Below are 464,514 nucleotides of genomic sequence, written 5' to 3'. Positions count from 1 at the left end.
ACGCAGAACATTCCTAGTCGAACACAAAAAACCAACAAGGGAATCTCAATGACCTTTTAATTATTGTTAAACACACTAGCATAATTTTTAGTTGCCTACTCATGTGTGAATTATATATTAACACAAGAAAACAGTTATAAATTATTTATATTATTGAATGTGTTATATCTAGCAAGCTATAGGCTCCCTAACTATCATGGGGATGACGTCACATGGATTTAATAAAACAGATTGGCTGCTTCCGCCCCATGCCAATGTCGCGATAGACTCACATCAGTCCGCACATTATGTCCTTTAGTTGTAAGTTAGGTTAAAACACCATCGTAGTTTTTAAATTAAAATAATAATTTTGGATAATTTTTGTTTTGTTTTAAACAAAACAAAAATTGTGTGAATCCGCTGCGGCTTATTTAACTAATCGAAACATTTTTCTTATCATTTATTAGAAGCAAATTATAGCTCAAACAATTACTACTTATTTATTTTCACCGATAATAATTGTTTATTTAAGTACATTGCAAATTATTATTTTAAATGGTCTATTATAATAATTGCCCTTATTGTTTTCTTTAAAACTTATATTTTATAACTTATACATATTCTACGTAATAAAGCGTTTTATACAACTAGGCACACTCTACATACTTTTAAAATTTATATTAGATTTTTAGTCGCATCACGTCTAACGCCATATCCGCTAATTTCCATTATTTCACACTAAGATTTGAGATTTCGAGTCATCGCCTCGAGCTTTTTCGCCTACGTAGGCACAGCCAACGTCGCACGTGCTATTTATTTTTTATTCTTCTTCAAGTTAGCCCTTGACTTCAATCTCACCAGGTGTTAAGTGATGATGCAGTCTAAGATGATAGCGGGCTAACCTGTTAGGGAGGATGGTACCTTTCATACCCCTAATAGGTTTCTACGCGACATCGCTCCGGAACACTAAATCGCTTAGCGGCACGTCTTTGTCGATAGGGTGGTAACTAGCCACGGCCAAAGCCTCCCACCAGACCAGACCAGAGAAAATTCAAAAATTAAAATTTTTCCAAATTACCTCTGCCAGGAATCGAAACCGGGATCTCCTAATTGATGAGGTCGTTAAAAGCTATAAGGACATTAACAAAGTCACCCGACAGTCGAGGTTTGCTCACACTTCCAACCAAACAACATTCCTTTCAGGAAGTGTCTTTGTCATTTATGACCCGGATGATAAAATACCTCATCATCCCAAGTGAGACAACTCCAGATTAGAATCTCTGCACAACTACTTCGCAAAGTCGAGGTCCCTGGTTTTTTGCATCATCCGGAAGTGGTGTCCATCTCGGATGCGCATGGGCTTGTCTAAGTACAATAAGCACCCTATTATTATCATGAGAAATTCCTAAGAGGCGCTCCTAAGTCGAGATTACATCCGATTTTTTCAAGTCTCAGCTTTAGAACACATCACTGATTCGACCATTCTGGTTAGCACACGATCTGAATAAAAAAACTTTTTGTAATCTACTTGCTTGAAATTCGCTCGCATATCCCCAGTGTAATAACGCCCTAAGATATGTTATATAACAAACTCGATTATCATGAGTTTACAATATCAAAAGTAATCAGATCAGTTTTATATAATGACGTTTAACTACCAATTATCATATTGAAGTCTAGCTGGCATTAACTTTAATTAATCTAAATGTTGATCATGTATTATAATCACGAATATTACTGCCATCTATTAAAGAAGTAGTATTTTAATATTGTTTTTTTTTTTCAGATATATAATCTTTATTTTTAGGACGTCAAGGTATGTTATCCATAAGCGATTGTAGTTAACCACTCAAGTCATTTTATACAGCGAGTTGTTTTATTACAGATGTCATTATCACCTTCGGCCTACTCTCTATAAGAGCATAAACCCAGTACGCTGCTTCAATTCCGGTTGGTGGGCAGTACAAGTTAATATCGATGATATTAACCGGGACCAAAAGTTATCGAGCTCAAAGGGACACTACCAATTCTTGAACTCCGAGCTGGTAATGGCTAAATTTTTTATATTATATTTGAGTAAAATATAGTGTAATTTATTATTTAGTATGTTTGTAAATATATTATATTGGCATGATAATGAACAAAAAATTAAAATATTAAGGAAATTTATAACAAAGTACAAACTATATATTGTTGACAACATTTATTTAAACGTTATTGATTGCACATAAAAGTAGATTTCTACTTGTAAACTAGACTAGATTCCATGATAACTATGCAAAACGAAGAATAAGGTAACAGAAATAGAAAAATTCAACTCAAAAGTCTAACAAACACCGTCAATTCTAGATTAACGATTTTGTACAGAGGAGGTACTTTTATATTGATTTAAATATTACATAATTGATTTTATTGTTTAGTGATGAGCTAAGACGTAGTGAGGTTGATGTTGGGGAGCTGGTTGAACATGCTGAGCGTGTCCAGATCGTTCCACTTGGGCGTTGAAGCTGAAAAAAAAAATCGTGTTAAAAATTTACCACTTTACCTACTGTGTCTTCAGCTAGGACCGCAACTTCTATCGTGATTTTTGTAGGTCTTTGGAAAATACCGCGGTAACCGTTAGTTTTTCCGAATAAACAAATATTCTGTATCCGTCTCTAGCTTTAAAGCTATCGTATGCATGGAAGATCTCGATGGTATATTGTTAGATATAGCTGTGTTTTCTTACCCAGTGTGGTCATCAGCACTGTAATGAACGGTGCGGACGGTACCGTCGGCTTCATGTAAACTGTAGGATCCTGTCACTCTGTCGCCGTCGCGTGCCTCGTGTTGTGACTTGATGTCACCGGTGTGGGTGTCTGCTACGCTGTACTCAAATTCGTATTTAGGGTGAGCCTGTGAAGGAAAGGATTAGATGATTAAAATCGGAGAAGAAACGACGCAGATCATGAATACAGATTGTTGAATATTTGGACCTGTGAATTTTAGCGTAAAACAAAAAAAAAATTATTGCTCCGGGTAGATTCAAAATAATTCAGTTGCGAGATCAACAGAACAAATTGGTGGAGGTGTAACATATTTTATTTTTTATATTTCAAATTTTCCGTCTATGGTCCTTATCTAGTCCGCTATCAATTGAGTTTCTGGGCGTTAAATAAAGCCTGTTACAAATTCTCTTTGGAAAATAATTGTTTCCACGCGTAAGCTTTTGCAAGGTTTTGGTCTCAAATCATATAGATAAAGTGTGTGGTTATTGATTAAACAAGGCTGTTAAGTTTGGTTTGGTTGAGTTGTTTTCTTAATAGGAAAGTAAGATACATACATATTCCTCATGTCCTTGAGAGTATCCTTGTTGACTTTGATAAACTGGGGCAGAGTGAACGATTGGAGCGCGATTATAAGCGATAGGAGCAGATTGGACAATTGGAGCGGAGTGGATAATTGGTGCCTGGTGGTAGGCAATAGGGGCAGCGTGCACTGGTTGGATGTGGTTGTATCCTTGTTGGTTGTGAGAAATGTCGTGGCGAACAATCGACTGAGATGATGTGGCATGACCATGAGGTGCCTGGGCATAATGCTGCCCGCTGACTGCCATCAGCAGGGTTGTGAAGGTAAGGATCTGTAACAAAGAGGTTTAGTTAGTTAAATTTCTGATTTCTATTGATTGGTTTCTTTGTGCTGTTTATTAATGGATAAATCTTCAGGGCTTATCAAAAGTTAAATTTTTAAAAAGCAATTCAATACCAATTCCAATTTTATATTATGGTTGATTATTGATTATAATAAATTATTACGATTTAATTAACTTACTTTTGAAATCATGTTGTTATGTGTGGGTTGTAGTGAACTTCGTAAACGAAAGATAAGTACCTCAGGCGAGCTTGGGCTTTTATACCAAAAAATACTTGTTTAAAGGTAGTAACTTCAAAACGAGTTTCAAAAATTGCAATTGTTTCTATTACGTAAAAGTAACTTTTGATCAAGTTAAAAATGAAAGCAAAACCCTTGAATGAAACTGAATGTACTTAGCATAGTTTCACTTACCTTTCGCGTTGAAACCAATTGGGTGTATAGGTTTTATAATTTTTCCATACCTTAACAGGTTAGCTAATAGCTAGCTACCATTTTAGACAGCATCATCACTTAGCCCACCACCAGGGAGATTGCAGTCAAGGGGAAACTGTTAGTGAAATAAAAATATATACACTGTTACGGGTTTGTTTATTAAATTCAACATCAAGTTACCATAATATTTCTTTATTGTACTAATTACAAATTAATTACAAACTAAACCTATGTCTATCTTATAAGTAATGTAAAACTAATTAATTGGACGCAAGGAGAGTATTCGCTCCAGGCTGGGAACTCTGCCAAAACCGGTGGACCTCGGCTAGCGGATCTCAGGGTCTCACGTATTTATTGAATCATGGTTAAAAGGGGCATATCTTCAAGCTACTACAACAAGAAAGAACATTATAACTATGCCGAGCTGAATCAAAGATTCTAATCTAAATTACAATATTGTACAACTTACCCCCTTTTGGAGAACACGAACTTAAAACAGTGTTAGGTATGTGCTCATTGCAAAATTATAACAATCCTTATTACTTGATACTACAAAATGGCCACAAACAATGCACGACCTGTACGAATGTACCTTATATGCACGACCTGTCTCATTAGACAGCTGATCGCTAAATGACCGTGACCCCTCTCCACCTCCACTAAACGGGAGAATTAAAAAGGAAAAATAAAAATATAAAAAGTTCATACAAAGCGTCAGGATTCGAACTCAGATGCCGCGATATACGGTTGCGCCGCCCGAGCACTGCGCTGTCGGCTGCTCTGACGAGACGCGTGAAAATGTTGAATCAACACTGCTAAACATAATGAATAGGTACAAGAGGTAATTCATTATAACACTTAGCTGTGTCCCACGGTTTCACCCGCATCTAGTAGCAAGGCAGGATGATGCTATATAGAGAGGGCGTAGGTTACTTAGTTAAAAAAAATATATTATGTTGCTTTAGGGTAAGCTTCCGTGTCAACTAATGTAACTTTTACGTTAGCGTAAACCTTTTACGCCAAAGCCGACAAGATTAAAACGACAAGATTTGATCATTCCATACAAATTAGTCAGAATTTCGTTACTTCAAAGTTAAGTTTATTAACTTTAAAAGTTTATTTACACTAGTGTAAATAAACCCACTGCTAATTTCAGATATAAGCGCGTTTAAACATACCTAGTAAGTTACCTGTAGATTGAAACAAAAAAATTTGGCGGTTGATTTGAAATAATCAAAAAATAATTAAATAATTTAATATCTTCTTTAAACTCAAAACCATAAAAAACATTATCCTGACTGATTGACACAGCCTACACTGCAAAAACTCTCACTCTGTTGCAAGGTAAATAAAAGAAGAAAATCCAAATGAAAGATTTTCATTTTAAAGGTTTTTTCTATGAAATTGGTATTTGGACTTTTGTTTAAAATATATGTAACACGTGTTTTTGCTAAATATGTGAATGACAAGTATTTTATTTTTGATGTTATCTCCATCACCAAGACTAGGTGCAGTTCAGTCCAGAACTGGGCTGTTACAGACTTTCGCTGATTTTCCATAAGTTTGAAATTTAGTCTTAGTTTTATCTGTAGCTAGATTTCTATCTGGAGGATTGGGTATCAGAAATTCTAAACAGTAAAAGTAACTGGCAGGCTTTATAGTATGGGTTCAGTGAGGTGTATGGCAAAACATAATTACTTCAATTGAAAGCTGATGAGTTAGTAGACATTTAATTGGAGTTGCTTCATTTAGAGAGATAACCCTTAAGAGTTAAGGACAATTTATCATCTTCAATTCAACTTGTCTTGCTAGGAATTTTGTAGGGAGTTAAAGGGAGTGAATCCAAGATCTTGATCCACTTTTTTCCAGCGGCTCCCAACGACTCGATTTCGTCTGTCTACTTTGTTAGGGGGAGACCTACGCTGTGTTAACCGGTACAGGGTCGCCATACCAGCACCTTAGAACCGCAACGTTACGAGGAAAATTACGCTAACTAAATAGACGCTCAAGCTTATTTCAATCCTTATAACCAATAAAGGAAAAACGTGTGGTCTAGCGGCTTCAGATATCGTCAAGTTCACCAAATTCAGTTATGACTTAGGTGACTTACTGTTTTTGGTTACGAGGAGATAATGGCCTCCAATAGTAATTCAACAAACTAAGTTAAAAAAAAAAAGGATCTTTTTTATACCAATACAACCTCTGCGCGTATAATTATGGCTAATGGATTTTTTAGATCTTTTAAATTGAGTTAGTAAATCTTCTGTTCAGGACTTATCAATCATTTGAAATACTTTCATAATATTTTAAGTAGCTATAACTAAATCTTTAAACTTTCTCATAATTCTTTTAACTTTGTACTATTCTTCCCGTGTGAGCATTTTCCTTTCTTACTTTGTAAATTCTATCTGTGAAAACTTGTAATTGGCTTTACTTGATTACTTTATTTTCATTTTTTATTTTTTATTATTAGCTGTTAGTTTTCCTGTACAATAAAATAAAATAAAATAAAATAGTAGAAATTATAGTTTATATTTTTTTTTGAAACGTATATCGAAAAAATATTTACAAACATTGTTGACCCGACACAGATAATAAACGATAATGAGAATAAAGAATTCAGTGAAACTTAAACTAAATCTACCACTATTTGAATAATAGCTACTTCCCACGATTCTCGTATTAAATGAGGTACTTATTTTCTTTATTTATAGCCTTACCAACAATCTTATCAAGAGTATTTACTTATCAAGGTTTCGCTTTATTGTCTTGCTTAAGCATAGGCCTCCTCCAGGTTCTGCCATGGTTCGCGATCATGAGTTTTCCTTATCCACCGAGGTCTTGCTCTAGCTCTCCCACCTTCGGGATGGTCTTCCCCTTCTTCTCTTACCGTCTCTAGGATACCAGTCTGTTATATCTTTGGCCCAATTTTCTTCTTTTTTTTCTCATTAAATGACCAACCCAATTCCATTTATGTTTTTTAATGTAGTACGTTACGTTTGTTATATTTTTTTCCCCTCTTGTATATTTTTATTTTATCCTGTCATTTTAATAATATGCAAGTCTTATTAGTATGAAGTCTTAACGAAATTTGGAATCCATTCTTCAATATTCATGGATGAATAGATAATATGAACGTGGATTTCAGTTAAACACCATGTCCAGTATTTCCATTCGCCATTGTGACGCAGTTAGACCATTTATATAACATACTTTTGTTACAAGAAACAAATCTATTTTCTATATTCTATACTTATAAGAAGTGGTGATAGCCCAGTGATTTACTCTTTGGCTGCCCTTTCGGAAGACTTAGTTTGATCCCTGTCATGCAACTCCAAGTTTTATGAGTTATGTGCGTTTTTAATTTAAGGCAGATAAAATATCACTTGCTTGAATGGTGGAGAAAAACATCGCTAGTAATCCTGCACGTCTGAGAGGTGTTTTTAGAGGCGTGTGAATTCTACCAATCTGCACTTAGCCAGCGTGGTGGACTTCGCCCTATACCCTTATCATTCTGGGAAGAAACCCGTGCCCTGTTGTGGGCCCGTAATGGGTTGATAATAATGATGACGATGATGATGACGATACTTATAATAAAAATATAATAGAGCCATTTCTGAACATAACAGTTATTTTGAATTGGTTTTTTTCCTACTGAAGCCAAAACTGTCGTATTTTCCTTAGTCTTTGCCCTGTTGTGCACATCACGCCGAAATGACTGAACTCCACTTAAACTTGGAGTAAATAATATGAAGCAGGACACAGGATACTTCATATCCCTTGGGAGAGTAACCTCCGTTAAATGTGAATCGATGTATAAATTATTTTTCCACAGAAACATTAGATAGAGCACATTCCTCAGCAGACAGCAGCAAACCCCTTACTATCTTAAGTAAGGGAAAATAACGATGTTGAATACCTAAAGCTTTACCACATAACTGAAGTGATTTCCACGACACAGCGAATCCTAGTGTGGAAATCACAGACTTTATCTGTATTCTTTGGATTACTTTTTATGTGTTTGTTTAAAATAAATAAATAAATAAATATGAAGGCTTCGCCGCTAGAATGAAATGAAAAAGAATATATATTTTTCTTAAACTGTTGGATGCCAAAATCTTTCAAACTTCTAAAACCGGGCATTAATTAATTTTGTAATATTCACTATCTGTGCATAATATCATAAATATTAAAAGTCCTTCTTTATGTTTGTGTATTTGGAAGCTGATTTATTGAGAGAGGTGGTTGATTATGTCGCAGTTTTCTGCCTCTTTTTATATTATATTTGAGTAAAATATAGTGTACTTTATTATTTAGTATGTTTGTAAAATATTATATTGGCATGATAATGATCAAAAAATTAAAATATTAAGGAAGTTTATAACAAAGTACAAACTATATATTGTTGACAACATTTATTTAAACATTATTGATTGCACATAAAAGTAGATTTCTACTTGTAAACTAGACTAGATTCCATGATAACTATGCAAAAGGAAGAATAATATAACAGAAATAGAAAAATTCAACTCAAAAGTCTAACAAACACCGTTAATTCTAGATTAACGATTTTGTACAGAGGAGGTACTTTTATATTGATTTAAATATTACATAATTGATTTTATTGTTTAGTGATGAGCTAAGACGTAGTGAGGTTGATGTTGGGGAGCTGGTTGAACATGCTGTGCGTGTCCAGATCGTTCCACTTGGGCGTTGAAGCTGAAAAAAAAATCGTGTTAAAAATTTACCACTTTACCTACTGTGTCTTCAGCTAGGACCGCAACTTCTATCGTGATTTTTGTAGGTCTTCGGAAAATACCGCGGTCACCGTTAGTTTTTCCGAATAAACAAATATTCTGTATCCGTCTCTAGCTTTAAAGCTATCGTATGCATGGTAGATCTCGATGGTATATTGTTAGATATTGCTGTGTTTTCTTACCCAGTGTGGTCATCAGCGCTGTAATGAACGGTGCGGACGGTACCGTCGGCTTCATGTAAACTGTAGGATCCTGTCACGCGGTCGCCGTCGCGGGCTTCGTGCTGCGACTTGATGTCACCGGTGTGGGTGTCTGCTACGCTGTACTCAAACTCATATTTGGGGTGAGCCTGTGAATAAAATGAAAAAGATAAGATTCAGATCGAAATCTCAAACACAAGTCTGAATGCTGAATTTTTGAAGGGTACACACTACACAATCAATAATACAAATGTCACATTATGTTAACATAAACATAATTAACTGCTATGTAAATTCAAAATTCATTTATTTCAAGAAGGCCTAATATAAGCACTTTTGAAACGTCAAGTCTGTCTGTGTGTAGTGACTCTACCACCGGTTCGGAAGTCAGATTCTACCGAGAAGAAGCCGGCAAGCAACTCAGCAGTTGCTCTTTTCCAATATGTAATTGAAGCGGATCCTTGTAAGACCTTGAAAAGGTTTTGGTTGCAGCTCACTTCGTAACACACAGAAATGGGAAACTGTTTTGATCATACAATGTTCATTGTTTCCATGATAAAATAAAACAAACAATTTACACTTACGTATTCCTCGTGTCCTTGAGAGTATCCTTGTTGACTGTGATAAACTGGGGCAGCGTGGACAATAGGAGCGGAGTGAACGATTGGTGCAGAATGGACGATTGGAGCAGAGTGGACGATTGGAGCGCGATTATAAGCGATAGGAGCAGAGTGGACAATTGGAGCGGAGTGGATGATTGGTGCCTGGTGGTAGGCAATAGGGGCAGCGTGCACTGGTTGGATGTGGTTGTATCCTTGTTGGTTGTGAGAAATGTCGTGGCGAACAATCGACTGAGATGATGTGGCGTGACCATGAGGTGCCTGGGCGTAATGCTGCCCGCTGACTGCCATCAGCAGGGTTGTGAAGGTGAGGATCTGTAATCAATCAATTCATAAATATATAGCACATTTTATTCTCTCTTTATCTAATGACAAGTTATCTGATGCTATTTATCTAATGACTCCATTTATTAAATTTACTATTAAAAATATACTTATTATTTTTATCGATATGCGATAAAATACCAATGTAATTTTATATTAAATTCTCTTACTTTGGAAATCATCTTGTTATGTGTGGGTTGTAGTGAACTTCGTAAACGAAAGATAAGTTCATCTGGAAAGCTTGGCCTTTTATACCAAAAAATACTGGTTTAAATATACCAAGGGAGTAACTTAAAACGAGTTTTTGAAACTGCAATTGTTTTTATTGCGTAAAAGTATCTCTTAATCGAGTGAAAAATTAAGGCAAAACCCTTGCAAAGAGTTGAATGTACTCAGCTTACTTTTACTTGCCGTTCGCAAAATGTTTTCAGTTTCATACTTCTATAGAGTTACTGTTGACGCATATGACTACTAGTTTAGATGTGATGTATGTTAAAGTATAGATGAAGTACTTGAATCCAGTGGAGCATGCTTCCAGGCATTGGGACTCGGAAGTTATTCTTTATGCTTAATACTTTTTACAAATATTATTTATTTACATTTTTTTTGTATAATTCTGAGAGTGAGATGTAATTAAAAACTTGGAACTTTTTTCTTATTTGATTCTCACTGGTGGCAGTGCCTTTATAGATGAAATACCCGGATTCGATTCCTAGTCTTGGTCTGTATGAGCATTTATAGTTTTTAGTATGGCTAAAGTCTACTCTGGTAAAAGAGGATGCCAAACTCGCATGTTTTGAGTTTATAAATAACCCTATATAACGCATTTTCGGTCCGTAAATATATTTTTTATCGTTGTGAGATGATGGTGAAAACTACATTTTTTAACATTTAATTAAAGCTACGAACTTTTGAAACGAGGACATTTGGAGACAAAATTCATACACAAGCTATGGAAGAAAGTTTATTTTTATTCTTGTACAAGTTAGCCCTTTACCGAAATCACACCTAGTGGTAAATGATGATGAAGTTGAAGATGGTAGAGGGCTAACCGGTTAGGGAGTATGGTGACCTAATAGGTTTCTACACATAAATATAAAAAAAAACCTGTTTTATTAAAAAAAATAGCCTTTTTCTTGGACCGCACGTATACAATAAAATAAATGAATTAGTATTTGTAGTTATCCTCTTAACAAAATTAAATGCAAAGAAGAAGTAAATAAGTACTTGTTTAGATTGTTATATAACGACACTGAAGAGTTATTACAATTCTTGAAATAACTTTGCTTTAAGGTATATTTTTTGAGACAACCTTATCACACATTCTTCATTTATCATTAATTGTATAACATTTGTTCCTTTAAATTTCTCACAACACAGACGCACATACAAAACACACACACAAAATACATTCAACATACCAACATATGCACACTAAACACACAACAATATAATTACAGGATGATAGATTTAGAAGACTTAAACCAGTTTTACCAAAATCTTTTTTATTGGAAAAGTTGTATCATAATATGTTTAGCTGTGCCCAATTTGGACGTAGGTAGATCTGGTAAATATCATTAGAGATAGAAATCAGAACTCTGCAGCAGACAGCGGCAACTCACTGACTGCAAACTTAACGTTGTTTTATATTATGTACACATATTCCACATACTATATGAGAGAGAGACCGCTGACACTTCTTAGATAACCTTCTGCATACTAAAAGTATGATTTAGCCTCTTAATTTCACAATAAACATTCTTCATTGGAGATTAATTCTCCTTAAAATTTGGTCACCAATCTTTTTAGTGACTTACAACAATGTTGCTTAACCAGAGCAATCGACTATTTTTTTACTTCTGCTTCTAAGCCACACATTTATCAATTCATGGTCATCATCGTATCAACACATTACCGGTCTATTTACAGGGTACAGAACTCCTCTTATAATGAGAAAGCTTTAAGCCGTAGTCCACGACGCTGGCCCAGTGCCAATTAGCATTAAAAACCGATCTTTAGATAATATTGTTTAGTTTTATAGACATTGCAATTTTAAGACCGGGTAAATAAACTGTTCCTACGCGATTTTTAAAAAGCTAGACAAACGCAGATGAAGCGTGGCTATAAGATAGTCCGGTATTAAATGGGATAAAAAAACGTACATTACGTTTAAATAAGCTTACTAAATTAAAGAGGGTTAACTTTTCCTCATATTGTTTTTTTACTCTTCTTTACTCCTCCTCTTTCTTTATATTTTTCTTCTTTGCTGCTATTCCTCTAGGACAAAACAAACACACTTTACATCTTTCGTTGTTAAACAAATAATATTGAAATGTGAGCAGAATAGCTTTATAATTACAAATGATTGAAGCCCCAGCATGCACCTTAACTTTTTCAGATTATATTTGTGCATTTATTCAATAAAATGTCACGTAAACTAAGTATGTTAAACTAAGTAATATTTTATTGCATAAATGCATAAAATAAACCATCATAAGACTTCATATCAGATAAAGCCTTCTCATTATGACAGGAGCGACGTGTTGTGGGCCGGTATTGGGTTTGTTACGAATTTCATGAAATCCATCAATGATGATCTGGTTGCACTACAATAAGTTTACCTTTGGTTGAGATGTTGAGATTACTAAATTCCAATTATTTTTGAATTTTGTTATATTTGAATGGACATTCCTCAAAAATAAGTAATTTGTCTGCATTTCAATGATTCATTTTGACCCATTTTATGTATACGTATACGAATATGGTAAATATCCTTAGATATAATGCTGTAAAATAACTATAATACAGTTTATTTTTCAATCACTAGCTGTTTCCCGCAGAATACTATGAATAACGTTACGTTACGTTACGTAATGAGCCACGTACTCATAGATGTCGATTCCCCTCCCACAATAACGCAAATCGGATACTTTCAATTAACATTATCTCTTAAACTCTGTCACCGAATAACTTATTGCAAGGCAAAGTTTATCTGCATAAGATTATCTGGATAATAAAATGCCCGTTTTCTTACTGATTCATATTCTATGCCCAATTTTTATTTTTATGTAGAGGAAAATTACTAAATTTTTTCATTAAAAATAAGGTACCCACTATAATTCAGAAATATACTTGAATTTTGTTTGAAATATAGTTTTCTATCGAAGTAAGTATTCTATAGTTTTTGTGTATATCCATTATTATGAAAACAAAATAAATATATTCTGACTCTAAGTAGTAAGAGGATCTTTATACTTTTAGTCTTAATTTATATTGTTTGCCTGGAAACAAAAACAAACATTTATTTAAATTCAAAACCACAATGAACATAAATGATATAGTATATATTATGTTAGTTATAAACACAAGGAGAGAAATAAAAGTAAAAATACATTTCGACTAGATTTATTTGTAAATTTTTTTTTTTTTAAAAGACCGTCTATAATCTACTTATGAATATTTAATATGATATAAGGCTTTAATGGTGTGGAAGGAAGTTGTGAGTAGGTGCTGCATAATGAACAGGGGCTGGTTGGGCGTGTGTGGAAGGGGCTGAATTTTCGACTTGCGCGTTAAATCTGAAAGAACAAAACGGGTTAAAGTATATATTTTTTTTACCTGCTGTTCGTTTGTAATAGTTGTTGCAATGTTAAATAAGTTATAAAGGAAGGGTCCCCCTGTGCAAATCTCTTTAAACTTGTCACCTTCAATAAATCGTTATTAATATACAAAAACATAAAAATGCATTGAGCAAATTTTTGAGACCTTTACAGCATTACAAAAAAATATTGCATAACGACGCAATGCTATGCTGTGTTTTGTCACACTTCGACAAAACTGACAATCTTTCAAATGCGTGAAAAAATCTTGCATGGCTATTCCGACGCTATGTCACGTTTGTTAGTCTTGAATATACTAAAACTATCTTAACGTGGGTGGAATACTGTTTGCTAAACTAAGTTTAATTGTACCATAAGTTAATCTAATAATCAGGACTAATCGTTGATCTATTGGTATGAGTTTGTCTCCTATGATCTCATCGAGTAAACCACAGTAGTAATCGGAAGTTAGAAAATGGTCTTTGTGCACCCTTTAACCTTGCAATATACGCTAAGCCATCTTTGGACCTGGTTACTACCACTAACGTGTGATATAAAAGGTAAAGCATACACACAGCTTGGAGCGTGTAAGCACTAAATTCTTGAGGGCGGACGCCTCTACCAATCAGTGAGATATTGAATAGTAACCAATTGGCATTAACTTGAGTTTGGAGTGTCTTAGCTCTAAATCCTTTAAGAGCGGAGGTCCCTACCCCGTAGTGGGATATCTATGGCTGAAGATGATGATTTTTACCCATTGTGTGCATCGGCGTTGTAGTGTACGGTGCGCACGGAACCGTCAGGTTGGTGCAGACTGTAGGAGCCAGATACTTGGTCACCATCACGAGCTTCGTGCTGCGACTTGATGTCACCAGTGTGTGTATCTTGGACGTTGTATTCGAACTCGTACTTGGGGTGGGACTGTAAAAAAAATCGTTGTTTTAAATAAGAATACTGATTCTAGCGTTCTTCTTGTACTCGCAAATAAAAAGTCCATTGTGAAGTTTTTTTATGTAAATAATCGAAGGAAGATGAGCCTCTGCTCATCTGCTCAGATCTACGAATGGAATAATATCGCCTAAATAAGACTGGTGGTAGTACTTTCCCGGACGAGCTGTGTCACGAACAGTTCTACTACTACTAAATACTAAAAAAAGCTAAATGACTTTGTTTATTTGCTTCAAAATCGGTTTTTAAACCGCATGTTTTTTTCTCTACCTACTCTCTGTGTGTGCGTTTTTTATTTCTTGGATTAAATATTTTAAGAAAATGAAATACGGGCCCAGACTAAATTTTTTTTCATCAGACTTAATAGTCGCTGATTGTAAGGGCGATAGAGAAGTATCAAGTGATATTCATTATAATACTTACGTAATAGTCAGCATGTCCTTGGCCGTGACCATGTTGGTTGTACTGAATCGGGGCAGCATGGGCTATGGGGGCAATGTGTTGGATAGCTGGCGCATGCTGAACCAAAGGTGCGGAGTGGACTAGAGGTGCGGAATGTACGGCTAATGGCGCTTGGCCGTATCCATGTTGGTTGTTGGAAATGTCATGACGAATAATGGATTGGGAGGATGTTGCGTGGCCATGTTGGGCGTAATGTTGCGCGCTGACTACCATCAGAACAGCGGCATAAACGGTAACCTGCGAAGTAAAAATGACTGATTTATATAAATGTGTGTGTGTGCTAACAAAAAATAAGCACCTTCTAATTAAAATAATAAAAGGCACTTCAACCGCGTTACGCGTATATAATATTATGTAGCCTTACCGTTGATATATATTTTTTTTAAAACTTCGCGGATTTAAAAGTACCTACTCTATGTCCATCTCGAGGGTGCAATCTATATTTGTACCGAATTTCCATAAGATTGATTCAGCGGGTGAGCCAAACAAAGATAACATGTTCTACAAAACAAATATTAAAGATACAATAATATATAATATATAATATAAATACCACAGGAACCCTTTATTTTCCTGGAATAAAAACTATTCTATGTCCGTCTCAACAGTACTACTTTCACAATTATAATATTAGTATGGAGCTACAATGTATGTATGTTTCATATGCTGTATCATTTTACAGTATTAAAATCAAAGCATTGTCCCTCATAGATTTTCATGATATAAAATAAAGTTCCTTTCCTTATACAAAGCAAACTTTATTTTAAAATTATTAGAAAAAGTAGTATTAAAAGAGGCCGAGCTAACTCTCTTTAAACATGTCCAAAGGGTGTTTGTAGTTTGGTGATTTTATAATTAGATACTGAAACTACCGAGGCAATAACTGTGTTTGGAAGTTTGACTAATTGATTGAGTCTTTGATTCGTTTTAATAGCAATTTAAATTTCTGTCTAATATCGATTTCTATGAATATTTGACTTACCTTAGATATCATATTTGTATATTTAGGTTTGAACTTCGACTGCGAATGATACATATTCAGTGTCATTGGGGCCTTTTATATTTAAAATCACTATCCCCTCGTATGACTCAATAGTGGATATGTTACGTATAAACTGGATCTTATACTCCAAATTGTTATCTGTAAACTCGTTTAAGAATTTTGGATTGTTACACTTGCAATTATATAAGCGTAGCCATTGCCAATAAAACAGGGTATTGACCCTGCGTACCTGAAATTTCTGTACATAATATTCTATTTTCAATCCAGATTTCAAATAAGGTTGAGTTGAATGCTATTAGAATACACTAGAGATGTGTGTCTAGTTTAGCTCATGATCATCTTAACAACCCATTACTTTCCCACTACAGTGCAAGGGGCTAATTTCACAAGGGAATGGTTTAAGCCCTAGTTCACAACCCTTTTGCGAAAATTATGGAGAGCTCTGAGGAGGGCGTGCAGGTTTCCTCACGATGTTTTCCTTAAGCGTGAAACAAGAGATATTTTATTTGTTTAAAATGCACATAACATAGAAAAGTTACAAATGAGTGGTGGGATTCAAACTCGGCCGCCCGAAAGAGAAGCCAAAGCCCTAGGCTATCAACGGACAAAGGTTAGCTAAAATTTAAACTCTTATCAAAGTATGGCAATCGAGATTAAATTTCCCAACTCCCCAGTTCAGCTGCTGTTTGGTCACATTAATTTGTTCTTGATAGCCATGGTAACAGATAACAGGTCTCCATGGGTCTCTACGGAAGTCTTTATACGTTTTTGGTAATTTGATCTGCTTATTCCTCGGGTTAAATTTTATCCAAACGAATGCACTTTTATGATACAATCCGATTTTAGTCTTCGAACAAGTGCCAGTGATGACTTACGGCTCTGAAATTTGGTCGCTTTTTATGTGCCTTCATATATGACTGAGGCCACCGTTTCACTCATAGGGTGAAAGTCAAACTCTAGAATATCTTTATTCAAGTAGTTAAATATATTTATGATGTAGTACATGACAAATATGTACATGGTAGTAAGATGATGGTGATAAACATATTCGGAAACTTAAGATACAAGAGATAATAACAAGCTTAAAACGAATTTAGCCAGGTTACAACTAACTTAGCCGGGTGATGAAGAGAGTAATGCTTGAAGTATCTCTACATAATCAAACCAGAAATCCGTATACAAGCCAGAGATGAAGGCATAGCTCAATGAGTTACGAAACTGAAGTGCACATTGCTCAGAGAACTCAAGTTTCCAAGGTTGCTGCTACTGCAATGGTGCCACCAGCGAGAGCCAAGCGAGTCTCAGGTAGCCGTTGGCAACAAGCGGCCCCGGACCGTGTACTTTGGAACTCCCTACAAAAGACCTGTGTCTTGAATATGTCAGCCGGCGACGTACTGATGAATTTAACCCGCAAAATGATTGATTATTTGTGTTCAAAAAAAATTTCATATTTTATTATTATTCTCAGCACAATGGTTTCAATATCATCGATCGGCCCATTAACGTTTCACTTATGGGCACAGGCCTGTTCGTCATGCCAAAACCTCTCTTCTATGAGAGAAAGCGTTTTAAACCCCGAACCCGCCACGCTACTCCAATGCGAGTAGATGAGTTATAAAGAATATACCAAACGTAAGTAATAGATTAGCCTCCCAAGCAACAGTGAGAGAGACTTTAGACCCTCTATTTATGATTTTGATTCAGAGAAAGTAGTTTGGATTGATTTGTGTGGTCACTTGTAACATTGATTATGTGCTCGATTATAAATATGTAGGCATTTTAAAATATACGTTTGATAGTTCCTCAAATAAGTGAGAAAACAACATAAGCAAACAAATGTACTCTTTTTTTACTTCTCCAGTTTCTAAGGTTTTGGTAGACTTCTTTAAATTTATTAGTAGTCGTATATTTCATGACAAAGCTCGTCCGAGTAATACTACTGCCATGCTTATTTCTGCCGTAAAGTAGCATGGCCTCGCCGTTTGACGCCATTTGACTCCATTGCTGCTGTTTTCGGTCTGAAGTGTGTGGTTGACAGTGTATTTCCGGGTACGGCTTAACACCTACGCCTCAGTTTGATGGATAATTTGCCGGACGTGTTTCGAAGTTTTGCTCTGTTTATAGACGATGGGTATCCAGTTACCGGGGGGGTCGCGATCTACATGGTGCGTTTATTACTATTAAAAAAATGCAATCCCACGTGGAAAATTATTAATTTGCATGTGGTGACAGAAACAGCAATCGAATTATTTATTTTCTTTATTTCATGGTAATAAAAAAAATAAGCAAGTTCATATCTAATTTTAGAGATCACCAACTTTTTTTTATTTCTTCATGTTTATAAACTCATTGACGCGTACATCCAACGAAATTTGAAAATGTCTAAGAATCATTTCCTTATATTAGAAAAAAAAATTTAAAAAAAAATTAGTGTTCAAAAACTCTCCTATCCATACTTACGTGTTTCATTATTTCTTACTACACTTCTTACTTTTATTGTAATGTGTTATTGTTAAATTATATGTTTTATTCATTTTAATACTTGTCCTTTTAATTAATTCTGAAAACATAATTTCCACTAAAAAGTAATGAAAAGATTTTGATATTGAATCTTATTTAATCCATTATATAAGATTCTGTAAACATTATGTTTTTTAATATCTGTATGTATAGACAGCAGTTATATGTTTAGGTAAGTTAATTATACTTTACAGTGTCAGCTACCAGCCACATTACTACCCGTTTCTTACGCTCAGGTGCTTTTAAAAGATTGCTTGAGATGATAAGGCCGACTTTCTTCAACTATTTTTTATTTTTGTTTGATTACGTGTTTTGTTTCATTTCAGTTGGGTTAAATGTTATTATATCTTTCTGATCTAGTATGAATTCAATTATAGATTTTGAATGTTGTTTTAATGGCTGGAATCTATAATTATAAATTACGAATTCTACCACTAAGCAGATTGCTGTGTTCTGGTCTAAAAATTAAGAATATCTCATAGTATCTCAGAAAATCTTTTTTATCTATTTTTAAGACCTTTTTATTCCTTTCAGTTTAAAATATATTTTCGCAAAGCGATAAAAATATTGTTGTGTATAAATGGAGTTTCAGTTACAGTACACACTACACTGTCTATTCATTTTAATAGAATGTTCATGAGTACTATAACAAAATTTGAGGGGTGAAAATGACGCAATTAAAAGCAAAAATTAATTAGACTAGATTTATTTTCTTTGTTACACGATATTATCACATTCATAATATATTAGATGATTATTCTTGATGAATTAAAAAATAAAATGCTTCATTCCGTGGAATAGAGCTGATTTATCTATCTATGATTCTACCGATGATGCGCAAGAGCATACTGTGGCGTGTAATGTGCAGCTGGCTGGGCGTGGGTTGAGTGACCGGTACGTTCAACTTGAGCATTGAATCTAAAAGAGAAACAAAAATATTATAATACAGACCAGAGAATAACAAGCCCACTACAGGGCACGCCTGCCACAATTAGAAGTATAAAAGCCGAAGTTCACCACGCTGGCCAAGTGCGGATTGGTGGAATCCACACGACTTCAGGCATTCAGGTTTCCTTACGATATTTTCCTTCACTTTTAAAGCAAGTGGTACGTAATTGCTTAAATAAACGTATACAAGAAGGACTCGCTACCAACGTCACCATCATCACGTAGACCAATAGAGGTCTTCTGCGAGACATGGGCCTTTTGTAGCGAGTAGATTTAATGCCTCCTTGCGTCCAGCGGCTTCCTAAGAATCGTTTTATGTCGTATGTCCAAGTAAACGTAGCGATACTCCAGCATTATTCTGTCCATCGCCCGCTTAGTGACTGGCCCTAATTATGAGACCCAAGTCATCATTCGCAATACGCATTCTTTGAACACTTCAACCTTCAGGCACTGTTTCAGGAGTTATCTGGACGAGATAATATTTGGACTGAGTATTTCGGATTGATTGAATTCCGCGGTTTTGCTCTTTGCACATAGATACAATTGCAGTGACTGTTTGTAATAACAACATCGTACTTTTAACGATAGCAAAATTTGTGGCTCCGACGTTTCAGCTTATCTCCGAACGCTAGTCGAATTTTGCTTTCACAGACAGGTACTAGAAGACTTCACAATGAAGTAAGATGGGCTACTGGATACTTTTTATTTTGGAAATACAGCGAGCCCCCTAGATCGGAATCCTATGATTCTATGGTATTAGTCTCATATTCTTTTTGAAGTTAAGGGATTCAAATATGCATGGTTTTCAATAAAATGACTTCCAAAACATTGTCTTCAAACTCAAAACTCAAAATAATAAAAAAAATTTAATGGAACATTTAAAGTAGGTTTTAAATTATTTAATGTGAACGAATACAAGAATTATTTGTATTATTAAATAAATAAAGACAATCCTTACCCACTGTGTCCTGCCACATTGTAGTGTACAGTGCGAACTGAACCATCGGGTTCATGCAGACTGTAAAAGCCAGTCACATGGTCACCATCGCGTGCTTCGTGCTGCGATTTGATGTCACCAGTATGCGTGTCTTGTACGCTGTATTCAAACTCGTATTTGGGATGAGCCTGAAATAACATAAGTTCTATTGAATAGCAAAAGAGAACCTTCATACACTTTTATAATTAATAAAGAAGCAGCAAAATATCGATAAATATATTTCAAGTCTTTGATCTCCCTAGAAAAATAAAACCATATTTAAAGATAAAATAAACGTTAAAATCTCAGATTAAATACAATTGGGGTACGATTACGCTAAGTGTAGTTATTGTGAAAAACGTCAGAAATAAGTAAAAAGTAACAAAGATTTAGTACAGAAATAAAAAACAAAAAATGAGACTCATTATATTAAACTTGTAAACAAAAAAAATATTATTAATTAATAATTATATATATTAAAACACAAAAATAACACTTACGTTGTAATCCTGATGAACGTTGGCATATTGATGTTGATTATAGTTATTGGAATGTTGCAAAGTAATGGCTGGTGTGGCGTAATTTGACACAACACCAATACGTTGGATGGCTGGGGCTTGATGGACGATAGGACCAGCGTGGTAGTTTATGGGTGCAACGTGATGAGTTGGTGCAACATGATGAGTGACAGGCGCAACATGGTGAGTGACAGGTGCAACATAATGAGATATGGGTGCAATATTGTGTGTTACGGGTGCAACATGAGCAATGGGTGCATAGTGATGAGTAGGAGCAGCGTTATACGTGATTGGCGATACGTGATGTGTTAAAGGGACATGATGTGATACAGGAGCAACGTATTGAGTTACTGGGGCAGCATGAATTGCAAGAGGTTGATGGTATGCAGGCTGAACATTGTATCCATGTTGATTATGTGCCACGTCGTGCCGGATTATGGATTGTGAAGATGTTGCGTGACCATAGTTCTCGTGTTGTTGTTCGTAATGTTGTGCACCCACTACAAGGAGTGCTGTTGTAAAGAAGATAATCTAAAAAAATCAAATTGTATTAAATCTCTTCATAATCAAGATCTTATGAGCACAATCTCACCCAGTTTGTGAATAATTGCGTACAATAACCAAACTAGATAGAAATTGAGACAAACCCCACTCCTACTTTCGTGTCTTTTTTACTATGAGATTGTAAAGTTAAAAGCCAATGAAAAATACGAAAGCAAAAACAAACATAGAATAATGAAAATAATAATTAATCCCGTAAAATAATAAAGAGCTTATATAACGACGTTAATTTAAAAAAACAATATATATGCTCGGAATTTACTTTTATTTTTTGGAGCAGACAATAAATACCCAATTAATATTTTATTAACCTACACTATTTTAAACTAGAGATACTCATCAGTTTATTTTACACAATTTTATTAGTGAACATCGTGGTTTAGTTTCCCTAGTGCATTAAGTAAATGTTCCCAAAATAATTGTATTTGGTGAAAATAAATAGGTAAAAGTAAATGAAAATTAGGTGGTTTATTTGAATGGCAGACAAAAACTATTTCCTAGTTACACAAAATATACATGAATGATAATCTACATGAAGTTTTTAGACATGATTTTAATATACTATTTTAGGTATTTTAGAAGTCTGCATTTCAAATTAATTTTCCTTATTATGTTTAAATTGGATACTTACTTTAGATATCATTTTTTAAGCTAACTAAAGTGAACTTCGTAAACGAATGATACTGTATGAAATGGCACGGACCTTTTATATGGTTAAATTCTCGTTTACAGATGACGAATTTTAATATTAAGTAGGGTAAGAAACTGGCTTGTTGAATGTTCTTACGTAATGAAGTACTACAGAGTTTTATGGAATCCCATAAATGTAAACATTAATTAAATACTCTTTGACCCTTCATTTTCGTAACATTAAGATTTATTTGTAATAAGATAAAAAAGTATCTGCCTATAAGAATGATGAGATATCATTCCTATGTTTAAATTTAGTCACACTTCGCTTTGACTCGGTCTGGTATTTATTCGCATTTTCGTGAGAGCTCAGAAATAATATGAACATTAAAACATTTTGTATAGAAATATAATGTTTTGAAAAGTTGATCCATCAAAAACTTTTGTGTTTTTGGACGAAAATATAAAAAAGTTAAGTTTTACTAAATATCCCGTTCAGAGATATATAGATAGATTTTCGGGGGTGAGAAACAGAAAATAAAAGAAGTGAAATATTTGAGAAAAGATATATTACATATAAGCATAACTGGAGCCACCGCTCAGCACCCTGCAGGCATTTCCTTAACGTTTCATAAAACATATCGTCTTAACTAAATAAGAAAACGGTAAAAGACTTAAAAACTAAAAGAAATTATAATACAAAAGCTAGCACCCAAAATAGAGGTACTGATTTCGAAGTCTTGGGCCGTCGTCCCAGTCGTTTCATAATCAGATACGAATTATGAAACGCTATGCCTTAAACCGTCCGTTACCAGGAAAAATTCAAGTTCATTGTCGCATTGTGTCTTATCCTAAGTTAAGGTAAGTAATAAATAGTGGTTGTTAGGGTTTTTAGCCGTGGAGGAGGCCGCCGTGGCCGTAGGGCGCTGCGATTGCCACGGGGGCGTGCGCAACTGCAGCCGCGGGATGAGCGGCATGGCCTTGTCTGCTTACAACCGCGTTGAAACTGTACGAAGAAAATATTTATCAGACAATAAAGGGCAGAAAAACAGGTAAACTCAGCGTTGGTCGTCACCCAATGAGTTGGATAAACGACATCAAGCAAGTCGCTGGAAGCCGTTGGAAACAAACCGCCCAAGACTGTGGATTTGGGACTGTGGGCAATTGGTTGAAGTGATAATGATGATAGGGAAAAATGGGCCAAACCTCCACCCGCGGATGTCGTACAAGATGACTTAGGAAATATATCGGAGAACGGACAGCAGCGTCCTCTGTGGTACTACTATCATCTACTGCGATCATCGATCCGTCAACCCAGCGTGGTGGTTATAGGTTAATCCTCTCGTTCAGAGATATCTAGTTTAGCAGTAGACTGTAACAGACTATTTACTGATATATAGATATACATAAAATAGATATAATTATTAAAGCGTGATTACTATACAATCGTTGAACTTCTAAATTACTAGATTTGATAGAAGCATTTGGCGATCTCTCCGAGGATAGAACAATTAAAATTATTTTGTTGATATAGGAAAAGAACAACTGCTCAGTTTCATGTCGGCTTCTTTTCAGTAGAATCTGTCCTTTAAACAAGTGGTAAAGTCTTCAAAATTGCTTATAGGATAAGCCTACTTGAAATAAATAAATACTAAATACGCAACTATTCGGACGTTACTCCACGTTTGTTAATAAGAGGCCTAGGGTCTGATGATTAAGTTGGTAGAATTTTATATACATTAAATACATGGATACGTAATCCTTATTTGATATGTGATCATGTAGTCTAAGGCATAAGCAAGCTTATCTGTTGGAGTACGGTAGTTTTATCGCCTCTTACTCAGTTTCTACGCAGCATCGTAGCGGACCGAAAAATTGTTGGCAGCAAGTGTTTAACAGCAGAGTGGTATCTAGCCACGACCGAAACTAGACTATAACTAATTGATATTTGATTGGAGTCGAGTTTCTTGGTTATATACGTACCCATTATGGTCATCGGCAGAGTAGTTGACAGTACGAATGGTACCATCGGGCTCAACGAGGGAGTACTGTCCCTTTACGACGTCACCATCGCGGGATTCCCATTGGCTCTTCTGGTCGCCGGTGTGGCCGTCGGCAACGCCGTAGTTGAACTGGTAGCGGGGGTGTGACTGCAGCGAAGACACAATATTTAAGTTGAGATACAGTAGTAGTTTTTTATATATTGCTTGCGTGTGACAAAAGGCTTTTATATTGTTTTAACTTATTTTATCGTAGTGGTTACATGTTCAACTACGGATTACGAGGCCCTGCATTTGCATTCAGTATCGGACCAAATATTGGTAGGTATTGTGTTTTCTGGTAAAGAATATTCAGTACCGGCCTGAAGTTAAAATTAGTGGTGTCAAACCCTGCGCCTCGGAGAGCACGTTAAACCGTCAGTCCCGTTTATTAATATCAACTTGTTATAATTGTCGTTAAATTCCAGCAGCCCTCATTGGGGCAGCATAGTGGGTTGCGGTAAACAAAGTTTTCGTCATAAATGTACTGTACAGTAGAGAAATCGGGCTGTTGAAAATTTTAAAAGAAATTTTAGGCTGTTGATGATGATGATGCTGATCTGTCTATAAGAGCTTTTATTGATATGTAGGTAGGATATATTTTCGATACATTTCACCACTATCTTTCCTTAATCTGTCTTCCAAACCGGTGGTAGAGTCACTACAAACAGACTGACTTGACTTTTCAAAAGTGCATATAAACTAGGCCTACTAGGAAAAATTACTAGGAATCAATTTAATTTTTTTTGAATTTGATGGACTTACATATACTTCAACAGGGGCAACGGCGTGCGCCAACGGAGCTCGCAGCACGGGTGCGTGGGAGACGATAGCACCATGACCTGGAATTTACGTTCAAACTATTGTAAGGTAACAGTTAGAGTAAAGAACTGAAGGTGATAAAACATAATAATAAATTAGCTATCAAAAAAGGCAAAGAGCAAACGTAATATAATGCAATAAACCTCAAAATTGGTTTCATCTATAAAACAGATCAATAAAGATATTAAAAACTCTTTTAGTGTAAGTACAAGTGGTAAATTCTCTGGCTGGTCCCGTCAGATTCCCGCCAGGAATTGGGGGTTTTTAGGTAAGTACTTAGTATGTAAATAATTTTCACACCCCTTTAAACAAGAATGATTCCTTTCAAGACGAATATCTGAACGTTACCTTATTAATAAACGATACTAACTGGATTCAGATTAGAATTTCATTCTAACAAACACTTTTGTGTCGTAAAAATTGACAGCTTTCGAATGGAATAGTAGTTATTGAATAGTTTAGTCAAAATTCATTTCATGTGCAGAAAATCAGGTGAGATCATAGTTATAGCCAACTTTCAAGCAGGAAAACAATAGGTAAATCCCGAAAAATAAGACTCGGTGTATAAATAATGTAAAGTTTACTTTACCTAGTCCCAATCCAAAAGCAGGGGCAGCATATGCGGGCGCGGCATACGCTGGAGCAATGCCGTGAGCGGCAATGGGTGCTGGGTGACCCAAAACTATGCTCTGAGATGAGATGGCTCCATGGGGACTAGCGATGAGGCCTCCCTGAGCTACCACTAGGAGGGTGCAAGCTACGATCGCCTGCAAAAATTAAAAACACTTTGTATTCTTTTATTCCACTACAACCTTGTGTAATCTCACCCGCTGGTAAGGGAGGATGTACCATCTTGGTAACGAGTTAACCTGTTAGGAGTATGGCAGTTATACCCCTTTATTAGAAGTTCTGGTACGCGACATCGTACCAGGACTTTTAATCACTTAGCGGAATATCTTTGTCGGTCTATGTTTGATTTAGTAGCTTTAAGCGTTTTTAAAGTTAAAGTTTTTGTTTCCCAAGAGTTGTCGCCGGTTAGTAGTTCAATCGTAAAAAATATGCCGAAACCAAAACAACAACTAGGTTTTCAATGTTTAAGAAAACCCGTTGTGTCACCACATAACGTAAGATGAGGACAAGAAGAATATTTATTAAAATTTACGTTAAATCTTTAATTACCAGCCTAAAAATGGACAATTTGGCTCTCAATTAGTCTGTATATATGTTTTGATCTACATATTTTTAAATGCCTTTAAATACAACGAGGGATTAATGATTATGCGACTCAGTTGATTGGTCGGTTTATTTTCTGCACGAACATCATTATTCTGATTTTGATTTGTGCCATCACATAGATTTTATAGAAAGGACAAAATTTTAATAGACATTTCGATGGATAAATATCGAAGCCCAAGATATATTTCTTAAAGTAAAATTTTACTTTTTTTCATGCTCGTTCTACTAAAAACAAACTTTAGAAATTGCATTTTAAATGAAATTTGAGATTTCAATGAAAATTTTGGTTTAAAATTCATTTATGCTTTAACATATTTTCCTTCCATTTTGACTTTGCATTTCACAAAGCTGCTCTGATGAGAAATGTAGGGTTATTAAACATTCAGATGCTAGCTTTGGGGTCCACCATTTCTTTCTAAAACTATCTAGACCTATGCCCTTGATTATTTTGTTACTATTGCAAAAATTGTTAAAAGATGTATTTTGCTGCTTCACTAGTCTCCAAATTGCTTTTGATCAAACAATAAGACAAATAATATCACTGTATATACGAGTACCTTTGCGAACATTTTTCAAAATATTCTTGTGATTTGTACGTGAGTTCACTGAGCACTAGGGCTTGAAATGTGCCTAATTCTAAGTTACCTGGCGCTTATATAGAGGCTGTAGTATGCCCTATAGGTAGACCTAAGGTCTCGCCTGCGGTGTCGCGAACAAAACTATGTGACTGTGTATTAGTGGGCGCTGCCGCACTAATCCAGATAGATTAACTTAAGGTGGATATACCATGCGGCTTTACTGTAGTGCGACGTCTTTTCATCAAAATTGTTTCCAGACTTAGGCCAGATTAGTACACTTACTAATCTGTCCTAAGTCTCCATGAGAACAACATGAGTTATGTATAGACCTCTCAACTATTTCCAGCCGTTTTACTCAATAATAAGCGATCTGCTCTAGCAGGGCGACCTATTCTATATTTGAGGCAGGGTGACCAATCAAAACATTTTTAGACGTATGCATTTTTATAATAATTGTCTGAACGGAACTGTTACAAAGTCAACATCTCATGAGGATGACTATATCGGAGTGAAAAGTACGTAGAGCATAATATATTTTGGAGGATATGTGTGATGATGCTACGTGCAAAAAAAAGATTTGTCTATTTGGCGTGAATTACAACAAATAAAACGTTATGTTTAATATATATCACGGACTTCCACAAACTGATTATTTCAAATATTTCGATAGTCTATCTATTTTGTAAATTCATTTAATTATTTGACCAGTGTTAATAACGAAAGTAGTTAGATACACCTATTTGTAAGATACGAGCAGATAAATACAACTTAATGTAATATTATTTTCTCTTTAGATATTATATCAGCAACATTTTTATTTATGCATTTTAATTTCTTATCCATAACATTCTTAAGGCACTGACCAAGCTAAGAATTGGTTTAGAACCATAAATTTATACACTTGCGAGTATAGGACTACAGAATAAATTAAACTTTGTAGTACAGTCTATTAAATAATTGCTTTATAATATTATGACCGAAGTATATCACGCGTGCCCTAGAATATAATGTTACTACTTATATGACTTTAATACTTTTTCCTACTAATATTATAAATGTGAATGTAAGTTTGTTTGTTACGTTTTCACGCAAAAACTATTGAACCGATCTTCATGAAACTTTTTATACATATTATTGGAGTTATTAGAAATAACATAGTATTCTTTTCATCGAAAAAAAAATTACGTCAGATACAAAAAATGTTTGTGAAAAAATCTTAAAATCTCATATATGACTATAGGTGTAGACTATGCAGCAGTACGCTGCCTCCCAAAATTACACGGGCGAGGCCGCAAAGCACATCTAGTATATTATGAAACAACTATCTATTCCCTGCGATTTCATCCATACTGACGATGAGCCTTAACGTAATGTTATAATATGATGGTGCTATTTTTAATTTATTTTCGACAGTTAATACTAATTTTAGAATATCTGATTCTCAGCGAGGTTATAATGTAGTAATAAGTGAAAGAACTTTTAAAATCGTTTAAGAGTTAAAACATTATACATACAAACATATAAAATAATTAAATCTTTTTTTTATGATATTCCTACTAGCAGTTGCCCGCGTCTTACGGTCGTTTAAAAATCCCGTGTAAACCGTTAGTTTATTGGGATAAACAGTGTTACTCTTAGTCCTTTGAACTAACTCCATGCCAAAAATCAAGTTGATTTTTTGCTTAGGTAGGGCGTGAACGAATGACAAACAAACACACTTTCGCATTTTTAATATTAATAATACCTTCTGTACCTAGTGAATACTAACTCAATCCAGTCAACTAACTACCTTATACCGGCATCTGTTAGAATCTTATCGAACAATTACTATACGAGAGACAATTAGATTAGTCGTAGCTTTAGATTTAAGTTGGCGAACGAAGTTATCACCATCCCGTTACAATTATGTAAACAATTATGTATGAACGCTTCATAAGTGCCTGTGATAGGCCTACATGAATAAAGAAATTTTGAATTTGAATTTTGAATATTATTATGAACTTTTGTCAGATAATAAACAAATAATTCGCAATACAATAATATTTAGATAAATAGAGATACAAATCAGCTTATCTCTTAAGTTCGGAGCTCATCAAAAACTATAAAATAAAAAAATTATATAACATAATAGATTAGTATAGAAAACACATTATATATTTTAATTAAAATATTATATATAATTTATTTAATTAACTAGGTCGGTTATTTTGAACTTATATCCTGCAATAACCGTGCTTTATGATAATCACAGAATCTGAGAAGTAACTTTAAAATATAAAATCTTTTTCAATAACACTTTTCTAAACGCTTACACTAGATGCCATTAACATTACAAAAACTCTACATTTCGTTTGAATGATTATTGGTTGGTTGTTAATGATATTTTTTGAGTAAAAACGTTTCACTAGGACTAAAAGTTGTTTCTTTTTAAATTAAGGTTAACTTTGTAAAGTAGGTCACATTAGAAATATTTTGTCAGATATATATTTGTGGTCAAATTTGCGATTTGCTTTGATCTATCTGAACTGGCGACTCATAAAGGCCTGTTAAGGATTTTTGAGCTCCTATATTTTTATAAAATAATCTCGTAGTTAAAAAGGTATTATAATCATATTTGATAAATATATGATAAAAAATCATAACATAACAAGATGACAAAAAAACTACCGTCCTAATACCGTCCTTTAAGAAGAACACGTTATATACCTTACTGGCTTTTGCCCGCGACTTCGACCGCGTTTATTTAGGTTTTTAAGGAATCCATTTGCATTAAATCACATGCCGCGTTCTCCGAGAGCTTCGCTTTATATTGCACACAGCTTTAATAAAAGTAAGCTTTCTTGAACCCGGATTTTAATATAATTTTCCATTCTAGGTCATCGTCGTGTTGACTTGGAAGGTTCTTATGGCATTCAATATAACCAAGATCTACTAAGGTAATCTTTGTGGGCTTCAAGGTTCAGAACTAACATCTGTTACAGATTTGGTAATATGTTATTTTTCGGTTACTATAAATAAACCCTTCACTCGTAGATCACATGATAGCGGATTAACCTTTATTAAAACCGGGCCAGTCGGTTTCTACGCGGATTCGTACCAGGGCGTTTTGTCAGAAAGAACTAAAGCTCCGGCCGAAGCCTTTAGACCAAGATAATTAAAACGAAAGAAAGATCTTCTCATTACATGACTATACCAACGCACCCGTCTCTCTAAAGGGTTTAACTTTAATATAATTTAAAAGTGCCTAATAATATCCCATTCCTGACCTGGATATTTCTAGGCACTGTTATAGTACGGTACGAGTACCAGTACCTTAGTCGAATGTAAGCCAGGTTTTTGTAATTTTTTTTTAAATATATATCTATTATATATTAAACGTCGAACCACAAATGCACGGAATAAATGCCGATGAAATACAAACAAAAAGTAAGTGTTCGACACGTGCATAATTCCTATATTAACCTATGGTAGCCCGACTGCCCCAGAGTTTAAGGCAAAAGTTAGAACAAAAATTAGCAATTGGTTAGCGCTCTATGGAACGTAGTGTTACATGTTAAACGGTTAGAGAAAATAAGAAATGAAGCAGTAATGAAGGGCTTTTTTATTTATAATTCGAGATTAACTTTCACGCCCGTGTACAAAATAAATACTTATAGTAAGGCAAAACAACATTAATATTAAGTGTATTAATGTTGTTTTGGCTAACTACATAAAGATTTAAATATACATTACATTATTATTATTAAAATTTCTATCATTTATTATTATTATTTTTTTTTTAATTATTAACAATGCTTAAGAATAAATTAAAAAACACTATTAAAAATTTACAAAAAAAAAATTACTTCCACCCTCCGCTTGCGGGTCTTTTGAATGCCCAAGCAACTGGTGGTCAGGGCTCAAGAGTGAGAAACCTCCTCACAATACGCGCCGTTTCAAGGACTACTGCCTTCTGTATCCGACCCTTGATCCAACAACCAAGCGAAAGCTTCTTGAGATGTTGGTCGAAGCTTTTCGCGAGAAGACCATTGACTGAAACGACGATCGGAACAACAACGGTCGACTCAACACTCGACTATTATTATTATTATGATTATTATATACCTCTTCTTAAGCAGTCTTTTAAGTCGTTGGTTGCTTGAAACACATCGCTATTTAGCGAATTCTGCTAAATTACATGCAGTGTTCCGCTTGTCGTTCTGTATTCATTCATTCATGCATACTTTCCTAGGAAAATAAGGAAAGAGATAGTAAGATATTCGCGTTCTCTCTTACGATTGCTTGTAGCTGATTCTTGCTTTATTCATTGTTTACAACATAATAATATATATAAGGAAACACGTCTTCAATTATGTAGATCTGTCCAGCATTGCGATTGCATAGCTAGATAAATTGTAACACGTGATATGAGAATAGAATGAGCCACTTTCATTCAATTACTAGTAACGATAACATGTAGGATAATTTAAATTTCTGTCATGCACGACTTATATACCCTATAATAATGTATTTCCGTGGAATTTAAACAGACGGCTACTTGCAAAATTGTATAATATGTTACCCTTATCTTTCTTTTATCTATATACATTTAATTAGGTTGATCTCGTGACAGGTTTTTAAAGGCACAGATCAAATCACTAGACCTAAAGAGCTAAACTTCGGAAAGTTGTTACCTTCTAAAATACAGCAAAAAAAGATATTTCTAAAAAAATTCATTATCATTCATAATAAAAATTAAAGTTTTTAAAGTAAGACACATACAATTGGCATGGTTAAATGCTAATCTTAACATTATTCAAAACAGCCTTAAAAGTTCCTGAGGTCCCGCTTGACTGTTTATGGCTTTTTGAGTATACTTTATCAAGAAAAAATTTTAAAAACTCACGGTAACAGAAATAGTATGAGGAAATTTACTAGCAATGGTTAATAATGATTCTCGTTCATCGGAATAATATTCATAGAAAATGTCATCCGCTATTCCACACCGCACTTTGCTCGCTTAGCGTTCCTTAAGACTTATATTACTTTTACTGGGCTCTTAAGAGCATGATTAGCCTAACTCGAAAATTAGGTCATCAAAGGCTAAAAAGATTTTTCAAGTTCATTAAAACTTGTTCAATTAGTGCGTTCCAACACATGGAACGAAATCATCTAATTTTACACTAGTATGAATAACGGTTTAGTTTGGTTAATTTTTAATTGCTGGATTTATAAACATTACGTCTGGAATTGAATTGATTTTAACACCGTTTACAGATGTGACGAGCCTTCAGCATGCTTTGATGCACTGCCTGCCAAAAGTATTAAGTTGTATTGGATCTTTTTTTAAATAACTTCACCAGATATTCTATTATAAGATCGTTTTGTGATACAGCTGATCCGGTGAAGTACTTACTACCTCTACGCCTAATTCTGCCTTCCGCTTAACATCTACAAATATGGTTATCGCCATGATCTCACTACCGTGTAATACTTATGTAATGTTCGCACCAAAAGTGCCGCCTATTGGCCTACTTGAATAAAGATATTTTTGACTTTGACTTTGACTTTGACTTTCTAAGTCTTAGGTTGATGTACATAGGGCGGCACTTTGCAGGACTGGTTCCTTGCATTATGCATGCCCTGCGAAGTTTTGATAAGCTTGCAGGCGATGGTTTTTCGCTTGCCATCAGGTGTGCCATCTCTATGGTTCGTCTGTTATTAACATAAAAAAGCTTGGTTCTTACCTACCTTGGTTCAAAATCCTGCAAACGCCACTTACAATAAGCGTGTATTTTTGATTTCAATGTATAATATTCACATATGTAAATAAGCCGTAAAACAAATCAGTATTATATATCTTTTCATTCAGCCGCATAAATCACGACCCGAGTTACATTACCTTCGTAGTAATAAATACTCTAAGGTAAGTTCCATACATTACTTCATAGGTTTATAAGTATAAATTACCAATGTTATGGCTACGTGCAGTACCATATTATTGGTAATTTAACGGTTATTTTTTTTAGTTTTACTATTAACAAAGTAACCAAAATCAAGGACCAAAGTTTGTGTGAATAAGTATTTGAATAAACATTATTTCTTAGGCGAGAAGAGTGCCCAAGAGTGGACACACCTAAAGTTATAGCTTACCGTTGTGACATATTTCGTAAACAAAATATCTTCTTTTTAAATAAAACTGACTGCGTTTCCTACACAGCATTTCTGTTTTATTTTTGATTCCAGAGCTTCTGGATATTTTCTGTTCAAATAAGCTATCTTTTATTAAAATTTTAATTGTATAGTATGTATAAATGGGTAGGTTGAAATTTTAAGTACTTTTAAACATAAGTCGTAGCTTAATATCCATGTTAAAGTTTGCAATAGTTACCAAAGATACCGTATGTGTATCTCAGCAGTCTGTCGTGCGTATGCGCAAGTCCTATAACGTATTTAAGTGACTCATCGTGTCATTAACCGGCGCTATGCAAATAGAGTCAAACTAGTTTCATAATTACGCCGAAGGTCAAATTAAACGATGCCAGTATGATTTCTATTTCCGATCGTTTTGATACATGCAAGATTTATTTTATTTTATCATTTCAATATTATTGAATATTATTGGTATTAGAATTTAACCTGCTATAGTTTTTTTCCAAACTGTTGGTATCATGTCTATCCGCAAAACTGTAGAAGAAAGTGCAAAAAAATACTGTAAAAGCTACGTAAGAGTAGCCTGGTATATGGGTACTAAGATGACTGAAGAATATTTTTATGAATAAATACTTACATACTTATAATATTCAGTTAACGCCCAGCCACAGAAAAACATAAATGTTCATCAAACAAACATTTTCCAGTAGTGGGGATCGAACCCATGGCCTTGGACTCAGAAAGCAGGGTCGCTGCCCACTGTGCCAGTCGACCGTCATAAGACTATAAAAATGTTTAAAAACGCTTTCCATTGATATAGATCCAATACAATCATCAATGGTATGATTGCAAAAATAGCCGAATAACTAAATACATAATATGTGTATATTAAATATATAATAGGTTTATACTGTATAGTATATTCAGCTCCGAGAGAAGACCAAAATGTTATTTGAAGGGTAGGGTAATCTGAGATATTAATTATATCTATGATTTTGTTTTTATTTGAGTTGTTTATTATTATTGTTATTTTTTACATATTAATTTTATACAGCTATATATATCTAAGAAGTTAGGCTAACCTGTTAGGGAGTTTGGCAGTTATATTAAACACAGTCCTAATAGGTGTCTACGCTATATCGCACCAGAACGCTAAACCACTTAGCGCCACGTCTTTACGGTAGGGTGGTAACTAGCCTCGGCAGATGCCTCCTAGCAGGCCACACCAGAGAAAGTCCAGAAATATTGAATTTCAATAATGCCCCTGCCGGGAATCAACCCCGGGACCTCCAACTTAAAACCAAAGCGCTCACCCTCTGCGCCAGGAAGGTCGTCAAAAAATTATATTAATTAACGTAGAAAAAATAACCTATATCAGAGCAAGAGTCTACAAACGCTATGTATATGATAGTTATAATATGATATTGAACCTGTCATACTTCTAAGCGATTTTATACAAAGTTCATAAATGAGTGAATACTTCACACGGTCTTGATCTACTGATTAGCGCCTCGCATATTAGCGCGAATTATATAAGGAAAGGTAAAAAGTTGACTGGCTATATTGGGATATGCCTTTCATAACGCCCGCATAACTATAAAATATTAACCCGGTTTCAATCTATCACTGTCACTTTAAACTTGTTATCAGTTTTACTGTATTAATCTACATTATATATAATGTATAATATTGTAAAGAGATGTTTGTATGCTTCAAGCGCGTGCGTTTTAAACGGAGCGGAGACCTGGTCACTTAGACTACAAGACCGCCAAAAATGGATGCCCTAGAGATGTTAAAATCCCTTGGACTGCATTCCGCACTAACAATTCCATTTTAAGAGAACTGAATATCAAGGAACGACTTTCGTCGACGGTGCAGTTACGAATATTTTTAATATTTACAATATATTATATCTATATATATATAATAGATATAATATATTGTAAATATTAAAAATATCGTATCGACATGAAACTACCACCATTCGATGCGAAATTTTTCCTAGATGGTTTATGGCTATTTATTTTTCGAATTCTAACGTTCCTTCATTTTTTTATTGCTGTTTTACTTTTATGAACATTTATCCCGCTAATAAAAACGTTTTCTCTTGATTCTTTTGTTTTCATGGATTTCAACGGAGTTTACTGAACGGATAATGTTCTTTTACATTCAGCTAAGAATCTACTTACAAACTTCCACGCACCCCTGTACACCCACTTTCATTTTTTGATAAAAATAAAATGCCGTATTTATGATCGAGTATCACTTGAGAACGGCTGGACCGATTGGGTTAATTTTTTTTTTTTGTTGTCTTCAGAATTGTCATGAGAATGTTTATATGTAAGAAAATTTTAAAAAAGTCTGCTAAAACGTTAAAAATTTCGATGATAATCGAAGTATTCCAATTTCTATAGTTACTCATCACGAAATCTTGGGAACTATAGGACTTAGAAATGTGAAACTTGGTAGGAATATTACTTTCGTTATGTAGAGGTCAACTAAAAACGGATTTTAAGAAATTCATTCCCCAAAGGGGATTGCGGGGGCGTTAACAAAGAACAATTCCCGTTTTTAAACTATAGCTCCTATAAATTCCAAATTTGGTAGGAATCTTCTGTAAGAGATGTAGAAATAGTCTATGAACGAATTTTACGGTAGCTCACCCCACAGGGGGTTGCGGGGGTGATTTAACAATGAAAATTTTTATTTTTTAAGCCGTAGCTCCTACAGGCTCTAAATTTAGCTAGAGTCGTCTATATGTGATGCAGAAATGATTTAAGAGCGGATTTTACAACAACCCACCGCCAAAAAAGATTGCGGTGGTGGGTGTTAAAATGTGAAATTTCTATTTCCAAACTGTTACCTCTATAGACTTTAAATTTGGTAGTAATCTTTTATTTGTCATGCAGAAATCATCTCAAATAGGATTTTACGAAATTCTATTTCCAATAGGGATTGGGGGGGTGGGTGTGAGAATATTAAATTTATGTTTCCAAACTGTAACTTCTACAGACTCCAAATGATTATTTTTTAATTGTTTAAATAGAAAAGGTTAAAGTCAATTGTTTTTTTTTTTTTATTTAATTAATTTCATTTGTTTTTATATAACCTTATTAATCTATCTATATATATATAATGAAAATGGTGTTCCTTTGAGGCTCAATCACGCTTAAACCACTGATTGTATCGACATGAAACTACCACCATTCGATGCGAAATTTTTCCTAGATGGTTTATGGCTATTTATTTTTCGAATTCTAACGTTCCTTCATTTTTTTATTGCTGTTTTACTTTTATGAACATTTATCCCGCTAATAAAAACAAAAGATAAGCATTTTCTCTTGATTCTTTTGTTTTCATGGATTTCAACAGAGTGTATTAAACGGATTATGGTTTTTTACATTCAGCTAAGAATCTACTCACGGTAGTGGAGAACGGCTGGACCAATTGGGCTTTTTTTTATCTTCAGAATTGTCAGGAGAAAGTTTTGTATGTAAGAAAATTTTAAAAAAGCCCGATAAAAAGTTAAAAATTTCGATGATAATCGAAGAATTCCCATCTATATAGTCACTCACCACGAAATCTCGGGAACCATAAGACTTAGAAACGTGAAACTTGGTAGGAATATTACTTTTGCTATGTAGAGGTCAGCTATGAATAGATTTTAAGAAATTCATTCCCCAAAGGGGATTGCGGGGGCGTTAACAATGAACAATTCCCGTTTTTAAACTATAGCTCCTATAGACTTCAAATTTGGTAGGAATCTTCTGTAAGAGGTGTAGAAATAGGCTATGAACGAATTTTACGATAGCTCACCCCACAGGGGGTTGCGGGGGTGGGTATTAACAATTAATATTTTTAATTTTCCAGCTAAAGCTCCTACAAGCTCCAAATTTTGTAGGAATTTTTTATAAGTGATGTAAAAATGATTTATGAACAAATTTTACGATATCCCAAAGAAGATTGCGGGGGCGTTAACAATGAAAATTTTCAATTTCCAAGCGATAGCTCCTATAGACTCCAAATTTAGTGAGAGTGTTCTATATGTAATATAAAAATGATCTTCGAGCGGATTTTACAATGAATCACCTCCAATAAGGTTCGCGGGGGTGGGTGTTAACAATAAAAAATTTCAATTTCGAAATATAGCTTCTAAAAATTCTAAATATGGTAGGAATCTTTTATTATTCACATAAAGAACATCTCAAAATGGATTTCAATAAAGTTTACTTCCGACAGGAATTGCGGGGGTGGGTGTTAAAATCTAAAATTTTTATTTCTAACCTGTAACTTCTACAGACTCCAAATTTGGTGGGGATCTTCGTGTATGTAGGGATATTCGTGTATTTCCTTACAACAATCGTCTTTTTGGCAGCGGAGAAAAAGTCATTGAGAGGTTTCAAAAACTCAACTTTACATGTAGCTATCCAATCAACGGACTAAGAATTTTACATTCATTCAGACTACATAACCGACGAATTCTTTTATTGCGGGATCGCGGAAATGTAACAGATTAAAATGAATGCATTTTCCAAGCACATGAGATGTGGAAAAGAAATTTAGTTACTTATTCCAATAGAATTCATAAAAAACATGCACAATTAATTTTCTATAAAAAATTGATGTCACGGAGAAAATTTTAGTTAACAGAAAATTCGTCGCACTTGAACCTAGACAGATTTCAACTTCACATATGAGACTTGCAATGAGTTTTGGAATGGAATTTGGAATTTGAGTAAGTCTAAACAATATCGATGCTTACAGTTCTATCCGCGGGGCCTATTTATGTTCATACAAAAATAAAAAAAAAGGAGAATAATAAAAATATGAAAAAAATAAATAAAAATGAAAAATAAAATGTAATTTATTTCCTTTTTCAATTCGCCCAGCGAAGCGGGCTGGAAACGGCTAGTTAATTTTTAATTATATACATGTATATAATATTAATATAATATAATATGTATGTGAATATTTTTAATATATTTGTAATTTATTTAAGTTATTTGGCAACTATCTGTCCAACGAGTAGGCGACCGCCCTCTTGCCCTTTTTCCTCAACCTGTCCTTGCACTACTAATTGTTGAATCGACATCTCAAGGAATGAGGGGTCGATTCAACAATTAGCCCAGTTGTGGACTACGGTCTTAAACCCTTCTCATTGTTGCAGGAGACCCGTGCTCTGCAGTTAGCTGGTAATGGGTTGATATGATGATGATGATGAAAGAAAAGTCGTATATATCGAATGACGTATGTTTACGTAGCCGACATGCTAATCACTACACCCACGGAACAGACACGGTTATGCTTATTATAAATACACGTATGATACATACCTACCTAACTTTCAAGATTTCGTAATGTAATTTCTAGCTAGCCGTACCATATGCAATTACCTGTTTAGCACGGCATGGTAATGCAATTGGTGTGGGCAAAACAGTACCTATACTCGAGTTATAAATACTAAGCAATAAATATACCTGTTCCCTATGCTGTTGCGTACACATATATCAGTATAGATCAGTTTAGCAGGTACCTAGAACATATTATAATGTAACAATATACTTATTAAATTCTGCAGAATTATTGTTTCTTTATTGGTACTTGATACCTATAGACAATTTATTCATGACAACCACATATTGCTTATAAAAGTGATGATAAAGTGCTCCGCATGTTTTGCGATCTGTGCACGCTGCGCATGCGCATAGATCTTACTTGGTCAATCTGGAGTTGGCACTCCTTGTCATTCGAGTATTTAGTTTGTACAATATAACCATTGAATTCCTAAAATAATTGCATCTGTGCAGCCGATTATAAGTTGACCTTTTTTTTGTGAAAACATAATTAATTGATCAACGGCATCACAAATAAATGGTGAACGAATACAATATAGTTAATGAGGCCATCGGCTAAGGCACAAGCTTGGTCTGCTAGGATAGGTACAGTCACAACAAACAGACCGACATGGTATTTAAACAGTGCTTATAAACTAGGTTTACTTGATATAAATGAAATTTGAATTATTTTTTAGAATTTATGGATATGTATTTTACTTAGTAGTTATTTGGTAATTCCACCTGCAACTACGTTGTTCAGACCACAACAAAGCATTGCAACAATGATTAGCGGCAGAAATAAGCATGGCGATCGTACTGTACTAGAAGTTGTTGCAGAACCAACTTTTTATCGGCGTACGGCGTTTGGCTAGCCGATGCTTTGCTTCGGAAGCAGAGCGGCCACATTGCTCTACACTGGGTAAAAATGTTATCGCACCTTTATTATATCCTAGCCTTAAAAAAATACGTTACCTGCATAAGCCTACCTGGCGTTAGTTATCATTCATTTGGAAGTTCTATCAAAGTTACTCTAGCTGTGCTCCGAGGATCCACTTTGAACTACACGGTGATAATGAACACGTCAATATCCAGGTAAATTTTTGGTAGACCTTGGTTTGTTGTGCTCTCGCAATTATGCCCAGCATTCAGCAAGACCTCACAAAAACTAAGAATCCATACATAATTATGCTTCATAAATGTTTGTGGCGGGCCCTTGGAATATAAATATTTAATATAATTTGTGTCTATAGATAAGTTTGTCTAGAATTAGAATTCACCCACGCAAAAAGAAATTGAAAAATATAGAGTCCATGAAGCAGGACAACTGTGACACAGTAAATATATTATAACATTTGAATCTAGAAACTCACGTTCGAAATAGTAACCTCACACAGATGCAAGCATCGATAGGCCCCAAAGCTATTATCTCCTACTAAAATCCTGCGAAAATAGTTTTAGGGCCTCGTCAGTGCAAGCATCTGTGTGAGTGTTCCGTTTCGAACAATTGTTCGTAGTTGACATATTGCTGTAATATATTTACTATGACTACGAGACCTGCTTATGCAAACAAAATTCAATTTAATTTATGCATGAATTTGCTACTAGTATGTTATACAATGCACCTGTGCATTCTAGACCCTTAATACGAGTTTGCACATTTGGACAACTTCATTAGTTTTTGTAAGTGTCTAACGATACAGCCACCATCATCATAGTGTTATATGTTTGTATGGAGTTCCAAATATCACGGTCTGGTGCTGCTTGGGTCCAGCAGCTCGCTACGAGTCGTTTGATATCATCCGTCGAACTAGTCAGGGGGTTTATCAACGATGCGTTTACCCGTGCGAATCCGCCGATTCAGCGCCTTTGGACAACGTCTATCGGTTCTCGAAGCTATGTGCCCCGCTCATGTGTCAGTAACTCTGGTCCTAGATTTATTTAGCTTTCTGCTTGTAGATTTATTTAATTCTGATTTGATGACGTAGAGATACTCCAAGCTCTCTTCATCATCTGAGTTACCCTGAGCCTTCTTTTGACACCCATAATTAACAATCACGTTTCAGAGCCATAAATAATCATTGACAACGTTACAGTACCTATAAACATAAAATTTCTCTGTTTAGAGACTTCTATATAGTATGTTTCGGCCATTATTAATTTTCGGAATTCTCTGAAATTTTATTTTGTTGCCTTACAAATTGAAGTATCATTTTTTTAACTTCGGTATTTATTTTAAAAAATTCTAGTTCGAAAACCATTCCATTTGACTGTTCGAATGTTTATGTATTGTTGCTTGTGCCCCTTAACATCTACATTATATATTCGTAGGTACAATAAATAGGTATAATAGATTTGTCTTAACTGATAGGTTTCAACGTAATGTATTCAAAAGCATTTAATAAATTCAACGACCTACTTTTGTTAATAACGAATAGGCATTGTACAGAATGTAATACCTAAGATAATTATTGTTATATGTGGGTCAGTTATATTATTTTCAGGAAAAACACATTTATATAAAGTGAATATTTTCATGGATGATTGATTGTGATATTTATTTAATATTTTTGTAGCAATTGATCGAGATGTATTTACCCACTCGTAGTTGTGTGTGATTCAGTATTATGAAATAAATCAGATAAATAAAAAACATATCTATTTTTTAAAGCAATAAAAAATCTATATGCTTTCTACTGCATAATTTTGAACTGTCATAATAAAATTTTAATATAACGAAAAATCCTTTAAAAAGGAAGGTCGAATTTACGCCCACTGTGCGTATTTAAATACTAGCGACCCGCACTTTACACGGGTGCAATCTAAATACAAATACGGAGCAGTTCGGAGCGATAAATTATATTATGATTATGATTAGATTATCTTTATAAACTCTGGCCTCGCTTTTTAAATCTCTGATATCCTCTAAGATTCTCATATTGATGAGATTTTGAGTATTAGAGAGTTTAAGACCAAGTATACATACTCAATTGCAGTTGACCACTAGACCTGGTAGCAAATCCGCCACTGGGTCGGCAAGTGATCAGAGTGAAGTGAATCATGATGAGTGATTATTGATCTTCTGAACAGTACATCCTCTACGTTATTTAATACACCTTATTCGTTAGAGTCTAGCTGTATTAATCAAAGCAAAGATTGTAATTATAATATCATATTATTTAAATCAGAACAAGTTATTACTACACGATCAGGGTGTATATTTTACTTGTTACTATTAATGTATGTCTGTTCCATTTCATTTATTATATTCCATTGATAATAAAAACATCGCAGCAGCACTGCAGTCGTCTCGCTTTTCATTGACGACCGCCTTAAAGCCAGTAAGAGTGTGGTTAAATCGTGCAGTGTTGCGACAATGGCAGTCGTGTCATGGCCGCGCCCAGTGAATGCGGTGAATGTCCACGAACACATGTGTACATTGAATAAAACATTCGGTCGTGAGACACCGAATTTGGACCACATACGCCTTATCTGTTAAACTTTTCAATTATAAACTATTATTGTAGTACATTTATAAAAGATTTGTGTCTATTTTTGCTTTATAAGCAAGTAGTTAATTATTTGTTTTTTTTTGCAGAAAAACGACACACACACATCGTAAAATACTTAAGTATTTCTTGAGCAACGATTGATTTTAGTAAAAAATTAAAATTTTTCGGCCAAATCTAGCTAAGATAAGCAAATAACTATAGCTTAAGAAAGGAAAATCTTTTAACAATAATTGTGAGTAGCACCTGCACTATATTTGATATTATAGTGCTTTTAAAATAATCCCATTCTATTAACGTATATTTTGTTTAGTAAACGTCCTTGTGTAGTAATCCGTGGCCTACACTCCCGTTCGCTCCAGTTTCTTTACTTTCACTATCATTGTGTGATTGCTTACGCAAGCGTTTTTAACTGATACGTACTGTAAGTCTTGTCAAATATAATTACATTGCAGTGAAACAATTGCATCATTAAAACACAATCTGTTACTTTTCTTAATAACAGGTAGTCTGCTGCTTAACACACTTTCTTCGTTATAATGCCCTCAAGGAATTTAATGATGATTAATAATTTTAAGTTACATACCTCTTATATTCTGATATCGATTGATTGCATTTGAGAAAAGTATCGAAACAGTTATGAATTTAGAACGGAAACAAGCAGGTTTGCAATGGTTTCTACAAGCGTGTTAATCTAAATGATATATCGCCCAAAATTGTATATGACATAACTGGTAAATGGTTACTTAAAAGGATCTAATAATAAGTATAAATTAACAATCTTAGAAACATTTTTATTGAGCTATAAGTAGTAACTTTAATAAATAAGAAAAGCAGTATTTTAAGAAATTCAAAAAAAATATATAGTTATAGCTTGACTCAGTAAATCACAGTCTTCAATTTAAATTTTTTAAATAATTTCTTTTACAAAAATGTTATATATCCGACTCAAGCTAAAATTACATCTCGAAATGTTTTTATTTACATGCTAAGATGCCAAGATTTAAATAATGCCAGTCTCTACAATACCTACTCTAGTTTGTATTTACATCTTAAATATCAAATATATCTAAAATATTTATTATAGGCTTCTTTTTCTTTACGACTTTTCGTATTATTTCTGTTTGGGCACCTCGCGGGGGTTTGTGAAAGCGTTCCTCTTCATAAGCTTCATCAAACTCTTCATCAGAGTCTGGGTGGTATTGTTCTATAGCTCGCGGTGGTTTTTTGAGCTTCTTTTTAGGGACTAAGACATAATCATCCAAATCGTCGGACTCATAAAGTTCTTGAGTTTTGTGGGGCTTATGTTTTTTCTTTGGTCTTGGAGGTAAATAATCCGAATAAGAATCTTCTGAATGACGGATGTCTGACATTTCTGGATAACTGTTTTTAATGGATGACCAATTATTAGATTCATCTGGCTTATAGGGCTTATATCGGTCTTTTTGCTTATACATGTGAATTAATTTTTCTATTTCAATATTGGATGAATCTCCTACGTACTTGTCATAATCATTATTATACGAATCTGATGCTAAAGGAGGGTACTTTTGCTTATGAAAGTCTAAGTCAGCTCCGTTGGAATAATATTTGTTTTTCTGCTTTTTGTTTTTTGTTTTACAATTAGGATCGAAACTAACTCCAACATGACTATGTCCACTGGCGTCAGCATTAAGGTCGTGTGGTTGATGTTTTATACTAAAACTATGAGTATATTCACTGGGTTCCATATCAATTGGATATTTTGGTCGTTTCGATAATGGTGGATAATCTTTAAATAGTGATTCGTATGGATGTCTTTTTCGTTTTCTGTCGTTTGTTTTATAAGAACTTTCATTATCAGCGTCTTCTGAAAAATCATAGTTTCTATCATAATCTCTGAGTGCTTTTTCTTCCATAACATCTTCCTCGTACAACGGTAGAGCTTCTAAACCATCTTTATTGACTGGTGCGGTAAATCCAGTATTCGGGCCAGCAGAGTATTCTACAGATCTCATAGAACCATCTGGTTCTATCACACTGTAATGACCTATAGTGAAAAAACAGATTATTGTGTATTCATTCATTCATTAAACAAGTAGGCATAAATATTTAATATCTATTACTTCTTACCTTTTACGGTGTCACCTTTTTTAGCTTCCCAAACGGTTTTAATGTCACCGGTGTGGCTATCAGATACTCCATAGCCATATGAATAATTTGGATTTTCCTGAAATGTTATTACCAGATGATTAATGCTTAGTGTCAATATCACTAAATTCTATGTGCCCCTCAATTAGTTTGATGTTCTGTATTGAAAAAATAAAACGTGGAATGTGTGAAATGATAGCTTGCGTGCATTGACTCTGTATTTTACTTATAGTGGCAATTCGTTGCATGTCTGCTGATTATACTTTAGTATTCAGAATAATCAATGAGGTTTTTAATCGTTTCCATAAAGTTGGAATGCAACTTGTGTAATCAAATCGAAAAGACGTGAGAGTACAGATGTCAGCTCGTCTATCTAATAGCATACTTTCATCGCTTCACTTTCGTTTACGATACGCTTCTTGAATACATACTTGCACTTTTTTACTAGATACTAAATTTTATGTGCCTATTTTATTGCTTGCATGACATTGATGAATTAACAAGTTAAAACTTTCATAATAATGAGAACCAACAGTATGCGACAATTAAGTATTAATAAGAGTTGAAATTGAGTAATAGTTTGTGCCAATTTTACGCGTCAAATCGGTATCATCACTATTTTTAATGAAGTCTGATAAAAGTGTATAAAACGATATTACGTTTGTAAACAGAAGCTGTAAATGTCACTCGCCAGCGGCAATCATCTCAAGTTCAAGATGAGCGAGTTACCGTACGCTTGCTTTAACGTCAATGTCAATGACAAATCGTTCACTTTCAATTGCTTCCGCGTTGCATTGTTAGTTTATTAATAAATCGGCAGGAATTTAAATGTTATAATGTAGTCTGATTCCTGTTTAAAAACCTGAATAATTATTATCAACAGTTTCGTTTCGATTCGTAATCAAATCTTCATGACCATTTTAATAATTTTTATTCATTTATATAATGATATGATACCATATTTATTATTATTATGTTTTCTTGTTGAATTACTTATATTAGTGCAGGAAGTAAATATTTTGGTACGTGGACCCTTCTAAGTAGCAATTACAGTTTGCAATACAATAGCCCCTCATAGCGGGTAATCCTGCTATTCTTATCATGATAGCGGACGTAACCAAAAACATGCTACTGGCTGGAAGACTGAATTTCTTTTACCCAGAACTTTAACTCTATTTATTTCCGATTTTTAAATTCCCTTAAGGACCTTTTTTTTCCTTAGATAAAAAGTGTCATATATACGTATCTAGGATACAAAATTTTTTTGCAAAATTTTGCCTAAATGCTTGCAGGCGTGCTAAAATAAAATTGGCTACTCTTTATCCTAGGAAAATAAGAGCCTCCTACGGGATTTGTAAAAAAACCGTAGAAACGCGGACGAAGAGGGCACGAGGGCAACATCAAGCAACAAACTAAAAAAAACTATTAAACCAACTTTCGTATTTCAAATATAATTATGGATAAAATTATTAATCAAAAAATAGTTATCTTTACAAATATAACCTAGGTATTACATTAGTAATTGAATTAGATAAACAAAAATCTGACTTCCATACCTGGTGTACCATACTAGGTTCAAGATAAAATAATCAGAGCGAGTATTTTCGATTATCCTTGAAAAATAATGACTTCTCTGTATGTCTAAATCATGTTGGCATAGCGTTTCGTTGAAAAAAACAATAGAGAGTATATACTCCCTTTGAAAGTTAGTTAATAAAAATGATACGGGGTATCTTTTAAAACTGTTTTATATTTGAACAATTTTTTTTATTTGATTCCAATAAAAGAAAATGATTAGTGTGACACTGATACCTATTATTAAATCTCCTGCAATTATTGTTTTTATACAATTGGTAATATAAATAAAAAGTAAGTCAAGGATTTATTATGTCAATAATGACAAGTACAGACATTAAGCGCTTTAAACGGTCAGTTTGCATGTTCAAGAAAATTTCCACACATTTTTTCAGAATAAATGATTTGAGAAGTTTTTAATAACGTTTTGTTTTACTATTTAAGTACAACATTATATAGCATTTCATTATATTGAAATCCAGGATGGATGATTTTGACACTATGTGCTTCTATAAGTTACAGTTGAAATATATGAGTTTTTGTAGTTTAATTGTTTGCTCTTAAATAAAATAAACTATACTATAGATCTAAACAATATTTTGTTGGCAATTACGGAATAAATTGATTAAAAAACAGAAACCGAATACAGTTATAAGATATAGGATATTTCAAAATTGTTAGACAATTTGCCACATAAGGTTTAGTTAATCAAGCGCAAAGATTTTTAACGCAATTAAATATGTATGAATATGAGCTTTAATAATTTAGTTGACGAAACAGCTGTGTAGTACCTATGTGTCCAAGTACGCAAATATTGAAAGTGAAACAGTGTCGACATGTAATGGTCCTGTATCGACTACGCTCTACATTTCCCCATAATCTCAAACACGTTTTAAGTAGGTAAAAGTACACCAAATGAACCAGATTTCATTATAATCGTATGTGACATAATAAGCCAATTGACCGGTTCGAATCATACTATTTGTTATTTCAAACTCATGAATGCTACTCACGCTAAATTATAATTATAGAATCAGAACACATTAATTGTAGAAAACTATAATAATGTTATGTTTTATTTATAAAATGTATAAATAATTCGTATCTTACAAGATTTATAAAAGCTCTGCTAGACGTGGTTCGCCCGCTAGAACCTAGTATTCGCATGTACTGCATCCCTATACCACTTTTTATAAATACGAAAGCACTTAAGCTTGAAGAGGTTATAACGCTTCAGATATGTCCCACTGAATTCCCTCATTTTTACCATAACATTTCTGAGAAAATTTTAATTTAGATGTTATTGTAAGAGTCATTGGTAATCAAATAATTTAATTATAATAGTGGATACATACGTATAGTATTTTCAAAGGACGTAGACACACTTACTTCAATAGGGTGCTGATACCCTGTAGGCTCGTCAATATAGTGGTCTTGCCCGTTTGAAAGTAAAACTTTCACTATAATTACCTGAAAGGAAAAGAAAGTACCTATAGTTTATTGTCTTTTAACTCATTATCAAAAGTACTTTGATTTCAGTTCGAATGCAATAAAATAAAAAAAGAACTCAATCTTTATGTATACAGCATAGCAAGCTTTTTTCCGAAATTAAAATATACATAGTATCTAGATGAATTCGAGCGGTATTGGTTAATTTATATTACTGAATGTAGAAAACAAGAAGGAACAATTAATATCAATTTGTAATGTTTTATTTTACATTTCCATATTAATAAATTATAATTAATGTAACAAATAATATTGAAATAAATTAAAAACTCACCAACACTGTTAGTAATTTTGCCATAATCACTAATCCACTACGCGATTTAAAGCACTGCAGAGTTTGACGTCATTTACTAATTTCTATATTTTTTTATTTCTCTTCAAAAACTAGTATCAATCTGTCCATATCCAAGGTTGAAGCTACGCAAAGACGGCATGCAATGTTCATCACTTACCTATTTATAAACGCACACTATCATACAAGTCATATGCGTATGCACAGACGCACACTTAATAAATGCTGTCATTTACCTCGGACTAGGGATGCCAAATGATTTAATCTAGAAATTGGGACGAACTTTAAAATTTCAATCACCTCGAAAAAGAAATATATTTGGTTCGTACAAGTATCTGTCTATTTTGTTTAACTGGTAGTTATCATGTTGGACTACCTATTGTACACCTACCTTAGTTTTCAATTAAGTTAAAACTAAAATTTCAGTACCTCTGATTAGGAAGTAGACGTTGTTCGAATGTATGTATCCGGGAGAGCCTTAGCTTATTATTAATATAATAATCGTTCGAAATAAGCTAATACGCATTGAAGCCGCAGGGAGAATTAGAAGTCATTCAGTTTAAATCCTCCGATGCCCTTTTCCTTTAATGTCATTCTCAGTGTATCATGATTATCATCTTCAACCCATTACGTGGTCCCACACACCCTTGAGAATGTTATGGAGAACTTTCAGGCATGCGAGTTTCCTGTTCCTTTCATCGTTTAAAGAAAGTGATATTTAAATTGCTTAAATTAAAAAACGAAACTAAACGATAACTTCGAAACGTCCAAATAAAATAAAAAAAGATAATTAAAAAAAACAAAATTGACATATTACATGAAAACAAATCTTTTGGAAAATTGGTTTAAAACTTGCCTGGTGAAAGCATTTTTGTATATTATGTCTCGTACATGCCACTCCGTCTCTACATGCTATAGTCACTTTTAGTACCAGTGGTGCTAAAATAACTAGTTCGTACTTTAATATTTGTAAGCACAGTCTGGCATTTACACCTCGTAATAATTTATTTTTTAAATTGAAAAATAAAAATATAAAAAAAGTATTAGACTAGAATATCGTTAAATTTTCCAAGACATTGCGACCCTACCTCGGATGCGCATGCTTTAATTACGTTGACTATTATTTAGGCCTGTGCTACAATAGATAGTGTTGTACCCCGGATGAAGATTAGACTGAATTTCCTTAAATCTTGAATACGATAGACATAATATCTGGTTAGATATAAATCTTAATGGTAGCCTTTTAGTAGCATGAAAGCAAAATATTACTTACTATAGCAGTTAGTTTATTTAAGACCAAGCTAGCAGTTCAGCTCATTTAAATTCTTAGAACATGAAACACTATACAGGATGGGTTGAAGAGACGTCTGTGGCTATATAAGAGTGAAATGGAACAGTCCTGGTGGCGGTTGATATTGACCACTGACAATGTCAACAGCAACCATGACTGTTTACTTATAATGCCCTTGCCTTGAGAAAACTGAAAACTATGTTTCACTGGGATCATTTAAAATACTACAGGAGGTATCCTTACCGTTATTAAAGTCTATTTTGCCTGAGTTGGATGAAAGTACAGACTAGTGGCAGGTTTAAATATTGGAAAGAAGGATGCGTTACTTTGCGTAATTTCATGATATATAATGGAAATGAAGCTGAAGTTGCTGCTCTCCGCGAAACGTAGGATAATCTGTATGGAAACCGGAGCATCATCAGGAGATGTTGACTTAACAATATTTGTTTAGCTTAATAATTATTCATTGTAAAACAACATCTCCTGAGGATGATCAGGTTTCGGAGCGAAACGTGCGTAAAGGGTACATTACCGAAGATCAGTTTGGTGTATAAGGATTGAAGAAATTATAAATTCTACCATACTGAGTCTCCTGCTTTTCGCGGAGTTGTAATGTGCTTGGTGTTCCGTAAAGTAAAATTGAGTAAGGATCGCATCGATCCCTTTCTCAAAACCTCATGTAATTAATGAATTTCTTGAAAATTCACACTCCCGACTTTAAAAAAAAAACAAAATTGGAATCGGTTAATCGGTTTGGGAAGTGCATATATAGACACACCCACACACACACACACGTACTCACAAACAGACATGTCAGATTTATAACATCCGGTCGTCTTCGTATAAAATCCGTATTAAATATGAATATGAAAGAATAGCAATCGATGTATTAAAATACTAAGCCCCTGAAACTCTATACTCCTTTAAATTTAATGATAATAGATTTGCTTTGTTTTTATCCGTTCTCAGTAAAAATCTTGTTTTTTGTTATATAGATATTCTGTTTTTGATTAGAGCAGTAGCATAATGGTAGTAGCAAGACCTTATTGATTGCATTAGAGCCACTAAACATTAAGTATTGAGTTTATCTAAGACCAAGTTTATGATTCAATTCAATTTGTTCCTAAACTTGATTAGATAAAAAAAAATAGCAAAACTGCAAAGAGTGAGTGTTTTAATTTCTCCACCATACTAGTTTCACTCGCTTTAACTGATTCTAAATATCGAAACATAATGTATAGATCTTTAGCATTAGTTAAAGGTAACTATTGGACAGTGGCGTGCATAGAGGGTATGCACAGGGTATGCAGATGATTTAAAATCTCCAGTACGAGTTATAAAAAGCCTACCCTGAAGTATTTCTAATTTATTTGCATACCCTGTGCTTACCCTCTATGTACGCCACTGCTATTGGATACCTTACTCATAGACCCTTCCCGTATTTTCCTTACTATTTTGAAAATTGAAAAGTTATCGATCTTTTTTTGTAACGATTAATATATTATAGGTGGATGAAAATCATATTTTAATTTGTAATTTATTTCGACATTTATTTGTTTTTTTTTCTGGTTTGGTTTAAAAATATAATAACTTTACCCGAAAATCTTATTATTACTGAAATTAAATATAGCTTGGACATAAACAGCTTTCTAATGGAGATCTCTCTCATCATTATTAAAATCGGTCCAGTAGTTTCAAAGTTCGATTACCAATAAAATGATAAACAACCAAATAAGCAAATAAATCTTTAAGTGCGACATAACACCGCATAACTATTCCGACGTAATGCCATGTTTATCGGTCAGACCCTTAGTATCTAATTTTTAATCAAATATTTTTTGAGTGACAGGTATTATATATCCTCGAATATAATTTAAGTTACTATAGCCGTAAGTGCATGTGTTTATATTTCTGAACGCGAACCATATAAATCGAAAGTGAATGTTATTTTATGCATGCGCAGATACACTAAGCATACCATTAAATATTACTACCGACCATTGAAATAGGTAGGAATTATAAATATTTACACTAGGATTTCGTCACAATAAACATGATGATATAAGAAGTATATAGACTTCTTAAATTTTGTCTGGATTACAGGGTTAGACTTATTGTCATAAATGTGTCATCCTGCGGTTATTTTTTGGAAAACAGAAACTATTATGTACACCGAAAAAGAAATAACATTAATAATATTTTACAAGTAAACTATGTTATCATTTAATACTATGTTTGACATCGAGCCACAGCTAACACTTCAAAGAGTATAGATATTGACTAGCTCTTGCTTGTGATTTCATCCGTATTGTTTAGTTTTTTTTGAGCCCACGATAAATAACAGTTTTCAACAGGGTAAAAGTTAAAAATACAATGTCTATGCTATGTTTTGCTGTGAAGCCAATTTTCTAAGTAGTTAGGTTTATAGGTATCTGTCCCCCTAAGAAAATAGCGGGGGAAAGGGGGAAACACCAGAAAAAAATAATTTTATTTATCCCGGAGCAGGGGACAGAACGCACTTTCTATTCCTATTTGTCCTCCGTATCCATATTTATATCTGGAGGTGGAATTTTTAAAAACTCTGTAAGTAGGTAACGTGTAAGTATCCCTTTATATTTGACGAATTCCGAAATAATAATTTTTGTAATTCTAACCTCAATTATATCTCGAAATATTTTCTTTCGTAAAAATTTAGACGTATTTGTTTAAACGAAAGCCTTTCGTTCCATGTATTGACAAATGAAAGACTAGACTTTAAAAATTTGAGACTTGCACACAAACTCCTATCCCAACTTTAACCAGATCTAATTAAGATGTCAAATAATCTCCCAAAATTTGAAATTCCTACGTTCAGCCTTTTTCAGTTATCACTACGATTTCTTAATGGAATACGTTCATTGCTTACTTATATTTTTTTTTCAGTCATATTCATGCCAGTTATATGATCCGAAGCGTAAATATGAAAACCAGTACAACTAAGCTGTCGTCCGTCAATTCTGAACTACTATTATTTACATGAGTAATTATAATGATAGAGAATATATTAAAATTTATTAAGTGGGTGCTTATACTTCTATTATCAACCAATCCATTATATTTCATGCACGAGCTCTTCGTATAACGATGATGAATTAGGTGAGGAAGAAATTTCCTTCTTCGTTTCCTTTTTAGGCATAGAATGAAAAACGTTATAAAGTAACTGTAGTTTAAGCGATGTCAAAACTTTTAAAAGAGACTAATGCGCTATGCAGCAGACTGTTTCGTAATATATTTTCTTTCGGCCTTCAGTCCCTGGTAGTCAGTGGAGAGCATACAGGGTATGCACTAAACGGGCGGATGATATAACATAAAAAAAAATCTCCAGTACGAGTTATAAAAAACTTAAGGATAGGCATTATAAGAATTAAGGAATTATGAAAAAAAACAGCATCATCATCATATGAACCCATTACCGGCCTACTACAGGGCATGAGTCTCCTCCCACAATAAGGGGGTTAAGGCCGTAGTACACCACGCTAGCCCAGTGCGGAATGGTGGACTCCACATACTTTTGAGGACATTATGTAGAACTTTTAGGCATGCAGCGATGTTTTCCTTCTTCTTTCCTTCACCGTTGAAGAGGTGAAGTGTTATTTTAATTGGTGCATGCTGAGTTTCAATCTTTGCCCCCCCCCCCCCCCCCCCTCCCTCAATTAAAGTCGAGCTCCTATCTACTGGCCTGTGACCGACTCAAGATAAAAAAATTTAGATAAATTAAAATGATAGTAAATTATCGTAATTTATTCATGATAATTATCTCTAAGAGCGGAAAAGTCTTATGAATCTCTCACTTCATAAACTGTACTTTATGTACAGCAGCAAAGTTTAGATTTAAACCTTTCCGCCGACCAAGAACGGACACAGGCCCAGGAAGACGAAGGAGATTGCTCGTAAATTTAAACATCTGGCCATCTCATCTCTCTATTCATAATATTTAATGTATGGCTACCTCTATTTCATCTAATTTCTCCTAATAATTTATTTTATAGTTTGAATGGTTTTAAGTTAAAACAATTTTTTTTTTTCAAACGTAAGATAATAAAATAGTTAGATGAGAGAAATATTTCCATTAAGTACATATAAAATTGATAGAAGGAAAAGAAGATGTCTTCTTAGAGGCATACTATTTAATGTAGCTGTAAGTAAAATAAAATTTATGAACGCTCCAAATGTGCCTCGCTCCGTAGGACTATAAATGAATTTTATATTTTGATTTCATAGAAGATATTACCTAGGTATTGTAAATATTAAGAAAACAGCATGTACGTTATTTAAAAAGAACATTTATGTTTTATTCAATTAAGAATATAATAAATTATTTACAAGAAATATCGTAACGTTGTAAAAAACTATTACTGAATACTTAAAAAGTGGGATTTAATAATAGTTTTTTACATTCTCGCGCAATATCACAGCATAATTGCATTTTACTGCCATCTGTATGTTGGCGATGGAACTTTTATGTGCCGCGCCATCTAATGGTATCTGTAGAAACCTTGATGGTAATTATTTTTATACACTTGCGGATGGTATGAGTGGCCTACACGCTTCACAACCGCATTGAAACCATTGTGTTTGTCAGCAGTGTACTCTACTATGCGCGTAGTGCCGTCAGGGTCCGCCACGGAGTAAGCACCTGGAAATAAATTAACGATATTAATGAATCTAGAGCTTTTGCAGCTTTAGGTGGGCTTCATTTCCTGCAGCTTTGAGGGTCGTTGTTTAATAATTGGTTAAGAAAATGTTTTTTTTTTGTTATAAATTAGTCACGTTAAAAACGAAACGTGCATTGTGATTCAAAGGCCAATCTAATTATTATCATAAATCATTATTCTTAGCCTATCTCTTTTAGATAGGAGAAAGTACTTTGATATCTATGTTGCACCCACCTCGCTCTTCCCATGCAGGTCAGGGATCTTTTACAGTAAATATATCATATAAGTAGTAATAGCCAGGACCATGATACAATGGCCTGAAATTCTCGGAGTTACTGAAATGCACAAAGTCAATATTCTTCCACCAAGCTGGTACCTAAATTCCTTGTACCAATAAAAAAAATTTTTTTTGAACCAGTTTTGGGGACCGGGGAATTGAAATTGGGATATGGTGATTCGTTGTCCAAAATAATAACCACCACATTGATGGGATAGATATTTCAGGGTCTGAAAATGTTGTGCGTAGGTAATAATTAGGAACAGTACCGAAACATTAACATAATAATTCAGAATGATGAGATACTAATACATAATATTAAAAGTCTTGTTGCAGTCGCCACGTTAACAAACCAGATGGCGCATGAATAGATAGACATCGCGCTATCGAAGTTTTCAGTATTGAGGGCCATATATAATTTTCAAAGATAAATAGTTGTAACTCGGTCCTCGGGCATAAAACCAGTTAGGACGAAGGTCGAGCGCATCAAAATAGGTCCCGTACACTCTTTTAGTTACTTGGTACTTATCTATTAGTTTACCTACCTTTAACAACATCCCCATCGCGTGTCTCCCATTTTGTTTTGAAATCACCAGTATGGGGATCATTCACCGAGTAGTCGTAAGAATACTTGGGGTACGCCTGAAATAACAAAAACAGCAAAGTTTATAACTAAAACCGTGCATTACATATCTCATTAGGCGAAAAACAGTTAAAATTCGTATTTTACACACACACACACACACACACACACACACACACACACACACACACACACACACACACACACACACAAATCGGGTTTTCTCTCACCGTTGAAGCAAATAACATTAAACTGTTTTAATTTAAAACGCACACACACTCCGAAAAGTTAGAGGCACGTCATCGAAATCTGTCCTCCCGAAAGGGAGTTCGAAGTGTAAACCACTAGACTATCACAGCTATGATGAATGTCATAATGCAATAAAAATAAATATCATTAAATAAAATGGTTTGTTTCTGTCAATGAAAATTGTCTCACGTACAAGAAAATTTTAGACAATGTTTGGTATTATACAAAAGACATCAACGGGAAGCAAACTCAACTTTAATACAAAAATAATTATATTATAGAAACAATTTTGTTTATATAATTAGGATAAAACTTTACATTCGTAAATTACTGGTAATTATTTCTTTAAATCATTAGTAAAATTATATTGTGTACATAGAAAAGACTTCAACGGTATACTTGATTACCCTGCACGTTAGTAACGTCACGTAGAAGTAGGTACAAGGAAATATATTACATTGTTAAGTCTTATTTTTGAAGTCTTTACTGTCATTAATATACCATTTTTTAAATTATCACTATGTATGACTTTATTTTATTTTATTTACGAAACACGCTTTTTCTTTAATAACCTCGCGCTAGAATCTATATAGATATTTAAATAAAGTAAATTAAAGATTAAAAGTTACTTTACTGCAACTTTTTTTTGACGACCTCCCTGGCGCAATGGTGAGTGCCGTGAATTTAAGTAGGAGGCCCCGGGTTCGATTCCTGGCACGGGCAGTTTGGGAATTTATTATTTCTGAATTTTCTCTGGTCTGGTCTTGTGGCTTTGGCTGTGGTTAGTAACCACCCTATCGACAAAGACCCAGCGCTAAGCGATTAAGTGTTACTGTGCAATGTCGTGAAGAAATCAATAAGGGGGTATGACTACCATACTCCCTTACAGGTAAGCCCGCTACCATCTTAGACCGCATCAGCAATTACCACCAAGTTAGATTGCAGTCAAGGGCTTATCTGTAGTGGAATAAAAAAAAACAATACTGTAAGAGCATAGTAGAATTATAACCATTAAAAGTCCTCATCTCTTTGAAAGAGTATGTGTTAGCTGGCACAGTTGTGAGCCCTGTGTAATTTTAACTGGGAGGTCCCTGATTCGATACTAAGCAGGGGAATTTTGGGAATTCATAATTTCTGAATACTTGCTTGTCTGGTCTGGGCTACGGCTGTAGCTACAACCCTAATTTCAAACAGACCGCCAAGCGATTTAACGACCAAGTCGCATATAAACTGATCAGGGGGTTTAAATCTTAGGGTAAATTGTATAACTAAGTATAAAAGGTGAGGCCGTGGAACAAGCTAGAATAAAAAAAGGATACAACCTACATTATTGTAATATCCGATGGCATAGTTGTTGTAACAATTCTAATGAAATGACAGGTTAGTAAAGAGGACGTCATGGTTATTTCACACGAGGCCATGGTTTGTTAGATTTGCATACACACATCAAGCTTCTAAATAACTCCCTTAAACTACTCTTATGAACTATTATGAACTCATAAGATATTCCGGTCTCAAATAAAACAAATAAATGCACCTTTTCGTCTAAAGAGAAATCAGTGGATCTTTTTAACGTTAACTTATAGTTTAGATCCGCGCATTGGTTTATTATTTTTATTCATCATCACGGTTAGACCCATAATCACCAAGCTAATGGGCTGTATTGGTAGCTGGTATTAGAATTAACACAGAGGAAGCTGCTGCTCGTTTCCCCCTTCGTTAAATCCCCTTAATCGCAACTTATGAAATCCGCGAAAAGAGGAAAGGTTTTTTATTTACTCACAAAAGACAACTAAAACTTACTGGCTGCAAAGAAAACACATTTTAAACACCTTCTAAATGATATTAGTACTCAACTCTGTACATTTTGATATATATCATATCAACCGATTACCAGCCCACTACAGGGCGACTGATTCCTTCCACAATGGGAAAGGGTTAAGGCCATAGTCCACCACTCTGGCCAAGTGCGGATTGGTAGACTACACACACCTTTGAGAGCATTATGCTGAACAGGCAGGCTCAGGCATGCAGGTTTCCTCACGATGTTTTTCTTCACCGTTGAAGCAAGTGATATTTTATTACTCAAAACGCGCATCTCTTAACTTAGAAGTTAGAGGTTTGAGGTGCTTGGATTCGAACTCGACCCCCCGAAAGTGAAGTCGAGCTATCACCGCTTCTTTTAATATGTATTTCTTGTTTATTATAATTTTCTAAGCCAATTATCATTTTCTTAAGTCATATTTAAAGCCAAGAATGTGTCACAGCTATTTAAGAATTTTTTTCTTATTTCCTTAGGCTATCGTATAAAACATCTACAAAAACATAAGCTTATGCCTACTAAGCTTTAAATATTACGTTTCACTTCATTGTTATCACCAGCATATTAATCTCCCATTACTGGGCAATAGGAAAAAAGAGGGATTAAATGCAGATTTGAATTTTCCTTGCATACCCTTTATCTCGGTTCAATTTCAATAACCATTACCGGTTTTAGAGCCTCAACCCACCACGCTACGGGTTAGTGGGTTTAAAAAAAATACTCACATAATGTTCACTAGGACCACCGTAACTTTTGTACTCGTAACCCGAGTGTGAGTAACCGGAGTGTCCTCCATAAATCGGGTAACTGATGTAACCCGCTTTCACCGCAACGAACATGATCACCATACAGCAAATCTGGAAAACATCATCAATTATTTAAATTTAATGTCATCCAAATCTGGCGGGTCAAAAATACAACAACGTTAACTTTACGGATATAAATAAGAATTAGAGAGTGAAGCTATGATTAGAGAATTTCTTTTTAAACAATATTTTCAGCCGAATTTTCATTAAACATGAAAGGCCGAGCGATTTAAGGGTCGGGATTTATTTTCTCGATTGCATTAACCTAGGAATTCAGTCGGGGGAACGTTTTTTCGTAGTTTCCATACTGCCTTAATACATTTACTATGACTTGGGTTACTGACAACAGATAGACCATAAATTCTACATAGTAAAAACCAAATCGCTTTCAGACTCCACTAACTATACGTTTTGATGTAATCTAATGTCAAGTTACGTGCTCGCTACAGGACAATAGCCCTGCGCGAGTATTTTAAAATATTATAGTAGAGTAAAGAAAAGCGTCATAGGTGTTTCTCCTCATTTCATTTCCCATAAATTATTCCTACTACAATTGATACAATGACTAATTGAAATACGGTAATGCAGAAAAAATATTATACGTATCAATTATTTTTTACCAAGGTTATATGACTCATGATACATGGCACAACAATGCATGTTACAAGTGTGTGACGTCCTATCTTACATATTACTTTATCAAGAACAATAGAGCTGAAAACAAACACAGGAAGCGTATAATAAATGATAAGTCAGTCTATATTTTCCGGTAATTTACGCTTCAATAGCACTTGATATCAGGCATTACGTCTTGAATCGTCGCTGAATATTCAACGGTGTGCCAAAAAAATAAAAGGCTAATAGTAGGTAATCTATTTAAGTAATACTTATTTATCCTGTACTTCAGCCCCACCAATGTAAAGCAAAAACTTTTAGATTTTAGGAGTAACGCCATCTCTCGATTCATAATGTAAACGTTTGCAAGCTTTCAATTTTGGAATTAGATGACATTTTTTTCACACTTCGCTGTTACAAAGTTACTGAACAACCGACAGACGTTAAGAAGGCAACGCAGAAGGGTGGCTGGTTTCCGCAAATCTCCTGGGGTAAAATCTTCACTTTAGGTTCCCAAAATACAGAAGTGATGACAACGTAGCGGTAAACGCTCTGTTGGTCAACCCCTAGATGAATAGACGATATTAAATGAACTGAAAGAAGTCGTTTGGGAACTTAGAATTTTATAAAAAAAAAACATCTATTTATTTTACATCTTGATAGTAGGCTCGGCATTACTTACACTAACTAGATAGAACTACATAATTTATGGATAACTATAAGACAAATGAATGAAAGATGACATTAAACATTATAAAAGACATGATATTAATATGTAGTACTATAGTGATACTCTCTCAAATATTGAAGCAAAGGTCATTCAATATTCTCAGAGTATCTCAACAATTCGAGGAACAATGCTGTCCACCCATCATGGAATAGGGATCTATTGAGCATTGCTGTCCAAGAGCGCATTGAATGAAGACAATAAACGCGGTATAGGTGCCATGCTTCGTGCAACAGTGTTGCAGGATTGGACCACGAATATTTTGTTTTTTCGTGGACGAAGGTTATTGTTTCTTGATGCCCGTATACAACACAGCTGGTTATGAAGACTTTGGAGACTACTACTACTAGAAGCATCAAACAGCGCCTTTCTACTGCAGTTCAAGTGCGAATTCTTAGTTTCTTCGGTCACGTGTCCAGGCGTTATGACGTGTCCATTGAGCGACTTTTGGTTCAAGTTAAAATAGAAGGTACCAGAGCACGCGGAAGATCACCGATGAGATGAACGGACCAAGTGAAGGCTACGATCGAGGCTCCTCTACATGAATGCGCAAGAAAGGCAACCGTTAGAGAAGAGTGGCGAAGTATTGTCAAGCGAGCTACAACACCCAGATGACGACCACGACCAGTCTGTCAAGACTGACACGACTAAGAAGAACTACTAGAAGAGCTTTAATGCTATACATCATTATCGACCCATTACTGGCCCACTACACTGCACGTGTCTTATATTGGAATGAGAAGGGTTTATACCGCGTTCCACCACGACAAGTGAAGATTGTTAGATTTCACATACCTTCGAGAACATTATATAATTTGTAGAGAACTCTTAGGCACGTAGGTTTTCTCACGATGTTTTCCTTCAACGTTGAAACAAGTGATATTGCATTGCTTAAAACGTACACAACTTAAAAAACTCAGCGATGCGTGCCAGAGATCAAACTCGGTCCCCCCAAAAAAATCGCTGCCATTAGGTAAGCTACTGCGCACGCCAATCTTGGCAGGATATGGGACACTTATAAAAATTAATTACTAACCCAAAATTAATTATTAATACAAATTCAAAATTAAAATTGATTGTTAATTGATTGGCTGTCACCACTTTTTAGTTAAAATATTAATATCTAAGGCCGCCATTTTATTCAGGCGTGAGTATTATACTACTCTTGAACAATACGCAACGTACAACGAAATTGCGTGTAAATTTGCTTGTTCAAATAATGAAAACGATATCTCTAAAACACGGTTAACCCTGTTAGGTAATATTGAATTATCATTATGTTATGGCACTGAATATACGATGTAACAATGACTGACATAATTCCATTTCCCTAATGAATTACGTAATTCCTAAAGTAGAGCGTATAGTATTGGCGACGTAATACAAGAGGACAAGGGTGGACCATCTTTTAAATTAAAAGGTCTACCTACAGTTCGTAACATCATCAGTTTCGTCAGGCTAAATCATATTGTCAGTTCTGTTGTATACATTCATATCTTTATATTTTCCACAGGGAGCTTTGTATTTTAGACCTATCAATTTAATACAGAATTAATGTCCCACTGTGAACATAGATTATAAATAACTGAGTGCTCAGCATAAAGACCTGTGGGGTCCGTAAAGATGCCACTTCTAAGCCATATACATAAAAAATAATTCACAATAATCCAGCTTCCGTATGGTACAGTTCCCAAAAATCCAAGACCTACTCAATGCATTGATTTGAAAATTTTACACAACCTTTTTCTATAAGAGTGATTTTATATAATTTTTAGGAATGAATACTGATCCATAAAGAATCGATGCTGGATACAGCTAAAAATATTAATTACTGGCTACTGCCCGCGACTTCATCCGCGTATGTTTTTGTTTTTTAAGCATCCCGTAGTAACAGTTTATTTAAGAGTCATGTGGCATTCAATTTGGGAGGAGTTCTACTGATAATTTTAAGTTGTGTGTTCTTTTTAAAAATACAATTTTCAATTTGAATTAATAATTAAAAAGGACTTTTTTTTAAGGTGTAGTCCTTAAATTTTAGAACATAAAAGCTGCTAATGCACATAAATTTGCGGACTTTTTTTTAAGTAATAATGAGTACTCTAATAATGTAATACATAATTTTAACGAATAATCAAGAGTTTCTCTGCGCACGCAAAGCACGCAAAAGTAATGAATTTCATAGCACCATTTTGCTATTTTGGGTTACATTATTGCAAGTATTGCCAACTTTTTGTTACTTCGTGATAGATTAGCTTTCCTTGGCTTGAGATGAGATTGATAAAATCGGTCCAGCACTTTCTGAGGTACAAACAATCAAAACAATCTTTCCTCTTTATAATATTTGTACTTATAGAGTACAGATTGTTATTGTTGTGATTTGCACATGATGACATATTTCGAGCGATCTGTGCGGGACATTTCGATCGTATTTTATATCGTTCTGTGTATATAAGCCGTAAAGATTTTATAAATTTGATTTTATCTCGTATTGAAGCGGTTTTTCTACGTTTCGGTTTTTTTTAATACCGCGGTAATGGTTTGTTAACGGAAAGTAAGGTCTTTGGTCTGTTCCCAGGTTGCAAGTTATTCTGTGTGCTAAAGGATCGATTTTGCTTCCTAGGTAAAGGCGTACATGGGTAACTAGGTCACTAAGAAACCCCATGTTTTGTTCTTAAAGGTAAGAAGAATTGCGGGTTACTCAGATAGTGTTTATATTTAGTCATCGGTATTACGTACATGCCATTATTAAAAAGTTATAATAAATAGTAGATACATAATTATATAAGTGTTGTTGGTCCTTTATAGTTAGTGCACCTGGTGATGGGGCGAATTGTAGGCATTGCATTGCAGAAATCCGCCTGTCATCAAGTTTGTACATTTTGTACGGACCAACGCATTCTACAAGCAGGACGCACCGGACCGAAGCGCAAAAAAACTATACTATACGATACATATTTCGCAATGAAAACTGTTTTTCGTTGCTGTCAGTAAATACTTAAATAACGGTTTTATTTTCCGTAATACATTTCCGATCGTTTGATCCTGGCCTGGGTCAAAAGAAGCCTTATAGGTAGGCATAGCTCTTACTAACCAAAAAGGAATCATGAACTTAAATTTCTGAAACCCTCGGTACACGAATCTTATTAAATGGTAACCTCATAAACTAATGGCTAAACTTGTTCTCAGGACATGCCCTTTTTTTGATTTGGAATATCAACTGCTTAGGAAATGTAAAACAGGGAATGAAGCTGTTTTTTACTCCGCAGTTTGAAGGTAAGTAAATTGGATCATAACGTAAAAACATAGCATGTTCACTATCAATAATTCATACAAGTAAAATTTACTTCAAGAAAATACAGTTGAAGTGAAAATATATATAGGTTTTGCCTCATTTCTCCGAAGTCGGAACTCATTTCCTCTTTTCAACTGCGAGTGATTGAAGTAGTACTTATAGGTGATTTAATATGTAAGACTTTTTTATCGTTTGGTTAACATTTAGGGGTCCGAAGCTATTAATCTAAACGTCTCAGTGAGATTAACATAAACAGTTATTGTTTATTTCAAATAAATATGAATTGTTTATTTATATTTTGATCCAAATAAACCATTTAAATTTGCAATTAATAATTATTAATTTGATACATTCCTTTCCTATTCAAAATATGAATTGCGTGAGATTTTATTAATTTTCTATATTTTTAATTAATTCATCGTTTTTTCTTCTTACAAAGTCACATATATATTTTGTTAACTTTTATTACTTTGATCTATAATTGCAAAGTTTTTTTTCCTGTTCACTGTTAAAATTCAACCCTTATACCTCAAAAACAAAATATTTATTATTTATTTTTTATTAAGTGATCAAGTAATATAATATCAGTATTTTTAATTTCTCAACCCTCTCTAGACGCACATACAAAACTTAACTTATAAGGAAGACTTACTTGAAGTCCACGCATTGTTATCACTTATTCACTTCAACTTTACCAAGGGTACTAACGTGCTTCTTCAGCCGTACCACAGTATTTATAACAGCACCGGTTGCACCACCTTTGCGATCATGACTATGTATGCTCTATACTGTACCTTCGGGGAATCAGATATACAAATGTGAGAATAGAAATAGAATGAGATTTTAATCCTTTTCATCCATAACACACTGATTCGATAACATAATGAACTGTCGGCCTGATCGCTAAAGATTTCAAAGCAAAATATCTGAAATAAATGTAGTTTCTATCAAGGAAAATTCAAATTCAAAATTATTTATTATATCGTAGGCACTCATGAAGCGTTCATGCATATAAGTAAACATTATTGTGAGGTTACGGTCATAGCTTCATTCGTAAACATAACATAACTTATAACTAATGCCAGGAGGGTCCCGTTCCCGCCCTGGTCGTAGAAGAGCCCACAACAAACTTAGCCAGGTTGTTTTTTTGCTACCACCATCTCAAAGTCAATTAATAATTACCTACGAATTTAGAGCAACCCAAACCCAAGCTGTTTTGTCCATAATCTAATCTTTAATATTATAGTAGGATATTTCTATAAGCTTGCGATCTATATACTATTGACCACTGAGCCATACGGCTGTCAATATTATATAATAATATTGACAACCGATTGGCGTATTGTGCAGCGACCCTGCTTTCTGAGCCCAAGGCCATGGATTCAAAATTCAAAAAATTCAAAATTCATTTATTTCAAGTAGGCCTAACATACTTTTGAAACGTCAAGTTTTCGATTCCCATAACTGGAAAATGTTTCTGTGATGAACATGAAAGTTTTTCAGTGTCTGGGTGTTTATCTTTATATTTGATGAAAACCTTAATGACAAGGTAGATTGGAATAAATGATTATAAATGTTGATGTTGGAAAAGAGCGAATACTGAGTTTCTTGCCGGCTCTTCTCGGTAGAATCCGGTTACCGAACCGGTGGTAGAATCACTACAAACATACATACTTGAAATACATACTTAAAGTAGGCCTACTTGAAATAAATGAATAATGAATTATTTGAATATCTGTATTTTATAAGTATTTAAGTATCCATATTATTTATAAAATCATTCATCAGTCATCTTAGTACCCATAACACAAACCACGCTTACTTTGAGGCTGGATAGCGATGTGTGTATTGTAGAAGTGTATTTATTTATTTATTAAATAAAATTTTGTAAAGTCATAATTCAGAATCCATTCTTCAATTATGAAAAATGACAAAATATACCACTCTAACTAGAAAGTTTGATACGCTTATATACTGAATTATTCGTTTATACGGTTTATTAGAGTTCATGGCAATGTAACAGGCAAAATAATACAAAGTCTTTAGAGATTAGTTTATTTAAATTAACATAAAATCTAATTCTGATGAGCTTATTTATATCAGAAGTAATATTTTAATGTTATTGACGTATTATTTTAAAATAACTTTAATCCTTAGGTATATTTCGAAGATCAAGGTATTTCGTATTAATACTAGCTTTTAAAAATAATACTAATATAAGCGATAGTACAAAGCTTCGAGCCTGAAATAAGCAGAATCTAACAATCAAGCCATTCTGTTTATGTAACAGAATTATTGAACTCTAGTCAAATTCAACTGTTGTTACTCCGTCAAAGAGCTGATTGTTAGAACAAATGCTATTGTTATTGATACTACAGCTCTAGATTAGAGTTATGCATGGTACAAACATTTGCTATAATTTGAAAGCATGTTAAACAAAAACTTATAATGAGATACTGCTATCTTAGGTTTAAGTTAAGAGTGCAATAAGGAATCAGAACGCAGTAGGTACTGAAAGAGACTAATACGAAAATATATTTTAGTTTTTTTTTTTTATCAAAACAAAACCGTCCCCGGGACTAAAACTGCAAATTTAAACAGTTTACTTGGCACCGACTTCAAACCACCGACCGACCACCGACTTGTTTTAAATTGGTATTTTTATTTCCGAACTCGGTTTCGTTCATGATTAATTTTTTCTTCACGTTTTTTAGAACGTAGATTTGTAACTGTTTCAGTTATAGTAGCCAATACTTGTAACCTTTTACAAAATATTGCTTTTCCCGATGAGGAGACGACAAAAATAAGGCGTTCTTCTGGTAGGTACTTAAACAGCTCTTTTGTTTATGATGAGCTTAAATTCTTTAGCAACATATTAAAATAATAGAACCTAAACTTGTAAAAGAATAAGTAGTATTATTAAGTAGTGTGTAATTTCGGTGGCCATACGCCTTCATCACCAGTTTTACCGGTTTTTGTTAAAACCTACTGTTTTTAAACTATCGCATTGATCGCAAGCGATTAACTCTCATTAATTAAGGAGTTTCATGCTTCATATCTTAGAATATTAGTCAGATCGTCACCAAATTTAAATGGGGCTATCTCTGAGGTACACAAAAAGAGGTAAAAGGATTGTAATTTGCGGAGTAATCGCGTAACAAATAAAACACATCACATCATACAGTCGAATTGAGAAACTCTTCCTTGTTTTGAAGTCGGTTGTAAAAGGCTTTATCTTTTTCTATTTCCGTTTAAACCAGATCTTCTTCTCTTTAGACTTTGTTAATAAAAAAAATTGTTTTAATACTGATTCTTGCTTTAAAATCCTGGAAACTTGACAAATATATGAATGTTTTAATTGTAAATAAAATGAAAAAAACTGGCAGATCGGTTTCCAATAAATTCTAAGACCTAATGACTAAGATTGTAAGCCTTAAGACTATTGCCTTATTTATTAGCACCTAACGATTGAAACTGGGGCATGAACCTTACTTGATGAATTCACACGGTTATTAAAAGAACAACATGATATAGACCTTGACCACAAATAATATTTTTTGGTAATACACAAACAACGTACAATAAGGATTACATAAACGATAAAAAGCTTGGGTATGAATATCTCTCACTTCATAGCTAAATACTATTGACTATGAGATGATGATAACAAAAAATAAGTTTGTTGTGGGATCTTCTTGGACCAGGGTGCGTTTAGAACCTTCCTAGCTTTAGGTTGTAATATACGAATGTAGTTATCAACATCACCTCACAATAAAGGAAGCATATAAGTATGAACGCTTTATAATTGTCAACGTTTGTGATAGGCCTACGTGAATAAAAGATTTACGAGAATAAAAGATTGAATTTGATATTTGAATTTGAAACTTGATGCATGATATTACATTAGGAAGGTACAGGAAACCTCTGATCAAATACATTCTTTATAAATTTTATATTTAGTTCTAAATGATGTACGGTTTTATTCAGCTTTGAGGTCAAAACATAATAAAGGGATAACGTAGTAGATGTTTTAAATACAAATAAAGAGCCAACTTACTGTATCCGTTTAACATTAACCCATGGTGAAAACACAGTCATAAAAGTGTGCCCTTTTATTGTTCAAATCTTTAATTTTAAAAATAAATATTGCTTCGTTTTAAATAGCTCATTAATTTTAGTTTCTTTTATTTTACAACGCCATCTATGCCAATGTGTATAAACTAGCAAGTAGAAAGTGTTTCGAGCTCAGTTCGCAACGATTGCGGCATTGAATTTATATGAAAAAGTTATACACCCACATCAACAGATGCCACTTGGTGTTCGTGTGTATAGTTTATCTTATTGCCAACTTCATATGTACGAATAAAGGTTGCTTGCAGGAATCATGAATGAATGATTAATATTTAAACATTGTAAATATTAAACCAAAAAGCATTTATCTTCTTCTTCTGAATGAATGTTCGAACTAAGTATTCATCTCTTTAATTTCATTCATAAGATATAAACAAAAGAACATCTCATTTAACTTTTTAATAGACACGAGCAAATAAACTGAAGGCCTAGTTGATTACGTTTTTAGTTAAAAAAAATTGGAAAAGCATATTTTAATTATATTATACGAGTATCTATATATATATAAAAAGAAGTTGTGTTAGTTACACCATTTATAACTCAAGAACGGCTAGACCAATTTTAATTATATCTGATTTTTTGGATTTCTTTTAGTCCGGAATAGGATAATATAGTAAAATATTCATCAAAAAAAAGCTAGTTTTCATATAAATACTAGTTCTAATTGTGTACCTACTATACGAACGGATGAACTTTGTGTGTACATTTTAAAGGGCTACTGGGTGTTTTAAAAACAAAATTGTACTCGGTCCATGCCGATATAGAGTTTTTCTCTTATAATCTGATTGCGCTGTTGATTGAGCTGTTCTCCATCTTCATTTTTATGTTAAGCACTCCATGTATTAACCGCATTCAGTCATTTTTTGTTATGTATTTAACCTATTAAAAGTTTCTTAAATTATACTTTCTGAGTCCTAAGGCTCGGTTTCCCACCAATGGAAAATGTTTGTGTGATGAACATCAATGTTTTCAGTTTCTGGGTGTTTATCTGTACATTATAAATATTTATGTAGGTAAATAATATTCATTAAAATATTCATATGCATTCTTAGCACCCATATCATATCATATACCTATACGTACTTTGGGGCTAGATGGCGATATGTGTATTGTCGTAGTATGTTTATTTATTTGTTAATTAATCACCTCTGCTGGGCACAGGATATTTCTATTATAGGAGACGATTTCAGAGTATGGACCACCCATGCTGCTTTGCTTATAAATACGGAGAGCGTCATTTTACCGTACTCTCGATGCATGGTTTGCCAATTTCCTAGCTCCGGACTGGTGCTTTCTCATCAAAAACTGTTAGCAGAAAAACTTGATACCAAAAATGTATAACGTAGGCAACATCACCGTAATTAAATAGATAACGATGAAGAACACTCCATTTTTGTGCTTAAATTTTCAGGGGAGCGAGCTCGAAACCCAACACGACGACGCTGTAACTTTTCAAAATTATGTGCATTTTAAGCAATTAAAAATATCTCTTGATGGAAAGATCTCGAGGAAACCCGCATGTTGGAGAGTTCTCAATAATGTTCTCAAAATTGTGTGGAGTCTAACAATCCGCACTGGACCAGCGTAGTGGACGGCCTTAACCCTTTCTCATTGTGGGAGGAGACCAGTGCCTTGTGGGCCAGGTTGATATGATGATGATGATGATCATCTGCGTGTAAGTACGTATTGTTAATTGCTATTAATTATTGTTGTTAGAAGGCAACAATTACTGTTTAATACAACAATAAGTTTTCGTCATCATCAATTCAACCGATTGACGTCCACTGCTGGATATATGTCCTTTGTAGGGAGTTCCAATATCCACAGTCCCGGGCAGCTTATTTCCAGAGGCTCTCGGCGACCTGTCTGATGTCGTTACTCCACCTAGTTGGGGGCCGATCTACGCTGTGCTTACCGGTGCGGGGTCGCCATTCCAGCACCTAAGACCCCAACCTCCATAAACTCAAGCCTTTTGTAAATCTTGGTCCTCCAAGCTGGATTTTTATTATATTTGTAATTCTGATAAAGGTTCATCATCGCAGGTTTTAAAAAAGTGCATCTGTGTTGAATAACAAAAATAATCGACGTTTGTTAAGTTTATGGGCTTGATCTTAATCAAGGAATTCAAAACAAGTGATGCAATAATTAAAACATGTTGCCTCATACATATGATAATATATGACTAGTAATATAATTCAGCTTCTCTTGCATTAAAAGGGCTTCCAAGCTTTTACTTAAAAGGTGATGAATAAATCGAAGCTGTCTTATCTATTTCCAGATAGGAACGTAAACTTATTTTTAGATTACAAAATAATACATTATTCAAAAATGTCGCATAAAGTTTTCTTTCCTAATCGTAGTACTTAAAAAAAAACAGATGTTTTTGATATGATAACTATAATTAGTAATTACCATACGCAGACAAACAATTTACAATTTAATTGTGTGACAAATAAAAAACACGCTCCCAATGCAAGTGGGCAGTTAATTAAATCCGAATAAGTAAACTTACTACTTTTTGTTGTTAATACCGACTCTTTAACTTACGCAGGTTCAATAAACGCTAACAAAAATATCGAGTTTTAACGTACCTACTACAACAAAAACAAGAATCTGCAGCCAGTGAAATGATACTGATGTGATATGTTCCTGTTATTACTTTTGAGGGCGTCCAAGATGTTAATTATAAAAATGTATTAAAAAAATTCTTACGTATATTTTAATTCCTATCACCATGCGTTTTCCAGTTCCGTTTAGTGGTTTGTATACTCCATAAAACAACCATCTTTTTTTTTTAAATCCCGTAATATCTTTTTATTTAGGTTAACGGTGTTCTTTATCTGTATCGGATCCAAAATGCCATATAAAGTATAATCCGTTCCGTTAACATGCTAGAAATCCACTGGCTAGATTCAGTGGTTAAGCCGAACATAAGTAATAAATTAACAAAGGTTGTATTGTTTTACTTTCCAGGCTTAAAGTACACTCCGGGATGCAAACTATTTCTGTAGCGATTGAGCCGAACAAAAAAGCAAACAAACAGGTTTCAACTTATTTAATATTAACATGAACTAGCGTCATAGGCAACTGGTAAAGAAGCAGTTAAAAATGTATGTTTAATTGTTAATGCTGGCCCAGAGCAACTGCAGGGTTTCATGCCAGCTTCTTCTCGGTAGAGTCTGTCTTCTGAACTAGTGGTAGAGTCCCAACAAACAGACAAACTTGATGTTTCAAAAGTTCTCAGAATATGTGCAGTATAAGTCAGGTAAGTCTAAATATAAATATATACTACACACAATACACAAATCGCCATTTAGCCCCAAAGTAAGTGTAGCTTGCGTTATGGGTACTAAGATGACGGAAAAATATTTTTATGACTATACAATGTACTTAATTACTTATTATAAACACCCAGATACTGAAAAACAATTATGTTGTAAAAACAAGTATGTATGAAATTTTCGATTTTTGTTCTCTATTTTAATAAATAAATATCGGAATATTGTATATAACCTGTATCAGTGTTGGTAATTTAACATTTCAAGCGAAGGGATCATTTTGACACAAAAATAACTTAATAAGGTGTCATTTAAATGGATTGACAGCCCCTTCAATTACATGCACTTATCTTGAAGAGGATAATTTTGGTATTTCTCATATTCAGAGAAATGTTTAAAGGAAAAAAACATTACTAGCTCATTCATCTCAGCTTCATGTCTTGAGTTGGCTCATGCAGAGAATACAGTACTTGTAATTCGGTCGTAAAAAAACTTTGAACTTAATTAATAAGACCGGTGTAAAAAGAAATAAACGAAAATATTATCATACATTCTCACTCGAATACCCAAACTGAAATGGAAATGCACCGACCATATTAATTATTATGAACAAAAAACACAAATTGTGTACAACCGTCTCCGATTGGTATCCTAGTGAAGGTAAACGCAGTAGAGATCGTCGAACAAGAGAGATGGGCAGGTATTGTGCAAGTCACGGCTGGACTTCACTGGAGTTTCGTGAGACAGAACAGAAGAAAATTGGAGGCACACGCCAACTGCCACTGAATTACAACACTTTGTTTAATAACTCAACGCCTCTCAAAATTGTTGTTTTATTTCTTTAATTTTGTGAGAATAAAGGGCATACACAACTGCTTGATAATTTCTTCCGCGGGAACATTGTAGAAAAGTGAGGTGTGCCCAGCTGTGGATGCGACCTATATCCCAGAAAGTGAATTTGATCATTGGTCACTCAATTATCAGTACAATATTTTTGAGAACCGTACGATTAACATTCAGCGTCCGTGGTCATAAGACACGAAATATTGTACTTCACAGAAATAGGCCCATAACTCTGGTAATCCAAAGGTTGGTGGTAATTTAATTCAGCGCAATAATCTAGCTATTAAAATAGTAATGGGTTACTCGAAAATATTGTGCTTGAGTTCAGCACACTTTTTAGATCTCAAGCAAGCTAGAAAATCAATCAATCTACCAACGAAAATTTACCCATATTTGCATACATCGAGATCGTAACAGCAATCGTACATCTAGTTCTTAGGAAACGATGCCTAAACTAGAGCATTGAGTAACTTTGTCTAATTGGTAAGATGACATAAGTAGGGGTCCCGTTTGTCGATATATGGTAAAATGAGGATCTGGTTGCATCGTGCGTGCGATCAATTCAATTGCCACATGTAGCCCCAGAGATCACCGTAAGTTTACTTTTGTGTGCAAAACATTAATTTTTAGATGGTTAATAAAAAAAATGTTTGGGATCATATGCGATTTGGATATGATTTCGCACAATTTTTTTATTATCTTCTTATTTATTGCTATTTGAGATGCACCATGTTTCTCTGAGTAACTGAGTACCGAGTGCTACTCGGTTTCATAGTCACTAGGTTGGAGTATAACATCTGAAAAAAACAGCGTCTGGTATACAGGCCGCTAATGTATTTAATGCGTCTCGTATCGTATCGATGTTTAGTGCGTCTCGTATTCACGGCGCAAGTGTCATTTATGTAAGTTTAAAATGTCTCGTATACAGGAAGCAAGTGTCTCGCATATAACTGGACACTGTCATTTTTGCAAGTTTCGTACGTCTTGTCATCGGGTTGCAATGGTCGATTATGCAAGTTTAATACATGTCACATACAGATCGAAAGTGTCGTTTATACGTCTTTTAATAAGGTCGCAAGTCCCTTATATACAACTTTAATGCCAGTTTAATACGTCTCGTATACAGGTAGCAAGAGTCGTATATGCAAGTTAAGATCGTCTCGTATACAGGTCGCAAGTGTTTTTATACAAGTTAAGTACGTCTTGTATACTAGCCGAAAGTGTCTTCAATGCCAGTTTAGTATATCTCGTGTACAGGAAGGAGGTATTGTCGTGTATGCAAGTTTAGTACCTACGTCTTATTCAGGAAGCTAGTGTCGATTATTCAAGTTCAGTATGTCTCACATACAGATGAACAGTGTCGTTTATGCAAGTGTCGATTATTCAAGTTTAGTACACCTCCTCTACAGGTCGCGAGTGTCTTTTATGCAAGTTTAGTGTGACTCGATACAGGTCACAAATGTCTTTTATGCAAGTTTAGTGTGACTTGTATACAGGTCACAAGTATCGTTTATGCAAGTTTAGTACGTCTAGTGTTCAGGTCGCAAGTGTCGTTTAAGCAAGTTTAGTACTTCTCCTATAAAGGTCGCAAGTGTATTTTATGCAAGTTTAATACGTATTGTCTACGGAAAGCAAGTGTCGTTTACGCAAGTTTAATACGCCTTGTATATAGGTCGTAAGAGTGTTTTCTGCAAGTTTAATACGTCTCTTTTACAGGAAGCAAAGATCGTTTATGCGAGTTTACTACTTCTCGCATACAAATGGACAGTGTCGTCACTGCAAGTTACTAAACTTGTTTTGTAATTAGGTCGCAAGTGTCTTATAAACAAGTTTAATAAGTCTGGTTTACAGGCAGCAGGCGTCTTAAATGACAATTTCGTACGTCTCGTATTCAGGAAGAAAGTGTCGTATATGCATGTTTAGTACTTCTCCTACACAGGTCACAATGGTCTTTTATGCATGTTTAGTTCGCCTCGTACACAGATCGCGTAAATTTTTATACAAGTAGTATGTCTTGTCAGTTCGAAAGAGTCGTTTATACGTCTTTTAATTAGATTACAAGACCCTTATATACAACTTTAATACGTCTTGTATACAGGAATTAAGTGTCGTTTATGATAGTTTAGTACGTCTCGTAGTCAGGGAGCAAGTTTCGTTTATGCAAGTTTAGTACGTCTCGTATTAAGGAAGCAAGTGTCGATTATTCAAGTTTAGTACACCTCCTCTACAGGTCGCGAGTGTCTTTTATGCAAGTTTAGTGTGACTCGATACAGGTCACAAATGTCTTTTATGCAAGTTTAGTGTGACTTGTATACAGGTCACAAGTGTCGTTTATGCAAGTTTAGTACGTCTAGTGTTCAGGTCGCCAGTGTCTTTTATTCATGTTTAGTTCGTAAAGCATTCGAATATTAGTTCATTTTAATTCAACTATTGGGGAATCAAGTACTCTACCTAAGTTATGTGGCACCCTGGTGGACAATAGAAGCAGCTGCACCTTAATTTTCTATAAGATTCTAATCACACTGTAAAATTCATGAAGTTCAAAGTCAATCTATAAAAAGGCTTTCCAAAGCTACGAAATTAATTTAGTGTGCAGTAAAGATTATAGTGCCGTAGACAACTAGGGCATTGGTATATCAAATTACATAACAAAAGCAATAAATCATAAATAGTACATAAATTACGTATAGTATGTAAATTGTTTTAAAAAAAACCGGAACTGGGTAGTATTCCATACAGTGTTTCATCTTCGATTATACAGAATATACTCCGCATTGCATTGCCCACCCGCTTATAACTTCGTTTGCTTTGTTACATTCTAGGAGTCAAAATTAATGTTAAACTTCTCCTTATTTATCAACTCCCTCAAAGATTAGAATAATTAAATGCAAATAAAGATTTTTGAAATATAACTTTAAGTTTTATACTACTTTAATAAGTCAAACACGCATTTATGACACAAATAAAGATGAGTGTAGCTCATTATAATAATCATAATTTCAACCAATTGACGTCCACTGCTGGACATTGGTCTTCTCTAGGGAGTTTCATAATACACAGTCCTGGGCCGCTTGCCTCCAGCGGCTCCCAGCTACTCGCCTGATGTGACTCGAGAGTGTAGCTGATTCTCTACAATTGGCCCACGCGACACAAATCATTGTATGGACCGCTTACTGAGATAACTGAAATAACAGTCATATTTTAATCTCTCATTATCACAATATTAAATGTATTCAGTTTACCGTGTAGTGACGGTCGCAGTCACGATTTACAGTCGTCACGATTCCTGCTCTTCCCAGGAGTCTCGTACGAGGCGACTTAGGGATATATAGCAGAGAACTGTACTGCTTCTATTAACACTGCGATCACCAACCTGTCTGCCCAGCGGTGATCATGGCTGAGGACTTTAGTCCAGCAGTGGACTATTATAGGCTTTTGGTGATGTATTCGGTTTATATTATAACTGTTAACCATCTCTTACTTTTATGCTAACGCAATGCCTTATTCGCTGTTAAGAAATAAATGTACCCTTTGATGTTAGACAAATTGAATTGAAAGCAATTTATTGTGAATGCTGTTTGTACGTGTGTATCTTAATGGGGATCAATTTGGGTAAAGCGAACGTATAATTACAAAACATAATAGATATTTTATTTTAACCTACTTTTAATAAGGGGAAGCATATCAATGCTACGCTTGTATAACGTCTTTTGTATACAGGCGGGGTCGTAAATCGTACTGCTTTAATAAATGCTAAAGATGGATGGCAAGCGCTGGTAGATCAGTGGTTAGGACTTCAGCTTCACTCTCAAAGGGCTTCCAATCTCAGCATGCTAACTAACTATCATTCCTCTAACTTTTCTAAGTTACGTGCGTTTTAAGTAGAAAATATGACTTGCATCAACGGTGAAGGAAAACATCCTGAGGAAACCTGCATGCCGGAGAGTTCTCCATGATGTCCTCAAAGGTGTGTGGAGTCTATACGCACTTGGCCAGCATTGCGGAAAACGCAAACAAGTTCGCGGGCTAGTAAGACGATGGATAGGAGAATGTAAGCCTTACATCCAAGTTATGCAAAATGTTTGCCTGTTATCAAAAGATATTGACTGAGTGTGTAATATTTGTATACACTCAGTCAGTTAAAGCTAGTGCATTTTAATTGCTTAAATCAAAAACGCGTGCCAGGGGTCACCCGAAAGAGAGGCCGAGCCTTAACCACTGAGCTATCGCTACTTATAGCACACACCGCTTTATTTGAATTAAGAAAAATGTACTTCACATACATTTTAATTAGAATGTGACGTGAATACAAAAACTAAAAAACAAGTTGTATAACCTTCTCCTTTTTGGATTAGGTTCATAAAATACCAGAACGTGTGAATATGCTGTCTTAAGTTCACCGCCCACTACATAATATTACTTAATAAGTACTTAGTGTACCACAACTGAAAATGTAAGTAACTTAATAACTGTGTTATTGTGATACTGTTTGGTAAATTAAACATTAATATTTTATTTGCATTCAATTGATAACTAATAAAGAGCACATTTCACTCATTTGCGGGTAGATATTATAAAATTGTACGTCTTATTTAAGAACTAGTAGACACTTTCCTTCTTATATTCAAGTTAGTAGCGATTATAAATAGAATGACTACATAGCTTTAAAGAGGGTATTTTAATAATATCATACGTATAAAAATAATACTGCTTCAAGAGATGTTATTATCATAACCCGGGAAAACAAGTTCCAAGGCCAAGTTCATTGGAACTTTGGCATGTAGAATCGAAGATCTCAAATGCATGTATCAATAAATTTGAGGGTAGATAAATAATTAACAGACATTTGACATCTGACGTGTCTGTCTCTAACTTTGTTTTCTTTCTAATTACCATTTGCTCCTCTTCACTCCTATATGTTCAATCATACCTAGTACCTCATTACCTCATTCTCTTCCACGCGACACATTTTTCTAACCTCCATACCAAATACCACGCAAGGTGAACCCTGTGTTTTTTCCTTCTGAGTAAAAGACGTTTTGCATCTTGAACACGTGCATTTGACATTATATCGAAGTGTAATGCTAACTAATCATTCGTAAATAAACTCTAAAATAGCATAAGGACATTAAATAGATCTCGAAAGAGTTCAAAGTGAAGTTTAAAGGTGTTATTTTGTGTTTCCTCCTTGGTGTAAAGTAACTGCGTCATAGAAGAACTTTTGTGAGCTGTGACAGGTAGGTCCTTCATTTTCCTTTGCATCTTATCCTGAACATTTGGGACATTATAAAACAACCACTAAGAAAATACAGTCAACTTATAATAATATCAGATTATTTACAAAACGCATTAGGCGTATTTCTGAAGTCCTAACAATTTTATCTATCATAAAATAAAAGAATGATAAAAAAAAATTATTAAAATTTAAAATTATTAAGTTTTTACTCGGGCGGGAGATTACCGCCACCCTTCGCACACATATACATCTGTGTATCAGATGAACTGCCAGCTTTTAGGTATCCCAATTATTTAAATGGTAGGTGTGGCTAATTGCCGTGGTGATGGCATATAGAAACCCCCAGTTGACAACAACACCTCTTATTCCCGCAGGTGTCATACGAGTCTTGCGACTCATTGTATATAAAAGAAAACTACAAACATCTACTGCGTTGACCAACCCGTCCGTCCCGTGTTTATGGACAAACTCTACAATTGGGAGACGCCTCCAGTCCATCAGTGGTATTTATGGGCTATTTTTGGTGTAGCGATAGTGGCTATAAACTTTAAATCGTTGGCAGACCAAAAGCAAACAAGCATACGTCATGATATTACGCCCCAAAAGTAGGTTGCGATTTGTATGCACTCAATCACAGTGTTCAAGTGATAGTAAAAGTGATGTTGTAAAAGCCAATGAACTTGATTGTTATTTATATGGAGCGCCTTTACTGCAGCTTAACATTGTTCTACAACATTGTTGCAATATGTACATCTAGCTGATTTAAAATATAACCCAAACTTATTCCTATACAATGAACGTAATGATGCCAAGAATGTAGGCTTATTTGAAAAACGGTAAACTATGCTTTGCCATTATGTGTTGTAGCGTCATAAAATTAATTTCTACTGATTTATAAAACGCGCAGATAAGAGAGCGCACTTGGGTTGGTGATTTACTTACCTACATGGTTGGATAACAAAAGTTAGACAACGCTTACATATTATTTTTGTTATAGATGCGCGGAAATATTCAAATTAACGTCGAAACTGTTATCACGTGTATCCATTTGGATAAGGTAAGCTATAATTATTTAACAACCACTTTATTTGGTTTAGTTTTATGTGGTTTCATATCAAAATAGCCAAAGTACGGAACCCTGATAAGTCGCCAAGAACATTTAAAACAATTTTTAAAAAATGGCTCGTTGTTGAGTATAAGGTTCTGAGATTTTTGTTAAACAATTATCAGTACCAATTAGGAAACCCTTAATTAGAAAATTTGCGATGATCCACCATACATTCAAAAGCACCTGAAAAAAAAAAAAAGCGTAGAGATAATACATTTTCATATGATAAATTGTATCCCTGACAAGTACCAGGGTAACGTTATCGGGGGATATGAACATGCAAAGCTAATCCAATTTTTGTAAATTTTGCAGCTTGTTACCGCAGGATTTAAAAAAACAAAAAAAATGCGGTTGATGTCGAAGGCAATAGCTAATTTCATATAGAATGTTCAGGGCTTCAAGCATTTCCAATCAATTCGCTTCTAATCGCTGTGCAAATTGTTAACAATGTAAGACGACCCTCAGTCATCTACTTAGCTTACAACTTCCTAATATTAACCAGACAAGTCTGTTTGTGAAGGTCGACACAAGGTTTGGCAAGGTATATTGATATGTAATCAAACTAATACAATTTTTATAGCCATATATATTATAGTATATACTACTAGATATGCGAGAATTTGTTATTATGTTTTTCTCCGTTTTTGAATATGCTGAACCATTTGTTTTCCGAGATTAAAAGTATCTTACGTCCATCTTCAGGATGCAATCCATCTGTAGGAATGGAAAATTTTGCAAATCCATGCATAGGTGAAAATATTGTTTTGAAATCCCGTAACGCTACCCCGCTGTACTTATTATATCTCTATTCCAATGGTACAGACGATATATAGGTATGTGCAAAATATTAAGATCAGTGCAGTGGTTCAGCCGAATATAAAAACAAATAAATAAATAAACAGACTCACTCTCGCATCTAGATTATTCCTATGGATTTAATTGAATCGTTTCTCAATACGCTATGACAACCTTCATGGAAATTATAACATAACATTGACCGCCCTCAGGGCTTATCTTGAACCATATACATAGCCAGTATACGTAATTTTATTACAATTTCATTGAATATTTTAACCAAAAAAACTATCACTCACTGGTATGAGTCAGTATTCAAAACTCTATAGTTACTTATATATCTACACCCTGGATCTATAGAGTTTCAAATATTGACTTACCTACACAAACGCTTATGCCAGTTCCGTGAATGTAAATGAATTTCTAAACTTAATAAATTCACGTGTCAATAAATAGTGCTATCCTTTTGTAAGGGTGTAAAAAGGCCACTAGGTTTTACTTTTTAGATTTGTCAACTAATCATTCTTCTGTTCCTAACAAGTTGTAGCAACAAATGAAGATTCCTAAAAGAAAAGGTCAAGATGTTTAAAGCACACTTATATTCAGATACAGATACACCATATTCAGATATCAATTAAAAATACAATTACAATTAGGATAAAAAGTATACCATATGGTGAAAATTCGAACAAATAGTGTAAGAGATAGCTGCAGAATATCCCATAGACAAAGATCCTCAATACGCATTAAAGGTCGTGGGTGGTCTTAGTATCCTTATCTCTGAAGAAGGCTACATATAGATGTTAGTAAATCATGTAGATGTGTATAGATACCCGTACACATTTTAGTACTTTTAACAACGCCATGTGTAATTTTTTTTCTAAACAGTTTCCAAATCCGGTAATATAAATATACATTATTAAAATATTCCAAAAAAAAAAACCGTACTGATTGGTCTGCTTGTCTTAAATTCTAGCAAATTAAGCTTAACGGAGAAGAGTTGCAGCACGGACTTGAAAATTTCCCCTGGCCTTTGGCTGTGGCTATTTGCCCTACCGACAAAGACGTACTGCCAAGCAACTTAGCGATCTGGATATAACGCCTCTTGTTAACCAATGAGGGGTAGATATTGGGGTACAGGTTGGCCCACTAGCATATTAAACTGCATCATAACTTACCGCCAGGTGAGATTGGTAGAATAAAAAAGAATTATGCTTAGGGTTCTGACGGTCATCTCCTCGCCTAAAGACGTTTTTGTCTCGGATGATCTACAGTCCTTATGTAGGTATCTCTTCTAATTATGCAATTTATGCAACTACGCGATCGGGCCTTGTGCTCTTTTCTATTGTGCGTGCTGGAAATGCTTTATGGTGATCGTGATTTTATCGTCGCTAATACTAGTAGCTGCGACGAGTTTAGGAATTAAGATATATTTATACACTCAAAAGTGAGCACGTAATCCTAAATGCCTCTTATTTTAGGTTACGTTTTTGGTCCGGGCCTCAAACCTTATAGGATAATTCTGTTGCCCGTTCGTCGGCGTGTCCGTCCATTCTGTTATAGATGGAGGAACATGAAAATATATATCGAATATTAACGAAAATTATAATTATATATATATAAATCGAAAATTAAAAGCGATAGTAGCCCAGCGGGTAGGGCTTCGAATTCCTTTTCGTGGCGTCGAGTTTGAATCCCACAGTTCTAGTTTATGTTTTTAAGCAAATAAAATATCCCTTGCTTTAACAGTGGGGGAAAACTTCGTGAGGAAACCTGCATGCCTGAGAGTTCTCTATAATGATCCTCAAATATGTGTGAGGTACATCACTAGGCCAGAGTAGTGGAATACGGCTTTAAGCCCTTCTCATTGTGGGAGGAGACCCATGTCCTGACCCTTAAAGACTATTTTGGTTCTGCACAAGATTATTTTAGTTCTGTAATATTTAAGGAAAATAAATAAATATTTACGATACAAACTTATCGAGCGCTATTTGCTCGTATCATAAATTCATAACCAACATCAAACATAATTTTAAGGCTTCCAGCCAAAAATTTACATAATATTTCTTAATGTTAAGGACCATTGTCTGAAGTTACTTTGTTTCTTAATTAAGAACTTAAAGGGATTGGTAAACGTATAGATACAATTTCTCTTGAGTTATCCAATTATAAGACCCTCGTTACTTAACGTTTGTACATGCTACCGGCAAATTGATTCAAAATTTTGCGTGCTGTACGTTAATAAAATGATTATGATCATATTATACGGACAAGTCAATGCTTAGATAGAAATAAGGCTGATGACACTAAACAAAAATTTACTCAAATTGTAGCAAGTTTTCTAAAATAGGGCAGGATCTCGACTTCACTATCAGGGGGCCGAGTTCGAATCCCAGCACACACCTTTAACTTTTCTCAGTTATTTTTGTTTAAGTAACTAAAATATCACTTCCTTCAACTAGGAAGGAAAACATCGTGTTGAAACCTGCATCGCTCCAAGGTGAGTGGAGTCCAACAATCCGCACTGGGCCACCGTGGTGGACTGCGTGGTAATAGCGTGGTAACCCTTTCTCAATGTGGAGGAGACGAGGAGACCCGTGCCTTGTAGCGGGCCGGTAATGGGTTGATATGATGAAGACGATGATGAGTACAAAGTTCTTCACATCGAAAAAGATTTTTGTATCACTCATGCGGGGAAAGTAGTATCTTGACGATCGCTGTTGCGGTTGAAAAAGAACCGTTTGCCCATTTTAAAATTTGAGTGCGACAAGTTTACTTGTCGCACTCAAATTATTCTTGGCACACGCAAATTGAGGTTGACGCGTCTGACAGTTTATTTTAATAAATAAAATTGTAATTAAATTAAAATTAGTTTAAAAACTTTCCCCGCATGAGTAATACAAAATAGTATGTGCAACAAGTGCAACATCGATTAACGATTAACTTGTCGATTATCGATTAACTTGTCGTGCGACAAGTTGTCGCACTTGTTGCACAATATACTATTGTTATTTAACTAAATTCGATCGATTCAAAAATAAGCTCAAGTTATTTTTGAATCGATCGAATTTAGTTCGGCAGTGGCAATTCGGAAATTAATAATTTTAGATATTTATCTGGTCAAGTCTAGAGGGAGGTTTCGGCCGTGGCTAGTTATCAACCAGACAATGTCAAAAAATCAGACATGCCAGGCTATTTTGCAGTCCGGTACTAAATAACATAGAAACCGATGAAGGGTCAAGTTTTAATATAACTGCCATAAGCCAGTACCATAAGTAATAATAAACAGGTTAGCCCTTTTCCATCTTCGTCTGTTTCTTCAATTATACCACCAGGTGAGATTGCAGTCAAAGGCTTACTTGTAGTGAACCAAAAATAAAAAATCGGAATCCTCAAAAAGCTAAGAAAATAAAATCTGAATGACGTTCAATAAATTATTCGGACTTCAGAAGCGGAAGTTATCCAATTAATGTGACAGTTAGTAAACGATATCCATAAATAAATATAATAGGTATGCACTTAGTGTTGTCGTTGTTGCCTGTTGAAAATGATAGTGCGATTTGATTGCTGATTACATTATTTCCTTTATCACTTAACATCATGTCGGTAATAAAGAAATCCTTGTCTATCTACAGTTTTTCGATTGTTGTCCACTTAACAAACTATAAAACGCCAGTCAATAAAAATATTGTTTGCGCAATACCCGGCGTAGTGCTGTGCCCATTTTTTATCGCCAAACGAAAGGTGTGACGTCATCACTATCGTGTTGGGGAAGGTCAAGATCACTTACACTCTCATCGGAAGTGAACGTCTCCGGGAGAATCTCCATTCTCCGTAATTACTGAGGTATTCTTTTAGCTCTAGACTACCTAACTCTTTCTTTTACGTTCTGTGAATTGTATGTACCTATTACTCTATCACTTTTTTGATATTTCTGATTCATATTCATTAATCATGCATTTCATAAACATATTTAGCTTTGCAATACATTATATAAGACATAGTTGAGAACCGTTAGTGTTTATTAAAAGTATAACAATAATTGAAAAAATGTTATAGAGTTATATTATTTTTAATTAAAATCAATCTACAGTGAAATTGCAACCAATTATTGTATTCTACTTTTTTTTAGTTTCTTCCTTTCCCGTACATTAACTATTAAATAAAGGGTAGATAAATAAACATTCCCGCCAACACTAAAATTCGAAACTATATTTACTGCGAATATGGTTCAACTAATACTCGCTGGATATTAGTTCTAGTATCATCAACATTCCAAACGATGGACGTCCATTATTGGCCTTAAGGGTATTTTGTACACACACCAGGGTATTGCGCCGCGCATGTACTGTTTCTCCCTGTGACTCGCTTGAAGTCATCTGTCCGCCTAGTCTAGTACCCGTACTCGAACACCTTGGATCCCAAAGTACATCGGTCCTTCATGCTTCGTGCCCCGTCAATTGCCAATTTTGCTTAACGGCTTGTTAAGCTATGTGAGTAGCGTGGGTCTTTAACGGATGCCCTCTTTCTGGTAAACAAGAGGTAATTAGTAAATTATGATTTTACAACAGCTAGATAAATATCCATTTAATACAATGGTAATGAGCCGAATGTGTCAGTAAAAACATTAGATACACTAGGTCACCTATATAGATAAACAATTAAAAGATGAGTGTACGTGGGAATTGGTAGATGAGCATTATACTCTTGCAAAACCATTGTGATGTCGATTATTAGAATGCAGGTATACTTAGCGCTTATTATAACTGCAAAAAATAAAACGACTAATTGTGTATAAATACATGAAAATGATTCATCAATAATAACGTTAGATATTATAAAGGTTGTGTCAGCGTCTAAGTTTCATACTTTTTATTCAATCCTAGGTAGAGATATGAAGCTAAAAACCATACAAAATACGTAGGAGGGCATTCAAAGATACGATGATCGAAATCCTACTAACATTTTTCAATTCTTGCAATAAGTTAAATTCAAAATCCAAATTCATTTTATTCAAGCGACATTCATTTAATTTAAGTATATTTATGGTAATTTTACCACCGACCGGCTTGCAAGGCAGATCCTGCCCGGATAAAGCCGACCAGAATTTCAGCCGTTAAAAATTATATTAAAAAAGTTTTTTAACATAATTTTACAATATAACAATTTAAAAAAAGCAAGATTGACTTCAAGTAATTCATCAATTGTTTGAACCTCGTTATGAAAAATAACACATTTTTGTGTGCAAACTTATGCAAAGGTTGTATTTTTTGTCAGACGACGTCATTCATTTATGTCGGTTTCTAGCAAGTTTATTTTAAAGTTACCAAGTGGCGGGCCAAGTAGATTGCCAAAGTGTTGGATGGTAATAAGAAAACCTTCGCCTATAAACAGAGCAAAACTTCGCAGGGCATGCAAGGAACACGCATGTTAAACCACATGTTTATGTAATGACATCGGCAACCACGCCTTTCAGACCGGAACACAGCATAGCAACAATACTGCTTAATGGCAGAAATAAGCATGGCGGTAGTAGGTACTTCCCCGGACAAGCTGTGTTACAAAAAGCTCTACTAGTACTAAACAAAAATGTATATCCGTTTTAAGTTAGTAAAAGGAATTATTAAACTATATTTTCTAATCTAGCTTGAGTAGATCAAGGTATTAACTTTATAAATATCTTCATCAATATCATAGTTTAAAGTAGGTTATATTCGTATTGTAAAGCATTGCAGCTGTTTAAATTTAAGGTTATCATTCGAATAGCAAATGATATGGATATACAAGTAAAATTTTCCACGTTAAATTTCAATAAAATTAAGTCAAAGATCTCTTTTGAATGTCAAAAAAATTACAAACAAAGTTTAATGACGTGTTAAATATTTTCATAGGTCGGTATATAATTACCTATAATATTAACAGTTTTTGTTATAATTATTACAATACATTTGAATAATTATTACACCCAGTTTCTACACTAGTGTTCTCTCCTTACTTGTGCTATCCTCAGCCCACCTATTCCCTAATAAGGTATGTACACTTTTGCCGACCTATCTGGTCTGACGGGAGGTTTCAGCCCAGGCTAGTACAAACCTAACAACGAAGTATAAAATATTACTCTTTATAAACAAAAAGATAATATTAACAATAGACTTACCAGAAACGGACATAAATTAGTGATATCTGCATATCGTCTGTGAAAGGTGCAGAACTCCTTTGTGGGGTTGAGTATACGCTTCTACAACATAATTCCTACGGTAATTCTTGACCTACCAGTACATATATTTAAAAAATGTTTAAAAACACATCTAATACAGCGAGGTTATTCTACATTTGATGAATTCCTTAAAGACAAGGTAGATTGGAAGCAGCCAGCCTCGCTCTCATCTCCCGCATGATAGAAAAATGATTGTAAATGTTGATGTTGGAAAAGAGCAACTACCGAGTTTCTTGCTCTTCTCGGTAGAATCTGCTTTCCAAACCGGTGGTAGAGTCACTACAAACATACATACTTGACATTTCAAAAGTGCCTACTTGAAGTAAATGAATTTGAATTTGAATTTGAACACGTGCCAACAAGCGATTTAGTGTTCCGGTACGATCTCACGTGAAAGCTGATTAGTGGCGTATGGCTTTAAAATAACTGCCATACCCCTAACAGGTTAGCCCGCTAGCATCTTAGAATTCATCATCACATACGTTCAGGTTAGATGGCAGTCGAGGACTAAGCCATAGAAGAATAAAACCGAACCGCCTGATTTGTTTTTATGTATGGTTTAGTCCACTCCTGGCAAACAGTATTTATTTCACTGGGGGTTTAACTTATTTTCTACGAAACCACTAAGTTTTGTACCTACCTAAGCTCCCACACTAACTCTGAAGTACCCTTTCTTCTGGTTTGAGAGCACGAACTGTTTTTTATCAGCTGGCAATAATGTTAAAGTTACGTTTATCATTAAATTAAATCTGTTCTTGATCATATTTTAACAACTTTTAACGATCAATCTATCGATGAGAGAAAGTTGTATTCTGTGGATTCATAAAGATAAAGTTTAATGGAGAATTTTTGTTGCCTATATAGCTTTTCATATTTCGTTCCAAGTTTTCATTAATGATTCGCCAAAGAACTTTCTAGGACCCACCTAATATAGTAACTCATATTAAATCAATGCCACCTAAATTTATGCGACTATTGTTAAAGCGCGATTTAATGCCTACCTTATTGATCTGGTGATAAGCATGTTCGTATATGAATCGCGAATCGATTTACCAGTAGCAAGGGTAGCATGCAAGAATATCATAATATAATTAAACATAATTAGCAGCAGCCAAGGATAAGCCAAGCCTAGTGACTTCTTTGCCTTCTATTTCTGGATAAAGGAGTCGAATATCCGGCACCTCAAACTTTTCGAAGTTACGTGCGTTTTTAATTTTAGTTTAACTGTGAAGGAAAACATCGTGAGGAAACCTACAAGCCTGCAACTACGTGGTGCAACTCTTATTTATATTGCGTTTTATTTTGGTAAACTTTTTTTTTAAACGAATAAACTATGTTTATCTAAACCATGAATTATCATAACGATTAGATTGTATCAGCAAAATTGCAGCCGTTATGCAATTATTTTATCCAACTTAACAAAATCAATCAAAAGAGAAAGCAAAGCCAATGTTTTACGTTTACTATAAACCTAAAAAAATATTTAAAACTAACCAGTATGTTACACACATTGCATACGAAATGAAGCGGTTGAGATTAGTAGGGTAATCGTTAGTATTCCCACAAAATATTTACGTAAAAAATAACGCCCTTACGACTTTTTATTTACTATAATGAATTACATATTGCAACTATGCTATAAAAACTAACATAAAATCCATAGCGGATCATGCCAATTAAACAGGTTCTAATGTAAGCAAATGTCAGCATCATTAAATTCAAGCTTTTTTATCTGTGATCTGAAAATGTCCGTGGTAAAATGTAGGTGTTACAGTGATGGTATGAGTTTATTATTAAAAAAATGGGGAGTATTAATTCTGCAGATAATGTCTACATTAAAGATGTATACTTTATATAAAATGATAAGTATTTAATAAAAATTGTTATTTACCTTTGCGTTACAATTTTACCCTATTATTGGAGAGTAAAGGGTTTAACAGTAGGTATTTGTATGAATACATGCTCCACTTATGTGAAGCCCCCTAGTTATGTCCAAGTAGGTACCTATTATATTTTACTTTTTCTCGGGCTTAAAAGTATACGCCACTCTAAGCCTTGTAACGGTGTATGCAAAAAAACAATTTTATCTGCTGCTGCTTGAAACGAGTACTAATAAACAAACTTTTGCATATTGGATAGAAGCAGGCGTTACTTTGCGGAAATCCATGATATATTATCAAAATTAAGCTTCATTTGCTATACTCCGCGAAAAGCAGGAGAATCTGTGTGGTGTAATTTATAATTTCTTCAATCCTTATACCCCACACCAAACAGATCTTCGGCAATATACCCTCTACGCACGTTTCGCTCCGAAACCGGAGAATCATCAGGAGATGTTGACTTTACAATGAATAATTGTTAAGATGCCATCACTTAAAGGCATCTTAAATTACACCACACAGATTCTCCTGCTTTTCGCGGAGTATAGCAAATTAAGCTTAATTTTGATAATAAACTTTTGCATGTATATAATTCTTAGCAAGGAAAAGATAGCAAGTTAAATTTATAGATAATTAATTAAATCGTTACATAGATGTATAATTACAATTCTTTATTTTATAGAACATTTGATCAAATAACATTCGTATACATTTAAGACTACTGTCCGAACTTAAATATTTTCTCGAAATATAAAGAGCGCTATGTGATTATAGAACAGGACATGATCTGGTCTATGTGCCACATTTTATTCAAACGTGCAAGCATGCTTGAGTAACAACTATTTTAACAACCTTCACAATGCAAAGTGTATTCACTAACATGCTTAAAGAAGTTTCATACATGGAAAAACCCAAGAGTCAGAAAGAGTTCTACTTAATTTGATGTACTACTTGAATGCTAGTTATATTCTATGTATCTACCCGTCTAGTGATATATATATTATATGATTTAACTGTACGTAGATATATTAAATATTTATTCTTTATTTAAACATTTGCACAAGTTCTTATCCTCTCGTACTGCCAAGGGTGTAAAGGAAAAGTGTTGGTTAATAGTTAATGAGGTACTAGGTGGTTCGACTACTGTACTAAACTAGTAAGTAATCGTTAGATATTTCTATCTCCGGTCAAAAATATATTAATAAGTCAAGCAATTTTCAGCCCTTAGCTTTTCCGTGAAGTTATTCCCTTCCTATATTCAAGAGTCGTCTTAAGGACTACTACCTCTCTTTAAGTGATGGCATTTGAAGTTGTTCTTTATTATTTTTTGTAAATTATGTATTAAAACTACTAGTACTGATACATATTATGTATGTTATATATTCATATATATTATGAACATTTTGTATATTTTATATTTTTATATTACGTATATTTATTGAAATTATCTATGTATTTGTATTCATTTTTGAATTTATGTATAAATATCAACACTATTGGCACTATCCCGTTCTCTTGCTGTAAGTCCTGTCTACAAAGGTTGCCTGTCAGAGATTGCTTGCAGCAATAAGGCCGCCTTTGCATGCCTACATTGTGTACTGTATCTCCTTACTGTTTCTCTTCTTATATGTTATAATGTAAAATAAGCACAACAACTGCGAAAACGAACGTCCAGCCCAAGCTATACAGACAATAATTCGAAATTAAATTGAAATTTAAAAAATATACAATTAGGTTATTGCAGCCTTTCCAAGAGATGAGAGCGAAATTGACTAACATGATTTATGGACTGTGCTCATTGGGCCCTTTATTACCAGTTTTACATTTATCACAGCCTTACTTCATTTTCGCAAGTAAGGCTGTGATAGCCTGATACAACTAGGTTAAAACGAGTTTTAACACCTCTTAATTTTTCGGAGTTGTGTGCCTGAACACTACCATAATATATTAAAAGAGATTATTATTAGATTTAAGAATCGTCATCATAAACTTATTATTCTGATTATCACTTAGATGTTGTAGCTGGCTGGACAATCTGCTTCCACTCCTTCCTTAATTCACGACCTTTATTGGTCCAAATACATCGGTGATCTTTCTAATCCTCAAATCTATTCAATTGGATATTGGATCTCTTAACAGCATTGTAAAGTCAACATCTCCTGAAGATGCTGTGGCTTTGGAGCGAAACGTGCGTAGAGGGTACATTGCCAAAGAGCTGTTTGGTGTGGAGTATAAGGATTGAAGAAATTATAAATTACACCATAAAGATTCTCTTGCTTTTCGCGGAGTATAGCAAATTAAGCTTAATTTTCATAATAAGTCTATTCAATGTCCCTGCTTAGTCAACTTTTTCTTTATTGGAGTGATGGATTTAGAGCTCAGACATTTATACTAATGTTATAAATGCCACGGTGCATCCATTTATTTGTTCCCTATATGTAGCACAGCCATTACACTAGCATCCTTCAAATAACCATAAGTTACTAAGTTATATCGCTGAAAAGCACCATAAAAACATTACGTAAAATTTAAACAAATTCCTTAGCATGACTTTAAGCCGATCTTGGCGAAATTTTACAAATATAGTTTTTAACTGGAGACGACATAGGATAGTTAATATTCCGGGAAAACAACAGAAACCGCGGAATCCTTTGAGACCGTTGGCCAACGTGCTGTTTACGAGAAGGGTAAAAATATATCCAAATCATTATATCGAATTCCAACGTTACAGAAAATCAGGGCACTGGGGACTGTGTGAACAAAAAACGTACCATTATTAAATTTCTTTATTTTACATATTTACAAGCATAAGATTTATTTGTCAGTTTATCTATATACTTAAATACAATTATGTCATTAGTCTTAGAAATTAGAAAATATAACTGTAGCTTTAAAATAAAGTAAAAAATTCGATCAAAATAATATAACATTAAATATTTAAAAATAACAACAGTAATAACTTCACCAAACATGTTTATTTACTTTGATAGAGTCTTACAAAGTAAGATGTACAATTATTTACGCTATCGGGCTACAAAATAATGTGTACTGACATCATATTAAACGACAAGGCATCTTTACACTGAATATTATGCGTTCAGACAATATTGTCTGATAAAAACACAAAACTTAAAATGAGCATTTAAAAGTTTAGAATAAATGTAAATGAATATAGAAAACGAGAAAGATCTTCTTATTTGTTCAATGAAGCAGTTAAAATAGCAACGTTATTGTTTAATGTATAGATATGAGGAAAAGTAAAATTTGATATAAAAGTTAAGAAGAACTTTTTTTCGATTTGAGGAAGTTATATTTACCTTTATCTTAAATTATTTCGGTACATGTGTACGCCACTTTATGCCTACATGTTACGAAAGTTATTTTCTTGATGATGTTTTCTCTATCTCGCTACTTTTCGGTAAACGACAAAATGATTTGCCGTGTAATGAACAAACATAAAGGAACAATAAAGTTTATATAACCGTAATAATAATACATTGTTTGTACTTATCTAATCCCTGAAGAAATATTGTGGAAGATACAGTTTAAACATTACTAAAACTCGCTTTTGTAGGTTTTCATATTATATTTTCCATGGATCTATCGTAAGCCTTGTTTAAAAAATTTTGCTACATATTGGTTTATGTAGTGAAATTTTTATGATCATTAACATTTACTTCTACAAAAAGTACTCGTATTTCAATGGTACAAATTGAATGATAAGTAAAATTGTATTACGCTGTTAGTTTACGCTGACGGAATCGCAGGCATTTCAAGGTCTTTTCTATTTCGACAACATTTTCCGCGATTTTTTCGAAATCAAGAAAGATCTTTTGTCGTGTTCATACTTAAACTAATAAGGAGTTCGTTTAAAAAAATAATTCCTTGCGTTATGTACTGAATGAATTTTTTTTAAAGAATACCTACTTACCGCTTACTAAACTGATTCACAGAAGTTTGATAAAATTTCGCAGATCTTTCACAAGATTAAAAGTACAAGTGAAGGAAAGAATTATAGAAATTAATTTGGTTGGCTGAGTTATGGGGCAACATCGCAAATGTTTTTTTTTTTAGTTTTATTATAAATAATTTAAATTGTAAAATACCTAGATAAAAAAGGCTACGATAGTACATATGGAATTTATGAAAATGAAGTGGTAAGTGCTACATACAAGCTGGTACGTTGTTAAAATATAAATGTAATAAGTATACAGGAATAATAAAAGGTTCTCAAAAATGTATAACTACGGTCCGTTAAACGTTAACAGATATTTCCAGTTGGTACTTAATATAAACCGGCAAAGAAAAACAAAAGAATAAATATTTTTATAAATTCGATCAGGTAAATTATAATAACGATATATAAATTCTATATAAATATAACATCTGGCACTTTTAACTTACTCTACAACTATCTAAAACACCACAGTTGTTAAATTTTAACCGTTATTATCAAGGATTTACTGACCATCGCATTAATTGACCTTTGATATAATTGAAGAATAGATTCAAAAAAACTGTACTTGATATAATAGGCAACATCGTTTTTTTATTAATTGTTACATATATATATAATATAATCACGTTTTAAAAGATATCTTAAAAAAAATAGGAAAAAATAACATTGTTAGAATAAGATACAAAGATACAACATGTTCAATGAATGAATAAAGATTTAACAAAAAAAATATTTAGAAGGTTCTTCTAAATATTTTTTTCGTTATAATTAATAATTAATTAAAACGAATTAATTTTTTGTGAATAGATAAAACACATCACCTTTTTTAATACATAACTCTTGTTTTATTGTATTTTTTGTTACTTTCAAGTCAAGATCCTAATGAATGAAGAAACAGCGATCACTAACAAATAATTTATGCATTCATTTTTGAATTATAACAACACCGACAGGTTTTCGTCGTCCTGCGGATACATACGTAAGCGACAATGTTAAGAAATAGTGTGTATTTCAAGCAACAAAAGGATTGTATGTTATTGTTGTGCATTATATGCAGAAGCCCTTGATATCCATTTTTGGTATAAGTTATTATACGTACTTCAAGAATGTAAACTGCATTAAAAATTGAGCAACTTTTACAAGAAAATTACAACTTACATGTTGTTTATGCATAAAAAGGGGGTAAAAAGTAACTGATATTCGTAAATAAAATAATTTATAAAAATACAAACTTATATGATAAGATGGAAATTCGTTACAGTTTGATAAAACCAGAATATTTTGAGTCTTTTATTTATTCTTAATTTTATAATATACCTACTAGTTAATATAGACCATGGTGTTTCTATGTTAAATTCTAAAATTACTAATACTAATGCCTAGGTTGCACGTACTCCGGCCACGAATATATTTGTCTGGCTGAACCCTAAAACAAGAGAAAATAAATTATAAATTTACCTATAAATATATGAAAATATTTAATTTTTCAGTGAAAGACATTGTTTGTCTCAGAAAGTGTAACTACTGGACTTCCCTACTAATTTTATAAATGTGAACGTAAGTTTGTTTGTTACGCTTTCACGCGAAAACTACTGAACCGATCTTCATGAAACTTTTTATAAATATTCTTGGAGGTATTAGAAATAACATAGTATACTTTTCATTGAAAAAAAAATACGTAAGATAAAAAAATGTTTGTGAAAAAATCTCAAAATCTCATATATGACTATAGGGGTAGACTATGTAGCAATACGCTGCCTCCCAAAATTACGCGGGCGAAGCCGCATGGCACATCTACTATGATTACAAGCAAGGAAAACAACACGTATTATTAAGTAAATATCTGCATATCTATAAATACTATGCTATTCAATTAGGTAAATACATCATAAAATAATCCTAAAAACGACCAATTATATAAATATCTAAATTAAGTAAAATTTAGGATAGAATAAAGTGACTTAATTATCTACTTACTTCTAAAGTGTTTCTAAGAGCTCTCTTCGTAGATTCTTTCTCATACTGCCAAAGAAGGTCAATGCTCGAATCCTTATTGGGTCCACTGACATCATTAGTTTCAATGTCATTATGTTTTGAATCTTCTTGCCTTTTCTCTCCTTTCCTTGCCTGCAATTCGTTGATGTACGCAGGTACAAAGTAGTGTATACCAATGCCTGGTATTCTTTGAGAGCCGAGGATTTGGGAAGGATTGAAGTACTGTTGAACTGGTTCCCGGTTGATTGGTTGATAGGTAGGTTTGTAGGAGTTGACAAATCGTTGAGCGCTGTTGAGCGGTTGTTGGGTGGTTGTGGGTATATTGAAGATTACTTGGGTGTATTTCGGTTGAGGTACGAAGAGTGGAGGTCTCCTGTTGGAATAAGAGGATGTTACAGTAACGTAATTAAACGTTTAACAATATTATGTAATTAATAGTTTTATTTGATTCCAGTAATTTTTTTTGCCTTGACATGGTGTTTAATTAGAATTTATACATAATCCTCTTGTATTAATCCTTGGTGCTATAATATCAGAATCTTGCCAATGTTATAGAATGTTTTGATATAAATTGTTAAATGAATTCCATAAATTCGTTATATTTGTTGCAGAGACATTAAAAGATTTTATAAATAGTTTGACCAACTACTAAGTACTTCAAATAGACATGTTTTTTTTTACTTTATGACTGTTTTTAAGGGTATATTTTTGAGTAACCACTATTTTTTTTTTTTTATTTACTTAATAAAATGTATTATGTCTCCATAAGTCAGCTTTGCCCCTTTGGCATGGCTCAACTAATTCTTTGGCAAACTCTAGGATCCCCGATAGATTCATTAACCCTTCTTGACACTTCTTTAGACAGAAGTTAAGCTGTCACATCCATAGAGTCACATCACACGCCAAGAAGTAGATAATTGAAGATGCTATAAAAGTACTTATGTTTTTTTTATATATATACTTTTATCCAATACACGTTGGTGCACTATATACAGGGGCATACTTTATTATGCAATGCCTAGTAAATATTAATAGGTATACCAGTGGGCGTTAGGGTCTGGTGAGTCGTCTGTTCTCTCCTCCCACACAGGCGCTGGCACACGGTGCGGCTGCGGCGGTGGCAGCGGGTCCGGTATCAGCGGTCTGATGGGCCCATCTCTCGTGCCAAACTTAACCTTGATAGCGTGTACGTTCGACACGTATACGATCAGGCATGTCAGCAACTGCAAAACAAAAAGATTATTATCTTCACTTGAGAGGGTACTCTTCTTATTGTGAGAGGAGACCCAAGCCCTATAGTGGGCTGGCAATGGGTTGATATGACGATGGTAATGAAAAGCTTCACTGAAACGTGTTCGATTTCGGTATATATGTTTCGGTTCTTATTTGCAAAATAGAACTATTCTAGGAATCGTGGAGATTATCATAAAGTAATGAGCTGTCGCCCTCGTTTATTACGGTTTTTTACAAATCCCGCGGCAAAAATATTTTTCCAGTAACAAAAAGTAGCCTATGTTATTATGTGTTCTTGGAACTAACTATATGTCAAAAATCAATTGGTTGCTTAGTTAGGGTGCAAAGGAAGAACAAACAAACGAAAAATCTAGCAAACAAACACTTTCGCATTAACAATATTAGAAAGGATTAAAAAAACCATCTCCCACAAGATAGAGAAATAACAGTTTAGTTGTGATATGCTGATGCTTATAAAAAGCATGTTTGATTTTTATAAAAGAGATACTGTTAAATTTTTTTTTTGCTTGTCAATAGAGTCTGCCTTCCGAACTGGCAGTAGAATAACTTCAAACAAAAGCCTCTAGTTTCCTAAGTGCTTATAAAAATAGAGCCCTAATTGAAACAAATCAGTTTATATTGTGTTCACTTAAAACTTGCATATAGAAGTTTATATTTTTCTATCTACATTTTTTTGGAAATGAGGTGTCCTAATAAATCAACATTCTACAGCTTCATAACCCGTACATGCTTCCACTGTCATAGAAAAGCTGGTTGTAGAATTAGGTTAGTACGCTATTTATTGGTTGATGGGCGAAAACAGTTAGATATGCATATTTTTTTTTACACGGTAGAATCATAATAATAAGGTTATGTATATACCACTCTAATTATGACCACAAAAATTAAAGTAGTGTGATGTAACTTTTTGAATTGCGTTATAATAGAAATACCATCATATCTGATCGCACTTAAAATAAAGTTTATATTTTATTGAGTAATTACTTACTCGTTTTAATTTCGAAAGGCTAAAATTTTCTATTTTGAGTAATGTTTTGCATGCAGGATTTTTACTTTTATGTTCCGGGAAGTTCAAAAAAATTAAAGATTAAATCTTTACAATAATTGTAGTAAATAATATAATAAGCGTTAAATAATATTTGCAAAGGTGCCAATGAAGAAATAAAACTAAAAGTTTTCTTTTCAAATAATCAACTTCCAAAAGATTACAGAAAAAAAGGCATTCTCCTCAATTTAAAATTACGCGTTCGTTAATACCATCTTACACGTCCGCTCAAATTTAAAATACTATTTCAATTTTGGCATGAGAGTGACTTGAAAGATACTTATTGATAATCTTATTTAAGAAATAAAAAACAATTTACTTCTTTGGTTATCTTTCGCAATCTACCGCTAGTACGGAATTTTGATCAGCAATCTTTATAGCTTTAAAACAAAATTACTACGCTAATCCGAGTTATCAAACTATCATTTGGAGGATCGTAAATTAATTAATTAATATTCAACGCAAAAATCTGAATCTCACAGCCTTGGAACCATTACAAATGCTAGTTTATTTTTTCTCACGCACGTCTTCCTATCTCTTAAAACAATTTAATTGCAAATAGAGTCATTCAGTCATGAAACAGTGAATAATTTGCAATGGTGATGAAATGCAGGTCTTAAAACTTTATTAAGACTGACGAGCGCTAATTAAAACTTAGCAAGAATAAATATTACTGCAGTAATTCCTTTTATTTCTAAACTGTCACTTAATCTTTTATTATTAAACTTTTCCAGATACCAGGAACCTTTGTAGCCTTTCTAGGCAACAAATATTTGAAATACAAAGGCTTCGTGGCACCAGTTTTGTATGGGAGTATATATGAATTCAGGGTGCGTATGTTACTGTTGGCATAATACCAAAAGTAGTTGATGATAATAAACTTGTGTTTACTTAAATGTTTTATCCCTTTTTCCGCAAAGGGATGCAAATTAATATCGAACGAAGCATGGCTGGATACAGCTAGTCAACTTACTGTTCAATTATTATTGGACCACGAAATGTTTACGGATTATAATTTTAATGTTTTTATATTTAACCTCACATCAAAATTGCAAAAGCAACAAAAAACATTTGAAGCCATGAAGCCATTACAGAATAAAATTTTATATTTTAAAATACACAAAGCAAAATTCTATTAACTAAAAGGACATTAAAAATTGCAGATTTCGTCACAGGGTCACGTACTTAGTTAACCGCAGTAGAACAGATGATATAGATTGCAGATTAATAACAATCACCATTGTTTTTGCTACATTAACACACCTATCCGCAACCTTCTGGCAATTGTAACGCTTTTAATAAATCCTACGCGTTATCGGAGCATCGTGAGGATTTTGTTTAGTTATTTTAGTAACTACGTCGGAGTTGCGTATGCTTAATTAATTAGCGTGCGATGTAAGAGTACATTGAGTATGTACTATTCATACGATGAAATATTAGACAAGACATACTCTAAATAATTACACGTTCCAAGAGCTAAGTGGATGACATGACCCCCAATTTAGCTCTTGCTTACTGGCTTTACTTTACAACTTAGTTATATTAACGTTACCTCATTTTTTATTCAAGTGAGCAGGTGAATGCATAATTGGGGGCGTGTTATATGTTAACAATTTGAATTGTGTAATATTTCTACGCCTTGTATTCTGTTTCTTTATTAAAATTTAGTAAAATAATTATAAAGTGTTACCATGTTATTAAATCATTTGTTAATACGTTTCCATATGAATAGATTTTGTCAAGGCTTCCATTTAATGATCGGATTTCTCAGCACCAGAAAATAGACATGTTTAATTCAAGTGTTGATAAGTTCTTAAATTATACGGAGGTATAGGTAATTAATAGTATATTTGTCACTAAGAAATTAAAGCTTGCTACTAAGCTTTAATTTCTGCGTGTTGGCATTGCAGTAAGTATACTTAAGATATATAGATAGTATATACTACTCGTAATATACTATGTACAGGAGAAAAATTTTACTGTAGGGAGGGCAAAGTTGAAAACATTGTGAAATATTTTGTATGTAAATAAACGTACTTAGTAGCAACGTCATAACGGGTATTAAAAAGATCACCTTTTGTTAAATTATGTTTTTAAAAATATAATTTTGATTATTTTAATTTATATTTATTTATATTATTTACATTATATGACAATTTTCTCTTACAATCGATTGAGCTTGCAATATTGTTAGCCGTAACTATTTGCCACTTGATTTATACGTATTTAGCATGTGCAATATTCTATACCATAATGAAACTTGAAAGTGGTGACACGGGCTTTGGTAATGCGATGCGTTGCGGTAAAGCCCACCGTGGCATGTTTAGCTTCGAAATATATAACCAAATTCCGGCAAGTATATGGTAATTTAGTTTACAAGAAAGAAGAAGTTTAAGTTGTAAATTTATATTTGTGCACAAAAAAATGTCTTTCTTGGTCATTTTTCAGACTAAATGGTTGAACGCTCTACTGTAAAATTCAATCAGTCGAAAAAAAATACAACTTTAGCTGTAACGAAAATTCGGCGTTCTTAGATATTTATAAAACTTTTTGATAGAATTAAAAATACTATAAACCTTTAGTTGGTAGCTGTAAGTAGACGGTACTGAGTGCGTGACTTTCATATATTTTTTTACTTATTTATACTGATATTTCCTACAAGTGTAGATAAGATCAATGATTCCTGGAAAGCATCAAAATAAAAATTTGACAAAAACATTGCAACTGAATCCGAATTCGGTCATGTGACCGAATGTGATGTGGTCCTATTCTAATATAAAAGATTACGTAGTCGATAAAAATATTGCTCTTCTTATAATTTTAGATGACAATGTGTGATGAACGATAGCAAAAAAGAACACCCGGTTAAATTTGTTGTGGGCTTTTTCTTAAACCAAGACGCATTTGGAAGTTAACGAATATGGTTATAGTCATCATCTCACTACCGTGTAAACATTTCTCATGCAATGTACGCATCAAAAGTGCCATCTATGGGCCAACTTGAATAAAAATATTTTTGAATTTGACTTTGACAATCTTAACACACAGAAAATCATCTTAGGTACATATTTTGCATAATCCAAAATTATTTCCCGTTTCGTGCACAAAGTTTTAGTTCATAGAGAAAAATACTAGAAAACTCACCTGTAACCTCAACGAAGAACTCATAATGTGTTCCTTTTGTTTGACGCTACGTTATCACCCAAATTGGTATTCTGCAACAAAAAAACCTAAGTATAAATCACAGAGTTGTACAGCTTGTGATAAAGGTAAACAATTGGGAAGAAATTGCGTTGAAGACGTTGCGTTATTTTATGGTAGAAGTGTGTATTGCTTTTATATGCATAATTACTTAGTTATTACTGTATGAAATCCTATACAGATAGGTTGTTATTTCAAAACATTTTTTATTTTTTATTTAAACTCTTCATTTTTACACCACTACACAGTTAGGAAAATAAAGGACGAATAGAGAGAAACACGAGGACTGGAGTAGATTACAAAAGGCAGCCTTATCGCTTAAAAGCGATCTCTGCCGGGCTACCTCAGGATTAGGACAACAAAAGCGAGAACCAATACGTGGTGTAAAATTATTATAAACCTACAATCGAATAACTACACACGAATACATAGACAAAAATTACAAAAAAAAAATATATATATATATATATATATATATATATATTAAATAAATCTAAAAATAATAAAGTAATATATATTATGATAAGCTATATTAATGCATGGATGGAAAAAAAACCAGTCGTCTTATTGCGTAAGATAATAAGATTTAACATTTTTAAACATATCAAGCGATTTTGCCTGTCGTGTGTTCGTAGGGAGAGCATTCCACAATTCGATAGCTTGCACTGTGAAGGAAAGCTTATAAAAGTTCGTCTTGTGGTATGGCATGCTCAGTGTCAGAATACGACATGATCTTAAGTCAGATGCCGTTTCTAAAAATTTCAAAACGAATGGTTTTTACAATGAGAATTTATCTATGATTTATCTTTATTCAGATTTATTCACTATCTCACTCACAAACAGTTTAAAAAGCTATTTAGTTAAAAGGGCAACCAATGACTCAAATATATATTTTGTATATAAAATTAAACGCGTGACATTAAAAAAATCCTTAACATATCCAAATAGCGCACTTTCAACACCTCTCAAGTACGTTTTAGTATCTTAATAAAGAACAAAACGATCTGATCACTAGTAAATATTACACGTTATACGACGACATTGTGAAATGAGTGGGAAAGGTGAACCAGTAGGTAATCTCCGTCCATCACGATGTTTCACGTAAATAGAGCCTGATATTTCATTACAATAAATGCTATGCGTACAGATACTATCTCGTTCTGTTGTAATAGCTACACTTTCGCAACTTTTCCGCATCGCTTGTTGATAATTTAACTAATAACTAAGCAAGGGGCAGTCTTCGATATGCTTACATGATTGTCTCGTAATTTCATTCGCTCTTTAGTTACCTGTTTCTAACACCAATATCTTGAAACGATATCACGTCATTTTTGAATAACTTGATTTGTATGTATGGACATTCGAACACTACAATGTTTTGTTTTTTTTTTTAACTCCACTACAAGTCAGCCCTGGCGATAAGTGATGATGCAGTGACGGTGCTTGTTATTAAAAAAAAAAAATCAATATTCATTTATTTCAAGTAGGCCTAATATAAGCACTTTTGAAACGTCAAGTCTGTCTGTGTGTAGTGACTCTACCACCGGTTCGGAAGGCAGATTCTACTGAGAAGAAGCCGGCAAGAAACTCAGCAGTTGCTCTTTTCCAACATTAACAATTTACATTTTACATTTCAAAATTCATTTTTCTATCTTGTGAGAGATGAAAGCGGAGCCGGATGCTTCCAAGCAACCTTGTCATTAAGAAATTCATCAATTGTATAATATATAATAATATAATATACAACGACATTACACACATCGCCACATAGCCCCAAAGTAAGCGTAGCTTGTGTTATGGGTACTAAGATGACTGATGAATATTTCTATAAATATAATACACATAATTACTTATAATATACAGATAAACACCCAGACACTGAAAAACATTCATGTTCATCACACAAACATTTTCCAGTTGTGGGAATCGAACCCACAGCCTTGGACTAAGAAATCAGGATCGCTACCCGCTGCGTCGCTAATTGGCCGTCTAAATATAGCATTCATAGATATACCTGAACGTTAAGATGAGATAAAAAAAAAAACGGAGTAGTAAAAAAACCCCGTCTTAACTAAAACTGATTGGGTAAAGAAAATCGCATTAGTTACATCGACGTCGGTCCTTCGCATTTCTTCAGAGCTTTCGGTGTTTTATTAAACTGCTTTTTCAAATTTAGGATAATAATTTTGTCAGATCAAGCCCGTAAAGTGTTTAACCGATTTTTAAAATAACGAAAAAAACGCGTATGAGCCACATATAGTTCTTTATAAACTACCTGCAATGCCTTCGTTTGCGTTTCAAGAAATAATTAAAATCATAAATACTATATCCTGCTTTGAAACACCTGGTTAATTGATATAATTACTTTCGCGCCATTTATGTTCTGACTAAAATGCATGCTCCACATTCCCGTTATTAACGCGGCATCAAGGCGCAAATCTATGACGTGTACATGTTTTCCGCGTTTCTTTGTCATAGGCCAACATAAGCAGAACATAAGTCGAAATTAAACTCTGGAGTGAGCTTTTTTTCTCATAGTAATTATTAAATGACGGACCAAGCAGACCCACCTGATGGTTATCTTGATGGAAGCCTATAAACACGGCAACACGTCTCAGGGCATGCAAGGAACACTCCCTAAAAAGTGTTAATTTACCTTAGTCGTAGCTGTTAAGCCACATATGCCTGTAATTAAGAATTGTAAGAAAACATCCCAAATGTTTTTTAAAAACTCCAAGACATGCCCCGGCAGGATACATTGCGGCGCATGCGCAAACACAACCTGGTCCTACCGCCATCTAAGTTAAAAATCCACAGCACCGGCCCAAACCCCATGTGCACAAAAATTTACAACAAAATCCCGGAACATATAAAAGAAAAAGAGAGTTTAAACTGATTTACAAAATCCTTAAAACATTACTTGCTGGAGAAAGCTTATTATAAAATAAACGACTTCCTAAATGAGAATATTTAATATTGACAATAATAATTCCGCCTCCCAATCTGCTTATAGCGCCGTCACAGGGTTCCATTTCAAATGTTAACATTAGATTGACATTATTTTTTGAAAATATAATAATTATTTAATCTATATGACATTGTAATGGGCTTGTAATTGAATAAAAAAATGTTGGTAAATTACACCGGCAACCACACATATATACAAAAAGCTAATATTTTTAAAATAAAAATAATTTCAAAGCTAATTTCAAATTAAATTACAACATTCCAGACCCTTCAGACGTGAATATTACAGCTATTACAGTATTCACGTCTGAAGGGTCTGGAATGTTGTAATTTAATTTGAAATTAGCTTTGAAATTATTTTTATTTTAAAAATATTAGCTATTTTAGTAATAGTAGAGCTTTATGACAAAGCTCAGCGGAGAAGTAGGTACTTACCTTCCCTGTTTCTGATGCCAAGCATGTGCTTGGCAGCAGAAACAAGGAAGGTTAATATTTAGGGACTGGTTATATTAGTAAGGCACTTTTACTGAAAATAGCTAATATTTTTCAAATTAAAATAATTTTCAAAGCTAATTTCAAATTAAATTACAACATTCCAGTAATTAAAAGAATAAGCATTCTTTTACTTTGATTCGCTGACTTTCTTGATATTGCTGTTAAATTTTTGTACTAGTATGTTTTCCTTTAATAAGTTTTTTAATGATTAACAACTTAATGCTTGAGTAAATATATTACGAGTATTTCATCATTTCAAATTCTAAATTCAAATTCATTTATCTCAAGTAGGCGTAGTTTATAAGCACTGTTGAAACGTCAAGTCAGTCTGTTTGTAGTGACTCTTCCACCGGTTTTGAAGGCAGATTCTACCAAGATCATTTAAAGTAATCTAAATCTCTTATGTAGGGTCTAAGTTTAAAATAGCGAAATATGCAGTTGCAATAGAAGCAAAATCGTGATGTTGCACAAACAAGGTTTTGTCTGGCGACTCGACAAGCTAAAAGACAAGTCAAAATTGGTAACTGCTTCTCTAGCAAAATGGTAAAATGCTATACTTAAGTGCGAAAGGTAGGTCATTTGTGGGATTGAGTAAAAGCTTTTAAATTATAATTCTAAGGGTTATTTTGGAATACTATTGCATGAATTTAAAACATCTGTTAAACATATTTATTAAATCGTGGTTACATTTAATATTGATAATTTGTTTAACGACAAGGCATCTTGGAAGTATGCAACTATGCTCTCATCTCCCACAAGATAGTAAAATTCTGAAGCTTGTAAACTTCAGGTTTCCAAATTTCAGGTTTAATAACTCTAAAACACATCCTAAGAGTATCTATTTATAAGAATAAGTTGTTCGTAAAACTTCTATAGTGTCCGATACTAATAATGAAGTAAATGGTATTTTGTAAATTGAATGTGAAATCGATTTTTGCTGGTGTCTAACCGCGTATGATTGCGCATTTATTTTATAACCATGAGCTTCAATATAAATCAATTGTCCCATAAAAAAAAATTACAAATGGCTATTACAAAAGCCAAATAATCCACGTTAGCAGACGAACGTTAATGCTGACGGCCGATTGGCGCAGTGGGCAGCGACCCTGCTTTCACGGCCGTGGGTTTGATTCCAACAACTGGAAAATGTTAATTTAATTAATATTCATCAGTCATCTTAGTACCCATAGTAACCTTAACTAGGTTACTATGGGTACTAAGCTACCCATAGTAAGAATGGCAATATGTGTACCTACTGTCGTAAAATATTTATTTATATATATTATATATGTATATATATATATTTGTAAATTATAGTACAGTATTGCGAAAATTATACCTCCAAATCCATATTAAGTGGGAGCTACAAAGGTTAATTTTTTTGAGAAATTGTTCTATTTTTAATCATTTTTGGCCTATGTTTAAGCTAGAGGCTTCGGGCGCAGCGTTCCAGGGCTACTAGCAGATTACGTAAATCTTTTCAGTAGCGACATTAGTAGCAATGTAACTGCAAAAACCACTTGATATTATACAAAAGTGATGTTTGACACGAAGATTCCGGTATCGCCGCTTTGCGTTTATTTTACGGAGCAACGGAGGAATATTTCTAGATCATATTTTGCGTAGTGATATTTAAAGAGCCGGACAGTGTCACAAACAACATAGTCAAAAGATAGTTTAAAGAATATACTAACGAGCTTAATTAGGAAAGAACACATTCTCTTTGTAACGCTACACACTAGACACTACAATAAATCACAATGACTCGTCTTGTAGGTAATGGCTTAAGCAATCCTTTTTGCTGCCAATTCCTTTTATTTACAGCGCGTGTTGCCTGTTTGTCACACCGATTCACGACGTCGTGTTCCGAATACAAATATGGTACCTACATTTAGTGTCTTCTTTACCAAGAACCAAAGCATTAGTTACATTTCGTCAATGAGATTATGAGATCCGCTTCAAAAGTAAAGTTACATCATCTGTCAAATGAGGTTTTACTTTTGCTTTTAGTAAAAACTTTGGTATCTTCATATTTTTCATTCCACGACTTGGGTAGATTAATAATTTGAAGCGTTACTTTTAATAAATATAATATTACTAGCGTACCCAGCCCGCTTCGCCGGGCTAGATTTTGCTTTATTTTATTTAAACAATAAACTTACATCATTATATTTTTAATTCAAGTGTCATAATATATTAAATCATTTATTTCTCTGCGTATTCATTCTCTTTTATTCTCTTCTCGAGCGGGTGAAGATCTTTATCTACACCCATGTACACCCAACAATAGAATATCATCATAGTAAATAAAAGCTGTATTTGACAGTTTGACAGTTCAAAAATAGGAGTGCTCCAATCGTCACCAAACTTTACAGGATTAGTCGCCAGGTCAATCCGGAGATTCCCTGAAAGTTTCATTGAAATCGGTCCAGCCGTTTCGGAGCCTATACGGAACATACCCACACACTTTCTCTTCTATATATATAGAGATATATATAAATAACTCGTTTATGTTATATTTTAAATTTAAACTCTTGCCTTATGCTTAATATCATTAGAATTGTTGACCGTGATAAATATCAGATAACTTTAAAAGAAATACGAGATAAACCGAGCAAAGGGCACTGGTACTGTACATAAATGAATAAAACAGAATATTATGTGCCAACTATGCACCTTCATCAGCTTGGAATTTGTAATAATAAATCATAAGAACATTTACATCTCTACGATGCCTGTCAGAATATTCAACATGAGCGTTAATATGAAAACACAATCCACAATCCGATTCCATTTACAGCTGACATTAAACGATCTCAGAAATTTAAAGCATGATTCAACAATCAACATTGAACTATTAAACTGACCAAACTATAATTTAAATGCATTTTATTGCATGTAAAGATGTCAGGCTCAAACAATGTACATACTAATATCGTGTGCTACTTTACTCAAGTTCAGTGGAACGATGCGACGGGATGCACTATCCGATTTAACGTCCCACAACGTCTAATAATCAAAATAAGCAAGATAACGATTCGTTAAATGCACTATGTTCAAAAGCCTTTATGTAGTAGGCGATAACTGATAATCAATCAAGAATGAACTGAATACATCATAGTGACACTAACAAATTGGTTCAACCGAATTTAGAACCTCGTAATCAATTAATCATCTCATTTTAACATCAAATCTAAAAACAAATAGCTTATGTAGAGCAAGGCGGATATCTATACTTACTTAATAATTAAGCTCTTTTAAGATGCAAACATCCGGCACTGATGTCCTTTTAAGAGTAGAAAGAAAGACACGGTGATTGGTCATTATAGAATAAATTATTTCATTATTGGGTATCTAATGCACTGCACAAATGTTGGTACTAGCGGGAGTAAAAATTATGAGGAACGACGTTAGGTGTAAATCAAAATCTTTTCTTCTTTAGTAAGGCCTTAGTTTAACTACCAACTTTGCCGTATCTATTTTCATCGTTTCACAGATACGTATTTTTCCTGCAAGTCTGTTATTATGCATTAAAATAGAAACGACTTTATGTTAGAACATTAACGTACGTTTCAGGTTGTTAACAAATATGCCAATATTTTAAGAGAATACGAACTAAATCATTGGTATAGATATCTATACTAATATATAAATCTATAGAGATTTTTACGGTTGTTCCGTTAAAACTATTAAACTGCATCCATGTAGAGGATTGTACATTGACTTAATGGATAGGCTAACATTTTTATAAGTGTTAAATCTCCGAAGTGTATAGCGGGGGCGTTAATGATTAGAAAAAATCATAAAAAACTAAATTTTGAATTTTAACTCTTTTAGACATGAAATTTTGACCGAATTGAATTTTTGGGCTTTGTTACGAGCAAACAAGAATGTATTGAATGAAGTTTAAATCACAAAATCGGTTACGGTATCGGTAAATTCTCAAATGAGTTAACTTAAAGGTGGCTTAATAAACAATGACCGGTTAAATGAATGGGTGCTATGCATGACCGCAAGTATAAAAAATAAAGAGACCCCCTGATTGTAATCAATCAGTTGGTCTCTCTTCATAAAATATTATGAATTACGAATTTCTGTTGTAATTTTTTGCAGATATTTTACAAAAACATTGTTTTTGGGAAACATCTATAGGCGAGGGTAAACCTGACGCTATATGACGGAATTTATATGTACGATACGAAGTTGAGTTGTCCCAATTTCATTTTAATTTGTATTTAATAAAAATGTAATTAAAAGTCATTGTTTTATGGCACAAATTGTTATGCTTTATCTTTTCAGTACGCTATATCCTAATCTGTTTTTTTTTTCATATAACTTATATAAAAGATGGCAGATGGCCAGGCGCCCCGTGACGACTCAGACATTTTTTTAATTGCAGATAATATGTCATTTCACACGAGTCACGAGGTATCTTAGCCCAAGCGAGGGGTAAAAAATATATATAATATTAAACAAAATAAAAAACACGGAATTATAACCATTTAACGTATCCACAAATCGGAGCAAACTCAGGTTGAGTTTGCTGTATTGGTGACAACACAAACCGCTCCGTAGGTTAGTCACCCACCTTATATCAAATCAATAATCAATAATCAAAAATATTTCATTCAGTTCACACAGTTGATAATACATAGAAATTGGTTAAAATCCTAGTAAGTTACGATTATAACTACTAGCATTTGTGGCAGGCGGCCCCGCAAAATTTGTTATGTTACGTATTGCCGATTGAATATGTGTAGTGTTTAACCTCAACGTTCTTAAGCGCCTCTCAATTTTTGACTTTGTTTAAACGAATTGGAATGTGAGTAAGCTGAATCCGATTGATATTAACAGTCACACCCACCCAATTAATGCATATTATTACTCAATTACCTACTGGACTATTATGCATGCCCTTTCTTGTATCTAGTACACGTAAACATTATAGTTACCAATACAAAGTTGCAATATCTCAGAGAAGTATTCGAATCGTTATGTGAGATTACCTATGAATAAATAAATATGATGGAAATTTAAATTATTACATTAGAATGTGCCCCCGTTCAGTTGAACTGTCCTTCTATTATAATTATAGCAACTAGCAGGCTACACATACTGCCATCGTGTGGTCACAGCAGAGCATGTACAGTACCTACAGTAATGTTGTCACATTGTTTGGCGGCCGAATGGCGCAGTGGGCAGCGACCCTGCTTTCTGAGTCCATGGCCGTGGGTTCGATTCCCACAACTGGAAGATGTTTGTGTGCTGAACATGAATGTTTTTCAGTGTCTCTGGGTTTTCATCTGTATATTAAAAAGTATTTATGTATATTATTCATAAAAATATTCAACTGTCATATTAGTACCTTTAACACAAGCTACGCTTACTTGATGGCAATGTGTGTATTGTCGTAGAATATTTTAAAAAAAAAATGTTGTCACCACCTCCTCTTCCCTCGGGTGTCACGGTACGGGTACGAGGCGATTAAAAGAATATAACGGAGAACTGACATCAGCGTCCTTTGTGATACATGTACTGCGATCACCAACCCGTTTGCCCAGCGTGGTGATATAAGGAGTAGTCCTGCAGTGGACTTTCATAGGCTATTGATGATGATGATAAAGAATTATCACATTAAATCAATTATTTTATGATGAATTTAAAAGATCTTTAATTTACCGATACCTAAGTAAGCGTTAATAGTGTCTGAAGACCAAAGTCTTCGAACAGTGCGTGTTGGATAGAAACAGGCGTTACTTTGCGGAAATTCGTTATATATTAGGAAAATTAAGCTTAATTTGTTATAGTGCGCGAAAAGCAGGAGAATCTGTATACGGACTATACCGAATTATAAATCACACCGTACAGATTCTCCTGCTTTTCGCGGACTATAGCAAATTAAGCTTAATTTTCCTAATATAACACTGCGTGTGCGTGCCAGTGATGACTTACGGATCCGAAACGTGATCGCTTACTATGAGCCTAATAAGAATTCTCAGAATCACTCAGCGGGCGATGGAGAGAGCAATGTATAAAGTATCCCTACGTTATCAAATCAGGAATGAGGAGATCTGTAGAAGAGCCAGAGTTACCGAAATAGATCAGAGAGTCGCAAAGCTGAAGTGGAAACGGGCGGCGCATATAGATCGGAGAATCGATGGACGTTGGGGTTCCAAGGTGCTGGAATGGTTGTCCCGCATAGGTAAATCAAGCGTTGGTCGGCCCCCAACAAGGTGGACAGATGACATAAAACGAGTCGCTGGGAGTCGCTGGGAGCCGCGGAAACAAGCGGCCCAGGATCGTGGATTTTGGAACTCCCTACAAGACCTATGACAATCGGTTGATGATGATGAGGTTAAGAGTAATTTTTGGACAAACATTTTCCTAGATATACAAGGAAGTATCGTACACCGCCCAAGATGTGCCCTTTCTCTGATTATAACTGGTTCCACTCGTATTATGTCATAACAATGTCAATTAAAGTGTTACGAAACGTAGACTCTTCGAACTGTCGATAACTTAAAGATTATTGTTACTTTTATAACTTCCTTTTCTTAATTTTCAGGTGTACATCTTATTTGCACTTGATGATGAGAATATTTAACCCGTAATCCTAACGGATTCTACGGGACATCTTATTGGAACGCTTAATACTTGGCACTTCTTTGTTTAATGGATTGTAACACATGATTAAGAATATACAGAAACTGTGTGCACGACTAATATTGTAGCATTAAGAACTACACTTTTCTCGAATAGGCGGTTTGTCACTTCATTTCATTTAGCAGTAATTATATTACCTCTAATGTTCTAAACGTTTATTGGAAATGGGGAAGATGGTAAAAGTTTGTGAGCTAGCAACATTCCGCGGGTGTGAAGTGAGACGAGTGCGGGGCGTTTTCACTTTGTGGACTCAATTCACTGCATGTTATAATGTCTGAATGAGGGCTATGTATGTTCTTAATTCTGTAGATGGTAACTAGTTTCGGCCGTAATCACCCACAGGAACAGACCTTTCAGGAGTAATTTAATTACTTTCATATTATAAATTTTTAAATAGCCCCGCCGTAGTACGTACCCGGGATATCCCAATTATAAGACCGAGGCCGTTAAAGTTTATAAAATACGTTAATTATTTTTTATTATAAAGTAATTTAGACACGACCTTAGACGCAGGAGGTATACAAAAAATTATCTTCATAATTCTTTTTTCGAAATGAAATAATATTTTTTTAATATCTGCATGCGAAATCTGTCTTATAAATTCATTATAATTCGAAAACATCTATTTATTTATTTCATTTAAGCAATTTAATAACTTTACTATGATTTATTAAAAACTTTAATGAAACTTATATTTTTATTGAATCTTTTAGCTTTTACATAAACTTTCATTTCAATCATGACCCAATATATATAAACCCAATCATCTGTGTAATAATAACTATTCAAAATAACATTACGATTTTTATGTTCACAGACATTTAGGCACATACGAAAGCGTATTGTCGGTATGATCTATTGAACAATTCTATGGATGCCTGAGTCGATACCTGTATACGTTTATAGGTACGAAGACTTCTGTTTCATTGACAAGTTGTCGCTTACCGGGCTCTTGAAGGCTACCTACGCAATTATGCTAAATCGTGGTCATGCCATCATTAGGAAAATTATTTATGATGCCCTCACTGGCATCCGTTATTAACATATATTACAGCTAAACAAAACATTAACAAAACATACTATTTACGTTATTTGTATACAAAATATAGGCTCTTAGGGTCTGTTGAGATTGGGTACCTTTTTGCCTGTTAATAACTAAAGCTGGGTTTCTTTTTAACCAACAGCTTAACAAGGTAGACAACACCAATTTTCTAAGACTGAATTGGCCATACTTTTAATTTGAGGTCCTGGTGTCTTTAAACATGCTCACCGGTAGACCAACATTTTGCATCCACAGTGATGTATCATTACCGGCCACAATTAAATTATAATGATAAATAAATAAATAATAAATAAACATACTACAACAATACACACATCGCCATCTAGCCCTAAAGTAAACGTAGCTTGTGTTATGGGTACTGAGATGACTGATGAATATTTTTATGAATAATATAAATAAATATAAACATAGAAATACCCAGACACTGAAAAACATTCAAGTTCATCACACAAAGATTTCCCAGTTGTGGGAATCGAACACAGGGTCGCTCCCTGCTGCGCCATTCGGCCGTCGATAAGGGGTTAGACCATAGTCCACCTATTTAGCGAAGTGCAGGTTGGTACACTTCACACGCATTTCGAGAACATTATGGAAAACTCTCAAACAAATTTATTAAGGGTGTTTCTTTCCCCATTAAAGCGAATGATATTTAATTGCTCAAAACGCAAACTCGATCCCCCGAAAGGAAAGCATAAGTACTAGCCACTAGGCTATCCCCGCTTCCAGCTGCACTTCTATAGGTATTTCATAATAAACTCGGTGTCGTTCATGATCAGCTAATGACATCATTCATGGAACAAGGTTAGCGATTCGATGCGATGTCTTGGCTGTGCAGCATGGTAATGACATAACTCAAACTTGATTTATGAAACCTGCGGAGAAGGATCGTACAGCTACAATGTAAATCAATAAGGTATCCATACTTTACTTCTAACATTTTATATATGAAAGTTTGTCTGTTTATTTATTCGTTTTTTACCTGTATTCATCGATCACCTGAATACGGACATAACATACTATTTGTGAGAAATGGCAAACATTCCAGCCGGCTTTCAAAAATAGACTTTGTTAACTATTGAAGGCTTCTGCTAAATAGATCTTTGAAACTATTCATGCATCCTGAAAACGAAAATGTGGTACTACTCAGCCCAAGAAAACAAGAAGATGTAGCAGGCTAACCTTTCAGGGGTGCAGGTGACATCAGCGTCCTTTGTGATACATGTACTGCGATCACCAACCCGTTTGCCCAGCGTGGTGATATAAGGAGTAGTCCTGCAGTGGACTTTCATAGGCTATTGATGATGATGATAAAGAATTATCACATTAAATCAATTATTTTATGATGAATTTAAAAGATCTTTAATTTACCGATACCTAAGTAAGCGTTAATAGTGTCTGAAGACCAAAGTCTTCGAACAGTGCGTGTTGGATAGAAACAGGCGTTACTTTGCGGAAATTCGTTATATATTAGGAAAATTAAGCTTAATTTGTTATAGTGCGCGAAAAGCAGGAGAATCTGTATACGGACTATACCGAATTATAAATCACACCGTACAGATTCTCCTGCTTTTCGCGGACTATAGCAAATTAAGCTTAATTTTCCTAATATAACACTGCGTGTGCGTGCCAGTGATGACTTACGGATCCGAAACGTGATCGCTTACTATGAGCCTAATAAGAATTCTCAGAATCACTCAGCGGGCGATGGAGAGAGCAATGTATAAAGTATCCCTACGTTATCAAATCAGGAATGAGGAGATCTGTAGAAGAGCCAGAGTTACCGAAATAGATCAGAGAGTCGCAAAGCTGAAGTGGAAACGGGCGGCGCATATAGATCGGAGAATCGATGGACGTTGGGGTTCCAAGGTGCTGGAATGGTTGTCCCGCATAGGTAAATCAAGCGTTGGTCGGCCCCCAACAAGGTGGACAGATGACATAAAACGAGTCGCTGGGAGTCGCTGGGAGCCGCGGAAACAAGCGGCCCAGGATCGTGGATTTTGGAACTCCCTACAAGACCTATGACAATCGGTTGATGATGATGAGGTTAAGAGTAATTTTTGGACAAACATTTTCCTAGATATACAAGGAAGTATCGTACACCGCCCAAGATGTGCCCTTTCTCTGATTATAACTGGTTCCACTCGTATTATGTCATAACAATGTCAATTAAAGTGTTACGAAACGTAGACTCTTCGAACTGTCGATAACTTAAAGATTATTGTTACTTTTATAACTTCCTTTTCTTAATTTTCAGGTGTACATCTTATTTGCACTTGATGATGAGAATATTTAACCCGTAATCCTAACGGATTCTACGGGACATCTTATTGGAACGCTTAATACTTGGCACTTCTTTGTTTAATGGATTGTAACACATGATTAAGAATATACAGAAACTGTGTGCACGACTAATATTGTAGCATTAAGAACTACACTTTTCTCGAATAGGCGGTTTGTCACTTCATTTCATTTAGCAGTAATTATATTACCTCTAATGTTCTAAACGTTTATTGGAAATGGGGAAGATGGTAAAAGTTTGTGAGCTAGCAACATTCCGCGGGTGTGAAGTGAGACGAGTGCGGGGCGTTTTCACTTTGTGGACTCAATTCACTGCATGTTATAATGTCTGAATGAGGGCTATGTATGTTCTTAATTCTGTAGATGGTAACTAGTTTCGGCCGTAATCACCCACAGGAACAGACCTTTCAGGAGTAATTTAATTACTTTCATATTATAAATTTTTAAATAGCCCCGCCGTAGTACGTACCCGGGATATCCCAATTATAAGACCGAGGCCGTTAAAGTTTATAAAATACGTTAATTATTTTTTATTATAAAGTAATTTAGACACGACCTTAGACGCAGGAGGTATACAAAAAATTATCTTCATAATTCTTTTTTCGAAATGAAATAATATTTTTTTAATATCTGCATGCGAAATCTGTCTTATAAATTCATTATAATTCGAAAACATCTATTTATTTATTTCATTTAAGCAATTTAATAACTTTACTATGATTTATTAAAAACTTTAATGAAACTTATATTTTTATTGAATCTTTTAGCTTTTACATAAACTTTCATTTCAATCATGACCCAATATATATAAACCCAATCATCTGTGTAATAATAACTATTCAAAATAACATTACGATTTTTATGTTCACAGACATTTAGGCACATACGAAAGCGTATTGTCGGTATGATCTATTGAACAATTCTATGGATGCCTGAGTCGATACCTGTATACGTTTATAGGTACGAAGACTTCTGTTTCATTGACAAGTTGTCGCTTACCGGGCTCTTGAAGGCTACCTACGCAATTATGCTAAATCGTGGTCATGCCATCATTAGGAAAATTATTTATGATGCCCTCACTGGCATCCGTTATTAACATATATTACAGCTAAACAAAACATTAACAAAACATACTATTTACGTTATTTGTATACAAAATATAGGCTCTTAGGGTCTGTTGAGATTGGGTACCTTTTTGCCTGTTAATAACTAAAGCTGGGTTTCTTTTTAACCAACAGCTTAACAAGGTAGACAACACCAATTTTCTAAGACTGAATTGGCCATACTTTTAATTTGAGGTCCTGGTGTCTTTAAACATGCTCACCGGTAGACCAACATTTTGCATCCACAGTGATGTATCATTACCGGCCACAATTAAATTATAATGATAAATAAATAAATAATAAATAAACATACTACAACAATACACACATCGCCATCTAGCCCTAAAGTAAACGTAGCTTGTGTTATGGGTACTGAGATGACTGATGAATATTTTTATGAATAATATAAATAAATATAAACATAGAAATACCCAGACACTGAAAAACATTCAAGTTCATCACACAAAGATTTCCCAGTTGTGGGAATCGAACACAGGGTCGCTCCCTGCTGCGCCATTCGGCCGTCGATAAGGGGTTAGACCATAGTCCACCTATTTAGCGAAGTGCAGGTTGGTACACTTCACACGCATTTCGAGAACATTATGGAAAACTCTCAAACAAATTTATTAAGGGTGTTTCTTTCCCCATTAAAGCGAATGATATTTAATTGCTCAAAACGCAAACTCGATCCCCCGAAAGGAAAGCATAAGTACTAGCCACTAGGCTATCCCCGCTTCCAGCTGCACTTCTATAGGTATTTCATAATAAACTCGGTGTCGTTCATGATCAGCTAATGACATCATTCATGGAACAAGGTTAGCGATTCGATGCGATGTCTTGGCTGTGCAGCATGGTAATGACATAACTCAAACTTGATTTATGAAACCTGCGGAGAAGGATCGTACAGCTACAATGTAAATCAATAAGGTATCCATACTTTACTTCTAACATTTTATATATGAAAGTTTGTCTGTTTATTTATTCGTTTTTTACCTGTATTCATCGATCACCTGAATACGGACATAACATACTATTTGTGAGAAATGGCAAACATTCCAGCCGGCTTTCAAAAATAGACTTTGTTAACTATTGAAGGCTTCTGCTAAATAGATCTTTGAAACTATTCATGCATCCTGAAAACGAAAATGTGGTACTACTCAGCCCAAGAAAACAAGAAGATGTAGCAGGCTAACCTTTCAGGGGTGCAGTTAGTTATATTAAACCCTGGGTAGGTTTAATATAACTGCACACAACTGTTTTCTACCCAACATAGTACTGGATGCTTAGTCGCTAGGCGGCACGTCTTTATCGGCAGGTTGGTAACCAACCAGTGTTAAAGCCTAAATTCTTAAATTGCCCCAGCACCCGGGTCGTCCGTTCAAAACCACAGCGTTCACCGCTACGCCAAGGAGCTCGTCAAAAAGTAATGCTAAAATACAACATCATAATATCACATTTTAGATTATGTACGGCAAACTATTATAGCAAAGTGGCTTACCTCTTAAATCACTACGTTTAATAAAATTAACCTGTCGTATATTAATGAATTTATGATAGGTGTATAAACGGAGTATAATATTAGTGGCATTGCAAAGAAACGGCTTAAAAAGTAAATGCCCGATATTAATATTTAATAAAGCCTTTAATCGATGATAATGTAAAGATCTTATCTGTTGTACAGCAGGTTGATTTACCGGATAAATGCTGTCATTTTTTGTCTCACTTTAAACAAAAGAGGAATTTTATGCATACAAACAAAATACCTCTACGATAAGTAAGCAAGTCCAAGATTTCTGCATCGTCTTGCGTGATCCTTTCATTTTATATAAAGGAAGCTCTGGTAACATATACATTTTTATAAAAAGTTTTAAATATACGTAACAACGATTCAATCACTGTCAGGAAAAATTTTGATATTCATGAACAAAATTGTATTATTGCAGTAAACTTCCCTCGTGGCAGCAAATGTGAACCCTAAATCTTTATATTAAATTATTTAAAGGTCTAACGCCATTTCAAAACTAAATAAATCTTATTTGTAGGTACAGTTTAAATACATAAAACTATACTTATCTTTTTTACCGCAGTGGCATGATAAATTGAAAGTCGTTTACCGTACAAAGAATTTACATTTTTTTATCTCTATGAATTGTTTAATTAATCGTTTGAAATAGGACTCAAGTAACGCTACTACCCTAATGTACCTACTTGGAAAATTATACCATAGGTACAAAATGAATGTCGTAAATATTTTTAATCCTTGTACACTAACTTGTAACTCAGTAAAATGTAAAAAGGTAATGTTTTATATGGTAAAAATAAATAATCCTATAAGGTCGTGTTAGCACTGCTGTCTGCTTATGATTCTAACACCCATATTTGATCAGTAGTTTATACACCATTGCCATATTTCGACCACCATATTGTACGATGCCTTTTCAGATAAACGAAACGTAAGGAGAGTTTGAGGACTCCCTCGTTCTTCGCGTCGTTTCTAATACTAAAATTCTGCTAAACATAAAAAAGTCAGTGCTGCTGTTAGCTCCTTCAATCCCAATTATTGTTTCCAGTCAATAATCTTTAAAGTCTTAAAGATGATTACCACTAATTGAAAAAACCAACTGTCAACCGAAAATTTATAAAACGTGGTGGGACTTTAAAATAATCTCCTGTGAAGAGGCCTGTGGCCAGCTGTGGTTACCAGGTAAAAATGATGAAGATGATGAATTTGAGCTCTTTAAATAATAATATTATCCATACTATTGGCATAATACTATACAAATCAATTCAATGCCAGGAGAGTTCGAGGACGCTCCTATTTTTCATGGTACTTAACGTACCATCTTCATTTAAAAAAAAAAAGTTGTATGTAACTTTAACATAGTTGTAAGCTGCAGTAGTACGTCATTAATATCCAGTCATCGGAGCTCTGTATATTATTACTAGAAACTATTATGAGGTGTGGAACTGAATTCCATTTAAGAGAAGGGATTTGTTTACATATTATGCAGTTGTAAATTGTTTTCTATCAGATGTATGTACGTTCTGTGTTTTAACCGTTTGCGCTTATGTCACGGACTGTACCTAGTATACATAATCACGCATCATTATGTTAGATTAAAACGTATAATTAGAACTTGTTTTTACATCTAACGAGCCATTGTTTTACGCAAATCTATTATAAGGTAATTGATATCGGCATAAAAACACGGAAGCCTATACAAATCGGCATCCTTTTAAAACAAAGTATTAAAAAAAATATGGCATTTCATTATAAAAATACATAATTTTTTTACCATACAAAAATAGTATGGTATGTGCATTAAGCACAAGTTTTTGTGAGTAGCATTTTATTTCGTTGAATTTCTTTGCCTTCCTGAAGTCAGATTATAACGTTTACGAATTTTAGTGTCTTGCTAAAGAAAGAATAGTAATTTCGTCATTGCAATCACAATCCTCGGTAGTATAGTGGTAAGTATCCCCGCCTGTCACGCGGGAGACCGGGGTTCGATTCCCCGCCGTGGAGATTTCTTTTGCTCTTTTCATTTCATCTTCTTACTTTTTAGTTTATAAATGCCCAGCATATTTTAAATTTTTAAACTACTGTAATTGACAATTTAAAAAAAAAAGAAAAGCTGATCGTTGTGATCAATACAATATCTGTATTATATCTAAAAATCGTCTTCCGCATTATTTTCAGATACTTACTGACCAAATGGTAGGTACTTTTGGAAAGCAAGTGCTAGTTACTTTAAATACCGGTGGTGTGTGTGAGCACTGAGCCCCTACGGTTTCTCCAGGGGCCCTTAAACAGATTTCGATTTCTTTCGATGGGCTTTTTTTTTAAATATTCAATTAACATAGTTAAAAAATTTAAAAATGCTGGTAAATATGAATAAAAAAATATAAAGCAAAAAGAAATCTCCACGGCGGGGAATCGAACCCCGGTCTCCCGCGTGACAGGCGGGGATACTTACCACTATACTACCGAGGATTATGGGTGCATCGACGAAATTACAAATGTATCTTTAGGAAGACACTAAAATTCGTAAACGTTATAATCTGACTTTAGGAAGGCAAAGGAATTCAAAGAAATAAAATGCTACTCACAAAAACTTGTGCTTAAACAAATGTATATACAATTTTTTTCTCATTCTATTATTGTTTATGTGACAAGTAGTGACTTGATTTCAGATTGAGTTATAGCAAAGTGTGTATTTAGCCGAAATTTAGTAATTAAACTTACGAAAATATATTTCTTCTCCAGCGGAAGTTGCATTGCAATTTAAGCTATTTTTAGCTTAATATGTAATGCTGCTAAATAAATTTATACTCCACCGTGTAGTGATAATAATAGATTGGGTGCTGATAACATTTTGTCGTGTAACGTTTATTTTATTATCTGTTACGCAACATCGGCATCGGTCGACCATGACCTCGGCTCTCGCTGAGGCGTACAACCGGCTGTATTCATTTACATCTTCACTACACGCATTTAAATGGTGTGCTTAAATTGTTTTTATTACGTCTATGGACGTTTAATTATGGGTTCTTTTTTTTAGATTGATCCATTTGTGGACCACCGAGGTCCCAGTGATCCAACAAGGCTGTCTGTCCATCTGTTTATCTCCCTGTGTTTCTTTATAGTAATCGATTTTCATTGGATCACTGAACTAAAAGTTTGGTTTATGTAATACTACATATTGCACGCGGCTCGGTCCGCGTTTGGTTCGGTTTTCCAACGGTAACCGATTATTTTCGGAGGAAGCTAGGTATCTACATATTAGCTAATTTCATCAAGGCAGTTCAGTGTTTGATCTAAACGTAAATAACAAACATAAAAGTAAACAAAGGTATGGCTATATAATACGGATTATTTATAGAGATAGGATCCAATGACGTACATGTTATAATAGTTTGGCGAAATCGCAAAATCCTATGATTTTTTAAAGTAGTAGTAGTTTTTGTTGTATGAAGATCTTATACTACACAGACCAAATAACGAGCACCCACTGAACAGCGCTGCAGCTTGCTGCAGCTCGTGCTGAGTTATTTGGTCTGTGTTGTTATAGTTTATTATTTAAGTTTATGCATATGTATTGGTAGTGCAAGCATAGCTAGCCTAGTGGGTAGCACATCGGCAGTTACGTGCGTTTTTTATTTAATTTGTTTATTTAATTAAGTCAAATAAATAAAAGGTGAAGGAAACCTGCATACCTAAGTGTTCTCCATAATTTTGTCAAGGGTTTGTGAAGTCTACCGATACGAACTTGCCCAGCCAGAAATGGCCAGAACCTTTGTTATTGAGAGGAGGCCCGTGCCCTGTAGTTGGCCGTTAATGGGTTGACGATGATTTTATAAGTTGCGTAATTATTGCAAGTTGATGGCAGATTAAGTGTTAAATTAATCACAAGACAAAGCAACGGCCCATTAAATCTTTCCGTGCAACTTCCGTGAACTTTTATTAAAATTCGGATGTCTTGGAATCAGGTCCACTCGATTACTTAACTTACACAACGATTCGGCAATGGAGGTCATAAGTTACGTGAGTACGTACCACGATTGTTTATTACCGAAAGTCGAAACACGACCGAGGGGCGCGTGCAATACCTAATTACAGCTTTCTGGCTCATCGCTCTTTACATGCCTTAAGGTGAATCCACCGTAGATTGCAAAATGTTAAACAAATTAAATGCTCGTTTAAGTGTTCCTTCTATCAAGAGTTCACTATCAATTTTTTAAGAATTTACTTATGCGTGAGAAATGTTTTTCGATCGCAGGAATTAATAAAAGTATTCATCCCATTATTGTATAAATGTGAAAGTGTGGAAGTTTGTTACTCAGTCACGCAAAAACATCTGAACGAATCTGGATGTAATTTGGCATGCAGGTAGCCTTTGACATGGAAAATAACATAGGTTAGCTTTTATCATGGAAAATAAGAGAGTTCCCGCAGATAAAACCTAATCCACGCGAACGAAGTCCCGGGTATCGGCTAGTATAAAATAAACGATAAAAAGCTTGCTTAAAATAGATTGAGCTTACTTAGTTTTAAGTTACACCGTTAGATAGATGTAAGAACTTGAATACCACGCTAGGTTTTCTTTTTTATAGAGACCAACTGCTGAGTTTCTTGCCGTCTTCTTCTCGGTAGAATCTGCCTTCCGAACCGGTGGTAGAATCACTACAAAAAGACAGACTTGACGTTTCAAAAGTGCTTATATTAGGCCTACTTGAAATAAATGAATTTTGAATTTGAATTTTGAATTTGAATTTATAGAGTAATAATTGATGGACAATACAGATGCCCCACCTGATTGATGGTAAATTAAAACATTGCTTTTAAACAGAGAAAAACTTCGCAGAGTAGGTATGCAAGGGGCACGACCTGCAAAGTGCCACCATCAATCTGAGACGTAAGTGTTTAACCTCATGTGCCTGTAATTACACCGGCAATCATGCTCTGCAGAGCACACAGTAATACTGCTTGGAGACAGAAATGATCTCTTTCACCCAAAGTTTTTGGTAATACTTCTAACGTATTGTGTTCTTTTAATCTTTGTCTTAGAAAAGAGCGCGGGAATCTTCGAACCTTCATATTAACGAATAACATGAGCTTTAGACATCCTAACTTGAATTGAGAAGTTTGATCGATTATATATAATACTAGATGTACCCTGCCACGCTTCGCTGTGGCACATTGTGATTGAATGGTTGAAATGAGACACAAAATGAAGAATACATTTCATATCAGCAATTAATTTTTCCACTGTCTACTATGTGACTGATGCAAAAAATAGATAAAAACAATCCTTGATGCGTATTATATATCATGCTAAAATTTGAGCTCGATCGGTGCAGAACTTTTTGAGTTTTTGAAGCGTACACAAACCAACATAACATTTATATATATATAGATACTATACGGGCATGGACGCTGCAACCATCTTTTTCATAAGTGGGGTTGGAAACCATCTGCTACATGTTCCTGTGGCGAAGAATATCAGACGATGGAGCACATAATCCAGCGCTGCCCCATCTTTTCATACCAGAGATTTCACAGCGACACGACACATGGTTGGAGAATCTGGACATTGACTTGTAGCTTATTAATTTGTAGATAATATCAATAATTTAAACCGCTTGTTTGTAGAAAATGCTTTACGACTAAATATATAATTATATGAAAACTATTTCATAACTATATATATGTCTTGTCATCAATCTCTAAAAGTAAATCATAATACCTGGCTACGAGAGAAGACTAGATATTTCTCGTCGAAGGAGTCACAAACCGAGTTTCTTACTTATAGAGGTGTAGGGGTGTTTTGCCTTGATCATCATCGGTACTTTATTGCATCGTAGTTATCTTATCTTACATTTAATTATTTGCACAAAAATTTACCCATTTCAACAGACGTATTAAAATGCCCTTGTTATTTAGCTAAAACCTTCAATGCAGTTCGTGATAGACACCTTAAAACGTCTGTAACAAATCAGTTCCAATCACAAAAAAAAACAATACATTCCAATAGTTGATTGGCAGCTGTATAAGTTTATTAATATATGAGACCAAACTAATAAATCCTGTTGCGTATACATAAATAAAAGCGGTAATAGCCTAGTGGTTAAGGTTTTTCTTCCCTTTTGTTGGCACCGAGTTCGATCCCCGCCAAGCAACCATAACTTTTCGGAGTACGATGCAATTACCTTTAGATGCAATTTAACATCAGGCCTTTGAAAGCCAATCAAAAATAACAGAGGACACATTTTGTGTAGCATATCGGATAAAAACTGGTGGTCTACTTGTATTTTATCTAGAATATCGGATAAAAACTGTTACTGAAAAAACTACCTGTGATGAATAATAAGTTAGTTAAATGATGCATAAAAATAAAGATACCTTTGATACGAAAATTTAAACCTACGAAAAGTTTATTTTACTCCAAAGTTACGCAAGTCCATGTAAATTTTAATTTGTATGACAGCAAAAGCTTTTTGTATCTAAACATCGTTAAACATAATTTTCAAGAAGCACTGAGTATTTAAACTAGTTCTTCCTTACAACCACACGCTCAATTAAGGTTAAAATTATCACGACATCTACTCCACTGCAACAAGATTTAGATTTTAGATTTAATAACAGCGTTCAATGATTCAGTGTCCATACATTATAACGTTTTACGGTTACTTAATAACTTGTTAATGGATTTAACGCTTTTCTAGAGGTCAAAAGCTATGGAAAAGTGATTAGGGAATTTATCGTACGCTCAAAACACTGGTTTTATACTATATCACAGTTGTTTGTAAATTATTATCAGTAAATTGCGTGCGACCACAACTCATCCCAAACCTATCACGACACTCTTGAAAGTGAACAAGTGCTTACGAAATCTTTGAAATATACCTACTCGTATTATATAAAATGTTGCACGGATTTTACACTTTTATGGTATACTGGATAGTCATAAATCTTCCATAGAAAGTGCAGCATGGTTATCTGGTGGGAACAATGGAACATGATTGTGACACTTTGATATTTTATCACCAACGTGCATTTAAACTTTTATATAAATAAAAACCTGTAACATACATGACACACGGTACATGAAATTTTTGTTTGTTTATTATGTTTGGTTCAATTGCTGAACCGATCTTGAAGCTCTCCTATTCCGGAGACGGAGAAACGATGTATATCCCGGAAAAAACCGAACTCTGCGGGATCCAAAAAAATTAAACAATTGCCGGCGAAGTCGTGAAATAGTAGCTAGTTGAAAATTAAATATTCAAAATAGATAGTTATTACGGTTTTGGCAATAGTTCTTTTAAAACAAGCTCAGTTACTCTCTCTTTATTAAAGTAAATTAATATTTTCGAAGTTATTTCAATCCCATAACATCAATGTTACAATGTGTAATGATAGTATAAAAGAAAGAAATATTATATTATTAGTGCGAAATTTAACATATTATACTGAGCTTGTATCGTATTGTATATATATTGCTATAAAACTAAATAAATCAAGTTTATCTTCTGAATACAATATCGATATATTACATTAAACGTTGTATTGCAGTAATAAAACTCAAAAAGAAATATTTTAAACTCACCAATTTTAAAAAGTAGAGTCATTTAGATTTTTTAAATTTTCTACATAAAGAACTATCATTATTTATATTTTATTTTTATAATGGAAATCTATGTACGTATACATAAAATATGGTTTATCAATAAAGTAATTACATGAATATTTGTTTGAATTTAATAAAAAATGGGTAAAAGTAACCACTCACGTAAAGTTACTTTAGTAAAAGTGCCGTTGTTTCAATTTTTTATTACCACTAATCATACAGGCCGCTCTAAAGATTATTTTCCTATCACTATTAAATTAAGTAATCACATTTTTTTTTATTTCATTACCAAATTAGTCTGAGTTCAATTACCACAAAACAAAATTGTTGTTGATCTTCAAACATTTTCGCTTTGAGCAATTTTGCGTGTCGTCTTCCAATTAGCATATAATGGGTACTCGGGGTTTACACAATGTAAGAATCAGAACACATCGTTACATGGTTTAGTAATCTTTTATTATCCACTTGTTAGTGTTGATGCAGTCGAAAAAACGTGGCAGTCAGTTTTTGAGAATAAAAATTTAATTCAAGGGTAAATTATCAACTTTGAATCCATAGACAAGTTAAGTCATTAGTAGGTTATTAAAGTTTTTTTTAAATCCGGTATTTTATCTGCAGGATGCAAGCTAGGGCTTTTGTTTATTTCCTATTAAATCAGATATTACTATAGATATAGATACAATTATATATTAAATATAAAAAGGTGGAGCGTACCACTAACTTTTCTAAGTTACGTGCATTTTATATAATTAAAATATCACTTGATTAAACGGTGAAGGAAAACATCGTGAGAAAACCAGCATGCCTCAGAGTTCTCCGTAATTTCCAAAGGCGTGTGGAATTTACCAATCCGCACTGGGGCAGCGTGGTGAACTAACAATGGGTACAAACAAAGTAATGGGTTGATATGATCATAAGGACGATGATCCAAGTGGTTTGAACGTATAAATATTTAGTGACACTCATAAAACTAAAGCAAATATATTTCTAGAAGAATCAGCCTCTTCATTACCTACAGTTTGATTCTTATAGCTAGCTCATCAGTAGGTATATCTCGAAAATATCTTAAAATGAAATCATTAGAAAAGCAAACGCCAAGTAACGCCATTAAATGGATAGCCGAATAATTAATCTAGCTCAAGAACGGTAAGTAGATGATTAATAACAAAGTAGTGTCTTCTTTACTTTGGCTCCTAACATTGTATAATCTACTAGCTGTCATTGGCGGTCTTCGTCTGCGTTTATTACGGTTTTTTACAAATCCCGTGGCAACCGTTTGTTTTCCTGGGATAAAAAGTAGCCTATGCTACTCTCCATTCTACTAACTCTGTGCCAAAAACAACCAATCAATTGGTTGGTTTGTAAAGGCATAAAGTATGGACAAACAAACAAACGTACGCATTTATAATGTTATATAAACCACAATATCCAGATCTAGTCCAGTTAAATCGTAATTTTACCTGAATCTGTGCTAATCTCGCCAGATTTTTTTATTCTCATGGCTATTGTGTGATAGAATGAATCGGATAATATTATTATGGCTAATGCAGTACTTAACGTCATTATTCACGCATAAACCATAAACCACAACGTTTAGGTCAATTCATAGAGTAATTTCTAAAGTGACAATTGAATTCTTCCCGAAATACATTAGGTGGTTAGAAAGCACAGGTCACAATAGCTTATCTAAGATTTAAATGCGTTTTCGTTTCTTATTTGTTTGTATGCTAATATTTATGAATTTTAAGAATAGTTTAATAAATTTACAAAAAGTAGGTATTTTCATTACATATTCGAGCATGCCTTAATTCCTTTTATATAAGTTGGGTTCGAATAAAATTATATGGTAATTAAAGGAAATTATAAGAGCATTCAAATTAACAACATCAAAGTTCTGCCTTATAAATAGCCCACTGTAATTTGTAAAGTACAACTTACATACCTCTACGGTTAATTTAATAGCGGCCAGCAATTTTCTTATTTGGACTTAATACATTAAGGCTTATTAACTTGCAAGTTGTTTAATTATTATGTTTTAGCAGATTAATGATTATACGCTGCAAAAATCTTCACATGAATACTACGTGTATTCAGGCAATATGTTCTTTGTTTAATCGCCTTCATTAGGCATTTATTTAACGAAGGATAAAATAGATGATCATTATGTAATTGCATGTATTATTACGTCCTGGATGCATTTGCAACACGATTCTGTGATCACAATCTAGAACGGTTTTCCATGAGGCATCATAAGTCACGAAATTGTTCTAAACTCTACCTACATAAGGTTCTGTTACAAACACTTTCGCGTTTGTGACTAAGATTAAGCACTTTCACTCATGATTTTTATGATGGATTGTTTCGTCTCATGTATTGCTAAGAGCTCATTCAAAGAAAGGTTTCAATTTTTATTAATTCAATAATTGGAATAAGCTAATAAGTGTTTATGCAATTAATAGATAAATAACTACTAATGGTTAATCAATACTTTAGAACGGATTTCAAAAATTAAGAGATTCGTTAACGATCCAATGACGATCGTTTGAGCTCCTCAACTAACAACAAAAAAACATAGGATATTTTTTAAACGTTATCCATAATTAAAACATTGATATCTACTGTGCCCTGAGTGTTTCTGCTTGATCAAAGCAAAGATGGGGAGATTCGTAAAACAGACCATTTGCATAAACAGTTAAATCATCTTACTCACATCCTGGGGTAGCTGGAAGAGATCTCTTATAGAGATCTCTTATAATCTTTCCTTTGTACACTTCATGTATCATATGTTCACAATCACAATTTATGGTACAATATAAGGTATATATGTACAAGGTAAATCTATATATATAAAAGGCAAAGGTGACTGACTGGCCGACTGATCTATCAACGCACAACTCTAATCACTTGACGGATCGGGCTGAAATTTTGCACAAAGTGAGATATTACAGCGTAGGCATCCGCTAAGCAAGAATTTTTGAAAATTCCAACCGAAAGAGGGTTAAATGACGGATGAAAGTTTGTATAAAAATTTTTATTTATCAATTTATTTTTCAAGTTACATCCATGAAACTTTGATTTTAGGTTTTCGATTGAAAATAAAGAAAATGCCTTTCACCAATTTTAAAAATTCCAACTCCAATGGCATCAAATAGGGGATGAAAATTTATATGAAGGTCTCTGATTTTTTAAGTAATTTACGTTCATATTTAGCAGCAAGACATTTTTTTAAACCTTTGTAGTTAAAATTTACCAAATCAAACTTAATAAAAGCTAGTAATAAAAAGAATAAAATAAAATAAACAGCAAAAACATGTTCTGAAACCATATACAGGCCGATGAAGTCGAATGAAACTAGAAGGGATCTGAGTTTATACCTAATTGCAGATCCCAAAACCTTATATTTAAAGTAAATTAAATCCATCAGATTTATTCATTTGAACTAGAATATAACACAGTTTCAAAGTTACAAAATAATAAGGTGCAATAACTTACAGTGATTCATATAATATAATATTATCATAATATGAATTTATTGGCCCGACTTACTCAACTGGCTGCTAAATTGAAGCGATGAAGTTTTGCTCACTTATTATAAGTTTATGGTAACGCTTTGCATCATAAGTTTTATTTTATCGATAGGAGCTATTGAGACTTATTTATATCTTTAGTAAATAATTATTAAACATGCGAAATTGAAGTTGCTTTTTTAATAATATATTTGATGACCGTGACTGGATATGATAAATAAATAATATAATGAGAATAATTTCCACGTAGCTCCTTTTTTATAAAAAAGTATTTTCTTTATGATTTTATATTCTTATTTGCGTAATATAACGTCTTCTAATTTAATTATGTTTGAATTATTCATTGATGGATTGTTAGATAGACACTATGGTGAATGTTGCTTGCTTCACTTTACTTAGTCTTTAGAGTTCCGTACCCGAAGGGCAAAACGGAGCCTTATTAATTTCACTCTCCTGTCTATCTGTCACTTTGTCTGTCTGTCTCTCTGTATATCAAGGATCTCAAGCTCGTAGACAGAATGAATTACAGACATGAAATTTAAATATTTTGTATAAAATTTAAGCCAAACCTAAATATTATTTTATATATATTTATTAGTTGATTATTTTATATAGGTATTCAAAAGAATATACGGGCCGAAAAAAATGTTTTTTTTACCATGGCATGTGGAGTGTCATTGTAACTGGTCGAGATCTCCTTAACTTAGAGATAATTTCTTGTTTATAATTATGTCACTGCTCTTGGAACTAATTAAATATATGAACTTGGTAGTGTTTAGTTTTATGACGAGGTATATTACGAATCCTGACTTAGGAATTTGTAGTTATGTTTATTATTGACTCCTCTACTATTTACTGCATATAATCAAAATGTGTACTGAAAACACCGATTTATTAAATCTATAACCAAAAGAAACAAATATATTTTATGGGCTGTTTACTTCCAAGTGTTGTATGTATTTGGTCGAACGACTTATAAAATGAATTTTATTACAAGTTAAGAAACTCTTAGCGCGCGAGTCGGATTCGCACTTTGCTGAGTTGTAACTATTCAAAAGAAATCGACATTGCATCCTATTTAAAGCACATACGTATACAATGCGCTTTGATTTTAGTGGGTAAATAAAACTACTTACAACGTGTATTTAGTATTCTGAGTTGTTGAAAACAAACCTAATCTTAAAAATAAAAACTCAAAACAAGATACTCCAAAATCAGCTGTGATATAGGTATATCGACACTTTAATAAAAGTTGCGATAGATTAAAGTGTTCGGAGCTTCAATCGCCTGCATGCACTTCTAACTTTTCGAAGTTATGTGCGTTTTATCAATTTATGAAATTAAATATCACTTGTTTTAAGTTGAAGTCTTAGTTTATATGTGCTAAAAAGGGGGTTTTCAAAGCACTGTATCTGTGAAATTGTATTTGTATTTGGAATAAAATATATATTAATTATGGTTTAAACACGATTTAAGCAGGTAATTTTGTGGCATAAAAAAAAATCCGAACATACTACTACTTCATATTTCGGCAGTTTTATACAAATATATTTGTAATAATTATTACTAAGTTTTTAGGCACGTACGGTGTTCTAGTCTAGTGCTTCCTACCGCGACAGGTACGGGAGGATACCTACTAAGCAAGGCGAATTAGTTGTAATAAGCAAGGAGGTGAAGAGCCCTCAAATTTAAGGGTTGACGGCGCCTTAGCGGTGCAGGAAAGGCGAGGAAACCTATATTTCTGAAAACCTATATTTTCTTCTTAATTTTCTCAAAGGCTTGTAACCTCTTATAAATACATACCAATCCGCACTAAACCAGCGTGGTGGACTTCTCATTCTGAGACGAAACCTGCGCCCTGTAGTGGGCTGATTATGATGATGTACATCAGGCGTTTGAGATGGCACTAGCGACGGACAACCTCGTGTATAGAACCCTTTGCCATTAAGATTGATATAGTAACAGTAATTATCTTTATTTATCGCAATCAAGCCAACAGTCTGGTAAGCGAAATGCATAAATATTTCAAAGATTAAAGTATAAGCGGACGAACTAATAGGCAGTTTTAAGGCGTTATCTATCACAACCAAGCCTCAGAGAATTCTAAACTCACGTATTTAAATCAATTTGCGAAATAGTGCAAATTAGCGTTCGCAATTGATGCATACATTATCACTAACCTTAAAGGCCTTACATTATAAACGGATTTAATAAACGACGACGCTGAAGATGTGAATGTGAACTTAAAAATAAGATTTACACCGTGACCTCAATAGACGTTAACTTTTAAAAGGTGTCAATAACAGGTGGATATCAAATGTTGTTGGGTATCGAATTGTTATTTTAAGCGTAGAAGGTTAATTCATCCATTGAAAAGTTCGAAACCGTGTAAGTTTGTCTCCAATTTCTAAAAAATATATATTTCCTGCGCTTTGTCTGAAATTTTTAACAATCAAATCTTTTAATCCGCCTTGTAACATACGTCACGTGACACTTAAAACTTGCCGTCGACGAGCGGTGTAACGTATACCTCACATCCTGTTATAATATAATGTATCATCATCTCTTAGAGGTTTTAGGAGTGTGAAACTACCGAGTGAGTGTATCTAACTATATCAGTATTACCTACTTGATTGTTATTTTACATGTAATTTTCAGAAATTATTGTACATTCGAACTTAGAGTAAATTTTTTATCACTTTCACTTATAATTTTCAATATTTACGTACAAACCAGTTTAAGTAGGATAATACCCGATAACTGAGGGCATCTGCCGAACCGTACGTTATGCTAATAGATACATTATTCGCGATTTCAAAATACTACGAGACATTTTGTTTGGTATCGCGAGCATGGGAAGATTCTGTGTCGAAACGGAATTAGATAGAAGGCAGTTCGTGTTAGAATTAGATGAGGCAATTGTCCAGCTTCGAAATATATGGTTAGAGGCATTTAGGTGTTAGCCGCTTGATCAAAGCTGTTTATTAGAATGGATTGGAGATAAAGAATTGAATTTGCCATCTCAATTTATTTATATCACATTTAAGAATTGCTTTAAGTAAGTTTTGAAGTACAAAATATTTTCTAAAATGCAAATTTTTATAAAGTTAAATAACATAAGTACCTAACTACTGTATATTAATAATTAATTATTTTTCTTCTGCCTTTGTTATTTTATTTATTTATATTTTATTTATGTACCAGAAATTGTGATTACAAACATAAATATATGAAGTAGAAAAAGGAAAGTCCTATAAGAGTAACTTTATGTTAAAAATTGTTATCTAAGTATTTGTCACAAATTGTCAAAACATTTCGTTGAAACCTTCAACAGTCTAAATAATGGCCCAGTGAGCACTGATCTTTTCTTTCGTAAGAGATAGAGAGAGAGATAAAGATCTAACTCTCTAAGAGCTTCGACCCATAATGCTAGTACCGATGAGTTGGTGAACCAAGGTAACACTGGCTTTAAATGACGGTATTATCAGGTGTTGCTGATAGTGACTGAAACCGATAGTTTAAATTGCTGAGGCATAAATCCAAAACAAAGGCCTAATTCTGACGGCTAAGTAGGACACCAATCCAGTGATCAGCTTTGATCAACGTTAGGCAATTAACCAGGTAAAACGACAGTTTACACCTCTTTATATCACTTCTAATGACAATTATAGTGTGTCTACCATGATTGAAAGAAGTCAAGGACTAAGCCGTACATAATATCATCGTAATAATTTTAAAATTCCCCGCGAATCCTACCAATAGCAATAAACATGTTAAGTTAACAACGCAATTATCTTATTTGTTGTTAAAGAATAAATTATTAAGTTTAGTGCAGGTATAAAGAACTTGGAATTGATTACGATGCAATACAAATCTGAAGTAACCATAACATGAAAATGCAAAACTTAGGTGAAGACAAGCAAACATCCCAGCAATTTATTGAATTTCGAAGTCAAACTTTCGCAACAAAAGTCTACTAAAACGTAACAGTCTTTGAACGTTGCTTCCTTATTCCTGAACATCAAAACAGTATTACATGTAATCCGTTTCTATTTAACTAGGACAGTGAAAGCTTTCCAATCAACACCAAATAAGGCGAATGGAGCTAGGGACAGATGTAAAATGTAAGATATTCTCAAACAAAGAGCCTATTTAGGATCGCCATATCTAATCAGTTGCATTAAAGGATTATTCAATGCCGATTCCTTTCCGCTTCATTTTATCGACCTAACTGTTTAAATTCTCATTACCACGTTACGTCATTATACAAGCATGGCGTCCAGTTTTGGTATAACTACAAAATCGATATAAAAAACCAATCGTTGATCATTACTGTCATAGTAGCACTATTATTAACTATTACAATTTCTTTTACAATTTATTTGACGATGTTAAGTATTCAATTGTTCGTTAACGGGCGTGTACTGCTAAAATACAATTAGAAATTGTTGCAATAAATATGGAGACTTAAGGATCTAAAACTAAAGGATTAAAGGATTATTCAATGCCGATTCTACGGTGCTGGAATGGCGACCAAACTTATTACCAGTGAATAGTATCGAATGAATAGTTGTTTTAATAAAACCTTGTTGGAAACATTTCTCACCCTTCAATTGTCAAATAGGTTAAAGAATTATAAGATAATGTTACTTTGTGAATGTTGTTTGTAATCCAATATTCCTTTCAGGTTTTATTTTACAGTAGCTATGATAATATACCTGTGACTTATATTGACGCGAGATGATCGAAAAGGTTGTTAGAAAAGTTTAAAATTATAAGTACGCATACCGTTTAAGAGTCAATCTAATTATAGGTAACTTTGTTATTTATAATATAGTTTATTTATAATTGTTACGCATGAAATAGTTTGCCTCACTTCTTAAAGTACAATACGACATAAATTTACTAATCTATATCAGAAGTGGGATCCAGTATGGGGGATACTGGGATACTGGTCCCACTTTAATGTGAAAAAGTACAATGAAGCTACATAAGTACAGTTAATTTATTGAATGAATGATTGATTGTTAAAAACTTACAATTATATAATAGTATTTATAAATATGAATGAGAAGATTATGGTCAAGACTAAAGTTTAATACAGACATAGAATATAAAGGTCACGTGATTTAAGAAAATCATAGTGTTCTAAAACTTGTATATAAGATACGGCTATTAGTTTCATTAGAAATGCGACAGGTAAAAAACCGAGGACGAAGGCGTGAACCAGAGTTAATTAATTTATGAAATTAGTTCGAGAATTAACAAACTTCTTACGACACGATATTTTTTTAACAAAATACTTAACTTCCTTGCGTATCTGAGGTATTGAAACTAGTTTTTAAGGTCGGGTGCAATAGAAAACCATTAAACAGACAATTTCCATACAAATAGCCCGTTAAATTAATACTCATGTTACAAATCAATGATGCGTCTTTTCCTGATCTTATACAATTACTTTTTTTCAATCACTTGCATGTCGGATATTGTAGTTATTCATTTAAAACCTTAAGGAAATCCGATTTTAGACACTAAAAGTAGTTACTCTTTAAATAGGTTATGTAAAGTTCCTACTGACCATGATATTATTTGACCAATTATTCTAATGCTAATTACATTAAGTGGTATACCTCTTCGTAGTTGGTATATTTGATGAAGATTGATTTCGAATCCAAGCACCCACTTCTAACTTTTCTTAGTTATGTGCGTATTAAGCAATTTAAATATTACTTGCTTCAACGGTGAAGGAAAACATTACGAGGAAACCTGTATGACGAAGCATGCATGAGATTTCTCCGTAAAGTTCAGTGGCCTCAACCCCATCTGATTGTGGAAGGAGACGAACCCATTGCCGGCCCAGTACGGGTGTTATTAATGGGTAGGTATGATGATGGTGATAAATTGGTATACAATAAAGAGATTTATACAGTAGAGTTCCCTAATTCTATCCAAAGTGTAAATACAAAATATAGGCTATGTTTTATCTTCGAAAAAGCACGGTGTTCTAGGCCGTGTGGCGATGGCATCCGAAAATAGTCGTTACCACCGCTCCACTTTTCACGGGTGTTTTTTAAGCTTAAGGAAATATAACAGAGAACGGACAGAAGCGTCCACTGCGCGATTACTACCATCTACTGCGTTCCCCTACTCGCCTTCCCGTCGTGGGGATTATGAGCTAACCCTCCCGTAGGGGGATGCCTCTAGTCTAGCAGTGGACCGTTAAAGACTATATATGAAGTGTGTGACAGAACGTTATTCTGTCATTTTCTTATCAAACTAAAACGGCAAAACAGGTTTTGATAAAATATGACACCTATCAAAGAAGTGAAAATGTTAGCTTATTTTAATAAAACGCTTAAAATTGGTCTAATATTCTAATAAGATGGCAAATCACAGTTGAATGGAACGTAACGCATCTATCTATATTTCAGTAAACATAGAAATTGTGAGAAATTATTATGTTGGTGATCGACTTTGTAAAGCAAATGATATTATAAAAAGAAAACACACGTTATTGTACAGTGTACATCAAGAAATATATTGCAATAATATGAATAAACAAACAACACGTAGTCTGTAAATTAAATTATCATTTAAACTAAGTGATTCTGGTGTAGATCTGGTTTCCTCTTTTCCTATGAGCTTTTATATGCACTCGTAAAGACCTTAGCATGACGAGTTTCCTTATCGTATCTGTGTTTTTACTTTATTTTAAAATGAAGTAGGCAACTATGCAGTCAATGCAAAAAACAAACATGTGAAAACAAGTTACCTCAATTTTTTTTCTGTACTTACTTTATGAAGGAAGATTGGTAATTTTATCAAAATGATTACCAATGCTAAAACGCTATAAAAGGTAATCTTTTTCCTTCATGTAAACTACAGGAATAGTAAAGTATAGAAACAAGATTTAGAATTAGCAAAATACGTTTGACGTAAAGCAACAGGAGTATTCACTTAAATTTTCCAGAATAACAATATTATTATTAGAGATTTGATAACTTTGACACCTTTTTAAACATGATAATTGCCTAGCAGATAAGTTTCTAACCGTAGTTTGACATAAAACCTCATTTTAATTTCACTTTCATTACTCAGATCCTACATTGCCAAATTTCACCAAATTATCAGCTATGAATTTTAAATAAAAGTGCGTTCATGTTATTTGTAACCACTCACAATAATATCTGGATACCTTTATCATAACCGTCTTTAGCACCTCTTATCAGGTATCGTCAAAATAACGCACACAAAAAAACACTTCTCTAGAGATACATTATAACATGCATTAATAAATAGATGAACCGGTTAGATTTACTTCCTACGTTTTTGTAACAACATCTTACAAAAACTACTCGTTTTATATTCTAAAGGTGAGTTGAAGCACAAATAAGCAGTGCAAGAAAAAAAACTAGGTACATCGTCGACAACCGTCACCTTTTTATCATTAGACGTCATTTGTTTTTTGGTCATTTGGTTTTCAGAAATCTAAGATTATGTTAAGTTTTTAGTCTAATATCTAAAGATTAACGTAGAGTATATATAAAGTTCTTTCGTGAAACATCAAAACTCATCGTTAAGAGTTTCAATCAAATTCATTCTTGAATTTTTGTCACAACACACCTTTTAGTACACTTTTAATTTATCACAATTAAAGAACGAAGATTAAATTTGGTATTTCAAAAACAGCCTTGACCATTTATATGAGGGGTGTCTATATATATCTAATTTCTAAATTTTTAGAAACTCCTTAAGATTTGAGCTATCGTTGAATTTAAGGATTATGAACCTGATGAAATGAAGGAAGTTCACTTTGGATGAAAAATCGATTAATTGCAAATCTGCAAGCACTTTACTAATAACTTCCTACTCAATAGTAATTAATCAGTTGTAAAATAACAGATGTTATTAAAAGCTACAATATAGAGCACGAAATAATAACGTTTTAAAGTTACTGATGGGTTAATCAAATTAAAAGTCACGCTTTAATAGAAGGTAGGTAGGTATATTTTTAAAGAACGCAAGGTCAAAATTCGTCTTTTTCTTCTCTGTACTAGAACTACCTTGAATATGTGATACTATTAAAATTAATTGGTTAAAATCAGGGTGAAACGAGGTAATGGTTTCGTAGCCGTTTTCATTATAAAACATTTTTAGTATGTACTACCTAATATACGAGTATATGATTATATTGATAATGAAATTAAACAAACCAAATTTGTCTAATTTGAATATCGATATCATCCATAATCGCGCGATATTCTTTTTGATTTAAACGATTGAGACGAGAGCAATGTTACTCATACATTAAAAAAAATTATGAAATGTAACTGCCACATTGAAATAAAGTAAGAAAAAATAAATTAAACTATTAAATTACTATCATTAACTAATAATGTAAATAAGAGTCGATATAGATCGATTTGGTATTATTTCATGATCATTAAATTACATACCAATTTAATGATTTATTACTGTTAGAATTGAAATTGCCGGTTAAATATTCAGTTTTTTATTTTTTTTTATAATTAGGCTTAGTGTGTGTAGTTGATAGTATGCAATTACAATTTTTGTATTCCACGGTTATGATAATAAGACAGATATCACTACGTGGAATTCTTATTAACATCATACGAATGGTAATAGGTATTCTACGTTTCCACGTAATGATAACCTAGATATCATAATAATATAGTATTCCACAGTCGTATAATGTACTTAGTTGAATAAAAAATGAATTAATTTACTACGTAGGTACCGAGTACCTTGTAAATTGTTTTAATGAAGACGAGAACGTATAATATTATTTTTTTGTGTTTCCGAAGAATAATTATAAACATATTAAACAGTAGGTATGTATTAGTTATTAAAATAAACATTTAAACAATGGGACACATATTATTTATATTTTCATTTTGTTCGACCTCCTTAGTCGCTCGCAGTGGTGAGCCCTAGTTTTTATAACGGAGGTCTTGGGTGTGAACCCCTGCATGGGGATTTTCTTTGGTCTGGTCTAGTGGCCTTCACTCCTAAGCATTTTCTAGGCCTTGCGTAGAATATGCTTAGGAGTGAGGGCTTACAGCTATAGTTAGGAGTCCTAACAGGCGCGGACAGGACAGCGTACCATCTTCGACTGCATCATAGTATAAGTATAATTGTAAAAAAATGAAAATGTGAATAATTGTAAAAAGACGTATTTCTCCTAAACATAACTAGTTTGAAGTCAGTCACTCACCTACATTATAGCCAAATTAGAACTTATTGATACTAATGTATACGATTGTTTGTGGGTCATACTAAACCTTGTTTATACATAAATTAATAAATAAATATATAAAAAACCAAATCCTAACTGGTTTTGTAATCATCTTATGCCTAATCTGAATATTATTATCTTTATTTATTTTAATAAATATCATTAATCTATTTCACTATCTAGGTATATTTAACATTTTGATGATGTATATTTTTAGACGACGACTTCAAATAGAAAGAGGTTGTCAATTAGGATGTTTTTTATGTATGCTTGCGTGCTTAACTCCGTCATAATATAAAGACGGATTTGAAGCTTCTTTTTCTTGAAATGAGAAAAAAACACTTATTTCTCATTTATATTTCTGATGTAAATTTTTTGAAATTACCGAATAACATTGGAACAGGTCAATGCATCACCCTCCCTCCCATGAGATCATATACCCACCAAAAAGTTAAAAAAAAAAAACAAAATTCATTTATTTCAAGTAGGCCTAATTTATAAGCACTTTTGAAACGTCAAGTCTGTTTGTAGTGACTCTAACACCGGTTCGGAAGGTAGATTCCACTGAGAAGAGCTGGCAAGATCCTCAGCAGATTGCTCTTTGCCAACATGATTTTATAGTTTAACATTCTTTAGAATTTTTCTGCTTTGTGAGAGATGAAAGCGGACAGTAGGACATTAATATGCTGTTAATGTTGATGAATAATTTCAAAATCACAAACAGATACTTTAATTCAGTTGCTTCTATGGCTAGAGATAGGAAAGAAGGAAAAATGTTTTAATTGCAACCGCAATATGCATTATTGCAAGACGTAGCGACAAAACTATTCTGGTCTGAATTCCGCGAGAGTTAAGAATGTCTGAGTCTAACAAACGCGTGTCATAAATTTATACGTGTAATTACACACGTAACTCGTCAAACATAATTGTTTTAGGGTTCGGATCCAAAATATATAATATAATAAAAAAAATTATAATAACCTTTATTTGATTACCTAAAATACCTACGCATTTAAATGACAACAATCACAATAATTTTTGAGTTAAACTAAGTTAACTCAATAATGTTTACAACAGTGGAATAATAGTATTGAGTGATTTCCGCAGTAGAGTTCCCTGTAACGTGGAAACCACTTTCTTCCAATATTATTAACGAGAGCTTGCTCTACTTTCTGAAGTAACTTTGCCAAAATAAAAAATATAAAAATATACTGCTACTTTTCCATCCGTCCGTCATGGTCCATTATGATACTTTAGAAGTGACAGAGACAGCTATCGAACTGTAGTTTAAAATAGATGTATATAAAAGAGGCTAAACATTATTCGAGTTTTAAATATGTTTTAAAAGGCCAATAATCTGTTTGAAAGTTTCAAGATAGTCTGAGAATTAATAAAGATTTATAAAAACTTTGCCCGAAAAATAAAACCAAGTTTTAATCTATCAAAGCTTTTTAAATATCAGTATTATTATTGCCTACAAAATGCGATTCATCATAAAAGTATACTTTTATTTTCTTATGGCATTTTCGCTAAGTTATTGTTTTACCGAACTTTTCTTCGGGCATACGGAAACTTCGATGCACGAGAACGACTCGCACTTGCCGGTTTAATAATATATATATTGTGTATGAGAAAAAGCCTAAATGCAAACGTAACTTCATGATCACCGAAGTCACGGTAAAATTCTAGTATACATGCACTATAATCGCAGTTAATTGAAGTCGATCGCTTGTTGCAGCAAGAGCCGTACAACGCATTCTTCAGTTACTACTCAAAGCACGAGTATAACATCGGATGCATCAAGGTCATCCGCCTTCGGTTATTTTTTGGCACGTTCGATGCGGTCAACTCTAGCTACAGATATTTGGATTTTGGGTAACCTAAAAGTGCGTATTGTACTTACGGCTACGCCGGCGGCGCTAGATTTTTGATTGTGGAAGTGTGAGACTCATCTTCTGCATCCCACTGTTGGGCACAGGCCTCTCTCATTGTTGAGACGGTTTTAGAGCATAGACTAACCACGCTGCTCCAATGCGGGTTGGTGGGTTTCAACGACTTTGGTCACAAGTTGGTTATAACCAAGTCCGACGCCTTCTTTACTTGCCGTCTCTTACGCGGGGGTTGACACTGACAATTACTCAACTCATAAAATGTGTGTGTGGTGAAAATGATTGTTTTTCAGTGTCTGGGTTCTTATCTGTTATATTATAAGTATTTATGTGTATTATTCATAAAAATATTCATCAGTCATATTAGTACCCATAACATAAGCTACGCTTACTTAGGGGCTAGATAGCGATGTGTGTATGGTCGTAGTATAGTTATTATATAATTATAATTTGGTCCGACCCGTGATTCGCGCCCAAGACATAGTGATCCGTAGTTCAACATGCTTTCCGCTAGACCAACGAGACAGTGTGAGATTAACTTAACTAAAATCACTGACATTTTAATTAACTAAAATCACTGACATTTTAATTGCGTGGTTACATCGAATCATATTAATAAACTTTTAAGACGCTGTAAGTAATATAAAAATAACTGCCTCTATAATTGTGGTAATAGTAATTAAAGCCCACCAACCCGCATTGGAGCAGCGAGGTGGGTCTACACTCTAAAACCGTCTTTCCTATGGGAAACGACGCCTGTGCCCTGCAGTGGACTGTTAATTAATTGCCAGCGGATGAAGCTTTTTATTCCCATTTAATAATCTATATTAACATTATAAATAAAGTGTGTGTATGTTTTTTTGTATATAACACATACTTGGCTGAGCGAGAGCACCAATCTGACAGAGTTTCACACTGAGATAGCATAATGTAGGCTGACAAAGACCAAGAACATAAACAAAGAAATGGGAAAAGAAAACTAAATACCTAAATAAGCACGAAAACGAAATTACAATAAAGTCATGACATACATTATCTATTAACGGAAATTGAATGGATGCTTTCTTCGCTAATTTGCAACAATAATAAGTAATAACGAAAAGTAAAATGGATATTTTTCTATGCAAAAAATCTATTACTTTTTTATCAAATTACATTTAAGCAGTTTTTGTTATATATATAACATTAAACACGGTAATAACTAGTAAATAATTCGTAACATATCGTTATTTCTGACATAAACGGTCGTCATGGCCCACGATTTTGCATTCATTCGTATATACATATAGTTATACAGAGAAAGCTCCATTACATTATACCTACTCATAATTCGGGCTTGCGTAATTTTCAAACTATTTAAAACAGCATGCTTACTATGTACATCTCTATTCTAAATCTAAATTATTACGTTAACTACCACGTTCGTTGCAAGTCACATTCTCTTGGAAACATTTTTTTATCGCATACTCGCTAAGTATTCAAATAACACAAAAATGTATGAATGATATAGGTATATAACGCATCTGCAACTTAATAATCAAAATGAAGGTTAAGATTATTTTAATTTAACGCACCCTTTAGTTCAAATCGACGCCGGTGTGTCACGAAAAGTTTATATCCTCAAAGCACTCGATAAAATGTCGATCACAAAAGTCACCAACGCTACAGCAAACGGCTGCGTCTTCCTCGACGCGCGAACATCAACTGTTCCTCCGTACCGCACGCGTACTTCCAAGCGCCGTGATAACCGATAACTCCATGAGTAAGGCTGCCTGTCCACTAGAAATGTGCAAGTTGTATAGCTTATCTGAGGATGTTAAGTTACGCCGTGAAACTATGTTACCTTTCTCACTAAAACTAAATTGTACAAAGAATTCATGTTTTGACAAAATTTAAGCTGTGCAGGAAGATGCCCAAGTTAAGCTGCGACTTCATTAGTGGAACAGTTAACGCTACTGAGTACATGATAAACAAGTATCTGTCAGCTCTCTTATGAGCTTAGATAAAAACTTAGTTTATGTGACACTACGAACCAGTGCTATTTGTAGCTAAATTGTGAAATTTAAGCAATACTATTGGTTGTCTTCAATCCAATCAAACAACTGCCGTGTTATTCTAGTCATTACCGGATCAATACGCATCTCGAGGTCGAGGGGTATTATTCTAAAAATTTATAGTTATCTGACAATCAATTTTCAGTACCATCTGCCCGATGTTAGGAAATTGGCGGTGTCTGCCCACAGAGTTCGTTAAGCATGATTCCCGGTTATTGACCGGTGATTGACACCAACATGTGATAATAATCGTTCAAACCCACGAGCCAGCATTATAGAAGCGTGGTGAAACCGGGAGAGGAGGCCTATGTTATTGAAGTCATAATTGACGGAACAAGCATATTGTAAGTGGAAAATCAAATTCAAATTCAAGTTGGTGATGGTGATAACTTAAAACTAAAGCTACGAAGGTTCCGAATGCGCCCTGGTGTAAGAAAAGCCTCAACAATCTTAGCCGGGGTTTTTTTTGTTAGCACCAAATCGAAGTGAAATTAATATTTAACTATGAAGTTATAGAAATTCATACCATCGACTACACACACACACACAGTTAAACTTGACATGTCATTCAAAGAATACGTCCTACTAAGGTTTTTTAGTGATAGTTCTTCCCCGGACGAGATCTGCCACAAAGCTCAACAACTATTAATATGATGTTATTTTTATTTTATTTACAACCGTTTACTTTAAACAAAAAATAATAATTCAAAATTCATTTATTTCGAGCACGATAAGTACTTTTGAAACGACAAGTAAGTCTGTTTGTAGTGATTCTACCACCGGTTCGGAAAGCAGATTGGCTACAAGAGCAGAGTAGAACTAAAACATTTCGAGCTACGATTCCTCGGACGGCTCTAATGGAAAGGCACCCTAGGCTTGCGATATAAAAATAATTTGCGAAACATTGTAATATGACGCTCTGGACTGTTACCTTAAGAATCTTTCAACATTTACTTATTATGAATGGGACCGTCAGGCGTCGGTGGATCTACTTTGAACTCCGTGAGAATTTCATTTGTGACTAAGTAGAGCAAGCCTTTCTATGCTTTCTTGAACATTTCTTATGTTATTCTTGTGCATCGCTATTACTATTTCCTATGACCTTGACCTTGGAAACTTTTACATTGTCACTTGATATAAAGTAAGAAAAGTAAAGTAAGTTTTTCTCTCAATAAGTTCAAAGTTTTATAAAACGTAAGCTTACAGAAAAAACCTGTTATAATGTTAAGGATTACTTAAACGATAAAAAAGCTTGGGTGTGAATCCTGACTTCCTAACTTCATAGCTGAATATTAATTTATTGTGAGATGGTGATAACAAAAAATAAATTCACCCGGCTAAGTTTGTTGTTGGCTCTTCTTAGACCAGGGCGCATTTGGAACCCTCGTAGTTTTAGGTTGAAGTTCGCGAACGAAGTTATCACCATCCCCTTACAATTATGTATGAACGCTTCATAAGTACTTGTGATAGGCCTACATGAATACAGAAATTTTGAATTTGAATTTTAATACCCGAATTCTGGTAGATTTCGGCTGTGCTTGTACAACACTACGAACAAAGGCTACCACTAAGCGATTTAGCGTTCCGGTACGATGTTGCGTAAAAACCGATTAGTGGTATGGATTAAGCATTACTGCACCCCTTACAGATAGTCGCGTTTCCATCTTAGACTGCATCATGACTTACCAGCTGGTGAGATTCTAGTCAAGGGCTAACTTGTAGGGGAATAAAAAAATAAAAAATAAAATGTGCCAAAACTTACATTTAGGCTGTCCGACATTTTTCAAAAGATGTTGTAACCGGCCCTTGAAAACATTCTAAATAATAGATTTTATAAAAACTTGGCTCAGAGAAATTAATATCTTATGTTGAACCAGCTGGATTCGATGCCGAACCTGTCCTTGGGATTCAGTGTTCCGGTACGACTCTGAGAATAAACCGGGTATGGTTTTAATAAAACTGGAGTAGCCCTTTAGATAAGACTCTCACTGCATTGTTATTTTCCATCTGTGATTATCATCATAATTTCTGCTTGTTTAATCCAAGTTTGTGGGTGCATAACCATAAACTGACAGCCCATTTCTGAATTGATCACTTAGGTTCTCGTATACCATACACCTCTTCATCACCTGCTAATTTCAAGAACTTTTTGTGACGCATAAAATTAGCGACCAGGTTTTTTAAAAAAGAGGTAAAACTATTTATTTTTTTCTCTTTCTATCAGCTTGTACATTAACTGTCATTCCGGTAGGACCCAAACGAGAACCATAGAATAAAACCAATGACTTTATAGTAACAATAAACATGATGGAAAGGTGTGGGGACTACTTAAGACGTGATATTATACGAATACAACACCATGGAATGCTGTTGATCTAAAAGATAGCATGCGCACGCTTAGGTTAACAATTACAGTAAAATACGATATACATTTGCAAATCGGTTATTATAAATGCTTTATTGCTCAGCTGGTAGCCAATCATTAACTATTTATATTATTGTATTTATATACCTATCTAAATTGTTATAAGGGCCAGATATATCAGGGTCTGAGCCTCCTTGACCCCACAGGTATGATATCCAACAAAATATAAAAATAACATTACGGCGTTATACTGTTATTTAAAAAAATAACTGTTGCATAGCTATTTAGACGCTGAAACTGTGACAGACAAAATATTTATTATCTGATCTTAACCCGTGTTTTTGATGCGAATAAATGTAGTTTCAAGCAATTAAAATATCACTTGCTTCAACGGAAAGGAAAATGTCGTGAAGTAACCTGCATGCCTGAGAATTCTGTATAATATTATTCTCAAAGGCGTGTGGAGTTCAATCCGCACGGGGCTATGGTGGTGGACTAAGGCCTTAACCCCTACTCATTGTGGGAAGAGACCCATGCCTTGTAGTGGGCCGGTAATGAATTGATGGTGATGATGAATTTTTATAAAAAAAAGTGTTCAAGTGTATAGAAGCAATCGCGGTTTGCTGTCTGAAGAGTTAGTCTGTCTCCAAAACTCTTCATCAGATGTATATGATGATATTTGAATGGGACTATTTCGGCATAAACAACTATCCTTTCGAACAAAAAAAAAGAATCTTGCAAATCCATCAATAAATGCCCACATTAAAAAAACACCCGAAGGTTATAAACCTTCCACTTTTTGATGAAAGTCAGTTAAAAAAACAAACATTCCGTCAACTTTGAAGGAAACATCTTTAGTATTTTCATTTCGATACCATTACTGCCCCGTATAAGGGTGCCTTGAGCAGTACTTCTGACTTCAATCTATTCATATACTTAGCAGCGTGAGTAGAATGCAGTTGATCGATGGGATAGCACGTGCAGGCTAAGGTTAACAATTACCTTATAGGTATTATAGAAAATTGTTATTACAGAAGCTTTATTACGCACTTAAAACAAAACTCGAGTCAAGAACTATTAAACGTAAGCTCTTTCGCTATTAAGTTTTAATCATAGTACCATAAATAACTATAATAGGACATAGAAATTGAAGCGATTTGCGATGGAGATTATAGGAGAGGACATTTATATACTTAACTATTCTTAATGCCCATAATTTATACTAAATACAAAGCAAAAAATCCTTATATGACGCTATAATACATCAAACATGATAGTATGTTTGTACCTACTATCATGTTTGATATAACAATGAAAAATGTTTAGGTTAAAGCCAAATACATATTTTTTGGGAGCGAGGCGGCATATGATGGTCATGTCAATTGCTGTGTCGTCATACGGTTTCATTTTACTAACAAAATTATATTTGCGCATATGTTTACATCAAATGAGATGTTTCAATTCAGAAGACTTCCTATAAAAATATTTGAAAAGTAGTTGAACGACTCGAGACCTGAATATGACAAGTTCTATGAACCGTAAGGATTTCTAGCTTTATTATTTCGTACTGTATTTTGTTATGTTAACGAAGACGTGATAGCCTAATGGGTAACGCTTCGGCTACCCTCACCCCGGCGTTTTTTAATAATCACTTGCTTAAACGGTGAAGGAAAAAATCGTGAGAAAACCTGCATACCTGAGGGTTCTCCATAATCTAAGGACGGCCGACTGGCGCAGTGGGCAGCGACCCTGCTTTCTGAGTCCTAGGCCGTGGGTTCGATTCTCACAACTGGAAAATGTTTGTGTGATGAACATGATTGTTTTTCAGTGTCATCTGTATATTAATAATAATAATAATAATAGCTTTATTATTCCTTACAACGGTTTACATATTATTTTAAATGGATTCTAAATTTACATAATTAAATTCTAAATACAACAAATGTTTTGGTTAGTAAGTTTTCTTAAAAATATGTTAGATTTAATATTTGTTGTAATGACCGCCTTTGGCGGTGAAAGCCTCCTCTATGAGTAGCCAGGACGTTCTGTCCATAGCTGCTCTTGCCCATGTTTTTCCTGCTATCTGTGTTATATCATCAGACCACCTTCTTAATAGTCGGCCTCTTCTGCGCTTAGAGTCTCGTGGTTACCAATTTGTAACTATGTATGACCACCGCTCGTCTTTGACTCTTTGTATATGTCCTGCCCATTTCCATTTCGAAACGAGTACATGTTTTATGGCATCTGTAGCCTTTGTTTTCTTCCTAATAAAGACATTTCTCACTCTATCCTTTCTTTTTATATTCAAGAAGCTCCGCTCCATTCCTCTCTGGCATTTACCCACTTTATCTAATGTTTTCTTTGTTATTGGCCAGGTCTGACAAGCGTAGGTCAAACATGGTGTAAGACATTTATCCATGGCTTTTGTTTTTATTTCTGTAGGTAGATTACTCTTAAATACCTCTTTCATTGCCCAATACTTGTTCCAAGTACTTTTTCTTCTTCTATCTATTTCCTTATCAGTACAAAACTCAAAGGAAATGAGATGACCAAGGTAGATGTAGTCCTTGACATATTCTATATTTGTGGATTTAACGGTTATTGGTAATCTGTATATTATAAGTATTTATATGTATTATATTCATAAAAATATTCAACAGCTATCTTAGTACCCATAACACAAGCTTACTTTGGGGCTAGATGGCGATGTGTGTATTGTTGTAGTATATTTATTTATTTAATTTATTTATTTATCTTCTTCGAGAATGTGAACATTAGTGAGTGATCCGCACTTGGTGGACAGCCTACAGCCCGTCTCGTATTGAGAAGACACCCTGGCGCTGTAGTGGGCTAGGAATTAGTTTATAATGATGATGGTGATATTGTTATGTTTAGTGACATAATACATTAAACTGAATAAAGAATTAATATGATGTAATAGTCTTGACTTAACAGTACTCTCAGAATAGCTTTCGAGTACCAGTATGCAAGCCAATGATAATATTCAACTACGTTAAATCAACCATTATACCAACTTATAAATATAGACATCAAAAATGCATCCCTTATACGAACATCTGACGTAATAAAAGCAAGCTCTTACTTCGCCATCAGCAAAAATATAAATAATATAAAAAATAATAATACTAAATGATTTAACACCCGCATAATGTTGCACAAGCCGATCTTAAGCCCGTGGACACACATACAGCTGTCTTCATCGAATGGTTCATAAATACGAACACAATGCATTCATTTTTTAATAATCTTATAAGCATTTTATTTAGCAGGCTTACATCTGTTACGTGTATACCCCTTATCGGTGTCTACGTGGCAGCGTACTGAAACGCGGATGAAAATTTTGAAATTTTCAGTTCCTAAATTCTCGATCGAACCAGCGACCACCCACTTACGACACAACTGCGGTAGTTTGACAAAATTAAAAACTTTTTTCATGCTGCGTAGCTATTTATACTTTTAAAAATTATTATAGAAAAATTATGTTTCTTTCTAATTATGAAGTTTGAGTTGTTTTAGTTGCCTAATTAAATGTTTAAATAAATTCAGAGTTATCTGACTAAAAGTAAGGACTACATTTTCAGGTTACAGTGGTCCTAACTGACAGAATACTTAAATAATATGGGATGGAATTTTATCGAACTTCCTGGCGCAGTAGTTGGCAGTAGTGGACACTTGGCAGGCAGTGGATTTCAGAGGCAGGAGAGGATTCTTTCAAAATTAAAAGAGTAAAAGAAAACTTTAAGGTAATTTGGAATTGGTTTTGGACTTCTGTTCAATAATCTAATAAACCAAACGACCTAAGTGTGCAGTCCACTTTCAATCTTCCATATTTAAGCCGATTGCAATCATTATAGTGTATGTAAAGCCTTATTTTAGAAGAATTATAGTCGGTAAAGCTTACGCGCTATGAAAATAATGCAAAATTGTTATTTTAAGGTATAGTTGTTGTTTTAAACACTTGCCGCATTCGCTAATTAAAAAAATATCATAATAAATATCGCTTTATCTCTTTGTTTACATCGATCGTGACGAAAAATAATGCCATTGGCATTGATATGGATTTTTAACCAATTTTAACGAAAACGGTAAGAGTTATCCAAATGATGAATTTTAGCGAGGTTACTACACCTTAAGTGTATAAAGATCGATGATTATTTTTCATTTAATTTGTATCCAATGCAATATACTCTTTAATGCAGCGCCATCTCTTTCTACACTGTCTTTTGCATTCTATAGATGTCTGCCACTTTGCGGAACTCGTCCGTCCACTAAGTCGGGGGCGCTTTGCACTCCGCTTGCCAATTCTTGTTCTCGACTCAAGGATCTTTTGGTTACAACGCCCATCGGTCCTCCGACAAAATGTTTCATTTTTGACTTTGTCCGTCACAAAAATTCGCAGCATCTCTCCATAGCAAGATTAACGATAGCCTCGCTGTCAGTGTCTACATCTTAGCACCGCAGGTAGAACTGGTAATATACATATAATGTGAATAATTAGTAAACATAAACAATATAGTCAGTTAGACGCGAAATTACTTCTGTAATTAAAGAAAGTTTTGATAGAACGATCCTTGTTGGGCGAAGCAAAGAAGGGTCCAATTTGTCTGGTCGCACCGGTGGTATTTACAGGATATCTCCGATCTTCGATCCAGATAGAGCCAAGCGGGGTTTCTATGAAAACATAAAGAATCGTTGTTTACACGGGAAATTTATGTTTTTATGGTTTTGCGTCTGCACTGATTGAGCGATGAATATCTAAGGTTGCATCCTCTTTGAGGATCTGTCATCATAATCTTGGAAACAATGTTTTGAAAATTTTAGTCGGTTAATTTAACCTTAAAAAATTATAAAAACGTCGTTTGTTTGTAATAAGTATGCGAAAAAGTAAAATATGCAAAATTCGCCTGTCTGTAATCGAATTTGAAACAAATGCATTGACTCATACATACTGCAATAAGTCATGATTACATTCAATCGTTTCCGCTATGGAAATTTACGAGTTTACGATATATTTTTGCAGTTCCGTTAAGTAACATCCAACAATTAAAATATGGTGGTATAAGTGGTGGTACTTAAAATGTCCGTTAGTAAGAGATTCGTTCCTTCTAACGCAACAACGTAAATGAACGTAACATGAAGTCTAGCAATCATGTTAGTAAATGTTGAAGGCTGTAAAGTGTTACAATCTCAAGGACTAAATCTAGTTAGTTTGAAGGAAGAAATCGTCACGTAAGAAAAAAGCGTTATGACCTCTATATGCGAGTAGATTAGTTCCATACGGATAATATCCGGGTATTATTGTCAATCGTCTCACTTATCTGTTCTTTAAATGTTGCTTTTTTCCGAAGGTCATAGTAGAGTATACCTTATCTATGATCATCGGAAAACTTTGTTCACTACAGGAGTCCTCAGAACTGTACTGTTTTATTAAGTAATTAATAAGTTAATTTTATTAACTTTTTTTAACTAACGTGTTGTTTTTTAAAAGACGCTTTAGAGCATAAGCTCCAATGCGGGTTGGTGGGCTTTAGCGATTTTTAACGCACTTAAGTGATACTAACCGAGATTGACGGCTTAACGTGTTCACCGAGGCTTGAGGGTTAACACCGCCGATTCTTTAACCGTAGCAGAACATGCTAACCATTGTAGCGGTCTCCACATTACAGAACTAGCTGGTGCCACAAAAATCCTGCATCGCGCATAGCGAAGTGTTCACAAAAATTTACTATATATACAACTTCCAAAGATGATTGTTCGGACCTCGGTCCCCTAGCACGATCTTCCGAAGGAGGCAGATCTTCCTATTGTTACGGTCGAGCGTATCACCATAGCTCCCGTACACCACTAAATCAACAACTTCATCTATCACTAGATCAATTACTATTACGAGGCACGCCTGGAAATAGCCAGTAATAGTAATATCGTCTAAATTCGTCTATCGTATAAATAAGATTTGTAAGAGAGAGAGAGGAAATACTCGTATCCTATCCTATACTAATATTATAAATGCGAAAATGTATGGGTGGATATTTGTTACTCTTTCACGCAAGAACTACTTAACTTAATTTTGGAATGGAGTTAGATTATACCCTGGATTCACACATAGGCTGCTTTTTATCTCAGGAAAGTGACGCTTCCCACAGGATTCATGAAAAACCAAACCGCGGTCAACAGCTGGTCTTTCTATTATCATTACAATACTGTCTGAGTAATTTTGGCAAAGGATCCGCGTGGTTGCTTAGTGCGGATATGCCGTCAGCATTTTTGGCACCATTAAACACACGTACATGCCTTGTATAGTAATTGGTTCCGTGTGCATTATTTCCATTGCTTCAATTTTGTTTTTATTTTGTTGTCAAAGTATGTTTGTTGGTTGGCGCTTATAATTTTGATGAAGTTATAGGCATCAACCATAGCAGCAACCCAATAAGTGGAATAGACAAGATTTTTGCATAGACTTACTTCTTGCATTTTATATTAAAGATTCGTATGAATGGGCTATTTTTTATCAACAATTGCTGTTTAAAGCTTAATATTAAAGCAGAAACCCACAACGTTGCTAACAATTCGGTAGGTTGGCAATAGGGTAGGTGAGTTAACAACTTTTATTTTTATAAATAACCGGGACTGGCAGCTAAACTGGCTTTCCTAGGCAACAGACAAACCCCTATCTGGTATGGGTTTTCCATAGTTTGGGCAAAATAATACATCACCATCTTCATCTTTGAAGCGGTAAGGCTGGCAAATTGTGTACGTTGTTTTATTATACTTTTCATTTATTTATCGAGGAAGGCTATAGGATATATTTCATCACTCTAAAACCAATAGGAGCATGGCACCAATGAAGAATGTTTAAAAGTAGAGGTTTTTGTTCCTTTTGAGAGATTACACTGCGTGAACGGTTAAAGTTTCGATAAAATAATATATGACAAAGTTGTTCCAGTTTTAAGGTTGACCTATGAGCGGCAGAAATCGCGAGGGATCGATATTAAATAATAAAATCACCCGATGAGTTGAAGCATCCATTTATTGACCATAATATTGTATCCAAGGTCATTCATGGACCACTGAGTATGGCATTCAAGCAATATGTAAACAGCTAGCAACCTTGCTAAGCGCTGTAGTATTTATCGCATTCGGATTCTTTTGTTTCGTTTTAATTACCCCCCTGCATCAGTTCTAGCATACAATTATACTTCAACATTTACTTCAGTTAATCATATCGGACAGATGCATGAATTCTTTATTCCATTTTAAGCAAGCCCTTGACTGCAATCTCATGGTGCTTCGTTATGATGAAGACTAGTTATTATGAAGTATATATAGGTATGGCAGTTATATTTAAACTCTAATCAGTTTTTATGCGTCATTTACAAACCAATGTGGTCGCGCCCTGAGGCTCTTCTCATGGCGAGCTCACCCCACTCCCCCGTAACCAGCAGCAACCCCTCAGGTGGTAATCGGCAAGTGTCCTTCCGAAAAAGTAAAAAGTAAGTATGCGTCATTTTGCCGGAACGCCTAATCACGGCAGCAGGTCTTTTTTGGTAAACAGCCAACACAGTAGCCTCCTCAAGGGATAAAATAAGGGTTGGATCTTTGTGTGGCACTCTTATTTATGTTTTTGAAGTTAGAGACATCAAATTTCGCATTTAGGTTAATAATTATAAATAAAAAAAAAAACATTTTAAAATACGCACGCACACAAGCATACACTTGCACATTCATGTACGCACTCACGCACATAGGGTCACACACACACACACACACACACCCAGAATACCCCACACAGACCTACAAAATTTATTCTTTAGTTATAGTTTAATTTTTATTTTGTTTTCTTATTTTTAGCTCTTAAATTTTTATAATATGTATATTGTTGGAGAAATTGTCACAACACGTCATCGTGGAGGGGGACAACGCGTAGTGGTGGTGTTAGAGACTATAAAAGGCGGTGCGCGCTTCATTCGAGAGAATCTTCGGGTACCGTCAACTAGTTTAAGGGGGACCCCTGTCCGTTTGGAAAGTCAACCTGCTCATTTTGTTTTTGTTGTAAATTAGATTTATAAATTGAATTTCTTTAAATAAGTTATCTGTTTTATTAGTTCCGTGTAAACTCTTGCTTCTACTAAACATATATGTGTGTGTAGTCATGATTTGTTTTTTTTTATTAAAATTTTACCTCTGGTTCCTAAAATCAGGTGTGGGATTCGAAAATATCACGTGACCTAATTTGCTTTGCATTCCTGAAATACCTGCGGCAGTTTGACTATTCAAATTACTTTTTTTCGTTGCGTTTGAAAATTGAATTTTAAATGTCCCTTATTACGTAAGTAGTGTGCTGTCTAAGTTATTAGATGGTTGTTGTATTGTTATACGTAGCTGAAACCCTGGTGAGTACTTCCTTTTTTATTTATTTGCTAACTACCTACAGCTATTTTCAATATAATTGTGCGTGATTTTCAAATAGATTTGTGAATTCAAATTTAGCGTTACTTTTGGCCTATCTCGCTATTTTGCTATAATAGCCTACCTACCCGCATAAAAGTTTATTTGTATTGGGCCTAGTTCTTGCTTATATTTCGTAATTTACTGTTACCTACAGTAAAGAAAATGTCAAATCAAGGTCATGAAAGGAGAAGTCTCTCTAGATACCGCGCCTCGCTTTCCGGGCATGGTACCGCACCATGATTCTGGCCGTAGGCGTCGAAGGTAGCATTCTAGACTTACTTCAAAACTGCATAATTCCCCTAATAAAGAGTTAATCGAACAAATGCAACAACTTCAAAATCGTTTAATTGCATTAGAAGGGCAACGCCGCTCCTCACCGCCGCGACTCCATGGACCGAACGCTGACTGTTTGCCTGCGCTGTCGCCACCACGGCTGCGACCTGTGACCGCGACTGTAGCTGAGCAACGGAGGTCTGTGGTGGAGGGTCGAGAGTCTGCTATGCCGTCTTCGCCAGGGCGTCCTGTGAGCGCAATGACGGACCGCGATGCCAGCGGAACCGATCGTATCATCGAGGCGATAGGTTCAATCAATACGACGGTGAGATCCAACCAATCTTATTACATATCCAATTTCGATCCAAGCATCCACGATATAGACATCTGGTGCGAGGAAGTTGAACGTGCTAAGAGTACAAACTATTGGGACGATAACGAGTGTCTTTCTCGCATCGGCAACTGTCTTAAAGGGGATGCTAGGACTTGGCTCAATGAGTGGGTCACCAATGACCGTAGTTGGAGCAATTTTAAGAAAAAGTTTAAACCATTGTGCCCTAGGATACCGGGTATTGCAAGTATTTTATACAGATGTCATGAGTACTAACTCTGATACACTGACAGATTCTGGTTTTTCTATTAACCTAAAGAAATGCTCTTTTTTTGTGTACTAAAATAGAATATTTGGGACTGACTATCAGTCATGGTCAGGTGCAGCCGAGCGAACAAAAAGTCCAAGCCTTAGTTTAGGCTCCCATCCCAAAGACCATCTTGCAGGTTCGCCAATATTTAGGGTTAGCTAGTTACTTCAGTCGATATATAGCGGAATTTGCTACTAAGACTGCACCTATTACTGGACTTACAAACAAAGGCGTTCCTTTCGTAAGGGGTAGTGAATAAGAAGAAGCACGGCAAGATATTATCTCGCAACTAACAAGCGAGCCTGTCTTAGCCATTTACGATCTTGTTTTGCCTAGCGGAAGTCCATAAGGATGCTAGTTTCATTGGTTATGGTGCAGTACTTCTTCAGGTTCATAAAAAGGTGTATAAGCGAGGAGTCACATACTTCAGTAAACGGACTCAAGGTGCTGAGCCAAGGTACCATTCCTATGAGCTCGAGACCTTGGCTGTCGTTAAGGCCTTGCAAATTTTCCGACACTATCTGGTTGGCGTTCACTTTACTGTCGTTACAGACTGTAATGCACTAAAAGCCACGCAACGAAAGAAAGACCTACTGCCGCGTGTAGCCAGATGGTGGATATATTTGCAGGATTTTAATTTCACCTTAGAATACCGCAAGGGCACCTCCATGTCGAATGCTGACTATTTGAGCCGCAATCCGATTGTTGTATGTGAAGCACGCAAACAACAGAACTGGTCACAAATAGCACAGCCTGCTGATGAAGAGTCCCAGAAATTACTTCAAACTAGCAGATATGAGACTAGACTCCAGTCATTACGTTCGAAAGAGGGACCCTCTCTGTTATAAGTACACTGCAGTAGGAGAAGACTTTTTGTGCCTTCATTTGTTTTTTTTTTGATCAAGCAGGCACAAGCGACTGGCAAGCCCGACTCTGGCATGCGCGGGCACATACCATACGACTTACTGTGTGGTCAAGGCGCTTCCGGTCGCGTCGAGCTGCAAATGCTGGCAGGCTCGTGTGGAAAGGCGACCCGGGCTACGGCAGAATTTATGGTGCCATGGCGAGGGGAATGGACTCCTGACACGTGTGCTGCCTTCTTCGAGGGGGAGCTTGTGTTATTTGTGTGTACAAGCTAACGTCGTGCCTCTGTTACACTATGATGAAGACCGCATAGTACGCTAACGTCGTGCATATGCTATGTGGTTTATTCGGAAGTGGTATGCTAACGTCGCGCCTCTACCATTCGTGAGAGCCTCATGTTAAGCTAACGTCGTGCCTATGACATGTAGGTGAGCTGATGTAGGAAATAAGCTAACGTCGAGCCTATGTTCCTTGCTATACGAGATAGCTAACGTCGTGCTTCCTCTCTGGTATTTGTTTGTGATCAACCATGGATCGATCAAGGGTCGATGTGTCCTTGGTAATCACGGAGGTCCCAATCAGAGATGCTTTATGTTCTCAGGTGCAGACGATGATGACAATATGGAGTCCACGCCTGAGCAAGCTGCCAGGAGCAACAATGTGCCTCGTGAACGTACTGCGGAGCCCGTGCCCTACTGCTCTGCGGGCATCCAGCAGCATGAGACAACGGAGCACGAGGACGTCCTCCAGTCAGGAGAGGCCGTGTTGGAGAAATCGTCACAACACGTCATCGTGGAGGGGGACAACGCGTAGTGGTGGTGTTAGAGACTATAAAAGGCGGTGCGCGCTTCATTCGAGAGAATCTTTCCCGCGACCCAGCCCCCGACGAGGACCCCATAGTCCTCTCTCCAAGCAGCGTCAGCAATGCCATACAGAAACTTAAATCCAGGAAAGCCCCAGGCGCGGACGGCATCCCAAATGCTGCGCTCCGCCACCTTCCCAGACCCGCAGTCGCGGCGTTGACTCGCCTTTACAACGGCATACTGCGCACGGGGCACTTTCCCAGCCCCTGGAAGACCAGCATTGTTGTCATGCTGCCCAAACCGGGAAAAAATATTCTCTTAGCGAACAGCTACAGACCTATAAGTCTGCTCCCGACTATGTCGAAGGTGTTTGAAAAACTCCTTCTGCAGAGGATGACCCCCTTCTGGACCCCGCGCCCAGAACAATTTGGGTTCCGTGCGGAGCACAGCACGACCCAACAACTCGCCCGTGTCCTACATCAAGTCACAGCGGCCAAAAATAAAAAATAAAAGCCCGTGGCGGTCTTCCTGGACATGGAGAAGGCCTTCGATAAAGTGTGGCACGAAGGCCTCCTCCACAAGACCGCAGAGTCCGCCACACCTCTAAGAATAGTGAGAGTAATCAAGTCGTTCCTCCAGGACCGACGTTTTCGCGTCAGGATCGAAGAGACGCTCTCGGAGGAACGACCCATCCAGGCTGGAGTGCCGCAGGGCAGCTGCCTCTCTCCCGCACTCTACTCGTTGTACACGGACGACATCCCAGCACTCCCAGGCGCTGTGCTTGCTCTGTACGCCGATGACGCGGCGTACATTAGTACATCACTGAACTACATCCACGCTGCGGACAAGCTACAGCGCACCCTAGACGCCCTTCCGAGCTGGCTCCGAAACTGGAGGCTCAAGGTAAATGTGGCAAAGACACAGGCCATTTACTTTGGCCTCACAAAGACGCCCCCACCGGAATTAAAATTCGAAAACCAGGACATTAAATGGCTGCCACGGGTGACCTACTTAGGACTCACCAACGACCAGTCCCTCACGATGAAGTCGCACATCAAAAATGTCTCCGCCAGGGCCAAAGCCGCGACCTATGCATTATATCCCATTTTTAAGTCCCGCCTACCGATGCGTACCAAGCTTGGGGTGTATAAAACATATATACGCCCCATCCTAACATATGCCGCACCTGCTTGGTATGCATTGGTAAGCGAATCGAACAGAAAGACCATGCGAGCCCAGCAATCGGCGGCCCTGAGAAAGGTCGCGAGCGCGCCTCGATACGTAAGGAACTCTGTTATCCAAAGAGACTTACGTATCGAGCCCATTGAATGCTTTATCACCCAACTCGCCCGCCGCATGTTCGCCCGGACGAAGACAACCTCCTTCACACACCTTAAAGACATCGCCCCATGGCATGCCCGCCCACCGGACAGGAGAGCCTACCCAAGGGACCTCACCTAGGACCCAGCACCAACACGATGTAGACATGAGACGGTGATGGTGAGTTAGCGGCTGGACGGCCCATCTCACCCATCACCCTCTCCCCAACACCCGACTTTTTCCACCCACCAAATAGGACCCCTACCGACATTACAGAAGCTCCAAACGGAGCTAACCCAAGGACCGTGCCGTATTTACGGCACGCGATTGAATCACCATCCGCAGAGGGCACATCGCCCTGAACGGATTTCCCCACGCCCATTAGGGACGTGAGCGAAGACCCCGATGTTCGAGAGAATCTTCGGGTACCGTCAACTAGTTTAAGGGGGACCCCTGTCCGTTTGGAAAGTCAACCTGCTCATTTTGTTTTTGTTGTAAATTAGATTTATAAATTGAATTTCTTTAAATAAGTTATCTGTTTTATTAGTTCCGTGTAAACTCTTGCTTCTACTAAACATATATGTGTGTGTAGTCATGATTTGTTTTTTTTTTATTAACATTTTACCTCTGGTTCCTAAAATATAAAATTATATTATATAATATAAAACATAAGTTTCAAATAAACAAGCACCCATTGTAACATCAGGAAGGACCTAGCCTCTGTAACACAGGTTCCCCTTCCGCAGAGGTTAGGGCATTCATGTAATTATTGTATCCATCATTTTTAGCCTAAATAAATGATTATTATTATTATTATTAAAATTACTTTTTAAGGGTGGTCTAACAGAATGGTGTGTAAGGTTTATACTGTTTTTTTTTTACTGTGAATGCTGTTACACTGCAATTTAGAACATAGGGTTCTTTTAAAGCGAATACTTTCGTTAAGAAGCGCTTTAAATTGTTATATGAATGAATTGTTTATTTTAAATTTGAACATTGGCTACTCCAGTTCGATTCCCACCCCTTTGTCCGGAATTGGAGTGAATACAGCCCAAATCCTTCTCATTTTGCGAAAAAAAACATGAAAAAAATAATTTCTAGAGATATAATATGTCTAATAAGTGAAGGAAAAGAAGCATTACTTGTAAACTGTATTGTAATCAAATTTTTTGCAACACATACATTTCTAATCGCCATAAAGCTTTATTATACAATAGAAATGGGATAAGCACTTAGCCATAGTTTAAAGCAAAGCAATATGCAATAAGTTACTTTCTTTATCGTGCAATATTTCACAATATGAAATATGGAAAAACATTATACGGCGCGTGAAGCACACAAATCTCGGATTATAGAGAAGGCATTTTCCTAAGCAGTACGGTTATTTTAGTCTGAGAGACAAACGGAAAAATTAAGATACGTGTGTTAAAGACATATGTGTTTAAGTGTATATATGCACCACCGACCTCTTTTCTACACTTGTGTTTTTCACGCATTGGTTGCCTGGAAGGGATCTCAATGTAGCGATGAGGACACCTGTTTTGTTTTATCTTTTTTTTTTGTACTTTTGTTTGGTTTGCAAATGTTATTCAAGTATGGCAAAAGAAATCTACAGTGCCGTGCCGTCCAAAGAAATTTATTTCATATAACTTGAAGACCTAATAATAAGAATTCGAATTCCGTAACGAAAATGTCTACAGCAACAGCAAATATTTCTGCTCTGACCGATTAAATAAGCCCGCTAATTCCTGGAACGCATTTCGAAGAAACAAGACACTTAAACATTGCCAAAATCGTAAAATAATGTGTTGCATAAAATAAAACACAGGAAACGAAAAATAAGATATTCAATGGCATGTGCCGATTTTGCTAATTTCTCAACAAGTATGGCACAAATCTAAATATCTACCGGAACTTGAGTCATTAATATCAAAATATTTAAGTTAATGAAAATCAAATATAAATAGTTTTATAATATATGTTTTACATTTTATTGCCTTAATCGAACTTGACGTAAAAAGTAGGTGCAATTTGTGCAAATAGAGTAAACCATTATAAATTTATGGTACGTTTATATACTACAGTTAACCTTTAATATCACGCGTTATTTTTTGTATATCAAACAAAAACGAGTGGGGTCCAGCTGTCCCAAAACCATTTCGTATACCGGTTTTATATTTCCACACATTAAATTAGCACAAAAAATAGGTGTATAATAACACTATAAACTTGAAATTTCAAAGGTGCTGATAAAGCTCAATACAACCTTATAATGGTCCTCATCATCATCAATAGGCTATAAAAGTACACTGCTGAACTAAAATAATAATAGAAAATAAGGAATATATTGCCATGGCACCTAGAAATGTTAATATAACTTTCTCATTTAGTATGAAATTTTAAGTTAACCTAAAATATTTTTTATTTGTTATTTTTTTCATGAAGTACTAGGTGTCTTTGCCATTAATAAATAATTTTATTATATTTTTATTTTTAGCATTATACGGGAGGGTTTGCTTAGAAAGCCGTTTCGACGGCCTATTGGTGTAGTGGGCAGCGACCCTGCTTTCTGAGTCAAGGTTGTGGGTTCGACTCTCACAACTGAAAAATGTTTGTGTGATGAAAATGAATGTTTTCCAGTGTCTGGGTGTATTTGTATATTATAAATTTTTATGTATATTATTCATAAAAATATTTATCGGTCATTCATCTTTGTACCGATAACAGAAGCTACGCTTATTTTAGGGCTGGTATTACTTCAAGGTATAGAAAAATAATGTAGGTAAAATAGAAGTTTGTGGTCCAAATAGACCCACGTTAAAGTTTAAACCAGCGAATGGCCAGTAAAACACATTATTGCGACTAATATGGATTAAAATTTATAACTTCCATACTTGAAAATTACTTAATTACAAAAAATTCTACACGCTGTGAACTTATAAGTATTCATTTAACTCAAAGAGCTATTATTACATGCCAAATTACACTTTATTGCTATCATAAATTTTGCAAGCTAGACAAGCAACACATTGCATGTGCGATTCATTCTTCAGCAAGTTACTCATGAAATTATTTAAGTTAACTAGATACTCAAATGTATATGTTAGTTTCACAATTATTTTATTTTTTAATAGTAATAATTCATGGACATAACAAACATAGCCCACCGCACCGCATAAACAGAGCAACAATTTGCAGGGTATGCAAGGAACATATCCTGTCAAGTGTTGCCTTTGTCCATCAACCTGAGACCTGAGGCTAATGGGCCTTAGGGTTCAGCCTGTGGACCATAGCGTTGCAACATTTATTTATTTATTTATACTCTTTATTTGTACACCACTCAGAAAAACGAGACAAAAAAAAAGAACAAAGACATGAAGAATGTAGTAGGATACAAAAGGCGGCCTTATCGCTAAGTAGCGATCTCTGCCAGGCAATTTTAGGATTAGAAAAGCTATAAATAAAAACTAATATGTTGGAACATTGCTGCTTAGAGGAAATAAGCATGGTGTCGTACTTTCCTGGACGGGCTTTGTCAGACAAAGCTCTAACACTCTTTTTCACTCCAAACATGCAAATATTTTTTCGACTCAACTTTTCTTAGAGCATGCTCTCCGTGCGGTCCGCTTTTATTCGCACAGCAGTATGTGAACGAGATCATGCATTCATGATGATGAAGCCTTTACTGATTTGCATCTAATTTGCACTAAAGAGTCAGATCATTTAAAAAAAGGTTATAATGTTTAGGAGTTGGACCATCAAGGAATAATTTTAGCTATGAACAATCCTTAAAAAAAAAGCTTTACTATATTTTATTTAAGTATATTAGCTTAAGTTTATTTGCTTAGGTATATGCTCCAATTATATCCCCTGACAAGGGATAAAATTAACGTGTCCACCCCCCAAGTCACGGCAACAGGGAAATTAGAAGTTTATTGTTACACGTTTATTATTTTTCATTTGTGCACCAATTAGCATTGGTGCACAAATTGTGGGAGAGTTGACAAAGCTGCGGGAGAAGATATAATTATATCCTTTCCCTGGAGAGAAAAATGTCTCGTGCCTATGCTAGACGTGCAGGTACGGAATTGATTTTGTTTTACACTATGGAAAGATGTGGTTTAACGTCGGAACTAACAGCACCTTTTAAATGTCAGAGCGTATAACAATGGATAAGTATTCCACCGTAATACTACGTTTATTAATAATAATATTCGTAGAGTAAAGCTTGCTAAGAGATAATAATTAAATTATTGCATTTATTATAGTTACTACTAGTTAGTGAACCCTAAAACATCATCTCTTACAAGCAATTGTTTATACATGAAAACCAGTTTCATGTAACTTCCTAGTATTGGTTGTAATTGATATTCATATAAATGAAGGTATTTCAATGATAATGCCATCGGGATTATGTTTGCAAATTGCTAACGATCTGTCGCAATGATTTGTGCTAAAACTTCGCTTCGCGAATTAAATAATTCGCGTTAGTATTTTATTGGGCTTTACTTTCTTATTATTACCTAAGCATCGACTTATCTTGACGACCCAGCAGCTTTAGAGTATAGAGGACATTGGGTTATCTATTAAATAATAAATAAATAATAAATCTTTATTTGGAACAGTTACAATGGCACTTAAAATACTAGCAAGGGTGGCACTGCAATAGTAAAAACTGTGCTGCATGTACCACCGCCCACCTCCGAGTTATAGTACAGCAATTATACAAATGTTCCGTTAAATTTAGTGTGTGTGTGTGTGGGCGGGCGTGTGTGTGTGTGTGTGTGTGTGTGTGTGTGTGCGTGTGCGTGTATATTATAGATACTCGTACGTACTACGGATGGCTAGGGATGTCATATATTTGATAGAATGAACTCTTCCCTTTGATCATAGCTCATTTGCAGTAGCCATGTAGTAATTTTCGTTTTAGCTAGGTATTTAGTCATAGGATAGATATTTAATTTTTTATTGATCTTGTTATATATATAGGGAGCTAAGAATGAATGTTGGTGTTTAAAGAAGGATGTTCGAGGCTTGTAAATGATACGACAAACAATGTCGCTTCTGCGTTTGTTAGCGGGGAATGTGGGGTCAAATGTAAGGGATGAATGTATCTTGAGGGTAATGGACAACAAGAATAGTTGACGTACTGTAAGGACTTTATAGGATTCATACAATAGGTGAGTTGGAAAACGGATTTATTAATAGGAACACAATTTTTATACAAAGTGTATAAATTAATTTTTATTTCATGACCTTTGACTAGAACATGAAAATAGTCCTTGAATAGAACGTTTGTATTTTGTGAATTAGCAGAGATAAACCTACCCAATTCAATAATCGTCAATAATTCTGACTAATATTGTAAATTTATTTTTTATTATGCTGTATTAGCAACCAATAGCGTTGATTTTTGGCATTGAGTTACTTGAACGGGCGGAGTGTAATAAAGGATACTTTTGGTCCTGAAAAATTATCAAAAATGGTCTACAGAACAATTCGTATTCTTACACGAAAAATGTATACGTCATCCGTCTTTCGCGTTGTAACAAACCAATCGACTTTATTTTTGGCATAGATATATTTGAAAGGAAGGAGAGAAACATAGGCTACTTTTAATCGAGGAAAACATGATATTCCAAACAAACTGTTTCTGCATTATACGTATTTTTATTTATTACCTACGTGTATATACTTATTGACCTCGGGTAACGCCGCGAGGGTCAGCAGTAATAAATAATTAAATTATTCAATAATTAGCTTGTACTTTAATTATAGTACTATTTGGTCAATAATATAATTAAAAGATGTTTAGAATTAATATAAAAAATAATAAGTAAAAGGACAAATAATTTTGAATGTTAACATAGTATATTATTTTATTAAAAATATAAAGGCTTTATTATTGCAGCACCTATTGTCTGAAATCTCAGATAGTTCGATCGATGGATCGTTACTGACAACATAGTCTAAGAACCCGTATTAATATACCGACAGGTTCTCAAGTATCGTTTATATGTACTATTATGTATTACACTGAAATTGAGACCTGTTCATAGCTCGATCGGTCTTCATTCATATGTTATGAACACAGACCTCAGACAGTATCTGGATGCGATATGTAACATGCACGCTGTTTTTCAAATTGACGAGCTTTTATTTTGTCATTTTCTGTTTGACTTTTTACTGTTATAACTACTCCTTTTTTAATCCTCATTACCTCATTACGGTAGTAAAGAAAAGTAAACAATCGATTTTTTTGTTTAAGCGGCAATAGGAATACATATTCTGTGATAATTTCAACTCTCTACTACCTACAGTTTATGAGATGCCCAGTTCACTCACAAACAGACGGACAGATGGTCGGACGTTCAGATAGAACACGAAAGCTTTGTAATAGGGTCCCATTTTCATCCTTCGGGTACGAAACCCTAGAAATATAAACCTTTAATAAATCGCAATAACTTTATAAACTCCATCTTTCTAGTCTGTTATAAAGTATACGATGAAACGTATCCGTCTTTTATTTTGATGATAATATCTTAATATACATTTGACAGCCAAATAGAACAAACCACCATAACAAGCTGCAACAACGCCTACGCATTGGATAACTATGCGCAATTGAAGCTGATCCAAATATAGAACACCAAGGCTGGGGTCAGATGCATCAGACCTTTTTTGTTTTTAATTTAACCTAACCCATTTAGTGTCCACATATAAACGCAAATGCTAGTTGAATAGTTGGTGATGTATCAACGGAACCTAAAAAGGACAATTAATTGAATTAATCAATGTACAACGATCTAAACTCACTGGTAAAAAATCTGATGCGTCCTTATAAAAACTATCCAGCAATCTAAAAGTGGTTGCCCTCAGTGCGCTACATGGAAATTTTTCTAGTAACAGCTAAGCTTTACATTTTTATTGATTGGATCTACCAATATGGCTAAAAGCAATGAAAGTTCAAGCCTTATTAGACCTCAAATTACCGTAATCAAAACTATATACGTAAGATATACGCTGTACAGAGTATCTCCCATATAATAGAACGTGTTGGCATGAAAACTGTCCTAGCACATTTATGTTTAGCAGAAATGGTCCAAGTTTATGTAGAGTAATGTTTAGCGGTTCCTTATTAAAGATAAGTGTAAATAGATGAAATTTTATTGATGAAAGAAACATTTTGATTATTCCAAAAGAGTTTGGTACCTATATGCCACAAGCATTTGAGGAGATCAGTAACAATGCGAATTTCTCATGAATGTTCAGTTCAAATGAATATCTCTAATGATACTCCCTTAGCATTAATTTTACCCGCATTTCTCACCATTAATTAGAAATTCTTACTTTTGATTGGATTTAATTAGTTAGTAGTTGGTCTTTCCATTACAGGTTAAATATCTCTAAATCACTGACATTTTAATTTCCCCACGATAAAAAAACAAACTCCTGAAGACATTTATTCATCATCATCATATCAACCCATTACCGGCCCACTACAGGGCACGAATCTCCTCTCAGAATGAGAAGAGTGTAGGCCGGAGTCCACCGTGCTGGCCAAGTGCGGATTGGTAGATTGCACACGCCTTTGAGCTATTTGCAAATTATATTTTAACTGCTTTTAATTAAAAACGCACATAGCTCAGAAAAGTAAGAGATGCCTGCCGGTGCTCGAACTCGGTCCCTCCGAAAGGGAGATCGAAGGTCTAACCACTAGGCTAATACCGCCCCGAATTTTAAAGTAAATAAATTTATGATTGGAACTCTCTTACGAACAGTCCAACGCTTCAAGTTAAGCATAAGATAATTTTATAGGCTTAGTTTTATATTCAACGTCAATTGGGCAAGCGCTTAGACAGAATATTCATTTAATTACAAACGAACTGAGATGATAAAGAGGACACTAGGTCTGTTTTAATTGGTTGAATGTTAAGAATCGTAACATAGCTCTTTATATTCCGACCTAGCGACACCATCGTTGCAGTCGAAATTACGAAACAGCTGTTTCATAGGCCGTGATAATTCAATTAAAATATTTACGTAACAGCAAACGAAGAAGGCAGATGTAGGCTGGTCCAAATATTTATTTATTTTAGCATAAAATTATAATAACAAAATTATAGCTAGCTATGATTTTTTATGACATGTAATTACGACACGGAAGAGATATCTATGGAAGATATTGAGCGATAATATTAATGAACTGCCTCGTTTGTCTAGTGGGTAGCATGTTCCAATAAGGTTCACGAGGTCCGTGGATTTATTACCGGGTGGATAAAAGCAATTTTTATAGTAAAATTTGACTGACGCACCAAGCAGATCACACCACGCCCTACAGACCGGAACACAGCATTGTGCTGCTTAGCGGCAGAAATAAACATGGTAGGTATATAATGTATTTGGTGTCTGTGCAAAAATCTGAGCCCCAGGCCGGACCTAAAAAATGGCGGACGTTAATCCGTCGGCCCCTGTTATTATCTCTTACAACCTATAATATAACAGTATGAAGTAGCGTGGTGGGTATATGCTCTACAATTCGCTCTCCTCCGAGACAAAAGAGTACAATGTCCAACTGTGGAGCATTAAGCAAAAACATGTGCTTCGTAAAAAAGGTCGCATGATACCCACTTGAAGACTTCGATACGGCCTTGCATTCCTATCCTATTATTATTTATTTATTAGTAATTTTCGGTAGGAAATGTGTGCTCGCGGCGTTTGACCTGCAGTTATGTTTTTGGGATACCGTTAACAAAATGTTGAGAAATGATAAATAATATATAATGATAGAAACCTTATTATGCGACCTTATTCGTCTGTTGCTACTATATATGTAACTAATGATATCTACTTAAAATGAAGAACGATTATATGTTAAAATAAATATAAATAAATAAATAAATAATATGTTATATTTATTTAGCACGATTGCAGATAAAAAGGAAAATTTATGTTACTACGAGTTGTTAATACAGATGTTTTAGAATGATCTTTAAACCTCATAAAAATGTTAAATAGATAATCCCCAAAAAAGCATACAAGTGGAGGTCAGTTGATAACATAATTTCAGACACTTTGAAAGCTATGAAGTTTATAATAAATAAATAGATAATACCTACCATTATATTATATTCATTCTAATATTATATTTGATTATTTTATTTACGTGGTTAAATAAATAATGAATTATAGAATCGAATGTGGTTCATTTAGCACGATAATATGTTATTTATGAATTACATCCAGCATTTTAGATACCTATAAGTACAAGTAGATAAATTGAAGATATAAATTACAGCCATAACACCAGCTTAGATTCCCGCTCGTGACAAATATTTGCATAAGCTATTAGACATATCCTTTTTGCAAAATAACAGTGCACTTTGAATGTGTCCGGCGAAACTTCTTAGCATTTATCTTTATTTGTCAACGCAGATTTGTTGACATTTCAAAACATAATCAATAACGGATAACGTATATGATAAGTTATCTTTTATAGATTTTATTTTAATGTGTATTCTTGAAATAAATATGCTTTACGTTAGTCTCCAAAGGATTAAAGTCAATATATAATATATCAGGTGTGATATGTGATAAATTAGTGTTATGATGAGTTGTTTGCATTGATACTAGCTACCATTTGTACTTTTTCAGTAGGAACTATCTTAAGCCCTAGATGTCGAACCCAGGACCTTGTGATCTGTAGTCGAATTAAGAAGACGCTAACCCTCGAAACAAAATAAATGAATGATCTTTAAATATTTTCAAACTTCAATTGAAAAGATGTGTCGCAATTCAAAGTCAAAGAAGCCTCGAATAAATACCATCAAGATAGCTTTCAATAAATGATTTATCAGTGTTTCAATAAGTCTCTACTAATACAAGTAGGTATATATTAAAAGTGTGTTTGTTGGTTTGTTCTTGTTTCACGTTACAATATTAGTAAAACGGATTGCAAAGACATGCTTAGTACATTTCCGTAAATAAGTTTTAATGATAATATTACAAAACGAATGATTTTTTTTAAATTACGGTATGTACCTACTGGTCTTCGAACATACATGGTATATTTCCTAAACCGACTAACATTATAAATGCGATATTAAATTTTTTGGTTTGTCCTTCTTTCAGAGAGTAAATGTAGCATTTTATATTTTGGACGCGTTTGCCTAACCCATTTACTCTTGTTTTAAAGGTACTCACGTTGTAAGAATCATAAAACAAAAAGGGCCATCCAAACATATGGGTACTGATCGCCTAATTCGAGTTTTAGGGATTAATCGTGTGGTGATGTCAGTTTGGAATACAGCTATCTCTACCCTTACTCTTCCAGAGATAATGGAAAGCAGCGTTATCTGTGCTACTGCGATCATCAACTCGTCTGCCCAGCGTAGTAATTATAAGCAAACCGTATTGGGGAACAAATTTGGTCCAGCAGTGGACTGTAATAGATATATTTCTTGTACTAGTAAAGTTTTTTGTGATAGAGCTCCTGCGGTACTAGCCCCATGACTTTTTCTGCCGCTAAGCAGCATTTTTGCAATACTGTATTCCGGTCGGAAGGGCGTGGATGCCTGTGTAATTCAAGCACATAAGTCTTTACGCCTCAAATCGATGGACACAGGGCGGCACGTTGCAAGACGTGCCACTTGCATGCCCTGTGAAGTATTGCTCTGTTTATAGACCACGGTATTCCACTTACAATCAGGTGGACAATTTGCTTGTTTCGTCAATAATTACCATAAAAAAGGTATTAAATTCCCGCCCGCTATTTTGCACCCCAAAGGTAATTTTAAACTACCGGCACACGGTCAAAATTATTGACAATACTTTTTATTGATAAATCAATTCTTCGATACGCCCTAGGCAATATTATTGCCGAATATTATGACAATATTGCCGTGAGCGGGAAGCCTTAAATTTCAGTATAGCATTAGTAGGTAAGAAAGCATAAAGTAATTATATACATAATACAGTCAAAGCTACGCGCAGTACTAGAGAGCGTAGACCACGTGTATGAGACCTTCGAATTAGTAAGCGTGCATTTCGGGGGCTCATTGTATGGTAATGCGTACTCTTAGGTGAGGGCGGGCCGATAATAATTACTCAATGTACCGTATAATCGGCTTAAACGTAATAATTGATTGTTTGATTGAGTATTAGTCGAACGAATATAGCTTATATTATTAAATGAGATTAGTTTATTTATAGATGTCTAATATGATAAAGAACAAATAAAAGAAGGAAAGTATAGTATATTGCACACCAAGAAACACATATTTCGTCAACTCTTAGGATTTGTTATACGCCAAGGTAAGCGATTTACGAATCCTAATGTACTACTAATTTAGGCCTTATTCGTTAGGAAATTCGTTAGCGGTGCGAGTACCTGGTAAAACGGTACGAACTTGCAGCGGAAGTTTACCACTATTATCACTCGATTCGTTATGTACGCAAATGCTCCAACATTTCGAGCACTCTCGATTCTTAATAATATGATTGCTCAGCACCAACAAATTAACATAAGTATTTAATATGAGTTTAGCTAAGTTCCTAATTTATATTGACGTAAATTAACTAATATTAATAGTAATGTACATCTGTAACTGACTTAGTATACGTTTTGGCTAGCTTTAAGTATACTAAGGATATCAATAAATAAATAAATAAATATACCTAACAACGATAAAAAATCACTTTTAATTTGGAAGTATTTTCGGCCTATTATTATTCTACCGAAGCGGTGATAGCGACCCATGCCCTGTAGTGGGCCGGGAATGGGACGATATCATAATTCTACTGCTTAAAAGGTACCACTGCCGCTGTAATATTTTTTGGCCGAATAATATGTATTGTGGTATAGTTGTTAATTTGTATCCAACTCTTCGATGTTTATTCACAGAAAAGGATAAAACCAAAAGTTTTGTAAAGTTACTCTCGCCTACTAATTATTGCTAATTCCCTAGCCCTCTGTACTAACGCGTTACGGCGAAGTCATAAAACATTCATTAAAAATTCCTAAAGGATCAACTGTTGAAAGCTTTGTCATACATTACTTGCAAAACAGTTTGATATAAACAATTCTGCAAGTGGCCTTACAGAAGCTGCTTGGTTGCTCCTCCCATATAATGTTCATTCATTTAATGTGAGGACATTGTATATTGTATAACTCACATCAGTGTCTGTATAACGCCCACGTTTTACATTCTGACTTATACCAGGGTCATTGATTAGTACCATAATTTGTGCCATGATTAAATTAATTATATTTGTTTGGTAAAATTTATCAAAAACAAAGTGTAGGTTTAATGCATACTAACAAAAAAAAGTTATAACGTACGTGCCTTTACCAAGTTACGTAGCAAATTTAAACGTCTAATTTTTACATTTTTTTTTTAATACAATAAACAATTATTTTCCTATTATAACATTTAAAGTAACCTAGTAAAATGAACATTTAATGTTTAGCGTACAATCCTCCGTAACCGGACAAACCTATGTGGTACAATTCATCTTTAACCGTTTGGCTTTGATTTGGCTTTTAATTTGGCTTTTTTATTTTACATTATAAAGTTTAAGTTAACCTTGAATCTTCGAAAAGACACATTAAATGCGTTTCGAAGCATCAACATTATGCTGATTTTTTATCGTATCGTTAATTGCAAGTAAAAAAATATACATTTAATAACACAGATAGTTTCTGCTGTCAAAGATTCTTGGAAGCTAGCATTCAATGTTCATTCAATATCTTCAACAAAGTCCCTAACGCCTGCTCTATTCAGTGTATAAGTACTAAGTTGAATTAAAAGAAGCCAATATTAAGCTAATCATACTTAGAACTAAACAAATAATGCCTTCAGGCGCTACAATCTAATGCACAGTCATTGGTTATGGAGACAATGTGTGCGCGCTGTGGTTGAATTCCGCGTACTAAAGACCTACATAGATGTTATGTCCATTAATTAATACATGTACCATTAGTATTCAAGCTTTAAGTAATAAGCTTCATCATGTTTTGTGAAAGATGAGATCCCAATTAGAAAGAGAATTTTAAAAAGAAAAAAGACTTAAATTCGACCCGAATAAATATACCTATTATTTTTCATTAAATTAAGTAAATTATTGCTGAATTATTTGTTTAAAATCCGTCATAAAGTGCTACTTTTAAGTAGCCCTTGCTTTTTTTAATTTGACGAGTGTGAGAGCAAAAAATTTGCCAATAAAGCAATTAAAATATTTATTTATTTAAACAACTTTATTGCATAAAACAGGAAACGCACAAAATAACACTTACTTTAATATAAGTATGTGCAAAAGGTGGCCTTATCACTAAAAGTTATCCCTTCCAGGCTACCTTAACTAATGGTTAGGCAATGAGTGACGGGAAATCGCAATTCTATACATATAATAACAAAGATTTTGCACACTAAAAATATAAAATAATAAATGTAAATATATAAATATGTATATTTATAATAGTTATTGACCTACCCGAATGTTATTAGCTGATATGAATAGCTGACTGGTCTTAATAGCAGATATTGCAGCCCCACCTCTTCTACATTGACAAACAAAAAACGCACTTTAATTATTTTTTTTCAACAAGAATAAATGATTTACTCATTATCTTCTAAATCATATAATTGACGTTACTTATCTTCAACGTTATGAATGCCTAGCACCATTGACAACCAACGTTGGTACCAAAAATGGATGATAAAGCTGACGTATTTAAATCAGGTTATTTTTGCTTTTATTCCAATCCAAATTCCTTAAAATGTTCCTATCGCTTATTTATTTCTCTCAAAACCCAGTAATACTCCGTATTCTGTAGTGTATCATCTTGGTAGGTAATGCCACTATTCGTGTTTATCATTCGCAGATACCATTCAAACCCATTAATTCTAACCCAGATTATTATAGGTACGTATAACTTGGCGCCATTGGATATAATCATCTTCGCAACCTGTTCGTTCTAATCCAATTAAACGCTTCTTAAACCAAATAAGGTAAGCGTAACTCAAGAACCATCACTCTCATTATAAAATATAATACTTCTGTATAATATATCTTATAATCAGCTGAGGTACCGATAATAGAGGTTACAGAGGCAACATTGTTGCAAAATCTTGTGAAGGATACATTTAAAACAAGTTTTTTATTATTAATATTAATGCACGGCACAAGAGTACATACTAGATTTATTGTTTCCTTTAACAAAGGAATTTTCACCAACTCTCAATTATCTTAGGTGGACTACATTTGAACTGCAATATGATGTTTTAGTTGCAGTTTAGATGCAATTAGTACCCAAAACACAAGTACGCTTACTTTGGGGCTAGATGTCGATGTGTGTATTGGCGTAGTATATAAATAAATAAAAAATAAATAAATAAATATACTACGACAATACACACATCGCCATCTAGTCCCAAAGTAAGCGTAGTTTGTGTACTAAGATAACTGATGAATATTTTTTATGAATAGCATACATAAATACTTATAATATATATATAAACACCCAGACACTGAAAAACATTCATGTTCATCACACAAATATTGTCCAGTTGTGGGAATCCAACCACCACGGCCTTGGACTCAGAAAGCGGGGTCGCTGCCCACTGCGCCAATCGGCCGTCATTTATTATTTATTATTTAGTTGTCGTAATACATCTACACTTCAGATCAGCGATGCAAGACCTAGATGTATCCATAGATTTAAAGATTATAATTTTATCCAAACAAACGCATTTAAAAACATTTTGCGGATGCGCTAGGCTAACGCACAAGTCCAAGTGAACTTGAATGAAATATTTCTTAAAGTTTTTATTTATAATTATCATGCTGAATATAAATTTATATCTACCTAAATGTACGAGTACTTGTAATAATTATGGAATTGATAAGAGATATGATATTATCAAGGTAGGCGTGTTCTACATCTAAATGCGAAACGTCTAATTACAACTGTTGTATTTACATATTACCCACAATCCAATGAAATTTAAATGACGACCTACGAGTATGTAGTAACTGACATATATTTGGTTTTTAATTATTTTCGTAGTAGAGCAACATTCAAAAAACAAGCAAAGTCATTGTAAAGTGATTATATATATGTTCAACTATTAATAGGGTGGTTCTGATTTAAATTCCCGGGATGAGCAAAAAATATTTGGTATTTGGTTTCGCGGAAAAAGCGGTGATAGCGTAGTGGTTAGGACTCTTACTTCAATTTCAGGGAACCGAGTTCGAATACTAGCAGTTTCGGTGAAGGAAACATCTTGAGTAAACCTGCATGCCTAAGATTTCTCCATAATGTTCTCAAAGCCGTGTGACGTCCACCAATTCGGACTAGGCTAGCAAGGTGGACTACAGCCTAACCCCTTCTCTTGACTTTTTTTTGCGATAAACATGAATGTTTTTCAGTGTCTGGGTGTTTATCTATATATTATAAGTACTTATGTATATTATTCATAAAAATATTCATCAGTTAATAGTTCATTCAATAGTTAGTTAATACCCATAACTCAAGCTACGCTCACTTTGGGGCTAGGCTAGATGGCGATGTGTGTATTGTTGTAGTAGGTATATTTTTTTTTAACATGATGATAGTTGAGTCTTCTATCAAGAAGTTCTCAGTGATTATTATCATAATACTAACTGATGGAACGCTATTGCTCGACATAGGTTTTAACTTTTATGTATTTCGAAATCCTATAGTCTTCTGCTTCTTGGGTTCAAATGCTCCGAGTGACTAGATTTATCAGACGACCTAATTGAGGGTTTACTCACGCTGCGCTTACCGGTCTAGAGACACCCTTTCAACACCTTGGAACCCAAGTACCCATCTGTTCTCCGAGTTATGTGACAAGCTTTTTCTAGCTTCTACTTTCGGGAAGCATTTAGCTGTAGGTAACTCGGGTCTACTTTTAGGATTAACAGATTTTTGCCGTACATAACAGAATGGAACTATCGCTATAGAACTATAAGTAATAATTCTTATGAGTTCCGTATGTAATAATATCCTTGGATTTATAATAAAACAACCGTCTAATAAACTAACGGCTACTTATTACGTTTAGGTAATAAACCCGTACGAAACCTTGCAGTAAATATTGGGCGCCAACGATTTTGTCTATCATTATTGTATTTGATAATTCCCAGCGTTCCAAATTTTTGAAGCGGTTGATTGTTGGGTACAAATAGCTACATAACTTGGCTAGCCTATTTTTTGCGTGTACTGTTTTATAGATATTATTGGGTTCTTTTCTATGATGGTAATTCACGTTAACAATGTCTGGCATGCCATAAGTTTAAATGGTTGCATTGTCAGAACACGCCAAAGTAAGGTTCCAGCTGTATTTTCAGATGAAAAACTTCTTTGTTTCTCTTAGGCATTACGGCTTACTCTCATTTTGTTTTGGTTTAAACCAAATAACTTGTTATTTTTCCTAATAATGGGTGGACCAACATGCAGTGAGGGATTACACGTAGCAAGGGTAGCAAGTGCTCCGGGCCCAGCGATTAAGGCGGCTCCGCATATTTAAACCCATTCATCTCTGCCTGAGCGTAATTTTTTGGGTTAAACTTATTAAGATGCGGTATGTTGAATTTTTTTTGATGCCACTAAAACGTGAAACTACTAAGACAATCAAACAAGAGCTCAAAGAGATATAGCTGCTCTATGCTTCCGAGTTCTTCGAGCTGAAAAATCTGATAGAGATTAAATTAAATTCTTTTTGTTGAATTTTAAAATCGCAATAACTGACTTTGAATGAATCAACCACTTCACGGGATTGGCGGCGTTCGACGCGGTTTTTTTAAGCCTCATAAAGAATATTGAAGTTTATATTGATCGAACTAGGAATTTCGAAGTAAATCCGAAAAAACACTTTTCTTGGTTTTTTTCTCACGGAGGAATCAACCGAACCACGTTTAGTTCATTCCAATCGGTCGAGCTGTTCAAAATTTATAAGAGGGTCGTACGCACACACACACGCACACACACATACATACAAACCCAGAGCAGATCAAGGGTTCTTTGAACGAATTTGCTACGCGCCCCGCGCTTGCTTAATCTGGCACTGCCAAGATGGCCCACCCGATGATTAGTGGAAAACCATAGCCTATAAACAGAAAAACACTTCACAGGTCATGTAAGAAATAGGTACATCCAACTAAGAGCCACTCTGTGTCCATTAACTAGGAATAGCTGTGATGCCTGTAATTAAACATTCAACCGCGTCATTCAGACCGGAATTGGCAGCAGAAAATAGCATGATGGTAGAATTTCCCCGGACGAGCTCTGACACAAAAACTCAACTAATGATTGATTACCGCCAAGCGATAGTCTTTATATTAACCAAATAACATTTTAAATTCTACTTATCATATAAAGTTATGGTAAGTAGGTACTTAAATTAGTTTCAACACTGATGTTGTTGATCTGTTTCGCCATGAGCATCAGTAAATGCAAGCATATCTACGGTGTTGTAAAGATCGTGAGTTATTATGAGCTATTGGTTGGTATAATAGCGGGGGAAAATACGCGCTTTGTGTACCCTTTATTGGCAATGATCATAGAACGTGCTAATTGGAAGGGTCGTTTATAGTTTTTATATGTTTGCAATGATAGTATGTTTTCTTCATATTTTAGCTTCAAAAATCTACCTGGATGATATTGAGGGTGTACCCAAATTGTTGCGTTATTGGCTACTTACATCATACAAATGGAACACTTCGACCATAAACTTCAAGCGCCACTATAAATAAATAAATCTACTACGACAACACACACATCACCATCTGGCCATTAATTAAGTGTAGCTTGTATTATGAGTACTAAGATGACTGATGAATATATACATACATACTTATAAAACACAGATTAACATTCAGACACTGAAAAACATTCATGTTCATCATAGAAACATTTTTCAGTTGTGGAATCGAACCCAGGGCCTTGGACTCAGATAGGCGGATCGAATCAAAATACTATAAAAAACAAATCAGATTTCCGTATTTCATCAAAATATAATTTCCGCTTGGGACTTCGTACATATAAAGCTTTATTTCTTCCACAAGATAAAACTATTTTTCTGGGATAAATGTTTATCTTATGTTGATCCAGGGCATGGCTTATTGGTTGCTGAATTCTATTCGAAATCGGACAGCCTTTAGAATAAATGTACCAAAGGTATATAAGGATTCCAACACCTTAACAAACCTTCAAATTCTTTATACAGTGGAACTTAATTAAGCGAAGGCGAATGTAGATTACTTGACACATATTTCGAGAATTTGATTTGATAAACATGAAAATGGTACTCTTAAGACTTGCACTCTTACTTATTGATCTCAAAAATCGATATTAGATTGAATAATCAGTTTTTATGTAGCAATTATACCACCACACCTTCGATATTTTCCAAATTTACTAGAATATTATGATAACTACGCGGATAAGTACTTAAAATTTGTACCAAGCATGTTGCGTATAAAGCATTTGCAACATTGTAAGTTTCGAAAATATTCTGCTACTAAAGATAGAATACTAGGTGTTGATATAGTAACATATATATATTATATATATATATTCTAGTAACCGATGTATTATATCGAATGCTCTTAAAGGAAACACTATTTTTTTGGTCTCATGTTAAAACTGTGTTTAAATATTGGATAGAAGCAGGCGTTACTTTGCCGAAATCCATGATATATTATGAAAATTAAGCTTAATTTGTTATACTCCGCAAAAAGCAGGAGAATCTGTATGGTGTAATTTTTAATTTTTAATTTTTTCAATCCACACCAAACAGGTCTTCGGCATTGTACCCTCCACACAAATTACACAGAAAAGGGATGAGGATACCCTCAACCCTCTTCTGTGTAATGTGTGTTGAGTATAGCATATTAAGCTTAACTTTCATAATAAAACTGTTTTTTTTATATTGCACCTTGATACGGGACCCTTCGTGTTTAAATCCAACTTGCACGTAGCCGTGTTTATTATTCAATCACACTTAACGTCCAAATGGCAAATTAATAGAGCAGGATATTAAATGTTAATTAGTTTAATGTCAGGGTCCGCAAGCAAACATCAGCCTTAAAAAACTGCAATCGTTCATCAATATACAATCCATTACTAATAGTTTTATCTTATGGAATTCTCTTAGGCCGGGGCTAGTAACCACCATACCGACAACGAAGCGATTTAGCGTTCCAGTAGAATGTCGCGTAGAAACAGATTTGGGTCATGGCATTTATGGTTTCTTTTTGATGTGAAATATCTATAGGCGGAGGGTAAACCTGATTATTGGCGTGGCGGCACAAGCCGTGGCGACGCATCCTATATTATTGAATTTTTGTACTTCGTATGTAACAATAAAAATGAATATTAATTTTGTAATAAAAAAGTCATTATTAACCGACATACAAAAAGGAGTGGTTATCCATTAATTAAATTATAATTATAATTATAATTAAATATACTACGACAATACACACATCACCATGTAGTCCCCAAAGTAAGCGTCGCTTGTGTTATGGGTACTAAGGTAACTGATGAATAATTTTATGAATAATATACATAAATACTTATAATATAGATATAAACACCCAGACACTGAAAAACATTCATGTTCATCACAAAAACATTTTCCAGTTGTTGGAATCGAACCCACGGCCTTAGACTCAGAAAGCAGGGTCGCTGCCCACTGCGCCAAGCGGCTGACCATATGCTTTGTCCGATAACAGATAATATCCAGATGGATAGGGCACGGACCTAAGCCAAGTGCCATTAAACACGAAAATGAAATTAATTATTTAATTACTTAATAATTAAGTTGATTATTAAGCTGTGTAGGGTTGTGTTTGTGTGGAATGTCGTGTCTGTGTCGTTGTGTTTGGGCATTATTGTGATTAAACAGTTTTTCGATTTTTAGGCTTTTCACTAACTATTATTAACATCGTTCAAACGGTGTTGTCGATAAAAGAGCGAACGCCTTTGTACTGCTAAAAAGAGGCTCTCAAAAAAGAGGTACTCCTTTTTAATCTCGCTACACAATGAATTAAAATTACGGTAGATAGATTACATATTCGGTTTTTTCGCTTTATGTAGTGTTATTGAACTCTTCACTTGAATAACTCCAGTTGTAGTGATTGTTCCGCATGGTCGACTAATATCATTTATTTATAATGAAGATAATTGATAAAACGATCAAACAATAAATTAACGAAACAGAGTGCTAGACGTATCGTTACTGCAGTGAAAAGAAAAGTGAGAAAATGTATGGAATTAACATATCGTTGTCGTTATGGTCAAAGAATTTTAAGTACATTAAATAATTTATTTATTTAAGAAAATTAAATTACCTTCCCAAAATTTGTGTAGGTGCATCTAATAGCTTGTTTTACTGAAGGAGTCGTCGAGTCACCTGATGCATAGAAAAATTTCATCAATATCATTGAGAGTTACACAGCTATTCGCTCTAAAAAAGTGATAGTATTTTAGCCCTTTAACTCGGTGCCAGAAGGGCATTACTATAAAGCCAAACAATAAATGAAACGTCATCTGTTATGAAAATTAAGCTTAATTTGCTATACTCCGCGAAAAGCAAGAGAATCTGTATGGTGTAATTTTTTTTTCTACAATCCCTATACTTCACACCTAATGGACCTTCGGAAATGTACCCTTTACGCACGTTTCGCTCCGAAACCGGAGTACCCTCAGCAGGGCTAGCACGGGCAGGAGATAAAAATTATAACCCCTACAAGGGATATAATACACGTGTCCAACTGCTACCAAGTTTACCCGCGTTACACATATTATATCATTTGGATATTATTTCCACTTGTGCGCCAGTGCTCTGAAAGTTGATAAAGCTGTGGGAGAGTACATTTTTATCCTTCCCCCGGAGATATAATTGTCTCCTGCCCATTCTAGCCGAGCAAGCGATCTTGACTTTACAATGAAAAATTGTTAAGACAACTGGTGCTCTGGTGATGCTCTGGTTTCGGAGCGAAACGTACGTACATGAAACATTGCCGAAGGTCTGTTAATTGTGGAGTATAAGAATTGAAGAAATTATAAATTACACCATACAGATTCGTGGAAAATAGCAAATTAAACTTAATTTTCATAATATGTAATGGAATTCCGCAAAGTAACGCTTGCTTCTATCAAATATTTGAAACGTCGCGTCGTCTGCACTTATGACTCAAACTTGCCGGTTTATGAATTATTATTGGGTATAGACCTACGGAACAATTTTGAAAGCAGTATTTATTGTAAAGGTACGCTCATTTTATTAACCTACTATCAAAGTTATTCTCGGTTTATTTTCCAAAACGTAATTAAACATGTTTACATAACTGAGCGTAATATGTAAATTAAAGCATTATGAATCTTCCTAAATTAGTTTCCTTCTATAATTAAAATAGATACTGTAATAATAAGAATCAAGACAGTATAAAACAATAGTTTTTGTTATGAATGCTATTTAATTAGGTACGACCCGCGTTACTGTGGTATTTAAAAATCAAGGTTGTAATGCAAAAAATACAATGTTGAAGCAACAAAGAATAAAAAACCATCAACCTATCCGAGGCGATATGTATTTTAATGTCATACGGGTACGTATTATGAATTTTGAATTTTGAATTTTGTTTATGAAAGATTCAAAAGTGCAACTGAAAGCCCAATAGGAAAAAGATGATTTTAATTTAAAGAGCATTGAATACTACATTGTTAATATATTTGTAATTCAGACATTTTCGCTACTGCGTATATTTGTACATATGTTATCATTAGCTTATGCAAAAAGTTAATAGAGTCAATAACAAATTTAACATGATAAAATTCATAGATCAGCAAATTGAATATTTAACTATTGATTTATCAATTCCTATCAGTGCCAAGGCAGGTCACCTACCATTTCTAGTAACCTAGAATCAATAGATTTCATTAAACTTAGGTATATTTTTTTAAAGTTTGTTCATATGTACCCTATTTTATTTTTATATGAAGATATAGAGGGTAGAAGATGTTAATTTACATAGCAATGCTGTCATATAAGAAATTATACGCGTATCGCGACAATCGTTAGTGGTCAAATATAATTAAAAGCTTCTGGCCCTTAGCTAATTACGTCACATCAAGGTCAATACCATCAGCACGTTACCTAATAAGGTAATATTATAACACTGACGATAAACTTTTTTGTAACATGTCTGTATTTGCTTATCGTAATTATGCGCAACATTTTAAGAGCTCTTTCAGAACAAGTAGTGTGATGTCCGTGGTACAAAAAGTCTCATTGAAGGCCGAGCGCCGACCGCCGTAACTGAGGAGATATGTAAATATTCTACTTCATCGCCAACTTATAATATATGCTACAGCGCATTTTTTCTTCTGTCTTACAATAAAAAGTTATCTCATCGTTACTTTTTAGTACGGTTGGCGGCATTCAAGAAAGTGTGGAAGATATTTAGCTTGGAATCCTTGATTTTATGGCGTCCATTTTGGAAACAAAATGCTCCCACGGGATTTTGAAAACCAAAACAAATGGATACGAAAGAGCTAGTAGGTTAGTCTCGTTTATAAAAAAGTTGTCTAATTGTATTCACAGACCCTAGGTCTATGTACCTAACTATAGTTCAGGCTTTGAAATAATGTGTCCGTATCAGGCATCGATCACTAATAAAACTAGAGTGAATAAGCGATAGGTAATACGCGACATATACTGGTCACATATACTCATTCCATCTGAGTGATTAAAGTCAAGCGCGGGCCTAAATAAAATATAAAAAGAACTGAGAAGACAGAACATTATTGTCACAGTATCATCATCAGAGCTCTTATTTACTCTATATCACTAATTAAGAATTGTAATGTAAAATTATTTCATCAAAAATAGTCTCACTGCTATTTATGCCTCGAAAAAAATGAGTACCTATTTCACTGCCTAAACTAAAGTAGACACTTGCAGAAATAATTTATACCAGTGCTTAAAGTATTTACCTTTAAACAACCTTTTGTTTTGCGTATGCAATCGCAGGGCGTACTTCATCGCAACATTATTTTGATAAAAGCTTCGTGATATCAATTTAATGTGTTAGACCTTAAAATATATCGCGTTCAAAATATTAATGATACCATTATGTCACTGAAATATGTTTGCGCGTTTTAGCTCCACGCCCAAGCTTTGCATAGTTGTGCAAAAAATAAACAACAAACACGTGCGAGAGGGACTTCGCACACCAGAGGCTTCGCAACTTAACACAATGTTGATTTACGAGTAAAAAATCTGTCAAGTGCGACTCGGGCCCACTTACCTAGGGTTCCATATTCAAATCAAACGTTACATAATTATTTATTCGGTAAACTAGACCACTTAATAAACATAATAATAAAAAATATAAAACAACAGTTAAATAGATCTTCCAAAATAATAATTTTCAGGTGATGGTGACTTTACTTTAACTACCTATTTGTATGATTAACGGAAAACTATGCAGCTTAAAGGGCAACAAAAGCCTCTTTAGTAAGGTACTCACAAAAATAGATCCCACTTCTGGCAATAATTATACGCGGGTAAGTTGCCAGACCATGGTGCATAATTCCAAAAAAAATTGACAGTTTAGTCTTGAGAAATGCTGTACATCCATACTTCCACACTAATATTATAAATGCATAAATCCGAAACTATGCATGTTTATTTATATGGCTACATCCAAGAGATGGGCGAGGGATAATGTTTTCTGAAACAAACGCAGAAAAAGTCGCAGGCAACAGTCTCCTATAGCATACTCCTAAAGCTTCTATAGGATTTACAATAAAAAAAAGTTTATTTTTATCATCTAAACCTAAAAATAGGGTACCTATTTTGCAGTTACCTACAATCTTTATTCAAGTCTCAAGTCAATCTTAATATAAGTCTGTATTGTCAATTATCTATTGTCAGTAGTTTTCGCGCAAGTCACTTCTAATCATAAGCCTCACCAATTTCCCTACCTCTCTATTTCCACTCATTAGGGAAACACACATAATATTAGAATAATTACCGAAGTTAATAAATATCTACATGCCAAGATTCCAGTGCATATTAATCAATTAAATACTTTTTAAAGTCAATTTACTTCGCTCAGTCTTCGACAGTACGGAATTTAAAAAAATTAATATTCCTAAAAGTACTAAAAATAAGCAAAAACCTTATGTTCATTTGGTCAATGTACAAAAATTTTAAGCCCCAAGCTCCATACAAAAAAGCCTCATGTCCTTCGCCATTGAACATTGTTGAAATAGTCGCTTAAAAACAGGCATGTATAGTATCTTCAATCATTTTAAGCTCAGATCTCATAGATGTGACAGTGGAGTCATTCTGAAGGTAACTCAATAAAGTTCAGTCACCCACTCAACGTTTACTTCGAAATGTCATCGAATCCACTTTTTGTCTCTACTAACAAGTTATGAGATCAAGAGGATAATTTATTTTAGAGGTTAAATTTTTTTACTCGCACAAAATAATAATTGAAGTGGTAATGTTTTCTTACAATTAATCCGTCCTGTTTATTTACGATCTTCCATAGGTATTTATACAAGGGAAATGTTAAAGCCAGCTACAGATACCCTCAGCCTAAAAATTTAGAAATAATATTAAGTTTTTGAAGGAGGTAAAGTTTTTCCTATTTTTTTTATCCACCGTGACAGCTAGAATCAAATAATTGGATATTTCAATGCTGAGTGATTGTCTCCAATTGCTGTAGTTTGAGATTTAATTACATTGTATCAATAGATAAAAAAAAAAAAAACTTACTTATTTTTTGTTGAACTTTAGCTACGGCATAGCGCATAAACCCTGTGATTATAAATGAATAACTAAATAATAAACTTCCTATACAAAAGTGAAACAAAAATGGGTTATTAAATATAACATTTATGGAAACAATAGATTGTAAAGCCTTTACATTTATTTTAGTGCTAGTCTATAATTACTTATCAGATAACTGTGAAGCTCCACATTCTTAGATAATAATTATGATGATATTGCTCTAATAAATTCGACTGACGATCGAGCTCATGGTCGGAAGCAACACGAATAAAGTCTTTACGTCGAAGAGTTGTTGTGCTTTTAGTGTTTGAAGTAAAACTTCTTTAGGTGCGTTAAGCACTTTACACTTTAGGTAAACAAATATCATGGAACTCGCGTCATCTTCACCGATCGTTTTCCATGTTTACTGTGTTTATATGTGTACTTTTTGAGTGAACAAAAAGTTTGAAAATTACGTCATCGGCACCGTACGCTTCCCATGTATATGTAGGTATACTGTGTAATTTGTAAATGATATGTTACAAATTTAGTTTTCACTTCTATAGGCAGTCCAAACAGACTGCCCGCATGTTTTTTTAGATTCCTAAGTTTTGAAACGATGTTCCTTAACGCAACATGCAGTAGAAGTTGAACTAGAATTCATCACGTAAGGTTAAATCGTTATGCCCTCCCCATTTGAGTCGTTCGGTTTAGTCCGGCGTAGTTCGGATATTATCGTCAAGCCACCATACTTGTTAACATGATATTGTGTTCGTTATATGGATCTTCGTTTAAGGTTAAGAAGTAATTTAGGCTAATTTAATTATTATTTAAAAAAATATTTGTTTTAGTTTGATATAGATTTGTATAATTTCTTACTCTTCTAAAACACTAAGTCTGTTTGTAGTGACTTTACCACCGGTTTGGAAGGCATAAGAAGCCAGGAAGAAACTCAGCCGTTGCTCTATACCTTATAATTATCTAATATCTTCTGCTTTTATAACAAATCTATATATTCATTTCAATTAATAAATTAAGAATTAAATCAATCAAGATATAACTTCTTGATCAAACGAATGGTACATAAAAAGAAAATGTTCAAATGTATATAAGTATTGATTTATAAGGAACATCAGTTTATGCAGGCTGCCACTCTTATAAAGTCGATCACTGATTATCACAACAACCGCATTAGCAGAGCGGTTACAATATATTAACTACTAGAAAATTATTGACCTCTTTGACTCGCAACGTCAATGTTATTTAAACAGGTAGGTTTAACGATACGAAATGCATTTCAAGCATAGTTGTAACTTCGACGTCAAAAAGAAGGCCCAAGATTATCAAATAAATTGTAAAATACTCCATTCGCTCAGATACAAAACATAATACTTGAGCTCATTTATATAAGAGAGCCAACGTTTACTTAGTCATCCAGATAAACCTATGTTTTATCTGTCACCAATTTATTTATTTCATAGATAAAATAAAATCCGTCCAGCGGAAATCAAATTAGGATCTGCTTTTATCGCCATTTATATTTCGTTTCAACGTTAGGCAGTATCAATATAAATTATAACTAAAGATAAATTATTTATTTGTCCTCGTAAAAATGATTTGTAACCATACGAATATATAGCTAACTTGGTTTCATAATGATATCAAAATAAATTTTATAAACTCGCTGACAAATTCCACCGAGATAGTAACCTATAGAAGACGCCAGTAATTCAGGTGATTAAAAATGCGACTCTTAATATTCCTTATGCTTTGAGTATCTTTCTGCAATCTGCAATTAGCTTTACAATGAATCGTCTGCCTGTCAAGCCTCAGGGCCGGACGACACACGATCACGAGTATGCTTTATTTCATGACCTCTAAGCAGAGGTTCTGCATTTGTTGTTAGATACCTACGACAGTGAGGAAAATGAGATTGTTATGCGTTATTTACTACTATGTAAAGCGAAAAGCAAGACAATCTGTACGATGTCATTTATTAGATCTTCAGCAATGTACTCTACGCATGTTTAGCTCCGACACCGGAGTCTCATTACTTATCGAAGATGAATGTAAAAAGCATGAAGTTAAAAAAGTAATAGTTAAATTACAATGACGTTTTATAAACGAAATAAACATAAGTAAAACAGAGCAAAATAAACACATCAAAAACAATCAAATCTAAAACGTCTTCCTTCATCATTATCACACGTTCTATGGCTGGCTCTTAGTACGCAACGAGCCATAGAACGTAAGACTCTTGCTCCTTTGATTGGCCAAACTTATTCTTTGGCAAAGGTATATAATAAATTTACACATGTACCTTTATGTTTTTGATCTTAAAGCATTTTTAAGAGTTTTTATTAGGTTTTTTATAATTTAGTTGAGGGGCATAAAAATGATAAGAATATTTTAATATTTGCTATACATTTCATCGACATGTAATTGTAGATATATATAAAATGTTGATTTATTTGTTTTTATCCAATTTTGCATCCATTTCTTGTTTCATAAGATATATATATATAAACGAAATTCAAGAAAGTTGTTGTTAAAACACACATTTATTTTATTTTGAACTGAATTATTACCCGAAATGCATTAGTATAAGTAGTAATACATTTAATAAACTAAATGACTTCTAAGCGGAGTTAATTCGACTGTTGGTTTTCTGGAAAATTTTAGGGTTTGGAATACTGATAGCTTTAGTTTTATACTTATAAATGTATAAGCGGTTTTAAGCGACTTCTCCCGCGAACCTATCCTTATAGAAGTATGAAAATTTCACCAGCTTTCTAGACTAAAAATGTAATTATAATATGTTTTTAGATTCAGTGTGTTTTTGTTACATTTAAAAATATATAAAGTAATTACTTATAGCAAATTTGATCCATAAATAGCGACCTACAGTTTATATGCCCTGATATCAACAACCACTATAACGATTGGTAAATATAATTGTTTATTATGTTCAGAATTGCAATGTTGTCATCTTATACTGTGATTCTTTATCATTAGAAACAGTGTTTAAACAGTGATTACACTCGGTACTTTACGTATGTTGCTACCTCTTTAATCTATTGGTACGCCTGTTAAACTATAATTCACGAGGTCCGATTCCCGGATGGCCCAAGAATTTGTAATGTGATTATCCAAAAAAAAATATTGGACATTGACGGTTGAATAGCTTTGCCCAGGAGTGAGACAGTAATGAGCTTTAGATGAATACGAAGGTAAAGCAATATTAATTTTGCACCTTATTCAAAACAATCACGGAATAATAGACTGTTTTTTTTTTTTTTTAAAGCTTAACATAATTTGAATTCACTTTTAAATGTATTGTAACATACAAATGTATCCATAAGCTTTAGATCGAAGATTGAATATATTCGAGCTTTGCTTTTCCTAATGTTTTCGGTTGATATGGATGGTCTACTAATTGCACTCTTCAATCTGAACTTTTTGAATTATATTGGTTACAAGCCTTTGCCTTGACTTCGTCCGTGTTTGTTTGGGTATTTTAAAGAATCGCTTAGGAACCGTTGCATTACCCAGGCTTCAAATTATGCAATGTCTATCTCCAGGATGCAAGCTATGTCCATCTATGTGAATTAGTTTCAAACTATTGCGCTGTTTGAACAATTTCTGAAAACCTTTAGTACATATTATTGCTTAACTCGAGTAAGAAAATTGGCGTTTTGTGACAGAGAGCGTGTCATATGATTCGTTAAAAGCCTACCAAACCGAAACAGCATCATGGATGTAAGCTGAAAATCACACTTTTGTATGCGAAAGGAAGCCTTTGTGGAAAAGGAAATATTATTCATACAAAATCCTTTTAGACTATTAATAATTTATTTTTATTTTTCGAACCTACCATAAACAAATGACGAAATATAAAGTACTCGTAATTTCACATAATTTTCAGCACACCTCTGAGGCCAGCTGATACTAACAAAAGGGCGAGGCTGATTTTAAGCAGCCATTTAAAAAAATGTAATACAATAAGTATTAATATAAGTCTCAATTTAAATTCCTTTGTATATTTTTTTTACCATAAAAAACGACACCATAATAAAATTTAACGTATTTATTTTACTACTTCATAATAAACTTATTGCAATAAAAAAGGTACGAAAGTAAAATAAGCAAGGATGTTTTGACAAACTGATGCATGAACCCTAAATAAATATTAATCCATGACCCGGACTTACTATCACTATTAATGAATAAATTAAAATCAGATCTACTTAATTTTAATGGCAAAGAGCAGTTTGATTCACCTGGACATCCTATTCAGCATCCTTTACGAGAGCATCCTTGTGTAAAATGCGTATAAAACAATACGAATTATGAGATCCGTATAATAATACCAAACCATCATTTGCTTATTGCATGTTAGGTTGTTTATTTTGCTAATTTTGAAGTACTCGAAGCCCAACCGTTTTCTTATCTTAGTTATGTACCTTCCTACTCAGTCCATTACTACCGGTTGATATATTTTTTTCAATGTTTTTCAATTTAAATGTTTCAATCCTGCAAAACGCGTTTCCTACTCAAAACTCGATTATGTTTAGACTTCCGTATTCCCTACATCTGACGATAAAATTAAAACCTAATAAAATCCCTTTCACGTATAGTGTTTGTATACTCTTTGGTTGGGCGTAGGATATATTTCAAAAATCTAATCCAACGAGTATTAATACTATAGTTTTATTTCGAAAAACTCGTTTGGGGGAAGTACTACCGCCTTGCTTTTTTCTGTCGCTAAGCAGCATTGCTGCGTTCCGGCCTGAAGGGCTTGATTACAGGTGCATGAGACTTAACATCTACGCCTCAGGTTTTTGGACATAGGGCGAAAGTTTGTAGGACGTGTTAATTGCACGCCCTGAATTCTGGTTAGCAAATCGACTTGGCATCGAGCGGCGAAAACTTACGATACGCCTCTGGATGCATAGTAAACTGACCTATAAAGCTTTTAACAACTTCTCTATATGGACTAAGGCACAGTTAAACTCAAAATGGTACAGGCTAACGTATAGATTATTATGGAAAACATACAAACCACTCCCTTTATGCATTTACATTATTTACTTAATTAGTAAGCAACTTTGTAATGACAAATGCGTGTGGTGATAACTGGTGTCGTTATGCGCTAATCGAGTTCCATTCCATACATGTTTCACTAAACGACATAATATGCGTAATATATCCAATTAAAGTAAGGCTGTATGGAGGGCTCTCGCTTTGAGTTATGGAGACGACTTCGAGGTTTTATTTACTATCGGACCGGCCTACGTCACGGTAGCTCTTGCGCAAACAAAAGACACACACTTAATATTCAGCAAAATAATTTTAATGGATTTTATTCAATTTTATAACTTGCCATAATTTTTTGTTTAACATTGAAGTAAGTAAATAAAAAGAAACCTTATTCCAAACAAAACGTCGTATACCGCTTAGCGCATGTTGCACGTGGTGGGTGTATTTCTTGTACTATTAGTAATATCTTAACAGACCACGGCATACGAAATCAATGTAAATGTTTTTCAATTTTCAAAATCACAAGTGTTTGAGCGTTCCAGAGCATGTAATCAAGTAGCTTAGAACAGTACTAGAGCTGCATCTGGACAGAAAACAGTTGTTGTTAGTGATGTATTATCTGTGTTTCAGGGAGTTCACCCAACCAATCTCTTAATATAGGTATTTAAATATTATATTACTTGTCTTACTGTAAGTAGTCCTGATGTGATGATTCAAGTAAGACACTCTTTGGACTAACCAACTCTTTCACAGATAACAACAAATGTGCAGTGTAAATTAAATTATCGGCAAAAAATACGTGTAAATTTTATGGGTATTCTTACTGCTATTACAAATACAAAGGTGTGTTTGTTTATTTATCCTTCTTTTACGCCCTAACTAAGCAGCCAACCAACTTGGTTTTTAGCATAGAGTTAGTTGAAACAAAAAAAACAATTGTTGCTTATATTGATTTTATAAAATAAGTACACCATTATGGAGAGACTTAGCCGAGTAGGCAATAAATGATATAATTTATACACAATTTATAAATGCAATTAAAAATTTTATTTTATAAAATTAGATAGGTAATACTATACATGATTATTTTAAGGTCTGAATACTGTTCTTATGAAAACAATAAATTACTTAAACCGCAAGATCCCACAAACTGTCGTACCACAAATCCGTCTTTGTCTTGCCGCATGTCTGCGCTCACCGTTATTGTCGCGTCGGAAGCGTTACTTTTAAAAGTCAAGGGTATCTTTCTTATTCTGGACCAATGTTAACTTGTGTTATTTAAATATCATGACAGACATAGCGACGATGCTGAGACGCCTTTCGAAAAGCGCATTTTTTTCTCAGAAGGACATTGATACATCGTTAAAAACATTAATGTTCATAATGCACTCCGAAATAAACAGAGTTATAGCCAATTAATCTTCCAATACAATCAGCGAGCTTACAAATTAGTAAAATCTTAAATCATTCAATACAGTTTAAAAATCTTTTTAAAAAAGATTGATCTGACTAAGTGCAATAACTTTTTAAGAAACTTTATTGGTAAAAAACTACTGTTTGTTTTCCTGGAAAAGCTAACAAATAAATAACAACTTATAACTAAGTTATGAGTTACCATTATTAAAATCAAACAAAGCATTATCAATAAATAACGTTAGCATAATATTAGCAGTATGCCGTTACATTCTTATAATAAATGGTAAAATTTATATTTTTTTCAACCTACTTAAAAAAGGAGGAGATTCGAAATTCGACGGTTGTTTTTTTTTTTTTATATATTTGTTACGCTAGTACACCGATACACAGATTTTCGTAAACCTTTTTTGTTTGGTATGTCATATTACCATTTTAACTTGATGAGGATCTATAGGAAGGATCCTGAAAAAGTCGAGGGAACACTTCATTTATACTGATTTAGGTATTATTAATGTAACTTAAACATTTTTTAGTTGGGTCATACTGATGTTTATATGTACTAAATGGTACCTTTGTGAAGACCATGGATCGCCACTGAAAACTATACAAAAATAAGTACTACACTAGCAGCGCTTCGATTATGGTATATAGTAGGTAAGCAATTTATGCTCGTCACAATAAAGGAGCTGATGGTGAAGTGACGGGAGAACTCCTCAACCAATAACACCCCGGCTTCGGGATAAGTATTTTGTAAAAGGTTATGAGCAGTTGACATTTGGCTTTTATAACTTTGATATAATTGCAAAACTACGCACTAAAATGCGTAAAAAAAAATTGAAAATTATAATATTAATATATACATGCTTTCCTTACAACATTTTATTTGGCACCGACTTAAAATGTTGCAAATATTTATTATAAGTTGATTTACATAGTCAGGTTTTTGTCAAAAAAAAAATTATAATTTGATCGTAATCGTAACAAATGCATCTTTGTAAGCCGTTTTAGTATTATTCCTTGAATTGCACTATATGATTACTTAACATTACCTACCGTTTAGTCGTGAAGACAGTTTTAACAAGACTACTATCAATGCCCTGATATCATGTTGGGGTTTAATTTATCTTTTTGTTCTAAATCGAAGTCGTGGCTGTATTAAGAAACGACGTACCAACACTTTTTGCACTAAAATGTCTACTGCTACTGTAATGTTAAACAAAATAAACATAACTTTCCCGCCTTGTTACCTAGTGCTTAGAATGTTGAATTATTAAAAAATTATATAATATCCCATACCTAGAGACTTTAAGAAATAGTAAACTGTTACAGCTATTTATTTATATATGGGTACTCATATTGTATTAATTGTAATAATTAACCTTTGTAACTTTTTGTTGCCCTCCATTTATATACTTTACTCTCTATAGAAGCCTTCATGATATAGGTACCTATATGTACGTATGCTCCGTAGAGTATATCATAATATAAGGACCTGTAGATTGTGATAAAAAGCAATATTACTGCAAACGTTTAAAGTAATGGTCCTTAAACATCCAACGTAATAACTATATCCGTACTCGATTGATGGTATCGCCATAATTGCATCTGAACTTGGATCATTCCGCGCTATTACTGGATACTATCGGAAAACTGAAAGTATTACAGTTAACAAGGAAATACGCTGGTATGTTGACCACTAGTTATATTAAGACGTATTGTATATAATTAGCAAATTTTGTAAAATATTCTGAAGGATTTACTACACCCTGTTAGCCCTCGTCTACGCAGCAACGGATGGAAAGCTACATTGCTTGGCAACCCGACTTTGTCGGTGTTAGACACGGCAACGCCTACCAACAAACAAAAAACTATTTTCATTTTATCTTTAGCACATTTAGTTGTAAATGTCCACTTTTGGCCATAGGAATGCCCAAGTTTACGCCACTCTAGCCGGTAGCTCTCACTGGTGGAAAGACTTATCTTGTGCTGTTTATATCCCTTCTATTTACTTTTCTTTTTTTTTTTTATACTCTTTATTGGTACACCACTCAGAAAAACGAGACAAAAAAAAGAACAAAAAAAATTTGGAAAATCCAAAAGTGCACGCCTCATAATCTCATTTTTTTTATTCAGTTTTTGTAAACAAGACACGGGAATGTCATAATGATTGCACATTGAAAGTTACAATTAATATTAGCTAGAATAATTACATGGAAATTTAACGACAGTGAATTGAACGCTCATATTAACAAAGAAATTATGTCGTGTGTTACTTTAGATAATTAAAAAAAAAATATTCCGATACGATCATTTTTTCGACCAATTTTGATGCCACATACACCCGTCCATACACGGACGTCCAGAAAAGATTATGTTTAATGTTATTATTTACTATGTTAAACAAAAAAATTGTTATTGAAATGTATTTTATGTGCCTGACAAATTATTTGACTTGATATTAGTGTACTCAAATTAACCTGTAAGTGCAATATAAATAACAAAAAATCAATTTCAGTTTCGAGAAAACTGCTTTTTTTGAAATGTCGAGAGTAGAGCACAACCTCAACGCTTCGCTTATGAGGCGTGCAAAACACATGAAATTTTCTTCCATTCAACTTTCAATTACAATTGAGTCTACAATCTTAGTTCAAATCTCTGATTTTTTCTTTTTTTCTCACAATTCCGTCTTAACATAATCACCTGCATTATAAGCAACACATTTTGTTATTGTAATATTTCAATGCAATTTAACCATACAATTACAATTCGTAAAGGTCTATCCTACGGAACATAATATCATAATTCTTACCGTTAAATTGATTACAGTATTGCTTTTACAAATAGACGTACCTACCTATGTTATTTAAACTCTTACAAAACGCCAAAGTGGATAAACAAAATATAACGCAAACTTATCTAACTTGTTAAGAAAATAAATTGCAAGTAGTTTACCAACTACATTTATTCTTTATTCAATTAAATACAGTAGCTGTTTGTATATTATTTTATTTTAGGTATCAGTAGGCATGTATTTGGTTATGTGTGTTAGAACTTTTTTTGACTTACTTATTTTACCTACACTTCACTTCACTTATTAGGACTTTTTTATCACTTATTCAATGATAAGTCAGGTCGACTTGTCGTTGAATAAAATGTTATCTACACCACAAATAAAATTAACTCAGCAAGGAATGTAACATATATTTTTGATATAAAATATATATTTCAAAAATAAATAAATATGCTACGACAATACACACATCGCCATCTAGCGCCAAAGTAAGCCTAGCTTCTGTTATGGGTACTACGATGGTGATGAATATTTTTATGCATAATATACATAAAATACTTATAATATACAGATAAACACCCAGACACTGAAAAACATTCATTTTCATCACACACACATTTTCCAGTCGTGGGAATCGAACCCACGGTCTTTGACTCAGACAGCAGGGTCACTGCAAACTGCGCCAATGGGCCGTCAAAATGTATGTTATATTCCTTTTGTGACTTCTGTTTTACAGGTGTGAATTGACTTATAAATACGTTTCAATACAAGTATGGACTACTATTTCGTAACACAAACACACAAATAAATTTTAAGATGATGAAATATTCTACAAGATTATTTTCATGATGACGAGGTCGCGGGCAAAAACTAGTTGGTAGTGATCTCAATATATTAAAAACTATCTGTTGCCCGCCTTCTTCGTCCATGTTTACTAGGTACTGTTTTTTACAAATGCCGTGGAATCCGTTTGTTTTCCTGGGATAAAAGGTAGCCTAAGATACTTTCCCTTCCTTTCAACGAACTTAGTGCCAAAAATCAAGTTTATTGGTTGGTTAGTGATGGGGGGACAGACAAACAAACAAACGCACTTTCTCATGTATATTAAGTTAGGATATCTTATTGTAGTGTGAGATAGTGATATAAGAACATTATGTTTGCATTCTGACATAATAATTGAAAGTCAATGTAAACAAAACCGTCAGTGTACCGCTCTGTCCGAAGAGTTCAGAAATAGTATTTCACCAGAATTGAGTGACGAATTGCAACTGATGTCACAGTGAGTAACATGTCGAAAAGGTCTAACGGTTCTCATACTTTTTAATGTCACTCGACCAGTATGCCAGACGGGATCAATGTCGATCCTTCACAACAAATATTGATCTAAGTAAGATAGATAAGTAAGTATTATTAGCGAAATAGATCTGCACTACGGATTGTACTAGTAGAATAATTATTAATCTGTCATTCTTTTACGCGCTAACTTAGCATTCCAATAACTTGATTTTTGGAATAGAGTTGTTTGAAATATTATATTTATTCTATTTTTTACCCCAATAAAATAAACCGTCCCCAACAAATTGGTATTGAGTTGTACGTTTCTAGATTTTATTTATATGATTCTGCGTTAAATTACGAATAAAAGGTGGAGACCTAACTAATAGTGAAATAATAAAAGTATGATTCAAAATACAAAATCAAGGTGCTAGTAATCCATTATTTATTTTTATTTATTAACTCTTTATTTGTACACCACATCAAGTTCAGAAAAACAAAAAAAATTAACAGACACTTCAAGAATGTTTCTACATACTTCCATAAGCCTTTTGTATCCTTCTGGATACAAAAGGCGGACTTATGGCAAAGAAGCGATCTCTGCCTTTGGATTAGGAAATTTAAAAAGAAAACGAAATGGTGGGGTACATTGTTAAAAACATACATATATAAGATAAAATATAATAACAAATACCGCGTTGTTTAACAGTTTAAATATCACTTCTCTTTATTAAACGAGCATGAACTTTTTGTGCAACATGACACACCTCTTACCAATATTCTTTAGATAATAAAATATTGGATGTGAAGTGCTCACAATAACCGTCAATATAAATACACTCGTAGTTACAAAACAGATTAACAATTTAATTACTAGCTTTTAAAAAGTTTTATGATCTTTAAATGATACGGGCTATAAAGTGTTAATGGGAAGGACATATTAAGTAGAAGATCGAGGTGCGAAGAAAAATGACTATTTTTTCTGGTATATTTGCTTCTGTTGTATCCATAGAAAGAGCAAAATAGTAAAGGTTTTATTTGAATTGAACCAAATTATAAGTTGTATCCAGACAACTTTAGTTCGCTTGGTATCAAATGCGTTAGTGAATATAACTGGGACGGCTTAACATGCTGTCTCCGGCAAAGGAGTTGACAACACGGATTCCTTACTGCAGTTAAGGAATCCGTGTTGTCAACTCCTAACAATTGAGTATTTCCTTGCAGAGTAATCTAACCTAACAATTTTTGAAACCAGCCCTATCCGGGAATCCCAGGGCCTTGTGTCCCGTTCCCGGGCGTATAACAAAGCCAAAACAAGGGATATACCGTGGTGGTTTTTAGTTTGGGTATACCACTTTTAGAGGGGGGAGTCCAACATAACCTACATCCTGCCCAAGGGTCGGAGGTAGCAATCAAGTTTTTTCCACCACGCCAAAAAAGAAGCCCTGGTGACCTGTAAGTGGAGTATGCTAAATCCTTACTAATATTATAAATGCGAAAGTGAGCTTGTTTGTTTGTTTTTCCTTGCTCCACGCCATAACTAAGCAATCAATCTACTTAATTTTTGGCATATAGTTAGTTTTTAGGACCGAGAGGCGTGCATAGAGGGTATGCATAGCGTATGCAGATGTTATAAAATGAAGAAAATCTCCAGTACGAGTTATACACTTTTAAGGGTAGGCTTTTTATAACTCTTACAATGCCTATTCTTAACGTTTTTTATAACTCGTACTGGAGATTTTCTTTTTTTTTATCATTTGCATACTCTCTATGCACGCCATTGCTGCCTATCGTGGTGATTATGAGCAAATCCTCTTGGGAGCGACCTTTACCAGACTTTCTCTTTCATAGGGGAGCTAGATATTCCTATCCACACTGTGATGCCACAAGATTTAAGTTAGGCATAGTTTCAATCAATGGATCACAGCTTGAAAAGTCGTCCTTTTTGATGGGGGGATAAAACAAGTGTAGTGGGATGGAAGTTTCATAGTGGGGAAAAAGAGACCAGAGCCACCTCGATGATCCCAGAGTTTGCATTTTCCCGTAGAATAATGTAATGTGGGTTACAAGTATTTCAGGATGTTACTATAATAGCTATACATCAAATAACGCTTAAGAATTTGCATGGTTTAAAACTGGTTTCCATGTTTAGCAATCTAATTTCTCCAATTTTTTTTCATTATCCATTTAGTTTTATCAAATGTAACCTAATAGAAAGAATTTTAAACTTTTAGAGAGTATTTAGTTTGAAGCGGGCTCACCAAAGAATGCGCGTGCCTTAAATAATAAAGCCTATTAATAAATTAAATGTCAGTTATCTGTCAACACTCAAGCTATAGATGAAAGATACTGTTTAATGTAACAAGATAGTTTGGGCAATAATAATAGGGTTGCCTAAGATGCATTAGAGTGCAATCGAGTAGTTTTGACGCCTTCTCTGGCGCAATTGTGTAGGCTTCGGATTTTTGATGGTGCGTTCTTGGGTTTGATTCCATGATATTGCTCTCATCTCATAATATAAATATTAAGATTTTTAACTTATTGTAAACCACAAAACCACCTTGACATTTCTTTTTAATATAAGCGTTCAAAAATCCAAATAGGTAGGTACTTATAAACTTACTAATAATCCAAATATCAATGTAAGTATTGCTTAAACGTATTCCGGTCATTTTTAGATTCGCAGTGTTTTTCAAATTTGAGGGGCGCTGTCAGTAGAAGTGTATCACACTGCATTGATATGCGAAAAAAACTACAAAACTCAACGACGCCACGTTTATTAATAGTACATTTGTAGATTTCATAAATGCAGATTAAAAGACATGTCAGGATTGTTTATGTTTTCTTAATAACCTAGACGGAGCTAGTATACTCGTAGGTCACTGGGAGAATTTATCGAAGTAACCCTATGGCACCTCTCTTACCGCAATCCTTCTACAATCGCTGAAATTTTAATATTGTTGACGTTCTTGTTTCCGAAATATAATCCTTATTTTAGGGGGATGGGTAAAGGCATGTCAAATAATACTTCTCGAAGCAACGGTAGAAAGACCCCAGATGAACGTCCTATGCCGCAACCACCTTTACTTTGATAGACAGCAATCCGATAGTAACAATAACTTGAATATTACAAATATGTATCTAATAGTAAAACAAAATAACGCATTCTGGCTAAAGGACCTCTAAATATAGGAAAAATAAAAAGACATTGCTTGCAGCAATAAAGCTGACTTAACATGCTTATAATTTTCTGTTCTTATGTGTTCTCCATATTCGTTTATATTTGAGTGGAATAAAGGTGTTATTCTTCTCTCTTTCAGGTTAACATTACATCTATCTTATAATTGTATCGTCCTTTTACATAAGTAAGAATAAGCAGATGAGACATTTCTACAGCCATGTCATAAATCAAACTAGGTATTTCAGTTTTGCAAACATGCTATGAATAACAGATTACACGTTAAGGAAAATTATGATCAGTGGTTGTTTTTTTTAAAGATAATAATTATATCCACCTACGAATTTCCTAGAACATATTATAAATAAATAAAAAATAAATAAATATACTACGACAATACACACATCGCCACCTAGCCCCAAAGTAAGCGTAGCTTGTGTTATGGGTACCAAGATGACTGATGAATATTTTTATGAATTATATACTTATACATAAATACTTAGAAAATACATATAAACACCCAGACACTGAAAAACACTTATGCTCATCACACAAACATTTTCCAGTTGTAGGAATCGAACCCACGGCCTTGGACTCAGAAAGCAGGGTCGCTGTCCACTGCGCCAGCCGGCCGTCCAAATTATGTTGACATCATAATGATAATACTAATACCAAGTAGCATAGGTATTTATTAATTATACCCAAAGCTCTATGATTATTTAGTTATTAAGATTGTTCCGTACAGGAACAAAGTTCTTAATATTTTTATAGGTAGATATATATGTTTTTTTTCTCTTTTTTTCTGCTAACACAATTTGGAGGATTGTTCTTGTTTTATATTTTTTGTGCCTTCTATTGGCTGCAATAGAAAGAACCGATGCAGTTCGTTGGTAACTTACTACACCGACGCGCCTCAAGCGGTAGAAATAACTCACTAATCAGATCAATCACCGGATATGGTCGATATTCACTCGCTCCCGTGATAACATATCTTTTTTTGGTGATGAGTGATAGTGACACGTCTGGACTTATGATTAATAACCAGCTTCCTGTGCCATCGAGGTTCAAATAGGAGAAAAGTCTAGAAACAACCGGGCCCGGTACCCCTGCATGCACGTGGCCTTAAAGGTGGGTTCTCACGCAACATCCCCTATTGCACAAAAGTCACAGAATTAAGAACATATCCTAATTCTGTGGTTTAAATGCATTCATTTGTATGCTACGATTTGAAACATGAAATACTAACATTGAAAAATTGAAGATGGGTTCCGGATTCGCTGAGGTTCAGGTGCGTTAGTCACGATTAAAGTTAAATGTCGAATTCCATTATGGATACGAATCATCGAAAATCATTATAGATGAACTTAAAGAACTCGAAGGCTTATACGAATTCTTTGGAGTGGATCTTTATAATAGTAACATTCATACTTCGACTTCGAACAGCCGTGAAGATCATGTTCTCCATACACATTAACGTTCCAACTCTGAAGCACGAGCCGAGATATAATCTCATAGGAGACATTTAGAGCTTCAACATAATAAAATACAGAATCTGGGTAGTGTGAATATTTTTTTGTTTGTAAGCTATCTACGGCTTAACCACTCAACGAATCTTGACGTAGCTAGGCACAGATATAAGTTAAATCCTGAGGTCGGGCATAGGATACTTTTTATTCTGGAACATCAGCCGGGACCCTTCCCCGCAGGATTTAAAGTAATAGGTAAGAAAATTCAGAGACAGACAGTAATTGATTACTTGCATTTAATTATTTCCAACCCTTTAATACTATTAAAGTTGCGGACCACGGTACTTAATTGAAATCAAACTGTAACATTAAATAATACTCGTGATTTTCACGATATAACAGCAAGTTTCTTAAACATAGTGTAACAGGTGCATACCACGAAAAGTTGGGTATCACGGAAATTATCTGACTACCGGCTTTGGTGTTATTTTTGTTGTTATTTTACGAATTGTTCAACTGTTGTTCAAGAAATGTTGATTAACTACGAAAATCTTTGTTTTTTATAACATTAGAAAATACATTTATCTTATTTTTACTCTTTTAGATAGCTCGTAGATAATATCCTAAATTTGTACATAAAGCGCACCAGATTTTTTTTACTTTTTATTATAAAAATGAATACAGGTAAATCACAGCTTAAATCATGAGACGAACCGAAAACTATATATAATATATGACCAATTTTAACTCTGTTCACGCCCATCTAAGATCATAATGAACCTGGACTTTAAACGTCATCAAAACCACTCAGACATATCTACAATCCGAAAAAAAATTGAAAATACTTCATTGGGATCTGGGATCCAAAGTTAAGATGGGATACGGCTAGTTTTAAAAAAAAGTATTTGCTTAAACTTTTCTTAAATGGACACAACCGGTAATCAAATGCAGGTGGGTAATTTTTACCCAGCAGGACATTGCTACGCCAGACAAGTCGTAAAATAGTTACAATTTTGATTGGAATTGGTTTCATTTATTGCCTTTCACTTCCTACAGGTGATTGCTAAGTTCATCCTTAATAAAATATATAATTCCATCTAAATGTTGGCAGTGCTCTCAAAGTTTTAACTCTCACTAAGTTTTACTATGTCATGACGATCGATCGAAACTAAATCTTATCCCTACATATATATATATAGTAGCTTTTGAAAGACCATGCAGATTGGCCACCTGAATGTAGGTGAACTTTATCGCCATAAACAGGGCAACACTTCGCAGGGCATGCAAGAATCACATCCTGCAATTTGTAAAGTCCCAACCTGTGTCTATTCTAACTTAGAGTAACATGACATACAAATTAAAAATTCAAAACTCCCGACTTACAATACAGTGTACGTTATTCTACTATAGTATATACTTATTATTATTCTATTATACAAATATTGAAGGAGTTGTGAAAAAAATATAGAAATCGCCATTTTATAGTGGCGTCCATATTTGATTTCAAATTTATCAAGGTAGGTATATAGTATTCTACTAGTCAAAACCTTTCATTTGATACCCATATTGTTGGAGTTATGAATGAAGTTATGAAATCCGCCATTTTGTGGTAGGTAAGTTTACACCCCAAACACACAAAGACACGCCAAACTTATAAAACCCGTCGTTTTTGCATCGGTAATTAAAATGAAGAAGCACAACAGGGTTCGTATTTGTCTTTTTTGTTAGGTTAAGCAATCCCAGTAGTGCGAGACGATATGTTCCGACTATTGGCACCAATTTGACACCTATAAGATATAGGTACATAAATGCGAGTTATTTATCATGAGGCGCGAGCGATTTTCATCCCACGTCCCGCACATTTTTAGCCTCAGTTTGACCAGAACTTATAAAAAGAAGACTTGTAAAAATTTATACCGTATTATGCATTTATTAATATTGAAAATAAAAAATTTACAATACATATTTACAATACATGATTCCTTATTAATAAATAAGGAACGCTAAAATCGCGACGCCTCGTAACATAACTTCGCTACAGTTGAATAGCCTACTCGTAAATACATTGCTAAGTGTAAGCGAAGAGATTTTGCTATAAGATTTTCACTAAATATATCATCTCATCGTATTTTAAACAATAGAATATATTCATTATTGACAATGTTTTGTATTATTATAATAATTAAGGCACAATTTCTGAGAGAGAATTCAAAAATCAAAAATTTAAGACTTAACATGACTTAAAGTTATAATGCAAGTAAATAATGCATTGTGAATACATCAACTAAAAAAATAATTATTAAAATACTTACTTGCTTTGATCACAATCACTATAAATTAATCTCAGCATATGCCTAAAAAAACTATGTTATATTACAAAATCATATCATTAAGCTGACAGTTTTATTGTTTGTTATTCGAACGCGCTAATATCAGGAACAACGAGTCAGATTTGTACAAGTAAAACTATTCGTTTCGTCTATTAGATAGTGAAAGTGGGTGACACCGAAGGAACGACATAACTAGTATATGTCCTTAAATCATTTTGCAAATATACTTTAAACAAACTGGCATACGGAATATCATTGACTGACTTTTAGTCAAAATGGCGGCCTAAAGACGCCATAATGCCTTATGATTTTAAGTAATTGTAAGTTGATATAGAAGCTACATCTACGTAATGATTTTTTTTTTAAATAATCATTAAGACAACCCAGTACAATCATCACAAGAGCGCTAGAAACAAACAAACTTGAGATAATATGATCTATTCACCAATGGGTACATGCCAATCTATGGACTATACTTTCTACTATATAAGAGCAATGTATAAACCTACGTGTAAATTCTTAGATGTAACGCTAGTAGAAATTGTTCGAAGGCCCGTCGAATTCAAAGTCGTACTCGGGAAACTGCACTGCAACCTTGGGGTACACTGGAAAACAAAATACAATATAAGAGACAATGGCTTTAAGAATCGTCAACAATGGGGTTACGGTATGTTATCAGACGCTAATTGGACATTTTATTATTATGTTTGGCTGCAACTAAAATTGTTTTATCTACCTGCAGCTATTGTGTCTTAGGTAACGTTATTTGAAGTGTCGTCTGATTGTGTCACGGTGACAAATTCAAGTTATTGGATGTTATCATTATGGATCATTTCATCAGCGTAAACTGGTATAGAGGTATAAACCCACTTGCTCTTTAATCCTGATTGCCACGCTATCAGGAAATCAAGTTCTACTTACATATTAAGTATTTAAACAAAAGACACTTAACTGCCATTGGGCAAGATGGCGGGCGAGATATAGGAACTTCGTATAATTGACAAACTAAATTATCATAACAGTGATAATTTATATATCTCATTAATTTAGGCCTATTAGGTAAAAAATTATAAAAAATAAGTTATTGAAAGTAATAATAGTAGAGCGTCGCTGCATATGATTTCAAACAGTATTTAACTTCTGCGGAGTCGCAATAAAAATAATATGTTGACATAATTGATGAGTTTTGTTCAATTAATACATATAATTCCTTATTTGTATTAATGATTTTTGCTTAAGCGGCATAGGAAAAGAGTAAGGTGAGATCAAAAGTAAAAGAAACTTACAAAATGGTGACGGTGAAGCATAGATTTGCTGTGGCAGAACTTCAGGCCTAAAAACTTGCTTAGGTATCTGTACAGGCACCGGCACAGGATTCTGTACATATTGTATGACGGCAGGTTGTATGGGTGGCAGCGGCTTAGGTGTCGGGTGTACACTGGGTCCGACTTTAGAGACCACAGCGTTGAAACCGTGAACTGGATCGGCTGTGTAGTCCACTGTACGGATTGAACCGTCCGGCTCTACTAGAGAATATTGACCTGTAATTTTTTTTTATAATTATGAATACTGATAATATATTTGTCCAATTTTTCACTCTTACAAGAATAAACAAACGCGTACGCATTTTGAATTGTTTATAAATATCTAATACACGTTTTGCGGATAGAACAAAGATAATCTACTCATTAAATTATGCACATTGTCATAAATTATAATATTTTAACAAATTCTATGGTCTCAAAATTCAAAAGCATGAAACATCGTCAGCCAGGTAATATTTCGGTTATCACAAGAGAATAAATACTGAAATATATTTAGATTTATTAATTTATTTGAAGCGGTGACAGCGCAGTGGGAGATTCACTTCAGTTTCGGAGCCCGAGTTCGAATCCCAGTACGCACCTGTAACTTAAGTTTTGTGCGTTTTAAGTAATTAAAAATATCACTTGCTTTAACGGTGAAGGAAAACATAATGTTCTCAAAAGTATGTGGAGTCAACCGATCCGCACTGGGTCAACGTGGTGGACTGCGGCCTCTACCCTTCTCATTGTGGGAGGATATCCGAGCCCTAAAGTGAGCCGGTAATGGGTCGATGTGATGGTTTAAATTTATTTACATCGCATATTTTTGGTGGAAATAAATATAGATTTAGGTTTATGTACCTACCTTTATATATTCAAAATTCAGTTAAAAACGATACGAACGATATCCTTTCGATTTTTAAATTATAATGGTTATACAACAATAAACAATATCCACTTATAGTTGATTAAGAATACAAAATGGCGGTGTCGCAATAGGTACAACAATTTTCTCAAAGCCATGTTCCCAGTCATTAGTCGGTTATGTTTGTTGCTAATAAAACGCTAATCACGGCATAGTTTTTCAAACAATGCGCGTTTGTTAATGAAGGCTCTTGAGGTTGGGGTAGTGCGAGAAAATCTCTTTTCGTATGAAATCCTAAAGAATTTTTGTAACAAATACAAACGGTAGCTCTATACTTATGAAACATTTTTTAGGGCTCTGCATTAAAAAAAAAAGCCTATATTTTTAACCAAATTGTCTTGTGGGATTCAAACGTACCATATTGAACTATAATATACCAAGGATTCAAGCTATATGCCCAATTGCATCAAGATAGTTGAGCTATGTACTAAAGTAGCATAACTTATATGTTTATAGGTAAGATACTGATATTGCACATAAAAAACGGTTATACTTAATGTGGCAAAAATACTGAAATAGGTGTGGTCTGAATACCAAATGAACATCTTTAGACCCAGTCCAATACAGAACGAACTAGAAAACTCAAAATTCAAAATTAATTTATTTCAAGTAGGCCTACTTTATAAGCACTTTTGAAACGTCAAGTATGTATGTTTGTAGTGTCTCTACCACCGGTTCGGAAAGCAGATTCTACTGAGAAGAGCCGGCAAGAAACTCAGTTGTTGCTCTAGGTGGTCATATGGTTGACACATTAATTCGTCGTTGTCTCATCCAATGAAAATGTACCGTGCTTTTCATATTACCTTTGACGACCCCGCCGTCTCTAGTTTCGTGCTGGGATTTGATGTCACCAGTAGAATGGTCGGCCACTCCATAGTTGAATGAGTATCTGGGACGGTCCTAATAATAGTAATCAGTCTCATTATTTATCATTATTTTTAATATTAAACAACTGTATACATAGGACGAACTAGTTTTGACCGTTGGTTCTATAATAATATTGCTAGAGTTTTAACGACTTTTATCTGAGCCAAAAAAGGAATTGGATTTGTAAATGGATTGGCAAAACTTTACGTACAGACTTTCTAGGAAAGTACCTAAGATTCAGGGCAAGAGATTTACGCCTGTCGTGAGATATGTAATCACCCTGCGGGTTCGTACGTCGTCTGGCAGCACGTCTTTGTTAGTAGGGTGGTAACTAGCCTTGACGGAAGCCTAACAGACAAAATTAAACTGAAATCCAATTAGTTTGATCGTATGTTTGAACGTGCTGATTTCAGGAATTTATAATCGATTAATTTGTTCACTATGTTTATTGGGAAACGCTATGGGCTTTATAAAAAGCAATGAGAGTGTTGAAACGCAAAAGAAGTATTAAATAGAACAAGAAAGCTTTTCCCTCACATCATAATACTCTAGTCCTGGTTCATACACTTGATTAAACACGGGGCTGATCTTAGGTCTCGCCTGAACACAGCTGCACACAATTGCAAACAACACACAATAATACTGAGACATAATGGAAAAAAAACTATGGAAAATTTACTAGGATAAATGCGACTGCTGCGCTGTAAGTTAGTTCCCTGAATAGTACAATAGAGGGTTCACATGCCTTTATAAATAGTCATAGTGAGCCAGCCTTGGTGCGGGGCCGAGTCCGAAAAGATGTTTCCTAGGGCGCGAGCCGGCGTCGGTAGGTGTAAGTGTTACCTACCAATTGAGAAAAGATTCGCACGGTACAATGACGTCGTATGCAAATTAGATTGCAACACAACATTAAGTTTATGGTAACCGTATAGGTGTTATACTGATTATAACGATAATGATAAGAGTTTTTCTTGGACCACTTATCTTATCCCAAATACATAAGAGGCACGCTGAATAATTACTCTACTTAAGGTAAACATGCAGTAAGTTGAAGCTTTGTTTTTTTATATCATAAAAACAGTTTATTATGAAAGAGCTGTTTAAAAACAATCCTTGCTGCTTTGTGTTATGGAGGTGCTATTAATGTTGGTAACAAGAAAACATGTACATTCATAGACTGTTCAACACATAATCCTCCTGTAGTCGGATAAAAAGAACCAGCACCGATACAAATTTGATCGAGATGAATTGGGAAAAGTTTCGCACGGTTATGTGACATGCAAATTAGTTCAAAACGCTAAATCAGTATTTAGTTGCGGTAGTGTAATAATGATTATATGCTGAAAAACCGATACCATGTTTGTATTGAATCGGAATATATTCAATAGCGTTACAGGTGTTTTCGTAAAACAGGTAAACACTCACACAAGCGGTGATAGCCTTGTGGCTAGGACTTCAGCTTCACTTTCGGGGGGCAGAGTTCGAATCCCAGCATACTCCTCTAACTTTTCTAAGTTATGTGCGTTTTAACCAATTAAAATATCAATTGCTTCAATGGTGAAAGAAAACATCGCGGGGAAACCGGCATGCCTCAGAGTTCCCCATAAAGTTCTAAAATTAGTTTGGAGTCCCACAATACGCACTGTGCCAGCGTGTTGGACAACAGTTTCAGCCCTTCTTATTGTGGGAGGAGACCAAAACCCTGTAGTGGGCCGGCAATGGGTTGATATGATGATGATAAACTTTTCGTAACTATAGCTTGATGTCTAGTGCCTATATATCTCATTTGATTTATTGAATAGTAGGTATACAAGTCCACCAATCCGCACTTGGCCAGCGTGGTGGACTACGGCCTTAAACCCTTCTCATTGTAGGAGGAGACCCATGTTCTGTAATGGGCCGGTAATGATGATGATGATGAGGCATACAAGGAATCTCTACGTGATCAAATTAGAAACGAGGAAGATCGATTCTGGTTACATGGAGATTAGACATTGTTTGATTATTGTTTAACTATATGTAGATATCTGAATAGTAATGATAAAACTGAAGCTATCAACAGGAGTTGTAACAATTAGTACACGTAGTACCTCACAATTAGATCACAGTAGGCTATTCTATTTCAACTGCAGTAATTGTTGAGTTTCATCACAGTAAATGTGCAGTAAATGTCTGGTGCTTTAATTTACGTGCGAACCAAAACTATCTAGTGATTACTCAGTACCTTTACTTGCCCAATGATATGATAATAGCTTAGGTTAAGCTCAGACTGATGAGAGTGTTCAATTAAACTTTATTAACGCAACGATTGCACGGAAGGACCAAGATGGCGTATCTGATGGAGAAGAAGAAGTTCGCAGGGCATACAAGGAACAAGTCGTACTAAGTGCAGCCCTTTGTAAATAAACCTGAGGCATAGGTGTTAAGCCACATGTCTATACACTGGCAACCATGCCGTTCAGATTGGAACATAGAAATGCTGCTTGGCGGCAGATACAATTTGAATAATTTGCGGTTATCCGTTCTAAATTTTCATTAGACCTCTAGAAATGTATTCGGGACGATAGGCCCAAATTATGGTTAACCAAATTTAAGCTGCTGGCATAAAAAGACGCTCTATGTCCCTCTCTGATATGATTCCCGGCAAAGGTGAACTTGACCTCAGACAGTTGCGTGAAAGCAACATGGCATAGAATAGAATTCCCCTCCAGTACATGTTTGTGCTTGTATGAAGTGTCCGGGAGGCAGATTCCACTGAGAAGAGCCGACAAGAAACTCAGCAAATTGCTCTTTTCCAACATCGTTTTTTAACAATCTTTAGAATTTTTCTGTTTTGTGAGAAATGAGAGCGGAGTGGCCTGCTTCCAAGCAGCCTTGTCGTTAAGGAATTCATCAATCGTGCAGTAACCACGATTTGTTAAATGTGTTTTAATATATGGTTTAAACTTAGATAAAGGTAGATCTAATATTACCTTCGGTATCATGTTATAAAAGCATATCTGGATTCTGGATATACAAAGGATTTCTGTACTTTTCTCAGACGATATGCACTATCACTAATTTATGTCCGTTTCTAGTAAGTCGGCTGTTTATATCGACTTTTTGTTTATAATTACTTATGTTTTGTTTAACCTATTTCTTAAAATTTTGCACGAAGGGATTCGCGTGATCTATGTTTATATATCGATCGCACAGCTCTTTTCTGTGGTATAAATATAGTTTCTGTATCAGCAGCTCTGCCCCATAATAAGATCCCATACGACATTACACAAGTTGAGTTCATTATTCTGTTAACTAGACAGCAAAACTAGCAATCAAATAAAAAATCAGGCTTCTTCTTTTTATAGATTCTTCTTCTTTATATTTTCTATGCTATATCTTTTGTGAACGTTACAGTCTACTAGCAAACTTACTACGTATTTTACTATCGTTTTATAAGGTACACATATTTTGTGATTAGTTATACTGTACCGTGTGAAAAAAGTTACCTTGCAAGCCACAATACACATTTTGTATTGTTAATATCGCTCATTTAAGTTGTTACTGATCATAGAAGCGGTGATAGCCAAATGGGTACAACTTGGGCATTCCTTTCGGGGAGACCAAGTTTGGTCCATTCAACTTTAACTTTCAACTTTAACTTTTCAAAGCTTTAAGGAATTAAATATAATGATGAAAAAAACATCGAGAGATTACGATTGTGTGCTCAAAGTCGAGTGAAGGCAAGAAATCCGCAATTCAAACTTGACGACAGGTTACAGGATACAGGTTACTTGTCTTATCTTGAGATTCTTTTTAAATCGCAAAGTCAGTTAGTCTCCCTGAGCATCCGCAGGATATTATTCCCCGTTCGAAGAAATTACTTTCGGCATTAAACTCATTGCAATCAAAAAAGTTTAATCCATTTTCAACAATACACTTCTGTGTGGTTCTGTTTCGACTCATACTGAGTGTAACGCGTGCACAGAACTGAGCCTGCACGAAATAATATTAACTTCATTTTAAATATCTATTTATTACAATAATATAGTAAATAACAAATAATCACGCTTAGTCCTACACCTATATAACATTTACAACATCAGGTACATTGCGTACTTACATAAAGGCATATGTTGAGCTAACCTGGTGGGCTAATGCATTGGACCAACGTGTAATATGCACACTGTATATAACTTGCAACGTGTACGTGTGGTTCGCCGTGTTTTGACGGTAGATCAGAATAAAGTAGTCACCAACCCTCCTTTTCCCGCGGTTTTCGTACGAGGTGACTAAGCTAATTTAATGGAAAATGTTAAGCAGCGACCTCTGTGTATGCATATTTATGAGCAAACCTTCCCGTTGATAGAACTCTATTGTCCAGAATCGGACTAGTAATATGTATTAAGTCCCATCACGTTAGCTCTAATAATACTCTTAGCGTAAAAAAGTAATAAATAACTAAAATTTTGAGTCAAACAACATGGAGATCGTAGGAGGGTTTTGTTAGGATCTCTAACTTATTTAACACTAAGTTGACAGATAGCTTAGTATAATGTTAAAGGTGGGCTTCATGCGATGAAAGGGGCGCTGTTTTGTGCACCACGGCATTGAACCCGTTGTGTTTGTCGGCAGTGTAGTCCACTGTGCGGATTGAGCCGTCGGGCTCTACCACTGTGTACTGGCCTGTGAAAAAAATAACGAATGTATTTTCTAATAACTTCTTCTAAAAATTTATTTCCCTCACCTTTGCAAAGTTTGTTTGTTTGTCTTTCCTTAACGCCCTAATTAAGCAACTAATGAACTAGATTATTGACACAAATTTAGTTCAAAAGACGGAGAGTAACATTGACTACTTTTTATACCATAGACTATGCAGACGAAGAAAGAGCTAAAACCATTACAGCTAGTCCATACTTCCACACAAATATTATTATTCCTAGAGAAAATAACCTAGTAATATAAAATGCGGGTAAACAGAAAAATAACTTAATTTATTTGTCCTCAAAGAAAATTATAATTGAATGATAATGGTAATTAATTATTTATATATAAATTATAAAATTGCCTGTTTAATTACCTAACCTAGGCCACAATTTAAAAACAAGCCAATGCAGTTATGTAAAATAATTTCACAATAAAAATAAAAATATAGACCATCGTTAAAAATAGTTACACGTTATGATATAATACTCGTGCGTAAGCGGGACTAATAATTGTTTAACGGTTGGTTGATAAATTAAGACCTAATTATCTATTGACTATTAGGTTTACGCAAGTGTTACAGAACTACCAATTGGCAAAGTGGTTAGCATGTTCAACTACTAATCATGAGCTCCTGGATTCACGGGTTAAGCCAATAATCGTTTTTTTTTCCTAAATTCGCGATGTTGGACTCCGTTCCTCGAAAAACAAGCTTAGCAGTCTTCGGTCCCGGTTATGATCACTAACATGTGATAGTTATCGTTAAAACCCGCCCGCATTGGATGGAGCAGCGTTGTAGGTCAATGGGGTCAATGTTGGGACATTAAAAAGCTTTAGAAAAGACTTGGTGAAACTAAAATTAATATGGATAATATACGGATAGTAAAAATATACAAGCAATATTTTCTAAGATGCAGTTTAAAAGTAATAGCAAGATGATCCGATTTAGCTCGATCTTCGATTCAGTTACTTTTTCTACAAGTTTTTTGACTTGTAGCCTTTATACAAATCACATAGTTTGACAGGAACAGTTTTAATAATCGTAAATTTTGTATGGATATCACAACTCGCCACTGCCTACCGGTTAGCATCTATTAAAAAAGTTACTAGACTAGATAACTGGTAATTGATATTATACATTAATTATACCTCAATGAGAATGCGAAAATTTATGTTGGTTTGAACTTTCTTCATGCAGGATTATTGTAATAACTTGAAAAAAATTATAGTTTACGAAGAGAGTGACGAAAGATTTTTATACCGATACAAATTTCCAGAGGATGGATCACACGATGCTGCTTTAACATCTCTTCATGCTTAAATTGCTCATCGGACCATTGGTTCGGAAGGTATATATAAATATAGGATATAAATCTATAAAAGTATAGAGTAGTTAGTTTCTGACGTCTGGGTCACAGGTTTAAGTTAACCTGACCTTTATCCCCTTTTTAAAAAAAAACTTAGAAAACGTCCTAACCGGATGCCTAATCATTTAGATTTCACAAACACTTAGATGGGCACTAACGTCGTTAGGCGATATATAAAGTTATACCTCCAATTCGCTGGTGCGTAATATTTAGAGAACTTGTAAACGTATAAACTCTAAAATCTTCTAAAAATGTTGACCTGTTAAAGTCTTAACAATATTAAACAAATGTATTAAAAGTTGTTGTAGGAATTTACTGAATTAAGTGCTGGTGAAAATAAATATTAATTACCTTTAACCACGTCACCGTCCCTACTTTCATGATGCGTCTTGATGTCACCGGTGTGAAAGTCATTCACTCCGTATTTGAACACATATTTCGGGTAGGCCTGTAACATTCAAAATATAACATTAGCATAGTTTTTGTTCTCGCGTTTCCTTAAATTCAAGTCTTAAAAGCCAGATTTTAATCCGCGACAAAGACGAGACAGACAGAGGTGTTATAAGTTTGACTTGTCTGTGCGTGTCCGTAGCATAATCCGAACGGATGAACCAATTTTGATTATGTTTTGTTTTTTTGAAAGGTGAATTAGTCGGGAGTGTTTTGAGCTTTGTTTGATGAGAATCGGCCCAAGACCAATCCTCTACAAAATAGCGGATTAAATATTTTTTACAACTTCTTCAATATGGGTAAGAAATTAAAGAACTTGACTTATAGAATACTGTACACTATGATAAATTGCAAATCCAAGATGGCCGCCACAAAATTAAGATATTAGTAATAAACTAGATACTATTTTTAAAAAGTAGTGTCGGAGGTTTTTTTTTATTTTCTATATTTAAATTTCATGAATATGACAAAAACACTTTGCTCTTGTTTTGCCACACAGATTTATTGAAAAGTTCATCATCGTTAGGAAGTAACGTCTTTGCCGTAACTTCCTTTTTATCTACGGATGCTGATTCCTTTAAGCTACTCACAACGTAAATTACTATGACCTTACTTGGACACAATTACCCATTGTTCGTGAAGTGGCAAGTGTCAAAATTTATAGTCAACAATGGAAATGGTATTTTAAGAAATTATATTGATAACTGCTGAAAAAATACTCCACTCGATGTACTTACACTTAAGTATATCGTAAAGAGGCTTTATTATCGCCTAACGCAAAAACCTACCCCTTTGGGTATTATAAGATTGATGTGTCTTTGTGTATGAGTCCGTGCGTGTTTATTCCATCATGTTTCGGATGAACCGATTTTGATTTTGTTTCTTTTGTTTGAAAGGTGAATTAATCGGAAGTGTTCTTAGCTATATTCGATGAACAACGATCTGAGATAGCCGCCGTCACAAAACGGCAGATTACATATTCCCACAACGTGAATATCAATTGAAAGGGCTTGACTAGTAGAATAATGCATAATTTTGATTTTTTTAGCGAAGGATAGCCGATTATGCTAAATTTTCGTTGTACATACCTATATCATCGAATTCCACAAAGTTTGCTTCTATATATAACAGATTTTGACAATAGTTTTCGACAAAAAAAATATTTCGTTCTTAGTAATAGTTTTTTAAGAAATATTTATATATTTTTTCCTTATTCAGTCTAGGTAATTTAAAAAAAATATATCACATATTAAAATATGTATATTATATAGAACTGAGACTTTCAAAACACAATTATTGGTGTTAGAAACTTTAACATAGATTCCCTCACCAGTTATTCGAACAGCGAAAAACCTCTTTGTAGAGATTTTATTAATGAGTATTAATTCTATTTAAATTGTGCTTTGAATATTAATATTTAAATAAAACGTAGGCACAGGTAGTTATTGCTTAGTCATCAGTGCAATTCTTGTCGCAACATTGTGTTCACATAATAACAAAGTTACATGACAAATTTGCACTTTCTTTTTATGTAAAATACTTAAGAATTTACATATTTTCAATTACCATAATCTTAAACTCATAACATAGTTCTATCGGAAAATGTACGAAAAAATATATCTCCGTGGATAACTACAGACTATTCCAGACTAGTCTTATGTCCATTTTTTAAATTCAATACTAGCGGACCCCAGCGCCATCTGTCGGGCTGATTTTTGAATCCAAACCATCCAGGGTGCCACCCAAACGCATATCAAAAAATTCATTCAAATCGGTCCCGCCGCTTAGGAGGAGTTTAGTGACATACACACGCACATAAGAAATATATATAAATAAAGATATCTGCAATTTATAGATCTATTACTTAGCAACGTTGGTCAATAAATAGCCATACTATTTAGGTATTTTATCACAACTTTGCTAAGCAACTTATCAACAGAAAAAAAATGGATTGGATGTATAAAAAAGGATGTTAATTTATGTATTATTACTTGTGTTTAATCTGGAGTAGCTATTGAGGAAATCCCGTAAACTATGAGAGATATGCAGTAACATACTATAATAACTGTGATAGCTAGTTGTGTTACAGGAAGCTGCTCTCAACATTGCAATTTACAGAGTAGCGCAGATTCATAAAAAGTTTACCTATGTGTACTACCAACCTAAACACAACTACATTATCTCCAATCTCAAATTACCACAGCAAGCACCAAAAAGCTGCGTTATGAATAGTCCATTTTTACAGCCCGAAATTAATAAAGTATTTTTTTCCTACTAATATTATAAATGTCAATGTAAGTTTGTTTGTTACGCTTTCACGCAAAAACTACTTAACCGATCCTCATGAAACTTTGTACACATATTCTTGGAAGTGTTAGAAGTAATATAGAATACTTTTTTTCCCAACATTAAGCTCGGTTCCTTGGGAGAGGGGATGAGTGTTGGTCGATTTTACACCATAACTCCGACAAATTATAACCGGTTTAAATAATTATTTTTGTACTATAGAGGTTATAATATGTGATTAATTTTGCCCAAACTGTGGTTGGAAATAGAGGACAGAACTCCTCAGCGGACAGCAGCAAACTCCTAATTATAAAGGCTTAATTACTTAATACTTTAATTTTTTTTAGATCTACAACTAAATTTAATGCCATATCAAAAAACTAAATCGAACGCAGACGAAGTCGCGAGCAAAAGCTAGTAGTTATATAAAAACACTCACGTAGTAATCAACGTGCTCGTCTTCAGGTATATGGTGGTGCAAGTCGTAAGTAATCTTTGGTTGGAAGAAGGTCGCCGACGGCTGCATGTCCACTGGTCGAAGGTATGTAAACACTCTTCCATATACGCAAACTATTAATGCTGAAGCTAGGAGTACGCTCTGAAAATAAGATATTATATTAGAATAGTCTATAAATTTGTATCGAAAGTGTATTTACATAGTCAAATGAGGAGATTATTGGAAGAATATTATTTAACAGGTGGTTAAAAAAACTATTCGTTGGCAACATAGGCTCAGGCTACCTGTATTGTGGAATTTCGTATAGACCAATATGAAATTTTATGATTTGAATGTCAAGCAGTGAACTTCCAAAGTCTGCGACGACAAAGAAATCTTGGTGATCGATTCAATACATAAGTGAAAACACTGAAAAAACACATACATGTAACCAAGTATTACGTGGGCTATTGAAAGTGCGTGGGAAATTGCACAAAAAGGTGACAGTGTCTTTGTGTCTTTGAAAACCTAATAACACTACTATTGTCAATTATTTATAATGGATGTGTTATACAGTGAGTGCGACCAATGACATAATAATGTGGGATTTATTATAATCGGAAAATTTACAATGTTAGCGTGATCTAATTAAACACAATCGGATAATGATTTAGGACTTTTTTGTACGACTGAAAATTTGGCAGTATGCACATAACTGTTAAAGATTGATTAACCGATATGGAGCTAAGAACAAGTTTTAAGTGCGGCCATAAAAGTAAACATACATTGACCCATGTAGAAAATAGAAGTGTTTCAACAAATTTTGTTTCCGAAATAGTCTCCTTTCTTTTCTTATAAGTAGAGGTTTTTAGGACAGAGCTCATTCGGGGAACTACTTTAGCCGTTCTTATTCTTGCTGCTTAGCAGCATTGCCGGTCTAACAGTCTTGGTTGCTATTTTAATTACAGGCACAATTTATAGGCGATGGCTTTCCAATAGCTTGGTCCGTCACAAAATAGCGATATTGCACGCCTCATAAGCGAAGCGTTGAGGTGGGTATTACTGTCAGTTTACGCACACCGAGTGATTCTCCAACTTAAAATGTCACTTTTTTTATTCTTTATTGCTTGTATGAGTGAATATAAATAGACAAATGTTGAGAAATCATGAGTGTTAAAAATAGTGTATTTTTAACACTCATGATATTTTTAAATATCTTTTTATTATTTAATCTAATTAAAAAAATTGTTTAAAAAAGTTCTGTCTTGGTTGTTCTAACGTCCGGTCCGTGTATCTGTATGTGGCGATCCCGTATCTTTTGGTTACGATAACGAGCGAAATATTTCACTTAACGTGGTGTTATTTTTTATAGCCTCCAGTATTTTGAGGAATAGAAGCCTATTAATTTTCACGGTATAATTAAATGTAGTTTAATTATTATTTAAAAATGATCTCAATTTTTTTGTAATGAATGAGATTATGAGGCGTGCACTTTTGGATTTTCCAACTATTTTAGAATACGTCTAATGACGAAGATGCTGGTAAGAAACGAATTTCAATAACCTAGATTAATATAGACTTTCCATTGCCGGCTGAATGACTATAAGCATTCATTTATGAGTTTCTAATAAGCAACCACAGTTTCCTACCTTGTATAGAGAATAATCCCCTAGTTTTCTAATTATTTGAACAAAACTCCGACTATAGAAACAGAGAAACGTGAAAACGTGACCGGAAAAATAAAAATGTGATGTTAATAATTTTTATCATATCTATAAATTGTAATTTGAGAAACCAAGGTTCCACCATATGTGTAAAATAGAAAATTTTCCTACATTCCACTTTTGGACTTAAGGTCTCTCCCATAGGTTTGCCCATAATCAATCATCTTGAAAAAAATAATCATTATCTTAAAATATCTTGCTAGATATAATTGGATCAAATCAATTTCATTAATTCTGTTACATTGTGACACCGATTTGGCTAACATCATAATTATTATGTTCAAATATAATATTAGAAACAAATTTTTGTTACTATAGAATAGTTATTAATATATAGTAATTCTATAATTTGTTTTTCCTATATTAAATATTGTCATTTTGCGTTTCCATGATAGAAAACTTAACGATAACGAACGATAACGAAAATCTATATTGTATATAAATATAAAGTTTTTGTCAAACCGTAGAATATAAATTATTATGAAACAGGTACTTATGAAACGTTATATATTTTTGTTAATTATTGCGATATAATTGCGATGATATTTTGTTATTATTTACTGTAATAAAGCTCACCTTAATGGCCATTTTGTTCGTTTATTTCCCACAATTACAAAAATTTAATTCACTAAACTATGTTATAGTTGTTAAATAATCATGTAATTTGAAGGAAGGTCTGTAGCCGTGTGTGTTAAGTGAAACTCCACTCGAGAATATATATGTCTGTAGAACGGGTGGGTGGGCAAGCGTTAGAAAAAATACTAGATCGTCGATCTATTGTTTATCAACAAAAGTGTCAACCCGAATCCGTTTCATATATCTTTACTTTGTCTACTCTTATGCAGCGGTACGCACTGTAGCCTTTTTATAGGTTAGCTTTTTATATGTTTTGTGCGAGATTTCATATTAGGATAATCGAGAGCTAAACCTGTGCCTTAAATTTAGGAACTTACATTTTTTTGCCGGGACTTCGTCCGTATTTTTAGAATTCAACACAATCGCTGCTTCAGATTTCTTAAATATTGAGAAACTGTTAAATTTTCAGGATTAAAAAGGAATTCTGCCTAAATCCTTTTCTGTATCCAGGATGCATTACAAAATCTATGCAAAATATTGTCACGATCAATTTTGCTAATAATCTGTAGTAGTGCATCTGCATCCATTATCCCTTATAACATGGAGACGGACTGACTGTCTGACTATACCAAATTTCACCGGTCAGTTAAAGATTAGTGCAGTGGCTGGGATAGTTGCGTACACTAAGTAGCAGAACCATTTTTCTCAGGTAATGAGCCACCACCGCGTATTACAAATACCAAAAAAAATGAATAATCAATTTAATCCAAAATCTTTAATCAACTTGGCGCAAAATTACGTTTTCTTCATTAGTTATGAGAATTTCTCAAGGTTTGTATTGTAAATTAAATACAAAGGGTATTAAGGCTTCTATTACTGTTTGCACTGCAAAAAAAATAACGAGTATTATTTTACAAAAAAAAAATCTTGTAAAAAATAATCTTGCAAATCTTTCATGTTTGAAAAAAAATTATAAATTAATTTAGAAACAAAATTGATACGCGGGTCTCTTTGTTTTTTAGTTATAGGCCCTATCGAATAAGCAAATAAAAGGATGTCCGCTTTTTAGGTAAAAAACACTGCTCAAAATAACATCAACTGCTCAAAATAGGCTTTCATAAAATACGCTACCATACACTATCTTTCGGGTTTACCTTAAGGCGGTCCAACGAGCTAGAAATCGTCCTACACTAACAAGCCATTTGGTGTGGTAGCTGACCATCACGCAAATTTTATTAGCACACCCTGCTTTATGACTGCAACTTCTACCGTACTCGGGAACAGCAGAGCGAGGGGAGACGGCCGCTTTGTATATTGACGCTCCTCATTAAAATAATACCAGTAATGATGGTGCCACCAATCCATTAAGCGTTACGGTACGATGTCGCGTAGGAACCCATAAGGGGTACGGGTTTAACTGCCGGTGAAACAGTGATAGCCCAGTGGTTAGGACTTTGGCTTCGCTTTCAGGGGCCCGAGTTCGAATCCCAGCACGCACCTATAACTGACCTTCTAAGTTATTTGTGTTTTAAGCAGTTAAATATCACTTGCTTCGAAGGTGAAGCAAAAAAACGTGAGAAAACCTGCATTCCTGAGAGTCCTCCATAATATTGTCATAGCCGTGTATGCACTGGGCCAGCGAGGTAGACTACGGGCTTAACCCTCCACATTGTGGGAGGATACCAATGTCTTATAGTGGGTCGATAATGGGTTGGTCATCCCGTTACCATCTTAGACTGTATCTTCACCTACAGGTGAGATTGCTGGCAATGGCTGACTACTGGTGGGATAAAAAAAGCCACGCGGCCAAAGGCAGACAGATTAGTTATACAGATAGGTATGTTTGGTGCATTAAAATATGAAAAACATAAACTAATTTAATGCAGCATGTCTTGGCTGTAAAATACAAGCAGCGTAACAAAGCAAGCAAGTCGCCTTATTGTGATCAAACTACGTTTCGATTATGTCACGATTCGCTTATAAAATTCTTAACATCACAAACAATGTCGGTAGAATACCATTCAACAGAATCCTAATGCAAGAAACAATATAATCTGTAACACTGCCTATTAACGTATTACATACAAAGTATTGTTATATTGCCATCCCTCTTTATCACTGTGATTGAGAAAGAGAAACATAAAAATAGAGTGTACAATTCATCGCCGATATACCTACTCTATTGGATAATCGAATTATAGATGCAACATTGGGCAAAAACGTATAGGCATTTACTTCCTTCCGAACAAGTACAGTGTGCGTCGTGGGAACTGAACATCACTTTAATTGTATTGTTTTTATGCGCTGACAAGTTAGCGCTTGACTGCGCTATTTTGGAATGCATTCAGCTGATAAACACCGTAAGGGTTTGAAGCGCCACTACATATGCCCGGATTCACTAATAACGGAAAAGGTAATAAGTGAGGCCTAAGTGAGCTACGCCTAAACAATAAAGATTCCTTTTTTTTTCTTTTTACAACACACACATCGTCATCTAGCCCCAAAGTAAGCATAGCTTGTGATATGGGTACTAACATGACTGAAGAATATTTTTATGAATAATATACATAAATACTTATAATACATGTATCGACAAACGCCCCACACACTGAAAAACATTCATGTTCATCACACAAACATTTTCCAGTCGTGGGAATCGAACCCACGGCCTTGGACTCAGAGTACAGAGACGCTGCCCACTGCGCCGGTCGGCCGTCAAAACCTGCACGAGAGTCCTGCATAATGTTCTCAAGGGTGTGTTGAGTCCACCAATACGCACTGGGACAACGTCGGTGGACTACGGCTTTAACCCGGGCCGATAATGGCCCATGGGTATATATTATTATGAACGGTTCAGCTGTAGGTAGGCCGGTTAAGTGATGTAAACTTATGAGTCAAATTTTGATATGATCGATCGGTTGTCGTTAAACATTTTATATAAAATAAATAATAAAAACTGTGGGTTCGATTCCCACAACTGGGTGTTTATCTCTGTATATTATAAGTAGGTATTTATTTGTATTATATTCATAAACAAATTCATCACCTATTAAAATTCAAAAAAATTCAAAATTCAAAATTCATTTATTTCAAGCACTTTTGAAACGTCATGTCTGTATGTTTGTAGTGATTCTACCACCGGTTCGGAAGGCAGATTCTACCGAGAAGAAGCCGGCAAGAAACTCAGCAGTTGCTCTTTTCCAACATCAACAATTTACATTTTGAAATTTATTATTCACAATCTACGCTTACTTTGAGTATTGATGGTGATGTGTGTATTGCCGTAGTATATTTATTTAAGATCCTTGTTTTTCAGTTACACCATCGTATCGTCAAAACTAAAATATATTACTACGGTTCATAAGAACTGGTACATATAAATATTTATAAAATATAGGTATTTAAAGCATTTCGCGATTCATTGTGGAAAGTGGGCTGCGATATTGCGCAACCATCCTCGCGTATTACTGACATATTGTTAGAGGATCAACCATAACCATGAGTGGAGAAATTCATGTTATTTGTAATGGCAAGGTACTGACAATTTTTAAAATAACAATAACCTAACCTAACTTTGCATATGACGACCTCCCTTGTGCAGCTGTTAACACTGAGAATTATAGGCAGTCGGAGGTCCCGGGTTCCGGCAAAGGCAATTTGGGAATTTATTGTTTCTGAATTTTCTCTGGTCTGGTCTGCTGGGCGGCTTCGGCCGTGGCTAGTTACCCTACCGGCAAAGCCGTGTCGCTAAATAATTAAGATTTCAAGTACGATGTTGCTTTAAAACCGATTAGCGGCATGGGTTTAAAAAACTGTCAACAGCTTAGCCCGTTAATATCTTAGACTGCATTATCACTTATCATCAAGTGAGATTGCAGTCAAAGGCTAACTTATGCTGGAACAAAAAAATCAATATTATGTAGTACTTCTTCCTTAGACGTATCATTTGCTAGTTTGGAGGTTTTTTTTCGGTCATCATTTTTATTGAAAAGCGATCATGACAAATAAGTCCGAACTTGTCATAAGGTTCATGCCATAAGAATCTTTAATTATTCAAACACATTACTTACAACTCTGTAATAAAATCAGTAAAATACTAATCATCTGCTTATTTGTTCATTATTTGAGTTGGGCTCCGTTTAAAAATAGATAACGAATTTTGTACTGGAGTAGGCGATGTTATAACGACCGAGTGCGAGTAAGAATCGCACACTGAGCGTTCCGTACCTTGCAAGAAAACGTTTAATTCTTTTCATTCATTCGTTCATGGTCTCTCAAGACGGTTCAAACACTGTCTAAGCGCTTTTTTGTATGACTAAATAAGCCGATGCACGACCGACATTTACGGCCGGAATTATGGCAGTTGAACCCTTCGGCGCAAACTTAAGATCCCGTAGTATGCCTTCGTATCCTTTTTCGAGCAAGAACACCAAGCCAAGCTTAGTCATAGATACGGCATACCTCATTAATGCTTTTGCGCCATTCATGTCTTCCTTCCGCAACCCTCTTGGCGCAGTCTTTAAACGGTCACCTTTCCAAGTAGAACCTGTCGAGGAAACGAGAAGGTTCGATCCGGTGTACATGACCAGCCATGCGAGCGTCTCTGCTTTAGTAAAGCATAATGACTGGCATCCCGGATTTCTTAATTATTTTATGTAACTATAAATCTATGTTGTCGGATTTTACCCTTTGCTCGTGCTTCAAGACATAATATTATGATTCGAATTTCCTGAACAACAGAAGAAAAAAGAAGTTATCCCATAAAAGATCCATTGCTCATTTTAAACCCTTAAAATGGAAGTAATCATTTGCACAGTTATCGTTATAATGATTTCAGGTTTTCATACTATAAAATTTTTTACTCAACCTAAATTCCTTACTGAAAATTATTGTAATACAATCGTAATAATAAACGTACTCACGTAACACTCGCTCACGAGGTTAATTTTAAGTTATTAGGTACAACCAATTTTATAAATGCATGTTTAAGCGATGCATTAAAGCTGAAACAATAAAAGAAGAGTTTTCATATTTTATCAAAAACGACAACAAACAAGTAAATCTAAAACCATGTTAAGATATACATTTTTCTACAGTGTGCCAGCAATATATAGTTTTGAACTCTATATAATTAATATAGAGTTCAAAGCAATTGTAAATAGTTAAATTCTTAATATATTTACGTGTATAAAGAAAATCTAAATTAAAACTAGTTTAAGTTTTAAGTTAATGTTGATACGAACGTAAAACGTATTAAGGGCATGATAATCGTTGATATATTGTCCGATTGAATACGATTACGTATTCAGTTTTAAATTCACCTACTGTCCTAGCAGTCCAACAACAAGTCAGTCACAAGTAAGAATAAACTTTCGCTATGCTTTTAAATACATGCGAAACATGAAACAGATCAGTCTAAGGCAATATTACCATAAGTAAACAATTCTAATAGCAAAATGCGGCACAAAAATCCGGTACTTGTTAAGCAAGACACGCATCGAAACTATTGCGTTGCATTATGTCATTCAAGTGTATGTATCCAGCGTTTAAATGAAAACCGAAATAATTCTTCGCAGGCTTTAGTACATTATGTACCGTCCCTGAGACTGAAACCGACAAACCTAGTAATAAAATATTTTTTAATAAACCACTGCCATAGTTTTTACTGAAAGTAATAGGATATCCAACCCAACATCACATGCAAAATTTAAATCATGTGACTCTTGTCACTATTATGTAAGCGCCGCGTAGCGTAGGTACTATGCGTGTGTCGGTCTTTTTACTTCAATATGGTATAAGTAAACACTTAGAATGGTTTGAATTCGTTTGTATACAAAAATAAATAAATTTTTTGATTTAATATTTATTCGAAAACATTATTTCGTAATGCGGTTACACGTTGTATAACTTTATAGTTCAGATTGTTGAACAAAATTCATTGGTTTACATTTTATATTTCGTTATTTATTATCTTTTAATATGATGACTTCACGGGTCATATCCATCATTATAAACTGATGACAGACATGGTACGGGTCTCTGGTCGTAGTCCACCAAGCTTGCCAAATGTGGATTGGTAGAATACACACGCCCTTGCGAACTTATGGACAACTCTCAGGCAAGAAGGTTTCCTCACGATGTTTTCCTACTCCGTTAAAGAAGTGATATATATATAATATACATGACTTCTTTAAATTTTTATAATAATAGCTTAAATTAAAACGCACATAACTCGATTCCAGAGTCGAGCCAATATTTTTTATGTATTTGAGTCAAGTCCCTCGGTGAATACGTTACTCGTCCCGATTATCACTAACATGTGAAAATGATAATTAAAACCCACCAATCCGCTGAAGAAAGGTGGTGGGATTATGCTAAAAACTCCTCTCTTCTACGAGAGTGGCCAGTAAAACAACATTAGACCCTGGATAAATTTAAAATTTTATGTTAGATTCTTGAATTTTAAACTCTTTTCTAAAATTAAAATTATTTTCTTTTACTGTAGGTAACTAAATAGATAACAGTACAGTAATTGAACTCTCTTCTCGCATTAAAAGTATTTTATTTTACTGTACTGTTATCTATTTAAAAAAAACAAGATGTTTTATATAATTTTAAAATTTTATCTAAAGTACCGTAATAAATTAGTACAAAATCAATAACTTGGAACCTGTTTAAATGTAACTATCAAAATCGTTCACAATAGTCAGATGGTCGATAACGATTAGGCGCATTCCGAGTTTTCCTTTTATTTTTATCTAAGTACACTTTTACTTTTTCTTTGTTACACTTTGCGGTGGGCTTAAGATCGTTCTCCAAGAATATCTCATAATCATCATTTGCTTTATTAGATTCTTTATAACGATTTAGTTTATTTGTATAGTAATTGGGAACTTCATAAGCATTGTAAGTCTTATTTTTATTAAACTCTTTATTGAGTATTGTATTAACTGTATTCATCTCTTGGAGTGGTTGGAAAATGTCAACAGTTGATATCATATTATTCGGTTTGGGTAACTTATATTGGAGTAAATTATCAGAATTCAAATCGAAAACTTTAGCACTCTTAAGTTCTACGCTGAAAAGAAAACAAATCATCAAAAATAACTATAATATTAAATCTACTTTTTTATATATGTTAAGTAGACAAAACGGAGTTTTGTTATTCCTTTACAACAAAATGGAGCTTCAAAATGTATTATCTAAGGACACTCTTTAGTACTTATCTGTAAATTTCAAAAATCGACTGGTTGGTTATTCTGTAAGATTTATTTCTTATAAAATACCGCAATTTTTAAATACCAAAAATATAGTAACTGAATCTTAATAACAATAGAGAGATAATATGTGATAGCAGATAGCATAACCAGGAATTTTTACCCATAACTGGAATCGTCAGCAAAATATTTTACATGTACAGGAGTGCCTTCTTTATCTTTATATGTATATTTCCCTATGACCGTTCCATTCGGATATTGCTTTTCATTTTTATACTCAACCTTGTTATTCGAATCATTTTCTTTAACCGGATAACCTTAACAAGAAAAAACACTTAAAAATAATCAGTGACGATGGTTACTTTACATTTTTTCTATTAAAATATGCGTACTTGTAACCATTGAAAACATTAGCACTAAGCAAATACTTGCGCTTTCATAATTCATTATCGTAGATTTCTTATAAATTCTTAAAAGAAATAATCTAAATCTCAATATCAAGAAAGAGCTAACCGCATTATTTATTAATGTCAATGGTGACAGTAATCTTACATAGTATTATTTTTTTAAATACCTTTTTTTATGGTTAGAGATTAAATCTCTTTAGTACAATAAAAAAGCAACTATTTCTATCTTTTCTGTGTTCTACGTAACGTAACGTAATATTTACCTTCTTTATCGTCTTTACGTGCATTTTCCCATGACCGTACATTAGGCTTTAACATTTTTAAATTCAACCTAGTAGTGGATAACGTAACCTAGTTCTTGTTTGTCATTTGTGGATACAAATGGAGTGCGAATTTTTAAATAGGGCTGTATTTGTTTGTTCAAACCAATTAATGGGTTTCTTATTTAACTGCTTTAATACAGAACTGTATTCCTAAGGTCCTATAGAGTGGTGATAGCGCCGTGGGTAGGAGCTCCACTTCACTTTCGGAGGGGCGAGTTCGAATCCCATCACAAACCCCTATCTTTTCTGAGTTATGTGTTTTAAATAATAAAAAAGTATCACATGCTTCGACGGTGAAGGAAAACGTCGTGAGGTGCATGCTTGGGAGTTCTACAGAATGTTCTCAAAGGTATGTGAAGTCCACCAATCCTCAATGGGCGAGCGTGGTGGACTACGGCCTTAATCCCTTCTTATTGTGGGAGGACCCGTGCCCTGTAGTGGGCCGGTAATGGGTCGAATGATGAATTTCATTATGGTAAGATCAAGGTTATCCCAAACATTACTAGATTTATCTGTCCAAAAGGCCAACTTTTAATAAAATACTCGTATTAATTAAATTATTATTATTGTAATTAATTTTAAATCGTTGATTTTATGTTCACTTCTACAATGGTCTAGGTACTTAATCAGTTTAAGCAACAGATCGCAAGACCCTGGGCTTGATTTCCGGATCAGGCCGAAAATTATGAGTCGTTGGATTTTCCCGTCTATACATTGCAGTTCCAGGCCGTCATTTTAAAATATTAGAAATACTTGAATAAAATAAAAAAGGTATGCCGTATTATTTCAATGTATTGCTCTTTCCAAATGAAACAATGTTTTCCGGTAAATATAATATAATATACTTGTCTCAAAATATGTATTTTATCTAATAAGGCGGTTGTAATACTTCCGAAGGTCTTTTAATGATCTTTTCCACTTTCTTCTTGTTTGGCTTTCTTGGTCGAGTCCACGATACTAATGTTTCAGTGGAAGAAATATCTTTGGTAGATTCCTCTATATAATTTTGTCTCCTAGGTGCTTCGTTCATTATTCTGAAAACCAATTAAGTAGTAGTAATTTTGAAACGTGCATTAAAATTCATAATTCATTTATTTCAAGAAGGTTTAGTTTTTAAGCTCTTTCGAATCTTCAAGTCAGTTTGTTTATATTGACTCTATAACCGGTTCGAAAGACAGATTTTACCGAGAAGAGCCGGCAAAGATTTCAGCAGACTACTTTTTTTCAACATAATTTTACAATCTTATCTTTAGAAGTTTTATATCTTGTGAGAGATGAGAGCGTAGCGACCTGCTACCAAGCAGCCTTGTAGTTAAGAAATTTATCAATTTTGTAGTAGCCACGATTAATTAAATGTGCATAATACATTTAATAAGCTTTTATGTAATCAACCATCTTGTGTGGTCTCAAAGTATTGATTGGTCCTTAATAGCAATTTCCGTTCCGCAAATAATTAAAGTAGTAAAGCTATAGGCGCTATATTACAATAAGAGCTTGGACTTGTGGTAACAACTCTAATCTGTATTACCTAAGCCTTAAATACACTGACCTCTATTTGTAGTTATATAGAAGACAATTCTGGAATTGTCTCTACCCTTAATCACCTCAGCGCGCAACACCTCGCCAGGGAGGCCGTCAAAACAATAGTGATTGAGTGCTGCGTGTGTGTGTGTGTGTGTGTGTGTGTGTGTGTGTGTGTGTGTGTGTGTGTGTGTGTGTGACTGTCTGTATGTTTTTGGCGTTATATTACCCGAACGGATGAACCGATTTTGATTTTATTTTTTGTTCGAATGGTGAATTATTCAAGAGTGTTCTTTCTTTTAGCTACATTTGATGAATTTCATTTTTTATTTACAACTCCCTCAATATGGGTATCAAATGAAAGGGCTTGACTAGTAGAATAATGTACACTATATTGAGCCTGTAATTAAACCGGCAACGGCAATACTGCTTGGCGGAAGAAATAACGATGGCGGTACTACTCAATTTCATAAATATTAATATTATTATTTGTTTTCCGGTTATCCTTACCTATATCCTTTTCCATCAGCTATATAGTCGATGCGTCGCGACTTTCCCCGTGGATCAATATACCCGTAGCTTCCAACGACTGTCCCATTTGGGTACTTTTCTTCAGAACGATACTGATTGTTCCCTGTCTCGGGGTCTAGCACATTGTAGCCAAAAGAATATGTACCTGGATGGCCTGTTAAATATATTAATATTTTAACAATTCAATCTAAAACTACCTATGCAAAATATGTGAATGGAATGTACGGAATTCCCTGTAAGTACTGTAATGAAGCAGAGATCGCTACTTAGCAATAAAGCCACCTTTTGTAGCCTACTACCTCCTTGAAGAGGTGGTGTACAAATAAAGAATATACAAAATGAGGGGTTTTTTGGGACAGTCACTATCATGTTTCAAATTTGCTCAAAGTTGTCACTTTGACATTTGGTATACTATATTTTTTTTGGTATACCATAGCCATGAAATATAATTACTCAATCTAATAACGTGTAATCCATACTTTATACTAAACGTTCCTACAATTGGATCTACTGCACCATTATTGAAATTTGGCACGTATATATCACCATCGTGATACACATTGAATACTTGCTTCTTTGAAAAAGAATCTGTAAAACATTCCTACTAGATAAACACCTTCGTTAAAAATACATAGATAGCTTACATCTTGGAGGTGGGCATGGGATTTTTTTTATTCTGAAAAACAAATGGTTTCTTAGGCATTTAAAAAAAGGGACTAAAACGCGGGCGTACTAAATGAGGCAGTTAACCTACCGTCTATATTCGTAAAGTAATAGCTAGGCATTTGTGAAGCTAGGCTCAGCCTCTTTTGTCTTGGTGCTGGAGTTACTTCGTTATTCCATAATACTGCAATTATAATTAGAACCTGAAACAAAATGGGAGACAATAATAATTTTGACGGCCGATTGGCGCCGTGGGCAGCGACCCTGCCTTCTGAGTCCAAGCCCGTGGGTTCGATTCCCACAACTGGTAAATATTCCTGTGATGAACTCGAACGTGTGTTTTGGTGTTTATCTGTATTATATATGTATAAAGTATTTATGTATATTATTCATCAGTCATCTTAGTAGCCCATAACACAAGCTACGCTTAATTTGGGGCTAGATAGCGATATGTGTATTGTCGTGGTATATAAAAAAATCGAAAGTAATAAAGAATATGGCTGGTATGACCGCATGGCTGGTAAATTCGCTCCAATAATAAGTGCAAATACTTATGGTATACTAGGAAGGTTATTCAAATTCACTAGCGATCTCTACTCTTAATTTATTCGTGTACATGCCAGATCAAATTAAACGTAATGACCGTTTTTCAATATTAACGTCATTATGATTAATGTAAGACATTTGTCTAGCGGCCGTTTGATGTCGTGAGATTTGAATGTACGAGCATTATAAATTGCCATACATTCATAATTTTATAGTGGTCTTTTAGATTTTATATAAGGACACTGAGTAAATTTTTTTCACTCATAGATTTTGTGTTTTTTTATATAAATACCAAAATATTCCTTTTTTCGATATTAATAGTATTTTATTTTACGTCAATGTGAAAATATACAGTGATAAAATATAGTGATTAAATTTTTTTTTATGTCGTCAGATATTAAGTGAATCTTAATTTTACTCATTTATATCAAACAAGAAGCTTTCCTTGGCACGCTTCTGAGAAAGGAAGCTTCCTATAATATTTACAACACCTGAAACCAGAAGATCTAAAGTATTTTATTAATATCTGTTTTGTTTTGAGACATTCTTCTTACGTTTTGTTAGCGTATATTTTTTTTCTTTTAACAATCTCCTTATAAAAATCATCATCGCGAATAATTGAAAAATTAAATTGTCAATGAATATTGAACTTCCACACAAAGTGAACATATTTTTTAAAAATTAAGCGCTCAAACAAATCCTATATAAAAGAGACTATTTTAGTAACTACCTATTGATATAAATGTATATATAAAATGGATCGAACATTATTTACCTGCAATGACAATGAAACATCCATTTTGGCTTCACACTATCAAAAGACACTCAAAGGTTTCCTCATAGAGGAAGTGTATGTGTAAACTCACAAAAAGACGTTGTGGACATGCGTGAACTTTCAACGGACGTCTCCTTTTAGTGGTTTTTAGCCGGCAAAAACGAGCCAGTTGTGATTTTGTGGGTGAAGGCGATTCCGACCATATCCGTTGTCAATAGGGTTACCATACAGGATGTTTTTGTGCTAAAATAATATAAGCTTTATAAAAAGACATTCGTAACTTAAGAGATGGTGCTTGGCCTATTTTTATATGTTCCTTAAAACTTGGTTAATATTCTCAAAAGTCTGATAACTATACCTTTACACTCTCAGTTTGACTAAAATGTTAGAACCGGCTAGACAATTTCGTACGATCTCTGACGTATAAAGAAGAATCACACATAAGCACAGGTACAATTTAGCGATAAGCTTTATTTTAAAGTTAAATCTGCATCATAGTATAATAGCAGTGGCGTGCATAGAGGGTATGCACAGGGTATGCAGATGATATAAAATGAAGAAAAACTCCAGTACGAGTTATGAAAAACATAAGGATAGGCTTTGTAAGAGTTATAAAAAGCCTACCCTTAAGTTTTTATAATCAGTAGCGCAGATAGCTTTAACTCTATTGGTGCCATTTAATCGTATTGGTTACGTTTTGCATTTCACAGAACAGCAGAAAAAGAGAAGGTACAAAAGATTACAGTAATACCTTACGTGTAAAATCTGTCTTTACACGCTAGAACACGATTGTGTGCCTCATTTATCTTACTATTTTCTGGTAATAAGAGATTTCCACATATTATGAACTAAAATTGGGTTTATTTTTAACGCGCTTGTGTTATAAGCACAATAAAAACCGTATAATTGTCTACAATGTGTTGTTTACTGATGGATGTCACTTATTAATTTTATTTTGGTAAATTTTCTTTTTTCAATAAATTTTTATGTTTTTAAATTTTTCTATTATTAGTCTTTTTGTTATGTTTTTTTTAACCCTGTCCACTTTGCCAACGATTAGACTGGTAAAATGCCTCCAGTACCACCTTTGTTAATTTTTTTTTCAGGCTATATAAAAAGTATTAAAAGAAAGGAACAAAATATGTAAAAATAAACGAGAGGAATTAGAAATTTTTCTACTTTGTGATAATATATTGTTGTATTACTTTGTATTTATGGTAACCCTTGTGTTTTCTGATGTCATACCATTAGGCAAAGGATAAGGAACATTTTACGATGTGACAAACTCTTTTGGTCTGTTAACGGTAGCTTTGTTGTAAACAAGACTACTCAATTAGGATTTGCAAATTCTAAGATTTATGGGAATTACTAACAAAGATCCAACAAATCTTTCTTTTTTTTTAATTGAAACAAAAACTATTCATTTGCTTAATTAGAAAAGTACCGTTATATAGGACAATAAATAAAACTCCTCTTAGTCATCATTTTGCTTTCAAGCGTCTACGTCGGTGTTTTTTTTTAATAGCAATGATACTAAAAACCCCTCGGTAGTCAGCCTCAGTAAGAATTGGGAGGCTCCGGGATCTAGCAGTGATAGCCTAGTTGCTAAAGCTTTAGTTTCCTATCGGGGGAACTGATCCGGTGACTTTTCGGAGTAATGTGCGTTTTTAATTTAAGCAATTATAATATCATTTGCTTTAAAGTTGAACGAAGTCATCGTGAGGAAACCTGCATGCCTAAACGTCAATAACTTCGAACTTGGCCAGTGCAGCGTGGTGGTCTGGTCTATGGCCTAAACCTTCCTCATTCTGAGGAAGGTTTAGGCCATAGACGATGACGGTATGATGATAGTGATGATGGTGAAACCCCTATAGAACAGGACAAAAACCGTGTAGAAAACCATCTCTCCTCTTCCCACGTGTGTAGTACGAAGCGACTGAGGGAATATAACGCAAAACGGGCAGCACCCTGTTTGCTACTACTACTATGTATCTATTGCGATCAAGTAGTATACTGATAACGCCTTAGAAATTATACTGGTGTCTCCTTAATATTTTTTAAATTGGATTTTCCCTTTTAAATACTTTCATAACTTTCTCAAAATGTTCACTCCTGTCGTGTATTCCATCATGCTAAAACAGAGAAAAGAGTTATGGTCACTTTTATCAATCATCGCTCTAAAAGGATCGATAATAAATATGACGGTGTAACGCAAAAGGCGCCTTTGAGATAGCCGACAGTAACTTCGCAACGCCTACCACCTTGCTATGCACATTTTAGGTTAACGTTGACAGATAAAATTTTCTATAACAAAAGCTTATGAAAATATGACTAGAATTTAAAGGCTATGGCGATTTGAAAAAAGCTTAATAGAATATTTGTTTTATTTATGTTCTAATCTAAAAGTTGGCAGTGACAAATAATGCGAAAAATAAATCTGTGTCCTTAAGGTAGCAAGCTTTTGTCGCACCGACCTCTTTTTTGTAGGAATTGTAATTTACATAATCATCAATTCAACTGAGTGACGTGCACTGCGAAAGTTCTATTGTATAATGTACAATAGATATTTCGTAGGGAGTTCCAGAATCCACAGTATTGGACCGCTTGTTTCCAGCGGCTCACAGCGACTTGCGTGATGTCGTCTGTCCACCTCGTTGCGGGCCGACCTAAGCTGCGTTTACCAGTGCGGGTCTCCTTTCCAAAATCTTAGGGCTCCAACGTCTATTGGTTCTCCGAACGATGTACCCGGCCCATGGCCACTTCAGCTTCGCGACTCGATTACCTATGTCGGTAACTCTAGTTCTTCTTCGGATCTCCTCATGTCTGATTTGATGACTTAGAGATACTCCTAACATAGCTCTCTCCATCGCCCACTAGATGACTCTGAGCTTTGTTATGATTAGCCCATATTTAGCGACCACGTTTCAAATCCGTAAGTCATCACTTCCAACACGCACGTGTATCCCATACTAATAATATTTGAAAATATCACGGTTGGACCACTGTTCTGATCTTGACTTAATAAGGGACGGTACCCTTGAGGGGAAAATTAACTGTAAGATGTAGAGAAAGACAGCAAAACCAATTTTTATATAAAGGCAGTTTGTACCTTGGTATTATACATAGTAATTTTATGTCTGGTAAACTAAAAGGTGCTCGCGAGATTTAAAAAAACTTATAAGCTAGAAGTAGTACAAAATAAGTTAGTAAGTTTGTTTCGTAAGAGCAAATTCAACGTTAAAGATTGCGGAGTACGAAGATTTATCATATTATATGTGCAACAGTACAGAAATGACGTCGGTAAATCTGGGAAAGCGAAGACTCAAGTGGGAAGCACGCAAAGTCGAGAGCCATTGCGAAATGTCTCTGTAAATATTTAAAATGTGACTCCATCCAGCTACGGCCTTATGTCGGCCGTAAAGATAAGTAACAGTTCTAATAATACCTTATCTTTTTACTTTAATAGATTGTTAATAAGCTATCACTCTCTTGATTTAAACCATCGTGAACCATATTCCGTAACCTAGATATATTTTGAGTTTTTAAATCTGCATAATTGTCTGAAACAAATTAATTAATTAATTACAACCTCAGACTATTTTACTATTCCGTTAAGTTTTCTGAACCATGTCCTATAATAATCTATTCTTATAACAAAACTGTAACTGGAAGATTTCTGTACATTTTATATATTTGGAAAACTTTAACCGGGGGATGGTTTATAATCGATACTGAATCCAAAACAGATTGTTATTAATTTTTGTCTGTCTGTCTGTCTGTCTGTCCGGGCATCATGTAAAAAGTACTGAAAGGATTTAAACAAAATTTGGCAAAGTTGTTGCTGGTATTCCGGGTTAACATATAGGATACTTTTATCCTGATAAACAATAAGTTTCCTCCAGGAAACGGGATGAAATTTTTTATCAATTTTACTTTATAGCTCCGTTAAATTTGTGTATACTATCAAGCATTTATTGTCTAATTTTAATGGAGATCTGATAAATATTGTCGGAGATAAAGGACATAACTCTTCGCAGATAAAAGCAAGGCGCAAGGCATATAAGACAACGATCAAATTAGTTAATTATATACCTGCAAATTCATTTTTAAATTTTTCAAATTGAACCTATCGCTTAGAAGTTGCGACGGGTATATGGTGCAGACGAAGTTGCGCGGGTCAGCTAGTTTTGTATATACCAAAGAGATTATTTTGAATGAACTATGAGAATAAGCTCAACTCTAAATGAAATCATGAACAAACTGAAAAAAAACTCAACTCTCTAGATGTCAGTGTATTTTCTATGACTATGGCAATATTATCTATGACTTGGCTTGTTTTCAAACTTCCCTTAAGTTATGTACGTAATAAGTTAACCATTGCATGCATTTTTCTGCATTCAAATAAAGCAAACATCAAGTAGGTACTACAGATAAGAACGTCAAAATAACTAGCATAAATAAAATAATTAATTCTCTTTGCAGACTTTAACCTGCCACACGAGCGCAACTTTTGTTACATCCGAAAAAAAAACATTGTCAACTGTTTTTCAGTTAACACGCCAAAAGATTGCCACGTTTATTGTACTATTTTAGAAGACGGGTTGTAAAGCTGAAATTAGAAATTTTAAATAACTTATAAACATTTATTTAATATGATATTATCAGTTTCCTTCAGTAAAGTAAGTATATAGAAAAATAATAAAAAAAATTGTGATTAAAGTTATTTCCCGTTTTTATTTCGATCGTGAATAAACATGGAGATGTAATCAAACGATCTGCCACCTAAGGTCATGAGCCATAAAACGATGCTATTTTATGATGCGAAGCCTACTATCGCAAAAATACCATAAAATTTGTCCGGTATTTATGTCCTCACAAACTAATATTTTTTAACTTTAATACCAATAAATTTGTAATCCCCAATATGGGTTTAGAACAATATTATGGAGCTATAATCTCTCTTGAAATATGTGGGATACATTTTTAGTGTACGTCTAAATATGAATTTACATTAAGCTCCACAACGGGAATTTTGTAGACTTTCCCATAATTATAAAGTCTAAAACAGCTTTCCTTTATAGGTTACCAGTCAAATATTATGATTCCCATTTTATTATTTACGGATTCCTTTTAATTCATATTTACATTGAAGGAATCTTACATAGTTCCAACCGCACTTAGCCCTTTGTAGGTATTATTTGCATTAACTGTACATACTCCGATTTCACTATGCCAATGTAATAAATCCGAAAGTTTTGCGTGAAAGAAAGATAACTAATTAAGCTACTTTACTATTTATAACACATTTAGTTTTTTTCCACAAATGCTAAAAACATAAAAAAAGAATTGCGCTTCAGGTCATCCTGTTCTTAATTACCCTGCATTTTTCCAGGATAAAAAGTAGTCGATGTTGCCCTCGGAACTCGATCTTATAAATATATATCTTTGCAAAAACCACATCTGTTGCTTTGTAGCTGCCTGATCGAAGAAGAAGCCAACAAATACACTTTTATACCGACACTCGTGCTCAAGAAACCCAGTTAGCAATGCCAATTTCCTAGCTCGTATATGTATAGTTTATTTACAGAAATATCTAACACCTCATAATTATTAGCACGACTCTAGGAATCGAACCCAGCATCTCGTAATTCGTAATCGTATCTCGTATACGTATTTAAACCAACGCCCAATATTATTTCCTTATAATATTTTCTCTTTCACTGACCAAAAATATGATCTTCGTATTAATCTAATCCCCAAAAGTGCTGGAAAAGATGGCTATCACTGACAAAAGATTTATAGTTGTAAATGACTGCAATTTTTCACAATCAGATATCGGGTTCACATTTTTTCTTTAAAAAATATTTCGTATTATACCGAAGTTGATGACAATATCAGGATTGAAATGGTAACAAAAAATACAAAATAAAAACAATCATTATATAAAAAAAGTATTATTTATCATTTAAAACTATTACTTACGAGCTGTTTTAAAAAAACTATCTTTTGTACTCATAAATGAATTCATACAGTCATTAAATAATAATTTCTTGAAACGCAATACATATTATTATTATACAGTAATTCATGAACTTTCAACTTAAAAATAATTATTAAACTTGTACTTCAGATGCTTTTATAATAAGTCATTTTTATCGAGGAAGTAACTTTATAGGCAAAACTTAATTAATACAAATATAATTAAAATACAAAATACTTTTGGGGTCCGCTTCGGAAAGTCAACAAATAAAGCTTAAACTGAAAGAAGACCCTTAAAAGAAGGCTCCAGCCATTAGTGTTTAAAGTAATTTTATTTACCCAAATAAACTATTTTTTAACTGCACCAATTAAATTACACTCAATGCATAATCTTAAAAGTTTTACGGTATTAATTTTTCTTTAAGAATATAATTGCTTTAGGTACTTGCGAAAAATAGCAAAACATTTTAGGCTTGTGTTAATAGAATGGAGAAGTGACCATCTAACCTCTCGTCCTGGAGTGTTGCCTGGTGGTTTTGGTGAAAGTAATCAAAACCATTCTTGGTTTAGAAAGCCAAGCTGTAAATTAATGCTGTTCTTAGTTCAAAAATTCAGGACGGCAATGGATGCACATTAAGCTTTACTCTATTTACTTATACTAATGTTTACAGCTAAAGTGGTTGCGAGTATTGTGAAACTAGTGCAGTGCCGTGGTTTGATTTTGCATCTGTGTTAGTGGTGACCGTAAGATGATACGAGTAGGGTGGGTGCTGGAGCGTAATGAGCTACTGGTCTGACCGCCACCTGGAAAACACATAATTTAATTAATAAAAAACTTAAATAAATATATTTATAGTGCGAGGGGCTTAGAGTCCTAAGACGACCTAGGAGTCGGTTGAGTGATAGACATGAGGGTTTTGGGAGTTTGGAGCTGAAAGAAAGCTGTTTCTGACCGCCTACGATGGAGAAATTTATTTGATCAAGCCAAGGCACGCCCAGGTGACCCAGAGCTTTGGTGATGTAGTGTAGACCGGAAGAGTAATGTTACAAAAAGCTAATAAAAGATTTATTTTATTTTCTTGGAATGAAATATTTTTGCAAAAGCTTTTAAGAACTTTTGTAGATATATAAGTAGGACTGATAAATCACTGAAATAACAGTTGGAATATAAATATGCAATAATTGTCAGCAAAATGCAGTTTTATAGCCGTTTTCAATGCATCTGTATAAACATAAGTGTATTGAAACAGACATAAAATCGCTGGGCGTAAGAAGGCAATAAAATTGCACGCAAAAAGACTGTTCTAAATTTCTCCTGCCTTATAGAGAACATTTTTAATAGTTCGCCAAGTTTACCGGGTTATTAACAGGCTAAATATCTCGTTTCCTTATGCGTCTAGGACCGTTAGCTTTGCGCAAGGGCCGGCAAGAGAGTCGAAGTCTGTGTAATATTGATTTTAACCAGTTTCCTAGCAAAAATCTTATCATGGTGCGAACGCAGTTTTACACAAAGCTCTAAACCACTGACTGACTGGTCTAAAAGAAATGCAGTTGTTTTTATATTAATCTATCTTATTGAAAAAGTTATCACTATTTTTAGATAATTTTAGTTAGGCTTAGACATTCAAGTACATTACAATTGGCTCCATTATCATCCTAATTATTTTTGAACACTTAAACCAATGTATTTCCAAATATTTTTATACACCCATTTAGGTATTTAAAGGAAATGGAAAAAGCTAAAAATAATAAAATATAGCTTATGGAAAAAGATGTTCCATTAGGGATATTTCAGATGAAACCTTTCGAAAAGCATCTCTGCTAATAGTATTACTATAATCGGAAAAACTGTCTCATTGAGTTGGGTCAATTGCATCACAAGTTGGTTACTAAATTTTTTTTTTTTTTTTTAATGTAAATAAATATACTACGACAATACACACATCGCCATCTAGCCCCAAAGTAAGCGTTGCTTGAGTTATGGGTACTAAGATGACTGATGAATATTTTTATGAATAATATACATAAATACTTATAATATAAAGATAAACACCCAGACACTGGAAAAAACTTATGTTCATCACACAAACATTTTCCAGTTGTGGGAATCGAACCCACGGCCTTGGACTCAGAAAGCAGGGTCGCTGCACTGCGCCAGTCGGCCGTCAAATTATTTGTGGTCTTTATCACATCAATCGATGGAACCCACACTGGACATAGGTCTTTTGTAGTTCCAAATCCCAAATTTCACGTTCTTGTGGCTTTGCACTTGATGTCGTCTGACAACCTAGTTGAAGGTCTACCAACGCTGCGTTTACTAGCGCGGCGTCACCAATCTGCTGTCTTACCGGATGTACAGCGTGTCCTGTCCTCTGAACTATGGCATTGAACCCGGTGTGGTCATCTGCTGAATAGTGCACTGTTCTTGTTGTGCCATCAGGCTCTACTAGTGAGTAACTACCTGCAAATTATAAATTCTCGTTAGCCTCTCGTACAAGGGTCTAGCCTAGCTAAAGGTAAGCTGACTGCATCTACGTAAAACGCAGGTATAAATTAAGTACACCCCTTAACCGCACATTTATATACCTAATAGTAAGGATTAAGCGAATGCTACATACTTAAAATTAATTAAAACAAGCAACAGGTTCAAATAGACAGATCTGAGACATATTTATAGAATTTTTCTTAATCCAACGACAAATTTTCTCATAATTTTGACAATTGTTCATTTGGAAACACATATTGCATCAAAATTTAATAATGAAAATTGGTTTGTGTATACAATCTAATAAATTACGGTTAACATAGCGTTAGGAGATCTTCTAATTACAAAAGGGTCCGGAATTATCTTGCGGATGACGGCCGATTTTGTAAATAAGAGGAGATTACACCCTAACTTTTGAACCGAAACGTATAGTTATTTCACCAACAAACAACCCGACGTTTATACGTCTGGTGGACGTCAGGCAGGCTGTAAAAAAATTGCCAAAACTGAAAAAACAGGTGTCTTCAAGTTCGAAGAAGGCATACTGTAGCGACACCACGTAACTTGGGATTAGCGCAAGACGAGGAAATAAATACATAATACTCATCTGGCTATACAGCAGGGAAATGCCACCAACGGGCTCGGCACTACTCTAATTGTATACTTATTAGTTTAAGTATACAATTAAGATTTATTATCTTTCAAATGCTACATTGATTTAATAACAGTAATATAAAAATTGTAGACCTTTATTGGACTGGATTGGTCTCTGCATTGGATTAAACCCCAATTGGCAACAGTTTTAGTTGATACTGAATGAGAGTTCTTAAAAGTCTAAAAAGCTACACTCTTATATACTATGAAGAACGCATTTTAGCAATGTAGCCGTCATAGGTTTAACTGTTATTGGTATCGTGCTAATTAGGATTCAAGCTAGACGAGAATAAATATTAGAACATAGCAAACCCAGTTTATTAGGACTCACCTTTAACAACGTCCCCGTCTCTCTGCTCTTCTTGTGACTTGACATCGCCAGTGTGCGGGTCCTTGACTCCGTAGTTAAAAGCGTACTTTGGATATGACTGTACAAATTAAAAACTATATTTTATTTATCCCATTCGTGAAATATTATTAAAAAATACTATATGAACGGCATTCTAATTTATTTTTTAATCGTGGACGCGTGGGCAAGGTTATTCACAGAACAGCGCAAAATTAGAGCGAGGGAAATGAGATTTTCATACGATGTCCTGTGTCCTAGAAAAATGAAGCGACGTAGTTAGTCGTTGTTCTCGTAGCTTTAGTCTTTATAGCTTTGTAACGTTACGTTATGACCTTCATTTATTGAAGCTTAAGCTCCAGCTTCATAAAAACGATTGCTGACACGTCGAGCACGTCTTGCCCGTAGAGTGTGACATAGACAGATGCAGCTCAGACCGATTTTGCCAGTAAAAATTTGACTAGATCGACGTTTCGTATTCCCCTGTTTTCTCAACCAAAACCGAGCCGATTCAATTATTTTAGTATGAAAAGCTTAATAAAGATTGCGTCTAGGTTTCTCTTTCTTTATTTCATGTTATTTGGCGGAAAAAGGGTGTTTTATTGGTCATTGCAGAGGGTCGGAATTTCTAAAGTATTTAGTTTCTCAAGAAAAAGAAATGATAGCGACACGTCTACACTAGACCGTAATTATACGAAAAAAATCATTGCTCTTGTGGCATTATCCAGAACAATACTTTGGTGTGGAGAATCCCGCCCATTCTTTTTTTTTAAATTACATTCGTGTTATTCTCTTCTTAATCGCTCTAACTTAGGCACAGTTTAACTGTATTCAGCGGCGTTTTTGAATTAGATTGAATATTAATTCCGCATCCGATGCACTACCGATCCATCGCTGACGAACCGTTAATGTTAAGTATTTGTCAATACTAAAAATTGATTAAAATAAATTAATAGTGACAACATCGTCCAAGATCAATCCTCAATCCTCAATCCTCAATCCAAGATGACATCGGAGATCGCAACAAAACTTTCAATCTTTAAACCGTCTCGTGTATGTGTTCCTTTAGTGTATATGTTACTAACCACTGGTTCGGCGTGGATGACAGGAGCGTGTAGGACGGGTGTATGGACAATAGGCGCGGACGCATACAGTGCTCCATACCCGACTGCCACTGGTGCAGCCACCGCGGCGCTTATACAAGATAGTAGAGCTAAAATCTGCAATTTATAAATACCTTGTCATATTACCTTACCTTGTCTGGTTAAGGCTTGAAGCATTATTACAGTCATGTTGGCTAGATTAAAAACCTGTATGTTTCTGATTATAATTAATTAAGTACAAATTGTACGAGGTTATCAAAGAAAGTAACAGTGTACAGAGTGTTCAAAAACTTTTTTGAAACGTTATATCTGTCTGTTTGTAGTGATTCTACCACAAGCTCGGAAGGATATTCTCCCGAGAAGAAGCCGGCAAGAAACTCAGCAGGAGCTATTTTCCAACATCAGCATTATTAGAATTATATAATTATCAACCATATCATAAAACAAGCTAGAAATTAACTATATAAGTTTATGATAACTAAAATGTATCCAAAGTAACAAACCCACAAACAAATGTGTTTATATAACCTAATTTGTAAATTTTTCATTATAATTATATATCATGGCAAAATAATTAATGAAACTGATGTAAATAAAATTCTTATATGTGTATATGGGGTAAATGGGGTAATGGGTAACGCGGGTCGCAGAAAAGGGCAGTCACATAGAAATTTAACATTTCAATAGTCTTTTATGTCCAGAAACATAATTTTATAACTCTAATATGTATAGAATTAATTTATAAACATATTTTTAATATGGGAATTACTACACTAAAATTAATAGTTTTAATATGTATTGTTTTTTAAATAAAAATAACTTTTTCTTTTGTAAACAAAAATATTTTACACATAAAATGTTTTATTAGATTTTTTAATAAAAAAAAATGTATGTATTTTTATAAAAATTATTTTATATATTTCCAAAACTCACCAACATATTGGCTCGCCTAACAAACACTACACACAACCAGTACGCAATAGCCTGAATCCTGATCACCTGTACTAAGGTCCTACGTTTATAAGTGGAGGGCCCCTCCATACATCGATACCAGTTGCACCTGTCTATTCATTCCAACGCAAGAACTAAGAACTGTTACAGAATGTCTGACATTGTTTATATCAAAACATTTATATTGCGCTCGAAGATATCGCTGTTTATTGAACTTTTTTTTAAATATCTTTCCGAGTAATTCCGGCAGTCTCTGGGACGAATTGTGTTTTATTTTATCATCAGTCTTCTAGTATCATCTCAATCGATAGACGTCGGACATATCGTTTAAAGAGTTGTTCACACTACATGGTCTACCAACAATGTTGCGTTTACCACTCAAGCATCATGGGACTCCAACGTACTCCATATCCTCAGTGTTATTGTAATTTTTAAAATGCCATGGAAACGGTTCATTGTTGCTACTTCCGTATATAATTTATTATGCCTGGCTACAGTATGCAAGCTATCTCTGTACTAAATTTCACGAAGATCGGTTCAGCAGATACACGGAACGTAACATCCCTAGATAGGGGATATAATCTGGGGATATAATTTTTACCTCATGACCGTGCTAGCCCTGCTGGTGGGAAATCATGCGGTCCCGAAACCAGAAGACCCCGATTCGAGTACAGAATATGATTCTTCCACCATGTTTCCGTGTTTCCGTGTTTCATGTTTTTCGAACCTCGGTCATCCATCTACTAAAAACTTGAATAAGCAAGCTTTTACCATCTAGTACACGGAAATTTGATATTTTTCCAGTATTAGGCACATTGAGTTAGAAATATTTCCTAACATACGAGTTGGTATTATATAACCGACATATAAACGTTCTATGAGCAATAAAACAAAATTCCAGCGTGTTGAAATTGGTTCAACTGTCGAATGCACCGTGTGGTGCAACCTAAATTTGGAGCCATTTAAACCGATTGAGCTTTACAAACTCCACATAATACAACATTTTTTTTAAATGTATATAATAAGTAAATACTTTGTATTTTTTGCCTAGCTTGATTTTAATTTTTTATGAATAATATAGATAAATACTTATAAAATACATATAGACACCCAGACACTGAAAAACATTCCTGTTCATCACACAAACATTTTCCAGTTGTGGGAATCGAACCCACGGCCTTTGACCCAGAAAGCAGGGCCGCTGCCCACTGCGCCAATCGGACGTCGAACTGGGTACTACCAAGGTATTAAACTATAACAATAATTTGAATCCCTGAAATTGCATATGTACACCTGGTAACCTTAGTTATAATCCTCATATTTTGCACAATGCATTTCCATTCAAAATAAACCTTCAATAAATAGTGATGCATATTTACCAGGTGATTTATTGGTAATAAATCAGCTTAAACAAATGTCTACACTCAAATCCTATTCTGGTTTTATTAATAAACTACAACGGTTAAATGTTAGATACATATCTATCTATATGCCAATGTTTTAGTGACGTAATAGCTGTTGTGCACACGATTTCTTACCTTAAAAATTGGCTTATCTTTTCAAACGGGCAACGTGACGAGGTATATCGGGGGTATATTGATTAAAGTTTTTATGAGAACTTATCCGAAATTTTACGCGGACAAGTTTATAGGCTTTTTTACATCACGCTACACCCTAAGGAGTTGAGAAACGGGCGATCTATACAACCCGGTGGGTCGTTGATTTAAAGAGTCCGTGTCAAATGTAGGTCTCGAAAGAACCTCAGGTTTCGCGGAGGTTGAGAAAAAACTAGGAAGAAACTCAGCAGTTACTAATACACTTTACCAATACACCATCAACCGTTTTGGACAGAAATCAATAATTGATGATATCAATTATTGATTCCTGTACGAAGAGTAGATCCCTATATGATATAAATTAATTTTGATTATTTTTTGAACCCGAGATTTGAGCCCAGGAACTCCTGATCCATAGTCATCGAACATGTTAAACACTAGGTAATTGAGATTTCATATAACTTCAAATTTACTCCATAAAAGCACTTGGATTCCAGAAAATCAATAAAATGCCGTTCATACAGATATAATGCATTTGATTGGAAAATAGCTGTCGTTTTTCATTGGTATACTAACACAGTTTATGTTTTGCAATACTTCTATGTGGATTATATAGGCATAGTGAAAATATGCACGTTTTAGAGTTCTGCAGTCATAACAGAAAAAATTCATCGACTTATCCAGTAGCGGAGTTGATATTATTTATTTTAACCTCCGACGCATTAACGAAGGGGTGTTATATGTTTGACGTATCAGTGTGTGTTTGTGTTTGTCTGTCTATAGCATGGTATTTCTCGAACGGATGAATTGATTTTATTTGTTTGATTGAAAGGCGTATGAGTTGGGAGTGTTCTTTTTCGTCATACATATTTATGTTCCTTGAAAATCGGACGAAAACGGCCACCGCCAAAAATGTCAAATTAAGTTTATTTTCATAACTCCCTCAATACGGGTATGAAATGAAAGGCCTTGACTAGTTGAATAATGTACACTGTATTGAAAATCAGGGTTTTTTTTAAATTTTGAATTGATGTTTTGTTAGGATTCTTCTTCATAACTATGGCAGCGGCCATGCGTGTTAGTTGTCACGTAGATCATTGCCGATCTACCATTGCCACCCGTTGTCAATATGTTTGGTGTCAGAGACAGTAGCACTTTGCAGGTTCCATTCAGTCGCACGAAATACTATAGTAACTCTTTTACGGTTAATTGTGTCAGACTCTGGAATTCCCTCCCTGCTGACATACGTAAGGCTCAATCCCTAAATGTATTCAAGAAGCGTTTGGAAAACCATTTCTTATCTATGTAATATTATAGTATGTAGTATATTGCTTAAATATGTATATACTTATATATATTATGTATAATATGTATGTAGTATTATCATGAATAAGTAGTTTATTAAAATTATTTTGTATATATATAAGACCGCTTTAGTGATAAGACCGCCTTTGCACGCTCTATTTTATTTTTATTATTTTAAGTTTCTTCTGTATTTGTGTTTAAATTATATAAAATGTGTGTGTGTGTGCAATAAAGACTTAAAACTAACAAACTTAAACACTTTCTTTGATGGGAATTCTTTAGCTTCCTCAGTGTATTCAATGTATTGCGTTGATGCATTATGTGCAGGGCAGTTACAGATATTCATCATCATCATCTTCAACCCATTATCGACCCACCACAGAGCAAAGGTCTCCTCTCGGAATGAAAAGTGTTTAGGCCGTTGTCCACCCCGCTGGCCTAGTGCGTATTGGTAGACTTCACACGCCTTTAAGAACGTTATTAAAACTCTTAGGCATGCAGGTTTCCTCACGATGTTTTCTTCCATCGATATTTTATTTGCTTTAATTAAATTGACCGATAATATACAGTGTTATTTTCACAGTCTCTTCACAGATTCTGCTTAGATCTGGACCCTGGGGCTATTTTAAGCTTTACGTACGGCATTTGAAATTAATATAATATTTAGGTGGACAGACGACATCAATCGAGTTGCAGGAAGCCGCTGCAGATTCGTGGAGTTTGGAACGGAAAGGCCTATGTCCAGCAGTGGACATCATATTGGTTGAAGTGATGATGATGATTATGGTGATGATCACCTCTTAGGTTAATAATAATGAAGAAAATACGTGATTTTGCTAATATACCATCCGTCCTGGAGAAAAAAAATTTCATAATTTTGAGCCCGGGCATATAAAATAAACAAACGCGCACAAATTCGCGGGCAAGAGCTCGTTAATTTTATCTTGTAAGGAGAAGGTTATTGCAATAGCCAATTATGTATGTATCCCAGACCCAGTAGCACATGTTGTTTAAATAGTTGTCAAGTGGAGCAACTCATTCATATAGGTATAAAGACTAATAAGTAAAATTGAGAAAGTTGTATTTTCAGCTGATAACTACAAACTGGTATTAGGTTTTTCTCGCGATTTCCAGGTATTTAGTCATCGTAAAAATTCTGACTCTACCGACAAAGAGATGCCAAGTGATTTAGCGTTCCGGTACGATGTTGCGTAGGAACTAACGAGGGGTATGGTATCAATATAGCTGCCATACTGGCTAAAAGGTGACTAGGAAATTATCTTTGACTGCAGAATCAAATAACACAAAGTGTGATTGCAGACAAGGGTTAACTTGTAGTATAACAAAAAAAAATGCCAAGTACAAAGTGTGTATGACGATTGAAAAGAATTTAGATGGTAGACTTATCTGAGAGTTATTGAAGTCGGTAGGTGTCATGTCTTATATCTTTAAACGAGCAATTCTTGTATATATATAATTGGAATCTCGGAATCGGCTCCAACGATTTTCATGAAATTTAGTATACGGGGGGTTTCGGGGGTGATAAATTGATCTAGCTAGGATTAATTTTTAGAAAATGTCATTTTATTTGTGTTTTCCGGTAATAACCGATTTATTGTGAGTTATGTATAATTTAAAGTACCTATACCTATATAAAATAAATACCTATAAAATACCTGAGTAGTAGCGTGTAGTCTACCAATCCGCACTTAACAGCTTGGTGGACTACGGGTGTTAGTGGAGTTAGGAGAGTTATCTACTAACACTAAGAGTAGACCCATCATGCCTTGTAGTAGGCCGGTAATGTGATGACAATGATTATAGGAATTAAATAAAATTAAATGGGATGGGATCTTGAAATTCTAATGAATAAATAGTACCTGCTTAATTAATAGAAAAAAGACAATGTGTGCACGTATTTCAGCTAACTCTTACTTCGGTAAGCAATCAGTGTTCCAGTAATCAAAACCAGTACATAATCGTTATGTCCAACTTTACGTTACTTTACGTTTCTAAAAATCAAATGATTTTGATATATATGTTTCCATTTATTAAGTTACTTTGAAAAGGGCCTTACTGCTGAATAGTTATATAATGGTTTCCCTCTACTTCGTACTACTTTTTTATATATACTTATTAGTATCAGGCAACAAGGCCCATAAAAACCATATAAAATACTAAAGAAAATCAAAACATAATTTAATAATGAAATCATTATATAATCTACATGACAATCTTTAAATATACGCGCTTGCCCATAGGCCAAAAGTTCTAATTGTGGAACACGTCCTTATGTATAAACATAGCAAGCAGTTCAGGAAGCACACCCCTATATGTGAATTTAACGTCGCTTACTTGCGTTCGCGTGTCGTGTCGTGCATGCAGGTCAGGGAGCACAGGCTACTGTGGAAATTATATTCGAAAAAATACGAGTTGTTAGAGTACTTCCCTCAGACCTGTCTTCTAGAAGTTTCTTGTACGTTTTCAGGATGTATTGTTTTATGTCATAGTTCGATCTACCCAAATTCATGCATGATGCATGAATCTCTACATAGCTTATTCCGCTTTCAGTGTATTTGCCACAGGCGCTGTACTACGTTTATTTTTAAGTAAACGGTTCCTTTTCTCCACCAGTGAAAAACTGACCGCGTCACACTTCTTGTCTGCTGATGCTATCGGATGTGAAGACCTCCGCGAAACCTGCCAATAGAATCTGCCTGCCGAAAACTTTAAAAACGAAAAGTCGTTTATAGTGACTCTACCACTGTTACAAAATACATAGTCTCCCGAGAAGAAGCCAGCAAGAAACTCAGTGGTGACAGCATTAACAATTTACATTTTCACATTCACTTTATTCATTCATCAAATTAGATCACTTTTAAAGCACTGAGAGACGCTGCAATTCTGCCATTTCGCTGAAGTTGAAAACAGCTTGCTTGGGGGAACCACTGGGTAGATAGGTACTTACAATTTTGAAGAGTCCAAAGTCACTAAAAAAAAACATTTGCTATGCATGCTTTTTATTATGTTTATGTATAAAAGTATATAATTTGATCAGTAAATACCTACTTCTATTCGCCCTTTTCCTTCTATTACATCTTTCGTTAATTAAATAGGAATGCATAACCGGTTCATTAAACGAGTGGTCACTAGGTGAAGAACAGAAGTGCAAAGTTCAGAACAACTTTTGACGATTAGCATACAAGATAGTACAGAACCATGTTAATAGTAAGTTATCCGCTACTTTTTCCCAGAAAGTAGTACACGCAAAACTAAGAAAAATCTATCGAGACTTTGGAATCTCATGTGCTACCTTAACAATGTTTTTTTTTTGCCAATATACTTTTCAGTATGTTCGCTATATTACTTTTTAGTGACGTCACAAGTCTTGTGAGACTTCTACATTTCTAATGATTCTATAAATTCTAATGACATATTAATTTTATGTACTGAACAGATTGGGTAAAAGAGTATAAATCTATGAATAATTATATCCCCAAAAATATTTCCCGTTTGATGCAATCGAATGAAAGTCATCAAAATCGGCACTAGACTATTAATTAGTAGATATTGTGTATTAATGTTAAACAATAATCCTTACTGCCAGCCGGATTAAAGTGCCTCAGAGACCACATTAAGCCGTCATTGGTTTGGGTTAAAAACACTGACTTGTGATAACAGACGTTAAAGCAAACCAACCCGCATTAGAGCAGCGTGGTGGGTCTATGCTTTAGAACCGTTTATGATTCCCAGCAGTGGGACATTAGTGAGTTATGGAAGATGGTTATGAATAGATTATCCGTAAGATGAGCGTATGAACCATAAAAATATAACGAACAGAGAAAAACACGCTTCCGCATACATAAGTTTGTGGTGGTACGGATAATAAAAGATAATTTCACGATTAAATCAAGAAAAGTGGTTGGAATTGTTTATGTGGACACAATAATTATATCGTCGATTTCTTGCCTTTCCTACTAGTTACCTTAGTTATCTTACGTAATGACAACTAAGCCAAATTTGCTATAGACGCTATCTGTGTAGTGTATTATTGTTTTAAGTTTTCTCGTTAAAATCCCGGGAAGTGCAGGCCAAATGCAATTTTGCAATAATGGACAAAATGCACGGAGCAAACGGACGCATTGATAGACGTCTTTCAGTCGGTCTATCAGCAAATATATATATAATATGAAACAAGGAGTAATTACTCTAAACGAAGAAGGAAATTAAAGCCAAATTTTAGATGATTATGATGGCCGATTGGCACAGTGGGCAGCGACCCTGCTTGCTGAGTCCAAGGTCGTAGGTTCGAATCCCACAACTGGAAAATGTTTGTGTGATGAACATGAATGTTTGGCAGTGTCTGGGTGTTTATCTGTATTTTATAAGTATTTTTAATCGATATTGTTTGATATAAGTATACGGTAACACGTTTATATCCCGAACTTTTTTTTAAGTAAAATATCATCATCTTGGCGAATGTAGTGTCACGCTGTAAATGTAATCAAGCTGATACCTCACAGGTCCCACACAAGGCCTTAAGGTCATTTCCCAGGGCGAACCATTAGTTTGTGGTCTGTCGGTTCGATCCGGTTAATTTTTCGCCTCAGCAATAATGAGCTTACTCTTAAGCAGACGCTCTAATATTAGTAATATTATTATCTAAACATCCCAGCATAAAGTAGGTACCTATAGCGCGAGTTTCACTAACACTTTTCTTGGAGCATCCCGGTCCAGAGAGCGCCCGTTCTCTCGACATGGAAAGTGCGTTATTTATCTATTTATTTTTACCGTCAACCTGACCATCCTTTGCTCACCGTAGTACCAATATAGACACCGGTTAGATCACACTGCGGACACTTAAATTGATTGATGCGGGAATTCGTTTGAGCATCGAACTCCGTACCCGCGTCATGGATTTCGGTTGCCTCGACAAGGACTCGGGTGAAGTGGAGTGCTACTTCGAAATACGTAAATAAATTTTCAGTAAACGAAACTAAATTCGCTATATTTTAGAACATTGGCATTGTAATTGATATTTTTAGTTGGAATCGCGTTGATTTTGGGTCGCGTAAACATGCGGCCTCTTCTGACAGTAAGTTAGTCGGGATGTCAGCGCGAGCAGTGTATGTTAGCTGAATTAAACGCGTTATGGACGTTTAATGTTATCTCCGTAACGATTTGCATAAGTTTAGTTCACGATGCAAACGGAATTGAGAACGGTTAGCACTAGGCGTGATAACGTACCCAGCCGTAAGTAATTATCGATGGAGTGTGCAAAAAATCGTTTTGTGTATTAAAAATTAATTTGAGTAATTAAATATTTTAGATTGTGATACGGGTACGACTTGTGCTATCACGATACAAATGTGTAAGTATATCGTTTGTAAAAGTGCGTTGTTGAGTTAGATAACGGTAAAAGTAAGTATAGTGCGCTTTCTAAAGCTCGGTTTCGTCACTAAATATAAGTTAAAAAGTTAAAAAAACTACAGATTGTTACGATATAATACGTATTCCATTTTATGTGTATACATTTGCTAATGCGGCTGCTTACAATAAATATAGTCAAGTGTTCTTGGAATATGCGCTCTGAGAGGGTTCTGTATTATTAGGGGTGCAACCAAGAAATTACTTTTTGTGAAAAACTCTAGCAGTCTCTCTTTAATGCAAACAGCATTAATTTAATTTCCTATGATATTGATAAATGATATTTAATTATATTATTCCATAAACCCTTATGATGCTACAGCGTAAAATAGTCACAGTCACAGTTCAGCGCACACGATAAGTTTGACTTTAAGAGCCTCATTGAAAATTGAGGCGTAACGACGGTTTTTTTAATGACTGCGTAAGAAAGGCTTTCAAACGATTTTTTTTTTACTACAAACAAAAGTTATTTTATTTAAAAAAAAACATTTGATATTGATTATAATAATTCCGTGCATACAAATACCTATTGTTTGACAACAATGTGTTTCTGTGCTATGGACACTTAGACCGACGGATCAACGGACAACTATTGATATAATAAAAAGATCTGCCTTATGATAAGAGATACAGATCTTTCAGATAAATTATATTTCACGTTTTAAACAATTTTTACTCTATTTCAGCAAGTCCGGAAGCTGCTGGATGTGTCGAGAAATGCGCAACATTTTTTTCATATCTTCTCATTATTGTCACGTTCCCGTTTTCACTGTTCGAATGTTTTAAGGTAACTCAATTTATAATCCGGCCGCTATAAATTTGCGTTCCTAATTTCGTCTCAGTTGATAATATAAAACCTAAAACAGACATACAAGGGTATTAGGTATTATTTTCCGCTTTTTTAATCTAATTAATATATAAAGGGAAAGATGAATCAGTTTTGAAATATGGTTGTTTGAATAAAAATTAAATAGGATTATTAAAATAATTAAGGTTTTAAACATTAATTTATAGTCATGCTTGATTATTAGTTCTAGATACAATAACAATAAATCAATAATATTATAAGCTTAGCTAACATTAAGGCACACACTCGGAGGCTCGCTATTTATTAGCGACAAAGCTAGCGCTGTTTTTTAGATACTTGTAGCGCCAGCATCAACTGAACTGACAACCACGCTATTTAGTGCTTGTTATAGTAATAATTTAAACATAATAAAAAAATGAAAACCAAAAGTTTAATAATAATAATTCAAGTTTAAATTAGTCTAAAATTCAAAATATGAAACGAAACAAAAATTCACGTTCAAGTTCTTAATACTTTACGGTTAATATAGCGCCGTTATAATAAATATATAGGCTAATATAAGTATAGGTAAATATAGGTTATATGAGTTTTAGACAAGCTCCCTGTTGAAACGGTGAGCGCTGTGAATTTAAGCAGGAGCTCCCTGGTTTGATTCCCGGCAGGGGTTATTTGGGAATTAACAATTTCTAAATTTTCATTATCAGTAGGCCGACTTGGAGTTACTGAGTCTTCAATTGCTTCACCTTAGAAAAAAAAATTGGTTAAATTCACCGAAACGTCCTTACTAATGTTATTTGCGAAAGTGTGCTTCTTTGTTTTCTTTCCTTCGCGCCCTAGCTAAGCAACCAATTAACTTGATATAAGGCATAGAGTTAGCTGAAATGACAAAGACTGACAAGTAGCCTAACTTTTTATTGCAGGAAAAGAAACGGTGGGATCCGGGCTTCGTAAAAAGCCGTGATAAACGCGAACAAATAACGTGGCAGCAGATATTATCTAGCCTATTAACGTCCCATTGCTGGCCATAAACCTCTTCACCCGTAGAAAGAGATTATTGGTGCATCCATATCAGATCCACCACGCTGCTAAATTAATGGCTGGTGGGCTTTAACTATTATTAGCTAATGTTAGTTATAATAATCGACAGCAATTTAACGTGCTGTTCGAAGTATGCCAGTGAACAACACCAAATTCCTCGGGACTGCTACTGCAATTGTTTAATTAAAAAAACCCGATACCATACCATTCCCGGAATCAACCACATGACGTAGTTCAGCATGCCAATCACTAGACCAACGAAGTGGTTTAATAAAAACGAGTTTTTTCCACTAAGAATGCTCGTTACGTTGTAGCTGCGTCCTTGAAATGTATTTCAGGAGGCTATTTTCAAATCGAATGAATAAAACACCTAATTAGCAACCATATTACAGCAGAAGGTGTTAATAGATTTATAATATGCAACGCTCGCAAGAAATAAACCTTTTCAAACGAAGCCAAAATAACATTATGAAACACCGGTTCGGGTAGTAAATTGTGAACCATATTTACCTATTGACAGATTGACAGGTATTAAATTGCACTGACTTTAGGTAAAAGATCTTTTTATTTGCGCTTCACACTTTGTCGGGCTTCTAGCTATCGCTGGCAGTCTTCTAAAAGTGGATCAAGATACAAACTACTTACTTTTTGTAGGATGAGCATTAAAGTGGGAAACTTCATTGTTCTTAGAAAACCATGAATAAAATTTACGGATCAAATTAATTTAATTTTATTATCCATGGAGTCTTACCGAAAAAAACACCTGTGCCTAATGTGTTTAATCGCTTGATATTTTTTGGCGCTAAATACAAACTTGGATGTTTTCAGCATTCATGAAACGTTATATTTATTTACATACGTGCGGTTACAGTTATAGTTTTCATAGGTACCAAGGTCGACAAAAATGAATGGAAGTCATTTTTGTAGACCTTGGTCCTTAAACCATGGAGTCTTACCTTTAAATAACTACCAGTTGTATTCAGACCTAATGTTGACCTGATAGCATTATAAGCTTACGAAGACGACTAAATTTTTTCTACCCTTCTAAAGTTTACGCAGTAACGTAAAATAATAATAGCATAATAAGAGAAGAATTTAATAAGAAGGGTTATGTATAGCAAGCAGTACCTAGACGTGACGTGACTAAGAAACGAAACTCAATATAATATTTCGTTTTTCCTCTCAAAAGGATTGCAAAATATTTTTTTCTCCCTTTTTCAGGTGGTTCAAGAGTTCGAACGTGCAGTGATATTTCGCCTTGGCCGTTTAAGGAAAGGTGGTGTCAGGGGTCCAGGACTTTTTTTCGTATTGCCATGTATTGATACATACAGGAAAGTGGATTTACGAACAGTATCATTTGATGTGCCACCTCAAGAGGTAGGTATTACTATCACTTATTTAGTAAAACTATTAGTGGTCGCCTCGAGGTCGAAATTATAGCGATTAAAAAATATACTAACTGTTAATAGCCAAACAAATTTTGAAAATAGATTATCGTTTTATAAGACGAGCAGAATTGGCGCTAAAAATCTTCGCAGTGCTTACGACTAGCATAAGCTAGTCATCCATGCGGTCCTACTAGTAGGACAGATTAGTCCACCAGAAAACAGATAGAAAAAGAAAAGGATTCTAAATTATTTTCCTTTTCCTGAATAAAGACCTATATAGATTATGTATAAATAATCATTACTTTACCGTATATTTCGCCTGTCTTGTATTCTTAAGTCTAGCATTCTTTAAATACACATCAACTTACATAAGTTATCCTATTTCGACGGCCGATTGGCACAGTGGACAGCGACCCGGCTTTCTGAGTCCAAGGTTGTGGGTTCGATTCCCACAATTGGAAAATGATTGTGTAATGAACATGAATGTTTTTCAGTGGCTGGGTGTTTATATGTATATTATAAGTATTTATGTATATTATTAATAAAAATATCCATCAATCATCATATCATCAATTATCTTAGTAGCCATAACACAAGCTACGCTTACTTTGGGACTAAATGGCGGTGTGTGTATTGTCGTAGTATATTTATTTATTTATTTATATATTATTAGTTACGCAAAATCTGGCTCATATCCAATACATGTTTTTTTTTATTTTTTATTCATAATAGTGCATAGTCCGTAATCACGTCGTTATCTTAACCGTAGCGGGCTTCGTAAGCTGGGTATAGCTATATTATTGGAATTCCTCCGGCTTGTTTGAAATCTATCTACCTTGAGCATTAATATTGAGATATCCGGTAAGGTCAGACGCCGAGTAAGTAGTAATAGTAGTTGCTGGCTTCTAATTTTGTTGACAAAACCCTATAAACTTGGGGCCTCCGGATCCTCAGGAGGGTTGACTTAACAATTATTCATTGTAAAGTCAACATTTATTTATTCATCCCGAGGATGCTCCGGTTTCCGAGCGAAGCGTGCGTAGATGGTACAATGCCGAAGATCTGTTCGGTGTGGAGTATACGGATTAAAGAAATTATAAATACAGATTCTACTGCTTTTCGCGGAGTATAGTAAATTCAGCTTATTTTTCACAATATATCATGGATTTTCGCAAAGTAACGCCTGCTTCTATCCAATACCCATAAAGGCATCAATTGATGAGAGAAACAGTCCCCCAAATCATTGATCTTTATGTGAGGCACGGTAGCCTTAGCCACATGTGACTCATGTGAGAGACCAGAACTCCCTACATGCGGTCCCGGATAGACGATGGATGAAGATGGAGACCCTTCTCCGCATCCGCAAATTACAAACTTGAAGCGAACACATGGCCGCTAACAAAGGCGATTCTGAATTGGCATTGGTATTGAAAACAGTTAACCCAAATGCCGGTAATTCAGCCACCGCCGCGCCCGTTCATTGATTGATGTGCGTATAAACTATCAATCAAAGTTTTACGACGTAATAACAATCGCTTCTTGTTAACCAGTTGTTACTGTTCTGGATTATATTCCGTCTATTAATACCGTGATTATTGTATCATTAAACAATGATTATTACTCTCTTTTATATTGCGTTGATATCTAGTTCAAATTATTATTGGTTTTCAAAAATTATTTACGTGCCAAAAATGCGAAAAAACACATATTGCACATAATAAAAATATACTTTATAATGTCTGTAGACAAATGCATCAGAATCTAAGGAAGTAAATTTGGAAAATTCCTGTAATCTAGTCGTCAGTGGAAAAAAAAATTAAAAAAAAATAGAAGACTAGAATTTATAAGTATTACCTACTCAGAAAGAATTGAAAAAAAGTCCGTCAAGTGTGAGTTACACACATGTACTGAGAATACTGTACCTTATAAATAACCGTATAACTATATTGTATATTTTGATACAATGTACAATGCCTTCTGCTTTTATGTCTCACTGCTAAGCACGATCGCCTCTCTCATCGCAGTATTATTAATATCATGCAAATAATGTCCAATACTTTAATTAAAATTGTTTAAAGACCAAAAGTTTAATTCGAGACCGATATCATTAAATTAACTTATCAAGGCCGTTACATTTAATTAATCGAGTAATTCCACATTTTACACGCGTTCAATATCATAATTTGTGTATGATCAATGTTTATTTGAACATGTCGAGATCTGATAAAAGACATGACGCAGGCGACCTCATTTGTTCGCCAGATTTATACGTAGACAGTAAATCGACTTGGGAATCTCAATGTTAATAGTTAAAGACCAGTAAAGATTGCTGAAACACCAGCAATGATAATTTTTTTTATATCCTACAAAATCAGCAAGTAAAAAATTTAATAATAGGTGATTATATATAGATATATTTAATAATAAGTGTTTAATAATAGGTGATATATACAGTACCTAGGTACTGTTTATATCACCTATTATTAAACACTTATTACGGTATTATTTAACAGTACCTAGGTACTGTTTATATATGCGACTTTGTCAATCAATTTTGTCTCGTGGGAGGCTTCGGCCATGGCTAGTTTCCACCGTACCGACACAGACGTGCCACGTATAAACGAATTAGGGGTTTGGGTTAAATAAAACTGCCATGCTCTCCCACAGGTTAGCCCTCTACCAAGTTTCAACTGCATCATCACTGACCACCAGGTAAGATTGCAGTCAAAAGCTATCTCGTAGCGTAATTAAACAAAATTAAAAAAATGCGTGTTGTATATTTCTAAAAAGTATTTTTCCGTCTCTCAAGAACAGTAGGTACTTGATTTCTAGATAAAACGTATCATTTGGCATGTGTTTATACATTTCTGTACCATTGACAACGTGTATGTGAATCGGTTCGAAAGCGTTAAAAAAAACACACTCACATTCGCATTATTAATAAGGATTTGAGGACGCTTATTGCATTTTGAGTTTAAGCTATATTAAAGTGTCATTTTGTGATAGAACTTATCGGGGGCAGTACTAAGCTATTCTCATACTGATTTACCACCAGGTGATATTGCAGTCAAGGGCTAATGCAGAATTTAAAAAAAATGATAGTGTTATGTACGAGTAAGTCCACTGGTCACTATCTAACTTAATATTTTTTAAACCATGACTCTTTGCAGGTGCTTACAAGAGATTCAGTTACAGTAGCAGTAGATGCTGTCGTCTACTATAGAATAAAAGAGCCTTTGAACGCTGTTATCAGGGTAGCCGATTACAGGTAAAAAAATTTAGTTGCTTTATGTAACACCTCGACAGTCGACAACCTTACTGCGCAGTGGTAATCTCTTTGGTTTAAGTGGGAGGTCCCGGGAACGACTCCCAGCTGGGGCAATTTGGGCATATATAATTTCTGAATTTTCTCTGTTTACGTCTAGTGGGTGGCTTCACCCGTGGCTAGTTACCAGTGGCGTGCACTAGGTTTCCTACCAGGGTATGCATACAGTAGGAAGATAGCAAAAAAATGCCAATAGTAATCCCCCATATACGAGTATATATAATTATTTTAACTTTACGAGTTATATATCAATTTTAGGGTAGGCACTGCTTTTGTGCATGTACGAAGTGCACGTCACTGCTAGTTACCACCCTACCGACAAAGATTACCAGTAAGCGACTCACAGTTCTATGCCGCGTAGAAAACGACTAGACTACGGGGGTCCCCCTGAAAAATTAGCCGACTACCATCATCACTGCAACAGGACGAAATAATGAAAAAAGTTATGTCCTTTTGTTATCCGTTTCAAAATGTAAACAATATGTTTTTAATTATGACGATGATGTTGATTGTTGTTGATTTTTTTTAATCTGCAGTGCGTCTACCCGCCTTTTGGCAGCCACAACACTTCGTAACGTGCTTGGAATGAGGGATCTAGCTCAGTTGCTCTCCGACCGCGAAGCTATCAGTCACATGATGCAAACCAACTTGGATGTTGCCACTGATCCTTGGGGAGTCGAAGTGGAGAGGGTGGAGATGTAAGAGATTTTTTCGTACTCGGTTTATTGGTTTTTCATGAATCTTGCGGGAACCGTACATTTTCCTGGGATAAAAAGGCTTTATTTCAGGGTATAATGTATATCCATTTCTAAATTAAATCCGTTATTTGAATAGTTAATTTTAGACTGCAAAGATTAAACTGATGGGTATCAGTGGCGTCCACAGGATCCTCGGCCATGAAGCAGATACATGGCATAAAATGGAAAATTTACCCTCCAATACGAGCTATATAAAATAATATGGGTAGGCAGTGCTTTTGTGCGTGTATGAAGTGCATGCCACTGATAGGTATCTACTATTAGACTGATTAATAATTTCGGGCGTAAGACAGTTTTTGCAATCTGCAATCATCCGAGCTAGGTATAAATTGACATTTGACGGTTGCTGTAACATTGTTCCCCAGCAAAGATGTCAGATTACCGGTCCAACTGCAAAGAGCAATGGCAGCTGAGGCCGAGGCGGACCGAGAAGCCCGCGCCAAGATTATCGCCGCTGAAGGAGAGATAAAGGCATCAAAGGCTTTAAGAGAAGCATCTCTTGTTATGATTGACAACCCTACTGCCCTGCAAGTAAGGATCTATATTATTTCTTCTTCTTCTTCTCCCTGACTCGCTTTTTCATTACTAACGATCGTGGCTCCTAACTGATATTGCCCGCTTTACTATGTTTCTCCATCTCCTCCGATTCTCCGACGCAAGATAAACACTGTAGATAGGAGTGTATCGAGTGCTTCCCTCACATGGACAGTCCCCCATCTCGGGTTACGTCCGCGTGCCTGTCAGTATCAGCTTATCTATACTGCTCGAGCCTTCCTGGGTATGTGACCGAAGTACTCAAGTGTTCATTACGATATTATTTATATGACCCTAGTAATGCAAATTTTTTCCTTCATTTAGCTGAAAAAAACTATATTATGTACACAGTTTATATAATAAACTGTGTACATAATATAGTTTAGTATAGTCTGTTTTTCTATATGTCTGTGTTTCTGTGTTATCGTCGCGGGTCTAACCGATTTCAAAACAGTTTTTTATTGAAAGTAGTCAGTTTAATCATGGTAGTTAACCATGATATTCTTAATTGATGTATGTATTTTAGTCCACTTGTAATGGATACTTCATAGCAAGAAATAACAGTCGTAAGATTTTAAAGATAATATCCATCTTCATCTCCAAAAATATAGCTAGAATCTCATTGCTATAAATGTGAAATGGTGATGATAACCCGGCTGTGTTTGTAGTAGACTTCTTCTTGGTCCAGACCAATGTTGGAACTTTTAAAATGAACTTCGTCAACATAGTTGCCTACATAATGGAAAAAAAAATATTTTGACGTTCATTTTGATTTTTCGTTTGTTTACAGCTACGCTACCTGCAATCACTAAACACGATATCAGCGGAAAAGAACTCCACGATTATCTTCCCTTTCCCAATGGACTTCCTAAAAACTTTCATGAGCGGAGCCGGGCCAGGTCCTAGCAGACCAGCTCCTGCACTTCCAATTTGAATAATATATTTTAAGTCAAATAGGTTGTTTTCTTCCAAGAGTCCTTAATACTGTATACTTTATAAAACAAATTCTACGTTTTTAAGTTTCATTTTAAATATTTTAAAGGTGTTTTGCTGTGATATTATTTCAAAATATTCAATTGAAATTTATTATAATATGTTAAATTCCATTTTAACAGCAGATTTATCCGTAAAAATATTTAGATAAACCTTTTCCTGTGAATCAAATATTTCATTATTAAAGATTACCAATAAAAGATTTATAAACCAAAATAACCTATGTACAAAAATAAAACTAAAAAGCTAAAATCTTAAACGTCTTCGAAAGCAGCATTGGCCTGTTGAATAGCCAAACGAATTCTAAAACTCAAAGTATTAGGTATTTGTGTTTTGTCGGTCACGCTTAGTCGGCGGTAATAAAATGAGAAAGAAAGAATGAACTATAAACTATACTATTGTTTCCTTCATATTTTTTGATGTAAACAATAGTTCCGTTCCGTTTTTTATAAATGTAAACTAAATCAATATCATCAGGCTATTTATTTTCCTCTGCCGGCAGCCCCTCTCCGTGACATGAAAGCGTACACCGCCATTCGCCAATTTCCTAACTCTGGAAGTTTACAGAAAAACCCAGTACGTACCCACCTTATAGTTCTTGGCCAAAAATGGAGATCTAATCCTGGACCATTGTCATTTATGTAAAAACTATGTAAAAATAACCTGGTTATCCATATATTTCAAAGTAGACCTAATATTTTTATCAAATAGGAAGATAATATATATCTTGATGTTCAACAAACGTTCATGAATCTGTGTTTTTTGAACTTAGGCACGATGTAAATATATAGATAGCATAGACATTAGACGGCCGGCTGGCGCAGTGGGCGGCGATCCTGCTTTTTGAGTCCATGGCCGTGAGTTCGAGTCACTCGACATAAACGAACATGATTGTGTGATGAACACGAATGTTTTTCAGTGTCTGGGCGTTTATCTGTACATTATAAGTATTTATGTACATTATTCATAAAAATATTCATCGCTCATCTTACTTCTCATAACACAAGCTAGGCTTACTTTGGGGTTAGATATCGTAGTATATTTATTTCTCAACACTAAAACTTTGATAAACGGAACATCTTACTGACCAAAAATATTCACTGCTTCACCTTTCGTTGGTGCATTTCTGCAACACTCAAAACCCGGTGAATTTTTTGTGCTGTCTATTGCCTTAATTTAGAGATGCATTGGTTGGTAGGTTGTGAAACAGTACAAAAGAGCAGTAATTTTCCGTTTTAGACGAGTGAGAAGTGATTCCCCCGCCGGACCTGGTATCATTTGGGTGGTGCCTTATACTGATTATTAGGACTAAGGACCCAAACATTTAATTTGTTACTGCTACAGGAGGTATTGAAATTAGATATATAATAAGTGGTGTGAAATTATGTTTAACTGATTGTTAGTTATTCTCTAATTTATAGAGATCAAAGAGATTTACTACCATCAATAGTGTACCTATTCAATTTTCTACATATTGTGAGACCGTAATATCATATATGAATTTTCATCTGAAAATCAAACATTGTAATGTGATCGTTTTTATAATTCTCATCAGAGATTTTATAAAGTTAAGTTAATTTTATATAATGTAAGTCCAACTGAAAATTGATATTTTTTCTCAGATACTCAAGAAAGAATTATGGCTGATTCTGTAGAATGTTGTGATTTAGTGACATGTTCTAAATCCTTTGAACTGGAGATTGAATGTCTAGTCTGCTATGTATAAAGGTTAATATTAATTTGTTTATGCATCAATTTCTTCTGTTTTCATTAGTGGTTGTTGTATATTTTCCAATACATTTTCGTCACTTTTACAGCCACGCAATAGTTGTTGGCTATAGCTATTTTAAGAAATATTTTGGGTCAATACACATTGACTGATCTGTTGACAAACCGTGAACTAATCAGTCATGCAATTCGTAATGAAATTGAAAAAGGAACCGCCGAATGGATCGTTGAAGTGGAACGCGTGGAAATGTAATGAAATTTTACTCGACCTTGATTATGATATTGTTATTTTCATTACTAGTAGTATTTATTTAGAAAAACTCTACTGTAATCGAATTTCTGATTGAAAAGCTAAGGGAAATACCTATCTAGTACCGACGTCAATGTACTCTTAATACATTTAAAATTTACCTTAATTTCATTAGGGTAAATAATATATCTTTATTATGCAACGTGCTGGGTTCAAGCTCCATCCTTTTCTTTTCTTAAATTTGTTTTTACTTATTAAGAAAAGTATAAATTTATTTCATGTAAGATTGAATATTTAGCTTGTTTATTAGATAAGTTTAAATAATAAATAACTTCCCATTTAATAACTTTTGTATTCACAGAAGAATATACTTATTGAAAAAGCAGTGGTGCTTTTTTAATAAGTATATTCTTCTGTGTATACAAAAGATATTAAATGCAGTGTTATTGAAAAAGCAGTGGTGCTTTTTTTAATTGTTATTGCTAGTTTAACATTGATTTTATTTTAACATTAATGGCGAGTGGTAAATTTTTACTTGCGAATGTACCTTAATTTTTAATTTATCACTAAAATATTTTATAGGTTGTTCAGCAATTTCGTGCTAAGGGAACATAAAAATTATACTTAAGGTATTTTACTAATCCTGCGTAGATTCAATTGAATTTGTTGATTTTAGGACTTATTCCTATCCGGTTTTGCCACAAGTAGTATATTTTCGTCAAAATATATTATAGGATACCTACTAGCTGACCATATTTAGTGGGATGAAAAATAGTTGTTGTCCGAATCTCAGACATACCGAATATGCACCCAAAATTTCATGAGAATCGGTCAAGCTGTTTCGGGCGAGTTTAACTACACCGCGACACGAGTATTTTAGATTATTATTATTATTATTATTATTATTATTATTATATAATAGACTAAGCAGCTTTCGCTGATGCGTCTATATCATTTCTTGCGCTCTTTGTCTTTTTGATGTTTATTCAGTCTATTCTTAAACTGATTCAGTGATTCTGCTGTTACTACATCTTCAGTAAGATATAATAAGAGAATTTTATATATTAGATTGTATGAGTGTATATTAATATTTTTTACCTGCAGGCGCTTACAGAGGACTTTTCGGTGCGGTGTTTTATGATCCAATGCTTGCTTTAATAAGAAACACGTATCATAGGTAAGCTTGTTATTACTTTGAACTTGTGTTTTCACTCTAAATTTTCACATGTTCACCCACATCCTTTCCCTCATATTATCGACACACTGCCGGGCTGCAACAACACTCAGTAATGCGATAGGATCAAGTCAACAGAATTCCTAGCAAACCGTCAGAAACTCGAGACGGTCAAAATGAAAATGTAATTTATCATTTTACTGCCTAAAATTCGCATCTACTTGCAAATGCAGTCTAAAATAAGACACGCTTATCCGCAAGACCTTTTCCATGTAAGTACTTTTATTTCATAACCTAGCGCCTATATAAAGCAAAATCTCGGTTCAGTTAAAACATATTGTTATGGCAGGCGTTTGTTAATCTCATACCGTAATCCAAATACACACTTACCACCTAATAGTTTAATTAAACAGGTAAATGTCCTTGCAAAAATTCTGCATACACAAAAGATATTGTCAGTGCAATTTATTATTACACTGAAGAAACCATGTCTGTGCATCCACCATATTTAGGTAAATTATCTTACGAAGCGTCTACATGTTGGAACCTTGAAAGCACCCGAAAGAGCAACCACCCAAATTTATTCAACGGGTCACAACCCCATGAAGTCACAATTAGATATAATTAGACGCACTCGCTGGGCAGGGCTCGCTGCGTCCACGGCACGTCCGCGGTACATTGTAAGCGATGGACAGCGCTGTCTAATTCTGGCATCGGAATTACCATTTCATCGCTGCAAGCTGTTGGATGGGCACAAAATGCACATTGGCTCGGTGCCAATGTTGGACTGAGAGCTGGTGGGAATTTTCTCCTAAACACTTGGTAATTCCATGTAGTAGTATTAGAGCTATTTGTGACAGAGTTCCTCCGGGGAAGTACTGCCGCCATGCTTATTTTTGCTGAACCCAACCTGACTTAACTCGTAGATACATTATAATGGAAAATTACAGCAAAGTCCTTATATACCTACCATTGCAATAACAAAAGGCGGCTGACGCCGAGTCAACAAGATTGGCAAACGCGAAAATAATCGTTGCAAAAGCAGAAATCGAGTTTACGAAAAGCCTTCAATTGACCGTCGAAATTTTAACAGATAAACAAATATGCATTCGTTTGACTAAATTGAAGAATTTACCTTGCTTTCTATTCTCTCAATAGGAAAATTAAATGAGCCATTAAATTAGTTCTCATCAGTAATAATCATCTTATTCCTTCCGCTCATAGTGCAACTGAATCAACCTTTCAATAATTAATTTAGCTACTTTATACCTCATCTAAGAGAAACTCATCACGAATAGCCAATTACACTATAGCTACTATTCTGCGTAAATTATGAATTTCAATAAACCTCGAAACCTTGATCTCTCAACAACAATGTTGCACTTCCGTTTATAACTACGGCATAAAGTGCTCCAACACACTATTTTACTGGCTTCTATGATTAGAGAGGTTTCCGTTAAATTCGATCCCAATCATTGAAAGTAATATCAAACGAAATAATTGCTATTTGAGCTCCGTAGTAGATCAAAGCTGTATACTTATCCTACTCCTGCAAACAAAGAGTCCAGACGTGTTCAGTAGTTGGACTTCATGTTAAAAATAAAACTTGCTTAGCTATCTTTTGGGTGCAGGCAGCATTATAAGAAACAGTCAATGATGACAAATCTGTTATAAATAAATAGGTTATAATATCGATCGTGTTACCCAACGAACTCTAAATGAATTTAACTCGATTGTGTCAAGTTTTACAACTCGTTTTTGTAGCAGCTGAGATATTTACAATCTTTGCAAACGATCGCTGGTGAAAAGACACATACTATTGTATTTCCTCTCTCTCCGGATTTTATCAAGATCATATTTAAGTATTTTATTTTTGACTAAAACCTATTTTTTTTTTTTGGGGAAAGGAATGTGAGCGAGGATTCATTATGTGTTTTTAAATATTAAAATATTCACAAAGTTACTTTTAACATCATTTCATTTATTAACAACAAACATAATAAATAGGTATTTAACAACACTTATCAACAACATAATATGTAATAGTCTTTTCTTCACAGTTAACTAGGACTAGTATTCTCCAGAATCTTCTTGCTGAGGCTGGGTCACTTGAGTATAACGTACCGGTGCATTTGGTTTACCACCTGGTTTTTTGTGCACTGTAGCCTGCAAAAACCATTATATTATTGTCAACAGAGTTAATGTAATCAGCTTTGACTGTAATAGCACTGTATTATAATAGCTACTTGTTGTGCATTCAACATTGTATAAACATTTCGTAACTCATCGTTTTATTTTTTTATTACGCAAGTCAACACACGATTTTTTAAAGTCTGGGTTAGCTGGCAAGTTGTCCGTCTGCGACATACCAGAGTAGATTGTGTGTAGGTGTAGGTGACGATGCAGAGTATTTTGAATTTGTAATAACCTGGACTGGGCACGGCAGTGTACTAAACCTTACCCCTTATCGATTTCTTATGAGCATCGTAACCTAAGCCCCGCCAGCTATACAACTTTGCTTGTAGGATTAGATAGGTAGAATAACTTAATTGCAACAAAACACAAAGTGTTAGGGTGCATAGGCGGCCTTATCACTAAAAGTGATCTTTTACAGGCAACCTTAGAGTAACAAGTTATCAGTAAAACGGATCGGATTTGGTATCTAGCTGAGAATGAAGCCTAGACAGATGATGTTAACCCATTAACGGCCCACTGCAAGGCACGTTTCCTCTTATAATGAGAATGGCTTAGGACGTTGCGGTCACCACGCTGCAGTGGCCACTTGCGGATTGTTAGACTTCACACGTCCTTAACAACATTACGGTAAAAATTCAGGCATGCAGGTTTCCTTACAATGTTTTCCTTCGCCGTTTAAATGATATTTTAAATCCTTTAATTAAATAAAAACAAACAAAGCTCTGTAAAAATTAGCATGCGTGTCGGCGATCGAACTCGGTCCTCCCGGACAGTCGCAGCCTTACCCACTAAGCTATCACCGTTTTATGGATTCTAGATATTTGCACGAAACATTGATGCCAAGAGGCCGTTCACATATTAACAGTCCGTCTCAGAAACGAGTTTTAAAAAGTTGGACTCTATCTTCAAGATCGCCAATCTTAATATCTCCAAAGATTTTTATACCTGGAAGCCGTTCTTATCATCGGCTGTGTATTGCACAAGACGGATGGAACCATCGGGCTCTACCAGTGAATATTCGCCCCGGACTACGTCTCCTTCACGGGACTCCTTGTGGTCCTGTTGGTTTCCACTGTGGGGATCTTGAACTCCATAAGCGTAGTGATAATCCGGTTTAGCCTGAAAAAGAGACCACATTTGTTATATCATCGTCGTCATCACCCTCAGGACATCAATGGGCATAGTTTCATTCTGTACTATTTCGCTTTTCAATACAGTTAGAGGTCTGCGATATGATTATGAATCCTTCTCGACATTGATGGGTAACTATTCACCTGCTAAATTACTCTTAAGCCTTGTATAGAAAATGGAATTTGAGTGCTTAACTACACCATGCTGCTCCCATGCGAGTTAGCGGACTTTATTGCCACATATTACTCATAATCACAGGGACCATAGATTTAGCGTGCTCTGCAAGAAAACACCGACTTCTAAACAGGAAATGGAATACCTGACAATTGACCCGATACGGGTATCAAACAAAGTAAAAGCTCATGGTACCAAACATGCTAACTACTGTCTACTGTTGAAATAAGCCAGTTGAAAACAATAAAATAAAGAATAGTCTTTAGGAGACTTATTTAGAAAAAATAGCGTTTGAAAATAGTTTTACTTTGTAATCAACGGTCTTCAAGCGGTCATATTTGGCTGTTTCCGGATCAATTTGCCTCTGTCGGTGATTGTATCCGTAGTCTGCGTGCTGCTGTGCACCTTCAGCCGCTGGCACCTGGACTTCTATTATCTTCCCACTAACTGGACCGCTGAAACGGTTGTAAGAATAGCCGCCGGGCGCGTGCACTGTGAAAGCGGGCGATGTCAGGGCCAACACCACGAAAGTCTGAAAAGAATATTTTGAATAAATTAACAAAAGACCGTGATCTAGATTACAAATCTTTGGTAAAGTAAGTAAGGCAGTACATCTAATACAGTTAGTAAGTTAACTTACAGAAGTATTTACCTACGCTGAAACAAAATAAATATAGACCAACTTTGTATTGTTTCGATTTTAGATAGTGTAACTTTAGGTAACAGCGACAAGCAGGTGCCAAGCAAAAAGAGCGTTGACAATAACTAACTGTACACATATAAAGATATAATATACAAATGTGTGTTATTATATTAGTACGAATATATTTATTTGTCTTGTTTTGGCTGATCTTCCTGAGCAATAAATTCGTCAGATTTCCACTACTAACTAACTAACTTATTCCATGTCATGATTGAATCCCTTGGTTAAATAATATTAAAAAGTACGTTAGTGTAAAAGCCAATAAAATATTTAAAGTAGCCATTCGTATGTAACTGGAAAAATCATCCAAAAGCTTTTTTTCTTACGATTGGACAGTTCAGACCCATGTTTTTTTCAAATCGCATGTATGATTCAACACTATCAAACATTCTCACTCTGAAATTTCAGGGCACTATGTACTTGGAAAATATTTATGATTTATTTTCACTATTAAGGTACTTGGCGAAACTGTAATCTTAAAGTACAGAAATTAAAACATAAATAAAACTGAAGTATAATGAATGTAATGATAATCACGAATATAATATTATTTCGATTATTACATAACACCTTTGTGCGATACCAAGGTGTAGGTCACATATAAAAATTGCCGAATAAATATATTCCAAACATAAAAATTTAAAAAAAAATTGTAAGTAGGTAACTAAATTATTTCGGAGGTATTACCTTAAGTACGAAAGCCATTTTGCAAGGAGGTAGAAACAGTTATGAGCTGCACTGTACCCTGCGGGACTGATGGTTGCTCCGTAAAAATTGTGGTTTTATACCGCAGCGTTATTTAAGAAAGTAGGTACAGTAATCACGAGCTGATTTACGCGGGTTGCAGCAAACTCAGCAATATGAATCAACAATTTTTAATATTGAACCGTGAGTAGGTAGATCTAATAGTTATGATTAATAGAAGCAACGATAGGATAGGAAATACTGTTTATAGCATAGGTACCTACTATAATACCTGCCAGTCACTCGCATGCGTATGGAAATTCTTTTACAGTGAAGGTGGTTATACTCTGGATTGGATTGCCAAGAGACATTAGACAGTCTAAATCATTAAGCATCTTCAAAAGTCGTTTAAAAGATTATTATTTATCTACAAAGTCATAAACTTATATATTTGCTCGGTATGTATTTGTATATATATATTTATAAATGTATGTATTTATTTCTATATGATTTGTATTTGTATTAGCTATTTATGTATTATTGTTATATACAGTTGATGTAGTTTATGTTATGACATATTTTTAGAAATTACACTATCCCGTTTCCTTAATCATTTTCATTATTCGGTATTGGGTTATTCTGTTAAGAAATTCTTAGTACTGGAGGCCATTGGGGGGGGGGAGGTACCTAATCATTTAAAAATAAAATAAAAAAACGTGTGAGCCCGGGGCGCCTGGCAGATGTGAAACATCGAAATTTGTTCCACAAATTAAAAAAAAAAAATACAACCGAATGGATGACCACTCCTTTTTTGAAAGTCGGTTAATAATGATTGCGTCGCCACGCCAAAAATCTGGTTTACCCTTCGCCTATACATGTTTCCCATCAAAAAGCATCGTTTGAATTTTTTTTATAAACGTGCCACCTTTTATTTTACGAGTATTTGACTACTAAAAGCTGTTACAAGTTTAGGCTGCTAATTTTGTATCATACTAACTAGATTACCACTTCTTTATGTTAATTTTTATTTCTCATTAAGTGAAACTGTTTCTTTTGAAAATCATCATCATCATCATCGGGTGCCATCTTCTTTTAATTGAAGTTTGGCGGTCATCTATCGAAAAGCCTCCCTTTTAAGTGCCGTTTTCTTTTGATCTCGATAACAAAGTCCGGTCCCCTTATATCGTCCAACCATTTACGTCCTTAACGACCTGGAGATCTCTTCCTAACAATTTTACCTTCTAGTACAAGTCTTGGTAAGGAAAACTGTTCTCCTCTTTGTAGGTGGCCAAAGAAAGCTACTTATATGCGCTTAATGTTGGACATCAGATCTCGGTCTTTCCCTATTGGTATAGTCTGCCGCGAGTGCATTGTTTCCTATTGGATGTAAACCTGTGCCACCTGATTTTGAGCATTTTTCGGTATACCTACATTTCGAATGCTTGAAGTCGGTTGCTCGCTTCCTTTTTTTATATCCAAGTTTAACATTCATATAAGAGGGTGGGCCAAACATAGCGTTTATTATTATTATTATTATTATTAAATTCTTTATTGCACATACAAAAACGAAATACAAAGAGAAACACAAAAAATTTAAATTAAAAAATAATATAAAGGAAGTTTAGGTGTGCAAAGGCGATCTTATCGCTAAAGCGATCTCTCCCAGACAACCTTTGGCGAAAGTAGTTGTTAGAAGGAACGGGTTGGTGCGGCAATAAAAATTCAAACTATACCTACTATTTAATTAATCGACATCTTAAATAAATTTTAAATTTTGGGTTGCAGAGTGTATTGGACATTTTTTTACTTCGGCTTAACTGATTCGACTCTTTATTTCAGTCAGGTCAGGTCAGATCCAAGTCAGGTCTTTTGGGTTCAGGTATTTTTGCTTTAAACCTAATTATGTCATCTTATGCAGTGGTTCACAGAATCGAACATGTGGGTCCTGACACATGTATCTAACAACGTGCTACAAGTGGCCACTATCCTATACTTAGATATGGTGGTCTTCACACGCCTTTGGGAATACTATGAAGAACTCGCAAGTGCAGGTTTCCTTACGATGTTTTCCTTTAGCGAGTTGTATTTGAACGCTTAATACGCACATAACTTAGATAGGAAAGAGGTTCGAAATCAGCCTCCCGTAAGTGAAGACGAAATCCACCACCACTTCGCTTGTAGCGTTCTTTTTTTTTGACGATATTACGCTCTGTAAATATAAATTGTTAGAAGTTATGTTTAGCTATGGAAAAGCTATGCGTATAGCATACCTAATCTTATTTGATAGATACTTGCATCATGTCGTGAAGCGAGTATTTAAAGAAGATAAAATAATTACGGTAAATAAAAAAAAAATTATACAATACTAAGTTAAAAGTGAAAATAAAATTTTAGTGCTGTTTACTAGGCTACATAAGATTAGTAATTCATTTAAGGGTAATTGTAGGTATATTCTAGAAAAAAATACTAGATGAAATCCTTGAGATGTTTCTCAATAAGTTCAAATTTTATATAAAACATCAGCTTACTATATAGCTAAACGAAAATTCTGTTATATTCTATTAACGATTACATGAATGATAAAAATAGCTTGGATATGAATTGCTCTGACTTAATAGCTATAGGTATATTAATTCGACTATGAGATGGTGATAACTAAAAACCCCTGGCTAAGTTAGTTGCGAGCCAATCAGCACGGCTAGCATGGGCAGGAGGCAATTATCTCCCCGAGGAAAAGATAAAATAAACTACCAACCGATCCCGAAAACATTAATTTAACAAACATGAAACTTTTATTAAATTTTAAGTGACATTTTTTTTCATTAGCACCCCCGTAACCGATTTTGTGATTAAAACTTCATTCAGTACATTCTTGTTTGCTCGTAAAAAATCTGTCTAGTCCAAATTTCATGTCTAAAAGAGATAAAATTCAAAATTTAGTTTTCTTTGATTTTTTCTAATCTTTAACGCCCCCGCTATAAACTTCGGAGATTCAGAGACACTTATAAAAAAGTTAGCCTATCCATTAAGTCAATGTATCCTCTACATGGATGCAAAATTTCAATTCAATCGGATGTATAGTTAAATAGTTTTAACGGAACAATCGTAAAAAACTCTATAGATTTATATATTAGTATAGATTAAAAATGACAGTAAATAAATAAATGAATAACCGAATCGAATAAAATGTTCAATAATTTATATTTAAAATTATTCAGTTTATAATAAATATTCTTAATAACATTTTTCGAGAAGCATTTTACTTAATTTATTTTTAAACATATATTTAGATTAAGGTCACTTACTATCAGATTTCGAAAAATTTTTGCCGGAAATTTAAGTGCGAAAGAGTCTATGTAAGATTTGCAGTCAATGATTGCAACTATCTATAATTTTCAAATAATACTGGTTGCCTCTGGAAGTAGGAGGGACATCTTTAGTGCTAAAACACATATCAATATAGGTATATAAAAATATTACGTTGGTTTGTGTACGCTTCAAAAACTATTTTTCTCAACCATTCAATCACAATGTGCCACAGCGAAGCGTGGCAGGGTACAACTAGTTTAATCATGTGTTTGTAACGTTTATTTTAATTTAATTTGACATTTAATAAAGGATGATCTTTTTTTGAATTAAGAGAGTTTGGCTGGGAGGTGTTAATACATTCTCCGTATAGTCTTGACCTTACACCTTCAGATTTCCCCCTGCTTCGGTCTCTTCAGAATTCTTTAGGGAGTGTCAGGTTAACATCACGAGAAGACTGCTAAAACTACTTGTCGCGGTTTTTTGATCAGAAGCCCCAAAATTTCTTTAGCAATGGGATAATGTCCCTACCTACAAGCTGGCAAAAAGTTATCGAAAAAATGGTACCTACATACTCTAGTTAATAAACTATATTAAGAAATATTTTGAATTTACCTAAAAATTGCGAAGAAACTTTTTCCCCCACCCTAATATATCAAGCTATTTTGCCTCTCGTATTTCCGTTGGAAGAGTTCGATAGCTTCGTTAAAAAAATAAAAATAAAGTACAGAAGCGAAAGTACATGCAAATTCCGGCGACGACGCCGATGCGACGGTAGCATGGGATCTTGTTTTATAGATGCTCCCTAGTTATCTTTATACCTTTACCCTTAGTATACAAGATTTGCACGCTCAGATTCGAGAACTCGTTTTCAAGTATGGAAATACTCGATATTAGGTCCATTTAACTTTGACGATTCAGAGTTTGATATGCGAAAAGACTCCTCGATTGCGAGCGAGCAAAGTTTGTACGAAAACTATAATAGGTAGTTATCTAAGTATCTTATATGAAAATTAAAGCGCTCTACCCGCACCCATCTCCCTTATTAATTGCAAACCCTAAATTAAAATATTTCTTTGTACCATTTGCTATACTTACTTAGGCAAGACTAGCTGCTCTTCACGGCTTAACCCGCGTGATGCAGGTCTATCATTATTTCAGGATACCTATCTGAAATCTTATTATAACTGAAATTAAACATAGCCTATGTTCTCTATTTAAAATAGCGTATTCTTAGTATTATATTAATTAGATTTGTATTGGTCTCTCTTGGTTGTAACGCACGATTATGATCTTTAAGTCTCAAGTAATAAAGCAACAACAATTTGTTAACAGTCTTATGACGACACAAGACTATAAACATCTCTTTCCACCAATCTATAGCGTTTCTGATCACGTGACCTCGACTCTGAAAGAAGTACCTACTTTATTTTATGTAGCGTACCTACTATTGTTGTGGAAAATTACCTATGTAGATTTTAGGTGGGCGTTATAACACAAAACATATTATATAACACAATATTTTTTTAAACATTATTAAAAATGCTACCATGCTGCTATAATATAAATTATTTTCGGTGCTTATGTTATAATTATTTCGTTCGAAATTATTTTGGTTAGTGCAACACTTTTTCATGACGTTATTAATTATTAGTTATTACAGATGATAACAGTTTTGAGATTTATGGATGGCAGGATGCACGCAGTGTTTGTTGGCGCTGTCTATAGCATTACGAAACTGTTTATTAGCATATATTAACAACGATATAGAAAAATATATCAATCTTACTTGTCTTATCTTTCGCAGGAATTTTAACAAAGAAAAATTTAACTATAAGCGTTTAGCATTAAACAAAGGTGGAACGGGGAATATTAGGAGGAAGGACGTCGTAAAGCTTATGAAGGAGTTTCGGGCAGGAAAACAAAATGTGAGCGACCGATCCTTCGTCAAGGCCACATTCACACATGTTCATTCACAGTGGTCCCTTAATCTCAATTTACTGAGATGTACTGGAGAGCAGGCGTGACCGATACGCAGCCGACTTATTGTGGACGACACCCAACGATTCATATTACGGAACATAAAGTACCATGGTTTGCGAGGTACCTATATCTGGTTGAACTGATAAACAGAATTGTCCTTTAATAGTTTTCGATTCAGTCCATACCACATTCCAGGAGTCTCGAAGGTGAACCCGTATTTATTTACTGGTCTGTTGTGAAGGTCATCACAGACCAGTAAATAAATAGTTAGATATGTCATCGTAGAGCCATCGCACTTCAGAACAATTCCTCAGACATGAGACTATAATAAATATTTTAGCAGTTGACAATAACAGTAAAAAAAATTAGCACAACAGTATATTTATATATTCATAAAAAAATAATAGCAGTTATGCCCACCTATAACGTAGATTATATTCTCTATTCTCTTTGATGGTGTTATTGTAAATTGTTATTTGTTCATGGCGGATGGTGTATAGATTTAAAAAGTTGACATTTTGTTATTATTCATGTTAAGTAAAAACGGATAACTATTGGAAACCTACCCCTAGTAAAAAGTGATTTAATCTGTGTTTGTTGTAACTCTGAACCAAATATACAAACCTGTCACCCTGTGCCAATTATGTACCGGAAAAGTAAACTTCTGGAGAAAAACTAAGTCGAAACAAACCAAATACCATTATCATTTTTAAAAAAAACTTATTTTTATTCAATGTTATACTTGAGTCTTCAATCCTGTGCATCAATACGTTATGTTTATGTTCGGTGTTATGATTACACATTGATTTAAAATGTACTGTTTAAACGAAGAAAAATAAGTAAATAAATAATTTATAGAAGATAAGGCTGAAACAGTAAGTAAACCTGTTGATAAATAGTAAAACCATATCCAGTTTTTATAATATAGTTGTACTTCATGGAAAAATAACAATAAGTTTACATATCTCACTATCTTCAGGTTGAATAATGAGTTCTGCACTTAAAAGTGAAGGCGTATCTTCGCAAAACTCCAAATCAACTGCTCATGACCATGCAGAAGATAATGGAGTTGCCAGTCTGAAAAGGAAAAACTTTGTTAAAGCTTGTGAACTGGTGTCACAGAAAGCTTATTTGAATTATGCTGAACGCTTTCAATTGTTATATATGCCAGTGTGCATGGATAGAGATTCTTGCATACATGCTTCTACTAAGCCAGTAAGTATAATATATAACATATCCTCCCAGAAGATAAGCACTACCCAATCAATAGTGTTGCATAGTGTGATAGTAATTTTGTTTTTTTATCATATAATTTCTAAACCTGGCCATGCTTTGCTATGGCTCAGTGTCAATACAAATCCTAATGGAGATGTGGGATAAACAGAGGAGAAAACAAGGATCAAGCAGGTTTTATTTTAGTGGTAAAAATATTGTTCAATGTTTAAACCGCATAACTATTGATAAATTAACCTAAATTATATATGTTATGTCCACCGTTAGTTAGTAGTACCATATAGTACTGCTACTATTAGCACACTTTAGCAGTACTAAATATACTAACCTAAACATACCATAAATGAACCTAAATAAATTGATAAACACATTTTAATTATGAGATACATTATGCAATAACCAAATGTTTAATTAATATATGGACAATGTTAAAGCTTTCTCCTGCTTAATATAATGGTTTGATAATTGATGATAAATTAACATTTACCTGCAAATAGCAGTGTACACTGAGAATTACAGAGAGCTGTATGTTTATTATGATAAAATATTGGTTTCTGTTAATTGATCATAATCAAACTAGAAACATGTTCTCAATTTAGCTGGCTAACAAAACTAAACAAAATAAAATTTATTACACAATTCCAGGGTAAAATAACAGAGATTCCACTAAAAGTAACAAGGTTATTCAATATTGAAATGGAAGCAAGTAATTGGTGTGGAGCATTGGAAGTCTGTATAATGTCCATTACACCTATACAGTATCTATCTGATGTTGTGCTTAAAGAAATTGTGGAGATTATGCTGGTAAATGTATTTATTAAATCATAAGTTAATGCAGTAAAAATTGTTTGTAACAACATTGAAAGCATCATTATTCCGGCCAATACCCATATCATGCTAGCACAACATATCTTCTTCCAACTAAAGAGATGTTGTGGATTTGGAATAATTTTGTAAATATGGCCACCTGTGTGACGTCAACCCTTTTTGGGAATGTTTCTTTTGAAATGTAACTGCCTTTCAAAGTACATACGTACGTACTTACGAGTACTAGTCACCTTCTAGTCTCTAAATGCAACATATATTTCAAGATAATATTATTTTCCTTAAAGTGGGACCTAAATACATAAAAAGGGTCTAGGGATCAAGTACATTATTAACTTTAAAAAATATCCAATTAATATTTACCAAATCTTAATTGGATATTGCTAGACTGGCTTTTTCTTCGATTCCTATGTTTAAGTTAAATTAGGAATGTATCCTATTCGCAGAAAAGATTTTTCAAAAATCACCCAATTACAGGCTTGATTAAAACCAGTTTATAAAATTCAGTCATTCTAATCTATAAAATTCTCTGAAATACATAAGGAAGTGAGTTGCATGTAGCAAATCCAATATTGGGCTGCTTTTCCCTGCTGATTTGCCCACATATGAAACCCTTTTTTTGTATCTTATAGAAACATATTTTTTAAATAAGTACATAACTGATACATTGTACTAATTGATGTTGTTGCAAAAAATCCCACTGTACCAACTATTTTTACGTTATTATTATGTTTATCACAATAGTTTAATGGTATTGAACTCAGACAATCGTTCACATTTCAGTCCACTAATGAGTGACCAAGATTTTAGCCATAAGATTTCTAATCTTAGTCAAAGGAACTGCACAATCACATAAACCATAATCATGTAACTATGTTTTTTATTTATTTCATTGAATTGTAGGCAATCTAGGCGAGTTGTATTTAACCTGCAGTATTCCTGCTTATACAAAGTCATTAAAAAGAGGGGAAAAAAGACTATTTCCTAAATAAAAAAAGTTATAATCAAAAAATAAATATTTTGTATAACATTTTTAATTGGTGCCAAGTAAAACCCAAAAATTGCTAGATATTTCCTTCCTACTATTAATGTTGTAGCAAAAAGTATACAAAGTTTATCATAGCAGCAACTTAAAAATGTTCTAAAGAATATTTATGTATTTAATATATTACCAGTATTTACCTGTTACACAAGCTACGCTTACTTTGGGGCTAGATGGTGATGTGTTTGCCATAGTATATTTATTTATTTATTTATTTATTATTATCTTATCTTGCAATTTGAATTCTATTGTACATTAGTTTACATATGGATCATTTCTTAGCACTTTAGTACTTAATTTGATCATTTTTCTACATTAATGGCGAGGATTTTGTATGGTGAGCCAACCTAGAAAATTTTGTTATAAAAATAGTTATAGACGACAAGTTACTAACCACAAGGCTGCTTGGAAGCAGGCCACTCCGCTCTCATCTCACATAAAACTAAAAATTCTTAAGATTGTTAAATTATGTTGGAAAAGAGCAATGCTGAGTTCCTTGCTCTTCTCAGTGGAATCTGCCTTCCGAACCGGTGGTAGTCACTACAAACAGACTGACTTGACGTTTAAAAAGTGCTTATAAATAAGGCCTACTTAAAATAAATGAATTATGAATATTATATAGAACAATTTAGCTTCAATTAAAAGAGCACAAAGTACATTTAATTTTTTCAGAATGCACACGAAGATCTTTCTTCCGGATACACAATTTCACAAGTGTTAGACAAATGTGAACTAGTACTAGCATTGAATTTTAGTACACACTGCCCCTGTTTGAATACAAATATACGAAAAGTCTATACAAACTTTCTAACATCACCAATGGACAGTAAAGATAAAACATCTTCTAACAGGACACAGTTTGGAAGTGAAGAGGGCATTGTTAATTTTTGTCTAAATAGATTAGAGTATGAAATAAGTGCTGATAGTTCAGACGGTGGATTACTAGACAAAACTGCAGAAACGCCGGAAGAGTTAAGACAAACAATAAAAGGACTGTTTTATCAGAAGAAACAGTTCGAAATTTTTGAGATGCTAGATCGCACTGAGAGAATAAATAGACTAATGGCAGTACTGCATAGTATTGTTGAGCTTATACAATTCGATCTTGCTATTTGGCAATCAATTCTGTAAGTCTTAGATATACTTTAAACCTAGACTGGCAAAAACTGCAAAAGTTTAATTTTAGAATGAGTTAGTAATTCTTCCTATCAAAGAAAGAATGAAAAACTGTTCATATCATAAATATACTTTCTTATATTTCAGGAATTCAGACCACAAAAAACAATTGAGAGGAAATAAAATGCTTATGGCATATATTTTGGGACAAAATAACTGTTTAGTTACAGAAAACTGTTCTCGGATATTGAAAATATTCTCATACTTTATACACTTAGATTATCCCGAAGAACATATAAAAACTATGACCGTAAGTCTTAAATTATCAACATTAAATATTAAATCCTCAATACAATACCTAATTTAACTCCCTTGTCATCAAAAATTCCATACCAGTGTTTCAAACTTTTGTCTCGTTCAAACTCGTTGACGACCGAGTGGCGCAGTGAGCAGCGACCCTGCTTTCTGAGTCCAAGGTCGTGGGTTCGATTCCCACAACTGGAAAATGTTTTGTGTGATGAACATGAATGCTTCTTAGTGCCTGGGTATTTATCTGTATCTTATAAGTATTTATGTGTATTATATTCATAAAAAAAAATATTCATCAGCTATCTTAGCACCCATAACACAAGTTACGCTTACTTTGGGGCTAGATGGCGATATGTGTATTGTCGTAGTATATTTATTTATTTATTTATTTAAACGTAGGACAGATAGCTACTAAACTTAAACGACCATGCAAGCTAGAACTGACGCCACCAGGTTGACAGAAAACATCAGTAGTAGTAGAGTTTGTCCGGAGAAGTACTATGCCATGTTTTTTTTTATTCCACTATAGGTTAGCCTTTGACTGCAAACTCACCTGATAGCGGGCTAACCTGTTAGGAAGTATGGTAGTCATACCCCTAATTGATTTTTACGCAACACCGCACCGGAACACTAAATCGCTTAACGGCACGTGTTTGTTGGTACGGTGATAACTAACCACGGCCAAAACCTCCCACCAGACCAGTTCCTTTCATCAACTAACAAAAAAGTTCTAAATTCCTTAATTAAATTTATTAATTCAAAAAAAATTAAACTCTAATCGGTCGTTCTTGCTCGCTTCTGTTTTTTTCCTTTGTTATTTATAGTCTGTAACAGTACAAAACATACAGGTTTTGTACTGTTTTAGAATGTTTATATATTGTCTTGTGTAAGTGTTCGCTTTTCCCATCATGCACATCAAAACCACTCTGTCCGTGTTAATTTTTATAACCGGTCAATCAAACCATAATATACTGTGCTATTTTCAAGTCATTGGCAGTAATGGTCGCTATCCTAAAAGTGACCCGGTTGCCATAAACAACCTTGAAGTTGAAGTATATAATAGGTAGATACTTCCGAATATCATGGTTCAGTTTTTCAAAATTATTCATCATGCCTATTATATAGTTATTGCGAAGAAAATTCCACTTCAAATTTAATATTTATTTTCCATTTATGTGGGAAATTTTAACAATAAGGATAAATTTATAATTTCTGGTAACCATCATAATTCAGTAATTGTGGAATGCACTCCCATTGAACATAAGACAGTTGAAGTCATTGGGCATATTTAAAAATGCTATCAAGGCTCATTATCTCGCTCAGTAAAGACGACTATTATTATTTATTTATCTACTCAAACTCATATTTAAGTATTTATGGTATATTAAGATACGATAAGTACATTTATTTTTTATATTTATCAATAGTATTTTTTTATTTGTATAGTCTGGTTTACGTATTAGTATGTAGATATTCGTATGTATGTACTAAATAGTGACCCCACCTATTTGTTTTCTTTTTAGTTTTCCTAATCCTAAGGTTGCCTGGCAGAGATCGCTACTTAGCGATAAGGCCGCCTTTTGTATCCTGCTTCATGTGTTTGTTCTTTTTTTGTCTCGTTTTTCTGAGTGGTGTACAAATAAAGAGTATAAATAAATAAATTAATAAGTAAGTATTCTTATTGAACCCAGTTTATGACCAATTTTTTTTTATTCCAGCTTTGGCTTAATGCAGTTATGGAAGTATTTTTTATGGATCAACCAAACGCAAATATTAACTATCCAAGCATTGGCAGGTCTAGTATCGCAGTTATAAATGAATTCTATGACATTATCTCAGGTAATCTAAATAACTTAAATCTTTTAATAACTTAATACAAACTCTATTCCAGCACAGCTAGCTGACAAATCAGGAGGAGGCAATTATCACCCTGGGGAAAGGATAAAAATTTCTCTTGTCCCACAGCTTTATCAATTCTCAGAGCACTGGCCCACAAGTTTAAGTAATATCCAAAAAATATATGTGATGTGAATGATTTGCCTATAGTGTAAAATTGAAATCTTTAGGTCTTCAACTATGTGTCTTTTTATTGAAATATGAATTCAAAAAACTATGTGTGCTTACGTACACGCGTTAGAAGTTATACGTCTTTGGCGTAACAAGATGAAATCTTTTCAAAAATTTTATCTTTCGCCTTATTCTCCGTTTGTCGAAAAGACGACACAAACAACAGGAAAAAGGTTTTTAATAAATTAAAAGTTTTACTATAACGCATCATTATTTAGTTAAATAAAGATTATTTAAATATCACAAAGAAAATATTTGTGCATTGACTCATTATCGGACAACTAAGTTTCACTCAACATTAAAATTTAAGATTTTTGTTCAATTGAATCAATGAAATCATCGGAATGAGCCTGCAGACTTTGACAATTGAAAGTGAACAAACCTTATTGGGTAACTTCTGAGTGTCGGTTTTCTGTGACGGTGTGCGCGCGCATCCTAAAAATGTACTCTCATCATTTTTCCCTATCACGCCAAAAGAAGTATAACTTCAAAATAACAATTTTAATGTACACATATTCCTTTTTTTTAATATTATTTTAATTCGCTTTGTGAGCGGTTGGTTGTGAAAGATTGCGTGCCCCAAATTGCCTGGAACGAACTCATCAAGCAAGCGCAGCGAACAAGCCAACAGGGCACAGTTCTCCCTCTTGGAATGAGAAGTGTTTTGCCCACCACTTGACTTGACAACATTATGGAGAACTCCCAGGCATGCAGGCTTCCTCACGATGTTTTCATTCGCCGTTTATGTATGTGATATATAAATGCTTAAAGAGGTGTTGCTGGGGTTCGTACTCGGTCCTCCCGAAAGGGAAGCCAAAGCCTTGCCCACTAGGATATCAATTCAATTCATTTCTAAAATTCTTTATCTATTTCTAATCTTCGTTCATAAATATAATATATTTACATAATTGTACATCAAGTGAGTCGCTGGGGACATCAAGCCCGTCACTGGGAGCCGCTGGAGGCAAGCGGCCCAGCACCTATTGCACAGCACATATTGTGGAACTCTACAAAAGACCTATGTCTAGCAGTGGACTTCGATTGGTTGACATGGTGATCATGATGACATAATTGTAAGGGGATGGTGATAACTACGTTAGCCTAATTAAGCCTAAGCCCACAACGAACTTAGCCGTGTATTTTTTTTTGCTATCACCATCTCACAATCAATTAGTATTAAGCCATAGAGTTAGAGCAATTCATACCCAAGCTTTTTCATTGTTTAAGTAATCCTTAATATTATAATAGGATTTTTCTGTAAGCCTACGTTTTATACGTTGAACTTAATAAACATGTCAAAGATTTCATTCGGTAATTTGTTATAAAAGAAGATATCACCACTTCTGTCCTATAACATGGCAATGAAAATAACATTAAAGCCATAAGTACCCCTATAATTGAATGTTACTTGACATCATACCGTAACGACCGCTGAGGCCTACAACCAAGCAAAAATTTTATGTTTTTTTTTTTCAGATCTACCACCAAAATCAATTATCAAAATACTGGAAAGAATAAAACCAGCGCATATAAGACACCAAATAAGTCATCACCATTCAAATAATTTGTTATCATCTGACGAAAAAGAGACCTTAAGGATTTTAATTGACTTTGTAAAAAATACCAAATGGAAAGACCTCCCTACAAATGAAAGTAATTTGGTAATGCTTAAGAAATTAAACGTAAAAAGGGTAAAGCCAAATAAACTTTTACAACATCTTTCGCAGATTTGCAACAATCCACCAAAAAATTTAAGTCATACTAACAATGTAACCTATCCAAAATTCCATCCCTGTCCTACCGCTGAAGATTGTGAGATAGACCAAAACTTGATAATTAGTACATTGTATATCACATTACAATCTTACTTAGAGGCATATGGAATTCAAATATTTCAAGAAACATTGCAAAAACTAAACGAAGATTTAACTTTAGGAAATACATCGGAAGACGTGTTAGTTACGAGCTCACTTGATTCAAGGTCATGTTACGCTGTATCGGATACATTTGTGAAGATGTACAGACAAATTTATGAAATGTTAAAAGAATTAATATGGACGATAAATGAAATGGAGTCGAGATACAAATCTCAAGAAATACTAAGAGTTTTAAAAAGTTTATTTGATTGGAATGTCACAAATTAGAAATACGGATAACAAAATACAAATTAGGATACGTTTGCAACGTCCCATTTATGAGGCTCGAGCCAATGGCGCAGCTGAAACGCTTTCGTAAGGACGTAGATGCGGCGCTTGCGTTTGAGACTGGGACCTTGCTCATCAGATACGTCGTATTTTCCATGTATCTGGTGACACAAGAGTATGCACTTATTAAATTTTAAATTCATAGCATTAGTCATGCAATCAAGAAGGAAATTAGTGGGGGAACAGCGTCTTTTACTAGTTTTTTTCCCTTATTTTTGTCAATGGGCTAACCTAATAATAATTAGTTTTTTTATTCTTAATCTTATTCTAATATATAAAGCTGAAGAGTTTGGTTGTTTGTTTACTTGAACGCGATGATGGTCCTATTTGAAAAAATATTTCTGTGTTGGATAGCCCATTTGTCGAGAAAGTATATATAATCACTCTAGACCAAAAGTAGCATAGTACCAATGAAGAATGTTTCAAAATCAGTATTTTTACTTTTGGGACTTCTGCTACGTGCGCTGCGTAAACTGTTACGGTTTCGATAAAACCATGTATGACAAAGTTTTTCACCTTTAAAAGTTCCAAAAAAAAGTCAGCGACAGCTTATTTCGAAAGGTTGACTTTTACGCGGACAAAGTCTGCGATATTTGCAATTGTGAAAAAAAATTGGTTGGTTGTTGATAATTTTATGTAATAACGTGCTTCCGGGTAGAAGAGAGAAACATGCGTCACAAGCCGATGGCGCCTCTCTATCGCTTGTTCCGCGATCTGCTCATAAGACGTTATCACGTAAATAAGTTGATTTTGTATTCAAATGTAGCCACAATATATTTCGCTATTATAACATGTTATCAGATTTATAGTTTATTTTATACGCCCAATGTAAATAAATAAAGTTTTTATTATTATAAAATCAGGTTTTCTTATAGAATTGGGTCTGTTTATCCATGAAACTAACAGATCCAATTCTGATCAATGCATTTTTTTTTGGAGGTCGTTGTGATTGATTGTGAACACAAAAGTCAAATTTTGTTATTTTAATATAGTGTACATTATTCTACTAGTCAAGCCCTTTTATTTGATACCCATTTTGAGCGGCGGCGGCGACGGTCTTCTTGGATAGTTTTCTCATCAAACGCAGTGGGGAACAGTTCCGACTAATTCATATTTCAAACAACAAAAAAAAGTCAAGATTATTTCATCCATTCGGGAAATAGAAGACACGTCCCGTTATTGAAATCATTGTAAAAATTCGTTGATATTTGGTTGTATTGTCATTTCAATTTCATCCTAATTTTTTGTAGATGTGGATGAATATTATTGGAGGTAGAGGAGCAGAACCCCTCAGCTATTGACTAGTAGCAAACCCCATACTTGCTGAACGTATAAAAGGGCTTCAAGAAACATCACTAGGACACAATAATTCTTATTAGTGGTATGAGCTAAGACTGAAAGATGCTACATTATCAGAAATACACTACATAAATACTATGTTCTACAAAAATGTTGATCATTAGTCAATCCAAAAAAAAAGTCTGTAGAGCCTATCTAATATGATTTTAATTTAGATAATAATAAAAAAGTTAAAGTGATGTTTTCTAGCAGTCAGTCACTATTTCATTTGACACCAAATTTAGCTAGTCAGTGGAAATTTGCCACTAAATAACCTGTTAAATGCCTATTTGCATTTTCTGAGTTCATTTCATCATTGTCTTTGGTTTGCAGGTAAAATTACACAAGGTAATGGTTAGGGCATCACCATAATGTGGTTACCTTATTTGATGGTGGATAGTTACCTTTAAATATGGTAACTTTTCAGTAGCCAGCTCTAAATGTTGTGTCTATTGGGAAATAAAATCAGCCTGCAGGTCTACTGGTAGGTTTATGAGTATGGTCTATGGTTCTAGAAATTCAATATTATAATAATTTAGATCTTTATATGATGTGTGTGAAGACTGAAACTGTGTTGAAAAAGATGCTCTATCAATGATCACCGATGGCATCAGGATCATAGATCAAACCACTACATCAGGGTTGACACACATTTCAATTTACTACTTAGGTACAACAAAGACAGTTGCAGCTGTAAGGCGTAGTTTAAAAAATTTTATGACTTGTGTCATACCTACTTTTGAGTGATCAGAAGGTAGAAAACTTAGTGTAAGAAATGTTAATTCATATATCAAAAGACATTTTAATTTGTATTTTATTTTTTTCAAATGCATCACAACAGCAAGAATGTTAGAGGTTACAAACTCAAATTTAGATAAGGTAAAATATAATTTCTACTTTTAAACGTTGGTCTTTGAAGTACTCCAACTAGATACTGCCTCTACCATCCTTGAACACCTTGACCTATTGCAACTATGCTAATAAGTCTTTCCCGTTGAATTAGCTTATTCAATAAAGGAAAAATTTAAGAAAAGGTTAATTTGTGAATTTAATTAAAGCTTTGGCAAATATATTTTTTAGTTGGTTACGCTAATTTGGTGGTAAAGGCTTGATGTTATGAACATAGCTTTAGAAGTAGTAGTATATTATATCTATGAACTGTCTTATCTATATTATATATTAAATACTGACTTCAGTTTAACTAATAAGGTGGTATATAGTTGGAGCAAAGACCAATAATGAATCTAAGTTCATACTGTAAATTATAACCACTTTTAATTTAATATTTGGGTAAGAAATGACCTCTTGCTTTTTTCGACCTTTTAGCTTTCTCTAAATCAACATCAGGATACTCAGCTTGTAGCTTTTCCAAGTCCATATCCGGAAAGCGCTTCAAAAGATGTTGGACTTGATTAAAATTCCTATTCCGCTCTTTCCTTTTAATGTTATATAACTTTTCTTGATATAATCTGTAGAACTTTTTTACTGATAAACTGTTAATATATCCATGTTCCATGTATGATTTTACCCAACGCGAATTCATAAATTTTGGTAGGAAGTGTTCTTGCTTATGGTACTTCTCTGGTAAGCCAAAGAGGTTAACTACATCTACAACAGGACGTTCCCCTGTTTCACCAGTTTCCAACCTGTAATATGCAGTGTTACGTTCTCTGATAACAGTCTCTATATTATTCATTGATTCTTCAACCTTGTCAATCCTTTCTGGGTTAGGGAAAAGGCGCACTTTCTCATTACATTCATGTTCCATAGTAAAAAGCATATTTCTTTCTTTTAGTAAAACATACCATAATTTGTGTAAATCTGTATTTGATTTTATTCTCAGCTCATCTAAACGCCATGCTCTGCCAACACGTATATTTGTTTCGTTCCAGTTCTTTTTACTATCGAAGAAATCCATTAAATCATATTGTTTAATTGTTGTATGAATACATTTAATATTATCTTGTATTGATGTTTGGCAGAGCTTTATGGAATTGGTTGAGCGGTAACATAATGCCACTGCATTACGTGTAATATTTTTAATAACAAAATTCATTTTTGTTCAAAAATGCTTTGCTATTGTTTTCACGTCTTCCAAATACCACAGCGGCCACATTGACATTGAGTGATGTAGTGCACCGTAGACAGAGAAGTAAACTTTACTTCTCTGTCTACGTAGTGCACACTGCACAGATCAGTAATTATTTATATACATCTCTCAGACCAAAAGTTAGTTATTTGACATTTGTGACCATAAACCAACTAAATCGATGTACATAATTATAAAGCCCGCGAGGGTCCGCGAGGTATTTATCTATCATAGTCGCAATAGCAGCATTTGTGTTCTAAAATATTAATAGATCGCCGGTAGAAACTGAAGAGCGCTAAATAAGTATCACAGTATAAATAGTTTTATCATCAAGGGTATTATATAGATGTAAAAAATATATACCTATTCATTCCAATTGGACAGTATTAAATGTAGAAGTTTTCGTGAGTTTAGAAATGTAAGGAATATACTAAAAATTCTTTTTAAAGATACACTTAATTGAAATAGTTCATTTTACATTTTTGATTACAAGAACACACAATTTAAAATACCATATAAAAACAAAACTAAACTCGGACGAAGTCGCGGGCAACAGCTAGTTATATACATAGTATACATATTATAAATGCTCATAGCAAGCGTTCACTGACGATGATATGAGTCCCAAAAATGCAAAACGTGCACAGCGTTACTGAGTTACACGGGTGGTAAATATACGTCTATAAGTAGCGAAAATACGGTTCATTAGATTCATACAGCCCACTGGCACACAAGTTGAATAAATGGTCAATAGAATGGAATAATAGATGCACAGCAGAAGCAGTAAAACAATCCTAATGGCACCCTTCGGATACGGAATTGAAAAAAAATATATCATCGTGGCATGCTCTTTTACATGTGTATTATGCACCATTGTCAATAGCTTGTCTTTCAATGTCGATCATATAGTCTGTGCTGTGCTCATGCTGTGTATCTCATGTTTACTTGTCTATGCGCTGAAGTTGTACGACAGTTGAGTTGAGTGTTGACTGAAAAGCGAAAAGTAAACTAAAAATTTGTACATTGTGAATAAATAGTGTTGTGATTGTGTTTATTTTTGATCGGCATTTGACTGGGTTAAATTACAATGACTGAACATTATTATTGAATTATTGTATAAAGAGCATTTTGTAAACTATGTCGTGAAATACAGACTTGTCAGTACAGTGCGATATTTTCAAAACAGAAACACTTAAACAATTTTCTTGGGAGCTTCTTTGAGCAGTTTTAAGGTAACCCAAACGTAATATATATAATATAGAATACTGTTTAGGTTATAATGATTGTTGAGAGTATCTTGATCCATGTAATACCATTCGCCATAACAACTAAGTAGGAAAGTTTAAAGTTATAAACCACATGAATTCTAGCATTTAAACGTAGAGCAAATTTATGTTTATCAACAAACATATGCAAGCGCAAAGCACTTAAATAATTAAAGCTAACTGTTTTTTTTAGTGCTTGTTAAACTAAAACCACAACGTTTGTTAAAATCCTGGATAAGGCATGAAACTTGAGAATTAGGGTTATACCAGCCTTTGTTAGGCAAACAGAGTTGTCCATTGACATGCCTTGGACACCTCGCTGTTCTTCGTGATCCATGAACCTGCATCGAAGCAGACCAAAGAGTTATATATGGGAGTTCTGTGACAAGCAATGATATATTGATATTATGAGTGTTTTGCAGCATTGTGATTTATTTTGAGCATAATTTTATATTGTTAGTTTGATTGTGGATGTAAGGATGAGGAAATAATATTGTATGTCTGTTTCCTAATGTTATACATAGGTTGTTATAAAATTTACTCATATGCACATGAGTAAATTTTATTGAATTATTAACTGTGCTAGTGGCTGCACTCATATTATCTTAGCATGTTGCTGTGCCATTAATATTATTTTTATTTATGTATTTAAATTTATTTTGTTTCCATCCTACAGGATGCAATCTATCTCTTCTTAATTACATTAAGATTGGCTCAACGGTTGAACCAAAACTTATACTACAAAGTAAATTTGATCATGAATCTCATGGAAACTCTATGATTACACTGGATAAAAAGTATCCAATCGTCTTTCCCTAGGAAGCAAGCTATCTCAGGGCTAAATTTAACTAAGACTTAGTGAAATAACTGCACCAAGCAGCCATTTAACAAAGTTGAGTTCAACATTGGTAACAAATAATTAATCAAACAAACAAATTAACAGACAACCTATCACATATAAAAAGATGCTGTATAGGTATATGGACAAACAACACAGATTCTTGAGAAATTGATTTGAAGATGGTTTGAACTTACAACGGGCTTGTAGCTCTATTGCAAATGATGATTTGAAAAATGCCACTATAATTTTTTCAGTAGGATTCAGTATTAACTTACATTAGTGGCCTTTTTTTAAACCATATATTTGTCTAAGGTTCTATAGGACTATTAGTAGTTATGAAAGTTTTTGACTGAAACACTAATATTTGAATTTTGAATAAACAAAGCATTAACCTTAATATCCATCCATTAATATTCCATTATCATATCACTAATCTTATTTGTGTGCACTATACAAAAAATATCTTATAAAGTATAATCAAAATGTGTCCAGCTATCGGAGGGAGGCTGATGATGATGCCACATCCATTGTCCATACCTATTGCAGTGAATTTTCCAACATTAACAGTGTATACATGTGCACTAATACCGCAATGTTGCGGACTGAAGTAAGAATCCTTTCTAATATAACAATAGAAAACAGAAGTGCATCTATCTTTAATGTAGTCTATACAAGGTCCAATCGTTTGCTTGACAATCCGTTGCATGGGTCTACAGTGCAGCACAGCCACACAGGCGATTTTGGAGATCACATGCAATCTGGAGCGTTTCCACCTGCTAGTATACTCGCCTGAGTCTTGCATTAGTTTCGTGCTAAACCGTTTACATAACATTCAATATTCCGTTAACATATCGAACGTGTTACATAGTTCAAGCTATTTGCACCAGTTACTGATTTGAAGTACTGGCCCAAGTTACTTACACGAGCCACACGCTACCTGCACGTGCCTCTTGTACAAGTTACTGGTACATGTGACATACGTAGTGCACTAGTTACTGGGACATTCTATGTTTGCAAGTTCTATCCCAATGCAAACGTGTCTAACGTGGCAGTTTTAGATCGATAAACCGCTGCGAATTGCTTGCAATCGATCGCTGAAACGGATTGCCCGTGTATAGGGCCACTTATACCTCCTATTTCGCTTTTATGGCGCATTCCTTCGGCTATTTCAAAATATTTGAGTAAGTAGGTTGTGTATTTATATAATGGTAAGAAGTAAATGTTTTATTTTATACATGCAAGTACCTAACTATGAACTACACAGTTCTCACAATCCATTTAAGTACGAATGCTGAAGTCATAATAGCAGCCGCCTATGGTGCTTTTTGATTTATATATGGGCATCTACAGTGCCTTATATGAACGTGGCTCACCTTAAAGTAGGTATATGCTTATTACTTGCTATGTTTTTGACAAAACCCGATTCCGCTGTTTGCTAAATCCTCGATGATAAGTGGTGCCACTGCCGCGTGCTCGCCGTCATTGTTGTTTTAATTGTTCATGGAACGCTCGCTTTATTCTGGGGAGGTCACACGTTATCTAAAACAGCTGTCGGGCGCACACGGCCTACAATGGACTCGTTTGTATCCGCGCCGTGTAATATTGTTTGTAATTTAAATCAGCCATGTTGGCAAGAGTGCCGCTGGCTTTATATACCAGCTATTCGAGGTGTATTGTTGCGTTGATTAGATCAGGGAAGCTTTGTTTTTAGAGATTGGGTGAGTATATTCACAGCCACACTGTCGTTGGCATGCGATCTCGTACAGCAGATTGTAAGCGCGCACTATCTTTCGCTGTTGTATTTGTATATAAAAAACCCCAACTAAATTCATTCATGCGGAAATAAGGTGGCTAGACTATTTATTTATTTAATAGGAAGCCAACGTTCTAAACAATGCCTTATATCTAGTATCAATATAATAATCCCTACTTCCTATATTATAAATGTGAATGTAAGTTTGTTTGTTACGCTTTCACACAAAAACTACTTAACCGATCCTCATGAATCTTTGTAGACATATTCTTGGAAGTGTTAGAAGTAATATAGGATATTTTTTATCCCGACATTAAGCTCGATTCCTTAGGGAAAGGGGATGAAAGTGTTTGACGATTTTAAACCATAACTCCGACAAATTATAACCCATTTAAATAACTATTTTTGTACTATAGAGAGTGTGTGTACGATAAAATGTGTTTAATTTTGCCCAAACTTTGTGTAGATCTGATGAATGTGGTTGGAGATAGAGGAAAGAACTCCTCAGCGGACAGCAGCAAACCCCTCATTTAAGGCATAGCGATGCTGAATACTTTAAATTTTTTTAGAACTACAACTAAATTGAATGCCACTTCAAAAACAAAATCAAACGTAGACGAAGTCGCGGGCAATAGCTAGTAATATTATAACTTATACACTGTATACCCCACTTACAGGCTAACTCAGCATACATTATTAAATTAAGAGGGACTTTAACAATAAAAGACAAAAAATAAAAACTACAATAAAAATAAAATAAAAGAGAATTACGCAAAAAACCATTTTTATTATTTTGCACTTCAAACACAGTGCGGAATTAAGGAAAATACCTAAATCCGCTTTTTTAAATGCACAATAATTGTAGGCTAAGACAATTCTATATATCGGAGCGGATTTGCCTAGATTAGTTTTTGTGAATCTAGGCCTAAAAGTTTGCTTATTCTTAATATAAGATCTCGAGTTATACTTAGGTAAACAGTTCGCTAAACTTGAACAATAATTTAATAATTTTATCTTGTCCTTGCGATTCAAGAGTGAAAGAGCTTTATAAATATTTATAATAATTCCCTCTTTCGTCATCGACCTCACTTCAAATAAATAGGGCTACGTTCCCATGGTATTTTTTCCTTCCAACTTTTTTTTAGTCCACTAATAGTTAGCCCTCGACTGCAATCTCAGCATTGGTAAGCGACGATGTAGTCTTAAGATAGTAGCGGGTTAACCTGTTAGGGAATATGGTAGTCACATCTTTAATCGGTTTCTACGCGACATCGCACCGGAACACTAAATCGCTTAGCGGAACGTCTTTGTTGGTAGGCTATTAACTAGCCACGGCAAAAGGATACCACCAGACCAGACCAGAAAAAAATCAGAAATTATAAATTCCCAAATTGCTCCTGCCTGGAATCGAACCCTGGACCTCCTACATTCACAGCGCTCACCGTTGCGCCAAAGAGGTCGTCAAAACTGCCTGTTACCAAGAGTTTCTCCTGGTTGTCTGGGTTTCTGCGGGCATCGTAGCCATGTGATCGATAGCCTTATGAAATTGGAAATTTTCAGTTGCTCTATGGACTGCGTTGACTCTAAAAGCTGTCAAAAGGTGGTCTAAGCATTTTTCTCCAGCACTTTTATAATCCTTATGTTCATCTTAACTCTTAACACATATTAATATTTATAAATTCGAAAGTGTTGGTTCATAATATGTTCCCGTTTTATACCGAAAAATAAGGAAAGAGAAAAAAAAGGGGTGTAGAGATGACACCCTGTACTTAAAGTTTTTAGTATAGGTTATGTTCATGGCTTCATGGTGATATATTTGGTAAAGTATCTATTCGGTGAAGTTCTGAAGAAGACCATCGGAGAAAGAGTACTGATAACCTTTGCCGACGACTTCAATTATTAACCGTAATCCGTGCGATAATTACTTTATGTTTTAATAAACAATACACTTACTTTCAAGTTATTCCAGAACACAATAAAATCATGCATAATGGGTTTTAAAGAAAAAGACCTTCTATATTATTTTACACTTAGGTATTTTGTTTCTTGAGCAAAACTCAAGCAAATACTTTTTAGTGATTGTATTTTATGTACCTACTATGTAACTATGTAGAAGGACCCAGCACAAGCCTTGTACTTAGCAAAGGGACTACACAAATAGGTACCAAATACATCGGGGATTTCGAAAGAACGCTGACAATACCATAACCGCGCGGGCGTACGTTTGCGATGACTATCCCCACCCAGCCAATGGGGTCTATTATCATGGCCGAGCTCCTGTGCGCTGAATTGGCTAAATGTTTTGTGCCTCTGAAAAGATTTGAGATGACGGGGAAATTGTTAAGAAAATTAATCACTTCCACTTGAATAACTCGGGTCTGTTATTCCGAAAGGCGTTTTTTGTTATAATGCTTGGGGATGGGCCCATTGTTAGGGATGATTTCGTTCGTGGTTTATGTCTACTTAAGAAAAACCTACATCCCATTCTTATTTGACGGCCGAGTGGCGCAGTGGGCACCGACCCTGCTTTCTGAGTCCAAGGCCGTGGGTTCGATTCCCACAACTGGAAAATGTTTGTGTGATAAACATGAATGTTTTTCAGTGTCTGGTTGTTTATCTGTATATTATAAGTATTTATGTGTATTATATTCATAACAAAATTATTCATCAGCTATCTTGGTACCCATAACACAAGCTACGCTTACTTTGGGGCTAGATGGCGATGTGTTTATTGTCGTAGTAGTATATATATTATTATTATTAACCGACCCAAAATGCGGTTGATCATTATTTTTTGAACTTTTATTTATATAGGTTACGAGGCAGATAGAAACCCTTGGGTTTCATTGTGGGATCGAAGAGTTCTGTTTTCGGTCCCCGGGTAGCTTTCCAAACTTTTCACCAGCTATTTTGTAGCTTAAAATTGCCTTATTTGATGAGCTTATGTGAATAAACTATTCGTAATTATAACATTCTATATTTAAAATTCAATTTTAATAGTGTAGTGACTTTGGAAGTCAGTTATTGATAGATCAATTTTTTTTTTTAAATAATGTTAAACAGATATATCGCTTTGTATTTTTATAAGGAACTGGAATAATATAATTCTGGATACAGGTTAATTAATAAGGGTGTGTTGACTTGTGTGGGTTTTAATTTTTTTTTGAGGTTTTTGTGGTGTCTGTTTTTATGTATCTTTTGCTTTTGTTTTGGTTTTAGGGAGTCAGTATAATATCAGTCATTTTTTGCTTTTGATTAATAAAGTTAAACCAATATCGTCTAGTGTTATATATAACACTATTAGGAACTGTAATGGGAACACATTCTGTAGGTACGACATTTCAATACGAGTGTGTTTTATTTTGTTGTGGTTTTGAAAGCCAGTTTTTTTTATATCTCTTGCTCTTGAGTAATAAAGTAAAAATGATATCGCCTAGTGTTTTATCAGGAACTTAAGCGTATGATTTATTGCGAACGGAAGGTATAGGCGATTTAGGCTATGTCCACATGTCGCGAAGAGTGTCGATCAATCACCGACGGGGGTGGACGCACTGTAACCCATTAGGCGATGGCTCGTTCGCTCTGTAGCAAGATGCGCCATAACGTTGGATTAGATACAACTCAAATAGCTTTATATTTATTATATTTTCATTTGCAGCTCATATAAAGGAAGAGTCTTTCGAAGAACATGGCACATTGGTCAGCGCTGTGTCTTTTATGTGGTCGTTCAAGAGCAATTTGGGAATTTATAATTTACTCTGGTCATGTCTGGCAGGAGGCTTCGGCAGTGGCTAGCTACCATCCCATATAATGCTGCCATTAATTAAAACAATTAGAATATCACTTGCTTTAACGATGTAGGAAAATCATCACGAGGTAACCTGCATGACCAAATAACCAACACGCACTTGGCCAGCGAGGTTGACTACTGCCTAAAACCTACTTACTCATTCTGAGAGGAAACCCGCGCCCTGCATTGGGAAGTGACGATATTACGTAGAACCTGATATGGGGTAGTAGAATCGAATGTCAATAACATACACCCTTTTAATGAAAGTATCGACTTACGGATCCATGCATTATCAACGTTATCATCCGCAGCTCGGCCTCGTCTCTCATACGAGAGACGGTGTAAGAGCATAAACTCACCTCGCTGCTCAAATGCGGGTTTGCGGGTTTTGAAGACCGACGGCTTAACATGCTCTCCAAGGCACGGAGACATCGCCAGTTTCCTAACTCCGGGCTGGTACTGAAATTTCTTTTACATCTTAGACCCGGGATTCAAACTCAGGACCTCGTGATTCGTAGTTGAACATGCTTTATTAGACCAATGCATACCATGCATTATACTTGTAGGTAACTGTTTTTGATGTAGCTATCAGTGTAGAATATAGATCAATCACCGGCGCAGATAGACCGGTGACAGTCCATTAGGCGTTGCCTCGTTGGACTCAGGTGTCCAATCGGCTAAGGGTTCTATCCTTGCAATTCAATTGCAAGGTCGATCAAATTCCATCCCTGAGAGGACCCATACGTCTCTGTCAGTAAATGCGTTAGTTTTTCATAAATCTAGATAGACTTAAGACGATATTATCACAAATTTGGGTTTAATAGTCGTTAAAGCCCACCAACCCGCATTGGAGCAGCGTGGTGGCTCATGTTCTAAAGCCGTCTCTCCTGTAAATAAATAATTAATTATTGTAACAAAAAAGATTATGTTGCAAAAGAGCTGCTTTGTTTCCAGCCGACTTGTTTCGGTAGAATCTGCATTCTGAACCGGTGGTAGAGTAATTACCACTACAAACGAACGAACGAAAATTGAAAAGTCCAAAAATAGTGCCATCCTCTTTCACAAAGAACACTGAAATTGATGGCACTATGACCCTTGACAATTAATTTGTGTAAAAAAGAATTGACAACATTTTCTCGCCTGCTCCATCCAGTTCAGAGTTCTAAAATTACGATAATGCTTTTAGCGAAAAATTTAAGTTGTTTTAAATTACTTTTATGAATATTTTTCCGACTGTTTGTTCGTCTGTCCATCTGTGTCAAGGCTATTGTTTTAGTAACGGCTTGAGGTATTCAGCTGACACAGTACTTAATTGGATCTAAATTCCTGAATCTAGGTAAACTAATTCTGTATCTTTTATACAGATATTATGAGTTATTTATCTAAAAGTTCTATAATTGCTTCCCATTGTGCTTCCATTGAAATCAAAGGGGTACCTATATCATTGCCAATTGTGATTTTCGAAAAGAAGCATTATGCATACCTTTTGACGACCTCCATGGCGCAGCGGTGATAAGTGGCTGTGGTTATAAGTATGAGGTCCTGGGTTCGATTCCCGGCCGGGCCAATTTGAGAACTTATAATTTCCGAAATTCTCTGGCTTCGGTTGTGGCTGGTTGACTTCGCTCGGTGCTAGTTACCACCCTACCGGCAAATAGGTGCAACTAAGCGATTTGGCGCCCTGGTACGATTTCAAAAAGATGGCCGACTTATAAAACGCTATTGGCTTAAGAGAACTCCGAGTTTGGTAAACAAAAAAAGTTTTGCGATATAAAAAAAAAAAAAAAAACAAAAATACCAGTAGGTACTTCTGTCGTGAAATAATTTGACTCAAGCAATTAAACCACTCACGTAAACGGGCAAAGGCAAAACTTCCAAACTCAAAAGTTTGTCTGCGGTGTATCCATAGCAATTCAATATTAAACTTTTATTACGTAAAGCGTATAGGTATATTGTTATTGAGAATTCCAGAAGAGGGCGTTATTGTTAAGGGTAGGAAGACCATTGTTCTAACGTCGCCATTTTATTTTATACCCATACAAAGTTAGAAAAGGGGGAATACCAATGGATAATAGTAACGTTGTTTCGTAACTCTTTCTGAGTATAATCATAACTTTTGCTGTTTACATTTGAATAAAATGGGTTCCTAGGTTCCTAGTTCCTATGGCAGCATAAAAAAGATAAAGGTACTGGATTATAATAGAACAATCTGTCCCACATACATTTTTCCAAATAAAGAAGCTTCTGGAAGACCTTAGAAAAAAATGAAACAGAAACAGGCGTTTCAGTTCAAAGTTTTCGCTATAGTTTCAAAAAACCAAATTAAATTAAAAGAAACATCATCCACTGTGTCATTTTGAGAGCTATAAAATTAAATCTTTTCACGAACTGATACAAAGAGAGAAAAGACAAACATTGAAAAACAAACATTTTATATAAAAATGTGCAGAGAGAAGAAAAATAAACATTTTATAAAAAAATCCAAAAAGTAAAAAAAGTAAAGGTACTAAAAGTTTTCGTGAAATTCAGAACGATCAAAAAGAACTAAGGCGTACTATTTACGTTTGTAAGTCTCAACATCGAGAACAAGGAATACGTTAACATACAAATACGAATAAGTTAGCGCAATCGAACTTTTGTACATATAAGATGAACTTTTGCAAAACTACCGCATTCGAACGGGTTCTTTTGATTTATGGTACGCGAACTTTGCTTCGTAAATATTTCTATCACAAAATCGATCCCTATAGACAAAAATGTTAAAATATATGTTTGTTGCATTTCAAAAGATTGATGTTCCGTTACAAGTTAACCCTTGAATGCGATCTCACCTGCTGAAGATGTTAGCGGGCTAATAATAATGCCCCTACTGGGGGCAGTAAATTTAAACCCATGCTCCTACCCTGTTTCTACGCGACATCGTACCGAAATGCTAAATCGCTTAGGGGCCACGTCTTTATCGGTAGGTTGGTAGCTAGCTATGACCAAGACCTACCAGACCAGACAAAAAAAAATGTAAAAATTAAAAATTCCCATATTTCCCAAGCTGGGGATTGAACCTGGACCCTTCCACTTATAAACCTCCGCGCTCCGCATTGCGTATTCCGCATATTCTGTTGATGTGATTTCACTATTTCCATCCCTTAGAGTACCTACACAATCAGAAAAATCTCAATCTTCGAGATTTAGCGCAGTGCTTTCTACATTCGCCCATATATTTCGTTGACTGACTTCGACGAAATATATGGATCGGGATCTTTTAGTTCAATTGTTAAATGAACTAAAACTCACATTCTAAATATTACTTATTATCTAACTTTCACTGGATAATAAGTATGAATCACTTATAGCTAATTATTAGGTTTATAATAATATTAGCAATGATAAGTTACGCTCAATTTCGAATTTGTAAACTCATGTCTGTCATGGGACACAAACTTGGATTACAAAATGCAATGTCTGCAACATTAAATAACTCTCGATGACATAACTTCAATGCGTGTTCTGTTTCCATTACTGGAAAATTCACAAGAGACAACGATATCGATAACACATCTAGTTTTCCTCAGTGCGATAATTATTCGGTCATACATCTGTAGATGGATGACCGGATAATATATTTAGATTCTATCTAATATGTAACGAGTAAGTGTGAATCTCCACTTACACGTTACATTTTCAATAATATATCTGGTATTTATACTCAGCATTCTAAATATTCAGCCTTCCATCTTAACTTTTATACCTATTGCTAAAATCCTAGAAGATTCACACTCACTAGTTACATGTTTTTATCAAACAAAAGGCTAGATGCCTCACTGCAATCTCGCTTTAAAAAGCGACAGACGGATGCAGTCTAAGATGAACACCAAGCTTGCATTATTAAAACCGGTTCACTCTTTTGAAGATACCCGAGTTGAAAGTTTTAAAACTGGGAGAATACTGCGCTGTACTGTAAGTGAATTAATATCAAATAATTTTTCAGCTTTCCTCCAAAAGCGTCTTGGTCTATTATACATAGAAATCCGGCTGTCCAGCAATTATTACTTCAGCAATACGAGCTCACTCCGACGAGTCTGATAAACCACTTTATTTGCTGAGGGCTTCAAGCAGTGAGCATGTCAATCTCCTTTAGGTTTGTCGTTGCTCTACTCTGCATCTGTACTCTAGCAGCACACTTATATTCTGACTGAGTCCCGTTATAAATCCCAGCCGTTTTAGCTCTTTCTGAGAATAGTATTTTGTTAGTAAGGTGTATAGGTGAACTATAGTTGGAAATGCTCGTGAAGTTGCACGCTAAACCATGGTCGATACTAGGACCCAACGAACTAATATCGACATTTCAAATTAAAAGAGTAATGACAAATGAAAAGTTTCATGCTTGGGGATTCAGACAGCAGAAATAAAGACAAAGAAATAAGCCCAGTGGATTGAACTTCGTGTGTGTCTGCTAAAAGCATTGATTTAATATGTTACTATCGTGCTCAAACCATTGAGACTTTGTTTTCATTAACTTGATTGGATATGTTATCAAAAAGATAACATCTCTGAATAGTATTGTTCGGTTAGCTTTCAAAATGTGGTCTCTGTGTTTAATGTCATTATATTTATGTAATACGTAGGTACTCACTCTTGCATAGGCACACACTTTAACCTACCAACGCCAGTCACATTTGAATATTCATCGATTTATTTTTTACGATGTCCATTGAACGATTGCGCGTATGCGATAGGCAAGGCTTGTGTTTTATTCCTATCATAACTTCGTGGTGCTCCGAAATATAAGGTTTATCCGTTTATACTGTTCTAGTTATTGCATATTTTTTCTGTTCCTATGTAAATATTTATGACGTATCCTTCAAACGAATTTACGTTTATAAAACCATTCCCGTCTGACATTATGAATTATATATTTTTTTTAATAATATTTACCCATATACATTATTTCGTTAGTTTAGTTGCTAGCATATTTGACTACGGTAGGTACACTAGGCTCCAATTTTGAATCCCAGGTTAACGATAATATGTTGGCTATTGGAGTTTTTTAATCATTTGAATCTGTATCTTGTTGGGTGGATATAAATTTCTCTGCCCTCCTGCAGTTCCCGGCGTTCGCTGGCTATAACATAACGGAATAATTGAAAAACTTTAGAGCATCGGATCAGCGTGGTGGGTCAAAGCTTTCAATCTGTATAAAATAGAATAAGGCCATAAATTGAATGATTATGATGACAATGAAGTGTGCTGATATTAAATTGTATTGAGTATGAACTATACCTAATAGAGTGTTGCGGTATTTTAAATGAGCCGTGCCGTGACGGTAGTTCAGATATAGTTGTTACGACTGAGGGTGTATAACTGAGACGGTTCAGACTCTCAGTGCTATACCTACTGCCATACCAACTACTGCGACCACAAACCTGTCTAACCAGCATGTTGATTATGGGCAAACCTTCCCAATTTCAGGGACCTTTATACCAGCTGTAAACTGTTATAATAAAAAGCATCATCATCACCGCAGCCTATACGTCCCACAGCCCTCGTCTTTCATCGGTGAGACGGTTTAAAAGCATAGACCCACCACGCTGCTCCAATGCGGGTTGATGAGCTTTGACGACTATTACCACAATCAAGTAATAGTTAGTGGGGCCGATGGCTTTACGTGCACGGGGTCTCCGAGGCACGGGGGTTGACATTACCAATTTTCTGACTCCGGGTTGGTACCTAATTTTTTAGGTACGCAATGATTTAAAATAATTTAAATAAAGTATTAATATTTTTTGCTCGACCCGGGATTTATTTATTTATTTATTTTACTGACCAACTAGTCAGTTAAATCAGTTTTAAAAAAACATGCTACATAATATCATGAGATGTTTATTAAATTAATTAACTAATATAATAAAAATAGTTTATACAAAATGTACAACATTTTATTAGAGTTTAAAGGTTCATACATGTTTATAAAATGCACAGACTTCTTCTAACGAGTAGGTATAATCTTGAATCTGCGGTTTGTACAAAAAATCCTACTTAGAGAAAAAACGGATTTGGGTCTACGCCAAACCTTCAGTGTACAGTTAATTCGTTCTGCTTTCGTACGGAAAGTTGCATTTGATATAAAGTATGGTTATTGCCGTTCACGGTCCTAGCTCGGATGCAGATTTTTTAGGGTTCTGCTTTCAAACTAGCCTATAGGTTGTACTAGTTACATCGTTTCTCCCTCACACGTATGCCACAGGCTAGAACTTTTTAAGTTAAAAGCCCGGTCGCCCAAAACTATATAATCATTGATCAGGCTAATATTGTAAGAGACCTGTTCGATGATGTTCAGAACTCAATTGCATGAACTTACCTGCCTTTGCGTAGCGTATTCCTAATTTCAGTATATTTGTCCAAAAACGGCAATTGGCAAGCGGTTTACATTCGATAGGTTTGGTTTATTTGCACGAAAGATTCGAATAATTCAAACAGCAAAAATCCTTATTCGTCCTAATGTCGGGTTTTAAAGCTATTTGAAATGAGGAAGGCGTTTTATGGATATTCGTGAATACATAATATTTTCGACCAAATATAACGAAACCTATCGCTAAAGAAATACTTTACGCAAAGTGAGAACCACCTTAACAATTATAACATTTCTAATAGCATAAGTCTACTTTCTAATCCCAAGTATGATCTCACGTAAAGCCTGATCAAGAAATTATAACAAAATCTTAATCGCCGACGATGGAACTTTGCTATTTTCTTCAGTATATTAGTGCTGTAATCTCAGGAAAAATCACGAGATAGTTCGTCATCATAATGCCTTCGTTGTAGGTACTGTTTGTAGATACAGGTGTCAGGTTAGACTTTACCAACTCGTTAGCAATTCTAGTTCAATTAATTTATTTAATAAATTCGCAGTCGCAAAAGCACCGCCTGTCGCCGCTTGGGCTCCTCGTTATAAATTTATATCTTTGGACGTGTTCAGAATTTATACGTGCTTATATTTTCCCGACGTAGTCTTAATTTTAAGGAATATTAAGACGTTGACTTTGTTGATACCGCTTTGCTGAAAAATTCGTAATTTAGTTAATTGTCGGTTTTTTCGAGTTTATAATTAGTGTTAAATAAGTGTTAAATAAGTGTAAAAAAGGGAGCAATCGTCGCGTAGGAATTTCCATCGAAGTAAGAGTACTTATCTATAGAAAACCCAATCCACGCAACGTATAAACTTTCGCGATAAAAATTCCGTCTGAAATCGCTCATAATATATTCCAACATCACGTCATCAGTCATGTACTTTGCAAACTGTTACTACACCCGCGAGCAAAGAATCCGGGAAGAAGGCGTATACCTTCGTTGTATCTTTCGAAAATTCGTAAAATCGTACGGATACCTTTATTTGCCCTCAAAACATTAACGATGAAACTCTTGTATTAACAAGGTTAACTTCTAGTGATTTCAAATACATTCTAAGTTTCATCATCATCGATTCAATCGGTTGTCGTCCACTGCTGAACTTCGCGACTTGCTGCTTCAAAGTTTAAAAGGAAAACATCGTAAGGAAACCTGCATGCTGTTCATAGTGTTCTAATAGTCGCGTAGAGTCCACCAATCCGCACTGGGCCAGCGTGGTGGACTACGGCCTTACCCCTTTTCCTTGTGGGAGGGAGATGGGTTGATATGATGATGATGATAAGACAATTACAGCGGTGAGACTAAAAAAGCAAAAGTTAAAGCCTTGCTTTCCTGAACATAGTTTTCTTGACTCGTCTTTTAAAAATTATTTTGCGTAAAAACAACATTTCACTACCTTATCGGTGTTAACACAAACACATCAACTTATATTTCGGGTAAAAATGGCGTCATATTAAACATAATATATCAGGGAGCTGATAGGAAATATTTTGCCATCGATCCTCGTCTGGGAAAGATTTCCTCGTTTCAGGCGTACCACGAAGCCATTCACCTTTCAGATGTAGGCCATTAGTAGACCGATAGGCCGATATTGTAGAACGTCTTTACGTTTAATGTCGAAGATAAGCTTGTTACGTTAAATATGCCTTTCCCCGTAGTATTCGCGATCTTTGTTTTTATAATTCTGTATTTTATTATGCACGATTTCTAAAAAAATATTGCGTATGCTCGTTTCTTTGGTCCGCCATAACTTTTTAAATGGCTGAAAAGATTTAAGATCTATATATAAATTTAAGATGATCTATATTAATTAGAATCCTTTAATCTTCTCAAGTATCAGTCGCTATAATGTTTTAAGCTCAATTTTCAAAACAGAAAACTCTCACAGTATTCGACGGTTAGGTTTAATATTCCTTTATATTACGGACCTGTTTAAATTTACATGTACATCAATGATATAATAAAGCTGAAAGCTGTTTTTATTTTTTTTTATTTTAGTGGTTTTTTTTTTGTTTCAACTAATTCAATTCAAATTTCTTTATTTAGTATAAGTCAGTGGTGTGCATACATGTTATGCACGCCACTGACTTATACTAAATAAAGGAATTATAGATATTATAAAGTGGTAAAAATCTCCAGTACGAGTAATAAAAAACTAGGATAGGCTTTGTAAGAGTTATAAAAAGCCTACCCTTCATTTTTTATAGCTCGTACTAAATATTTTCTTTGTTTTCTATCATCTGCATACCCTGTGCATACCCTCTATGTACGCCACTGGTGTAAGTGCATGTAGGCCCAATATTAAAAGCACTTTTGAAACGTCAAGTATGTCTATTAGTGACTCTACCACCGGTTATGATCTACTCACAAACTGACTGGTTACACAATCTTAGACTACATCATCGCTTACCACGAGGTGAAGTAATAAAGTAGAGTCAAGAGCTAATTTTTCAAGAATTAAAAAAAAGTGTACTGTATCCTGAATTCCTTAATAAGTTTTGAATGCAAAAGTAGTCGTGAGAAAGAAGGACTGCGGAACGAACTCAATTTTCATAAAAAATTCTCATGAGCTATTAGAAGCAGCATTAGAAGTTTCGGAGAGCCTTTCAAGTTTAATATTTCTTTTTGATTTTAAAGTTATTAACGGAATTAACCAATAACCATATCGAGCTATTTTTATTTCTTCAGACCCTAAGTTACTTATCAAGTTAACAAACCTAAAATAACGGCACTGAATGTAGCGTAAGTTTACATAAAAAATTACACTAAGGATACCGTAAGTCTGATGGGCCCTGATAGAAATCCTAACTGCACACAAAATGCATTCGGTGTAGAATTACCTACTTACATAACCTACGATAAAATTTGTATTATAAGTCGGTATTGCTGTGCTTATGCGTGTGTTGCCATTCGCGGTCAACTTGTTATTTACTTACTTAAGTAAATGTCTACTTACTTAAATATCGTGCTCAAGCCTGCCTCTCACTTGGCCGGTGGTTGTATCTGTAGTGCGTTCGCTGAAATATTTGGCGGAAATATGGCCGTCGGCAACTTCAAAGATTCGGCATGTAACGTACCTACAAGTTAATTGTAGGTACACTGGTGCGTCGCCATTCGGAAAATTCTGATGAATTTGACGTTCCGTTTTTCCATTATTGTAATTGGTGTAAAAAAAATAAAATACCGGGTGGATGTACTACCAACTATATGTTGTTATTTAATGAAAGGATCTGTGAATTTTTTTATTCAATATTAAAAAAGTAATTGTTTCATTATTATGTCTTTATAATTAATCATTTATAGTAGATACGAGTATATGATTATGATACTGTCTCAAGTTCGTATCTCTGTAACTACGGAAAGCTTAGTCTTGATTGATGGGCATACGTAGTGTCTTACATTTAGGTTCAGGCTTTACAGTAAATTAATCATGTTGCTTTAATGCAGGGATGGGGTTAATAAGATATCCAGTAATGCATTGTTTCAGGGAATTACCACTCCATGGGCTTAAGTAATTATCAAAATGTAAATTACAAACCTATACTTACTCATAAATAACATATAAATGAAAAATTAAAAATCACTGACTTTTAGAGTCCTTTCATTTGAATTTGACAAATTTGAAAAAAAATTACTAGCAGTTGCCCGCGTCTTCGTCCGCGATGGAATTTTGTTTTGCCCGAAATTGAAAGAAATCCGCGGGAGGCGTACCCTTTTCTTTTCTTTCAATTTTTCCAGCGCCTGCCTCAAAATCATTTCCATGATTTATACGTTATCGGTCTCAGTCAAAATTTAATTTAACAAATATAACCTAAAATAAACTATTTAAAACTAAATAAAATCTAAAACTTCCTCGAAACCACCGCAGCGAGGCACAGTTACTAAGATGCTGGCAGCATTGCCCCTTTGGATGGCCAAACTTATTCGTTGGCCAAGGTAACTGCCCGCTCTAGGACCACCGGAAGACTCGATAACCCTTTTCGATAATTCTTTAAAAAGGGCAAGAGTAAAAAATAAATACATAATATCTAAAACTCTGTATACTATTATATTAGATATTTATAAAAGCGAAGTTTTAATAGTGTTTAAAAATTCATAACAGTCGGAAGTCGCTGTACGGACCTAAGTGCGAATTGTTAACGTTAAGGTTATTTTATATCCCGAAAAACAATAGGCTGGGATAGGGGTTGAAAGATTTTGTCTTGTTTTTGTCTTCATTATTTTCATATTTAGATTTAATGACGGTTTTCATATTTAGAGTTAAAATACCTATTTTCATTGGAACCATTGTATCATCAGTTTAGCTCTTCCCAAATCGCTTCTTGAGGGAGAAGCCAAGCAAACGTAGTTATAGCGCAGGCGCAGGACGTGGCCGGTCGGGGTGTATCGATAGTGGAAGAACTATAGACCGCTGTCAAGGAATATAATTCTATAAAAAAGTCGTTAACAGTATTATAATAATATTACTTTAAGCAGCTGAACTGCGAGTAATTTTCGTTTGATTATATGCTGCGCACTTCGGTGTTACCCGCTTTGAATGTCTTTCGGTAAAATATGCGATATTAATAATATTAGTATGGATTACATCTCAAGATTGATTACATTTTGTAAATTATGTAATTGTCAGAATGCAAGAAGGATATTGAACATGAGTACAAGCATCCCCAATTTGCTGATTTTATTTACTTATTGTAAGTACTTGTGGCTAGCTCCCGGCTACGTTAAGTAGCCGTGTACCTGATTTACTCGAGGGAGTTTCTCTATGCAATCATATTTTGTCCTCATTTAATTTCTCTATGATTTAATATTCAATAACCACTATATTTTCATACCATACAATTCATTGCAAATTATATAAAATATGCCTTTTTAATTGGTTGGTAGGTACCGTTTTAAAATAAGGATGTGACTATTAATTATATTTCTAACTGCTTTGTTGTTTCCTGCGGATTCGTCCTTATTTTTTTTTCTGTTGTTAAAAACAAAAAAGTGTGTGCGTGTAACCTTTACGCGCGATTGAAGTAAAACTTGTATTATTAATTATTAATGAAAGAGTAAAATGTTCCTTTGACTTCGCCATTTTATTTAATATTTACTATTTCATTATATATTCAAATTAAAATTCATTAATATCACTTTAAAATTTTATAAATATTTTCTTTTGTTAAATAGAATAATTGAGAGCAGAAAATTCAAGGTTAGATCATGCCAATATAACCTTGTCATTGAATATTATGGAATGTTGCAATCTTCAGAACATTAATTAATAATTTATTTATTACAAAAGTAATATTTATTACGTACACCCAGCTGGTTCTTTGGAAACAAGTATATTTAGAGTTTTGGAAAATCTTTGCAATTTGAAATATTTTTTAAAACTGTTGAATTTCAATTCTATTCTCACTTGATCCGTTTGAAAATAAATAATCCTAATTGATTATGATATTTGCAACTAGCTGGCGTATAAGTCAAGAAGCGTAAAGTATAGGACATATCGTAAGTATATCCAAATTATTATTTTTAATTAGCGGAAACTACACAGACGTCTGATTAAAATATAGCTATGTGCGTCTTATGTAAGCTATGTGTATGCTTTTTGCTTAGATCGATTAGGATGTGAAGGCTTGCATAGATAGGTAGTAAAGACCATATTTTTAAATCCTCCGAAAAATATTAACCTGGTGCATTTCCGGGATAAAGTATCCTATGTCTATCTCCAAGATGCGAGCTATATACCTACCAAATTTCACCATGATCCGTGCAGTAGTTATGCCGAAAATAGGTAAAAAGCAAACAAACTTATACTGCACTTTGGCATTTATAATATTAGTACCTATGTAAACATCACGCAGAACCTACTAATATTATAAATGCGAAATTCCTTTGTTTTAATTTCCCTTTTGTCCTTTAACGCAGCAACGTGAAAGGACAAACTGGAAAACAAACTTTTCCATTTTTGACATAAGAAAGGTTAAAATCCAATCCTCGATTCACTGTTCTGTTTAATACAAACGTAACAGCTTTTAATGTGCGCCAACTTGGAGAATTTCTTGGATAAAGTTGGAATTACCATTTATATTTGTTTAATGAGCAAACACAAATAAAAACTTGCTCAAAAGGGTTGGAATGTCTCAACTTAACCGCCGCGACGCGGATTAGTACCAAATATTTATTTTAATTAAATCTGGGCCTCTTTGGTTTTCGTTGACAAGTGCTTTAGCCTCCGGAGGATTATTATGTTTTCTATTACAACACCGTGCATCAAACTTTCATGCAGCGGCGCGCACTTCATACGTGCACAAAAGCACTGCCTACCCTAAAATTTTTATATAACTCAAAAATGCGTAGGACCAAGGAGCAGCAGCGTCCCTTTGTGATACTACTACTAACTACTGGCATCCATGACCAGTTTTCACCATGGTTGTTATGTATAAACCCTCTCGTTGTCAGAGGCCTTTAGTCCATTAGTGGACTGTTATAGGCTATTTATAATCCACTATTGAATATATTCTAAATGTCGGGACCAACAACAAGCAACAATCAACGAAGCCATTGTAGCATTGAAACCCTATAAATGATTGCGCTTCAGATCCATCCCATATGATATGTTCATTTTTCCAAATAATAAGTAGCCTGTGTCAATCTACGTCCCTGTCACTATATGCATAAAAACACGTCATACCATTAAATAATAATAAATAAATTAATATGCTTGGGCAATATACACATCGCCATCTAGCCCCAAAGCGTAAGCGCAAGCGTAGCTTGTGTTATTGGTACTAAGATGACTGATGAATATTTTTATGAATAATAAACATAAATACAACAAAATATATATATATAACAATAAAATATATATATATATTTTATTTATATTTATATATTTGTATAATTTTTAAATCTTATTTATTGCACCACCTACCTCTTTTCTACGTTTTTTCCTTTTACGCCATTGGTTGCCTGGAAGAAATCGCTATGTAGCGATAAGGCCACCAAATTGTACTCTCTTGATTGTATTTAAATCTTTGTAACTACTTTTTGTTTCTTTGGTGTACAATAAAAGTGTATTCATTCATTCATTCATAAATACTTATAATATACCTATAGACACCCAGACACTGAAACACATAAATGTTCATCACACAGACATTTTTCAGTTGTGGGAATCGAACCCACGGCCTTGGACTCAGAAAGCAGGGTCGCTGCTGTGCCGTGTAAGAAAGCCATCCCACCACACTCACATTTATAATATTAGTTGTGATTGAAGGTAGTTATAAAAAACTGCAGAAATACTTTAAGGAAATTCTTCCATTTCTATCCGGCCGGATATATCTAACTGGAAATCAATCTCTCTTCGTGGTAGGCAGTGCTTTTGTGCATATATGTCGTGCACGCCACTGCATTCAGCATCATGACTTTCACTTACCGTACCGTAACATAATTTACCAGACACGGTAATTACAAGTTCGATTAGTATTGACATGTTGTTCGCATAATTAACTGGCAGACAATGTCGCTGCTTGATTACATTAGCAGCCTCACTGATTTCCAAGTCACGAATTCAAGTAGGAACATTAACCATCGTCATTATCAATTTCTCACTGCTCTTTGCAGTCATGTTGCATTTACATGCCTCTATTAGGATATCTAGATAGGTTAGGGTACCTGGTATCTCAGTCGCCCGCCCTAACGGTCTGAGGCCTGAGAGGCCTTGAGTCCTCAAACACCTAATAGTCGTCATGTTGCACTTACATGTCATGACCCATTTCTGATATCGACAGCGCAAATCAAGAACTGTTAATCAGTGGTAGGGTACCTGGTACCTATGTCTGTCTTAAGACTGAGAGGCCTTGATTATTTATACTTTTATCAGTCGTCACGTTTTACTTACATGCCATGCCTTTTTTCTGATATCGACAGAACTGTAAATCAGGGTTAGGGTCCCTGCTAGGTATCTCAGTCGCCCGCCATATCGGTCTTAAGTCTGGGAGGCCTCCTTTTGCAAGCTGAATGGCCTACCTGAATTTTAATTCAGAGTGCCTAGTGTGAGATGTATCTATTCGTTTGATCGCGTGATTGTTAGCTTACTTTGTATGGAATCGAAAGAATGCCATCTAGTGACAATACCCAGTATTGTAACAATACTCTGACAATACTGTTTACTAGTATTGTTACTAGATGGCGCTCTCTCGATTCCATACAAATCGTAGTTAACTTTCACGCGATCGAGAAGGTAGAAGGTTAAGCAAAGTGGATTCATATCAGTTAGCGGATTTGTATTCGACTTTGGGATACTTATTTCGTCGTTGAGTAAAAGTTGCAATATTGTAACTAAGCCCGTTAACCCGCATATGAGCATTGCGGACAAATATTATATCTCTCTCTTGTCATTCTAAGTTGCGTTATCCCATCTAAGCTCGTCATTGGTAGTAGACCTATGACGAGCTTAGATGGGATAAAATTTGAAGTCTTCAAAGTTGGAGTTATAAAAAGTTTTATTATTTACCCACTTTATAAAATTGCTGTACCACAAAGCGATTGTGCTGCAAGTGAGGCAGAGACCCTGTACTGACCTCAGTAGTAAGGACCCTACATAGCTTTTATAGACTGTCGAGACGACACCGGCTTTCACAAAGTCATCATAAGCGACGAACTACTGTATCTCTTCATACTATCATATTATAAGTAAGAATATTTAGAAGGATGATTTAAAGTTTAAATAAAATTGTATTAATAGTGGTATTTTTTTGTTTTCAGGTATTTGTGGCATGTCATACATAACAGTGTGTACTACGTATCGCGGCGCTATCAGATAAATAAAGTTATTAGGCAAGGTAAGTAGATGTGAAACATTGATTGATTTGACAGCCGGTTGGCGCAGTGGGCAGCGACCCTGCTTTCTGTGTCCAAGGCGGTGGGTTCGATTCCCACAACTGGAAAAATGTTTGTGTCATGAACATTAAAGTTTTTCAGGTCTGGGTGTTTATCTGTATATTATAGGTATTTATGTGTTTTATATTCATCAGCTATCATAGTACCCATAACACAAGCTACGCTTACTTTGAGGCTAGGTGGCGCTGTGTGTATTGTCGTAGTATATTTATTTATTTATTAATTGTTAAAGGTATTACGTATATAAATGTTGTTACCAAGAGTTATGCTAAGCTATGTAGTTAAGGATGTGTAGAATACTAAGCTATGAGAACATTGTATTTTTAAAGGGGAACCTGGCTAAGCATTGGAGTAAATACATTTGTCAATTGTTGAACAAAGCTATTTGTAAATAGAGATATTAAGAGAGATACTTTTAAAATTTGGAGCCTTTTTATACCACTACAGGTTAGCCAATGACGCCAATCTCAACTGCTAGCTTGATCTATACTTAAGTGATACAGATGAGGAAGGTAGAAGGCGACCTGTTAAGGGTATAGCAGTTGCATTGAACCCATACCACTATGGGTTTCCTCGTGGCATCTTACCGACTGACTGTCTAACTAAGTTTATTTTTAATCCTATTTTCGAAAAAACCAGGAATGCTAACTGAAACTGTGTGTAAGGAGAATTTCAGGGTCAATGGAACTCCGTTGTTTGCATCCACCATTCAATCTTTTAATTCCTTTTCTTTTTCGTCACCACGACACACACCCGTTCTTGATGCCCGCGCTGACTCGAACCAACTTTTTCACTTATGTTTTTCAACTACGCACTTTTCATTTCCTTTAAATTATAAAATAAACAAAGCTGAATTGCTTTTAGTATTATGCAAAACAAAAACTAACATGTGGATGTCTGTCCAAATACTTCGATATCTATTAGGACAATAATAATTATATAAGCCTTTTATTAAAACCACAATATTAGGTAGATACACAGGCGAACACGTCAAGCATTACGACTGAACCAATAAAACCACAAACACAGCGGGCAATGGAAAAACTTATTAACTTCCGAACGTGAAGTTAGTCCATACGATCCCGTGGCATTTCGATATTAAACTTTTGTAATGTATAGCGTGAAGTGTGGGTAAAATGAAGTGCGATAGAGGGCGCGTTGTGTATAGGTATCTATTGTTCAGGACGTCGTAGCGTCGGTAACTCGGAAGGAAAAGCTTTGTTCTTGCAGGGCAGAGCGCGACATCACTTTATCTTATTAAACAAGCTGCCTGCCAAGAGTCAAGGCACATTGTGTCAGTTCGCACGGAGGTTTATCTGCATACGTGGCAGCCAGTGGCGTGCATACAGGGTGCTGGAGATTTTCTTCATTTTATATCATCTGCATACCCTGTGCATACCCTTTATGCACGCCACTGCTACTAGCTGATGTCCGCATTCTTCATACCCGTTCATTACGGTTTTTTACAAAACCCGTGAGAACGGTTTATTTTCCTGGAATAAAAGCCGGTGTTACTCTTCGTCCTTACAACTACTTAACTCTATGCAAAAAATCATGTTCAATGGTTAATAAGTGAAAGGACAAACACACAAACAAACAAACCCACTTGCTACCTCGTCTGTGCATATGTTGCATTCCTAACTGCCTCGTTGGCCTAGTGTTCGATTCCTAAGCCTGGCCAGAAATTATTTCAAATAAAATCATCAACTTTAAGAATCGTGGTCACGACGGGACTGCGTACTACTAATGCGTGATATAATATCGACAAATCCAAAATATTATCGTTGTATGTACCCGTTGAACTATGTTTAAGAGATGCTTAAATGCATATTTTTTATAGTGATAGACTAATGGGTAGGCATAATTTTCTCGGGGTGCGCATGCTAGCCCAAGAGTCTTCGTCTAGCCCTATATCCTTTCTTATACGCTCGTAACGCTCCTGTAGAGGAGCATCCTTGGAAGATTTAACTTCTCCTGAGGATGCTAAGTGCAACGTACGTTACAGTTGCAAAGAAACGAAACTCAACATTTTCACAGGTACAGATATTTTAGCGCTTGATAATGGCGAAAAGTCTCAAAACGTTTAAACAGCAGAGCATTTTTAACGATGATTAGAAATATTTTAAAAATCGAAAAGAACAGCGCTAGAGCGCCACATCTTCGAGAAATTTCTTTTTTGTAGCTACAACAAGATTTTTAATGTATAGATTATAATTATCTAAAAAATACTTAGACACTTCACTACAGTGAAAATATCAAAACATATTTTGGAAAGTAATTTTTAACTAACTTAACTATTTTAAAAAGCAGCATGTCGGTATATTTTATATAGATGGCAAATCCCTGCCATTGCCTGTTCGGTTCCAGCCGTGCCGTTCTTGTGTGTGTAGACTTCGCATGCCGCAGGGGATCTCGGTAGCTACCGGCATGCCGCGATATCTTATTGGCCACTAGCATGCCAGTGACAAAATCCCATCCTCTGCGCTGCCGTCTCTGGTGTGCGCGTACCCTTATCCACTAGCTGTTGGTGATATAATAAGATAAACCTGTTAGTCCGTACTAAACAGCATATTAAAATTGCAATAGCGCCGAGCTAAATTTATAACATGTAGCTTATTTAATGAAGCTACTAATTTTCAATGCAGACTTCATGATATTTATGCAGGCGCGCCTGTTTGTTGCATCCAAAATTTATGGTACGTTATAGTTGGTTATATTTTCGCTAAAATTGTTTACCTTTTCAGTGGAAGATTAATATGTCGAAAGGTGTTACCGACGTTGCAGCGTTTTGAGGAAAAACTTTAGTGGCTTTGGAAAGGCACATTTCAATTCTTGGTGTACTTCACGCTGGTTTACTTTTGGATTAGTACCTATAGAAGATAGTATGGCGTATTTTTTTTTCTTCTTTATTCCACTACGAGTTAGCCCTTGACGGCAAACTCACCACCAAGTGAGATTGAGATAGATGATGATGCAGCCTAAGATGGTAACGGGCTAACCTGTTAAGGGCAACGGCAGTTATATTTAACCCATACCACTAGTCCGTTTCTAAGCGACATCGTACCAGAACGATAAATTCCTTTGAACGGTACGTCTTTGCTGGTAGGGTGGACGCCGCGATCAAAGCCTCCCACCAGGTCAGACCAGAGAAAATTCTGAAATTTTTAATTTCCAAACTGTCCTTGCCGGCGACAGAACCTGAGGCCTCGGCTTATAAAACCACAGCGCGTAACCAGCGCGCCAGGGAACTCGTGTACCTTTGGGATAGAAAACTTCTAACTGATGGTACGGTACTGATGGAGATCGCCTATGCGTTCTGAGCAAAAACTTCGTGTATTTAATGTTTTGTACCTTTTGGGTGATAGATCTCCTAGAAATACGATGTTACTACTATAGACTGCTGCAACTTTCTGTGGTAAAATTTGAATTGCTTTACAATGTATGTGTGTATTTGTGTTACTTTTTTTTACCTTTTCTGTAAGATAAGATAAGATATGAGAGATGGTAATAACATCGATTGCTGAAGCCTTCCTTTAGAATAACTTCAGTGGTTTTCCGAAAGGTAACTTTAATGTTTTACGGATTTAGTTTCGCAATGTTACCGTAAGAGCTTATCCGTCGGGAAGCTTAATGCAATAAATTGATGATTGTATAAGTAAAATGCTTTTAGGTATGTAGATTTGGTATTTGATAATTTAGTATTGTGATTCGGCTGTTAAAAGAATGCGCATTCAATCACCTGTCTGGAACAGGTGATTGAATGTACGATATAATTTAACGATGGACACAACGTGTACTCCTTACTTAATCTATCCAATAGATTGCAATTATGAGGTTTTATTTATTAAAAACTTTAAATTAAATAGTATATTTAAATTATATTTCCCTACCCTCGTTTCACCTTCACTTGATTTATTGGTTGATTTAATTCTAGAGCATATGCAAAAACCTAAAATTTAGCTTAAATAAATGTTATTGTTTCTAAATAAAAAATGGTATTTAATACATTGAAAGTTTTAGTATAACGCATAATCTAGTTGTCCCATAATTGGACCACCTAGTTTCACTGAACATTAAAATTAGAGATTTTTGTACAATTGAATGAATAAATCACCGGAACGAGTCCGCAGACCGGAATGAGTTACACTGGCTAACTTCAGGGCGCCGGTTCCTCTCACTCGGTTTCGCAACTACCGTCATGCTGTTAAAATCGTGTAACCATATGCGCGCGCATTTCGTTACATCGTATAATATCACTAAGTCGCTAAAGATTTATAACTTCAAAAATCTATTGACAGTTAGTTGATCACTCGTCCGCACGCCATACACTAACCACACTTTTTTTTTTATACAGAGAAAATGCCTGACGCATACCACTCCGTTGGGGGTAACGGAGTAGTTATGTGGGACTTGCACCCACTAAAAACTCTTTGTGCCCCTCGATAGACCTATAAGTGAGAGCACGGGGTTCACTTGCGTATTCACCGCACTCCCGCCAAGGTTTTGACCCCCCAGGTACACTAACCACGTACTGGCCAAGTGCGGATTGGTTAGGTTTCACACGCCTTTCAAAAAATTATGGAGAACTCTCAATCAGAAGGTTTTCGCGATTTTTACTTAACCGTTAGGCTATCACCGTTTTTTAGATAAAGCGCAAAATATATGCAACCACTCTCTTGCAATATTATGTTTCATGAAATATGCTTTTGCGACAAATATTATCGTTTGACCGCTGCTCCGGAGACTCTCAATAATCTGAGCACGTTATGCACTCGCTTGGATAGTTTATTGGAAAATTGGATACCGTAATATGGATAAGGCTTTCCATGCAAATGCACGGTAATTTTTCATTTTTGTATTTTATGAAATGTTTGACATGTATCTGATAGTTTAGATTCAATCATATTATGATATATTGCCTACAGAGCTGTTCAATCTAGAATTAATCTCGTATATTGCACGTATCAGTGAATAATATCTCGAATATCCTTTGAGCAGCGATAACTACAACATATTGGTAGTAGGGTTGTTTATATAACGCGCGGTAAGTTACTATCTCGAATGTTGTCCATATACATTAACATAACGTTACACAATAAGAAATTAATTTAATTTAGAAATTATTAGGACTCTGGCTAACGCGGTGTTAGCTATGGTAGGAGCTCGACTTCAGTTTCGGGGGCCCGAGTTCGAATCCCAGCACGCATCTCAAACTTTTCTAAGTTATGTGCGTTTTCTGCTTATGCTTCAGGTGAAGGAAAACTTCGTGAGGTTTTACCGTTGCACCCAGATTTTGGCGATAACTATATTTGTTACATTAAAACTACCAGGGTTCCAATCGCCCTCCTGACGAAAAACAAGCTCACAAAAAGCTTTACTTTATATAAATTAAAAAATTAGGAGTGTCACCGGCGCGTTCTGAGCTGTCGTTTTCTCTGGAAGTGTTATAACAGTTTATTGTCAGCCACAGTTGTAGTCCTCTTTCCCGGCCTTCGTTTAGTTTTAATTAAGCCCCGTTCGAATGTTCATTCCCGATTGCGGGTGAGCACGGGATAACTGTAATATTTTCGTGGCGAAATGAAATGGCGACATTCGCCCAGTTATGAGATCTCCCGCGACGCATAATTAAAGAAAATAAATTTATTGCCTAGAGAAAGGGCTGGAATTTAAAAAGTTTTTTTTTGACAATTTAGAGCAGTAGGTATTTTGTCTAGAAAAAGACTAATTATTATTATCTATATTTATATAGATGTCGTTTTATATCAAATGCTTTGCGTGTGTCTCGCTAAAACTTTCAAAGCTAAAAAAATAAGTATTCAATTCTTGGAGAGTTTATATTTTTTTATAGAAGTGTCCTGCGGATTCGCCCGCTTTAATTTTGGGACGCAGCGCACTGCTACATACTCGTAGGTCCTTCAATGACGTAAACGTTGCCAATCCCAAATAACTGTTCCGAGGATCTACTACAGCTTTGCGTTATTAAAAATACCTTGAATTCCCTATAACATATGACTGCATAATAATGTGGGGCAGTAGCACTACAAATTGATCGGTAGCGTTGGGTAAACAACGTAAACCCTAGTCAGTAAATGGATTGATGCCCGTGGTTGGAAGTTTGAAAGTTAATTTGGTATCCATCTGTCTTAGCTCCTACCTCTAACAAAGTATAGTAATCATTAAGAGAAGAATCGAAATCGCATTGTTAGTTTATTCGATTCATTTTTCAAGAAAATTTTTAACATTTTTTATTCAGTCATAGCACTACAGTCCTCATAGATGTGGCAACACTTAATGTTTCAGTATCGTTTAACCTTAAGTACAAAAATAATTATTTAAATCAGTTAATATTTGACACAGCGATGGTGTCAAATCGTCGTACACTCCCCCCCCACGTGAACTGAGCTGAATTTCGTGATAAAAGTATCCTATGTCCTTCCTAGTAGTATGCACTAGGATCGTGCAGTTTAGTTTAGTATTTGAATTCATTCAGTAGTTTCAGTTTTATATGTGGCCATGATACAGACAGTACTGTAGCAGGGCAATTCTGTACATTATAAATAAATAAATATACTACGACAATACACACATCGCCATCTAGCCCCAAAGTAAGCGTAGCTTGAGTTATGGGTACTAAGATGACTGATGAATATTTTTATGAATACCATACATAAATACTTAGAATATACATATAAACACCCAGACACTGAAACACATTCATGCTCATCACACAAACTTTTTCCAGTTGTGGGAATCGAACCCACGGCCTTGGGCTCAGAAAGCAGGGTCGCTGAAAACTGCGCCAATCGGCCGTCAATTGAAGGTATTCCAATATTTTGTTATGAATATCTTCAATGTACCGAATTTGACCTGTAACAGTTTAGAACCGAGCCGATAGCACATCTGATAGCAAGTAGAAAACTTTTGCCTATGAAGAGAGCAAAACTTCGCAGGGCATTCAGTGAATGCTTTCTACAAAGTGCAATCCTATGTCCATCAACCCGAGCCTTATGTGCCATTAATTACAGTATATAAAAATTATTCTATTTGCAAGGAACTTTTCCACACAGTTTTGTCCGTTACTTCAATACATAAACGAGGACAGTCCAGTGGTTCTTAATCTTTTCGCATCAGAACTTCTTAATGGAAGTAACACACATGTTCGTTTTGTGCTGTGACTTTTATAAAGCTTAGGTGGAGAGCCTCTATTGAAGTTCTCTTTAATCTTTGCAGCTTCGTATATTACTTTTAGCTTATACAATATTAGAATGTACTTTTATATCATGCTCCTCTAATATGTTCGATCTATAGTAAATCTGGGCGGTATTTAAATATGTAAACTAATCACTAATAACCAAAGTATCTGTTTTAAATATTTTTAAGCAATCCTGAATATTCCGAACATTGGTTGATACCTACTGCCGTCACTCCGCGTCTTCCGCAATCTCTATAGGATTATTTTTAATTACAGAATTAAAATAAATAAATATACTACGACAATACACACATCGCCATCTAGCCCTAAAGTAAGCGTAGCTTGTGTTAAGGGTACTAAGATGACTGATGAATGCTTTTATGAATAATATAATATACATATTCTAAGTATTTATGTATATAATTTTAACGAATAAATAGATTGTTGGCGTCTATATGCTGCTTAAAGACGCGAACAATATTGCAGGGCTTTCTGAGAGCATGTAACCGCACAGGATCTTCCACCTTCCATCACCTTTTCGCCATGTTTTTACGGTATGGGCTGGAAGCCAACGCTGGTCCCAGTGGTCATCGGTTCTAAGACACCGTCACCTGCCCAATGCCACTTGCTAATCCTTTGGACTATGTCGGTGACTTTGGTATGCTTCTTTCACGCGGCAACGGAGTAACTGTTGGACGATTTTTTTTTTATTTTTCGACTCCGTCTTAAGGGTAACATAGCTTACAGGGTTCCTATTATGACATGGTAAAATTGTTAAACCATTTGTAAAATTTGGTATTAACTTAGTTCCCGGAATAATTTACGGGATTATTTTTTTTTGTCTTTGGAACCTATAGTAATATTATGAATGCGAGAATACATTTGATGGTTTGTTCTACTTTCACCCAGCAACTTTCGGATCTTTAACATTAGTATCGAAGTTAGTTACGCGCGGGTGAAACTATTTGTATATAATAAAGTCGTTCTCTTGGTCCGTTGCTGCGTAAAAGATGCAAACAAAAACATTTTCGCAAATAACAATATTAATGTAGTGGGGACTATCTAATTTCCTAATGCAATTTGTAAAATTATTACGTACGACTGAGATTCAAATGTAGCTACATTTGCTGCTGAGAATTCACTTGCATTTGGCTTTATATTTCGCCAAGCTATGTTCAAGTTATTCTAGCATGTTAATAAGTAGATATGCGACTCTATATTATGAGTTTCCACCGGACATTTGCATTTCGTTAATGCTCTGAAATGGATATTCGCATTAGGATTTCAGATTAAGTTCGTGAGGATAGTGCGCACATTTACTCGGAGCGAGGATATTCATACAGTAATCTGACGAAGGAGGCGTTTAGACAAAGCAATCGTGTGGTAAGTGCGAGGTTGTGATGGACGGGAATTACTAGCCTCCGTAGCAAGGGTCCGATTTCGCGCGCGCGGTAAATGCCGACAACGTTTAGAAAAAACGATGTCGGCATCTATCACAAGATCAAAGGCCACGAACTTTTGTATATCATCTTAATATCGTTCTTAATTAAAGCACGAAACTTGTGTACCTACTCAAAGTACGGGGCAGTCAAGTAGAATTAATTGATGTAATGTCCAAGTCGACAATTGCTTTGGTTGTTCGTCTTTGAAAGTTCAAATTTGGATCTGTGAAACAGTAATAAACTTATTATTGTTTGGGATGGCATAGCTTAGCATCGTACGAGTGCAGACTAGGACACGGATTATATATGCAAGGTGTAATAATTTTAACTGCTCCATACAAAATGTATGTAACGTTTCAAAACCGTGCTTCGTCCGGGTCACATGCACGGCACGCCTTGGTTACGGCCTGGGCCACTATCAATCATACCTTACGCTATATCTTTACGATAATTACCGGCCATACTTTATATAGTTAATTTAAGATTGATTTATGCTAGACCGTAGCGGGAACGAGTTGTGCCTCGGGAAACGGATAAGACAGGGATCTGCACATTTTTATTCTAGGCGTTGGGTACGGCCTCGCCTAGGTCACACGGTGTAGCATATACTACATTTTTTATTCCAAAAGGAATAACCGGCTGATTACTAGCGAATTGACAACTAGTTATTTAAACATAATCTTAAAAACATTGCTATAATTATACTTCTTTTATTGCCTTGAACTACTAAATAAGATATATGGAAATTAGCTTCTAATCTTAATGCTACTAAGTACATACAAGTTGAGAGAATCTTGAAAACATACGCGACTGTCGACGTTTTCTCATGCTTGGATACTTGAGACACTGGCTGCAGTCCAAAGTTCTTTATCTTAATGCTCTCGCCCGTCCTATTCCTTCGCAGCAATCGCGACACGCCTTTCCACTTCACAATTGTTTCATTTATAGAATAGAATATGCCACATAAATATAACGCTGAAGGTATGGAATTCATGATATTGTCTGGTTCGAGGTTCAGTGTATGGGAGCGACAACGAGCAGAAGGAAGCCAGTCTCACCAGTCATTTGGTGCTGTAGCAAATATGGCCGTTATTGTCACTCACTAATTATTCTTTTCTCTTGAACAAATTATTGTTCGCTCTTTGGAGAAATAAAGGCATTTATTTCTCCGAAGAGCGAACAATAATTTTGCCAGTGTTTGAAGTGTCTAGCATTGTCAAAGTTTGAAATATGAGTTACAGCGTGAGTGCTTTATTATAGCAAAGTAGCAACGGATATTCATGGACTGAGGATGATGGATGGTTTTTAACCTGAGCACAGTCTTCCTCTGATCCCCTAATCAGAGGGTTTAAGTCCACGCTAGACTGCTTAACGTGCTCTTCGTGGCAATAAGCATTTTTAAGTAGAGAAACCTAATAAAACTATTATTAAACTATATATTTTACTCATCGATTAATTTTATGAAAAGATTATATAAATACCTTAGAAATGACTGTCAGCGCTCCTTTCACGCGACACAACATATACTCGGCGTTAACGTGAAATTTGATACGACTGTCGCGCACCGCATCCCGGTGACGTGTTACTAGCTAAATAATGAAGCTTATTTCAGAAATTTCCAACGGTTTTGCTCAATTTATTGTGAAATTCGCGACGGAAACCGGAACACGGCACGTCGTCGTCGAGTGGCGAAGGAATTTAATTCGGGTGTTACTCCGAGCGTGGTCTGACAGGCAGGTTGTGACGCGGCGCAATATCTACTTGACAGATTTTTTTCAACGTTTACGTAGATTTTATTACATCCTGATTTCAGTTTTGCGGCAATAACAAATTTAGAAGAGGACAGAGTTACACTTTTCACTTTTATTGCAAACGTGTTTTTTTTTTTATTCAGAATAACAAGACTCGCGCTTTTTCACAATTGCACTTGTTGGAAAGTGTAGATGCGGCGTTACCACACATCAAACACCAAACACGCCGACAAACATTTTAAAGCCTTTTGTGTCGGCGGGTTAACCAGGGTGCAGGTTTTGTGAGTAGAGTGTAGACTGTCTACTTGTAAATTTAAAATTCGTACAAGTTTAATTCGGTTCCTGAACATTTACATAAAACAAAATTATAGGACCTCAGTATTATGGTCTGATTAGATGATGAAATGAGCAATAGTATCTAAATAAAGTGCGGACCAACATATAGATGTTTCGTAAATATTTTAGATTAGATTTATAGTTTAGATCAGATGCTAGTTGGTAATAAGTTAGCTTATTGAAATATTAGGGGCTAACAATTTTTTTTTTTTATAGTAAAAACAATATTAAGCTTAACGTACATTTACAGAGGTTTAGCTTGTTAGTTTAGTTTACGTTGAGCAGCCGAGTTTGAACTATTTATAGTTTAGTCTATGTATGCCCACCGAGTTTTGGCTCATCAGTTTATTTCACGTGACCCACCGAGTTTTAGCTCGTAACTTTAGTCTAAGTAGACTCACCCACTTATAGCTTGTTATTTTAGTATGGTATAATCTAGACCATAAGGGTTTTTCTTCGTTACTTTAGTCTACATGGACCCACGTAGGTGTCGCCCGTTAGGTTAGTTTACGTATACCCACCGAGCTTCAGCTCGTTAGTTTAGTCTTACTGTGCCACATTGTGTTAGCTCGTATTTAGTTTAAATAGACTGTCAATTCTTAGCTCGTCAGTTTATTTGACGTAGACCTATTGAGTTTAAGTTCGCTAGTTTTGTCTACGTATATCCACCCAGATTTATCCATTTAGGTTAGTTTACGTAAGTAGACTTACTGGGTTTTAGCTTCGTAGTTTAGATGACGGTCGGGTCTTATTATTATCATTATCATCACCACAACCGATTGCAGTATACTGCTGGATAAAGGTATCGTGTATTGTTCCAAAATCAACCGGTTTGGGCCGCTTGTTTTCAGCTGCTTCCAGCGACTCGTCTGTCGCCTATCCACAACGTAAGAAGATCAAACAACGCTACGTCTTACCCTCCGCCTTAAGGTGTAAACTAAAATGACACATCTTTTAGCTTACACACTTAAGACTCAGGGTTATTGTTCGGTTACAAAAGCTTTTTCTTTAATTGGCAAGTTGAAAAATTATTTAATGCTTGGGTGTTTTATATTCTAGGTAGCTCTTTATTGTTGAATGCTCAGCAAACTTCTTATGTTACAAAGTAAATAATAAAAGCACCTGGATACATCTGAATTTCATTTATATTGCTGACAGACGAATAATAGTTGAAATAGTTAATAGAAAAATACTGTTGTGTTTGTATACCGAACTAATATTATTATTTACAATAACAAAGCGTCGTACTTTTTATTTATTAAATCTCTAAAAGTAGTTACCGAAGTCAATAACAAGTCCGTATAGCGAATGCTCCTGAGGCGTAATTTATATGACGGAGAGAAATTGGGCAACATACATATTATCTCGGCGAGACTGGATCGTATTATAGCAGGAATGGAATCACGTTCCATTTCACGGCGGATATAGGACCCCGTTACGAGACCATTCGGCTACGTCGTGATGGTTCGTCGACGAATACGATTTCCGCCTAGCACGCCTCTCCAAGTTTATATCATGTTCTCACTCAGCGTAAAAGCTGTTGTGTTAGAAACTCAGCAACCCTTTTGATGTTTGGTTTACTTATCAGTGAGCGAGTAAGACTTTTGATAGAAAGAACTCGATCAGTGTTCCGCGCAATGGAAAGGAACGTAAATTATTGTTTCTTTCCTATAGGCATAGGGTACCTCTAACACAGGAGAGATGGTTTCAGTGGTTCACCTACCGCGATGTCCAGTACGGGTTGTTGGGATATTATTAATGAGATTATAAGCGGCGATAGCTTAGTGGTAAGGACTTCGGCGTCACTTTCGGGAGGCCGAGTTCGAATCCCGGCATGCACTACTAAATTTTCTGAGTTTTGTGCGTTTTATGCAATTTAAATATCAATTGCTTCAGCGGTGGAGGAAAACTGCATGCCTGAGGGAGTTCTATATAATGTTCTCAAAGGCGCGTGGACTCCACTAATCTGCACTAGGCCAGCGTGGGCTACAGCCTAAACTCTTCTCATGTGTGGGAGACCCGTGTCTTGCAATGAGCCGGGCCGGTAATGGGTTGATATGCTGATGATGTTTAGTAATGATAACCGGGAACCACTCTACGTTGCGGTTTCTACATGATGTTTTCCCCCGCCCTTAAATCAAGTGATGTTTAAATCCTGAAATCACAAAATAAAGCGGTGCGCACTGGCGATGCAATTCTGTCCCCCCGAAAAGGGAGCTGAACGCTATCAACACTTTTTAATTAATAACTTTAGCTTTGTTTTCATTATGCTTATTTTTACTGCATTGTTGCAATGCTGTGTTCCGGTCAGAAGGTTCCATGTCCGTTTGTTGCCAGTGTGATAATAGGTACGTAATGCTTAACACCTACGCCTAAAATTTATAGACACAAAGCCGCAAGTTGCAGGAAGTATTGCTCTGTTAATAGGCGGTTTTCCACTTACCATAGCGAATATACACTTACATTAGTTGCGCCATCTTCTTGGTCTGTCAATTATTACTGTAAAAAAAAAAAATTAGAGAATTTGCATATACACCTGCCATCTTCCTTATAATCTATAGTTATTTTTTTATTTATTTATTTATTTACATAAAGTTTCCAAAAAAAAAAAGTACTTATAGCTAGTGAGCATCAGAAAACCACCCAGGTTTGTAATATATGCTAACAGAGAATTAAGTTGCTAACTATACTAGATTATGAGGAAGTTGCATTGTATTTCAAAAGTTGGGTAGGTACGACAAAACCGAAACAGCTTAACAAGTAAATACACAAGTAGGTACGCTGAACAAACATCATGTTTGACGCGCTAATGCGTAGGTAAATGCCCCCGAATCCAACGCTAGCATTGTTTTAGATAAGGATTATTCAACTTTTTACCATTTTGCACTTCGACCAAGTTCTATTATCGACTTATGTGAAGGCTCATGTTAGTTTATGCATTAACCCTTACGCTTAGAACTGAGCACCGTATGACCGAACTAAATATTATTGGTTTGCTATTACTTTTAAACTTTTTTTATTCCAATGGGCACATTCCTTCTACATCACCTCTGGTGTAGAGGGAGAAGATGGAGGTAAGTCTATCCTCTTTTATACCCCTTTTTTCTCAAAAAGGGGTATAAAAGAGGTTGAGGAGACTTACCTCTATCTTGCTCCGATGCGGTTTTGGTTAAGTGACGAACCTTTAAGTAACAAATTATTATTATTATCAAATGCTTTTATTAACCGCAACAGTCTTCAGATAAGATATTATGTTAAGGTGAAATACGAACCTATTATAGGCAAGTGCTAGGTTACCGACTTCATCCAAGGATACCTAACCGACACAATTTCTTGATAAACATTATTGCATTTATTGCACAACAACCTCTATCCGCTAGTAAACATTATAGCAGTAGTACCTATGGATATAATGTTATGTTGTTGTAATGACCTCTGTCTGTCAATCAGCGAGTCGACTTTTTATAATAGAACCGCAAGGTATCTCCGGTAGGATCTGCATCCTTGCATAGCTGATAACCCATGGCCGCGTACAAAGCGTTGAGGCGTCGAAACGCCCTTCTTTCTTTTCCTAACCCTTTAATGTGACTCCATCATAAAACAAAGAGTGAATAGGAATGTTTGAGACAAGTGCGATTTTAGTAAAGCTCACAAAGTAGGTACATTGGCTGTCACGGTACGCCCGTCAGATATGAATCATTAAGCTTTTATTAAAATAAACAATTTCAAAAATAGGGTGTAAATAAAAATAGCATAAGTGTCTTTAAAAAAATCATAAAATCTATTTTAGTGCATATTAAGCAAATTCTCAAATGGGAATTGAGAGTGATTGCTTATAATAGCGGCATAAGATAGCGTCAAGCCGTTTTCCGTGACGGCATTCAAGTCAGTCAGGGCGAGCCAGGATGTTCAACATAAAAAAAGAGTGAAGTTAAATTTTATCAATCGATTAACAACAATCAAAATGCTTAATATCATAAACAGACGTAGAAGTGTTGCCTCAAATACAATTATAATTATAATCTAAAATATTCTCTTGAAACAAAATTAAATCGTACCACTTGTATTCATAAAAATTCCTGGAATAATTGAGTAGTCCGCTGTGCCCAACAATGAACTGATTTACTGTTTTGGAATTCAGACTGCATCCGAAGGCTGACCCGCTTCCGACGTGCGGGATAAAATCCCGCACGTCGGAAGCGGGTCAGCCTTCCCACGAATTTGGGAACGAAAAGGGGGACCAACAATTACGAGTAGTTGATTTAACTTAGCTATGCAAGTATCTTAAGTAATTTGTTTATCATCAGCATTATTGAGCCATTACCTACCGGCCTACTTCAGCACATGGGTGCTCCTCTTAGGTTTAAGCCACTGTCCCTCACACTGGCCATATTCGGTTTAGTCGTGTTCACACGACTTTAAGAAAATTATTGAACACTTTCAGGCATGCAGGTTTTTTCAGGATGTTTTCCTAACCGTTAAAGCAAGTATCATCATTCAATTGCTAAAAAACGTACATAACTATGAAAAGTTACGGATTCCTGTCGGAGACAAAACTCTAATTTCCGACAGAGAGGCTAAATTCTTCCACTAGCCTATCACCGTTTCAATTCTAATAATAATAATAATAATAAGCCCCCTAAAACCCTACCTTACGTCCGAGCCGAACACCAGGCCACGTGGGGGGCGGACACGCGTACGATTGAAACTTACGCGGCAAACAAGGCAAAGGTAACCCATTCAGTATGGAGCTAAGGTCAAAAAGAGTTTTAAGTATACTGCCGCTACCCGGGGGCGATCGCCGGGGCACACCTGGAGCCGATGCTGGGTGTTCCAGCATGCGATCCGTCGGCGACGAGGCGCTGAGCAGGCGGGCGCTCGTCGACAAATTTACTACAGCCGATATCACCCTAGCAAGGGATTCATCGTCACCAATATCATCAACACAAAGCCTTTTTCCGTCACCAAATTCTTCACCCAATCCTTACGAATCCGCGATACTAACGTCACCGTCATCCCATGAAAGCAGCGAGTTTTCAATGGATGTTGCACAGGAGACAACTTCTGTCAGTAAATCTGTGCCCACCATATTGAAAGCTAAGAAATTGAGAATGAAATGGACCGATGTATACAATGAGGCAATAATCAGGTCCTACTACCGTATAACTAAGTTAGAATCCATTAAAGTTACGTATAGAAAACCACTTCACCAACAAATTTTAATGATTTTTCCTGAACTCTCACATGTTTCTGAACAACGAGTAGCTGACCAGAAACGGCGTATAATATGTAATAAATTAATTTGTCAAAAGCGACTCGAACAAATTAAGAAAACCGTAGCTGATGAACTTCAACTTACGAGCACTCATACTCAGCAAAAAAGTATTCACACAGGACAAGACACGAGCAGCCGAATGAGATGGACCGATGATCTTAATGAAAGTTTAATGAGATGTTATTACATAGTTACAGAATCAGAAACCAATATGACTTCATACCGTACGAAACTACATAAAAAGTTTATTGATATCCATCCAGACCTTTCAAACATTTCTCCACAAAGACTATCTGATCAAAGGCGCTCTATAGTAAATAATCGATTATTAGATATCAAAAAACTAGAGAAAATAAAGACCGATGTTTTAAATATGAACATCACTCACATAAATACACCCACACAAAATGCACAATTAGCTCATTTAAATTACCAAAAAACGCCCAACAATGTTACACTAACTACAAACGACACTAGTGATATTAATTTACTTCCACATTATAATTTACTGGCTACTTATCCTTATCCTCGAAATACAACTGATGAAGAAACAAGTGAGACGGATGTTATAAAAAGTAATAATAACTCACTCGTCCATATTAACCATGATATAGATAATACATTTAAAGAAACCTTTAGTAAGTACACTGATACCGATCCTACTACTAGACCATTCATCTGGAAGCAGAAATCTTCGAAAAAGTTCTCGATAATTATACATTACATTGATAATAACATTCTACCAAAGTATTTAAATTCAGACACAGACTTTAAAACACTACAAACTATAATATACTGCGCAGCATGGACAGCGGCTAAATGTAATGGTGCCAAAATGGATATAACTGCAGAACAGTCGAACAGAATGGGACCTAAAAAACCGAATTGGGAAAGAAGATTAGAGAAGAAGAGAGAAGATCTTAGAGTAAAAATAGGCAGATTGATTCAATATCGTAACGGAAATACAAGTCCAATGCTGACAGCGCAAGTAAGGAAAATCATGGACCAATACAAGGTACATTCTATACATGAGGGACCAAACTCATGCATTACACAATTTATAGATACTCTCAAACAAAAACTTACAGTTATAGCCAGTAGAATTAATAGATATCGAGCATGTACACTACGCAAAACACAAAACAACCAATTTCAAAACAACGAAAAAAACTTCTATCGGAATTTAAAATTATCTACATCTAATAATACATCAAGTAATCATCCCTCTACTCCTAACACTCCGGAACCAGATCTGGTTCGAAAATTTTGGGCTGACATATGGGAGAAACCTAAAGATCATAATGATAAAGCAGATTGGATCAGAGATGAATACGACAGAAATAGACACGTACAGCCAATGCCCTTTGAATTCATATCAATAGAGACATTTCAAAATGTCATAAAAAAACTGCATAATTGGAAAGCCCCTGGAACTGATAAGATACACAACTTCTGGTACAAGAAGTTTGCATACACCCATCCCTTTTTACACAACCACATAAATAATTTAATTCAAGATCCTGCCTCTATACCTTACTATGTAATGGCAGGAACAACCTACATGATTTCAAAGGATCCTTCAGATCCAACCAACCCAGCCAAATACAGACCAATAACATGCCTCCAAACTATCTATAAAATAATTAGTTCCTGTATTACTAGTTTAATATACGACCACATTGAAAACAATAGAATTCTAGCTGAACCACAAAAAGGGTGCAGGAAATATAGTCAGGGCTGCAAAGAACAACTTATAATCGACTCTGTGATATTACGGCTAGTACAAAAACAGAAAAAAGAGCTTCACTCTCTTTACGTTGATTACAAGAAAGCATATGATTCCGTACCCCATTCGTGGCTGTTAAAAGTCTTAGATATCTATAAAATACATCCTACACTAACAAACTTGCTGCAAACTGTAATGCACAAGTGGACCACACGACTTAAAATATCACACACTGAAAGCGAACCTATACATATCAAACGCGGTATCTTCCAAGGTGACTCTTTGAGCCCACTATGGTTTTGCCTAGCTTTGAATCCACTCTCCAATGTACTGATTGCTGCAAACGTAGGCTATCCCTTAAAATACACAAAGGATAATAACATGAACGAACAGATAACTACCCAGATAAATCATCTCATGTATATGGATGACATAAAATTATATGCCACGACACAAAAAGATTTGTATCAATTAGCTAATCTTACTGAGCAATATTCTCAAGATATTTGTATGGAATTTGGCATTGATAAATGCAAAATTAATGCAATCAAAGATGGACAAAGTCTACAACACACTTACCACATGGAAGCTGGACAGCAAATCAATTCACTAGAAGAGACCGAAGTTTATAAGTATTTAGGATATAACCAGGGGAAGTTAATAGAGTACAAAAACACAAAAACCAAACTAATACAACAATTTAAACATAGACTCAACTCCCTCGTAAAATCACAATTAAACTCACGAAATATTATCAAAGCTATTAACTCATTTTCTATACCGATTTTAACATATTCATTTGGCATTATTAACTGGTCAAAAACAGAATTAAAGAACATTCAAAGAATTATAAACACAACACTAACTAAGCACCGTAAACATCATCCACGAGCATGCTTTCAACGACAGACTTTACCACGCCATGAAGGTGGCAGAGGAATAATAGATATCCAAAACCTACACAATAAACAAATAACGACACTCCGATCTTACTTTTACAAAAAATCAACCACATCCGGTCTTCATCAGGCGACTGTCCAATCTGACGCTAAATTAACACCGCTGAACCTCAAAGACAAAACATTCCAAAAAAATGAGACACAAACCACAGAACAGACAAAAATAAATGAGTGGGCCCGAAAGTCTCTACATGGGAGACATCGACATGACCTCTGCCAACCTAATGTCGACAAAGCAGCGTCGAACGCGTGGTTAAGTCGTGGCGAACTCTTCCCTGAGACTGAAGGGTTCATGATTGCTATACAAGACCAAATAATTGAAACTCGCAACTACCAAAGACATATAATGAGGATCTTAAACTTGCCTACGGACTTGTGCCGAAAATGCAATAGTAATTCTGAAACCATACAGCACATAACAGGCGCTTGTAAATTAATAGCGCAGACAGAATATAAACACCGCCACGATCAAGCCGCAAATATTATCCATCAGAAGTTAGCTTACAAATATAATCTCATATCAAATCTGAAACCCATACCTTATTATAAATATGTACCAGAATCAGTTCTCGAAAACAACGAATACAGACTGTATTTCGACCGTGCAATTCTTACAGATAGAACAATCCATTACAATAGACCTGACATTACACTTCAAGATAAAAAGAACCGAACTGCAATCATCATAGACATAGCTATACCCAACACACATAATTTACAAAACACAATATCCGAAAAACTTTCTAAATATACAGACCTTAAAGACGAGATAAAGCGCATGTGGCGGCTTAATGAAGTTAGCATAGTTCCCATAGTATTATCCACTACAGGTGTCATTCCCAAACAACTTCACCAGTCACTCAGCTTACTCAATTTACCGGAATTCACCTACATATCTCTCCAAAAAGCTGTAATCCTGAACACTTGCAGGATAGTCCGTAAATTCTTACAGGGTAGTGAAGAGCCTACACATCGAACTGGTGAACCCACACACAATCACAATAATGCCCAACCACAACCTTCTACTTGACTCTGGGTGTGCACTTGACTTAGGTCCGTGCACACCTGAAATACCAGCTGTTAGCTGAGACACTCAAGTGTACACAGATAATAATAATAATAATAATATCTTTATTTTATCAAAATAAACGTATACATTTCTTGAGTGTGAAGCCCTCTCTCCTGCGGTAGTTTAAACTGTGTTACAGGAGACAGTGTCTTCCCTGTATCTATGGTCTTATTAACAAACGTTTGACAATTTTACAGGCAAAATTATATAAAGGAAAAAAAGAAATAAATAAATGGAAAAAAGAGAATTATATAAATTTTTGAGGCGGGTGCTTAGGTAGGTACATTTGATTTGTTTGTGGGTGTGCGCGTGTTTGTATGCGTGTGTGTGTGTGTGTGTGTGTGTGTGTGTGTGTGTGTGTGTGTGTGTGTGTGTGTGTGTGTGTGTTTGTGAGTAATTTTTTCTTTGTACTAATTCTGCTTCTATGATGATGATGATTATGATGAAATGATACTCATTTAACTTAATAACTTATTTAATATGTAGCAATAATGTTAACACAACTTACTAAAGGTATCCATGAAAAATTCCAAAGATTCAGCCGTACCAAACTGATTTACTATATTGTAATTCAGGTTGCATTCAGGCCGACCGACCCGTGACCGACGTGCGGGATCTTATCCGGGCGGTAGCTGGAATAAAACGGTAAGACCAACAATTACACTTTTTTATTTAAATGCCTTTTGTTTTCCTTATCTCAACAAGAATTTGGGATAATGGAAACGTTTTCCGAATTAAAGTGAGCTTTGTTTTAATAAATTTACAAAAATGTGTTTCCTTTTGTCCTTAATATATGGCGTCAAAAGAAAATTCCCTTAGACATATTTATAAGCGGGCGTTTCCGCTTTATTTATAGTGTCCACTCAAATTCAATTTATAATATACATTAGCTGGTAGTGTTCCTGTTTTTCGGATTGTAGCTTTGAAATACTTCTTGTTTCTAGGCTACGAACGAGAAAACAGAACTCCGGGGCATAGTGGTATAAAAAAGTACTTGTTTAAAAAACATTACGTGATTGGTAGACAATCCCTTAACAGTGAAAAGTTGTCTACATTCAGTTCAGTTGTTGAGATTAGCTCGGATTAATTGAGCGTCATTCTACCTTGCGACGAACAGGTCACAAGTACCTACGTATCACGTACCTACGTATCACGTACCTACTTTCCGCTTCTTCACTTCTTACTTCCATCAAAATGTTCTATTAAATAGTTTCCATAATGTATTCCATAACGAAGTCCCGTCGACTCAAACGGATTTGTCATTCTGTCGGGACAGAGGCGAGTTTATACACGTCATCTATTTACTCCAAGGATGATGTAGTCGCAAAGCAGCTGGATCAACCGACCGTTTATCTCACAAAACTGCCTGGCTTTACGGCGATATTAAATCATTTCTCATATTTAGTAATCGGGTCTCGTGGTGCCTCGTAGGCTATACGGAATAACAAATCTTCGGTAATCCAAGCAAAATAATGATGTTATATCTTGCTCATAGCTGTTCCCCGCGGTTTCACCGTCGTTAACCGAATGCCGTATATCCAACTAAAATAAGAATTACTAATAATCGGACTTAAAGCACTGTTTTAATTATTTATTGAAGGTACTTTGTAGGTACTTTTTTTCGCGCGTTAGGGAAAAATGGTGAGGGTAAATTTTTACGATGCGCGCGCACACCGTCTCAAAAACCGACACCATGAAGTGAGCTATAGCAACATATCTAACAGAAATAACAACAGCTAGAGCAACATTTTAGTTTTTCTAAAAAAAAAATCTCGTCTCTGTTAGAGCCGAGTCTGTTTTAGAGCATAGACACACCAATCTTCTCCAATGCGGGTGGGCTTTAATGACTATTACCACAATTAATGGATATTAACCGGGACCGACGGCTTACGTGCCCTCCGAGGCACGCGGGCTGACACCGCTGTAATGAAAATTCTTAAATAAAAATACACAATACCATATACGTATAATTTGGCCCGACCTGGGGTTTTAATGAAAATTCTTTAATAGAAAATACACAATACCTTGTATTATTTGGCCCGAGCCGGGGTTCGAACCTACGTAAGGCCGTAGTATGTCCGTAGTTGAACATGCTAACTACTTGACCAACTGGGCAGTCGATAAGAAAAAATAGAGGTAGATGAATAATTCTTAGTAAATGAACTATGAGTTTTACCTATAAGTGGTTCGTGTTCCTTTTTAAAATTTAATTATCAGAAATCGTTGTCAGACGAAGTGGCGGTAAACCGATAGTAACATGCATAAAATCCAGGCCGGGAGCTTAAATATGATATTTTATTCAGACGAAGTTCCAGGATTCTTCAGAAGAAGATAAAACTTGTAATAAGTACGGCGTATCCGGAGGAAAACGCCTCTCGTGTCTAGAGCTCTTATCGGAAGCAGGTGAAAATTTTGCTTTAGGCAAAAAACTTATTATAAATTGTTTAAAATGCTTTTAATAACTATCCATGTAAGAGCGTGACATGACACACAGCATGACATCCTATCACAGTCTGTTGCTGGACTAAAGGCCTCTCTGTTGATCGCAGTAGATGGCGTTCAGCGTTGGTGACAACTATATAAATTGTCACCACAAGGCGCATATTTAAATTTTTTCATGATTTATTGAAGTCGTCAAGTTCTTAGTCGTCGTCTTACGTAGATTATATTATTTACTAGCTGTTGCCCGCGACTTCGTCTGCCGTTGATTTTGTTTTTGATGTGGCATTAAATTTAGTTGTAGATCTAAAAAAAATTAAAGTATGTGGTATCGCTAAGCCTTAAATGAGGGGTTTGCTGCTGTCCACTGAGGAGTTCTGTCCTCTATCTCCAACCACAGTTTGGGCAAAATTAAACACATACTATGTACTAACCTCTATAGTACAAAAATAATTATTTAAATCGGTTATAATTTGTCGAAGTTATGGTGTAAAATAATCAAACACTCATCCCCTCTCCCAAAGGAACCGAGCTTAATGTCGGGATAAAAAGTATCCTATATTACTTCTAACACTTCCAACAATATGTGTGCAAAGTTTCATGAGGATCGGTTAAGTAGTTTTTGCGTGAAAACGTAACAAACAAACTTACATTGACATTTATAATATTAGTAGGGATAGGGATTAATAGTTATCTATCTATCTATATTTATAAAAGAGAAAGTGTGTGGATATGTTTCGTTTAGGCTCCAAAACGGCTGGATTTCTATGAAATTTCAGGGAATCTCCGGATTGACCTGGCGAGTAATCCTGTAAAGTTTGGTGACGATCGGAGCACTCCTATTTTTGAACTGTCAAACTGTCAAATACAGTTTTTATTTACTATGGTTATATTCTATTGTTGGGTGTACATGGGTGTGGATAATGATCTTCACCCGCTCGAAAAGAAAATAGAAGAGAATGAATACAGAGATAAATAAATGATTTAATATATTATGAGACTTAAATTAAAAATTTAATGATGTTAGTTTATTTTTTGAATAAAATAAAGCAAAATGTAGCCCGGCGATGCGGGCTGGATACGCTAGTTAATTATAAATGTCAACCTAATGCAGCAGCACTTTCAACACTCATGTAAAATAGTCATTTAATTTTCAAAGGAGACTTATTCATTTACCTACTTGCTGCATTGTTATTATCAATAATAATCAACAGCTACGCGATAGCATAGAGTTCGTGACTCGGCATCCATTAAAGGCGCCGATGTGTAATCTAACACCGGCATTACCTACCTCTAGTTAATTATGCGTACACCATGTTAATACAAATCGAGCTTGTGATTTCCGCCTGTCTTGGTTAACTCGTAAGTATATATTTATTGTAAATCGGTATGTCAATCTAGGCCTACGCCAGAAAAGCGACTTCTACCGAAAGTAACAACGAATAAGAATTAACACAAGCTATTAAATTAATGTATTATAGTTTAATTATGTGAGTGAATGTAATATGTAATTTTTAAATTTAATGGTAATAGAATAAATTGTTTTTTTATTTTTTATTTTTTAGTCAAAACGAAAATGAAGTACAGTTTACATGAGTGGAATTGCATTCTATCCGCCCGTTTTATACTCCCTGGCGCAACGGTGAGCGCTGTGTTTTTATTATTTCTTTTATTATTTTAGGCTTCGACCATGGCTAGTTACCAACTTGCCGACAAAGACGTGCCGCTAAGCGACTTAGCGTTCCGGTACGATGTTGCGTAGAAACCGATTAGGGGTACGGGCTAAATATAACTGCCATATTTCCTAACAGGTTAGCTCGCTACCATCTTGGACTTGCAATATCACTAACCACCACGTGAGATTGTAGTGTAGGGTTAACTTGTAATATAATAAATTGAAAAAAAAGTCTTGCAGTGCCTTATTCTAACCTAACTCCACACTTATATTTATGTAAAACAAATAAATGTGCGTAAAGTAATTGTTAAATATAAAATTATTATTAAAATAAAAAAATTTAAATTCAAAATTCAAAATTTCTTTTTTCATGTAGGCCTATCACAGGCACTTATGAAGCGTTCATACATAATTGTTTACATAATTGTAACGGGATGGTGATAACTTCGTTCGCCAACTTAAATCTAAAGCTACGAGGGTTCCAAACGCGCCCTGGTCTAAGAAGAGCCCACAACAAACTTAGCCGGGTAAATTTATTTTTTTGTTATCACCATCTTCCAGTAAATTTAAATTAAGCTATGAAGCTAGAGCAATTCACACCCAAGCTTTTTTATCGTTTAAATAATCCTTAATGTTATAATAGGATTTTTCTGTAAGCTTACGTTTTGTATAAAATTTGAACTTATTGAGAGACCACTCAAAGATTTCATTTGGTAATTTGTTATAAAATAATATATAATTGCCATTGAATGAATTTGCAATTTGGTGTAGCCTAGTAAACTACACAACGAGTTTATTTTTGCTCTTAATATTAATATTGTTACAGTGCATTTTCTTTTTAAATTTTGATATATTTTTATGGACATACATTAAATTTTCATATATGTACTGACTATGCACCGTCATTATTTCTTCTATTATTGGTTCTTTTTGTACAAGTAAATACCATGCGAAAACTTTCGCACGGGAGAAACCCAAAAATCTGTTAACTACCTTTTAAGTAGTCTTGTCACACGAGTATGTTAGTAGTCTGCCTTCGTGATTATCTTATCATAAGACTGCATACAACGTAAAAAACGCTAGATTCAATTTCAAAAATTCTTTATTTATGTCACAGGCACTCACGAAGCGTTGATACATACAATATGTTGCCATTATTTGGAGCAAAAAGGGAGGTTATAGTTTCATTTGTTAACTTAAAACAAAAACTAGGATTGCAAACGTGCCCTGGTCTAAGAAGAGCCCACCTGAAGGATTGCGGCGACACCGCTGCGGAAGAGGGGCGATCGCGTAAGCTCGTCATGAGAAGAGCCCTAGGGCTCGACGTCATCGGAGAGAAATGGGGGACGTCGACCCGAGGGTGCCTCCTTCGAGAACTCGTACCTCGGCTAGGTTCGACTGATCTGGCTTGGTGGGCTTTTGACCCCCCGTGACGCTGGTAAGTGTCCACGTGCGAATGACGTCGGGCTCTCGTCTCCGCCGGCGAAGACGCTGTGTATGCTGGGACGATATTTAGCTATGAAGTTAGACGAATTTTTTCGACTGTAAATGAACATGACGCCCGTTTCCTTATCAGATATCATGAGATTCATGTTGGCCACTTGAACCTAATAATGTAGGAATCTGACCTGATAAATATAGACTGCAAGTGACAATTTGCAGCGTTGCCCTAGTATCCGAACTAAACTATGCAATCTTACATCATACATACCTAATGGTTGTTTATACCGCGTTTAAATGAAATTAGCGTCAGAGGTTACCGACAAAGACTACTTTATGTTAATATTATGTGCAACTCAAGCATGGTTAATTATTTTATTTAAAAACAGTTAATCATTATTTACTTTTTTTTTTTTATCCTCATGAATTCGTGTGTTCAGTGATTCTTCTCCTCTAAAAAGCCAAGTGGTTAGGGCTTCCGTTTCCATTTCGGGGGAACAAGTTCGCTCCTCGGCGACACGAGTGAGTGTTGCATTCCAAGGGAGAATATAGAAGACTTTTTAACTCAGGAAACCAAACGTTTCCTGCGATATTTAGAAAAACCGATACAAAGGCGGTCAAAGTCGCGGAAAACACAGCTGGTGAAGTAACTGGTTGTAAAGTTATATTGTGTAAAGTCTTGTGAAGTTAAGGAAATATAACTCCTACATCTCCTGTGCTCTCAGTACTTTTGAATTTTTTAAACATTGGGTTTACCAGTAGTAGTATGTTTGTTTCTGACAGCTATTTTGCAAACCACGCTTTAATAAACTTAGCGGTTCTAAGATCTATAAGAGAAGAAGAAGAAGAAACACTTTATTGCACGTATAACATACAGGAAAAGAAACAGTAAGGAGTATACAGTACACAATGTAGCCATGCAAAGGCGGCCTTATTGCTGCAAGCAATCTCTTACAGGCAACCTTTGTAGATAGGACATTTATATAAGAGATATATATAAGAGTTCTGAGAGATATATATAAGTTTGATCTATAGATAACAGTTATAAGATCTTTATAAAATTAACAACACGTGTAAAAATGACACCATCAAGTATCACGTCTCTCTGCGAATTACTGTCGCAGTACAGACTAGACGGTATGACGTTCCATTTTGCGACGGATATAGGACCCTTTACAGGTCTATTCGTGACGTGTATGTCATGACTCATGATGGTGTGTAGACGAAACCAATTTCCGGCTTACACGCTTCCGACAGCTTATACCAGGTTCTCATTCAGCGTGAAACCGTTTGGTTAAGCACGTATACGATAGAGTAGTGTATCATTATACGGCAGAATCACATTATTCGCCCTTGTAAGCGTCTGGCAAACTATCATATTATCGAAATGAAGAAGGAAACTGAAACACCATTTATTACAACTACCATTTAAACACCATTTATTTACTAAAACTGCAAGTGACTTCGTCCGCTGTACTATTCGTATCAACTATGAGTACCTATCCCTATTTTACCAAAAATGCTTGAGCCTTTATGCATGGAGTGGTTATAACAGAAAAACGCTTTAGCTCGATCCCATAAAAACTATGCATTTTTTAGGGATAAAATGGCCTTATTGGACCTAGGGTTCTACTCACATGTCTTTCTAGCGTTTGACATCAGAAATTCAATTTGCACTCTTTAAATAACCTGCCATATCACCTGAAAGAAATGAGTGTAAACCGGTCGGTTCCATTTCGCCATGAATATAGAACGTATCACAGTTTTACTCACCTGCCTGCGTCGTAATGGTTTGTCGTCAAAAACAATTTCCGCCTTGCACGCTTCAGGCGGGCTGTCACGTTATTGCCCAAACCGAACCCAATTTCGGTTTAGCACATGAGTGGAATCACGTGCCATTTCACTATGAGATGTGCATATTAAAAATCGTAGATGTATATTTATGAAAATGCACGCGAGTGGTGGATAAGCGGTGGTAGCAAAGTGGTAAGGGCTTCGGCTCTTTTTCGGGGGGAATCGAGTTTGACCTCTTACTTTTCGGAGTTATCTGCGTTCTTAGTTCAAGCAATTAAAAATCACTTGTTTCGACTGAAAGGAAAACATCTTGAGGAAACCTGCATGCCGGAGAGTTTTCCATAACGTTCTCAAAGGCATGTGAAGCCTACCAATACGCACTTGGCCATCGTAGTGGAATACGACCTAAACCTTTCCTCAGAACTCCGTCTTTCATAGAAACTTCACTAAATTCGGTTCAGTAGGTAATATGGTTTTTACAACCGATAAAAATATGCGTAAACGAAATTGCGTAAAGGTCGGTCGGTTCAAGATCGGTTCAAGATCAATATTTCAGATATGGAAGTATTATAAAATAGAAGTCCCGGTGTGTAACTAACAGTGGGCTGGCTGGAGGATTACGAGGAGTGGGGTTTAAAATAAAACGCCTTCTGGTGTGTGTGTGTATTTTAAATCATTGTCTTCCTGTATGTGTATATGGATTGTTTTGTCACGTAAGTATTTTGTCGGGAATATTCCTCAATAGGCTTAAATAGTCAGCTCACCGAATCCGTACTGCGTATATGCTCCAAACAAACCCAGGTTTGCCGATAATACCGATGCAATCCTCTACGGGATTTGTTTCCATGTGGATTATTTTATTCAATTTTTATTTCATTTGTAGTTTAAAGCGTCAGTTTACACTTTTGTTGAATGCACTGTTGGTGAAAATTCGGGCGCACCGTTCAGCAAAATTTACAGATCGCTACAGGAAATTTAAAAATCTATGTATGATAAGTTTGTTAAGTGGGCTCGAAGATTTTACATATAGTAGGGATATGCCTTACCTTTTCCGCATACAGAATGTAACAATGTCAAAAGTCAAAATCAAATATTTTTTTATTCGATTACTCACATAGATTACACTTTTTATGCGTTCATTACACACAAAATGTATGTTCATATTGATGACGATTACTACATTCGTAAACTTAAATCCTAAGCTGTGAGGGTTCCAAACGCGCCCTGTCTCAGAAGAACTCAGCCGGATCTACTTTGCGTTATCACCATCTCACATTGTGAGATTTCTATAAGTTTCAAAAACATAACACAATAAGTATCATGTTTTATGAAACTTCTAGTTATATTTGCTTAAGAATATTAAGTACTGGCCTTTGTACGCGACTTCGTCCGCGTTTGTTTCGGTTTCTACAAACTCTGGTGGGAATAGCTTGTATGAGTGCTTTTTATACAACTTTTATACAAACTGTCAACTCCTATTTGACCTATTGTGTGCTCACGACAGACGAGAGCAATTTTTTTTACCACCCTCTTCCCGCGGGTGTCGAACTACGCCACTAAGGGAATATAAGGGATGACGGGCAGAAATGTCCTCTGCTACTACTACCAACTACTACGATCACCAATTCGTCTTTCCAGCGTGGTAATAAAGGGCAACCCTCCCGTTGGCCTGTTCTGGCTAGAATAAAAAACACAGTTAAATAGCCTATCGCGTACCCCAAGAATTTTGCTATCAAATGCAAAATAAGATTTAACAAATCTAACCGCTCTTCCAGAGATAAGTGCATTAAAAAGAAATAATAAAACAAAATCGTCATCTTTATTGTTAGTATACTTACACAAGTTCTACTTTAAAAACTGGAAGTTTTTGTGGATCACCGAGATACATAGTCACCAATAAAGTATAAATTTATCATACCAGAAACGCGTTGCAATAAATTTTATTGCATCGAGGCTACGTAGAGATTGCTATAAAAATTCGCCTATAACGTGCGTTACCATTTTGTTCACAATGTAGTTTGATATACTCGTAGGTACCTACTATACCAATATATTTCTGCGAGAAGGAAAATATATATATAATCGGCAAAGTGCGAGTCAGCGTCGCTGAGGGTTCCGTGCACATCCTTAACGGGAATATACGCTATCTCAAAAACGTTTTCTTATTTGATTTTGCTCCTATTTCGACATACATTCCCGTTTAGATATCTACTATTTTTGCAATATTCATTTGGATATTTACCACTTTGCAATCTTAGGAGATTTGAGAGTATGTTTTTTTTTATTCTTAGTAAATGAGCTTTAAATTTATGGCTTAAAAATAAATAAAAACAAGTTTTAGAACACAAAGAAAGCCCTTTCTTTAATCATATCTTACTCCTCTTGACCTAGTATCCCATTTTAAAGATTCGACGCCCCAACATAAATAATATAAATATTTTATTGTGGGATGAACATAAAAATATTTTTTATTTGCATAAAGAGCGTAGGTATTGTAACATAATGGATAAGGGTTCGCTTTTACAATTTGGATACGAAACTCTAAAAATGAGCTTGGGACTTCACAGACCGGGTAAGATTTGTCTTCATGCTTGGACACTAGTAATCTTACAGATGTAGGTACTTTATTCTTCCAGTAAATCAACCGACCGTTCGTTTTGCAGTATCAGTAGGATTTGTGATGGAAAGGCTGTGACCCTGCTTTCTTTAGTCCTGGAAAATGTTTGTGTGATGGTCATGAATGTTTTCCAGTATCTGGGTTTTTATATGTATTTTATAAGTATTAATGTATGGCAACCCCGCACCGGTAAACGCAGCGTAGGTCAGCCCCCAACGAGGTGGACAGATGACATAGGGCGAGTTGCTGGGAGCCACTGGAGGCAAGCGGCCTAGGACCGTGAAATGACAAAATGAAATGAAAAAAACAAAATACCTATGTCTAGCAGCGGACGTCAACTGGTTGAATTGATGATGATGATGAGGAATGTTTTTTTTACATAAAACCTGCTGCCTTGCTACCTGCGTTTTAAGACTGCGTCGTTTCATTTTCATCGGGACCCTTGAATGCAATCTCACCTGTACAATTAAAAAAAACAAGCAGCAACTTCGGATTACTTTACGATGTAGATATAGATAAAGGGTGTATATTTACATCGCAAAGAAATCCGAAGCTGCGTTTTGGACTGCTTGTATTTTTTTAATTTTTGCTGCTGTATTTATTTTTTAAATTTATTGTTAAGGCGCGTACCAGTAGAATTTTATTAATGTGACAGATAAAACAAAGCTAGGAGTGTATTCTGTCTCAAAATAAACATTTAACAAAATATGTAGTATCTTACTGAACGAAATCCTGACTGACATCCAAGCTAGCTAGTGCGTGAGAAGAATAGACCGTTTATTTGAATGAAGTATAGCTACTGTTTATTTTTATCTATCCACAATCATTACTCACCCTCAACTACTAACCCCTTCTCATTGTGGGTGAAGACCCGTGCTCTGTAGTGGGCCGGTAATGGGTTAATGTGATGATGATGACAATCATTACTCAACATTATTTTAAGAGATTTAAAGATTACATCCACGTACATCGATATTATAATTTTTTTGTTGAATACCTTTCTTATATAATTCCACCACCTGACACCTCCTGACATTCTGGAATGAGCAACGAAAGCGACGTATTATCTTATAACACCAAGATTAAAAAGTTTAAGATAAAAGAAGTTACCAAAAGTATAGATTTTAGTTTGGTAACACCATAATTAAAACATTTTATTTGCAATGAAATAATTCAAAGGGAAGATTTAATAAGGCTTTCTTTATGGACACATTTGAACCGTTTAAGTCTATCTGTTTGTAGTGACAATACCAGGATGAGAAGGAAGAATTTACAGAGAAGAAGCCGGCAAGAAACTCTGGAGTTGCTCTTTTCCAACTTCAATATTATATAATCAGATTTCTATTATTCAGGTATGTGGGAGTTGAGTATGTTTGTGCATTACGTTTGTTGCACATAGCTGGGTACCTAAACATGAGTTTTTTATTCGTAATTACTGTCATCATAAACCACTGTGTCATGACAAAAAGCATACATTAATTGGGTTTCCGTTGCGCGAGATTATGCGGTTCGGACTTATGGACTGTGTGACTTATGGACATTCCATTTTAAATTAGATATTTTGTATTAAAAATAATCAAAGAGAGTGAGCTTTAATTCAAAAAATCCTTTGGATCCAATTTGTGTAATCCGATTCAGAGTTGAAAAGTAAAAAAAACCCCTTTTTCATCACAGTCCAGAGTATCGTTCCGGGATTAATTATAACGTCTCCGAATCACCCAAATTTTTAACGAGTACTGTCAAATATCAAACGTATATTACGCATAAGTAGGAAAGTCGATCGTGTGTTGCGAAATTTCATTAAAAGTATGACGAGAAAAATTTTAATAACGTAAACGTATATTCAGTTAACAAATTGCAACCCTTAAAAAACGCCATACGTGATAAGACTGTCTTTGCACGCTCCAGTAGCTATTCCAAGTTTTTTTTTGTTCATGTGTTTCTTTACTTAAATTTCTTTTCTTTGAGTCTGCAATAAAGTATTCAATAAAACTAACGCATTCTCTGTGAAAGATTCTTCTTGTTTTTACTTTTTTGGCAGTGATAGTAAAACAATGTGTTGTGACTTTTAGATCTCTTTGTACTTATTGAATATCTTAATTAAGAAAGATTCACGAATTAGTCAAGACTTGTTAATGTATTACTGTTTTCGCAGATGGCGTTGTTAGGTATACAGATGCTATCTACAGTGATTTATCTGGAACTGAATGCTATGTTTCGATTTTGGTAGGTCCGATAAAGATTCCACAACACGTAGGTACGTTATATATATAGTTAGTTAATGGGTCTCTTTAATTTGTAATTAATAAAATTTCGTGGATGAAATCTTTGTTGCGTTATTTACTGCTGCTACTAACAAAAAATTATTTTGATTTTTTTATTCTTATGACACCAAAAACTTAATTGCCTATTCTTTCTGTGTCTTTTTATAGCGTTTGATAAAAAATAAATACTACAAAATGAGAACTATTAAAATAATTGACCATTTGCAAAGGATAGACTTTACATATAGATGTACAAGACTGCCACTACACTTTTAAGGCTTGAGTTGCATACATCTACTGTCAGGGCTAAACGTCCGTAACTATAAACACATTAAGTTATTTAACTTTAAGATATACATAGTGGTTGAATACTCAGAGATTTGAAGACTAGGAGATTTTAAAGGAATGCTATCATCTCGTGTTAAATTGAGTAGCTACATTTTCTACTCAGACGTCATAGTTATATTCTCAAAACCAATAGAAACATCTTGTAGGTATTAGTGTTGCTCTACGATACTCAGTATATCAACTAACACCTTATACCTACATAGTCATGTCTTTTGGGAATCCTTGTAGAAGCAGAGTACAACTCCATTTTGTAATCCCATCGATTACCTCGTTGGCTCTCTCGCTCGATTACTTTTTATTTTAGTCCCCAATCGAATTTTGTACGAAGTCCCGACCGTGCTGCGTTTCTATAATAAACTATTATACGTACGTACCTACGTACATATAAAAAATATCATATTCAGGAAATATTTTATACTTGCTACAGAATAACAAGATTATGAGGTCCCTAGGTAAGAGCGGTCGGGACCACGCTTATATCACAATTCGTTTGCGGATCTGACAGTTCAATAGGCACCTAATTTCCTGTAATTAAGTAGTACGAAGCAATGATAGCCCAGTGATAAGGACTTCAGCTTCACTTACGAGGGGTCGAGTTCGAATCCCAGTACGCACGCATCTCTAATTAAAATTCCATTTGATTAAACGGTGAAGAAAAACATCGAGATGCATGACTGAGTGTTCTCCATAACGTTCTCAAAGACTTGTGAAGACCATCGATCCGCACTGGGCTAGCGTGGTGGACTACGGCCTTAACCCTTCTAATTGTGGGAGGAGACCCGTTTCCTGTAGTGGGCCTATAATGGGTTGATATGACGATAATTAATTAAGTAGACCACCTGTGTGAACAACTCAATTCACCAAATTGAAGCTTTCGAGTTAGGTCCATTTATCCACTGGCAGGCCAACGCGAATAGTGACAATCGTATTAACGAAATAAAATATGCTTGCTTCAGAATAACAAAATTATGAGGTCCCTAGGTAAGAGCGGTCGGATCCACGCTAATATCACAATTCGTTTGCGAATGTGACATTTGAATAGGCAGCTAAATTTCAACCCAGTAATTAAGGAGTCACCTGCGTGAACAACTCACTCCGCGTAATTGAAGCTTTCGACTAGGGTCGAGTTATGTCAATCCACAAAGACAGCGGTTTGCGAGTCAAATTTTATGCAAATAATATAGGGACCCTCTATTACTGCCAACTTGGTAAGCTACGATTCAATTGGATCTGCAAATGAAGTGAGCGTTTGTAGGTGGAGATTTCGTAAATATAGGCAATTGTCACGGCATTGTTTAAATAAGCATATTGCCTTCCGTAATTTCGCACGCAGTTAAAATTAACTTTACCTTTTAATGTTATTTGAACTTCAGAGTATCTGTGACCCTCGTTTGCGTAGAATTACTCTTTACGCGTTGCCCCTCAGCGTAAAGGCGAAAACATTCCTAACAAAGTACCTAATTCAAAAAGTACCGGAAATGTTTCGCGGTAAAAATTAACCTTGCAAAGAGGAATCTATAAAGACCGACGGCTAAGTTAAGAGCAAAATAGGTTCAGCTGATGTAAAGATTAGCCTGCGCACACTGACAGATATTTTGCGTAATTTGGGCTTATGGATCAAATACTTGAATTTCTTCATTATGTTACGATAATGAAAACAAAGGAACCCGCCTAGAATCTTCTAACTCCCATTTAACACCCTTGAAGGTGGAAAGTACCTAGTCTTTAATCACTCTTTGTGGAATACTCTACTTGTTCAACAGTTCTGAAGTAAATATCACTCTTTGTGGAATACTCTACTTGTTCAACAGTTCTAAAGTAAATTCATCTCTTACAGATAAATATTACAAACCGTGTTTAGACTATGATATTGTTCAAATAATCAGTACACGAGCCTAATTTAAAAAGCTTGCGTATGTTTTTTTTGAATACATTTTATTATTTAACTGCCTCGTTTGTACAAAGTCTGGGCTTGATTTCCGGACCGGTGGGTCTAAGCCAGCTGCCCAGCTGCTATGCCCAGCTGTGGGACGTGAATAAGCTGATGATGAATATCTTATTAGCTGTTCAGATTTTATTACCTGTCTTTACAGTTAGTCTAGCTGCGATATTACACTAGTTGTCCTGCAGTGGTAATATTCAAATGATATCGCTCGCTGACATTGCTAACATAAATTTATATGCGTTGGACAATACAATACGATTATGAGGTCTCAGGATACGTACGGTCGGGATTACGTAAACAGCACATGATAATCCGTTTGCGGACGTGACAGCCGAATATAGGCAGCTCAATTTCAGTACGTTAATCAAGGAGTCACCTGCGATAACAGCTCTCCACGTAATTAAACCTTTCAACTTGGGTCAAGTTTTGCCGCGGGTTGTGATATATTTCACGCGTATCGTAATTAAACTTCTATTGTGGTTGAAGTTATAAAGTGAGCTTATTATCCTTGGACATCATAAATTGGCTTGATTATAATATAAAAGGTATTATTAATTTTACGGTAAAAAAAATATTTGTTATTTTTGTTTTAAACGTGTGTTTAGATTACGCTATGGCTGAAATTATTATTATATGAACTTAATGAGAGGCAAAATTCCAGATAGGTTTTTTTTTAAAATACTTAGGTATGTTATTCTGATTAGTTTATTTTTTATTAGATCATCATCATCATCATTATCATTAACATATAAATAAATAATAAATATAAATATACTAATACAATACACACACCGCCATCTAGCCCCAAAGTAAGCGTAGCTTGTGTTATGGGTACTAAGATGACTGATGAATATTTTTTTATACATTAATACTTAGAATATACATATATACACCCAGACACTGAAAAAAAAATTCATGCTCATCACACAAACATTTTCCAGTAGTGGGAAACGAACCCACGGCCTTGGGCTCAGTGCTGGATTAGAGGCCTCTCCCAATTGAATTTGACCATTCCGAGTTTTGACACACATTTGACAATTGAATTTGATCATTCACCACGCTGGGTGGACGGGTTGGTGACCGCAGGAGATGGTAGCAGTAGCACAGAGCGCTGTTTCTGTTATTTTATATATTCCACCACTCGCCTCCGGAAGAGCCGCGGAGAAAGGAGGTGTTGTGGTGCGGTGATAATTAAGTAAACATTGGTTATGAGCCGTGTGACCAGCAGTGGCGTGCATAGAGGGTATGCACAGGGTATGCAGATGATATTAAATGAAGAAAACTACAACTTATAAAAAAGTTAAGGATAGGCATTGTAAGAGTGATAAGAAGCCTACCGTTAAGTATTTATAGCTTATACCGGGGATTTTCTTTTCATTTTATATCATCTGCATACCCTGTGCATACCCTCTATGTACGCCACTGCGTGTGACGGCAGACTACAGTTGTTGTCACCCCTCCTCTTTCCGCGAGTGGCGTACGAGGCGAGGGAACTAGTTAGAACCATCGACTTGCTGCAATCGTCTACCCGTCTGCCTATTGTATTTATAGGCAATTTCGATGATAGGAAAACTCCTTCCGGTGGGAGTGGTCTTTAGTCCAGCAGTGGAATGTTACAGGCTATTGATGTTAATGGTTCGTAATATATCGTACAGTCAATACCGTAAAATATTTTCTCATCATATCAACCGATAGACGTCCACTGATGGCAGTGGCGTTGATAGACGGTATGCACAGGGTATGCAGATGATATAAAAATAAAAGAATCTCCAATAAGAGTTATAAAAAACCTACCCTTAAGTGTTTATAACTAGTACTGGTCATTTTCTTCATTTTATATCATCTGCATACCCTGTGCATACCCTCTATGCACGCCACTGACCGATGGATATAGGGTCTTTTGTAGGGAGTTCCGAATTCCGCGGTTTGGTGCCGCTTGGTTCGCAAATATATTTTCTACGAAAATGCAAATAAATGTAATTTCTGATAGGAACCTACATGTATTCATTTATCGTAGCAAAAACATTTTTTTCGCGGAAAAACCGGAAGCGGTCCGCGTCCTGTAGTGTGCGATGCTTTTGTGCATGTATACATCATGGATAAAATAACTGCAAAATTTATACTAGTTTAACTTCTGGTATTTATGAATAAAGGTTTTTTCTGCATTGTAAAATAAAAAAATAATAAACATAAGTTAAGATATCATCATCATAATACCGGCCCACTTTAGAGTACGGATCTCCGAATGAGAGGTTGTAGGTCGTGGTCCACCAAGCTGTCCGAATGCGGATTATTAGTCCTATTTTTTTTTATATAATTAATAAAATTAATAAATAAATATACTACGACAATACACACATCGCCATCTAGCTCCAAAGTAAGCGTAGCTTGTGTTATGGGTACTAAGATAGCTATTGAATATTTTAATGAATATAATACACATATATAATTATAATAAACACCCTGAAAAACAATCGTGTTCATCACACAAACATTTTCCAGTCGTGGGAATCGAACCCACGGCCAAGGACTCAGAAAGCAGGGTCGCTGCCCACTGCGCCAGCGGGCCGTTTAAAAATAATGTGTTTAGAGACGAGCGCTTGACTGCAATCACGCCCAATGACAAGTGATGATGCAGACCAAGGTGGAGCGCGCTTGCCTAGAAGATGCCTATTGGCTTTTGATTTGAAGGTGCCAATGAGAAAATTATGGAGAACTCTTGGACATGCAGGTTTATTAAGCACATAGTGTAACTAAAACGCACATAAATGAAATATTGGAGATGCGACGCTTGAATAATAGTTGTACCTTCTTCTCGTATAATATACTACATACAGCTATCGCCCACGAGAGATGAAGCTATAGACTTTAGTCGCATACCAAATGTTTGCTGCGGCCAACTAGCGCCGGCGCCCTAACCCACTTGGAGTGAAGCCAACATCTACTGTTTGTTTATAACATTAATTCCGTATAATGTCACTGAATCTCAACCGGCTTCAGCGTTGGGTATTTTTATTTAACCAAAACGCTCGTTTTAGAATACTCCCTAACAATAATGCATTGTGACTTCTCCGTAGTGTTACATGGCCGGCGTATTTATTTTATTCGACCTAATGAAGCTCGAGGCAATATTTGAGAAGTTTTCAGTTTACTTTTTTTTTATACAATTTCTACAAGTAAGCCCTTTGACTGCAATCTCACCTGATGGGAAGTTATGATGTCGTCTTAGATTGTAGCGGGCTAACCTGTAAAGGTTCCCCTTAAAGGTGAGCCAGGTATATATTATTGATTGCTTGCTACGCGGAATCGTACCTACCGATACGCAAAATAGGCGGAACTTTTTTTTTTCCTAGGATGGTTTATCAATAAAAATCAAATGACCAAATTGCCCTTTATGAACCAAAATGCAGTTTCGATATAATTGATCGAAATCTTTACGTGTTATGTTAAAATTTTCTTTGTAAAGATACCCAACAGCTTTGGTAAAGTTAAAAAAAAAAATGTTTGACTCCTATTAGCTTGCATGCTAGCTCCCCATAAATATAGTATTTTTTATAGGGCTCTGATAGAAGGACAGATGGACCTACGGACCAAATAAAATGATTGGATTTATTGCAAACAAGGATCTATTTTACTGCCACTGATCACATATGCCGTGATCTAAAATAATTCTACGAGTAAAAACCACGTCGGACGCAATTTATTTGCAATTTAGATTTTATCTAGCATTCTCTGCTACATGTCTCGACTGCATATAAATGCAATATTTACCACGTTCCTATGCGTATTTTGGTTCTGTTTGCTAGAATCCCTGCAAGTAATTTAAAGTAGTAGACACCCATTAGCAGATATTAGGCTTTATCGAGTGATTACCTCGTGCTAAGCCTGTTCGATTATGAATCACTAAGTCCTGGGTAGAATTCCCAGTTCGTGTCAAAATTTTAAGACGGCCGAGTGGCGCAGTGTGCTGCGCCCCTGCTTTCTGAGTCCAAAGCCGTGGGTTCGATTCCCACAACTGGAAAATGTTTCTGTGATGAGCATGAATGTTTTTCAGTGTCTGGGTGTTTCTATGTATTTTATAAGTATTTATGTATATTATTCATAAAAATATTCATCAGTCATCTTAGTACTCATAACACAAGTTACGCTTACTTTGGGGCTAGATGGCGATGTGTGCGTTGTCGTAGTATATTTATTTATTTAAAATTATAAAGGCAGGTAGGTTTTCTGCATCTGAAATGTGCATAGTTCTCCCCCGTGCCTTACAGAGAACATGAAGCTGTCGGTCTCTATTATTATTACTAACATTTGATAATAATAGATGAAGCCCGTTGAGCCGCATTTGGCAGCGGGAGGGTCTAAGTGGTTATATGGGTAGGACTCAGTCTTCTTTTCGTAGGGACAGAATTGGATCCCCGGCACACATCAACTTTGCTATAATAACGGTAACGGTAAAATATCCTAAGGAATCCGGCTTGCCTGAGAGTTCTCTATAAATGTCTTAGAGGCGTGCGAGTTCTACAGACCAGCCGTTGGCCAGCGTGGCGGACTACGGCCTAAATCCTTATTCTGAGAGCCCGTGCGAGGTTCCTTTCTCTTAAATTTCTCTATCCCCTAAGGAATCCGGCTTGCCTGAGAGTTCTCTATAAATGTCTTAGAGGCGTGCGAGTTCTACAGACCACCCGTTGGCCAGCGTGGCGGACTACGGCCTTAATCCTCATTCTAAAAGCCCGTGCGAGGATCCTTTCTCTTAAATTCCTCTATCCAAAGAGAGAAGAGGCCTGTTCGCAGCAGTGAAAAACAACAGACTAACGAATATAATAAATACGCTTATTAAGACTCTCAATTTTGTCTATATTTGAGCCTACACAGAAAAAGTGTATGTTTACATAGAGCTAAGAAACATCTGGTTCGGATGAACTGAATACTTCGCATTCAGGTTGGCGGCACTTGAAATCGTGCCAGCTTATTTTAAGTAGCGCCGCCTGTTCAAGACTTGCGCCTAATGCTCTCTCCGGCTCCAAGTCATAAATATATTTCATAGTTAGCATTCAAATCAACAGAGCGCTAAAGAGGTGACGTGTCTATTCTGATATTTTCATAGTTCGTCTTTGTAAAGTTGGTTTTAAAGTGGCGCCAGTGCCAAAATAGATAAGGGAGCTTACTGGTGCGAGGTTTCGGCCGTGGCTAGTTAACACCCTACCGACGAAGAAGTGCCGCTAAGCGATTAAGAGAAAGATGTCGCGTATAAGCCTATTGGGGAAATGGGCTTTACATAACTGCCATAACAGTTTAGCTTGCTACGATGTTGGACTGTGTATAGTGGGTTTTTTTCTATTGAGTAATTCTTAGTAACAGCCCGGACTAAGCCGTTAAGCTGTCGGCCCTGCCTCTGTACCCTTTCCGGCCGAGTCGGATCTGCCTATCTATCCAACTATGAGATTGTGGGGATAGAGATTGCATTTGTGTTTGCGCACTCATTCGTGCACTATAATATCTACCGCGTCGTTAAAAAATCTTCCTGGAGATTGACAACCGTAGCGGGAATCGGTCAGGGAAAACTGTATATAATCAACTGAGATTTAACTAGCTAAAAGATTATATTATTTAAATCGAAAATCCCACTGTAATGTTCATTTATTTTCGATTTCACTTTCGCGATGTACGCTCTCTCGTCCGTGTCGTTGAGTCGTTGTGCATGGATGAATGTAATGTTTATTAACGCGAACGTTTTTTTTTTGCAACGCTCCCGTACAGTAGCCGCATCGTTTGCTACTGAATTGTTTAAAAATATATTAGCTTGGGACAATATTCACATACGGAATCGTGCCTGAATGATCATGCCTTGTTGTTGTCGCACACGCAATTCGCCAAAAGGGAAGGTGGTGTTTTTTTAATACTCCCAAAATGGTAAAAACGAACTCCGATGGAAATAAATTGATGTAAATGTAAACATTACAGTAAATTAGAATTTTTAATAAAAAATATATAGGTAGTAGGTACCTACTATTTCTTAAACCGGCATAGTCTTTCTGAACATTGTTTATAAAAAAAATTTTTCGGTTTGGTGTTTCCCAAGTAGCCGAGCAATATTTACTTTTGTAACCAAATTATTATTTATATGTTCCTTTTCAAGGTCCTGCAAGCAGTTTTTTTTATTACGTCTCTACAAACGTTTCTATATCTTACACATCATCATTATCTACAGCTTAGAAACGTCCACTGGGCTCGGTTTTCCGAGAGCGTGCCACCGCACGTAGTCCCCCGCCTTTCGGATCCAGCCGCTTTCAGCCACCTTTTTCAGGTTTTTTCGGTCCAGCGGGCTCGAAATCTGAGGGCTATGATGCACACTATAAGATAATCATGTCTTCTTATTTTCGCACCCAACGTCATAGTAATAGAACGAGATAATAGTAGACATAATCTCTTAGCGCGCACGTTAGTCCTACTACTGGACATCCAGATTCGTAAGCGTGCCATGTGGTATTTCCAGACAAAAGGGATCACGTTAGGGCTTATGCATAGATTGTCCAATACTTGAGAATCCGTTGTTTGTTCGTTATCGTTATCGTTTATTAATACGAACCGTAGACAAAACCCGTGAATTATGGCAGCATTAATGAATTATGAGATATGATTCATTACCTATGTTACAGTTTGTAATTAAGTTCTGTTTTGATAAAGGCGCGATAGAACGTGTATTACATAGTCAACAATCAACCATTCATATCCATTTGAGATTCATTCTCGCCAGAATTAACAAGTGTTTAGATAGTCAAACACATCAATGGGTTTTATTCGAATACTTAGCTATTACAACATAATTACCTACGTTTGTTTTAAGTAAAAAAAGCACTTACGAACGAACACGTTGGGATCAACATTTTGATCCCTTGTTGATTTGAAAAATCGGCTTGTTAAAAAGGAATTAACTATACATGTGAGGGATTTAAAATACTCTTTGTTATCTATGTCACTAATCACGTTGCGTAAACAACTCAAACCCACCTACTTACACTTTCAATGCGGCATTTATAGATATTACATATTTTGTTTAAAAGAGAACTTACAGCCCGATACATTAGGACATAATCTCAGTTTATGTAGGTACGTACTGAATTACATATTAAATGTTTAAATAATTAAAAGTCTGAAGTCATCAATGCATGCTGCATCAACGACAAAAATTTTTTTTGTCTTTTTTAATATTAACAATTGACGGATTAAGCAGATGGCTTAACTGACGATAACTGGAAACAAAACGCCTATAAATAGAGAAAAACTTCTCAGGACATGCAAGGAACACGTCATACAATGTACCGCCCTGTGTCCATAAACCTGAGGCGTACGTGTGAATCCACATGTGCCTGTTATTACACACACTCGGCAACCAAGCCAATCATACCGAAACAAAGAAGTGGTGCTTGGCGGCACTAAAAAGCATCATGGTGATAGTACTCCCACAGACAAGCTCCGCCACAAAATACTACTAATTGTAATTAAGAACTCGTTACTTATTCGTCAGTAGAAAAATATAAAAGTACATCAAATGTCATTTTAATTGTCTTTTATTCTACATCATCTTACTCTTAGTTGCGCAGTATAAGCCTACGACTAAAACTTTCTCATTGCAAGAATAATCACGGGAATGATTAAAAGTGGGTTATAGTTTGTTCCCAATATCCGGCAGTGGCGTGGCGATGGCGAGTCAAAGCTTATTCCCGCAGGAAATGAAGTTGGCTTAGTTTAGCATTAGAACATGATAATTTATTGATTACGATAAAAACTAATCCAATTATTGATTGTGTTGATCTGCTAACTTTTTGCTAAATTACTAACCTACCTAAATACACAGTGTTTTTTTAATATCGATCATCGACTTTACCTATCCGATCTTCAATAACTCTAAGCAATACATGAAATCTAATCAAATTATAGATTGGGTTTATATGACCTATTGCGCAAATTTCTTTGCTTTTCTTAATTCAAATGTTAATTTCTATAATTTCTATGAAACGACCACACAATTGATCAAAGTGATACCGTTACCGCACTGCGCCGCTGACACCGATGACATACGATGCCTCTTATACACCAAACTATTATTTAAATATTCTTATTATTTTTGTTGTTTATTGTTTTTACCAATTGTCGACATTAGACAAATTAACTGCCACACTATTGTGAGACGTAAAAAGTCACCGTGTAAATTCATAGCATAATATGTCAAAACCTACGCAAAAAATACATACGCAATATCCGCCAAGAAGCTATAAGCTTTACAAATGAAAATTCCATTCAGTTCTCCATTCATCTAGCTTATATTTATTGTTTATTACCAGTTCAAAACGTTATCGCTGGATGCTCCTAGTTTACTGTATGTCTATGATAAAAACAAGAATTTAGAAACCCGTTTAGTAACTGAATTAAACAGTTCATTCTTCTTATTTAGACTTCTGTTCCTGGGCCGTTTTGGCAATTGGTTGGCCTGAAACCGTCTGTTATACGTGTGGCCACTGGTGCTGCTCCCCGCTGGATCACTCCAGCCAGCCGAGCTCACTCCAGAAGCTTAGCAGGTCGCCCAGGACGCCGAGTGCTTCATGGAGTTTTGCTAAGGAGCCAAGGTGTGGTGCGCGTTGTTCTCTACTCCATTGCATTGGAGCATTACGTGTATCGGTGTTTCATTCGTCTCCATGCATGCTCTGCAGAGAGGGCTGTCATTATACCTATAATGGAAAGGTGTTTGTTTAGTAGGCAGTGCCCTTTTATCATACCTACAACTGTCTTAACTTCTTAGTTTAACCCGATTTAGTTGCAGTGATAACAGTTCATTGAAAAGTGTCTATTTATTATTTATTTCTTGCTAAAAAGGTACCGCCAATTGCGTTCTCCTGGCAGAATTATAGAGGACGGTAACAGCCCACACATTACGGTTACCTCATCAAAGTTCATTACGGCTACTAACAGTACTGAGCAGTCCAAGAGTTGCAAATATGAAAATCTTGATAGAAGCTTCATCTTTTGTATCTTTTGGGCTACAGACTCTAGGCCCTTGGAAGCCAGTGCTCGGATTGATAGTTACATTGGTCATAGAATCAGTTTTGCGATTCAAACAGGCAGCAGCCAACCAAGTTCAACCTGCCAGAATCCTACTATGCCTCGTTGCGTCGGTTTCGAAGACGTTTTAGATTTAATGTAGTTTTATTTTAGTACATACGTTACCGATTGTTTCCAATTTCGATATAACCAAGTCGCCGTTAGCTTTCGCCAGAAATAAAGTTTGATGCACTAACACGTTTGTAGCTACAATAACGAATCCAATTATAGATTCTCTCCATGTTGTATCTGCGAGTAACCAAGCTTGTTTGATTCTCTATAACAAGGCACACTATGTTGGAAAATATGTATCAGGTATCCTTTTAACTTGAATTTGGAAATTGCACAGTCGTACGTTCTATTTATCTCCATCAAAAAAAAGTCTAAGTAAGACCCGCGCGCACGGTGTGTTCCGCAGCTGGGAAGGAAAAGTTTTAATTTATTATTTAGCAGACAAGTAAGCCCTTGACTGCAATCTCATCTGATGGCAGGCGGTGATGATGTTGCCTCCCACTGGACAGGACCAGAGAAAATTCAGAAATTATAAATTTCCAAATTGGTTCATTTGACCAAATTGGATTACTACGGACTATAAAATAAAAGAGGGGGGTCGTTGGAATATATATTCATAATTAGCGGCTGCTCAATCTACACTGACTGGGCAAGCGTGGTGAACCACGTCCTTAACCCCTTCTCATTGTGGGAGGCGACCTGTGTCGTGGACCGGTAATGCGTTGATATGATGATGATGATGATGACAACAGTGCAACAATACTGCTTGGCGTCAGAAATAAGCATGGCGTCAGTACTTCCCAGAACGAGCTCGGTCACAAAAAGTTCTACTAGTATTCAATTATTTGCGTCTTTAATGCAATAGCGTGCTTTTTCATTGACATAGTATAGTTATTACGACGCGCAAAAGTGGGTTACAGTTCTTAACATCCCGTTAACAAAGCCCACTCGCCGTCGGCTCCCGCCGGAACTAAACTTTGATTTAGTTTAGACACGACAATCCGCTTGTAGTAACAATAACGAATCCAATTATAGATTCCCTCTGCTCTGTATCTGCTGCGAGTAAGTAAACTTGTCCACTATTGACAAATCGCTTTTATGTATCTTTTCACGAAAAAGTTTCGCTTATTCAGAACTACTTAAATCCCTTGTTTATTACAGTATTTTACGAATCCCGTTGGAACCGTTTGGTTTCCTGGGATAAGAATTAAAAAGTATGTTACCCTTCGTCCTTTCAACTAACTCAATGTCAAAAATCAAGTTGAGTCGTTGCTTGTTATGCTTAGTCATGTCTAAAAGCAAGGACAAAGAAACAAACTCACTTTTGCATTTATATTGTTAGTTATTAATTCACTTTTATGCTATTACATGTAACATTAAGTTTTATAAAGATTCTGTAACCAACCTAAACTTACACATACCATAATTATTATTAAAGCAATCCAGATTCCAGAGGCAGTTTCAAACAACTCATTTAATTCAAAATGTTACAAAAGACGATAGCGGACATCTGCAGGAACATTTAACTCTTTTCCATTCATGTCGCCTGGAGCTAAGTGATAAAATCTGACAAAATATCCCCATTTTCCCCCTTTAATACATCTGCTAGCAAGTCTTAAAGTACAGCGGCTCTGCCTCGAGCCAGTCGTCAGCTGTTCGCTTCCACGGTCCGTGCACATTTATGAAAAAACTTTTGTCTACATACTTCGCATTGTCTTGTCGACTGTCGAATTTATTCTTCCTTTAACTTCGTCTTACCATTCCTTGAATACTCGAAGAATGTCGCCGACATGGAAAAATTGTAGTCTCCATTTCATCTCAGTTTTTTACTTTAAACGGCACAAAAGGAAGCTGTGATTTTTAAATTTATTTCAATGCTTGTAATCTACAAAAAGCGCCTTTCCATCGGGATTTATTTAAAACCGACCAAAAGGATTTTATTAGTTTCGGACATTTTTCTACTTCAACATCCTTAGATATTATCCCTACTGATATTATAAATGCGAAAGTGTACTTTTTGGTTGGTTGTTTATCCTTCTTTTATGTAGCAAAAGAGCACTGGATTTGCTATATGACAGTTTATTATTAACGACCCGTAAGTAACTTATGCCCGTTTTCACTAAACATAGACATCGCTTAAATAGAATGTCTACTGATTTGGGCGATGCCTGTAGAAAAAGAAACGTTTCACCAACTCTTAGGTGATAATTTTTGATCCATGCCTCGGAATCTTCTTAGATTACGCGTTACTAATTAGGCATTGCCTTGTTTCTCGTTAGTGAAAGCTGATATAAGGCTACTTATAATTCCGGAAAATGAACAGTTCCTATGTCATGGATCTAATAAGCAATTATTCTGTTATTACCTTTTTACGTTAATATGGTTAACGATTTGTATAAAGAATATTTTTACATACTACTTTTATCCAGAAAAAACCTTACATACAAGTGCGCAAATGATTTTGTTTGTATCTTTCAGAGGAACTGTATTGTTGTTAACAAAAAAAAGTTCTGCAGTTTTTAATGTTAATTACACCTACGTTCCTACCGTCAGCTTTGTCATTGTTTATTGGCTTTGAGAGCTTTACTTTTACGGTCAGCTTTACTTGAAGTATGGGTGTCTAAGGTTCATTACATTAGCTTTCAATTTGATAACATAATAGGAAGACACTAGAAATAAGTAGAGGAAAGATATATTAAATTAGATAATGTAATGGAAAAATCGAGGTAAAGATCTATTCCCGAGCGCTGAAACTGAAAGTTTGTCACAAGCTAACAAAGGCCATTGTATATCATAATCAGCATTGAGCATTGTGGGGTTGTATTCATTAAAAGTTCCTCACGCGTTACCCACGCACGCGACGTCAATACGAGGTTGTTTCAGAAGTTAAAATTCAATTTTCTACCCGTCGTTGTTTGTAGCACGTAAAAGTGATTAACAATGTGTTGTTATGTTTCTTGAATGTTCATTCGTATAACTTTATCCTTTTCCTTGTTTTGTTATTGAAAACGGCAACAAGTGTTCCTAGGGCCGTATTATTTTTATCGACATCTGTTCATCGGTTTCTTGTAGGAATGGCAGCACTGACGTATTAACGTTACAGTCATTGCAGTTTGTAATTTGATCTTGCAAAATCCTCATTACAATGACCTCTATTATTATCACTGAACTGGCTTTTCTCACTTTGTTTTTTAATTAATGATTAATTACTCGTGTTTAGAAATATACGACATGTCTGTAAGTTATATTCGAATGGGTATTATAGTTCTTAAACTGCTTCTATATACCATAAATCCATCACCCATAAATGAGCACCCACCTAACTGTGTATGTGCCAATACCTCACTTTTAATATTACAATTTAATATTACATTCAAGACCAACTGTTTCTAATCCTTTCCTACCTTTATTTACATGAAAAGTGGGTGCGCCAATTATTAAGATTTTACACTAAATATTGAAAATATATAGTTGTCGTAAGTAATTAGGTTATCGGGGGAACAAAATACACGATAGAATAATGAATGTTAGGTTCAGTCCATTTTCAATTGAGTTCAAAATTTAACCTCGGTTATTTGGTGTTTTTTTTATATTTATCGTTATTTCTGCTCGCACAATTCAAAATGTCGTATATTTCGCCAATTTTGTGTAGGCACGGAGTTATGTAGGTGACACACGTGCCGTATGCATTATTGCATGCCCCAGTGGACTGTAGATTGAAAATAAAGCTTTTTTGAAAAACAAATTTAGCTGTCCGCAGTATGCCAGTGCTATACCTATCTCTGTTTTTATGAAAATCTAATATGCTGTAACAGCAGCGATTTATAGTGAGCAGGAAGTACTTCTGCTTACATATGCCATCTCTAGAATATTCACGAGGCATGCCGATGGCTATATTACTCTTTGTGTTCTAATCGAATGGTATTTTAGTAATTAACCCCCGCCGCAAAAACGATGGGGTTTTAAAAGTTTGACGACTCTGTATTTGTGGGTGTGAGTGTGTTGTGTGTGTATCTGTCTGTCTGTCATGATGATGACAAACATGTGTGTGTATCTTATTTCCCGAACGGATGAACCGATTTTGATTTTGTTTTTTTTTGTTTGAAAAGCTGAATTAGTCGGGAATGTTCTCGGTCAAGATGGCCGCCACCATAAAATGGCTAATGGCATTTTTTTTCACAACTCCCTCAGTAATGGTATTAAATGAAAAACTAGACTTATAGAGTAGTTTTCTTTCTCTTATATGAGAGGACCTCCCTGGCTCAGTGGTGGGCGTTATGGTTTATAAGTGGGAGGTCCTGGGCTCGATACCCAGCGGGGTAATTTAGGAATTAATAATTTATTCTTTGGCTCTAAGCTGATCTGGTGGGAGGCGTCGCCCGTGGCTATTTACCACCCTACTGACGAAGACTTGCCGCCAAGCGATTAAACGTTCCGGTGCAATGCAGTGTATAAACGGGTTTAGTATAACTGCCATATTCCTAACAGGTTAGTTTGTTACCATTTTAGACTGCATTAGGCGCTTAACATAAAGTGAGACTGAAGTAGACGGGTTTAGTACAACTGCCATATTCCTAACGGGTTAGTTTGCTACCATTCTAGACTGCATTAGCGCTTAACATAAAGTGAGACTGAAGTAGTCAAAGGCTAACTAGTAATAAAAAAAAGTTACAAAAGTAATATTAACTACACTGCTTATAAGTGAATTCACTGGCTAATATCAATAGCAGGGCTATTTTATAATTTCAGTGATTGTATTATTATTGGCGTCATTACCAGCACACTAAAGGACACGGGTCTCCTCTGAGAATGAAAGGGGTTTAGGCCGTAGCCACGCTGGCCGAGTGTGGATTGCTAGCACCATGTTTATTTCACCTTTAAAGCAAGTCATATTACAAGTTAAAACCTTTAATTCAAAACGCACGTTTCTCCGAAAAGTCAGAGGTGTTTACCGGCGATCGAACACGGTCACTCTAAAATGAAGGTCGAAGCTCTAACCATTACGCTATCACTGCTATTAGCTCTATGCATAAATTATTCATGATCGTAAATTTTCTTTGACCGTTGCATGTAAGGAAAACTTATATGTAATGGGATTTAGTAGTAGTGGTCGGTTGTTTAAGCATTTGTTTCCATGCAAATTGTAAGAAAGCTTAAGTTTAATGCGAATAAGGTATATTGCACAAGAGTGTAACAACTGTTATAAAAGTTAATAAGTAACTGCCCGCCTGTTTGCGCCCCTTTGCAACCGAATGCCGCGCTGTACTTTTATGAAAAAAGTTTCCCTCGTTGCAGTCCACTACCGCTTTGATGATATAAAGGTAAGCCGCTGAAATAAATAACGGAAAATAAGTTTAATAAATATCGAATGGCCGTTCTTTCCAAACATTTCCTTAAAAATTTCTTCATGAAGCTCTAATCTAATCAAAGTTGCAAAGTAGAGATTACAAATGCCCTCGTCTGAAAGCTAAAACCTTAGTATCAGATCTTAATGCTCCTAATCAGAACGCCAGTTTCGACTTTCGTTACTCTGTGGGGTCAGAGTAAAGTTGTATTATTACCTAAAAGTAGGTAACGCCTGCTTCCATCCAATATTATTTCATTTGGTTTTGAAGCTCAAATTAGTTCACACTTCTGCAGCAAATGTTCTTAGCAAAATATAAACATAGATGACTGAATTTCCGAACATAAAAAAGAATGCATTATGTCAGTTTTACTTTGTCGTTGCAGTATTTATATAAACTCGAAAACGACTCCAGGATTGCGAGCATATAATATAATTTACTAGGAGTACTGGGTTAAGGAAAACCTATAACAGTGTTAGATACCTACCTTGAGGCAGATTATAAATAGTTTCTGAGTACCGAATAGTCTCAAAAACTGCGTTGCTTTTCTTCTTCTTCTGATTCTAGTACCTTTGAAAAGATGCCAAATCGATTAGCTTTATACAACATTGCGTTCAAGTACAGTAGCAGCCAACAAAACCCTTGCGAGGAGCAGGGCCGCTGGGTACAGGCTACATTTTCGGGGGTGGAGGGAAAACAGCTTACTCATCATCAAACTCATTTGCATCAGGTTGACGTTTTTTTATTTATAAATACATAATAATGTCACCTAAATGTCTCATTAAACGAAATTCCCATTTCTGCCACTTAACCCAGCAATTGGTAGGTAATAAGGTATCTTATTGCCTACTTCAATTACGGCCGATTGGCGCAGTGGGCAGCGACCCTGCTTTCTGAGCCAAGACCGTGGGTTCCATTACCACAACTGGACAATGTTTGTGTGATGAACATGAATGTTTTTCAGTGTCTGGGTGTTTATCTATATATAATAAGTATTTATGTATATTATTCATATTATAATTATTCATCGGTCATCTTAGTACCCATAACAAGCTATGCTTACTTTGGGGCTAGATGGCGATGTGTGTATTGTCGTAGTATATTTATTTATATTTATTTATTATTCTGTAAAAGGTAACAATACTAAAATATCGTCCTACAAAAAGGATAGACATAGTTCAGCATAAAACATGCATTAGACATATTATGTGTGTATGTATATACCTGGACTGAAGAACAATTTTGTCGTAGGAATCTTCTGATTTGGTGTAAAAAGTATTTCGTAAAAGTTACAGAGATTTATAGGCGTAAAAGCACTCCGCCCGCGGCTGAACCTGAGGTTACTTTTAATATCTCCCTTGGGATTTGTATTAAATCAGAGTGCCATTTTTGAAGTTTAATTTTATTTTACGCCTATTACACTGTATTTAACTCGAGTCTACTTTATAGGCACTGACAAAGCAATTTCAACTTGTTTTTTTGATATTCTATTTTTGTTACAAGCTTTTATTTCACTTTGTTCATATAATATCTTTTTCGTTTTTCCAAGACAAGCTGCCGGTATCAGATAGAACTAAAATTTGGCATACCTATATGTCTCTACGGTAATCGCGCCATAAGTTTTTAGTCTTGATAAGTTCTATAAAAGGTCGTCTTAGGATCTACTAAAAGCTATGTACTTTTTTGTGCAAGTTTAGTAGGTACTATGGGGTATGTAGATAATATAATAATAAACGCGAAAGTGTGGCCTTTAGTTTACGCACGACTCAACGGATGAACAGTTCTTGCATATATTTGGCACATAAATATTGTTAGCATAAGCGATGCACGACATAAAATTTTCATTAAAAATTACATACTTTTAGAACTTGCTTCAATTATGTGACGCTTTGAAATTACTTTTCGTACGCAGGATTTTGATCGTGATTACAAAATCTTACTTTTATCGATTCCATAGTTAATATTATATTGGCTCACAAGTTGCAAAGTGGGCCAAGTATTCTCAAAAAAAACAACAAAAATCAAAAAAATCAAAAAAAACAGTCGCATCGCGGCATAAACGGTAGGAGAGCCGCAGCTTAATTGGAGAGGCTGCGATTGCCAGAGAGTCGCAGGTTCAAATCCTTTCGGTTCCGAAAATTTTTATATGCATTTTTAATTTATTAAAATATTCTCAAAAATCAATCTCTGCGTTCAATTTAACAATGTCTTCCACGCTATTATATAGAAAAAAAATATTTTTATATGTAAACACTGTATAAACTAAAAGTAAAAATAAAAGTAAAACTGACGGAACACGCAGATGGACCATCTGCGTCTGTCAGTTTCCGTTTCCGTCAGTACTTGATAGTAATTTTAAAATTATCACCTATGTATGAGTCTCCTTGACGTGTACGGCAACGGCGGACCAGACAATGCCGGACATGTGAGCGAATGTGACTAGTCTACATGAAATAAATGAATTTTGAATTTAGAATTTTTGAATTTGACTGGCAAATTTAAATTTGGTTTTTAAAATCCGGTTACATAAACAATGCAACACGACATTTCGCAGTACATGCATGGAACGCGACCTACAAGGTGCCGCCCTGTTTCCGTCAGCGTAAAGCTTAGGTGCTAAGCCACATGTGCTTGTAATAACACTTGCGACCACGCCCTTCCGCGGTTTGTTGTAGCGTCCAATGGCTGAATCGAGCTTTCAGCAAGCGAGGAATCAGGAAGGTGCCTTTAGCGAAATAATAATGTCTAAATTTTCTCTGGTCTGGTCTGGTGGAAGGCTTGAGGGAAGAGACCGATTAGGGGTATGGGTTAAATATGACTGCAACACTCCCTAACTTAACAGATTAGCTCGCTACCATCTTTAGACTCTATCATCACTGACCACCAGGTGAGATTGCTATCAAGGGTTAACATGTAGTGTAACTTAAAAAAAAAGAGTCGTTTGCCGCTACTGGATATTTTGTACATCAGAGCGTTTGGACGCGTAATAGAGCTTCCGATAACCGATTCAACATGATTAAGCAACGTCGAACGCTGCGCTGTTGCTGAAAGTGCCCTAATTGCAAGCTCACAGAATTAAGAACATACAGAAACCGTGTATATAACTAATATAGAAGCATCAAAAACCACTCCATTTTAGAATGGTTTCTCGAAAGGACGGTTAGTCACTTCATATAATTTAGCAGTTGACAGTTATTATCTTACCTCTACTGTTCTAAGCGTTTACCATAAAATGGGAAAAGGAGAAAAAAAACTGAGCTAGCAACATTCCGCGGGTGTAAAGTGCGTGCGTGCGTGCGTGGGGCGTTTTCGGTGTTGAACACAGTCATACAGCATTATTATACACAATGCACTGCATACAATAATGCTGAATGACGGTTCTGTGTTAATTAAATGTGCAAGCTACATGGTACCTAGATCCCTTAGGTCCTAAGATCAAGTCGCTTACGCCGCTATGCATTTTCCTTTTGGCTTACGGCCCGACCGGAGCTGAGCCCGGATGTTCTGGACTTATCTATTTGCACAGGGCGGTTCGCAATCCGGTTACGGGAGACGTGCTTAAAGCTGTTTTTGTCTCTGGGGCTTATACCAAACTTTTCTCGTAAGACAGAATCGTACGGTAATTTCTTTTGAGTTGTTATTCGTACCTATCTATTTAAATCTTTTCCTAACTTGAAGAAAGTATTGGCTTTTGAAGATTTTTTGATGACTCTGTGAAGATCATAGGAATTTATGGAAACATTAAACGAGACTTACTTAATACATATATTTAGGATTATATGCATACAAACTACTTCATGCGTACTTACAGGTTAAGACATACATTTATATCGAGTAAAAGAATATCTTTTTTGTATCATAGGTCGTGGCAATTCCACGTTTACCATACTAGCTGCAGCTCAAAACATCCTCATTTTAAGTCATGCCCACTGCGGGGCATGTAATTCTCTAACAAGGGTATTATGATGGAGAACTTTGACCCTACTCCCCTCACGCTGACTCGAAGTCGTCAACGACGAAACAACCCAAGCAAATGTGCATAAATATAATTATAAAAATGTGGGTGTAACATTTTGCCAACGTAATAATCTTCAAAGTAGAAGAAAAAGAAAAATCTTCCATAATGACTTAGATTTCTTTACTGACTCTTGAATATTATGATGTTTTGCAATGCAAACGAGCAAATGGAATGAAATTTAGCTGTGTAGCTTTTATCATGATCACTGTTCAGTGCTTTTACGTTCGTTAAGCACGGAACGATAAATGTAGTGGCCCTAGTACATGATTTGCTACTCGCAATCGAGAAGAAGTTTTCGAGTACGGAAAACTTGAACATGGGCGTATAAAATTTATGTTATTCGGCTTTTGGGAGAACTATTGAAAATAAAAAATCAGAAGTAAGTACAGGATTTGAGATTCTAATACACTACTATAATGATATAATGATAATGGACGAGCAACGACGACGACTGTAATAAGTCTACTAGCTATTTTACAGATAGTTTCTAGACTTCATAGACTTCACTTCTTGCGAGTGAATAGTTAGCTTACAATTAGTATAGTTAACATTTATATTAATGCGAGTGTGTAAACAGCCTTATGGTATATAGCTTAGGATACCTGTCCTACGAGTATATATCCTAAGCTCGTTTATTCGAAATTCACTTTTATTGACTTCCATAATCTTTCATAATTTTTGTATGGATTGTTTGTTAAGCTACGTGGGTGCCAAAGGCGCTGCAGTTTTTGGCATCACATTGAAAACAATACTGCTTTACAGTCCAAAGCTTTATATATCATATTGTTTGTTGTTTGTTTGAAATCCTTATTGCACACACACATTTTATACAAATTAAACACAAATACAGAAGATCGCGATCGCGATCTCTTCCAGACAACCTTTGACGTTAGGAAAAACGAAGGAACGGGTTGGTGCAGCAATTTAAGTTTAAAATATATATGTGTATGTGTATCTGTACATAATAATTAATACTTGCTACTTGTTATAATAGAATGTTTCAATTAATATTGTAATACCTAAATTATTATTAGCTATACTAGCTGTTGTCCGCGGGGTATCGCGTCGTTTGCGTTTCTTTCGGTTTTGTTAATATCCGGGGGGACCGTTTGTTTTCTTTGATCTAGATCGGTTACTTACCGGGCTTTTTCTCGCAGACTGTACGTACCTGACAGTCTCTGCTACCTGAACTGTGGATATCAACCATTAATGTTGGTTGTAGTAACTCACCACAAGCAGTAGGTTCAAAGCCAGTAAGTTTCACTAGACGGCGCCGTGATTATAGTTTTAATTTAAATTCAATGTTTGATGTCATTGTATTTGTGTTTTATTATATTTTAATTTCAACTGCTGATGTTTTATTCACGCTTAAGCTCATTTCAATATACCAATATTTGACGTCGCTCCAGCACAGATTACATTGGATCGAGTCTTAATACATTATACAAACGCAGTTCATATATACTCGTATATATACCAATATTATAAATGAGAAAGTTTCTCTTTTTTGTTTGTAACGAAAATGTTTGTATCAAAAACGCCAAACGTCTTTTGCGAATGATAAGTATAATAAAAAGAGTTTTCAGCTAAACTGATCTTAACAAAAAAAGAGACATTGGAAGCAGGCGTTACCTACTTTGCGGAATTCCATGATATATACAGAGACACCCTTGCTTATACAAAAAATAAATGCCAACAAAGTTATTGGCACTAGTTGGAATTACAAATAAAAGTACAGACAAAAATTTGCATGGATAGATACACTACTAATGGTTGAATAGTATATTGTCTACTGAACTGCTGTTCTATTATTAAAAACCCAGAGAATTGAAATAAACTACAATGCCGCTATACAACAAAATCATGTTTCGAATAACGTATGAAAAATCGAGATAGAATATTAAAAACGTAGTTTTAACTCAAAGTCATTATCGAGAGTTTGAAGTAGGTACTATCAAAATACAGATCATATAGCAATAGAATACTTTTAAATATAAAATTAATAAAATATAATATAAAATTTAAAACCTACTATTACATTGGATTATAATTTTTGGTTTTTTTATTTGACGAGTTCCGTCCGTCATCTGAACATGTTTGTCAACAAATCAAAACACCTTGAAAATTTTTAACGAAACATTCAAAACTGGTAAAATTGAGATTTTCCTCGTTTTGAATGTCGGTTAAATCCGTGTTTAATGACCTATATTAAAGTTTAACCGTTTCGAGTTAATATGCTGTCACGAACTTGTGGTAAGTTAAAATACCTACGCAGATCTTTGGAGCGGTTTTACGAAATATAACCTCGGCATGCGCTGGATAACTTAAATGATGTATAAATGTTTTTGCGTTATGTTTATGTGGCGTAGAATAGGAAATTATATTATTTTGATCTGAATATAATAAGAATGTATGTTTAGATTTAATTCATAAAAATGTGCATCATTTATCTTAGTACTCCTAACACAACCTACGCTTACTTCGGGGCTAGGTGTATTGTCGTAGCAATTATAGTATATTTATATTTATTTTTCAGTAATAAAACATCATTAGCGGTTGTCCGAGTGTCTGTTACTGTCACGCCATATCACACGTCACTAGAAAATTCATTAATATAGATTTGCTTAAATAATTATAATTTGCTTTATTTGTAACAATTCTAATCTTTATATTAAATCATTTTCCAAATAGATTAATAACTATATAGTTTGTTAAATAACTTATGATTGTTTCGTTTGGTTATCAACATTGTAAACGGTAGGTAACTGAGCTTCACTAAAGCAGAAGCATTACTTTCTCAAGCATTCATTCTGCAAGCAGCAATTGTAGGGGGAAACTCTGTTCGATTATATGTCAATTTTAATAAGTGAAAACTATAATTATTCAAGTCCTATCCTCACGTTTTCCAACATTACCGTCAGCCTATTAACGACCCTGTGCTGAGCACAGGCGTTCTATCTCATAGGAAAGAAGGGTTTAAAGCTTAAAACCACCACGCTGCCCCATCATGTGTTAGTCATAATGATCTGGGCCTACGGCATAAAGTGCTTGTAAACTAATTTACTTACTCCGGACTGGTACCCAATACCTATTTTGGCCCGACCCGGAAATCGAAGCCTGTGATCCTCCAACATGCTAACCATTACACCAACGAAGTAGCTACAGGCAGGTAAATCACACAAACTTATTTACCCTCTAATAGTGGCGTGCATAGAGGGTATACACAGGGTATGCAGATGATATAAAGTGAAGAAAATCACCATTTCGAGTTATATACACTTAAGGGTAGTCTTTTTATAACTCTACAATGCCTATCCTTAATTTTTTTATAACTCATACCGGAGATTTCATACCCTGTGCATACCCTCTAGGATGCACGCCACTGCCCTCTATTTAAATTGATACAACACAACCACAGTCGGTCATTGAAAAATAATTAAAACTACATTGTTGGAGCCGTAGTATAATACATTATCGAACAATGCATGAGAGTTGATAAAATGTCTTATTCAATACTTGATTTATGCAGTCTTGTACGTAAAAGTTTCAATAGAATCGCTTTCAAACCTGAAAGCTTTTTGAAACGGAGCAGCTTCACCTCATTGAAAGGTGCCTTGTTGTTATCGCGCACTAGTTTGTTAATTTTTTTGTTGTGGGTGTGTGACTGGCCAAAGAGAGATCGTCGACTGTAGTGATACGAATCCTGAAGTTCTTTGGACATATAACTAGGAATAAATGCTCGATGGAGCTACTTGTTGTCCAGGGGAAAGTGGAAGGCAAACGGTACAAGGAAGGCAACGGCAAGAAGGAAGGACAAACAAACAACCAAATCCACTTTCACATTTATAATATTAGTTACGATTTAGTTTTTTAGTACCTACCTTAAAATACTCGTTAGAACGAATTAATTATTTATTTGCCATTAACTATTTGCTATTTGCTAGGAACAACGACATTTTCTCAATTTGTTAAGATATAGATAGGGCCCCATTTGAAACTTAACAGGCAAGTATAAAAGGAGTTCTAACCTTTCGACGGGAAACACTGAAAACTAAAAAGGATACCACTATTTTAAGACTTTTCAATTTAGTTTGATTGATAGATTCGTGTATCGCAGAATTATTATCATCACTGTTTTACTATCGCGAGTTTATCAAGATTAAAGAAAGAAAAAAAAGAGAAAGACGCCGTGCGAATCTCGATTGCCCAGCCGCTAACTATATAATTACAGAGAGTGAAAACGTATAAAATTACATGTTACAATAAATTAAACTACTTTAACAATAAGTGTAAGTATTTCAATGAAATTTGCTCGAATGCGATAGAAAAGGACAGTTACGAGCCTCGCGTGAAACGACTGTGGCGATTGCGTGATACTTCATACTGTTCGCCATAATACCTACACGATTTACGCGCTCGGGTGATAGCGAGAATGTAACGTAAATGTTAACATGTAGATACAGAATACCTTCACGAATTGAATTGTTTATTTTTGCTAATGAGGATGTTCTTTATTCCACCCGTAGGTACGAGTAAAAGCTGGACTCGTCGAGTAGGCTCGGTTAACCTATAGATTTGATCGTGAGTACTAGCGTTCGTCTTGAAGTTAGCATTTTTGAGTACGGATCAAGAGGCCTCACGTCCTAATGAAATCTTTCAGATGTCGTTCGATAAGTTCAAAGATTAACTTCATAGCTAATTACTAACCGATAATAGAAAAAGACCCGGTTGAGTTTATTGTTGGAAATGAGAAACAGCACACGCAGCCATATACACACATAAACACCCACGCACCTACACACAAACACACACTCACATATTCACATACTCACGCACACTGACATAAAATCTTCTCGTGTAATCGAATCGTTATACGTTAAAACAATAGCAAAAATTACTATGCCCATTCAAATATATTTGCATTATCACGCTGAACTGTACGTAATATATTCTTTGGTTGTGAAACTTCCACAGTACTATTACAGCTTTGCAAAACAAACAAACTTTGGTATTGAAAGAGAAATATAATACCCTATTAACTGTTGGCAAACATTTTCAGAACTAATGTCGAATGTTTAACCAAACATACTTCAGTATATTACGAGACGTCTCAAGGATGATTTAAATTAGATTTGCTTAGTAAATATATCAGAAATACTATAAGTTTGAATGAAACAGTTCATGTTTCCAGAGTTCCGTCTACAAAATGGTGGTCTGATTAGGTAACTAGAAGGTTTTACTTAGTCCGTCAGCCGTCTGTGTCACCTTTTTAATTTAACAATAGCAAAATTAGATATCAGCCAATCCTGTACCAAGGAAGTAGCCATCCGTTTGTCCTAAAAAATAAAAATATTTTTAAAGAAATTATCTTTTTCCTAGATTACGTACCTCATTTGAATAATGGCCACCAGTAGCGTAATATGGAACAAAGAAAGTAAACTAATTTCTTAATCTCCATTAAACTTGCTATACTAATAAACATACAACTAACTTATGCGGTTCAGTGTTTACAAAGCGTTCGTATAATTATTACACACATCACTATTTATCCGTTTCCTTCCAGAGTACGGAACACGCGCTGCACGTGTCTGACTCGCACTTGTCAGTTTTATTTAATATTCCCCCATTCCATTGTTTCATTTCCCCCTTATTGGCTTGGTTAAAAAAATGGCACGATACACACGATTTGTCAAGCAAATGTGAGTGTTCCTTACCATCAATAAAATGGAGCGAATCCCCTGCAAGACAAAGGAGTCGGCATCAATATTTATTGGCGTGCTTAGCATTAATCGAGACTGTGCGCTGTATCGAAACGCCGAAAGTCGTTCGCGAATGAATGGACTGTCGCGGTCGGAACGCGCCTAATTTTTCCTCGGCAAATAATTTTACGGTATACGTAGAGCTCGTAGCGCCTGAAACCGTACGCCTACGAACTTGCCGCTGATATTGTCTTGCTCACGGTTGGTTACACGGGTCGCTGTTTTCAGTATGCCCCCAGACGCACGTCAGGTCTGACGTATCGCGGCCCGCGAGCTCGGCGACTGTGCGCGTACGAAACGTGTGACAATAAAGTGTTGCTTCCTCTTTGATATTTAAATTATTTTAAATAATTAATTGAGAGATTATCGATCTATATCAGAAAATAGTATACGAGGATATATACCTAGTGCAAATTTTTTGATCTGCGATTGTGAAAGCTACATCATATACTGGGTAAGACTTCTATTTTATTCTGGTCTGTTCTCATCCACTACTGGGCAATGGTTTATTTTTAATTTATTTATTATTGAATTTGTCAATTTTAAACCATTTAATTTAAATAGAAGCACTTGTTATGTGATATGTCTGTGCTACGACTAGTATGACCAACTAAAATATAATTTTTTTTTCTCCCTCTAATTTATGCATCTTCAGTCAGTCAACAACAAGGCTTTTTCGCTTAAGGATTTCTTACCCGAAGATTTATTTGTATTTAACTATTATTTTGTTTAACGCGCAAGTTTGTTTAGCTAAAACAATAACCTAAAAACGGGTTGTCAAAATAAAGTCCGCACTGAACTTATATTTAAACACTGCTCAGTCTTTGCTACCAATGTATATTTTTATTGTATACCCTACGAGTTTCATGAAGATTTAGGCTCGTGACATTAGAACGCTGATTTTATAATTTTGTTTGTATTGTAAATTGAGCGGGGGAGATCGACATTAGCACCCACTGTTTTTTACACTATAGAATACGCTTAGAATTAGATGTCTGGAAGCTTTTAATATATGAACTGTCAGTATGCTTTAAAAAATATTTTTCCGTTCGCTTGACCTATTTAATGAGGTTATAAGTTATCATTTCATAGGCTTAACCCTGGTGAAACCGTGGGGCGAGGCTGGTTACTTACATAAAATTGAAAAAAAGTTGACCCTACTTCCGTGGTTATATTATTAAAGAATCACTTCAGTTGTCATATAATCTTGTTAGCAAATAAAAATACTTAAATAAAATTACCTGTTGCTTCCCTTGAATACGGTGTTAATATATTGTTTTATATATCTCATACCCAGTAATCCTATGTTTTCCCGCCGTAAAAAACTGATACCAATTTGCAATTGGCGGCTTGAGATAAGTGACAAATATTGTTATTATTTCTCAAAACATCATGCAGCTAAAAGGCTAACGAAACTGGTAATTATAAAAATAGGCGGTAGCTATGTGGTAGCACAGTAAACTGTAATAATAATATATACCCATAACGATTTCCGGGAATTATTTTCTCAGCTAATAGCATATCGACAAACATGACAGTTTGTATTTCGGTCTGATTGTGACCTGACAACGTATTAATCATGAGGAAAATCATAATTTCATCGTGGAAGTAATCGCAGACTATAGCTTTTATTTTTATGTATATTATAAGTATTTATGTATATTTCTCATTAGAATATCAATCAGTCATATAAGAACCCATAACACAAGCTACGCTTACTTTGGGGCTAGATGGTGATATGAATGTAGTCATACATAGTCAGTACATATATGAAAATTTAATTTGTGTCCATAAAAATATATCAAAATTTAAAAAGAAAATGCACTGTAACAATGTTAATATTAGAAGCAAAAATAAACTCGTTGTGCAGTTTACTAGGCTACACAAAACTGCAAATTCATTCAAGGGCAATTGTATATTATTTTATAACAAATTACCAAATGAAATCTTTGAGTTGTCTCTCAATAAGTTCAAAGTTTATATAAAACGTAAGCTTACAGAAAAATCCTATTATAACATTAAGGATTATTTAAACGATAAAAAAGCTTGGGTGTGAATTGCTCTAGCTTCATAGCTTAATTTAAATTTACTGGAAGATGGTGATAACAAAAAAATAAATTTACCCGGCTAAGTTTTTTGTGGGCTCTTCTTAGACCAGGGCGCGTTTGGAACCCTCGTAGCTTTAGATTTAAGTTGTCGAACGAAGTTATCACCATTCCGTTACAATTATGTAAACAATTATGTATGAACGCTTCATAAGTGCCTGTGATAGGCCTACATAAATAAAGAAATTTTGAATTTGAATTTGAATGGTCGTAGTATATTTATTTATTTAAAAGTAAGCGTTTCTTTTTCGAACACACCTGATAGAATTAAAGCTTGAAGATCATACCGGTATTTGCAGAGTTTCTTTGTAAAGAACAAGCCGAACGATTCGAACGTACCTCTAGGATATTTTATAATATACACTACGTAAGAAACTTACGTGTGGTTTCGTTAAAAGTATACTCCTAATTATATCTTATAGAATACCAATAGACAGACGACCTTTCATCGATGTGACCTCCGAGTAACATTCTTATTCTATCTACATTCTGTCTATTTGTGAAAACCGTCATAAAATTGAACGGCTTTCATTGTTTTTCTAACGAGTTCAGCGTTTCAAACAGACTACGAAAGCAGGCTGATTTCTAAGTATGTAGCGATAATTTATATATCACTACATATTACTAGTTTTAGTAATATTATCTAGCCTTAAAAAAATATGTTGGTTCCATACAAAAACCCTTATATAACTGACATATTAATAATGTAAATTATACAGAAGAAACTACTATTAATGTGTTCAAATAAAATTAGATCACTTGTAGACAAGGTGCCCTAGACGCTGGCACTATTGTCTCTTTGTAATTGTAAGGCAATCGGATGCATGGACCAGTTTAATTGATGTGTTAAATATTTTTTTTAACCATAGACTCAAAATCGTTGGTATCCTATTGAAACTTAAATTTGCATAATAAAGACTATATTTATTAATAATGTATTAATAATAACAATTATGTTTCTCACAAAAGTTGAATTTCTATGTTATTTTGCTAATTTATTTGTAGACATTAAGGCAGATATCACGGTAATAAATTTCCCATTGAATATAATAACAGAGGATCTTTTAGCCATTAAACGTAAACGTAAAAGTAAATCGCGAGACATTAATTCAACGTATCTTTGTATAATGTTTTCAATGGTTGTTCCGTTTGGAATATAACTTTTCTTTACATAGAAATAAGGGCAGATTTTGAATGAGTATTATTAATGAAATTGGCCTTGTTTGTTGTACATTTATATCGAGGTAGATATTTATTTTATGCAAAAAAATATAAAAATAAATACTACAATATAGATCTATGAAATGATTGTACGTAAATTTTGTTTATGAGTAACTAAATTTTTATATTGGATTTGTGGTAATGTCTACATAGCCTACGTCACTCGTCGACGTTTGACAATATCCACGCAAAAATAACTGATCCGTGTCTTCATTGCTGCATAGATGCTTATAAGCCGCAATGAAGAGAAAATCAACAAACAAATTCATTACATAATAGCATCATTACATTAAAATGAACATATAATAGAAGTACGATAAAAGTAGGTACCATACAGTCGACTATGAAAGCATAAAAAGCTATAGCTTGTTTCTTTTACTGCCGAATACGCAACAAAAAAAGGGTCCAGTAGTTTTCAGCTTACTAGCAACATAAATCTTAACAGGGGCAAGATAAAATAAAGACATTGAAGGGCGGCTTGTAAACATGGAGGTAAGGAAATGTCTACATACGAATTTGCAGCAATGTCTACATACAATAAACAGAAATACAAAAATAATAAATAAATATAGTACGACAATACACACATCGCCATCTAGCCCCAAGGTAAGCCTAGCTTGTGTAATCAACACTAAGATGACTGATGAATATTTTTATGAGTTATATACATAAATACTTATAATATGAAGATTAACAACCAGACACTGAAAACATTCATGTTCATCACACGAACATGTTCCAGTTGTGGGAATCGAACGCACGGCCATGAACTCAGAAAGCAGGGTCGCTGCCTACTGTGCCAGTTGGCCGTCAAAAATGCACTCATAAAACGTTTTAGCACAAAAATGCCTTGCATTCAGGTTTCTTGCAGTATGTGAAATTAAACTGTATTTGTACGCAGACATTTTTAGTTTTACAACGGCGATCAAAAACATATTTAACTGTCTAATGATATCTTCTTTTTTAAGTACTTGTTAAAAATGATGTAGTATTTAATGTCATTAAAAATACGTCATGTTATATGAAGCAGCCTATAGCGAAAGTGAGAGGCTCGGTGCGACGGAGGCATCAATCCGGACATGCATTATAGCGCCATCAATATTAGAATTGAGGCTAATAGACCTTAGAGTATTAAAAAAAGCCTAGGGAGGCAACTCGCGCTGTACTCTTCGTGGCTACTTGCACAGAAATATATAAAATTGTACTTTATAGGTATCACCTGATGATCACATTTCAATACTTTAATCTGAATCGAATCATTGTTCGGTTCATGTGTTTAGGCTTCCGGGGTAAGATCTTAGAAATATTGCCATGTATCACCTCGCAAAAGCAAATGTGCTTTGACCCATTTAGGTACCTACTTGATATTTGTAGTTCGCCCTTGAAATGGTTGGTACCTAAGCCTTAACAAATACTAGTTTGCCAAATCTAAGTTATTTTAACCCAGATTCGGCAAACCAATAGTGACGTTAACTAATTGCCTTGATACTTTAGTTCGCAGCAGATTATCGGAGACCTTAATGGACGCACATCGGTTTGGGGGTTTATAGCTTTAACAATATAATTTATAGATTCATTTATAATTGCGTAGATTAAGATAAGCATTGTTGCATTTTACTTGTTAGTATGTCATAAGACAGTGTTAATATGTCGGCAAACTGCCTCGTAGGTTTACTAGTTCTCATGATTTACAATCATCCAGACGTAGTTCAGAAAACTGTCGTCTTATAAATCGGTCGTTAAAGCCCCGCCATTGCACCAGCGTGTTTAGATCTATGCTCGTAAGCACTTTCTCCTATTAAAGAGGAAAACTGTGCCGGTCATGTTATTCTAATAACCGTATACCAAATTCGCCATTATTTTCTGCTTATCGTTCAGTGGTCAGTTTTTTTACTGCCATAAATAATACCACTGAGTCAATCATATCGAACAGGGGAAAAAAAATTATTCCATAAAAGCCAGATGCCAAAGCTTTTACTAGAGCAATAAGTTTTTCGAGATATTCGGGAAATCGTGTTCATAATGTTCGTACGAAAATATATCGCATTAACGTCCTTCATTTCACAACGTCTCAGTGTTAGTAATCACGTGTAGCTGTATCCCGCCATACATAGTTACATATAAATAGAATGGAAATGTCTGGTATAAAATAAATGTATGTTATTTTTAAGCCTGTATGCTTATTTACAGCCCAACGATCCGCACTGGGCCAGCGTGGTGGACTACGGCCTTAACCCTTTCTCATTGTGGGAGGAGACCCGTGCCCTATAGTGGGCCGGTAATGAGTTGATATGATGATGATGATGCTTATTTCAATGATAATATTATAATTTAAAAAAAAAAAAAAACTTTGGTAGTCTGGTGGTGGTGGTTTGGTGTCCATGCCAATGTTCCAAACGGCTGTATCAATTTTAATAGTATTTCCACAGTGAAGTAAAGGATTATATAGACATTGATATTGCCTAAGTACTTTTTATTCCAGAAATTTTACCTCAACGGCGTTTGAGTCTTTTTTAGGGTTTCTGCTAATAAAGGCTTTTTCTAAAGGGATGAAATGGAGAAAATATTGCATTGTTTATTGAAAAAATTAAAATTGGAATAAATTAATAAAATGCAAGTGAAAAGCTATTTATTTGTTACGCTTTCAAGTCTCACTCGATCAGACAAGGACTAAATATGGTACCTTTCTTAGAAAAAATAATTTTAAATAAGGACAACCAGTTTTAATGAAGTGTGTGAAGTGAATGAAGCCGCGAGCCAAAAGCTAGTATAAAATAAAGCGCTTGAATTATCGCACATACCTACTCGTGAGGTGGAGTTTAATTTAAAATTCTAAGACGCTGCATCTCGTAAAAGCTGGGAACGAGTTGTTTATGTGCACCGCAGCGTAGTCAAACGAATTTGACAAAAAAGGCCTCAAGTTAGGAAGTCAAGCGACTTGCTCTCGGCATTTAAGATGAGAAATGGGCAACGTTGCGGTTGCGACAGCGGCACTAAGGCCGCGGCCGCATTATGCTTATGCACTGAAACACTGAATATTCATTGTACCGACGCTCAGTATAAGCTAGAGCTCTTTAATCAACCCCGCTTTTGACGCCGTACAATCTCCGCCGCTAATGGCAACTACGACAGCTGCAATACCGTTTCAAAACAATTATTGCAAACTAGTTTTGTTCTTAACTACACTTGGATGATTTAGATTACGCTCGCTGGTGCCAGATATCAAAGGGAAATTATACGCTGACAAGACTAAAATGGCTTTCCAATAAAGCAATTTGTAATCAAGCGATAAGGTGATTGTATTAAATTATATTGCCCCGCAATAAATTGTCTCGATAGGCGCAACGTAAACTAACGGGTATAAATTATTAATACATGGCGAAATGTTTCCAAACTAAACACTTTCTTAATCATGATGCAGTCATGACTTCTGAATGTAGTCAAGTGATTTAAATCGTATTCAAGGTTTTAGGATTTGAATCACTTGACTGACTACTTGCACAGCCTTGCATAGACACTTGCACAGCCTCTTTTGTGCTATGTTATGGGGGTAAAAAATCACATAATTATAGAGAATATCTTGTTTACACTTATTTCCAATAGGCAAGGATCCTATTTCATAATAGTAATATGCAATGACACTACAAACGCACCATACAATACATTATTTGCTGTTATTAAACGCATGTAACCGTGCTTTTGCAGGTGGATAAGTAAACAAGAATTGACGCCTTCGTTTGATACTCTGGCAATATTGGTAGTGGACGGCCGATTGGCGCAGTTTGCATCGACCCTGCTTTCTATTCCAAGGCCGTGGGTTCGATTCCCACAACTGGAAAATGTTTGTGTGATGAGCATGAATGTTTGTCATGAATGTTTGTCAGGGTGTTCTGGATATGTATATTATAAGTATTTATGTATTTTAATATATAAAAATATTCATCAGTCATCTCAGTACCTATTACACAAGCTACGCTTGCTTTGGGGCTAGATGGCGATGTGTGCGTTGTCGTAATATATAAATATATATTAATGTTAAACTTATACTCAAATAAGTATATTATTCACTTATTTTCGCATATTTTTCAATCCGTATTCCTTTATTATTACACATTTATTCGAATCTCTATACAAACTAAAATAGAACGATATATATATATATATCGTAGCTAACATTAATGCTGAGTGAATACCTTTTTGGCATCTCGTCACACTGAGGTATACTGTCTTTGATAATTCTTTTTTATATGTATTTTTTCTGTACGCCCTAATCAAATGTTATTACTTCTGTTACTGGGCCTGTTTCCAGAATTATGTCCAGTCCGTCCTTGGTCCGTGATACATCTTTAGAATGTATAGTTCCGATGTATTCCGATGTATTCCGATATATCCGCTGAACCAGCGTTATATGGAGAATCCGGTGTCTTTTTATATGGCGACATGTTTAACCAAATGCTTGCTATCAATAAACAATCTTATTATGCTATCATTTAAACAGTTTCCCAGACAATTTCGGCGACGGTGGTCGATCCCCAGATTTTTTTTCCAAATACGCAGGAGATATTATAGCGCACGAGTGCAGGCGCAAACAATGGTGCACTCTCTATTCCCTCACTCGCATAGTCGGATGCGACGTCAGCCCTGACAAGACCGGAAAGACGTCAGGCGCAGGACCGGCTCTCCGAGTCATGGGAGTGAATAACTGGCAGTTTCCAAACTTCTGGTACTAAGAACTTCTTGTCAGAAAAACCCATTAATTGGCCCGAAGTGGGAATCAAACCCGGTACGTCGCGATCTACTGTCGAACACCCTAACCACTACACCAACGAGGCAGTTATGTAATCAGACAAAACGAAGGCGACGACTAAACGATTAATGATCGATACAATCAGTTTTGTCGAACCACCTTGTTCAACGTTATTTCAACTGAAGGTATAGCTGGATGTGCCCGCTAAGGGTCAAAATACTCGCAAAATTGCTTAGGGGATTCCCGTGGTGAGTTTATTGAAAAAAGGTCGACTTGATTGATATAGAACTTTACACGTTGAAAATGTAGCAGGTTCGGTTTTTCCATTTCGTACAAAAAAAAAAAAAAGATTGACTCCATTTGTTCCTGTCCGTTGCGCAATAAACTCGCAGGGGGATGTTTTTAACTAAGGATTTATCTTTTGGGGAGTCGGTAATCGCCCTAATTCCGCCTAGCGAAATTAGGATTTCGGATACTTAAAACGGTAAATTATTGTCGAAAATGAAGTGATGGAAAGTGTTTTAAGAGTCATTCTTGCTTACTTACTGCTTATTTATCACTGTCTACAGAGTTTAGAGTTGTCTATACAGGGGGAAAGAAAAAATTAAAATACTCTTGACTTTATTTTTAAATGGTACCGTCAAAATATCTTGATCCCCTCAAATTAATATATTACGTTTGTTAAATGAAAGATATTGTCCTTGAGTTGAAAGTGTTCATTAAGGGTAATTGTTGGGTGTTTATATGTATCTGATAAGTATGTATGTGTATTATATTATATTCATAAAAATATTCATCAACCATCTTAGTACCCATAACACAAGCTACGCTTACTTTGGGGCTAGACGGCGATGCGTTTATTGTCTTAGTATATTTATTTATTTTATTTTAAGAAAGTAACCATAAGAATCTGTTAATACGTTTAAGATGAGGCCTTAACACAGTATCTACTCAAAATCTTGATGGTAACAGTACAAACAATTTTATGTAGGTTAATTACTAAATAAATAGTGAAGCTGTGATAAAGCTTATCAACTGAACAACGTTGAAATTGTAAAAGGTCTTGTCACACTAGCGATTTAAGTGTGATTCCTTGGCGTGCTGTTCTGCGAATGAGAGCACACTTTAGTTGGCTTTGACTTAAAAAGATATTTTAAATATTTTATTTATAATATAATCAACATGAAATCTATCCCAATCTGCAGACATACTCGTAGTGCACATATGAATTGCCAATCAAAGGTTTTTAGTTTAAAGATTTAGTTTAAACTTTGGAAGAATGTCTGGTATTATGTTTATTTATTTTACGTAATGTATATTAAACTTTTCATTCAAAAATGCACTTTGCGTGACCGCTATTTAAAAAAAAAAATGCGTATGAATAGGTAAGCGAAATTATGCAAAGCCCTTTGCGATGAATGAGTTCACAGAGAACATTTATCTTGAAACTGACCAGTAACAATTTTCGAACTATTTGTTTAATTATTACCAGGAACCAGTAAGAGAAACTAGCAACTGCGTCTAGTTGCAGTTAGCGGATGAAGCACCCGTAGTTTCCTGTGATAGTGTCCAATGTCGGGAGTAAAAAGTGTTTCTACTTCTGTGCGGCGCCTACCACTTATAACAGGTTATTTGTTGCTTTTTTCTCATTGATATTATAAAAATCAACTTACTTGTCTTATATCGTAGATTTGTAATTATTTCTTGCAAATTATAGGTTCTGCCAAAAAAATGTATCTTCTTGTACACGTACGTTTACACGTTTCTAAAGGTTTTTTGAGAGAACGGTCTAAAAACGTTCTGCTTCGAGCAAGAATAGTGTGATTAGTCGAACGTCGCCGGACGCAAATTTGCACGCAACCATGATCGCGAGCGGTTTTCCTTGGCCTTGCCTTTAGCGGGAGATATAAGTAGTGAGAACCTTCGCGTTGTATCACGGGTACCTAAATGTTGCCTTCACTTTCTCAATTTGTCTCTCTGGAAACGCAATTCCAAATCGCAATTGAGAAAGGTTAAGGTTTTTTTATTGAGATTACCTATTAGGACTAGCGGTCCGACTAGTATGCATAGAGGTATAGGTAATACTTAAATTTATATGCTCTTCAGCTTTTCGATCAGTATTGTAATCATAATATAGCCTTTGCTTATTTATGACAGTAAAATAAGAAATAAATAGATTCATATACATTCAACATCAATAAATGCCCGCAAACGTACCAGTTCCGAGTATCGATAAACTGTAACGACAAAGAGAAATGCACTTATTTAACTTGGTTTAAAGTAGCTAATTCTGTACCAATTTTTATTTAGCAAACGTCCCGCTTCGACCGCTCTCTTTAGCAGTTTGGACAACTTTGAGCGTTAAAACAATACATTTAGGTTCAATTTTACCCTGGCCTTACAGAATTTTGATATTAGAAAGCGGTTCTATGACTGATAGTGGTGAATACTAAAAGTACTAATGTTTAACGACTATGTAAACACGCATACTCACGCTCATCTATCTCTTCAGTATTTGTACCAGTGTACTCTTACTCTAGATAGTGATAAGGGTCAAAATATGTCGCCAGTATACGTGACATTCATTTGCGAATTTTAATATAATATATCTCCATGGAATTTGTGTTTCCCCTCGCGCATTGTGGTTCAAATAAAACGTCGCACGCACAACTGGAACCGTCACAAGAGAGCTCACCGTGATAGATGATATTCGAGAACAATTAATCTTGGCCCAAAATATGCGGACGATTTTCAAGCTTGGTCGAGCCTAATGGTCGGGGGGATTATCGCGGGACCGTATTCCGCCGTCATTAGCAAAAATACGCGGTAACCTGATACGCAAATTGAAACCATCTAAGGTGTTGGCATCGCCCGCCCTAATTAAGGGTGACGAGGCATTTCTGTCAATAACGTTCCCGGTCACTGTTTAGAAATTCCGGTCATTTATCACAAATAAACCCAATTTGTTTGTCACTAAACATAAAGTTCCAACGTAGAGCTTATTCAAACTAATGGGCATAGATATCGTACCATACCCAAAAAGGTTTTTTTGGATGTTTATATTGCACATTCCTGAGTGTTATTCCTTATTCACATGGGTACAATTCTGATTTCAATTATTTACGATTGTACATTCTGTGTATATGCCAGACTTATAATCAACCTGTCCGGGTTCTTAGTCATAAGTGCGTTTCCATGACGCGGTGCAATGCAAACTGCCACATGGTTTTCAAACTAGTAAGGTAAGAATGAATGAGAAAGTGGCGCAATATTCTTCTAATATTTTTTTATGTATTTAGTTAAATTTAATAATTAAAATCCTTAACATTAAGTGCGCTTTTAAAATATAGTGATATATAAATAGAACCAATATTAGTATTATTGATCGTTTCATACAATAGTTTTGAAATTCATATCGAGCAGAGAATCCTTTTGTTCTTATGTAAATATCTATAACTTCTTACATGATTGATGCAGAGCGAAACTGATACGATAAAGCAATGCAAATGGGAAGTCGTTCTACGAAGCAATAACTTGACAGAATAAGCTCATATATCATACTGAGGGGTTTCATAAAGGCGACGGCGGACGCCCGAGCGCTGTTCGGACACAAGGCGTTATGCAACGCGCCCTGTCCTTGGATAATGTCTTGCATAAATTTACTGTAATCGTGTTAACTCAACACTGCTAACATAATTTGAGGTAACCGAGCATTTTGCTTTCGCAAATACAAAGAAATTCCTGCTTTGAAAACGGGAATTCCCTTGGTGAGTCAGTGTTGCCAAAACAGAAAAATTAATTCCACCATTAAGACGACCTGTGTGACTAAGTGTGTAGCAATTGTTTTAAAGAGTTTTATTTTAGTGAAAATATTCTATTTTACTCCGTATGTATGTGAGGATTTCCCTTTGTTACGAAACCCCTGGAATTAGGAATCCAAGTAGGATTACTTGTTTTGAGAGAAGTTTCGTCGCAGGTGATTGTTACGTCACTGATAAGTTTTGAATTTATCTTAGTTAACTGATATCTATGAAGAAGTTGATTTTGATCCACAATTAACAACCTTGCGCTTCTCAACTTATGTCACCCCGGAAAAAAACTGACACATCTACAGTTATTTCAGATATATTTGTTTTGTTATTCCTAATAATTCTGTATGTAATTTGTTTATTTCTTTCGTTATTGACATCCATACTTTGACTGCAGTAATATAGTTTCCGTTACAAATATGTAGTAACTAAGATCGATTTGTTATTCCCATATTTTAGGTTTGCCTATTTTTATTACTGAGTATACTTGTTTTTACCATTTTTAAAAATTTCATAACAAGAGAAAACGAACGCAATACAATACAATACTAGATACAATTTGTTCTTCTATTATTCAAATTGATACTAGTATGTAGAGCCAAACACAGACGTGGTGATTTAACATCAAACATTGCAGCCAGTTTAACGGCACAAATGTTCCGTTAATTGGAGATACCTGTTTGATGCAACTTCTAATAAACGAGAATTGGCCGTTGTTGGAGCATAGAACTTTAATTTGGGAATCTCGATGCAATCCTAAACGGTAATTAATGTAATTTAAACTATGCTAGTTTTATAAAAGTTCGATAAACTTTTTAAGTAAGTAATGGTTATGGAAAAAACTTTGACAAAATAACTGATCTAACGAGAAACAAAGCTCACCCTCTCCACCACTCCCATTTCGTGTGTATGAATGAACACTTAGCTGACCAGTTAACTCTGTCGTGAACGGAGCAACGACCAGATTTTTTTTATTTTATATTTGTACGGTTCTGCGGTGCTGCGATGATCGCGTCGGAGTCTCCATTATACGGGAGATATGGTGATAAGCTTGGCCATAACAATAAGAAGATCTTCCTTAGAGCTTGTGATCCTGCTAGGGGACCTAGGTCCCATCATTCATCTTTGGAAGTTGTGTATAGTACATTTTTGTAAACACTGTGTTAGCGCGATGCAGGATCTTTGTGGCACCATCTTATGGCAGTTATGTGGAGACCGCCACAATTATCATCATCATCATCATTATCAAGCATACGTCCACTGCTGGATGTCGTCTACCCACCTAGTTGGGGTCTACTAACGATGTCAAGGCCCGCCCTCCCATTGGGACCCCAGCGACCATCCGTCTTGGGTCTGCTCAGCTGATTGACTCTTTAAAAATTGTACTTTGCACTGAAATGTTTTTTAGTCGTATATACAAAAAATCAAAAACAAAACAATATTTTAGGAATTGCCCTGTTTATGTCATATTACCGCAAACATTCTTTTTTTTTTTTTATTAAACATCGCCATCTAGCCCCAAAGTAAACATAGCTTGTGTTATGGCTACTAAGATGACTGATAAATATATTTTGAATAATACTCATAAATACTTATAATAGACAGATAAACACCCAGATACGGAAAAGACATTCATGTTCACACAAACATTTTTCAGTTGTGGGAATTGAATCACCGGCCTTGAACTCAAAAAGAGGGGTCGCTCGAGTTAGTACGAGCTCACTGTGCCAATCGCCTGTGAAAAAATTCCTGTATAGAATAGTTTCCAATATATAAATACTAGCTTCTGCCCGCGACTTTGTCTGCGGACTTCAGAATTGGTTCTTAAGCTTCGCTCGTTGACAATATTTTATCACGGGAAATATATGAGAGATCGATATAGAAAGTACATGTCCTTTTCCATAGCATAGGTTACATGCATACATAATTTCAAAGCTGTCTGCCGGCGGCTAAGCTCGTATTTTTTCAAATTTCGGTTTTACTCGGGAACTATTTAAGGAATATATAATAAGATAGACTATGTTTTTTTCTATGTCAAAGGCTACTTACATGCAAGCTAAATTTCATGCATATCATTGTTGCGTGATCGAGCAACAAACATCCACACTTTCACATTTATAATATTAGTAGGATGTAACAGTGAGTTTGTAATTTTCCAACGTCGTACTAACTATTAATTACGATAAGACCTTAAACTATTGTTAGAACTTTAGCGGCGCATAATGCAGGTTTGAGGAAAACTTACTTGGTTAGGACTTAAATAACATTATGTTGTAGCTAAGAGGTCAAGAGTTTCAATAATCTGCTAAAGTCACGTTTGTAGTTAGTACGAGTTGTTATGTAAAAGCAAAAGCAACTTCGATAGCTCGAATTCTACGTGAAAATGCAAATTGGGTAGAATCACAATTTGTGCTTGATTGTTATTCGCCCTCGGAGCTCGCATTTAACAAATGGAACAACCAGGTAAAAGATTCGGTAAATAAATTACGAACTGAATAGCTCCGCTTTCAACCTGGGCTGTACAGGTAGCTTCTGCCGTTTCGCGAATAACAGGAAAATACATACGCCTTACTGACATTAGTTATTTATTTAAAGCTTTCAAGTGTGCTTTTAAATTGAAAACCGTAATAAATTCCTGAGGGGTTTCTGCATATTATAAAACTTAATAGGAAGTAACATAGCTGATGGAATACGATTGATGATTGAATTATAGAAAGTTTAAAGTTTTGCAAATTAGTAATTTCTGCCAAAACACCGTGTTATTAAGGGTGCCTTTTCACCAGTATGTGACGGTTTCCACCAATGAGCAGTTATGTTGCGCTGCCTAGGCCTCCTAATTTGCTTCCATCCTTGGCATGCAACTCTCTGTACAAAAAACGTAGCTTTGGTAAACACTATGATGAAAACAAAAGGTCCTGATTATTGGATATCAGACAAATTCTTCTAGCTTTGCAGCTAATTGCGCCTCTGTACTGCCTAGACTGCTTTTCTAAGCAGTCTAAAACTTGCTTCCCGTAGTCGAAATATCTTGCGATTTTTCGCGAAGATCTCTGAACTGAAACATTGACAGGCATGCGTGTGTTCCGGACAAAGCAGTTTTGTTATTGCAGTTGTGATCGTGAGATGACGGCGAAGGCGATTGAAGATCACCATTCGAAATTCAATCTAACGAAAACCATGTACTTAGAAACATAGACGTATTTATATTATTTATTAGAGTGTTATTTCGGGTCCTCAATTTCTTTTTACATATTTTACATAAGTTCTTCTAATCTGGTCTTTTACACTTACTACATGAATGTTACATGAGAGAGTTGGTCCTAATCGTAAGATTGATACGACCAACGGATTTTTCGCTTCAGTTCATCACTGCGATGCACTCAACGATAATCGCCGGTGGATGCAGGACTATTGTAAGGAATAGAAGCTAAATTACTTAATTGTGCAGGTGTTCTGGACTGGATAACTGGGTTATGGGGGTGAGATAACGGACGTACGTCATCGCAATTTCGTACATAAGATCTTTTTACTATGTGTTTTCATATCGTAAGGATGGGTCATGTTATTTGTATCATAGTACATTTTCCCCGAAAGTCGCAAGAGTTGACAGATGATGTCTAGTAGCGATTAATCTCTCTTGACCAAATATGCGGGCAAAATTGTTTCCTTAATGACCACGTTGCTAACGAGTTCCGTTTCTTTCATAACAATGCTTCCGCTATCTGAAATATTACTTGTATATGACTTGCTGGCAGCAGTATTTTTTCAATAATAAAATCTGCTGTTTGTTGGTCTTTCCTTCACGCCCCAACTAAGTAACCAATCGACTTTATATTTAGCACAGAGTTAGTTGAAATCATGGAGAGTAACATAGGCTTTAAGAAACAAGGTTATCACGGATATTAGGATTTTTTTTTTAAACACGATGGTTTTACAAAACCCGTGATGAAACGCGGTCGAAGAACGTGGGAATTAGCTAGTTGGCGATATGTATGAAATACAAGAGCTTTCGTAACATCAATAAATCCAAGTAAAAATTTTTGCGGTTTTTTAAATGTATGTTTAATTTATACGAAGCTTTCGTTGTTATTCTACTATGCGTACTTACCCGTCTCTAACTGAAATGTAAGGTAGGTATTACTGGAAGGGTGCTTAATTTCGATGTCTTACGTGTGATGTCGGGCAAAAACATCCACTTGCAAGACGTGATCCCGTTACCAATGCTCCCGTAACACCGTCCCAAAATATTTACCTAATAAAGTGGAGTAGCTATTCTAAAGATAACCTGGAGCGTTTAAATCTGTGATACTCTCTAGTGTACAGGGGAGAGTTGGAAAAAGATTGCATTACTACATTCAATCTGCGATCTTAAGTTTTTGGATTAGATTGATTATTAATCTCTGGTTTCTGGTTTAAAATTTAATTAATTCCCAACACGCAACAGGCATGTTTTTTGCTTAAATCCATAACGTAGACTATAATATCACAGACTGATAGTCTAAATTTTCTATAAAATTCCGCGTTTCGTTAGGCGGAATTTTTAATTTAAGGGGAAATTCTTTACGCTCATAAACTGTTCTGTTTCATATCATCTATCCATTCATCTGTCGGCTGGATATAGCTTGTGAATCGTAATGGCTAGAGTATTCAAATTATTATCACCATCTCACCCTATCATTTAGTCTACAGTGGAATATACTAACCACCAGACCAACGAAGCAGTTAGTATATAATATTGGCGCTTTATGGAAGTTTCGTGTTAACGGTGGCCGCATTATGCGGATTTCCGAACCTTCCGTCGCGCCGGTGAGGAGGTGCGGTGAACGGGCAAAGTTATATTAAGTAGGGCGGCCACCCGCACCGGTGTATTGTCTTTAGATATGGAATTACTTTACGGTGTTACGAGTATATCACGTAATATACTCGTTTGTTATAATGTTAAGTTCTTAAGCTAACTTAAACTTTAAATTTGAAAGTTTTTTCTTTCTTTTCTAATAATTGAAGGTCCAAGCGAATGGAAAACCATCCCCCTCGCTCGCAATACGGTACGAAACTGATTTGAACATTTTGAACGTTATGAAAAAGTTGATGATGTCCATGGGCTCATAAACCTTGCACTTTACAGCATGTTATTGGGTCACATAGTGAGATAATGAAAAAATAATATTACGGGACCTACGGAAGGGATTTAGGTGTATGAGTAAAGTCTACGCATGGAATAGCTGGTATAGTATTGCCAGGAGTTATTAAAAATGAACGTAAGAGACGAGTATCATAAGCTACTTTTCATCCCAGGAATACAAACGGTTCCCACGGTTCCCAAAAAAACTTAAAAATCCCGGACGAAGAACGCGGGCAGCTAAAATTGGTATTTTTTTTTAATTATTAAATTAGTAGATATTATTTTCTTACTTTTCGCGATCTCTGTGTGCTAATCGACGTCAGCAGCAGATGGGTCTATTGTATAAAGAATCTTTCAATTCCATGACGGGCCCTTTTCAAGAATCTTATCGCCACGCCCTTCCCCCTAACCGACACCAGCAGACTACTTTTTTCAGTCTAATTAAGAACTTTAATTGCTTCTCTGTAGCAACGGTCGTGTCGTGTAATAACTCTTAGGTTTTAATCTTACCTGCTTTCTTTCATTCCTTGCAAAAGCTAATTTTCATTTATCAAAGTTTTAAAGCTACCATAATTTGAAATCTGTTTTATAATCTCAATCTTTTCCCAATAATACATTTCTGCTCTGTTAAGTTACTCAGCGGGCAATGGAGAGCGCTACACTCAGAGCATCGCTACGTGAACGAACCTGAGATCCTTAGGAAGAATGAAATCTGTCTGCATCATGTGGCATCCTAGCTCCCGAATGGACCGATTTTGATTTTGTCTCTTTGTTTGGAAGGTGAACTAGTCGGAAGTGCTCTTAGCTATGTTTGATGAAAATCGTTCCAATATGGCCGACACAAAACCACAATATGGTGAATGACATATTTTTTCACAACTCGCTGAATACGGGAATCAAATGAAAGAGCTTGACTAGTAGAATAATGTACACTGTGTTCAAATAGTGTTTTTTTAAAATAATTTCTTCAACATCAGCGTTATAAAATTCATGATCTAGAAATTCATTACTTGTATTGTAGCCTCGCTGTGTGAAATGAAGAGTAAACCTCCCTGTTACAAATTCAAAAGTGTTTTTCTTACTTATCAGTAAGTTTATTCCATAATAACTTCGTAAGCTGGTCCGCGGACAAAGTATCGGGTGACCGCTAGTACCTAGTACCTATTACTCGGGTCTGAGTCTCTTACCACTGCCTATCTCCGACATTAATATTGTAGCGTATTTAAGCTATTAATTTCTACCTCCTATACCAGAGATATTTTTGTAGACAGATATTTTGTAAAATGTCGTAATTACATTATGTTCTAGATGACACAAAATTGAATAGAATCTTTATTTTCCTATATGATTTGGGAAATAAAGCGATGGCTCTGAGAGCTCGCTCCGATGCGGTGGAAGTGGGACACGTTCGGAATCCGTGATCGTACGACCCTTTGAATATTAACTATCAGATGACCCGTTTGTGGACTGAGCACGCCTACTAAAGGTTAATTTCAACAACCGACTTAACATACATACGAATTCAAAACAATGTTACTTATAAATGTGAAAGATTAAGTGGTACGGGCTCAGTCTCCTTTTCGGGGGGTCCGTTTGATCCCCAGCAATCACCTCTTACTTTTTGGTGTTATATGCATATTTAATTTTGCACTTACTTTAATGGTGAGGGAACACATCGTGGGGTAACCTGCATGCCTGAGATTTCTCCATAACGTTCTTAAAGGTGTGTGAGGTCGACTAATCCGTACATGGCCAGTTCGGTGGACTGCAACCAAACCCTATCTCATTCAGAGAGAAGACCCGTGCCCTGTAGTGGGCCGGGATGATGATTATGATGAAAGATTAAATGTTTGGTGCTTCTTCACGCCATAGTGACTGCTCATTGTCAAACTATTATCGGCCCACTTCGGGGAACGGGTCTCCGAATGAGAAAGGCTTAGATCATTGCGCTGGCTAAGGGCGTTACTACTTTACTGCTACATAACCGGGCTTACACCATACTATGTATGTCAATCTCGCCGATGTATGTCAAGCTATACCTATCCGTGCCAAACTTCGTCAAGATCGATATAGTTGCTGAGCCGAACGTAGGTAACAAACAAACACATTTTTTTTTTTTACATTTTTAACATATATACATAACATTTGACGGAGCACTCAGGGCTACTGAAGACAGCTCCACTCACGCATAAGGAGAAGGTAAAGTAAAAAGGCAATAAACTTATTCAGAGCAAAAGTCGCATAAAGAAGGTCAGCGTGCTGGCACTTATTCAGAGCAAAGTCGCATAAAGAAGGTAAGCGTAAAGAAACTGAGTGAGAAAAATAAAAAAATAACAAACACAATTTCGAATTTCTAATTTACTACGGATTGGTCCTAAACTAAATAAAAAAAATGACAATGCGCAGGTTTATCGCGTTAAACTTCCAGGCAACGTAATGTGCAGATGTTTTTATACAAATAAACAAATAAATCTTTCGCAGACGAATACTTAAAGAAAATAAATACTTAATAATTTTAACAAATTCCATGACTACATGCAGAATTTTGAGGTCCGCCCGTTCAATTTCACGGCTGAATAGATTCGTTTCAGCACTGCAAAGATGCGTTTCAATATAAGCCTTTATTCAAGTTACGGGAGGGTCGGGTTTACCGGAATCAATGGGGAATTTACGATGGGGCGAGTTCAAAAATCTCATGAGATATATATAATTACAATAATGTTATTCATTTCGTGCTGTAACCACACGTCTATTACCGTAGGCAAATTTATTTTTAGAATAAATTCAGTGACGTGGATTTCCCAAAATACTTTCGTAGCGAATGTTTACGACGTTGCAGAAACGATCTTAATTTTACTTCCGAGTTCAGTAAAATTTGGTTTGTCGTCAACATAGCCTTAGGTGCTCCGGTGATGGAGCGAACCTTGCGCAGAAAGAGCGAAAAGAGCGAAAACATTACTGAAGATCTGTTTGGTGTGGAGTATAAAGATTATGGAAATTACATCATACATATTCTCCTAGTTTTCGCGGAGTATAGCAAATTCAGCTTAATTTTCATAGTATATCTAAAATTAACCATCAGTCAGTCACTGAAAGAGTCCTTAAGAGAAACTTCAACTTCTTCTTTCTTGCCCTTAGAGATGAATTACCAGGATTAACATTATAGCATTTTATAATTCTCTATCTACCTGTGAAAGACAACGTATTATTTATCTATGTCTTAAAAATAGTATTTAAATTTTTAACTATTTTGAAATTGATCTTACAACAAGGTTTCTAAATGAGGCTCATCAAATGATGAGATTTTTACTGTGTTACTTATCACTTAAAACTTTTTTTAAATAAAATATAAGTAGGTACTACGTCTGGTTCTTTTGTCACGGTTTTGTTAAGGTTCAACACTCCACAGTCTTGTGCTATGCTTTTGTTTTGCCTTACTCGTTGCGTCGATTGATGTCGTTTATCCACTTAGATTAAAGTCTACAAACACTGCACTTTCAGGTAGCCCTATCCCAGCACCCTATGGTCTCAAAGTATTATCAGTTCTCTGAGCTGTGTGCCCCGCCTATTGCCACTTTGGATTCATAACCTGTCAAACTATCCATAACTTGGGTTCCTCTACGGATAACCTCATTTCTGATTAGATCACGTAGAGATAATCAGAATGGAGCTCTAAATATCATAATGATTGTGCTATGTGGTAGATCTCATATCAAAACCGTGTTAAATAGTTAGCAGGATAGTGTATGCGTGCAGGTGATATGTGCTTTTGTTATAAGTTTATATTGTTCCTGCTTTAATTCGCCGAAATGTATCGTTGCAAGTTTCTAAAGCGTTACGCAAATAACTACCGAGTTACGAGTACCTAGTGACTTTTGCTCTATAAATTATATTGTACTGCAAACTACGGTCGTTATTTCGCGTGCTTCATTTCGTAAGGGTAGGGATTAAATGTATAATGTGACGGTTTCATCAGAAATATTAGTATGACAAAAGACAAATCCTGTCGGTTCCGAAAATTTTTATATGCATTTTAAATTTATAAAAATGACAAAAGACTTATAGATATAAGAGTATATAAATTCCTTTAATTTTGAACCCTTTTTATGTACCTATAACTAAATGAAAAGCTGTCTATAGTTCCGTATCGCTTATCTAACTTAATTATTAAATAAGTTCTAATAAGAATAATAATAATCAAAAGTAACACTATTGTAAAATTATCAAAAGTTTATTTAAGATTGTAACTTACGAGATATGCGCACATAGTTACCGTCAACTACAACATAACTGAGTAACTTGGTAGCCCGAAATATGAAACCTCGTAACAAAACACCAAGAAAAATTAGTTACATTAACTTTTGTGAGCTACGGAAACTCTTTATGTGGAAGTCCTACATTTCCAACTCATTTAACGTAGGCATGTGAAATATTATTTTTGGTAAGAGTGTAACAATAAAACGAGAAATGTATTAAAACAAAGAAGACAATAGTGAAACTCAGCTTCTTTATTTATTAAGTACCTATATGTGTAAAAATAAATAGCTCGGAGAACCGATGGACGATGGGATCTTGTGGAAGGAAAATCAAAATATCCCTACAAAAGAACTATTGCCAGCTATGGACGTCCTTTTGTTGAGATGATGATGATGATGATGATGATGATGATTATGATGTTGATGATGATTTATATAAATCAAACTTTCATTTCATAATATACAACACTGCTTAAACTAAATTTATATGTAAAATTTTCCCCATTTGAGGAGGACCCGGAAGTACACCTGATTGTAACAAAATGTAACGTTGTGTTATCTTTGTTACAGTTGCAACCGATGAGGCCGACAGAGGCTGACTGGTGTTGCACCCGGATGTCGTGAGCTCTACCACCGGGAGCGCACGCCGTCGCCGTGATGAGCACAACCCGCCAAAATGCGTCGGCGGCCATTTTGAATCGGCAAAGGACACGTTTGGCGGCACGAGATGGCCGTCAGCGGAGCCCAAGCATTCAGCCCCTCAGCGCATCCAGGCGTTGCCACCCCGCTGCGGCACTATGAAATGTGGAAGCACGGCAAGTGGCGACAAAAATCCCCACCAAGGACAAACGCGGCCGTTAGAGTTCCCAGATAGAGATTGTACAGTGAACCATTTAATTTAGAGGCCTAAGTGTTACTGTGTTGTGTAAATATAGTGGTGTGTAAATGTTAGAGATGGCTGACGGTCGAGGATCGCGCACGCCACTGCTTGAGTGCGGCGAGTATGCGCACGCGCATAAGTCGCCGACGCCTCGCTGCTGCCTGTGGCTTGCCAGCCACGTCAACGTGAGGAAGTGCGTAGCTGGTGTTATGCTCCTGTCCGTCCTCACCATATTCTTCTATACGTATTATGTGACAATGCCGCTTACAAGGTGATTTTGGTTATTTTTTATAATATGCGATAGGCTAGTCTTGTTATATGTGACAGGAAACGGTTAGTATCAGAACGTGCAACTAAACTGGATTAGGTAACTGGTTCCGTAATCTGAGTAATTCTGCATGCGTTAGACATGGATGCACATACATTCGCAGTTTATTTTTTTTTTGCTAATGATCGAATAAATCTACTGCGTTCTTTGAATAAGAATAATGCTACATTTCCACGAGAGCACGCCTCGCGAAGAACCTCACGGGACGCGATGAGCGAAGGCTGCACGAATCTTAGTTTATTCACACTCTCCCTTTATTTAAAACCCCCGCCGCTTTACTACCATTGAAAAATCGACACCGGGGTGAGGCGAGAGAAGGACAGGGTTTGCTACTCGCGCATTTGTGTAGCCTCGTGTCATCTGGTAGAGAGTGTGGATTCAAGGTGAAATAAGACGTCAGAGAGAGTAATGGTATTATTGTTCGAAATAAATGGTTACACACAATCGTAACTATGCATAGTTTTACTCAATAGATCACGTATTTACGTGTTCAGTAACTATGTTGTTATAATGAATTAGCGCACGCAAATATCAACGATGCATTAATTATTCCGTACACCGCTTCGTCGCGAACTATTTCTACAAAATATTCACTTGTACGACAATGCGGCGGAAAATTTACTACGACAAAAACGCAAGAGTATGCGTTTTCATTTTTTATTGACACATGATCTTTTTGAATTTACTTCAAGCTATTGATTTAATATGCTACTACTTTATGGATTCGTTACTAGTTAAAATGAAAATTAAAACTTCTTGAAAAATGCTCGAACGCTATCAATTATTCTGGCCGAAATATCACACCATTGCATTGATGTCAAAAGTAAATGGTTCCACGGTACCACATTACGAGAAATGTTTGTACTCAATAGATGACACTATGCTTACTTAGGAAGTAAACTGGTTTGTTATAATGAACCAGCGCACGCAAATATCGACTATGCATTAATTATTCCGTACACTGCTTCGTCGCGAACTATTTCTGCAAAATATTCCCTGGTACGACAATGCGGCAGAAAATTTACTACGTCAGAAACGCGAGAGTATGCGTTTTAATTTTTCATTGACACATGCGTCGTTTTTAATATAATTCATGCATTCGTTATTAAATTTAAAATTAAAACGTCGTGAAACATGCTCGAACATAATTAATTACTCTAGCCGAAATATCGCGCCATTCGCACAAAATCCAATTTACTTGCTAACTATCGGGAGCAAACATGGTGCTGTTGGGAAAATTAATAATATGAAATTATCGCGCTCGGTCACCTCACACTGTATCGGGATTAGTGAGCTATTGTATCCATTGTGTGTGTTACTATGTAATTTTAGTTTAAACCGCATTTACAGCAATTTAATGCGTTCGGCGTTTTGATGTCGAGTACATTAGTCAGCACACATTTCACTGGGCATTACGGTAGTCATAACTAATCTTGCTTATTTCAAATTTGTGCTTCATTAGATAGTAATGCTGGCTCACCGCAGTCAATGCAAATTTGTGCAATAGTTAAACGATATACCGAATTATAGAGTATTTTAGTATGTATTAGTTATTGTACTGCTATTATTTTCGGCATTGCATGATAGTTAGTGTAACGTTTCAACCAAAATGTTGCAAAACATTCCTTTGAATCTTCTTTATAAAAAGTATATACTTTAGAAATCCCAAAAGTCGAAACCTCGGATTGATTGATTTGCGTTTATCTTTCCAATTAAAGAGCCTATCTTTGTCCAGAAGTTGGACATTTATAGGAAATCAATAGTATCTCAATTCTGTTTAATTAACTCCAGTCGCAGCAAGACGATCATGATACCTATTTTGCGTGTTCCTATCTGAGGAAGAGTAGTGCAAACCAAATGAACTGAATTTGATATGGTTTTTTGCATATCGTATGCACTTCTGTGTACACAGAAGTGCATTTACGGCTTAATTTCACAAGGAACCACTGCAATAGTTTTCTGAGACTATTGGATTCATTGATTGTACATTAGACAAGTTCCATCCTAGGCCATCTTATATATTTTACGGCTTATGGCCATTACTACATGTTTCTTGTTTGGCTGATAGTTCATTTTTTTCTAACTTGCTTATTTTTTTTATAAATTTCCGAGATGGCCTCATAAAATTTTAACTTTTACAGTGAACACCGTTTATATACGAGTGAGTAAAATGTTATTGTTCAAAGAATGAATTAATTTTATTTTATCTAATTTCTGCATTTAACAATTTTTTTTTTAAATTTAAATTGGAGCAATAAATTGCGTAACATTCAAGTTCGTTACTAAATTACTTTTTTAAAACTATATAATAACTCTTTGTTACGTCATTGAACTACAAGTGAGGGTCTCTTAGTTAACTTTATGGTTTAAGTTATACCGTCATATCGCCACGAATTTTGGCAGTTTGCAACCAAGCAAACTATACGGAACTTAATCGCAACTCGAACTCGATACCATCCAAATTAACTAAGAGTATACTAATAAATATTAATTCTCGTAACTTAATGCGTTGTTAAATGTTTTCAAAATTAAGAAATAACTTGAAAAATGAATTAACACGCTGCGCCGTGGTTGGATTATTGTCCACGAAATTTCAAAACACCCCTCTAGTTTTGTATAAAGTTACTGAATAGTGCCGCTTTGACAGTTGTGGACTTCCCTTCGTTTCATTGTTGGATCGCGTGACAGCCGGTAAATCCTTTCAATCTTGTTATAATATATTTAAATATAATATTTGCTTTCAGTTTCGGAAAACTGGCTAGCCTCTCTTGTGCTCTTCTACTCGTTTAATGGATGATGTCTTTTTAACCTACGTCATGGTCGTATCCTTTGATCATTGACCAGAAGTTCTCGATTGGCACACACGGAGTAAAATTAAATGTGTCGGCACTTTTTTTCAAGTATCGAAAAAGATTTATTGCGCATAAAATTAGCCGTTAAAGCCGGAAATTGCTGCGCAAAAGAATTAAAAGCGTTTAACTTTGTGCCCGAGCGTCCTTGAGGCCCTTTGTTTGGCAGCGTTTCACTTCTAAATTAGAACGAGGAGGCGAATATTTCAGAGTAATTTATAACGTGATTTTATGTAATTAGGGCGGATGTCGTGTAGCCAGGGCGGTAATATTTTATTTTATCGGCTAAAATTTACACCGCTACGATGAGCGGCAAGGGCGGCAAGATTCGCCGGATCCCGTAAATTTATAGCGAAACTTGTGTTCCGCCTAATTAATGGAAGCTGCTTTGCTAACTTCGGTTCTTATAAATCGGATGATTTTAAAGGCTTTTGTTTTAAAGCCGTTTATTGGGAAATTTTACGGAGATTTTCTTTTTTAATTGCTTGTTAAACGCGCACATTAAAACTTTTCGATTGTTGTTTCGCAAAACATCTAAAACATTTTACACTTTATTGAAAAAAAATATTAAATTCTTGTCAAATCTGAAAAGTTTCGAGAATCCGAGCAACATTCAACTTAACACCAAACAGAATTTTTAAGTAAATCGTCACAATATACTGCAGTAAAAGTGTTTTCCCATGCAGAATAAATTCTGCAACAAATAGCGGTAGGTACCTAAATACCAACTGCATTTCTTTGCGTTAGTTACGAATACAAATTGGCATGCAATACTTCGTCTAAGTACCTACTATCTAGTTACTAAATAGTCGAATGTAGATCTTGAAATGAAAATCTCCGATATGAATACAGCCAATTCTGTATAATGAATTGGGTTTATTCGTCGTAGTTGCTTTCACCGGATAGCAAATAAAAAGTGCCTTTGCCTCAGTTATTCTTTTCAGCTCTTCGTTAAAGTTTTACTTCGGAGTATGGGGCGGAGCTTTCATTAAACCGAAGAGGCAACTACGGCAACAGAACGGCTTCAGAACGCGATAACCATATCTTTCGGAATTTACGAGACCGTTCAGGAAATTGACAATCATTTCAATGACGTCTGGGTGCGCTGAAAGCTTGTCTTATTCCTTAAAGGCGGTATTTCTTTTTTAATTCAGAAGTTTATATTTAAATTATTCTGAAGGTAATTTTTAACCACTGCAATGAGTTTAAACTATTTACAGTATGTTTATTAGGTAGGTAAATAAATAAACTTTGGATAACTATATTTTGATATATGCCAAATATTTTAATAAATTAATTAGAATTTTAACAAATGTGCTTATAACTCTTTTTTAATTAATAAATAGTTTTCAAGAAATAATTAAAATTATATTTGATTCACAGCTAAAGTTCACATTTTGCCGGTGGGTATTTTGATATAAATGCGTGTGCATTTTTGACACACTTCGTCGTCGCTTGTTTAGTTGTCTCTGGTACGACTTTGTCACACACAACATTATGATAAAATACTGATTGTTAAATTCTAAAATGTTGAACTAAACTGTATTAAAGATTGAAGTTATTAAGTAATACGCTTGCAAACGTTCATATATCATACAGGGTATTGATTAGACTAAACAGTGAAATGACCTCGCCGCAATCTTCTAATTAATCAGATCAATGAAATTTATTCTGCGCATTCGAAAGCACGATGTGAGTAGCTCATAATGTGCTAGATTACGGGTGTAATAATATGTACTACTACTCATATGGATGCCCCAATCGAGATCCGTATAAATTTTTGCGAAAGTCTTTTACTTATTCTCTCGCGTTTGAGATAAACAGTAATAGCTCTTTGATGTGGCTTCAACTGCGAACGCAGGCCCAACTTTGACAGCTTGTGATTGATTTTCATCAAAATTCCGTAGCGCAGATTAGGTACAAAGTAATTCTGCAAAGTTTTAATTACCTGAGCTGAGTTTAATATCCGTAAGAAGTTTAAAAATTCAGATCTTTTAACAAAAAAGCGTTTGATGAAAGTAATCTACTTTCTAAAGATGAACGTACCGACAGGTAATTAATTATAGATTATGATCGGGGTAGTTGAAAAACGTCAAAGCTCAGATTCTTGCAATTGACACTAATGATCTGCTTTGTAAAAATCTGTATGCTGATACTGATGTTTATCGGAATCGCTTGGTACCAGATCTTGGTATTAGAGCGGGTGGTAGCCGAGGCTGGGGCCTCCCACCAGACTAGACAAGAGAAAATTCAGAAATCAAAATTTATTTTTTGTATTGAAACTGGCATACATAATACCTTTCACCAATCGACTTACACTAGGCAACTCATATAGCCTAACTTGGCTGTTGTTCTTGCCACGATGTTTCGTATTATGTGCCTGTATTGTATTAATTTTTCGTTTAAGGTTATTACAGAAAACCGAATTTATATTTTTTTCTTCTGTCAGTTTCAGTTTACGAGTCCCCTAAATTTACGAGCCGCCGAATCGGATTCGTAACTTTAGACGGCGCCTAGCGCTGTTACACATCACATAAGAGTTCGCGAAACGTTTTATTTCCGTAGGAACCACTTAAACCATTAGGCATTCGATTGAGGCGATTCTTAGGTTAAGTAAAAACGGGCATTAGTGCCAGCTGGCCTTCTCGTTTTTTTCATTCTTAACTTTAATAATTCACGCTGTAGACTTTAGACAATGCTGCTTGTTTCAAATAAACGATCCGCTTAAATAAATGGATGTGACTTGTCACTAATTCCGCTATTATGTACTACAGACGGGTAAAGAACATTAATTCACATGGCAAGAAAATAATGAATGAGACATTTTGCGGGAACGTGTCTAGATATTTTTCTATTTGCTTGCCTCTTTATGGGTCTTCTAATAAGCATTAATTTATTTTCATAGTTTTTTTTCTTCGTCTGATTGCATTGAGATTACTTGATGGACATGATTCAGCGAACCTTGCAAAGTATTTTGTCGACGTCATGCCGAAAACTGTACCCTTTATGTTATATCCTTATTAGTGTTTGTTGCCCCAGTCCTACCAGACTGGGGGACTGGGGGACAGTACTACGACTAAAAGGAGTCAATAATAATTCTTTAAATCGGTTATAATTTGTCGGAGTTATGGTGTTAAATCGTCAAACACTTTCATCCCCTCTCCCAAAGGAACCGAGCTTAATGTTGGCATAAAAAGTATCCTATATTACTTCTAATACCTCCAAGAATATGCATAAAAAGTTTCATGAAGATCGGTTCAGTAGTTTTCACGTGAAAGCGTAACAAACAAACTTACATTGACATTTATAATATTAAAAGTAGGGAAGTAAAGTTAAAAATGTATCGGTAATGGGTTGAAATGCCCTAATGCTTTTGTCGTTGTACAGTTTGGTATGGCGCGACCGGGTGCCGCGGCCGCTGTCGCAGTGCTCGCTGCTCGCGTCGCAGCAGCAGACCGCGCGAGACCATCGCTCGGACGCGCGACTCCGCATCGACTCCAAGGTGCTAGTCATCGCGGAGTCGCTCTACTCGCGGCTCGGGCGGGACATCGCCGAGCTGCTTGTCGCCAACCGTATACGGTAGGTTTAACTTTTTAAAGTTGTTAAACACTGACGCAGTTTCCCTGACCGGTTTACCAGCGATGCCTCGGATGCAAGAGAGATTTCCCAACTTTGCGGGAGACACTTTAGTGCACAATTGTGTGCACAAACACAGGGGTTTTTGGGTCACTCTCTCTATTCTCTCACTCTTATAGAACTATGGGAAAATAAATCCGACATCACCGGAAAAGTAACCAGGCGCGTTACCGACAGCTTAACGTGCTTTCCGAGGCACGGACGTGAATCACCCTCAATTTCCAAACTTCGGGCTGGTACTAAGAATTTTTTGATAGAAAAACCCAATTCTATTCCAATGAATAAAATTGGGTTTAAGTTGGAATTTGGAAGGAATTTTTCCTATAGGGAAATTTGCTTAGCCAATAAAATACCTATCCATGTAGAGGTTTGATGATGACGATGACAATAATTCCGCGGCCTTGCCACTTAAAAACGAGATCGCAGGAGTCGCTGGTAACAAACTCCCATAAACTGAAATTTGAAAATTCATACAAAAAAACTATATCCGGTTGTGGATGATCCCGGTCGTTATAATGTTGTTTTTAAATATTAAACCCTTACACAATAGTTATATCAATTTGTCTGGGTCTCAAACAAAAATATTTTATTCAGAAGCAGATTGAGCAAATCTATTTACTGTATTATTCTTTTAAATGAAGCAGTGAATGCCAGATAGAAAAATATCCTATAAAAGCAACAATTTATTTGGGTCTATCTAGCGTTGGCTGAATACCAACTATCAGTACCAACTAAAAATTTACTGAAAAGGCCGGAAGCCTGCGAATATATTCCCGTTGTATATATTATTCTCAACCCGAGACTTTCTCTCTTTAGTGACTAAGGCAACCAGCGTTACAAAGAATAAGAAAAGCGAAGTTATTACAAAAGTTAATACAGCTCTTACAAAATGAAATACATCCTGCGTATTACTGAGAAATACGTTAGTAAAAGAACTTTTTTTTAAATGCTAGACCGTTTCAATTGCAATTCATGGAATGGAACTGAGTAGTAGGTACATTATTTCTATTGTATGTTAAAAAACATAAAAGTAACACTTATACCACTAAGAATAATATGTATATATATATATAACTCTCATTGAAGTTAAAAAAACCTCCTTTTTAGGGCTTCGTCCATCTGTCCTTCCATCTGTTGTTATATCCTGGGGTCGTAAATTTGTTTCTATGGTCGGCTAAGCCGTAATAATAGCTAGTTGAAATTTATATATATGTATACTAATTTTTTTTTTAATAATTTATATACTATGACAACGCACACGTCGCCATCTAGCCCTAAAGTAAGCGTAGCTTGTGTTGAATATTTTTATGAATAATATACATAAATACTTATGATATACATATAAAAACCCAGACACTGAAAAACATTCATGCTCATCACACAAACATTTTCCAGTTGTTGGAATCGAACACACGGCCTTGGACTCAGAAAGCATGGTCGCTGCAAACTGCGCCAATCGGCCGTCCAAATGAAATAATCATAATATACCTACTCGTTATCACCGTTAAAACGTGTTTGTTTCTGGTAGGCAAAGAAGCACTGATTGCCAATATTATAGTATGACTAGCTATTGCCCACGTTCATGGCCCGCGTTTATGAGGGTATTTTACAAATCCCGTGGGAACCGTTTCTTTTTCTGGCATAAAAAGAAGCTCGATCCATCAAGTCAAGTGGTAGAAGTAAAAAAAAACTTGTAGTGCAGTTTACTAGGCTGTATAAAGTTAGTAATTCATTAAAGGTTAAATCTAGGTATATCATTTTAAAACAAATTACCAGATGAAATCCTGAAGATGTCTCTCAATAAGTTCATAGTGTATGTAAAGAAAGAAAGAAAAAACTTTTATTTGGATACACACACACTAGAATTAAAATACAACAGTCTACAAAACAATTATAGGAACGGTGTGATTCCAAAATGTTCTTCACTCAGCATGTTTGCAGTCCCGGTTAAAGCGCAGCGCTGATCTTTCGTGAAGCCAGACGTGACGTATGTAAAACTTAAGATTATAGAAAAATTCTATTATAATATTAAGGATTACATGTATTATAAAAAAGGTTGGGTATGAATTGCTGTAACTTCACAGCTAAATATCAACTCGACTGTGAGATGTGAGTGACAAATAAAAACCTGGCTACGTTTTTTGTGGGTTCTTCTTAGACCCCCCAATTTTAAATGCAGTTATCACCATCATCTAACAATAGTCTTAACATGTTAAATGTATGAACGCTTAATAAGTGTCTACATGAATAAACATGTTTGAATTTTGAATTTAGGTTGCTTAGTTAGAGCGTGAAGTAAGAACAAACAAACAATCAAAGACAATTTCGCCATATATATTGGTTAGTATGCATTGTAACTACAATATTACTTGAATTAAGGTACAATACTTGTATATTTTCATTTAATTCTTAATTTTAATACACTTTATTTTACACCAAAAACATAATAAAAGTTTCATCATATCAAACTATTACCGACCCTCTACGGGGCACGGGTCTTCTCCTACATTGAGAAGGGGTTCAGACCGTAGTCCACCACGTTGGCCCAGTGCGGATTGGTGGAATAAAAGTTTAACAAGAATAAAATTAAAAATATATTACAATAGGCAGCCTTATCGCTAACTAGCGATCTTTAACAGGCAACCAATAAAAGGACAAGAGAAAAGTTAAAGTATACGGTTACACAAAAATTAGTGAGGAAAAGAAATACGAAAAAAACCTCAAATAATAATTGATTTAACCACTATCGTAATATATAATATATAAGTTGTATAAAGAGGTTTAAAAATTTACGTCACACAATATATTTCGTGCGAACTTAAGATTTCAATGCCATAGAGAATAAGGCTCCTGGATAGTTGCTCCGCGCATTTGCAGTCGTGCTAACAACTTACTCGTAATCAACACAGCGTATGAATTATGTAGGTACATGAAACACCCATTGTGAATGCAGCAGGATATTGGCTCGTGTATCTAAGCCCAGATGCGACTTTATATAGGTTATTTACAACGCTACGCAGTCGCTTTATCAATAAGTTAGAAGTTTCTCGTGCTATCTTAGTATTCCTCAGTAGTCGCATGGTTTGGCCTAACACGATGTTTACCACGAACGGCTACTCTTGTAGACTTTTAACGAAGATATTCCAGTGTCGATGTTTTCAAGTAATCAACTGCGAAATGGAAGAATATTATATGTACCTATCAAAAGTGACTCTTCAAGGGCTTCTATACTTATACAGGGTTGAATAGAAAACAACAGAAAGATCTCGGTCTTGTAGTTCATATAATTAAAACTAGCAACATTCACTTTTCAAAATTCAGTATTATTTTATTCAAAAAAAAAATATATTTAATGTTATTTCTATAGAGAGACATTACACACACATTGCACTGTGAAACACAATACATGTGATTCGACAACGTCGCGTAGTCGGGTCATTGATCGAGTCGAGAGTATCTATGTATATTTAATATTTCACAAAATGTAGAGTTCAAATGAGTTTAATATAAACAACTACAGGCAGAGAGATTTCTGGATTTTTTTATTTAACCGTGTATTTTAAAGTAATAATAATAATTGACGTACCAACCAGATGGTGAAACTGATGGTAAGTTCTAGTGGAGGTTTTTCTGATAGTAGCAGAAGCTTGTCCGGGGAAGTACTACCGCCACGACGTACCTACTATATTTGCAATGCTAAATGTGGACGTGTTCCATCAAATCAAGGCGTTTGTCTAAGCATCATATTAAACCCGCTACATCACCCTTCAGACTGATACACAGCAATCCTGCTTTGCGACAGAAATAAGCATAGCCCTAGTGCTTCCCCGAAAAAGGCCGGTCACTAAAAGCTACGTACCAAGACAAATGTTGAGACTTTGGCTTTGATACAGTAGCGTGCACAGGGTTTTTGACCAGGGTATTCATAAAGAAGGAAGGTGCCATAAAATGGGAAAATCCTTCGCATTTATGAGTCATAAAAAAAAATTTGGATAGGCAGTGTTTTGTGCATGTATAAAGTGCACGCCACTGCTTTGATATAATATATAGCCTGCGGTTGATTGCTTGGTGTTTCCACAGCCTAAATGGATAAATTAAAATTAGAACATTCAAAGAAATAATAAAAGTACCTATTAGCTTTACTGCACGGCCACCATCGATTTATGGCTTCGCAAGGCTGCTGCTGATAGCCTAGTGGACGGGACCTCGGCTTTACTTTCGGGAGCCGTGTTCGAACCCCGCACGGACCTCTAACTTTTCTACTAAAAGTTTAAGAATTCAATACCACTTGCTGTAACGTTGAAGGAAAACATCGTGAGGAAACCTACCTGGAAGTTCTCCATAATTTTCTCAAAGACGTGTGAAGTCCACCAACCCGCACCTGGCCAGCGTGGCGAACTACTGCCTCAACCCTTCTCACTGAAAGTAGACCCGTGCCCTGCAGTGGGCCGGTAATGGGTTGATTTGATGATGATGATAATGTTGATGAAGGCCGCTGCTGGTTCGAGGGTAGTCTGAACACTGAAAACCGTTTTCGTACAAATAAGAAGGTACCTAACGATCTCATTACTCCTTACATCTGTTTTCTATAGATGCTAGTTTAAAACGTTGTTCAAGCCAGAGCGCGAACAATGAAATAGGTACGCCATTCGGACCCAGTCTCTCAACTAGTCAGCAAACAACACGCACTAATAGATCATATGAATTATTAACGAACCGGGCGAAAAAATAAAAAAAATGAATACCCATTTATATGTTTTCGCTTCAGGCTACAATGTAAAATACGAATGTTACAAAAAGGGGTTTATTTTTTATTATACTGTATGAAAGGCAATAGTGTAGGTATATTAAATTAGGTGCCTAGATATTTTCATGTGTGGAATTGAAAGCAGAAATAATAGAATAATCAAAAGCATAATAAATATTTGGACAGCTTTGTATAATTACTTTATGTACGAAAGGAAAAAACCACTCGAATCTCGAGGTATCAGCCAAAATCCTGATTAATTATGTCTACCATTCTCGTCCTATTTCTAAAATTAAATAATAAAATAAAATTTCAAAAAAATAAAATTTCTAAAAGATAAGAAGAGATAAGGGGTAAACATAGCTCAGACAAATATAGAAGGCTAGCCATTTATGGGTGTGGCATTTATATTAATACCATATTATAACCAATCCTTTTTTACGAGACATCGTAACAGAATGCTCAGTCGCTCGGTGGTGGAACAAGCCACGGTAGAAACCTCTAACCAGACCTTACCAGAGAAAATTGCGAAATTATAACACCCAAGTCGTCCCGTAGCGCAAGGTAGCGAACCCGGGACCTGCCACTTAAAAAAGCACAGCACATACCACTGCGTCATGTCGTCAAGCTTTTATTGAACGAGAAAATATAGCAAATACAGGATATTAAATATTAATAAGTATTATGAAATTTCGAAAATCCCTTAAATTCTGATCTAGTGTAAACTCTATATCGTATAACAGGGGCTTCCCCGTCTAAGAGAATTAATGTCATTTGTATGAGTCAGATTGAGTGTTTAGGGTATAAATACAAACGATATAAAATGATAAGTTAAACTTGTGGTATAAAGTCCTTACACTACGTTCATTCCAGTCACTCGAACGCACTATCAAAATCGGTTCCATTCCAAATTGAGTGAACAGACGTCGAGACTGCACTTGTTTATGAAATGTTTGACGGGTTAGGAATTGCTTTTCTTGTAAGCTTTTTTGCAGAGGAACAAGTTTACGGCGACACAGCTCCGCTGAAAGTTTTTCTTGCTTCAACGCTGGTTTTTCTTTGTTATTGGATCGAACCATTAAGTTGATAACCTCGTACCTTACCAATACTTTTCAATTTGAGCGAACAAAAATTAGGAGTTTGAAAGTTTGTTCGCATAAAAATATCAGTTGTTTTTATAATTTGATTCTTCGCAATTGTGCGTTGCATAGTCAATCCTGAAGATCCTGAGAAAACTCCGGTGTTGGAGCGAAACATTCGTGTTGTGCATTTTGTAAGATCTACCTTAAGATTAAAGTAATTAAAATTGCACCATGCATGTTTGCCTGGTTTTCGCGAATTATAGCAAATTAAGCTGTGCTCAATGCTAAATGAATCCGCGAATACTATGCCTCAAACATTCTCCCTATTGGTACCTCTTACATAGAATTCAGTAAAGTAACACCTGCTTCTATCAAGGCTGGCTTCTCTCCGGGAAGGAAACGCTAAACATTAACGCTTACATTATTTTCTTGGGTAGACAGTGCTTTTGTGCTTACATCACGAAACGCCCTATATTGGTATTAGAAGTTAGTTATCATTTTATAAGTATTTGTTATTTATTTTATCTGATCCTTTCATAAGATAAGAGTAAAAGAAGTCTGGCTTGAACCAAGCAATATGAAGTCATATTGTACATTAAACCATAATATTCTGCTGACGATATCGTCGGCATCTCCCGAGAAATAATATGTAGATTTTTATTTTTGCATCAAAATCACATCAGCAAAGGTCAGCGGGTCGGTTTTATCCGTTCTACACCGCCAGTAAATTGGAATAGTGGCGTAGTAAATTGACAATTTCCATGTCATATTCCGAGTTCGTCCTCTAAAAGATTAATAAAACGGGAAGCCGGCTCAGTTTGTGGAGGTAATTTTACGAATTAACGTGGAGGGTCAGACTGTCCCCCAGCGCCGCACGCTCAATTGCGTTAATGATCAACCTCCTATTAGGGGTTTCCAGTTTACGAACACTTTTTAAAAACGTGATGGGTTTTAAACACGAAGGGTTTAGTTAACGCTGTTCGGATCTCACTCTAATTAATCCTTTAAACGTACCTTAATACTGATTAAACTGTAAACAGGCTTAGTTCATCTTGTAGACGGTTTTTTTTACTTCCCCCTGGCATCGGACGCTTAATTGTGTAAATGATTGACCCCCTTTTCTGGATTCCCAGTTGAGGGGTAGTAACTAAATAAAATGTTCATGGAGTTTAAGCTACATTTTTACTGAACTCGTGCCTCGTTATTTAAACCTTACTTCCAAAGTAAGTTGTTAAGTCTCGTGTTTTCCGATATATTTTTAGTTTTTCATTTGTTCACCAAATAATGTCATTAATCTGGTTCTTATACGGATTAAATATAACTACTTACTTCATCACATCAACCCATTACCGACCCACTACAGAGCACGGGTCTTCTCCCACAACGAGAATGGGTTAAGCCGTAGTCCACCACGCTGGCCCAGTGCGGATTGGTGGACTAGTGATACTATATTTCACAGATTGTTCTTTGTTCAGTTTATTTTAAAACCACCCTCAAGGGTGTAATGTGTGGTAAAATTGTATTCGTATGCGTCGATAAATCACGAAAATTTCAAAAAAAATCTTTTAGCCCTAGCACTGGAGTCCTTATAAATGTGGAAACACTGCATGTATTCAGTATCGACGGGTATGCTGGTCTCAACTGAGGAGTTCTGTCCTCTATATCCAATCTCATTTTTCAGATCTACACGAAATTTGGGTAAAACTAAACTGATAGTATAAACTATCCAGTACATAAAGAATCATTTGAATCGGTAAAAAATAATAACATTTGACGGAGTTATGGTGTGAGATTTTTTTTTAATTCATTCAGTAGTATGAATGTGATGCGCGGTCATGATACAGACAGACAGACATACAGGCAGATATACATACACGATTAAATAAAATTACAGTTTTGGGTTCAGTCAAGCGGCCCAGGACCGTGGATTGTGGAACTCCGTACCTACCTAAAAGACCTACGTCCAGCAGTTGACGTCAATTGGTTGAATTGATGATGATGAGGATGAATTTGAAAATTCCCCCTTTCATCCCCCTATTCATTCCCCTAAGGAACAAACTCTTCAGCTTTATCATTAGTTTAGATAAGTAAAGATGTGAGTTCGCACTTTAAATAGATTAATAAAACGGAATCAGACGCAGTTAGTGGATGTAATTTCGCCAATTAACGTGGAGGGTCCGACTCAACCCAGCCGGCGCATGCTCAATTACCTTAATTATTAACCTGCTTTTCGGTATCCCTAGTTGACGTGTTGTATTTAAAATGTTAGCTAGCTAATGACGAGGAAAAAACTTTATACCCTCAGTAATAAAAAGAAAAATCCAATGTGAAATCTCATCATTCCTGACTTGATTACATAAAGACACTTTGAGAATAGCTCTCTTACTAAGTTAAGCAAGAGGATTTTTGCAATGTATTTTTGCGATGACGACAAATTGAAGATGTATTGAAAATTAGTTGTAATGCTCGATCCAGAAGCAGCAATGGCGCCATGAAATATTATTTCTAAAAAGAGGTGGGGGATACTGGTGTGGATAAAAACCTTTTTATTTGGTTCATTATTAATTAATAAATAAATAGATCATTTATTTCAACATTTTTCATATTTCAACAAAATAGCAGGTTTAGATGCTTCTTTTGTACTTAGTAAGACTACACCTCTCTCTTCTATGACTGAATCCGTTAAATACGAACACATAATTTTAAAAACAATTTTTGGGGACACTGAAAGTTTAGTAAATGAAAATTACAAAATTACAGAGTTAGTTAGTCTGTAAATTGATTTGAGATAAAAAAAAATATCCTTCCTCTTCAATAATACTTGTTTATAGTTTTGCAGTTAAATTTAGGTAAAATTTCATGTGCAAGTTGTCTTTATGCCTTCTGTCTTGTCGTAAAATTTTTATTTAGGGATAGCAAACTGATATTTTAATGTTACAATAGAGTAGTAGTAATAGAAGTGTGTCCCGTATGGTGTAGATAATACTGAACATTCAAATTCTACCTCGATTCAGACGAATGGTGTGCCGTGCCTATCGATTCGTCTTCGCCACGTAAATATTAAAAGTGACGGGGAAGTTTGAAAGGTCACGTTTTCTATATCAAATGACTTTATACAACTGGCTCATATATACCGGCTCATATATACGAATAGAAAAGAAGTGAGTCATTTATATTATGTTGGTGAAAGTTTACCATCTTTTACAGTTAGGATTCAATAGTTAATACTTAAACTCCATTCAAATAACAAAATGAACAATCGGAAGTCACCTTTTCCTCGCCAAAACTTTGGCTTTTTTAATCTATTACAGGTTAGCGCTTTTCGTATTTTAATTGCGTCCCGACCCTTCAGGAAGGTGCTTTGTTGTTTATTATCAAATTTATTGAATCGGTTAGAACAGATGTACAAGTGTTAGGTTAAATTATGATAAGGTACGATACGATGAATAAATAATTTCGTGTTTAATATTCTAATTAAATTATTCATCGACACAGAAATGAACTAATTAGAGGTTAACGAACCTATACGGTATTATATCAGATATGTCAGGTGTAACATTCCTCAGTTATTAATGATTGGTAGCGGCCGTGACTATTCCTAACACATGATGCGACCTAATTAACGTTAAGGGATCGCGTACACTGAGGCGCGACTCTATATATATTAGCCTACTATTGTATATAATATACTCTATCGTAAATAACTGATTTGCCCGAAGTTAAAAATCTTATAATGAGTATAATTTATAGTTACATGTACGCGGATGTATGCCGTGTGATGATGGCAAATCAGAATACAGTTGATACAACCCCGCCTCTACCCGTGGCTGTTGTACGAGGCGACTAAGGGAAAATAAGCAAGTGTTTTTTTTTGCTTTTAAACACACATAACTCTTAATAGACATGCCTGGGGATGAGATGCGGGAAGTTGAAGCCCTCATCACTACTACACCCAACTACGCTATCTCCGTTTCCTCGGTGTATTACCAAGATGTTTTTACTACTTTAAAATTTGTACAGTAAACTATCAAAAGTATAATAAAAGTACCTACTTTAGTGTGCGATTAGCATATTAATTATTACTGCCATGTTTCGCACAAGTTGCGTTCAGTAATGCGAAGTTAAATTATTATAAGACGGCACTTAAGTTCTCGCTACGTCTCTTGGAAGTCGTTGTGGTGACAGTTAGTAGTTCCATTAGAAACGGTATCGCGCCTCAGCATTGCCTCAACGCCTCATCCCGCACTATTATATAGACTGAGCGATTACTATAAGATTTACTCAAATGTAATAATGAACAACGACTTAAGGGCACCAAGAGGCATCTTCAGTTCAGTTTGAGTCTATATACAGAAGTAAAGTTAATTGCTACTGCACTACTGTATTTAAACAATGAAGCTATATCACCATCATCTTAAACCGATTGACCTCCACTGCTGGACATAGGTCTTTTAGTAGCCAGCCCTTCCAGCGACTCGAATTCCAGCTCTTCTAGGCCAGCGGCTTCCAGCGACCCGCGAATACTTTGATTAGAAACTTATTTATGAAAACGCAAAGCAACGCTCTCGATGCATTTGTAACGTAAGTTTATCAACCTTTTTTATATAGCTTTGACTATGAATTTTTCAGTGGTGCCCTAACATTGGTGTCCTTTTGAGTGGAAATTAAATAAAAAACATGAAAATTAAAAACGGTTTATATTTCATGGATAGATTATTTTGATTAATGATCCAGAACATCTAAAAAAATCCCTTAAAAAAAATTCCAAGGTTCGAAAAATAAATAAATAATAAATATGTATCATAGTTGTTTCAATTAACCCACTATGAAAATAACCGTAACAATTGAGATATCGCGTAGCACTTATTTCCTTATCATGCGGCTGAACTAAAATCTTGATTATAGACTGATGTCTGAATGTAAGCATTACTTATATGGTACATAATATACCGTATAGGCATGTTCAGTTATCATGTATCAGATCTTAAAAGGTTTCAATATAAAAAATATGGTTGTCTAATGACCGGAAAATTGGGGAATTCACTGAACTTTTACTTAGATCCTGTAGCCAGTAATTATGTTGTGGTGGGCACTTAGAGGGGAGTACAGCGATGTACGTTTGAAACCACCTCCCTTCTCCAAGAGAGGCCAATAGGTACAGCTCTAGGGACGAATGTCCGACACTACTTATGTATAAAATACGAATTTATCGGTTGCTTTTATCACGCTATTAAATTTTAAATTGGTTTTTACTACAAATTTTGTAACCTCGTCACCAAATGAAGCGTAATTTCCTGGATGCCTAGCGTGCGATTTTCTACCTACGTTTTCTTTTTCGATTGCTTAAAAATTAACCACGATGTGTATCGCTACGCCAACGTATGAAGAAAGTCTAACTTTGGGCACCTTGTATTTTAAATCGTAAAGTTTAGGCAATATTACGTTTTATTTTGAATACTGGATAGCATCTACTTCCCAGTATTCGGGGTGAGCCAATTGAATCACGTTTCCATCAAGGCCACTTAATTACCTTCTGGAAAGGAAATTTACGTCACCCTAATTCCGTTCAAAGTTTTGTTCATAAAAGGTGGCTATAATGCTTGATTTGTTTCAAGACGGATCTGGAAATGGAAAATTTTACGTCTCACATTTACATAATAGTCTACTGATTTTATGACTGTTTTTGGAACTTAGGGTGGGTATCTAAGAACAATGAATAATAAAGTGGGCATTGATACCTGTCAATACCTACCCATTAAATCTTTTTATTGACTTTTGTTATAGTCGCTTAATTTTTATAATGTGTTATTGTCATTTGTATTTTGTTATGATTAAAAACAAGGGTTGTGAAAACTCGTTGATTTTCGAGTGCTAAAACAGATCTATTGAAAGTTATTTAAAACTAGTGCGTTTGAAATGTCAATTACAGTCTCCAAATTTGGCAGAACTTTTTCACTTTGTCGTTATTAGTTTCGATAACCGCGAACTTTACTCTTGTACTAGGGGTAGTAACTCTACCAACCTGTCGGTCGGCCTGTTTAAATAAGAGGAACTTTACCTACTAAGAATAAAGTTGGTAAGTTGCAAATAATTAGGTAGTTGGTTCGGTCGTTAGTTCTCCGACTCGTAACATTCCGCTACCGCCATTAGAAACGGTCTCGCCGCGGGCGTCCTTATTTGACGTTATCGTAGTCCCAGTTCCCACTTTATAACGCTACTTGCCTACATATTGAGCATAAACAGCTCTATTTTCTCTTGCATTATTATTAATTATATTTTCATTTATTTCCTCTAGTGTGGGTTTCTTTACATAAAGCTTACATTGCCCGTATCACGCATGATCGATCTGGTCTGATGTATGATGATCATCACTTATCAGAGGAGGAAGAGCATGTTTACAGCACCTATTAGTACAAAAATAGAAACATAAGTTCTTAGTGGCTGTGAGAAAAATATTCAAAAACATCCTGGCACTTACCCAACAAGAGAACGGTGCATGACTGAAAAAGATTATGAGATACAAGATCTACTCGCCGAACCCAATACTCCAGCCTATTGGGTAGTTAATCGGCCGGAATTCGCCTTGAATATCTCTGAAAAGAAATGATTTACTTGAGTTCCAACCTAGGTTGTGATGTATCGATGAAGCTAACTGGTATAACGAACAAAAAACAGTAATTTTATTGGCACATAATTGTAAAGATTTACGGCAACATTAGATTTACGGAATCAATTGCTACATTCGTACAGATAAAACGTCGTGATATTTCATACCGTGACTGCTTTTTCACTGGCCCGATTGTGACAATAAAGGTTATCGCACACATAATAACAACTCTGAGACGGATCAGCATCGTCTCACTTTGAGGCGTCTAGCATTGTTTGTATGGATTTTCCATGAAATATATGGATTACAACACACGCAGCGAGACGGCGAGGTTGCACGGCCAAGCAACGCAGTTTAAATGAACTTATTTATTTATCCTTAGTATACTTACAGCTAGCCAAAACGTATATTAAGTCAGTTACAGATGTACATTACGAAAATATTAGTTAATTTGTCTTAATATAGTTTAGGGCTTATGGGCATTGTAACTGCTACTGATTGGAAGGAGATCCATTGCTGAAACCCAGTCTACCTACTTTTGGTGCTCATCTTGCTCCGGTTATGTGCATCCGTTCATAGGAAATTGTGTCTTAGTGGTTGATCAGTGACCAAAATTACTGATGATAAGAACTAATTATCTAGTGTAAATATTCAAAGAATTTGTTCGCAGCATTTTTCTGTGTACTAATGCACACTTATTTCTTTCGCTTTATTTATTTTTTAAATAATGCATTTTGAAAACAATTCACGAACACGACAACGTACCAATGGAAATTTGATTTATCTTCATATTTTAGAAAAAACTATGAAGACTGACCAAGAAACTAAAACCTCGTAATATTGCAGATAAAAATGACACTATTTATTTTATAATGTCAAATGCATTGCAGATATGGAGCCCCCAGAACAGGTTTTTTTCATTTTCCTGGTCAGACTCTATTGACATTTTTTTCATTTGTATGTTTTTCATTAGTACATTATGTCATTGATCGACCACTCCATTAAATTGTAATAGCAGACTTGGCCTACTGCTTTGCGATCAGTTTCTGTGTTGATGTGTGTGCGATAACCTTTAGAGGCAAGCAACACGAGGCGCCCGCTCAATGATAACTCCTATTATCTCTGAGATCGTGGGTCCCTAATCGCGTCGCTCCTCACCCCCGCCATTCAACTCGTTCCCTTATCACGAATTAGCCCTCGTTGCTTTCGGTTCACGCTCAAATTGGACCGTTTCGCGTACTCTCATTTAAAGTGAACACCATTTTGTGTAACAACAGCACGCTAATTAAGATAATTAAAACATGTTAGCTCCGCCGACGAATATCGTCTAGAGCAGAGGTTAAGAGTGGCGTCTATTGCGTCACAGGTCGCAGACTCAATAATAGCCGATGTATGTTATTGCTTCAGTTGATATCACTGACATCAGATCACGTCTGATTATATATCTAAGATGCAGCGTTCAAACCCATAGAATATATCACTTGTAGTACAAATTAAGATAAGTAAAACATTATAGCTCTGCTGACTGACAAAGATCGTCTGGAGCAGAGGTTAAGATCATGTCTGTTGCGTCAGAAGTCGCAGACTCAATGATGGATGATTTTTGTTATTGCCTTAGTTGATATCACTGACATAAGATCATATTCCGCGTGTGCGTGTGTGTGTGTTTGTGTGCATGTTTTTTCTTTTTTAAATCTACGGTTATAGGATGCTCTTTCGGAATAAAAAGTCTCATGTGTCCGTTTCAAATTCCGTTCCGTCCCATCATTTTGGGAATTTTATCAACATATATATATATATGGCTGTCCCGCGGTTGGGCCGAACATACGTAACCAACAAACAGATTCACCTACTTACATTAAAATTATCAGCATGGAATTACAATATCTACCGTTCATAGATGAAGATAGCGACTAGTTACCTCAGCTATCAGGGCTTAGACCATAATTTCCAGCTAAGAAAATTCTGAGCCCACTACCCACCTAAAGAAGCCCCTGACGTACTTCTATTATATTATCCAGCTCTATTATTATTTGGGCCCATAAGATAATTAAGTTGTATCTAATATAAGTGACTGCCATCCTAGCTACCCCATATTTGCAGACGTTACACTCGGATGAATTCTAACTTAATTATACCTAATTAAGGTTATTTTATAAGGAGGAGTGTTGTTATAGTAAATATTAAATCGAGTGTGATTTATTTATCATGACACAGTATATAAGTTTTTGCTGCTTTTACATTGACAATTGGGAAACGTCACTATAAATGCTATTGATAGCTGGCTATCTGGCTCGGCTTCTCAACCGTATAAATCAGAAAAAAAACTGCCATATAAATTTATTTCTCGGTGAGTTGGTTGCCAGTTCTTTTTATACCGAAAAAAAAATAGGTTTTATTATATTTTCATAAACCACCTATATATATATACAGTTAAAGTGACAAGTTATCTTATCGACGCGATGGTGAAAACCGTTGCGTGGTTTAGGAGGAGTTAAAGGAGGAGACAGAAAAGACGCGGAAATCGATTCATACTATGTAAAGTGTATTATACTATGCAAATCTTTAAACCAAATGGTCTAAAAGTATTGCTATTAAATATGATCCTTGTGATAAAGAATACAAGTTAGAAGAACAAGATATTATCATTTAGTTCAGTTGAGAGATGTGTATAACAGAATCGGCACCATTGAACCTAAAAAGTAATAATATTTAATATGATATTTAATAAATCGTTTTCTAGTTTGTATAAGAACTCTCCGGAAACTAATATCTTAAAATATTATTTGTCTATTTTGAAGCCGCATAAGAGTTCAAGCATGGTCCTATAGCTTACATTCTTTCTGTAAAAAGTATAAAGCCGATTTTTATAATCGATGAAAATCTGCTATAAGTGAATCTGAGTACTATTGAATTACATCATCACATTCTGTGATAATACTGAATACACTACAGAAACGAATTAAACCAATGAAACAGTTGCGAAGAAAACTTCAATACTTATTGCTATTTCTAAATTAAAACTCGATATTGCTCTTCATATGGACGTACTCGTGCTTGCCCGTTGAAGATTGCGTACCCAAGAATGTTACGCTTTCAACTTTCTGAATAGCAAATATCGATGCACGGTTCAGTAACGTTGGCAATGTACGAACGCAAAGTTGCAACGAGTGGGAAGAATATACGAGGTATACATTAGGGGAAAGGCGAACCGGCAAGGGTGGGCGCGAGTGCTATTTGCAAGTTACAGTCCGCGGTGCCTCGGTCTGTGTGCACTCGGACTGCCAAATTGAAACGAGCCGCAACTCGAGCAAAATGAACGGTTGCTTTTCGATATTCCGCTCCATTTCTCTACCTGTTGGGAGTCGGAAGGGTTGTCAAGAGAAATAAATTATTTTAAATTCAGGCAGCATTGAATACCTAAGAACAATGAATATTAAAGTGAATACTGATTATCTGTCTGTGACATAGTATTTTTTACAACCCGACGACAAAAAAAAAGACATTCAGAGAACACTGAATTCTGGGGGCTTACTACGATTGCCTAAGGCAATAGGTATAATTTTGATAAAGGATTTGGATTATACTTTTCATTACATTGATAAAGCTGACATTTAGTTTCACAATCACAATATAACCCTTATTTTAAAACTTCAAATTATGAGCGAAAAATTTACAGTAGGACATTCATCATTGACATTTCTTATTGTAGTTTCGTAACTAATGAGCCCAACTCGGGCAAAATGGACGTTTGCTTTTTTGTATTCCGCTTTACTCCTTCCTCTACCTGTTGGGAGTTGAAAGGGTTGTCAAGAAATAAAAGATGTTAAATTCACGCAGGTCTGATGATCTGTGACATTGTAGTCGTAACTGTCCTGCACAATATAACATTCTGTAACGTAAGTTTTTATACCTCTTCAATTGGATTTTGCGTCCAGCACGGCTAGCATGGGCAAGAGACAATTATCTCCCCGGGGAAAGGATAAAAAATCTTCTTCTACAGTTTTATCAACTCTCAGAGCCCTGGCAAACAAGTGAAATAATATCCAAATAATATATAAATGGGGGTAACCTTCCCCTATTCCATGTTCCCGTACTTTAGCAGGTGGACACGATAATTATATCCCCCGTTAGGGTATACAATCGGGGGCTATATTTTATGTCTCCTGCCTGTGCTAGCCCTTATTAGATATAGGATGCTTACACACAAAACAATTTATTTCTCACCATGGAATAGTATAGACATTGGAAAGATTAACTTGTTTGTTGTTGATTGCTTGTGTATGTTTGGTTTTAATTCAGTTACAACGCGTACGATTAGTATGCGAAGGAAAAGGCGAAGTGGCAAAAATTGGCGATTGCTTTTTGCAAGTTACGGCCCGCGGTGCCTCGATCCGTGTGCACTCGGACTGCCAAATTGAAACGAGCCGCAACTCGAGCAAAATGAACGGTTGCTATTCGATATTCATTTTTCTACCTGTTAGGATTAGTAAGGGTTGTCGATACGAATCTTAAACTCAGACAATATAGCACAGAGTTACATGTGTGACATGTATATATTATTATGTATGTAGTATTTATGTAAGAGTAAAAATCATGATAAACAAACTTGTCATCATTGAAAAGGTCAAAACTAATGTCACAGAATCAATATTTCGCGATCAGCTGACAAGTTTTTTTATCAGGCTAGTTTATATCATTCAAGTGGATTATTTTTGATTATTCTCTACTAATAGAGTCGTACCGCCAAGAAACTTGAGATCCGGAATTTCTAAAGGTCACGAGACCTTTAAGTCCATGTTAAAGACATACCGGAGACGTCCTTAAGTTGACGTTCTCCTGATGTCGTCAAGTCCTACGGCTCAACCCCTTTGTGTTGGCCTGCCCTCCGGCGACGTTGTTGAAACCTTGTTGATAGCTTCAGACAATCCGAAGGAACGACAAGCGACTTTACTTTGTGATCTATTTTAAATAATAAAAGACAGTCAAATTATTCACCTTAATAGCGTAACTGTAGGGTGGTAACCCTGGATGTTGGTATATATATAATTTCAACGTTTGAAAACCTTTACAGGCTTGTCGGCTATTATCAGTATTGGTTAAATTGCCTCCATTGAACTAAAATTGAAAACCGTCTTGCAACAGTACGGACAATTCCATTTTAACATTTCAGTAATATTGACCCATTTAATATCTACCTGTACGTACTTATTTATTTATTACTAGCAAGTACGTACCTACTTACGTACCAGCTTGTATTTAAATTATTCAGCCTTGACGAGGGTTTGAGAGGAAGCGTACGTTTTGATTAAACACCTGGATAATTGAAAAATTTCCCAATATTTCAGTTTGGCAATTAAGTGAGTAATCGAATTAACGACATGCACTTTTATTATAATCATCACAACCTTTGTCCCACTGATAAGTACCGGCATCCTCGAGGGCCAATAATATGGGAGAGGGTGTTAAGGCTCCTCGTTGCCCTAATGTATGTGGGCTGGCGAGCTTTTACTCGTAACGTAACGTAACGTAAACGTAAAAGCTTAGTTTTTTAGCTTTAAGTGTACGAATGTAGTTATCGCCATCATCTCACTTCTATGTACATTTTTTTTACACAAATCCGACTACCACAAAGAGGTTTTTTCAGTTATCAATTTCAGGTTAATATGGCACTCACAATTAATGTGGCTTTATATTGGTAAAGGAATTTTAGATAGGTGAAAGGTTCAGTGGATCCAGAGATACTCCCCGATAATCTCACAAACTCAACAACCTCCCAAACTTTACCTCTTTTCTAATATTAGTATAGATGTTATTTACGCAGAAAATGGACATGAATATGCCGTTATTAAATGAAGAAATATTTGACTTTGACCTTGGGGCAACAGCCAGTCATCTAATTCACTGCTCGTTTACACAATCATCGCTTCATGTGGTGAAAGCCTAGTGGGTATTACTTGCATTATCGGTGAAGGAAATTTTCTTGTGAATACCTGCATGCCTGAGAGTTCTCCATAATGTTTTCAGAGGCTCGAGATATCTTGTAATCCGTGCGAGCTTTGTACGGCCTAAACCATCATTTTGAGAAGACCTGTATGTACCCTTTAAGTTGTGGGCCGGTAATTGGATTACATTTTTATGAATGACACAGTACATATACAGTCTTATGCCACACTGATATATATTGGGTAAACCTTTTGATAACTTTGAAGCATAACATTATCGCACTTTATTGTTAGTGTGTATCTCCGAGTCTTAACGTGCAACTTTGTCTGTATAGTTTCAGGAATCTTATAAATATTTTCGGTTTAAAAACGTTATGCTCACATCATCACCATCATCGTGGCAACTGATGAATATCCACTGCTGGACAAAAAGCAGGGTTTTCCCCACATTCAAAGGACTTATGTTCATCGACCTCCAGCGACTCTTTTCTCTTTTGTAGATACTTGAACACTTTGAAACCCCAATGACCATCATTCCTCCCAGCCACTTTAATATGTCACCGTATAGTTATTTAATCTTACATTTTTTTTATTGTAAAATCACAATCTTTTACAATAAAACTGTCATAGTCAAGTGTAATAATTATTAAAACGATAATATTGACTGACTCAGTAAGTTGAAATCTTCTTGACAATGTTTGCAAATTCCTTTCGCCAGCAAGAAATTTAAATGACATTCCAAAGGAAAACGTCTACGAGTAATTGAATAGTATTTGAGTTATTACTAATTGCAGAAATTGAATATAACAAAAAGAAACCGATTCCTTTGTTCAATCGTCTATCCGTTGTTGAGTAGTTACAAAAAGAAAGCTGGAAAATTGTAAAAAAGCAAGGCGAACTGGGAACAATAAGAATTTATTAATTGTTTCAATTTTGTAGATACTACGTTTAGATAACTAAATCGTTTCCAATTTCCATTTTCTTATGGATGTTAATTGGATAACTTTTTTTAGACTTTTTTTTATAGGTATATAAAAAACTATAGGTAAACTTATAGGTATATATATATATATAATATGTTATATATATATATACCTATAAGTCTCGTTATCATCTCGTTAATATTAATATCGGTATTGTCATCTTGTCTGTGTTTCAACTGATAAATGTAAACGTCCACTTCTGGACAGTGGGTATTTTGTGAGGACTTGAAAACTTCATGGTTTTTTTTGTAGTTTAAATCGTCATTCTATTCATAATATTATCACAGGCAACAGGTTGTTTATCTGTTTGTTTACGAAATAATAAGTATCCATGTAGCACCATTACATATTACTCTTTTTTGAGTTACTGCTTTAAGAATTCCTTCTAAATGATATTGTACAGATATCAGGAAAAAAAATCTTGATAATGGCAGTGATGGAGACTAATGGATTCAGATGTGAAAGCCTTATTTTTTTTTTTAAATCGAAATAAGGGAAATTATCCGATGATTTTGACAAAATACATACTGACTGCTGTGCGTAGAAATAGCCACCAGCAGCATTCTTGTCACCATTCAATGCCTTGTAGGTATTGTTATTAGTTTGTTATATTTTAAGTTACTTTTAATTTCATCTAGTATATTGAATCTTAAGTGCGGTTATGAACACGAATTTGTGATAATTAGATATCGCTATTATAGCCCGCCAACCCGCTTTGGAGAAGCGTGAAGGCTAAAAACTCTATCCCGTCTTCAATGATAGAGATGATGGAATAGAGATTGAGGAGACGTGAACGACTTCACGTACACACACACACACACACGCACACACGAATTTACACTCAGCACACTCAATAAAATAAAAACAGATGTAAATCCTAACTTACTATTATAAACGTGAAAGTGAGTTTGTTTATTTGTCCTTCACGCCCTAACTGAGCAACCGACGTTATTTTACTTTATTTTTTCCATAGAATTAGTTGAAAGGACGGAGGGTAACAAAGGCTATATTTTATTTTAGGAAAACTAACCGTTCCTACTGGATTTGTAAAAAACCGTAATAACACTGAATGAACCCAGGCAACAGCTATTAGTAAGGGGAAATAAATGCTTAAAAATGTAATATACTATGTTTCGTTTTCACAGGTACAAGGTAGAGGTCGCTGGCAAAAGCTTGCCAGTACTCACCACCTTGGACAAGGGGCGATACGGTGTGATCGTCTTCGAATCCCTGTCGAAATACGCCAACATGGACAAGTGGAATCGAGAACTGCTCGACAAATACTGTCGAGAATATTCAGTAGGGGTCGTTGGCTTCGCAACGCCAGGCGAGGAGAGCCTTGTTGGTGCTCAACTGAAAGGATTCCCACTCTTCATGCATACCAATCTGCGGCTTAAGGTAATTGAAATTTATTGTGCGCTATATTGTCGCCCACAATATCAGCCGTCTCTACCCTGCTATTACCTTTAATATAATATCGTTCCGGCAATAAATCTTCACGCTTTATCGCTGTATTATGGATAATAGTAGTCTGTGAGTTGAGAATTAGTATCCACTTGAATTTATATTCATTGTTCCTTAATGCCATCAGATTACAATATATAATGATGTAAGACTAATTAAGTCGTTTTAATATCCAAAAATTTATTCTACACACTAACGTAAGTAATTAAAAACAAAAAATAATTAGTAATAATAATAAAATAGAATATCTTTATTTGGTGTTACTTATTAATCTGTTTTATATGTAAAAATACCAATTTATATTAACATAGTCGTATCACCATTATATAACTTGTAGAATCGTATGATAAATGTAAAATGTAAATTGTTGATGGAATAGAGGAACTTCTGAGTTGCTTGCCGGCTTCTTCTCGAGTAGAATCTGCCTTCCAAACCGGTGGTAAAGTCACTTACAAATAGACAGAATTGACGTTTCAAAAGTGCTTATAGAATTCTTTGAATATATGAATTTAATTTTTTTGAATTTTGATGATATGTTACGTAAACTGTAATAAAAAAAGGTTCGACCAATATCTTAAGAAGCTTTCTCTTGGTTGTTAGAACAAGGGTCATATTCAGAAGGCAGTAATTCTTGAAACGGCACGTATTGTGAGGAGGTTCCTCACTTTGGAGCCCTGACCGCCGATTGCCTGGGTACTCAAAAGCCCCACCAGTGGAGTAGTGGTTTTTTTTTATAAATTTTAATAGTGTTTTTTGTTTTTCTTTTATTAAAATCTAAAACAAAAGAGGAAAAATATATGATAAATAAAAAAATTAAGAACGACTTAAATAATAAACCAACGAATAGGTCTAACGATTCTCATTTTTTTGTTAAAAAATAAATTCATTAACGAATATAAAAAAATAGTATAACGCCTTAGCTAAAATAATTTGCGTGAAGTTTCGTTTCGTTGGTGTTCCAGTGATTGTAATTAGACATTTATAAGTTTGAAAAGAAAATCTTCATAATACATCGCTGACCTTTTTTTCAAATGTAAAAAACGCGATGTAAACAGTAAAAATAAAATCTCAGTACGGTTACGACATTAAAAAATGAGGCCAAGCTAATGTAGAATTTTCCATTTAGGACGCAGCATTGAACCCTGCTTCACCGGTTTTGCGGCTGGCTCGAGCTGGCGAAACCGCCTGGGGCCCACTACCCGGCGAGCACTGGACTGTCTTCAGGGCCAACTCTTCTACATATGAGCCAGTCGCTTGGGCGTTGAGGCAGACTGATTATGGAGTCAATGGTAACTACGCACAGTTTTATTATACGCGAGATATGCTGACACCATGACATGGCAAGTCTTGGAGGATGCCTTCACCGAAGAGGGTTCCTGATACATAAAGTAATAATAGTTGAATAATAAATGTTACGTAGTACATAATTAACTGTAGTTGTATAAGTTAAGTATAGGAAAGTTATAAGGCTTAAATAAATAAATAAATGCTGACACCAACATGAAAATAATGTTTCTTTATTCATTTATGAAAATAAATGATAGAAAAGTATTCTATTCAAGCAGACCGACTCTTTTATACCTTATTGTTATTTCGATTGTCTAAACGTCATCATCATGTTGGGCTCAGACTTCCAGACATTTTTGAGCGCATACCCAACAAGCTGCTTTAATGCGGGTTGGCGAGCTTAAACTATTTTTAATCTTATGATCGGGGCCTTCGCTTCGCGACGGCTTAACGTGCTACGATTACCGTTGTCCTAAAACAAGCCTATTACTGATTTCATGACATAAAAAAACCTAAATAGTATTAGTAGAGCTTTTTGTGACAGAGCTCGTTCGGGAAAGTAAATAGCCATAAATATTTCTGCCGCTTAGCAGCATTGCTGTGTTCCGGTCTGGAAGGCTTGGTTACCGGTGCAATAACAGACGCATGAGGCTTAAAAATTCCGCCGCAGATTGATGAATACAGAAATTATATTTGTAGGACGTGCTCCTTGCATGCCCAGCGTACTTTTGCACTGTTTAGGCGATGGTTTTCCACTTACCATCACGTGGACCATCTGCTCGGAAAGTAATATATAGTATACATATATACTATGACAATTCACACATCGCCATCTAGCCCCAAAGTAAGCGTAGCTTGTGTTATGGGTACTAAGATAGCTGATGAATTGTTTTTTATGAATATAGTACACATAAATACTTATAATATTACAGATAAACACCCAGACACTGAAAAACATTAATGTTCGTCACACAAACATTTAACAGTTGTGGGAATCGAACCCACGACCTTGGACTCAGAAAGCAGGGTCGCTGCCCACTGCGCCACTCGGCCGTCAATTATTACTATCATAAAAAAAAACACTTAAAATGTTTCGCCCGACGGTAGAAATAAACCCGGGACCCCGTGATAAAACATGCTAAGCACCATGCTGTAGGTAGTGTTTACCGAAATAGCGTGCTCAACTTAAAGATAGGTAATCAATATGCAAAAAGCTTACCCCGTTATAACTTGGTATCAGATATGTAAATGTAGGTCGATATTTTACAACAGTTACCAAAAACATTGGTAATCCAAGTTGTAGAACAACAACAAAACTTGCGTATCGTTTATCAGAAAACTTAAACTCAAGCTACTTTTGTTACTTAACAATTTTAAAAGCAGCTAAGTTTTTAGACTACTTATAAAGTGGAAATCAAAGAACGCATTAATTAAAATGGTTCTGCATGAAAATTTATTATACTTACTTATACCGCATAATATCGCTTTATAATTTACTTAATTACCGAAACACGCAATACAAGTTTAATATTACTTATTTTAAAACGTGCTCTTTTTTGGAGGCTTGGCTCACGCGTAGGTACTCTATGCGCGTGAACTTTACGTGCCTCCTTAGTAATAATAGTCGATCTCTCTAGCGTGGGCTTTTAGGTCGGAGATTCCGGGTTCGATTTCCGACTGAAGTAACTTCCTCATCATCATTATCGACCCACTACTTACTGGCCCACTACAGGGAACGGATCTCCCCTCACAATTAAAAGGGAGTAGGGCCGTAGTTCACCACGCTGGCCCAGTGCGGATTGGTGGACTCTACACACCTCTGAGAACATTATGGAGAAAGACTCTTAGGCATGCACTCCTAACGATGTTCTCCTTATAAGTTGAAACAAGTGATATTATTTTTGTTTAAAGCGCACATTACTTAGAAAAGAAACTGTGCGTGCAGAGATTCGAATTCGGTCCCTCGAAAAAAAGTCTCAAGTCCTACCCACTGGGCTGGTTATAAACGCTTCACCGCTTTCTTTTGGGAGTAGCTTGGGAATTCAAAATATCTCTTTGAGCGTTTTGATACGATATCGCGTAGAAACCGAATAGGGGGGAACCAAAGTTACTGCTTTACACCTAACTGGTCCGTCCGCCCGCTACCATTTTAGACTTCACCATCGCTCAACAATAGGTGAGATTGCAGGGAAGAGCGAAGTGTTAATGGAATAATAAAAAATGGAATAAATGCAGAAGTTGATGCTTGAACGTGGGACGATAGAAAACCCACTGTTGCTTTTACAATATTAGTGGGGTTTTTGGAATAAAAATACCTATTAGATGACTTAAAGTCATAATTGATGAAATCTTTTCAGCCATTTAATAAGCCATGAAGAGATAAAAACAAAAAGGCCCTTTGTATCTTTCCCATATTATGACGATGACGAATGAACGGTTTCCGCTCATTATTTAGCGATGAAACGAAGCTTAAGTCTCTCTCCGGCCCGTATTTCACCATGGAAAAATACCTTTATAAAGTTGTTCTATTGCTGCGTGATATATGGGCAAATCGACAAACTCACATTCGATTTTATAATACTATTAACCTGCCCGTGGCTTCGCCCGAGTGCAATCCATACTAATGTTACAAATGCATAACAGTGTCTGTTTTTTTGTATCTAAACTTGATGAAATTTGGCACACATGCAACTTGCATTCTGGAGATGGACATTGGATAAAATTTATCCCAAAAAAGCTGTCGGAAAAATTTTCCGCGGGATTTAAAAATAAGCAATTGTTAACCTATCTTTCACTTGACTTACTTCGAAGAAATGTGGCATGGAATAGTTGTCAGTAGTCAGCCTGGAGACGGCCATGGAATACAATATATCCCGGGATATCTTAAATCACGCGAATCCCTCCGTGAGAAGTTTAAAGAAAAAGGCATACTTACTGTAGCTTCACAATATATTTATAACAATATAGTATTTGTAAGACAACATATTAGTCTTTATAAACAAAAAGTGGACATAAACAGTGACTTACAAGAAATGGTCATAAATTAGTGTCATCTGCATATCGTCTGCGTAAGGTACAGGGATCATTTGTGGGATTGAGTATACGCTTTTATAATATGATTCCTAAGGTGATTTTGGACCTGCCAATGCACAAGTTTAAAGAATTTGTTAAAACACATTTATTACAGCGAGGTTACTATACAATTGATGAATTTTTTAATGACAAGGTTGCTTGAAAGCATCCGGCTCCGCTTTCAGCTCTCACAAGATAGAAAAATGAATTTTAAAGTGCAAAATGTAAATTGTTGCTGTTGGAAAAGAGCAACTGCTGAGTTTCTTGCCGGCTTCTTCTCGGTAGAATCTGCCTTCCGAACCGATGGTAGAATCACTACAAACAGACAGACTTGACGTTTCAAAAGTGCTTATATTAGGCCTACTTGAAATAAATGAATTTTGAATAAAGGCCGGCATAAAAGACGCGGACGCGACATTGGCCAGTTGTGTTAGACATGCAAAAGTTGCTGCTTGAAAGAAGAAAATACCAGCAAACAAACTTTCGTATTTATTTATTACAACAAAAGAACAAAAACGTTACATTTTACAAACAATTTAAAATGCACAACAATTTTAGATAAAACAGTTCTATAATGCCACAATGTTCTTGCATGTAATATTGTTGCTGCAGCACTGGACGGACTGCTGAACGCAACTGGACTGTGTGATGGCAACAAAGTTATTATATTTAAGTAGGGATAATAAATGGATGCTTTATAGCAGCGAGCATTTTTAGATTGATTTATAGCACACATTTTGTCCCCGGCTCACGTAACTAAAACGTTTTCTTCCTCAACAAAGCATGCGTGAAATACGTTATCATAGCCGAAAATAAAAATGTATGGCACGGAGCGGGTTACGTGCGATACAACTGTAGTTCGTATGATATCGAATTCGATGACATCACTGGAATTCCGGCGCGCGTGCCGCACGATATGAATACGAATTCTTGGCGCCATTCGGCCTGCGCTAATGACCCGCGAAACCTATGCCGGTGGCTAAATACCTTCCTAATATATCTATCATAGCATATATGAAGCGGTGATAGCCCAGTGGGTAGGAGCTCGACTTCACTTTCGGGGGACCGAAAGTGAAGTCGAGCACGCACCTTTAACTTTTCAAGTTATGTGCGTTTTAATTAATTGTAATATGACTTGCTTCAACGATAAAGGAAAACATGAGGAAGCCTGCATGCTTGTGAGTTTTACATAATATTCTCAAAGGTGTGTGGAGTCCACCAATCCGAACAGGGCCAGTGTGGTGGACTGCGGCCTTAACCCCTTCTCATTGTGGGAGGAGACCCGTGGCCTTTAGTGGGCCAGTAATGGGTTGATATGATGATGGTGATGATGATATTTATCGTTAATTAAAAATGGGTAGAAAATATAAAAAAAATGGGTAGAAAGTATAAGAAATGAGCTAATATGAATGAATATTGAAGGTTAATATTTATGTTTATTTATTTTTCATGTTGCCCTAAAACGCAAACGACGACTACGATTTATTATAAAAAGTTTCTGTTACTATTTGTATACTCTTTGGCTCGGTTATTAATAAAAATGGCCACAGATTTCTTTGCACGTGATGTTTTTAGGTATGAAGTCATCAAGAAAACTAATTAAAGAGGTCCGTAAAATGTTTTGCCGACCGGATTCACGCTACGTAGGTCGATTGTTTTTTTGCTTTGGTCACGTGCTCTTAGTGTCGTTTTGATCAGATTGTTCTTCTCAGGATGCCATAGACCTAGTTTGGGTTCAGTACACTTACTATCAGTGTTTGAAAGCGCTGATAGCCCAATGGGTAGGAGCTCGACTTCACTTTCGGGGTTCAAGTTCGTATCCCAGCACGCACCTCTAACTTATCTAAGTTATGTGCATTTTTAGTAATTAAAATATCACTTGCTTCGCCGGTGAAGGAAACACATCGTTAGGAAACCTGCATGCATGAGAGTTCTCCATAATGTTCCCAGTCTCTCTTGGTGTGTGGATTCCACCAATGCGTACTGGGCCAGCGTGGTGGACTACGGCATTTACCCCTTCTCATTAAGAGTTGATATGATGATGATAACGACAGTTATTACAAGAATTGCATCCTCGAAATTATAAAAGTTATTTTATTACTATCGGTGCTCATTTGGTGGATCTTCGTGACTTATTCCGCGTTTGAACTCTCATCATGTGCGCGACAGCATTGTCGCGGACATTTAAAAAAAATCTTAAACAGAAACAATTACATTATTTGCATTGTTCTGGCTTAACTTAAACCGTCCACGCATGAAAGCTCTATATAGTTGGAGCGTAATGTTATGAAACCTACAGCATTCATCGGTAAATGGACTATTCAACAAAAAAAAAATCCAATTCGAACCAGTAGTTCTTCAGATAAGCGCGTTCAACCAAGCAAACTCTTTAGCTTAATAATATTAGTATATAGATTTATGTACCTACATTTAAATGTTAGTAAAAAGACCCAGACCTTTATGTCTCATTCAACGCTAATCAATTTCTCTAGTAAAAGCTTTATTGGCTCAAGCCTTTTGTTAACGGGTCAAATGAATTTGCCTCGGCTCGTCTATCAGGGGACCTTTGACCGGTCCTGGAATTAAATATATTAATGTCAACGGAACGAGAATAAACTTTATTTCAATAAGATTAAGCACTGAAATAGCGTAAACTAGTTCATATAAAAATTTATATCCGAATACTACGATAGTGATTCACGTATTTGGTACAGTGGCAGAGTTTACGGTCATCCGTTCTTGACGATAAAGAACAATTACTTTCTTATTGTGTGAAATATTGACGTCGAGGCCTTTGCCCCGATGTGGGAAAGTCAATTATTTAAATTGATAGCCAGCCCAATAAAAACAGTTCTTTCGTCTGGGGGGAGTCAGTCTCCGAAGTCGATAAATATGTACTAATGTCTCCCTCAGTCTTCTCTTTTCACATTATCTTGTACGCAATTCTTTTGAAGAATCTTTATTGGTCGATTAGAATCAATGTTACGAGTTATTGGATTGGAGTCATAATTTTTTGTGTGAAACCTTGTCTAGTCAATTAGCACGAACCTTCAGACCGAAAACTGTATGATGTAACTGCCAATGAGTATAATAACAGTCTTAATTATTATATATGTAACTTTGTTACAAGAAGCGGTGATAGCGTAGTGGGTAGGAGCTCGACTTCACTTTTGGGGGGCCGAGTTCGAATCCAAGCATGCACCTCTAACTTTCCCGAGTTACGTGCGTTTTAAGCAATTAAAATATCACTTGCTTTAACGGAAACCTGCATACCAGACAGTTCTCCATAATGTTCTCAAAGGTGTGTGAAGTCCACCAATCCGCACTGGGCCAGCGTGGTGGACTACGGCCTTAACCCCTTCTCATTGTGGGAGGAGACCAGTGCCCTGTACTTAGTGGGCCGGTAATGGGTTGATATGATGATGATGATGATGATGAACTTTTTTCTATAAGTATCTCTACAGAGAACTTATCAAACAAAGTTGCTTTTCGTGTCTGTCTGTTTATCCGCTAAACCCTCAACGAGTTTTGATGCGATCGCTTAGATTATTGTTCACAAATAGTTTATATAGGTATATTATAATAAAGCCTATATAATACGTATTTTTGTGAGTAGAAAAAAATATTGGAACCACGTCGCAGAAAAATAAATTTACATGGCTTCTAATCACTCTTTTTTTCCTAAAATATACCCGTGCGAAGCCGGGGTGGGTCGCTATTTCTATAAAATACATAATGCTTATAAAGACTTCACGTTAATGAGATTAGCAAGCGCTTTAAGACTATCGTTTCTGATGGAAAGCAATAATGCAGATAAAGCGGCTTTCCTGAAGAATGTCTATGCGTTCTCAACAAGGTGCACAACAAAAACAGATGCTGAAAGGGCGTTTCACACCTCATCGATTCGTCACAGAGAATTGTGCTAAAAATTATGACCTTCGTAAGTCATCTGACGTTCTACGAATTTTGCTGCGGCTCCCCCAAACTGTAACGTTGAGGCATATTGCTTTTACGTTAGTACTATAAAACCTTTTTTTAAATAAAAGTGTATTGTTACAGTTTTATTTGTGGATTTAGACTGTTTGTTCCGTTACTCCTCATATTATGTAAGATAAATAAATAAATATATCGACAATACACTCACCGCCATCTGGCTCCAAAATAGCTTGTGTTTTTAGAATCATTTTATGAATAGAATAAAATAGAATACTTTATTGGGCACAAAGAAACAAGTACAATTATAATAGTATACAAAAAGACACATTAATTATCAGTTAAATGATCAAAGCAATTGTTACAGCAATCTGTGGTTAGATAAAAATTATTTTCGATATGATATACGATAAAAATTGGAAAACTTCTGCCCCTATACTAGGATTTAACCTGTATTATAGGAGGCAGTGCTCTTCAAGTGCAACACTTAAGGATAGGTACATAATTAAAATTATCTTTATGATAACAGTGAACAAATGTTTAGGTATAGTTTTAGGTTGATAAATAGCAATACAAAATGTTATTATAGTGGTATGTATGTATGTGTCTAGTGTGCATATGTTGGTATGTTGAATGTACTTTGTGTGTGTGTTTTTGAATAATGAACATAAATACTTATATTGGAAAATAGCAACAACTGAGTTTCTTGCCGGCTCTTTTCGGTAGAATCTGCTTTCTGAACCGGTGGTAGAGCCACTACAAATATACATACTTGACGTTTCAAAAGTTTAGCTTATAAAGTAGGCCTACTTGAAATAAATTAATTTTGAATTTATAGTATACATATAAACACCCAGACACTGAAAACATTCATGTTCATCACACAAACATTTTCGAGTTCTGGGAATTGAACCACCCCGCCCTTGTACTCAGAAAGCAGGTTCATTGCCCACTGCGTCATACACAGGGTTGCCGGTAATATGTTAGGAGTCCGTTAGTGAAATAAGTCACAATGGACTACTTTATTGCGCACCGTAAAATTAATGCCGTCTTCACCATTGGCCTATTAACGTCCCGCAGCTGTGAACGCACTCATATTGGAGAGGGGTCCTAGAGCATGGACCCACCAGGCTGCTCCAATGCGAGTTGGCAGGCTCTAACGAGTTCATATCACGACCGACAGCTCAACATGGTTGTCTGAGCCAAGGAGATGGACACCGCCAACTTCCTAATTCCTCCGGGCTGGTAATAAGCATGACCCGGAAATCGAACCTAGGGACTAATGATCCGTAGGTAGAACAGGCCAACCACTAAACAAACGAGGCAGTTACATTCTCAAAGGCCCTATTTAACGTTTAGCCTAATAACTCAACAAACTTGTTCCCACTTATTCCAGTCTTCAAATGTTTCTTCGTAGAATTCATCAATTCTGTTATACCTACCTCCGTAGTCGGTGTGTATTTTGTGTCCGTTCTGTGAACCGCAAACAAGCTCTGCTAACAGAAACGTTTTAAGCATCTCGTTTTTTAAGAGCTCCTAACAAGTCCGCTGACTTTGTAGAAAATAATCGCGGTAAAAACGTTCACGTTGAAACTGTTCAGGACAAGGTCAGCGTTAGTTTCGGTCATAAAAATTTTAAATCCAGAGCACATTTTTTATTAAAAAAACCATAAGTTCGGTGAATAAGTACAGCGTTCACGGAATTTAAAATATATTTTCTGATGTATCTTTATATAGTTGTTGCCTGCTACTTTTTCCACTTATAAGTCTTAGGTTATAATATTTTTATAATTACTAGGGCAATTTTAACCAAGGAGACTGTTGTTCTAAATACTGATTTGATAAGACCTTAAATCATTATTAAGAGAAAAAACCAAATTATTGTAGTAGTTTTTTGAGCCATTATATTTTTTTGGCGCGGCCATGCGCGGGCACATATTTCAAAGAACCCATGAATGCCGGTGTTCCTAGGAACCTCAACATCCATTTGTTCTCGCAGCTATTCCCAGATCTCTATTATATTCCGATCGCGCACCGGTAAGCGCAGCATCGTTGGTCGTCTCTCAATGAAGAGGACGGACGTCATCCAACGACTCGCTGGAATCCGCTGGACACAAGCGGCCCAAGAACGTGGATTTTGAAACTCCCTATAAAAGAACTATGTGCAATTAGTAGATGCCAATAGAAGAAGCAAGAAGTAGATGACAATCGACCAAAAACTTTAAAACTCCGGGCATTTTGAGAACTAGAATTATTAACAGAAAAATTTTAGCCCGACCCTGTAATCGAATCCAGGACTCGTGATCCGCAGTTGGACAAACTAACCAATACACCATTGAGGCAGTTTATCCTTTAAGAACCTATTATTTTTGCACAGAGGAAAGGCTGCCGTTAGCGACCGTTGTACAAGACCATGGTCGTTTGGACGGCGTCCAACGAGTGCTGTTTGGCTCCGGGCTTCAGTTCTGGCTGCATCGACTGCTGTTTCTGGACGCGTTAAGCTACCTCAGCCACGGCCAGCTGAGCCTGAGCCTCGACCGATGGATACTAGTCGATATTGATGACATCTTTGTTGGCGAACGAGGTGAGTCAAATCTGTATAATCCTTATTATAAATACGAAAGCAACGAATCAACTTGATTTTTAACATAGAGTTAGTTGAAAGGACGGAGAGTAAAATAGGCTTTTTATCCTACGAAAACAAGCGGTTTCTTATAGAGCATACGGCGCACCTGATGGTTAGTGGAAAACCATCGCATATAAACAGACCAACACTTGAGACACAGGGCATGCAAGTAGCACGTCCTGCAATATGCCGCACCGTGTCCATTCATTCCCAATTTTCCCCTTTCGGGAATCGAAGTTGGGACCATTTATAAGAGCGCTCATCACTGCGCCAGGGGGCTAGTTAAAATTTACTAATATTATAAATATGAATCTGAGTGTGACTCAAGTTAACAAAAATGCGTTTTTATTCGTACCTATAGACAAAAATTGTGTCATATGTGTAATCAGGTTTTTTTGTCTTGTACCAACGCATACACAACGTGCTTCTTAGCATAGCAGTGAGGACATTCTTGAAACAAACAAAGAAACCTTCCAATAATTACTAGGAATTCAATCAAAACCAAAACTAAAACAACGACTACGTCCCAATTATTTCAGAAAACCTATTTATTTCAACTCATTGAAGTGCCCAGCTTTGTGTTAAAATATTGGGTACAATATAGGTTATATGCACAAAAGGCCTTCGACAAATTAATGTATTAATTAATTAAATATTTCAACACATATAACATAGCGGTTAAATGCAAATTTAAAGTTTGGAGAGCCGCATTGTCTACGCCCAACCGCGAAATTTGCAATGTTCGATACAGCGCCAAACGGAATTTTATAAAAGTAGCCACTTACCGCAATTGTGTGGAAGTTAACATTACAAATTAATTTAATTTGATGAAAGCTTTCCGCATATTATAAATAGCTAAAACCGCGGTCATATTAAAAGTCTTATGATGTCAGATTTAATTTATGTTTTACCCGAACTAGTCAGTTCGGATAAAACATAAATTAAATCTGACAGCCTTCGGCTTCTCTCGCGTACTCTACTCCACATGTACGAAATTCACGGTGATATTAATTGAATATTATATATATATTGTCTTGTCACCTGGTAAGTAAGGTACTCTGACAAGGTATGTGCAAGAACTCAGAGTCACGGAGATGAAAATGCTCCGACTTAACGTCACACGCAATGACCGTCTACGCAATTATCACTTCGGTAGTAGTCTCGATCATCGTCTTAAGGCAGGATTTATAGGGGAGTGTGCTCAGGAACTTTTCGATGTCGTTCCCTCTTCACCATTGTACACCGCACCGCAGGACACCGTGCGGATTCACATCCGTCTGTTGTCAATATTCCAAAATCTCGCACCGATTTGCATCTTTTCTTTTTATCTTTCTTTATAAAACCTGGGGATCTTTAGAACTAGAGTGAATAGGCATCTTCTTCTCAAGCGCGTCCCATCTTGCCACATCTGCAATTTCCATCAGCAGGGCTAGTACAAGCAGGAAACTAAAGTTATATCACCTGATTGTTGGGTGTCAATAGATATAATGAGTGTGTCTTCCTGCTAAATATAACGGTTAGTCGATGAAGGAGGATAGCCTAGTAAGTAAGGCTTTAGTTTCCCTTTCGGGAGAGAGAGTTCGATCCCCGGACCATCTTTAACTTTTCGGAATTTCTGCGTTTCTAATTTTAGCAATTAAATATCTCCTGCTTGAAAGAAATGAAAGATCGTGCGGGATCTGCTTGCATGAGAGTGCTCCATAATGTTCATGTGAAGTCTACAAATACGCACTTTGCCAGCGTGGTACTAATTCCTAAATTCTTCTAACCAATAGAGGTGCCCTGTGTACTGGACCAGTAATGGGTTGATAAAGATGGTACTTCCCAACTAATGATTGTAAAGATGAAAGTTAAAACGTCAAAAATTTAAAACCAAAAACTTCATTTTTGCTTTTATAATAGTAATTGATTATCATCGTCATCGTCATCAATATCAACTCATTATGGGTTTCCTCTCAGAATGAGATAGAAAATGGCCGTAGTCCACCAATCTGACTGAGTGCGGATAGGTAGAATTCATACGCTCTTAGGACAATGTAGAGCACTATCAGGCATGCCTGTTGTCTCACAATGTTTTCCTACCCGTTAGTTAAAGCAAGTAATATTTTATTGTTTAAAACTTGCATAACTCTAAAAAGTTACAGACGTCCGGGAATTGAACTCGGTCCCTCCGAAGGGGAGGCCGTAGTTTTAACTACATGGTTATTACCACATTTTAGGCATATCTCCGCTTTTTATCATAGGTAAATAAAATGTATCCTATGTAGTTTTCAACGCTGGATATAAATGCCTATTCACATCAAAACCATTATGCGATTTTAACACGAAAATATGATAAAATAAATGCGTTCCAGATCTACCTTGTGGGAAGTGGAAGCCGTGTTTTTTTGGGAGATATTGATTAGCCTAAATTATCATCATAACGATGGCCATATAATATTCATGCAAATAATACATTTATTTATCTGCTACTGCGTGATTAAAAACAAACCACAAACAGACCGTCGCATTTTTAATATTATACGGGCAAGCTATTGCACGCGACTTTTTCGACATGTATTCGTTTCTCGAAATAATAATAAGGAAAGTTACTATGTCATTCTCTTTTACAATTTTTATGCAAATAATTACGTTATTCATATTGCGAACCTGAAAAAAATAGTATAATATAAATATTAGTTAGTAATTAGTAAATTTATCTGGTTTTTATTCGTATATATGAATTCATTTTCCATCAAAGTAGGAAACTATTTTTAATGAATGTAAGTTATTATTGTGAAATAATTTGATTAAAACAATTCATTAGGACTCCAGTTCAGTTATCAGAGCGCGAATTCCAATTAACATAATATTATTATATATAATCACATTGCTACATACCTACTGATATACATATCATGAACCTTTTTTTTCTTTTTCGGAAACGCGACTTGTTACATTTGAATTCTAATCATTACATAAAATTTCGTTTCAATTGTTCCAATGCGGTTTGGTGGACTCTTGTTATCTTTTTATTATAATCTATCGTTAAAAAAAACCTTTCTAATCAAATTTCTACACAACAGTTATTATTTTTATCTTTACACAATATTAAGAAACATTCAAGTCTCAGAAATATAAATACTTACTAGATTTCAATAAACAGACAGACAACGCGAACGCTTTTTACTTAGTAAATTACTCAATTTTACGCTTTTATTTTCAACTATGTAGCGTGTTCTTCATACGTTACTGTACGTTTCTCTTACTATGTCCGTAAAATGAAATCAAATCCACTGGTTGCTTACTGGGGTTGTATGGGCAGGACAAATAATTAATTTGGCATTTTTTAAATTAGTTAACGTAAAGGTAAACGTATTAATTTATACGTTTGAGTGTGTGAAATTGTAGATTGTTAGTTCTAGAGGTAGAAGCACGTGACTGGTTTGAAATTATCCTATATATAAACGGGCGGATCCACGATTCCTTTTCTATTGCACCCCGTTAATATCGAGAGCGTTTTGAAAACATTCTATGTGACCCAGAAAAATCCACTTACCCATTTTCAATTCACATATACACATCCATTACTTACAATGTTTTATACGACGCGTAGTTATGACTACAAAACAGCGATGCGTATAAAAGCTGTTTGTTTAGGATCGAGTTCACCCCTTTAGTTTAACGCGACTGGTTCACTTATATCCCGTAAAATAAGGGGTAAAAGATCGAACGCCACCAAATCTGAATCTTATGACCAATGAGGTTTTATGATAAGTTTTTGTTTTATAATCAAAAACTTTTTAAATATATTTATAAACTTATAAACTACAGGATTTAATCTGAATCATCATCATTATAACCTATTCACGATCCACTACATATGACGGGGTCTCCTCTCAGAATCAAAAGTCCACCACGCTGGCCATGTGCTAATTGGTAGAATTCACACGCCAGAAAAAACAGAACATTATGGGAAGTCTCTAAAGCAAATAAAAATATAATTTTAAAAATCATTTAAAAGCTCCGCTACGCTGTCGAGATGACTTTAAGCTGTCGCAGCTTAACGTGCTCTTCAAGGCACAGGCGGACTCACCGTTAATTTCCAAACTCTGGACTAATCTTAAGATTTTCTTCAACTCTAATACTTTTCATTGGCCCCACACGGTGATCGAGCCCAGGACTGCGTCGACCGTCGAACATGCTCACCACTAGACCAGAGGTATACGATCATAAATAAATATAATACAGGCAGAAGTATAAAAAGCTGATTGCACAGGTTCGAAATCAATCCTTTATAGAAACGTGACTGATTCAGTTTTATTCCATAATATGACGTGGGTCGATGATCTAATTCCTTTTTGCTTTGCTCGTTAACGGTCGTACCTTTTGAAAACTCTCTTTATCGTTTCTACTTTCATATTGTTCAAACAATTCTCTTTTTAAATATTGGATAGAAACGTTACTTTGCGGAAATCCTCGCTTAACAGTGAACAAAATTATTTTACTCCGATCAACAATCTAGACATGCAGTCCTATAGGAAATCTTAAGCATAAAGCAAGCAGTTTTTGTTTTTTACTTGTTATAGGTGTTGTGTTTAAATATATTTAATTAATATCTTAATATATATAAATCTCCTGTCACGATGTTTGTCCGCGATGGACTCCTAAACTACTTAACCGATTTTAAATTAAATTGGCACACCGTGAGCAGTCTGGTCCAACTTAAAAGATAGGATAGCTTGGATCTTTAATTATAGTCGCAATTTTATTTTATTGCAAATTATTTGTCTATAATTAATTGTCAGTCACGTGTTATATATATATAGATACTAGCTGTCCCCGCGAATTTCATAACGCCTTAATATATTTTACATCTCGATATTTTTATAAAGTACAATACGTAAAACTCACTATTAATGTATAGTCATCAACAGTTTTACGATTAGGTATAGACAACATGACGTGCGCTGTCAGTTGTGTTTTAATACTTATTATCCTATTCCGGACTAACAGGAATCAAACAACTCAATAATAATGGAAATCGGTCCATCCGTTCTCAAGTTATAAATGGTGTAACTAACACGACTTTGTTTTATAAATATAGATATATACTACTATACTCATTTAAGGCTTAGAGATACTGAATACTTTAAAAACAAAATCAAACGCAGACGAAGTTGCGGGCAACAGCTAGTATCTATATATATTATAATATGTATGTGGGTAGCGGTTATAGCCCAATGGGTAGGACTTTGACTTCACTTTCCCAGCTCGCATAGAGATGCTATGAACTTAGTTATGTACGTTTTATGCAATGAAAATACCATTTGCTTCAACTGTGATAGAAAACTTCGTGAGGAATCTGCATTCCTGAGGGATGTCCATAATGCTCAAAGGTGTGTGGAGTCTGTGTGCAATGGGCTGGCCTGGCTGTCTGTTTTGGACTGAGGCCTTCACCCTTTCTAATTCTTGGAGGAGACCCGTGCCCTGTAGTGGGCCGCGAATGGGTGGATATAATGATTCTGTTATAAATGATTATATGTACTTCCTTACTTAAAATAAGATGTCCGTCTCTCTCATTGATTTCTTGGACTTCAAGCACGAACACATTAGCTTTATCACTACCAGAAGAAGTCTCCCGATATGTGTGTGAATTCCTTTTTTTTCGTGGAAACTTTGACAGCACATCTACTACAATATTGATGGATGTTGTTTAACTAAAATCCGCGACAACCAGACAATACAAATAAACGTATTTTATAATTGTTTTATTCTTTACACTCAACAGCTTACATAATACGTTATCTACGTTTGAAAAACTTTTTAATTAGAGGAAAAAAATATTATGTAGGTCAACCTATACTTTTTAGCTACTGATGTATGAATCTAGTCTCAAAGTAAGCGTAGCTTGTGTTATGGGTACTAAGATAACTGATGAATAATTTTTGAAGTCATAAACACTTATAATTTTATAGGGTGATTCCTTATGAAATATACTCATACACCCTTTAACAGTAGGTATTTCGGAATTCGGTTACACGTTGTACACCTAATTTATTTAATTTCCTCAATCAAATATCAAAAAAATAAAAAAAGCTTAAGAAAGGTACTTCCGTAAGGTTTTTCCTTGTAGTACGAGCTATTAGTTCGTTGTGAACCACTAAATGTAATTCCCTAGTCCCAAAGTCGAGTTAATTAAAATTTTGTTTTAATTAACCTTCCATGTAAATCTTCCGTCGGGCGATTTTATTATTACCCGGTCATTTATTCCGCGCCATTTTTATTTGACCCGATCGGTTTTTTATAAAGGTACAGTTCAATTTGTATTAATCTGTAGTGACGTAATTTAACTGTTACGCATGGCAGAACGCGCTATTCGATGGATAAACCACAAGTCGTTGATGTAATGCAATTAATAATTCCATTGGATGTTTTTTTTTGTTTATATAAATATATGCTTCTGTAAAATTCTGCGTAAGTAAAATCTTTCACAAACTATTATATTTATGGTTATTTTAATTAAGTTTTAGTGCTTAATAGCTTTATGAGATAGAGTACGTCCGGATAGTACCAGTTTTACTTCTTTGCGGATGGACTTAAGGTACTGGTGCCAATTATGTCGTTGACTTTCTAAACTTAACTAAATTGAAAAGTCTACAAGCACATCAATCCTTCGCCACAGTGTTTCCTGTTAAAAAGAATAGCTAGATAGAGCTAGAGAATAGAGAACTGTTTTAGATCTATCAACTTGATGAATTAGCTTAATGATTTGTTAAGTTACATAGAAATTGGCAGTACTGACTGGACCTGACCTGAATTCGAATTCAAAATTCATTTATTTCAAGTAAGCCTTATAAAAGCACTTATGAAACGTCAAGTATGTATTTTTGTAGTGACTCTACCAGCGGTTCAGAAGGCAGATTCTACCCAGAAGGAGGCGGCAAGGAACTCAACAGTTGTTCTTTCGCATCATCATTTTACAATTTAACAATCACTGTTCTATCTTGTGTGAGATGAAAGCGAATGGGATTGCTTCCAGGCAACCTTGTTATTAAAAAAATCATGAATAGTATACTAGCCTCGATGTATAAATGAGCTTTTATACATTCTTTAAACTTATATAATGGTAAATCTAGTATTACCTTCGGTATCAAATTACATAAGCATAAACTCAGCCCCACAAAAGTTTTCTGCGCTTTCCTAAGACGATATGCTGATATCACTAATTTATAGTAAGTCGATTGTTTATATCCACTTCTTTTTATAAAGATTACACAGACACACAGGTTTTACAAAGACGCTATAAATATATTGCGAAGCTACTGTAAGTCGTTATACTTAAATAGAAGCCTCGTATTAATATTTACGAAAATTTTAGTTATTCCACTACAAGGTCTCATTTCTTGACTTGAACCTTACCTGGTGATAAGCGATGCACGGTTTTATCACGGTCTGGGATTTAAAAGATGCTGTCAGTTGAAGTGTGACCAAACACTGAACAACTATTCCGATGTTATACCACGTTTATTGGTAAGGCGCTATAGTTAGGTACATATATACCTAAATATATTGTCTGTGTTTTGTACTGTTTTTTTAGTGTAGTACTTTCTATACTACTCACGTAACAATGCACAGACCTTCCCCTTTATGAATCTCCCTTTTATTTATCTACACTCTATAAGATGTCTGAAATTCCGAGAAGTAGTTAGGTTTATACGTTTTCGTTGCGAAATCCAAATTTATTGTACTCAGTATTGCTTGGTATTCGGATGGAAATGAAATTAAGGAATCGCCGCTGCTATTATTAAAGTAAATTCCAGAATAAAAATACAAGGGAACATTTTTATTGGATTTTCTTTTCTTTTCTTATATTTCTGTGAAAATATTTACGAGGGAATTTCAATAATTACTCTTGAAATTTCGCACTCAACACTAAATGTACACAGATTTTCTATATTCCTAAGCATCCGTAAAAGTTTTTAGTACAATAGATAAGCTATGGAGTTACAGTGGTAAAACGAGGAGTCACTAATCAAACACATTTTTGCAACATTATGTTTATTAAAAAAAAAATGTTAGTATGAACGTGTTTTTATTTCGGTTCCAAAAACAGCAAAAAAAGGATCTTTGTATAATTTTTTCGATATAAATTTGAATCCTATAGATATACAATAATTAGTGGATTTGCCCGTGATAAAGTATGCTGCGTACAATTACCAAATTTCATAAAATCTTGATCAGTAATTTGAAAGCATATATGTTGACATATATGGTGATTGTGATAACTCAGTTCGCAAATTTAAACCTTAAGCTGCGGGGGTTCCAAACGCACCCTGGTCCAAGAAGAACCCACAACAAACGTAGCTGGGTATTTTTTTTGTTATCTTACAGTCAATTAATATTTAACTATGAAGTTAGAGAAATTCACACTCAAGCTTATGGTTTAAGTATTCCTTAATTGCATTGCGTATCAACTTGCGTTTTATATAAACTTTGAACTTGTTGAGAGACATTTCAAATATTTCATTCGGTAATTAGGTTTATGTAGCCCAGTAAACCGGACAACGAGTTTATTTTTACTTCTAATAATTATATTGTTACTTTCCATTTTCTATATAAAATTTTGTAAAGTATATTTTTATGTACATTAATTAAATTTTCAAATATGTACTGAACTTGATCTCTTTACACAGGTACTCGCCTTCACGAAGAAGATGTATCAGCCTTGATGGCGTCACAAGCTGCTCTTCAGCGATTAGTACCAGGGTTCCGGTTCAATCTTGGGTTCAGTGCGAAGTACTACCACCACGGAACCTCGTTAGAAAACAGGGGAGACGACGCGCTGTTGAAGAATCGGGTACACTTTAACTGGTACGTACGAGTATATACTTAAGGGCTTTACAGTAACAACAAATATTTCGACTGTGAGATGGTAATAACGAAAAACAAATCTGGTTAAGTTTGTTGTGGACTGTTCTTAGACCAGGGCTTCTTTGGAACCCTCGCAGCTTTAGGTTTAAGTTTGCGAACGTAGTTATCACCATTACCTCTTAATAGTGTAACATGTTATATGTATGTACTGTTCATAAGTGCCTCTGTAAATGTGTGGTCTACATGAATAAAACATTTTTGAATTTGAATTTGAACAGTTTACTTGACCGGTTCCGGTGGTGGTCAATCTACAGATAGATTTTCCTACTACGGGGAGATATTTTAATCTACAAGTGTGTCTGTAAACACAGGCGCGTTTTCTATTTTCTCATTAACATAGTCCGATAGAGTCCGGACGGCAGATCCGACACTGTTCTCTTCACGTGTTCTCCGAGTCACGGGGGTCACCGCCAATTTCTAAACTCCGGGCTGGTAATAGCTTACGTTTAATATACTAACTACTAACTTTGATCTTTTTGATGGACATCTCCAAACTTTTAGTACTTTTTTGTAAAATACAAATTGAATTGTCCAAACAGGTTCTGCCACATGTGGAACCACCAGCAGCCGCATCTATACAGCAACGTGTCCCAGCTCGAAGCTGAAATGATGTTGAACAAACAGTTCGCCCTTGAACACGGCATTCCAACTAACTCGTGCTATTCGGTATCGCCGCATCATTCCGGCGTATATCCTGTACATGAACCGCTCTATGAGGCCTGGAGGAAAGTTTGGGATGTCAAAGTGACCAGCACTGAGGAATATCCACATTTACGGCCAGCGAGGTAATTTTTATTTTTACTTATTTATTTACTACTTTTATTTTTTTTATTCTTCTTTTCCTTTCTGGCTGACATATAGGTATATATTGTATATATTATATATAAAAATTCTATTATTTATTTCTTTTTTATGAAGTATGTATATTTTTGTAATTTATGTTTATTATTTAAGTATTACTTTGTGTACACCCTAACCCTTCTTCCTAACATCATGTAGTGCCTTGTAAAGATTGCTTTTAAACGATAATGCCGCTTATTGTACCTTTTCTCCTTTTTTTTCCTAATGCTTGTTTTTTTTTTTTAATTTGGTGTACAATTAAGTGTATTTCATTCATTCATTCATACTTCAACAATTACATTTAGACATCATAAACATTTCATAAACTATAGCACAGTGTTATGATAGATCATCTGTCTCATAAAATTAGGTTATTTTTTAAACGAAATATTAAATTACAGAAAATGAGTGAAATTATATTTGGTCACCTATAAAAGTATAGGTACGAACTCTAGTGATATACCACCAAGCAGAATTTAATTCATAACATTTTCTTAGGAAGGTAGATAAATAACAAAAAATGACCACTCGAACGTTACTCATTTTAGTTTTATAGTATTTTTATTTGATATGGAATAAGACAAGAAGACGCTATAAAAAAAAAGCGCAACGAAAACTGACTCCATCCCAATTATTTCAAAAAGTTACTTCACTCTCAGAAACGACTTTTCTTAACATACAACTAGCGTAATACCTATACACCTAAGATATTTACTAAGATCATCCATTACATTATTATTATCAGAAATATCGAAAGCTATTCCAAATTTTTTATGAAAATACGTAAATGTCATCGTGAAAATTTATTATGCCTGGGATGTAGCCTTGGGAAATCTAAAGTATTACAACGAACCTTATGTACATCGGTTTTTCGGCCAGCAATAAATTTCAGTCGTGAAGACCAGTCTTCTAAATAATCTTCCCGGGTTGACTTACCTACTAGGTATACGAAAAAACTAAAACCCGTCCCTGTTTTCATTAAGAAATTAGCGCCAGTTCTCATTGCACACATCACAATCTCTAAACGAAACTAAATTAATAGACCTTAAAATAGAGCTATCCTTTTCCTCGGGGAGCATTATGAAAAAGATAGGCCTACTTTTCATCACACCTACCGATTGTTGTCCACTGCTGTACAAAAGTGTAGGGAGTTCCAAAACCCACTGTCCTGGTCCGCTTGTTACTAGGGGCTCCCAGCAACTTGCTTGATGTCGTGGGTCCACCTCGTTGGGGGTCGACCAAAGCTGCATTTTCCGGTGCGGGTTCGCCATTCCAGCAAGTTGGAACCTCAATGTCTATCGGTTCTCCCAGCTATGTGCCTCGCCTTTTGCCACTTCAGCTTCGCGACACGCTGAGCTGTCTGTAACTTTAATTCTTATATGGATTTCCTCACTAGGATCACGTAGAGGTAATCTTAGCATAGCTCTCTCCATCTCAAGCTGAGTAAATCAAAGCCTTCTTATGAGGCCCATAGTAAGCGAACACGTTTCAGGGCCTAAAGTCATCATTGGCAACACGCCCTGCGTATAGACCTGTTAATTTAGTTTTGTTGAGACATTTGTGTACAACAGAATGGGCACAATACCTAGTCATAATTAACTAGTCAAAATAAATAACAATCCACTTATTACATCTGAATTCTTACTCTGCAATGGTTGGTCAACAGCCTTTATGCTAACTACTTAAGTTAGCATCCTAGCATTGATTCCCGGGTCGGCCCAAAAAAAAAAAGGTTTTGTGTTTCTGTCAAGAAATTCCCACTAGTTACGAGTTGACGATGGATTAAACCAGTCTCGGTTACTATCATGTAATAATAACCTTTAATGTCCACCGACACGCTTTGGAGAAGCCTATCTAAGGTCTAAATCGATCTCACTCCAATCAAATATGCGTGGTAATCATGGATAGATTTTGGAAGTTTGAGCAATGGTGAATGGAACATCTTGGTATATTAAACATTTTATACCATGATGTTCCATTCACCATCGCTTTATTTCTGGTCATTATATTTCATATGTATGTGTGCAGTTAGCCTTTACGAGTTACCCCCGACGGTTGTCTGGAAGAGATTGCCTTAGCAATAAAACCGCCTTTGTAATTATAGGTGTTCGTGTAAATTTCTTAAGAGCTTTATTTGTAGTGCTTCTAACGAATTTATGTGCAATAATGTATATAGCTATCTATCTTTCTATCCAAACTAAAAATTTATTAGTATTCTATCGTCATCGAATAAGTATCAATTTCCTTAGATTATTTCGTAGCGAATAGGCACCACATTATTGGGCAGTGTTGCTGGCACCGTGTTGCGGGCACCGTGTTGCGGTTAGCAAACTGCTATACACCGCAAGCGATGCGTTGCGGCTACGTCTCACTATGCATTGTACACGCATTTCCGTCCAGATATTACCAATGTTCGACCAAATCTACTAGCTTAATTGATATTACCAACCTACCTAACCTGCGCCTGATTATGTAATATGGGGACCTAATAATCAAACCTTGAGTTTAATTCCTAACGATTGTTCATTGCAAAGTCAACATCTACTGATAATGCGTTATAGAGGTTTCATTCTGGAAGATTTACTTGGTGTAATTAGATTGAAGAAATATATAAAATGCACTTAACAGATTTTTAGGATTTTCGCAGATTATTAATAAACAAATTAGCAAATAAGTTACCTTAATCTTCTTGTTGTCATTATATGTGGGTATTTTTCTATTCATTTCTATCTGCCATCATCACATTATCTACTCCTTTTACACGCATATTCTCTTTCACCCAATACATCCATCTCTTATTTCACAAACATATTCCTAACAGACCATACCATGCTAGCCTATTACTTCACCTCCTGTCACTGGAGCTACTTTTAAAACCTCACCGAACATTTATCGGTGAGTTAAATTTTGTGTTAATTTTTTTTTATTTTTTGCAAATTAAGTTTATATGACGCTTTGTCAATGCTATGTGCACTTGTCATTGACGTGCATATCAGTCCATGTGTTTGTGTGTGTCCTATGTTTAAAAAACGTGTAATATGCATGTTGTTAGTGCTCTTAAATAAATAAATAAATAAATAAATAAATAAACTTTCCTTTATATTCTAATTTGTTATATTATCAATTATTGTCCATTTCCATCTCAACAGCAAATTAGACCTAACGTTTATTGTATGTAATCATCATTAGCAACCAAGTTCCGGCCCGCTACAGGGCACGGATCTTCTCTCAGAATAAACCACCCAGGCCAAATGCGGATTAGTAGACTTCACAGCCTTGAGATAGCGCTATGGAGAAAATTCAGGCTCGCAGGATTTTTGACGAGGTTTTCCTTTACCAACAAAGCAAGCGATATTTCAATTGCTTAAATTAAAAACGCACATAACTACGAAAAGTTCGAAGCACTCGACTATAACCGCTTTGTATTGTATTATATATAATAGAGTTCGGCAAAGTAACGCCTGCTTGTATGCAATCACCGATTTTTATTTAACTCATATAATTATTTGAACAGAAGTCATATATGAAACAAACAAAAAAAATATAAGAATAAATTATCAATGTTTCGCCTAAGCGCAACCGTAAAGTATAAACCTGTATTGTCAAATATGTAAAGTAAACATGTTGTGGTCAGGGTTTTTTATGTCTCTTTCATGTCCACGCATTTGTTGAAAAGAGAATTCTAGTCGGGATGCCGAGTGCTGTTTGTTTGTTTACTTTGCTATTTAAATGAATGAAAATGCAGGCTGAATTTAAATCGCAGAGGACCCAGTTTTAACTGGAGAAGCTTTGTCCGAATTAAAATTTTGCATATTTAATTCTAAGTTTTTTTTTAAAGTTAATTGCTCTACTTCTAATTTTGTAGAGCGAAAGTAATATGTCAAAGTTATAGTGCTGATTACTATTCATATAAAACTATAAATAAATTATATCTTTTTCTACTGGCAATTTCAATCCCATTCGTTTATATTAGGTTACGTCGTGGATTCCGCCACAGAGGTGTCATGGTGTTGCCGCGTCAAACGTGCGGGCTTTTCACACACACGTTGCTTTTGGAGCGGTACCCGGGTGGACGACAGCGTCTCGACCGATCCATCCAGGGTGGAGAGTTGTTCCAGACCCTTATAAATAACCCGGTGAGTAAAGTTAAACTACATTAAAAAACTTCTCGAATTTTAGTGGCAATCGATATATGTATGTGTGTAACTCGGCGGGAGTTTCTAACAATGTGATCGAACACTAGCGGTCAATCAACCCAATCAACGTTTACGCGTGGAATCGCTTATTAACATGTTAATGGATTAAAGATTTTAAACTAAGATTTTCGTGGTTAATCAACATTTCTTAAGCATAGATCAACGGGTACATACCACGATAATATTTTGTATTTTTCGATATTTCGACCCAGTTGCATGGATCGTGGTCCCGTCGTGACCGAGTTCAAACGATTCAAACGACCGAGTTCAAAATATTATCGTGGTATGTACCCGTTGATCTATGCTTAAGAAATGTCAATGGATTTTGTTCTCTGTTACCGTTGCCGAATATTCTAACCCGAGCTTTTTTCATAAACGAAACTGCTATTACTAGAGATGTAAACAAAACGTGATAGTACAAAAATACTGCGCCAATGAGATCTTCATCCAGCTATGATTTTGAAATATAGTCTTTATTTCGAACATCATAGAGACCCTGATAACTGAAAACCCAAAGACCACAGAATTGAATGTACGGCCACCAAATCCATGTCACTTTTATGTTGATTCTGAGTGTAAGAATAAGCTGGAATACGTTTTTTTTAGCCACAATAAGGTTGCATCAGATAAGCGGTAATTATGAAGCGTAACCATAATAACTCAGCTAGTGCAGGTTAAGTGGAGACAGTACTTCCTGCGGTCATTGGCATTCAAAATTGTGGTTGGCAAATTTGAGCTCGTGCTTCACTGGAATGTAAGCACTTGAACTATGTTTCTAAATGCAGCAACTGTTTTACTATAAAGCGTTTGCTGTACGTATGCTGTTATATAACGACTATAGTGACGACTTTTATTGACAATCTTCATATCATATACCTACCTATCGTTTAAAACTATTACAAAACTATACTATACATATACATTCTCTATTATTAATTGTTATTGCTGATAATGTATATTGTATTTGTTGTTTTGATTTATAAGCAAAGAAAATTATGAAGCTTTCGTTTGGCTATGAGTGAAGTGTAAGTTGAATGAATGACTAAATATATATTTGTATGGAGATTCAAGTATTTAGGTTAGGTTAGGAACGAGACATGAACCCGTGTCAAATACCTAACGCACAAACTACGAATGCCGACTTTTAAAGCAACAGATTTCATTTCTATTTCCTAGGTAGTCCAATTACGGAATTCGCCCCCAAATTGGCTCGGGCCTAGGTGTTTTTTTTGGCGGGAGGCTTAAGGTTGTTAGTCCTCTAGTAACAAAGCTTAGCCCTCAAGCCTCTTAGCATTTCGGTAAAAGCCAATTAACCAAAAGAACATGGCAAGATTATCCACACAAGAGCTTTTACTGACCGCTCTTTTATGCTCAAAATTATTATTGACAAGCTTGAAGTAATGAAACTTTGGCCCGCTAGTGAGTTACATTCTATAAGAAGATTGTCTTATTTTTCTTGATTACTTAACTCAATAAATATATATATATATATATATATACACATATTTCTTGTGTGCGTGTGTATGTCACTGAACTCCTCCTAGACGGCTGGACCGATTTGAATGAATTTTTCGGTATGCGTTTGGGTGGCACCCCGGATGGTTTAGATTAACAAACCAGCCCGACAGATGGCGCTGGGGTCAGCTAGTAATATATATAATATAACTTAAATTGTTAAATATAGCAGAAGTAAACATTTACGTCTGTATAGTATAAGTAAGTATTTATGTGTATTATATTCATTAAAATATTCATCAGCTATCTTAGTACCAATAACACAAGCTATATACTTGTAGTATATTTATTTATTATTATTATTTATTTTCACAAATTTAATAGTAGGTATTCTTACTTTCTAAACTACGATTAGAAATTGTCATTAAAAAATCCATATTACCTAATGGCTTTATCTAGTATCTAGAAAAAGTAAAAGTAAACATAGTAGCAGCAGAGCTCTTTTTTTTTAACAGAGCTCATTTTGAGAAAGACTACTGGTTACATGGTTATTTCGGCAGCCTAGCACCATCGCAGTGTTCCGGTCTGAAGTGCGTGGTTGCCGGTGTAATAACAGACACATGGGACTTAACACCTAAGCCCCAGGTTGATAGACACTGGGCGGCAGTCTTAAGGACGTGTTCTTTGCATACCCTGCGCAGGCTGCGAAGTGTTACTCTATTTACAGGCGATGATTTTCAACTTACAATCGGGTGGGCCATCTGCCTTGTACTTCAATTAAAAAAATTATAGTACTAAGGACTAGGTTAAAAATACTTGGGTGTAAGTTATTGTGAGATGGTGATAACAAAAAAAACCAGCTAAGTTTGTTGTGGGCATCTTCTTAGGTGAGCGCGCGTAGGTAACGAGGGTTAGCTTTAGTTTTAAGTTGAAGAATTTAGTTATTTCCATCAACTCATTTCTATGTCATATTTTACATGTAATGTACGCATCAAAAATTCCATCTATGTGAAGAAAGAAATATTTGATTTTGATTTTGAAACTGAGAAAAATTGCGTTTGCGTTGAACTTCTTGGCAATGGAACGTTGTGATCGCTTTCTTATCTATGTAAAAAAAGATAGCCGCCCAGGTTGGCTGTAGAGACCCATTTATAACCTCCGAACTAGAAATCACTGCTGGTCTTTAACTGTTTGATTTTTTATCAGCCACTGACTTTACGATCATTTTATATTGGATTTTCCGCATCCGGTTGAAATACATACATGTGTTATTATTGTCTACATACGTTACATTATATAATTAGATTTATTTTATATATTGTATTATAAATGTAAAATTATGTATTGTGCTGAATAAATTTAAATTTAAATAATGGATATTTTTTGGATAACCGGTTTGGTACTAATCCAATATCACAAATTAGCTTCTATGTGAATAGAAAAAAAAAATATACTACGACAATACACACATCGCCATCTAGCCCCAAAGTAAGCGTAGCTTGTGTTACGGGCGCTAACATGACTGATGAATATTTTTATGAATAATATAAATAAAATAAAATAAAATAAAATAAACAGCCAGACATTAAAAAACATTTATGTTCATCACACAAAAAAATTCCAGTAGTGGGAACCGAACCCACGGCCGTGGACTCAGAAAGCAGGTTCGCTGCCCACTGCGCCAGTCGGCCGTCAAGAATGAAACTTAGTATTGTTAGTTACGTATGATTTATTTTAAGTGGAAAGATTTTGTGAGTTTAAGTAAATAAATTAGCAGAAGTGGAGCTTTTTGTTACAGCTCGTCCGGGGAAGTACTACCGCTATGCGTATTTCTGCCTTTAAACATCATTGTTGCCATGCTGTGTCTAGGTCTTAAGTGTGTGGTTGCCAGCGTTATTTATAGGCATGAGGCTTAACACCTACGCCTCAAGTCGATGGGCACGGGGCGGTGCTTTATAGGATGTGTTACTTGCATGCCCTGTAAAGTTTTGCTTTTTATTTATAGGCTGGGGTTACCAGTGGCGTGCACAGGGTTTTTGACCAGGGTATACATAAAGCCGGTAAATGGTATAAAATCGAAAAATTCCCCTCCAATACGACTTATATAAAATAATTTGGGTATGCAGTGCTTTTGTGCATGTATGAAATGCACGCCACTTTGGGTTACTCGATTGGTCCGTCAATCAAATCCATAAAAAAGTGGGTAAAGTTGTTCGTTTCATTTCACATTTTTGGATACTAATCAAATACCCATTTGTTTAGTTACTTTTAGTAGATATTTCTAACACAAACTTTATGATAAAAAAAAATTATTAAAGGTTTTTTTTCCTCTAGATCAACGTTTTTATGACGCACATGTCCAACTACGGCAACGACCGCCTGGCGCTGTACACATTCGAGTCTGTCGTGAAGTTCCTGAGATGCTGGACCAATGTGCGACTCGCGTCCGCGCCTCCGCTCGCACTCGCAGAGAAGTACTTCCAACTACGGCCTGACGAGCTTAACCCTCTTTGGGGCGTGAGTATACTAAATAATATTACTTATTTAATACACATATATATTAGTTATTAGTTACTCAATCTTCGTTAAGACATTTATTTCGACCTGCTTGGCGCATTGGTGAGCGCTTATGTCTTATAAGTCGGAAGTCACGGGCTTGATCAGATTACTTCCGATTTCTCTTTCAGAATTTTCAGTGGTATGCTTTGGTTTAGACGGCCGATTGGCGCAGTCGGTAGTGACCATCCTTTCCGAGTCCAATGCTGTCACTTTATTCCGACAACTGGAAAAATGGTTGTGTGATGAACATGTTTTTTGAGTGGCTGGGTGTATATGTATAGCTATATTATAATTAATTTTGTATTCATCAGTTATCTTAGTACCCATAAAACAAGCTACGCATACTTTGGGACTGGATGGCGATGTTTTTATTGTCGTAGTACGAGTATATTTCTTTATTTATCTTCAGTCGTTGTTACCGCCCTTCCCAGTAAGAAGTGCCGCCAAGCCATTTAACGTTCCAAAGTTATGTCGCGTAGACACTGATTATGGGTACGGCCTTAACATAATTGTCATACCCCTAACAGGTTAGCCCATCCACCGCATCCACCTCTTACAACCAGGTAAGATTGTAGTTTAGGGCGAAACTGTACGCCGTGCAATAAAAAAAGTTATTCCTATTGTTCAAATACTTAGTTATCATCACCATCATCCGCATCAGCTTCGTATCGTCACAATCCATAGAAGAGAGTAACTTAGAGCTTATACCCGAAATACTGCTTCTATGCAGCTTGGTGGATTTACAATCTAAAAAACGAAAAAAGAAAATAAAGCTATTCAACTTTCAATTTATATAAAACCGGTAACCAAACAAACGCAAACAAGTTCAACATTTTTATTGTTTTTGGACGCTATACAAGATTTTAGAATATCCGACGGTGTTATACAGAGCTGTAGTACAAAGCGTGTCCACGCACTAGACGGGTATAACAATGCGATACGCTTGTCTATTGTTGAACCTCGAGGCTCGAGAGCTTTGTGAATGAATATTCAGGGGCATCTAGCGACGGGGCGATTCGATAAGTCTTTATAGTGACACTGAATGCCGTGTTTTGTTTTCCGCACAATAAACCGCTCCAGGTGTGAAGCCCGTTCAAATCATTTTCGCTAGATATCCACACTTTTATGAAAATTAATATTTTTTTAAATTTCTCAACACGTTTTATATGCTACCTCCCTGTACCGTAAACGACCCTTGGAAATGTTTAATAAAGGTGAAAACCACTTTTATTATACATAGTCAGGGGTACTAATGAGGTAGGCGGGGTCTAAATAGATAAGGTGGGGACAATTATTTGTTGTAACTATAGTCACTATCGCCGGAGGATGCTCCAGTTTCAGTTCCAGAGAAGATAGTAAATATCTGAAGATCTATTTGGTGTGGAATATAAAGATTGAAGAAATTATAAATTCCGTATTAATAATTCCGTAAAGATTCTTATGCTTTTCGCGGAATATAGCAAATTAAGCTTTATTCTCATATTTTCAAATTTCAATATTCCCTTCTTCTGCTCTTTTTAAATTTTTGCGAACACAAAATTATCGGAAACTTAATTGTCATTAATATAATATCTTTTTCTTCGTTATGTATGTACCTATTATAGTATTTTTTTTTCCATTTTATTTTTCTTTTGTTAAGCGGTTAAATATGACAAAATTTGGTTGTAAACAAAGAGAGTGTATTTTGTGTTATGCATGCTGAGTTAGCCTTTAAGTGGAGTGTACAGCATTATAAAACAATTTTTAAATGTGTCCATATATTAAGATAGGTTATATACACGTTGGCTCCCTAATAAATAAATAAAATAAAATGTAGATATTCATCGACATTAATCTGCTGCTGCTGATTCAATTTGCAGAATTGATTCCCATGCTGACTTATGTCATACTTGTACTCGGTATAAACATAGGTATTTTTACCTCACGTCGAGCTCGCAAAATATAAGGCCCACTCAATACTATATAAATGAATACGAAACGGATAATCCGCTCGTACGAATACATTATTGTTACGGAGGCCTGGATATTTTTTTACCAAATGAAAATTTACGTACAATGTTTGTAACTGTTCAATTTTAATATAATCGGATTAAAAACTGTACCTACTTTGTTAAAAATATTTATTTATCTCTACTCTTTGTGCATTTTAAGGAGATAAAAGAAAAAAGATATGGAATGATAAAGGCGGCATTATCGATTCGTAACGATCTTTGCCAGGCAAAAATTTTAAGTGAGAAAAATGTACTCGTATAATAAACTTCAAATAACTACATACGATACATTCGTATGTAGTTAAGTAAACAAGAATTATCAGTAATCTGTAATACTAACAATAAAGATTAGAAATTTGTTATCTGTTCTAAGAATTCATAAGTACCTACTAATATTATAAAAGCGAAATTGAGTTTGTTTATTTGTTTGGCTGTCCTGTGTCATGCGCTATCGAAGAAACTATTCGATTTTTGTCATAGAGTTAAATGAAAGGACGGAGAGTAGCATAGGTTACTTTAGGACCTAGATTAACATATACTTCTCTAAGAGTACAGTAAATATCTTCCTTCTTTCATGTCCTAACAACTTATTAATTTACTTATGCGCGGGTGCACCCCAACTATGGATATGAATTATATTTTGAATTTATTTGTCAGAATCCATGCGACGACATCCGTCACAAAAAAATCTGGGCGAAGAGCAAATCGTGCGACACATTGGACGCGCTGCCAAAGGTCCTCGTGATAGGACCGCAGAAAACCGGCAGCACAGCACTTTACACCTTCCTGGCGATGCATCCCAATTTGGTGCCGAACCTACCGAGCGCGGCAACATACGAAGAATTGCAGTTTTTCAATAATAACAACTATTTGAAAGGATTGGACTGGTAAGTTTTTATTACATCTTTACTGTAAATTCTATGTGATTTTTTATAGAATATTTATTGTACCTGTGTACATCCTGGAAAGTTTACGAATTACAAGCTTACTCTCCGTTAATCTTCATAAAAAATGCCTTACATAATTGTATTATTATCAGCCTATTAATAGCCTACGGCTGGGTACAGTCCTCCTGTTATAGAAGAGCGGCAATTAGAGCGTAGCTTCCACGCTGCTCTAATGGCGGTTCAAGAACCTTAATGATTATTACTGCATTATCACATGTGTGATTAAAACATAATAACAGGAATAAGGCTATGAATAAACCCAAATTTCTACAAACTCCAATAATATATTTCTAGAGTGGAAACCCGAAACCCAATTTTTCTGAAATTTTGGCGCGGGATTTGTTCTTTTTAACCATCCAATAGACCAGCGAGGTCAGAGAAAATATTACAACATCACTATGCAGCCAAATTATTAGAATTCTGATGACGTCATTATCATGCATTTCTGTAAAATCCAGCTCGGTGATAAGTTGTATATAGCTGAATACACTGACTGAATAGAATTAGAATTAGGGCTAACTCACGTAAGGTGCTGCTGGCACCATTTAACGAAGCAGCAAAGACAGAAAGATTTATTTAGCGGTCAGTGCACTAACAAATCACTGAGGTTCGTATATGTGTTGAAGGAATCCTTAATCACAAATACGAACGTCAAGACACGTACATCGCTATCAGTATATATCAGTAATCGGTGCTGGAATAAGTTTGCACCGACGCGCGATTTACGCCTGCACCGCTTTAGGTATAATTTCGCTAAGACTGGGTCTGGCTGTTCCCTACGACAGCTGCTTGCTGTAGAACAAAATGCTATTATAGCAAAAAGTGCGTTGTGCGAGGCACTGGTGCGTTCCTTGTAGACCCGTCGCCATCCCATATGTGCTGAGGCTGCCTCACGAGTATTTTTTAATAGAAATACAAATCGAGTAGGTATGTTTTTTTTTTCTAGGAGATGGTTTCTTTTATAAAGTCCACATTAAAAATGCTATGATTATTCTCATAATTTGTAATCGGCTTTATAGAATAGTCTAGAAGGAAATTATTGGTAAAGTTCATATAAGTTCTACAAATAGCCGCACCCGTAGATACCATATGAAAAGTACAGGGTAAATGTAAACAACATGGTTCTCTAAATTGATTTTACTAGGAATCCAAAGCCAACCTGGTTGTTTATCCAGCGCAAATACCAATATTACTTTCGGGAAAAATACCTACTTACCTTTTAATGGAATCCACAGAATAATATCAATTAAAATTTTCTTTTTAATACCAATCTCGATAAAATATTATCTTTATCTTTATTTTCCCGTATCCGCAATATTACAAGTTTTTAATGACTTCTTAGTAAAAAAAAGGTATTTTTCTTCGAAAGTACTGCCTATACACTGTACTATATAACACGTATAGGAAAAGAAATTCCGTTACAAGCTTTCAATCGAATTTCTATCGATATACCTACCGATACCTGCCGTGTTGCATCGCCCGGCCACGTTCTTATCCTTTTGGCCTATCGTAACGTGATGTCAATCTTACTAAAGAATTAAGCTATTTCAAATATTTTTTGCGAATCCGACTGCTAGGTTAAGAAATATGCGCGTTCAAATAATAAATAAACTCCTTGGCTTATTTATTGGTATATTTATTAGGAATGTGGAGATATCTGCTAAAGAACCAGAGATGCAGTTATTAAACAGCTATGACAGTATTAGTTCAAGTAGGCACGAAACTGAAGTGGTAATGTGCGAGGCAATATAGCTTAGAGAACCGATGGACGTTGGCGTCCCACGATCCTAGAATTGCGACCTCCCAACGGAAACGCGGCGTTGATAGACCTCCGATTAGGTAGGCAGACCAGTAGAACATCCATATCCAGCATTGGACGTCCCTTGGTTGACATGATAATGCCGATACATATACTTTTAATACATTAACCTTCCTCCGGTACATTGTACCAAGTTAGGGAACCCTATAGCTGTCGTAACACTAGTTTGGCGCCTCAACAAATGGCGTGCTCCGTAATTCGCCCGAGTCTACGCCATTTCTCAACACATAATAAAGATAAATAACCTGATTTATGTTACGTGCAGGTTGACTATGAGGGTCGTGAATAAAATATGAAATTCTCAAGTACCCTCACGGCGCTACAAACCTTGAACCTTATTAGTACAAGCTGGCACTTCGACACGTATGGACGATAAAAATTGTTACGAATGTAAAATATTATTTTTTCTACTTCCGGCGTAGTTCACTCAGCTTTTAAGCTTTATTTCACTTTATTGTTCTTGTTCGCAGCCTCTTTGTTGTTTTTAATATTTTCATTGTAAATGCATCTGTAAAACAGATTGAAGACTGAAAAACGAAATCGTTTATTTTCAACCTTCCAATTATTTTCATCCTTCAAAAAGGAGAAGATTAAACATTCGGATGTTTTGTATTTGTATGTTCGAGCATATAACTCCGTTATTTAGTTTCAACACATAGTAGTCAAGCTTGATTTATACAAAAAAAAATCCTTTTTAGTTGGAACATTTATTTCAGACGTCGGCTTTGTTTTTGTTAAAAAATGTATATCTAGTAAGAAAGTGTTCAAAAGTGCCTGTAAAGTAGGTCACTTTATAGGCACTTTTGAAAAGTAGTCTAGCACTGGTTTGTTTATCAGCTTCCACCGAAAATACTAAAAGGTCAATATTTTACCCTTTAATAATATCTACCTGCCATTACTCGATCTTACCTGTAGAAGCCAAGTCGATTGCTTTCTAAATATTCTAGATATGAAACGAACTTGTAGTCGAATACTCGTAGTCCACTTTACATAATTCAAAGTGTTTATACTTGAAGTAGGTTTTTATTTTTCGCTATAAAAGAAGAATTGATCTGAAGTCGGTAACATACCTAGGTACTGCCAATACTTTCATCTCGTTAAACCAATCCCTTGTAGTCAGAAAAATGGAATTATTGTGCAAAGTTAGCTAATCGTTCCGTTGACAACGTCTATAACTGAAGTGATAACTTCGGTGATCGATTATGAAAATTAAGCTTAATTTGCTATACTCCGCGAAAAGCAGGAGAATCTGTATGGTGTAATTTATAATTTCTTCAATCCTTATACTCCACACCAAACAGATCTTCGGCAATGTACCCTCTACGCACGTTTCGCTCCGAAACCGGAGCATCTTCAGGAGATGTTGATCTTACAATGAATAATTGGTAAGACATTTTTTTTCCCCTCCTGCCTGAGAAACCTATCAATTCTCGGCCCAACCCTGTAATCGAATCCAATACCTCAAGAACAGTAGCTATGCTAACCACTATATTATCGAGACAGTTTTAATTATATATCAGTTAGAATTTTAGCTCTTTCTAACTACCTACTAAATAAAATAGATTAAAGCCAGCCGGTGCCAAACTTTCGAACTTTAACAAGTTCGGTGCAAGTTCATTTGCTGGTTCTACAATATCTGGCTCCGGAGTAATCGAAATCGAACGGCAGTTGTAAAAGAGCGAAACTATTGTATTGTAATGTAAATGTTTGATCCCAATTCAATCTGCACCGTATTTATTTATGCTACATTGTTTAGTTATTTGTTTGACTATTCCGCTCTGAATACGCCAGAAAACACATTTACGTCAACAATGTGCAAATGTTATGATGAAATGGATTTTACTAGTATAAACACATTCTCTATATTCTTTTAACAACAACTAAACAATTATTTGACTTTAATGTGTACTCACACATTAAAGTGAACGAATTTGGTTGTTTTGTATTACTACGTAATACGAGTGTATTAATTAGTTTTTTTTGTTAATTTCAATCGCTCAGGAGTTTAGACAAAAATAAGTACGCTCATTGGAAACCCAGTCACCAAAAGACACTTATGTATACCAGTTTGGTTCTGCTATATTAAAAAGTGTAAAAAAGTATGTGCTTTTTCAGTGTCAGTGGCTAGCAGTGTTTACCACAGCAGAGGTAGAGCTATTGTGACAGCCGGTCTAAGAAAGTAATACCGCCATATTTATTTCTGCCGCTAAGAAGCAAGGTCGTGTAGTTAGACTACAGTAATATGAGGCTTAAGGCAAAATGGTAAGGGTGATGGACACGTGGCGGCACTTAGGCGATGTTTTCAGCAGGTGGACAATCTGGACTCTGGTTGGACCGGACATAGTGTATGTGATTACACTGTCTCGTGTGTTCCTGAGCAATGTTACTACGTCAGTATTACCCGAGCCGCAGGCGAGAGTAGACGTGTGACAGTTGCTCGTGAGCATTGCCGAGCCAGTGACTAGGGGACGCTATCAGCAGATCCTACAAGTGACGACGAGAATGGGCCACCTACACCGCCAATCACCAAAATTAGTATAATCAAAAAACTGCAACGTATAGAGATAATGAATTAGATTTATCAGAACAATTCCCCAAAGTAGATGAATACATAAGTGGATGGGGTTTTTTCTATCGGCTGCAAGCATTTTCCTTTTTAGGAAAAGAGCAACTGCTGAGTTTCTTGCCGGCTTCTTCTCTCAGAATCTGCCTTCCGAACCAGTGGTAGAGTCACTACAAACAGACATACTTGGCGTTTCACAAATGCTTCATAATTTTTTTCAGGCCTACCTGAAAAAAAATAATTTTGCATCTTGAATTTTTGAATTTTTTGAGAACTGGCTGACGGCCGATTGGGCAGCGATCCTGCTTTCTGAGTCCTCAAGGCTGTGGGTTAGATTCCCACAACTGGAAAATGTTTATGTGATAAACGTGATTGTTTTTCAGTGTCTGGGTATTTCTGGTTTATCTGTATATTATGAGAATGTATGTATGTTATTATACATAAAAACATTCATAAGCCATTATAGTAACCAAAACACAAGCTAGTTAGTTCGGGGCTAGATGGTGATGTGTGTATAGTCGTAGTATATTTATTTATTTTAAGAATCCTTTACCTGAGCTCTGAACTGTAATGACTGCTTCTTATGCTTTCCCTTTTTCATTTGTCGTCGGGTCATCTTATGAAGTCAAAGTCAAAATTGACAGGTGATAGGCATTATGGTTTATAATTCTCTTTTCTTTACATTTTCTCAGATATATGTAGTAGGTTCATTTGTGTTTGTGTTTCACTCGAAAACGTAAAGAAATACAGATCTTACGACTAGGCTTAGATCTCCAAGTATAGGTACAAAAGGATCAAATTGCTAAAGCCCTAAATATTATTGCACCGCCTTTATAATCTACTTGCTGTCGCCCGCGTTCTTTGTGCCTCTTTATTACGGTTTCTAACAAACCCGTTAGAATCGTTTGTTTTCCCAGGATAAAAAGTAGCCTTTCTACTTACTCTATAAAAAAAAAAGTTGATTTGTTTTTGTCCTTTTATGCCCATAAAAACAAAAAGCAGTTTAGCCGCATTTTCGCATTTATAAAATTTGTAAGAATTAGTCATAATTATTTTTATCAATCTCTCTCGCTCGCACTCATTAGCGTTTACGGAGTGTCATAAAAGCTATACTATAACAACTACACTATTCTAAGGCAATATAGCGCATGGTATCCTTGTAATAAAGGCAAATCGATTGACAACCCCAGGTATCAGAATAGGCCCGATGGGTTCGACGCTTCAGTGGAAATTCTATATATAATGCATAGACTGTTAAACACCCCTTCCCTACCTTCAACGTAGTCGTTTGAAAAGCAATTACAAAACTCACCTAGAGCAATGTAACTAACGGCTTTTGTGATTCCAATTTCAGGAACAAGGCCTTAGCTACAGGTATTATAATAATATTAGCTGTCTGTTATTTGCAAATGTAAATAATGTACACTTGATTTACATCCTCGAAACAGTAAATATTATACATGCAATACAACGTGTAACCGAATTTCATAAGGATTCACCGCGTTAAATTATCAAATCAAAAGAAGTATATTTATTTTTCCATAAAAAAAGAATTAAAAACATTCTAAGTGTTAACTTATGACAACCCTTTTGTATATAAAAGACCGACACGCGCACAATACCTACGCTATACGAAACGCTTAATTAATAAAGTCACATGATTCTAATTTAGTATGTGATGTTAGGGCTGTATCCGATTACTTTCAGTAAAAACTATAAAATAATCTTTTAAGAAATCTTTTAGAATCTTATAAGAAATCTCAAAAAATCTCCCCAAACAAAATTTATTTTTATTAAATTCTTCATTGCACAATGGATAAAATAAAAAAATAATATAAAACTAGTTTAGATGTGCAAAGGTGGTCTTATCGCTAAAGTTATCTCTCCCAGACAACCTTTGGCGAAAGTAGCTGTAATAAGGAACGTAAATATTTTTTATGTATTCCCTCCGATATAATACTGTCCCAGTGAAATAAAGCACTTTATTACAATATAATAGATGTGTTCATTTACATATACCCTTTGTAACTTTATCGCCAGCTACGTGTAATAACTTTTTGACAAAAGATGTCATATTTATCATTTTGCACGTACCCTTCCGCGGGTTAACCTCTCGTGATAGACATGACAAGGCTCAATTTATTTCAGTCGAACTGTTATTATGCTATATGAACACGGTATCCAACCTTCTATTATATAAGTGACAGTTACAAACATAAACGGGAAAGGTTACCTGTAGCTACCCAGTTTCTTCGTCTGCGTTTACGAAGCTTTTTTGGAAATCCCGTGGGCATCTTTCATTTTCCTGGGAGTAAAAGTAGCCTATATCACTCTCCGTCCTTTTGACGACTTCCATGACGCAACGGCGAATCCGGAACCTACAGCTGAAAACCACAGCTGTAGGTTTCGGGTTCGATTCCCGGCAGGAGCAATTCGAGAATTTGTAATATCAGAATTTTCCTTGGTCTTGTCTAGTCAGGTGGGAGACTACGGCAGTGGCTAGTGACCACCCTGCCGACTACGACGTGCCGCTAAGCGATTTAGCTTACCGGTACGATTTCACGTATTAACATATTGGGGTATGGTTTAAATATAACAGGTTAGCCCACTACCATCTTAGACTGCATCATCCCTTACCATCAAGAGAGATTGCAGTCAAGGGCTAACTTGTAGTGGAATAAAAAAAAAATTGAATAGCTCTATTTCAACAATCAAGTGGATTGTTTGCTTACTTAGGGCGTGAAGGAACATACAAACACACTTTTATAATATTAATTAGGATTTTATATGTGAAACATCATTGCCGCATCTTGAGCGTAAAATAAATTCGTATGTCATCGTGGCAAACGTCAACACGTTCTCTAATGCCGCCATAACAAAAGCTTCGCTTACATACTTATTTGTTATTATGAGAACTTTCGTCTCATTCGTTGGAGTCCAATACTGGACACTTGTCTCGCTTCACTGTCTACCTATGGCTCGATTGATGTACTGTGTTCATCTACTGCGGGTCTAAAAAAGCGTTCTCCGGTCAAAATTCCTACGTCAGCCGGCCGAAATTCGCCAGCGTGGTAGACTAGAGTTATTTTCATTATAAGAGCAGATCCCTACAGAGGGCCGTAGTGGGTTGATAATGAATATGATGATGATCTAAACTCGATGGTGGTGCCTATGACGTATTTAAAAATAGTTTTTTTATTTCTTTATTGGCCGAAGTATTAATACAGAAGGTTAGCTAGTTTATTAACCATAAAATACTAATCCTTTTGCGATATACCCGTAAATAACACGCACCGGACCCAACCCATAGGTCGATTACGATTTTCGCGTGTAGTAAACACTTACTAGTTCACGCACCTTTTATTTATAAGATTAATTGGTACCAAGCAATAAATAATACAGGTTTCATTAATGTAGCTATTAACAAGTTATTTTTATGACTAATTAAATTCTAAACTACTTTTGCGAGACACACTTAACAAGAAAGGCCCGTGAACTGGTCGAGAACTATCCGGCGTACTCTATCGAAAATGTACGTGCTTTCAAACATTTGACTATGACAAAATATTGGTATTTATTAGATCTAAAAAAAAGCACGGGGAGCGTTATACCTCTACTTTATACAATTTCTTGTAAAAAAGCCACTCTATCACACTTAACGTTTAAAATAATTTAAAAATTATAATGTTTCGTCATAATTAGGCATGGAATAGTAATCCTTATAATAAAAATAATGCATTTTCTATCAAGTCAGCAGAGCTGAATCAAGCAATTTGGACATGGCTTAGGAGATACACCTTCTAAGAAGAAAGAAGGAGATAAGTACATAATGTAAATTTAAAGAAATGCGAGCACGTGTCCACGCGGGAGGGCAGTTTATGTTTATGTGTACCATACCCGGCTAATATTTATAACGATCCATATTGCGTTACACAAATCTAGTCAACTGATTACATAAACAGTCTTACGACAAAGGGTCTTTTCTCTTTATAAAAGTCTATTAAAACTTTGGTATTGAATTCAGATCCATTTATGATTTATTAAGAGCCTACTTCACTTTGTTACGACAGAACAAAAGCTGCGGTATATGAAATTACGAGAGTATTTTAAATGCAACTACTTAATTGGGAGCTGTAAAAGCCCTCTAAACGCTCTTCGTGTGGTGCCAGCTTGGCAAGGACAAAGTAAGCGGTTGTATTTTCTGCACGCAACTTTGTGACAGGCGTACCGAATCAAATGTCCCCCATCGATCCACGCTGCGACTACATAGTGCTTGTAAATAAAACGACGTTCATAAACCATTTTATTGTTACCGCTAAAATACTTTTGAATTTCCCAGACGAATGTTTGATGGAGCCTCTAAGTGTTCGTTTCGCTTTTGTTCTTAGGCAGTTTTGTTTTAAAATATCCCGTCTGCAGTAATAGACTTTTATGCCCTTTATTTAACGACTTTACTTTGGAAATGAAAAAAATAATATTATGAATGTCGCTTTTTGTACGAGCAGCAATGAAAATGTAAACGGAACTCATTACCAGCTTTTTTAATTCAAACTCGTTTCATTACATACCATTGATTATACGAGCATATTTCGGAAATGTATAAACTCCCAGATGGATTCCGGTAATTTCACGGTATCAGAAATAATTCAGAGCCGATTAAGTTATGGAATATAATGCAGCAAGTACCTACTTCAGCTCGGAACTATGTTTTTTTAGTAAAAATTAACAGACAAACCTGATGCTAAGTGGAGAAACATAACAGAGCTACACTTCACATAGCATGCTAGGAACACGTCCTAGAAAGTGGCGCATGGGGTATATAAACCTGAGGCGTAGGTGGTGAAGCCTCACGAGCCTGTCTTTACACCGGCAGCCAACAGACCCAGGAACACAGTAATGCTGCTTGGCGGGAAATATCGGGCGAGCCCTTTCACAAAAAGCTCTACTGCTACTACTAAAAATAAAAACTAGTAGTAGTTTTTTTTTGACGTGACAACGTCTTATAATTCGATGGAGCCGGCTGCACGCACGAAAAAACATGACGTATGCGGCGTTACCTCGCTCTGAGGCGTTCCATTCAAGGCTTCAAGTGCAAGCGAGAGCGCGGAACGAGCGACAAAGAGGCACAGTCGGCCTCCGCGTTCGACATCTGTCTCTCTCCTATATGAGTGAGCGATGCGTCCGCGTGGACAGCTTCTATACAATAATACATGTTTTCGGCAAGGATGAAGTGCAGTGAAAAGTGAATGTGGTGTCAAATGTTTATAGCAACGATAATATCTATCAAACAAATAAAATAAAAAATTTCTTTTGAAAAATGCAACCATTCCATCAGTATTTTCTTACGACGTTGTCACGTTCAACTATCGTCAGTAAGCCGACTTTACAGACAACCAATTTTTAGTTATTTTAATCCGCGATGTATCGACGTAGTTTTTAAAAATGAATTTTTGACTATATTTCTGTAAAATGATATTTGTTCCGACAGGTATCTGAGTTTCTTCCCACCCAAGCACAGCAACAGTTCGCAATTGACGTTCGAAAAGTCGGCTACGTACTTCGATGGCGATTTGGTACCACGGCGTGCGCACGCGCTGCTACCAAATGCGAAGATAATTGCGATTCTCATCTCTCCCTCAAAAAGGTAATGTGACATACATTTCGCTTTTACAGTATAGAAAACATGAACTTTAACGTTCGTTACTTGGTTACTTAGAAACTTAACTCAAATATTTTTTTTTCAAATTAATTTATTCATCGTTTCAAAGGATTCCATAAATCATAAATAAGAAGTGTATAATTTATTTCAATTTATTTTCACGTTATAAAATCATGCTTAGCTCTAATTGACTACGCAGATTTAAAAAAAAGACACAACCTTAATTAAACCATAAGCTTTCATCTAAAGACAACGTAATTACTGCGAAATCTTGAAACTGCTTATTCTACAAAAGCGGGGCTATATTACACAAAATGTAAGTTTACTGAAAGGAATACTGCTTTCATAAAGCTCGAATCAAAAGACGCGGTTTAAATACTTAATTCTCGTTTTCCTCTGGTAATTCAGGTGCAAGTAAATAGCAACATAAATATCAGAGCTAACCGCGCTATTATGAAAAAACTCATTTGGATGTTCTCAATTCTAGGAAATAAGTGGTGGCAAAGTTAATTTGGCCAGGTATAAGTTATAGCACACTCCCCGAGCAAACAATCTTAATCCCGCCCTAACTATTTTCCTAACTCCATATTTCTCTCGAAACGATTTCTAGGTTTGCTGAAGACAAACTGATAAAAGAGTGGTCACTCTTTCATCATCATCGACCCAACTACAAGACACGGGTCTCCCTCTCAGAATGAGAAGGGTTCAGGCCAAAATCCACTACGCTGGCCAAGTGCCCTTGAGAACATTGCAGGATGGAATTCAGTTAGCAGCTTTCCTTGCGATATTTTCCTTCAACGTTTCACTGACCATTAGCTAAGTAAAAGTCGTTTAAGTTTACTCTAACCCCCAAAATTTATTATGTACTAGCTGTTGCCCGCGACTTCGTCTGCGTTTGATTTTGTTTTTAAAGTATTCAGTATCGTCTTAAATGAGGGGTTTGCTGCTGTCCGCTGATGTGTTCTGTCCTCTATCTCCAACCACAGTCATCAGATCTACACAAAGTTTGGGCAAAATACTACAAACACGTAAACATAAACTATAACTTCTATATAGTACAAAAAAAAAATATTTAAAACGGTTATAATTTGTCGGAGTTATGTAAAATCGTCAAACACTTTCATCCCCTCTCCCAAAAGAACCGAGCTTAATGTCGGGATAAAAATTATCCTATATTACTTCTAACACTTCCAAGAATATGTTTACAAAGTTTCATGAGGATCGGTTAAGTAGTTTTTGCGTGAAAGCGTAACAAACCAACTTACATTGGATTTATTTATTTATTTGTGAACAATAACATAACTTAACCGCTAATCAATGAAACGATGATCATTGTAAAAGTATGAAACTGCGTAACAGTGATCACGCCCACCTCCAAAACTTAAAATTTACCAGTTTGGTATTTCTGAGGCATTGATTACGAGTGACGAGTTTCTGGGTCGGAGCAATTTGATCGAAATTAGATTTTTCTTTCAAAAACTCTCAGTACGTACCTCACTGTCGTACGCTCCGTGGCACATCACAATTAGTGTTATTTCATTTCATCTCATGTGGATGACAGCCATTCCTCCCCCCATTCCAGGAGATAACTTTAATTTAAATCGTTATTTTTTAATAGTAATAATCGACGACCCAATCATATGGCCCACCTGATGGTTACTGAAGAACCACCGACTATACAACGTATAAATGAAAACCGAAAGAATACTTCACTAGCTTTAGATAAACGTTTTGTATTGTCTCTGAGGCTTATCTCTGAAACCGAAAATTACTGAAAGAAATCAGATACAGCCCTAACATCACATGCAAAATTTAAATCATGTGACGCCTGTCACTTTATTAAGTACTCGTCTCGTAGCATAGGTACTATGCCCGTGTCGGTCTTTTATCTTTAATAGGGTTGTCTTATACAAAAGTTTGAATTCGTTTTAATGGAATAATAAATATGCTTATGTATTGTTATGTTGTGTTTGAAATATATTTATGTATCCTTCAACATTATTGTAATTCGGTTACACGTTGTATACAGAGCAACACTTCGCATGGTATGCAAGGAACCCGCAAGATCGGAATAATGATTTTTAGCGGCAGAAATATGCATTGTAGTTGTTCTTCCCCGGACGAGATCTGCCACTAAAAGCTCTTCTACTGCTATATGAATATGTATTGTTTTAGAGCTTACTCGTGGTACCAGCACATACGTTCGCATGGCGACCCCATCGCAAACAATTACACCTTCCACACTGTCATCACGGCCAACGACTCGTCGCCGAAACCTCTTCGGGACCTGAGGTAAAAATTGGATAATTAAATTTAATATTGATTATTTTGATTATTATACAGTACACAATGTAGACATTCAAAGGCGGCCCTATTGCAGTAAGCAATCTCTTACAGGCAACCTTTGTTGATAGGACTTACAGCAAGAGAACGGGATACTGCCAAGAACTGATACCAAAGTGTAATGATACAAATACATAGATAATTTAAATAAATATACGTAATATATATAAATATAAATACAGATTATAGACTATAGAATTCGCGACAGCCGAACATAGACATAGACAGAGGGTCTATGTCAATATCTGGTTGTCGCGAATTCTTAGTAGGTACAGCCTGGTTTTTGGGAATTGGTGTTGTCATCCCTCGTACCTCGGAGAGCCCGTTAAGACGTCGATCCCGGTTATTATGTGTGTGTGTATCACTGACTTATGATTTAGGTCTATGCTCTAAAACCGTTTTTCTTCTATGAGACCCAACGGTGAGCGCTGTGAAGTAGTAGTAGGTCCCGGGTTTGATTCCCGGCAGGGCCAATGTGGGAATTTGTAATTTCCGAATTTTCTCTGGTCTGGTCTGGTGGGAGGCTTTGGCCGTGGCTAGTTACCACCCTACCGACAAAGATGTGCCGTGTAAGCGATGTCGCGTGAAAACCGATTAGGGGTATGACCTTCATACTCCCTAACAGACAGCGTCATCACTTACTACTAGTTAAGATTGCAGTGAAGGGCTAACTTGTAGTGGAATAGAAAAGAAAAAAGGAAGAGAGGAGATCTGTGCGTAGACCTGTGGGACGTTAATATGCTTCTAAATAAATAAATATAAATATACTACGACAATACACACATCGCCATCTAGTCCCAAAGTAAGCGTAGCTTGTATTATGGGTACTAAGATGACCGATGAATATTTTTATGAATAACTAGCTGTTGCCCGCGACTTCGTCTGCGTTTATTTTTGTTTTTCGAAAGACATGTGGCATTCAATTTAGGTGTAATTGTACTGAAATTTTTAAGTTGTGTATTCTTTTATAAAAATAGAACTGGTGTAGTTTTTAAATTTAAATTTATCATTTGACGGCGTTATGGTGTAAAATCGTCAAACACTTTCGTCCCCCTCTCCCAAAAGAACTGAGCTTAATTTCGGGATAAAAAGCATCCTACATTACTTCTAATACCTTCAGGAATATGAGTACAAAGTTTTGTGATGATCGGTTTATTAGTTTTTGCGTGAAAGCGTAACAAACAAACTTACATTCACATTTATAATATTAGTACGGATATACATAAATACTTAGAATATACATATAATCACCCAGACACTGAAAAACATTCATGCTCATCACACAAACATTTACCAGTAGTGGGAATCGAACCCACGGCCTTGGACTCGGAAAGCAGGGTCGCAGCCCACTGCGCCAGTCGGCCGTCAAATAAATATACTACGACAATACACACATCGCCATCTAGTCCCAAAGTAAGCGTAGCTTTTGTTATGGGTACTAAGATAGCTGTTGAATATTTTTATGAATATAATACACATACATACTTTTAATATACAGATAAACACTCATGTGTGTGTGTGTGTATCACTACGTTGTTCTGCTTTTGATCAGGAACCGCTGCCTCAACCCGGGTAAATACAGTCACTATCTAGAGCGATGGCTGGGCGAATACAGCGCTCACCAGTTGCACGTGTTAGACGGTTCGCTACTACGCGCCGAACCAGCCACTGCTATGAACGCACTGCAGAAGTTCCTCAAGATACCGCATCTCGATTACCAGAAGCTTCTCAAGTAAGTATACGACAAGTATTCTAAAGTCTTGTTTTTTATCGCGCGTCTTATTATGAAAACGGCGGCCTTCTTGTTTCATAAAACACAGCTAAAAATTTTTCCAACTCAATATCTTTCAAACAAAAAAAATCAAAATTCATATCAGTCCATCCGTTCGGGACCTACGATGCCGCATGCTAATGGCAGACACGTCAAACTTATAACACCCATCGTTTTCGTGACGGGGTTAGTAAAATTTACTACATACATAATATTTTTTAGAGTTTCCATTCCAAGGGGTATAAACAGAACACTATTACTCCGCTGTCTGTATGTCCATCTGTCACCAAGCTGCATCTCATGAACCGACATAGACATTTGAAATTTTCACAGATGATGTATTTCTGGTGCCGCTATAAAAACCAAAAAGAATAAAATAAATATTTAAAATACAACAAACGTGATTTTATTTGTCGTTTTTATTGATAATGGTACGCTCCGTTCCTTCGTGCGCGAATCCGGCTCGCACTTGGCCGTTTTTTATTGCTCGTCTTAGTATGTAAACTTTTTTTCACTTTTTAAAGCAAACATCAAGTGTCTAGGGATCAAGTATTTTAAGGAGGATTTTCAAAACTCTACTTTATTTTTGTTTCTATATGTTGTTATAGTCACAAAATTAACTTTATATATTTTTTATGAAATAAATTCAAATTAGTAATTATGATTAGTAATAATGTTATATAAGAAAAATGCAATAATGTAATTATTGGTAATATAGAAAAGGCTTTTTTTAATTTATTTTTTTTATTTTATAGTCAGTTTTATTAAATACCAATGTATTTATTTATCAAATCCTTACCAAATTGAAATGAGACCACCTCTGAGGTATGGCATACCAAACCAAAAATAAATTAATCTTCATAAAAATCGCGTAACATTCATATTAAAACAAAAATAAAGTCGACTTGAAATGATGATTTATTTAACCACAGAAAAATATGCAATTACCAAATATAGGCTACCAGGCTAGCATAACTTTAATCCCTTAATTCAATTTAACAATTTTCAAGACAAAAATTGAAGCAATCCGACAAAGGATACTTATTAGGTATAATTTATAAAAGCACTGAAGAACGGTTTCTGCAGGATTTATCAAAATAACCATTGTTGCATAAGCAAGGCTTAAAAAGTAAAGCCGATATTCAATTAATTTTGGATCAAAATAGGTTGTATCTTCTAAATGGATACTTTTAATGCGCGAAAACAAATCTGGTTTTAAAAATCCGAAACATACGAGGTTAAAACCGCGGGCAACACTTAGTGTTTTATCCGATCTTATAATGCAATTTAAAATTTTTAAGACCCCGACATAATTGCAGTTTAAACAACTCTGCCATATCGTGAAGAATTGTTATTCATCGACTTCCTTTAGATAATATACCAAGTAACATCGCTGGCACGAAGTAGAATTTCTTGGCTTAAGAACATTCAAATGTTTGATATGCAGTATCCAATAAACCTCCAATGGGAGGCGATTCCATGAACAGAGGAATTGAATTTGCATTTTTAATAACAGGGCTGCTTCAAACTCCTCCGATCTCTTTTTCATAGAAAGAAGATTTGTTTATGTTTGTCAAGTGGAAATTTTTGTTTCAGATATGACCCTAAAAAAGGTTTCTTCTGCCAAGCGGTCAGCAATGAGAAAACAAAATGTCTCGGCAAGTCCAAAGGGCGGATATACCCGCCAATGGAGGACCGATCGGTCAAGTTCTTAAGGCGTTATTACACGCCACACAACACGGCCCTTTCCAAGTTACTCGTGAGGCTTGGACGGCCCGTACCCCAGTGGCTTAAAGACGAACTCTCGAATGGATAGCAGTTCTCACAACCTAAAAGGTTGGAACTGAACATAAAAGTGCATGGACTGATCAGAGTCTGTGTTGTGGCGATACCCTGACCGGAAGTCAGGCCCGACAGGTCCGAGTTATGAACTATGGGCATAGCAATACGTAAAATGTTGTTTTTAATGTGTTTTCAATGTGAGAGTATCATTGTTGAGAGATATCTTTGTCTATGGAGTCTTGTAAAGTAAAAGTTTCAGATATTTAAAGTAAAAAATTATATATATCATTCTTTCGAATCGAGAATGGAATGTTTTTGTGTCTAACTCTTTTTTTAAACTTGTTAAGATTACAGTGTTCATATTATTATGGATTTCAATGTTACGAGTACATATTGATTTTGCTTGCCCTATACTTTTAATAATAGTTGTATTTTTATTTAGCCATTACGCACCGATGCGCTGTTACGGTCTCATAAATAAAAATATTGAGTATACACAACAATTTAAATATTACAATACATCTGAACGCAGAACGAGAAGCAGTGAAGTGTTATTACCTCGTAGAGTCTCACTGTCACGACATAACAGCGATAATGTGACATGAGTAAATAATATAGTATAAAAAGAGTAAATAATATGTATTCTTGAATGTTAATCATCGTTAGGTCCTAGGTTTGATGCCTGGATTCGGGCCAAAGTTGTAGATACATATTTTTTACTTAGTTCCAGTTCAAATTAGGGAAATTGCCCACCGTGTTATCAGGGCACTTTAAATCCCGTACTGCTTTAAATCAGTGAGGAGGCCTGTGCCAAATAGAGAGACATTTATTAGTAGAATTTTAGCCCTTTTTTAGTGATCTATAAATCAACCCTTGAATGCAATTTCTCTTAGGGTAATCGAAGATGTCGTCTAAGATGGAAGCTGGCTGACCTAATTGGGGTTTTGGAGTTATGTTTACATAAACACATAGCCCTCATGAGTTTCTACGCGACATCTTATTGGAGCACTAAATTAAAGTTCTTGTCGTTCAGTGGCATGTCGTTGTCGGTAGGATGGTAACTAGCCCCAGCCAGTCTCCAATTATAATTTCTCAAATAGCCCAAAAGACACACCATTGCGCTCCCCATTGCGCCAAGAAGTTTGTAAAAGCATGAATCATTAGGTACATCCGTTTTTCTTAACCTTGAAACGTTTATACTCTAGAGGTAATAACTACTCATTGATACGAAGTAGTTTTTTTTATTAGACTTGCAGGGTATCGGTATAGGTGCTACTCGTTATTACGTTAAGTAACGCACCGTTTAGTAAAATATAATGTTTTGGTACTAAAACTTTTATGGTCCGTTTTAAGTGACAGATTTGTCGCAAAATATTACGATATTTATTATAAGTGTGGTGAGTTAAAGTGGATTATTGTTAGATATTTATGCATTTACCTTGATTCCAGGATTACCTCGGGATGGAACCCTCCCGAGGTTTATTTTAAAAATATATAATATAAATCGATAATCATGATTTAAAAAATATGCATCTAGATACGTTGCGATATCTAGTTATCATTAGAACAATAAATTATTACGAGAAGGTACGGTGCGTTCAAACAATTTGAGATATTCTAACCAAATTGCTGCAACAAAGGCATATTGCGTCTATTTGCCTACTGTCGAATGCCTCACAAAATATCCAATATTCAATACCTCGAGATATCGTTTGCAATGTTCTTGAGAGACTTCGCTTTTATCGACGCGATTTTAACCCGAACATTGACACACCTTTATGTTAGACTATGTAATATTTATGCAGTTAAACCAATCGGATAATTGCGTTATGACATATGATGATTGATGTGCGTTTGTTATTAGTATCTATTGTGAATGGGGGATTCAGCAGCAGACTTTTCTAAGCAGTTATTTACCTTAATTCGTAATGTCTTGCGACAATTTACTCACATAAAACGGCTCTCTACATTTCTAGTTATCTCAGAGAAAAGCGTTGAACGAGCTATCGAGCCTATTAACAAGCTACTATTTACAAGTACTATTTTCCCCATCTGAATTAAAATCGTTAAATGATTATTATTAAACGCGCAAATAATTACATGGTATTTACATTTTGAATGAATTGTTCGCATGTTTTTGTTTTTGTTTTTGTTATTATATTTAATCGAGATCCAGATCAAAATAACAATTGGCATACCTACAGAGTGTTTATGGGCAGATTGCATTTGGACGGCATTCTGACGTGCAGTTGACTGGATATAAAACCTGCAGTTGACTACAAACCAACATCTACAAGACTAGGGGTAGAAGACTGCAATAATTCATCGTGCAGTTGACTGCGAACAAATCCAGCGTACTGTAATCTGCAAAATGTACCTGGACTGAGCACAGTCTATTGGCAGTTTGGATGCTATGATGTCAACTGCATAAAAACTGCAATTTACAACTAGCTAACTATTTTAAAGCATTCAGTCCGTACACGCGCTTATGAAATTGAAATGGGACATAAGATTTTTTTTTTAAAAGCGTACCTATTCATGTGTAATCAGAATTATCTCATTCCACGCGCACTCCGGAAACGCTTAAATTAGTATTTCTACATGTATGTACCTGATACAATTTGTACATTTTATAGCTAATTTTATAGTTAACTACCTAATATAACTAGATGATTATTTTCAACACTATAGTCCCTCGGTGCCATCGCTTACATTGTTAATTAAAATAAAATATACCATAAAAATAACGTGGCGAAAAAAAATTAAGGACGTAAGAAAATACCAGCAACCTAACACTTTTTGAAAAATGGCGAGTTGACTTTGAAACATTAATTTGATTAAATGGAAATTCAAATAGATTGTCGAAAAAACCAGGCGCCAATAATAGTAAATCAATATGGAAAAACTGTCTTAAAAAAAAACCTTTAATTTTATTTACATTACGTTAGGAAAATGTTCTGACGACCTTAATCATTAAAATCCTCTAAAAGAATAATACTTGACGTTTCTGAAAACATAACTTGGATGTGAAATGAAATACAATGAAATTAAATTATTTATTAATTTATGCAATAGTTTAGGGTATGTTCAAATATATCAACGTCAGCTTTCCGGACTTCAGAAAAGTTGTACTGTACTATAAGTTATATTTGATGTTTGGAGTTTTGAGAGATATTGTAGACTCGTCTAGAGGATAGTACCATGTACAAATGACACTTCAGACTACTAATATATTTCTAAAAACTGAATTTGCACAGGCAGGCCATTTTGAACGCGCTAACTGTTGGTTGGTGTATAACCGACTGCAGAGCTTTGACTTTTATCAGACTTTACTTTGACCGAGACATATTTATATCATATACATAACTTGATCTCTTTTCAACTGTGTTTTAATTCTGAAGAATAATACTGTTTAATACTGTTAACGTGAAATTGGATGCCAGCATTTTTTTCATACTTCTCAACCCCTGACGTTATGTACCGTATATATTTGAACCTACCTTGAACCGTCGACCGGCAGCTATACCTACCTATTAACTTTATTAAGTTATCGTATTATTTTAGTTAATTTAATGTTGTACAATTCAGCCCATTAATTGTGAACAATATAAATATTCCTAAATATGGTAAGGCTCTTTTTCTACAAACTTTTTTTATATAGTTTACCCATTTAAGCGCACGCAATGCATTTTTTGACTTATTGACCTTTTACCACTGAAGCTGTGTACTGAAATTAGAGATCCAAATTTCGAATGCATTCTACGGAGTATTGATATTGCTATTAAAGTAGGCACTTTTTGTTTCAATAATTTTAGTTTAAATAAACTATTTTGTATCTACCTTTTGAATGCTTTCTGGATTTGGACTCAATTTATATTATGGTGTTAAGGTGAGTGCGAATAGTAATTACCGCACAGTGAAACAAACTTAAATGTATTCGGAATATATTTTGATACGCATGATTTTATTGGCGAGGGATATGGTCTGATTGATAAAACAGAACTATGTGTAATAGATGTTGGTACTTAAACTTCCCGACTTGTTTTTTTTTTGTATTTCCGACGATAAATAGATTATGTATATTGTAAAACTACGAAGTGAATATTTGAATAAAGTGTAAATTATTAATGTTTTTTATATGTATGTATTAAATTGAATATAAATATATTATTTTTGTTTTTTTAAACAAAGCTTTATAGAATTAGAGTTTTATGTCTACACTTCCGAGGTTTTCGATGGATTGTGGAGTGGTTAATGTGTTACGTAGAAAATGGCCTTAAAACTTTCTATAGAAATTGTGTTTCAACATTCTAGTTTTAAAGTCTAAATAATTATGAAAATTCCGTATTAAAAATTTTGATTTATTTACGAATAATGAATTTACGTATATTTTTAATTAAGGGGCTCGGAATATATTTTCATTAAATTGTATAGTTGTATTCATTTATATACACTAGGTCATAATGTTTAGTTTTTATATTGTCGCTTGAGGATCAAAAATATAATTTAAATAAGTTTTCCGAAAGAAATCTCACTCGCTGCAAAGGCCCTTTATACATTTTGCATGTACAATTCTATGCATTTGAATTTATACGAGATATCATTTTTCAAATGACTGCTATTACAATGTGTTCTTTATGAGAAATTAATACATCACTTATTTTATTAAATGATTTAAAAAGTATATAATTATCGTCGTTTTATTTTATAAGTATATCGAGCAAATTGGTGCTTTTGACAACCTTCCTGGAGAATAGTGAGCGTTGTGATTTTATAAGTGGGAGGCCCCGGGTCGATCCCCGACAGGGACAATTCTGGGACTATAATGTTCTTAAATTCATAAGTACAACATTCCTCAATAATTGCCCCTCTTTACAACGTACTTATACTAAGTAACTTATCTATTACAGATATACAGGTAAGCACAAGCGGTTTACCGTGATTAACTTTTGATAAGTTAATTTCTCCCATATAAACTTATGTTCTCGAAACTACCGCGTCACATCACCCTTGCGTTACGCGACTGTTGATGGTCGTAGCGTGATAGCAAATAGCCGTGATAAAATTATCTTCCGCAATAATTAAACTATATAATGCAAAAATAACCTTTCCGATTGTTATATTCAGACAAGCGCATTCAAAAAAAAATTTTTCTATAGTTCTACCTTGATAACAAAGGTTGAGTATTGAAAATAGTAGTTATTTTAGAAACATTCTCAAAGTCACCTAGTAGAAATAATACCGCCAGGCTTATTTCTGTCGCAAAGTCGAATTACTGTAGAAGGTAGACTATAATGATTACAGACAGACTAAGACTTACATATGGCATAATGACTAAGCATTACATTTCTTGCTTAAGACCCAACACTCTGCGTGTTGGGTCTTAAGCAAGAAAGACGAAAACAGTCTGCTCATTTTCAAACGAAAGGTCTTGCGACGAGTGTTTGGTGCTATAATGGTTTTTGGCGCATTCGGTATAATCACGAACTATACGAACTTTTTAAGAACCAAATGTCATCAAGACTATTAAACTGTTAAGAATGCAATGGGTAGGGCATGTGCAACGCATGGAAGACACGAGAGCTCCAAAAAGGCTGATGGAGGGAACTTTGGAGGGGCGTAGAGGCCGAGGTCGTAGAAGTCTGCGGATTGATGGAGTTGAGAGGGATATGCCGGTTCTGGGAGTTCGGAGCTTGAAAGAAGCAGCTTCTGACCGCCTCAAATGGAGAAATATGCTTGACCAAGCCAAGGCCCACCCAGGGCTGTAGAGCTTTGATGATGATGATGATGAGACAGACTTGAGTATATAAACCTAAGGCTGTGACCCATGCCGCAGGTTTATAGACTCGGGTAGGCTGGTGGGATGTGTTCCTTGCAAGCCCGTAAAGTTTATCTATTTAAGGCGGTTTTCCACCTGCATGTGGTCAATTTGCTTGTTGTCTAATATTGCTATTGAAAAAACTATCTTTTAAGTAATACTATACTTACTATTTATTCTATGACAATACACAAAAGATACCTAGCCCCAAAGTAAGCATAGCTTGTATACTAAGTTGGCTTATAATATACAGATAAACACCCAGAAACTGAAAAACAATCATGTTCATCACACAAACATTTACCAAGTTGTGGGAATCGAACACACGGCATTGGACTCAGAAAGCTCCCAACTGAGCCAACCGACTGTCTAAATATATCATCGTATAGATAATCTTTAAAATAGGAACCCTAATAATAAACGTTTAATCACGTTTGCAGCTAATAGACCTGATATAGTGCGGGACGATCGATCAGTACGCCGTGCAATAATTGTTGACATTACTATTCCACATGACGATACTAAGATTAAAGCTAAAAAGGAAAAGTATCGAAATACTTGGAACTTTTTCCGAGCTTGCTACGTTAAGTCGACCGTTACTGTTCCGATAGTTGCATCAATCAATGGTCTTCTCGCGAAAAGCTTCGACCAACATACGGTTGTTGGATCAAAGGTCGTATATAGAAGGCAGTAGTAATTGAAACGTGTTGTAAGGAGGTTCCTCACTCTTGAGCCCTGATCGCCGGTTAATTGGGTACTCAAAAGCTGTTTTTTTTTTTTTTATTTGTGTTTTTTTTATATAATTAACATTGTTGAACATTACAAAATATAACTATAAATAAATAATAGAATTGTGTTTATTTCCCGTAAAACATTTCTTGTGAACACTGCAGGTATAACAAAATATTAATATGGCACGAGTTTTTAGTTTGGGGTAAATAAAAAATACCTTAAAATATCCAAGTGAAACGTAAAAGGATAATCAATTCTATCGGGATTTCGGAACATTCTCGAGGGATTAGCGTTCAATGAATGTAATTGAATCCAAAGAATAAAGTTTAATGGAAACGGCGTAGAAGCTAGAGAGTGCTAAGAGGCCATTTACAACATTCACTTTAAATATATACTGAACTAAGTAATGAAGGTAATTTTTTTTTGTTTGTGGGACAATTCTCTATCGTTGCATGATCCAAGTTATTTTTTTTTATTTCACTACTAGTTAGCCCTTGACTGCAATCTAACTGTTGGTAATATAATAATAAAAATCATTTATTCACACGATTATGAAATAGTGATAGAAATCATATGTTTGGTTGAATCACTGATACCTAAACTGAGTAAAAACTCTTACTATAGATATCAGTGCTCTCCCCTATATAATTATTCATACAAAAACATAGGACTACGACAAGTATATTTTATCTTAGATATGGATTTAACTAACATGCAACATGTTAAATAGTAAAGAAAAATAAATAAAATGTGTCTTTTTGTGAGACTGGGTAATGCAGTAAGTGGATGTATGTGCGTACGGATGTGTGTGAGTCTGTGTATGAGTAAATGTGTTTGTGTGTGTGAACGTATGTGCGCGCGTGGAGGTGTGTGCGTGCTTATTCGTGTGGCAAGGAATGTGTATGTGTGTGTGTAAGGATCTGGACGAAGGTGGGCTTCCCATCAGAATGTAAAGAGTTTAGGCCGTAGTCTACCATTCTAGTCGCTAGCCATGTGCGGATTGTGTTTCTCTTCACCGTTGAAGCAACTGATATTTAGTTTCCTAATATATAATAATTATAATAATATTATTATTAATAATACATCAGCTAATCGTCTTAGAAGCAGAAAACCTTTGTGGGGCTGAGTATATGATTTTATAACATGATAGGTATATTAGATTTACTTTTACCTGAGATTAAAAAATGAATAAAAAAACATTAAATACATCGAGGTTACTATTGATGAATTTCTTAATGATAAGGTTGCTTGGAAACGTAGAACGATGATTGTTAAATTGTGAAACGATGTTGAAAAAAATAACTGCTGAGTTTCTGCCGGGATAAAATTTACTAAGACAATAAACACATCGCCATCTGGTCCCAAAGTAAGCGTAGCTTGTGTGGTGGGTAATAATCACATGAATAATATACATTATAAATCTTATATCTTTAAACGAGCAATTCTTGTATATATATTATAATCGGAATCTCGGAATCGGCTCCAACGATTTTCATGAAATTGAGTATACAAGGTTTCAGGGGATTCATTTTTAGAAAATGCCAGTTATTCGTGATTTTTCGGTAATAACCGATATGGTGCCGACGAAGTTGCACGGGTCAGCTAGTACTTATAATATGCAGATAAACACCCACTCTGAAAAACATTAATGTTCATCACACAAACATTTTCCAGTAGTGGACAATCGGACCCTCAGCCTTATACTCAGAAACAGGGGCACTGCCTAGTCGGACGTCAAATTAATGAATTTAGATTTTTTTTAAATGATCGAGACATTAATTTAAGTAATAACCTTCTTTCGGCCCAGATGACGTACCAACAATGGAAAGCAGACTTATTATCCACGGTTCCCAAGGGTTTTTAAAAGAGGTTAAACTCGCAGGCAATGCAACGATAGGGGATTGTCCAACAAACAACATTTAAGTTACCTAGTGTCGCTTTGGTGTAATAGGTATTTGGCGAAACTTCGGAGCTCACGTCTCAAGTTTCAGAGACTTCGCCGGTTTATTAATACCTACTCGTATTTGTATTACGTAACTTCAGTTTTGCTTCAAGGACGTAATCGCAGTGGAGTTTGTAATGGATATTACGTTTAAGTATAATGTATGAAGAGTGAAGACCTACTTAGCTATAAAGTTCGGTCGTCGAGAGTGAAACAACAACGCAAAGGATTAAGGGAACTTAGCACAAGAACTGTAGGAGGCTGGGTTGCCCGGAATGTGTTTAAAATCGACTAATAATATCGGTTAATTTTCATAGCTTAGTTACATAAGTTTAGGTCCTAACCTAACTATTATACATAGGTTTACATAAATGATGGAAAAGCTTGGTTAGTACAGTATTAGACGGTGATAACATGAAGTATATCCGGCTGTGTTGTGGATTTGTTTTTCTTAATCCGGGCGCGTTTGGAAACTTCGTAGCTACATTTATTACGTGCTGGCCAGAGGACAAGGAAAAAAAGGAAATGTTTGTATGGATAGCCGCATTAGCGGTTGCCGCTGCCACATAGCATACTTGGTATATTTCCATACATTTGTTTCAGATACTAGACGCTTCGACGGTCGCGTCGCAATCCCATGGCCAGCACGATGCTTTTTATTAACCTTTATCCGGGCTGGTGCTGTATGCTGCTAGATAGGATAAGCAAATAAATGCCAATTATTTGATTTATTCTCTAACCGTTTAACTAAATTGGGCTCAGTAATTATACGCATTGAAGGTGTCATTACCATTGCCCTACATTCGACTACCGGTAGGCACCCGTATCCCAACTTCCGGTCGACTGCTCCAATTAATTAAAGGACTATCACATTTGTCAACCGAGTTTCATCGACAAAATCCACATCGCAATAAGGGCGGTACCCGCTGGGATCTATTTTATTTAGATATAAAGATAGTCTTTATTGCACGAAGTAATTAGTGAGTGTACAATGTTGGTACATGCAAGGTTAGGTAATATTTCTGATCTATTTTCATAACATTTATCTGAAAAAGAGATTCAGATGTGTCTTGCATCTGGAAAATGAGCAAACTCACTTTAAGCAATATTGCATAAAGTTGCCTTTTTCATTAGCCCGGTAGCATTATCCTCAGTCTCTGTACATATATAGTTTTAATATTAGTTATTTTACCATATAGTATTTTATTTTATTTTATATATGTACTGTTTTTGTAATTTTTGTAATTATTAATATGTATGTATATTCTTAGAGTTTTGCGCACCGCTATAAGGATTCATATGTGAGCCAATTCCTCACAATGGTTGCCTGGAAGAAATCACTATAAGTGATAAGGCCGCCTTTGTTGCACACATTTAATTGTACCTTTGTTGTTTTTGTCTCTTTTTTTTTTTTTCTTGTGTGCAATAAAGTATTTTTGATTGATTGATTGATCCTACTGCACATTAGCTCACAGGAGACAGAGGTTAAGAGCGTAGACCCGACCACGCTACTCCAATGCGGGTACACCTACCTGCATCTACAAAACCCACCGGTTTTAACGACTACAGTAGTAAGTACCTAATATTATTTAACTTAAACTGACCGGTTCACGGGCTTTCATTAACAGTAACAACAAATTGGACGTTCGTGGCATTAATTTGTCACATTTTTAAGCTACCTGCTTTTCTGTCCACTTAAGATTTTTGTAAATAGTTTTAAATAAGATTGTTAGTTAATATTAAAATATATTTATAGTGCCTGCCTATCTACTACCAATTCTATCATCATCTTGATTCATGTAGTGAGTAGGTGGGTGTTAATTAATTTCCTTAGATGTTACCTTTTGTCGAAGGCACGGTGGTGTACGGTAAAATTCGTAAGAATTTATGATTAAACCATAATAGTTTGAAGTCTACTTGTGAATTTTGGTTCATAAATTTATTTATTATTATATTTTTTATCTCTATCATTTATTCTATTTTTTTTAATTATTAACAATGCTTAAAAACTAATTAAAAAACACTATTAAAAATTTATAAAAAAAAGAACCTCCTCACAATACGCGCCGTTTCAAGGACTACTGCCTTCTGTATCCGACCCTTGAACCAACAACCAAGCGAAAGCTTCTTAAAATGTTGGTCGAAGCTTTATATATTAATTATTATATCTATATATATAAAAGGAA

General features: G+C 35.2%; 14 protein-coding genes and 2 non-coding genes across 22 annotated transcripts; 4 read left to right on the top strand and 12 right to left on the bottom strand.

Moving 5' to 3' along the window:
* Positions 1-2,395: 2,395 nt before the first annotated feature.
* On the bottom strand, positions 2,396-22,123 carry LOC120625982. The gene is made up of 16 exons (XM_039893263.1): positions 22,112-22,123; positions 21,121-21,450; positions 20,384-20,550; positions 19,306-19,395; positions 17,225-17,351; positions 15,937-15,975; positions 14,916-15,191; positions 14,299-14,465; positions 13,469-13,523; positions 9,873-9,882; positions 9,586-9,794; positions 8,984-9,150; positions 8,691-8,763; positions 3,302-3,598; positions 2,708-2,874; positions 2,396-2,486 (listed from the first exon to the last, which is right to left on the bottom strand). The coding sequence occupies exons 1-16, from the start codon at positions 22,121-22,123 to the stop codon at positions 2,396-2,398; spliced, it is 2,277 nt and encodes a 758-aa protein (XP_039749197.1).
* Positions 22,124-23,001: 878 nt separating this feature from the next.
* LOC120625981 lies at positions 23,002-47,384 on the bottom strand. Its single transcript, XM_039893262.1, has 8 exons — positions 47,248-47,384; positions 46,854-46,934; positions 43,872-43,968; positions 42,815-43,788; positions 25,561-25,738; positions 24,915-24,991; positions 24,094-24,260; positions 23,002-23,116 (listed from the first exon to the last, which is right to left on the bottom strand). The coding sequence occupies exons 1-8, from the start codon at positions 47,269-47,271 to the stop codon at positions 23,002-23,004; spliced, it is 1,713 nt and encodes a 570-aa protein (XP_039749196.1). The 5' UTR covers positions 47,272-47,384.
* Positions 47,385-52,931: 5,547 nt separating this feature from the next.
* On the bottom strand, positions 52,932-62,386 carry LOC120625569 (cuticle protein 19-like). The gene is made up of 4 exons (XM_039892624.1): positions 62,274-62,386; positions 56,907-57,038; positions 54,073-54,169; positions 52,932-53,231 (listed from the first exon to the last, which is right to left on the bottom strand). Exons 1-4 carry the CDS (start codon positions 62,286-62,288, stop codon positions 53,071-53,073), a joined length of 405 nt encoding a protein of 134 aa, XP_039748558.1. The 5' UTR covers positions 62,289-62,386; the 3' UTR covers positions 52,932-53,070.
* A 12,360-nt stretch (positions 62,387-74,746) lies between these two features.
* On the top strand, positions 74,747-249,257 carry LOC120625586 (band 7 protein AGAP004871-like). 4 transcript variants are annotated; one of them, XM_039892647.1, is made up of 9 exons: positions 240,173-240,284; positions 240,361-240,402; positions 241,145-241,245; positions 243,526-243,681; positions 246,360-246,404; positions 246,863-246,960; positions 247,554-247,715; positions 248,141-248,306; positions 249,100-249,257. In XM_039892647.1, the coding sequence occupies exons 1-9, from the start codon at positions 240,233-240,235 to the stop codon at positions 249,241-249,243; spliced, it is 966 nt and encodes a 321-aa protein (XP_039748581.1). In that variant the 5' UTR covers positions 240,173-240,232; the 3' UTR covers positions 249,244-249,257. The 4 variants fall into 4 exon arrangements, with proteins under 4 accessions (XP_039748583.1, XP_039748584.1, XP_039748581.1 ...); XM_039892649.1 differs by lacking the exons at positions 240,173-240,284; positions 240,361-240,402; positions 241,145-241,245 and adding exons at positions 74,747-75,110; positions 76,107-76,166; XM_039892650.1 differs by lacking the exons at positions 240,173-240,284; positions 246,360-246,404 and adding an exon at positions 239,856-240,002 and having other exon boundaries at positions 240,361-240,406; positions 241,149-241,245.
* On the bottom strand, positions 89,870-136,647 carry LOC120625587. The gene is made up of 5 exons (XM_039892651.1): positions 136,529-136,647; positions 96,506-96,576; positions 92,104-92,285; positions 91,045-91,435; positions 89,870-90,493 (listed from the first exon to the last, which is right to left on the bottom strand). The coding sequence occupies exons 2-5, from the start codon at positions 96,527-96,529 to the stop codon at positions 90,440-90,442; spliced, it is 651 nt and encodes a 216-aa protein (XP_039748585.1). The 5' UTR covers positions 96,530-96,576; positions 136,529-136,647; the 3' UTR covers positions 89,870-90,439.
* Trnad-guc lies at positions 114,606-114,677 on the top strand. Its single transcript has one exon. It is a non-coding gene; the product is annotated as a tRNA-Asp (tRNA).
* On the bottom strand, positions 115,074-115,145 carry Trnad-guc. Its single transcript has one exon. It is a non-coding gene; the product is annotated as a tRNA-Asp (tRNA).
* Positions 194,583-197,798, bottom strand: LOC120625590 (cuticle protein 19-like). The gene is made up of 4 exons (XM_039892654.1): positions 197,685-197,798; positions 197,084-197,180; positions 195,338-195,592; positions 194,583-194,656 (listed from the first exon to the last, which is right to left on the bottom strand). Exons 1-4 carry the CDS (start codon positions 197,796-197,798, stop codon positions 194,583-194,585), a joined length of 540 nt encoding a protein of 179 aa, XP_039748588.1.
* LOC120625593 (cuticle protein 19-like) lies at positions 201,685-208,769 on the bottom strand. The gene is made up of 4 exons (XM_039892656.1): positions 208,670-208,769; positions 206,373-206,531; positions 203,549-203,645; positions 201,685-201,812 (listed from the first exon to the last, which is right to left on the bottom strand). The coding sequence occupies exons 1-4, from the start codon at positions 208,679-208,681 to the stop codon at positions 201,685-201,687; spliced, it is 396 nt and encodes a 131-aa protein (XP_039748590.1). The 5' UTR covers positions 208,682-208,769.
* Positions 215,357-216,375, bottom strand: LOC120625588. Its single transcript, XM_039892652.1, has 3 exons — positions 216,279-216,375; positions 216,050-216,203; positions 215,357-215,747 (listed from the first exon to the last, which is right to left on the bottom strand). The coding sequence occupies exons 1-3, from the start codon at positions 216,331-216,333 to the stop codon at positions 215,357-215,359; spliced, it is 600 nt and encodes a 199-aa protein (XP_039748586.1). The 5' UTR covers positions 216,334-216,375.
* Positions 217,485-220,718, bottom strand: LOC120625592. The gene is given in 4 exon segments (XM_039892655.1): positions 217,485-217,650; positions 218,648-218,822; positions 219,423-219,534; positions 220,653-220,718. Coding segments are annotated over 4 exon segments (519 nt in total).
* On the bottom strand, positions 227,364-232,173 carry LOC120625594 (cuticle protein 8-like). Its single transcript, XM_039892657.1, has 5 exons — positions 232,153-232,173; positions 231,202-231,336; positions 230,102-230,198; positions 228,980-229,092; positions 227,364-227,435 (listed from the first exon to the last, which is right to left on the bottom strand). The coding sequence occupies exons 1-5, from the start codon at positions 232,156-232,158 to the stop codon at positions 227,364-227,366; spliced, it is 423 nt and encodes a 140-aa protein (XP_039748591.1). The 5' UTR covers positions 232,159-232,173.
* A 5,156-nt stretch (positions 249,258-254,413) lies between the features above and the next one.
* LOC120625589 (cuticle protein 7-like) lies at positions 254,414-257,411 on the bottom strand. The gene is made up of 4 exons (XM_039892653.1): positions 257,346-257,411; positions 256,263-256,487; positions 255,596-255,769; positions 254,414-254,620 (listed from the first exon to the last, which is right to left on the bottom strand). The coding sequence occupies exons 1-4, from the start codon at positions 257,361-257,363 to the stop codon at positions 254,525-254,527; spliced, it is 513 nt and encodes a 170-aa protein (XP_039748587.1). The 5' UTR covers positions 257,364-257,411; the 3' UTR covers positions 254,414-254,524.
* Positions 257,412-263,044: 5,633 nt separating this feature from the next.
* Positions 263,045-272,714, top strand: LOC120625792. 4 transcript variants are annotated; one of them, XM_039893002.1, is made up of 7 exons: positions 263,045-263,163; positions 263,611-263,846; positions 264,510-264,668; positions 266,404-266,858; positions 266,995-267,157; positions 268,875-268,995; positions 270,700-272,714. In XM_039893002.1, exons 2-7 carry the CDS (start codon positions 263,619-263,621, stop codon positions 271,365-271,367), a joined length of 1,794 nt encoding a protein of 597 aa, XP_039748936.1. In that variant the 5' UTR covers positions 263,045-263,163; positions 263,611-263,618; the 3' UTR covers positions 271,368-272,714. The 4 variants fall into 4 exon arrangements, with proteins under 4 accessions (XP_039748936.1, XP_039748934.1, XP_039748933.1 ...); XM_039893000.1 differs by having other exon boundaries at positions 263,045-263,310; XM_039892999.1 differs by having other exon boundaries at positions 263,045-263,529.
* An 841-nt stretch (positions 272,715-273,555) lies between these two features.
* Positions 273,556-274,898, bottom strand: LOC120626062 (39S ribosomal protein L47, mitochondrial). The gene has a single exon (XM_039893347.1). It carries the CDS (start codon positions 274,819-274,821, stop codon positions 274,045-274,047), a length of 777 nt encoding a protein of 258 aa, XP_039749281.1. The 5' UTR covers positions 274,822-274,898; the 3' UTR covers positions 273,556-274,044.
* A 103,541-nt stretch (positions 274,899-378,439) lies between these two features.
* On the top strand, positions 378,440-454,083 carry LOC120625788 (bifunctional heparan sulfate N-deacetylase/N-sulfotransferase). The gene is made up of 14 exons (XM_039892995.1): positions 378,440-378,710; positions 385,004-385,195; positions 405,762-406,014; positions 407,207-407,369; positions 416,750-416,956; positions 425,674-425,851; positions 426,451-426,696; positions 430,725-430,887; positions 434,737-434,919; positions 437,610-437,839; positions 447,770-447,925; positions 450,116-450,232; positions 451,836-452,015; positions 453,651-454,083. Exons 1-14 carry the CDS (start codon positions 378,505-378,507, stop codon positions 453,868-453,870), a joined length of 2,694 nt encoding a protein of 897 aa, XP_039748929.1. The 5' UTR covers positions 378,440-378,504; the 3' UTR covers positions 453,871-454,083.
* The last annotated feature ends 10,431 nt before the right edge of the window (positions 454,084-464,514 follow it).

This window comes from Pararge aegeria, chromosome 8, assembly GCF_905163445.1.
Source record: "Pararge aegeria chromosome 8, ilParAegt1.1, whole genome shotgun sequence".
NCBI classification, from domain to species: Eukaryota; Metazoa; Arthropoda; class Insecta; order Lepidoptera; family Nymphalidae; genus Pararge; species Pararge aegeria.
The sequence above is the reverse complement of the archived record's forward strand: the minus strand, read 5'-3'. Positions and strand labels throughout refer to the sequence as shown.

What these genes read in the sequence shown, in the direction of transcription:
- LOC120625982 (XM_039893263.1), bottom strand. An exon ending in ATACAAATATGATATCTAAG is followed by an intron (nt 15,192 to 15,936) that starts GTAAGTCAAATA and finishes TTTACTTCGCAG; the next exon opens with GTTACCGTTTATGCCGCTGT. An exon ending in AACGCCGATGCACACAATGG is followed by an intron (nt 13,524 to 14,298) that starts GTAAAAATCATC and finishes TTGTTCTTTCAG; the next exon opens with ATTTAACGCGCAAGTCGAAA.
- LOC120625981 (XM_039893262.1), bottom strand. Translation starts at nt 47,271, where the DNA reads ATGGCAAAATTACTAACAGTGTTG. An exon ending in GGTATCAGCACCCTATTGAA is followed by an intron (nt 43,969 to 46,853) that starts GTAAGTGTGTCT and finishes ATAACATTTCAG; the next exon opens with GAAAATCCAAATTATTCATA. An exon ending in TTGCCCCTGTTGAAGTATAT is followed by an intron (nt 24,261 to 24,914) that starts GTAAGTCCATCA and finishes TCTTCGCTGCAG; the next exon opens with TCACACCCCCGCTACCAGTT.
- LOC120625569 (XM_039892624.1), bottom strand. An exon ending in GTGGTCCTAGTGAACATTAT is followed by an intron (nt 54,170 to 56,906) that starts GTGAGTATTTTT and finishes TTGTTATTTCAG; the next exon opens with GCGTACCCCAAGTATTCTTA. An exon ending in CGATGGGGATGTTGTTAAAG is followed by an intron (nt 53,232 to 54,072) that starts GTAGGTAAACTA and finishes ATTTATTTCCAG; the next exon opens with GTGCTTACTCCGTGGCGGAC.
- LOC120625587 (XM_039892651.1), bottom strand. Translation starts at nt 96,529, where the DNA reads ATGAGTTCTTCGTTGAGGTTACAG. An exon ending in CCAGACCCTAACGCCCACTG is followed by an intron (nt 91,436 to 92,103) that starts GTATACCTATTA and finishes TTATTCCAACAG; the next exon opens with GAGACCTCCACTCTTCGTAC. An exon ending in CTCTTAGAAACACTTTAGAA is followed by an intron (nt 90,494 to 91,044) that starts GTAAGTAGATAA and finishes CTCTTGTTTTAG; the next exon opens with GGTTCAGCCAGACAAATATA.
- LOC120625590 (XM_039892654.1), bottom strand. Translation starts at nt 197,798, where the DNA reads ATGTCTCAGTATTATTGTGTGTTGTTTGCAATTGTGTGCAGCTGTGTT. An exon ending in CAGGACTAGAGTATTATGAT is followed by an intron (nt 197,181 to 197,684) that starts GTGAGGGAAAAG and finishes TACTATTATTAG; the next exon opens with GACCGTCCCAGATACTCATT. An exon ending in TGCTTCACCGTCACCATTTT is followed by an intron (nt 194,657 to 195,337) that starts GTAAGTTTCTTT and finishes TTTGTTTTCCAG; the next exon opens with TGTACCCCAAGGTTGCAGTG.
- LOC120625593 (XM_039892656.1), bottom strand. An exon ending in ACGAGCACGTTGATTACTAC is followed by an intron (nt 203,646 to 206,372) that starts GTGAGTGTTTTT and finishes TGAATGTTACAG; the next exon opens with GCCTACCCGAAATATGTGTT. An exon ending in GGACGGTGACGTGGTTAAAG is followed by an intron (nt 201,813 to 203,548) that starts GTAATTAATATT and finishes TTTTTTTCACAG; the next exon opens with GCCAGTACACAGTGGTAGAG.
- LOC120625588 (XM_039892652.1), bottom strand. Translation starts at nt 216,333, where the DNA reads ATGAATTATGAAAGCGCAAGTATTTGCTTAGTGCTAATGTTTTCAATG. An exon ending in AATGTTTTCAATGGTTACAA is followed by an intron (nt 216,204 to 216,278) that starts GTACGCATATTT and finishes TTTCTTGTTAAG; the next exon opens with GTTATCCGGTTAAAGAAAAT. An exon ending in GCTGACGATTCCAGTTATGG is followed by an intron (nt 215,748 to 216,049) that starts GTAAAAATTCCT and finishes TTTTCTTTTCAG; the next exon opens with CGTAGAACTTAAGAGTGCTA.
- LOC120625594 (XM_039892657.1), bottom strand. An exon ending in TCATCCACGCCGAACCAGTG is followed by an intron (nt 230,199 to 231,201) that starts GTTAGTAACATA and finishes TAATTTGTACAG; the next exon opens with TCATATCCAAAGTACGCTTT. An exon ending in AGACGGGGACGTTGTTAAAG is followed by an intron (nt 229,093 to 230,101) that starts GTGAGTCCTAAT and finishes TATAATTTGCAG; the next exon opens with GTAGTTACTCACTAGTAGAG.
- LOC120625586 (XM_039892647.1), top strand. Translation starts at nt 240,233, where the DNA reads ATGCAAACGGAATTGAGAACGGTTAGCACTAGGCGTGATAACGTACCC. An exon ending in ATCAGGGTAGCCGATTACAG is followed by an intron (nt 246,961 to 247,553) that starts GTAAAAAAATTT and finishes TTTAATCTGCAG; the next exon opens with TGCGTCTACCCGCCTTTTGG. An exon ending in GAAGTGGAGAGGGTGGAGAT is followed by an intron (nt 247,716 to 248,140) that starts GTAAGAGATTTT and finishes ATTGTTCCCCAG; the next exon opens with CAAAGATGTCAGATTACCGG.
- LOC120625589 (XM_039892653.1), bottom strand. An exon ending in TGAAGACCGTTGATTACAAA is followed by an intron (nt 255,770 to 256,262) that starts GTAAAACTATTT and finishes TCTCTTTTTCAG; the next exon opens with GCTAAACCGGATTATCACTA. An exon ending in ATGATAAGAACGGCTTCCAG is followed by an intron (nt 254,621 to 255,595) that starts GTATAAAAATCT and finishes TGGTTTTTGCAG; the next exon opens with GCTACAGTGCACAAAAAACC.
- LOC120625792 (XM_039893002.1), top strand. Translation starts at nt 263,619, where the DNA reads ATGAGTTCTGCACTTAAAAGTGAAGGCGTATCTTCGCAAAACTCCAAA. An exon ending in AAATTGTGGAGATTATGCTG is followed by an intron (nt 264,669 to 266,403) that starts GTAAATGTATTT and finishes TAATTTTTTCAG; the next exon opens with AATGCACACGAAGATCTTTC. An exon ending in AACATATAAAAACTATGACC is followed by an intron (nt 267,158 to 268,874) that starts GTAAGTCTTAAA and finishes TTTTTATTCCAG; the next exon opens with CTTTGGCTTAATGCAGTTAT.
- LOC120626062 (XM_039893347.1), bottom strand. Translation starts at nt 274,821, where the DNA reads ATGAATTTTGTTATTAAAAATATTACACGTAATGCAGTGGCATTATGT.
- LOC120625788 (XM_039892995.1), top strand. Translation starts at nt 378,505, where the DNA reads ATGTTAGAGATGGCTGACGGTCGAGGATCGCGCACGCCACTGCTTGAG. An exon ending in CTTGTCGCCAACCGTATACG is followed by an intron (nt 385,196 to 405,761) that starts GTAGGTTTAACT and finishes TCGTTTTCACAG; the next exon opens with GTACAAGGTAGAGGTCGCTG. An exon ending in CTCATCTCTCCCTCAAAAAG is followed by an intron (nt 447,926 to 450,115) that starts GTAATGTGACAT and finishes GTATTGTTTTAG; the next exon opens with AGCTTACTCGTGGTACCAGC.